At 41.4% G+C, this 548,981-nt stretch overlaps 3 protein-coding genes and 2 pseudogenes across 25 annotated transcripts; 1 reads left to right on the plus strand and 4 right to left on the minus strand.

The window, feature by feature from the left end:
* Nucleotides 1-29,103: 29,103 nt before the first annotated feature.
* Nucleotides 29,104-45,523, minus strand: LOC149123420 (GPN-loop GTPase 3 pseudogene; annotated as a pseudogene).
* A 2,697-nt stretch (nucleotides 45,524-48,220) lies between these two features.
* Nucleotides 48,221-163,795, plus strand: ISM1 (isthmin 1). 7 transcript variants are annotated; one of them, XR_016215995.1, is made up of 7 exons: nucleotides 48,221-48,493; nucleotides 89,733-89,792; nucleotides 97,509-97,748; nucleotides 107,106-107,370; nucleotides 115,168-115,265; nucleotides 118,572-118,661; nucleotides 163,651-163,777. XR_016215995.1 is itself a non-coding variant. In XM_089307333.1 (7 exons), exons 1-7 carry the CDS (start codon nucleotides 48,356-48,358, stop codon nucleotides 163,722-163,724), a joined length of 1,011 nt encoding a protein of 336 aa, XP_089163459.1. In that variant the 5' UTR covers nucleotides 48,221-48,355; the 3' UTR covers nucleotides 163,725-163,795. The 7 variants fall into 7 exon arrangements, 4 of the variants coding, with proteins under 4 accessions (XP_089163459.1, XP_089163460.1, XP_051702170.1 ...); XR_016215996.1 differs by lacking the exon at nucleotides 163,651-163,777 and adding an exon at nucleotides 131,419-131,437; XR_016215994.1 differs by lacking the exon at nucleotides 163,651-163,777 and adding an exon at nucleotides 125,004-125,056.
* On the minus strand, nucleotides 107,976-468,982 carry TASP1 (taspase 1). Of its 17 annotated transcripts, XM_089307340.1 has the most exons (15): nucleotides 468,846-468,884; nucleotides 458,268-458,474; nucleotides 451,698-451,765; nucleotides 447,659-447,727; nucleotides 412,966-413,086; nucleotides 397,694-397,778; nucleotides 394,107-394,137; nucleotides 384,025-384,104; nucleotides 377,105-377,211; nucleotides 354,185-354,304; nucleotides 348,783-348,861; nucleotides 310,137-310,247; nucleotides 271,294-271,404; nucleotides 248,105-248,178; nucleotides 216,972-217,961 (listed from the first exon to the last, which is right to left on the minus strand). In XM_089307340.1, the coding sequence occupies exons 8-15, from the start codon at nucleotides 384,032-384,034 to the stop codon at nucleotides 217,869-217,871; spliced, it is 705 nt and encodes a 234-aa protein (XP_089163466.1). In that variant the 5' UTR covers nucleotides 384,035-384,104; nucleotides 394,107-394,137; nucleotides 397,694-397,778; nucleotides 412,966-413,086; nucleotides 447,659-447,727; nucleotides 451,698-451,765; nucleotides 458,268-458,474; nucleotides 468,846-468,884; the 3' UTR covers nucleotides 216,972-217,868. The 17 variants fall into 17 exon arrangements, 14 of the variants coding, with proteins under 14 accessions (XP_069908195.1, XP_069908204.2, XP_089163461.1 ...); XR_016215997.1 differs by lacking the exons at nucleotides 216,972-217,961; nucleotides 394,107-394,137 and adding an exon at nucleotides 107,976-108,094 and having other exon boundaries at nucleotides 348,796-348,861; nucleotides 468,846-468,982; XM_070052094.2 differs by lacking the exons at nucleotides 216,972-217,961; nucleotides 394,107-394,137 and adding an exon at nucleotides 107,981-108,094 and having other exon boundaries at nucleotides 468,846-468,982.
* Nucleotides 447,749-450,162, minus strand: FAM220A (family with sequence similarity 220 member A; the record flags this gene model as incomplete). The annotated part of the gene is given in 3 exon segments (XM_089308734.1): nucleotides 447,749-447,790; nucleotides 449,546-449,748; nucleotides 449,859-450,162. Coding segments are annotated over 3 exon segments (549 nt in total), but the record flags the coding sequence as incomplete, so codon positions are not given.
* Nucleotides 468,983-480,811: 11,829 nt separating the features above from the next.
* Nucleotides 480,812-486,490, minus strand: LOC100349139 (IQ domain-containing protein C-like; annotated as a pseudogene).
* Nucleotides 486,491-548,981: the final 62,491 nt, after the last annotated feature.

Here is a 548,981-nt window from a genome sequence, read left to right on the forward strand (position 1 = left end):
TTGGTAGCAGTGATTGGAGCTGGCTTATACTGTCATGAATTGTTCACATCTACTCCGCATCCACTGACACCACATTGGTAGCTTGAAAATGGCCACAAATCAGTAAACACTACAAATCAGAGTTCCAGAGAGCTGACTGTTAAACATTTACCAGCATACCATTGAGGCCACATAAAACGGTACAATAATATCTAGTAGAGTAAGAGATCAGGAATAGGAAGAGGGAACAGTTCAGCTGTGATGTCATCACAGCAAAGACCTCAATCAGGCCCTGGGGAACTGTGCAACTGAGATGGCTTTTAGGGTTATCTCAAATTGAATGCAAGGAAGCCAGGCTTTGATGTCCTCCCCATTAAACCAGTCAAAGGGTACAAGCTACTAGGGTAGAAGTATGGGACAGGGCATTAACTTATGGAAAACAACTCTATTCAGCTAAAATATTTCCTAGGGAGGAACTCAACTAAAACATCCACTTTAAGAAAACTGATAATGGAAAATGTTAAATATACATTTAAGGCCACTGCCACGGCTCATCACTTGGCTAATCCTCCACCTGCAGTGCCAGCACCCTGGGTTCTAGTCCCGGTTGGGGCGCCGGATTCTGTCCCGGTTGCTCCTCTTCCAGTCCAGCTCTCTGCTGTGGCCTGGGAAGGCAGTGGAGGATGGCCCAAGTGCTTGGGCCCTGCACCCGCATGGGAGACCAGGAGGAAGCACCTGGCCCCTGGCTTCGGATCGGCACAGCGCACCAGCCACAGCACACTAGCCGTGGCGGCCATTTGGGTGGTGAACCAATGGAAAAAGGAAGACCTTTCTCTCTGTCTCTCTCTCTCACTGTCTAACTCTGCTTGTCAAATATATGTATGTATATATATATATACATGTATATATATATATATATACACATATTTATATATATTTAAATGGAAAGAACACTATAATGAGCCCTTATATACCCATTACCTAGCCTCATTCATTAGCAATTCATGGCCAGTCTTTTCATCTATCCCCCTACCCAACTCACTCTCCCTCTCCCACCAGATTATTTTGAAGCAAATTCTGGAAGCCTATCATTTCATCAGTAAATATTTCACTGAATCGCTCTTAAAGGTAGGGATGACTTCATTTGGTCCTCTTACAACCTCATTAAAAGATACATTTTCAGGATAACAAAGACATTAAAATGAGTCAATTGTTAACCTTTTTGATCTCTATCTCACAATCTGCATTTAAGCTCCTTGGATCAAAACTAGTAATTATTTCTAAAATAGGTATGTGGTGTCTTGAAAGATAATAGAGCAATCATTTTTATTTTCTTCTTAAATATGCCTAACACTATCTTTGGCACACTCTTCTAGATATTAATAAGGAAATCATCTTGGAAGGCAACAATATTCAAGTTGTAAGAGAAGTAGCAGAGCATAAAGAAAAATTCCAAGACACTGATAGTCTTGATTTTTCTTGGAATGCCTGTCTTCTTTTTAAGGAAGTTTTCTCTAAAAGCTTATTCCTGCTAAACTTCATATATTAACAGGAACATCTGAATAAAAAAATAAGAGAACAAGTCAAACCAGTCTGCCCATTTGGAAAAGGTTTATGTATATGCCAGTTAGGGTTTAAGGTAGGACTCATTATTCTAATTGTTGTTGCATCCCTCAGTCCACATGAGAAGCTGAAATCTGACATTTGCAAGTCAAGTGCTCTGAGAAGTCATCACAGACACAAATCAACAAAATATCCAACAACTGAAAATCAGACTAGAAGCAGGAGGGATTTTTTTTTTATCACGGCATGAAACAATGCTCATTTTTATTCAGCCCAGATGCTAATTTTTATATCTAAAATATTGATTGAAGGGGCTAGTGATTTTGGCTCTCACCCAAGTTTATTCAGGATCTTTTTAAATTAGGTTTGGGTTGGCTTCAGTGCCCAGGGCCAGGAGTAGGTCTGGCTCCAATCACCGCATTGAGCTCTCTACTTCATCATGGGCCAAAGACTAAGGCAAGGGAATGGCAGCTCCTTTGTTTCTCCAGCCTCTAGGTGTGCTTTTTTCCAAATTTGAAGCATGCATTGAGCAAATGTGTAAGGAAGACTGAAAGAAGTGTAAAGGCCTCACTGTGACAAGATTAGTCTACCCTACAACTTGACTATGATCCCCAGCATAAATAAAGCTCTGTGTGTGAAAAATGAATGGACAGCAATGTGAGGTCATGGAAAAACCATATTGGCATATTTAGAATGAAAAGTTTTCAACAGGCCAAAACAGCCAATCAGTCTACTAGTCTTTTACAAGGGCAAAATAATCTTTTTTGTCAACAATACGTGATTCCTTCATAATATTTCTATTTTGTAAGTAATTATAATTTTCATGCAACTACTTTTATAATATGCCTAAGAATTTCATATAATTTATACCAGTCTTTGAAAAGCATCATATATATAAAGCTTCAATAAATCACAGTCACAAATTATAGACTTTTCAAAATAGATTTTACATTACATATAAAAATCATGTTGATATTTAAAAATATAATTCATTTCCCCTAAAACATTTTTAATGAGGTGCCCTATGAAGAGTTTTTTTTTTTTTTTTTTTTTTTTTACATTTTGTTTACATTTCTTTTAGGATTCAGAGAGACACAAAGAAAGAGAGAGAAAGAGAGCTTCCATCCACTGGTTCACTCGCCAGATGCCTACAATTGCTGGCGCTGGACTAAGTCAGAAGCTAGGGGTTGGGAACTAAATTTGGGTCTCCCACATGGGTTAGCAGGAACTCAGTTACTTGAGCCCTCACTGCTATTTCCCAGGGCCTGCATTAGCACGATCCTGGAGTCAAGAGTTAGATGTTAAAAAAAAAAAAGAGTTAGATGTTGATAATGAATCCAGGGCATCTGGTATGGGACACAGATGCCTTAACCAGTGTGTTAACTACCAAACCAAATACCCACCTTGAGATTTTAACTCTAAGAAAATTCTTAAATAGAGCTTGCAGTATAAATTTGTAATACATTTAAGTAATAAATTAACTCTAGGAAAAATCAAATGCTAAAGATTTTCTTTAAAAGAGAAGATTTTCTATATAGAGGATACATTATATAACACCTATATGTCATCAATGTTACAGGCATATTATAAAAAACTTAAAATATTTTATTAAAGTGAGTCCATTTCTGTAAAATAAAAAATAACTCCTGAAAATATACTGTTTTTAATTATGCATTTATCATTATAATAGCCAAATAGAAAGTAAACATGATAGCCATTCAAACTGATCAACATGGTTCTCAATTGTGAGTAGGATAGAAAGCCAGGGATGACCAAACATTTGAGGAAAATTAGCAACAGTTAAATGGGTTACTGATGGAAACAAAAAGTTCATGGAAAAGATAACTTTTTAAATGTTGTAATTATGCTCTTTATAAGCAAAACTAGTTGTCTGAAGATATCACATCCACAATACAAGAATAGAGTGATATGAAGAAAGATTCAGAATTCATAAAATATAAAAATACTTAACCAAATGTTTGGTGTAAGTAGATCAAGAGAAAGCAAAGAAATATTTTTAAATTTTACAATACAGACCAAAGGATGAAATAATCTGAGAGAAAATGTAAAAGATATTGGGGAACACATACAGGATACCCAATACCCATCTAAAAGAAAGTTGGGAAAAATGGAAAGCAGAAATAAATCAAAAAAATTAATAGAGCTATTTTACTGATACTGAAATGAAACAGAATATGCAAATGGGCTGGTAAGTGCTAAAATGATGAATAAAAACAGCTTTTCACATAAACACATCTCCATGAAATTCTTCTACGCTAGGATAAAAACAAGAATCTAAATGTGTACAGCTAGAAAAAAAATCTAAAAAGTTAAAAGGAACTGATTTTAACTACTTTAACTATAATACTATAAATGTGTCCTCCAGAAAGTTCATACCAATTTTCTCATCCATTGACAACATCTAAGAATAAACTACCTATTTCCTGAATCTGCACCAATATTGGGTATTACCATTTTTATTATTTTAGTCAATCTTATAGAGAAAAAAGTGGGTTCTCTTTAATGTCTAATGCCTACTTGCCAGAGATATAATTTCTACATTTGCATGCTGAGAGCTTTTATTTCTCTTTTGCATGTTTCTTGTTTGTATCTTCTGATACTTTTTTTTTTTTTTTTTTTTTTGACAGGCAGAGTCAGACAGTGAGAGAGGGAGACAGAGAGAAAGGTCTTCCCTCCGTTGGTTCACCCCCCAAATGGTCGCTACGGCCGGTGCACTGCGCCAATCCAAAGCCAGGGTTCAGGTGCCTCCTCCTGGTCTCCCATGTGGGTGCAGGGCCCAAGCACTTGGGCCATCCTCCACTGCCTTCCCAGGCCACAGCAGACAGCTGGACTGGAAAAGGAGCAACTGGGACAGAATCCGGCGCCCCAACCGGGACTAGAACCCTGGGGTGCCGGTGCCGCAGGCGAAGGATTAGCCAAGTGAGCTGTGATACTTTTTTAAAAATCATGAATGTCTCATAACAGCATTGGGTACTAGAAGATAATAAAGCAATGCCTTCAACATTCAGAGGGAAGGATTGTTTTTTTTTTTTAATATACAACAAAGGACAAGATAATTTTTAATGTGAGAAAAGATGTAAAAGGTATAGGTATCCATGCAGCAAGGCCAATGTCCACCTATATAAGGATTCAAAAAGTTTGCTTCCTTGGTACTTTTTTCTCAAGGAAAAAAAAAAAACTTATCTCACAAATACTCTAATAAACACTCCCAAGCAAAATGAAGACAAGATTGAGAGTAGAATTAATCTAAGAGTATAATAGAAAATAATCCCAGAATGATAATTTATCATTAAAGTAGATTATCTGTTGACAAAAAAGATGATGAGTTATTTTCTGCTCCAAATAGAAGTCTAAATGCGTGTCTCTAGTTGCTAAGGGCTTCCTTCTACATGGTGCATTAAGGACTCAAGCTATTTTCCAGCTTGTGGCCCAACCAGTCCCTAGGATTTTGTCACTGCGTGGTTGGTGATCCAGGTTTCAGCCTGTGGGAAAGGCAGAGTGAGCAAAAAAGAGCCCCTGATGATCCCTATCTAAGGATTGACTTGACCCTGACTCTGTTGACACATTTTGAGAGGGCTGGCCAACCCTGATCCCATGATCCAAAAAGAAATAAGCAGAGATGTCTAAAATGCAGAATTGCTGCAGATAATAGCTCAGCTCCTAGAGACCCCATCCTCTTCCCCCCACACTGCATCAACAGCAACTTCATTGCTTTGCATCAGATGGATGAAATCTTGTAAGCCTCATCCATGTGCCAGTTACGGAATCCAGGGTCAGGAACCCACTGCCAGTGGGGCAGCAGTTTAGATTTTTCTCTACTTCTCATCCCACTGTCTCCTTTCCACCATCTGTAGGTAGATTCACCTAGTTCCTCACAAATGGTGTGTTGACTTCTGTTCACCACGTACAAAGTGCCTGCCAGATGGGAATGCTGTCAGTTAAGGCACCTTTGAAAAGGATGGACTGGAACGGAGGCAGGGGCACTGCTGCAGTGCGTGCCCATCTGCTGTCTCGGCCACGAGAACGCTGCACACACTGAGTCTGGCCCATATGCTCCTCAGGATATGAAAAGAGAGGTGATAGGTTTCTCGCCTCTGTGATCTTCACTCTGCCCCACAAATTGTCACACCTCACCTCAGGACCCTCCTGGGTTTCATTAGTGATGGGGAAAGCCAGCCAACTGGGCATTGGTGTAGATTTGCTTGGGATTGGCTGTTTTAGAAATTTCACTTTCAGAGAGTAATGGCCTGGAGTCAACTCTTCAGTGAAATGCTAGAAAGGAGAAAATATGGTGCATTTTATGGCTTGTTTATCCATCTGCATCTTCCCTGGTGCACGCTCCTGGAGTCTCTCCTCCCCTGGGTTATGACCCTTCAGGATTTTGCAGCTTGTTCAAAGCTACTCTTCAGTGACAGTTTAAAGACTAGGAGAGGTAGCCACTAAAAAGAACAGCGTGCACAGCAATTCATTACTGCTCTATCCCCATGTAGTGCCCTCCTCTGTTTTCACCATCCAGCCTTCCACATGCATATATGTGGGCAATGTGGAAATAGAGTTTATATATGGTAGGTCCTCACCTTGTAAAACTAAGAATTTGGGAGCATGCTTTTTAAAAAAATTCTTGTTCATCATAATCCCCTGGGCACACTCAGGTCTTTTGGATTTATACCTCCAAAGTTCATGATGAAACAGATGTTCTGTTAAGGCAGAAAACCTTCAAGTGAGAAAGTGACAAGTTGAACATTGATTTAGTTAACACAAGTAAGAAAATATTTAAAAGTTATCTTGCATTCATTATCATGCTCTTGAATTATACAATATTTCAAAGAGGACAAACTTCTCTCAATATTCTAATTTTATAATCAAATTTTAATGTGTAAGATAAATTAAAAATATACTTGTCTTTTAAACTTGGAATTCCACCTCTGAAAATTTATAGTAAAAGAATACTTAAGAACATTAGTTTCTGGGAATATTGTGGTCTAAATACCAAAAACCCTTTCATTGCAAAGTGTAAATACTAGGTTAAAATGTAAGACATTTGAAATGCAAGGCTGAGCCTGCAAGAAAGAAAAATTTGGGGTGTTAAAAATGAAGAAGAACTTGAAATTTTAAACTGTAATAACTGGGCTGAAACTTAGGAGGCCAGATGGGTGTTTTGTGGGCTCAGTAACAGAGTTTTTAAGGCCCACATATGGAAAAAAGATGAGGAATTTGGCCAGTAAGAGGTGAGACGTTAGCCTAGAAAAATCTAAAAAAGACAGGGAGAGATGACAATGAGGCTTTTTTCTGTCTGAGCTCTAGACAGAGAAAAAAAAAATTATGGGCTCCAAGAATTCATAGGCATAGGCCTGGACTCTTGAGTTTAGCATTCAGATTTCCACTAAAACTTTCATGAACAAAGAGTAATATAAAATTTATTTTGTGCTAATAATACCCATTGTGGGGCTGGCATGGTGGCACAGTAGGTTAATCCTCCACCTGTGGCATCGGCATCCCATATGGGCGCTGGTTCGTATCCTGGCTGCTCCTCTTCTGATCCCTCACTCTGCTATGGCCTGGGAAAGCAGTAGAAAATGGCCCAAGTTCTTGGGCTCCTGCACTCACGTGGGAGACTCGGAAGAAGCTCCTGGCTCCTGGCTTTGGATCGGCACAGCTCTGACCATTGCAGCCAATTGGGGAGTGAACCAGAGGACCTCTCTCTCTCTGTCTCTCCCTCTCACTGTCTTTAACTCTACCTCTCAAATAAATAAATAAAATCTTAAAAAAAAAAAATAATACCCCTTGCATGCCTGGCAGAAGCCATCAGAAAGTCTCTTTGAAGAGCCACATTTTTACACTGGGATCACCACCAAGGTTCCACAGAAGATGGGCTCACAGCCCCAAATGACAAAACTCAACGGGAAATAATTCAGCATGAGCAAGAGCAAATGAAGATACCAGAAACAACAATAGTTGTCTCCAATGCACTACAAAACAAATCATGTGCCTGGGAAAGCAGAGGAACATGTACTCGGGCCCCTGCCACCCACATGGGAGACCCTGATGGAGTTCCTGGCTTTGGTGTAGGCCAGCCCCAGCTGTTGCAGCCAATTGGGGAGCGAACTGGCTGACTGAACATCTCTTTCTCTTGGTGCATCTCCATCTCTCTATTACTCTGCCTTTCAAATAAATAGATAAACTTTTTTAAAAAATCATCAAAACGTGAGACTACAGTCTATTTAATCCCAAGGACCAATCTTCCCTACTGTTCTAAATTGCCTTCCTATATAAATATTCATTGAGTAACTAATGTGTTAGGCTCTGAACTAGATTTTGGGAAAGGAAGATACACCATTCCTGTTCCTTTCTACAAGATACTGATGTTCTGGTAAATAAACCCAATGGTCTCTTCGATATAGCAAGTGTTTAGTGAAGGCCAGCTGAGCTCACAGAAAGATTTAGTAAAAAGAGGCACGATGCCCCTAGGCTTATTTTATTCTCTGCATTCTGGCATCTTCTTAGACAAGATGTTCTGCTGAAGGCTACTTGCAGTTTGGTGGACATTTTCAATACACTGACAGCTTCCTACCTCAAACTTCTACATCATTCTGCTTCAGGGTTTTCTCTGGTTTCAGCAGTCCCTGGTCCAAGCAGGTAGGAGTTAACGTCCTAGATGTGCACCGCAGCTCCCTTGCCCTTTAGGAGGCTAATTTGAAAGTCTTAGCTTCATCTCTTCTTAGCTGAGTTGCCTCTAAAAAGTTACTCAATGTCTACAAGATTTAATTTCCTCATGCATAAAATGGGATAAGATCTCTCTGGTTTAATATTGGAAGAACTGTGAAATTCCAAGAATGTCCCCAGGCATGGTGCAGTGCTCTATAATGTTAGGCGTCTATACAGTCTCTGAGAGTGTCCTCAGCTACCCCAGTTGTAACTGCCCATCAACAAAGGCTTTATTGACTGTCTTCCTTTCCCTGGCTTATTCCCCCTCTCTCTTATCTTACTTCTGAAATCACCTCCCAAAGAAATTGCCTGGGTGTGATGTTAATGAACCTCAGCAAAAAAGACAACTCTTCCCTTTTCACCTCCGTTGACCCTATGATCTTATTAGAGTCACAAGAAGTAACTCATCAGCTGTGGCATTGTTCTAATCTTTTTCAAGGAACCAAACATTGGCCTTCCTGCAGAAATGCCTTGCTGAAAAAGTCAACTATATAAGGGTACTTCAAACAGATTGTGGAAAATAGAATTAAAAGTTTACTTAGATTTAAAAAAAATTGAAATCCATGTATAGTATTTTCATAATGCCCACTTTCCACAAATATTTTGAAGACCTCAGGTATGCACAGATTTCAATTTTTTGAACCAAAATAAATTTATGTTTTGAATTTTTATTTATCTATTTAAGGGGAAGGAAAGAGAGAAAGAATGCTCCCATCAACTATTTCACTTCCCAAATGCTGGCAGCAGACAGGAATGAGTAGGACTGAAACTAGGAGCTGGGAGCTCAATCCAGGTCTCCCATGTGGGTTGCAGGAACCAATTAATTGAGCCATCATAGTTGCTGTCCAGGGTCTGCACTAGCAGGAAACTGGAGTCAGGAGCAAGAGCTGGAATCAAATCCAGGTACTCCCTCATGAATGCAGGCATCTTAACTAGCCTGTTAATCACTAGGCTAGGCTAAATGCCTGCCCCAGACTTATCTTTCAATTACAGTTTCCATGGATGTTTTGAAGTTCCTGCATATAGATAAAGCCCAATGTATTTAAAACTGTATAAGATGAAGCATAGCACACACTTGCTCTGACCCGGCAGTAAAACACAAGATTTGGGTTCAGGGAGACCTAGATTGAAACCATAACTCCACTTCTTTTCAGTTCTGTTGCCTTGGAGGAGTTAACAAATATTTTTGAGACTCAGTTTCCTCATCTGTAAAACTAGTTAATAAGGGCTGCCTTATGATGACTTAATGTGTCGGAAAATGTAAAATATCAAGAAGATACTAATTGGTGCTCAACGATGTCAGGTATCACAGCATTCAGAGGTTACAAACATAAAAGCCTACAGTAAGGAGTGGTGCTACATTGGAGAACAGTGGGAACCATGGCAGAGCAGAGTTCAAGCTCTGTCTTAAAGCATTAAAGTTCAATTGTTTAGGGTCCAGAGGTGTGGCACAGCAGGTTAACACCCTAGCCTGTAGTGCTGGCATCCCATATCGGCGCCAGTTCGAGTCCCAGCTGCTCCGTTTCTGATCCGGCTCTCTGCTATGGCCTGGGAAAGCAGTAGAAGATGGCCCAACCCCTTGGGCCCCTGCACCCATGTGGGAGATCCGGAAGAAGCTCCTGGCTCCTGGATTCAGATAGGCGCAGCTCTGGCTGTTGCAGCCAATTGGGGAGTGAACCAGCAGATAGAAGACCTCTCTCTCCTTTCTCTCTCTCTCTCTCTCTCTCTCTCTCTCTCTCTCTCTCTCTCTGCCTCTCCTCTCTCTGTGTAACTCTGACTTTCAAATAAATCTTTAAAAAATAAAAATAAAAAAAGTTCAATTGTTTAAAGCCCACATCAGCCAAACAAAATACGTTGACAGCCAAATCTCTCCTGCAAGTCTCTCCTTTTGTGATCTCTTATAGATAAACCAGACTAAAACTCTACCTGTGCACAATCTGTGTCTGCTCTCTGAAATATCCTCTTCATCCTTGGTTACCTGTCAAACTTCCATTTGTCTTACATAACCCTATCTAATTTTATTTATGGTTGATCTTATCTATGGTTACTTTCCAATTACTTTGGAAGAAGAATTCTACCATTCTCTAGGCTCATACATGGTCTGCCATAATCAATTCATTGTATTCCATTATCTGCTCTCATGTGGGTCTCCCAATGGTTACAATAGTGCTGGATTCACAGGTACAGCTGACCCAATATTCGTATTGTGGGTAAATTTCTATGTCCTGCATCTTCTGAGTGATCCGTCTACCACTCCAGACTCCTTCCTGCAACATTCTCAACTTTCTCTTGATCCAGAAATCACAGTACCCTCCTCTAGCCCAGAGGGTAATATATATCATGATTGCTCAGAGCCAATGCTAGTCCATAATTAAATATTTTGAGTATCCCCTGGGTCTTCCCTGGTCTTCCATGGATGTCTTAAGGACAAAGACTTTGTCCTAGTCACCCTTTTTTTTTTAAAGATTTTATTTATTTATTGCAGAGGTAGAGTTACAGACAGTGAGAAGGGTGAGAGGGAGAGGCAGAGAGAAAGGTCTTCCTTCCACTGGTTCACTCCCCAAATGGCTGCAACCGGAAGCCAGGAGCCAGAAGCCTCCTCCAGGTCTCCCACATGGGTGTGGGGCCCCAAGCACTTGGACCATCTTCTACTGCTTTCCCAGGCCATAGCAGAGAGCTGGACTAGAAGAGGAGCAGCAGGGGACTAGAACCGGTGCCCACACGGATGTCAGCGTTGCAGGCAGAGGATTAACCTATTGTGCCACAGCTCTGGCCCCTGTCCTAGTCATTCTTGCATCCACTGCACCAAGAGCAGAGCTTAGCCTGTAGTAGAAATTAATAAATGAACGAGTGAATTAAGAAATGAAGAATCCAAAGACCCAATTCTCTTCCTTATACATTTAGCACTCACTGTTTCACATCGGCGATTTACGTGAGAATAAAGTGGACGCAGATTAACAACAGTCCATGTAAGGAGTATGATTTTTCTTCCAAAATACTCCTCTGGGGAACACAGAAACATGGCCTAAATCCTTCCTATCCTTGAATCCAAGTCCATATGGATTGTAACTTCGCCACTCTTCTTATCAAGATGAGGGGTTTATTTCTCCAGCCTTTGAAACTGGGCTTGGCCATTTCCTTTGCTTTGTCCAGGAAGACAACAGAAAAGAAGATGTAAACTGAGGCTTAAAAGTGTTTACTCAGTAGGGCTTACTTTCTTGTTACTACAAACCCTGAGACTACTCTATGATGTTTTCCAGACTACAAGGCTGGGTGATGAGAGACCAATGAAGGAGAGACGGAGCGCCTCATCCAAGGCTCCCTAGACCAAGCAGCCTGCTGGCTGCCGGCCTGACTTGCTAGAATATGCAGCCCAGCTGAGCCACCCAGACTAGAAGCTCTGCCTAAGCAATTCACAAAATTAGAAGGAAAAAGAAATGCTTGTAGTTTTAAGCTGTTAATTTTTGGGGGGACAGCTATGACAGCTGGCCGATCCTAATATATTTTAATAAATCTGTAAAAAACATCCATTTATAAAACAAAATACTAATAAACTTCTTGGAATTAACTTTTAAATTAATTTGAAGGAAAATGTGAAGTATCTGCATAAAAACACTTTGAATGTGTTATGAATTTTTTACACAAATCCTTTAATAGCTTGAGTTTTTAAATTATAAATAAGCCAATTCTCTCTAAATCATAAACTTAATAAAACAAAATTAACTTAAAAATTACTCACCATGGCAGATATTAGAATATATTATCAAGCAAAAACTCAAGTAATTTTTTCTTTTTAAAAAAAATAAAATAAGAGTGGTATTTGGGCCGGCGCCGCGGCTCACTGGGCTAATCTTCCGCCTGCGGCGCCGGCACACCAGGTTCTAGTCCCAGTCGGGGTGCCGGATTCTGTCCCGCTTACCCCTCTTCCAGCCCAGCTCTCTGCTGTGGCCCGGAAGTGCAGTGGAGGATGGCCCAAGTTCTTGGGCCCTGCACCCTATGGGAGACCAGGAGAGGCACCTGGCTCCTGGCTTCAGATCAGCGCGATGTGCTGGCCGCAGCGCGCCAGCCGCGGCGGCCATTGGAGGGTGAACCAGCGGCAAAGGAAGACCTTTCTCTCTGTCTCTCTCACTGTCCACTCTGCCTGTCAAAATAAATAAATAAATAAATAAATAAATAAATAACAGTGGTATTTGCACAGCAGTTAAGACACTACTTGGGATACCTACATCCTACATCAAAGCACCTGAGTTCAAGTCGTGACTGTCTCCTGATCCCAGCTTCTAATGATGTGTACTCTGGGTGATAGCACATGATGGTTCAAGTGGTTGGGTCCCTGCCACCCACATGGGAAACCCAGATGGAGTTCCTGGTTCTAGGGTCCTGGCTTAGGCAGGACCCAGCTCCAGCATTTGGGGAATGAATCAGCAAATGGGAAATCTTTCTCTGTCAAACTCTCTCCCTCCACTGTCCCCTCTAAAAAAATACTTCGGCATGAATGTATACTCAACATTTATTTCAAAAATATTTATTAAACATCCACTGGACATCAAGCACTGTTCTAGCTACTGGAATGCAGCAATGACCAAGACAGAACAAGCAAGTGTAACCTCATAAAAATTACAAATCAAACAATAGATTATGCAGCAAAATAGAGCACAAATAAGCCCAAGTATCTATGGAAGCTAATATAATAAAAACATATCCCAAACAAGGGAGACATGAAAAGTTATTTAATAATATTGTAATAGAACATACGTATTTTAAGAATTTAATGTTAATATTATCTTGTTAGTACTGTAATATATTCAAACTCCAGTTGTCCTTAAGGCATAACCAATATCATTCTAAGCCATCCAGGATGAACTTGAGATATTTTACTTTAGATTTTTACACGACCTGATTAGAGACTTTAATCTTATCACAATCACAGATACATGTGGTAGGCTTAATTATTAGTTTAAATCCTTCCTGCCACTGTGGTAATATTACATATCCACCCTGTTGACAGGGTATTCCTTCCCAGCCTCTGAATTTGGGCTTAGTGACAGGACATGCTGTAACTAACAGGATGTTAGCAGACACACAATACGTAGAAGCTATAATGTACAGTGTGACTGCCCATATCCTTCTGACGTTCTGTCTTCTGCCATGAGAGCAAATTTAAGAAGCTATTGGTCTAAGGAGGATGACAGAAAAACACAGCAAACCTGGGCCTAGACAGCCTGGAGTAAACCCAGTCAGACTTAATCTAGATCCCCTGTGGGCTAACCCACAGACACATGAGTGAGAAGTCTTTGCATTATAAGCTACTGGTTGTCGTATCGACAGATGGAACGGGAAGATCCATATTTTTAAATAACTGAATTATATCTGAAGTAAAAGAAAAAATTAATAAAAAATTTATTTTTCCTCAAATATAAGATTAAAAAATAATATATGATGAGTTTATTGAAATTGCAGTACTGCCACAAAGAAACAATGAATAAATGGGGAAAAGACATGGGACAATAATCCCACATAAGTAAATTCACAAAGAAAAATTGAATTCAGACAGCAATAAAAATGCGAAATAAGCTTATAATAAAGCATTGTTTCCAATTTTTTACCTATTAAATATATATGAATAAGCAAAATTGAGTTTAGGAGAGACTAGGCCACTTGTCTGCTATTTAAATTTGCAAGGCAGAGTGTCAGTGACTGCCTCATCCAGGGCTCCCTAGACCAAGCAGATAGGGAGAGAGAGGGAGAGAATCTTCCATCCACTTCCATCCCCAAATGCCCACACAGCCAGGTCTAGGCCAGCCTGAAGCCAGGAGTTGGAAACTCCATCTGGATCTTCCACCTGGGTGGCAGGGACTCCAATATTTGAGCCAGCACCACTGCTTCCCAGGATGCACATTAGCAGAAAGCTGGATGGTAAGCAAAGTATCTGGGACTCGAACCAGGCTCTGTGATATGGGCTCTGAGCATCCACGCAGGGCCTAGCTGCTGTGCCACAACTCCTGCCCCTGGGCCACTTCTTTTAAAACAGAGTTCAAGCACTCTAAATGGATCACTAAGCCCCGGCCTAGCATTATCTCTCTCCACCCCAACGCCACTGTGATATTTTTAAAAATCTTCTTAGCTTTTTCTTGCCTCATGCTTCTCTCTTATAAGGGAATTTCAAAAACATTGTTGGAAGTTGGAATTTTAAAATAATGCACATTTTCCATGAATTTTGTCAAGCCCCAATACACATGTTCCTTCTGCTGAGAACTTCTCCCTCCTCCTTCTTTGCTAAAAATGTTTATTTATGTATTTTTTTTTTTGATTATTGGAAAGGCAGAACAACAGAAAGACAGAAAGAGGTCTTCCACTTGCTGGCTCACTCCCCACGTGCCCACAACAGCTGCAGCTGGACCAGGCACCTGGAACTCCATCAGGGTCTTCCCTGTGGATGTCAGCTACCTGCATCAGCACTGCTGTGCCTCCAGCATGTGCATTAGCAGGAAGGATTGCAGAGCAGCCCGGACTCTCACTTCCCAGCTCTTCAGTCCTTTCTCCTGGGTGACACAGACTATCACATTCACACCAGAAGATAAAAATCGCTACATGGAATGGTGGCAGTATTGGCCATATTATTTAAATTTTTCCCTCCCTATAATGTTTTAAAACTTTTTTTGAGCATCTTTAGTTGATTCCATATAATTCCACTTGTTCATGACAATGGCATTCTCTCTAGAAGTTCAGTACAGACCCCTCCATTTTATTGTCCACTTGCAAATAGACCTTACAAGATTTCCCAATGACTATTGCCTCATAAAAATCACAACAACATTGTAAAGTAGCTACAAATATACTCATTTTTACAGATAAAGAAATTAAGACTCTAAGAGGAAGTGAAAGGACTCCAGTCTAGACATGAAAAGAGCTTGTAAGTCATCACTCCCATCGTTTCAATAACAACAACAACAAAATGGCTGAACAAAATAAAAGAAAAGGAGTGACTTATCTTGGACTCATCAGAGAACTGAAATAGAGGGCAAACTCCCCCCACCAATCTGAACAGATAGGGCATCTAGATAGTCACAGTCAAAATCTGCGTATCTGGAGCTGCTGGACCTCAAGTAGCAAGAACGCTCACATGGTAACTTGAATGACTGGAGGTTCAGCCGTGTACCAGCAGGAGAGTGAGCAACTCTCAGAGACCCCAGTCTTCAAGGCAGGCCAGCCTTTCATGGCGTTCATCTCCTGGAGCCCCGCAAAGTTCCTCAAGTGAATATCAGAGAAAGATCCTCTCGTAGTTCTGGCCAAGTAGGAAAAGAGTAATGCTTGTAAAATATGACCATAACATTTTCTGCAACAAAGACCTACTCTCCAGGAGTAAAAAAAATGTTGCCACAGCCTTACGGCATCGAGGAAAGGGGTATTTATCCTATTCCAGTCCCTTCAATTCTTCTTGTCTTGCCTAAAGAGTAGGGAAAAAAAAAAAAAACTCAGAAAAACATAAGTCACTAAAGTCACTAGAGAATATCACACCAAGGAAATACATTGGGAATGCTGTAGTCAGGGATAAAAGCAGGGGCTAGTGGGAAAAACAGCAACATTTTCAGTAAAAACACTTGTAAAGGACATATCCCAAAGACATAGGTCACTAAACCATTGAGATTTCATTAAAAAATTGTAAAACACTACCACTCCCCAACACCTCATCACCACACCAACATGGATCCATTAAGTAATAGTGGATTACAGCTAAAAGAACTGACATGAACTATGAAATAAAGCCCAACAGAAAGACAAAAACAAAGATGCAGGAGAATTTGAAACTTATTGCACCTATAGTTCCAGTGAGCCTAAAACAAAGTCAGCCTGCTAGCCAGAGTAAGATAAATCCTCACACCAAAAACAATTTACTTCTACTCCTATTAACCAATACAACATAATCATCTTTCAACAAAAAATTATAAGGGATGCCAAAACAAAAACACAATCTGAAGAAACAATTCAATCATTAGAACCAGACTGTGATATGACAGAGGTCTTTTCTTTTTTTGTAACAATTTTTTTAAAAAGATTGGCCGGCACTACGGCTCACTTGGCTAATCCTCCACCTGCGGTGCTGGCACCCAGGGTTCTAGTCCCGGTTAGGGCGCCGGATTCTGTCCCGGTTGCTCCTCTTCCAGTCCAGCTCTCTGCTGTGGCCCAGGAGGGCAGTGGAGGATGGCCCAAGTGCTTGGGCCCTGCACCTACATAGGAGACCAGGAGGAGGAGCCTGGCTCCTGGCTTCGGATCGGCAAAGCACAACAGCAGTAGCGGCCATTTAAGGGGTGAACCAACGGAAGGAAATCCTTTCTCTCTGTCTCTCTCTCTCACACTGTCTAACTCTGCCTGTCAATAAATAAATAAATAAAGATTTTAAAAAGATTTATTTATTTGACAGGCAGAGTAACAGAGAGAAAGGAAGGAACAGAGAGAGAGAGAAGGAGATATTCCCTCCATTGGGTCATTCCCAAGCCAAAGCCAGGAGCCAGGAACACCACCCAGCATCTCCCATGTGGATGGCAGCAACTCAACTACTTGGACCATAATCTGTCTGCTGCCTCCCAAAGTGTGCATTAGCAAGAAGCCAGATCAGAAGTGGAAGCCCTCTGGTATGGCATGCAGGCATTGCAAGCAGTAGACACAGATCTTTTAACTATCAGGGAGTTTAATGCATTACAGACTGTAATGCAAAAAGTAAGCAACATGCAAGAACAGATGAGCAATGTAAGAGAGAGGTTTAAAAAATCTAAGAGTCACATCAAAATGTTAAAAATAAAAAACTATGTAACAAGAAAATGAAAAATGTCTCTGACTGGTTTCATCAGGAGACTTAACAGAACTGAACAAAGAAACAGTGAGCTTGAAGACAAGACAATAGAGATACCCCAAATTGAAATACAAAGAGAAAAATTAATGAGAACAAAATGCCAAGCAGAACATCCAAGAGCTGTAGGGAAATTTCAAAATGTACATCATATAAGCAATTGAAATGCTAAAACAGAAGCGGGAAAATTATTAAACTGAACGACTGAGAACTTTCCAGAACTAATGACAGACACTAAACCACAGATCCTGGAAACTCAGAGAACACTAGATGGATAAATACATACAATAACAACAAAATCGCTTAGGAATATCATACTTAAATGGCAGAAAAATACAAAGAGAAAATCTTGAAAGAAGTCACAGGGAAGAAAAACCTTAACCACAGAAGAACAAGATGAAGATTACAGCTGATTTCTCATCAGAAACCATGCAAGCAAAAAAGAGTGAAGTTTCTTGATTTGAATGTGTCCCCTCTAAAATTCAGCTGTTGCCAATGTGATAGTATTAGGAGATGGGGCCTTTAAAAGGCATGTGAGCCAAGAGGGTAGACTTGAGGTTTTTCTTTTTTTTATTTGAAAGGCAGAGTTAGAGAGAGAGAGAGGGAGAGACAGAGAGACACAGAGAGAGAGAGAGACTGTCCATCTGCTGGTTCACACTCCAGATGGCTGCAATAGCTGGAGCTGGGCCATAGTGAAGTCAGGAGCCAGGAACTTCTTCCAGGTCTCCCACATGGGTACAAGAGTCCAAGCGCCTGGGGCCTCTTCCACTATTTTCCCAGGCACATTAAAAGAGGGAGCTGTATTGGAAGTGGAGCACCTGAGACAGGAACCAGCACCATAGGGGATGCTGGCATCACAGGCTTTGGCTTTACCCATTATATCACAACAACAGCCCTTAAGATCTTTTTAAAAGAGGTTTCACACAACATTAACTAACTTGTTTTCATGCTTCTGCCGTGTGAAGATACAGCAAGAAGGCCCTTACCAGACTATATGCTTGGAATTCCCAGCCTATAGAACCATGGGAAATAAACTTCTGTTTTTTATAAGTTACCCAGCCTGTGGTATTCTGTTACAGTAGTAGAAATGGATTAAGACTGAAGTGAACTATTTGAGATGTTGCAAACTTGTCCTACAACAAATGCTAAAAGAAATTCTCCAGGCCTAAGGAAAATGATGTAGATCAGAAACTTGGGAGCTCCATAAAACAATAAAAGGGCATTGGAGGAGGAATAAGTAAAGGTAAAATAAATTAAAATAAAATTGTTTTATTCATATTAATCTTAATTGATGATAACCTTTTAAAATAATAATAGACACAATGTATTCTAGTAAATACAGCATATGACTAAGTGAAACAGAATACAGTCACCAGGTACAGTAGAGAATTTACCTGTTCTTAAGGTGAAATGTTACAGTGTCATTTGAAGGTGGAATTTAGATGATCATATTATGGCACACTCTGGGTAAACCACTTACAAAATCTTTTCAGTATAGTTTGTATGCTAAGAGTGGAGATAAAATGGAATCAATCATACTAAATAATTAAAATCAGAGAAGATAGAAATAGGAGGCAAAGAAGCAAACAATAATACAATGAGAAGAAAACAGTTACAAACACGGTAGATATAAGCCCATTAATATCAACAACCTCTTTACGTCTGAATGGCCTAAATATACCAATTAAAAGACAGAGGTCAGTGTGGATAAAATACAAACAAGGAGGCAGAAAGTGGAAGAGTTCAAGATGGTCTTGGATCCACAATAGATGGGCCTTTTCCAATTTACAAGGGCAACTGGGCATCTCCTTCATTTAAAAAGAAAAAAAAAACAGTCTCAGTCATTGATTTGTATCTGTGGGATACAAATATCTCCTGAGTCAAGCCACCTCCATCTAGACAAAAAAAAAAATAGAGTAAAGATGTGGAATAGTACTAAAGATTCAAAGAGTTGTTGAGATGGTTACAAATTCTCATTTGAAATACATTAAGCTGAAAGTAAGAGAACACTCACTAAATGCTGGCTTAAACATATAAAGTTGTAGATATCTCACTCAAGAAAAAGGACAGTTTCTGGCATGAACTCAGCTTCTCAATAGGGGCCTCAGGGAGCCAAAACATTTCTGCCTTTTCACGCCAGTTCCCTTTGTCTTCAAGTCTGTTGCCTCACAAGGTGGCCCCCATGGTTCTGGGCTTCACATATTATTCAAGGTAGCACAACGAAAGAAAGAGGCACACTAGTAGTATATACCCTTTTATCAGGAAAGTAAGTGTCTTCCCTGAAATTTCCTCAGAAGACACCTGTTTACAACTTACTGTCCAAAACTATAACACTTAATCACCTGTAGCTGCAAGATCGGCTCAGAAAATAAGCATTTTCCTTTTTCAAACTATATATTTATATAAGAGAAGAAAAAGAAAGATATATCAGTCTCATATAGTGCTTACCATCATTTATCAAAGTCAAAAACAGAAAGTCCAATTATCAATCCTTTGTTTCGGTTTTTCTTCTTTTGTTGTATGAACGTTGGGTATCCCAAAAAGAAAAGTTATGTTCAATGAAGACTCACTAGATAAGCCACAAATGTGCTTAAAACTTCATCTACCCTTGTCCTTCAGTTCCTAACATGAATTGATGGCTCCATTCTAGCTTATATTTGGTTTCCATGACTGTGATATACATTTCAAGTGAAAAGCATAGAATTTTCTAAATGTGTAGTGCAAATTATAGTAAAATCCCTCTAGATTTTGTATACAAGAGGTTAAGTTATTTCACTCTAAGCTGGCTTGGGGCCCTTAGTGTAGAACACCAAGCCAGGAGTCAGAGAGAACATTCTCAGATGCAAATGGCTGGAAACCCAGATTTCTTAAACAATAAAAGGAGTTTCTTGGTTTCGAAAGAGGTTGATCCAGTGATTTAACAATGTCACCAAGGATGTTGTTTTGTTTTGTTCTTTTTCCATCTGTCTTTTCTACCATGGATGACATCAACTTCGCCCTAAGGCCGCATTGCCTCATGCTCACGAGATGGCTGCCAACAACTGCAGAACTAAAGATTTGCTCAAGTACATATGAAATTTTTAAAAAGATATGGAATCATCTTGCCCTTATTAGGCCATTTAGTTTGCTCCAAACATTCACGTTGCTGTCACATGTCACCAAGTGGTCACATGCTCTCCCTGGAATACTACAATGACAATAAGAGCACAGCGATCTGATTGGTGTCAGCCAACAAAGGCACATCCCTGAAGCTAGGGATGGGACCCGTCCTACCCAAAGCACAACCACAGAGCACCACAGTGGGAGAGAGCTGGCGTCCTGGGATGCTGGGAGGCAGCCACGATTTCCACTAGAGCTGGATTTCTGCATTGCTTCTTTGCCATCCATGAACATGTGAACCTTGGAGCCCTCCTCTATAACATAAATACTAAGACCTGCTCAACTCACCCCTTTTGGGGGCTCACAATATTTAAAGAGACAATATAAATGGCAGTACCTGGTAAGCTAGGTGCTTAAAAACATAAATTAGCTTTGGATAAATTTCTAGTATAATTGAGCAGCCACTGTCAGTGACCCATCCAGGTCCACTTGGCCTTTACCTCTCTGCTTGCACCACCCAACCTCCAATTACAGGCATTATGTCCCGATGTTTAAGGCTTTTCTTTCAGCACTGGCCTTCTCTATCCATGCAGGAATCAGGTGACAAATGCTGGGAAATTAACATTCTTCTCCCCAGTCCAAGGACAGACAGACCAGCCTGTGACTGACAGGTTAGGGAGCCATTCCTTGCTCCCCACGTTGGGTAATTCTGAGGCACATTTCCCAGAAGTGTGGCACAGCATGCTTCAGCTCACAGACTCCACAATGGTAAACTTGTATGGGCTTTCATCGTTCCCGGCCCTGCTTCCTGGGACAACCTCCCAAACCAACATCTTGCACCCATATCCTAGTCTCAGGCTCAGCTTCTGAATCCAAGTAAGGGCGACATCAAACCAGCATCGTGTGGATATGAGAATGTTCACTTGGCAAGAAAAGCCTGTTCCAGACGTTATATTTCAAAACACATTCGATGGTTCTTTCAAAGTTATTTCTGTGTGAGTTTTCATTTTTCAATGTATGGCATACCTTTGTTCCTAATTAATTCATTATGTTACTGGGCTAACTGAGGGGTCAAGCATGGCCTGCCTCCAGAGAAAGATAAAAAGCAAGCAATGGTACCCAGATGTATTTCTCACCAAGTCCTGTCCTGAAGATAGATAATACTATTAGAACATAGGCCCTACAATTAGCACATTTATCAGAAAAATATACAGTAGGCTGTGATAAATTTTCATGTTTAAAGACAAAAGGGAAAAATATGTTCACAATGCATTAATTTAGACATTTTTTTGTAAGTTTCATTTTGCACTGACTTCATTTCTGTTGTGACCAAGCTACTAAACTATGCCAAACCTGTCATTTCATTTATGCTCCAAAAAAAAAAAAAAAAAAAAAAAAAGATGGGCTCTTATGGGAGCATTTTGAAAGAATGATTTATTTTTAAGCCATGTCACAAGGCTGCATACAAGTATTATAAAGTCAATGTCTTGCTATATTTGTTTTCTAGTTTTATGATTGAAATCAAAGTAGATTTAAATCTAAACTTTACCACAGGATCTTTGCACTTGCCAGCCCCTCAATGTAAAGTGCATACCTCTACATGGCTAGTACTTCCTCATAATTTGGATGGGAGAAAGATCATCCTCTATTTAAAATTGTGCTGTCCAACTTGGCAGCCACTAGCCACTTGTGAATGGCAAACACTTGGGAGGTGCCATATTTACAAGACAGGCCTGATTTTGAAGATTTAGTACAATAAAAAATGTAAAACATTTCATTAATATTTTTATACTTATCACATATTGAAGTGATATTTTGGATACATTGAGTTAAAATAGTCATTGAAATTGATTTTACCAGTGTATTACTTTTCTTGATGTGGCTAGCAGAGCAATCTTAAAATACATATTAGTCTCATATTTGTGGGCCTCACAATATTTCCTTTGTTCAGTGATGACCTAAAGTGACCCCAAACCAACCTCACTGCACTTTTAGTCATCAATATACTTTATCACTACCTGGAACTAAACAAGTAAGTTACCAATTGTTTACTAGTATACTATAAATTTCCGGGATCTTGTCAGCCATGTTCACATAGGCATCTGGCATACAGTAAAGTCAAAAACACACGTGATAAAATAGATGATGTAATAAAGGAATGAGGGTACTATGAGCTCTTTCTGAGGTTATTAACCACATTCTTCAGTTTTGCCCCCCAACCCCCCCACTCATTTGAGTGTTCATTAGGTTAATGAGCAAGACCACATTTCCCTGCAGGGAGAGGAGTAGTAGTTACACAAAAGAAACAGAACTTGCCCTCTGCCCATAACTGAATGTAGTTTTCTTTATGACATCACAGTCAGAAATGGAAGACTATTTATTTCATATGAAAAAAAAAAAATGAGCAACCTACCTAAAAAAGATCTAGTCACCAAAGATGTTGCTGGTTCTTAGAGAACCAAAGACTCAGTAACTAAGATGGTTGACTAGGATCAAAGACTCTTTAACTGACCTTCTGCCTAGCCAGCAATCATTACAACTATCAAGAAACGTGAGGTATTACAGTGGGCTAGAAGTCATCATTAATTGCTGGCCTCTGAGTCCCATAACTGCCATTAAATGGCTAACAGTGTTATATAAGTGATATAATTAGCTTCACAGTTGACAGCCTCATTAAGGTGAATGGGAAAGTTCACACTCCACTCGCAACTATTATTTTTAGATTTGCCTGTCTAGAGACACAAAGACTTTGAGACAAATCAGAATCTACTTCTACTTTGCCCTGGATTGGCTCTGTCCTATGCAGAAAATGAATGGCCCAGGACTGGGCAACCGCAGTACTTTAAAAGTCCCATGACAAATTGTACTTTCCCCAACATTGTCCTAGAATAGAGATCTCTATACTCAAAGGAAAGAAAAAGTATGCAGTTTTAAACTTATGTCCCAATTGCCTAGGATTCAAATTCTACCCTGGCCAGTGATTTACAAAAATGCTTTAGCCGGCGCCGCGGCTCACTAGGCTAATCCTCCGCCTAGCGGCGCCGGCACACCGGGTTCTAGTCCCGGTTGGGGCGCCGGATTCTGTCCCGGATGCCCCTCTTCCAGGCCAGCTCTCTGCTGTGGCCAGGGAGTGCAGTGGAGGATGGCCCAGGTGCTTGGGCCCTGCACCCCATGGGAGTCCAGGAAAAGCACCTGGCTCCTGGCTCCTGCCATCGGATCAGCGCGGTGTGCCGGCCACGGTGGCCATTGGAGGGTGAATCACCGGAAAAGGAAGACCTTTCTCTCTGTCTCTCTCTCTCACTGTCCACTCTGCCTGTCAAAAAAAAAAAAATGCTTTAAATAATTTTTTAACCTCTGTCCATACCTGTTGCCTGAATTGAGATATTCTCACTGCTAACTACTTTGACTACAATGAAGAAAAGTGTTAGATTTTCATGGACATTCTATAATAATTATGCCTTTTCTAAGGCACTAATTTATTTGAAAGAATAAATTTAAACTTATCATCTATCAAGAATATAAGTAGCAAAGTCTCTCCGGGGTTTTCTGTGTTTGTCAAAAGCCCAGAAAGTTTCAATAGTCAATACTCCAGTATTACTTCAATATTACTCTCCATGTTATAAATATGCAGTGATTTGAGAACATACAGATATGTGTGTGTGTATACATATATTCATTATCATTAAGAACACCATCTTGGTTCCAGCTGTTTTAAGGAAGTACCAAAGGCTGAGTGGCTTACAGTTCTGGAGGCTGAAATCCCTGCGGGCAGGATGGTACTCGCATGAAGGTCACCTTTTGGATTACACATTGCTGACTTCCCAGCATGCCCTAATATGGCAGAAAGAAAGAGTAAGGAACTTCTTTGGGATTCCTTTTATAGCAACATGAATCCCATTCTTGAGGGCTCTACTCTCCTGACCTTACCACTTCAAAACCAGTATCTCCTAATACTATCCTATTGGGTACTTCACAAAGTTCGTGGTAAAATGAAATTAAAAATAAAATAAGTTTCTTTTGGTGTGAAAAAATTTTGAAATTCATGCATAGTTCTTTTATAATATACATTTTCCATGAACTATTTGAGGACCCTTCATGTGCATGGATTTCAGACTTTCTGCCCTAAAATAAACTTAGCCTTTTAAAACTGTTTTCTCACAAACTTTCTGAAGTACGCTTGATTGAATTTTGAGGAAGACATAACCATGCAATCCATCACAAACATTCAACATCAGATCTACCCTCTTAAGAAAATCTGCAAATGAATAATAATACAGTACTGTTAACTATAGGCAAAGAAATGTCTAGGTTATTAACTATATCCTTCAGTTGTTAATTGGTTGCTTGTATGCGGATGTGACCTGATAAAAGACAACTCTGTTTTTCTGCCTCTTATCTAAATACCTGTAATTGACACCACTGCGGTTTATTTTTTGGTTTTCTGGGCCATTAATTTGTACTTCATCCCACAAACATATTCATCACTGTCCTTTTAATTTGTAAGGTGCTTCTATTTGAATAACAACATTATCACCCTTCCTTCCTTCTTACTCTTTTCTTCTTCTCCTTTTCCCTCTCTTGTTCCATGCACTCGAAAAGTATTTAGTATGCTTCTACAATGAATTAAGACCCCACAGTGGGTGCCAGCGCTGTGGCATAGCGAGTGGAGTTGCTGCTTGCAGTGCCAGGATCCAATATGAGCGCCGGTTCGAATCCCAGTTGCTCCACTTCTGATCCAGCTCTCTGCTATGTTTTAGGAAAGCAGTGGAAGATGGTCCATGTTCTTGGGCCCCTGCAGCCATGTGGGAGACCCAGAAAAGCTCCTGGCTCCTGGCTTCAGATCAGCCCAGCTCCAGCCATTGCAGCCATTTGGGGAGTGAACCAGAGGACAGAAGACCTCTCTCTGTCTCTGCCTCTGCATCTCTGTAACTCTGCCTTTCAAATAAATAAATAAATCTTTGAAAAAAAAAAAAACGCAGTAAATGCAACAGATTTGGATTCTCCCCTTCACAAAGCTTCCTTAGTGAGAGACAAACATGAGCCTATTCATCCCCATTCCCCCCATCTTTTATTTGAAAGGCAGAGTTACAGAGAGAGAGAAAATCTTCCATCTGCTGGTTCACTCCCCAAATGGGTACAACAGCTTGAGAGTAGGCCAGGCTGAAGCAAGGGGCCTGGAGCTTCGTCCAGGTGTCTCATATGGGTAACAGGAGCCCAAACACTTGGGAAAAGTAAAGCAGCTTCTGCCACTTTTCCAGGCACATTAGCAGGGAGCTATATTGGAAGTGGAGCAGCCAGGTCTCGAACCGGCACCCTCATGGGCTGCCAGCATGACAGGCCAAGACTTAACTTGCTATGCCACAGTGCAGGCTGCTTATCATGTCTCTATCCTCCAGAAGCAAGCCTCTGGACAGCAAGGGCCACTTTTCATCCTGCAGTACAAACAAGAGTCTCAGGAACGCTTCTTCAAACCAGTGTCCTACCGGAGAAGTGAATATTTATGTTCAAAACTGACTTTGTGCATTTGCTTCTAGGACTCTGATTAAAGGTCAGTGAACAGGAGCAGGCATTCAGCATAGCAGTCAAGATGCCACTTGGGACACCCGCATACTATGCAGAACAGAGTGCCTGGGTTCGAGTCCTGGCTCCGCTTCTAATTCCAGCTTCCTGCTTGTGTACACCTCGGTAGGCAGCAGATGATGGCTCAAGTGCTTGGGTCTTTGTCACCTATGTGGGAGACCCAGATGGAGTTGCAGGCTCCTGGCTGCAGCCACAGGCAGTTGAGAAGTGGACCAGCACGTGGAAGATCTCACTCCCCACCCCATCCTCTCTCTCACATGCGTGCGCTCTCTCTGCCTTTCTAATAAAATACAGTAAAATAAAAATAAAAGGTTTTCAGTGAAGACTTGAATCCTAAACCAAAGCAATGAAGTGAGCAGAGTGTGCTCACGATGTCAAAATGGTGCCCAGATCTGGGGGATTACAAGTCAAGTCAGTGCTTGTGCTTTGGTTTCATGATTCTGCTCCTTCAAAGGGGGGCTGGGCTGTGCTGGAGATGCACTCCTTGAACAGCGTTGACTTCACACTTCCTGGGCCAGTCCTGAGGCCTTTACACTTACATAGCCTCTCTATAACAGTTACGAAACTCAATTAATAACCATGAATTTATCCTGACCAGACTGTTTCAAACTAAAGCTTCTCTCTTCAAAATGATTCCAAATAGGTAAAGCAGCAAGTATATCCTGGTATACATAAACTGGAGTTGATTTCCCCAAACTCAAAAAACAGATTAACTTAAGTATTCAAAAGAGCATTTTGAAGTAGTTGCATTGACTTATGTAACTACTTCCCTCATCATCTCCAAAATCAAATTGACAATGACAACCTAAGACATGACCTGCAGAAATGAAGAAAGAATAAATGTAAATTGTCAATGACAAAGGTCATTTATGTGATTATCCCTGAAGAGTAAACGGATCTTCCTTTGGACACTGTGGGTGGTTCGTTGTCTATCACCTGGGGAAAAGCAGTAAGTAAGAACCTGATTTGGTTGTTTTATCATAAATTCTCTTGCCTTCATTGATCTAAATCTAGTTTGTAGTTTAAAAAATTTTAAAAAGGGGAAATAAAACAAAACTGAAAAACACCAGTAGAATGTGCAGAAATGGAAAAGGACATTTGTTCTGAATTCCCAACTAATCTGGATTATGTTACGAAAGGCAGCTCCCCTGCCCCCCAGTGAGGGGGGAGGAGTTAGGAGAGAGCTTCATTAGCCATAATGATAATTGCATGCGTTTTCAAAGAGGCTTTTATCCCCAAGGCTTGAAGTGCTCTATAAACATTAATTAATTTAAGCTCAGTAGCCCAGTATCATTAGGCCTTTTGTAAGGAAGAGTAAACAGACGTGCACAGAAGTTAAGTGGTTTCACCAGGCTCATTCAGCCGGGGCCCCAGCAGAGCTGTGAACAAAATCCAGTCTGAGTAATGGCCTCCAAGGCCAGTCACAGAACAAGGTGGAGAGGGACCAAGAAAGAGATACTGCAAAGTGGGGAAAGGTGAAGAAATACCTAAAATTTAAGCAGGATAACAGGTAAGCAGTACAACATGGCCAGTAAGATGCCCCTCGGGGTGTACAAGGTAACTATGTTCATCTTCCCAACGTGTGCTTCTCCAGATAGGACTTTTCAGACCTGAGTGTACAGCCAAATCAACTGGGGAATCTGATCCAGCAGGTGAGGCCTGCGCATATTCACAGCTGAGCAGTCTCCCAAGTAACAAGGATGCTCACAGTGGACACGTTGCCTGAAGGTTGCCTGTGTTGTTTCCTTTATTGCTTTTTTTTCAAACTCTGTTCTTCCTGACCTTTTTCAATGCCCAGTGTTACCTTTCCATTATAACCCCCCACCCACTTTTTAAATTGAGGTATGATGGTTATAGGAGGAAGCAGCAAGTCTTAAGAGTTCAGTGCCATTTTTTTTTCTTTTTCTTAAGCAATTTTTTTTTTTTCAAACAGACCCATTAAATTGTACGTATTTATAAGGCTCCATGTGACGTTTCTATCTCTGACAGTTGGAAGCACAGTTAGGAACATACTGTGCCGCAAATGTCATGCTGGAATCCCACTTCAGTGCCCTTTGATTCCAGCAAGGAGACACTGCCAGTCCTTGGAGCAGGTCTGCCTTGGCTCTGACGACAGAGGGAAATTCACTTCCTGATATTTCTTATTCGGTATTTATATTTGCTTTTCTCAGCCTTTCCCTAAAAAGAGAAAGTGCTAAACTAAAAAAAAAAAAATTAAAGAGATACTAGAAGGAGAGAAGTATGTATTGTACTGTATTATATTGTATTGCATTGTATTGTATTATTTATTTATTTGAAAGGCAGAGTTACAAAAAGAGAGAGAGACAGAGAGAGAGATTTTCCATCTGCTCATTCACTCCCCAAATGGTCGCAACGGTCAGGGCCTAGCCAGGTTGAAGCTAGGAGTCTGGAACTCCATCCAGGTTTCCCAGGTGGGTGACAGGGCCTCAAGCACTTGGACCATCTTCTGCTGACTTCCCAGGTGCATCAGTAGGGAGCTGGATAGAAAGTGGAACAGCAGGGACTCAAAGCAGTCTTCATATGGGATGACTGCACCAGCAGCTTAACCTGCTACGCCACAATGCTGGCCCCACACAATAATTTTTTTCCATTTCAATTTTGACTTTTATTTATTAATTTATTAAAGATTTATATATTTATTTGAAAGACAGAGTTACAGAGAGAGAGAGCTCTTCCATCTGCTGGTTCACTCCTCAAATGGCAGCAACAGCTGAGCTGGGCTGGGGCAAAGCTGGGGGCTTGGAATTCCATCCAGGTCTCACACTGGGCGGCAGGGGCCGGAAAACATTTGGCCTATCCTCCTCTGCTTTCCCAGGGGCATTAGCAGGGAGCTGGATCAGAGTGGAGCAGCCAGGATTTGAAACAGTGCTCATACAGGATGACAGCATCATACGCAGTGGCTTAACCTGCCGTCCCACAACACTGGCCCCCAATTTGACTTTTAAAATCTAAGTTGGGCCGGCGCCGTGGCTCAATAGGCTAATCCTCCACCTTGCGGCGCCGGCACACCGGGTTCTAGTCCTGGTCGGGGCGCCAAATTCTGTCCCGGTTGCCCCTCTTCCAAGCCAGCTCTCTGCTATGGCCCGGGAGGGCAGTGGAGGATGGCCCAAGTGCTTGGGCCCTGCACCCTCATGGGAGACCAGGAGAAGCACCTGGCTCTTGGCTTCGGATCAGCGCGATGTGCCGGCTGCAGCGTGCCGGCCGCAGCGGCCATTGGAGGGTGAACCAATGGCAAAAAGGAAGACTTTTCTGTCTCTCTCTCACTGTCCACTCTGCCTGTCAAAAATTAAAAAAAAAAAATCTAAGTTGATGCTGCTAAAATGATACTAAAAGATTCCATTTTACACAGCAGCAGTTTCAGAACCTGATTCTGGCGTGCTGCTGCACCATTTTTTCCATGGAAATAAATAGCTTTCTACTACTGTATCCTTCAAGGAGAAGAATGTTCTGCCAATTTGACCACAAGTTCTTCACACATTAGAGTTACGTTTTAGCAAACTCTTCATTCATTCTGGCATTCTTGAAAATATTCACCAAGCAAAGAGGCAGATTCAACGGCATGTCCCTTAGGCTCTTTAAACGCTAAGTCTTCATCATACTGAATGGCCAAATCAATATGCTGTAACATTGTTCATGCGTTCTTCATCTGACTGATCGTACGGTAAAAATCAAACCATGTTGCAGCCATCTCTCAGTCCACATATAGCATTAGTCAATTTTTGGAATTGGTTGCTTCTTACGTCACTTGTAGAATCTTCTAACAAAGAATACATGCCTGGATCTAGAAACTTCTCCTTCCTCAGCAGATCCATCTTTGCCATGATGTCAATCTGTGGCATTTCTAGAGAGATCGTGGCACTCAGGGCAGCCAAGATGCCGGAAATAAATTTGAATGACTCCGCCATGAACTAAGAATCAGGAAGAAAAACTCCACAGACTCGGAACTCCCACTGCTCAAGCTGCTGGACCGGCTGCTTCATCACAGGCGAGTGTACAACTCGGTGTGACCTGCACAGTCAAAAAGGATGTAAGTCGTCTTCTACATGACCAAGACGTGCTCTAGCCAGTTAAAATTATTGGCAAAGTGCTCCATGCAAGCTACCAATCCTCCAGTGGGACCGAACTGCAAGGAATCATCCTCCGTCACATCGTCCACCTCAATCAGTTCCCGACTGTCTTCCCGCTGCCGGCGGGGCGCACGACCAGCTGCGCGCACCGAGGCATGCCGACTCTCCGGCTTCCCCACACGCGGTAGTTTATTTTGTACTTTATGAGAAAATAGAAGCGAGGAGCTTCAAGTTTCCAAATACAAGCATTGACATGGAGAGAGAATCACTGATTACTCTATTGGGTGATACACATTTTACACATGTATGGAAATATCACACTGTAATCATAAATAAGTACAATGATTAAGTGTCAATAAAAAAAACATTTTAAAGATTGTTTAAGAGCTGGAAATGCTGACTACCCTAATCTGATCATTACACATTGAATGCATGTACAGAATTATCACGCAACATACTATAAAAGCATACAATTGAAATAATAATTTTTTAAAGATTTATTTATTTATTTGAAAGGCAGAGTTACAGAGAGGCAGAGGCATGCGTCCTGGCATGGGCTTGGCCCAGCTCTATCTGTTATGATCATTTGGGAAGCGAACCAGTGGATGAATGGAATCTCTCTTTTTCTTCTCCTCCTCTAACTCTGCCTTTCAAATGAAATAAATAAAATCTTTTTTTTTTTTTTGACAGGGAGAGTGGACAGTGAGAGAGAGAGAGACAGAGAGAAAGGTCTTCCTTTTGTCGTTGGTTCACCCTCCAATGGCCACCACGGCTGGCGCGCTGTGGCCAGTGCACCGCGCTGATCCGACGGCAGGAGCCAGGTACTTATCCTGGTCTCACATGGGGTGCAGGGCCCAAGCACTTGGGCCATCCTCCACTGCACTCCCTGGCCACAGCAGAGAGCTGGCCTGGAAGAGGGGCATCCGGGACAGAATCCAGCGCCCCGATCAGGACTAGAACCCGGTGTGCCGGCACCGCAAGGCGGAGGATTAGCCTAGTGAACCGCAGCACCGGCTAATAAAATCTTTTTAAATACGCACATACATACATACACACACACACACTCAAATCTCACAGGTCGGTACCTCCGTCTGCAGCTTACCAAGATGGCTCACTGTAACACACAAAGGGTATTATAAACGTGCATTCAATGAGCTTCACTGGACTCCCTGAGTTCATGAAAAATGTCTATTTTACCATTTGAATTCTGCAAAAGGTCTGTTTTACCAGATTTCTCATTAATAAGCAGTTACTGGGGCAGGCATTTGACCTAGCCATTTGATGCCTACATCCCATATTGGAGTACCTGGGTTCAATTTCCAACTCTGGCTCCTGACTCCAGCTTCCTGCTAACATAGACCCCAGGAGGCAGCAGTGATGGCTCAAGTAGCTGGATCCTTGCCACCCAGGTGGTAGACCAGGACTGAGTTTTCAGCTTTGGCCCTTGTGCAGTCCTAGCCATTGTGGGCATCTGGAGAGCAAACCAGTGGGTGGAAGCTCTCTGTAAATCTGTTTCTCTCTACCTATCGAATAAATGACTAAAAAAGTGTTTTTCTTTCTTTTTTTAAAATTTTTTGACAGGCAGAGTGGACAGTGAGAGAGAGAGACAGAGAGAAAGGTCTTCCTTTGCCGTTGGTTCACCCTCCAATGGCTGCCGTGGCTGACGCGCTGCGGCCAGCGCACCACGCTGATCCGAAGGCAGGAGCCAGGTACTTATCCTGGTCTCCCATGGGGTGCAGGACCCAAGCACTTGGGCCATCCTCCACTGCCTTCCCGGGCCACAGCAGAGAGCTGGCCTGGAAGAGGGGCAACCGGGACAGAATCCGGCGCCCCGACTGGGACTAGAACCCGGTGTGCTGGGCGGAGGATTAGCCTAGTGAACCGTGGCGCCGGCCTCTTTTTTTTTTTTTTTTTTTTTTTTTTTTTTTAAAGCAGCTACTAAGAATAAAGTACATGCATTATAACTAGATGCCAGGGGTTGGGAAAAATAAATAATGTGCATTGGATGTTACCCAGTCACTGTTCCAGATCTTGTATTAACTGAATTAAAGCATGCAACAGCAATGTAAGTAAACAGTATTATTATCCCCACTTTATGACCACACAGAGGATTAGTAGGTTGATAATGCCATGATTTGAACTGCCTCTATAAAGTGAATGTAAAGAAACTGTAATTAGGATAAATTAGGGGCCAGTATTGGGTGCAGCAGCTTAAGCTGCCACATGGAATGCCAGCATCCCATGAGAGTGCCCATTTGAGCACACTCCTGGCTGGTCTACTTCTGATCCATCCCTGCTAATGTTCCTGGGAAAGCAGTAGAAGACGACCCATGAGCTTGGGTCCCTGCACCCACATGGGAGACCCGTTGGAGTTCCAGGTTCCTGGCTTCAGCCTGGCCCAGCTCCAGCTATTGCAGTCATTTGAGGAGTAAACCAGCTGATGAAAGATTCTCTCTCTTTCTCTGTCTCTCTCTCCCTCCCTCCCTCCCTTCCTCTTCTTGTAACTCTAACTTTCAAATAAATCTTTAAAATATAAAGATAAATTAAAATGAAGTAAAATATCTGTTTTCAGCAATCTTACAAGATGACCCAAGCAGATGTATCTGTTTCATACACAATCACCCATCTCAAAGCTCAGGATCAAACTTTAGGATCTTGTTTAGATGCTGGAAGGTTCTGCATTTCCAACTGCCTCAATGCATTTGAAATTAGAGTCTGTCCTAATAAAATGTAACTCCATGTATATAAAACAAAATTAAACTAAAATATTAAAAAAGAAATTATTTGATTCTGTTTGCATGATAAATAGCTGCATTTTTAATTAGCAGTGATTTAGCACACATTTTTTATAGCCCATGCCTATTTTCCTTCATGCCACAACTTGCAGAGAATTACGTTATAAAAATAGTTTATATGCCCATAAAAACCACAAGCTCTGCTAAATGGAAAACAAAGAAGGTAATTTGTACTGTCAAACCATCTCTTTAAACTTCAGAAAAGGGATAGGGCCAAGAGTGATTCGGAGTAAGAAATTAAGAAACTCTAAGGAGAAGCTCATATTTTAAAAGCATTTCTGACCCAAATCTTTAAATCCATTCTGAAACCAAAATACATGGGTTGTCTCCAAGGGAATAAAGTGTTTGTTCAAATGCTTGTCACATGTGTTCACACCAAAAACAGTTTTGTAAGATCATTTCATATAAAACTTAAAAATGTCACATGACCTCTCAGAATCCTCATGAATATAATAACTCAAATAATATGACTCTATCATCTATATGTTTCAAGACAGACTTAATCAGCCTTTTGAGCACTGATTGCTTTTGGGTTCCCAAAAGGTTCCTGTAATTTTGAAACATCTTAGTTCGAAATCTAAAACAACCTCATCACTTTCACAGCAGAATTCCCTGCCTTTGATGGGAAGCCAGCGAGGGAGACTCAGTTGCTGTTTTGCCTGCTGAGCCACTTTGGTTCAATTATTTTACATCTCGAGCTCACAGTTTCCCTCTGCCATTTTCAAGATTACTTGACGGAGCTTTCAAGGGCCCATTTTGTCCACCTTTGTAATAGAATTCTCCCCTTGGGCACAGATATATTGCTGGGGCCTCCTTAGTAATTTTAACAGGGTGTTGTGCAAAAGGATATTTATTTGGTGTGGTCAAAGTGTGGGGAAAATACCATTTTAATAGTGAGTTAGTATTTTCTTCCCAATTGGAATAAATCCATTTCAGATTTGGCATAGGGTAGCTGGCAATGGAACTGTTTTCAGATAGAATAGGGGCCAAATGTATCTGAAAACAGTGAGGGCACCTTCACCCATCCAGCACCACCACCGCCAGCCCTTTGAGAATGGAAGGAGAAACAGAACAGACCTTCTAGAAAATGTACGGCACAGCCCGCCGGGTCCAGCCTTGCCTGCAAGAGGGAGCTCAAGGGTAGACCTTGTGGAGTATCTGTGCTGTCTTCTGCCCAAAAGGAGTTACACATTTTCTGAAAAGATCAAATACTGAACTTTGGAGACATAAGTCAGACAAATCGCTCCTATGCTTATCTTTCGTCTTTTTGCTGTCGCTCCATCTTTAAGATAAATACAAACGCCCTAGGGAGCTGGCTCACACCCACCTCTCCAAGCACACACACACACACACACACACACACACCCTGCCGTGTGCTTCTTCTCAGTCCAGCAGTGCAAGCCTCATTTCTATGCCTGGCACATCCCAAGCCCTTTCCTATCCCTAGGACTGTTTGTAAGTAATGAATATTTTACCTGAAACTCTCTTCTAACATATCCCCCTTCAACTCAGGTCTTTGTCCATGCCTCTCCTTATTCTCTGTCCGGCAGACTAAAACAGCACCATTAACTGCTGCCCTTTATTTCTCCCAGTTCTGAAAGCAAGGAGTCCAAGACCAAAGTTTTGGCTGGTTCCATGTGCCATGAGGCTGTCTTCTCGCTTCTCTGCTGCTCTTGCACACCGCAAAGAGGAGGCAAGTTCTTGCCTCCCTCTTCTTACTAATCCCAAATCCCATTCATGAGCGTTCCACCCTGATGACTTAATCAACTCCAAAGCCATCCCACTGGGCACTGGGGCTTCAGCCTATGAACTGGGGGGAACAGTGCATAGCCAACTCTTTGCCAAATTATCAAAAATGGAAGGGGGGAATGACCGTGAGAGGGAAGGGACCAAGATGCAGAGTTAATGGGCAGGTTAGCGTTTGGGGAAACTGAGGACCATTCCCTCTGAGGGTCCTCTAGGAGACTGCAGAACATACCAACTGTTAGACCAACAAGGAAGGAAATCAAGGTATTGACCAGACATACATGTCTGTCGTCAGTTCAGCAGTGGTCTCACAGCAACCAGCAGGGTGGGAACAGGGATGTAATCTTATGGCCTGAGAACCCCCTCAGGCAGAGTCACAGGTGATCAGCATGGGGGATCCTTGCATCTCTCAGTGTGGCCAAGGTGATAAAGGACATTGGCAGGGTCTGTTAAGCTACTTGATGGTCCTGTGAGGAGCTGGTACTGCAGTTCCCAGTGGACTAAATGTGTGGACAGCTTTCCTGGAAATCTGCCAGTCTGCAACTGGGGCATGTTTGGCTCAGGCCCCAGCTCCTGCTCTAACTCACGGCACCTGCTTGAGAGGCATTTTCCTTCTCTGAGGTTGTTTCCTTGATTTTCAAATGGGGATTTATTTTCAAGGAGTGGCATGCAAATTTTAGAGGGTTCAGAAGATAAAGTTAGGTAATAAGTGCATAGGCTGGTGATTTTAATTTCAAGGATTATATATTTTTATTAGACAGGGCAACTCTAGCTGCTGAAACAAATACCTGTGAATTTTCAGTGGCTTAACATAATAAGTGTGATTTTTTTGCCAGTGCAGGCTTGTGGAGCAGGAAGGAAGGAGGCTTCTGACCTACAAGGTCATTCAAGAAATCAATGTTCCTTCTCTGCACTGACTGCCATTTCAAAAGACCCTAGAGTTTTAAACTGTATTGTTTGCATCCAACCAGCAGAAAAGAAGAGGGAGATGGAGAGGAAGCAGAGGGAGAGAGAAAGGGAGGGGACAGAGGGAACAGGGAGGGGATGGAACAGAGGGGAGGGGGAGATGGGAGAGAGAGAGAGAAAGGAAGGAAAGGAAGAGGTAAGAAGGAGAGGGAAGAAGGGAGAGGAATGGGGGAAAAGGGGGGGAGGATAGCCTGGAATACTTCAGGAACCAGGTCTAGAAATGAATAAGTTGGTTCTAGAATTCAGTCACATTACCTCACCTAGCTGGGAAATGCAGTTCTTCCATATGCCCAAAAATAACAAACAGTTTGGTGAATCCACACCTAGAATGATCTTGTCCCACAAAGCTAAAATTGTTTCCTATCAGAGTTATAGGGGAAAAAAATGCTGGCTGCTACTAAACTTCCTCCACAACACTAGAAGCTTTTGTTCACAAACTGGTGACAATGAGTAGAGTTTTGGCAGAAATAACGCCAATGTAGAAGCAACACAACATACTTTTTTTATTATTATCATTCCTAAGCATACAGAAATCTCCATATCTGGGCAGGCGCCATGGCTCACTTGGCTAATCCTCTGCCTGTGGCGCCGTCACCTGGGGTTCTAGTCCCAGTCGGGGTGCCGGATTCTGTCCCGGTTGCTCCTCTTCCAGGCCAGCTCTCTGCTGTGGCCCGGGAGGGTAGCGGAGGATGGCCCAAGTGCACCCACATGGGAGACCAGGAGGAAGCACCTGGCTCCTGGCTTCAGATCAGCGCAGTGCGCCGGCCATAGCGGCCATTTGAGGGGTGAACCAATGGAAGGAAGACCTTTCTCTCTGCCTCTTTCTCACTGCCTATAACTCTCTCTCTGTCTCTTTCACTGTCTAACTCTGCCGGTAAAAAAAAAAAAAAAAAAAAAAAAAAAAAAAAAACACTCCATTTCCCAGTTGTTCTTGAGGTTGGATGCTGCTCTGCAACTGAGTGCTGACCAATGGCATGTGGTCCAGTCCTTAAAATACCCTGAGCAACCCTCAATATACTCTTTTCCTCTTCCTTTGTCTGCTAGATGAATGTTCTAGAACACGTATACCCACTAAACAAAAGAAGTCTGGGTCCCTTAATCAAAGGAATGATGTCCTATGAATACCTTTAAATACTGAAAATACCATTGCATAAGCAAGAAATGAACTTTTATTGTGTTAAGCCATTGAGTTTTGGGAGTGGGAAGGTGTTCTTTAAAAACAGCCAGTGTTGGGGCCGGTGCTCTGGCGCAGTGGGTTAAAGCCCCAACCTGCAGCGCTGGCATCCCATATGAGCGATGGTTTGAGTCATGGCTGCTCCTCTTCTGATCCAGCTCTCTGCTATGGCCTGGGAAAGCAGTAGAAGATGGCCCAAGTCCTTGGGCCCCTGTGCCCACATGGGAGACCTGGAAGAAGCTTCTGGTTCCTGGCTTTGGATCAGCTCAGTTCTGGCCATTGCAGTCATCTGGGGAGTGAACCAGCACAATGGAAGACTGGCCTCTCTGGCTCAACCTCTCTCTGTAACTGTCTTTCAAATAAATAAAATAAATATTAAAAAAAAAAAACAGCCAGTGTTGCTTTCCCTGACTGACATGGGTACAAAAGTGAAGTTTCAGTATAGCCACACCTGACACCACCATCACATGCTGCTTATTCCCAGAAACACACACGCCCACCAAAGTGTGAGACTGGTTTATCCTTCAGTCTTTCCGAGTAACCAAAACATGCTTTTAAAATATTATTTGCCTCTTGGGGTCCCAAAAAAGGAAATTTGTTTGCCCTTTATTATGGATAAAAGCCAACAGTTATTTACTGAACTGCAATGTCAGAACCAAGTTAGACAGCAGGTAAATAAAGAATCCCAAACTTTATAACAACCATCCCAAATTTGAGGTCCAAATACATAAACAGCTTTTTCATGTTCATTCTTCCACAAGGCTCTTTCTCATTTAACTTTCATCATCCTGTTTAGAGTTTACAAGTGAGAATCTTCAGATTTCAGTTTGGACACATCTGGTTCACAAATGAGGCCCTACACCCTCCTCAGTCATTGTGAAATCTTTGCCACAAGCATGGATGATGAGATCTTGTGTTTATTAGTAAAGATGTTAGAACCAGTCAGTCGCAAAGCTATTTGGAGTGGAGATGTCTCTGATGTGGCATCTCAGAGGTGTTATTTTGATCTTTCTCTGCTGAAGAACTGCTGCAATAAATTCTCCTCTGAATGTAAACTAACCAGTATAGCTTTCTTTAAGATGCCATCTTACCTGGAGTTGCAGAAAATATTTCAATTTCTTTTAATTGTTAAAAGAGTGAACATTCCTGGCCTGTTGGTTTTTTTCTTTATTTGAGCTCTTTTAAATCTCCTTAAGGTAGATTTAGATCCTTTTTAAAAAAAAAAAAAACACATCATATAAAGCTAAGGTATTTATTATTTTCAAAAAATTAAAGACAATTTTAATTAATTACAAATTTAATTCTCCCTTTTATTATACTATGACTGATTTGGCTCTTAAGAAAGAGAGACAGAATAAAAAAGGACTTTGAGACTAAATTATTAAGAATGAATTGATAATGATCTTTGATTAGAGCCAACAAAATAACTGATTAATGGAGTTCACCCTGAGGAGAGTCACCCTCTAATACAGTCCCAATACACTGCCCTGAGGAAGCTGGACCATATTGGCAAACAACTTGGAAGAAAGTGAAGTAGATTTCTTCCCAGGAAATTAGATGGACTCCTGTTTTCTCCTTTCCACATAAAATGTGTCCAACATATTCTCAATCAATAACTCTTTCAGGATGGGTGTTACGGCTCTGTGGGTTAAGGGCTAAGCCACCACTTGGGATGCCTGCATCCCGTATCTGAGTGCCCAGTCAGAGTCCCAGCTGTTACACGTTCCATCCAGCTCCCTACTAATGCACCTGGAAAGGCAGCAGATGATGGCCTATGTAATTGGGCCCCTGCCATCTTTGGGAGAGACTCAGATGGAGTCCTGGGCTCCTGCCTTTGGCCTGGCCTGGTCCTGGTCCTTGCAGGCATCTGGAGTGTGAACTAGCAGGTAGAAGATTCCTTTCTCCCTCTTTCTCTCTGCTTTTCAAATAAATAAATATACAATTTTGAAAAAAAAGAACTCATGACATTTATCTTCAGAAAAATTAGTGAGGATCTCTTCTTGAAACAGATTTCCCAATACTTGGACATACCGGCATCACGGCCTGCATGCAAATGTTGGGCAATATTGCTGCCCAAAGTGCATAATCTGAAATTAATCCTGAAGAAAAGATCACTGCAAGTATAAACAAAAGATCATTCTGCAAGATCAACCTAGGTTTTTTTTTTTTTTTTGCTTGTTTATTTTTGTTTTTTAAAAAAATGTTAATGGCATGAAGGTCCAAAAGAAAAAGAGGGAGAAGGAGAGACAGGGACCATTCAAGAACAAAAAGTGATAAAGAGACATGACAATAACAATTTAATGGAATAAGGAATTCTCACTTCTATCCTAGCTAGAAAAAAGTAGCCACAAATGTTACTGTAGGGGCAATTAGAAATTTCATAATATGGATAATTTCATAATATGGATGATAAATTTTGTGGTCTTATTGTATGAATACTAAATGTCCTAAGTATGGTAATTATATCGTGATGGTGTAGAATATTCTTACTCTTAGGAGATACACACTGAGGAATCTGGGGTGAAGAGTTACATTGGGTAGCTGTTACTATGTGGTAGACCACCCCACACACAACGACAGCCTTCTACTCAGCCTATTGTTTTGTTTAGGCGGGGCTTAGGTTACTTTATGTGCTTGTGATTAGCTCCAGGCCAACTTTTTGTTTCTGGGATTAGGCTGGTGTCAGCTGGGACCACAGGGGTATTAGGTCCCCTTCAGAAGTCAAGTTCTAGGTTATTCACGTAGCAGTGGCAAAGCTCTGAGATGCACAGAGTGATTGAGAGGGAGAGACATGGACAGAGGCAGAGAGAGCAAGCATGTAAGGCTTCTTGAAGCCTAGTTGAAGGACTGGCATAGCATCACTTCTGCTGCATTCTGTTAGTCGAAGCAAATCACCAGGCCAGCCCAGAGTCAAGAGGTATGAAGCCTTCATTTGTGATTTGAGAAGCTGCAAAATCACACTGTAAAGGGCCTGAAAACAACGAGGAATAAAACTACCATCATTTAAAAAAAAATCTACCACAAGGATCTCTGTGTGTCTTTTCAATAATACTAGAAATAGACAGGGATAGAAAACAACAAAAGACACCAAATACAAAAGAATGCATAGTGTAAAATTCATTTTTCTAATCTTTTGAAAAGGCAAATCTAATGTGTCCTGATGGAAGTCAGAATATTTTACATTCCGTGGACTTCTGGGATGCTGGCAGCGTCTGGTTTCTTGATCTAAATGTAAAAACTCCATTGAGCCACTCACCTAAGACAGGTCCTCTTTGCTGTGGGTGTAGCATACTTTAATTTTTGAACATTTGATTTCAAAAGTAGAAAGAGCATTGATCTTGAAGTTAGAAAACATGATGCTTGGAGCCAGCCTTGTGGCACAGCAGGTTAAGCCCCCTGCTGCCTGCGAGGCAGGTATCCCATATGAGTACAGGTTTGAGTACAGGCTGCTCAACTTCTGATCCAGCTCCCTGCTAATATGCCTCGGAAAGCATCAGAAGACAGCCCAAGTACTTGGGTCCCTGCCACCCACGTGAGAGACCTGGATGGAGTTCCAGGATCCTGGCTTCAACTCTGACTTGTTGCATCCATCTGGGGAATAAACCAGTAGACAGAAGATCTCTTTATCTCTTTCTCTCTGTCTCTCCCTCTCTCTCTACAATTCGGCCTCTCAAATAAATAAATAAATCCTTAAAAGAAAACTTGATGCTTCCACCAAGTCCCCCTGTGATATTCAGACTGCTTATTTAATTCTCTGAGCCTCATCTGTAAAAAGAAGCTAGAAAATTCTATGATCCCTTTCACAATCTGGATTCTGAGATTAAATTCCAACCTAACAGTTTGTTCTCTTCCTGCCTACAAATTATTTGTAGGAAATTTGAAAATAACTTATATGTTATATAACATATAATCTTCTAATTAGGAAACTTTTCTTCTCCAGCTTTACTGTACATCCCTGAGATTTTATTTTATGTCCCAGAGTCTGCACAGAAATAATTGTAACAAAGCAAAAAGAATAAAGGGATATCTTTTTTTTTTTTTTTTTTGACAGGCAGAGTGGACAGTGAGAGAGAGAGACAGAGATAAAGGTCTTCCTTTTGCCATTGGTTCACCCTCCAATGGCCGCCGCGGCCAGCGCGCTGCGGCCGGCGCACCGCGGCTATCTGAAGGCAGGAGCCAGGTGCTTCTTCTGGTCTCCCATGGGGTGCAGGGCCCAAGCACTTGGGCCATCCTCCACTGCACTCCCTGGCCATAGCAGAGAGCTGGCCTGGAAGAGGGGCAACCGGAACAGAATCTGGCGCCCCAACCGGGACTAGAACCAGTGTGCCGGCGCTGCAAGGCGGAGGATTAGCCTAGTGAGCCGCAGCGCCGGCCAGGGATACCTTTCTGAATACAGACAAAAGGCACAAGGCTAGCTATCTGCAGAACCCAGTGGAGGAGCAAGGCACCATATTGTAGTATCACAACAGAAACAGAGCAGAAGAGCTGCCATGTCACTGGGAAGCACCAGGAATCCTTCCAAGTAGTTCACAGGCATTCTACCCTTGTTCTGGAAAATGACAGCACTGCCTTGGGAATACAATTCCATGGTCTCCTCAGAAAGCCACGTGCTCAGCGGTCTCATACATTTGGGGTCACTGAGGGTGGAGCACAGAGAGCTTCACAGGGGTCCCCTCGTCTTCACACATTTTGTGTGTACTGGGTCACTGGGAAGCAGAGGGCTGCCAGAGAGGTCCAGGTGTCCCACAAGCCTTGCAGCTGCCTTCAGGGGCAGAGAGCCTGGGAATGCCTCGGAGGGTGGTGGTTTTCTCACTTGTGAGCCCTGGGACTCCTTCACAGTTCAAAAGAGCTTTTAATGGAACAACACTGTGGACTTTGTTTGTGTTTTCATGAGGCTTAGCGTTTACCTCGAAGGCTCCTTTGAGCTATGATTTGCAATAGTTTTGTCAAAGTTGCATTAGTTGAATGGATATTTATGGAGTGCCTACTGTATATGAATTCAGATGCGAAGGTGGCAGATTAGACTCCTGCCCTCGTGGACAGAATATGGAACCCTTCATCAATCAGATAGACAGGGAACTACATACCTCGTCCTACATGCGGAAGTGATAGTTGAACTTCACAACAGTAGACATCCTTACTCCCGTTTAAAGATCAGGAAACAGACTCAGAGAGGTAAAATAATTTGCACAAAGGGTTACACAGCTACTCAGTGTAATCCATCTAACTCTACTTTGCTATAATGCCTTCACATATAGCATCAGAGACAAAGCGACAAGATGTTCAGTCTCTGAGAGCAGCATTGCCAAGCTAAATCATATGCTCCAGCTCATCTGTTATTAAAACACACACACACTCACACACACACATCCATACCTATTCATTGACATATTTTCTTTTTTTAAATTTCTATTTATTTATTTGAGAGGCTGAGATATTGATGGGCAGAGCTCCCATCCTCCGATTCACTCCCCAAAAGCCCACAATGGTCAGGATTGGGCCAAGGCTTGGGATCCAGGAACTCAATCCACTTGGGTGGCAGGAACCTAATTACTTGGGCCATTGTTACTTCCTCCCAAGGTCTACTCCAGGAAGCTGGAGTCAGGATCTGGAACCAGGTACTCTGAAATAGGAAGTGGGCATGACATCTTAACCACTAGGCCAAACACCCATCCCTCACATATTTTCTACAACTGCTTTCCCATTGAGATAGCAGTGCTGAGTAGTTGCAACAGGGACTTTATGGCCAATTACATTGACGGATATTTGCTATCTGGCCCTCTAAAGAGAAGGTTTGCTACCCTTGCCCATACCCATATACCCCTAGGACATTATCTCCTGTATTAGTTAAGGCAATAGAAGCTCCTGGAACTAACTCTCAAATTTTAAAAACATTATTATTTTTTCTTTAAGTTTTACTTATTTATTTGAAAGGTAGAGAGATATGGAAAGATAGGTCTTCTATCCACTGGTTCACTCTCTAAATGCCTGCAAATGATTGAAGCCAGGAGACAGAACTTGATCCAGGTCTCCCACATGGGGAACAGGAACTCAAGTACTTGGGATATCAGTTGCTGCCTCCCAGGCACACTAGTAAGAAGCTGAATCAGAATTCGAGGCAAGACTAGATCCCAGGTTCCTCTATATGAAATGCAGGTATCCCAAACAGTAGGTCAAAGCATTTCACAACCACATCTGCCCAAAAGCCTAAATTCCAATGGCTGAATACTATACAATTTTTTAAAAAAAGTTTATCTTGGCCGGCAACATGGCTCACTAGGCTAATTCTCCGCCTGCAGCGCCAGCACCCCGGGTTCTAGTCCCGGTTAGGGCACCAGATTCTGTCCCGGTTGCTCCTCTTCCAGTCCAGCTCTCTGTCTGCTGTGGCCCAGGAAGGCAGTGGAGGATGGCCCAAGTGCTTGGGTCCCTGTACCCACATGGGAGACCAGGAGGAAGCACCTGGCTCCTGGCTTCGGATCGGGAGCAGCGTGCTGGCCGCAACGCTTGGGGGGGTGAACCAATGGAAAAAGGAAGACCTTTCTCTCTGTCTCTCTCTCTCTCTCACTGTCTAACTCTCCCTGTCAAAAAAAATTAAAAAAAAAAAAAGTTTGTCTCACAATCACACAATATCCTAGCCAGGGTGTTCTTTACTAGAGGTAAGAGAAGGTAGGGAGGGGCTCTGCTCTAGGGACATAGGCTGATTGTTGCTTTAAAGTTACCCTGGGCAGAAACAGCCAAACAGCCAGACAACACACAAGGGAAAGAGGGCGCACCAGGCAAAAGAAGTTTCTATGGGCTAAATCTGGAAGGGGAACACAACACTTGCAATCCACATTATATTGGCTTAAATCAGTCACATGTCTGTACCTACCTGTATAGGATATTTGGAAATGTAGTCTATTGGTATGTCCAGGAAGACAAGGAAATGGGGTTTGTGAATACATAACATTCCACCACAATGCCTAAATTCTAGTCATCTCTACACTCAGAAAAAGTCAGATTTTTTACTTCCCAAATCTATATTAAAACACATATATGAGAAACTTCAAGAACTTCAAAGAAAATGCAATTGAAAGATAAAAAAGGTTTTTTTTCTCTTTTTTTTTTTTTTTTTTTTTTTTGTGCGGAGTATCAGAGTTCTGGTTCAAGAACTGGCTGCTCTGCTTCTGATCCAGGTACCTGTTAATACAGCTAGGAAAGCAGGACAAAAATGCCCCAAGTGCAGAGGCTCCGGCCACCCATGTGGGAGACTTAGATGAGCTCCAGCCTCCTGGCTTTGGTCAGGATCATTCCTGGCTATTGTTGGCACTTAGGGAGTAAACCAGCATATGGGAGAGATCTCTTTCTCCCCCCACCACCTTACTCTCTCTCCCTTTCCCCTTACTCCACCCATCACTCTGCCTTTCAAATAAATAAATATTTCAAAAAGAAAAGTAAAATTTTAAAAAGCACTGGGGTCAGTATATGGTTTAGTAGCTAATATGCCAGATGAGACTTCCACATTCCCTATCAGAGTACCTGATTTTGATATCCACCTTCAGCTCCTGATTCCTGCTGACGCTGACCCTGGGGACAGTGGAGGTGGCTCAAGTAAATGGGTCCCTGACATACATGCGGGAGTCCCGGATAGAGTTTCCAGCTCCTGTGGGCATCTGGAGAGTGAACCAGTAGCTGGCAACCTGTTTCTTTCTCTCCCTTCTCTCTTCTTCTCTTCTCTCCTCCTTTTCCCTCCCCTCCCCTCTCCTCTCCTCCCATCCCCTCTCCTCTCCTCTCCTCTCCTCCCCTCTCCTCTCCTCTCCTCTATCTCCATCCTCCACTCTCAAATATTCAATTTTCAAGAAACATTTTTATATCAGTTGAGCAAAATTACTCTATGCAAGGCAAATAATGATGCCATATGAAGCAGACATCCCTGCCTTGAAGATTGTACTCATCACCACGAGTAATAGCAGCTGCTCAACAAACATCTCCAAATCACAGTGCTTTGACATGCGGTATAGCTCACTTGTGTAAAGTTAAACACAGACATTCTTGGCCCAATAACTCTCTTCTGAGTAGTAAGTTAGATCTGGGCTCCTTATACCTCAGTCTCCTGTACCATGTTGAAAGAGAGCACATGTGGCTAATCACTCAAGATATTCTATGGCCAGACATGGAAGTAGCACAGTTATGGCTGTCATCCCAGGAAGAAGAAAATTGGATCCTGGAGATGGGGGCAAGGGGTTTTGGAGCCTTTTACCATGAAGGTGATCCTGATCCAGCTCTGGGGGAAGACAGACAAGCAAACAGACACACTGTACTTGAGTATAGTGCGATCAATCATAAAGGCATGAGTACTGTGCTACTGTAGTACTCTGAAGGAGGTAGGATTTTAAAATATTTCATCAGCTTTTGGTATACAATTTCATAAATGTGCTTGAAACTTACCCTGTATGAAAATTATAAACCAGTGCTCCCTAACATCTCAAAAGTGGCTCTCTGCTGGCAGCCTTGTGGGCAATATTAGCCCCAGCACCCGTATGTTTATCAATACTCATTACGCGTGCTTGCTAGAACATAAACTCACCTGGAATTTGGATTCCCCAGCGTGAAGGGATTTTAATAGGATTCATTCATATAACCTGTTGAACATTTTATAAAGACATCTGCCCCAAAATTCAATTTACATTTTACAACATTTTACAAAAGACTTTGATCTCTAAATCTCAATTTACAATTTTACAAGAATTTGCATTCATTGTAAGGGTTTCTTTCCAGAATTTTAAAAAAGCCATTTCCCTCCCCCTACCCTGCCTTAGGATCAAAAAAAAAAAAAAAAAAGTGACCTAGATGAGAGGAGAAGTGTTTGTGGCTCACATGTGCGGGCTGCGTGTGAAGTAAGGACACAGCCCTTGGAGGCGAATTTATGCCAGTCTGCCTCTGCCCACAAGAAAAGCCACTTGTTCCAGTGTACCTGCATCGCAATCCGGCACAACTGGGGTTGGAGCCATCCTTAAACTCTCTTTGGCTACAGGGTTCCAGTGTGCCATCTTATAGATGCGACATCTCTGTACAGCTGAGTCTCCCCCCCCTCCTTCCCTTTTACGTGCTCCTAGTTGGAAAACACAGTGAGTATCCTTGTGGGACTTGAAAACCGCTGGGATCTGCCCTCTTTGATCTCCCATTCTGAACCGTGCTCAGTCTATTGTTTCAAACTCTCCCCCGCCAGTGCACCAGCTGACAATGAGGGGCATTTTGGAGCCTGGAGCCCGCCTGGCAGGACCAGCTGCCTAACCATCCCAAGCAAGCACGCCGTCTACACATCTCTTTCTCTCCCGCCAAAAACATTAACTGAAAGGGGGGGGGGGGGATCTCACGCCTGCCAATTTATTAACAAAATGCTGGCCCTGGTTGGTTTTTTTTTTCTTGGACAGGCAGAGTTAGACAGTGAGAGAGAGAAACAGAAAGAAAGGTCTTCCTTTTTCCATTGGTTCACCCGCCAAATGGCCGCCACGGCTGGTGCGCTGCACTGATCCAAAGCCAGGAGCCAGGTGCTTCCTCCTGGTCTCCCATGCGGGTGCAGGGCCCAAGCACTTGGGCCATCCTCCACTGCCTTCCTGAGCCACAGCAGAGAGGTGGACTGGAAGAGGAGCAACCGGAACAGAATCCGGCGCTCCAACCGGGACTAGAACCCGCGGTGCCGGCGCCGCAGGCGGAGGATTAGCCAAGTGAGCCGTGGTGCCGGCCAGATTTTTTTTTTTTTAATTCTACAAGTTATCTTCCTACCCCCCGACACAGAAAATCCAACCAGCGTGCCTTAACCACCGCGATATAAATTCTGCACCACCCTACGGTGACCTGAGAAACTGTGGGAAAGGTAAAAGCCCTTCTTGTCATCCGTGGAGTGAGACTCGGCTGAGGTGTCATGCATGAAGAAGTGCGCTGGGAAAGTGAATGAGCTCAGATTCAGAATCTAGCATCTAGGTTTCTAGGACTCGGAGAACGGGGGCAGAAAGGTAGGGGCCTTGCTATCTGGAAAGCTTTAATTTCACTCGCCAAAAGAGACCCCAAAGGATCCACCCAGGAGACGCTGGGGTCCGAGATGCGAGACGGGCTTGGAAGAGTGTGTGAAAGGGACGTTTGTGTACGAACGCCTGGGCTGGGCTGCGCTCACCGGCAGGGAAGGGCTGGGCTGGCGCAGGGGAGGAGGGAGGGAGGAAACGCGCTGGGAGGCGGGCGGAACGCGGTATAAAAGGCCACAGCCTTCAGCGCGCCCGCCACTCCGAGCCACTTCAGGAGCGCAGGAACCAGAGCGAGAAGCACAGGAGGAAAAACGCGCGGTGCCGCTGCAGCGACGCGAGCCCACCGCCGGACCCGGGTCGCTCCAGCGTCTGAGGAGAGGATCCAGGAGCGCTTCCATTTGCCAGCTGCCCCCTTGCAAGGCATGAGTCGCGCGCGGGAGCCGGAGGTTGCAGCGCGGTCATGAGGCGGTGGCCCAAGAGCAACGGCTGCATTACGGCGGCCCCCAAGTCCCCTCCGGGCGCGGCGCCCCCGGGATGAGCACCCCAGACTTGAGACTAACAGAGCTGAGATCCAACCCCCCGAGCGTCACCTACGTCCTGAGCGCCTGAGCCCAGTCGGCGGCACCGCGCCCTGCAGCTTCCCGCCGCGACACCTGCGCGCTGGACCCGGCCGACGCAGAGCGAATCCGACTCACCTCCCTTCCCAGGCTCTACAGGGCGGCGCGGACGCGAGGGATCCGGCGTTCCCGCGTTCAGGAACCCGTGTCAAGGTCCTTTGGGAACTATACGTTGTCATTCCCCCACTACCCTCCCTGTTTGGCGCAAGGGCGCACAGACACCTGGCTGGTCCGGCGCCCCCTCCGTTCTCCAACACTACAACTCCAGCTCCACTTTGCCAATAAAGGTTTCCAAACTCGCGCAGGCACTCCCACCCACCCATAGTCCCGAGCCTCGGTGTGCACCGGGGCTGTGCCCCCGCCAGCCACAGCGACCTCGGCAGCGCGCACTTGGCACAGCCGAAGCACGCGGACTCAGGCGCCAGAGGAGCGCCCCGGCCACCCCAAAACAGTGACAAAGTCCGCGTGCCCCGGGCCCCCATCTGGAGCCAGCCCACCCTTGGACTGGGCGGCCGGGCGGAGTGGAGTGAGGGAGGTGACTCGCCGGGTGAGTGGCTCCGGGCGGCGAGGGCGGGGGAGCCAAGCGTGGAGGTAACTCCGGGCCGCTGCTGAAGCCCTCCTCCTCCACCGCCTCCTTCTCCTCCTCCTCGCGCTCCTCTGGCGGCCGCTCCCGCTCCAGCTGCGGCGCGGCGGCCACATCTGGGGCGCCCATGTGCGCTCGGGGGCTCGGCTGCGCCCGCCCCGCCGCCGCCCCCGCAGCCCCCTGCCTGCAGGGTGGCCTCCGGCCGGGCCCGGGGCCCGGGCAACCCCGGGTCCCCATCACCACCGCCGCCGCCGCCGGGCAGCGCCGGGGTTTGCTCCATAGCCTGCTTGGACGTCCCCGGCCCCGCGGTGGCTCCGCCGTGGTGCGGCGGTGGCTGCGGCGGCGGCGGCGGTGGCGGTGGCGGTGGCGGCTCCTGCTCCCCAAGTCCGGTGCGCCCCGCCGAGCCCAGCGCCAGCCCCACGGGCGAGGGGACCGGGGCCCCGGCGGGGGCCGAGGCGGGAGCCGCGCTGCCGGGCTCCAGGGCTCCGACTCCTCCTCCCCCGGCGCCGCCGCCGCCGCCGCCACCACCACCACCGCCACCACCACCGCCGCCCGCCGCGCGGGGTCCTAAAGCCGCGCGTCTCAAGAGGATGGTGCGCCTGGCGGCGGAGCTGCTGCTGCTGTTGGGGCTGCTGCTGCTCACGCTGCACATCACGGTGCTGCGCGGTTCAGGAGGCGCCGACGGGCCCGACACGGCCGAGGGCAACGCCAGCCGGGCCCAGCTGCAGGTGAGTGCGTCACCGGCGACGGGCGTGAGTCCAGCGGGGAACGGGTGGCGGGATGCTGAGACAGCGCCTGGTGCGGGTGAGGAGGCGGGTCCTCTGCCCCACCAAAGGGCGGCTGTTTTGGCAGCAATTCTGCCAAGATAACGACTTAGGTAGAGGCGGGCGGGACTTTGTGCCTGAAGGTTGGACCCTGCTCAGAGGTCTGCGGGAGGCGCCCCCCCAACATCTGTCTCAGGTTAGGTACCTGTGGACGCGCGGCGTAGGATGCGCGGAGAGGGTGGGGAGTGCGTGTTGGCTTGGGTTGCTACCGGGCTAGCGGTGTCCTTTGGAGGTGAGTGATGTTATTTCAGGCGGGGCGGAGAGGCGGGATTCGGGGGATCTTATGGGATAACATCCTCAAAGTGTGTTGGGAAGAAACAATTCAGGGGGTCTGCCCACCTGACCCAAGGTCAGGACACAGTTTTCCAGAGAGAATAGCCACACATCTTGTGTTCTTACGGGGCCTCGTCGGAGGCTCCCACATACCCTCTTGGCCGTGGGTGGGGGAGGAAGGCGCAGAATCAAGCACCTGTGGTGATTCCGGCCCGGCCCGAGTTACCTGGGCTTTTAAACTAGCGGCAGACACTTCCTCCCAGCGATGCTTTCTTTAGGAATGGGATTCTGTTGACTTTCGTCAGCTCCGAGGCAGCAGAGGAGTCGCGACTGGGAAGGAAATGGACAGTGTGAATTTTAGTGTATGAGTAAAGGTTGTTCTGGTGGATCTCCTGCAGCTGCCTTGGAAAGCGCTTTTCCTTGGGTTTAGGCGTGTGACAACTGAAAACCTGGCGCGAGGATGGAAGTGAGCAGGGATTTTCCCAGGAGGCAGCGAGAATTCTCTGGCTCCTAAAACCTCCTTAAGGCATCCTTTCTAGAACCCTCAACTCTGCAATGTTAAACAAGTATTATTCATTGGTCCCAAAACATTTATAGTCAATGCCTCTGCTAATTCGTTTTTTTAAATATCCTTGTGAAAACTGATGCTAAAGACTTTGCAGTTAAAGAGAGTTCACTTTAATCTGTCCATAGCACTACTATTTTAAGTGCTGCACAGAATTTAACTCATTTCATTTAATCCTAACCCTGCCGGGCAGGTACTGTTAATATCTCCCCTTTACAGATGTGAAAACTGAGGTCCAGAAAGAACAAGAGGTTTGCCAAAGTTCACGCGTTCCAAACTTGATTGATTACATCAAGTTTTCTCTCTGCCAGGATGTGATAGACTAAAGCAAGGGGATCTTTGCACACAAATACAAAACCGGGAATGAAAGCTTAAACTTCTTTTAAATCGGGGACATTTCCAAAAAGGCCCTAACCTTGGGAGGGAGGGCGCTTCACTTCTCCTGTGGATAAACAGGTGCCGTGACAGGCCAATGGAATTCCTTTGGGGATATGGAAGATCCTGGAGTCCTTGTAAACTGGCGTGTATACCCACTAGTCTTACACTGTAAGAATAATCCTTAATATCTTCAAGATTTCTGGAAGTCATATTTTACACATGATGCTTTCTTTCCTCCCGGACTCAGGAGAAGTCATAAAGATGATGTTCGGCGGAAAAGTAAATTTGGCAGATTTCTTTATGAGGTGTTTGCTATCATTAGAATAACCCGGGATTGGCCTTTTCTGCCTGAACAGGAAGGTAATGAGAGAAGCAGCTGCTCGAAGTGGCAACTCTGAAAGGAAGTGGATTGAATTCTCAAAAGAGGCTTTGGCAAAAGAACTGCCCCCAAGAGGGCAAAAGACATGGGGGAGTGTAGAAACACTAATGTTCCTAGGATGATCTTATGTCTCAATCGGCTGCTACATCACTAAAGTCAGCTTAATTTGTAGTAGTATTCCATTAACACTGTCCACTCAGTACACACACTTCTCCAAGCAGAATGATGAACGTAGCAGGTTGGTTCATGATTTTACTCTTTTGTAATCTGTTATTGTAAGAGTTTTATATTCTTCCTGACTAAAGTTACTTCTTGGGCACTCTGATTGCCACAAAGACATTGCCATGCAATGGACAAAGCATGTTCTGCCAAGTGAGGAGCTCTGCAGAACACACTTATGAGTCTGTTGTTCTCAGACCCTGGAAAGTGACTTTGCTAGGAGCAGGTGTATTTGCAGACAAAATGTGGATGCTGTTTCTTTGTGTTCACTAAGAATCTTAAACCCAGTCTTCATTCCATCTAACTTTATTAGCTTTGTGATACCCTAAGCTGTCGAAATCCTTCTTTGCAAATAGTCCGTTAATCAATTCTTATGCATTATTTTTGTTCTTGCTATCTCCACTTGAAACATTCTAAAATATGAGGCTGGCTTAGTCAGAAATATGCAATGGTGAGTGTATGTATACATATTTTATCATATATGGAGTCATTTCAGTGATACAGCTTTGTATGAAATTTGGTAGTTTGAATGTATCAAGGACAGTTAATAAAACAGTAGTAAGGATGAAAACAATAATTGTTAAGGTTCAGTAAGTGACTTTGATTTGACAGGCTCTGTTCTTAGCACTTTATGTATGTTAACTTTCTTAATCCTCACAAAAATCCCGTGAATTAGGCAGTATCTTTATCACTGTTGCTAATGGAGAAACTGACATTGGATAACTTATCCAAGGTCGCACAGCTAGAGGATCCTTAATTTGTTTTTGTTATTTTGTAGTGTAAAAATTCTTGAGGGGTATATACTTGTATCCCAAATTTTCGGTAATGTCCTCATGCTAGCTACAGGGCAGAAAAAGCCTTTCAACAATTTGCATTTTTCAAACGCATCTTGACAATCTTACTGTGTTAAATATGAATATACATGTAGGTATTCAGTTACATATGAGGATACTTCAAAAAGTGCATGGAAAATGGAATTAAAAGATAAGTTCATTTAGGCACAAAAATTTTTTAAATCCATGCATAGTTCTTCCAAAGCAAAATTTTCAAGAAATTTTCTAAAGACCCTTTGTACATGCATTTCATGTATATGAACATACATACACATTTATATGAGCATAATCTAAGATGATATTTTCTGATAGTTTCCACATAGTTGGGGATACATTTTGACTGTGCACTTTCGATTGTGCCTGTATTGCAGGTACCCTGTTCCAAAGTGTCAGTACAATGCTTTGAACATGCTGTCTCTATTAGTTAACTGATTTGTAAAAATAATGATCTTAGTTTTTGTACTATTTTCAATATTTTAAAATATCTAGTATATTGTCTGCAGGGCTGCATAAAAATGCCTAGAAATATCAACCATTCTTGCTCCTAAAATGAAATATTTTCTCCTCATTGGAATAAATTTGTCTCATGTTGATCAGATACTCAGATTAGCTCTTCAGTGAATGAGAATGAGAAAACAATTATATATAATAAAAGAAGTCTGGAAAACAGAACATAACAAAACAGAGAATACATAGGCACTAATAATTTCAATTATAATAATGGTATCTTTTCCCTGAAATTCAAAGAAGTGCCTTTTTACTAAAATTCAGGTTTAGAATCATTAAGTTTCACATAATTTTACTAGTAAAGCCAGGACTCATCAGGTCATTGATATTTAAGAAAATATTTTTAAAAAAACCAAATTGATTATTTTTGCAATAACAAATGTTTTTGTTCTCTGTCTCCTGTCATCTTTGTAAGCACTTCCCCTCTTTTATCCTCTATTGCCTTCAATTAAATAGCTTAGCTTCTTGTATTCACTGCTGCAGACTCAAGAGTTCATCTGAGCCAAGTTATAGCAATGTAAGGAAAAGCAACATTGGTTTGTACTTAATTCAAGAAAAATTTCTTATGGTGACTCTATGGGACAGATGACATTTATGTACTGTAATCCCCCTTTATTAGCAAGGGATACATTCCAAGACCCCCAGCAGATGTGTAAAATTATAAATAGTATGGAACCCTGTATATACTATGTTTTTCCTTATGGATGGAGGAAACATCAAAAAAAATTCATGGAAAAATGAAATTAAAAAATAAGTTCATTTTGGAGCAAAAAGATTTGAAATCATGCATAGCTTTTTTCATAAAAAGTATTTTCCAGGAACTTTTTGAAGACCTCTTGTATACATATCTATGATAAAATTTAATTTACTAATCAGAGACAGTAAAAGATTAACAAAAACAATAAAATAGAATAATTATTACAATATATTATAATAAAAGAGATTTCATCACACTAAGAGCAGGGCACAATTTATAATTTATGAACTGTGTATTTCTGAAATTTTTCATTTGATAGATTAAGACTGTGGCTGACTGTACTTGAAACCATGGAAAGCAAAACTGGGCACAGAGGAACTACAGTACACATTTACAGATAAAGAAATTGAGGGCAGAAGACATTTAAGTAACTTGTGCAAGACTACACAACTCTGGTGGGGGCAAGGCTGTGAGGCTAGCTTTGGCATCCAAGTTCTTATTCTAGTCCATCAAGTAAACAGTCATTTGTGTTTCTTGTTTTCTAATTACCTGCCCATTTTCCAGTCTGATTGTTTACTTTTATCATTGAAATTCCTTATAAGTGACAGCAAGTTGTTCCACTTAGCCATGGCTTCATATCAAAGTACCCCGAAATTTGGGTGGCTTAATATAACCATCATTTTATGTGCTCATGAGTTTTTATTCCACAGTGTGTTCTGAGTTCAGCTGGGTGGTTCTTCTGCTCATCGCACCTGAAATTACTCAAATAGCTATGAGCATCTGTTGGCTTCATGGAGTACTTAGTGCCAAGATGACCTCAGTCATATGTCTGATGATTGGTTTAGGCTATCACCCAGTTTCTCTCTCCACATAATCTTTCATCCATAAGGACTCACAGCAGCAAGATATTAAAAGCAGAAGTCATAAGGCCTCCAGATAAACATGCACAATAGCACTTCAGTCACCTTCTAGTAGCCAAACAAATCCATGGGGCAGGCCAGTGCCGCAGCTCACTAGGCTAATCCTCCGCCTTGCGGCGCCGGCACACTGGGTTCTAGTCCCGGTCAGGGCGCCGGATTCTATCCCGGTTGCCCCTCTTCCAGTCCAGCTCTCTGCTGTGGCCCGGGAGTGCAGTGGAGGATGGCCCAAGTGCTTGGGCCCTGCACCCCATGGGAGACCAGGAGAAGTATCTGGCTCCTGCCATCGGATCAGCGCGGTGTGCCGGCCGCAGCGCACCAGCCACGGCGGCCATTGGAGGGTGAACCAACGGCAGAGGAAGACCTTTCTCTCTGTCTCTCTCTCTCACTGTCCACTCTGCCTGTCAAAAAAAAAATTTTTTTTAAACAAATCCATGGGGCCAGCTTGGACTTTAGATGGCAGGAGACAAGAAATAGATTCCACATATTATTGGGTGAACAGCAAAGTCACATTGCAAAGGAGGAATGTAGTACAGAAAGGAATTGTTATGGCCATCTTTGCAAAATATCTACCCTATTCTTTTTTTTGTCTCACATACTTTTGTACATGTTTTGACCAATTTTGTACATTTTACTATTGTTAAATGCTTAACACTGTTAACATTGTTTATGCATGAAGAAACTTTCCATTTTAAAGTTAATCAGCTCTGAATATTTTCCCATATGACTTTTGGTTAAAGACTGTAAAAATCTTACAATGTATCTTATTCTAATGACAGAATTGAGAATTTTACCATTTTTAATTTGCCCATTTAAAACATGATATGTCTCTATTTGTTGAGGGAAGTTTTATAGTTCTCTTTGCTTTTTTTTTTACATTTCATTTTATAAGCTATTTTCTAGGTCTGATTGCAATTATGAATAAGATTTTATTTTCTGTTATATTCTCCAATGTGGGGAGCAACTCAGACTAGACTGTTACTCGAATTAAGACTTATTCTATGCATCTGCTCTCCCACAATATGGCGCTGGGAGAGGAGGAAACAGCTTCTACACAGCTGCCTCCAGTTCAACCAATAAACTGTAGGACCTGCTCCTGATTGGAGGAGAGCAGCATACTCGGTGTGTGGGTAGCAGAGTTGGGATTGGCGGAAGAGGACTATAAAGGAGGAGAGAGACAACATGCACCAGGAACATCTATCTGAAGGAACACCTGAGCAGTCCCCGAGAGAGCCGGCTGGCGGTGTGCCGCTCCCCCGCGGAAGTGGGGAAAGTGGCTGGGGGAACCGCCCTTCCACGGAGGTGGAAGGGGCGGTAGCCAACCCGGGAAGAACCAGCAGCAAACCTGGGAAGGGCCGAGCAGACAAAAGAACAACGCAGGGTCTTGTGTCGTTCCTCCACGAAGAGGGGGAGCGACACTCCAATTTGTTAGTTACAGATTCTAGAAAAGTTATACTTAGCAATATATATTTACAGTATGCACATGACAGCTGGCATTATCCATTTCACTATCCTTATAGTCTTATGCATAAGTTGGAAATATTTTCTTTTTTTCACTGTAGCATTTTAAAATAGTGATTTAAAAAATAGCAATTAAAAATCACTATTTCATAAAAGATTGTCAGAATTCAGTCATTAAATTATCTTTAGCTTGGTACCTCTTTGGTTGAGATCTTATTAACATTTCAAGTTTTTCATGATCAATAGTCTCTTCAAATTATATAACCTTTTTGTAGTCAGTTTTGGTAACTTATGTTTTCCTAGAAAGTTATACATTTAAGCTGAATTTTAACTTTGTCAATATAAAATGTGTACATACAACAAGCTTATTTTATAAACATGTAATGATTCCATGTTCCTTTTCTTTGTGGTGAACAAAGTTTTATACACACACACAGCAAGATTTTTAATTACATTATATACCTACCAAGTCTTTATTTATTGTCCACTTAGCTGCTGATTCCTGCAAGCAATTAATTGCATTCTTTGCATTCTTACATTATGGTTGTGAATTAGTCTGTTTCTCATTGCTACCCTTGTTCTCTTAATTTTAAATTTATTCTTTTAGAATATACAGTGTTAGGTAATAAAATGTTTTTTTAGGTGGTCACTTTTTTTAAAGATTTTATTTATTTATTTGAGAGGTAGAGTTAAATACAGAGAGAGGGAGACAGAGAGAGAAAGATCTTCCATCTGCTAGTTCACTCCCGTAATGGCCACAATGGTCGAAGTTGGGCCAATCCAAATCCAGGAGCCAAGAGCTTCTTCCAGGTCTCCTACCTGGGCACAGAGGCCCAAGCACTTGGGCCATCTTCTACTGCTTTCCCAGGTCATAGTAGAGAGCTGGATTGGAAGAGGAGCAGCTGGGACACAAACCAGCGCCCATATGGGATGCCGGCACTGCAGGAGGAGGCTTAGCCCATTAGGCCACAGAGCCAGCCCCCCTAGGTGGTTATATTTTTATCAAAATGAAATATCTTATTTATTTATGTTATTACCTTTTTTCTTGAATACATTCTTGCTTGATATTAATTCTGCTTTCTTTCTTTCTTTGGCATTTGTTTGAATAATGTTTCCAACTTATATTTTAAAACTTCTTCCACCTTTTTTGATTTAAATATCTCTTTTACCAATAACCTATGCCAGCACCGCGGCTCACTAGGCTAATCCTCTGCCTTGCAGGGCTGGCACACCGGGTTCTAGTCCCGGTCAGGGCACCGGATTCTGTCCTGGTTGCCCCTCTTCCAGGCCAGCTCTCTGCTGTGGCCAGGGAATGCAGTGGAGGATGGCTCAAGTGCTTGGGCCCTGCACCCGCATGGGAGACCAGGATAAGCACCTGGCTCCTGGCTTCGGATCAGCGCGATGCACCGGCTGTAGCATGCCAGCCGTGGCGCCCATTGGAGGGTGAACCAACAGCAAAAAGGAAGACCTTTCTCTCTGTCTCTCTCTCTCTCACTGTCCACTCTGCCTGTCAAAAAAAAAAAAAAAAAAAAAACAAACAAACAAACAAAAAACTATGGTTAAATTATTTTTTTATGTGTAATACATCAATTAATTTAATCCATTTATATTTATTGCTAATACTGATCAATTTTAAGATTTTTTTTCCATTTTATTTGCTGTTTTAAAATTTTCAATATTTTCTATTCTCCTCCAACTTAGTCTGTGTGATGTTTGGCTAAAGAGGTATCCTTTCTCTATATCTAGATTTCTTCATCTGTAAAATAAGTATGTAATAACTATTTTCTAGTGTTTTTATAAGATTAAAATATTGAATGCATGCTAACTGCTTTATTAGAGCTTAACACATGAATTTAGGGAGTAAATACTAAATGCTTTGTTCACTATTTCTCAAGTTTTGAAAATTATATGCTCTGTTACTTTCAGCACTTTTAACATATTTGAACTTACATTTTCCTGCAAATGATGATAATCAATTAACATTTATAACCTAAACACCCCTGAAAAAATAAAAAGATTCTAACATACTTTTACTGTGTCTTACCAGTCTGCTATCTCTACAATTTTAATCATATTTCTGAAATTTTAAAGTGATAATATATTTTTCTTTTTTTCCTTCCTTCATCCTTTCCTTTCCATTCTGTTCCATTCCGTTCCTTTCCATTCCTTTCCGTTAGAGTTATTTTAGCAATCAATTGTTATCAAATTTATTGTGTTCCTAATAACTATTTAACACATAAATAGATTTTATTATTTCTTTACCTACTAATTCTTCTTGTATCTCATATCTTCATCTATTACTTGATAGAATACATTCTCAAAAAATTTTTCAGGAAGCCAGTGTTGGTGGCACAATGGATTAAACCACTGGCATCCCATATCAGAGCCCAGCTGGAACCTCAGCTTCTCTGCTTCCAGTCCAGGTTCCTGCTAATATGCCTGGAAAGGCAGTGGAAGATGGCCTAATTACCTGGGACCCTGCCACTCATAGGGGAGACCAGGATGAGTTCTTGGCTCTTGGCTATGTCCTGGCCCAGACCTGACTACTATGGTCATTTCAGGAAATGAATCAATGAATGAGTTGTTTTTGTTTTTGTTTTTTTGTTTGTTTTGTTTTTATTTTTTAGCTCCTATATATATATAAAGGGTGAACACACAGTGTTTGTCTTTCTGTGTCTGGCTTATTTCACTCAACATAAGTGAGTTTCTTATAGGCAACATATATTTGGGTCTTGCTTTATTAAATCCACTCAACCAATATATATCTTTTGACTGGGAAATTTAAGCCATTTATATTCAAGTTTAATGGCGATAGATAAGAGGTAACTCCTGACATTTTATTGATTGGTTACTGACTGTATCTGCTGTATTAGTGAATCTAATATGACATATGTGTTTTTATGATGTTTACTTCTATTATAGAATTCCCTTCTGAATTTGTTTTAAGGCTGGTCTGGTGGTGATGAATTCTCTTAGCGTTTTTTTGGTATGGTAAATATTTCTCCTTCATTTCTAACAGATAGCTTCACTAGATATAATATTCTTGGTTGGAATTTTTAAAATTTTCTTTTCAAGACCTTGAATATATCAACCAACTCTTCCATTCTGTATGGTATCTTCTGAGAAGTATGCTGTTAGGCTAATTTTTTTACCTTATATGTAAAAGTATCTTTAGGATTCTCTCTTTGTCCTTCACTTTTGAAAATCTGATTACAATATTCCTTGGAGAAGATATCTTTTGGTTGAGTCTAGTCAGGGTCCTTTGTGCTTCCTGTATCTGGCTGTCTATGTTTCTTTCCAGACTTGGGAAGATTTCAGCTATTATTTCACTCAGTAGGTTCTCAATGGCTGTGCCTTGCTCTTCTCCTTTCAGGTATCCCTGTAGTACCTGAATATTAATAATATTAAATATATAATATTTGTTCTTTTAATGTCTCATGTCACATATGCTTTCTTCATTCTTTTTAATTCTTTTCTCTTATTTTTGTCTGATTGGGTTATTTCAAAAATCTAGTACTTCAGATCAGAAATTCTTTCTGCTGCTTGGTCTTACTCTAATTTTGAGGCTCTCAATTGTATTTTTTATTTTATTGATTGTCATTTTCAGCTTCAAAATGTCTGTGTGCTTGTATTCAATGGTTTCTGACTCTTTATGGAATTTCTCATTCATGTTATCTATTGCTTTCCTCATTTCTTTAAACTGCCAATCTAGATTCTGTAGCATCTTGTTGAGTTTCTTTAGCATCATTACTTTGAATTCATTTTCAGGCATTTCATAGATTTTGAAGGTGATTTTTACAGCTTCTTGTACATTTTTCTTTACTAAATTTCAACAGATTGAGTTTAGATTCATAATTTTAAATGTTAGTCCTATTTAACACATGATGGACTCTTTTGATCTGAAACCCCAAGCATGTCTTGAGCTTGAGAAAATTACTTTGTTTTTGTTGTTATGTTTATGTTTATTTCTGATACCCCATACTCTCCTATGAAACTCCTACAGAGTTTGAAATATTTTTGCCTCTTAATTTTTGCTCTTATACTTTTATATCTGTTTTTTGAAAGATTTTATTTATTTGAGAGGTAGAGGTAGAGAGAGAAAGAGAAAGAGAGGGAGAGGTCTCCCATCTGCTGGTTCTTTCCCCCAAATGGCAGCAGTGGTCGGAGTTGGGCCAATCTGAAGCCATGAGCCAAGAGATTCCTTTGGGTCTCCCATGTGTTCTTCTTAGAACATCTTTCTTTTTTCATTCTTGGCTCAAGATTTTATGATTTATAAAGACAATTATGGCAATGAACCCCTCTCCTCAGTGACAGCTGAGGGTATCCATCCATCTCTACTCATCCCCTAAGACAGGAGATTAATTTAGGGGATAAGATAAGGTGTCAATTTAATGTGCAGAGTATATGCAATGAGTTCAAATGAATATCAAGGGAATGTGTTGATTAAAAAAAAATCTCAATTCGCATTTTAAACCTTATACAATCCCCTTCCATAAGAACTTCATAGGAAACCATGAACATAAAATATATAAAACTTCATTTACTTCCTACTATGGCATATCAGTCAAGAGTGTAGAATGAGTATGGCATTAAAAAAAAAAAAAAACTCAGCTTTTACTCTTGGGACTAAGCACTCACTACCCACTATGGTCACTAACTTCATAAAGTACCCTTCTAGCTTTCCCTTACCTGTCTTTGTTCCCTTTCCACTACCAGAAAATAGTGGGGTCATCTCTGAAATATATAGGTGCAAGGGCTGAGAAGTGACTCTGAGCTGCTTGTTGGTATCAATGGGACAGAGCTCTACCTAGGGAACAGGTGTAAGGGAGAGACAATCTTTGCCCACATAATGAGAACCCCTGGTAGATCCCTAACAGTCTGCACCTACTTAACATCCAGCTTGGCCTGAAAGTCAAAGTCAGCTCATATTAATATTTCCTCAGCTTAATTTGCAGGCTAAGAATTAGAGATATAATATCTGAAATTAGAAATATAATATAGTTTCAGTGTCTGCTTCTGAAAGACCCAAAACTGAAGGAAGCATTACCCATACTTTAGTTACTAGGATAGCAACTACTTCTCTAGGTAATGTTAGTATAGGAAATTTCTGGAAAGCTAGAGAAATGGAGTTTCCATGAAACACCTGCTGCTTGTAATCATTAATGATGAGGTCCATTAGTCCCAGAGTCAGACTACCCATGCTCTCTCAAAGCACTCAGGAAGAGGGGAATTTCAAAATTGCAGGGATGGGAAAGGTCATGCGTAGGCAAAGTCTACAAATCCCTGGTGTTTAGAGATTTAACTCATCCTGTGTCTCCTGAGAGGTTGATTTCTGGTGGTTTACTATTTTAGGTGGGCAGGTGAATAATGGGGGGAGTCCTCAGAGACATATGGGGTTCTATTGAATGCTTGAAAAAGGCAGAGGCTGAAGAGCCTTGACAAATATAGCTTAGCATCAACTCCCCAAGCACAAACCAGCAGGTGTCACTGGGAAGTTATTTCTGTAAACTGAGTAGAAGAAGAAACAGTAGGTTAACCACCCCTTCTTCCTGCTGGCCTGACCCATGCATATTTCAGTAAACAGAGTCATCTTGCATGGAGTGTTTTCTGTGACTGATATACCTCCACTGCTGAGCAATGCCTCTGTTCTCTTTGGAAGTTAGTGCTACAGTACCTATAGAACTGAAGAATTCTGTCTGCAAGTTTGAGTCCAGATTTAGCTAGCAAAGTTGCAGTTTTAGACACCTTAACCCCCAGATGTTCAACAGCAGTGACCTGGAAAAACAGTAAGTAGACTTTAAATGTAATAGGCCAAGCTGTGTCCTGCTGAAAACACATATTTGTTTTCAAAAATAACAAGATTTGGTTAGAATCTAGATAAGAGATGCCAGGAACCTGGTGTTAACTGGTATCCATAGGCATCCAGATAGAATATCTACACCAGTGACAAAGACACAAACAAAAAACATACCTGCTTGCAGCCTCAATTACATTGTGATTTAGAAGCCTTGGATGGTTTATGGGCCCAGAATGAGTTGGAAGCCAGGTTTAATGCCGGAAACCTTCAAATCCAAGGAAGTAGAAGAAGAAAAAGAAAATAAAAAGGAAAACAGGAAAAAGAAAGATCCCATCAGATATTATATTTCTAATTCTTAGCCTGCAAATTAAGCTGAGGAAATATTAATATGAGCTGACTTTGACTTTCAGGCCAAGCTGGATGTTAAGTAGGTGCAGACTGTTAGGGATCTACCAAGGGTTCTCATTATATGGGCAAAGATTGTCTCTCCCTTACACCTGTTCCCTAGGTAGAGCTCTGTCCCATTGATACCAACAAGCAGCTCAGAGTCACTTCTCAGCCCTTGCACCTAGAATGTGGTCTGTGGACCAGCAGCATCAGCATTTTCTGATAACTTTTTAGAAAGTCAGAGTCTTAAGCCTTATGCAGAACTACTGAATCAGAATCTGCATTTGGTAAGATTTCCAGGTTGATTACATGCAAGTGATAATTTGAGAATAACTGGCCTAGAGGCATATCTTTCTCACAAATTGCAAGTCATAGAAAGTACTTAATATAGACCCTGTGTTATTCAGCTATTTCTTAATTATACTGCAGGGAAAAATACCCCCAAATTCAGAGGCCTGCAACAGTAAGCATGTACTCTTATGCTCATGGGCAGAGTGTTAGCTGGGATTCTGCGGATCTGGGCAGGACATGGCTCCAAGCCATGGGATGAGTCTGGGTTTACTCTGTGCATCTCCCATTATTCTGTTACCAACAGGACAACTGCTACATTTATCTAAGTGAAAAAAGGAAAAGGTAGGTCGAATTGCAAAAGCACACCACCTCTGTGCCTGGGTCACACTTGGCTTATAGCTGTTGATATCTCCTCAGCCAAAAGAAGTCACAAGTTCCAACAGGGTGGCCAAAGAGTGGCCGTGGACTTTGGAGTTTTTCAGTTCTGGTTTCATTTTCAATTGCTTAAAAATCATGTGCCATGTGGTACAAATGAAGTTGTGCCCACAAATATGTCATTCATCGCTCAAAGGACTTGAATAATTTAAGCCTGATAAAGGGGCATCCTTCCCCACCTTTCTTTCTCTGATATAACAAGAGAAGCAGGATGAGCCTGGGCACAGGAGTTCCACAAGCTCTGATAGTGGTGTGTCCTTTTTAATTACTGTTGCTGGCCTGAAGAATTTCTCCATGTGATGAGCCAGGTTTTCCTTTTCTTCAGTGTGTCACAAAGTTCTTCTCCTTGTGGTGTTCCATGGAGCATGTGTTCAGGGTTTTAAAATGTTTCCCTTCCTCATGAGTAGTATCATATTTGTTTGTTTGTTTGTTTTTAAGTGGTGGCATTACCTTGCAAGTATCTAATCAGCTTGTGAGCCTCTCTGGCTCCAGATCTTTGTCTATTATGCTTTCCTTGTCCCCAGCTTCTCTTTATCCCCAGAGCAGTTTATCATGTGTTTCCTTGCTTTTGTTGTTGATACATTGTGACTCTAATTTATTGAACACATTTTCAACCACATCACACCAAAGATATATTTTACAATATCCTTTCTATTTTTTTCACTCTAAATGTTGAGTTGAGATCAGTCTCATCTCAGCTCTCTTAATAATTTACTCATTTGAAGGTGGCCACAGAATTGAGCACTGACTAGATCAATAGCTAAAAGAAAAAAGGAAAAGAACTTTAAAAATACATGGCCACCGTCCCGGTGCCGCGGCTCACTAGGCTAATCCTCCGCCTTGCGGCGCCGACACACTGGGTTCTAGTCCAGGTCAGGGTGCCGGATTCTGTCCCGGTTGCCCCCCTTCCAGGCCAGCTCTCTGCTGTGGCCAGGGAGTGCAGTGGAGGATGGCCCAAGTGCTTGAGCCCTGCACCCCATGGGAGACCAGGATAAGTACCTGGCTCCTGCCATCAGATCAGTGAGGTGCGCCGGCCGCAGCGCGCCAGCCGCGGCGGCCATTGGAGGGTGAACTAACAGCAAAGGAAGACCTTTCTCTCTGTCTCTCTCTCTCACTGTCCACTCTGCCTGTCAAAAAAAAATAAATAAAATAAAATACATGACCACTAAAAATGAGAAACTATTTCATTATAGCAACAGAATGGCAAGATGAAAAGACATTAAGTGTTGGCAAAAATGTGGAGCAAATTAGTGGGTGTTAATAAGAACACTTCGGAAAACCAAAGAACCTACTCAGACAGAATGAATACATATCACTGACTCAACAATTATACACTGGGTATGTGCCCAACAGAAATGCACTCGAAGATCTGAAAAAGAATGTTCATAGCAGCACTAGTTTTTTGTATTTTTTTTTTTTAAGATTTATTCTATTTATTTGAAAGACAGAGTTACAGAGAGAGGCAGAGACAGAGGTCTTCCATCCGCTGGTTCACTCCCCAGATGGCTGAAGTGGCCAGAGCTGCATCAATCCAAAGCCAGGAGCCAGGAGCTTCTTCAGGATCTCCCATGTGGGTGCAGGGACCCAAGGACTTGCGCCATCTTCTACAGCTACCCCAGGCCACAACAGGGAGCTGGATCGGAAGAGGAGCAGCCGGGTCTCAAACCAGCACCCATATGGGATGCTGGCACTTCAGGCCAGCACTACAGCGCCAGCCCCAGCACTAGTTTAAAATAGGCCGGGGCAGGCATTGTGGCACAGTGGGTTAAGCCACTGCTTGGGACATCTGCATCCCCTATCAGCATGCTAGTTTGAGTCCTGGCTTCTCCACTTCTAAAAGAACTTCCTGTTAATGCACGTGGGAAGGCAGCAGATGATGGTCCGAAGACGTGGGTCCCTGCCACCTATGTAGGAGAACCGGATGGAGTTCCTGGCTTCTGGTTTCAGCCTAACCAAAGCCTGTATGTTGTAGGCATTTGGGAAGTGAACCAGCATTTGGAAGATCTCTCTCTCCCCTCCCCCCTCTTCACACTGCCTTTAAAAATAAGCAAATCTTAAAAAATAGGCCCAACCTAGAAATAGCTCTAAAGCCCATCAATAGTAGAATGGACACCCTGGGAATAAGCAAATAACAACTACGCACAGCAGGTAAAATTTCACAAATATAATGTTGAATGAAAGAAGCCAGGCACAAAAAAGGATATGATGAGATATTATATATATGAATCTATGCTACTGGAAGGGAGGTCACTTGTTACCTTTATCAAGGAAGTGATTAACAAGGGACACAAGGGGGGCACCTGGGGTGCTGGCCATGTTCTGTTTCTTGATCTGATTGTTGGTTACACAGATGTCCTCTTTTCATTTAATCTCATCAAGCTGTATGGCTATATATTATTTCTATATTAGTATCATACTTCAATAAAAATATACTTTAAAATGCACAAAACGGAATGAACACATAAATTGATTTTGGCGCAAAAAATTTTGAAACCATCCTATTTTTTTATGACATGCATTTCTGTGAACTTTGGGAAGATCCCTCATATGCATAGATTTTAAAATAGTGAAAACAGAATGATTTTTTTTTTCACTAGGAAATAAAACCTGCAGCCCTGGAGTCCACTTCCTGGGCTTGCAGAAATGCATTGTCTTGCACACTGTTCTCCAAACTTTAATGAATGCGACTAGTTCGATGTTATGGGGATGCTCCTGTGCCTCTGGGGCCCAGCACCATTGTAACAACATCAAAGACCAACCGCTGGCTGAGATACAGTCCCTATGAAAAGAGTGACCAGCAAATTTACTGCTTGACTTCATTCCCTTTAAATGGAACTGGCCCCATGGTCCTCTTTCAAAGCTCAATTGTAGACATATATCTTCTTTATAGGACATCGTGTGCAATAAAGAGAAGCAATAACTTAAAATAAGAAAAAGGAATACCTTTGAGAGCACTATGAGATGGACATTCCATTTAATAAACATCACTGTGGTGACATGTGCCCAAACACTCCAGAAGTCCAGCCATTGGACAGAGAGCCTCCTCCTTGGCGTGGTAACTGTTTGGGACTCACTGAGTTACATTGTCATGCTTCAGGCTGTCCCTAGGTTCCATAAGGTCTCTCCTCAGTGAAATCAATCAAAACGGTAAAGTTCATATCCCGTAGCTCATTTAACTTTTTTGGAGCTGCCTTTCCATGGGATAAATATTTACTAAAGGATCAGTCATACGCAGTTGTCCAATATCCATGTGAATATCAGTCCACATAATCCTGGCATGGAAATCTCATGGAATCAGCATTTGCAGATACAGGAACTGAGAGAGAAAAGAATAACGTTGATTTTTTTTGTCTTTGTGTGTTTTCTTTTAAAGATTTATTTATTTATTAAAAGACAAAGCAAGAGAGAGAGACCGAGACAGAGCCAGAGAGACAGAGCCAGAGAGGAAATCTTCCTCCATTATTTCACTCCACAAATGGCTACAATAGCCAGGGCTGGATTAGGCTGAAGCCAGAAGCCAGGAATTCCATCCAGATCTCCCACATGGTTAGCAGGGACTTGAGCACTTGGGCAATCCTCTGCTGCTTTCCTAGGCACATTAACAGGAAGCGGGATGGGAATCAGAGTAGCGGGACTTGAACTGGCAATGTGATATGAGATGTGGCAGCTTAACACACTGTGTCACAACGCCAGCCCCTGGAGTTGTTTTTATACCTACCAAAAGATGAAGAGAGTCCATTAACTTTCTCAGAGGGGAAAAATAAAACTATCTATATCATAAAGGATATCTTTGACTTAACATGGAGTCTAACCTATGTGGTATTAAAAAAAAAAAAATCTATGGTCAAAATTACCAGCCTGCTCATGATCCATTTGATACATCATCACTCATTACAGCAGCTAGTCAGACCACCAGGAATAAAAGAAATAAAACATTTTAGAGTTTTCAAGTCATCTACTTCTGTTTAGCACACTGTTTCCACAATTTGCTGGGAAAAGAGGCTAGTTATTGAGTTTCTTTCTGTCCCCTTGCTGGCACCTGCAGGAAGATTCACGAATCATTTGAAAACTACTGAGATTCTCCTGCTAAGATTCTGATAGAACCAAAGCATTCCATTGAAAAAACACCTATGCAGATCTGGGAAATAAGCAACAACTGGAAAAAAGGGAATATTTGGAGATATCATGGGATTGCCAGGAGAATGTTTCTGTTGAACAGCAGGTGGAAATAATGAGCCTGGCTCTTAGGAAGCTACCTGTGGGAGACAGCTTTTCTGTTCCAAGTTCTTCCCACAGCTCCCTTGCCCTGCAGTGCATCCCTGTGCATTTTCATTCCATCACAATGGTGCGTCCACTGCTTATCCTGCAAGGCCAACCCCTGTGCTAAGGTCTGTGATAGCCCAAAAGTGAACATCAATGTCCTTGGTCTTAAATTTTCTCATCAACAGGGAGACAAGGGAAGAAAAGAAGGGAAGTGAGCCAGGCCAGACCCAGCTAACTCAGAATAAAGGCAGAATTGTGTGCCATGGAGCCAAGAGGAGCAGAATTCCCACCTTCCTAAAGCAAGGAGATGAAGTCACAGCCTCAGAGAATACCCTCTAATTACAAAAGGCCGTATCTTCTCCCTGGGCCTGTGAGCGGTTGCTCTGAGACTGCTCAAACAATTAATTCAGTTTACTTTGCTTTGAAGGCTCCTGTATGTGTCTGTTCTTTTGGTCTGGAGTTTCTCATGCCACTTACAGTGTGGTGTAAACAGTGACATCATGAAAACCTGCCAGTAAGATGGGGCGTGCTTGAGGGGGAGGAACCATCTCTATGCTTCAGAGGCTCCCTTTAAAAGAAAACCTCAGTATCCACGAAGCCCCAACTGTTCAGCCTGGGGTGACATTAGGGGGCCATCTGTGGATCCCCACTGAGATCAATGGAATGCTTTATTTGGTTATCCATTTTAAGGTGGACACTGAAGGAAAGATCACTTGGTTCTGTGTCCTAACAAGCTAAGCGAAGTGCCTTGTGTGTCACCAGGATACACGGGCATGTGGCAGGTGCTCATGTGCACGTGGCTGCAAGGGTGGTCACTGTTCTGCTTTCGGGGTTGCTCCAGGGCCTTATCTGAGCTCCAGTCTACCACCACCAACAATGAGGCACTCCACCTAGAAGACAGGTTCTAGATACTGATTCCTAGAGTTTTGTTGTTGGCAGGAAAACCAAGCCTCAACTTCTCATTTCGTTGATGAAGAATCCAAACTGGTGAAATGAAGGGACTTGCCTAAAACTATACCACTCACTCATTATAGAGCCAGTAACAGAGTCCATAATGACTAAATCTCAGGCACATCCTGTTACAAGAAACCACACAACCACTCCTTACTGAACCTCTTTAAGAATTCTCATAGCTCTTCCTAGCAGAAGAGAAGTGGAACAAATGTACAACTGCAGAACCCCATGATGTTATTGTGTGATGTCATTGCTACTGTTAGTTGTTTAAGGGATTGAAAAGTAACTACGCGGACATGATTTCAGGGTTTGGTGTTCTGGCACAACAGGTTAAGCCACTGCTTGTGACACTGGCATCCCATATCCAAGTGCTGGTTTGAGTACAGGCTGTTCCACTTCTGATCCAGCTCCCTGCTAATGCATCTAGGAAGAGAGTGGAGGATGGCCCAAGTGTTTAGCCCCTGCCATCCACATGGGAAACACAGGTGAAGTTCGGGGCTTCTGGCTTCAGCCTGGCTCAGCCCCAGTCATTGCAGTCATTTGGGGGAAATGAACTGGTATATGGTAGACCTCTCTCTGTCTCTTTCAAATAAATAAATAAACTTGTTTTTAAAATGAACATTAATTGTTTCTTTTTTATTTCAGTGGCAGTCAGATTGCTGACAAGTAAATGAAATAATGTACATATAAGTCAAGAGTACTGTGTAACCATGTAGTTAGCATTCCATGATTCCATTAACTCATTCAGCACTTACATATCCAGAGGGTATTATGAGCAGGCATTGTGCTAGATTCTGGAGAGTCAGTGGAGGACAAGCTCATGTTCCAGAAGAGGAGGCTGAAAATAGTTCACGCACATGGAAAGCTATTATTATAGATTGTGATGGGTGCCTTAGAAGGGTATAACAGGGAGCAAAAAAATAGAAAATAACTGAGGGTACCTACTAACAGATGATTTTCAGGGAAGAACTCACTGGAAAATTAATCCTTGAGTCCTGAGCTGGGATAAGAAAATACAGTTCTGCAAATAGCTGGAGGGAGAGCAGCTCAGGCAGATGGAGTCAGAAGCACCAAAGCCTCGAGGCAGGAAGGACTTTGCATTGACCAAGAAACAGGAAAGACGGGAGGGCAGTGTGTAATAGACAAAGCAGTGTATGAACTTGCAACAAAAGGCAGAAGCTTTGTAGGTCATGCTAAAGAGCCTTGCTGTTCTGAGATCGGTGAAAAAGGAGCCACCAATTAACTTTTGAATGACAGGTCTGTCTGGTTTGCAGAAAATAGGAGGGAAAGATAGAGACATGTTACAGATTTTCCTAATAATCCAGACAAGAGATGGTGGATGGCTGCAAGACACAGTTCTGAGATACTGCCAGCAGAATGTGGTCTTAGATCTTATTTCAGAGAGGAAGTGAAGAGTCAAAAAAAAAAAACAAAAAAAAAAAACAAAAAAAAACAACTTCCAGTTTTGTGAAGAGAAATTCATGTTAGTTGATTTATATTGAATATGTGGGATATAACGTGCCTAAGGGGCATCTCAATGAAGATCATGAACAAGGAGGTGGTCAAAGGGACCAGGAGTTGAAATTGAGGTGTCATGAGCAAGGTGATAGGAGGAGAACCAAGAGTTGTGGTGTCACAGAAACCAAAGAAGGAGTGTGCCTCAAAGAGAGACAACCCCAATCAAATGATACTGGGAAAGCCAAGAAGATAACGATGGAGAAGTGCCCATTTCACCAGGCAACAGCCATTGTTGGTTACCTTAATGAGAGCAGTTTCAGAGGCATTATGGGAATAGATGCCAGTGTCTACTAGATAAAGGAGCAAGTGGGAGCTGAGGAAGTGAAGACAGAATACATAAATAAGTCTTAGGGAAGTTTTATTATGAAAAAGGGACATGTAAACATGGGGCCCTTAGAGAGTTTTTTGGTTAAGATCAGAGAGAACAGATCATCTTTGATGATGAGAATGGTCTGGTAGAAAGGGAGAGGTTAAAGAGGCAAGATGGAGAGAGAAGGACTGTATGGGGAATTCTTCAAGTAATCTAGAGGGTAAGTGTGAGAACTGGCCTTTGGTAGAAGCAGGAAGTCTCATTCTGTGTAACAGTTATAAAGAGGAATAAAATAAGCTATGCAGATGGGACTGTAGATACAGGGGTGGTGGGAATAAGATAGTTAGACTAGATGGCTCCCATTCCATCAATGAAATGCGAGGTGAGGGCAAGAAGCACAAGTAGGAGATTGAATAGAGAAGAGAGGAAACAGTCATCTTGGATTCTGGAGGACATACTGTTAGGAGGGAGGAGAAGTCAGATTTTTAAATAGTGCTGAGTATTCACTTCAGGTCTGAGAATATTTATCTAAAATGCAACAAGTGGGAGTGGGCGTTTAGCCAAGCAATTAAGATGCCCACATCTCACATCAGAGTACCTACGTTTGATTTCAGGCCCTGGCCCCTGACTCTACATTCCTGCTAATGCAGATTCTTGGAGGCAGTGATGATAGCCCAAGCAACTGGGATACTGCCACCCCTGTGGGAGGCCTGAACTGAGTTTCTGTCTCTTCATTTCAGCCCTGGCCCAACCCCAGCTGTTGTGGGCATTTGAAAGTAAACCAGCAGATGAAAGTTTGCGCTCTCCCTCTCATAAATTATCTTTAAAAGATGTATTTATTTATTTACTTATTTGAAAGGCAAAGAGAGAGATGAATCTTCCATCCACTGGCTCACTCCCTAAATGGCCACAATGTCCGGAGCTGGGCCAATTCAAAGCCAGGAGCCAGGAGCTTCTTGCGGGTTTCCCGCATGGGTGCAGGAGCCCAAGAACTTGGGCCATTTTCCACTGCTTTCCCAGGCACACTAGCAGGAAGCTGGATTAGAAGTAGGAACTCGAACAGGCAGTCCAAAAGGGTTTAATCGTGCCACAACGATAGTCCCTAATTTTAAAAAATCATTTTAGGGGCTGGCGCTGTGATGTAGTGGGTAAAGTCACTGCCTGCAGTGCTGGCCTCCCACATGGGCACTGGTTCAAGTCCCGGCTGTTCCACTTCAGATCCAGCTCCCTGCTAATGCACCTGGGAAAGCAGCAGAAGCTGGCCCAAGTCAAAGCAGCAGAAGCTGGCCCAAGTCCTTGGGCCCCTGCACCCAAATGGGAGATCCAGAAGTTCCTGGCTCCTGGCTTCAGATTGGCCCAGCTCTAGCCATTGCAGCTGTTTGGGGAGCGAACCAGCAGATGGAAGATCAATCTCTCTCTCTCTCTCTCTCTCTCTCTCTCTCTCTGCCTCTGCCTCTGCCTCTCTCTAACTATGCCTTTCAAATAAGTAAAATAAATCTTTAAAAATTTTTAAAAATATAGTGAAGCAAGATTTCCAAGTTGGGATATTTCATTTTTCCCATCACCAACCTTTTTGGCTACTAACTTAAAAAAGATTTTGCCAGTGAACTAAATCAGAGAGAAAGAAGGATAGGGAGTATTGAGGAAAGTGTCAAGGGAATGATTGTAACAAGGAAACACTTGCTGACTAAGAAGGAGAGCAAAAGCAAGAGACAGCTGAAGCATGGTGAGAATATGGTAGTGTATTGACCTAGGCGAGTATGAAAACTGGAGAAATGATCTAAAAGCACAGGAAATGTATTTCTGAAGAGGGGTTGGTGACAAAAAGTCTGAGGAAGAGAGTAGCTGAGTTTCAATGGTGCCAAAGATTGTAAGAGATAGAGATAGAGCTGGGAAAGTCATCAAATGGATGTTGAGATCAACAAAAAGAATAACAAGGTTGTCGGTGAGGACGACTGACCTGAAACTAAAATTGTCAGTGGGTAATGTAGATGGACCAGAGGTCCATAGAGCACTTGGAACCTCTATGGACATCATGAGAGGATCAGGGTTGCCTGCTTTCGCTTTTGTTGTGCTGGAGGAAAATGATCAAGAAGCAGCAAAAGGAACAGGAAGACTTAGGAGGTTGAAGGATGTCCAGGGAAGAGGTTGGAAATGAGATGGCTTATCATGGAATGATTGTCCTAGAATGTCCAGTAGAAGAAGGGCTTGGAAAATTGGAGGGGAATGTGACATTCAGAGCAGAGCAAGCAGAGAATCTGGTGGCCAGGAAATCTTGATGAAAACCATGATGGAATGGTCTTGAGCTCTTGAATGGTGGTGATACCCTTTCTCAATGGAGTGGTGGCTTCTGGGCTGTGCTGTTTCTATGATTATTTAGCCTGGTATCAAAGAATCAGATGAGGGGTAGGATTTACTTAGATTACCCAATGAAGTTGGCAGCCACAACTTAGGGTATTAGCTACCTTAGTGTTCACATGTGGAGTAGTAGAAACTGACAGTTATGCAAATATTACTTGATTTTATCTATTTGTTTTTGGCAGACACTAACAGTGCTTACTATATGCCAGACACTCTTCCACGCATTTGATGAATATTAATTTATTTAATCCTACCACGAAGTAGGCATTATTATTATTTTCACTTTATGCAATAAGGTTAAGTAACTTGCCCAAGTCACGAAGTTATTACTAACAATGCAGTGCCAAGTCACAGATAGAGACAAAATTTGAACTTTGGCCAGCTGAGACTCAGAGTCCATGCTTTTTTTTTTAAAAAAGATTTTTATTTATTTATTTGAAAGTCAGAGTTACACAGAGAGAAGAGAGGCAGAAAGAGAAAGAGGTCTTCCATCCGCTGGTTCACTCCCCAGTTGGCCGCAATGGCCGGAGCTGCGCCGATCTGAAGCCAGGAGCCAGGAGCTTCTTCCAGTCTCCCACACGGGTGGAGGGACCCAAGGGCTTGGGCCATCTTCTACCACTTTCCCAGGCTATAGCAGAGAGCTGGATTGGAAGTGAAGCACCTACGTATCGAACCAGTGCCCATATAGGATGCCAGCGCTTCAGGCCAGGGTGTTAACCCACTGCGCCACAGCGCTGGCCCCAGAGTCCATGCTTTTAATCCTAAGAATGCGGTGGCTTGAGGCAGAAGGTCTTTTTCCATTGTCAGAAAGTCCTGTTGCCTTGAGAATCAAAAGACTTGAGTTCATGTCCTCACTCTGTCACTAACCTGCTGTGACTTTGGCCTCTTTTCAGCTTCCTTTTTTCTTGTTTTAATTTTGTTTAGTTTTTATTTATTTTCATTTTATGTGAAAGTCAGAGAGACAGAAGAGAGATCTTCCACATGCTCATTTACTCCCTAAATCCCACAACAGCCAGGGCTGGGCCAGGTCAAAACTAGGAACCTAGAACTCAATCTAGGTGTCCCACATGGGTGGCAGGGACTCAAGTTCTTGAGCTGTCTTTCTGTTGCTTCCCAAGGTATGCATTACCAGGAAGCTGGATCAGAAATGGAGTAGCTGGGACTCAAAGCAGGCATTCCAATATGGGCTGTGGGCACCCCAAGTGGCTTCCTAACCACTGTACAAAATGCCCACTTCTCACTCCTGTCAGTTCCATATAGTCATCCAGGGAGCCAGGATGATGTAAGCTCTTACATCTTCTTAACAGTTCAGAAGCAACTACATTCCTCTTGATCATATTGATCATAATTTTTAAAGCAGGGTGAGTTGGAAATTCATTCCCTGGCTAAGGGGCTGATATAGCTGATACAGCTTAAGTGAATAAAAATAGTAAGGCAACTCTATAATTTATTTTTCACACAGCAAAATGATTGATGAAAAGAATTCAATTATAAGCAATTATATTGCATAGAGAAACACATGAAAGAAATTTAGCATAGAGGTTTATTCTATAATTTCCAGGCCTAGTATTACCTTTGCTGTATATTCAAATATAAATGAAGAGATATGATTTCCTTAAAAATCCCTTGGCCAAGTTTTTGTTAGCCATTTGACCAATCTGTTTTCCATTGCTATAACAAAATACTTGATAAAGAAAACAGGTTTATTTAGCTCACAGTGTTGGAAGCCAAACATCCAAGATCTGGCAGCCCCACCTGTTCATCCTCCAGCCTTGCAGAGAAATGGAAAGAGAACCAACTATGTGTGGAAGGCAGGAAGCCAGAGACCACAGAGGGGCCAGTCGTCCTTGTTTTATAACACTCTATTCAGGAGCTAACCAGTGTCCCTCCAGAACTACATTAATCTCCTCTGAGGGCGGTGCCCCTAGTGATCTGAACACCTCCCACTAGATCCCACCTCTTAAAGTTCCACTGACTTCTCACATCACCACAAGGAGGACCCCTCAAACCGCTGTCATATCATTCGGATATTTTGATGCCAGCATTGGCACCCATTTTATTGTTGTCCCCCAAGAACAGCTACCAGTGAGAAAGTAAGATGTGTGAAAAGGACAGATGCATTTCACCTAAGTGTTGGACTCACAAGTGGCTGTCTTCCCGCATGGTTGTTGCATTCATTCCCTGCCGGTCTTCTACTAGAATGTCCAATGAGGGGGCTGGTGCCATGGCTCACTTGGTTAATCCTCCACCTGTGGCACTGGTATCCCATATGGGCGCCAGGTTCTAGTCCCGGTTGCTCCTCTTCCAGTCCAGCTCTCTGCTGTGGCCCGGGAGGGCAGTGGAAGATGGCCCAAGTGCTTGGGCCCCTGCACCCACATGGGAGACCAGGAAGAAGCACCTGGCTCCTGGCTTCGGATCAGCGTAGCTCTGGCCGTAGCAGCCATTTGGGGGTGAACCAATGGAAAGAAGACCTTTCTCTCTGTCTCTCTTTCTCACTGTCTAACTCTGTCAAATAATAATAATTAAAAAAAAGAATGTCCAATGAGTAGTTTGAAATTGAAAATATAAGCATGCTTCTTTGATCAGCTCTAGGAAACGTGAAAGAAAAGAATGGATGGAGAGATTTCTATTCATGAAGAATTCCTAAAATCAACAAAGTCTAGAAGAAAGAGACTATACAACTTTGGGTCAAGAGTCTAGGAATTTAATTTCAAAGAGCATTTGTTCCCTGCCATCCTTATGCCAGTGAAATATCTTCCTCCTGTATTAATTAATTACTGAGTAACAAATTACCCCCAAATTTTGCAGCTTAAAAGAACACTGATTGGTTGGAATTCCTGTGAGTCAGGACTTCAGACAGAACTTCACTAGACTCCTCTGGCCCATGGTTTGTCACAGGCAATAATTAAGTTTTGGGGGCTGGCATTATGGTATAGCAGGTAAATCTACCACCTGAGATGCTAGCAACCCATACGGGTGCCGCTTTGTGTCCCGACTGCTCCATTTCTGATCCAGCTCCCTGCTAATGGCCTGGAAAAAGCATAGGAAGATGGCCCAAATGTTTGGGCCCCTGCCAACCACAGGGGAGACCCAAATGAAACTCCTGGCTCCTGACTTTGGCCTGGCCTGGATTTAAAAATACATAAATCTTTTACTACTACTAATTATTATTAAGGTACCAAAGAAGACTGCAGTCGTCTCATGTTGACAGTGATGATGGGATTCAGTTTGTCACAGGTTGTTGCCAGAGGGCGTCCTCAGCTCCTTACCATGTGGACTTTTCCATTAGAGCAGCTCACAGGATGGCAGCTGGCTTCTTGAGAGCAACCCAGTGAATACAAGCAGAGAGAAAGAGGGTGAGCAAGATGAACCCCCTGATCCTTTGTGACCTAATCTCAGTGACATGGCATCACTTTGCACGGTCTGTTAGTCCAGAGCAAGTCACCTGCTCCATCCCATATCGCAGGGAAGGGATTACACAAGGCTGTGTATTCCCAGAGATGGCATCATTGAGGGCCATTGCAATGCTGCCTCCCATACTCCCCTTCACATTCAGGTGGGAATCTGCCCCTTCCTGTTTATCCCTTTGTACTCCCGATGGATTTACCTGTGTTCTTACTTTCCCAGATAGACTTAATTTCATTGACAGTTCCTCTACACTCAGGTGCATTCAAAATAAAATACTCAGTATCACCTGCCCTTGAATTGCTGCTCTCCCCTGTTCAAGAACTTCCAGTCATTCCCGGCTCCTCTCTGCAGAACAGGTATTGAGGAACTCCAAATCTGGAATTAATCAACTTTTCCTGCCCTTCATTTTACAGGCTGCATTGGCAGCCGGACTGGACTCTTACTATTGCTTGTGCCCTCCCCGTGCTCTTTTGCCTCTCTAATCCTGGCTTCTGTTAGCTAACAATGCCCTGCTCCCTCTTTCCAGCTGCGAAAATTCCAAACAAGCCACAAGAGCTTTTCTGTGAACTGCCAAGGTGGAAATGGGCTCATTTCTAACCCTCAGAGAACTGTGCACCCATTAAGTGCTTGTTACATTTCTCCTCCTGTGTCACTAGCTGGGGGGTGTGAACTCACCCACTCCCCACTCTGCCTGCCAAACAGGGAAAGGGTCTTGACAGCAGTAGTAGCTTACTTCTCTTTTATCCTCCACGGTGGGGAATGTAGCCCCTTGCATATGGCAAGGATTCAATAAAGTCTGGAATGTCAGGCAGTGTTGTGCTCTCCAGAAATGCCTGCACCACATTTAGGAAGGCAGAGGGATATTGTTATTTTCATTTTATAGATGAGAAAACTGAGACCCAAAGAGGTTTACCTACTTGCCTAACAGCAGACAATGGCAAAGCCCTGATTAAATGCCCAAATTCTGGGGAAGCCTCCTGGCCTATAAGTAGGAAAAAAAAATTATTTGGGAGTCTCCATTCATACATGGCTGAGTTTTCTCCCCATTAAATCTAAACCCACCTACCCTGACTTGATTTTTAATAGAACACTTTAGATTAACTCAACACCCCTGCATTGTAATAAATGTCTATCTCTTTGATATATTTTTTAACCATTCTGGGGGAGGACAGGGAATAAGAGACTAAAAAAATAAATAAGAGAGCTTCAGAGACAGGAGGAGGGCCTAGGTTTGGAATTTCTTGTTCCTTTGTGGATTACCCTTTTCAACTCTCCAAAAAAGTAGCATCAGGAAATATCGTGTCTTCAATTGTCAGCGTCTCTTGCTGTCCTCTTACTTCCTTCTGTGTGATGACGTCTCATGCAGCTTATGGCCTGCACGGGTCAAGAGGATTCTAAGGATCCAGGACTCCTTGGCCAGATACTGTGCCACTGGCATTTCTGGAAGACTTAGAAGAAAGGGTAATTACTTCTTAAAACCCATTGTTCAGACCTCTGTAGGCACAGTAATCTGAATGCAAAATGATTTTCAGCCAAGTCCTGTTTGCACCTGGGAACAATGAGAAGTATTGCAAGCTTCATAAAGAGATGAAACCTGACCATGACAGGAAGTGACTTACAGCTCTGCAGGCACAGTTGTATTGACACAAGATCGTGAAGTAGGAAAGAATTACAGTTTTCAAAAAGATGTGGGATCTTAGTTTCTCTTTTATCTCAGTATGATGTGTATGTCCTTGAATACAACCCTGTAACCACAGCGCAGAAGTGATGTGTCTGCAACAAGAGGGGTCTGAATCCTGGTGTTTGTGGGTTTGATACACAGGAAAGTCAGGCTTTCCCCTTTGACTTGTTCATTATGTGTCAGTACTGTGGTTTCCAAATGCTGTATGAACCTGATTTTCCAAGTTCCAGGTGGGCTATGTGGGTGATGGCAATGGCCAAAGGTGCTGAAGGAGTTAGCTACAGCCAGCAGGTTACTGGGAGACTGAGGCTTGACTCATATTAATGTTTCTTGGTGCACAAGTTGTCAGAAAACTTTATTCTCTTGCATTTATTCACTTGATTCAAAAACATTTATTATTGCTTCTTTTGAATTAAGGGGGTGATGGCCAGCAACAAGTGATCATCCAAAAACCTGAGTTTGAGTTGCATAGCTGCTGTGTTACCTGTCTTGGAGAGGCCATGATAAGCTGAGAAAGTTGATAGTATTTTGAAAAACTGATGGACTGTTCACCTTAGCAGTAAGATGTTTAAATGATATAGGAAGGCTTTTTTTGCAACATTATGCCATAAATACTGCTTTGGGGTCCAATCTCAGGGGGACCTCAGGTTTAGCAGAAGCATACTTCATCATTTCCAGAAGGTGACTTTATAATAAATGGAAGCATTGAACTTCACTTCTTGGGCCAGGCCCCATAACACTAACTTCTATCTGTGTTCTTCTCATGTGTCCTGGGTGAACTGAGCTTATTTTGGTTTCCCCTTTTATTGTACTGTTTTCTCCAGCCTTCACCCCAATCCCAGTGTTACAGTGACAACTTGGAATATGCTAAAGAGTTGGCTCATGATGATGCCACTCCCTTCATGCCACCAGATATTTCCCTGTTCAGCTGTTTGCTGGAGTTGGAGGGTGAGGAAGGCAAAGACAGAATAAATATATTTTCAGGCTGCATTGACTATACGTTTAATACTAGTTTTGAATTAACACAAAGATGCAAACAGAAGACAATAGTTTTGAATTTATACAAAGATGCAAATAGAGAGACAAGATAAAAGTATATAAGAGAGTTTATAAATATGAAAATAGTAGAAAGAGTTGCTTTATAGGAGAAAGAACTATTTATGTTTGGGTGAGAGTGGCTAAACAGTATGGGCTAGATTCTGGCCCCAAGTACTTATGGTCAGCCCAGGAGCCCTGAAAAGAATCTGGCTTTGCCCTTTATCTAAATATTAATCATTTCTGGGTAGATTTTTTTAGGATGAAGTTTGCAAAGATTAATAAGGACACAAAAACCTGGAACAAAAGCCAAATCTCACAGGGCTTAGGGTTCCTAACGACCTTCCACTCCCCCCACCACTGAAAATAGGCTCATATGAGGGGTAGCAGTGAGACTGCCCATTGCACCTACTGCCTCCTCAACTTTGGTCCTACCCTGCACACAGCTGTGGCCAGACTTGAAGCAGTGGCAGGCCAACTCGAACCCTCCCGTGCCTTGGGGTGGACGAACACAGTGAGACCACACGGGGTCCATTCTTCTCCAGCAAAGTAGTGATATGTTCCAGGCAAAAGCCCAATCTGGGATGTTTGGGCCCAAAGGAAACATTTACAACCAAATTATACACCTCGGAAAATAAATGAGCTTTCATTTTAGAAGGAAACCCTGCCAGGCTCTTTATTATTTGCACCACAATCATAAAGTTGGTTTTAATCTCTGCAGTGGAATGCCGCTGGGTTGGCCAACTGGCAGGCTCTGCTGGTTTGAGTGGGGACCACTTCACCCTGTGGAACACACAATGGGAAGCAAAGGGAAGTACTTCTAAAACATTTTTCTCAGCATCTATTGGCTTTTTTTCTGGCATGTTCCTTACAACTTCAAAGCGCACTCTTTCTTTCCTTCTCTTTTCCTTTATTCTCCTTTTTGAGAATTCCTTGGGCCTTCCAGAAAAAGGCTTAATGTTATGTGTTTTTTCTTAATGGATGAAAATCCAGGAGTAGGCCCAAGAAAGTCTATAATGCATTTCGTTGACCTCCTTAAGGGGACTTGGATATGAAAGCTGAGAGAGAACAGAGGGGAAGGCCTTTTAAGCACATTCTGGTTTTCACCTTCACAAAGAAATCTGGAGAGCTAAACACCCAGGGAGCCCATTCTCAGGATTCATGCCGTGAAATGACCTTGTCAGTGTGACAGTCGGGAGACTTAGGGTTTCTGGGATGGCCTGGGTTTCAAATATTTTATATCATGGTCAGATTATGTGCTGGACACTGAGTCCAGATTTAGGATTTGGAATAAAGAGCGCCCCCTACCAGCTTTCGAGAATGTGACCGAGTATTTTCCGGTAGAGCTTGGAGGGACTCTCACACTTGAGCTGATGGCATTAGAGTGAGTCCTCGTGGGCCCATGGGGTTTCAGAAGGCAGAGCAGGAAAGGAGCTGCTAAGAGGAGTATGGGTAAGGCATCGATGGGAAAATCAGGGCAACACAGTTAAGAACCCCACGTGGTTTCCAAACCTTGCTGCCCTCTGGAACCCCTTGGGGACCTTTTCAAAGGACTGGTGCCTGGATCCTACTCCAGATCCCCTGACTTAAACAGTTCAGTGCATGACTGGAGTATCAGGATGCACTGTAAAGTTGGAAACCCCTACTGAGGACTAGGGTAAGGACGACAGGAGGGTGAGGATGGAGGCGATCTTACTCCCTATTGTATTCTCAGCATTCGGAACAGAGTAATTAGCCCCCAGTAATTAAAAGATGAATGAGTAAATGCATGAAGGTTCTACAGCTCATCTGCCCACACACCATTAAAATAAATCCCAGCTAATTAGGTGATTTCAGCTCTTAAATATTTGGGCTGGTCTAGGGTGGAGTGTGGCTTAAGTATGAGATCTCCCTCACCCCCATCTATTTTACCCTCTTTTTCTCCTTACTTAAGACATCCAGAGAGTGATTTCATAACCTCCTCCTAGGCCACTTTTAATTTTCATGACATGGCAATTTCATAACCTGTCACTATCAATTGCTTTGATTTCTCCATAAGCCAGGGATCTACATCTGAGCTCCTCTGCTCCTCAGGTATCCTCATCCACGCCCTGCAATATTTGAATTATTCCAAGGTAGATTAGCCCAGTGATTCTTTGGCAGTGAAGCCCTGGGGGTGGTGGTATTTGGCCCACAGTTGTATGGGCAGCTCTTGCTGCTTCTTTCTGACGTGGAAGGTTTCCACTTCCCACCCCCTGCCTTCGTCCCATCTCCCCCTTTGAGGAGACACCGAATTCTGGCAGGGGATAAGTCAGATTTTATTGTAAAAATGTTTATGGAGACTGTCAGTTCTTAACCTTAAAACTGAACCATGCTGTTTGTATTTTTCCAAGCGACAGAGAGTGTGAAGGACTAATGAAAATGGAGCGTGAAGAGATCAAACATGCATGTGTCCTGGAATCTTTGTTGACGACCTGGGATGGGAGAAATCCCACTCTAATGGCGGGGGTGTGGAATTTGGGGGGACAGGATTCTCTATTAGTCAGGCTTGGGATTATGACCTGGCATTAGAGAAGGTGAGGCTCAGGGAGTGAGGGGACCCGTGTGGGATGCAGGATGAAGGGATTACAAGACTTTCTTTCTCCTTTGAAAAGCTAGAAACATGTTTCCTTTGGTCAGAGCAAGCAAATCCACTTGTAACAAACTATCTTGACCTTCTCAAGCCTTTTGAAAGGAGCCATTCAGAAGTCTGTGTAACATGCCATGTTGGAGAACGTTTTTTTTGCTTACCGTGTGACTTTTCTGTAAACCACGGGGGAGGGTGAGCATTTTCGAGCTTCCAGTTGGGCTCTTAGTAACTGAATGCCCAGGACTTTGGTTAAAAATGGGTTTGGCTGTATCTCAAAAGCCAGTCTTTATATCTGCAGACTTGGGGGAGAGGAGGGGCGGGGAGGGGCTGTAAGTGGGAGAGTCCAGACTGAAGCAAGCAAAATGCATTTTCACAGGGCAAGGTATGCATTTGCTGGAGAAAAGTGAAGCTTTAATTCCTGCATGAGACTTTCTGGTTGGGGCCTGGGCAGTTGGTTTGAAGAGAACGCTTTCCTGGGTTGGACTCTTGACAGCAGTTGGTCCTATCTTTGGGACCTTTAGACACACAGGTGTGATGGATCCATCAGGACTCTGTTTCCCAGAAGATCTCCCTGGGAACAGTAAGGAGCAAGTAAACAGAGGAGTTGGTAGATGAAGGCTACTCAGATTTTTTTTTTCCCTTTGCAGTAGGAATGCTTTGGCTTTGATGGTGCCTGCTGTGTATGTGCTGGGAACACATTGATTTTTCTCCTCCAGTTTTGTACATGAACTTGGATCTGCTGGAAAACTGCAAGTTAGATATTGGACAGTCTGAGATTTACCCTTGCTGACTGGTGATGTTGTGGGAAAGCTTTTGGGGCACTAAGGTGCTCTATGGTTTAAAGAGGATCCCTCTTCATGGTAATAGTCATTTGGCATTTGGGGCGCCTAAAGGAAATGATTTCTCCCTCCGACTCTTCCACCTGCTTTCTTCTCTCTTCTCTCCTACACGAATGGTTAATTTCCCTTTCTCTTAGATCTGCCTGCATCCACTGAGCCTCCTTTTAGGGGTTGCTTAATTTTCTGCAAGACCTGTGATCTAGAAATTTTATCTGACTCAATACCCAATGTGGATCCATGCCTATCCTTCTCCGTGGACCTGAGTGACTTATCTAGAAACAGTTGAATGGTGAGGAAGACATCAGTCAAAGGCCCTTTGCTGCCCTATTTTGGGCACCTGTTACCTAGGCAAGTCAGAGGAGTCTAGGATATGTTGACACAGGGAAAGAGTAGAATGTGAGCCCAGTCTTACCATTCGCCTCCATGGTCGGGAGTTCTGACTTGTCCCCTTGTATGCTGATCTTGCTTGACCTAGCGTGCAGCCTCCCTCACCTGGATTCCTGGACATGAGGGAAGCTCTGCCTTCCCCTCATGGTGCTATCATCTTTGGGAACCCTTGTGGTGTGCATGAGTGCCCAGAGTGTCCTTCTAGACTGGACGGGAAGCCTTGTGGCTCAATGACTATATATATGATTACATGTTCCAAAGATTAAAAGTATACCAGCTAAGGGGCTGGTGCTGTGGTACAGCAGTTTAAGCCACTGCTTTGCAACACCAGAATCCCATATCAGATTATTGGTTCAAGTCCTGGATGCTCCACTTTTGATCCAGCTCCCTACTAATGTGCCTGGGAAGGCAGCAATAAATGGTCTAGTTACCTGGGCCCCTGCCACCCATATGGAAAACCGAATGGAGTTCCAGGCTCCTGGCTTTGGCCTGACCCAGCCCTGGCCATTGAAACTGTTTTGAGAGTAAACTTGCTGATGTAAGATCTCTCTCTCTCTCTCTCTCTCTCTCTTTCTCCCACCCTCTTCCTCTCATTCTTTGACATTCAGCCTTTCAAATAAATAAATAAATCTTTTTTAAAAAGTACACCAGCTACTTGCTATCCCTTCATTTCTTGGTAATAATTTGCCTTTGCTGAACAACTGCTATCTGGCTCTGTTCCTCATCTTCTAGTTCAAGCTGATGTCCTCAGGTGTGAGACTGCAGTGGCATCAGGCACAGTTTGTTAAACTTCTGATGACTGCACCTCCTTCCCACCCCTGGTCCTGCAGAGATTCTGGTTCTGTGGTGTTGCGGGCACTGAGAATTAGCATTTTGAACACATTCCCTAAGGCTGCTTTGAGAACAACTTTGCAAACTGGGTAGAAGTGATAACTCGGTATTATGATCAGCTTTTCTGTGAGCTTGGTTAGGAAACAACAGGCTATTTCAAGTATTTTAAAATTAAATGAAAGGGTGAGTATTTGACTTAATGTTTATGATGCCACTTGGGATGCCTGCATTCCAGATCAGAGTGCCTGGGTTCGAGTCCTGGCTTCCTGACAATGCAGACCCTGGAAGGCAGCAAGTGATGATTCAAGTAACTGGATCCTTGCCACCCACAAGGGACACCTGCATTGAATTCCTGGCTCCTGGTTGCAGGCATCTAGCTGGGAAGTACACTAGTGGATGGGAGCTCTATATGAATACATTTAAAAATTTTTTAAGTAAAATAAACTTCAGTTTTCTCATTTGTACAATGGAGGTTATGATAATTGTATCCAATGTGTTGAACTAATGCATGAAAGGTGTTTGGACAAGACTCACACAGAGAAGACATTGGGAAAGGGTGGAGGACACAGAGGAGTGGTTATTACTAGAAAAGAGGGGAACTGGGCCTGAGGAGAAAAGCACTGAACAGCAGAGATGATGGAAGTATAAGGAAAGGCTAGTGAGAGAAAGCTGACAAAGGGGAAAAAGCAATGTTGACCACAGAGATCTTAGCATTTCACAGTGAGAAATTGAGCCACACGAAAATGTGCGCCCAATAAGCAAGCCCCTCTTCATTCAAGTACAGGTTGTGCACCCCTAATCCAAAAAACAAAATCCCAAACATTTCTGATTCTAAGCATTTTGGTTAAGCAATCCTCAACCTGTGCTGAATCTCCCTGCCTCCTTTAGAAAGTATTTATGACCTTGCAAATTGCCATTTCTCTTCAATTCTCTTTCTATTTTCTTTTATTTTGTGTTTCTTGTAGTTACATAAGTTCTGTATCTACATAAGATACATACAGAAGAGGGCACAGATCATACATGTATGATCATACGTGTACAGTTCAATGAATTTTCACCAAGTGCACATACTTACATAACCAGCTCCCCAAAAAGAAACAGAACATAGTTGGTCCTCCAGCAGCTCCTCAAGGGTTCACTTCCATTTGAGTTGTTTGGTTTAACAGTATGTTTGTGAAATTCATCAGTGGTGTCAAATATGGTTATAGTCTGTTCATCCTCATTGCTGTAGTGTTTCACTCCAGGGATATTTATTTTAGCTACATTTTACTTATGCTGTCTACCAGTCACTGGGGTCCCTGTCACTTTTAAAACTCACCCTTCAGGGCAGGCTTTTGGTGCAGAAGTTAAGCTTGGGGTGCCCAGTCCCATATTAAAGTGCCTGGGTTCAAGTCCCAGCTCCACTCTGCATTCCACCTTCCTGCTAGTACTCACTCTGGGAAGCAGCAGTGGTGACTTAAGTAGTTGGGCCCCTGTTACTCATGTGGGAGATCCAGACTGAGTTCTGGGGCCTGGCTTTGACCTTAACCATCCCTGGATATTGCAGGCATTTGGAGAGTGAACTAGAGGGTAGAAGATTTCTCTCTGTTTGCCTTGAAATACAATCCCACCCATATTTTTGGAACACCGGAGGAAGAATACGACGATCCTCAATTACTAACATCCAAAGCAACCTGTTTGGGGTCCTGCTTTTTGTGACCAACTTTCTTTATTTTCTGCCTCATTTGGGCCACTGAATAGCCTCATCATATTTGCATGAAATGTTTGCCATTCCATTCCTACCTTCTTCCCTCCTGAGTTTATCACCATCTGCTTCATTCCATCCTCATGGTACCTACTACATTTGTTGACCAGATCTAACTAACCCTATGAAGTCATCACACCACACAAGTCCAACAGCACTGAGCTAGACTGGTATCTCGAGGTGAGTTTTCCCCCCAGAAAATGAGGCCAGGACTGTCCCTACCAAATGACTGGAGCAGGGCTAAGGGCGTGGAGCAGGGCTAAGGGTTTAATCAGTGGTGTGCTGCAGGCCAGCGTTCTGGAGACAGTCTTCTCAGAACTGTTTCTCAGTACAGGGCTTACATTTGAGAAATACAAAGTGACTGCAGACTCCTTTATCATAGACAACACCTCCAGGGGACAAATTAGGACAACACGATTCAGTGACAGGAACAAGGGCTTTGGATCCTACTTACTAGCTATGGCCTTTCAGCCTCAATTGCCTGGTCTGTGGAATACAAGTTCTCCTGTCTCCCTCTAATGAACACTGTGAAGATTCGGTTTAACATGCAGTGCAACACATGGGTGACAGCTGCTGCTTCTCCCTATATGCCCCGGATCTTCTGCTTATCTCTCAATACCCATTTTTCACCCTTTGCCATCCTAGTTTATGCCTTTGGCACCAGGTATATAATTATAACAGGCATCTTTGCTTTCTGGCTTCTGATTGAGTTTGGCCCAGTCATTATATAAAATGGCAGGAAGTGAGAGGAAGAGGGGAGGGATGTTGAAGTATCTGGTAAATCCCCTATATCCCTCTTTATTCCCTCCTCACACAAAGACCCCTCTTTCCCTTTGGATAACAGTGATCTCTCCCTTTCTTTACATCTTCAAGCCTGGGGGTATAAGATCTCCCTAGCCTTATTGGCCCTGGGTACTGGAGTATGCTTGGTGGTTCCCAGCCACTTTGTTCCTTCCTTAAGTTCTCCCCGGTTACCCAGCTTGTGGATGACATTCGTTTTCTGCTCACACTCAGAGACGTCCTTGTATGGTGAACAGCGAACACATAGGTATACTCCCTGTCACACCATCTGTACACCTCTTGGCCACTTCTCACCCCCCACAAAAGCCTCTGAGAAGCTTGGGGTTCTCCTTTCTTGAACCTCAGCTGACCAAATGAGTTCTAATGGGAGAGTCTCTTTGTGAGAATAAAATGTGGAGATGCTTCATTCCTCTAGGATCAGAGTAGGAAATTTTATGGGCATAGCAAGGCAATTAAATGGTTGAAAGTAGGTTGTGGGGGGCTGACGCTGTGGCACAGTGGGTTAAGCCACTGTCTGCAGTACCTGCATGCCATACGGGCGCTGGTTCAAGTCCTGGCTGCACCTCTTTCAATCCAGCTCTTTGGGCCCCTGCACCCACATGGGAGGCCCAGATGGAGCTCCTGGCTCCTGGCTTTGGATCAGCCTAGTTCTGGCTGTTGCATCCATTTGGCAAGTGAATCAGTGGATAGAAGATCTCTCTCTCTCTCTCTCTCTCTCTCTCTCTCTTCCTACTCTCCCTCTCCATGTAAGTCTGCCTTTCATATAAATAAATAGATCTTAAAAAAAAAAAAAAGAAAGAAAGAAAGAAAGGCTGGCGCCGTGGAGAGTAGGAGAGGAAAGGAGAGGAAGTTGGGACCCCTGGTGGTTGGCCTTCAAGTCTTTCCCCCAGAACATCTCATAAGAGGAGAAACCCTCTAATGTGTGTGTGTGGCACAGTGGTTCAGATGCCATTTTCGAAAGCTCATGTACCACATCATTGTGCCTGGTTTAAGTTCCCACTCCACTCTTGACTCCAGTTTACTGCAAATGTGCACCTTTGGAGGCAGCAGTTGGTGACTCAGTACGTGGGTCCCTGCCACCCATGTGGTAGACCCAGACTGAGTTTTGGGTTCCTGGTTTCAGCCTATCCCAATCCTGACTGTGGCAGGCATTTGGGACATGAAGCAGTGGATGGAAAATCTCTCTGTTTGTTCTGTTGCTCTGCCTTTCTCATAAAAGTAAATAAATAAAACTTTAAAAATAAGAGAAGAGGAGCTGGCACTGTGGCTCAACAGCTTAAGCCACTACCTGCAGTATGGCATCCCATATAGGCAACAGATCAAGTCCTTGCTGCTCCACTTCCATTTCACCTCCCTGCTAATGTGCCTAGGAAAGAAGCAGAGGTTGTCCCAAGTGCTTGAGCCCCTGCACCCATTTGGGAGACTCGGATGATGCTTCTGGCTTCTGGCTCCTGGCTTCAGCCTGGCCCAACCCTGGGTATTGCAGCCATTTGGAGAATGAACCAGCGAATGGGAGATCTCTCTCTCTCTCTCTCTAAAGATTTATTTATTTCAAAGTCAGAGTTACACAGAGAAAGAAGGAGAGGCAGAGGTCTTCCATCCATTGGTTCATTCCCCGATTGACCACAATGGCCAGAGCTACACCAATCCGAAGCCAGGAGCCAGGAGCTTCCTCCGGGTCTTCCCATGTGGGTGCAGGTGTCCAAGTCCTTGGGCCATCTTCCACTGCTTTCCCAGGCCATAGCAGAGAACTGGATCAGAAGTGGAGCAGCCGGGACTTGAACCAGCATCCATATGGGATACCAACACTTCAGGTGGTGGCTTTATCTGCTAAGCCACAGTTCCGGACCCTCTCTCTCTTTCTCTTTGCCTCTCCCCTCCTTTCTAACTTTGCCTTAAATAAATCTTTAAAAATAATTATAATAATAAAAGAACAAAAACCCAAGGGAAGTCTGGCTTACAAACTGTGGGGAGCAACCTGGACTAGACTGAGTTACTGGAATTAAGACTTATTCTATGCATCTGCTCTCCCACAATATGGCGCTGGGAGAGAAGAAAACAGCTTCTACACAGCTGCCTCCAGTTCAGCCAATAAACTGTAGGACTTGCTCCTGATTGGAGGAGAGCAGCGTACTTGGCGTGTGGGCAGCCGAGTTAGGATTGGCGGAGGAGGACTATAAAGGAGGAGAGAGACGGCATGCACCAGGAACATCTAAGGGGAACATCTAAGGGGAACACCTGTGCAGCCCCCGAGAGAGCCAGCCGGCGGTGTGCCGCTCCCCTGCGGAAGTGGGGAGTGTGGCAGGGGGAACCGCCCTTCCACGGAGGTGGAAGGGACAGTAGCCAACCCGGGAAGAACCAGCAGCAAACCCGGGGAGGGCCGAGCAGACGAAAGAACAGCGCAGGGTCCTGTGTCGTTCCTCCACGAAGAGGGGGAGCGACAACAAACTATGGTTCTCAATACTTGTTCCAACTTGGTAGTGCCTTGAACCACTATTCAGATGGAAATATTTTATAGAAGACAAAAAAGCAAAACAGTGTTGTGAAACAGTCAATAGGTGGCAAATTGTGGAGTCATAAATAGGAGTTAAATAATTCTCTTCCTGACATTGAAACTATCCCATCCTTAAGAATTTCTCACTTTCTACCTTGTATTTTATATGTGTCTAAGCATTTATTAACTTTCCCTCTAGAGTCTGCACTCTGTGAAGACAAAAAACTAACAAAACAGAATTTTCATAATGTTAAAAACATGAGCCTTGGACAACAGTAAATTGGAATAAACACCATGTTGAAGATTTATTTAGCCAATTAGTGAGGAAGCTAGCAAGATGTGAATGTTATTTCAGAGAATTTGAGGAATATCTATTTGCAAAGTTAGTTGTGAAAAACCACGATGAAGTAAACAAATTGAGTTAATGTCCTATAAATCCATAAAATAGTAAGCTCTGAGTTGCTGTTTCTACTTGACAACAAAATTTGCATTTCTACAGGATGAAAATCTACCAGTTATCACACATAACTTTAACTTAGACCCTAATCAATAGTAAATAACAGGCCAATCAAAGACATTTGCTACAGAATTAAACATAAGCCCAAGATACTGTGCCCCAGCATGAGCTGGTAAACTTACAGTCAACCTTTCACTTCATTTCCAAGCTTTGGATAATTTGTGTTAGTAAGCCATGTTCATTTGGAACTGTCTTAATCCAACACAGAACCTGATACAGAATACAAAGTGTTTGTTTGAATGAGGAAGTGTTTGTTGAATGAGCCCATGAGTGGAACTAACATCCCTGCCATTCATAGAAAAAGGTTAACCTAGCTAAGCCAATGGCCCACAATTGCATCAGCTGTCAGTGTTCCAGTCTAGGATCAAGCCATTTGCCTGGAAGAGGACAGAACTATAGCCCAAACAAGACCAATCTATGTAGACAGATGGTAAAGGGAACCGGTCCTGGTGGTATATAGCTTTCTCTTCACCTCAGGCCACATTCAGCCGATGATAGCTATAATAGTTTTATAATGTCAGTAGGGGTTCCCTAATAAATGAGCACTACTAGTTTCTGGCGGCCCACAGAGCTGTTCAGGTGCATCATGAAAGTGCAAGGAAGAACTGTTAAGTCCCAGGCCTGAGTCTGAAAAACTGGCAGCAGAGCTGTTAACACAAGAAGCACATGTAGATGAAGGAAGGAGCAGGCAGGGGGTTGGGATTTCCCAACAGGTTTTACCCAGCTTTGAGTTACTAGGTAGAAAGATAAGAAAAAGCAGACATTTCTAGATATGAAAGAGAGTTTCTACATTTTCAGCAACCAAAATCATCCGATTTTTGTTTAATCTTCCCACCCTCAATTTTATGTTTTCAACATTTGGAATAAGCTTTGTTTACCTGTAATTGTTGTGAAATCATTTATCCAGAACAAAGGTCTTTTGAGGCTTCCATTCCAAGCATATCAAAACTGAATAGACTGCGAGGTTTTCTGTGGTTCCCATCCTACCTCGCCATGGCCTTGTTACAGAAGCAGTAACTGAGTTTCTGTATCAGTTAGCTTTTGCTGTGTAACAAGCCACTCAATTCAGTAGCTGAAAACCACAAACATTTATTGTTTCCTGTGATTCTCTGGCTCAGCTGGGTGGCTCTTCTTCAGCCAGGGCTGGGTAGTCTGAGTGACTGCTCAGTGGCAGGCTGGTTGGTAAGAGAGAGCTTGTCCCTGTCCTCTAGGTCTCTCACCACTCAGTCTAGTTCAAGCTTCTTCACAGTGGTCTCAGGATTCCAAAATCAACAAAAGCAGGAAAACTCCGGTGCCAAGCACTTTTCAGGTCTCTGCTTGTTGTCCCTATGACCACAGTAGTCAGCATAGCCAAGCTCAAAGATAGTATGGGAGACAATTAACAATTCAAGTTATGGACATTTAGAGAGAGGAAGAATTTATAGACATTTCTGCAAACCTGGCTACTTCAGGTGCAGATGTATATTAACGTAACAGAACTTACAAACTAGAGAGAGACAATGCTAGAATGCAGCCCAGGCCGCTTAACTCCTGGTTTAGGCCCACTTCATTATACCATGTGCCCTTTTCCAGGATTCCAAGGTTAAGGTCCCATTCCCTTTAACATCTCTGTAAGAGGTACTTGGAGCAGATAGATTTACGGTAGGTGTCAATGACAGATCTTGACTTTGGATGCTGAGAAGAATCCAAACCCTTGAGTAGAATAAGAGCTCTGTGTGAGGGTCCCCTGACCACCTCTTCCCTAGGCCTCGGCCTCTGAACTTTGCCATTCCATGCTCTTTGGCTTGTCTTCCACAGTCTCCTTCCTGACAGCAGGACACTAGCCATGGCCTGGACCTCGGGTCCCCCTTATTTCATGTAGGAAACACAGATTCACCATAGGGAATGTTTGCCTGCTGTGTCTCTTTGTCCTGTTCAACACCCTGTCTCTGGTCAAGGGAGACCTCAGACTTTGGGGCCCATTAGGCATACCAGTGATTCGGTGTGTCTTCCAATTGATCCTGGAAAATGGGTCTTAGATACTTACTACTCTGTTTTCTTTGCTGTCGATGGAGAATGTGCCACTTGAAAAATCAGCAATATTCCATACTAATTAAAATATTTGCTCAAAATGTGACTTCAAGGGGAGCCTGAGAGCTTTGATGTGACCAAAGAGGAGGGATGAAGCCCCCTGGTGGCCACCCTCGGTCTGTCCATTCTAGCCCTAAGCAAGTTAGCTCTGGCCTCAAGTTCTGACATTCTTCTTGCTCTTAGCTTAAGCCTGAGGACGGCTGGCCTGACACCCAGATGGATTTATCAAACTGCTCCTTCCAGGTAAGTCTGCCATTCCTCTTGAGAAAAGTTTTGGAAAACATAGTTTTTCCATCTCCTCACATTTTCAAAAATGCTTTAGATGATGCGTGAAGGCTTTTATGGCCAAATTGGCTCTCTGTGCATCTGCTACTGTTTACATGTTTGCTTCGAGTTGAAAGAGTTACTTGAGCTTCATTTTAATTCATTCTTTAGCCTCTCAGAACATAAAGGAAATGGGTCTTGGAAAGTTACCACTCTGTTTTCTTTGCCAGCAATGGAGAAAGCAGAATTTGAAAAATCACCAATAATCCACACATTTTCAAGATCAAAGCAGTTTATAGATGCATTCAAGACAAGCCAGTGAAGGGTTGCCTCCCATGTTTTTCAGCCTGCCCCAAGAGTCTTCAGTTAGGAGGGACTCACAGGCGTGGGTGCCTCTCCCTTCCCAGGGCCTTCTTTCTGCTCAAGTGCACCGAGTTGACCATTCTTCATGTCTTGTAAGGCGTCGCCTGAGATCATAAGTCAGGTCACTCCCAAGCCCTAAAGTAAACATCCTCATGATGCATTCTGCCACCATAAGGAGAGATTCCTCAGCTATTAGTCAGACTTTGAGCACAGGCTCTGTTCCCACCCAGGATTGCAATGTCCCTGCATTCTTGAAACATGATGTGCCTGTGTCATGAGCTCCCAGGGGAGCCCCTTTGTCTTCAAGGTCCCCCCAGCAAAGATTGGAGCATATGTGTGGCCATTTCTCCTCTGTCAGACGCATTGCATTTTCATGCTTGCTCTAAAATAGTGCTACTGCTATTTACTCTGCTCCTGCTGCCTGAAGGGGACTGATCACCATCAGCACGGGCAGAGCCGAGGTGGAAGTCGGTGGGCCTTGCCGGGCAGGTATTCAGGGTGCACAGTTTCTTCCCTGTGGATCTTGACTGCCTTTTTCCAGCACTTCACAGACCAAGTCTCCACCCCCCTCTGCTGCCACTGCTATGATGATGACCTCCGTGCCATCTTCTTGAGCACTGGGGATAAGTGTGCCACCTGGACCAAGTAGATTTCACCGTCTGAAACACACTGTATTCATTCCTTTGTCTTTCTCTTCCCGGGAGTGCCGGCCAGCTCCTCAATCATGTGTAAAGATAATCAGTGCCCTTTTATTCTTTTCTCTCCCCAAATGGGGAAACTTGTACTCTTTCTTTTGAAATCCCACCACTGGTATTCTTGAACTTATTTTTAGATGTGTGGAAATGTTCCAGACGAAACCGATGCCCAGCACAGATAAAGCCCAGGGTGTGTTTATCATGGGTAAAGGAACACTGAGTGTTTTAATGTGGCAGGAGCACAGCCATATGCCTGAGTGCAGTATGGCTTCCTTTAATCTGGAAAAAGGAAACAAGCGTTGTCGATAATAATATGCAGATGTCCACATTGCTAATTAGCTATATTGTTAGTATGCTTTAAGGAGAGAGGCTACAGTGACGTTAATTATAATCTCTGTTGTTTGTTGTTCAAAGTCTATGAGACCAAATGCATTGCTAATAATATCTTCTTTAATATCCTCAATAGAAGATTCCTGGATGTTTTTTTTCTTTAGAATCCCACATAAAAGCCACAGTAGGAGTAATGAGGCCTGCAGCCTGAGCCTAATTAAAACAAAATCTAACGAGGTCCTTAGCCATTATTATCATCAACTAGGACTTATTGGGTGCCCCCTAAACTTGTGGAATTAAGGGGTGTGGAGCTTGGAGATTGCATATATGGCCTGTTCTTTGCTCTCCAGAAATTTGCCAGCCAATCTGCCTCCAAGAAGCCTGCCTGGTTGTGCTAATCTGAGAATAGTTACCAGACTTAAAAACAAAAAGCACTAAAACTTTCCTAGACAGAAACAATTTTGTCCTAGTTTGTGCCTCTTCTGAAGGTTCTGGAAGGGATTAAATCAGCCCTGTTTTCACACACCAGGCTTTGGTTGCTGTTTGCAGAATAGAGCAGGTGGCTATTTGCAGGCTGGGACAACTATGCTTAGCACATTGTTTTTTCCCAAAGTGGATCCATCACCCATTTTCACATCTTGTTCTTCTCCTTCAACGTGAGCATCCTAATTTGTTCTGTGGCTTTGTTTCCCAAACAGCCTCACTCCTTTGTGTTCATCTGTCTATGCCAAGTGACCAGCTAAGGGAGTGTGGCCATTCTGACCACTCTGGCCCTTGATGTGGCTGTGGTGACCCACCTTGGTCACGAGGACAGCCAAAATGAGCAGCTGCAGCCTTGCAGTGGCTGGAGGCAGTAGTTGGACATCCTTGGTCCTAGATCAGTGATGTACTCAAGCATATAGGACACAAATGACTGAAGCATCTGGGGTGTCATCTTAGAAATTGCACTCATCCTACAGATGACAGATTGTCTTTCCTCAGTTCACCTCAACAGAGTTCTCCTGGGGCATTCATGGCCAGGCTGTGAGAGAGAAGGAGTAGGGAGGAGGTCTCAGCATCACGCCGCTGCCTCCAGCCTCCAAGTGACCTGGAGAAAGCCACAGGGGAATGGCAGCCTAGTGACACGGTCACAACACACTATATGATGGAAATTTCTATGACAAAACCCTGTTGAGCTGAGATCTCTGAGTATTGGACCTGATGTTTTATTGCTGGACTCAGTTGTCTCATCTCAGGACAACAGAGTGGTTCTGATTGTTAACACCGACCCATTCCAGCTCTGAAGTACAAACCAGGCCCTGTCAGGCCAAGGAGTCCTTTGCTAGGGTCACAATGCTCCCCGACATGCATCCCCTCCACTGTTCTCTTCACTGGCTTTACCTGTATAACTTCTACTTCCTTGTCAATCTTGGCTCCAAACATTTCTTCTACAGGAAAACCCTTCTTTCTTTTTAGTACCAATTTTTAAAGTACTGAGTTTTATAATGCCTTGGTATTGGTTATAGTGGTTTTTCTGTCCTTTATGAATATCATTCTGGGCTCCTGGGTTTTCATAGATGCAATGAGCATTAGTCATATAGTCTTTTTTTATGCCCAAACTGTCTGATCTTTGAGCAGTGGGAGGCCTTCAAACTGGCCCCTGCATTCTTTCAAGGGAAGCCTATTAGCCACTGAAAGTGTCCTTGATTTCTGGTGCATCTATACTTTTCCTGCCTAAGCTCTGTATTCAGCCATTTGTCCAAGGAACACTGGTTCCTTTTAATGAGATCAGACCCCTTGAAATTTAATGACAGTATTTTAGAACTTTAAAGAAAACATTTCATTACACAGTGAGCAATAGATTTGGGAAATGTAATGTACAGATGCTGAAACAATGAAAAGATTGTGCAAATATATCTGGAAGGTATGGATAGCAGATTTAGAATATGCTATTAGGACAGACCACTGCATCATAGCCTGACTTCCATAGTGAATTTCACCATGTTTCTTTAAATGCCCTGTAGGTACCTCAAATGCAAAGAACAGAAAACCCAACAAAGGCCCACTTAGCTATGCAGGGCTTTTCACGTTTTATTGGTTGTCATAGCTCTAAAATTAGAATCACAAGAGAGAATATTGCTACTAGCACTGGCACATTGTCAGTGTTAACATACGTGTTAATGGTGAAAGGCATCTGAAGGTCACCCTTCCAGGGCTGGTATGATGATTCTAAAATGCCATCAGGGACCCAGGCCCCTCCATCTTTCTTGTCAGCAACAGCCTTCATCCTCATGTCTGCCAGCTGCCTCATTTGACTCTTAGCACTGTGTCCTTGTTTCAAGCAGAAGACAGAAACACAAAAGGCACAACTCAATGTGCCTTCTTCTCAGCAGTTCTACCCACCACCTTCCTATTATTCCCACTGGACAGAACTGTGTCAGGTGTCACATGGTCTCCTCAGCTGCAATGGAGGCTGGGAAATGTAGTTTTCACTAGATGTATTGCTATCTGAAACAAGCTGTGAGTAAAAGAAAAAAGAAGAGGGAATGGACATAGGGTAGGCAATTGCTATGCCTGCCACAATACTGCCATCTCAGACAAAAATAGCAGACTTCAAGGACATGATTTTTTTTCTATTTCTATTTTAGATAATTGCTTCTAAAATAATGAAGAGACAGGAGCTGTGTGTAAAAGTGGGGAAAATTTGACCAAAACAGATGACCTGTCTCAGCAGTTGAACAGTATATGTGCATAGACATTATAATAGCATTAATTCCTGTTTTTATTTTCATTTTCATTGAGAGTTACAACACTAAAATCAGAGTCATGAAAGGGGACCTTGCTACTGATGCTGCAGCATTGTCAGTGCTGACAGATCGAAGGTCAACTCAGAGAAACACAATGAGGAACGAAATATCTTCCATACTGAGCAGGTTCCTCTCATGTCCCTTTAACTCATTATGAATTATCCCTTTGATTCATTGCCCCTTTAAATAAAATGGACTTTATAAAAGCTTGGGAAGAATGAAATTTCTCTTCTTAAATTTCAGAACGTTCCTAAGATATTAACACAGAGACTAGTGTTTGCTTCTCTGACTAAAACATGAGCTACTAGAGCCAGTGTTGTGACACAGCAGGTGAAGCCACCACTTCCAGTCCTGGCATCCCATATCAGAGTGCCATTTGAGTCCCAGCTGCTCTGCTTCAGAGCCAACTCCCTGCTAATATGCCTGGGAGAACAGTGGAAGATGGTCCAACTCCTTGGGCTCTTAACAACCACATGGGAGACCCAAATGGAATTCTAGGCTCCTCGCTGCAACCTGGCCCAGTCCTGGTTGTTATGGCCATTTGGAGAATAAGACAATAGACAGAAATCTCTCTCTCTCTCTCTCTCTCTCTCTCCTCCCTCCACCCTCCCTCTCTCTCACTCTGCTTTTAAAATAATAAAGTATTTTACTCTTCACTTTAAGATCTGCCTCTTCTAAGAATCCTCACCCTGCTAGAATACCTTTGTGTGTAGATGCTCATTGAGTGTTCTGGGTAACAACTGGAGTGATGGCCTCAGTCAGGACCTCAGGTGGAGACGCTGCAAGGAGGATGCGCCATGTGTCTCCTTGAAAAGAGACACGGACTTTTCCTTGTGTTGCTAGCAGTTCCCACCTGCCATCTCCTGCTCCAGGTTTAAAATCTTGGTGTCCAAATAATGTCCATTCCCAAATGTTGTTCATGATTGAATAAAATGAAGTTTCATTCTTAGACACCATTCCCCTATCCTATTCCAGTTTCTGAGTTGGGGGCATGCCACTGCTGGGAGCCAAGTTCTTGGTTAAATGTGATTGGAAGAGGAGTAAGAATTATTCAGATATTCAGAGACTGGGATTAGCATTTCTTTGTTACTTTCCACCTTTTAAATGCTTCGCAAACACTGAGGGGTGTGTGTGTGTGTGTGTGTGTGTGTGTGTGTGTGTGTGTAGGGGGGGCGGGGTTGGTGAGATGGTTGGAAAGAGATAGAGAAATGCCACAGTTGTGTGCATAACTCAAGCCAAACAAAACTTTAGCCCCAGTCTAACTATTCCCAGCAGGGGCACTTGTGGCCTGAATTACCCAGCCAATGGCCCTAATGCTACATTTCTCTTTGCCTATGCAGACAAAACCCAACTGAAGCTTTCTTGAGCATCCTGCTGTGGGGTTCATGCCTGTCATTAACTGCTCTTTTTTACACGGAAGGTCATGGGGCCATTGAAAGGTTAAGGAGTTTGCTTGGTTTAATGCTAAGCCAGGATCACCCTGTGGTAATGGTTTTTTTCTACCAGGAAAACCCAAGCATCAGATTGAGAAATCAATCAGATTCAGGCCTTATTTTTTAGACATCTAAGCAAAATGGTAAATAGCAGCAAAAATACATGCCTTACCTCTTCTTGTAAAATATGTTTCATCACAGGGGAAAGAAAAGAGAAAGAGGCTCTATTTTTAAAACTTTTATTTATTTACTTATGTTCTTTGAAAGACTGAGCGATCTAGACAGACAACTAGAAACCTCCCATTCACTGGTTCACTCCCCAAATGCCTACAACGGTTGGGGCTGGGCCAGGGCCAGATCAGGGCAGGAGTAGCAAACTCAACCTGGGTCTCCCACATGGGTGCCAGGGACCTAACTACTAGTGCCATCAACCTCTACCTGCCAGAATGCACATTAGCTGGAAACTGGAATTGGGAGTCAGAACTGGAAGTTGAACCCAGGAACTGAGATATGGGATGTGAGCATTTCAAGCAATGTTTTAGCCACTGTGACCCAAGAACTCTATTTTTAACCCAGTTAAGCAGTATGCCTTGTATGTTGCTACAGCGAAATTAGGGTTTGATTAGCAGAAATACCTAAAACAATTGGGAAACAAATTCTGGCTTCCTTTTGAAATTAGCATTTCTAAATATTGGGTCAGGAATTTTCCATGAGAATCCAACTATCCTTCCTAACACTGTTGGGGAAGTTTTAGGATTGGCAATCTGGAAACAATTATATTCAATTATCTCCCCCTTTGGTTATGATAAATAATCTTATGGTCTTATGTTAAGGAAATAGTTGGGGTCTCTCCCCCACCCCCTGCTGGGCTCAGTAAAAGAATAATACATTTGGCTTCTGTTGCAGTCAGCCATGCCTCAGAATGCCAAGGCAACTCCCTCCACAGGGATGTGCCAGAAGACACAAACCATGGCAGAGGTGTCTGGAAAGGTGAACAAAGACACTGCCCCTGGCCACATCTCCTGAGCAAAAGCAAAGGGCAAGCTAAAACATGCTAAAGAGTTGCCAGCTCTCCCCTCTGTCACCGCATGCTTTAAAGGGGAGACTTGCTTTTCTGAGTCCTCCTCTTGATTTCTTCCAACATTCACAAAGGTGCTCTGTGTATGTTTCTCCTCGGGCTGTTCTTGACCTTGGATACTCAGTTTTGAGTGTTTTGATACCAGATATAACCTTTTGGCTGGGTCAAAGGCACTGCCATTGTAAGGGGAGGAGGGAGGGCAGGAAGCGGAGGCAAGTGTGTGTGGAGACAGTGTGCTGGAATACACACTCCCAAACCCCAAAACATCCCCAAAGAATAACAAGAACATTAGCCACTGACCCAAACACTGGTGAAATTCTATCTCCACATCTCCCAACACCAGTAAACATGGAAATACCATCCCTGAAGGAGTGGGGGAAGCCTCCAATGAGAGCTCCAGGGAGAATGGGAGGTGGAGAAGAAGGGTTGGTTTGGGGAAAGAATCCAGCAACTTCTACACTTTTCAATCTCTAGAAAAATTTTCCCCCAGAGATACTAAATAGAGATAGTTTTCACTATCTGGGAAAAACACTGGACTTGCACTTTTTGGAATAAAAACATTAAATTGCAGAATGCCATTTTTATCACATTTTCTTTGGCTATCCCCATCACTTCATCCTCATTTCAAATGGTTTTATCCGCTTCACTTTCCACCAGTTTCACTGACCTTTCTATTCCTCAGATTAGCCAACTTCATCCCTATCCTAGGCTGGTCTTATACGCTGTTCCCTCTTCTAGAAAATCCACCCCCCACCTCCAGTCTTACAAGGAGCTTCCCTCTGTTGTTCAGATCTTGTCCCAGGCATTACCTTCACGGAGAGGCTGGGAGACGTTTCCTGACCTTTATCTTTTTTGAATAGAGAAAAGCCAACCATGAGGTAGTGGAATGAGTTGGGAATACCTTGCTGGCTTGATTCCAGTTACTGGACTTCTCCTTATTCCTGAGGTTAATGGGCTGTTAAGGGTGGCATTTTTAAATCGTGTATCTCCTGTTCGTTTGTTTGTTTTAGAACAACTTCAACATGGAGAGTGACTCCACGTTGGAAACCCACTTTCCTCTCTCCAAGGAAGCAGCAGGGGAGCATCCAGACGACCGGACTGCACACCAGCCCTTCCCCAGACAGCGATTCCAGCAAGAGACGGGGCGTCCTTCACTGCAAAGAGATGGCCCCAGATCCTTTCTCCTTGATCTACCAAACTTTCCAGATCTTTCCAAAGCTGATATCAATGGGCAGAATCCAAATATCCAGGTAATTCTGGGCAGCTGTAGGTCTGCAGAAAATGAAATAGTCTATCTTTGTTTCCTGATCTGATTCCAATGGAAACTGCTGCCTTGCCTTATTTTTCTTCTTAACTCCTCAATGAATTCTGCTTGGGATCATGACATCACCATAGTAACAGTGTTCCATTTCATCTGTGCAACACCCTTTTATAAAAAAATACATTTATTTATTTATTTGAAAGGATTACAGAGAGAAGGAGAAACAGAAAAAGATTTTTCCACCTGCTAGTTTACTCCCCAGATGGTTGCAATGACCAGGGATAGCCCAGCCCAAAACCAAGAGCCTGGAACTTCATCTGGGTCTCTCTTGTAGGTGGCAGGAGCCCAAGCACTAGGACCATCTTCTGCTGCTTTCCTAGGTGCACTAGCAGGGAGCTGGATGAGAAGTGGGGCAGCCAACTGGTGCCCTTCAGTGATGCCAACATTGCAGGCAGTGGCTTAACATGTACCACAATGCCGGCCCCATAATAATGGCACCATTATTTATGAACCACTCAAAAAAGAAAATGCTGCTAATTTTTTTTTAATTTCTTATTTAGTAAATATAAATTTCCAAAGTACAGTTAATGGATTACAATGGCTCCCCCACCCATAATTTCCCTCCCACTCACACCCCTCCCATCTGCCGCTCCCTCTCCCATTCCATTCACATCAAGATTCAGAAAATGCTGCTAATTAAAGTATGACCCATCAAGGATTATAAGTTACATCCTAATTCTAGAGATACTGAAATATAAAACAAAACCAAATAATATGCCCTGAAATTTATGAAGTGTGGCAGCTACAGAATGGGCCAATTTGACATGTGAATAGTCTAGGCAAACCACAGTTCATTTCAAAGCACCTGGGAAGTCAATTTCTTTTCTTTCTTTTTTTTTTTTTTTTTTTTTTTTTTTTTTTTTTACAGGCAGAGTTAGACAGTGAGAGAGAGAGAGACAGAGAGAAAGGTCTTCCTTTTTCCATTGGTTCACCCCCCAAGTGTCTGCTACGGCCAGTGCGCTGCGCTGATCCGAAGCCAGGAGCCAGGTGCTTCCTCCTGGTCTCCCATGCAGGTGCAGGGCCCAAGGACCTGGACCATCCTCCACTGTACTCCCTGGCCATAGCAGAGAGCTGGACTGGAAGAGGAGCAACCGGGACAGAATCCAGCGCCCCAACCGGGACTAGAACCCGGTGTGCCGGCGCCGCAAGGTAGAGGATTAGCCTAGTGAGCTGCGGCGCCAGCCAAGTCAATTTCTCTTGATACTCCTCTAGCTTTCCTTCCTCACCAGAAACTCCTTTTGGAAGGTGGCAACCTTTAGTATCTTGAAAGTGTAAATGACTGATAAATTTTTTGATAAGAGGAAGGAAGATGACAACAGAAGTTCCTAAGGGGGCAATGAATCTGTTCCACTAAGATCGTATTGGACCACTAAGATCATATTGGATGAAGCAGAGAGAAGTGGGAGGTAAGGGAAAGAGTGCCTGGGATTGAATATAATAGCACTGCCCGCACTGAAGCAGCACATTTTTATCATTTACAAATCAAATGGTGATCTGATTTGACCCTCCCAACATGCTAATGAGGGAGACAATGTACCTGTCACTTTTTTCAGTGATATAAATAATGCCAGAGGTACCCAGGAAGTTACTATTTGTTTTCTCAAGGTCATATGACTAGTAAATCATAGTTGTCAGATTCAAATCCAGGCTCTCAGACTCCCAGGAATTCTCACTCTACCAATTCATGAATGTAACTTGTACCTCCCTCCATTTCTTCCTAACAATGGACTCTATGATGGCTGAAGGAGGCTCACCCCCAGGCAGTCTAGCCCCTACCTTGCCCATGTCCTCCTGTGTCTGCATCCATGCTTTTAAGCTTTACTCTGAATTCTTCTCGATTGTGTAGGTGCAGCTTTTTCTTATCCTTCCTCTCAGTACCAAATGTCAATTAGTAGCCAACATGGCATAGAGTTGCTGAACATGGCCTCAGCAACTCATTAACTAAGTGCTCTCTCACTCACTTGCTTAAACATTCTTCTCTCTCTCTCTCTCTCTCTCTATCTTTATCTCTCTCGCTATCTCTCTCTCTCTATCTCTCTCTCTGCTTCTTTTCTCAGACTAACACCTTCTGCATGATACAGTTTAACACCAGGTTTCCTTGACCAGAGTTGTTTTGCTTATAACACCAATGTCATGCTGTCTAGTGAAAGTCATTGAGACACACAACTTAATTAGAATGTATCAACCAGCCCCTGCCTATACAAAACTCTGCATTAGGTTACAGGAAACTAAGAAATATAAGACTCCTTTCCTCCAGAAAATGACATAGGTGTGACCCTCACGGCTACCACATAAAACAGTGCCAGGAGCATCATGGAAACTGAGGAGGAGAAGATCCCAGTAGTAGGAAGAAGTAGGACAGGGCTCTGTGGATGATACAGCAGTTAAAAATGTCTTAGAGGCCACTCTTTGACAGCCCATATGCGGAGATCAATGTATGCCTCAAATTAACATTTGTGATGAGTCTTGTAGTATTCTAACTGATGACCTGAAGAACAGGCCTTTCTCTGATCCCCCCTCTCTGGGAACGAGCCACATGATCCTCTCATAAAACACAATGGATCCACACAGGGGAGGTGTAAATTGGCAAAAAAGTCACAGACATCTCCATACCATTGTTCAACATTGCAACCAATCACAGCTTCATCTATAGGAAGTAATTTTTAATTGATTACTTGATTTTATGGGTTCCAGGACCAGACAGCAGTTACCTCAATGGTGCTTATGTCAAGCCCAAAACAATCTTAATTTCACCATGTCTAGCATTTTCCCCCAGAGGCCAGAAGTAAAATTGTGGTTCTTAGTGCTGAAGATTGAACTATTAGTGTAATAGATTTAAGAATTACCAATGTAACCCTACAGGGAAATGTCTGGATATAAGGACAATAGAAAGCTGCAAAGGAAGAGTTCTCTTGCTGAAAAGTTACTGGATGCCTGCACTCTACCAGACAATCAAGTTTCAGGCAGAACTTTCAGGATCCCCTTTCTCTCTTCCAGATACATCCTCCTATTTGGAACTGTCTATCTCCTACCAGACCCACATGGGCCTAAATGGTGCAGAAGAACCATGGGGCAATGACAGTTGGTATTCACAGAGCTAGGAATCTAAGATTACTTTGGTGGTAGGGGGCGGAGGGAGGCAGGGAGGGAGGGGTAACCATGATGTGCTTAGCCTTTCTCCAGCCCTTGTGATAGATTTGTGTGTTAATTCACTACAGCAGCCAAGATTACCATAGAGTTTTCATCATATAAGCAGCACTGGTTAGCTGATTGGGAAGTAAGGAACAATTCAGAACCGTCCTTCCTGGATTCCTGAGGAAGAAAGAAGCTGGGTGTGGAAGGAACCAAAGTGAGACAAAGGAGCACACAATAAATGCAGGATGAGTTATGGGAAACCACAATGGACCATGGTTGCTCACAGCATGAGATTCTCTCTGGCAAAGCTTCCTGGATTTTTTACAAAAGGCAACTTCTCCATAAGCTGTCCCAAAAGTATGAAATCTCTTCTGAGACTCCCAGCCACCTGCTTATACTGACTGAGAACAGGTGAAAAGTCATAATCAAAGCTTTGTTTTCACTGTGCATCACCCTGCTTTGGCCCAGAGACAAGACATTTACCTCCAGGTGGTGCTCCCAAAATGGAAGCTTTGGAGGACAGGGTGGAAGAATCAGATATACCCCTCAACAAGGTCTCCATATTTTTCTGGAGTTACCCTTTGGATAGCAAGGGTCACCTTAAATCCCAAAGGTTGAGATCTCCCAGCAGGTTATTGGCCAAATGGATTCAAAACTAGTGCATCTCCAAGCTAGAGACTGTTGAAGCTTAAAATCTAAAAAGAATGAGCCAATATCACCATTTTGACTACTGCCCAGTTTTTTCCATTCCTGGTTTATTCAATCCCTGTGTCTGTTCACCTTCAGCAAGCAGAAAAGAGGGTGGAGGCTACAAAAGTATTATTGATCTGAGGACTTGCTGCCTTAAAAAAAAAAAGAAAATTGAGGTACATTTCTGGAAGCCCACAAAAGATTGGTGCTGGTCACTCAGAAAGATGTTTAAAGAAAGAATGAAGCAGCTCCTACCCCCTGGGAGCACCAGCCCTATGTCTGCACGTAAGCGTGTGTGCATGCATGTGTGCGAGCATACACAACACAGCTCTGGTGGTGCAGCCCCATGCACCACTGCACTTGAGTAAACCAGTTCCCTGGTGGTCCTTTAAATCATGAGGTGCTTTCTATAGGGGAGCGATGGTTTCTGTGTTGGCAACCCTAGCCCCTTCCTTAGAGCACTGCTTTTTTGTTGAAATCCACTGGTTTGACTCAGACAGATTCAGCCAAGCAGACAGCCCTGTTGGTCACTGCGGCCAGACAAAGCTTTTTCTCTCCCTGGGTAGTGGCGTGAAGACAGGTAAAGGGTGCCTCAGTGGGTCAGCTTCCACTGCCAGAGCCTCTGGTCTCATCTGCCTCTTTCCCTGGCCACTTGCTCCTTACCCTACCTGGTTATCCCTAACTACGGCCAGCAATTAGCACCCCTCTCTCTGAACCCCCACCCTCTCCCCTCTAGTTTCCCAGTTTTTCCCAGTCTTCTGGTCTGGATGTGCTGTCCTTCCCGCTTCTCCAAACTGCCATTGCTGAGCCCATGCCAGGGGCCATGTCCCTCTTGACCCCTTGACTTTTAAGGTGGGAAATCTTTATAAAAGCCTCAGCATCTGGAGAGTGTTTTTAATCCCCGTAAGTCAGGCTACCTCTGTCACAAGTGAATCCAATCTTCATCTTAAGACTAGCTTCAGGCTATGGAAGTGAGTGAAAAAATATACCAACAATGCACAAAATAGAAATGGACTCAAATGCCTGAACTGAGTCTCCATATTAAATTCAAAATAATACAAAATATGGGGTTTGTGTTTTTTTTTTAAATTTATTCAAGAAAGAAAGTAAATCTCCCAGGACAAGTTAGATGTGATCCATAGTATCCTTGGCTGAACTTCTGGTCAGCAACTGAGGTTCAGATAGCAAAGACAAAAATCTCAAAAATACACTCATTATTAGGTTTACTACTGTAGCTATTCATAACCAAATATTCCCATCTTCTGGATCAAGCTGAAATTAGGATTCATTTCAACCTGTACATTTCTGTCTTTTCTGTCCAAGAGAGGGACTTAAAAACAGTCATGTAAAGGCATCTTTCCCTTGCGCCCACTTATTCACATGGCTGTAGGCCTCCTGAGTGCATGAGATACAATCAGATGAGTTGGCCGGGGCTACAAATGTTGTACATTCTTCTATCTCTGATTCCACCTCCTCCTTTTGCTCTAAAATGCTTTTGGAATGTCAGGCCTGGTTAGGTACGAACAAATAAATGCCTGTGCCCAGGACATGGACCTGTGCATCCCCAGGAACAAAACTGCACTACTCAGATTCTCATGGGGCACTACTGTGCACAGCATGAGCTGTTCGGTCAAACTGTCCTGTGCTTGGGATCTGACACCACTCTTTAGTCAGCCAGACCTGGGCTCATGCAAGTTACTTTACCTCTGTGTGCCTCAGTTTCCTTGTCTATAGTATAGGAATGATCATATTACCGACAAGTACCTGTGTAGTATAAAAGCACATGTAGGAAAGGTTACCTGTGAGGATTAAATCAGATCATCCTTATGAAGCACTTTGCACAGGGCCATAACTAGTAGATGCTGGTTGTTGATGATGATGGGGATGATGATGACAGAGGAAACATGTTTAAAAATAATTTGGAAGAAGAACTACTTTGGGGATCCACCTTAACACTTTCCTTTGCTGTTTCCTTTGGGAACATGAATTCCCAAGCCGGTTTCTGTGCCTGAAACTTGGACCCAAGTTGTATAGAATGGGCAATCAGATTTGGCCAAGCATACTATAAACCTCACAGCATTAACCACAGTTAGTAGGGGTGGCCAACTCACTTTTAGAGCATTGGTGCATCTGGAGTGGGGGCAGAATTAAAAGCCTTCCTAGTCCATTTAGGAATCTTTTCATGGCAGTTGTCAAGGCAGAAAGGGTATCATGATCTGGATCCTAAACCTTTGCTGGAGACATATCCCCGGGTGCTCTGTACTCCTGAGAAAATCATTTTCCTCTTTGGGAAATAACAACCCACACCCACCTGGTCCCCACAGCTCACAAGACTTTGAGAACAGATGAGTGAGAAGATCTGCTGGGGTTCTGCATGGCTCCCAAGGGCTTTATCTTCATGGAGGCTTTTGTTTATTATCAGAATGAGAACTGTCTTAGTTTCTCTGTGGAAAGTGTTTTGCAGAACAAGACTGAAGAGTTTGTTTCTAATGAAAGTATTAACTATTAAGAGAAGGAAGCTGATCAGGGTACATTGAATCTTGTCCCCATTTCCCAATTTTGGACAGAATTCTCCAAATTAACACCTTGTTTTGGACTCCTTTACTTAGAATAGGGGGGATTCTGCTAGAAGTTGGACTTAGGACTTTTAAAAGAGTTCATTTTCATTTACCATTTTGATTTATGGAATGGAACAGTCCAGAGGAAGCAAATATATGAAGCCACTCACATTGGGTTTATTATTAAGGATGAGAAAGGACAGGGAGAGATAGAAGCTTTGTCAGCTTGGAAGTCTGCTGTGCTTGCTCTACCTACAGCCCATCACATCGATGTTTTTACAAAGGAGTCTTGGATGTGAAAAAGTGCGTACATAGAGAGCAACAGGAAGTATAAAACTAACCCCCACTGTTTGAGAAGCCATGGATCATGTTCATTCAGTCTTTTTAATTAGATGCCTATGAAATTTCAGGTTTAAGATTAGAGTCCCGCTTTTAACATCAGTGTGAGGTTTCCACATAGTTAAGTGTAGGGAAGGGTGGAGCTTATGGCTTGTTTCTTTTTGTTTTGTTTTGTTTTGTAATTCACTTGAGGCAGTGGCTAGAAATTAAAGGGAGAAAAAAAAACCCTCTAAGCTGTTGAGATTTAGTCATTGATATAGTTTTTGGAATAAATTCATATTTTGCTACTCATTGCCTGGCCAGGCAAAGGATCTATTTTGTTTGGATCTGAGTAGTAATTTGGAAAAAAAAAAAAAAAACACAGCGTATTGACGGTAATAGCTTGAAACATGAAATTGTTTTTATTCCCCGCTTGGAGAAATTGCAGGGCACGTTTGTTTTAGCAATCCTTTTGACTCCAGTCTGAATACAAATGGAATACCCAAACTGTTGGGCACATTTCCCCTTATCTCCTACCCAGAGACTGATTTCATTACCGTAATTACAGGCCTGCCTGGCTCTTGGCAGCCTCTCCCATCCAGGACCCTTAATAGCCTTGCAGAGGATTGTTGCAGCTCAGTTGTTCTGTCTTCAGGCACAGGAGGTGGAGTTACAGAAGAGAAAAGTCACTGTCTGCGAAGGCTCAGCATTGTCTGGTCATTGCCCAGCTGGGCACTCCTCCACTTGTCCTCCCAAGGTTCCTTGTGGCTCCCAGTTAACCTTTATTCTAGCATATGTTCCATATTTATTTATAAATGTACAAGAGATACCTATAAGAATGAGGCATAGGACAAAGCTAATGGTACCCTTCTAGACATCCTACATCAGAGGAGAAAAGTGTGCTTGGCCTGCCATAGCTTGAGTATAAGCTAAGACTGAAGGCTGCCATCTTGACCATGTGTTTGAACCTCACAACACCATACCATGGACCCAAAGCTGAATGAGAAACTTCCTTTCAATGTCAAAGTGAGCAGAATTCAAATCTTCCCATTCCTAACACAAAAGGAAGTGGCTCTGCATCTCAGGGATGGGCACACCCAGTGCAATTTGGCAGAGCATCTCCGCAACTCTTCTCAAATGTCAGGTTAGGGCAAAACTGGAAATTCATCTGCCCAGTACAGCTTGCGCTGATTACTTGGACAGCATGTTTCTGATTCATTTGCACGTAACTCATCCAGGGGGTGTTGCAAGAGCTACATGATGGCCAAAAGAACCTAATGAGTCTTTTATAATATTTTTAAACAAGTTTCTCTGTGTTGATTGTCTCTTGGAGCCAAAAAGCTGCATTCTTCCAGCCCCACAACAGGCTTCAAAAGTAGGCTCCATCAGTCTCAGCACGAGGAACAACTTGGCTCCAGGATTCTCTGCTCTGACCCTATAGGTCGGTTGAGAAATGTGCAGGCTGCATCTGGAATACTGGAAGGGTAAAAATCATAACCAGGAAATCTAGTCTTGAGGACCTTGCATTCCTGCCTCTGAACATCCTACGGCATAAAGCCCTCACCAGCATCTTTGTCCTCTTTGTTCCTGTGGTTTCATGAGTGGACAGTGCCTCCATCACTTGCTCTTTGAGATGCAGTGTAACAGTTGGTAAGAGCATAGGCTCTGTAGCCAGACTCCCTCATTTCCTGCTTACTAGCTTTATGACCTTAGGCAAGTGACTAAAGTCTCTTGCGTCAGTTTTCCCTGTCTGTTGCCTATTTTGCAACCATTCCAAAACTTAAGAGCATGGATCAATGACCGTTGTATAGCATATGGTCATGTGGGTCAGGAACTTGAGCAGAGTTCAGCTGGGAGAGTTTGTCTCTGTTCCGTGTAGTTATTATCAGAGGTGACCCAATTGGACCTGAAGGATCCGCAATGGCTCCATTCACATGACAGGAGCCTTGGAGCAGTACATTAGTTGAGGTGTCTTGGATCCCCTCCATGTGGTCCTTGTCTTTACATGTTCTCTATGCAGACAGCAGTCTAGGTTCTGGTTCCTTTCAGATAAAAAGAATGAAAATAGAAGCTGCAAGACCTCTTCAGACCTGTCCCATTCTATTGGACAAAGCAAATCATAGGACCATCCCAAACTGAAAGGGAGAGCAAATGACTCCACCCTCTTGATGGGAGGTATAGCACATACCTATGGGATGTGAGGTTATGAGTATTAAATGAATTCCTGGAGGCAGAGTATTTAGAGCAATGTATTGGTAACTCAATAAGTGTTGGGTATCGTGATGATTATTCTTGTATCACTTCAGGAACACATAGCATATATGTGTACCCCTTGAAAGCTCAACAATTTAGTGAGCAGCAAATCAGGGATCCCAGTGAAAAATGGTCTCCTCCCACCATGAAGCCTAGTTGTGGAATCATGTGGGCCATCCCTGGATGTTTTCCATTCTCTAAGCAAACTCAGCTTTCCTTCATGAGGGATACAGCCATTGTTTCCCTTGGCTCTCTCAGACTTTCTTCCAAGGGTCACATAGCTTGGAGGCTGTTGACTCCACCTTGACCCTGGCCTGTTCTGAATTCTTCAGGTCACCATAGAGGTGGTCGACGGTCCTGACTCTGAAGCAGATAAAGATCAGCATCCGGAGAATAAGCCCAGCTGGTCAGTCCCATCCCCCGACTGGCGGGCCTGGTGGCAGAGGTCCTTGTCCTTGGCGAGGGCAAACAGCGGGGACCAGGACTACAAGTACGACAGTACCTCAGACGACAGCAACTTCCTCAACCCCTCCAGGGGGTGGGACCGTCCGGCCCCAGGCCACCGGACTTTTGAAACCAAAGAGCAGCCAGAATATGGTGAGTTTACCACGCAGTAACATAAAATTGGTGGGGAAAATAAATGAGTGGTGAGGCCTCAAGGACACAGAGCCAAGCAAAACCAGTTGACAGTGTGTGGCTTTGGTTTTCTGTGAGGCACACCTCATAAAGGATCTCTTCTGCAGAAGCCCCAAGGAGGCACCAGCAGCCACATTTTCTGGAAAGGTTGTAATTTTTAAATCACACCAATTATCCCAGGAGGGAATTTTTTTTAAGGTTATTGGGTTCTTTCTGCCTTTATCCCCTCCAAATTTTAGTCTTACTTTCTAAAAATGAAGAAATCATCCAATTAATTTCTTGTGTTTTTCATTATAAAATTCACATTGAAAATCAATGTAATAAATAAGATGTGCACAGCTGTTCCCTTTGACAATTGTGTTATGCTTGATATTGGCAGTGGAGTGGTCCTTGGGAATCCAGATGAACATGTGTCATGGGTTGTCCAAGTGAATTCCCTGACACACAATAAATTTCAAGAACCCAAGTAAGGACTTTTAGCTTCTTATGCTTTTAGATTAGGGTAGGTGAGGTAACAAACAATTCCCAAACTCAGTGACTTAAAATAATAAAAGTTCGTGTCTCACTTGCTTTGGGATGAGAGACATGGAAGAGCTCAGCTCCATTTAGTCATGCAGGGATCCAGCCTTCTTCCATACTGGACCTCTATCAACAGTTAGGGCCTGAGAGTTATCCTCTAGATGTTCTGTGTGTCCAGAAAAAAAGTAGGGGAAAAGAGAAGACAGATTTAGTAAGCATCTGGCCAGTTTTAATGGGGACTTGTGCAGTGTGTCATAAGAATATTTGCTATCTTACAAATGCACCCACCAGCCTGACGTTCTTGTGATCTCATAATCAGTAGACTCAAGGAGTGAACAGTACACTTATTTCCTGTGGCCTTAAAGTGTGTCTACTTAGGAGTATACTTAATACTGAAGGTACTCAAAAAGTTCATGGAAAAATGGAATTAAAAATTAAGTTTGTTTTAGTGCAAAAGAATTTAAATCCATGACTAGTTTTTTCATACTATACTTTCCATAAACTTGCTGAAGGCTCTCCCATATGCATGGGTTTCAAAAGTGCTTGCAACAAAATACAAAATAAACTTATCTTTTAAAGACAGTTCTATTAAATTTTTGAATGACCCCTGTATGATGCGAATGGATTGCACTCTCCTATTTACCCTTAGTTTCCCACAGAAAGACCATTGTAGAGTCATGTCTAGATGATTCTAGGCCAATTCCAAAATAAGAGACAGTATTTTCTTCAACCACATAATCAGTTGTTACACCAGTATTTATTAAGAGCATGTCTTGTGTCCAGCACTAAACTAGGTGCTGGGAATCCAAAAACAAGCGAGACATAGTCCTTACCTAAAGAGTATCCTCCCCATATGTGAACAAAGAGGGAATATTAAATGATAAAGGAAAAATAGTGCCATTGTAGAGATATACATCAAATATTAGGGGAGTAGAAAAAGAACTCCATACCCCTTCCAGGAGGCTCACAAAAACTTCACCTTTCCTAGAGGAAGTTCAAGTTACCTATTCTCAAGAAGAAGGACTGGGGAGAACAGCCAACATTTATATAGTACGTGACATGTACAACTTACTCTCCATGACATGACATATAAATTAGCTCATTTACTCAGCTATCTGAGGCAGATACGCAGTTTCACAGATGACAAAGTAATTCCTGGAGAAATTAAGCAGTTTGGCTTAGAAGATCAAAGCCTAGGATTCATCCCAGACAGTAGGTGCAGAGTCTGTCCTGTTAATCATTATAGTATTCGGCCTCTCTGGGAAAAAAATGGCACATCACTGACAAAAGTAGAGTGGCTCTAGAACGAGTGCTTAGATAGGACAACAGGAATGGGAGGAAAAGACCAGTGCTGTTGAACAGGAGAAACACAGAAAATCCCTGGATGCTGATCTGACATTACACAGGGCTCATGTCTTAGCCTGTTTTCCCAACCCACACATTGTTTCTAAGAGTGGGACGCAAACTACGGCATCAGAACCCCTTGGTTACGTGATAAGAAGTGCTAATCCTGGGCCTCAACCCCTTCCCTAAGTACCCATAGTCCTCCAACTGTGACCTCCAAACAGTATCACCTGAGAATGGGATAAAGCAATGCATCCTCAGGCCCAACTGCGGACCTACTGAATCAAACAGTGGGAGGCAGATTCAAAAAGTTCATAGACATCGGTTAAAAGATAAGTTTTTTTGATGTGGAAAATTTTTATATCCATATATAGTTTTTTTCATGACATGTATGTTCTATAGACCTGTTATATGCATGGGTTTCAAAAATCAGCTTACCTTTTAATTCCATGAACTTTCTGGAGTCCCCACATATATATTTGAATAAATCTTCCAGGTGTCTGATGCATCAGGTACCATTGTTTGAGAGCACTGGTTCACACCCTTAGTTGCTCATTCTATTCACTTGAGGAATTTTTTTTAAGTTCTAGTGCCGAGATCTCTCTCCAAATTAGATTGGGACCTTTGAGCAGCAGCAGGGGGTAGTGTGGAATCCAGCTACTCGTGACCTTTAAAGGTCTGTGCGTGGTCCAGTGCACAGCCCAAGCTGAAGGCCATTGCCCTGCATCTACTGAATCAGAAGGCCAGGAATGAGACTTGGAATCTGTTTGCTTTTTTCTTTTTCCAGTAAAGGTCACCAAGTGATTCTCATGCTCACTCCAAAGTTTGAATACCACTGCTAGAAACAACTTCTTCAATCTAAAGATTTATAGAGTACACCTTGCTGAATTCATGAACATTAAGAACATCCTTTCTATTTCAATCATGAGGGCAGAATTTGCTTCTACTGGGGCACTTCCTGTGGCTACCCAGCCACTCTCACCGCAGTTTCCTAGATGTAGGGGACCCAGCCAGCTCCCTGCATCAGGATCCCACAGCACCCCTGGGCCAGGCAGAAACCCCATCTTCTATGACTTCAGATTATCCCTTGGTAACTTTCCAAACATTAGACTGGATTTCAGGATTGCTGCTTATAAAGAAAATCCTGTATCTTTTAGTACCTCAAAAGTTATAATTATCAAACTTTAGTGTGCACCAACCAAGCCCCAGAAGTTTTTTTGAAAATGCAACTTCTGATGCAGTAGGTATAAAGAAGGGGCAGGAGCCCAGATAAATCGATAAATCTGGCACTGCTGGCCCTCAGACCATACTCTGAGTAGCAAGACTCTAAGCACATTGTAAGTACCTAACAGTCCTTGCAGAACAAATGAATGATTATTGCTACTCAGGATACCTCACATGGGATGTGTAGTTTCTAGCCTTCCCTACAGCATCAGCCGAGCTGGAAATTCTCCTTTTATTCGAATCAGCAAGAAACTATCAGGCAGTTGCTAAGTATTTGTCCCCATGTTGGGAGATGCGGAGGACACAGGGGAAGCACAAGCACACACTACCAATGATGGGGTCCATGCATTAGCAAAGCACGGCAAGTCATCGTATCTAAGAGCTTGCAGTACTGTTCAAGACAGGCTGAAGCTGCCACAGGAGCTGGTCTTTGTGGAGAATGCAAATGTCAGATTTCTGATGAATTTAAATGTTTATGGCAGACAGTGTTTTTAAAAATCCAAGGTGAAGTAAATAGCATCTAATGGAACCTGTAGAATGAGTTATACAAGATACTCAGAAGACAGACTCGATTTGGGATGATGATAGAAACATACTGTCATGATGCCTTGAGTCCACTCAGCTATGGAAAGGATGTGTAGAGATACTGTGGGTTTTTTTAAAAAAATATTTTACTTTATTCATTTGAAAGGCAGAATTACAGAGAAAGAAGGAGAGACAGAGAGACAGAGCGGGGAGACACACACACACAGAGAGAGAAAGAGATTGATTGATTGATTCCATCCATGGTTTCACTCCTGAAATTGCCACAGTGGCCAGGGCTGAGCCAGGGAAAACCCAGGAGCCAGGAGCTTCAACTGCGTCTCCCAGTCTTCTGTAGCTTCTCCATGCTCTTTAGCAGAAAGCTAGATCAGCAGTAGAGCAGCCAGCACTTGAACTGGCATCAATACTGTGTTTTTGAAAAGTTCTATTTGTGACAAAGAGAGAGAGAGACAGATAGACTTGCCACCCAGTAGCTTACCCCCGAAATACAGCAATGGCCAGTACTGGACCAGGCCAAAGTCAGGGGCTGGAAACTCTATCCAGGTCTCTCACATCAGTGGCGAGGACTCAATTACTTAAGTCATCACTTGCTGCTTCCTAAAGTGTGCAGTAGTAGGAAGCTGGAGCCAGGAATCTAAGACAGGCATTCGAATATGGCATGTGGAGATCCTAACCAGTGTTTTAACTGCTAGGCCAAACACACATCCCTGAAATAGTACAGTTTAAATACCTCCTCTGAAGATTCTTCAGGAATTCAGGACAAAAGAGAGTCCAAACAAAGTTGACCTAACAGTAATAGATCATTTCCCCAAATCACTCAGAACAGCCTGCATAATGAAATAAAGTGGGCACCACTTATTGGTATCTGAGTTAGGACTTGGGTCTTTGAAATCCTCTCTCTGCTCATGGTCCTATGTTGAGAGGATTTCATTGTCATTATTTTTCAGGAGTTTTTCTTTGTGATGTTATATTTTTGTCCAAATAAGCTGTATAAATGAGGTGTATTAGAGAAGCGGAGTAGGAAAACTTGGACCAGAACCACAGCTGCTGGAGTACCAGGATGTAGAACAAGATGTGCTGGCAGACAGACCTCAGATCTGGTCCCAGCTTGGCTGAATTTGAGTGGTGTGACCACAGGCAAGTACCTTAAACTCTCTGAAGCTCAGTTTCCTTATCCACACAAGGAGAATCTCTCCCTGTACCTTGCAGGGTTATTGTAGAAATTAAAACAGTGGCTTAAAAGACAGAGAAAGTTGTTTAAAGCAGGACTTCAATCATTGGTATCCACGATCTTGTAGGATTAGTGGTACAGGTTTGCCCGTAACCAAGTCAAAGACCCAAATCATTTTAGTTGTCCTGATACTCTAACTGGCTCACAAACTCTGGTGTCCACTAGATGGAAAAATTCTGTTTTAAAATTCCAAATGAGCTGGTGCCGTGGCTCACTAGGCTAATCCTCTGCCTTGAGGCACCGGCACACTGGGTTCTAGTCCCGGTCGGGGCGCCGGATTCTGTCCCGGTTCCCCTCTTCCAGGCCAGCTCTCTGCTGTGGCCCAGGAGGGCAGTGGAGGATGGCCCAAGTGCTTGGGCCCTGCACCCGCATGGGAGACCAGGATAAGTACCTGGTTCCTGCCTTCGGATCAGCGCGATGCGCCAGCCGCAGCGTGCCAGCCGTGGCGACCATTGGAGGGTAAACCAATGGCAAAAAGGAAGACCTTTCTCTCTGTCTCTCTCTCTCTCTCACTGTCCACTCTGCCTGTCAAAAAAAAAAAAAAAAATCCAAATGACATCTTTGCAACCCAACTCTCAGCCCATTGCTCTGTGGCTTGAGCTCCTTGATGTCACAGACAGGAGCTGTCACAGCACCATATACAGGTTCCCAGGAACTGTTTTTCTCTGTCCGAGTGTTATCTGTCTTTGTGATTGTCACTGCTTCCTTGCTCCTTTTTTTTTTTTTTTTTTAATCTACATTCAAGATACTCAGGCAGGTGAGCAAAAGGCAATGGGCTTCTTTATTATTGCTCAAAGGACTTCTGCCCTCAAAGCTTTGTCCCAGTCAGAATTTTCTGTCCCCTGAATCCCTTAAACAAACTGAAGTGTTTGAAAGGAGGGTCTCTACCTCTGGGGGCTTCCGGGCGGTTGGCTGACACACACGCTCTCCTTAGGAGGTTGTTCTGTGTCATTGCGAGCATCAGTAGAAAGGATTAGCCACAGGGCTTTTAAGAGTTCTGTGCCTGACTCTGGAGGACCCAGATAAAAAAGGCTGGAAGCAAACTGGCTTTGTGAGCTCTTAAAGGCATGAAGAAAGGCACTTACTGGGATAATAAATCCTTGATGGTCCCAGAGTCTACAGCCCCCAAGAGAGCATATTTTGGGAAGGATATTATGATGTATCTGTAACAGTCAGCTTTTGCTACTTAAGAAACCACTCCCAAAATGTATTGGCCCAAAAGAACAAAGGGTTCTCTCCAGCAAGTCTGTGGGCTGTCTGGACTGTTCTGGTCTTGGCTGGTTAGACTGGGGCTGAATGGCCTCAAATGGCCTCACTCACAATGCTGGGGCCGCAGCTGGGGGTGCTGAGATACCAGGGGCCACCAAGTCCCCCCAGCCTGCACTCTGATTCTGCTTAATGGGCCAATGAGATGGATTGACTCTGTGTTTGCCTGAGGAGTGTTCAGAGTGAAAGCAATGTAAAAAACAGCCTAGGCTGGCACAAGGCCTGCAGTTCAGGTAGAAACATGTGTGGACGACATTCTTGCTGGGCCTATGTAATAACAATCCCCACGAGCTGTTAGGAACAGTGGGTACCTCTTCCCTGCAAGGCACATGCCTGTAGCTCCACACCTGGCACCAGAAGAGGCCCCAAGGCTATTGGAAGGTTTGAGTTATCCAAGAGAAATGATGGCAAAGTGAATGGAGTTGCTGCAGAGGGAGCTGCAGAGAGCTAGAGGCCAGGCTTTCCTTTCTGTTGATGAGTTGACCTTGGACAAGTCATCTAGTCCCTCCAGGACCTTACTTCTGATAAGAGGAAGTCAGTCTTAACAATGTACCAGCCTCTCCTGCACCCTTCACACTCCCAGCTGCTGCCATCCAGCCTAATCTACTTTTCCTTTTCCCACATCATCATTTTTCAACTTCTGACATACTATATGAATTACTCATCTTTATACGTATTGATTATTGCCTCTCACAAGGACAGGGATCTTTGAAAGTTTTACTCAGTAATATATCACATATCTAGAATTGCACCTGGCATATAATGAGGGCTCATTTCTGTTTGGATGGTTGTTGAGCACTGACCTCAAGGGACATTTCTAGTTTTATCATTAACGTATCAGTCATCTGTAAGTACTGCTTCATAACAAACCATCCCAAACATGGCGGCTTCAAACAGCAACAGCTTATTATTTCTCATGATTCCGTGGCTTAGGAGTTTGAGCAGGACCACTGGGCATCTCCTCCACTCCTGAGGCTTCAGCTACATTCAGCTGTCCACTGGGAAGGGCTGGGAGGCTCAAAAAGGCTTTGCTTACATGTCCAGTGTCCTCGGGTCTTTTGTCTCAAAATTTATAGATTTAGCCTGAATTTCTTTCACAGTGGCTCAATTCTCTAGAGCAAAAAACAGAAGCTGCAGGCCTTAGGGCCAAAGCAGGCCCAGATTCTAGAGAGGAGGGAATAGATTAGCTCCACTACCACCTGTGTCTATGTGTTGTGTGTGTGTGTGCGTCACAGTAGATGAGTACACAGAGGAGGAAGGAACTGATGGTAGTTATCTTTGGAAACTGCTTGGCATTATTATTCCATGAGCCCATGCTTTGCAGATGGATGCATGCCCAATCAACATTTCCTGGACATCTACCAGGGGTCAGGTCCTGGCCACGTGCTGCTGACCACAGTGCCCCAAACCTCCCTGCCGTCACAAAGCTGAGCCCTAAATGGACTCTGGAGTGGTAGGTCTCTCAGCTCCAGTTGGCATCTGGACCCCTTCAACAGTGGGAGCAGTACAGTAGACAGCTGCTTGCCAAGGGATGTCTGGGGACTCTTTGGTGACATTGATGACCATCTTCCTGGCTCCCTTCCAGATTCCACAGACGGTGAGGGTGACTGGAGTCTCTGGTCTGTCTGCAGTGTCACGTGCGGGAATGGCAACCAGAAACGGACCCGATCTTGTGGCTATGCATGCACTGCCACGGAATCTAGGACCTGTGACCGTCCCAACTGCCCAGGTGAGTAGATGCTGTGGCGCCAAGTTCAAGGGAATTTAAAATCTTACAGCAATTATCTTTTTAAAGATGATCATCGCCCTAAGATTTCTGACCAGAGTAAGACCAGAGATAATTAATTAATAAGCTGAATGGATGAAAAGATGGCTTTTCTAAGTCTAATGCACAGTTGCAGCAACCGTGACCTTAAGGACAATGCTACATTGTACTTATTTAATTTAAAAGAGGGACTCTAGTTTGTGTGGGCCTTTGATGTGGGATATTTTTTGTGTGCATGGTCTGATAAGGAAGCCAGGACAGAGGTATAATAGCCATCTGCAGAAAAACCACACAGTTGGTCCTGTTGGTGACATCTGAAAGCTGTGGAAGATTCCAGAGACAGCAAACTGGGGCAGCTTAGCAATTATTTATCATACTGTGTGGCCAGTGCTTAAAAACTAAAACTAATTGCAAAGTTGGTGGGAGATCATTTGGGAAATGAACAATAACTGTGACCCACTAGAGCAGTGGTTCTCACACTGCGGTCGGTGGGCTAAGAGCAGCCTATGACCTGGCCTTGTATGATTCATATGCTCTTAAAGGATTGTGAAGAGTAAGAGGGGAAAGAGGGACACAGGAAGGAGGATGAGGTGGAGGAGGAAGGGGAGGAGGAGGAAGGAAGAAGATAAAGGAGTGACCAAAGACTATATATGACCCCCCAGAACACGTATTCTATGACCCTGTGACAAAGAAACCTTACCAACTCCTGATTTATAGTTTTACTGTGCAGCCCCCACTGCAAGGTAGAACACCAGCCTAAAATAATATCTCAGGCCCTTGAAAGAAACCACACATTCCAGATGGCTTCATCTGAAAGAAATATAAAAGACCAAAAAAAAAAAATCTTATCCCCATATCCAAACTTCCTTTTTCTCCTTATAGACACTCTGTTTGCAAACCAGAAATACTTGGAACAAAAAAAGAAGTGGAAAGAGAGAGAGGAAGGGTCAGAGATAGAGGAAGGATTGGGTTGGTATTAATGTGTCTGTTAACAAATGAGCGTGTGTAAAAATGGGGCTGAAATGTAGAGTGCGGTGGTTCTGGCTCCACGTCAGCCGTGTGGATGGAATTCAAAGAAACGGATCAGCCATCAAGATGCTTCCTGTTATCTTTTTCCGTGCTTGTCATAGTCAGCTAAGTTGGAAGTATGATGGGTGCAATTTGAATGAGCAGAAATGAACCAATTAATAATGAGAGTAAGAGGAGGGAGGAGAAGATAGGGAGAAAATGAAGGAAGAGAATGAGACTATGAAGAGGAAGATGAAGACAATGATGAAGATAGGAACATGAAGCAAAAGAAAATGGAGATAAAGATGAAAAAATGACCAAGATTCTTGAAGTATTCATGTTTCAAGCAAATTCCTAAGATTTGTATGTATATCATATCATCACATCATTCAGTCCTCACAATAGCCTCATGAAATGGGCTGACAATTATTATTATACCCATTTAACATACGTGGAAACTGAGGCACAAGGCCAGCAGCCAGTGACCAATATGGAATTTGAATCCAGGCAGACTGAATCCAGAGTTCATGTTCTTTTTTTTTTTTTTAAAGATTTATTTTATTTATTTGAAAGACAGAATTACAGAGAGGTAGAGACAGAGAGAGGTCTTCCATCTGATGGTTCACTCCCCAGATGGCCACAATGGCCGGAGCAGCACCAATCTGAAGCCAGGAGTCAGGAACCTCCTCCTGGTCCCCTACGCAGGTGCAGGGGCCCAAGGACTTGGGCCATCTTCTACTGCTATCCCAGGCCATAGCAGAGAGCTGGATCAGAAGTGGAGCAGCCAGGACTAGAACTGGCGCCCATATGGGACGCTGGCGCCTCAGGCCAGGGCTTTAACCCGCTATGCCACAGCACCGGCCCCAGAGTTCATGTTCTCAAATTCTTCTGCCTCCACTGGGAATACGGGTGTGCGGCTTGACCACACATGGATACAGACAGCATATAATGTCAGGGTTTAGGGGCTTTCCAGCTGTGTTCTCTTCAAGAGCTGGCATCTAGATACAAAGGGGCAGATGTGGGTATCTTGTCAGGGGAAGGCTGATCCCTGCTGGCTTTGTAAATATTCCCTCCTTATTTCCTATCGCTGCTGAGAGCAATGTGGCCAGCATCCCTGTTCATACGTTCTCCTCTCATCTGCCCTTAACTTCCTTCCATCTGTTCTACAGCTTCTGGCTTTTCTAGCTTTTCAGTCTCTATCGGAATATGAGGTCTTTCTTTTTTTGAGGAATCTCTTTGCTTATTTGGTTTGCTAATTCTCGGCCTTCTGAAGGGAACCACAGAGCAGACAAGGTCTCCCTGGCCTGGCAGTGTTACACTGTGAAAGCTTATCTCCTGCGTATCTCCACCAATAAGCCTGAGGGGGCCTCACAGAAACATCGGGAAGGTCAAGACATGTCCAGCTGGGAAGCCAACAAATGCTCCGGGTCTCCATCCCTCCCGCTTCTTACTGCTTTAGCTTGCACTGAATTCCTGTTGGCAAAGGAAGCCTGCTTGGGGCTAGTAGTTTGGGAGTTGGTGGCAGCAGCAAGAAGTATAAAGAAAGCTGGGCTCAATTCCTTAGAGCAAGTAAGGAGAATCCCAGTTTATTCTCTCAGAAGCACCATAAACTGCACTAAAAGTCCTGGAATATCAGATATCTGGTCTTTGGCATCTTCAAAATGAGCTACACAGATACTGAAGAGAAAAGCACTGGCTAACATTGACCAGCTACTGCTCTAAGATCTTTCTTTACATATAACTCATTTAATTCTTTCAACCCACTGATGTGGAGCATTTAGTTCTCTCTCATTTTGCAGATGTGAAGACTGAGGCACAGAGCAGTTGACTGCCTTGCATCACCTGGCTAATAATGATGCGAACCAGGCAGGCAATCCCTAGAGGCATGGTGTTAACCACAACACTCTACTGCCTGTAGTTCAGTTTGTCACCCTGATGCCACCAGACAGCCATTCTGATTGTGTGCCCTGCCTCCCCTACCCCAGTGCATAAAACTCCATCCCTGGCCCATGGGGGTGAGATCCTTAGGAGACATTTGGGCACATTTGGATCTGATTTCATGCTGCAAATGGTATCTGGGGTTTTAATATATTTTACATGCTGCTACCTGCTTTTTACTGCTTCCCCTGTTGGCGAGTTACTGCCCATGAGTAGCAATGGATACAAAAAAGGCTTTGTTCAGGTGTATTTGTTTTTTTATTTGGGGAGAGGGGTAACTTTTTCCATATAGCTGGGGAAAAATGAGCTCTTGTCTGTGTTTAGGAATTGAAGACACTTTCAAGACAGCTGCCACTGAAGTGAGTCTTCTTGCGGGAAGCGAGGAGTTTAATGCCACCAAACTGTTTGAAGTTGGTAAGATTTTTTTATATATACAAATATTGATTTAGTGCTTTGGAGATTCCTTTGCAATGCCATCCTTGGATCCATGAGGTATTTCATTTTCCTCTTCTGAGGCCCAATTCTCCCAGTGTATTTCTTGCTCACTGAATATACTCCAAGCAAGAGAAAGCAGTCCTGTACCTCTTGCACAAACTGAGCCATGTGGCATGTCTGTGAGCACCCTGCTTGCCACATAGCCTCCCCTGCAAGGGGGCAAGTAGGACTACTGTCTTCCCTTAGTAGAGAATCCATCCATAGGAGGGGCCCAAGCTCCCTAGAATCTGTTCTCACTCAGCCTACACCAAGTGTCCTCACTAAAATAAGTTCTCTGGGTAGGCATTGTGGTGCAGCAGATTAAGTTGGCCCTTGGGACACCTGCATGTTCTATTGGAGTGCCACTTCAAGTCCCAGCCACTCTGCTTCTGATTCAGCTCCCTGCTAATGCTCCTGGGAACCAGCAGACGATGGCTCAGTATTTGGGTCCCTGCCACTCATGTGGGAGACTCAGTTGGAGTTTCTGGCTCCTGGGTTTGGCTTGGCGCAGCCCAAGCTGATGCAGCCATTTAGGGAGTAAACCCAGCAGATGAAAGATCTCTCTTGTGCACACTCCCTCTCTCCCTCCTTCTCTCTCCCTCTTCCTCCTCCCTGTGTGTGTGTGTGTGTGTGTGTGTCCCTCTGTCTGCCAGGCTGCCTTTCAAAGCAATCAATTAAAGCAAAACATAAAAAATAAAATCAGTTCTCTAATAGAGGGAAGAAAGGAAGGAAAAAGATAATTTTCTCAATATTCTACATCTCCTTCCCCTCAAGAATTTTCCATAAACCTTTGATATGCTCTGCTACTTGACTGCTAGAAAAATACAAATCCAGAAGAAAACAGCATAGTAAACACAGATCAGACAAAAACAAAAAATGACTACCCAGATGCAAGCTTGCTTTTTAAAAACAGCTTCATGTACTTCTGAATTTAATTCTATATTGTCAAAGGGTAGGATTCCTTCTTTTTTTTTTTTTATTTGACAGGTAGAGTTATAGACAGTGAGAGAGAGACAGAGAGGGGCCAGTGCTGCAGCTCAGAGGGTTAAAGCCCTGGCCTGAAGCACCAGCATCCCGTATGGGTGCTGGTTCTAGTCCTGGCTGCTCCTCTTCCGATCCAGCTCTCTGCTATGGCCTGGGACAGCAGTAGAAGATGGCCCAAGTCCTTGGGCCCCTGTATCAGTGTGGGAAACCAGGAAGAAGACTCCTGGCTTTGGATCGGTGCAGCTCTGGCTGTTGTGGCTATCTGGGGAGTGAACCAGCGGATGGAAGACCTCTCTCTCTGTCTCTACCTCTCTGTGACTTTGTCTTTCAAATAAAATAAATCTTTAAAAAAATATAGAGAGAGAGGCAGAGAGAAAAGTCTTCCTTCCATTGGTTCACTCCCCAAATGGCTGCTAGCCCATGAGGGTACAGGGGCTCAAGCACTTGGGCCATCCTCCACTGCCCTCCCAGGCCACAGCAGAGAGCTGGACTGGAAGAGGAGCAATCGGGACTAGAACCTGGTGCCCATATGGGATGCTATCACCGTAGGTGGAGGATTAACCAAGTGAGCCATGGCACCGGCCCGTAGGATTCCTTCTTGCACCATTTCTTTCTGCCACCTAAAAATCCTTTCTTAGACACTCCACTTCTGCCCTGTCTCCTTAGCCAAAGTCTGAGAGTCCTAAGTCCTTTTTCTTCCCCAAGTCCATTGGGAACTAACTGTGAACAGATATATTCCTCAACTGACTACAGGGGTCAGGCAAGAATCTAAGTAGAACAACCTGGAATAAAAGGAAATACTAATAGGAAAGAATGGAAAAAAAAAAAAAAAACTGGGCCAGCACCATAATGAACAGAAACTGAGAAGTGTCTAGAAGTGAAGATGCCTGCATCCCGTATCAGAGGACCTGGGTCCATTCCCAGCTCCTGCCCCTGACTTCAGCTTCATGCTAATGCAGACTCAAGAAGGCAGAGGTGATGGCTCAAGTAATTGGATTTCTGTCACTCATATGGGACACCAGGTGGCATTCTTGGCTCCTGGCTCCTTGCATTGGCCTTGACCCAGCTCCAGCCATTGTGGGCATCTGGAGAGTGAGCCAGCAGATGAGAGTTTCTCTCTCACTTTCATAAATAAAAAGAAAGAAACTGAAACAGCTATAGTACTGGGGGGCAGTAGACAGCAGTAGAGACTGTGACAAAATGAACTCATGCTTCTTCCAAAGGGGTTCAGCCATGACTTTCCCACTGTGGATGAAAATCAAGAATGGATTGTACCAAACCCTACCATGGGGGTTGTAATAATGGGGATCTCCTATTACTTCTTGGCCTGAAAGGACCAGGGAAAGGAGTAGTGACCAGAGCCCAAAGAGTGACTCTTGAAGGGCCCAGCTAACCTGCAACAGTGAGGGAGGAGACAGAGAAATAAATATTCTGACCTCATTTTCCTCCATCTGTCTGGCCTATGGCTTGTGTCTCATTAGTTCAACCCAACTAGAACTCAAAGAACCTGCTGATACAATCCACATAGCTCAACCTTCTAGGGCAAGAAGAGGCATATAGTGAGGATATAGAAAGGCTAACTGAAGATGGGAAAGGCTTTGTATAAGATCAAGTTATTTAACCTAAGATTGCCTCAGTTTTCTGATCTGTAACATGGTATGAAGTAAGAGTGTGCCTACCTCACAGAGGTATTGTAGAATTCAATGAGTTATTAAATGGAAAGCATTTAGAACATGCCTACCACACTGAACACTATGTATTTTTGATAAATAAAAAGATAAAAATAAGTTAATGGTTGCCCTGTTGGTACATGAATATACTGACTGCTCACCCTGGGTGTGGGGGGGGGGGGGTCGGGGAATGCAGCTCACTGAATTTTTTTTTCTGAAAACTTTGCCATCCGAAGGAGATTACACAGGCTCTGTGGGCATGTCCTTGGATGGGATTTTCATCTCTTGGTGACTCTCAGTCAGGACGCTGTGGTTGTGAACTCGTAGAACTTAGGACTAAAAGGATTCACAGCATGTCCCAGCTGATGGCACCCTGGACACTTTTCTGTGCATTTTCCACCCTTCCCACCCACTTTATCTTCATCACAGCTTCATGAGAGACATGTCCAATTTAGAGATGAGAAACCTAAAACACACAGGTATTTGACACACAAGGCATTTTAGCACAGGGTCACATTGGGCTTCCATCCCAGGCAGCTTTGCGTGAGAAGCCACACTCTCAACTTTGCACCAGGGCTCTCTTGGCTCATGAGAGACAGCCCCTCTCTCTGCTCCTCTTTTCACTGACAAGAGCCCTGAGCCTGCCTCCACACTGCCCTTCATCCTGGCTGTTTGATTTGCACCTTTGACCTCCCAAGCACTGATGACTTTCTCTCTTTATTCCAAGCCCATCAGCCATCAAGGCTGGCAGCTCTGAAACTCCTGATTGTCTGGATCCCACCTACTTTTCCCTCACATTTCATATCAGTGCTTGGATTCATTTTCTTACTGTATAATTCAGCCACTAGCTCACTATCACTCACAAACTCTCAGTGGCTCCCTGGTACCCTCTGAACAAACCTACATTGAACAAGACCTTCATGATCTGACACCAGCCATCTTATTTTCCTATACCTTCTGCTCCACTGAAAAGGAACATATCCCTCGCCCAGACATCACCACTCTATATTTTTCTGCCCAACCTTACTTTGCACAATTAGTACTTGTCTGGGGTTCCCTCCCTCAACCTTCCCCCATCTCTGCTATTGCAATCTGTAGCAGTTAGGGTACTCTGAATACTAGATATCAAAATGGAATCTGGTATGCCAGAGATTTATTGAAGAAACACCTGGGGAGGACAAAGAGGAAGGCAGAAAGACCAAGCAGGGAGAGCTCTCAGACTGACTCCCACAAAGGGAGAGAGGAAGGGAATGGGGACTGGAAAGGAAGAGCTTCAGGTACCACTGAGAAAGTCTCAGCCATGCCAACCAGGGACCCAAGACAAGGTGGCTTATTATAGAGGAGTCCCTCCTCGGGCAGTGCCCCACCATGAACAGCCATTGATTTCCTTCAGTGGCTGAAGGACACTACTGGTAGAGAACTACCCAGATCCCTATCAGATAAAAAGTGTGGACTTAGTAAGGAGGGGCCATATTTTCAGGATTACTGAAAACAAGAGGAGATATTATTCCCCTATTATTGCAGTAAGGAGAAGGCTGTGACCATAGGTATTCAAGCTTGTCAGGGGTTAGACACAGAGGGTTTCCTTCTAATGAGGAGTAAATAGAGCTAGAAAAACAGCCACCAGTGAAGTGGGATGAAAGGGTGTTGAGATTGGAAAATAGATCAGAGGATGTTTTACCCTGAGGCCAACCTGTTTTCCAGAAGGTATCCCTAAAGAGAGACTGTGTGCTGGCCTGGCTGGGGAAGAGCCAGAGTACAGGGCTTGAGGGAGGTAGAGAACTTTAATCCAAGCTTGGCTGAGATGCATTTCTTTCTGACTAACCAGTAGTGACAAGGAATTCAACTAATCACTTATGAGGCAAAGAAAGGGAATTTGGAAGGTCTGTACCTGACTTTGTCACAGGTAACAGGGGGGCTGTCTGTGAGTCTTAACTAAGTCCTATGAGGAAAAGAAGTTCTTTGCAGAAAGCCCTTGTCCAGAATGCAAAGTGGGCAGAGGCTTCTTCATCTTGACTCCGTTCTATGTTCACAGTCTTGGGATTGGGTAAGGTTTGACTTCATCATTGGATGGGAAAATGCTGAGTCATATTCTCTGCACATTCTTCCTGGTCCCAGTGAGATCCAACACCACCAGTTCCTTGCAGTGGTTACCTGTTTGATCCACACCCTATATGGGCTGCCCTCCTTTCTCCATCCGCTCGTCCACTCCCCTGCTCTGTCCTGGAATCACCTCCCTAAGAACCATTTTCTCTGGACTCTTTGGCTCCATCTAGGAGAACCCAAACTAAGAAAGTCACTAAATCAGAGGTCCCAGACTTGGATGACTTAGGGACCAAGAACATGCCCATGAGTGAAGGAGTTGTTATAGTCTGTGCAGAATTAGACCTCCTGCTCTGTCCAAAAAGGGTCACCATTCACCTGTTTATGGGAGCAGTTGTTCTTCTGGGGCAATGCAGAACCAGCCTGGATACATCTTTGGATTTTTCAAATGAAACCAGGAATACACATTTATAATTGCTGTCACCCAAGTCTTAAATATTAATGACTAATCAATATTTTTAATACTACAAGAGCCAAATACAACACCTCTGGAGGTGGGTTCTGACCCAAGGCTACAGGTTACTGGCCTCTGGCCTAAATATTAAGCTCCCTAAAAGTGAATGACACCGACTCCCTCCTCTCTCGCACATTTTATCATAGAAATTTGCATATGAAGTATCTTCAAAAAGTTTTTGTAAAATGCATATTATTGAAAACCATCGATTTCAAAGAAAGTCACCAAATTAAACATGTGTTTTAATTCCATTTTCTTGCAAACATTTTGAAGTACCCTCAAACAGTGATTGCTACATGCTTAGAGTTACAATGTTGGGGGACTAGCCCCTTTTAAGCCAGTCAATGAGTGGCAAAAATAAACCTTAGTCCTCAAATATTCCTTTGAGGCGTTTTCCGTCACATCACCACTTATGTAGAGAAGGGAGTGAAAGCAGTCCTCAGAAGTACTCTTAACTTTGTGAGAGTTGATATTGTGGTTGTCATTACCTAGGAAATATCTGTGTGTGTGTGTGTGTGTGTTGTAGGTGCCTGAAAGATGTAGGGATAATATTATATATTTTCTCAAAATAAAAAAGAAGCAAATATAGTGATAATTAAATCAAGGTGATGGAGTGTGAGTAATCATTATGTATACGTTCTCTTTCCCATATGTCTGAGAATTTTTTGTAATATGAGGGTACTTCCAAAAATGAAATTAAAAGATATATTTATTTTGGTACAAAAAATTTGAAATTCGTGCATAGTTTTTTTCATAATATACATTTTCCATGAACTTTTTGAAGACCCCTTTATATGAAGACTTCAAAAACTTGCACCAAAATAAACATCTTTTTCTTTTAATTCCATTTTCCACAAACCTTTTGAAGTATACCTTTGTGTTAACCGAGGCAGAACAGTCTTATAAACAAAGCAATTCTTAAAACTCCAGGGAGGTGAGAATGGCCATCCATGCCTCGTGGCTCTGGGTGCCCACAGGGTCCCTGCCTCTAGGGGGGAGCTGTTGACTTCACTGTCATCCTGCAAGCCTGGCTTTGCATTGGTAAAAGATTCTCTCTGTGACCTTTCTCAGACACAGACAGTTGTGAGCGATGGATGAGCTGCAAAAGCGAGTTCTTAAAGAAATACATGCACAAGGTGATCAATGACCTGCCCAGCTGCCCCTGCTCCTACCCCACGGAGGTGGCCTACAGCACGGCCGACATCTTCGACCACATCAAGCGCAAGGACTTCCGCTGGAAGGACGCCAGCGGGCCCAAGGAGAAGCTGGAGATCTACAAGCCCACGGCCCGGTACTGCATCCGCTCCATGCTGTCCCTCGAAAGCACCACGCTGGCTGCCCAGCACTGTTGCTATGGTGACAACATGCAGCTCATCACCCGGGGCAAAGGGGCCGGCACGCCCAACCTCATAAGCACAGAGTTCTCCGCTGAACTCCACTACAAAGTGGACGTCCTGCCCTGGATCATCTGCAAGGGCGACTGGAGCAGGTACAACGAGGCGCGGCCGCCCAACAACGGGCAGAAGTGCGCAGAGAGCCCCTCGGACGAGGACTACATCAAACAGTTCCAAGAGGCCAGGGAGTATTAACGAGACGGGGCAGAGGCGGAGAGATGCTGCCTTTGGTTTTGTGACGAACGCTCTGCACTGATCCGCCGGCTGGCACCCGGTCCTTCCTATCCGCCTGTGTGTATATCTGTATATACTACACGAGTATTTTTTATAAATCACTCTAGGGGTGCGCGCCGGCCTTGAAGCCATCCTTGCCATGTACAGTGCCTACAGACCTCCTCGAAGTCTTACCCCTCCCAGGGGCATGTGGGCAGGAAGATGGGAGGACAAAGAGGCCTGAGGAAGAAACCGGGAAGCACAGTGAGTGTGATTCAGGTCACACCCCAGGATCCGGTGTTTCCCAGAGAAGCGAAGGGAGAGAGAGACCAAGTTGGAAACGTTATGAGCAGTCTTTCTATATAACTTATTTAACACGAATGATGTGACTTAAGCTTAACCTTTTCTCTGGAGTTGTCCTTGGGAAACTCATCACTTCTGTGAGAGTTTGAAAAGAAAGGGGCTTAGGGAAGTGGGAGAGAAAGGGAAATTTGCAATGATTTCTTTAAAAATTAATAACACAACAAGAAAACACCCACCTTAAACCAAAATTTTTAGTCCTAAGGCACCTTGCTGGAGTTGCAGATGCCAAAAGTCCCTTGCCTCAGTTTGGGTAGCAGTTGGGGGCGGGGGTTGTGGATATTTTTAATAGCAAACCTGAGGCCTGGTTTTAAATAGTCTTTAAAATAGAAGGCCAATATTAACCTAATTCTCTGATTTCACTAAAATGCCTCCAAAGAGTAAAATTTCTGCTTAGTAGGTTCAGAAGACAGCAGGAAGTTCAAACATAAAAACAAGGAGTAGCACTTTTCCAAAGGAAAAAGAAAAGGAAAAAAAAAAAAAAGAGAAATGAGACAAGAATATGGACTTCATTTCACTTATTTTAATACCATCTTAATTTTTTCTCCACCAATTTATTCCCAGTAAATAAATATAAAAGGGGTGGAAGGGCTGAAGTCTGGGAAACCCTAATTTTTATATATATATTTTAAGAAAGGGGAAAAAATTTCATTATTTTTGTAAAGTATTTATTGAGTCATTGGGTCTTGTGCATCAAGCAATTGTAAGATGACCTGGTTCTGAAAGGCAGAATTTAGGAGAATAAAGAGTTGGTTTTCTTGCAAACTCACTTGCAAAACTCCAGGAAAAGAGAAATATATATAAATATATATATAATAAAATCATCATAAAACGTGTTCTTGCATCCTTGATTAATCAGCTTCATGGATTAACACAATGTTGTGCATAGCATCTTTAGTACCAAGAGCATTTACCTGACTAAGAGGTTGAAGCTCATCAACACACACGTGATTTTTGCCTACTCAGAACTAAGAGAGCCAAACCCAGAGCAAAGGCTTAAGACAGCCCAACTGAGCAAGGCCACTTCTAGACAAAATTCCACAGTTGTAGAAATAAGTAGAACTACTCAACACACAGTTGATTTCTTTTCCAGATGAGAAAACCAAAGCTCAGGAAACGTAAACCACATCGGACGCACCTTGCATTTCTTAGCCCAGTGCTCTTTCTATTATAATCCATTTTGGGTGTCCTTACATTCTTGGTGTCTGATATTCCTGACTCTACTCTTAAGTTCTCATGATAAAATCCTGTTCTTATGTAAAAGCTCTTATTGTTTACATTGTAGAATGAATTATTTATACTCTGGATTGTGCTGGTCATCAGGAATTCACATTAAGGTCTATCTCTAATAATGGAACCGTTATTCTCATTAACTGAACTAGCAGAGAGATATTCAGTGGGTCTATATACCATGAAAGCAGATCGATTTTTAAAAACAGTTAAACTAATCTTTCTTTTTTACATGGTTGTTTATTTTCATCTACTTGAGAGAGAGAAAGAGACTGTTTTATCTGCTGGTTCACTCCCCAAATGCCTGTGACAGCCAGGACTGGGCCACCCCAAAGCCAAGGGCCTAGAACTCAGTCTGGGTCTCCCACTTAAGAGGTAGGGGCTCAAGCATTTGAGCCATCTTCTGCTGCCTCCCAGGATGCACTAGCAGGAAGCTAGATTGCAAACAGAGTAACTGAGACTCAAACTGCCACTCCAATATGGAACACAGATGTCCCAAGCAGCGGTTTAATTCACCGCAGCACAACACCCACCCCAAGAAATCTATTTCTCCACAGAGTTGGCTGCCAGTGGAATGCATAGTCTTCCCTAGTAGGACAAGTATTCCAGGAGAGGCTAGAGATAATGCAAATAGGACATGCAATTGAGTGATAAGGAGAGACAAAAATGTACTTCAATGAGGCCCTCTCGTAAGTTCAAAATACATTGGGAAAATAGTAGCAGAAATTAGGGAAGTATCTGTTTTTCTTTTCTTTTCTTTTTGACAGATAGAGTTAGTGAGAGAGAAACAGAGAGAAAGGTCTTCCTTCCATTGGTTCACTCCCCAAATGGCCACCACAGCTGGCGCTGCACCAATCCGAAGCCAGGAGCCAGGTGCTTCTTCCTGGTCTCCCATGCGGGTGTGGGGGCCCAAGCACTTGGGCCATCCTCCATTGCCTTCCAGGGCCACAGCAGAGAGCTGGACTGGAAGAAGAGCAACCGGGAGTAGAACCTAGGGTGCCGGTGCTGCAGGCGGAGGATTAACCAAGTGAGCCACGGCACCGGCCCAGTATCTGTTGTTCTAATGGAGGAGTGGTATGTTATAAAAGCAGAAAAGATGGGGGAAAAGTTAATGCATTCAGAGTAAGAAAATACTATAGACAAAGACACAAAACTACTCTTCTGAAAACTTGGATGTGTTGAGTAATGAGCAGCAAGGTAAGAGTGGTGAGTTACGGAACCATATCTAAGGTAGTGTTTTGTTAAAGATTTAGTGCGGAATCTCATGGAGAACTGAGCTCCTGTGTACCACATTGAGAGTGCCTGATAAAACTAATGTTTTCTACAGGCTATGGGCCTTTTGATGTCAGATTTTGCTGTCTTAATGAGCTTATAGGTGGAAGGAAGAGTTAACTGGGGGCATAGGAGAACTCCTTGTTTCTGCCCAGCGAGAATATACCTGGTCTCCCATAAACGTCGGCATGGTCCCACACCACTGGAAATTGGCGGAACCATGATCTGCCTCTATCAAGATAAACTCATTTTCAGTACCAAAGTCCCAGGAGCCAATAAGCCATCCTCAGAAATCAAATCTTCATCACCCAAGGTATCCAATAAGACAAAGAAACCCTCATTCAACTCAGGACCCTGTGTTGGCCCCAGGCAATACCAGGTAATTCCCTCAGTGGATGGTGGACCAATTGCTAAGGGGCAGACTTTGCTCTCAGCAGCACAAGATGTATACAGTTTCACTTGCAGCCTCTGTAAATGTGGCCCTGGAGAGCTACTCACATGTCTCTCTTCAAATGTTTTGTTCCTTTGCCTCTCTGCAAAGTGCTCTTTTTCTAATAATCCACGGGGCCTCTTGAGGGCCCCATCTGAACACATCAACTATGGCAGAGATGGCCAAGGCCCTCTAGTGGCTACACATGGGAAGTGAGAGGAAGAGGCCAGGAAGTATATAACTTTCTCCCCTACACAATTCTAGCATCTACCATGATTATAGTCTCCCAAGCATTTCCATCTTTGTATCTAAAAGGGTACAATTCCCCATCCTAAATCTAAAGATCAAAGAATCAGTACTGTACTAGAAACCATTTTCTGAGCACATACTTTGTGCCTCTGTGCTAATCACTATACCATGGAAGGCCAGCATTATTATATCAATTTTACAGATGCAGAAAAGAAACTAAAAAAGGTTAGTTAACTTATCTAGCATCATTCCATTTGGTAAAGAGCAGGGTTAGTAGAAACCAGTTCTCACTCTGATCACCAAGTTCTGGGCTCCACACCTCTCCTAACTCTTCCTAAAATCCCTCAGTTCAGAGACTCACTCTGCCTTTGTTCAAGTTGTCCAAAGAGGACCTGCCTTTTCCTATAAATGCTGGTCCTTGCTGAGATTAGTGTGGGCCACAGAGTTCAACATTTCTAGAAGATAATCCGCTCTGTGCATGATCGAGACTGTTCAAACCAAATATGCTCCTTTTGGAAAGTAATCAGCTGATAAGTAAATAAGTATATAAGCTGAGATAAAGTAAGAGATAGAAAGCCAATTTTTTAAATTGAAAGGAACAGTGAAAGAAAAAGAGTCAGTAAGATCTTCTATCTAATGGTTCACTCCCCAAATGCCTGCAACAGCCAGGCCAAAGCCAGGACCTAAGAACTCATCCAAGTTTCCCATATGGGTGGCAGGACCCAAGTACTTGAGCCACCATCTGCTTCCTCCCTGGGTGTGCATTATCGAGAAGCTGAATCAGAAGTGGAGGCAGTACTCAAACTTAGGTTCTCTGATATAGGATATGGATATCCAACCTGTGAGTTAACCTGCTTAGGACACAACTCAGTGCCCTGAGCCAAATAAAAATTTTTGATCACAAATGTATGTTATTGAATTATTTAAGTTAATTCTAGTTGCTGTAATATACAACAAGTCTAATGAGTACTTTTCTGGTTAAGTGGCCCACCTCTAAGTGATGACCCAGAGACCAGGTTCCTCCTATGTTGTAGTTGTGCTATCATCAAGGTGTGACCCGGCACATGGCCCTGGGGAACATCTCTATTCCTGCTTGCTCAAAGGGTAAAGAGTGGGGAGAAGATGTGTGAAGATTTGTATAAGCCAGGTAGCAAAGTGCTGTTCATCACATCTGCTCTCTCCACAGCTTGCTATACACCATACCCTTCTATAAGGGAGAGCGGGGAACAGAATCCTGTTGGGGGCTGAGAAAGCGGAGCTTTCTGTGTGAGAACCGAGACAGTTTCTGCCACAGAGGTAGACCACCCATCATCTGATTACACAGGCAGAAAGAAAGACAGCCAAAAGCGTGCCCAAAGTAGTGAGCTCAAAGTAGCCAACATAAGAAGGCTTTCTTACCCCTCTATCATCTTCCACAGTGTGTTAATAGTGCTAGCTGGACCTGTTTCCTTATCTATAAATTGGGATAAAACTGCCTACTTTACCTACTTGGTGGCAGATGCTTTTAGACAGCCCCTTGGTACTTTCCATATTGGTTCAGACCAGCCCAACTTTGTACTGGCAGATCCTGCAAGTCTTTGCCTGATGTCTTTGTCTAGAGACAGTCCACTCAGCTTGCACAGAGACAGACTGGGAGTTTCAGGGAGCTAACACTGCCCCTTCCCCAGGATTACTGAATAATTGACAGGCACTTGGTGAGTGAGTACCCCAGACCCCTCACCCCACAAGGGACACAACTCTAAGGCATATTTTTTACCATTTACCTGCCCAGTCGAAATGAGCTCCAGGCACTCTTGGTGGTCACCTGTTTGGGAACACACACTTTATTGATTTTGTTCCTTTCCCACTGGAGTTTGCTCTAAGAATCTCCCAAATAAGCTACTTGCTCAAAAACTTCTTTCAGGGTGTGCTTCAGGGAGATCCCAAACCAAGAAGTCACGTCATGCTTTAATACTTATTAAGTGCTATTCAAATGTGAGCTTCCTGTTACTGTCAAAATGCTCATTTGAAAATGCAGTTTTACTAGAGGTGACAGATCTACCAAAAAAGGAAAATCAATCTCATTCTGGTGAGATAGGAACTCTGCTAGACTTTAATACAAAGGATGTTCAAAAAGCTCATGGCTCATACTATGAAAAAGCTGTGAATGGGTTTCAAATTTTTTGCACCAAAATAAACTTACTATCAATTCCAGTTTTCCGTGAACCTTTTGAAGTTTCCTAATATCATTTTTTACAAAATAAAAATAGAACCACAGTTTTTATGATTAAACTCAACAAACAGAAAATTACTGTACCAAATACCTCTAACAGTTTTAAACACTTTTTCTTGATTTTAGAATTTGTTTCCTGACTAACTAATAAACCAGTACTGCTCCAAGGAGTACACTTTGAGTGGCAGTGCTCAAAACAGCTCAGCAAGTGATGCAAGTCCTCCAACAGCATCAGTTTTGCACTAACATAAGAAGAGTTATGAACAAGCTTTGCAGGAAGTGTGGGAGGGGAGAGGATAAGGGAGGGGTTCTCTCTTTGTCATGCATTTACAATTTCCAATGGAAAAATGTGTGGGTCCTCACCATTATGCCTGCACAATTTCAGACAAATTAAAGGCTTGTGTTAGTAATTACTAGGTGGGCATATGAAGAAACATACATCCTTCTGTACAGGTCCTGCATACAGTAGTGTAAATTAAGGCACAGTGTTTACAGCCACTTGCTTTTCTGAGGTTTAGAATGGGTTTACCATAAAGGTTCAGAAATAGAGGGACATTTTCTGGAATCAGAAGGTAAGATTTTCTGGAACAAATTTATGAGATTAGCAATTCTTTGTTGAACCCCAGCAGAATGACAAGGCTTAGATACAGTTTTTGATCTTTTTTTTTGTTTTTGTTTTTGTTTTTTGTTTGTTTGGTTTGGTTTTTCTTTTTTTTTTCTTTTTTTTTTTTTACTTTTTTTTCTTTTTTGCATGTTTGGTTGGTTTTTGAGATCTCCATGTAGAGACTTGGAAATCCAACATACAAGGTCAGTGTCTTGCCTGTAATGGCAAGAATAACATCATCCTTAACCATTTTAGTGGCAAAGAAATTGGTGGGAAACAGGATTGAGACACAGCTGCAATAGCAAAGCTGGGTAAGAATTTTATGACTTTGCTAATTTTCTATCTGTTCTGGGAGTAATAAATATGCCCTTGTAGATAATCATGACTGCCCCAAAATGAAAAAAAAAAAATCTTTCAAATGGCACAGAAAACCCTTTCATTCTTGAAGCATGTAATTCATGGATGACTTTCAAAATGTCATGTTTGAATTGGGAGAGTAACATTTCTTGAATTAATCAGGCAGTTGATTCAAGAATATGACTCAAAGGATATAAAAATTTCAAGTCTGGCTTTCAAAACAGAAAAAAGAATGCTTTTTTCTACGCAGTTAAGTTTACTTTTCACAAAGGTCATGGCTAAATCTTAGGTTCACTTGCTGTGGAAGGGAACAGACTAAATGAAGTATGCCTTTCATTCGTTGGCGTAAGGGAACAGTAGTGGATCTTAACAAGCTCCTTGCATTTTTACACCACTGGACTCCCAGTTTTATTTTGTCTAGTTGTCTCCTCCTTTATTCTCCTCTATGCTTGGTTTTGGTGATACTTTTACGGTTTATTTGTTCATCTATTTATGTTTTGAGCTTTTTGTTCTACATTGGACAGCTCAGCAAATGGAGAAGGAGAAAGGGGTTGGGGGAGCAGAAAAAAAAAAAAACAAAACTCTGTTCTATTCAAAGAGATGAAATTCTCTTGGGAGTCACTGAAAGGACTCATTAACTTTACTGTAAGGGTTAGCCAGGTGATCAGGTGATGTCTTTGAAAAGGGAAGTCAGAAAAGATTCACACCTCTTCAAATTGTCCCCAGCAGGGCTGCTCAGTCCCCCAGAAAAGACCCAGAAGGGGTTTCCAAAGGTCTAAAGTTTCAGAGACCTTGAATCAAAAGAAACTGGGGTATTCTATGCTAGTTGCTACAGAGGGCAAGGCTTTCTGTCAAGAACATTTTAGGGTCCTCACTTTGGTATCCAAGTAAGTGGTGGCCAAAGTCACCTGCTCCTTGACTAAGAAATGAGCCTACCAACCACTGAGTGTCTCATGGGTGTTCCCGCCTCTGGGATATGGTGAAGTGAGGTGGGTAAGGAAAGCAAGGATGAAGTGCTGGGATGATAAAGGCTGGTTCACACCACTAGCTAGCAATGAATGCAGAAAGGTAAAGCTTGACATAGACCTGGCAAACTTGGTTCCTCTTCTACCTTCTCTGCTGTTTGGATACAACACTACGCTAGTCACCTACATCACAGCTCATCTCCCACCCCTCTCCTGCACATTTTATAGCCAATTGGCCATCTATTGAGCCAAAAATTTTCAAGCATACTCTTTGAACATTTTATTGAAGTAGACACAAACTCAGAAAAGGGCATATGTGTTATAAGTGCATGTGTGTTACAAGTGTGTAGCTCAATGAATTTGCACCAAGAGAACACGCTCATGTAACCACATTCATGATGAAGATCAAGAAGTGGAACATAAGGTTTATCAAAGGGAACTTTGGGGTGACAGAAATGTTCTATATTTTGAATATTTTGCTCAAAATTCATTAAACTAGGCAATTTTAAAGGAAATTTCCACATAAATAAATTTTATCTCACTACAAAATACAGTTGTATGTCCATTAATGACAGGGATACATTTTGAAAACTGCATTAATTGCTGATTTTGTCATGTGAACATAACAGAATGTAGTTACACAAACTTGATACTGTAGGTCACTCTACGTGGCTTCTTGATGCCAGCATCACACTACATCACACAGCATACCATTTTACATAAGCTTTTTTTTTTCAAGTAAATAGGAGTATAATATATGACTGGCAACAAATTCGTTCACTTATAGCATCACCAGAAACACATGAGTAACACATTATGTTATGACATTACAAATGCTATCATGTCATTAGGAGTAGAAATATTTCAGCTCCATTAAAATTTTATGGAACTACAGTCGTATATGCAATCTGACATTGAATGAGGGAGGCATCATTCTGTGGCACATGACTTGTAAATAAATAAGACATTACCAGCCCTCTCTTGCCCCCTTCCTGTCGGTACCTACTCTTCACCAAGAATAATCAGTATCATGACACTTATATCTAATTTGTCTTGCTTGACTTCGGACTTTAAGTAAATGGAATCATAGAAGTATATACTTCTTGAGATCTAACAGTTTTTTTTTCAACATGGTATTATGAGATTCTTCCTTACTGTTGCCTGCAGAAGTAGATCATTCATTCTCACGGCTGTCTAGTCAATCTGTGAATATACCACATTTTTATTTAGCAAGGTCCCCATGGATGGGTATTTGGGTGGTTTTCAGCTTGGAGGCTTTATAAATATAAACATTCCAGGGTTTGTCTTTGGGTGTTCATCTATACACATTTCTATTTGGAGTGGAATTAGTAAGGCATAAGGCAAGTACATCTTTAGTAGGTACTGCCCAATAATTTTCCAAAGCAATTGTACTGATTGATGCTTTGTCCAGGAGTTTGAAGGTTTCACTTCTTTGATCAACCTTGATTCAGCCCTCTTCACTGAGTCTTCCCTGACCATTCTGCTCATTGGCCTTTTCAGTCTTCATATTGAAGTCACTATGTAAGTCTTGAGCACTATGTGCCTGTCTTGTCCACCATACTGCATGCTGGACACACAGAACGGAACTGACAAGAACTCTGTCACAGGTAAATGTCCCTCTGAGGTGATCGTACTGCTATGTGACTCAAATGCAACTCAGTGTTTGGAATACTGTAATAGGTAACATGCAGTGTGATAAGACTGTGATTAATAATTAGATTACTCCTTGTACAGTAGAAGCTGTCACATAGGAGGCTCCACCAATTTCACTGCTGGAGGTCTTTCTTTCTTCTTTTTCCATTAACAACAAATGGAAACAATTAAATTTTCCACCAACAGTTAAAGGGACAAAAAAAAAAAAAAACCATGCTTTGTTCATAACATAATACTGTCCATCCATTAAACCAAATGTTCTAGGAAAATACATATCATTATAGAAGCATCTCTCAAAAATGTGTAAAAGACAAAATTGCAAATGGGCATTGACTGAATGTTTGTGTCTCCCAAAATTCAAATGTTGAATACCTAACCTTGAGTCTGTGGTATTGGGAGGTGGGGCCTTGGAGAAGTAATTCAATCATGAATGTGGAGCCTACATGCGTGAATTTAGTGCCTTATTCAAAGGACCCCAGGAGCTCTCGCGTTTTCTTTGTGCCACGTAAGGACACAACAAGCAGACAGCAGTCTGCAGCCCAGAAGAGGGCCCTTACTGGAAATGACCATGCTGGCACTCTGATCTCGGACTTTCAGTCTCCATGACTGCAAGAAATAAACTTCTGGTTTTTTATAAGCCATCAGTCCATGGCAATTTTGTACAATAGTCTGAACTAAGACAGTATATAAATTATTTTACAATTATTTTACAATTTCAATCATTTAAAAACACAGTTCAGGATGATGGCATGTCCGAACTCTGACATACATAATTAAAGTACTAAATTACGCAGAGGAAGGCTAACCACGGACTTCAAGACTAGAGTTACCTACAGAATTATGGACAAAATATATCAATACATCAATAGACATAGAAATAACATCTAACAAAGTTAAACAACCTTGCATAATAAAACTCCGAATAAATTAGGTATAGAGTAATGCACTTCAGCACAAAAATATCTTGTATGACAAGCCCAAAAGTTAATATCATACTCAATGGTGAAAATTTAAAAGATCTAAGATCAGGAACAAGACAAAGAGGCTCACTCTTACTACTACTATTCAACACAGTCCTGGAAATCCTAACCTGTACAATAGCAAGAAAAGCGTCCAAATAGGAAACAAGAATTTAAATTGCCTATTTGTAGGTAATATGATCCTGTACTTATTTGGAAAACTCTAAAGACTCTACCAAAGACTTTTTAGAACTAATAAACAAATTCAGTAAAGGTGCTGTATACAAAATCAACATTAAAAAATCAGTACCATTTCTACACACTAACAAAAACTGTGCAAAAAAGAAATCAAGAAAATATTTCCATTTAGAGTAGCACAAACAGTTCAAAACCCAGCTGCCACACTTCTGATCCAGTTCCCTATTAATGTGCCTAGGAAAGCAGTGGAGCATGGCCCAAGTATTTGGGACCATGCACCCATGTGGGAGACCCAGACAAGGCTTGTGGCTCCTGGTTTCTGGCTTTGGCCTGGCCTAGCCCTGGCGGTTGCAATCATTTGCAGAGCAAACAGAGGATGGAAGATTGATCAGTCAACCTCTCTCTCTCTCTCTCTCTGTCTCTCCTTCTCTCTCTTTTGCTCTCTCTCTCTGTAACTCTGCCTTTCCAATAGCTAGATCTGTTTTTTAAAAACGAATCAACTTATCCAAGAAGGCAAAAAAAAAAATGTACACTGAATTGTATAAAACATTAAGGAAAGCAATTGAAGAAGACACAAATAAATGGAAATATACCTTGTATTAATGGGTTGGAAAATGAATATTGTAAAAAAAATCCATAACACCAAAATTGAGTATCAATGAAATTTTCACAGAAACAGGAAAAAATACTGAAATTCATATAGAACCAAAAGGATTCCAAATAGTCACATCAGTATTGAGAAAAAGAATGAAGCAGAATAATTATGCTGCAGTACTATGGTAACCAAAACAACCTGGTAATGGCACTACATATATAATATTATAAAATATATATGCGAATTATAATAATTATGTATAATAATATATTATATATACACATATTATATAAATAATATATATTCACAATATATGTCACAATATTCACAATAGCCAAGATAGGGAAACAACCTAAGCATCCATCAATGGTTGGAAGGATAAAGAAAATACAGTACATTTGTGTTTATGTGTGTGTGTGTATACATACATAAATACATACAAACACAGCCTTATAGAAGAAGATAATCCTGTCATTTGTGACAAATGGATGAATCTAGAGGCTATTACGCTTAGCGAAATAAGCCAGACACATAAGACAAATGCAACAGGATTGTACTTCCATGTGGAATCTAAAAAAACCAAACTCACAAAATTAGAGAATAAAATGGGTGGTTACCAAGGGATAGGGGAAAACAGGGTTTTGTAATGGGGAAATGTTGCTTAAAGGGTACAAAGTTTCAGTTAGACAGAAGGTCTAAGTTATGGAGGTTTTTGTACACCATGATGACTGTAATTAATAATAATGTGTTACATGCTTAAAATTGCTGGGAGTCTATTTTAAGTGTTCTCATCACAAAAATGAGCATGTGAGGTGATGGATATATGTTAATTATCGTGATTTAATCATTTCATGATATATGCATATATTAAACTATCACATTGTGTACCATGTATAAATACAATTTTCAATTAAAAAGAAGCCTAAAAACCATGTATGGCAAAGTATTGATACTGGAAACATCTGAATATTGAGTAAAAACCTGACTATTGAGTAATATGCAACTGCTCCATTATTTTCTGTGTATGTGATTTATTTTAAACCAAATATTAAAGTTATGTAAAACTGAAAAGGGAAAACAAAGTGATGCAATGAGGTTAGAAGGTCATGGCGCACTAAGCCAGCATATGTGGAACAGAAGATGTCAGCTAACATTGTTGATGCTGAGGTGCAGACATTCCTATCCACTCATCTTGGGTAATAGGGCCCTTCCTGCCAGCCACTTTGGTTCCCACAACAGATGCACACACTACCCCTCACCAGCTTCTCTCTATCATGCACAGTCTGAAATAAACAATGTGCTGGACTCAAAATCTGGCTTCAAATCCAGCCTTTGCTGAGTTATACTTCCTACTCACCCCCTGTACTCCTGCCTCTGGGGTGAGGGGACGGGGAGAGTCAAGGAGACACAACAAGAAAGTCAACTCTGGGCTCGCTGGCTCCCACGAGCTCCCACCTCAAGTTGAAATACAGATTTACTGAGCATCTACTTAGTAACAGACACTGAATAAGGAAACCATCTCCCTCAACCACCTTTAAAAATTTTACATATGAGGACTCCTCAGCTCAGAGATTGGAAATTTGCCCATGATCATACAAGTGGGTGCATGTTGAAACCTGAGCATATCAGATTCCAAATTGGTATTTCTTCTTTTGTTGTTCATTCTTCAAAGTTGGAGATAGCATCTTCGATTTCTCTTGTTCCCTCTGTCTATCAAATGAACATCTGCACGAGGTGTGGGGGAGTGAAATTTGAGCCTCATCTGTTGCTCCTTTCACTTTCAAGCAGGTCCTCCCAGAAACCAAACGAGCTTGCCGGTGGATACCACCAGTCCTCCTCTTGGCCCATTCATCACTATAATGACTCAAGACCAAGATCCACCTGCAGAATTCTTCCACAATATATCCCCCTGAAAACACTGAATTTCAAATTATTATATTGTGGTGTCCAGTCTGACATGGAAGGAGCTACAAGTCCTTGTTCCATTTCTATAACAAGCAAAAGGCTGAACCAACTGAAAATCAACAACCCTCCTTAGGTACATCAGAAAAGTGGTATCACAGACCAGGCCACTGCCTCTAGATCTGGAGAGACCAACAAGGGAATGCAGAGAAAAAAAAATCCACAAGCACAACCCTCTTGGGTTTCCCCATCAGCAAACTGGGAAATCCAAACTGCAATTGATCAATGGCTGGAGGCTCAGTCCAGATAAGCCTGAAAGAGAGAAGCTCCTAGGGGACCCAGTCAATGGGTGTGCATTTTACTCCAGGAGCTTAACCAGGTTATCACAGTGAATACTGGAGAAATATGCCCTCATGCCTCCAGCAAGGGCAGAGGAAAAGCAAAATACACCAGAACACTCTATTCTTAGCAAGGTCTTCCCTCCAGAGAAACTAGTTAATGAGAGCTTAATCTTCTGGGATTAGCCTAACTGATCTGGGAACAGAAGTACCACTCTAGCCCCCTCCAGCCTCCCACCCTGGAAGAAGGGAAGGGGAATGCCCTACCCCAGTTCACTCAGGCCACCCTGTCCTATCTAGGGGTAGGGGTCCGAGGGTTGAGATACACATTTCACGGTCCAGAGATGCAGGCTTACTAATAGGCTGAGACCTAATCATAGGACCTTAGAGCAATGTTAGAAGAACAGAAATCATACAATGTCCAGTCTCAGACCAAAATGGAATTAAACTAGAAATAATAGAAAGATAGCTGGAAAATCCCCAAAATCATGGGTCAAAGAAATCTCAAGAGTAATTTTAGGGTCCGGTGTTGTGGTGTGGCAGGTAGAGCCACTGCCTGCAGTGCCGGCATCCCATATGGGCACTGGCTCCAGTCCAGTCTTAAAATACAGCAGAAATCAATGATATTATAACAGAAAAGTAATAGATAAAATCAATGAAAGCAGAAGCAGAAAGATCAATAATTTCAATAAGCCTCAAGCCAGGCCAACTATTAAAAACAGAAAGAAGGCAGAAATTAGTAATGTCAGAAATGAAAAGAGGACATCACCACAGAATCATATAGATGTTAGGATAATAGGGGCAGGCATTGTGGTTAAGCTGCAGCTAGGGAACACCCGTATTACATATTGGAGTGCCTGGGATCAAGTCCTACTTCCACTTTTTAAAAAAGATTTATTTTATTTATTTGAAACAGAGAGAGACAAAGAGATCTTCCACCCATATCCACTGTTCATTTCCCTAAAGCCTGAAACTCCATATGAGAAGCAAAGCCACTAGGAGTCGCATTGGCACTCCAATATGGGATGCCTGTGTATCCTGCAGCAGCTTAACCTGCTGCACCCGATGCTGGTCCTCCCGCCCTACTTTTGTTCTAGCTTCCCGCTAATGTGTCTAGGAGGCAGGAAATAACAACCTAAGCATTTAGGTTCCTGCTCAGCCATGTGGGAGATCCGGGTGGAGTTTCTGGCTCCTGGCTTTGGCCTGGCCCAGCCTCAGATGATGCAGGCATTTGGGATGAAAAGATGGGAGATGTCTCCTCTTTCTCTCTCTCTTTATCTTTCTCTCCCTCTTTCTTCCCCCTCCCTTGTCTTTCCCTCTTTCTCTACCACTCTGCCTTTGAATGAATAAAATTTTTTGGCCTGACGTTGTGGCACAGCGGGTTAAGCCACCACCTGTGATGCCAGCACCCCAAATGAGCAACCATTTCAGTCCTGGCTGCTACACTTCTGATCCACCTCCTTGCTAAAGCACCTGGGAATACAGTGGAAGATGGCCCAAGTACTTAGACCCTGCCACCCATGTGGGAGACCAGGATGGAGTTCCAGGCTTCTGGCTTTGGCCTGGCTCAGCCCAGGTCATTGTAGATATTTAGGAAGAGTACCAGCAGATAGAAGATTGATCTCTCTCTCTCTCTTTACAAAGACAGTACATGAGAAAGCAGACTGGTATCTCTCATGAATAGATGCAAAAATCTTCAACAAAATGCTAGCAAATAAAAACAACAGTGTATTAAAAGAATATATGGTACAACTAAGCAGAATTTATGCCAAAATGCAAGACCGGTTCACCATTCAAAAATCAATTAATGCAGGCTGGCGCTGTGGCACAGTGGGTTATATAGCTGGCCTGAAGCGCCGGCATCCGATATGGGCACTGGTTCTAGTCCCAGCTGCTCCTCTTCTGATCCAGCTCTCTGCTGTGGCCTGGGAAAGCAGTAGAGAATGGCCCAAATCCTTGGGCCCCTGCACCCACGTGGGAGACCCAGAGAAAGCTCCTGGCTCCTGCTTTGGATCCGTGCAGCTCCAGCCATTGTGGCCATCTGGGGAGTGAACCATCGGATGGAAGACCTCTTTCTCTCTGCCTCTCCTCTCTCTGTGTAACTCTGACTTTCAAATAAATAAATAAATCTTTCAAAAAATCAATTAATGTGATCATCACATCAAGAAGCTAAAGAGGAATCACATAATCATATCAGTAGATGCAGAAAAAGCATACGACAAAATCCAACAATCACTCATGCTTAAATTTCTCAATAAACAAGGAATAGAGGAGGACTTTCTCAGCTTGACGATGAGTATCTGGGAAAAGCTTACAACTAACACCATCCTTAATGAGATAAAGAACAAAGTAAGGATGTCCCCTCTCACCACTCTTTTTCAACTTCATACTGGAAGTCCTAGGTAATACAATACAATAACAAAATAAAATATATGGCACTCATATTGGGAATAAACAAATAAAACTGTCTTGGCTCACAAATGACAAGACTGTCTAGGTAGCAAACCCAAAATAACAACACATCAACAACAAAACAATGGAACTAATAAGCAACTGTAACTGATTCTGCAGGATACAAAGTTAAATACACAAAAGTCAACAGTGTTACTATATATCGCAATGGACAGTTGAAATTTGAAATGAAAAGCAATGCCATTTATGATAGATTCCCTATAATAAAATACTTGGATATAAATGCACAAGCGCTATACACAGAAAAATACAGAGCTTTGATGAAAGAAGTCCAAGAACAAAATAAGGAGATGTTCCGTGTCAGGAAGATTCCATTTTGTCAAGATTGTCAGTTCTTCCCAATTTTATCTACATATTGGAAGCAGTCACCATAAAAATTCCAGCAAGTATTTTGTGGATATCAGAAACTAATCTAAGCTCTATGGAAAAGCTAAAGACTCAGAATGTCCAACACAATGTTGAGGCAGAAGAACGAAGGTGGAGGACTGACACTACTTGACTCCAAGACATTCTACACAGCCACAGGAATCCAGTCAGTGTGTTACTGGCAGAAGAAGAGACAAAAAGATCAATGGAACAGAACAGCAAGTTTGGGAATGGAGCCACATAGAGTCAACTCATCTTTGACAAAGGAGTAAAGACAACATAATGAGGAAAGATCATCTTTTCAACAAATGATGCTGGGATAACTGGACATCTATATGTAAAGAGAAAAATAAAGAACCTAGACACAGACCATATACCATTCACAAAAATTGATTCAAAATGGATCATAAGCCTAAACATAAAAAAACCCAAGACAATAAACTCTAAAGGTAACATGGGAGAAAAATCTAGATGACCTCTGTTTTGGCAATGATTTTTTAGATGCAATACCAAAAATACAATCTGCAAAATAAATAATTGATAGCTTGGCTTAATTAAAATTAAAAATTTCTGCTCTGCAAAAAAGTGTAAAGAGAATGAAAAGACAAGCCACAGACTTTGAGAAAATACCTGCCAAAGATACGTCAACTAAAGAACAGTTATCCAAATATACAGAAAATTCTTTCTTTAAGATTCATCTATTTATGTATTTACTTGAAAGGCAGAGCTACAGAGAGAGAAAGAGAGAGAGAGAGAGAATGAGACAGGGAGACGGAGACAGAGACAGAGATTTCTATCCGCTGGTTCATTCCCCAAATGGCCACAATGGCCAAAGCTGGGCCAATCTGAAGCCAGGAGCCAGGAGCTTCTTTTGGGTCTCCCACATAGGTGCAGGGCCCCAGTTAGTTGGGCCATTTTCTGTTGCTTTCCCAGGCACATTAGCAGGAAGCTGGATTGAAAGTGGGACAGCCAGGACTAGAAGCGGCCACCCATATGGGACGCTCGCACTGCAGGCAGTGGCTTTACCTGCTACACCAAAGCACAGGCCCCAAGAGGATTCTAAAATTAAAAAATAAGGACACAGGCAACCAAATTACATACTATGTGTCTTGAAATATCACACTTTATCCTAAAATATGTACAATTATTACATATTAATCTGAACAATGACCCTGGGCAAAAATTTACAAATAAATTAAATCATATATAGAGAAAGAAAGGTGAAGGACTTTGATGGACACTTCACCAAGGAGACACAGATGGCAACCAAGCACATGAAAAGAGCTTCCACATCACAGGTCATTAGGGAAATATAAACAATGAGATACAGCTACACACTTAGGTCAAAATACAGAATATTTTTTTTTTTTTTTTTGGACAGGCAGAGTGGACAGTGAGAGAGAGAGACAGAGAGAAAGGTCTTCCTTTGCCGCTGATTCACCCTCCAATGGCCGCCACTGCAGCCGGCGCACCGCGCTGATCCGATGGCAGGAGCCAGGATCCAGGTGCTTTTCCTGGTCTCCCATGGGGTGCAGGGCCCAAGCACCTGGGCCATCCTCCACTGCACTCCCTGGCCATAGCAGAGAGCTGGCCTGGAAGAGGGGCAACCGGGACAGAATCCGGCGCCCCAACCGGGACTAGAACCCGGTGTGCCGGCGCCGCAAGGTGGAGGATTAGCCTATTGAGCCACGGCGCCGGCTCCAAAATACAGAATATTGACAATACCAGATGTTGGTAAGGACATAAACCAATGGGAATTCAGTGGTTGTGGGAATGCAAAATGGAAACAGAGACTTTGGAAGACTGGAGGCTTCATACAAAACTGAACATATTCTTGCCTTATGATCCAGTAGTATTTAACACAAAGTCGTTAAAAAGTTAAGTCCAAACAAAAGCCTGCACAAGAATGTTTATAGCATCTTTATTCATAATGCCCAAACTTGGAAGCAACCAAGACGTCCCTCAGGATTTTGTGGATAAACAACTGTAGTATTTCCAGATAATGGAATACCAATCATTACTAAAAATAAATGAGTTACCAAGCCATGACAAGACATAGAAGAAATATAAATGTATATTAGCAATAGAAGATGCCAATCTTAAAAATATACATACTATATGACTCCAATTATATGCCATTCTTAAAAAGGCAAAATTGTAAAGACAGTGTTTGATTTTGGGTTGGGGGAAAGGGATCAACAGGAGAAGCACAGAGGATTTGTAAGGCAGAGAAATTACTCTGCATGATACCACAGTGGTACATAGATGCCATTTGCCATTTATCCAGACCCTAAGAGTAAACAACATCTCAAGAAAGCACTAATGTAAACCGTGGACTCCCAGTGATAAGGGTGCATCAATGCAGGCTCACTGCCTGTAGCAGATGTACCACACAGACAGGGGATGTTGATAAACGGATAATGGAAGAGGCTGTGTGCGTGTGGGGGAAAGAGGTATGCGAGGAATCTCCGTACTGTGAATCCAGAACTCCTCTAAAAATAAAATCTGTGTTTTAAGTGAATATTAGGAAAATTCCACCAGTCACAGAGAATCAAATGGGATGTGAACAACTAGATTGTGAGCAACTCCTGGCTTAGGCTGCATGAGCAAGACACACACCCTCTAGCTGCATGAGCCTGGCTCCCCAGGCATGTCTCCTCCCAGTCAGAACCTGGATGGAAGCCTCTGATCCACAGCTGAGCACGGTTGGAGTTCACAGAGGCCGAAGGTTAAGGAATGATCCTGCATGAATCCTAACAGGGAGCAGTCACCTGTGAGAAGAGAGCTGGATAAGGTACAGATGAGAGAAGAGAGAGAACGAAAGAAAAACAAGACAGGCAAGATGTGGAGTGAAAAAGTCTGTCCCACCTTCTGTCTCATTTTTTAAGTCAGGCGAAAAGGGATCATTTTCTTCCGAGTTCTAAATGTACTATGGTGCATAAAGATATGAATGGGGGTAAGTTTTGACAGCAGGGAAGTGTCTACATCTTTTCATGGGTGACTGTAAAGTAAGCCCATACACACACACACACACACACACACACACCCTCCCGATGGTGAGGAAGCTCCAAGGATACCTTGGGTGACCTGCTTATCTCTGGGCTGCAGTAGCAGTTGGCCATGGTGTGGCTGGCATCTGGTCAGAGGAAAGAGGCTCTGCACAGGTCCCCCAGAGAACACACAGGGCTCTGGGCGGGAAGAGAGCAGGGAGGTAGTTCCACTACTGATACCCCATGGAGGGAAGAAAGCCGCAATAGCTTTGAAAACCCCAGCTACGGGCTGGAGAGTCTTACCAGCTAGTCTTCCAAGAGGGCTTTCAGGAGGTGACCCAGAACCCCAAAGTCAGAGGCTGGGATTGGGGGCAAGGGCTGGAGTTGTGGAGAAAGTTTATTCCTCTCTCATGAAAAGTAAGTCTAGAGATGGATGATCCCAGGTAGGTATGGGTCCAATTTCTTCAGTTTAACTGCTCCATGGTTCTCTTTGTGCAATGTCCACCTCATGTTTTAAAATGACTGCCAAGCTCCAGTCATTACATTCATATTCAAGTCAGGAAAAAAAAAAAGTGGGAAAAGACTTCCCAGAAGGTAAAGATACAACTTCTCTTTGCATTCCATTCAACCGTGACAATGGGAAAAACTGTCTATTCAGGGTGACTGTAGTTATATATGTATGTATACCCCAAGAGAGAAAAACCTGTAAGAATTCTATGACAAATAAGATGATACTGGAGAGAAAACTGGCAGTTTCTTCCACAGGGGCCTAAACCACACAAATCCTGACTGACAGCTGTAGTCAAAATTCATGTGTTGTGTGTGGTCAGACTTCAAGCATAGCTTTTGCTCTTTGGGTTAGTGGTAGTGCTGCTTGGATCCAAGGGGGAAAAGTTCTAGAAAGTTCCAGAAGCCTGTCTCCCCAGCATCTGAAACCCTCACCAGCAGTGCAGTGTGAACATGATCCTCATCTCCCAGCCCTGGCCATTGCTTTGAAGACAGCCCGAGTAGAGGGACTTGGAATCCAGGACCAGGCAGGTGCAGTCACACACAGCTGGCTCTCAAGAAACGTTTGAAAAGATGAGGAATGCGGCATGCCTTGCTCCGACAGAAATGTGTGATTCTTTTCCACGTGTATTGAAGTACTGAAGAATATTATTGAATTCATGTCTTTTCTTTCCATTATTTTCTCAAGTGAATTTCTAGTAGTATGTGGTGTGGAGAGAGGCAGCAGAGTTGGATTCTTGGGCTATCCTGCCTGGATCTGAATGCCTAATTGACAACATGCTAGCTGTGTGACCTAAGGAAAGGTACTCAACGTCTCTGTGCCTTAGTTGTCTCATTTACAAAATATGGTTCATAAATGGTACTGCCATTCATAGGGTTGTCCTGAAGAGTGCATCAGCTAACATTTTTACTATAAAAATTGTGAATCATTTAGAATAGTGATTCGCACAAAATACTACATAAAATGCACTACAAATTCAAGTACTCTTTTGCATCTCAGCATCTCAAAAGGATTCTCCATTTAAATAGAGGTGGAAAACTGCAGCCCTGCATAGCTGTTTTCCAACTTGGCAGCTCTTTAGGTTCAAGCGTTTCTCAGCATTGCCCCCACCTCCCACAGGCTCATCACGGTCCAAGACAGTTAGTTGATGGTGCATTTTCTGGGTGTCTTCTCTAAAAGAAACATCCCCACTGCCACCCTGCCCCGTTGCCTGGGCTGAAGAACCCAGTGCAGACACTGACTGTAATCCTCTCCCCAAACCCTCCACCTGCCAACTCGCTTGCTTCATAGCATCCCAACAGCTGACCATGTTGCAAACAGAGATCAGTTCCCTTTGATGGCCAGGACCAGACGAGGTCCATATGAGGCTCTCAGACAAGGCTTTTGCTTTGTTTCTAAACAACTTAAGAGGAATTCAAAGAGGAAGACGTGCCCTATTTTTTTTTTAAAGTTATCTTTTCCTGCCCACACAGAAAGAAAAACCCAGGTCCCAGGAAGTGACCCAAAGAGACAGACAGCCAGATTTTGAGAAGGAGACAGGAAGGCAGGACCAGGAATGGCTGCACAGCTTAGATTACTTCCTAAAGGATGGGGGTCGGAGGATACGTGATCTTTATCTAATCAGACAGTCTACCCAGGAAGTCCCTGGGATCAAAGCAAGAGTTTTTTTTTTTTTTTTTTTTTTTTTTTTTTTTTTTTTTTTTTTTTTAGCACTGTGTCAACTTAAAAACAGTCCCGGCAAAGCCACAGATCTGGACAAACTCACACCTCTCCCCACCCCCACCGCCCTGACCTGTCTCTCAGCATCTGAACCCTCTTAACATTCCATTTGGAATAAAGCTCCAGGATGAAGAGTCCCTGGGATTACTGTAGGAAGAGACAACATTTGACAGAGGAAGAGAGAAAAGCACCACAGACCTGTCTGGCTTCCTGTAACAAGTAGGTGTGGGCTCCAGGGACAGCACCGCCATAATCATTTCTTAGAAGGCTCCTCACCATAGTCCCCTGAGAGCCAAGAAGTCTCCAGGGAGAAAAGTATGCAGCCACTTGACACAAGCGCTTACCCAACCTGTCAGGTGTTGTAACGTGATGACTGCAGGAAAAGCAGACACAAAGGGGTAGCAAATGAACGTGCCTATGGAACAGAGGAGGGCAGCAGCACAGAGCTAGGGGCCCCAAAAATCCTTGATTCAAATGGTGACATGATGGGCTGGATGGGTAAGGGTTTTGTCTATGTAAAGCAAGAGACACACTGAAGACTTGTGTTGAAGACAAGACAAGGACTGAGGAAATATAATGGAATACAATGGAATAAGGATATAAGATATGTGCTTATCCAAGTGCTTGAAGCCCATGACTTGTAAAGCTTTAAAGTGATGGGCAGGATGGAAAGGTACAGAAAACAAGGTCTTGTTCACATTTTTGACAGAAGCATAGAGTCTACCATTTGCATCTTTACTTCTCGCTGAAGACTAGTAAGTCTTAATCACGATTGGATGACAGCCTTTTGGAAGAAACCAAGATGTTTCAATTTTTTTTTTTTTTTTTGACAGGCAGAGTGGACAGTGAGAGAGAGAGAGAGAGAGAGAGAGAAAGGTCTTCCTTTTGCCGTTGGTTCACCCTCCAATGGCCGCCGCGGCCAGCGCATTGCGCTGATCCAAAGGCAGGAGCCAGGTGCTTCTCCTGGTCTCCCATGGGGTGCAGGGCCCAAGGACTTGGGCCATCCTCCACTGCACTCCCAGGCCACAGCAGAGGGCTGGCCTGGAAGAGGGGCAACCGGGACAGAATCCGGCGCCCCGACCGGGTCTAGAACCCAGTGTGCCGGCGCCGCAAGGCGGAGGATTAGCCTAGTGAGCCACAGCGCCGGCCAAAGCAGCATCTAACACTACTGCAGAGACCTACTAAACACAGGATCAGGTAGGTTTTAGACATGCTGGAAGCTTCAGAAATAACATAGTTTAAGTTTCTGAGTTTCAAGAGAGAAAACAGAGAGAGAGGAAGAGACTTGCTCACACAGCTGAAGAAAAACACAAGGTTGCCCTGATGATCACATTTTAACAGCATTTGATCAGAAAATATGTTCTTTCCTGCTTCTTCTCTTCTTCTCTTTGTTGCCGCTCCAACAAAACGGTCAGTATGCTTCTGTTTGTTTTATATGTAATGCTCCGGTCAGCGAGCTCCTGAACGTGAGCAACAGCGGGCTGGTCGATGCAAGTGACCACCAGGGGGCGCCCACAGGGCAGCTCGACAAGCGGAGGGTGGCCTTGGAGAGTCTCCCTTCTCATGGGAAACACATGTGATACCATATTATCTTTTGTTCTTAAGCAAGGGGTCAGAGGTCTCGGGTCTCTTCTGAAAGGCAAGGTCGCACATCTGTACAGGCAAGAAAATCCGCAACACGTGCGGAGCTCGTATTTAAGTTGTATTTGTTTAGAGCTCTTTCTTGCTTTCTCTTTTGTCTCCATAAATAAAGTGAGAAAACCCTGTCCCTGGGTTTCCCAAACAAGGCAAGAGTGTGATTGGGTGTCATGAAAAAGCCCGAAGCTTCTGCTACCGGAAGGCAGTAGGTGGATTACCATCTCACCTCTTCCCAGCCTCTTTCCTGGAAAGTCACCTGGCTGACTTGATCGTGGGTTTGGACAAAAAACCTCCGCCTCCTTTCAGAAGAAAAAAAAGAAAACTCTTCAGAAGAAATCCAGATCCAGAACGATCATATTGTCAGTGAATCTCACCTGTGTCAGACCTGAGACATGGGTAATATCCATTCATTCCTCCATCACATTCAGTGAACTCAGTTCATCCACTTGAACTTGATTTTTCTTATACATGCCATGGACCACACGGACCACTGGTTATAAAAATAAATTAATTTTTAAAATTTTTATTTTCATTTTATTTTATCTTTATAGATTTATTTATTTTCATTTTATTTGAAAGGCATCGACATTTTAAAATATTTTAAAATTTACTTGTTATTTATTTGAAAAGCATAGGGAAAGACAGTGAGAGACAGAGATACACCCCATGCTTGTTCACTCTACCAAATGCCCACAATAGCCAGGACCAGGCCAAGCTGAAGCCAGAGCTAAGAACTCTGTCTGGGTTTCCTGCATAGGTGGCAGGGAACTGAGCTACTGGAGCTAGTGTCTACTGCTTCCCAGGGTATGCACTGGCAGGAAGCTGGAATCCAGAGCAGAGCTGGGACACATACCAGGCACTCCAATAGGAGATGCAGACATCCAGAGTTCTGTACCAGACTCACCCCTGTCATCAACAGTAAAGATATTTCACATGTTCTGCAAGATTTGTAACTTAAATCTCTTCATTTTGGAGTGTTCATAAGTTTAATGGACTGAACAGCATCTCCCTCAAAATTCAGATGCTGACATCTTAATCCCCAGTATCTCAGAATGTGACTGTTGCAGGGGTAGGGAACATCTGGCCTATGGACCATACAAAGGCCTGCGAGATCAACTGGTCTGCACCACTCCCATGGCAACTGTAAGGAGGACTTGAAATGCAATAAATCTGTAGCAGACTAATTTTTAAGTTGATGGCCCTTGGCAGAAAACAAACAAACAAAAAAGATTACCCACCCTGGGAGGAGATAGGGCCTTCAAAGAGGTAAGTAAGATAAAATTAGGTCATTAAAGTGGGCCTGATCCAGTATGACTTGGTTTCCCTGTAAGAAGAAAAGATAAGGGGACCAGCACTGTGGCTTTAGTGGGTAAAGCCGCTGCCCGTAATGCCAGCATCCCATATGGGCACCAGCTCAAGTTCTGGCTGCTCTACTTCCAATCCAGCTCTCATCTATGGCCTGGGAAAGCAGAGAAGATGGCCCAGGTCCTTGGGCCCCTGAACCCGTGTGGGAGACCCAGAAGATGCTCCTGGCTCCTGGCTTTGGATCGGCCCAGCTCTGGCCATTGCAGCCATTTGGGGAGTGATCCAGAAGATGGAAGACCTTTCTCCCTTTCTCTCTCTCTCTCTCTCTTTCTCTCTACCTCTGCCTCTCTGAAACTCTACCTTTCAAATAAATAAATCTTTAAAAAGAATAAGGAAGAGGAGGAGAAGGAGGAGACATAAGGACAAAAATATGCAGAGAGAAGACCACATGAAGACACATGGAGAAGACAGTCATCAGCAAGCCAAGGAGAGGACCCTCAAAGAAAGCAACAGTAAAGATCTCTGTGAGTGAGATCCCAGTGGAAAGAACAGGTCTTCAAAGAAGGAGGTACCTTTCTCTGAAGGGAGGAGAGAACCTCCACTTTGACTATGACCTTGTCTAAACAAGATAAGAGTCGGAGAACTCAGAGGGCTTCCATAGCCTTGGAAACTCATGACTGGAGCATAGGGAGATTACTGATGCCATAGACAGGAGTGTCAATTGGTAAAGTCAACAACAGGAGTCACTGTGCACTTACTCCTCATGTAGGATCTCTCTCCTTAATGTGCTGTGCATTGAGATTTAATGCTATAACGAGTACTCAAACAATATATTTCACTTTATGTTTCTATGGGGGTGCAAACTGTTGAAATCTTTACTTAATGCATACTAAACTGATCCTCTGTAAAAAAAAAAAAAAAAAAGAAAGAAATAAATTATCAACTCCCAACTTGACTCTCACTGGGATTAAACATGACAATAGGTCTGATCTGATTTCATCATCATTTAAAAAAAATCATCCATTATTTTTCACTTTATATTTCTGTGTGGGAGCAAACTGTTGAAATCCTTACTTAATGTATACTAAGCTGATCTTCTGTATATTAAGATAATCAAAAATGAATCTTGATGTGAATGGAAGGGGAGAGGGAGTGGGAAAGGGGAGGGTTGTGGGTGGGAGGGACGGTATGGGGGGGAAGCCATTGTAATCCATAAATCGTACTTTGGAAATTTATATTCATTAAATAAAAGTTAAAAAAAAAAAAAAGAAAGCAACAGTGCCAAAGCCTTGATCTGACTTCTGGCTTCCAGAATTGTGAGAAAATATTTTCTGTTGTTTTAGCCCTTCGGTCTATACTATTTCTTTATGGTAGCCCTAACAAACAAATAGAATAATTATGCTTTTGCTTTTTTAATTTCTGCTTCAATTGTTTCTTATTTATATATGGAAAAACTGGATTTTTATGTGTTTACTTTTTTTTAATCCTATTAAACTGATTTATTAGACTTAGGGGTTTTTTCTTAAAAATTCATTGGGCTTTTCTACATAGACAATCACATCATCTACATATAGTGACAGTTTTTTTATTTTCCCACTTGCAACTGACAGGGCTTTAATTTCTTGTTCTGTAATCACAATGGCTAGGACCTCTAGAATAATGGAGAACAGAAATGACAGCCGTGGACATCTTTGCCTTGATGCCATTCTTAATGAGAAAGCATTCAGTCTTTCACCATTAGGTTTGCTGCTATGTTTAGGAATTTTGCAAAATATCATTCTCAAGTCAAGGATGTTCATTTTACTTCCTCTTTGTTCAGAGTTCTTATCACGAATGCATGTTAAAATACTGTCAAATGCTTTTTCTATATCTGTCAAAATGATTATTTGTTTTTTTCCTTTCTTGAATTTTGGCACCAGGATAGTAAAGGCCTCATAAAAAGTAATGACTCCTCCTCCATGTTCTGGAAAAGATCACATAGAACTTTTTCTTTAAATGATTAGGAGAGTGTTCCATTGGAATAATGTAAGCCTGGAATTTCCTTTGATGGACACTGTGGGGAGCAACTGGGAGCAACTCGGACTAGACTAAGTTACTGGAATTAAGACTTGTTCTATGCATCTGCTCTCCCACAATATGGCGCTGGGAGAGGAGCAAACAGCTTCTACCCAGCTGCCTTTCACCAACTTGACAAGCTGCAGGACCTGCTCCTGATTGGAGGAGAGCAGCGTACTCGGCGTGTGGGTAGCAGAGTTGGGATTGGTGGAAGAGGACTATAAAGGAGGAGAGAGACAACATGCACCGGGGAACATCTATCTGAAGGAACACCTGTGCAGCCCCCGAGAGAGCCGGCCGGCGGTGTGCCGCTCCCCTGCGGAAGTGGGGAAAGTGGCAGGGGGAACCGCCCTTCCATGGAGGTGGAAGGGACAGTAGCCAACCCGGGAAGAACCAGCAGTAAACCCGGGGAGGGCCGAGCAGACAAAAAGAACAACGCAGGGTCCTGTGTCGTTCCTCCACGAAGACGGGGAGCGACATAATGGTGATGTGACTCGGATATGAAGCCTAGGCAGGGTTTAGTGTCGTTCCTCCATGAAGAGGGGGAGTGACAGGACACCTTTAAAAAAAATATTTAGGGGCTGGCGCTGTGGTGTAGCGGGTAAAGCCGCTGCCTGCAATGCCGGCATCCCATATGGGCACTGGTTCAATTCCCGGTTTCTCCTCTTCTGATCCAGCTCTCTCCTATAACCTGGGATAGCAGTAGAAGATGGCCCAAGCCCTGGGGCCCCTGCACCCATGTGGGAGGCCCAGAAGAGGCTCCTGGCTCCTAGCTTCGGATCAGCACAGCTCCAGCCATTGCTGTCATCTGGCTGTCATCTGGGGAGTGAACAAGCAGATGGAGGACCTTTCTCTCCATCTCCCTCACTGTCTATAACTCTACCTCTCAAATAAATAGATAAAATATTTTACATATATTTATTTATTTATTTATTTGAAAGGCAGAGTTACAGAGAGAGAGGGCGAGACAGAGATCTTTCATCTTCTGGTTCACTCCCCCAAACAGCTGTAAAATCCAGAGCTGGGCTGGTCCTAAACCAGGAGTCAGGAGCTTCTCCTGGGTCTCCCATGTGGGTGCAGGGGTCCAAGCACCTACATCATCCTCCACTGCTTTCCCAGGCACATTAGCAGGGAGCTGGGTGAGAAGTGGAGTGGCCAAGACAGGAACCTGCGCCCATATGAGATGCTGGCGCCACAGGTGGCGGCTTTACCTGCTAAGTCATCGCGCCAGCCCATGATGGAAGCTTTTAAGCTACAAATTCAACACCATGAATAGTTACAGCATTACTCAGGTGTCTATTTTATCTTGAATGAGTTTTGGTAGTTGTGGGTTTTGAAGTATTGCCTTATTTGTTCTAGGTTATAGAATGTAAACACATTGAATTGCTCACAATATCCTTTTATTACTTTTGCAGAGTGTGTATATCTTTTATTCCTGAGACTGGTCATTTTTGTCTTCTCTCTGTTTTTTCTTTGTCAGAATTGATCGAATTCATACATTTTATTGATCTTTTTCAAGAACCAACTTTTGGTTTAAAGTATTTGCTCTATTGTTTCAGTGATTTCAATTTTATTAATTTTACCCATATCTATGATTTGCTTATTTCTGCTTACTTTGGATTTGTTTTGTTCTCCCTTTTTTTTTCTGTTTCTTAAAGTTGAAGGTTGGATTGATTTGAGGTCTTTCTTATTTTCTAGTATAAGAATTAAATGCTTTAAATTTCCTCTGGAGTACTGCTTTATCCCACAATTTTGATAAGCTGTATCTTCATTTTTGGTAAATATTTCTAATTTCTCAGTTTGTTCTGTTTCTTCATTCCTTTGTTTTCTCAATCATCTGCTTCCATTTTCATGCCTTCTTCTGGGTTATTGAACATTTTTTTTCCTGATACAATTCACTCTAGTCTCAATGTTTCAAGAGAACCATTGCCAACAAAGTTAAAAGGGCATCTTCCAGATTCAAGACATAGCTCAAAAAACAAGAATGCTCAGGAAGAGAAGTTAGCACCCCAACATGTTAAAGTTCAATAGGAACAGGAGTGATTCTTCACAGCGTGGAAAGGCTAGTTAGTGTATACTGTACTGCAGCATCCCTCCCTGCTTTTGGACAAAAGCGCCTCAGTTTTATTTTGGAGAATCACCTCTTCCCCACACATAATTCAAGTGACTTGGGTCATACTAGGGGTCTTCAGAAAGTTCTGGAAAATGAGCATCATCTTTTAATTACATTTTCCATGAACTTTTTGATGTGCCCATATATTAGGCTTTTTTTTTTTTTTTCATAATTCCACTTGAGATGGGCGCTGTGTGCATGTGTCACTTGCTATGAAAGAGTTCTGGTGACTAACAGAAATTCCTGTAACAGGGAAACTCCTTCGGGCTTTTAGCCATTTTTAAAATTTTACTCTCTTTTTTTTTTTTTATCACATTTTATAGCAGTAGTCTGTGAGTCCCACAATGCCAAGAACTATGACTGTCTTATTAATCATGCAATATTCTGCAAACAGAACTTATTGGTGAATGAATGAAGGGTCTTTGGTCTTCAGCTGGGGTTGCTTTGTTTCAGGGAGCAAAGGGGTTCTTTGACTCATGGAATATGCGGTGAGGCCGGAACACGTCTGATCCCATTGGAGAAAAGACCACTTCAAAATGTTCCATTCCATCATGGAAATTTTCTTTGCATGTTTGAAATAAAAGATTACTTGATTCAAACTTGTACTAAAGTGACTGTTGTTTCTTAACTACCGTACATGGATGCAGGGCTGATTTCATAATTTGTGAGTCTCAGTGCAAAATGAAAGAGGGGCTCCTCTTCCAGGAGGAGAAATGCAGGAAAAATGCCAAAAGAGGTACTCCAGTAAAATGTTCTTCTCTTTCCAAATTCTCCTTCTTCGTTTGCCATGGTATTTTTTATTTGCTATTCAATGTTGTTCTAAGTAAATAAAAATTAAATTACAATTTCAAGTTATCAGCATGAATATTATTATAAATCTTTTATATGAGGCAGTGCTAGTATTAAATGAAATTGAGAATTATTCAAAAAGTTTGTGAGAAAATGGAATCAAAAGATTCACTTATCTGCATGCAAAAAAGTTTTCATAACTCATTTTTCATAAAATTTTGGAAGACAACTTATATGCATGTCTCTCAGTTTTTGTACCAAAATAAAACTTACCTTCAAATTCCATTTTCCACAAACATGAAATATTCTCATCTAAGAGCACTTCACTTATATGAAGAATCACCAAAATTATTACATGGTTTATATTTTAATAGCTTATATATGTGTATGTATTTGTCTCTTACTAAGATGGTAGAAATATTGCACAAAAATAATATGACCACTTTTATTTTACTTCTTCAAACACATTCTACCAACATTCTCTATTTTGGGCTTAGTGAAGACAAGGAAGGACTGAAAGGAAACAGAACTAGAGATTTCCCTGTCTTTCCCTTTCCTTCTATGTGATTTTCAGCCTATGTGGTTGGATAATACAAACATGATAAGGACTCTTGGTCATTCATGGAATGCATTTTTATTCTTTATTCATTCAAGCAAGTTCTGGCTTGAATGCAAAGTGTGTCTTTCAGGGCTGTCAGTGCTGTACCCTGCTTTGGAAGTTGCAGCCATAGCATGCTTTGAGTCTTACTGAATTCCCTTGCATCTTGGGTCCACCAGAAGTCTGTGCTTAGGGGCCATCACAAACACTAAGATAATAAGAGCAGAGCATTCAACTATGTACAGTATCCTATGAGCACAGACCCTGTGGCATTGCCCATGGGTCACATGGCCATGAAGGCAGTCTGGCATGTACATATGACAGTAAGGTGAATATATGTTTTATTTGTTTTATTGTGTTACCCACACTTGACTCCCTGGGAAATCGTCAGAATCAAGTATGACATTTTGAGATCATTAACTACTTGACAGGGGAGGAAGAGAGATTTAAAGCAAATGTGTCAGAAGTCACACACGAATAAAGATCAATCTAGAGCAAAGATTTAAGAAAAGCACCTTGAAAATTGCAACATGAGTCAAGAGTAAGATAGGATTTGAGCCCAAACATTTTGGGAACAGGTCTGTTATGGCAAGGCACACAGAGCTGCTCTCTACAAAACATACTGAAATTAAAACATTCACATTTTTTCCATCATGCTACAAACTCTTTACACTATTTCCTTTAAAAAAAAACTTCATAGTTGATGTTTCATACCTAAGTTATGATGTTCAAACTTAAGCAACTTGGCAGTATAATAAGATTGTTGTTCATGTAAAAAATAACACCTCATTGTTCTATCAACATACACTTTATGATACGTTTTATGTCTCATAAATACATTTTATGATAAATTAAGAATAAATTTTGTAAAATGAATGCATTCATACATTTTATGATAAATTAAAAAATACTTTTTATGATAAAGGTAACGTGCCCTTTGCACATCTTAAAAATCTGTTTCTTAATTCACTTCATTATTTTTAAAATCTTTAAAAAATGAATCAAACATTTATCTTCAGTCAAGCAGAGTGTAAAGACTCCTAGTTAGCCTTTCTTGGAGGACTAAGGATTGTCAGGTTGAACATCAATTTTGATACTTTAAATCAGTTTCCATAAGTATTTATACAGGAGCATTTACAGGTATGGAATTATGCCAAGAGTAATAACATTTGCTATTTGGTATTTATGATCCAACTGGAAAGATAAGGCAAATGTAGAAGTTCAAAATTCATGGCAAAACATAATAACAAGTTGTATTATATAAATTTAAGCAAGCAGCACGGGAACATAAGAACAGAGGAGGGAAAAAGAGAGAGAACAAGAGCGCACATCAAGGGAACTCATATGGGTCTTGAGGGATGAATGACTTGTGATGATAAGAAATGGTGCACTATACTAAGAAATCCACAGGTCTAAAACAGAAGTTTACAGGTGTGAAACAGAGCAAGGTGTCTCACTGGAACCACAGTTCATGTGTTTGGCAATAGATGGAACAGTGGGAGAATACGGAACTTATGCCCACAAACATTAGAGAACAATAGAAGATTCTATAATAGGGGGGTGGCATCTAAATCACACCTTCATGCAGCAATGCCCTTTGAAATGTGGTGGACTGTTCATACCTATAGAAACTTGTGATAGGTAATTATAAGTTTTCTGCCACCTTTCTCTTTTGCTCCACCAACCAACTCTTGGTGTAATCAGGATGTATGACTAGTCACAACCACATCTAGCTTTATTCTGCTCTGGTCTACCAAAAGCTTGGAAATTAAATAACCAAGATTATTATAGTCATATTTAAATAAGAAAGAATAGGGCTATGGGACACAGACTGAAATTTACTATTTCTCTAGACAGTTACTTGTTTTACTTAGTAAAAAGGAAAGAGTCACCTAAGAGTAAAGTGCATTAGTCTTAGAATCCAACGGACTAAGATTTCTAAAGGAAATTTCTGGAAAAAAATACAATTCACCATGTTTTTTTTTCTTCCTACCCAATCTCATTAAAATGACAGTCTAGGAATTTTCTAAAACCAAAGTAATAATATCACAGAGAATTAGAGACCATTTGCCATAAGTGCTTTCAACAAATTTTTGAAAGGCGAGAAATGGATGGAAGAATGGTAATTACCTTGGCAGAATGAAGAAGAGGAAAAGCCAAATGCTTGCAGACAAGTAGGAACAGAGCTGTTTCACTCTGTAGAAGTCTGAGTTGCTCAGTGCTTCTACCAATTAGAATCTCCAAAGGAAGCTGAGAATAAGGCCCACTGGGAAAAACAGAATTTGTTGCAACTCTGCTGATTACATGGTTGAGCCCATCAGATCTCCTCCTTCATTGTGCACATCTGCTTCTATACAAACCCTTTCCCGGCTTCCTGGCAGACAGTGGAGGCTTATTCTTTGGAGTAGCTATATTATTGGGGAGAGGGGAGGCCAAGCCCAGAGAGAAGCAGAGCTGAGCACGCATGGAGCAGAAGTCTTCTGTGGACTTCCCAGTCTCCCACCCTAACCTCCTTCCAGAACTTCCCTTACCGTCACATGTGCACACACCCACAAACACACACACACATCCTGGCAGGAGTCTAAGTTTCCACTCTAAATAGTCCAGAGGAAAGCCATATAGAAAATGACATTTGGTAGTTCTTCAGTGGATTTGGTGATTCATTCTCCATTGATCCTATGGTTTGGGGAAAATGCCATCCATGATTTTAGAGCACGCAACTGTAGTGCATCATAGTTTTTAAGATTTATTTATTCATTTGAAAGGCAGAGTTACAGAAATATTTTTCCAACCACTGGTTATCCACTGGTTCACTTCCCAAATGGCTGTCAATGGCCTAGGATGGACAAGGCCAGGAACCAGGAACTCCATCCGGGTCTCCAACGTGAGCAGTAGTGACACAAGTACTTGGGCTATTGTCTACTATTGCTGTAGGTACATTAGCAGGGAGCTGAATTGGAAGTGGATCAGTTGGAACTGGAACCAGTACTAATATGGGATGCTGGCATCACAGGCAGAGGCTTAACCTGCTGTGTCATGATGCCAGCAACATGCTTCAATTTTTAATATAAACATATCACCAATTACTTGTGAAGTCTCTGAAATGAACCAATAAAATAAATGAAGAGAAAAGGAGTAAATGTAAGGATTAACAAAGATATTAAAATATTTAAAAGATTATTATTCTCAAATAGGTAAGAGATATTGCATTCAAGAAAGAATAGGTTGTTATGAAAATGCACAAAAAGAAAAAATAGTTCTTAGAAATAAAAAAAATGGAATTGCTAAATGTTTGTAAAAAATTTAACAAAAATTGACACAGTTGAGGAAAATTTCCAGAGAAAAACAGCAAAGAATAAAAAATCAGATCAAATCAACTGAAAAAAGAAGGGAGTTGTGCCTGCTCACCCCAATGGTTAGGATGCCAGTTAAGATACCTACATCTCATACTGAAGTGCTTGGTTCCAGTTCTACTCCAAATCCCAGCTTCCTGCTAATGTGCACCCTGGGAGGCAGCTGTGATGGCTCAAGTAATTAGATTCCTATCACTTATGTGGGCAATCTGAATTGTATTCCTATCTCCCAACTTTGGCTTGGCCCAGTCTTGGCCATTGTGGGCATTTGGGGGGAATGAACCAGCAGATCAGAGCTTCTCTCTCTCTCTCTCTCTCTCTCTCTCTCTCTCTCTCTCTCTATCTCCCTGCCTCCTAAATAAATAAATAAGTTATCTACAGCATCTCAAATATTTAAATAAGAAGAAAACAGAGGAAAGAAAATTAGAAGGTTGATCCAACATCTGCCGATGGGAGTTGTAGAAAGACAGAATGGAGAAAAGGAAAAGAGAGAAAACTATCAAAGAAATCATGCAAGAAAAAGTCCCAGAGCTCAAAGAATGAGTTTCCTAATTGAAAAGTTTCTCAGAGGGTTCAAGACAACAAATGATGAAAAATTTACACTAAAGGGCAAAATTTCAGGATATTAGTGTGAAAGAGAAGATCCTAAACCTTTCTGGAAAGAAAATACAGATTACATAGAAAGAATAGGAACCACAAAGTCATGGAGATTCTCAGGGGCAACAAAGTTGCAGGTGGCCATTGAGTTAGGTTTTCACAGTACTGAGGGAGAGAGAGCTGCAACCAGGGCCTTGTCCTGGGTATGCCATCAGTAGAGTCGCACAGGGTCCAACACTCAGAAGGGGAGCCTCACACTTGCTTCCTGAAAAGTGAGATTTTTTTCTAAACTTCAAAACCTCAATTATGAATACTATCAAAGATAAAAAGAGCAGGTACTCTTAACAGTGGTTGATATTGAGGCCAGCCTATGGGCACAAAGTGCTAACACTCTGATTGAGACCCAGCATCCCATATTGAAGTACTAGTTCAAATCCCAAATACTCTGCTTCTTATCCAGCTCCCTGCTAATATGCCTGGGAAAGCAGAAGATGGTCCAAGGACTTGGGCCCCTGCAACCCATGTTGCAGACCCATCTGGAAACCCAGATGGAGTTCCAGGCTTTTTTTTTTTTTAAGTCAGAGTTACACAGAGAGAGGAGAGGCAGAGAGAGACAGAGAGAAGTCTTTCATTCGATGGTTCACTACCCAACTGGCAGCAAAGGCCGGAGCTGCGCCGATCCGAAGCCAGGAGCCAGGAGCTTCTTCCAGATCTACCACATGGGTGCAGGGGCCCAAGGACCTAGGCCATCTTCTACTGCTTTCCCAGGCCATAGCAGAGAGCTGGATCAGAAGTGGAACAACCAGGTCTCGAACTGGTGCCCATATGGGATGCCAGCACCGCAGGCCAGGGCGTTAACCCACTACACCACAGTGCTGGCCCCCGAGTTCCATGCTTCTGACTTTGGCCTGGACCAACCCTGCTAATGCAGGCATTTGGGAAGTGAACTGGTGAGCAGAAGATATTCATATTTCTCTCTCTCTCCCCTCTCTCACTCTGCATTTCTAATAAACAAAAAAGACATGGGTTGATTTTAAAATCATGATACGATAATTCCAATATGGACCCTGGATGCCACAGTTGGAATTTCTTGGTTCCAGGGTATCCTTCCTGAGCCACAGCTGGATCACTGGATGAGACACCAAGCACTGGATTCATATCCAGCCTGCCACAAACTGTGACCAAACAAGTTCATTTCAGATAAAATGAGATGTTGCCAAGGAAATCACGAGTGGGTTTGCGAGCCTGGTGGAGTTTTGCTGTTATGAATAGAGGCATCTGTTCAGAGGACTTCTCAGAGTCTTCTAAGTTCAAGGCCAAACCACCTCAAGGTAGATGCAAGACCCTGAAAATGGCTCCCAGGAATGAGGAGGATTTCTTTCTCCAGGGATTTTTAAGAGGAAAAGAGACTCCAGCGTCTGGAAGGGCCAGAGACTAGGTGGGAGTAGGGGGGTTGAAAAAGACTCTCTAAGCCCCTCCCACCTTGGGAGGCTCTGATTTTCATTTTCTTAGACACCAAGGTCATTGCCAGCTGTGAGATAGCCAGGTCCAGACGTTGCTTTAGGAAGGCAGTGCTGCTACTTGTTCCACACAGGTCCACATTCCCAAAGTAGTTTATATTCTCTCCCCCCCTCCCCCTCCCCCTCCCCCCAATCTTCCTCCTCCCTGCCACTCACAGAACCATAGACCTCACTGGATTTGGTGACCTGACAACTGCCCTTTACATAGGGATTTGTATCGTAAATTGCCACTAAGAGGCCCCTGATCCACATCCTCCTCACCAATTTATGTTGTCGTGGTTTTCAGACAGAAATTGGTGTGTTCACATGTGGCAGGCTTGGCGGCTCATCAGACAGGTCCTATTAAGTTGGTCGCCAGGTGGTAACCATATTATTTCATGCTTCTCTGTAACTTTTGTGCAACACAATTACCTTTGACAGTTCTTGAGTGGGACAGCAATTTTCAGCAAATGTTTTCAGTAACCAGAGGCCAGGGGGAAAAAAGAAACGTGAGTGCTTTAGTGAAGCTCTGAGTGTGACTCTGACAGCTCTTCAGCACCTCTGTTGTGTTATAAATAGGAATTCTGTGGAAATTTGGTACACATGGAACTCACACAAGGAAGTTGAGCAAGGTCCAGGGTTTCCATTGTTTTTGAAAAAGAAACTGTTCTTACACAGGATAATAAGTCCTACCATGAAGAAGTTCTTTCCAGTCTCAAAATAAGATAGGCTGTAGGCATTTTCTTTGAATTGGAGTTTCATGCTAAGGATGTTTCGGCCTTCTTCAGGTTAATTCTTCATTACAAAAAGTGTGGTTCACTTCTCAGACTTAACCTGAATTCATGTCTTGGACTCTACTTGACTTCACTGTGCCCTCAGCATTCCTTGAAATTATCCAAAGAAGATGTTGTTCACCTTGCACATATCAGTTTCTAGTCTCGGGAAAAAATACTCCAGTCATCCAATGTGGGCTGTTCAGCCTCTGTTCTTACAGGGTGAGTGTCTGAAAGTCAATGCCTCTTCACACTCCCCTCCAACACTCCCCTCACTTACACCTGCCCATGTGCATGACTTAAGCACACATATGTACCATAGCTGCTTTCTAAGAAGGCAAAATCAAAAGTACCTAAGTTTCAACTCATACACCATAGGGAACAAACAGTCATTAAAGGGGCTTGATAAATCTGTAGAGTTCAGGCCACTGGTGTTGAGCATGAATTCGCATAGGCAGAGCTACCCCTAGAGAAGGTACTATGACTCATATCCCATTGGCCCGCTATAGAGCAATACTTCCCTTTGACACACCCAAGAGAAGAGTCTAGTCTGTGCTCTTCATTTCATTAGCAATGTTTTACAGGCAAGCTTTCTTTTGATCTCTAGTGACTAGACACATGATATCATCAGCTCTAAATCAAGCCACATTTTTACTCTCTCCCTAAAATTGGTTTCATTGTGAGGACAACATCAGCTAATCTGTAACATGTTGCAGATTGCAACATCTCCTATTCCATCATTTTTCACCTTCTTTATTTGCTTGGCAGCCACTTTGTCAATAACAGCTGGTGATTTTTCTGTTAGAGAACAGAATTAGGGTTATTAATTTTTCCCACATACCTCTTCAGTACCAAAGTTTGACATTTGGCCATTACTGATTCTGAAATGATTTCTGATGTGTTTTTGGGCTTTGTTATTTTCTTATATGTGACTTTATTAATTTATTTTGGTAGAGACCAACCATTCTAAGAGTGATCTGCATGTGGTACAATACAGAGTAAGCCAAGTAGACAAGGTCCTTGTTCCTCTAAGTATCACAGGTGACTGTGTCAGCCTGTCAACAGCCTGAACATTAATCTTCTTGGTTTAAACACAAGAGGAGGAGAGGAAATGGCCAGGGAATATATGTGTAATCAGGCTGTCCCAGATCAGATCATGCTCAGTATAAAAATAGGTTAAAGTCCTTCATTGTATTCCTTTAAAAATAATAGCTCTTAGTTCTTTCTTCCATAAAAACACAAAATATGCCTATTACAAAAATGTTAGTAACCACAAACAAGCAAAAAGTAAAATCAAAAAATCAAAAACCACAAGTTAAACGCTCAAATGTCACCCCTGGGATCACCCCTGTTGGTTTTTTACACTAACTCTCCTTGGCTCATTATTTCGCAGAGTCTGGCATAGGGCAATACAACAAAGCCTGGCTCCCAGGTTAGTGATCACAAGACACACTTCAGTCCACGGAGACCTAAACAGGGAAAAAACAACAGACCTCTGAGAAGTGCTGGATTGTCCCATCTCTCTTTCTGGGGTGGAGTTGCAGCAGCCAACTTGGGGCCATAAAACAGAGTGCATAAGGATTAAAGCCAAAATGTTAAGGACAGCTGAGCAGGTACCTAGGAATCATCAAGCAACTGAAACAATGCCAGTAGCCTGCCACCTCCTGACTTCTCACCAAATGAGAAATTAACTGCCTATTTATGTGAAACACTGCCGATGGAGTTTTCTGTCATCTGAAATATTCCCAATTGATAAACCCAATCACCTAGCAAAAACTCCATCATAGCAGTTGTACACTGTTCTCAGGACTTCTGCTGTTCAAGGATTTCAAAATACGTGGTTTTTTGTTTATCCCAAAACTTTTCAAATGTGCCACTGAAATAAATTTCAGTCAAGATAGTACTCTTGTAACACAAATAATAATAACCGATCCTCTTATGGCACCTTGACTTTCCTTATCTCATTACTCTAATCTCTATTTTGAAAACAGGAAAACTGAAGCACAAAGGGATTCAAGTTACCAAGGAAGTATTTGGGCTTAAATTCAAGCATTATAGGAGCTGACATTGTGGCACAACTGGTTAAGCCACTGCTTGTGATGCCAGCATTCCACATGAGTGCCAGTTTGAGTCTCAGCTGCTTCACTTCTAATCCAGCTGCCTGTTAATGCACCTGGGAAAGCTGCAGAAGATGGTCTGAGTGTTTGGGCCTCTGCAACCACATGGGAGATCTGGATGAAGCTCCTGGTTCCTGCCTTTGGCCTGGTCCAGCCTGGGGCTATTGTGGCCATTTGAGGAGTGAACCAGAGGATGGAAGACTCTCTCTCTTTCTCTCTTTTTCTCTCTCTCTCTGTAATTCTGCCTTTCAAATGATTAAATCTTTTTAAAAATTCAAGTGTTATGACTAAATCTTTCCCCCTAATAGTCATATCTTAAGTCATTCTCCAGTGAATTCTAAGAAATATGGCATCTTTGTCAACTTTGCATTACTATACTAAAATATCTAAGACAGCTTCTTGTGAAACAGAGGCTTCTTTTGTCTCACATTCTGGAGCTCAATTTCAAGACGGAGTGACCCTGTTGTTCTGGTGTCTGGTGAGTGGTGAATGGCAATAGTGGAGGGCACACAGAGGAAGGATCATGTGATGAGCCAAAAGAAGAGAGAGGGTGGCTGGGCCCAACTTATGCTTTTATAACCAACGCCCTCACACAAGGACTACCTTCCAAGGACATGCCCTCTCCCAATCCCACACTAAACCCACTTCTTAAACACCATAAACTAGATTAAGTTTCTACCCTCTTAGTGCCATTAATTTATGACTTTGGGGTTTAAAGCCCTACCTGAGTTCAGGGGCAAAGTCATATTCAAACTACAGCTTGAAAAAGAAGTAAACAGAAGCTCTTAATTCTGAAAGCCAGCTGAGTTATCAGCCAAATTCACAGCCAGTTTCATTTTCCAAGTGGGTCACTCAGACAGGACTCATAATTTGTGCTACAATGGACTTGCTTCCCCACATTCCACTGTGATCCCAGACAAAAAGCTAACTTTTCCTAGTCCTTTAGAAACAGGATATTTTCATCTTTCCATTCTCAATCCCTTTCATCTGTTTGGATGAGCATGCTTTAGACAGTTTTTAAATATATGAACCAATGCTTTTATCCTAATAGTTAAGAACATGGCCTTTAGAATCACACAGAGCTGAATTCACATGTAGCTCTACCACTGAAGAGGCATGACCCTTGGCAAGTTAGCTTCTTGGAAATTCAGTCTTCTCATCTGTAGCATGGGTGGAATATATTCACAGTAATTCAAAGACGTTCTAAAGATTAAATAAGATAATGTGTGGGCCGGTGCCACAGCTCACTTAGCTAATCCTCTGCCTTCGGCACCGGCACCCTGGGTTCTGGTCCCAGTTGGGATGCCGGATTCTGTCCCGGTTGCTCCTCTTCCAGGCCAGCTCTCTGCTGTGGCCCGGGAAGGCAGTGGAGGATGGCCCAGGTGCTTGGGCCCTGCACCCGCATAGGAGACCAGGAGGAAGCACCTGGCTCCTGGCATTGGATCTGCGCAGCGCACCAGCTGCAGCACGCCGGCCGTGGAGGCCATTTGCGGGGTGAACCAATGGAAAAAGGAAGACCTTTCTCTCTGTCTCTCTCTCTCACTGTCTAACTCTGCCTGTCCAAAAAAAAAAAAAAAAGATAATGTGAGCTTGTGATATACAATGTTTTCATGCATATTTTTATACTCTCTGTGGTCTCTTCCAATTCTATAGCACTGTACTACAATTCCATTAACATTTCTTACAGATCCGTGGTGTGGCATTATCATGTAAGATCCTCACAGTAATTCTATGGAGTTGGGATATGATCCCAAAGACCATCCCAAAATGTAATGGCTTTAAAGAGAACAACCATTTATCATTTTTCAAAAACCTATGGATAGGGGCCAGTGCTGTGGCACAGTAGGTTAAAGCCCTGGCCTGCAGTGCTGGCATCCCATATGGGCACCAGTTTGAGTTCATGCTGCTTCACTTCTGATCTAGCTCCCTGCTAAAATGCCTGGGAAAGCAGTAGAAAATGGCCCAAGTACTTGGGCCCCTGCATCCACATGGGAAATCCAGAAGATGCTCCTGGCTTCAGATTGGCTTAGCTCTGGCTGTTGCAGCCATTTGGGGAATGGACCAACAGATGGAAGACCTGTGTGTCTCTCCCGCCCTCTGTCAGTAACTCTGCCTCTCAAATAAATAAATAAGATCTATTTTTTAAAAAACCTATGGACAGGGTGGATGGTTCTTCTCATCTGAGCTTGGCTAGGTTCTCTCATCTGTCTGTCATTAAATGGGGGTGGGAGTCAGCTGATGGCTAGCCATTCTAGGATGGTCACAATCACATATGTGGTGGTTGGATGGCTGTCATCCTCCAGTAGGCTAGCTTGGGCTTATTCACTTGGTAGTCACAGGAGGGGGAAACAAAAATGTGCAATCCCGCTGAAGTCCAGGCTCAGCATGAGCACACCCTCCCTTCTGCCATATTCTATTAGCCAAAGCAAGTCACAAGCCAGCCCAGATTCAGTGGGTAAGAAAATAGACTTCAATCCTTAATGAAAGAGCTATAAAATCACATGGGTGATGATGAAGAATGTGTGGGCATTTTAGCAATCAGTTACAATAGCCAGTTTTCCAGAGCCACACATGTGGGCTGGCCTTCCCAAATCGTCTGTGCCCAAAAACCCAGACAAAGTTTGTTTTTCCAGCAGGGCACATATTGCAGGTCTGGATGAGTTGTTTGTTTTTATGTTTGTTTTGACTTTCAGCTATTTCCAGGATGTTTCCTTCACAGAGGGGAATCGCTCAGTTCTGCCTGCCATGTGTATTAAGAAGTGCCGGGAGGGAGCACTGCTCTATGGTCAGAAGCTCTGGCACTTGGCAGGGAGCAGAGACTACAGCAACCTTGGGGCCCTGGAGGCTGTTTCCATAAGATAACGGTCTTCCTTCTTAGGTGTTCAGAGCGTCTCCGCAGCCAAGGTGTTGCACATCAAAGTCGTGGTCAACGTTGCCTAGGGTGAAGAATAAGTTCACCTAATCAACTAAGAGGGGACAATCCCAGGCAAGAATTTGTGGTCTTCCTGGCCTTCAGATGACACTATCTTGCTCAAGCTTTCTCCACTTGGAAGTCTGCAGATTTCACATGAGACACGGAAGCGCCTTGGATGGTCCTGCTGGATGAAATCACATTGTCATTTCTGGACAGGGATGAGGAGGTGTCACAAACTCCCGACAGAGCGCCTCCTGGAGAGTGCCTGTAGAGGGCGGGTGCCTGCCCAGCTCTTGTCACTTCTCACTCCTTTTACAGCCTCATCTGGGGCTGCGACAAGGAGTCAAAGATGTGGCTGACAGAGATGTAGGAAAGAATGTCTTGGGGAAAAAAAGGCAAAAAATTGTTCTCATGCACTTTGCTGGCTGAGCCCCTGGGAACACAGTCTTCTCATGGGGAAATATTGCAACATGGCTCAGATGTGGAAGGGTTGAGCAAGGGTCCTGGCCAGTGGGGGCAAATGCCCCTTCACTGGCTTTTCTCACATCAGGCAGAGCCCTCTCATGCCATTCCTGTGTGAGCAGGCAAAATGAGCAATTCCTCATGCAATCCTCTCCACCCACATGCAGGTATTAAATACGGTCGGGCAGGAGGCCAGTATCAGATATGCCTGTAGGCCCATGTAGGGAGGCCAGAGCCTCTACCAGAACAAGCCGTGGCCAGCTCACCCATAGCTCTTCCAGAGGGCAGACTCAGCAGTGCCTCAAGGGAGGCACAGTTCGGCCCTTGGAATATGGCCTTATTGGGACTCATTCCCCAGGGAGGTTTTTTTTTTTTTTTTTTTTTTTTGCTCTACAGACAATGCTGAGTTCAGTTCTCACCCAAGTGAAAGTTTCCAAATTCAAATGCTACAAGAGATCCCCCAAACCACACCTGGACCGAAGCACAAACAAAAGAAATCCATCCACTTTCTTTTTTTTTTTTTTAATTTTTATTTTTTGACAGGCAGAGTGGACAGTGAGAGAAAGAGACAGAGAGAAAGGTCTTCCTTTGCCGTTGGTTCACCCTCCAATGGCCGCCGCGGCCAGCGCACTGTGGCCGGCACACCGCGCTGATCCGAAGGCAGGAGCCAGGTGCTTCTCCTGTTCTCCCATGGGGTACAGGGCCCAAGGACTTGGGCCATCCTCCACTGCCTTCCCGGGCCATAGCAGAGAGCTGGCCTGGAAGAGGGGCAACTGGGACAGAATCCGGCACCCTGACCGGGACTAGAACCCCGTGTGCCAGCGCTGCAAGGCTGAGGATTAGCCTATTGAGCCACGGCACCAGCCCCATCCACTTTCTATGTATTTCTGTCTGTTGGCTCGAGTTTCATGCTTGGAAGCCTCTGGATCTGGGCCAAGCACTGTGGTTCCTGCTTTCCTTAGTTAGTAGAAAAGTCCTCCTAATCTAAGGACGCCCCACACCTGTCCTGAGAGGCCGAGCACAGCTTGAGGCTCAGGGAAAGGGACTTCTACGTCCTTACAGCTTCACACTCATTTCTTAGTCTGCAGTAGAGACGAACGCTCTACCCATTTGTAGAGCGTTAGCTCTGATCTCCTGATGGAGTCCATTCCTGAAGAACCTGGCAGGATTCTCAAGCCTAATTGGGCAGCCTCATTTCCAAGGACCACCACGAGGGCCAGGGAAGCCCCTCCAGCCCATCGATCTCCTACACATTAATAAATGGTTACCCTCCTAAGGAATGTTCTCACTTGTAGCCTTTCTGCTTGTGGGTGTCCTACATCCTCCTTTTTCTCAACTGCTCCATGCCAGACATATGTCATCTTTTTTTTTTTTTTTTCAAGAGTATTCTATTTTCTGGAATTCAACTGACAGATTGGTTGACACCAGCAGGAAACTCGTCTTAGCGTGGGGAGAACATGACCTACATTAGGTCAGGAAGTACACTTGTTCTTGACCTCTACGCTCTGGGGAGCAGGTCTTGGGAATGACCTCAAGTTTAGACTATGTGAAATATTCATACACACGCACACAAGCACATCCTCACATATACCTGCACACACTGGATTCTCAAGCTCAAAGTCTCCTTCAACACAACATTTAGAGTCAGACTTTCCAGATGCTGATAAAAGGGTGCAATTAATTTAAGTAAAGGAAAGCCAAGGAAATGGGTGAATATTGACATAATGGGGTGGAAAGCTGGGAAGGAAGACAAAGGGATCAAATCTTCATCTTCAAGGAGGAGAGAGATCCAAAATCAGAGATTTTCATAAGTTAGCAGAAAGAGCGGGCTCTTTTTTTTTTTTTTTTTTCCTGGAATGATATCTTCATTATCTCAAAGATCTCTTGACTACACTTCCCAATCTCCTGGGAAGAAAATGTGACAGTGGCCCATGGGGTCAATACCGAGCATGAAGGGGGACGTCCCCCATGGCCATGCTCTCCAGTATCCTTTGCCTTCTTCCTATCCCCCAGGGCCTTTGAGTGCCCATCTGCCCTATGCCCTGAGCCCACCATGCTATCCCTGCCGGTCCCTCTCCATCTGTGTAGGTTGTATGTTCACCTCACAAGGGGCTCACTCAGGAGCTGACATGATTAACGGCTGTGCGGGCTCAGAAGTGGCCTCCTGTGGCCTCCAAGGTTTCTTTGGCTTGAGGGATAGCAGAGACTTGAAGTCTTCTGGGATTCTGCTGAGCTCGACACTATGCAAGGAAATCAGACCTCCTGCAGGTAAACACGTCCAGGTAAACTTCCCTACCTGCTCCCAGCTCCACCCTGCTGCGCACCTAACAACCTCGCCAGGCTCATCTGAGTTCACACACATTCACAGGGCCAGCTAGTCGTGAATGAACCATTAAGCTGGCCTGATTCTAACCTTTAAAATTGATGAATATTTTTAAAATGGAAAATTTTCCTTTTATTAATTATAAGGGCAGAATAACTGCATTGTAGAAGATGAAGAAACTAGAGTTGAAAACTATCCCTGGGGCCTGTGTCATGGCATATTGGGTGAAACTGCCACCTGCAACACTGGCATCCCTTATGGGCACCCGTTCAGGTCCCAACTGCTCCACTTAAAATCCAGCTCCATGCTAATGCACTTGTAGTGGAAGATGTCTGAACTCCTTGGGCCCCTGCCACCCACACAGAAGACCCAGATGAAGCTCATGGCTCCTGGCTTTGGCCTGGCCAGCCCTGGCCATTGTAACCATTTAGCAAGTGAACCAGCAGATGGATGATCTCTCTTTCTGTTTCTCCTTTTCTAATTCTACCTTTCAAATAAATAAATACATCTTTAAAAAAAATATTTCTAGTCCACCTTCTCCTATCTGGGTACTCTGACTTCTGTCTAGTTCTCACTTGAAGGCATGTTGATTTTAACTTAAAATTCTTCTTTTTTTTACTTAATTTTTAATTGACAAATAATAAATTGTACATCTTCATGGGATATAGGGAGATAACTCAGTACATGTTTACAATATGCAGTGATCAGTGTAATTAGCACTTTTATCTCCTCAAGCATTTATCATTTGTGTTGGGATGCTTTAACCCCTTCTCTTCTAATTACTTTGAAATAGGTAATAAATTGTTGTAAGTTACTTGAATTTTTTTGATAGCCATTTCAGAACCTGGGGAATTTTGTTGTCTGACGTTATTCTCTATGTAAGCTGCATTTTTTTTTAAGATTTAATTTATTTATTTTAAAGGCAGAGTTACAGAGAGGCAGAGGCAGAGAGAGAGTGAGAGAGAGAAGGGTCTTCCATCCACTGGTTCACTCCCCAGATGACTGCAATGGCTGGAGCTGCGCCGCTCTGAAGCCAGGAGCCAGGAGCTTCTTCCAGGTCTCCCACATATATGCAGGGGCCCAAGGACTGGGCCATCTTCTACTGCTTTCCCAGGCCATAGTAGAGCACTGGATTGGGAGTGGAGCAGCCAGGACTTGAACCAGTGCCCATATGGGATGCTGGCACTGCAGGCGGCGGCTTTACCTGCTACTCCACAGTGCTAGCTCCGGAGCTGCACTTTCTAACCTCTAAGGCTTTTTGAGTACTTGAGTCCAGCAATGTCCTGGCAGGGCCATGGCAGCTCAGCTGGTTCACCTGGCATTGCTGAAGGGCTGGCACTACAGCTCCTTCATCCTCCTTGATCTCCACAGGACGCCAGAGGTAAAGCTAGCTGCTTCTCTGAGTTGACTCTCCTTTGCATGCCTCTAATTGCTGTGGATTCTACCCTGCTTCTTGGCAGGTCTACACTTTGCCAGCGGGAGTGAGACCAAGCACATATCTTTCCCCGGATGAGTGATGTAAGGCTTGTGCCTCACAGCACAGAGCTGTCAGTGTGTCTGCAGGATGGACGCTGGCACTGGATTCAGAATGGGTGCCACCCTGGCCTTGTTAGCCAAGTCAACCTCATCACTTTGTCTTTTCCCCAGACCCAGTGGGTTTTCCTAACACGGCCTAAGGCTGGAGGGGGCAAATGATTATGTTGAGCAGGACCTAGTGGAGGGACCCCTACTACTGTCAGTCTCCCCCCACCCAGGTAGTCTCTTACCATAAAAACACTCAGTTCCCTCCCAATCCATAAAAAAACAAATGAAGAACAGGACTGTTTGGTCAACACACTGGCTAAGAGAAACCTTGGAGGCAGCTTGAGGGCTACTGCCTGTTTGACAGGGGCCTTGCTTCCAAACACAAATATTAATCTTGGCAATCCGACTGTCTCCTGCTTCATGATTTCGACGGTGCTTTTTGGGGTCATGTTTAAGTTGGGGAAGAGAGAGATGAGAAAAAAAAAGCACAAAATTTCCTGGAACAAATGAGCTTTTGATTTCTAGATAGTATTTAACTGGGATTAATGTTAAAAATTCATGCTAGTTAACGGCTACTTTTCTATGAACTTCTCAAACTAAAGGGATTACATAGGTAAATCCTCTAGACCTTTTGGTTATAAATAGCAAAATATAAATGTTAATGCTTAGATTCTTGATAAAGATGACAAAAACATTTGAAGGACCATGCATCTGCACAACTCAAGATCCAGAATAAGTTTCACAAAGCTGCAAGACTTTTTCTCCACCATGACCTTCCCTGGTTGAACCCACAGCCAATGAGCAAGCACCCAATTTCATCAGTTAGTTAGGCCAGAGAGTGTGGCACAGGCTCTCAGTGTTGGTGCACATATGGTATGCCAAGATTTATGTGCATCCATGGATGGAAGAGTCTTCTTGGGGACCTCAGGGTTGTCTACTGCAGGGGCAGCAAAACTCAAATCAGCTCTGGAGGCTTTGAAAGAGCCAGAAGCCAGAAAAATAAGTAGTGCATCTGTTAAGTCATCTTTCATGATCAGTGTCATCATAATTATCTTAGTTCATCAAGCTCCACATAATTTGGAGCCTCTTTCCAGGACAGCATTTCAATATACACCATTTAAATCAATGATGACACTTCTAATAATGGGCCTTGAGGCAACAACCAGGACTGCCCATGCAGTCGTATCCACTTAGATGATCAAGTGTGTCCACAAAAGTGAATTGGCCAAACTCATTATATACAAACAAGTAAACACTGGCACTTACAACCAAATGGTCTAAGGTAAAAAGTGTTCTAACTGGCAGAGTTATAGAAGAGTGTGTATAGCATGATACAAAAAGGCTACAACACATTGTGTGCAGTATGATACTGTTTTAATGTGAAGCATCTATGCATATTCATATGAGGGCACTTCAAAAAGGTCATGGAAAATGAAATTTAAAAATAAGTTCATTTTGGTGCTCAAAAATCTAAGCAAATGGGGATCTTCAAAAAGTTCACAGAAAACATGTATTTCTTTTTCTTTTTAAAATTTTTTTTATTTAGTAAATATAAATTTCCAAAGTACAGTTTATGGATTACAATGGCTCCCCCCCCCCATAATTTCCCTCCCACTCACACCCCTCCCATCTCCCGCTCCCTGTCCCATTCCATTCACATCAAGATTCATTTTCAATTATCTTTATATACAGAAGATCAATTCAGTATATATTAAGTAAAGATTTCATCAGTTTGCACCCATTCAGAAACACAAAGTGTAAAATACTGTTTCAGTACTAGTTATAGCATTACTTCACATTGGACAACACACTAAGGACAGATCCCACATGAGAAGTAAGTACACAGTGACTCCTGTTGTTGACTTAACAATTTGACACTCTTGTTTATGGCGTCAGTAATCTCCCTAGGCTCTAGTCATGAGTTGCCAAGGCTATGGAAGCCTTTTGGGTTCACCAACTTTGATCTTATTCCGACAGGGTCATAGTCAAAGTGGAAGAAGTTCTCTCCTCCCTTCAGAGAAAGGTACCACCTTCTTTGATGGCCCCGTTCTTTCCACTGGGATCTCACTCACAGAGATCTTTCATTTAGGTCTCTTTTTTTTTTTCCCAGAGTGTCTCGGCTTTCTATGCCTAAAATACTCTCATGGGCTCTTCAGCCATATCTGAATGCCTTAAGGGATGATTCTGAGGCCAGAGTGCTATTTAGGACTCTGCTATTAGGACATCTGCCATTCTATGAGTCTGCTGTGTATTCTGCTTCCCATGATGGATCGTTCTCTCCCTTTTTTATTCTATCAGTTAGTATTAGCAGACACTAGTCTTGTTTGTGTGATCCCTTTGACTCTTAGACCTATCAGTGTGATCAATTGTGAACTGAAATTGCTCACTTGGACTAGTGAGATGGCATTGGTACATGCCACCCTGATGGGATTGTATTGGAATCTCCTGGAAAGAAAATGTGTATTTCAAAAATGCACAGTTTCAAAATTGTTTTGTACCATAATAAACATTTTTAAGACATTTATCTATCTCGTTGAAAGGCCGAGTGACAAAGAGGGAGAAACAGAGAGGACTTTCATCTTCTGGTTCACTTCCCAAATAGCTACAACTTCCAGGCGGAAGCCAGGAGCCTGGAACTCCATCCAACTCTCTCAGGTAGGTAGCAGGGGTCCAAATACCTGAGCCGTCCTCTACTGTTTTTCTAGAGACATTAGCAGGGACCTGAATCAGAAGTAGAACAACACAATCTTGAATCAGCACTCAGATATGGAATGCCAATGTTCTGGACAGAGGCTTAACTTATGTACCACAACACTAGCCCCCAAAATAAACTTATCTTATAATTTTATTTTCCCATGTATTCTTGAAGTACCCTCAAAAATATCCTACAATGCACAGGACGGTTCATCTCCGCAAAGAATCACTAAGAACAAAATGTCAGAGTAATGCTGACATTGAGAAATCCTATCTTAAGACCCATACGAAAGTATTAACAGCAGTTTGTCTTTTATTTTCCATGTTTATAATTTTTCTCAATATTTGTATCATAATTAATTAATAAGGAAAACAATTGGAGCAGGTGCTGTGGCACAGCAGGTTAAGCCATGGCCTGCAGCTCCAGCATCCCATATGGGTGCCAGTTCGAGTCCCAGCTGCTCCACTTGTGACCCAGCTCCCTGCTAATGAACCTGGGAAAGCAGTGGAGGATGGCCCAAAGTTCAGATGTGGCCAAATGCTGTTGAGTATTTATTGATGAAGAAAACAAACCCGATGCCTAATAACAGCTCTTGGCATTCTTTGGAAACTCTCCCTTCCCAGAATGAAAATGGTGGTTAGGAGCCACAGAGTTAGAATTTGATTGAGTCCACTCATAGATACACATTACTATAAAGAAATGTAGCAGGGCCAGTGCCACGCCCACATCCCATATGGGCGCAGGTTCATGTCCCGACTGTTCTTCCTCTGAACCAGCTCTCTGTGTGCTGGGAAAGCAATAGAAGATGGCCCAAGTGCTTGAGCCCCCACACCTGCATGGGAGACCTGGAGGAAGCTTCTGGTTCCTGGCTTCAGATCGGCTCAGTTCCGGTCACTGTAGAAATTTGGGGAGTGAACCAGCAGATGGAAGACCTTTCTCTCTGTCTCTCCCTCTTTCTGTCTGAAATTCTGTCTCTCAAATAAATAAATAAAAATCTTAAAAAAAGAAAGAAATTTAGCAGGGCCAGCATTGTAGAATTGCAGGTTAAACTGGTACCTGGAATGCCATGATCCCATATCAGAGCACTGGTTTGAGTCCTGGATGCTCCAATTCCATTTCAGCTCCCTGTTAATGTGCTTGAGAAAGCAGCAGAAGATGGCCCAAGGGCTTGAGACCCTGCCTCAAACATGGAGTTCCTGGCTCCTAGCTTTAGCCTGGCCTAGCCTTGGCTGTTGTGGTTACTTGGGGAGTGAACCAGTGGGTGGAAGTTCTCCCTCTCTTTGTCTTTCACTCTTTCTCTGTCACTCTGCCTTTCAAATAAATCTTTAAAAAAATATAATTCACTTTGAAAAAAAAAAAGAATTTTTGCAAGTCAACCCATCTCTAGGGAGCTTGTGGATTTCATGTTGCCTTGTTTTTTTCTGTTTGCTCAAATGCTGTGAATTTTTAGCTACTGACACCACTGCTGCATGGCACGAGGTGTCTAGCCCTGTCTCCATTGGTTTATTATGGCTGCTCAGTCCTAATTAAAAGACGCCTTTTGCCTTGTCGGCAGGCCTTCCGGATATGGCTCCTGGGCCTTATTTTTGGCTCTGAGCATCTATGTTGCTTCCTGTTTTGCTGCCAGATTAATGACATACAGCGTGCGAGCTAACGCGGTCTCTGGAGAAGTATTTCCTTTTCCTTCCTTCTTATTCCTTCTAGCAGTTCTGGGCTCACAACAGATCAAGTGCATCATACAAGAGCAAGCAGCTCTGACGTGCAGAACACCCATGTCCTGCCACCTCCCGCATGCTGGTATTTTTGACAGTCCTCAATTAGAGCAGCATGGTTAACTTCAGCCTGTCATTTGTGTGGGCTAAGCTTGTTTGAAAAATCCTTGAGGAATCAGCCAGTGGTGGGAGGACCATTTTCCTATAAACAAATGATGGGACCTCGATGTCTGGAAGACACTAGCTGTGGTTTGGTGCCTGGGGCCTTTTGAAGGGACAGAAATGTCAACCTTTTTCCTCTTTGGCTCTACGGCTGTCTCACTGCTGAGAATAATGTTCTCTGTTTCACTATCAGAAGCCCTGGAAGAGTTCTCTGGATTACAGGGATGTCTGCTTCCAGTTTCATTTGATCACCACTAGTGGTAAAGGTGCAACATTTACCCACATTTACCATATGGTTGACAAGTAAACTTACTCAAGGAGTGCTTGAGTGGGTATGAAGTTATAAATCCTAGAAAATATTTAGCAGGGTAGACTTCCATTTTAGAACACTTAATATTTCACAAGGACAGTCACCAAAATCAATCTTCTCGTAAGGCTGTTTCATTAGGAGAATATTTACATGTAAGTCCCTGTGACTGGGGCCATGGGAGGGAAAGCCAGCAAATAATCCAAAAACAGTTTAAATCAGAAAAATAGAAATGGAAACAGGAGGGGGCCAGAATATTCAACTTTGTTTTACATGACTTGAAATTTTTTTCTGTTCTCTCAGTAGATTGTTGCCCAAATCCTAACATTACAAAGAAGGCTTTATCCATTCATATATAAAATGATGATCTAAATATATATTTGCATGAAATCTACAAAAAAGCTCCTAGAACTAATAAGTAAGTTTATCAAGGTCATGAGATACCAGGTCAACATTAAAAAATCAGCTACATTTCTACAAATTAGCAATCAACAATTGGAAATCAAAATTTTAAAAATAATTTATATTATTTCTAAAACATAACACAATTACATATAAATCTAAACTTCATAAGCAGAATCTATATGATAAAATTACAAAACACTAATGAAAGAACTTAGGAAAGCTCTAAATAAGTGGGGAGACATACTGCTTCTATGGACCAGTGGACTCATTGTAAGAAGTCAATTTTCCCCAAAAATGACTTAAGGATTTAACTAAATCCCAGTCTCAATCTCAGTAGTATTTTCTTTTTTGTAGTAATACTGGCTCCAAAATTTATATGGAAAAACAAAGGAACTAAAGGAAGTGAAATAATATTGAATAAAATTTTACAAATCACCTTATCCAATTTTAAAATCTACTATGAAGCAACAGTAATTAGAACCATCAACATTAAAAACTTTTGCTAAACTTTTGCTCTGTAAGAGAATGAAAATCAAGTTATAGCTTTGGAGAAATATTTGTAACTCACATTATCAAATAAAGTACTCCTGACCAGAATATATAAAGAACTCTCAGAAAAACTCAACAATGCATACACAAACTATGTAATTTTAAAATGGGCAAAAGATCTGAACACTCATGCCTACAAAGAAGACATAAGGATGGCAAATAAGTACTAAAGAAGCTAAACATCATTAGCCATTAAGAAATAACAAATAACCCACAATAAAGTAATACTACATAGATCTTAGGACAGCTGAAAAAAGAATGACAACATCAAATGTTGACAAAGATGGAGACCTCTTGGTCCCACATTGCTGGTGGGAATGCACCATCGTATAGCCAGTTGGGAAAAGAATTTGGAAGTGTTTTATAAAATGAAACATATACTTTACTATATGACCCAGAAACCCCACTCTTGAACATTTATCCTAGAGCAATGAAAGTTTATCTTTACATAGAAACCTGACCATGAATACTTTATTTATAAAATATAAATTTATTTATTAAAAAAAAGAACCCGAGAAACAGCGAACATGTCCTTCAGTGGGTGAATGGGTTAGCAAACCAAGGCATTACCATATAATTGAATACTATCCAGCAATGAAGAGAGTCAATGTAGTAACTGGTGAATCTTAGACACTGAGCTACATGACAGCAGCCAGTACTAACTGGCTACATATTATATGACTCTATTTACATGACATTCCTGAAAGGCAAGCTAGAGGAACAGAGAATATATTGGTAGTGGCTTGGGGTGAGGCAAAGGTTTGCCTGTAAAGGAGTAGCATCAGGGAATTTGAAGGGTTCATGGAACTGTTCTGCACCATGGCTGTGGTAGTTACTTTTATCTGTGCTTGTGTTAAAACTCAGAATGACACACACACACACAATAATGTCAATTGTTTAAATTTAAAATTAGGCTTTATGTAATCATAGAGTGATGCTATCTAATAGAATTAGGGGGACTAAAACTATTCTATATTTTGCTATTCAATACTGTAGCCACTGTTACATGTGACTAGTAAACATTAGAAATATGGCTAATGTGACAGAGGAATTGTATTCTTATTCTATTTCACTTTAATGAATTTAATTTTTTTTTTTTTTTTGACAGGCAGAGTTAGACAGTGAGAGAGACAGAGAGAAAGGTCTTCCTTTTTCCGTTGGTTCACGCCCCAAGTGTCCGCTACGGCCAGTGCACTGTGCTGATCCGAAGCCAGGAGCCAGGTGCTTCCTCCTGGTCTCCCATGTGGGTGCAGGGCCCAAGTACTTGGGCCATCCTCCACTGCCTTCCCGGGCCACAGCAGAGAGCTGGACTGGAAGAGGAGCAACCAGGACAGAACCGGCACCCCAACCGGGACTAGAACTGGCGTGCCAGTGCCACAGGCAGAGGATTAGCCTAGTGAGCCGCGATGCCAGCCAATGAATTTAGTTTTAAATAGCCATGTATGGCTAACAGGTACTATACTGTGCAGTGCAATCACAGAACACTGAACTTTCTATACACATTTTCCATTTTTATTTTTATTTTTTTTAAAGGCAGAGAGAGATAGACACAGTCAAAGAGTGATGATATATCTGTTAGTTCATTGCCTAAATGTCCACAACAGCCTGACTTAATCCAGGTTCCCAATATGAGTAGCAGGGACCCAATGACTGGAGCCATTACCTGCTCCTCTCAAAATGCACATTAGCAGGAAGCTGGAATTGGAAGCAGAGCTAAGACTTAAACCCAGGTACTCTGACATGATATGCAGGTATCCCAAGTGGAGTCATAGCCACTGTGCCAAATACCCACCCTAAGATATTCCATATTGCAATCCAGAGTTAAGAAAGCCAAAATTCATTACCTGTATGTTCATTGATAATACAATAACTTAGACTTTTTTTTAAATTTAAGAGATAGAGAGTGTGCTCCAATTTGCTGGTTCACTTTGCAAATGCCCATAACAGCAAGGGCTAGGCTCGGTCAAACCAGGAGCCAAGAATTCAATCCTGGTCTCCAATGTGGGTGGTATGGACCCAAGTACTTTAGCCATCACCTGCTGCCTTCCAGGGTCTGCATTAACAGGAAGCTGGAGTCAGGAGCCAGAGACAAGTATTAATCCAGGTACTCCAACATGGGATGTGCGTGTCGTAACCAACATCTTAATCATGAAACCAAACACTTGTACCAATAATCTAGATTGTGTAGCAGAGTTACCTTGCTAGTTAAGATTTTCTGATATTTGGGTTCAAACAAATTTACATTCTCTCAGCATACTACATCCAATGAGGTGATGGGCATGTATTTTTGGATGGAGTCAAGCAACATACCAGTAGCTTGTTGAATGCCAGTAAAAATGGGTTTATGTCCTTTTTTCATTGTCATAAGCAATTCAAAGACAAATCATAACATGTTGATCTTAGCTTGGTTCAGCCACAACAAGTAACCAGGCTGCCTCTCACACACTGTAGAACTACTGGATCAGTGTTTCAAAACAACTCTAGGACATAGAGGATTTGCTGTATCTGGCCCTGACCACCCCTCATCACTCTCCACACATCAGAGGGACTTGGAATTTCCATACTCCTTTGTTGATTGACTTTGGCTGTCAATTCCAGAGTCCCTTGTCTACTCTCTCTTAATTAAAACAGCAAAAGATACCTTCTTTTCTTGTTAAAGTGTTTCCCAAACATCAGTCATTTGAGTATTTCCTTTAAGACTTTTACTTTGTCTATAACCTGCCTACACTATTACTTAGTTTAATTTTTTTAATTTGCTTCACCCTCATTTACTTAGTTTGTCTTGATACCATCCCTGACATGTGGGCTAGTTCTATTTTTGCTGATAAACACTAAAGTAAATAAATGTATGTACATTATGAGGAAAGATGTTTAGCCATTCACCCCCTAAAATAAACTTATGCCCCACTGTGTCACACATTCAGCAGCTTGGGTGGCATAGATAGTTCAATTATCTACAACTCTAGGAAGTGGGTTATGTGCCCACTGCTGCTCCAACAGTAGGTATACATCCCTGTTAAGTTTGGAAGACTCTTCTTTGGAAAAACTGACCGCCTAGCTCCTGACATTTGGAAGTCCTCCCAGAGCAGCTGGCCCAATGCCTGATTCTACTGGGAAACCCCCCTGGCACATAAAGCTTTCAATTCTATTTTAAGTGCTTTACTATAAATAGGAACAAAGATCCAAAGACCACCAGACATTTGAAGAATGCCTCCTACATAAAAGACAGAGACAAAAACAAAGAAAGAAGAAAAAAAGGAACATGAGGAACACAAAGATAATGTGGAGATCAGAAGAAAACTTTAAAAATTCCAGTAAAATTAATATTCCTAGATTGAAAAGAGAAAATGTTGCATCTGTGAGATGATAATAGAATACTACAAAAAAACACATCAGGTAATACAAAAGAACTCTTATAAATTTTTTAGAGGATGGCTAATTTTTTTTAAATCATTACAAAATTTGGGAAATAAACAAGAGGAAACATCAAAAAATTTAAAAATCAAAGATTTTTCTTTAAAAGAGTGGTAAAAATCTTGGAGAGATAATCTAGGAGATTTAATATCCAAATAATAGTTATCCCAGAGACTTAGAGAAAAGAGAGGGACAGAAACTATCAAAGAAATAATAAGAGAAAATTCCATAAGGGAATAATTTGATATCTAGTGGGTCCACTGAGTGACCAGAACTCTGAAGCTCATTGAAATAAAGAGATGACCCTATAAACTGCCCCCCAAAAGAGAAAGAAATGTCACTTACCAATGATTGGAAGTGAGATTTCACTGGATTAGTCACAGCAACATGTGTGCTAAAATGAAGCAACTGAATTTCAACCAGGGAATATATATATAATCAAATTATTAATAATTGTGAGTAGGAAAGAAAAGATATTTTCAGACACATCCATAAACTGAAAAATAATTGTTTCCCATGGGCTTTTTCTTAGGAAACCACTAGAGTATAGAATCTTATAGAAGGAGAGAGCAAGGCAAGAAAGTGGAAGTTTTAAATTCACAGGTGAAGAGAAATTTCAGAATGCCCACTGAATGGCAAAGCTAAAGAATGTATCAAAACAGGAGGAGAGAGGGGTCTAGCCAGCAGGTATTTAGAGAAAAAAGTAGAACAAATGAATTATCTGATATGTTTGAAATTTTGGAAAAACTATCAATGGGTATTATCAAGCCTGATAAAAAAATTAAAAATTCAGAAAACTCAGCAAGTGAAAACAACAACAACAAAATGAAATATTGCACAACAAAAATAAAAATCACAGTTTCCTACTTGGTTCTGGGTTAAATCATGTTTATCAATCATAATGTGAACAGTGATCATAAATTTAACTGAAAACTGTAGTGTGATTATATTAAGAGAATAGGGAGGGGAAAAGGAAAGAGGAAAGAATATATAAAAGTATTAAGTTCTTATTTAAGACAGCAGGATGTCAATACACAAAGTTCTCACTGGATACATCCAGAAAGAGTACAAGCAAACACTGATAAAAAAAAAAAAAAAAAAAAAAAAAAAAAAAAAAAGAAACAGCTGAAAGGAGAAGAAATTGGATCTTGGGCACTAGGATTTAAAGATAGCAAGGGGTAAGGACCCTACTATTTGGGGGCATTTTAAACTATATCTATAGGTTTTATGGGAGGAAAAAACCTTTAAAAAGGAAGAGAGGAATTATGGTCGTTGGAGTATAGGTCAGATAGCAAAGATTTAGTTGCTGAAGGGAGCCATAAATTGTGGCACAACCATCTTTCCAAAGGTTCCTTCCAGCACGTGGTACCCCTAGATGTATGAGGATATTACGCAAGGGAAGAGAAGGAAAGCCATGGCCAAGCTCCACCTTCCCTCTTGGGAAATTCTTGGCTCAGCTCACAATACTGAGTCTTTGTTCCATGGTGTTTGCAGAACTGTACCCTCTAGGAGGTGAGATGTTTATTTTCCATGGTTAGAAGTTTCCTACATCCCTATCCACCATGCATGTGGCTGGGGAACTGCACAGGCCTCAGCATGCTTCCTCCAACACTAGCAGGTCAAGCCTTGGCTGCCAATCTGGTACAGCGTGGATGGTGGTGCTGCCTTTGGAAGGCTCTCTGGACTGGTTCTGTCTTCCACTTCTGCGAGGGTTCATGACTTAGCTAGGGAGCCAACTAGTGGGGAAACGGCAATATAATTCAGCTGCACTTAACTGCTTCATGTAACTCTTGCTGATTTCCTTTCTCCCAAGTTACCAGTCCTGAGTATTTTGGTTAAGGAAAGTCCTATGGAGAGCTCATTGTTTCTCACATTGCAGCAAAACAGATATGTTGATTCCATGGACAAACTTGTCTGTCACTCAGCCACTGCTGCTTCCTCAGTGGAGACAGCATGTAACAGACAATTGTTACACAACACCAAGCAGTTGGTATGTCCTCCTGCTCTTCATTCCCACTGGGTTTTTTACAGGAGAGCTAAGAGCAATATATATGAATAACATATATTCATATGTATATATGAATATATATAAACAATATATATGAATAATATATATATAATAGAGCAATATTTATGAAAAAATAGAGAAAGGCCAGATATAGAAAAGCATTGCAACTCCACCATTTCTTGATTCCATGATGTGCTGGTGAGATGTTACTATTTTACATAATAAGATTTTGTGGCTTAAACTCAGGAGATGGGAATGCAGCAGTTGGTGTCCCAGTCATGCCTACAATTTTCCTAGCTGAACAATCAACAATGAGTCATTGTTGTAAAGCAGACTATCTTCATTCAGTGTGTAGAGTTCAGAGAGTTAGTCTGCCTTCCTATACTTAAATTTTAGGCAACTGAGTTTGAGGACTAAGGGGCTTCCTGCAGCCTTGTAGTTTAAATCGCACATCTAAGCCTACATGAATGTACTTTATTGACTGTTCCAGCAAAATTCTTGCCCAGTATATAATGCCAATCTTTGTTCCAGAAGCTTCCTAAAAATCTATTTTTTTCAAGCAATGGATTTGTTGACCAATCCCCTTTCTCAGGTCAGCAGGTTGTTCCCTGGAGCAGACCTTCCTGATTGTCAAACATGACTTGCTAAAGAATCTTCACTTTCCCTTGTCCTTCCTCAGACCCAAGGCATCAGATCATGAACTTTGACCAGCTGGAATCCCCACACTGCATTTTCAGCAACCCCTTCCCTTCCCTAGAAAAGGAAAAGCAGCTAGAAATGAAATGATTCATCACGCCAAAGAGACGAAGCCTCTGTAGAAGTCCTTGCACTATGGTGTTCAGACAGCTTCCAGTTGAACACGTCCCATGCCAGAAGAATGGTACATCTCATCTCCATGGGGCCAGAAGCTTCTGTGATTTGGGACTTCACCCTGTGTGACTCTTCACTTTACTAAACCCCTTATAAATATACCAATAAGTATTAGTAAAATGTTTCCCTGAGTTCTGTGAGCCACTGTAGCAAATTAATGAAACTTTAGAAGGAGGTCATGGAAACCTCTAATTCATAGCTAGTTAGTCAAACTTAAAGGCAACAGTCTATTACCTACAATTAACATCTGAAGTAAAAAGAGGGAGGGAAGCCTGTGGGACCAAGCCCTCAACCCGTGGGATATGGTGTGTTCTCTAGGTAGAGTGTCAGGGCTGAGTTAAATTACAGAACATCAGGGCCGGCACTGTGGTGTAGTGGTGAAGCTGCCGCCTGAAGTGCTGGCAACCCATAGCGCATCAGTTCATGTTCTGGTTGCTCCACTTCCCATCCAGCTCTCTGCTATGGCCTGGGAAAGCAGTAGAAGATGGCCCAAGTCCTTGGACCCCTGCGCCCACATGGGAGACCCAAAAAAAAGCTCCTAGTTCCTGGCTTCGGATCAGCCCAGCTCTGGCCTTTGCAGTCATTTGGGGAGTAAACCAGTGGATGGAAGACTTCTCTCTGCCTCTGGCTCTCTGTAACTCTGCCTTTCAATAAAAAAAATAAATAAATCTTTAAAAAAATAAACTATCGAACTTCCATTTGGAGTCTGCTAGAGAATTGTGTGTTATATGGGTCGGGGTGAGGTGGAAGGACCCACATGTAAATGGTGTCAGAAGCACTGCATTGAGGGTTGATCCTTTCCTCAGAAAGGGTCATTAGAGAGTTTCTGAGGTCATGGAAATATTTATACCTTTATTGTCATGTGATTGCACTGGAGTACAGGTTTGTCAAAATTTATTGAACTATGCACTTGAAATGGTGTAGTTTATATGCAAAATTCCAACAAGAAACTGACTTTTAAAAGACACAAAGGTAAAAGTGTGTTTCCACAGGAGGCAGCTAAACTCTACTCCAAAGCAGGACCACAGTCACAATTTTCAACATTCTCAGTACGTAAATGTTACTACTGCCATTTTATACAGAAAAAAATGGGCTTTCAAATTCCAATGTCCAACTCAGGGTCCAGAAGATTTCTTTGTGAACACTCTCAGGGCTGAAAGATGCAGGTGGGGTGCAAGTGAGGGGTGGGTGGACAAGGGGAATCTCAATGCAATCAGTCCCATTGGTAGGGAAACTAGTGATGAAGCAGGGGAGGTCGAGAGAGAGAAATGGCCATGAGACATTTTAAATGTGCCTTTCAGGGACGGGCGCTGTGGCGCAGCGGGTTAACACCCTGGCCTGAAGCGCCGGCATCCCATTATGGGAGCTGGTTCTGGTCCCGGTTGCTCTACTTCCGATCCAGCTCTCTGCTGTGACCTGGGATAGCAGTAGAAGATGCCCAAGTCCTTGGGCCCCTGCACCCACGTGGGAGACCTGGAAGAGGCTCCTGGCTCCTGGCTTCGGATCTGCGCAGCTCTGGCCATTGCAGTCATCTAGGGAGTGAACCAGCAGATGGAAGACCTTTCTCTTTGTCTCTACCTCTCGCTGTAACTCTTTCAAGTAAATAAAAATAAATCTTTAAAAATAAATAAAAATACATGTGCCTTTCAGAGAGTCTCCAAGCACTTTGTTCTGTTCTCAAGTAGACTTTTCCCTAGTAACAAATGAAAAACCAGCAAACTTATTTTCAGTGAGAAAAATTCAGGCTGGTGAGAAAATAATGGTTTCTAAGAAGACAATGACCATGACCTTCTTCAGTGTAAGCCTAGACTTGCGTAAGCAAGTCTTCTCCAAAGCCCACTTACCACTCATCTCTGTGTCTGTCCCTCAGTAGTTTCTTTGTGAGTTGTTAGGCTCATATACACATGTCTTAAGTTTTTGTCTTCAACAACAATAAGAAGAATAAATAGTTCTTAGCTGATCTTAAGTATAATTAGGGCTTTTGGTTTTGGTCAAGTGAGAAGTAAAAATGCCAAAGTATATTTCCATTATTATTCTTTGTTTCCAACTAAAAATACATTTTCAAAAATTGAGCTAAAGTTTCCATACTCTCTTGGTACAATAATACTTAGAATTTTCTACTTCATCAACTTTCTATAAGGTCAGTGAATTACATCTGAATGTTCAAATTTAAAATATGAGGTTATGTCAAATGCACATAGTAAATTGTTTCAGTTATCAATTGCTGCATACCTAACCTCAAAACTTAGATGCATAAGCATATTATTGTTCATGATTGATTTAGTTCTTTTGTTTCACATGGCAATGGCTGGGACAGTGGGATAATTGAAGAGTCCAAAATGCTGTTGCTTACATAGCTAGCAGTTGGTGCTGGCTGCTGGCTAGCAGCCTGACTTGAAGATGGGGTCATCCCACATGGGATTCTCTGTGTTGCTGCTTGTGCTTCCTCACAGCATGGCAGCCAGGTTCTAAGAAGGGATACACCAGGAGTAAGGAAACAGAAACTTTCAGTCTTCTTAGGCTTCAACTTAGAACTCCTGTAATTTCATTTCTGCTACATTCTACTGGCAAGAATACTAGCCTCGGTGCAAAGCGGGAAGAAACAAAAGTGACATTTGCCTACAGAGGGAAGGAAGTGATAGAAGCCATCTTTGGAAACCAACTATTGTGCAAGCACTCAACAGATGTTTGTGGAATGAACAGAGGTCCTGTAGCAAGGGTCCACAGCTGGTCAGAAGTGGAGTACAAGTAGAACAAGAGAGCAGGCCTGTTTACCTAATCTTTGTACTGCTGAGGGGAGTCAGCAGAGGATTAGGGATACTGGAACTCAACTGACTGGGTTGAAATTCTGTCTCTGCTATCATCTGTATGATCTTAAGAAATTCACAGTCCTTCTGTACCTTAGTTTCTACACTTGTACAACAAGAAGAATGATCATTCCTCTCACAAGAGATTGTTGTGAGTCTAAATTAGTGCGCATACTAATTATGGAAGTGTTTACTGTGATTGTGAGGCTGTGACTTAGTCATTAGTGTCTAAGCTAGCTGATGTAGCAGTGGGCATTCAGCTCTTTCCACGGAATAGAAGTATAACAGCAATCTGCTGGTTCTCAGGATGCACACTGCCTATATAATTTCCAGAAAATATTTCAAAACAAGGTCTCCGAGAGCTATCTCCCATTTAAGGAACATCCATTCAGGTTTTGAGGCAGAGAATTTAGGAACATATAATTGGCATTAAAAGAGTTCAGCCTTATTATAAAACAGTAAGATCCTATTGTAATTTTTCAAAAACCATTTTAGATAAATTGGTTAAGAGCGTATGTCAAATTTTTATGACAATCTTGCTACAGGGAAAAGAACCATAGCAGACTAATCCAAGAATTTTCTCTTAGTGGAAACATTTTATGGGGCAAGAAAATGGTGAGATGATCAATGTTAGACTGAATATAAAAGGGGAGGGGGACTGGCTAAAGATCTTCGAATATTCACTGACATTCAGTTAGTAGGATAGTAACTGTTTTCTCACACATGGTCTCCATCTCAGAAGACTTCAACAGAAAATTGCTTACACAGCCTATCAAAACGATTACTTCCTATGATATTTGTATATAAGCAATAAGTATATAAGGTTCAATGCTAGATACGGTTTGGATAATTTTTCTTCCAAATACTGAGTATATGCACACATAAAAAAAGATGAGAGAAAAAACATAAATGTCATCTGCTGTGATTTCTTCTGAGTAGCGGTTTGCAAGGAAATTTTAATTTCTTTTTTGTCTGCATTTACAAATTTCTTACTACATCAATGCATTACTTTCGTAGTTCTTATAATAAGAAAAGTTTTTGTTCATTTAAGTATGGAACTATTTTTTACACTATAAATAAAATGTTTGATTATGAAAAGTGAGATAAGGAATAGAAAAGTCCAGGCCTAGGAACCTGAAGAGGGAGGGGCCATATCACCTTGACTGCACTGAGCCGAGGAGAGAATTGGGGTTGGAGAAAGAAGACAATTTCCTAAGAAAGGAAGAGATGGATAACAATGATATCATACACTGGAGAAGAGGCAGAAGCTGATGTGTTCTCCGCACATCTTTTGTGATGCAGTGGCCCCAGACAGACAGCAAAAGTCCACCTGACATACAGCACCATACAGCAGTCTGTTGTCCTGTGCTCTGGCCCAAGGGCCTAGGATAGTTCGACTGAAACTCAAAGATCCAATATTTGAAATATATATATATATGTGTGTGTGTGTGTGTGTGTGTGTATAGGTAAGACACATGTGTGTGTCGAATGAAAAGAGAACTTTAAGTGATCTAGGAGTGGTTTGCTGTTCATTAGATGCCCCCCTCCCCATCATATCTCCCATGACCACATTAGAATGCACCTTTCCAAGTCAACCTGCTCTTCATGTTTTTGCCCCCAAAGTCCTGTGCTTGTGTACTAGATAGTCCCTCCTCATGCATGAGGTATGTTCCAAGATCCTTAGTGGGTGCCTAAAACCACTGACAGCACCACATTGTTTTTTCCTACACATACATACCTATAATAGAGTTTAATTTATAAATCAGGAAGAGTGAGAACTCTTGAGATTTGATTATTGTTTACACCTCTTGTCTATACTCCTGAGGAACACTAGTTTTCTACTTACTATTGCTGAACTCTTTATTTAATAGTGGAGGATTAAGCTAACAATCATAAAGTAAGTTGAAAGTATGTCACCGCAAAAGTTAAAAGAAAAATAAGAAAGGAAGGAGTAAAGAGGGCGAAAGAGAGTGATGTTACCATTTATTAAATACATGATATCTGTTCCCTCTCTATCAATAAAAACAGAAACTAAGCATGAAAGCAAAACAATAATAAAATAGAACAAGAATAAGAACATAATAAGCTATTTAAACTTGCTGATTTTTTTTTTATTTGACAGGTAGAGCTATAGACAGAGAGACAGAGAAAGGTCTTCCTTCCGTTGGTTCATTCCCAAATGGCCGGTACAGCTGGCACTGTGCCGATCCAAAGCCAGGAGCCAGGTGCTTCTTCCTGGTCTCCCATGCGGGTGCGGGGGCCCAAGCACTTGGGCCATCCTCCACTGCCTTTCCGGGCCACAGCAGAGAGCTGGACTGGAAGAGGAGCAACCCGGACTAGAACCAGCACCCGTATGGGATGCTGGTGCTGCAGGATTAACCAAGTGAGCCACGGCACCAGCCCAAAACTTGCTGATTATTTATTTCTGGATTCCAGTTAATATTTCTAGATTATGGTTGATGTCAGATAACTGAAAGCACAGAAAGTGGATCAGTGGATAAAGGAGTGCTACTGTAGTACATCTTACTCTTATTTGCCACTCAACTAAGGCTACAGCCACACATACGCAATACTGGACTATTTTTCTTCTGAAATGAGTTGAAATAGTTTAGAGCCTAAATACTGTTTAAGCGAACAAATCAAAAGGTTGGTTTTGACTGATATTTTTCAGACAGAACAATTTATCTTGAATAAACATAATAGATGAGAGAAAATTGTACTTGACCAAAAATCATCTGTGTTTATCACTTTCATATTATTTTTGGCAATAAATTTTTCCATTGGCTATCTCTAGCCAACAACTTAGACAAAGTCAAATTGTTTGCTATCAGAATTTTCCTAGTTATTCTGCTCTGATCACTTAAATTTATCTATTCTTTATTCATTCCATATATATTTATTGGGCGTCTATTCTGTGTCAGGTATTATCCTAAACATTGGGAATAAAGTAATGAATCAGGCAGACTGTTTTATAATGTCATGGTGTTTATGCTTAAATGTTAGATATAGAAAATGAGCAGAAAAATTACAAAATAATTTCAGAGAGTTGTAAGTGCTATAATGAAAAATAAGACAGGATAATGGAATAGAGAGTACGTGAAATAATGTGTGGAGTTTATTTCAGCTTAGTGTCTTATCAAAGGCCTTGCTGAGAGATGGATGACTGAGCATAGGTCTGAATGACTGAAAGGAGACAGGATCATCAGACTAAGCAGAGGGAAGGACAAGTCCAAAACCCTGAAACAGGAATAAAGCTGCTGTGTTGAGGGAGCATAGAAAAGGCCACTGTGGAGAGGTTACGTTGACAGGGAGAACGGGGAGAGAGATGCGTTTGGAGACGCATGAGGCGCCAGGTCGTGGAGGCCCGGTGGACCATGGTCAGCAGTTTTAATTTTATTTTGATTGAAGGGAAAACAAGGGAAGGCATTTAGTAGGGGAAAGATGTGATGATTTATGTGTCTTGCAAAGCTCTTTCTGTCTGTGCTGAAGAGAATAGCCTGGGGATGAGAGGGCATGGAGTTCAGGGAGAACGGCTGGAAGGCAGGAGTCAAGGCAGCACATGATGGCAGCTTAAGCTAGAATGGAGGTGGTAGACATTTTGAGAAATACTGGGATTCAGGATATATTTGCACAAATGAGGAAAAAAAGAGGGCTTAAAGACAACTTCTACGTTTCTTACATAAGCAACCGACTAAATGAGAAAAAGAAAAGCGTCCTATGAAATGGTGAATTCTGGGGGTAGAGCAGCCCGGGAGGGGAGGATGGGAAGACAGAAATTAGGAGTTCTCTTTTGGACATATTAATTTGAAAACACTTTATTAGCGGTCACAGTTTGTAAGTCAAGTAGGTGGTCTGGACTTTGGAAGCAGTTTAGGCTGGATATTTGGGAGGCATGATGTTTAAACAGATGCAATAAGATCATTTAGGGAGACAAGAGGGCTGAGAACCAACCCTGAGACCACCAGTGTTCAGAAGGCAGGAAGAGAAGAAAAATCATCAAAGCATACCGAGAAGAAACAAACAGGGATATATGAGGAAAACCTGAAGTGTTGAGGTGTCTAAGAATCCAAGTGAATAAAGTCTACACTTTTAAACTTTTCTACTCCTGACTTCTTATTTCTACTTATTTTCTATAACGATCCTTTAAGCAGTATCTGCACTATTTCAGGCCAACAAGATCCTACTCTCATATCTACTGAAGATATTTAATATGATTCAGTCTTTGGACCATAGCCCAACAGCTTCCCAGCCACCTATGTGGTTTATTTTTCTTCCTTTTGTCCAGGGAAAGGGCAGTCACAATTCAGCCCCTTGTTTAAGGGTTTCACTCATGTAAATTGAGTCTTCCCCATTCAGATGATCATTGACCTCCTCTACTAACCAAGAGAAGCATGCATTTAATAGACCTGCTTTTCCTGACAAAAGAGGGACTCCAAAAAGCATTCTTCCAGGTGTGTACCAAAAAGCAGTTCCCCTTTCCCTGCAGACTGTATTTCTTTTGGTACCAAGAGGTACTACCTTACTTGGCCACACATACACATGCACAAATCAAACTAAGGTCAGGTATTAAAAACATTAAGCAACTCAGGAATTGGGTTAAGGAGAGGAAGTACCACATGTTGCCAACACCCAGCTCTCCCTAAGCCTTGGGTGTTGAAGCTAATCAGCTAGCAACATTGAAAGACTCCTTTTATGGAGGCTTCCCAACCATCAATAGACTCATTTTATATAAATATTTAGCCAGGCAATAAACTGGACAGCCTATATTACTCAACATCAGCCTCAAAGACCCTCCCGATTTATATACACAGCATCTCGGTAGAGCAATACATTTTACACGCATGACATGGTCAGCGATAAATATACCAGGGTAGGTCAAATCCTATTTGATACTCTGCTTTTAACTGTCTTGGGCTTTGTGTGTTTCTTTAATCAGTTGGATGATTTAGATAAACAACATGTATTAGTCTTTGTAAGTATAACATGCCTTGAACTTTTTCCAGATATTCATTCCCATTCATCATCATAATAGTTGCTCCCCCTTGGCCATCATTAAGATTAGAAACGTCCTTGAACCATTTAATGATATTCCACAAGACTGGACAGACTTTTCATGCCTTGATGAATTGCGACCACTCAGCTTAGACCAATGAAATTGGATATCCTTTAATGTGCCTGATTGACTTTAAGGAGTTGAGGGAAAGCAGTATGCCAGCATCGAAATGGCTTCACAGAATAACCATCCATGTGGGGACAGACGCATGACTCTATGCAAAAGTTGATTAATGAGTAACAGCTAACTGCCATGCATCTTATTTCTTTGCTCTCATAATCCACAATATGGTTTCATCTACAAGTGTCCATTTACTGAAGCACTCATTAGAATCCTTAAAGGAGATACAAAATGATTTTTTTTTCAAAGTCCAAGTTAGAATGTTAAGAATGAGATGTCCCAAGCCATTTGACTCTTAAACATCCACACATGAGGAGAAGGAAAGCATAAAAACAAGTCTGGGATAGGATATATTCCAACTACCTTGCAGCTAAGAAAGACTAATTCCCTCTATTTAATGGGCTCCTGAATCTCTAAACGGTCACTGTGAGAATGAGGGGATCCCCAAATATCTGTGTGACATAAGTAAACAGATGTCATAATTTGTACCATTAAATATATTTAATGCTTTCACAAATATTTTAATTACACAGACTATGATACCATTCACACTGCTACAGTTAGAGCTGACCAAAGAAATCAGGATATTTAGGTCACCCCTAAGTTCTTCTGAAACCATGATCTGAGAACACAGGGTTAGACACAAGAACTAGAGTGTTTACATCAGAGAGAGAGAGAGGACTCTACTTGGAGTCAGAAGCCCAGCAATTAAATCATGGGTCTATCCCTGGCAGTTTAATCAAATCACTTACAGGAGCACCTGCTTATTCCTCTATTCATCAATTATTTATTGAGATCTACAATGTGCCAAGAGGTATTTGGATCCACGAGAACAAAACATAACATGGCAATGACATTCTGTGGTAGGTCTTGTTTAGTAAAACTTAGTTCTCTCCAAAATTGTTGTATGAGTGAAATGAAATATCAATGACAAAAGCCAAAAACATGAGGCCAGCATTGTGGCTCAGCAGGTTAAGCTACTGTTTGTGACACCAGCATCCCATATTAGAGGGTCAGTTCAAGTCCTGGCTGCTTCAGTTCTGATCCAGCTTCTTGCCAATGTGCCTGGTAAGGCAGCAGATGGTGGCTCTAGAGCTTGGGTCCTTGCCACCCATGAGGAAGACCCAAGTGGAGTTTTTGGCGCCTGACTTCAGCCTAGCCCAGCCCTGGCTATCACAGCCATTTGGAGAATGAACCAGCAGACAGAAGGGCTCTGTCTCTCTTGCTCTGCCTTTCAATTAAATACATAAAACTATAAATATTTTTTTAAAAAATAAAAACATTTTATAAAGTGCTTCGGAGGAAGTCATGAGTTGAGAGCTTCTCCAGAGAATGCCACTGCTGACCTGCCACAGGCAGAATAGCCTACTGCAGTTTTGGAGAGAATTCTCAGGCCTAGATGCAAATCCTAGGAGTTGAAAATGAGCTGCAACACGTTAAAACTAGCAGGGTCAAAGGGATCTGAATGATACAGATGTGGAAAGAATGAACCAACCTTCTGTGACCGTCATTACTTTACTGGTTAGGTGGTGCCTTCCTGACCCCTTCTACAACACATGTGCCCCAATATGTACCAGCCACCTGAAGCCTATCCTCCACTACATTAGGCTCTGGAAATAGTCTAGCTCCGAATTTCTCAGACTGGAGTTTGTGGGCTCCTGTGGGTCTACAGACATGATCTCCAGAACCCATGAATTCAATGAGTTTTGAAACCTAAAAGCAATGAATTCACAGCCTGAATAGAACAAAAAAAACCAACTCTGCTAAGCAAGGACGGGGTGGGGGATAGCCTTATGACTTTATCTGCACTATCAACTCTCCCAGGTTTCAAGTTACTTCTTTCTCTCTAGAGACTCCTTACTAATACACAATCTAATGTTATTGTTGGTATCAGATTTATATCTTGTCAAGTTTTCTATATATCTTGTCTGTTTTGTTTTTCTATTCCTCCTTTGCATTAAATGAATATTTCTGGCACAACATTTTAATTCCTGTAATGACTTTTTTCAGTATTTATTTGGAATATTCATAACGGTTGTCCTAGGCCATATTTTAATTGAGCAGAATCTACTTCAGAGCCATGCTAACATAGCTCCACTGGGGAATGGAAATGTTACTTCTATATAGCTCTACTCCCTATTCTCCCTTTTTATACTATTATGATCATACATATTACATATACAGATAATGAAAACCTAACAATATATTATGGTAATTATTATTTAATATAATGTTATATCTACTAAAGAAGCTGAGATTTAAAAAAAAGACTAGGTATGAATTTGTAGCATTTTCATTTACTTTCATATTTATCACTTCTCTCTTCATTTGTACTTGTTATTCCTAATATTATAGTGCCATTTATCTAATCCAGTACAACTACCACTCATCTCCTTTGTGCTATTATTGTCAAATACATTGCACTTCTATATATCACAAGCCCAACAATACTTTGTTTTATATACGTGCTTTTGAAATTAGTTAAGAAATGAAAAATGTGTATTATATTTTAGATTTACATTTACCACTGCCATGTTTTTGGTTCATCTGGCTTTGAGTTTCCATCTAGGATTACTCACTTTCAGCCTACACAACTTCCTTTAGTGTTTCCTGTATGGCAGTTCTGCCATCAATGCATTCTTTCAGTTTTTGTTGCTGTTGTTGTTATTTTCCAGAAAATATTTTTCTTTCATTTTTGAAAAATAGCTTTGCTGGATATGAGGTTCTTGGTTGATAGCTGTTATTTACTTCAGCACTTTAAATATGATGCTGCACTGTTTATAGCTTCAATTATTTCTGGTGAGAAGTCAGCTGCTAATTTTCATGGAATTCCTTGGCAGGTGACAAGTCATTTTCATCTCGATGTTTATAAAATGTGCTCCTTGTCTTTGGCTTTCAGTATTTTTATTGTGATGTGTTAATTTATAGATCTGTGTTTATCTTATCTGGAATTTGTTGAGATTTTTCAATGTGTAGGTGAATGTTTTTCAGCAAATTTGGGAAATTTTCAGTTGCTGCTTCTTCAAGTATTCTTTGTGCCAGTTTCTCTCTCTCTTCTCCTTCTGTTACTACCATCACATTTTTATCAGTGCACTTAAAGGTGCCCCACATTTCCTTGAGGCTCTCTTTGCTTCATTTCATTTTTTATTCTCCAGATTGTTAAACCTTGATCAGTCTATGAAGTTCGCTTATTCTTTTTGCTGCCTATTCGAATTGAGTCCTTCCAGAGAAATTTTTATTTCAGTTGTGGTTTTCAACCCAAGAATTTCCATTTTTTTCATTTACATCTCTATAGTACCATTTTCTATTTGATGAGATGTTGTCCTCACACCTTACTTTATTTCTTTAATCATGGTTACATTTAGTTCTTTCAACGTGTGTACAATGGCTACTTTGAAGCTTTTGGTGAATCTCATATGTAATCACTCTCCATGGCAGTTTCTGTTGCCTGTTTTTAAAATTTTACTTGTTAATGGTCCACAAATTTCTGTTTATTTTGCTCTCTTGAAATTTTCTGGAAAAAAATCTGAAATTTCAACAACTCTGGTTATTGATTCCTCTCTCTACTACCTGGGATTTATTTTAGTTATTTTTTGTTGTTGCTCACTTGTTTTGTGACTTGGAGAGGCTATTTGGGTGAAGTCTATCTCTCCCATAATGCAAACCCTTTGATGTCATTCCTCATAGGATGCAGCCTTGGGATGCCCCCTAGAATTATAGTAATTTAGCAGAGCTTTGATTGTCTCTTTCTATCATCTCTCTGTTAAGCAGTCTACACTTTTGGTATTACACACACCAATTATTCTCCACTAATTACCACTAATTATTCTATTGGTTTGGACAATGCTCTGGGATATAAATTGCTCAGCAGTATGATCTAATTAAGTTGGGCTGGGATAGTTTTTAAGACAAGTGTTTAAGTCTGTTCTGATCACAAAACAGTTCTTATTAGATGTCCCTTTCCTTATTCTTGCTATGAACTAGCTGGCCTACAGCTTCTTGCTCTTTTTTAACACATGCTATTGTTTTCAAGAACACCACTAGGTTTGTACTTTATATAAGGTAAGTTTTAAAAGTCACAAATCATTAAATCTTTTGTAGCACATAATTCTTAATATTTAGCTTGACAAAGATTTAGAACAAAGTTTAACAAAACACTGTAGTTGAAGCAAAACTGATACACAGGCATTACTTTGTTGTTTTATGTTTACTTTTTGATTTTTCTTTTTTCTTTTTCTTTTTTTTTTTTTTTTTTTTTTTTTTTTTTTTTGACAGGCAGAGTGGACAGTGAGAGAGAGAGAGAGAGAAAGGTCTTCCTTTGCTGTTGGTTCACCCTCCAATGGCCGCCGCGGCCAGCGCGCTGCGGCCGGCGCACCGCGCTGATCCGATGGCAGGAGCCAGGAGCCAGGTGCTTTTCCTGGTCTCCCATGGGGTGCAGGGCCCAAGCACCTGGGCCATCCTCCACTGCACTCCCTGGCCACAGCAGAGGGCTGGCCTGGAAGAGGGGCAACCGGGACAGAATCCGGCGCCCCGACCGGGACTAGAACCCGGTGTGCCGGTGCCGCTAGGCGGAGGATTAGCCTAGTGAGCCACGGCGCCGGCCTACTTTTTGATTTTTAAAAATAATTTTAGGTCCTACATATAAGGGAAAACATGATGTATTTCTCTTTTTGTGTCTGGCTAATTATTTAACTAAGCATGATTTCTACCAGTTCCAAATATTGTGACACAAATGATAGAGTTTCACTCTTTTCTATAGCTGAATTAATGTTCCATTATGCACACACACACATACATACCCATTTTATTTATCCATTCATCTGATGCTGGACACCTCAGCTGATTCCCTAACTGGGTTTACTGTGAACAGTGCTGCTGTAAACATGGTGGTGGAAGTATCCCTTTGATACAAAGTATTCATGTTTTTTGAGTATATATCCAGTAGCGAAATTGATGAATCATAAGGCAGGTCCATTCCCAGTTTTTTAAGAAAAAAAAAAACACTATATAAGAATTCTGTTTTCTCCATATGCTCACCAACATTCATCACTGTCTTTTGGACAACAGCCATTCTAACAGGGGAGAGGGGCTATCTCATTGTGGTTTCATTTGCATTTCCCTGATGGCTAGTGATGCTGAGCATTTTTGTTTTCAGCTATTTGTTGGCCATTTGTATTTCTTCTTTGGAGAAATGCCTACTGAGGAGCCTAACCCATTTGTTAACTGGATTGGTTATTTTTGCTTGTTGAGTTTTCTGAGTTGCTGATATATTCTGGATATTAATCCTTTGTCGGATAGGTAGCTTGCAAATATTTTTTCCCATTCTATTGGATGTCTTCTCACTCTATTCCTTTGCTGTGCAGAAGTTTCTGAGTTTCATAAAATTCCATTTACCTAGTTTTGCTTTTGTTGCCTCACTTTAGGGGTCTTATCCAAGAAGTCAGCACCCACACCAATGTCTTGAAGTGTTTCCTCTACATTTTCTTGCAGACAATTCATAGTCTTAGGTCTTAAATTTAGGTCATTTATCCACCTTCAGCTGGGTTTTTTTGTATGGTGAAAGGTAGGGAACTAATTTCATTCTTCTGCATATATACATCCAGTTTTGTCAGCACTTTTTATTGAAGAGATTATCATTAGTCCATGGTATAGCCTGGGCACCTTAGTAAAAAACCAGCTGGCTGTATGTATGTGGGTTCATTTCTGGGCTTTCTATTCTGCTCCACTGATCTATGTGTCAGTTTCTATGCCAGCACCATGCTGTTTTAATTACTATAGCTTTGTAGTATGCTTTTTTTTTTTTTTTTTTTTTGACAGGCAGAGTGGACAGTGAGAGAGAGAGACAGAGAGAAAGGTCTTCCTTTGCCGTTGGTTCACCCTCCAATGGCCGCCACGGCCGGCACGCTGCAGCCGGCGCACCACGCTGATCTGATGGCAGGAGCCAGGTACTTATCCTGTTCTCCCATGGGGTGCAGGACCCAAGGACTTGGGCCATCCTCCACTGCACTCCCGGGCCACAGCAGAGAGCTGGCCTGGAAGAGGGGCAACCGGGACAGAATCCAGAACCCCGACCGGGACTAGAACCCGGTGTGTCGGCGCCGCAAGGCGGAGGATTAGCCTAGTGAGCCGCGGCGCTGGCCTGTAGTATGCTTTGAAGTCTAGTATTGTGATGCCTCCAGCTTCTCCCCCCCCCTCCCCCTGCAGGATCACCTTTGTTATTCCATCTCTTTTGTGAATCCGTATGAATTTCACGATTGTTTTTTCTAATCCTGTAAGGGATGTCACTGATATTTTAATATAGATTGCACTGAATCTGTAAATTGCTTTAGGTAGTATAGACATTTTAGTTATATTAATTCTTCCAATCCATGATCAAGGAATATCTTTCCTTTCTTTGTGGCCTTGATGATTTCTTTCATCAATGTTTTGTAATTTTCATTGTAGAGATCTTTCATATCTTTGGCTAAATTTATTCCTAAATATTGATTTTTCATGGCTATTGTGAATGGAATTTCTTTCTTGATTTCTCTTTCAGCAAGTTCATCACTAGTAAATAAGAAGCTACTATTTTTACATGTTTATTTTATAACTTGCAACTTACTAAATTGGTTTATCAGTTCTAACAGTTTTTTTCAGTGGAGTGTTTAGGTATTCCCATCTACAACATCATGTCATTTGCAAACATGGACATTTTTAATTGCTCCTTCCCAATTGTGATGCTCCTTATTTCTTTCTCCTCACTGATTGCTTGTGCTAATATTTCCAATCCCATAATGAGTAAGAGTGGTAAAAGTGGACATCCTGTTCCAGATCTGAAAGGAAATGATTTCAGCTTTTCCCTGTTCATATTGATATTGGCTGCTGGTTTATCATACATAGCCTTTATAATTTTGAGGATTATTCCTTCTATGCCTAATTTGTGGAAGGTTTTTATCATGAAGGATGCTGAATCTTATCAAATATGTTCTCCACATCTATACAGATTCTTCTTCTTTCTGTTGATGTGATTTATGGTGTTTATTGACTTCCAAATATTGAACCATCCTTACATCTCTGGGATAAACCCCACTTGGTCACAATGTATGATCTTTTTCATGTGGTTTTGGATTCAGTGTGCTGGTATTTTGTTGGGAATTTCTGCAACTATGCTCATCAAGGACACAGATCTGCAGTTTTCCTGCTGTGTCTTTGTTCAGTTTTGGTATCAGAGTGATGCTAGCCTCATCAAAAGAGTTCAGTAGAGTTCCATCCTGTTCAATATTTTGGAATAGTTTGAAAAGTCTTAGAGTTAATTCCTTTTAAAATGCTTTGTAGAAGTCACTAGTAAAGCCATCAGGTCCTGGACTTTACCCTGATGGAAGACTTTCAATTGCTGCTTCAATCTCAATGCTTATTATGGGTCTGTTTAGATTTTTCTCTATCTTCTTGATTTAACCTTGGTAGGTTATATGTACCCAGAAATTCATCAATTTCTTTGAGGTTTTCCAATTTGTTAGTGTGTAGTTGTTTATAGTAATATATTACAATCCTTTGTATTACAGTGGTGTCAGTTGTAATGTCTCTTATTTCATCTCTAATTTTATTCATCTGATTTTTTTTTCTTTTGTTAATCTGGTTGAAGCTTTGTTTATTTTGTTTATCCTCTCAAAAAATAAGCTTTGTGTTTTGCTGATTTTTGAGTTTTTTTTGTTGTTGTTGTTGTTATTTTTGTTGTTTCATTTACTTTTGCCCTGACCCTTATTTCTTACCTCCTGGAAATTTTGGGTTTGTTCTAGTTTTTCTAAGTCCTGGAGATATATCATTAGGTCATTTATCTGAGACCTTTCTCTTTTTCAAATGTAAGCCTTCATGCCACAGAATCCCCTCAATTCTGCTTTTGCTGTACCCTACAGGTTTTTGGTATGCTGGGTTTTCAATTTCCTTTTTTCAAGGAAGTTTTTATTTTTAATTTCTTCAATGATCTATTGGTTATTCAGTAGCCTGTTGTTTATTCTCCGTTTCCAAATATGATTTATTGCTTTTTGTTGTTAATTTCTGGTTTAATCCTTGTTGAGTACATATATGGTATGATTTCAACCTTTTTAAGTTTACTGAGACTAAATTTGTATTCTAATATATGATCCATCTTAGACGATGTTCCACGTGCTGATGAGAAGAATGTACACTCGGTAGCTGTTGAGTGAAATGTTCTGGAAATCTCTGTTAGATCTATTCTTTCAATAGTACGGTTCTACTCTGATGTATCATTGTTAATTTTCTGTCTAGATTATCTATCCACTGATGACAGTGGGATGCTCAAGTCCCCCATTATCATTTTATTGGAATCTATATCTCCCTTTACATCTGATAGTATTTGATGTAATTATTTGGGTGGTCTTGTGTTAGTGTATATATTTGTGATTGTTCTATCTTCTTGCTCAGTCCTTTTGTCAACTCATAATGTCATTCCTTGTCTCCTTTTACAGTTTTTGCTTTAAAGTCTGTTTTATCTGATGTGAGTAAAACTACTCCTGCTTATTTTGGTTTCAATTTTCCTGATTTTTTTTTCCCAGACCTTCACTTTCAGTCAATGTGTATCTTTATTCATGAAATGAGTTTCTTGTAGGCAGTATATAATTGGGTCTTGGTTTTTTTATCCATTCAGTCAACCTAAATCTTTTAACAAGGGAATCTAATCCATTTACTTTCAATGTATTTCAATAATGGTAGATAAGAACTAACTTCTGTCGTTTTGTTGACAATCAGGTTACTGATTGTACCTGTGCTGTTAGTGAATTTAGTTAGTAGTGTCTTATGTTTACATGATGTTTACTTCTAATCTAAGAGTTCCTTCAGAATTTCTTCTAAGGCTGGTTTGATGATGATGAATTCTCTCAGTTTTTGTTTATTTGGGAAATGCTGTATTTCTCATTTCAAAAGGATAGATTCACTGGATATTAGTTTTAATTGGAAGCTTTTTTCCTTTTAATACTTAAAATATATCATCTGACTCTTCTGGCCCATATAGTTTCTGCTGAGAAACCTGCTGTTAATTTAAGTGATTTTCCTTGGTATGCCACTTGTTTTTCTCTGTCTTTAGGATTCTCTCGTAGTCCTTAACTTTTAACAATTTGACTTCAATATGCCTTGGAGAAGATCTTTTTTGGCTGAGGTCCTTCAAGCTTCCTGTATCTGGATGTCCTCCTTAGTTTTAAGAGTTGGTAAGTTTTTAGCTATTATTTAATTCAGAAGGTTTCTCAACACTTTTTCCTTCTCTTTTCCTACAGGAATACCTATAACTCAAATATTTGGTTTCTTAATGGTGTCCCATGTTTTGCATAGGTGTTATTCATTCTTTTTAATTCTTTCCTCTTTATTTTTGTCTAATTGGTTTGTTTCAGAAGTTTTGTCTTCCAGATCAGAAATTCTTTCCTCTACGTGGTCTATTCTGCTAACTGAAGTTTTTATCTCCAAAATTTCTGTTTGGTTCTTCTTAGTAATTTCCAAGTCCTTAGTGAATTTTTAATTAATGTCACCTATTTCTTTATTTCTTTAAGCAGTATCTCTGTATTCCCTTGCACTTCACTGAATCTCCTTATAATCATTATTATGTATTCCATTTATGGAATTCATAGATACCCTTCAAATCAGGATCTGTTTCTGGAGAACTACTGTATTCTTTTGAAGTGTCATGCTAACTTTGCTTCCTATGTCCCTATATTGATGTCTGCACACATCTGGTGTGTAGTCCCTTCTTCTTTATGAAGTAGGTTTTATTTGAAAAAGTTTATTGTTAGCCGGCACCGCAGTTCAGTAGGCTAATCCTCCACCTTGCAGCACCAGCACACTGGGTTCTAGTCCCGGTTGGGGCACCGGATTCTGTCCCGGTTGCCCCTCTTCCAGGCCAGCTCTCTGCTGTGACCAGGGAGTGCAGTGGAGTATGGCCCAAGTCCTTGGGCCCTGCACCCCATGGAAGACCAGGAGAAGCACCTGGCTCCTGCCTTCGGATCAGCACGGTGCGCCGGCCACAGCGGCTATTGGAGGGTGAACCAACGGCAAAGGAAGACCTTTCTCTCTGTCTCTCTCTCACTGTCCACTCTGCCTGTCAAAAAAAAAAAAGTTTATTGTTTAGATGGAACCCAGGGTATCACTTTGCGTTCTTCTTTAGCTTTGGTTCTAGGTAAGCCCAGAAGTTTAACCTGAGTGGTTGCTTTTGCTTTAATCTATGTCAGTTGCATCTGTAAAGGATATGATGTTCTAGTCTGCAACAGTTTGTAGGGGGCAGAAGTGTGATTTTGAGGTGCAGTTGGGTTTCTTATTGTGTGTATCTTAGTCTCCCCAGAGAGTTGAGTGTCAGTTTCACTAGGAATGGTGATCACCTGGGCTTCTTTTTTTCTTCATTTTTGGTGCTGATGGACACAAAGGAGACTATCTCTTTGTACCACTGGCAACCCCGAGTGATGCTGGGTTTTGTGGCACCAATAGCTGTGGCTCTAGGACTGTGTGATGTGGATGGTCCCTTCCCCAAGTCCTGTTGGGAGAGTGCAACTGCTGCTGGAGCTTAATTTACCAAAAGCCCTAGACTCAGGAATGAAAGATGTGAACTGAATCCTGCTCCAGTCCTGTAGGGTGACTGAAAGTATACAGGAGATTTGCCCTGGCAGCCAGGGATCTAGAGAGGTGGCACGCAGGCAGGTTCTTTCCTAGCTCCCACCAGGTAGACTCCGGTCGGTTTGAGGAAGTTAGTACTGATGGTTACAGTCCTGGTGTTGCAGGATAGAGTTGGGTCATTATCCAGATCTCGCAAGGTGGGAGCTAGGTGTTGGGGATAGTGGTAGCCACCTGCCTGAAGCAGAGTGATGCAAATAGAGCATTCCAGTTACCATGAGTGAGTGTGAGTTACTCCAAAGATTGCAATACAAACACGAACAGTTTTGGATCTGCAAGGCACAGATGGAATTGTCCCCGGCTCTCACATGGGCAACAGTAACATCAGGATTTGTCTTCAGGGCTCCCAGCACTGAAAGCTAGGAGGTACAGAGGGAACTTCTTCAGGTTGATCTGTATTTTTTATGAGTTACAACTGATGCTCACCCCAAGAAGCTGAGAGAACCCTGCTCTGAATCATGCAGTGTGAGTGCCCAAAACTCCCACAGTTGGCAGGATGCAGGGGGTCTGCTCTCCACCCTGTACACTGCCCTCGCTCTGGCTCTGGTTGCTTCTGGCAACATCATGACTGTTTGCTGTCTGCTAAGTAGGAAGAGATTTCAGCCACAACTCTACCATAGTCAACTGAGTCTGGCACTTTTTTTGGTGGAGAGGGGCAGGAGGCAATGTGGCTTCACTTTTTAGAGCAAAGTAGTTGCTTAGACCCCAGTCAGGCTGGACCTGAAGTCAATGGGGATAGTGGAATTCTGCCACAAGTAAAGCTTCTAGTGGTGGGGTACTGCAGCTCAGGTGCCACAGCCAAGTTACTCCTACCTTGTCTTAGGAAGATGGTGTTTCCCAGCTAGGAAATGGCTGAGTAGATGTGATGGTGGTATTTATTTCCTCTTTCCTCGCTGTCCCATGGGGGCTCTTTTTTGTTCTGTCACTTCTCCCCTGAAAACTTCACTTTATCAGTCCCCTGAGAACATGATCCTTCCTTTGTTTTTCTGGGATCTTTCTGTAGCTGAGGTCAGTGTGGCTTCTCACTAGTCAACCATCTTGGATCTTCTGTTATTTTTTTTTAACTTTTATTTAATAAATATAAATTTCCAAAGTACAGCTTTTGGATTACAATGCCCCCCCCCCCCAAACTTCCCTCTCACCCACAACTCTCCCATCTCCTGCTCTCTCTCCCATCTCATTCACATCAAGATTCATTTTCAATTATTTCTATATACAGAAAATCAATTTAGTATACTGCTCCCTGGTGGTCTAGTGGCTAGGATTCGGTACTTTCTGTTATTTTTTTTATCTGCTTATATTTCTATCTTTGTGCTAATATAAAGAAATACAGGTTTTTTAAATTACTTTTCAAAAAAGTTTTTAAGATTTGTTAATTTGAAAGGTGTATCACTAGAAAAAGAGGGAGAGAGAGGGAGTAGAAGAGGGAGAGGAAGAGGGAGAGGGAGAGGGGGAGAGGGAGAGGGAGAGAGGGAGGAAGAATGAATTTCCATTCACTGATTCAGTCCCCAAATGGCTACAACAGCCAGGACTGGTCCAGGCCAAAGTCAGGAACGAAGAACTCCATCCTGGCTTCTCACATGGGTGGCAGGGTCCAAGCACTCAGGCCATCTTCCACTGCCTTCCCAGCTGCACTAGCAGGAAGCTAGATCAGCCGCAGAACCAGGACAGGAACTGGCACTCTGATATGGGATGCTGCAGTAGCTTAATCCACTGCCCCACAACATCATCCCCAATAAGTACAGTCTTGTTAATATAATATCGAGTAAATACTGACATTTAATAATGTAAGTCTGTGCATCATTGTTCTTCAAGAATGTCTTGGCTATTATTGGCCTTTTGTATTTCAGTATACATTTTCAAATGAACTTGTCAATTTTAGCACAGACAAGAATAGCAGAGTTTTATTGGGTCTGCACTCAATATATAAACTGATAAGTGGTAGCTTTACAACTTTGAGTCTTCTATGTACATGGTATATCCCTCATTAGGCTTTCTTTAATTTCTCTTAATTACTCTTTATAACTTTCTTAAAACCTCTTAAATATCTTTCATTAAGTTTATTCCTAAGTATTTGATTATTTTTGTACTATTTTAAATAAAGTGATTGTCACATAGAAGATGGCCAAGAACACAAATAGTACACAGATTTAGCTTAGGGTATCAACACTGATAGATTTTTTTAAAAAGATTTATTTATTTTACTTGAAAGACAGAGTTACAGAAAGGCAGAGGCAAAGAGAGGGACGTTTTTCATTTACTGGTTCACTCCCCAAATGGCCATCAATGGCTGGACCTGGGCCAATCCAAAGCCAGGAGCCTGAAGCTTCTTCCGGGTCTCCCACATTGGGGGCAGGGGCCCAAAGACTTGGGCCATCCTCCAATGCTTTCCCAGGTGCATTAGCAGGGAGCTGAATTTGGAACTGGAGCAGCCAGGACTTGAACCAGTGCCCATATGGGATGCCAACACTGCAGGCAGCAGCTTTACCTGCTATGACATAGTGCTGGCCCCTATACCCACTGTTTAAAGTGTTGCATTGAAAACTGTGAAGAGAAACCCTAGCTCTGTAAGAAATATCCATGTTTAGAACATAAAGTCTGCCCTGGTCTCAACAGTGAGGATGGTAGAACTGTGGATCTGCCATCCTGAAATAAGGAAGACATTCTATGTAGCTCCAAAATGGAAAACCAGGGGGTGGAAGTTACGAAGTGGCCATTTTTTAAATACATATAAGCAACATCTTGTTCACTAGAATTATTTTTAAGTGGCATGGACTGTCTTCTAAGCAGGAAATTTTCCATCTTTAGAACCTTACAAGCAGAAACTGGATGGCCATTTTCCAGTAACCCTGCAGTTGGGGCTCCTGCATCAAATGTGCGGCTGAATTAGAAAATAAATATATTGTTACGACACTATACAAACTCAACTCCTTAATTTCATGAGGTGGAGAAGGGTAAACATCAAATGAACTTTTATAATGAGAAACATCTGTGTTTATATGACTATCAAGTGCTAGAGATGGTTGTAGTCCATAAAGCTCCGCTGTTTGTCAGTCTGATTTGGGGCACATCAAAACCTCTGATTTGTTTAATGTAAGTTTCAGTATTCATTGAATTATCTTTGTTGTCTTTTCTAGCTTTGCCATTTAAAGACACCAACTTTACAAATCAACATCCTTGGGGCTGGCATTGTGGCACAGCAGGTTATGTCACAGCTACAATACCGGCATCCCATTTGAGCACCGCTGGAGTCCTGGCTGCTCCACTTCTGATCCAGCTCCCTGTTAATCTATTCGGGAAAGCAGCAGAAGATGGCCCAAGTGCTTGGGCCCCTGTCTCCCATGGTGGAGATGTGGATAGAGTTCCTGGATTCTGGCTTTGGCCTGACCCAGTCGCAGCTGTTGTGGCCTTTTGAGGTGGTAAACCAAAGGAGGGGAGACATTTTCTCTTCCTTTCTCTTTGTCTCTGTCTCTGTCTCTCTTTCTCTCTCTCTACCTCCCTCCCTTTCTCCTTCCTCCCTCTCTCTGTAACTTAGCCTTTCAAGTAAAATAAATCTTTAAAAAAAAATAATCAACATCTGGCCGGTGCCATGGCTCACTTGGCTAATCCTCCACCTGCGGTGCTGGCACCCTGGGTTCTAGTCCCAGTTGGGGCGCCGGATTCTGTCCCAGTTGCTCCTCTTCCAGTCCAGCTCTCTGCTGTGGCCCAGGAAGGCAGTGGAGGATGGCCCAAGTGCTTGGGCCCTGCACCCCATGGGAGACCAGGAGAGGCACCTGGCTCCTGGCTTCGGATGGGCGCAGCACACCAGCCATGGCGGCCATTTGGGGAGTGAACCAATGGAAAAAGAAAACCTTTTTCCATGTCTCTCTCACTATTAACTCTGCCTGTCAAAAAAAAAAAAATCAACATCCTTATAACACAGGATAGAAAAGTACACAAGAGATGGAAGACACTTAGTCAATGAGCTCCAAACAAAAGCACACGCTGATGCTCCTATTCACATCTCATGCTACATTGCATATGGTCTTAATCCTTTCCTCTCATGTCAAGTCCTACACATGATAGAACAAGCTTGAGTTCCCGATCACTGTTTATAGAATGGCTACCATTTAGATTTCTTATGTATAAAAATGCTTTATCACATTAAAACTTTGAGATTTGGTGTTTCATTTATTATTGCAGCAAGAAATAAAAAACACAGAGTTTCATGTTTTTAGACTCATTTTCCTCTGGCCGCTTCACTGTAAATATGAATCAAGTGAAATGTTAATGTAAAACATGCAAAGTATGGCCCAGGCATGAAGGTGGAGGGGGAGTTCTTGGTCAGTAACTCTGGATCCACTCCTTGCTCTGGAAAAGATCTGAGTTTGGCTCAGGTATTTGATTTGGGCAGGGCCAAGTGGACAGAATGAGGTCTGAACACAAATTTTAAAACTCACCCAAATGCTTCAAGCTTTCACCTTTCTTATTCAATATGGTATTGGGAATCTTTGCAAGGGCAGTTAATCAAGGAAGAAATTAAGGGCATGCAAATGGTAAAGAGAGAATCAAAACACCTATGTTTACAAATGACAGAATTTTATACATAAAAATACCTAAATACTCCACAAAACACCTGTCAGAATTGATAAATCAATTCAGTAAAGTTTGATAATAGAAAAATCAACATACAAAAGTTACATTTTTATACGAGTAATGTACTTGCTCAAAGAGAAATCAAGAAAGCAATCCCTGTCACGATGGTTACAAAAAACGTATATTTAGGAATAAATTTAACTAAAGATGTCAATGATCTCTACAGTGAAAACTGTAAAATACTAATGAAAGAAATTACAGAAGACACACACACATACACACACACACAGAAATGGAAAGGTATTCCATGTTCATGAGTTGGAAAAATTTAAATTGTTCAAATGACAATACTACTCAAAACGTTCTACAGATTCAATGCAAGGCTCATCAAAATACTAATGACATTCTTTACAGAAATAAAAAAATTCTAATATTCATATGTGAATAGAAAAAAAAACCAGAATAACCAGAACAATCATAAGTGAAAAAAGAAAAGCTGGAGGCATCGGTTTCTGACTTCAAAGCCATAATTAAGACAGCATAGTACTGGCACAGAAACCAATGGAACAGAATAGAGAACACAGAAAGTAATTCACATACGTACAGACAAGTGATTTTTGAAAAACGTGCCAAGAATGTACACTGGAAAAAGAAAATTGTCTTCAATAATTGACACTGGTAGAACTGGACGTACATCTCATAGCATATAGAAAAATCAACACAAAGCATCAAGGACCTAAGTGTAAGACTTGAAATTAGATCAAAACATATAGGAAACACCTCAAGACAATGGTGGAGGTAAAGATTTTTTTGGATAAGATGCCAAAATCACAGCCAATCAAAGTAAAAATAGACAAACGGTATTATATCTAAGAAGCTGCTGCACCACAAAGAAAATAATCAGCAGAGTGAAGACAACATTGACAAAATGTGAGAAAATATTTACATAATTTTCTCAAAATAAAGGATTAATAACGAGAATATACAACTAATTCAAGCAACGCAATAGAAAAAAAATAATTCAAAATTATTAGGAAATGACAAAGGATCTGAATAGATACTTCTCAGAAGAGGATGAATATCCAATAAACATATGAATAAATGTTCAATACCTCTATCAGGGGAATGTAAAAAAAACAAACACAATAAGATGTCCCCTCACCTTAGAATAGATATTACCAGAAAGGCACTGGGGCCAGTGCTGTGGCTCAGAGGGTAAAGCTGCTGCCTGCAATGATGGCATCCCATATGGGTGTATGAGTCCTGGCTGCTCCACTTCCTATACAGCTCCCTGCTAATGTGCCTTGGAAAGCAGTGGAAATTGCCTAATGGGAGACCCAGAAGAAGCTCCTGGCTCCTGACTTTGGATTAGCACAGCTCCAGTTATTGAGGCCATTTGAGGAATGAACCAGCGGATAGAATATCTGTCTCTCCTTCTCTCTCTCACTGTAACTCTGCCTTTCAAATAAATAATTAAATAATACATTTTTTTAAAGGTGCAGCAACTTAAGCCACCACTTATGACTCCTGGTTCAAGTCCAAGCCACTTACTTCTCACCTAGCTTCCTGTTGGTACACCTGGAAAGCAGCAGATGATGTCTCAAGTACTTGAGTCCCAGCTATCCACATGAAAGACCTGGATGGAGTTCCCGTAGCTGGCTTCAGCCTGGCCTGGGCTAGGCTATTGTGGCCAACTAGGGAATTAGCCAGCAAATAAAACGTCTCTGTCTCTGCCACTCTGCCTTTTAAATAAATAAATACATAAATATATTAAAAATGTTTAACATCACACAGTGAATGGAAATGCTCACTAACCTGATTAATCATCACATATTGAGTACATGTATTGAATTATCACACCCATAAATAGGTATACTCAAAATAATTATACACTTTTCTTTAATAAAATGGCAGAGATATCGCTTCTCGGCCTTTTGGCTAAGATCAAGTGTAATAAAATGGCAGAGATAAACTATGCTAGCTTTGTCTTTTTAATGCACTTACTTGCCAAAATAAAGTTGCCAATTTAAAAACCAATGTTCCACATTGGCCACCTATTACACACAGATCCAAGAGCAAGAGGCCTTCCCGACACTACAGCACAGGGGTCAGTTACACTGACAACTTTGCTCCCATACCACCCTTCTGCCACTCCATTTCTCATCCCTGAGAATCATGACCCCTAAAGATGACAACTTTTTCCCTTGTATTTGATTAAGGAATTACTTCACATAGCACAATTAATTAAAAATGCCTAGCCTTTGTCCTAATCCTTATCCTAAAGACAAATATTTGCTTGCTTTTTCCACTTAATACATCCTGAAGCTCTTTCAATGCCAGCAGAGACGACTCACGCTGTTTTTAAAAAATTTTACATAATTTTTCTTATCTGAAAGGCAGAGAAAGGGAGAACTAGAGAGTGAGAGGTCTTTCATCCCCTGGTTCACTCACCAAATACCCCCAATAGCTGGGACTGCACCAGGCCAAAACCAGGAGCCCAGAACTCATTCTGGGTCTCCACTGTGGGTGGCAGGAACTCACTGCTACTTTCCAGGGTGCACATTAGCACAAAACTGGATAAAAAGTGGAGTAGCCAGAATCAGAACCAGGCAGGTGTCTCAAGCAGGATGCAGGTATCTCAAGTGGCAACTTAACTTCTACATCAAACACTCGCCCCTCACCCTCTTTTTGAACAGCTGTATACTATTCCACAGCATGAATAAACAATAGTTCATTTCCATACTATATAATGAGTATGGGTTATCCTCAATAATCTACTACAAATATGCTACCACAAATATCCGTGTATATATATCATTTTTGTATGTGTATAAATATATACTTAAAAAATTTTTTTTACTTATTTGAAAGACAGAGTTAGAGAGAGAGGTAGAGCCAGAGAGAGAGAGGTCTTCCATTCCACTGGTTCACTCCCCAAATGACCGCAATGGCCATAGCTGAGCTGATCCGAAGCCAGGAACCAGGAGCTTCTTCTGAGTCTCCCACGCAGGTGCAGGGGCCCAAGGACTTGGGCCATCTTCTACTGCTTTCCCAGGCCATGGCAGAGAGCTGGATCAGAAAAGGAGCAGTCAGGACTCGAACCAGAGCCCATATGGGATGCCAGTACTGCAGGCTGGGGCTTTAACCCACTGTGCCACAGTGCTGGCCTCAATGTATGTAACTATATTTTTAAGATAAACTCCAAGAAGGATGTTGCTGAGTTAGAGGGCAAATGAACATGTAATTTTGATAGGTATTGCCAAATTGTCCCAGCAATATTTGAGGTAACTAGTTCAATAGTACATTAAAGTTTTAGGCATTTTCTTAACCCAAAACACAGAGCACCCCACAGCAGGTGGAAGGCACAAATGAGGGCATCTTCTCCAGAAAATTCTAGCTGCATTTCACTGTGGACTCCACTTTACCAGACCCCATATTTTTTTTCTCTTCTTTTTTCTTTGCCAGGCAGAGTTAGAGAGAGAGAGAGAGAGAAAGGTTATAGACAGTGAGAGAGAGACAGAGGGAAAGGTCTTCCTTCCGCTGGTTCACTCCCCTAATGGCCACTATGGCCGGCGTTGCGCCGATCTGAAGCCAGGAGCCGGGTGCTTCCTCCCAGTCTCCCATGCGGGTACAGGGACCCAAGCACTTGGGCAATCCTCCTCCGCTGCCCTCCCGGGCCACACCAGAGAGCTGGACTGGAAGAGGAGCAACCAGGACTAGTACCCAGAGCCCAAACTGGGACTAGAACCCAGGGTGCCAGCACAGCAGGTGGAGGATTAGCCAAGTGAGCCATGGCGCTGGCCCAGACTCGTATTTTTTTAAGGGAACCGTATTTTTTTTTTAAAGAATTTTTGATCTAACCCAATACTCTTCATTTGTCACATGTGGAAACATGACCCTAGAAAGGGGGACTTATTCAAGGCCATGGGGGAAGTTAGTAGTAGGACCAGGGCCAGCACCTGATATCCTGCCCTCAGTTCATTGAACTGCCACTGCTCCTGAAGGGAGGAATAAAGGAACTCAAAGATGCCCTTTCTCTGATTTCCAGAACTTGTGAATATGTTGCTTACATGCAAAAGATGCTTTGCATATGCGATGAAGGTTATAGACGCTGAAACAGGGAGATTAGCTTGGGTTTTGCAGATGGGTCCAATATAACCACAAGAGCCTTTCAAAATGAAGAACCTTTTCTAGTACTGTAATCAGAAGACATGAATAGGAAAGATGAGGCACAAGGAGATGAGTCAGAGACACGGAGCATCAGAATGCCTCTATCGAGGCACTCCTGATTTTACAGATGGAGTGGAGAAAAGGACCAGGAGCCAAGGAATGTAGTTCAAAGCTTAAAATAACCCTTAGCACAGCCCGCAGGGAGATGGGGATCTCAGCCCTACAACCTTACAGAACTGCATATCTACCAATGTGAATGATTTGGAAACAAATCCTCCCCTAGTGCTTCCCAAAAGGAATGCAGCCCCGTCAACCCCTTGATTTTGATTTTGACTTTGGCTTGTGGGAGCTAGGGCAGAGAAACCAAGCAGGCCTTCCAGACTGCAGACTTGCAGAACTGTGAGATATAAATTTGTGTTGTCCTAAGCTGATGAATTCATAGTAATTTGTTATGTCAGCAACAAGAAACTGATACACACCTTCACACTGTCTCTTCCACGTCACCATGAGGAACCTTCATTTCTGCGGCGAGCAGACATTTATTGAGGGACAACTCAGTGCCAAGCACCCAGGAGACCCGGCTGCAGGTACTGACTGAATGACACAGAAACCCGTTTTCAGGAGCTTACTTTGAAATGGAGGCACTTACACCAGAGTAATGTTCTCAGACCTACGGTAGATTAGGAAATGCTAAGTTCCAGGGAAAAAATACAGCAGAAGGGGGCTCTGGAGTGCTGGGAGGATTGTGGTGAGGCGGATACACAGGGACAGACTTACTAGGAAGGTATCATTCACGTAAAGAGTTGAGGAGATGAGGAAGGAGCAAGCCCATGGAGAAGTGCTTTCCAAGGAGGGAGGCGAAAGCACATGTAATGGTTCTGAGACGGGAGGATGTCTGGGCTGCACAGAAACAGCAAGGAAGCAAGGATGGCTGCAGCAGCCTGGGCAAGGCAAAGAGTAGGGCATGCGTCAGAAAACAAGGGGGAGCCCGTCCCAAGGCCTGTAAGGTGTGCCAGAAGGCTTGGAGCAGAGGGATGCCATGAGTTTACTCCTGCAGGCTGCCAGTGGATGACTGCCTGTCAGGGCGAGAGTGGAAACAGGTAGAATAGAGAAGAGCATATTGTAAGAACTCAGGTCAAAGACTATCTAGATGGTGGCAAGCCACTGTTAAAATCAGGATACACTTTGAAGGCGAGCCAGTGGGATCTGTTGTTGGGTTTGTTGTAGGGCAAGAGAAAAAAGTAAAGATCCACAGATGTCAGATTAGCGGCCCCCAACAAGTCTTGCCTCTGATATGAATGGCCTTATGCAGTCCCCTCCTCTTGAATCTGGGCTGAACCAGGTGACTTAGCATTAAATGTGGTAAAAGTGATGACAGACCAGTCTCAATGGAAATCTTAAAAAGGCCAGCAGCTTTTGTTTTTGTGCTCCTAAGGGCCTTAAGCTGCATGTGTAGAGATGGCCTCTACACACATGTGGAGACTACATGGAGAAAGAAGGGAGCTCAGACATCCCTGTGTCCCCGCTGAGCCCAGCCCCCAGCTCACCTTCCAGCCAAGCACAGCACATCAGTGTCTACCAGCAAGGGCAGCAGAAAAACCACGGAGGGAAGCCTGAGCAGTTCACAGAACTACGGGCAACTAAAGTAGTTGTTGAAGCCACTAAGGTTTGGGCTGATTTGTGACTGAGCCATAAATACACGAAACAGATGACCTCAAGTTTTGGCCACAGCACTCAGAAGGGTGGAGTTATCATTAACCAGATGTGAAGAGAGCTAGTCAAGAGGTTTAGGGGAAGAACTTGGGTGGGAAAATTAAAATCTTACTCCTTATACATGGAAAAGAGAACATGTCAGTCTTAATCTATTAGAGGACATCCTCTATTACTAGGTTATCCAAGGCCAGAAAAAAAGCCATTTTAGGAGTCACTTAGTTCTTTAAATGTTTTGCTTTCATTTGGATTCTAAGGACAGGACTAATATATTTGTTTTCCTCTATTAAAATATATTTTCCAACACATTGCTTAGAAGTGAAAACAATGCTTTCTTAATAGCTTATTAGCTAAAAATTGTGAATCTAGTTATATATATATGTATATATATATATATTTAACCGACACACAGTAATTGCATGTATTTATGGAGTACAGTGTAACATTTCATCTTATTTATGCAGTCTGTAATAGTCAGATCAGAGTGACTTGCCTGTCACCTCATAAGGGTAATTCTTTGGAAGTACAACATAATAGTGACAGCAGAGTTTAAAAGAATTGTTATGACATTTTTCTTTCCAGCTTCTGAAGCTCTGTTGACAATCAGAGAAATTCCCTGGCAGTTCAAGGCAGAGAAACCCTCCTCAGTGTTTCTGGTTTTGCACACTGTGATTTCAGGGCTTTGGTGGTTGCACCACGTAAAGGAGAAACCACTGAGCTCACTTTCCCTTCCCAGCTTTCCACAACTGGTCACGGTGAACCACCTTGGGCTTGGCTGCTGGTGTTCTGGAAGCTGAGTGTGTCGCCTTGGAGAGCAGCCCTTGCCAATTTTAGATTTAATCCTTCCTGTGGCCATACACTTTCAAGACAGCAGCGTGTGGAAATGAAAAACTGCCTGGTCAATTTGGTCGGCCTGTGATCATAGACATCTGATCATAGACATCTGGACTAACTGTGGACTTGAACCCAAATGAAGTGTTGGGGAAAGGCAGTGTATTCCTTAAAAATTCTTAATGTTCCAGAACAAATATTAATATACAAGGATTAATTTTATGTTGCCAAGCTGCCATTCATTCCCACTTATAGTTCATTCCATTCACTCACCCATACCTCCTTCCCCTGGTTAATCAGCTTCTGGGAAAGTTAAGAATAGAACCAAAGTAAAACAAATTAACCATACACAGAGGGGTTCATTTCCTGTGGGCTCCAGCTTTTCTTGGGCCAGTTAATTTCTTGGGAGAGAGAAGCGGCTACCGTCTAGACTTCCTATGGAGGTCTTCCACTCAGGACTAACCACTGAGATCTTCAGTTGTGCAGGGAGAGGGCTTCATAGCACAAAGCAACTCGATGTTTTAATGTTGACAGAATTTATTTAGAATACAGTTGATGTGTTTGAATTTATACACATTTGGTTTTAAGAAAAATGCTGGGATGCATTTTAAAAAGTTAGTCGTGATACACTTATGTTATGGACGCCCAGGCTTGAGATGGCATTGTGGAGATGGGCATCCCGGTGCTGTTTGTGACATGGGACACTGCCACGCACTCTTTCAGTCTCTTCAAATCTCTTAAAGTCACGATGTGCTTTTTTCTGGTCTCTTCCAGCAGTCTGGTGCCTGTTAACCTTGAGTTGGTTGTAAACGTCACAGACTTCTGTGGCAGATTCAGCCTTACCACTTGGGGAAAAGCACAATCAGATGTTACCACTGAAAATGGTTCACCAGGAGCCTGTCAGAGGAGGACAGGCCCCAGTAGGGTACACAGATTGGCGAGCTCACCAGAGCTTTATGGCCAATACTACGTGGAATTCCACTTAAGTACCCCCATAACCAACCAAAACAAGGAGTTCAGCGCAAGCAGTTCATCTGGGAGGTCAGTCCAGGAAATAAAGACAGAGGAATTGAGAAGGGTAAAAGAAAGGGAAGAAGGCCTCTACAAGGCGTAGTAATAACCAGCCACCTCAGGGGACAGCATATCTGAACTCCGGAGTGAAATCTCTGATAAACAGTGTAAAACATATACCTTCGGATGTTCCCACCCAAGTACAAGGGAGCGAGTCTCTTTGCTCGCCAATTTCTCTTCTTCCTTTGTGTGGAGCTGATTCACAGAAGTACTGATTTTCAGCACTTTCACCTCATGGTGCACAGAAACAGAGCAGCTTTCAATGTTGAAATCACTCTGATCTGAGCAGCTTTCCATAGTTCTGGAAAGAGTTAATTTTTTTTCATGTATATTCCAATTTTTCAAAAGCATGGATTACTTTTGCATTGAGAGTGAATTGAGTTCTCAGCTCCTGGCTTTGGCCCAGTGTTGTGGGCGTGTGGGGAATGAACTTCTGGATGATATCTCCCTCTCTCTTTCGTGTGTGTGTGTGTGTGTATCTCTCTGCCTCATAAATAATTTTTTTTTTAATTTTAAGAGACTGCACAACACAATTCCAAATTCAGAATAAAGCCAGTGCTTCTCCAGATCATCCCTTCTTCACTCTCTCCCTCAATCCAGAGTAATTCTGATTATCTTCAGGGAACTGGTATGCAATGTTATCACTCTCAAATACAGAACAGAACTAGGAATTAGGCAAAAATGTGTTTAAGTAGCACAAAGAGATGTTCCCAAACACATAAACCAACATTCATTCACTTTACCAAATACAAAACATTTAGGGCTCATCTATACATTTTGTATACAATCATAACAGATGTTGAGATCTGAATTCAAATTTACATTTAGAAGTGGCAATTAAAAGACAAGAAAGGGTCTGTCACAGGCAGATACACCAAGGGTAGGTAGAAGCGGCAGAGCTAATAAAAGAGACAAAGTGCTAACAACAAAGCCTTGACCAGGCAACCGTGTGTCCTTGGTCAGCAAAAGCACTACATGTGCCTTGAAGGACAATACATACCCCCTGCTTCCTCACAAAGCCCTGAAGATGTCCTGTTTCTAAACCTAGAGCTGGGGAAGAGTAAAGAATCCAGAACAGGCTTAATTATACTCACGAGAACAGATACCCAATCTCAGCTCTTAAAAAAGCAATCAAGGGGCCAGTACTGTGGCGTAGCAGGTTAAGCCACCATTTGCAGCACCAGCATCCCACACAGGTGCTGGTTCAAGTCCTGGCTGCTCCACTTCTGATCCAGCTTCCTGCAAATGTGTCTGGGAAAGCTGTGGAAGATGGGACAAGTACTTGGACCCCTGTACCCATGCCAGAGGCCTAGAAGCTGCTTGCTCCTGGCTTCGGAATGGCCCAGCTCTGGCCATTGCGGACATTTGTGGAGTGAAACAGTGGGTGGAAGATCTCTCTATCTTACCCCTCTCTCTTGGTAACTCTGCCTTGCAAATAAATAAACATTTATTTATTTAAAATATTAAATATGAATTAAGTATTTATTTAAAAAAAACAACAAAAAAGCAATCAAATGTAGCCATACAGATAGCATCAACCATGTTAAAAGGGGGGAACCTTATAATACAGATACAGAATCTTGGTGATATAAGCCAAACAGAGAAGACGATTATCTTCCTACCCGTTTCTACATCTCCTACTTTTGAGTAAAATGAAGTTGATTTTACATCCATCAGTAGTATCCTCTGGTTGCAGTATCTGATCTTTAACATCTGATCTTACGATGGAGGAACTTATATAATTCATTGCATTTTAATCTCCACGATTCTAAATATCATCACGGTTGTTGTTGTTTGTTCTTTTGCCTCTTGGCTTCACGATACTTCTCAAACAAACAAAAAGGTATTTAGAAATTTGGAGAATAAAGTCTTGCCAAGCTGTACTTAGAGTGGCTGTGCTTTTATACTGACCAGTTTTTAAACTCTTCATAAAAGTCATCTTTAACAAGCTCAAACTTTTAAACATGAATGGAATAAAATCAAAAGGAGATGAAAGAGATGGCATTCCTGGTGAAATAGGTCAGAGTATTTTCAGACTCCGAAGTGTCCTGATAGTTTTATATGATCCAGTCCAGTTCCTGAAGAAACCCTGCCGACAGGTAACAAGTCTTTGAAAGTTTTTGAAGCCAAAGTCTCCCCATCAGCCAGCCCATCTCTTCCTAAGTTTTCAGTCTCATTAGGAATGAGAAACAGATACCATGGCACCAACCTGTCTACAAGACACCGCGAGAGAAATGTAATTGCCTGTAGGAGGAATATAAATCAGCAACTCTCAAATCATTCATATTTACACCCACTCCATTTTGGTTGCTTTTCCTTTATAATTTGGTCATACATCAATGTCAAGTGTATAATTTCATATGGTGCTTTATCAGTTACTGCCCAGAGCCATGATTATATGGTGCAGGGGAACTTCTTCCCCCCAAGTAAGTCTATCTTTAGTATCTTCTTGATAACCACTTCTTACATAAAAAAAATCAAAAGGAAAGTCTTGGTTTTCTTATGTGGCTCCAGAGTCCCTAAATATAGCATTTAGAACCAATTTATCTACTGAAACCATCCAGCTTTTAGCAACCACCACAATTTTTCCAAACAAAATATTCTTACTTCTTTCTTTTGTTACTTTTATCAGATTGAAATTGAAATGTTTGGGATTTCCAAATTGACCATTCAATCGTGTACTAAGTTCAACTTTCATCTTGCTCCTGTCTGGATATAAGACTGGATTTTGAATCATCAGAACAGCGAAATGGATTAATGGCAAGATTTCTAGAAGAAGTCTTTTCAAAAAAATTTTAAAAGAAAGTCAATGACCTAGGATTCAAAAGATAATTTATTAGTCTGAGAACAGAAGTCACACTCTATACCCAGTAATATGCTTCTTTTATTTTTGTGCCTTTATCTTAAAAATATATTTAAACAAGAAACAAAGGTAATATTGAATTTTCTCATAAACTTTGCTTTCTTATTTACAGTGTTACATTGTAAACAGCATTCCATTATACACAAATTAAGGACTGTGCATTACTGTATGTTCTCTTTACATATTCATTCATAATATAGTACATATAGCTCATAACTATGCAATATTTAAGCTTAGAAAAGCTCGAGGAAAGAAGTACAAACTTTATCAATAAGACTATTATTTAAAAACATTCTGAGCTTAATTCTCTGCTAGATTGTTTCACTGAAACCATTCTTTGTTAAAGAAAAATGCCCCATATGAGGGATGAGAACAGTTTAAGTTACCACTGGCTCCACTTAAACTGGTTAACAAATAAAAACACCTTATTACTTATTACTGCTTTTAAATGGAGCACTACCACTGTCAAATCATTTAAACAAGTAGGTTTACTCTTCATTTCAGACACATTACATCAAAGACAGTTGGTACCTCTTTATGAAATAAAAAAAGTTTTCTGCAATTTCAGATTTTACTTGTAAACAGTTAAAGCACATATTTTGTAAAGACAATTTTATCATTCCTGGTCTTAGGTTACACAATGAGGAGTCTCTATTTCATCAGGGGAGAAGCAAGTACACACACTGCACACACATACACACACACACACATTCCCGCTCACCTGCTAGAGGCCCATGCGTCACTAAGCGTGAACTACAGCAGCACTTGTGTCTCGAGCGGAACACGAGGTTGCTATCGGAATTATAAAATAACGAAGATAAAACACCCCACTTCAGTTAAAAACCCCAAAAGCTCAGGTTCTGAAACGGCTTTCGGTTGCTTCCTTCTCAGCCTGAGCAGTCAGTTCACTGGGCTTTCCAGGCGGCAAACCCCACCTTCGATGGCCACCGACTGTCCTGCCACTGCACCGGGAGGGAGTCTTGAAATGTGAGTCTGCAGAGGAGACAGGAGAACATCAGAGGTGCCAGCGGTGTCCTCCCATGTCCAAGAAAGGTGGCGGAAACAGTAGTGCATCACATTGTTACTTGACTTCTGAGCATCCACAGAATGTGAGGAAGGTAACAGTTGGGTATGGAAAGATCCTATCTGTTCACATGGCTCCAGGACCTTTTATGAGCAGCTGCCAGATGCCTGGCATAGCACTAGTATACAAAATGGTAATGGTTTTCAATGTGAATATTGAGCATATTCCAGTCATCTGAAAACGAAAAATTTATCTACATGTTGTCCTATAAATATTCAAAGCAACTGAGAATATTTAATTCATGTCTATTTAATCCTTAAGGGATTTAAGTAGCTTACAGAAATTCACATTTCAATTTCCTAAAGTGAAGAAGTGAGAAAAAGGAAAAATAAGAATTTATAAAATGAGCGCAGGTGTAAGGCTAACACAAAATCTAGCCTAGGGATAATGCTGTGGTGCAGTAGGTTAAAACTCTGTCTGCGATGCCCGCATCCCATATGGGTGTCAGTTTGAGTCCCAGCTGTTCCTCTTCTGATCCAGCTCTCTTCTAAGGACTGGGAAAGCAGTAGAAGATGGCCAAAGCACTTAGGCCCCTGCACCTGTTTGGAAGACCCGGAAGAAGCTACTGGCTCCTGGCTTCAGATTGGCCCAGCTCTGGCCACTGCGGCCACTTAGGGAATGAACCAGTGGATGGAAGACCTTTCTCTCTGTCTCTCCCTCTCGCTATCTGTAACTCTACCACTCAAATAAAATCTTAAAATAAAAAAAAAAATACTAGCCTAAGAGTTCAGTACCAACCCTGGAAGACTGGAAGAAGACTGTTGCCCTGTCTCTCCATCCTCTGGTAGCCAGGATCAGGTAGGTGGCTGATGTGGTGCACAGGATCATAGCAAACCAACTGCTCAGAGACCAATCATTCCTGGAGCTTTGGCCAGGCAGCCATTATTCTTGTAGTTCTTCACGCAGAACCAGCTACACAACACGGAGTCTTGTAGAGCTGAGTATTACGACACCACTCTAAAGAGGCTGGGGCCAGAAGCGCAAGTGGAAGACAGTAAATGCTAATCCATAAGGAGCCAGGATGCTGTCAGCCAGTAATTCCTTTTTTTTTTTTTTTTTGGTATGGGGGTTTATCTGGTTTAATCTAGGGATAAATATTGGAAGTCTGTAAGAACATAGGGACTACACAACCTTCAGTTAATCCTCTCTAATTCTATTTCTCTAAACAAGCTTTTCCTAAGGACTGCGCCCTGTGAGTTCAAACCCATGGATTGAGGTTGTTAGATGCAGCTGGTGAGTTAGCCAATCTAAGATAGCATTGATAGCCTTTCTTTTTTTTGACAGGCAGAGTGGACAGTGAGAGAGAGACAGAGAGAAAGGTCTTCCTTTTGCTGTTGGTTCACCCTCCAATGGCCGCTGTGGCCAGCGCGCTGTGGCCAGCACATCGCGCTGATCTGAAGCCAGGAGCCAGGTGCTTTTCCTGATAGCCTTTTATGCAACTAAAAATGAAGAAGTGTATGTTTTAGATGGGCTATTAGGTAACGACTTCTAGTTTGAGGGTAGACACTCTTAAGCAGAAGAACTTAAGATGCTTTCACAACTATTTAATTAGCAAACCACTTCTACCATCAGTGGGAACTAATGAGAATAATGCCTGAAAATGATATATGAAACAAACAGCAGCCATATCCATTTTGGATAATCTCTGTTCATTCCTTGCTGTGTGCACCTCCTTTACTGTGATTCCTTCATATATATATATATATGAAGGAATATATATATATATATATATATATATATATATGGGCTGTTTCTGAAGCAAAGATCTTGATTAAGTCACCCATTTAACCTTGAAGCTCCCTTGGATTCAATAGCACCCATCTGAGCATTTCTCAGCAGTATAACTCATGGTTTTGGTTTATTTTTGAGTGTTTAGGTCACTATAACTGAAACTCACTCAGAGGCAGGAACTTGCCTTACACCTCAATACCCCCTATATCTGTCAAAGAACTTGATGGAGGCACACTCAGGAAATGTTTGCTGAGTGGATAAGTGACTGAAGCACACATTTCAGGACTATGCTTGTGTGCATAGAAATATAGAAATTATCTCAAGTGACCAGTTTGGTTAAAAAGACAATCAGACTAATTTGCCATAATAAGATTCTTCTTGGTTTTTTCTATTTCATAATTTTGCTTTAAGTGAGCAAAATGTTTTATGCCATAGGACCAAAAAAATAGAATTTATTTCTTTATTAGAATAGTTATACAATCTTATGTTAGCAAACAATAGATCAGTATTTATCAAGACAGGGGAAAAAGAAATGCAGAGATTCAAGAACACTTTCTTCTCTTCAACTTTAGTAACAGAAGCAGGACTGTTCTTATAATGATCGGCTCCTCACAATAATTAATGTTGTTTTAAGCAAGTGGATGCTGAGATGAGGGGTCGCACACTGGGCCCTCAAGAACACCTTTAGGTTTTTCATCATCTTAACCCATTAGTGCACAACACCAGGCTCAGGAGAACACTCTTAACTTGGTTCTACACATGGGGCTGCCCAAAGAAGGCAATTTCTTCTAGGTTCCCAGAGCACACAATGTTCACTGTGTGAACAATCCATTACGTTTCCAGAATTATGGCTGGGTCCAAGCCAAAGAGAGATCACGTCTGACAGTCATACCTCCAGGAGACAGAATATCAAAGGATCACTCAGTTCTTGCACTAGAGCCTGTCACAACCCAACAGAAATTGGTGGTGATGGACGTAGTGACCCCAGAAGCCTCTTTAGGAAGTGGCAGGCATCTGTTCATCTCACGGGGTAGCACCACCGTGGTGCTAGGAACAGCAGCCAGAAGAGCATGATCTGGGCAGCTCTTCCAGGACTTCCTCCAGAACGAAAAAGTGGCCTTGTAGCTGAAATTCTCTGCTTTCTCGCTAATTCCCTGAGCAATACAGGCAGGACCCTTGAGGTTAACACTTCTGAAAAACTACCAGCTTGTAAAGTAAACTGTCTTTATAAAGCCAATACTCTTATGACTTTATCGCTTTAAAAAACCAAGTACATTTAGCTTGAAGATTTCAAAACAAGAAAGTTAAAGAAAAAGATATTTAAAAGTTACATAATTCCTTCCTATGCTAATCACAATCTAAGTAGCAGCTGAGATTTCCTATCACTTACACTCTCATTTGAACATCTTCTAAGACCACCATAGTGACTACTCTTGTGTGGTTTCTAGAAAAACCACAAGCACACAATTTAATTTTAAAAGTCTCAAAGCCTTTATTTAGTGGTTATATTTTAAGCCGCTGCCTCTCTACTCAACCTACAACCATCTTAGGAGATTTGATCAACATCTTCTACAACAGTCAAGGGAAGATTCTCTTAAACAAGTCATTATCCTACTTTGGTGGAGTCAGAAAAACAAAATCGAGACAGAAACAATCTAAAAAGGGCTCTTGGAAATATCTTGCTCACTGGTTTCCTAATTCTGAGGGTTTGGGTTTCTTTTCTAAAAAAAAAAAAAATTTCTTTTAGAGAGCTTGAAGCAAATACTAGAGTCAAAGCAATGCACACATTCACAAATAGAACAAATGATCATGGCAAAACACCTACCAGCAGACAGACTTATGAAACAGCACTTCAAGGGGCCAGTGCTGTGAGATACTAGGTTAAGCCTTCCTCTGTGGTGCTGGCATCCCATACGGAGTCCAGTTCAAGTCCTGGCTGCTGCATTTCCAATCCAGCTCCACACTGATGCCCTGGCAAAGCTTGGGCCCCTACACCCACATGGGAGACCTGGAAGAAGCTCCTGGATTCCGACCAGCCTAATCTGGTCATTCTGGTCATTTGGGGAGTAAACCAGTGAATGGAAGACCTCTCTCTCTCTGTCTCTCCCCTCTCTGTAACTCTGTCTATCAAATAAATTAAAAAAAAAAATCTTTAACAACAACAACAAAAAGAAATAGCATTTCCAAACAGAGTGGAGATGTTCTCATCAACCAATGGCTAAACAAGTACATAAAGCATACAACATATTCTAAAGCTAATCTGCACAGGCATCACAGTAACTGTAAGCAGGGATTGCAGAATTAGAATGTCTGGGGTTCTAGGTCTTATCTTCTACTTCCTGAACAAAAGCAAAACTACACTGCCCAGGCTTCTTTTAGTCAGGTGTACCTATATGAGTGAAATTGCTCCAGGGATCTAGGGTGATAGGCATTCCCACAAGACTGGCAGAAGATCTTCCTTTGGATCAATCTCTACTTTCTTTTTCTGATAATCTTGAGGCCTGTGAGATGGAATGAGTCTGGGACCCCAAAAGGAGAGCCTTTTGCCAGTGAGAAACACACTTTTATAGTATCTGAGCAACTCTATATTTAGGGGGTTGCTTATCACAGCAGCTCCTGGTATCATAAACAATACTGGTTCAATATAAGCCTCTAAGCTTACAGGTTGTGTGATCCCAGCTAGTTACTTACTAACCATCGTTTAGGCCTCCATATCTAAAAGTGAGAATAATAATACTATTTATCATAAAGTTGATAAGGACTATATGTGACAGGGCATGCAAAGAAAACATGTCTCCATAAGTGTTAGAGACTACTGTTGGAAAAGAAAACCACAGACATAACACAAAATATTGTGCAGCAAACTGCTATTAGAGTTTACAGGATATCCCAAAACTGATAAATTCTATCTGAAAAGTTTGGTCATCTGTAAAAATAGAATTAATTATTTTCATGAAAATTTAGTTGCATGCCAAAAGGTAAGGCAGAAGATAATGTTCATTTTCATATGAGCATTTTTGATGCTGCTGTTTTACCACTACTGATAAAAAGGAACTGCTGAGATTTACTAACTGGTGAGGGCTTGCATGTACCAGCATGCTATAACACTAACCGAAGGCTAAAAAATAATTAATTCAACAAGCTTGGGTGCCATAGAGAAAACCAAAAGGGTAGAATATTGGCAAATTACCTTCTCATAACATTGTAATGTCTTGGGGAAGACACATATAACCTTATGAAACAGTTGGAAAACCCATTAACAAAAGCATGGATATGAATCTGGGAAGACACAATTCAGATCACAACAGACAGAGGTCTTAAAGCAACAGAGAACTGAAGCCGACAAGGCCCCCCAGTAAGTCATACAGCTAAGTGCAGAGGCATGGACCAAAATATTTTCTGCTCTCTCCTTCATTCATTCATTCCTCTCCCTTTCCATTTGCCTCCTTACCATTCCTCACCCATGCACCACATTCCTACCTCAAGGCCACTATGTACTCTCCCTACAAAAAGTTCTTCCTTCCAATGTCAGTGTGGCTCACTCACTCAGTCCTGCCAGATCTTTACTCAAAATCTACTTTCTCAGAAATGTCTACCCTGCCCTGCATTTCATTATCACCACCCTTCAACACTGCATATAAGCTTAGTTTCACCAAATCACTGGGCTATTCTGTTTATTTTATTCATTGCCTGTCTTCTGGAGGAACACAAGCTCCCTGAGGACAGGGACATTAGCCTGCTTGTTCACTGTTGTCTTCCCTGAATGTCAACAAATGGCCTATACCTGGTATATGTATGTTTGTTAAGTGAATAATGGATTTTTTTAAAATGGGAGGTGAGAGTGGGACTTGAAAGAGAAAACTGCAAAGTAGATATTTGCTAGTTCTTACTTTTTTATAGTTTTGGATTATAGCTTTTAGGTTAGCTGTAAATTTTAGAAGACATTTGTATAAACTAAACAGTCAAGAAGATTTTGAAGTGGCAGACTTCAAATCTCTAGAACAAAGCCTATGTGTTTCCCAAAACTGATTAAAAAAAAAAAGTAGGAGCAATGTGATCTGACATGATCTGCTCATTTATCCAATCATTGCACTCAGCATGTATATTCTCCTCTTCCAGAGAGATATTATTGAAGATATCAGCCTTCAAGTGGTCAAGTGCAGGCTGTATGCTGGGCTTATCTGTTGTGTTATGCTGCATTAATGAAATTTTGATGAATTCTATGCTGGGAGGAATATGGAAAGCACTAAGGCAAACTTGTTTGTGTGGGCATTTTCCTTTTCTTAATCTTTTTCAAATTGTTGGGTCCTTGATAGATTGCATTTTTCATGCACTGACAGTATCATATGAACTTTCTTAATATAATCTGGAATTGTGTGTGTGTGTTTTATAGAATCAAAACTCATTTAAAAGGTTAAGCTTCTCTTCTATTTATTACCATGCTACTAGGGCAGTATAAAATTTGGAACTGTGAGCTGAGCACACCTTATATCCTTACATAGTGAATTCTGAATAGACATGGTAATACTCTCAGCTTTCTTTACCTAGCACAAACATGACAGACCTTAAATGAATGATCGGAGAGAGAAGGGCTGGGGAAGTGTGTCTGGTTAGCTTTTTATTATCTTGTTTCTATTGTGGGCTTTATTTTTCTGTTAATGAATTGAATAGGGAGATGCTGCTACGCACCATCAGTTTCCCAGAAGTCCCTTGTCCACCACATGCAAGAGCTGTCTTTCAAGGAGACACAACTTGTGAATGAGTATATCCTGGGCATTCTTTGTGTGCAGCAATTAAACTTTGGAATGTAATTAACTGCTGTAAAAATAACTTGGTCTTCAGACCTCATCCTGAAAGCAGATATACTCAACTAGTTGACAGGTTCACATGAGCCTTCTTAATACAGTGAGGAACAGTGAGTAAATTTCATAGGATAAAACCCCATTAACTAAAGGTCAAAAGACCCAGTGCTTTTCCCTTCACCTGTGTGATATTGGGCAGTGTGCATAAAATGAGGACTCCGAGTTGGATTATCTCTAGAACAGGGTCTCCAAGTTTGAAAACTCTCTGACACTGACTTTATTTAGCTTTTGCATGCAAGTTAATGGATCTAAAAACAGGCATTTACATAGAATCATCACAGTCTTAAATTAAAAGTAATAAACAGGCAAGAGAAACTTGAAGATATAATTCCCAAACTCAACCTCACAATTAAAAATATCAACAGAATGAGGAATTAATACCATATGCTAGTCATTTTACCATATGCCACCCCTTACTTCATTTTCCATATTTAAACAAAGATGCCATAAAAGATCCAATGGTAAATGTGGACAAAACACAAAGACAGCATTATAGCAAATTTCATTGTTAGCACTGAAACATGACTATATAAAGGGAACAACTTTCTGTTGTTCTCACGTATAAAGATCATGTCCAGGGAACCTTAAAATAAGATTAAAATGCTGTCTGATGAGAACAGCATGTTGCTCCAGTCTCATGGCCACTTTAGCTCCTTCTTTTACCATGCCTACTGACACCACACTTCAGTCAAAGGCAACATCAGACAAGAGTTTCCTCCTATTTTTAGCTTAAAAGCCCTGTCAAGGCACCCACATAAACATGGCAAGCCTCAGAGTACCTATTAGCCCACCACTCACGTGAAGAATTATCATGAGTATTCACTTTTGCTAAAGGTGATAAAAGCTCTCCACTATTTAGCAAATACTTATTCTGCACATATTATGGGGAACAGAAGAATGAAACACACATAGATCTTGCTCTGAAGGCAATTAGGTCTTTGTAGGATGCAGAAACTAGTTCTCTGTGAAAACTTAATAAAAATTAAAGTGCCTACATTTGCATATTGCTTTAGTTTCCATGTTGCTTTGTACTGATGAGGTTACCTCAGAATTCCCTGGCAGGTAGACAGATATACATAGTCATCTTTTTTCAGGTGGGGAAAAAAAAAAAAGCAAGACTTAAAATGGTTATGTGGTTTGCTTATGGTCAGAGAGGAAGTGGAAAAATTGAGACATGAATGAAAGCCTCTGAACTCCAAATTAAGGGCTGTCCACACAAAGGAGGATTCTAAATCTAGCTCTCTTAAGAGACACCTTTCACTGCAGGAGGCTTATGACAAGGTAGCTTTTCAGGATGGAATAGTGCTTGCTCAAAAGCTAAGGCCCACTCATTTTAATAATAAATTTCAGGATGATTTGGGGACTCAAAGAATTGGATTTGAGCATTAAATATGCTGTTGATGGATTGGACAGTCCCTGGATTGGGAAGCTACTAGCTCTTCAAAGTTCAGCACCTTTGTAGGCAAAAATAAGAACATGACTCAATTATACTCAGGGATCTTTTTTATTCTACATTAGAAAGACTCTCTAAATGTTAAAGAAATAAAAAACCACATCCAGATTTTTCTAGAATTCAGGTTATATGTTTGTTTGTTTTTCTTAATAGCTCTCTAAGAACAAATCAGAATCCCAGCCGGTGCCATGGCTCACTAGGCTAATTCTCCGCCTTGCGGTGCCGGCACACCAGGTTCTAGTCCCGGTCGGGGCGCCAGATTCTGTCCTGGTTGCCCCTCTTCCAGGCCAGCTCTCTGCTGTGGCCCGGGAGTGCAGTGGAGGATGGCCCAAGTGCTTGGGCCCTGCACCCCATGGGAGACCAGGATAAGTACCTGGCTCCTGCCATCGGATCAGCGCAGTGCGCTGGCCGCAGTGCGCTGGCCGCGGCGGCCATTGGAGGGTGAACCAACGGCAAAGGAAGACCTTTCTCTCTCTCTCACTGTCCACTCTGCCTGTCAAAAAAAAATCAGAATCCCGACTGGTTCAAGAACTAAGACTCACCTTCTTAGCCCAAGCCTAATCCGTCAGAGTAGTTTTCTAAAAGAGTGATCTTAAGACCACCTACCAAGATGCACAACATCAGAGTACAGAGAGGTGGAGGAACAGGAGCCTACAATTTTCAGCCTTCCCTGGGGAATTTTACTTCTATCTCTACAGAAAGAAAGCCTATCCCTAATATCTTTGAGATAAGGTAGAAAGGTCAGCAGGTATATCATGCAGTCTGTAAGGAAATACATACCTGATACCATTAATGATAATAAGTGTACTGAGACTGTAAAGACATTGTACACTCTTTACTTTGATGTTTTAAGTATTTTTAACCTTCTTTTTCAAATATTTTAAAACATATACTTTTTATACATTAAAATTGATTTTAAAAATCAGTATATGGGCCGGCACGGTGGCTCACTTGGCTAATCCTCTGCCTGCGGCACCGGCACCCTGGGTTCCAGTCCCGGTTGGGGCGCCGGTTCTGTCCCGGTTGCTCCTCTTCCAGTCCAGCTCTCTGCTGTGGCCTGGGAAGGCAGTGGAGGATGGCCCAAGTGCTTGGGCCCTGCACCCACATGGGAGACCGGGAGGAAGTACCTGGCTCCTGGCTTCGGATCAGCGCAGCGCCAGCCATAGCGGCCATTAGGGGAGCGAACTAACGGAAGGAAGACCTTTCTCTCTGTCTCTCTCACTGTCTAACTCTATCTGTCAAATAAAATAAATAAATAAATAAAACCCATCAACAAACTCTGAATAAAGTTCTCCTCGTCAAATCATCCTCTTTACAACTTTCCATTGATCTGACAAATATAATGCCAAAGAACTGTTGAGGCGTCTCATCCTAGATAGCAGCATTCCCCAAACTGACTTTTACTCTGTCTCAGGAGGCACTCTTTGAAAAAAAGAACTCTGAGTAAACGTCAGGGAAATGTTGCAAATTTATCTGTTCTGCCTCATTCCACTCTCCTCAGAGCCAGAGAGGCACATGAGTACAGAAAGGTCATGGAATCTGTGCAGGGGCCGGCACTGTGGTACAGCAGGTTAAGCCACTTGGAAGATTGGCATCCCATATCAGACAGAGTACTGGGTCAAGTTCCAACTACTCTGTTTCCAGCTTCCTGCTAATGAGCCTGGGAAGGCTAAGCCTAAGCCCTGTCACCCACATGGAAGTCCTGGTTCCTGGCTCTTGGCTTTGGCCAGGCTCAGCTCTGCTGCAGCCATTTGGGGAGTAACCAAAGAATGGATGATTCTCTCTCCGCCCCTTTCTCCCTCCCTCTCCTTCTTTTGTTCTGCCTTTCACACAAATCTTTTTATTTTTTTAAGAAAGCTGTGCAATTCTGTTTTAGCCAGTTCACCCCAAATGTCAAAAAATATCTTCCTTGAAGCTGTACCAGAACTACCACGAAGAATATGCTGAAATTTTATTTTACTCCACAATAGAACCTCAGTTTTCTTTCATGGTACTTATCCCCAAGAGCAGTTGTTGGAGTGGAGTGCCCCAGGGTCCAATAGTTGAATCAACTTTCTTCTACTCATTTTGTAGAAAAATACCTGGAACATTTTTAGATATAAAGTGAAGTCTCTGCTAGCATTGGAAAAAGAGGTAATAATAACTCTCTAGATCTATCTCCTCCAGTTACCACTCCATTTCTTTTTAAAGATTTACTTGAAAGGTAAACGGGGAGAGGGGAGGATAGGGAAGGAAAGAGAGGGAGAGGGAAAAGGGGAGAGGAAGAAGGGGAGAAGGAGAGAAATTTTCCATGTACTAATTGATTCCCCAAACGTCCACAACAGTCAGGGCTGGGACAGGCTGAGCCAGGAGCCAGAAATCCCATGGACTCTCCCATACGCATCATCATCTGCTGCTTCCCAGGATGCATCACAGGAAACTGGATCAGAGGGAGCTCAAACTAGCACTCTGATGTGGGATGCACACATCCATTTCTTTACTTCCATTTACGGAAAACTTCCCTTACAGAGTTGTCTACACTGGTGACCTCAAACTATTTCCTTTCATTCTCCTTTTCAACTTTCTATAATCAGCTTTTTGCCTTGAATACTCCACTAAAACCTCTCTCACCAAGATAAGCAATGATTTCCAAAGCCAAATCCAATGGGCAATCCTCAGACCTAAGTTCAAACTGTCTAATATCAGTATCTGACAGAGTTGATCACAGTCTTCCAAAAACACTTCCGCTTGTTTTTCAGGACACCACACTCACCTGCCTTCCTTCTCACCTCTATGATCATAACTTCTTAGTCTCCTTGGCTGACTCCTCAACTTAAAGCCACCATTCATTGGCCTTTTTTCTCTTATCTGTGTTCACTCTCTTGGTGAATTCATCCAATTTTTCTCCTTAATTGTTTCATTTTAAAAGCAGAGAGATTAAAAGAGATCTGTCTACTAGTTCACTCTTTAACTGCCTGTAATAGCCACGAATGGGCCAGGCTGTGTGGTGGAATAAGGCCATGCCAAGGCGGCCACTGGCAAGCGAGTGTCAGTTACTCAGGAATGGCTTTGAAACCCACCTGGCAACGGAGCCTGCCTGGGAACAGGCTGTGATTGGTTGGGGCATAGACCACCCCTTGACTAGATTGGCTGGTCTTGGCTATATAAGATCTTGTTCCAACTGTAATAAACGAGTCTGCGGGCTGCTCGCCTCAAGCCTGCTTTCACCGACTCCCGGGTTCTGCGTGGTGACTCCGCGCCTCTTGCCTCCACCACACTGCTCCTCTCAGAAACGAATCCACTGCAACATTGTTGAGAAATCAACTGCAACAGGGCTGCAGCCAGGAGTTCAGAACTCCATCTGGGTCTCCCATGTGGGAGTCCTTGAGCCATCATCTGCCACTTTCCAGGTTGTGCATTAGCAGGAAGCTGGATCAGAAGTGGAGGAGCCAGCACATGAACCAGGCACTCTGATATGGGTGTCCCAAACAGCATCTCAACCACTGGGCCAGATGCCCGCTCCCAGTATTATAATTAAAGAGCATGCATATGCTGAGATCTTCAAATACACATCCTCAGCTCAGTTCTCTCTCCTGAATATCCAACATGTGTGAGGTAACTTCAAAGAATGTATGGAGGCAGGAATTTGGTATGACAGTAAAGACATCTCTTGGGGCACCCACATCCCACATCAGAGTGCCTGGGTTCAAGTCCTGGCTCCTCTCTCCATTCCAGCTTCCTGCTTGATGTAGACTCTGGGAGACAGCATGTGATAATTTAAGTACTTGAGTTCCTGGCTCTTGACTTCAGCCTGGCCCAGCCCTGGCTGTTTCAAGCATTTGGGGAGTGAGCCAGCAGATGGGAAATCGATTGATTGATTGATCTATCTATTTTTCTTTCTCTTTTTCTTTCTCTCTCTCTGTCATTCTCTCTCTCCTTCTTTCTTTCTCTCTCTCACTCAGCCTTTCTCATAAATAATTTTTTAAGCTCTTGAAAAATGGAATAAAAATGTTTGAAATGATAGCTTGATTTTTTTTTCATAATTTAGACTTCTCATGAACTTTGTGAAGTTCCCTCATCTATCCAATACCTACTGGGCATCCGCATGCAGTACGTAACAGGCATTTCAGAATAAGCACACCTAAAACCAAACGCCTGATACTTCCCCTCTATTCTCCTCTGACTTTCTTCCTTATCCCAGGAAATGGCAACTCCAATCTTCTAATGTTTTTTAATGAAGCCAAAATCTTGGAAGTCATCACTGTCTTTTCTATTTTTCTCATATATCTGTACAATTCATCAGGAAATCTGAAAGGCTCTATCTAAAACCTAACAGCTGTTAACAGCTTCTTACCTGAGTGGCACCCCTCTGCTCTTTACCATCCAAAGACTAAAGCCAAAAGTCTGATGATGACTAATAAGAAACCACACGATCTGGTACTCTAATGCTTACTCTGACCCAAGATAACTGGCCTCTTCTCGGTCCTCCCAGCACAGTAGGCACACTACTAGGTGAGGCCTTTGTACTTGCTATTCCCTCAGCCTGGAATGTTCTTGCCTCGCTCCAAGTCTTCAAAGATTGTCCTGGAATGTCATCTTCGCAGTGAGGCCACCCTGACACTGGAACCTCATACTTCATAACCCCTCCCGAGCTTCTCATCTCTATTTAGCACGTACCACACACATAGTATACCGCTTATTCTTCTTGTTTATTGTTTCCCTCACTAGTACATAGGTCCACAAGTATAGAGATTCTTGTCTGTTTTGTTCACTATTATGTCCCTGAAAAGCACCTGAGTGTAGAAGGCAGTCAACAGTATTTGTGTAAAAAATAATTCATTTTAAAAATGAGATATCGCCAGCGCCGTGGCTCAACAGGCTAATCCTCCGCCTTGCAGCGCCGGCACACCGGGTTCTAGTCCTGGTCGGGGCGCCGGTTCTGTCCCGGTTGCCCCTCTTCCAGGCCAGCTCTCTGCTGTGGCCAGGGAGTGCAGTGGAGGATGGCCCAAATCCTTGGGCCCTGCACCCCATGGGAGACCAGGATAAGTACCTGGCTCCTGCCATCGGATCAGCGCGCTGGCCGCGGCGGCCATTGGAGGGTGAACCAATGGCAAAGGAAGACCTTTCTCTCTGTCTGTCTCTCTCACTGTCCACTCTGCCTGTAAAAAAAAAAAAAAAAAAAAAAAAAGAGAGATATCATGGGCCAGATAAATGGGCCAGTGTTGTGGTGCAGCAGGTTAAGCCATTGCCTGCAGTGCTGGAATCCTATATGGGTGCCAGTTTTGAGTACCAGCTGCTCCACTTCCAATCCAGCTTCCTACTAATGCAAGTGGGAAAGCAGCAGAAAATGGCCCAAGCCCCTGGGCTCCTGCACCCACATGGGGCACCTAGATGGAGTTTCAGGCTCCTGGCTTTGGCCTGGCCTAGCCCTGGCCATTGTGGCCTTAAGGGGAGTGAACCGATGGATGGAAGAGTTCTCTTTGTCTGTTTCTCCCTCTTTCTGTAAACTCTGCTTTCAAATAAATAATTTAACTCTACTCCTAAGGAAGTTGAAAAAAACGTAACAGCTTAACTCTCAAAGCCAAATAATTCAGGCTTTCTTCAGAGTCAGTTATTAATAACCACTGTATTGACTGGTTAGCTCTCATATTGGTTAATGAAGGATAGTGAGAGATGCATTTTGTGATCTGATGGTGAAAATCTTGTAAATTATATTTCTCTTCAAATTTGGCTTCCTGAAGAAAAGTATAAATTGCTAGATTCGGGAAACTGTCCTACCTCATAGACCAGGCCTTCCTGTCTGTTGATGGGGCTTTGGAAGTTTGAGGGAATTTGGGATGTTCTAGTCAGGAGCTAATGGAATTTATTATTATCTAAGAAGAGGCTGTTTTTCTAAGATCTTTTTCTCCTAAATATACATGTTAAATATTTTTAATGGACTAGTGTGGTTAGTATCTTCTAGCTGTTCAAAGTTTTACCATAATATCCACAAAAAATCATTAATGAAATAAATTAGAGAATTATTGGGTTTCTCATCTTTAGAGGAGGCATGTTTAAAATAACACTAGTTTCTTATCTCATGTGGAAAAAAAAAAAGCTGTTTCCAAGGTTCTTTGTGTATCTCCTAATAAATACCAAAGTGTTAATACAACCCTCAACCTAGTAAGTTTCTTTGTACTCCTTTAACACTGCAGCAGACAGTACCATCCAAACATGCACAGTCTAGTGATGACAGCTCAAGAGCATAAAAGTAAACTGTCAGCACCTACCATTTATTGCATCCAGAAGTATCTGAAAGGAATGTATACAGAGAGAATAACTCAACCGTATCCAAATGTCTTAATTAGTTAATACTAAGATGTTAAGTTTTCACGAATGTACAGTACTGCTTTATTTACCGGACATAAAAGTCATATACATTTTAACTATAATAAAAGCATTTTAGGGGCTGTGGAGTTGTGCCACAGTGCTTTAAGATGCTGCCTGCATGCTGGCATCCCATGTGAGTGCCAGTTCAAGTCCTGGCTGCTAGACTTCAATCAGGCTCCCTGCTAACACACCTGGGAAAGCAGTAAAAGATGGCCCAAATATTTGGGCCCTTGCCACGCTCATGGGAGACCTGGAAGAAGTTCCTGGTTCCTGGCTTCGGCCGGACCTAGCCCTGGCGATTGTGACAATTTGGGGAGTGAAGCAGTGGATGGAAGAGTTCTCTCCATCCCTCTCACTTTTTCTCTCTGCAACTCTGCTTTTCAAATAACTAAATAAATCTTTAATAAAAAGGCATTTGAATCCTTAGGATTAAACAGAATGGACACTTCAACGTGAAGCCTTAAAAAACAAACAAAACAAACTATGGGTTTTGAATTTTTGAATATTGGAATAAAAATGTATTCTGGCAGACAGGCTTGATTTAGGCCCAAAAATGTACAACAGAGATTGGTCTCACAGGCTGCGAGGCAGGCCAGGTGTAGGAGTCTCAAAGGGTTACCCAAGCCTCACCAAATAGTATAACCATCATTTGGTTCCAACCAACTGCCACTACACAGAAAGCACATCGCACTGTTGTCAAATCATCTGTTCTTATTAGAAAAAAAAAAACAAATCAGGAGGAAAAGGAGTCAAATGTTATATAAAATTTAAAATGATTAAATAGTATGTAAAATTTAAACATTCTTATGTAAAGTTTTTTAAAAAACTTTTTTAAAAATTGACTTCTAATCAGTTAAATTCAGCTTTTTATCTCGGATCTGGAGATAACAGGGACAGATGCACAAGACAGACAAAGTGCTCTGTCTAGACAACCATCTTGACCAGAATTTCTACCCTACATCTCATCACAATCACTCATTAAAGAGGTATCTATCAAATGCCTACCATTTGCTGGGTCCTGTGTGGGCATTAGTAGATCCACATATACTGTATGCCTAGTAGATTCTGTTCCTATCACTCATCTATTTAACAAAATAATATAATAAAAGTTGTTTTAACACAAAATCAATGGGAAATTCTGAATTACCACCACAGAAATTAATATCTTATTTCAAATTAAAAAGCTAACATACAAATGACATGATCTAGATTATATCCTATTTTCCCCTTGAGATAAAAAGAAATATATTCATCATTTGTCTACTGCTTTCCAACAAAAAGAAAACATTATTATATAATAATCATTACTTACTCACTGTAACAAGGGCAATCACTCTAAGTATACTTGTCCCATTTACATGTCATGACTATTTGTCTTGTGGGAAAACAGCAATGTACCTGCCTGAGGAGGCGCTTATTTTTCTAACAAAATGAGTATTAGGAAAAAAAAAAAAAAGAGTATCAGAAGCCAACAAGATGGCATACTAATGCTAAGCTAGACACATATGAGAGTAATTATACAGCATTAGAATATTGTTTTCTTTATTTTTCATGTCCTATAACAAAAAAGAGCTTATTCACTTCATATCATGACTTTTAACAATTTGTGAACCTATGAAACTAAAATCTAAGTAGAAAATTTTTTCATATAAAATATTTCCTTCATTCTCCTTTCTTACAGCACTTACCTTAGCTTTGCCAGTTCTTGAACATCGTATACATGGAATAATTCACAAAGTTTTCTTTTGTGTCTCACTTCTTCAACTCAACAGAATGTTTTTATTAAAGGTATGGTAGAGAATTTATTTAGCATTTTAAGTACCCTTGCCACAGGAAAACCATATTAAAAGTTTTATAAATTGCTTTATTTAGATAAATTTTTAGGATATTTTAGGAGGTTCTCAGACTTAAGTTTGAGAAAGGTAATGATCATCAAGATTTGCATACACGATCAAAACCAAAGTGGTCAAATAAATCAAGGAATAAAGACAATATCCCTCAAACATAGAACAGCAATTTATAGTCAAATATTTATTTCCATTCAATATCTAGCTGATATCTTAATTTATTTTCAATTTTATCTCTGTAAAATATTTTCTCAATACCAGTCACAAATAAACTTTTATTATAGTCTTTTATGTTTGACCTTGGTTATATTTTTATCTTTAAAAACAGTATACACTTGTTTAACCAACTGTATAACAATAACCTAAATGAAGAAAGAAGAGACTTTAAGAACAAATAATGTGGTTATTATTTCAGTGACACTCATCTAATTGCAGAAAAATATCACTTCCCTAAAGCAGCAATTCTGCCCTACAAACTCTATTTCTAAGTGGTAGAATTATGGGAAATCCATGCAGTTTACTAGATATTGCATGTTTTAAATACTACAACACCAGTTAATACTGACAGTCAAGAATTACATTTTAAAATGTACACTTTAATTAAAGTACATTATAAAGTGTATAAACAATTAGGTAAGCTTGTGAAGAAGCTGACCAAGATACATATATACTTTAGGAGATACAAGGGTCTAAATTTTCTTTCATTTTTTAAAATCATATTTTATTTAAGTTGTATACAACTTCTCATTTGTCATCTTGAAAGTTGATACTGCTGACAACCTTTCCTCTGAATATAAACCACATCCACACTGCCAGTGATTACTTTGGATTTCCTCCTCTTTAAAAAAAAAAATCTATTAATTTTATTTGAGAGAGAGAGAGAGAGGGAAAAGATCTTCCCTCCTCTAATGTCCACAACAGCTGGGAAAGAGCCAGGCCAAAGCCAGGAGCAAGGAGCTCAACCTGAGTCTCTCATGCGTGTGGCAAAGCCCCCAGTACTTGAGCCATCATCTCTGCCTCCCAGGCACTCCAGCACGGAATGCAGGGGTCCCAAGTGGCAGTATAACTGCAGTGCCAAATACCTGCCCCTGATTTCTTGAGACACAAGCTCCCATCTGTATTTTTAAGATAACATTTGTTAAATCTGCAATATCATGTGGACCCTGCTGCATCAGCAGTCTGATTTCCTCCCTTACAAGGATGATGAAGTTGCAGAAGACTGACACAGCATTTCCAACTACATCAGAGCTTCTGATACATGGAGTTTAGGGTTGTCCCTTCTGTCAGAGAACACTGCCTTCATTTCAGCTGCTTCGTATGTGTCTTAAAGGTCCTCCAAGTATTTTAAAGCTGATTTTTGCAATTCTATATTCTCTGAATTTCCATACAAATTCTAAAACCAGCAAGTTCACTTCTTCTTTAACCACCTCCCCCCCACAGAATTTCAATTGAGATTGCTTTGAGTATATGAATGAATTTGGAAAGATCTAGTATCTTAACATTAATGAATTTTCCAATCCATGAACATGGTATTTCTCTTATCATTTAGGTTTTCATCTCTTTCTCTCAGCAAAGTTTTGTAATTTTTAGGAAACAGATTTTACATGTCATTTGCTAGATTCATTCCATCTCATCTGAGAATCACTATTGTTTTTACTAATTTTGTTCCCAAAGTTTTGCCTATTATTTCTTTTACTTGCTTTATATGTTGGTTACAAATTCCAGTAAAACAGTGCATAGTAGTTATGAAGAGTAGGCCTCTTCTTTGATTTTTCTCAGCATTAAAAAGAAAGTGTTTAGTACTTTAATGATTAGGAATTGAATGATTTTAGCTGTAGGTTTTGGTAGCTGTCCTTAGTAGATGAAGCTTTTCCAGTTTCTGGTATGTTAAGGTTTTTAAAATAAACTAAAGTTGAGATGATCATATAGCATCAAGAGGAACATACAGTTTTTCTCTTTTGTTTTGGTAATACAGTAAAGTACATTGCTTGATACTTTAACTTCTTCATTAAGATATAATTTATATACTATAAAACATTCTTTTAAGCAATTTTCAATCCAATAGTTATTAGTATAAAGGGGACTACATAAAGTTTGCGGAAAATGCGCATTAAGAAATATTTGTGTGTGGATTTTAAAAAATTTGCATCCAAATAATCTTTTAATTCCATTTTTCCATCAGCTTTTTAAGGCTACCTAATATTTATAAAGCTGTGTAACTTTTTACTTCCAGAATATTTTCATCACCTTAAAAAGAAACTGCATGTTCATTAGCAGTCATCCCTTAGGCCCTGGCAACCACTTATCTGTATTCTGTCTCTATGGACTTCCCTCTTTCGGATATTTTATATAGATAGAATCATAAAATTAAGTGGCCTTTATGTCTGGCTTAACTCATTGGGTATAATGTTTTCAAGATTTACCCATGCTGTAGTATGTGTCAGTACTTCATTCCTTTTTTTATAGCTGAATAGTATCCCATTAAAAGAATATGTCACGTTTTGTTTATCTGTTCATCGGTTGATGGACATCTGATTCAACAGTTATTAGTAATGCTGTTATAAACACTTCTGCACAAGTTGTGTGGATTTTTTAAAAATATTTTTGGGTATATACATAGGAATGGGATTACTCTGTAATATGGTAACTTTACATTTCACTTTTTGAGGAACCACCAAACTTTTCCAAAGTGGACACACCATTTTCATATTCTCACTATCAATTTAAGGTTTCAATTTTTCTACATCCTCAACAACACTTGTTAGTGTTCATTTTTTATCATTAACGCCATCTAGTGGTGTGGGAAGTGTTACCTAATTGTGGTTTTGATTTGCATGGAAAGACAAGACACTGTGGCAAAAAATGACCTAAATGAAAGATCTCTGTGAGTGAGATCCTGATAGAAAGGAACCATCAAAGAAGGAGGTACCTTTCTCTGAAGGGAGGAGAGAACTTCCACTTTGATTATGGCCTTGTCTAAACAAGGTCGGAGTTTGTGAACTCAAGAGGCTTCCACAGCCTTGGCAGCTCATGACAAGAGCCTTGAGTGATTACTGATGTCATAAATAAGGGTGCCAATTGTTAAATCAACAACAGGAGTCACTGTGCACTTGCTTCCCCTGTAGAACCTCTGTCCTTAACTATGAGAATTAATGGTAAAACTAGTCTTCAAACAGTACTTTTATACTTTGTGTGTCTATGTGGGTGCAAACTATAGAAATATTTACTTAGTATAGAGTTGATATTCTGTATATACAGATAATTAAAAATGAATCTTATTGAAGAACGGGATGGGAGAGGGAGTAGGAGATGAGATGGTTTGTGGGTGGGAGGGTGGTTATGGGTGGAAGAACCACTATAATCCGAAAGTTGTACTTTTGAAATTTATATTTATTAAATAAAAGTTTTCTATTAAAAATACCAAAAAAAGAAATGCCTATTCAAATCCCTTGCCCATTTTATATCTTTTTATTGTTAATTTACAAGAGTTGGTTATACAAGCTTAACTCAACTCCCTTAACAATTATATGATTCTTGAGTATTCTACTTATTTTTTCACTTCCTTGATGGTGTTCTTTGAAGCCTAAAAGTTATTAATTTTTGTGATGTCCAATTTATTTTGTCTTTTGTTGTTTGTGCTTTGGGGGTCATATCTAAGAAAGTACTGCCTAATCTAAGGTCATGAAGACTTACTCCTGATTCTTCCAAAGAAATTCATAATTCTTCAGCTCTTAAATTTTGGTTTATTTTTATATATGTTGTGAAATAAAGGTCCAATTTCATGCTTTTGCATTTGGACTTCTGTATGTCCCAGCACAATTTGCTGACATTGATTAAATCATTAAATCAAAGTGCATTTCTTGCAAAAATTTTGCTTAATGTGTATGGGCATGTAATACTGAAAGAATTTATTTCTTAAATGAACTTTCAGATTTTATTATTATTTTTTTTTGACAGGTAGAGTGACAGACAGTGAAAGAGAGAGACAGACAGAAAGGTCTTCCTTCTGTTGGTTCACCCCCCAAATGGACGCTATGGCCAGTGCTGCGCCGATCCAAAGCCAGGAGCCAGGGGGCCCAAGCACTCAGAGCATCCTCCACTGCCTTCCCGGGCCACAGCAGAGAGCTGGACTGGAAGAAGAGCAACCGGGACTAGAACCTGGAGCCTATATTGGATGCTGGCGCCGCAGGTGGAGGATTAACCAAGTGAGCCACGGCGCCAGCCCCACTGCTAGAATTTTTAGTCCCAATGTGACAATGAATTTATTAGGCATTCTTACATCTATGTTTATGAGAAATATTGGTTTCCCTTTCTTATTTTTGTTCAAATATTAGGTCACCCTTCATTCACAAAATGAGGCGGAAAGCAATTCTCCTGCCTTGTTTCTCTGAAAGAACTGCCATAAGATTAGTATTACTTCTTTCTTAAATTTCTGCTGTAACACACCAGTGAAACCATCTGAGCATTAAGCTTTCTTTATGACAAGATTTTGTTAATAAATGTAGCTTCTTGAATATGTAAATGAATATTCAAATTTTCTATTTCTGCATTATATTTGTTAAATTACATTTTTCAAGGAATTTGTGAATTTTATCAAATGTAGTGAATTTACTGGAATAAAGTTATCTATCTAATGTCTGCAGAACCTGTGATCCTGCACTGATATTGCTTTTCCAATCTTAATATTGGCTATTTGGCAATTTGTGTTTTTTCTCTTTTCTGATAAATATTTCTAAGAATTTGTCATTTTATTAAATTTTTTTTAAAACCAATCTTTGGTCTTGTTGAATTTTATTTTTTTAACTTATTTTCTGTTTATACTTTTACTTCATGTTGGTTTTTAAAATTTTTATTTTACTAATTTGAAAAGCAGTGAGGGAGGTGGGGAGAGAGAGAGTGGGAAAGAGGGAGCGAGAGGAAAAGGACAGCCCACCTGCTGGTTCACTCCCCAAACCTCAGCAACAGCTGGGGCTGGGCCAGGCGACAGCCAGGAACTCAGTCAGGAGTCCCATGAAGGTGGCATGGACCCAACTACTTGAGCTGTCACCTACTGCCACCCAGGGTGCACAATAGCAGGGAGCTGGAGTCACAAGCAGAGAACAGACTGAGACCCAGGCATGTCAGTATGAGAGGCAGGTGTCCCAAGTAGTATCTTAACTGCTGTATCAAAACAGTGGCCCCTATCTTTGTCATTTTGGACATAATCTTAAAGCTTCTTAAGAAGCAAGTATAACTCATTTACTTTAAACTTTCTTTTCTGTCATAAGCATGCCTGGGCATATCAGTTTTGCTGCAGATGCAGTGTTCTGTCAAACTTTGCTTTAAATCTTTTGTCAAACAAATTGTTAAGAATTATATACTGCTATAGTTTAATGGTCTGTGACTGTTTTAAAATTTACTGTATATGAGTGAAACTTACATATTTTCATGATTATTTTTTATAACCCTTGCCTATATTCCTGCTGAACTATAGTCTTTTAACTTTTTAAAGTCTTTATTTAGTTGATCATTAAGCCTTTAACTATAAATTAAAAATGTTATCTCAAAATTAGTGAAGTATTCAGTTAAAAAATAAAATATGCTGGGTAGTAATCAAATATATATTTCTTCTCACTGTTTTATTTGCATCTTTTAAATTTTACTCTCTTTTGAAATAATTTTAAGTTTCTCTTGGTGAGTAGATTTGTGAATATGAAAAAGAATAACTTCTAAGTGTAGTGTTCTATAAACATCACTTTGGTCAAACTGATTAATAGTGTTGTTCTTATCCTTTCTAATTTTTATTCTACTTATTACCAAGAGAGACAGAGAGATGGATGTTAAAACGTCCCTCTATGATTGGAGATATGTCTAATCCTCCTTTCAGTTCTCTCAATTTTTGCTTCTTTTAATGTTAGCAGGTACGTATACTTTTAGAATGGTAACTTTTCAATGAATTAAACATTATCATTATGAAATATCGTGCTTTACCTCATGTCTTTTATGTCTGACACTGAATGGATCATATTACCTTATGAAATACACTCTTATTTCACAATGTCTCTTATGTCTGACAGCTTCCTTTATTTTAAGATTTATTTATTTGAAAGTCAGAGTTACACAGAGAGAGAAGGAGAGACAATGAGAGGGAGAGAGGTCTTCCATCCAATGGCTCACTCCCCAATTAGCCACAATGGCTGGAGCTGCGCCAATCCGAAGCCAGGAGCCTAGAGCTTCTTCTAGGTCTGCTATGCAGGTTCAGGGGCCCAAGGGCTTGGGCTGTCTTCTACTGCATTCCCAGACCACAGAGGAGAGCTGGATGGGAAATGGAACAGCTGGGACTCGAACCGGCACCCATACTGGATGCCGGCACTGCAGGCGGTGCCTTTACCTGCTACGCCATAGCGCCAGCCACCTGACAGCTTTCTTATGATTAGTGTTTGCATGGTAAATATATTTGTCAAGTTTTTACCATTATTTTTATTTGAATCCTGATATTTAATGCATATTTCTTATAATGAGCATATAGTAGGGTCTTATGTTTTTATTCAGCATGAAAATCTCTGCCTTATAAACTTAGTTCTTAATTCACTTATATTTAACATCATTATTGATATGGTTGAAATTAAGTCTTTCGGCATTTGTCCTGTTTGTCTCATATGTTCTTTGCTTTCCTACTCCTCTTCTCTTGCCTGTTTTGGGGTCTAATTTTTCTTAGTGTATCCTTTTATGCCTTGTACTGAAGTTTTTAACTCTAATTTTTTTTTATCACATTTAAACTTGTTATTCTAGAAATTAAGTGTGCATATCACAATCTATCTTCAGACATTATACTGCTTCACAAGAAATGTAAGAACTCCACAGGTATATAGTTCAAGTTGCATATATTGTAGACCATCTGTCAAAGCCCCACAGGTTTCATTTGCTTTAGTAACTTAAATTTATTTTCTCCTTTGCACTTAAGTTTAGGTCATTTCCATTGACTAATTTTCAAGTTCACTAATCTAAATATCCACCTTACTCTCCTATAAGTTCATCAAAAATATTGTTTCTGATATTGCATTTTCAGTCATATCATTTCCATTTAAAAATATTTATAGTTATTTTATTGTCCTCTGCTAATTTGAACATCTGGATCATCTGTTGTTAACCATCTACTGATTGATTTGTCTCTTGGGTATAAATAATTCTCTTATTTTTTTCCAGAGGGTCCCTAATTTTTACTGTATGATGCAATATGTAAAAAGAATATGTAAAAGTAGATAGCATTGAAAGTAAATATTTACCCTAAGAAACTAGCATCCCCTCCTCTGCGTGAGGACTCTAAGTCAATCTGATCTCTAGCTGAGCTAGCTCTAGGCTTTGCGCCAATTTTAAATTCAGTCCAATACTGGCTATGTTTTAAGGTCCCAATCAGGAATTTCCTTTAAGCAAGGTTTGGTATCTGAGCCTAGGTAAGACTCTAGAGATTTCTCTATTCTTATAGTTCACCTGCCAATATTCTACCAGGGGAAATTCCCTCTGTTTATAGGCCACACCAGCTATCTGAGTTGCTAAAGTATTCTCTTCATAACCTGCCCCAGATTTTAGTACCATCGCATATTTCTTCACCCTGCTACACTGGCACGCGCTTTCACAAGTCTGCTGCCTTCCCTTTGATGAACACATTTCAGGTGGGACAGGTTTGGTTCTGTTTTTTCATCTCTTCTTCTTTAACACTCCTTTGCACCTGATAAAGGGCCACTATGACTCAGGAAAATGTCCTGAGTAATCCTGCTCTACCTCTGGTCTTTCTTAGGCCATTGTCATATACTTAATGAAAATCTGATGCACCTTAATGAATCACTCACACTTCTTCACTCTGCTGTAAGCCTTTGGTGTCTTACCATTTGCTGAAGGCTTCAAAGAGAAAAACTGGTGGTAGATCCAAAATTCACCTACAACTAAAGCTTTTCAGGACTTTATCACATCAGCTTACATGTGGCCATAAAGAGTTCATTACAAGTTTGGCTGGTTTCTCTTTATACCCATTGATGTCAGTTTTATTCCCCATCTGCTACTCTGCCAGGACATGAAGTAGTGAAGAGATTTTTGTCTCAAAGAAAGGTTTACTCTTTCTGAAATTCAGATTTACTGATATTTTTTACCCTTTGCATAGAAAGGCACACAAATAGCCAACAGGTATATTTAAAAATGTACAGCATCACTAATCATTAGAGAAATGCAAATTAAACAACAATATCATCTCAGTTCAGTTATCTGGGCTAATACCAAAAGACAAAAGACAGTAAGTGCTGGAGAGAATGTGGAGAAAGGGGAATGCTTACACACTGTTGATGGGATTATGAATTAGCACAGCCACTGTGTAAAACAGTATGGAGGTTCCTTAAAAACTTAAGAGTAGTGCTACCATGTGAACCAGTAATCCCACCAGTGGATATAAATCCAAAGGAAATGAAATTAGTATAATGAAGAGATACCTGCATTTCCCATGCTTATTGCAGTGCTACTCAAAGAGGTAAGAAATGGATACCTCCTAAGTGTCTATCAGCTGAGGAAAGGATAAAGAAAATGTGGTATATGCACATAATGGAATATTACTCTGTCATAGAAAAAGGATAAATCTTGTCATTTGCAATGTGGATGGAAGGGAAGCACAGAAAGACAAACACTGCATGATTTCATGCATAGTGGAATCTCATAGAAGTTGAAAGTAGAACAGTGGGTACTACCAGAGCCTGGGGAGACCAGGGGAGAAAAAGGGATGGAGAAAGGTGGGATAGCAGTTACAAAGTTATAGTTAGATATGAGAATTAAGTTCTGGTGTTCTATTTCACATAATTGTGACTATGGATAACAACAATGTACTGTATTTTTTAAAATGCTGCAAGAAAGGATTTGGAATATTTTTGCCAAAAAGAAATGACAAGTGCCTGAGGAGACAGATACGATTACTCTGATTTATGCACTACACCCTATACAATATATACATGAGTCGAAACATGACGTGGTACCCCGTAAATACACACAATTTTATCTGTCAAAGAAAAAGTACTGAGAATCATCTCCATAAAATAAACATGACAGATTCTACATCAGGACTGCAAAAACTCTACTGCAGGTGAAATAGCAGTTTTTTTCCTATGTAGTCCTGAACAAAGAGTTTAGAATATTACATTAGAAACATCAAGGATTGGAAACAAAGATATACAGAGTCCATACATCTGTATCCCACACAGATAGTTTTGCTTCTTTGTTCCTATCATACCTTATCCCAGGAAAGGGTTTAGCTAAGGCAAAGAAAGGATGTATTATTTTCACATTATAGATGAAGCCTCTGAAATTCAGAGAGGTAGAGTGATCACACCACGACTTCTAACATGCAAGGAGTGGACTGGACACTTAGGTTCCAAGTTCCTAGAGAGGCATCCATCCTGATAATGCCCAAAGAACTAATCAGATGTGCCAAGGATAGAAATCTCGGAATGACCTTGTAAACTTTCCTATTTGAAAGACTTTACAAGCATAAAAAAAGAAATTATTAAGAACAAAATGTACATATTGAGTTGTCATCCAGATTCAGTCCTGTTTCACTACCATGTGGCTCGCACAAGGCTCAGCACCACAGGGCAGAGGAAGATCACAAATAAACATTTTTTTTTGAGTAAATGAAAAAGTAAAAATGGGAAGCTATTATCCTGAAAGATACCCTAAGGTGACACTGCCATCGTAACGAAAGGTAACTTCTCGTAGATCCAGCTAGAATACAACAGACTACTACAGAAAGATTTTCTAAACTATTTTTAAAGAGATTTGTTATTACGCAAATATATTTTGTGTCTAATCCAGTCAATAACTCAAAAGGTAAAACAGGCAGTAGTTTGGGAGAATATAAACATTCATCCTAATGCAGACTTGGTTACAAACCAAGGGAACTGTTTCTTTGAACTACATCATTTCAAGTGTAAGGCCCAAAAGAATTAATCAGATGTGCCATAATATCAAATATAATATATTTAGAAATTTCTCACTTGAAAATAATTTTAAAAGTATGGAAGAGTTCAAGAAACACTCATGCATCCCTTACCAGACTTCACTATCACTGCTTGCCTTGAAATGTACTTTTTATTCATCCATCTATCCATGTATCCATATATTTTTCTAAACCATTAAGATATTATATATGTTATTGCCCTTGACCCTTATATCTTCAAAGCACATTTTTAAAGAACATTTTCCTTCACATCACAATAATTCACTTCAGCAAATTCAATAATATAACAATACTTTTTGCTACTCATATTCCTTATGCAAATTGAGTTAATAATATATTTATAGTTTTCCCTGCTCTTCTGTGTAGGATCCAGTTTAAGACCAGTTATTGCAGTTAGTGCCATTTAATCTGCAACATTTCTGTATTATTTCTTAAATTACATTGACAATTTTTTTATTTTGGTGCAAAAAATGGAAATCTATGCACTATGCATTATTTTTCATAATATGCATTTTCTGTGAACTTTTTGAAGACCTTTTTGGATTTGGATTTCTTTTTTTTTTTTTTTTGACAATTTGACATTGACAATTTTAAAGAATATAGTTCCTTTTTTCTATTTAATAGCATGTCCTTCATTTTAGATTTGTCTAATGTTTCGTCATGATTAGGCTCAGGTTACATACTTCCAGATGGAATGCTACATACATGATATTGTGTCCTTCTCAGGTTATCACATCCAGAAGCACTTATCATCCATCTGCCCCTCAGGGAGGCTTTTAATTCTGATCACATGGTAGAGATGTTGTATGGTTTCTCCATTATCTAGTTATTATTTTTTCCCTGAAACTAATAAGTCTGTGGAGAGATACTTTAAACCTATGAAACAGCCTATGCCTCCTTAAGGATGAATTTTTATAACAGCATTTTCTTATTGTTTTAAACAGTGACCTCTATCTAGCAAGAGAAATCTAATTTCACTTATTATACTTGAACTTTGTCAGTTTTAGTATCTGTTTTTATTACAGTAGTCCATACACACTGGGTATTTACTAAAAACTATTCATTGACTGTCTGCTGTCTGAGTAGGATATGGGCTATGTGCTGTGCTTTGGATTCCATAAAAATAAATCTCTTCATGTTATACTACAGAGGGGTTTAAAAATTAAGTTATAAAACGGCAAGAATGTTTTTTTTAAAGAAAAGAAAACTGTAAAAGAATCTAGTCTATTTATTCAAATTAGAAATGGATTCAGTTACAATGATATTGATCGTTCTCCAGCCTTTTCTAAGCAGCATGATTTCGAGGTGAGCTTCAATTCAAAGCTTTTTAAACTTGAATGAAACACAGCCAGCTTATCTAAAATGCTCAAATGGTTAGGTGGCTTTAGGTGCTGGGTTTAGCAACAAAAATAAAGAAACTTTTGGAAAGCAGGGCAAAAAATTTTTTTGAAAAATCTAAAAAGTCATTTTTAAATTAAAAAAAAAAAAAAGCTTTTAACATGCCTCCTTACTCATTTTGCTTCCATGGCTCTCAGCACTATAGGAGAACACGTTTCACAAGCCAGTCAGCACACTGAACAAGGATATCACTAGTTCAGTAATTCTCTCAAAGAAGCCAAGAAATGGTGGTGATGAGGAAGAGGCAGTCCTGAGGCCTACTCTATTTTCTCTTTTCAGCCCAGCTTCTCTTCTGTAACTTAGTCTTACTTACAATGCAATAAAATTCCAGCTTTTATGACAAACGGATGTTTTTGTTTTGTTTTGCTTTTTAAGTCTAGAATTCAGCAGCCAAAACACAAGTGTTTTTGTTTTTTAGTTCACAGGCTCAGGAAGAAAGTGAGGGGAATTAACTTTCTGCAAGGTAGATCAAACACATAATTTACAAGTGTGGCAAGAGCAGTGGCTGTATCTGCTGTGCCAATCAAGAATACCAGCTGGAGAATTTACCAACAGCATGAAAACTGCGCCTACTAGATGTCAAGCCATAGCAACGGGAGGCCACACATCTTTGGGATCAGCACAGACTCCACTCTTTTTTACCCATATTTCATCTAAAATGGTGAGGTGTCTTCCACAGGCCACCAGCAGGGAAAATGAGAGCAGTTCCACACAAGGAACGTTGTAACATGACCATATCCCATCAGCTGGCTTCAGTGTTAAAGGCAACCTCATGAATCTTTTTATTATTATTATTATTAAGCAATCTTAGTTCAGCATCAGCACTGAAGGAGTGAGAGAAACTCAAATGGCTCCAAGCCATTCTCGTGCACGGATTCTTGTGGCTTACGAGGCTTGCTTTATATCTGGGAACTGTTTTGTCACTGAGAAGAAATGAATGTTCTAAAAATACTTAGTGGAATAACCACGTTCCCACTCATTCTTTAATCCTTTGCTATTCATCATGGTAGCCACTAGCAACTTGAGGCTATTTAAATTGAAATTAAGATTGAAAAACTCAGTTCTTTAGTCAAATTAGCCACATTTCAAGTGCTCAACAGCCACACGTGACTAGTGAACACCATACTGAACGGTATAGACAGAAAATATTTCCATCATTATAGAAAATGCTGCAAGACAGTGCTAAAACCTTAAATCACCTTTACAATGGGTAATTCTAATTCCCTTCTCCTAACAGTATGGAATAAAGCAATCTTTATGCATTCTCTTATGAAACAGGTCTATGACGAGGAAGTCTTCAAAAAAGTTGATGGAAAATGTATACTATGAGAAAACTACACATGGATTACAAAAATCTTTTGCTCCAAAATAAACTTCCCATTTAATTCCATTTTCCATGAGTTTTTGGAAGCCTCTTGTAACAGCCAATCTTTGTCTGATGAGATGTCCTTATACACAGAAGCCCTGTGAAGCCACTGGCATGCTGGATAATGGACAGAGGACAGTTCGAATGAACATTACGTGACAAATGAGCAATAAGCTATTCTTTATTATATTTATACTTTATTTATTAATGATTCAGTCTGTGTCAGACGGTTTATAACAGTTTTCCTCCTTTGTATTTTCAAATGTCCAGAATAAATCACTTCTTGTAAAGAAGAGGCTGCTCAATTTCACATCACAGTTTTGCAACTTGTACTCTAATGCCAAGTAAACATCAGATACCATAGCTACTTCTAAAAATGTTATGAACAAGATGAACATGAACCCAATATAAAATAAAATCTACAAATGGTATTTCTTACTCCCAGAATCCACTACCATGAGCCCAGAGAAGACAAGCAACTCTAGAGGTGATGCACGAACACCTACATGATTGCTACGACTCAGTGAGGGATGTGTGTGCCTGTGGCACACAAGGCCAAAGAACGTTGACTCTGCCCACAAAGGCATCACACCTGGGCATGCCAAAACACGCTGGCACATAAGCCAGCTCATTTGCAAGCAGGTCAGCCACCTCTGCCATCAAACACACAAGGAATGCTTCACAGGGGCTAAGCTTTCTTTGCCTCAGTTGCCTTTAACTACTATAACATCCATTACACAATTACCCAGTTATGTCACCACATCAGCTTCATTCTCATTTTCCATTCCCAACCCCCAATTTCCTCTTTGCTAGTTCTTTATAATGAACAAACAGGAACAAGTTGAAAAAAATAAAAGGTTTTTCCTCATCCTCACTTGCTTTGTCACTGAAAGCAAAAAAGAACTGCAATTTTTCTTTGGGATAATTAACTGTTCTTAATCAGATTCTTTTAAAGACCATCTAGCTACTGCCAGTGAAAGGCTGAAAAAAATCCATCCATATCAATGTAGCTGCTTAGAGCCTTGTTCAATGGCAACAGGGTTCTCAGGTTATGACCTAGTTTTTCCCACTTACCTTGGCCTTCCCATCCTGGGCTGACATATATCCAACACACATGCTCTCAGTCGTGTGGCTCCACAGAAACTCCACTGCCATGAAAGAGAACACAAATGGGCACATTCAGATCACAGATGGAAAATAAATCTTTGCTTTTTAATAGAACAGTTAAAGATAGCTTTATATTTAACACACTCAGTTCCCCCACTTTCCATTTGCTCCTTCATAAATGTCAAGATGATTTAGTGCTCAAAACTGTGTAATGCCATTTACTGAGAAATGAAAAATGTATTTCTTTCTTGTCAAAACTTATGATTATTACATGTAAAATAAATGCTCTTCTGTTTGAAACTTGTAACATTAAACATGCACACACAAACTAATACATACTGTACATGGTGATTTAGTAAATGTAATATTCCATAGGATAGTTTCTTTTCAAATTCACATACACACACACACACACACACATACTGTCTTGATTTCTAAATATCATTCTCCATGAAAGGGAAACAGGGTTCCTTAGAAAAATGTCAATTCCAGAAACAGGACAGAGAAAATAATAAATGAATCTTGCGCCAGAATGCAAGGAAATGCCCAAAGAATGAAGAGGCCTTGTGAAAGGCACACAGTTCAGCTTGAAGGGCCCCCACTAGCCAAATCGGTGCCTATCAAAACAAATAACGTTACAAATGAACTATAACCACTACAAAAAGAAGAACTAATGAGTCCACACTACCCAGACAAGTAAGTTAGTAAATGAAGAAGCCAAAGCTCTTCCCTTGTAACACAATGTCAACTAATAAATAGAGAAGAAAGCAGGGGCCAGTGCTGTAGGCATAGCTGGTAAAGCCACCGCCTGCATTGCTGGCATCCCATATGGGCACCAGTTCAAGTCCCGGCTGCTCCACTTCCAATCCGACTCTCTGCTATGGCCTGGGAAAGCAGTAGAAGATGGCCCAAGTCTTTGGGCCCTTGCTCCCACTTGGGAGACCTAGGAGAAGCTCCTGGCTTTGGATTAGAACAGCTCCAGCCACTACAGCCATCTGGCCATCTGGGGAGTGGATCAGCAGATGGAAGACCTCTCTCTCTCTCTCTGCCTCTCCTTCTCTCTGTGTAACTGTGACTTTCAAGTAAAATAATTAAATCTTTAAAAGAAAAAAAAAAGAAGAAAGAGCTAGAAAGCCATTCTAGCTGCTAAAACTGGTGAGTAAAAATTGAAGATGGACAGGCTATATTTACATAGTCTCAACATATTTCCTTATAAAACTTTTATTAAACATAAAGGTGCAAAAATGTAAGTAAACTGTGGAAAAAATGTGATGGATTTCAACTTAACCATATGATCAGAGCTAACATCACTAACTAGAGCACAAATTCACACTATGGGCCTTCTGACAGGACGCCTTAACACACAACCCCACTTCTACAGCATTCCTCCCAAAACAGTATGAGCAGAGTGGAATGAGGAAACACCAAGCAAACCTAATATACTAAACAATTGGTTCAAGGTGGCCATTTGGCCCAGTTTAGACACATCCCATACTAGAGTGCTGGGTGTAAGTCCTGGCTTCACTTTTTTTTAAAACTTTTTTTTTTTTTTTTTTTTTTTTTTTTTTGGGACAGGCAGAGTGGACAGTGAGAGAGAGAGAGAGACAGAGAGAAAGGTCTTCCTTTTCCGTTGGTTCACACCCTCCCCAATGGCCGTTGCAGCCGACGCACCGTGCTGATCAGAAGCCAGGAGTCAAGTGCTTCTCCCGGTCTCCCATGCGGGTGCAGGGCCCAAGCACCTGGGCCATCCTCCACTGCACTCCCGGGCCACAGCAGAGAGCTGGACAGGAAGAGGGGCAACCGGGACAGAATCCGGTGCCCTGACCGGGACCAGAACCCGGTGTGCCGGTGCCACAGGCGGAGGATTAGCCCACTGAGCCATGGCGCTGGCCCTGGCTTCACTTCTAATTCTAGCTTCCTGCTAATGTGCACCTTGGGAGGCAGCAGGTGATGGCTCAAGCAGTTGGGTCCCTTACACCCACATGGGAGACATGGACTGAGTTCCCAGTTCCTGGCTTTGGCCTGCTGAGCCCCAGTTGCTATAGGCATTTGGGGAATGAACCAGCAGATGGGAGATCGAAAGGTATCTGTTTCTCACTCTTCTTAAATACATAAACAAAATAAATAACTGTTTCAAGCTCTTCAAAAATGCAAGTGAGAAAACAGAAAGAAAGCTGAGAAACAGTTCATTTAAAGGAGGCATGACTAAATACAATGTGTCATCCTGGATTGTATTCTAAACAAAAGGTTGGGGGATATTATAAAGGGGCAGCATCAAGATAATTGACAGACTTTTCAAAAGGACTATGTGTTAGACAGCAATGTTGTACCAATAGTAAATGTTATGATCTTGATAAATATACTCTGAATATTTTTTAAAGATTATTTATTTGAGAGGCAGAGTGAGAGAGAGAGGAGGAGGGGGAGGGGGAGGGGGAGGGAGAGAGAGAGAGAGAGAGAATGAATCAATCTTCCATCTGCTGGTTCACTCCCTAAATGGCCACAATGGCTAGGGCTGGGCCAGGCTGAAGCCAGGGGCTTCTTTCAGGTCTCCCACATGGGTGCAGGAGCCCAGGCACTTTCAGCCATCTTTCACTGCTTTTCCAGGCCATTAGCAGAGAGCTGGATAGGAAGTGGAGCAGCTGGGACTCACACCACGCCCATATGGAATGCTGGCAGCGAAAGCAGAGGCTTAACCTACTATGCCACAGAGCCAGTCCCTGAATATTTAGAATAACATCCTTGTTCTTAAGAATTACACATTGAAGAATTAAAAGACCCTGAGATTGCCACCTTCCTCTCAAATATTTAAAAAAAAAAAAAACAGTGTATGTGTGTATGTATAAAACAGAGAGAGAGAAAGAGAGAAACGGGGAGGGGAAGAAAGAGGGACAGAAAGATAAAAACGGGAAAAATGAAAACCACAGGTGAATCCAGAAGAAATCATGGGTGTCCTTCGCACTATTCTTGCAACTTTTCTGTAAGTGTGAAATTAAATCTTAATGAAAAGTTATAAAAAGAAAAATTCAAATATATATGGATATGTACAAAAACTCATCTTCAAGTACATGTTTTCAAAATTCTGAGTTTTTTCTCAGGCATTTTTGATGTTAAGTTTTGATGTCGTTCTCCAGTCCCTGATAATAAAACTACATGGCTCAGCACTAAACCCTTCCTGTCCCAGGCTAGTCATCTGTTTATATCTCTGAGCTAATTAAGCCTGAAGATGAGGGTTTGAGTTGAGGCACAAGCCTGAGATCAGTGCTCCTGGACTCTGAAGGCTTTGCCAGACATGTGGGGAGGAAAGAAGCAGTAAAGGGCAAAACTGAGTTCCTCAGATACATGGCTCATTCCCTCATCATTAATTAATTATCAGACCTGCCAACCTGCTCACCAGACGCTCTGCTGAGGAGTGCAGGGACACAGCATCACGCAAGGCAGAGTTCTCTCCACCAGATGTTTCTTCTTCCCCACACGTCTGCTTTGAACTTCAAATATCTTGAAGTCCAGAGCAAGGTCTGGGATATTCTAAATCGCTTAACACAGCAAAGGCACTTAAGTCTAACTGAAGTTCCCTACACTGGTGACAACAAATTATATTCAAACACAAAGTTAAGGCATTCCTAAAATTGCAGCTTCTTCATGTACTTCAAATATTAATGTGGCAAATGTGCAGGAACTGATTTTTTTAAACCCTACAGAAATCTTGAAAGTGAATTATAAAAACATACCTTTTCAAAAGAGGCAATTAAAAAATTTAAACTCATTATTCTCCCTAAAATTATAGCCTTCTTTTCAGAAATTCAACTTTCCTGGTTTCAGATACCAAGAGGTTTGAAATAAAAATGTTTCAGTGGGGAGTGAAGAAAAGAGCAGTCTCTTTCAATGATGGTGGCATGTGGTTATTTGGAAATACACTGTCATAATTTCTGGCAGCTATATTCTGTTAGGTGGCAATGAACACAGATTTACAGATGAGGACAGACTTTGATTGACTTCATCAAATAGCTTTTTTTTTTTTTTTTTTTTTTGCCAGGCAGAGTTAGACAGCGAGAGAGAGAGAGAGAGAGAGACAGAGAGAGAGCTATAGACAGTGAGAGAGAGACAGAAAGAAAGATCTTCCTTCCGTTGGTTCACCCCCCAAATGGCCGCTACGGTCGGCGTGCTGCACCGATCACGAAGCCAGGAGACAGGTGCTTCTTCCTGCTCTCCCATGCGGGTGCAGGGCCCAAGCACTTGGGTCATCCTTCACTGCCTTCCCAGGCCACAACAGAGAGCACTGGACTGGAAGAGCAGCAACCAGGACAGAATCCAGCGCCACGACCAGGACTAGAACCTGGGGTGCCGGCGCCGCAGGTGGAGAATTAGCCTAGTGAGCCGTGGCGCCAGCCCAAATAGCTACTTTTATATTGAAGGATTTTCAGTTACATTTCTAGATAAAGAGTTGGATTTTTTTTTTTTTTTGGACAGGCAGAGTTAGACAGTGAGAGAGAGAGAGAGAGAGAGAGAGAGACAGAGAGAAAGGTCTTCCTTCCGCTGCGCCGATCCAAAGCCAGGAGCCAGGTGCTTCCTTCTGGTCTCCCAAGTGGGTGCAGGGCCCAAACACTTGGGCCATCCTCCACTGCCTTCCCAGGCCACAGCAGAGAGCTGGACTGGAAGAGGAGCGACTGGGACTAGTACCCAGCGCCCAACAGGGACTAGAACCCAGGGCGCTGGCGCCACAAGCAGAGGATTAGCCTAGTGAGCCGTGGCGCCGGCCTAAGTTTAGTAGTTCCTAAAGAAAGTAACCCAGTTTTTAGAAATGCATTCTTTACTGTATTCATATATACTTATTATCCCTGCCTCATCCCAAAATGGTAATGTATTGTACTAACACATTATATTTAAATACCAATCAATCAGCATATAGTGATAAGCTATTAATTCAGCTCAGCTTTAGAAATTCCAAAGAAATATCTATGATCTATAGACTGTTTTAGAAAAATCCATTGTGTTATTTTCATTTCATGAATAAGACAAATTAGTAAATTATTTCTTAGTTAAGTACTTTAAGGAGGCAGGAGAGGAAGAAACTAACATTTAGAATGTATCACGTGCCAGGCTTTGTCTGTCTTAGAACTCATCAAAGATGAGGCACCTGAGGCTGAGAAGGGGCGTCACCTGGTTTAGGCCAGCTTAGTAATGCACAACTATGCCAGGTGACTCAAAAGTTTAAACTGTCTACAAGGTCTAGCACACCTAGGTGGTTACAGACTATAGGTTATTTTGCTTGGTTGTTTTAAAAAACAGGACCTGTTCTTCATAAAAATAAATGTTTGTAACTGGCTCATTTCTGGCTTCTGTACCTCTGCTTGCTTGATAATGGCCAAGGCCACCAGATTATGATTTTTCCTGTCTTCTCCTGGCTGCAGCCACAAGATAACACAGGTGGCCCCAAGGTCAGTGACACCCTGCTTGACCCTGACTGGGAACAACTGAATAATTAAATTGTTACATTTTTCAATACGGTTATAAAGAAACTGGCTGATTGGCTAACTGCTTCTCGCTTCTGTGTGCCTGTTTTCTGCTTGCACAAGCCCCCACCCGTAATTAAATGACTGATAAAAAGTTGGTTGTGCCTTTAAAAACGCCCTGCTTCTGCAATTCAGGGTGTCTTTTCCAGACTTGCTCTGTGAGAGGGCAGTCGCCAGCTGACTAAGATTTCTAATTTGACATCAAAAGTGTCACTGTGTTTTTAATCTGTGCACCCCACAACAAAACCAGAGTTCAAGCTGGGTTCTTGGACATCAAAATCTGTGGTCTCCCACTGTTCTATTATTCTGAAATTTACTCAGCACAAATATAAAGGAATAACAATTAACAATGCATTTTAAGAATATTAAATTCCTTACAAACATCAAAGGACCACAAAACATCAAACACAAACACCAACGACAACTCTTAAAACATTTTAAATATCTCTTAAGGGAAGCACTTAGTATTATAACAAAACTCAGAGGCCACAAAAGATGGCTATGATCAATATATTTAATATACTTAATATATTAAAGGGTTTATGGGAGTGGCATTTGGCACCACAGGTGAGATACCCACATCCCTAACAAGGTGCCTGCGTTCATGTATGGCTCTGCTTCTAACACAACTTCCTGCCAGAGTACCCTGTGAGGCAGCAGGTTCCAGTGCTTGGGTCCCTGCCACCCACTTGGGAGACAGGACTGAGTTCCAAGCTTCTGGCTTTGATCTGGCCCAGTTCCAGCTGTTACAGACATTTGGGAAATGAACCTAGAGATTGAAGTCTAACTCTTTCTTTGCCTTTCAAATAAAGATAAAAAGAAATTTAAAAAATGTATTTTTGCCATGTTAAAAAAATATCAAGAAATGAATGCCAAACTTGTGAAAATATCTGCCATTCACAGCATAGACAAAGGGCTAGTTTTCTTAATAAGTTTGCTATACAAATCTATGTGACAAATATTCAAAGAGAAAGCAAAAAGGACATGAATAAAAGGGAATATGAATAGTCCTAAAATATATGAAAAGATGTTCTACTTTATTCATATTGCAAGAAGCACAAATTTAAATCACAGAATATTACTATTTAACTATCCAAGTTTCAAATACCAAGAGGTCTGAAATAAAAGTGTGTCAGCTGAAAGTGAAGAAAAGAGCAGTCTCTTATAAAACACTATATGTCATTTGGAAATACATGTCATAATTTCTGGTTGTTATGTTCTATTAGGTTGCAGTGAACACTGAATTGGCAAATACAGTCATTACTCTCAGAATTGCAGGTTTAGGTTCCTGCTAGCCTCTGGTCACATTTTCAACAAGCTATCAATAAGTAACCTTATTTCATGTGTGCTTCTGTTTTAAAAAGCTTTGAGATATATTTCATGATACATGAGTGCTTCAAAAGTCCACGGAGAGTCCCGCGCTGTGGCATGGCATGTGGAGACATCACCTGCAGTACCAGTATCCCTTGTGGGTGCCGGTTTGAGTCCTGGCTGCTCTACTTCCAATCCAACTCCCTGCCATGGCCTCGGCCTCGGCCTCCGCCTCCCCCTTCCTCTCTGCTTCTCCTCTCTGTGTAACTCTGACTTTCAAATAAACAATAAATCTTAAAAAAAAAAATGTCCATGGAAAATGAATTAAAATTTTTATTTTGATGCAAAAATTTCTTTGAAATCCATGCATATAAGAGCTTTTCAAAAGGTTCACATAAAATGCACATTTAAAAACTATGCATAGATTTCAATTTTCTTGCACCAAATTTGTCTTTTAATTAAACTTTTCCACAAACTTGTTTGAAATTTCTTTATATATTTAGCAATACATTTTTTCTATGTCCAAAGAACAAACAAAAATAAAAAATACCATACCCTACAACTTCCCCAAATTATCTTTCCATTAGAAATAAAAACCATTACAGGGGCAGGCATTTGACACAGCAGTTAAGACACCACTTGGGATACTCACATCCTAAATGGAAATGCCTGGGTGCACGTCCTGGCTCTGCTCCAGACTGCAGCTTCCTACTAACGTGCACCCTGAGAGACTATTAGGAATGCCCAGCTCATGAAAAGACCTCCATCAGAAAGCATTAAGAACACAATAAAACCAGTTTCTCAGTAGATTTAATGTGAAACAACTGGACACAGGAATCCAGCAGTGCTTGACCCACATGGCAGATCCAGATTCAATTCTTAGCTCCCAGCTTTAAACCAGCCTCCTCCTAGCTGTTATGAACATGTGGGGAGTGATCCATGAAGTGGGAGATTTTTGTCCATCTTTGTAAGTCTCTCTGCCTTTAAAATAAATAAAAGACTAGCAAACACTTATTTGTCTCAAGGGTAAAGTTTACATCACAAAGAACTTTTACAACTATTTAGTTATTAGTTGTCTTGATTTATAATTTTTTAAAAAGAATCAAACTTTTTTAAAGATTTGTTTTATTTACTGATTTATAATTAAAAGCCAGGAAATAGTAGTACAAACTTTGCTCAAAGTTTACAAAGAAAAATTACTGTTTCAGTAAAAGAGCAGCATTTCTTAGCATCGGTCATCTCTAGTAGTCTATAATTTGGTTCCTGATTTAAGAGACTATATTTGAAACTGTCCCATACACTAAAAGCTGAAGTTTATGGCAAAGGTATTAAAAACTGATTTTAGTAATACAGCAAACTTCAGATACACTATTTAATTGGGATTTTTTCTATGTGTAATTAATACACGTGGGAACCATGAACTCTGCCAATAAGCAGGGTAAATGAATGGCATAGAATGATATGTGTGAACCTGCTAAAGTTCTGGCTATCACTGTCTTCAGTATGGTCAAGATCAACCTTGTTTCCATCTAGACAATCTCCTATGACCATTGTCTTTTGGTAGTAGCTGGTGATGATTTACAACCTCAACTACTGATTTTTCCATAAGCCGAAGTACAGGAATTTGGTGCTACCCGAAATGCCCAGACCATGAAAAGATCTCCATTAGAAAGTATGCAGAATACACTAAAATAGCTTTTTTAAAAAAGACTTATTTATTTGAAAGGCAGAGTTACAAGGGGAGATAGAGAGAGACTATCTGCTGGTTCACTCCCCAAATGGCCACAATGGCCGGGCTAGGCTGGGTCAAAGCCAGGAGCCAGGAGCTTCTTCCAGTTTTCCCACCTGGGTGCAGGGGTCCACACATTTGGACCATCTTCTGCTACTTTCCCAGGTACATCAGCAGGGGGCTGGTTAGGAAATGGAGCAGCAGGGACATGAATAAGCACCCATATGAGATGCTGGCATCACAGTCAGCAGGTTAATGGCTAGGCCACAACGCTGGCCCCTAAAATAAGTTCTTGAGCATGTTTAACATGTGAAGAAAGCAGACACAGAGATTCAGCAAGATTCTTCTCCACTAAGTGATTTCCCAACGTATGGTGTCAGAGAATGAGTCAGGTGATGGTGAAATGAGCATGTGTTCCTCTAGAATGACAGGACACTCACGACACATTTGCTCATAATCTTAGGGTCAGGCCTTTCCAGAGAATTGTATTTAATGCTTTAGCAAAAGCAAATTCACTCTTGAGGATAGTTCCCCTTCAGTTTTAATGGTGCCCTGGTGTGTAAGGAAGTCCTAAGCCCAAAAGCAAGGCTTCTGTCCTAGTGGCATTTTAATGACCACCTTCACTGGCTAATATGGGAATACAAAGTACCCTCGCATGGTTCTTCCCCCAGGATACCTCTTTCTCTTTCAAAATTATCCATGTTATCCTGCTTAAATTGAGACAAACAAAACAAAGCTTCCTTACCAGGTTGCAGTTTTTCTGTCCTGATTCTCTTTCCTAACAAGAAGCCCTCAGCCACCCCTTGTTTTTTTAAAAAATATTGTCCTCCAATTGTTAACAGCCCCCATTTAGAACCTCTCTGCTTGGCTTCACATGTCAGACTTTCTTGCAAAGAAAACAGAACTCTAAAATCAGAACCGTGTTGGTCTGGGCAGCTGCCAAGTCAGCAGCCGCTCCTTAGCCTTAGGTCGCATGGCATAGCCTGGGACATTTTGCACAGTGTTTAAGTTACTCTTTATTGAATAAAGAGAAATTCATTTATAAGAAGGGAAGATTGAGGAACCTTATATAAAACAGTCTCCTCTTATCTTGTAGATTCCGCCCCTGGTTGTTAGACTCTTTATAACACAGTAGGAGGTTCAACTTTACCAAAATAAAAATAACAATAATAATAAGCAAAGATGCTTTCCTGTCCTAATGTGGAATCCTTAAGATTCATGGAATGCATGTCCCATTATGGTCATGAAGGAATTGAGCTGGCGGGCTTCCCTGAAACACTTTCACTACTGCATAGTCTCAGGAGCAATGGGACAGAGTTCTATAGAATCCTAGTTATGTCTGGCCAAGAAAATAATCATTTCCTCTTTTCAAGGCTCACTCAGATGTGTTCAAGACTAAAAAGGATGCTGACTAAAAAAGGATGATGTGGGTCAAATAGTAATACAAGCCCTAAAGGGCATTTTAATTCTCTTCCTGTCTTATCATTTTATTATATCTTAGGAACTTCCAGAAATAGGGGGCACTGGTTGGAACTTTGAAGTTCTCTGGTAAACAAAAACCATTCAGTAAAATGAGTTTTACTGAAACATGATTGTATTTATTCAACAAATATTTCTTTGGGTTTATTTCATGCTGGAATAATCTCTATTACCCTCTGAGCAGATGAAAATGGGCTATAAAATTTGTCAAAATGTTTTCCAGAGACTTTTAGAAGAATCAGAGTTATATGAATTACATAATATCTAGCAATCTGTTCATAAATTTTCGTATCCTCTATTTCAATTGGAAAACTCTGTAGCCAAAAAACAAAACTTCTTGATTAGATGATAGCTAGAACTATACTTCTTATGATGGAAAAGAAAATTACAGATGAAAACCTCTATTTCCAATTTTTAAAGAATACATTATTTTTAAAGGAAGTAAAGGTCTTTAATAAACAAAGCAGCAAATTACAGCTACTGTAATCAACATTTTGGGGTTTTAAAACTGAAAATAACAATCTCAGAACACCACAACAGAAAAATGCTACTCTTAGTCACTGAAGTTTATGTCACGCCTGCTTTATTCATTTGATATCTTGGGAACTTACTTTGCATCCTTCTATCTGATTCCTTAAATAAGAACTAAAATGCCAGCCTATCTCTTGAAACTATAGTGAAGATGTAATAAGCACAAAACATTGATGATGCAATAAAGAAATGACCTTCCAACTACGACACTGGACTCTGTTAAAGATCAAAATTTTATTTCCATATTTAAGATAAAGTTAGTAGCATCACTAAAGGACTTTCCCCGACTATGAGCATAAAAACTAATTGGCCTTCTCTTTGTTGGTTTTAGGATCATGTGAACCCAGCAGAAATGCCTAATCATAAGGGTTCACAGTGGCGTGTGCCATGTAATGGAAATAAGTGATACTGCTGGTGCCCCAAATGAAGATCCTTTGAAGTGCATGTGTTTATATGGGCTCGCCAAATTTTTAATGCCAGTAAAACCAAAAGGCGGTTGGAATTGCAACTTACAGTTAAATGACCTTTTATCTTTTTAAAGTTCCAGGAAGCATCAATTCAATCTAACTGTTTTTTTAATCTTTAAACCATACTATGTTTTGGTGACAGCAACTAAAAAATACTCAAGAAAGGATTTTGCTTATTGTGAAAAGAAGAGGGGAAACACTCCATTCAAGTTCTAATTGGCAACTGCAGAACAGTTTAACTTGAAAGAGTTAAGTATAAAATGATAAAGAAACTCATTATCCTTTCAGGCAATCATGACAGAAACTGAAAACATCTTCACAGAATAAGGCATATGATCTACCACTTACATAGAGCTTAAGACCAAACAAAACTAAACAATACAACATTCAGAGATACAAAGAAAGATGAAAAAGCCGTAAGGAAAAGCTAGGGGGTTAACATGAAATAAAAGATGGAGGAAACAAAGCAGTAAGATCAGAGAGGCCCACATGGGGGCTTCAAAGATATGGGTAATGGGCAATTTCTTATGTTGGGTGGCAGGTCCACAGGTGTTCATTTTATTATTATCTTTTATAACTTACAAATTTATTATGTCCTTCTTTTAAAAACATATGAAAGATTTCATAGTAAAAGATGAAAAAAAATGGGGAAGTAGGGAGTAGGTGGACAAATGGAAGGATTGTATATATAAACAATGATCAGCATCATGGACATATTCCCAGATAGGAAAAAACCTGTAGTTACTTTCTAAATTGGAGTTAACTTAAAGGCAAGGTAACAGTTACCATGTGTGCTCATCAGGTTGGCTCTTGATGAACTGTGGGCCTAAAATCTGCTTAGAGTGAAGAACTCCAACACAGGCTTGGCACAAAAGATCATCAGCCAAAAACATACAACCTTCTTTAACTCCTAAGAGCTTGTATGCTTGCTATCCTGGATTGCTCAAGATTTTCCTTAAATATATGGGGTCTGTTTCTCATTTCTCCCCATACACACTGCTTCTTACTGATCACTCCAAGGCAGGAATCTCTGAACTTCACAGGGTCTATGCAGTGGGGTCCAGGGTAAAAAGGAAGAAATATACCCATAGAGTGAGATTGGCTGTTTACTTCATATTTTTGCATATAGTCTAATTTCTTATAACTAATCACAAGCTTAAAATGATAGAGAACTCATTTTTCCACTGGAAGGCTTGATGTGCCTTTGTTTACACAATTTATTAACCATACTATATACTGCAGCCTCAATAAAAAAGCACTTGTGTAGAGGCCTGGACAGCACATGTAATTGTACTTTAGCAGGTAAAAATATATTGGTTCTTTTCTTTCTAAAAGCAGAGAGAAAATTAATTCTTTTCAGCTGTTTCATTCCAGGGACAACCATTTGCTTTACGTCAAATCTGCAGTTTGTAGGCCAGGGTTTGTCAGCATCTCATGATCTGAGGGGGTGGGAGGTGGCAGGATGAGTGCTGCAAACATGTTCACATCCAAACTGTCCTGTTACAGGCTGTTTTCTGAGGCTGTCTTCTATGGTCCATTTAAACTGTCACCAGATCTTCTTGTTCCTAGACACTCATCATTATCCAAAATTTCCAGCCCATATTGTTTTTGTAAGAGCATATGAGGATATTTCAAGTGACATTTAATTTTTATGTAAAAGGAGTACATTTCTTTGAAAGTTTCTCCTAGATAATAGATAAGGTAACTCCATTTAGCGCTTCATTCATTCATCCAACAATCAATGGATGCCTACTATGCCAGTAGGTACAAAGTTCAGTGACATCGTTCCTCCCCTCACAATCTGCAATTCTACAAATGGTAAAATTTTCTAATGACCGAAAAAGCTATTTTAAACCCCTATGCTCCTCATGTGTATTTTTCTTTTTTTAATTTGTTGTTGTTGTTGTTTTGTTTTTGACAGGCAGAGTGGACAGTGAGAGAGAGAGAGACAGAGAGAAAGGTCTTCCTTTTTGCCATTGGTTCACCCTCCAATGGCCGCCGCGGCCGGCGCACTGTGGCCGGCGCACCGATCCGAAGGCAGGAGCCAAGTGCTTCTCCTGGTCTCCCATGGGGGTGCAGGGCCCAAGCACTTGGGCCATCCTCCACTGCACTCCCAGGCCACAGCAGAGGGCTGGCCTGGAAGAGGGGCAACCGGGACAGAATCCGGCACCCGGACCGGGACTAGAACCCAGCGTGCCGGCGCTGCAGGAGGAGGATTAGCCTACTGAGCCGTGGCGCCGGCCGCCTTTTTTTAATTTTAATTAATTTTTTATTTATTTTTAGTTTTTCCCCATGTGTATTAATGGAGCTTACAGACATGTGATCCATTTCTCTAAAATAACTGAATTCAGAAAAAACAATATTTAAGTACTGGCCTAACACAGAAGTGCAGACATTTCAGTATCTGTTTAGGATGTGTTGTGGTAACTATTACAAGAAAGGCCAGGCCAGCGCCGCAGCTCACGAGGCTAATCCTCCGCCTTGCGGTGCCGGCACACCGGGTTCTAGTCCCGGTCGGGACGCCGGATTCTGTCCCGGTTGCCCCTCTTCCAGGCCAGCTCTCTGCTGTGACCAGGGAGCGCAGTGGAGGATGGCCCAAGTGCTTGGGCCCTGCACCCCATGGGAGACCAGGATAAGTACCTGGCTCCTGCCATAGGATCAGCGTGGTGCGCCGGCCGCAGCGCACCGGCCGCAGCAGCCATTGGAGGGTGAACCAACAGCAAAGGAAGACCTTTCTCTCTGTCTTTCTCTTTCTCACTGTCCACTCTGCCTGTCAAAATAAATAAATAAATAAAAAATTAAAAAACAAACAAGAAAGGCCAATGCAAGGCCAACTGCATGGTGCTAAGAGAGCACAAGGAAAGAGCAAGTTACCTGGGAGAATTTCCAAAAGATTCCAGGAAGACATGTATTTGATTTGGGTCTCAAAGAAGGAACGGTATTGGCCCAGGGCCTTCCCAGCACAGGGAACAGCAGACACAAGTTTTTTTTTTTTTTTTTTTGGCAGAAAACATTACCCTTGGGGAAAACCATACACTTTGGAATGGCAGGTACTTAAGATGTTTGGGATGAGCAAAGGAAAAGAGGGCCTAGGTAGAATTAACACTGAATGCAGAATCTGGGGCAGAGCAGAGGGGGACTTTTCCCCTCAAGTTAGGTAGCTCCCATTTATCCTGTAGGAGACTGACCAGCAGAGGTAGGGCGCATTCTCTCTCTCTCCCTCCCTCCCTCCCTCCCTCCCTCTGTGTGTGTGTGTGTGTTGGGGAAATGGTGTCTTGCTTGAAAAATTAAAAGTAGGGAGCACGGAAGTGATAGAGATACATGTTTTATTTTCTAGCATACATAGAAATTTACTCAATATTGGCTTAGACATAGAGTAAACTAATCACAAATACTTGTGTCACTTGTTTTGGCCTCCATCCCTCGGATACTGGTGTGATTCTCAAGGTCAGGTTCTCATTTTGTCCCTTTATGCTTTGGAACAGTCTTCTCTCCTGACCATCTCAGGTTTGTGGCTCTCTGGGTCAACTGCAAGTGTTTCACACAGAGATAACCCTGGTGGCAGGATGGAGGTGGAAGTGAGGGACAAATAGAGGCAGTGAGCCTGGACGTGAGGAGCTAAAGAGACAGACAGCTGGAAAAGAGTGATTAGGGACTGAAATGCAGGAGGATACTGGCCAGGTTTGTCCCAGTGGGACCCAAAGATGAGACCCAGGATCCACTGATGGAAACTGAAGTCTAATAGAGCTACCTTTAGATGCAGTAGACGTACCTTCATTTGTCATTGGAGTTCTTCAGACCATCTAGAGGGCCACTGGACAGCGTGAGGGTTTAAAAGTTTTAGTTATCTATTGCCTCATAATAAATTACCCTAGAATGCAATGATTTAAAACAACAGTATTTATTATCTTCCAGTGTTTACAGGTCAAACATTGAGGAATGCTTTTACTAGGGTGGTTCTTTCTTAGGGTTTCTAAGGAAATTTCAATTAGGACACAGCCCAGGGCTGCAGTCATCTGAAAGCTCACTCAACTCTGAAATTGCTGGCAGGGAATTCTCTGTTCCTGGCTGGCTGCTGGAAGGAGGTTGCAGCTTTTTGCTACACGGGTCTCCCCACAGTGCTGCTTAAGTGTCTTCCCAATATGGCCAGTGGTCTCTCCCACAGTGAATGACCCAACAGCGAGAGCATGGAGGAAGCTGTAATGCCTTTTCTGACCCACATCTTAGAAAGCTGCACATTGTCACTGCTGCCATATTCTTATTTGTTGATAGCAAATCTCTGATGTCTCAGTCAGACTTGAGGGGAGGAGAACTAAGATCCATATTTTGAAAAGAGAAATATCAATGACATGATGGACAAAGAAGCTTTACTAAGGTCACACAATGGCACTATGGACCTTCCTTCATGTCTGAGGTTCCCCCATCGTATTCCTGGATCAGGACACAGGCCAAACTTCAACAATGTCCTGCACCAGAGTCCTCTCAGCTCTGAAGCAGCCCACTGGAACTCTGGAAATTGATGTATTTGTCAAGAGAAAAGGCTCAGTAATGGCTTCCTGGAAACTCCAAGTGGGAATCGAGTTTGACTGATACTTGTGGTATAATAGGAACATTATTTATGATTTTCAGAAAAGAAACTGGACACAGAAAAGGCTAAAGTTAGACATTCTTCTGAGTATAGTAATATTCCTGCAATAAAAAAGTGATTGAATGACATACAACCTTTTAAGTATTTTTTTTTACTTTTGGGATTATTTTATTTGGATGTGTAGGAATGAAAGACATATAAGCTTTCCCAGATACTAGTTGTTACTGAGTATTGCGGAGAAGTACATTTATGAAGTTGTACTTTCATGAGAATCTGAAAAAGCAATAAATGAGAAGTCAAAGTCCAAGCATAAGGCAACTTAAAGTTGTGGCCTGGTTTGGAACAAATGATAAATTATACACAAGTAAAGGTTTATGACAGACACTTCCCTTGTTTATGGGTCCAGTCTTCCACTATTAGAATACGAAATGAGCAATGTTTATAAAAGTTGGATACTTCCAATGCAGGTTATTCATTGCCACTGTTTGGAATCAATCCCTGTTGAAAGTATAGAAGACAAGTATAGCTATAGTACAGAATGCAGTCATTAAAAACTACAACAGTGGGGGCCGGCACTGTGGCGAAGCCGCTAAAGCCGCCGCCTGCAGTGCTGCCATCCCATAAGGGTACCAGTTTGAGACATGGCTGCTCCACTTCTGATCCAGCTCTCTGCTATGGCCTGGGAAAGCAGTAGAAGATGGCCCAAGTCCTTGGGCCCTTGCACCCTCATGGGAGACCCGGAAGAAGCTCCTGGTTTCAATCGGCGCAGCTCTGACTGTTGCAGCCAATTGGGACATGAACCAGCGGATGGAAGACGCTCTCTCTGCTTCTCCTTCTCTCTCTGTGTAACTCTGACTTTCAAGTAAATAAATAAATCTTAAAAAAAAAAAAAAAAAAAAAAAAAACACAAAACCTACAACAGTACTCTCATTCACAGAAGTTAAGCTGAAGTGTGGCAGTAGGGGGAAGAGAAAAGAAAAAAGGACATAAACTTCAGGGCCAGCGCAGTGGCTCACTTGGTTAATCCTCTGCCTGTGGCATCGGCATCCCAAGCGGGTGCTGGGTTCTACTCCTGGTTGCCCCTCTTCCAGCCCAGCTCTCTGCTGTGGCCCAGGAAGGCAGTGGAGGATGGCCCAAGTGCTTGGGCGCCTGCACCTGCATGAGAGACCAGGAGAAAGCACCCAGCTCCTGGCTTCGGATCGGCGCAGCACGCTGGCGGTAGTGGCCATCTGGGGGGTGAACCAATGGAAGGAAGACCTTTCTCTCTCTCTCTCTTTGTCTAACTCTGCCTGTCAAAAAAAAAAAAAAAAAAAGTACATAAACTTCTCTTAATTTCCATAGTTAAAGAAGTGAAGGATGGCTGACAGACATTATGTAAAATTAGTAAATCAAGACATGGTGTGTTAAAAAACAACAACAAAAACATTAATCCTGTTAAGAAATGGGCAAAAAGAACTCAACAGAAAGTTGTGAAAAGAAGAAACACAAATGGTCAACAAATATATGAAAAAAATATTCAATAACACTAGGCACCAGGGAAATGCAAATCAAAACCACAATGAGTATCACCTCATTCCTTTCAAAATGGCTATTATCCAAAAAGACAATAGAGCAAAAAATGCTGATGAAGATGTGAAAAAAAAGGGGAACATTTTTTTTTCTTTTTAAGATTTACTTATTTATTTGAAAAACAGAGTTGCAGAGAGGCAGAGAGAGAGAGAGATCTTCCATCCACTGGTTCACTCCCTAGATGGGCCACAATTGCTGGAGCTGTGCCAATCCTAAGCCAGGAGCCTGGAGCTTCTTCGAGGTCTCCCATGTGAGTTCAGGGGCCCAAGGACTTGGGCCATCTTCTACTGCTTTCCCAGGCCATAGCAGATAGCTGGATAGGAAGTGGAGCAGCTGGGACTCGAACCGGCACCCATATAGGATGCCATATAGGATGCCACTGCAGGTGGCAGCTTTACCCCTTAAGCCACAGTGCCAGCCCCAGAAAGCGGAACTCTTACACACTGTTGGTGGGAACATAAATTAGTGTAGCCACTGTGGAAAACAGTCTGTAGATTTCTTTAAAACCAGAAATAGATCTGCCATATAATCCAGCAATTCCACTACTGGTATATACCCAAAAGACATGCTTACACTATACCAAAGAAATACCTGCACCACCATGTTCATAGCAGCACTGTTCACAATAGCCAAAATCTGGAATCAACCAAAGTGTCCAATATTAAATGAATGGATGAACAAAATGTGGCATGTGTACACACACATACACACTGAAATATTCACCTATAAAAAATGGATGAAATTCTATCATTTACATCAAAATGCTTGGAATTAGAAGAAATCATGTTGAGTGAAATAAGTCAGACAGAGAAAGACAAATATCTCATGTTCTCCTTTACATGTGTGAGCTGATTTAAAAAAATAAAAAACAAAAAAACAAAAGAAAAGAGGTAATGCTCCCCCTCTATATCAGTTTTACTGTAACTACAGTGTATTGTCAAAGTGTTTAAAATCTTAGTCTTAGCCCTGACTGTTAATGAACAACTTAATACATTATCCCTCTTAGTAGTTTTTTTATCTGTTCTACTTAATATGACTGGTTTAGATCTGTAATTGATGCACAGTTATTCTTAAGTGTTGAAAATTAACTGAAATGTGATCCCTGTTGAACATGGTGGTGGGAATGGGAGAGGGAAGAGATGTATAATTTGGGACATGCTCAGGCTGACTTGCCCCAAGTGGTGGAGTTGGAAGCATACCAGGGGATTCCAATTCAATCCCATCGAGGTGGCATGTACCAATGCCATCTCACTGTTCCAGGTGATCAGTTTCAGTTCACAGTTGGTCATGGTGGAGGGACTGGGAGTCAAAGGGAGCACATAGACAAGTCTAGTACCTGCTAACGCTAACCGATGGAGTAAATAAAGGGGAGAGTGATCCAACATGGGAAGTGAGATACTCAGCAGACTCATAGAATGGCAGATGTCCTAAATAGCACTCTGGCCTCAGAATCAGCCCTAAAGGCATTCGGAGCTGGCTGAAAAGCCCATGAGAGTATTTCAGGCATGGAAAGCCAAGACACTCTGGCAAAAGATCTCTGCGAGTGAGATCCCAGTGGAAAGAACAGGTCATCAAAGAAGGAGGTACCTTTCTCTGAAGGGAGGAGAGAACCTCCACTTTGACTATGACCTTGTCTAAACAAGATAAGAGTCGGAGAACTCAGAGGGCTTCCATAGCCTTGGAAACTCATGACTGGAGCATAGGGAGATTACTGATGCCATAGACAGGAGTGTCAATTGGTAAAGTCAACAACAGGAGTCACTGTGCACTTACTCCTCATGTAGGATCTCTATCCTTAATGAGCTGTACATTGAGATTTAATGCTATAACGAGTACTCAAACAATATATTTCACTTTGTGTTTCTATGGGGGTGCAAACTGTTGAAATCCTTACTTAATGCATACTAAACTGATCCTCTGTAAAAAAAAAAAAAGAAATTATCAATTCCCAACTTGACTCTCACTGGGATTAAACATGACAATAGGTCTGCTCTGATTTCATCATCATTTAAAAAAAAATCATCTATTATTTTTCACTTTATGTTTCTGTGTGGGAGCAAACTGTTGAAATCCATACTTGATGTATACTAAGCTGATCTTCTGTATATTAAGATAATCAAAAATGAATCTTGATGTGAATGGAAGGGGAGAGGGAGTGGGAAAGGGGAGGGTTGTGGGTGGGAGGGACGGTATGGGGGGGAAGCCATTGTAATCCATAAGTCGTACTTTGGAAATTTATATGCATTAAATAAAAGTTTAAAAAAAAAAATCTTAGTCAAATGAATTAAGAATCATAGAGCACTACAGTTTTAATGATTTTATAACTGTCTTAAATTTTACTTAAAAAAAGAAAATTTATATAGGTAAAGTTGAACATCTTTTCAGCTGGTTATTATTTATAGGCCTTGCCTACTTTCCCACTTAACTGTGGTCTTTTTACTTTGTTCAATGAACTTGTTATTTAGTGGAACGTTAAGCATTTGAATACAGTGTAAATTTTAAAATGTTATCTCAAAAATATTTTTAAATGGTGAGTTAAATGTTGCAAAATTAAAATACATTATCCCAAGTTGGAGTTGAATTCCAACAAAAACCAGCAGGGAAGAAGACGAGCATGTAACGCAAGCTCTGTTTTCAATTGTTTCACGAGTCAGAAGTCTTCAGTTCTGACCACATTTGACAAGAGGTGAGCCTCAGAAAAGAACTGTGACACTCCTTCCTAGGAATAATATATAAAGCAGTTTTAGTAACTTCTCCCTTCCTAATACTGAAGGTTATTCTGAGTTATTATAGAAATCCAGGTATATCCTCTGCATATTTTAAAACCAATTATTTACTACCTAAATGTGGAATAAAAGTCAAAAGAATCAACAATAATTAAGATACTAAAGCTAAGCGCTGTATTTGTGCAGATTTAACAAAAGATGATCATTTGAAACAAACATCTCATTGAGGCACCTATTTGATGCAGTGGTTAAAACACCAGTTGGGATATCTGTATCCCATATCAGAGTATCTGGGTTTGAATCAGAACGCCACTGCTGATTCTAGCTTCCTGCTAATGCATATCCTGGAAGACAATGGTGATGGCTCAAGTATTTGGGTCCCTGCCACACACATGGGATTGATTCCTGGACTCCTCGTTTCCACCTAGCCCAGGGCCAGCTATTAAAAGACATTTGGGGGCTGGTGCTGTGGCGCAGTGAGTTAAAGCCCTGGCCTGAAGTGCTGGCATCCTATATGGGCACCGGTTCTAGTCCCAGCTGCTCCTCTTCCGATCCAGCCCTCTGCTATGGCCTGGGAAAGCAATAGAAGATGGCTCAAGTCCTTGGGCTCCTGCATTCACATGCGAGAACAGGAAGAAGCTCCTGGCTCCTGGCTTCGGATCGGCACAGCTCTGGCCGTTGCAGCCATCTGGGGAGCGAACCAGCAGATGGAAGACCTTTCTCTCTGCCTCTACCTCTCTCTGTAACTTTGTCTTTCAAATAATAAAATAAATCTTAAAAAAAAAAAAAAAAAGACATTTAGGGGCCAGCACTGTGGTATAGCAGGTAAAAGCTGCTGTCTGCAGTGCCAGCATCCCATATGTGTGCAAGTTCAAGTCTTGGCTGCTCCACTTCCAATCTCACTCTCTGCTATGAACTGGGAAAGCAGCAGAAAATGGCCTAAGTGCTTGAAACCCTGCAGCCACGTGGGAGACCTGGAAGAAGCTCCTGGCTCCTGCCTTCAGAATGGCCCAGCTCCAGCCATGGCGGTCATTTGGGGAGTGTAACCAGCAGATGGAAGATCTCTATTTTTCTCTCTCTCTCTGCTTCTGCCTCTGTAACTCTGCCTTTCAAATAATAAATAAATAAATCTTTTTTTAAAAAGAAGAATTTTTTTAAAAAAGACATTTGGAGAGCAAACTGGCAGATGGAAGATCTCTCTCTCCTCTCTTGCTCTCTCTCCTCTCTGCTTTTCAGATAAAATAAAAAATTAAAGAAAAAAAAAAAAAAACAAACCACAAACCCTCCCTTGAGACACCTTGTATCAGGTACTGTGAGTAAAAAGAGTCTAGGCAAAAGGTTGGTGGTCACAGTTCAAGTGGAAAAAAGGAACTTTTATATAAATCTCCACTTTTGTTCTTTGAAGAAAAACTGAAGAGATTCTGTGAAAAAGCTTTGAGCTTCTACAGAAAAAAAAACTTTTTATGGCCATAAGAAACAGTCTATTATTTTATAAATGAATAGAATTTTAGAGTATAAAAACACTTGTACTACAACATTTAAAACAATCATAGAATACAGTTAAGACACCATCCATACTTTACATAAGGAAATTTATAGGCAGGTTGAACCATCATAGCCCCTGTGGATGAACTACAAATGATCTTCAAAAAGTCAGTGGAAAATATCTATTATGGAAAAACTACACACTTCTTTCTGAATTTCATTTTTCAAATAAAGTTTTGAAGTTTCCACAAATAATTCTTTAAAAAAATTAAGGGATTAATATATAGTGCTATATATATCTGAATATTATACATCAATAAAAATGAACAATTAGCATGCCTGTCACATTTAGCATGGATAAATCTAAAAAGCTTAATACTGACTGAAGACCAGACACAAATAGTTCATATTCTATGACTCTATTTACATAAAATACGGGAACCAGGCAAAACTAACCATGGTGTTAGAAGTCAGCATGTTGGCTACCACTGGAGCACATAGAGATAGGAAAGGGGTCACAAGGTGGTTTTGGGGTAAAATTCTGTTTTTAATCTGGATGCTCGTGGGTTCACTTAGTGAGAAGTCATCAAGCAGTTCCTGCTATGACTTTTCTGAATGTATGTATATTTCCATTAAAAATTTAATTTAATAAAATCACCTAAATAGTCCCTCCTAGCTTAGGTGTTACCTTTAGAAAGACTTTTTTACAGTGTCCCCTCTGGATGGACAGCTTTGAAACAGGCAACCCAATGGGCAAAGACAGCCCCACAAGTCCACACCTCGGCCAGTAGAGGGTAGGTTGGGTTTCATCCCATTGGTATGCTTTGCCAGATGAAAAATCACACATCTGGATGGATGTCTGTGAATCTGTAAAGACACTTGTTTCACTCTCCCTCATCACAGTTTTTTGTTTTGTTTTGTTTTGTTTTGTTTTTGACAGGCAGAGTGGACAGTGAGAGAGAGAGAGAGAGAGAGAGAAAAGTCTTCCTTTTGCCGTTGGTTCACCCTCCAATGGCCGCCGCGGCCGGCACGCTGCAGCCAGCACACCGCGCTGATCTGAAGGCAGGAGCCAGGTGCTTCTCCTGGTCTCCCATGGGGTGCAGGGCCCAAGCACTTGGGCCATCCTCCACTGCACTCCCAGGTCATAGCACAGAGCTGGCCTGGAAGGGGGGCAACCGGGACTAGAACCCGGTGTGCCGGCACCGCTAGGTGCAGGATTAGCCTATTGAGCCGCGGCGCCGGCCCCTCACCACAGTTTTATGAGGAGGGCAGGGCAGACATCCTTATTTTACAGATGAGGAAGTGGTACACAACAGTTAAGACCAACGCACAAAGGCATCATAGCTACTAAGTCATGTAGCCAGGACTAACTCCTAGGCTCTTCATGTGGTTCTGACCCTTTTAGGGAAAGGGAACAGGAACAGGCCTCTATTTACACTTCCGTGTACACAGTTATGGGTCATCTGAATGTTCTGTGGAATCACATAGGAGATGAATACATGGTCCAATGTTCTCTTAATACTAGACTTTTAGCAAAAGTCCTGGGTTCCAAATCCAGTTGAAAAATATGCTCTGATCATGTACTTAAAAATTAACATTCATCTTTTATATGTTTACCCATGGAAAAAGATCAGAATATAAATGTTTAGGTATCACCAGTGCATCCTGACCCTACCAGAGCTTACAATTACTAACTTAAGGATACATATTTTTTCATGTCTTGGAAAAATTGGAAACACACACACATCTCCAACTTACCTAGAAGTGTCTGCTTATTTTGGGATGAGTCAGCCTCTGCAGAACATCTGCATGACCGGAGAACAATCACTCCACCAAGCACACCGTCTTCACTGGCAAGGAAAGGTGAACCTGTGCAGAAAGGACTGGTGTTCGTTTTTCAGTGACTTTTATTCTTTTAATTTTTCGACTGTCAATTCGATTACTAGAAAAAAATGTGGTATGAATAAGATCTTGAAAGATGCCCATTTTCCAACAATCACTGTTCATACTCATATAGACTTGAGGGCAAAGACAGGCTTATGCCAGAACAGGGGCCATTTGGCAAAGACACTGCCAGATGCCGCCAATAAGACCTGAGTGGGGGATGGATGGTGCACCATGGTATTCAGAATGGAACTGGAAATATTACCAGATTAAAGGACCAAAACACAAATACAGGGCAAAATGCTCAACGATTCTTTTGGATCAGCTCTCAGGGATCACTTACCAGGCTCTCCCTGCTGTCAGGGGCATGCCACCAAAAGCTTTGATTCCTTAAATTCAGTTTTCAACAATAAGCCACAAACTTTATTACAAACATTTAAAAATGCTCCTAATAGCTTACACAAATAAGGGTGATACTGTATTTCTGTTATGAGAGTCTGGTGGTTAGAAACAGTCTTGAGAACTCACACACTGCACTGCTGCGAGCATTTCAAGAATATTACATTTTAAAAACCCTCATTTTTCTTCCCCAAGGACATCTTCAAACATCTGGCAGAGCAAGTTAGCACGTGGAGAACAAATGCAAAATTTACCCACGAACTATCAAACAAAGTGGTAAAAATAAAAAAGTCAGCTAAATTGGATTTGGGGGAAGCTTCTGGTTAAACTTAGCATATTAAATGCATGCGCTTATCTCCATTCCCACCCCAAATCCCAGTGAACTTACAGGAAAGAAAGAAAAAAGGCACGACTCAGTAAGGGCAGAGAAAAGGCAGTCAAGGAAAAACAGTGAACTTTCTGAAAAGTGGGAAGATGAACAAGCAGTTGCTCACCTAGCAGACCCAGGAAAGCTAAATCCTATGTTCCCATGGGATAGGAAGAACATGGAGTAGGAAGCATCTATAAAAAAACACCCATTTTCACTATAAAATCCCAATACAATTAGAAACTGGAAATTTCAAGTACTTCCAAAGGCAGAGGAACAGTTCGAGTCCCAGCTGCTCCACTTCCGATCCAGCTATCTGCTATGGCCTGGAAAAGCAGTGGAGGATGATCCAAGTCCTTGGAACCCTGCACTTGCATGGGAGACCAAGAGGAAACTCCTGGCTCTGGGCTTCAGATCAGCCCAACTCTGGCCATTGTGTCCATTTGGGGAGTGAACCAGCAAAAAATATATCTTTAAAAAAATATGTAAGACACAACCAACTAAGGTCAAGAAGATGATGTCATTTCCAAGGTCACATTCCTTAGGGACTTAATATTCTGATGGAGTTCCAACACTTTTAGTTGTTTTAAAAAGTCAAGCAAGCACATCACAAGTGAGAAGAAACACATCATAACTATTCTTTTCCCACTGGGAATGTTACATGTTAGATTGTTTTGTTTTTTGAATAGACAAAGCCTATATTGAAAGGGAGGGGGGATCACAAAAAAGTGACCCATCACCTGGAACAGTACATGGATAGTATCATTACTTTTCCTTCATTATTCATTCATTTATTTATTTGGTTCACCTCCCAAATGCCTGTTACACCTGGGGCTGAGCCAGGCCTTGAGCCAGGAGCTGGAAATGCAATCCAGGTCTCTTATACAGGGAGCAGACACCCTGAGCCATCACTGCTGCCCAGCAGGAGGCTAAAAGTTAGAGACAGGCATTGAACCTAGGCACTCCAAAGTGAGATGCAGGCATCCTAACTGGAGTTTTAACAGCAAAGACAAACACCTACCACTCTTCACTTACTCAATAATGATTTATTGAGTACTATTAATTCTGTACTCCATTCCAGGAGATGGAGTCACACCAGTCAAAAAGACATACATAGTCCCAGAACACACGGAGGTACATTCTGATGGTGGGGAAGGTCAAACACACACACACACACACACACACTTAAGAGTGGCAACAGTTCAGGCCGGCGCCACGGCTCACTAGGCTAATCCTCCGCCTGCGGCGCCAGCACACAGGGTTCTAGTCCCGGTTGCTCCTCTTCCAGGCCAGCTCTCTGCTGTGGCCAGGGAGTGAAGTGGAGGATGACCCAAGTGCTTGGGCCCTGCACCCGCATGGGAGACCAGGAGAAGCACCTGGCTCCTGGCTTCGGATCAGCGCGGTGCACCGGCCAAAGCACACCAGCCGCAGTGGCCACTGGGGGGTGAACCGACAGAAAAGGAAGACCTTTCTCTCTCTCTCTCTCTAACTGTCCACTCTGCCTGTCAAAAAAAAAAAAAAAAAAAAAAAAAAAAAAAAGAGTGGCAACAGTTCAAACAAGGTGTTCAGATGGAGACTGCTAGGGTGCTTGAAAAACACACTGTGGATGGGCAGATGGCATTTCAATTTTCCCTAAAGGATAAGGAAGAATGAAAAAGATAAAGATTAGGAAAAAAAGAACATTCTAGACAAATGAAATAGCACTTGACAAGGTCCTGAGGTACTGAAGAACCTGGATATTGGGGGGGGGGGGGGAGACAAGCAAGAGGGCCAGCATAATGAGCAAGGGAGGAAAGCGGCAGTAATCACATCAGAGACACCTTGATGTAGACTGCCTGTTATCCTCCTGACAGTGGAGGGCCACCAAAGGGTAAGGACATTTGATTTGTATTTTAAGAACACAAATCCTTAGACAAGGAATTCAAACAAGCTGAACTGTGGAGAACAGATGGGGCTGAGGCAAGAGGACAGCTGAGGAGACTTCTGTGGGAGTTCAGATGAGAGTTCCTCAGGAGTGTGGAGAGACATCTCCGTGTCCTGACGGCCGGCCTCGCTTCCTCTGAACATGCGTGGTAAGGGGTGCCAGTAGCTGAGTGGACCATACCCCTCCACACAGTGCTGAGTATATGCTGTGCAGACACTGCGGAGAGCAGACGCAGGACAAGAAGAAAGCTGGCTGGGAACCTTAGCTAGGTGCTGTCCCGATGCGAGCTTTTGGGTCACTGCTCCTCATCAGGCAGCTCAAGGGCTGCACTGGAATGTACGCAAAGGATTACTGGCCTCGACCTATCAGTTTAATCAAGTTATTTATACGTCCTCTGCTCATTACGTAATATCAAATGCAGTGCCCTGGGGACAGTTGTCAGAGAATTCTGGGCATAACAAGGTTGGCTATTTCCTGTGAAATTCCTTCCTTGGCTCAAGGTTTTGAATTCCTTTCCTTGTCAGTCCATCAGAGCCTGGTTTATCTCTGGAATTCCCTCCCTGTCCAATTCAGCACAGCTCTAATTTGTTAACCTTAGGACACTGAGCAGGATCTATTTTTCAGTTTGTCATTTTTTACTAAATAAAGCCCTAAACGTTTTTTTTTTTCTTTTTCCCACTTTCATTGTGGAATTTTAGCTGCCCTGTTTAATTGCTTATTTTTACATTCTACACATGCCTAGAAACCTTGGGCTGGGGAGAACATTTTATTATATCTAATAAATGAAAAAGAAGGAACTATAGAATTAAACCATAAATGTTTTCTTAAAGAGTGTCTGTTAGGGAAAAATGAGAACCATGAATTTTAAGAATTTTCAAAACATTTTTAGATGTGAAACCTTATTCACAGAGAAGCTAGAAAGATAGCAAAGGTAACCACAAATTATTAACTCCTTCTCTTCAGTAGTACTGGTAAAAGTATCCTTACTAAAATTAGTATGATATCAGTGCCAATTTGATTTTTTTTGGTCACCTTTGTGGTAATTTACAGAAGGATAAGCAGTAGACTACCAAACTCTAAGAAAAATAAAAATAGTAAAGACAAATGAAATTAAAAAGCTTATAGGGGCTGGCACAGTAGCATATTAGCTAAAGCTGCCACCTGCAGTGCTGCCATCCCACATGGGTACTGGTTTGAGTCCCAGTTGTTTCACTTCATATGCAGTTCTCTACTATGGCCTGGAAAAGCAGTAGAAGATGGCCCAAGTCCTTGGGCCCCTGCATCCATGTGGGAGACCCAGAAGAAGCTCCAGGCTCTTGGCTTCAAATCATCAAAGCTCTGACCATTGCAGCAATTTGTGGAGTGAACCAGTGGATAGAAGACCTCTCTGCCTCTGCCTCTCTGTAAGTCTGCCTTTCAAATAAATAAATAAATAAATAAATAAATCTTAAAAAAAAAAAAGACTTGTAGCAAAAAGAACCAAAAACAAAAGCAGATACCTAAGAGGGGGGAAAATAGGCAAAATAACTCAAATGCAAGATAGGATCCTGTGAATTATATACGTTATGAAACCTCATTTTAGATAAAACTTATATATATATATATATGTGTGTGTGTGTGTATATATATATATATATATAAAATGGATGGCTTTAGGAAATCATAAACCAATAAATGATGCCTTATGCCCACAAAAAACTTTTATCTTAACTTTTATCTATTCAGAACAATTGAAGAAGAGGGAATCCTCCCAAATTCTTTCTATGAAGCCAGCATCACCTTAATTCCTAAGCCGGGAAAAGATGCAGCACTGAAAGAGAATTACAGACCAATATCCCTGATGAACATAGATGCAAAAATCCTCAATAAAATTCTCGCCAATAGAATGCAACAACACATCAGAAAGATCATCCACCCAGACCAAGTGGGATTTATCCCTGGTATGCAGGGATGGTTTAATGTGCGCAAGACAATCAATGTGATACACCACATTAACAGACTGCAGAAGAAAAACCATATGATTCTCTCAATAGATGCCGAGAAAGCATTTGATAAAATACAACACCCGTTCATGATGAAAACTCTAAGCAAACTGGGTTTGGAAGGAACATTCCTCAATACAATCAAAGCAATCTATGAAAAACCCACAGCCAACATCCTATTGAATGGGGAAAAGTTGGAAGCATTTCCACTGAGATCTGGGACCAGACAGGGATGTCCACTCTCACCACTGCTATTCAATATAGTTCTGGAGGTTCTAGCCAGAGCTATTAGGCAAGAAAAAGAAATTAAAGGGATACAAATTGGGAAGGAAGAACTCAAACTATCCCTCTTTGCAGATGACATGATTCTTTATTTAGGGGACCCAAAGAACTCTACCAAGAGACTATTGGAACTCATAGAAGAGTTTGGCAAAGTAGCAGGGTATAAAATCAATGCACAAAAATCAACAGCCTTTATATACACAGACAATGCCATGGCTGAGGAAGAACTTCTAAGATCAATCCCATTCACAATAGCTACAAAAACAATCAAATACCTTGGAATAAACTTAACCAAGGACGTTAAAGATCTCTACGATGAAAATTACAAAACCTTAAAGAAAGAAATAGAAGAGGATACCAAGAAATGGAAAAATCTTCCATGCTCATGGATTGGAAGAATCAATATCATCAAAATGTCCATTCTCCCAAAAGCAATTTATAGATTCAATGCAATACCAATCAAGATACCGAAGACCTTCTTCTCAGATCTGGAAAAATTGGTGCTGAAATTTATATGGAGGCACAAGAGACCTCGAATAGCTAAAGCAATCTTGTACAACAAAAACAAAGCCGGAGGCATCACAATACCAGATTTCAGGACATACTACAGGGCAGTTGTAATCAAAACAGCATGGTACTGGTACAGAAACAGATGGATAGACCAATGGAACAGAATTGAAATACCAGAAATCAACCCAAACATCTACAGCCAACTTATATTTGATCAAGGATCTAAAACTAATTCCTGGAGCAAGGACAGTCTATTCAATAAATGGTGCTGGGAAAATTGGATTTCCACGTGCAGAATCATGAAGCAAGACCCCTACCTTACGCCTTACACAAAAATCCACTCAACATGGATTAAAGACCTAAATCTACGACCTGACACCATCAAGTTACTAGAGAACATTGGAGAAACCCTTCAAGATATTGGCACAGGCAAAGAGTTTCTGGAAAAGACCCGGGAGGCACAGGCAGTCAAAGCCAAAATTAACTATTGGGATTGCATCAAATTGAGAAGTTTCTGTACTGCAAAAGAAACAGTCAGGAGAGTGAAGAGACAACCGTCAGAATGGGAAAAAATATTTGCAAACTATGCAACAGATAAAGGGTTAATAACCAGAATCTACAAAGAGATCAAGAAACTCCACAAAAACAAAACCAACAACCCAATTAAGAGATGGGCCAAGGACCTCAATAGACATTTTTCAAAAGAGGAAATCCAAATGGCCAACAGGCACATGAAAAAATGTTCAAGGTCATTAGCAATCAGAGAAATGCAAATCAAAACCACAATGAGGTTCCACCTCACCCCGGTTAGAATGGCTCACATTCAGAAATCTACCAACAACAGATGCTGGCGAGGATGTGGGGAAAAAGGGACACTAACCCACTGTTGGTGGGAATGCAAACTGGTCAAGCCACTATGGAAGTCAGTCTGGAGATTCCTCAGAAACCTGAAGATAACCCTACCGTTCGACCCAGCCATCCCACTCCTTGGAATTTACCCAAAGGAATTTAAATTGGCAAACAAAAAAGCGGTCTGCAGCCTAATGTTTATTGCAGCACAATTCACAATAGCTAAGACCTGGAACCAACCTAAATGCCCATCAACGGTAGACTGGATAAAGAAATTATGGGATATGTACTCTTTAGAATACTATACCGCAGTAAGAAACAACGAAATCCAGTCATTTGCAACAAAATGGAGGAATCTGGAACACATCATGCTGAGTGAAATAAGCCAGTCCCAAAGGGACAAATACCATATGTTCTCTCTGATCGGTGACAACTGACTGAACACCAAAAAGGAAACCTGTTGAAGTGGAATGGACACTATGGGAAACGGTGACTTGATCAGCATAGCCCTGACTGTTAATGAAAAACTTAATACATTATCCCTCTTAGTAGTTTTTTTGTCTGTTCTACTTAATATGACTGGTTTAATTCTGTAATTAATACACAGTTATTCTTAAGTGTTGAAATTTAACTGAAATGTGATCCCTGTTAAACATAAGAGTAGGAATAAGAGAGGGAAGAGATATATAATTTGGGACATGCTCAAGCTGACTTGCCCCAAATGGTAGAGTTAAAAACATACCAGGGGACTCCAATTTAATCCCATCAAGGTGGCATGTACCAATGCCATCTCACTAGTCAAAGTGATCAATTTCAGTTCGCAATTGATCATAATGAAAGGACTAAGAGTCAAAGGGAGCACATAAACAAGTCTAGTACCTGCTAACACTAACCGATAGAATAAATAAAGGGGAGAGTGATCCAACATGGGAAGTGAGATACTCAGCAGACTCATAGAATGGCAGATGCCCTAAATAGCACTCTGGCCTCAGAAACAGCCCTAAAGGCATTCAGATCTGGCTGAAAAGCCCATGAGAGTATTTCAGGCATGGAAAGCCAAGACACTCTGGCAAAAGATCTCTGTGAGTGAGATCTCAGTGGAAAGAACAGGTCTTCAAAGAAGGAGGTACCTTTCTCTGAAGGGAGGAGAGAACCTCCACTTTGACTATGACCTTGTCTAAACAAGATAAGAGTCGGAGAACTCAAGGGGCTTCCATAGCCTTGGAAACTCATGACTGGAGCATAGGGAGATTACTGATGCTATAGACAGGAGTGTCAATTGGTAAAGTCAACAACAGGAGTCACTGTGCACTTACTCCTCATGTAGGATCTCTGTCCTTAATGTGCTGTGCATTGAGATTTAATGCTATAACGAGTACTCAAATAATATATTTCACTTTGTGTTTCTATGGGGGTGCAAACTGTTGAAATCTTTACTTAATGCATACTAAACTGATCCTCTGTAAAAAAAAAAAAAAAAAAGAAAAAAGAAAAGAAAAGAAACTATCAACTCCCAACTTGACTCTCACTGGGATTAAACATGACAATAGGTCTGATCTGATTTCAGCATCATTAAAAAAAAATCATCTATTATTTTTTACTTTATGTTTCTGTGTGGGAGCAAACTGTTGAAATCCTTACTTAATGTATACTAAGCTGATCTTCTGTATATTAAGATAATCGAAAATGAATCTTGATGTGAATGGAAGGGGAGAGGGAGTGGGAAAGGGGAGGGTTGTGGGTGGGAGGGACGGTATGGGGGGGAAGCCATAGTAATCCATTATTCGTACTTTAGAAACGTATATTCATTAAATAAAAGTTAAAAAAAAAAGAATTTTTGTAAGGAAAAAGTAAAAGCACAAAGCCTTCTGAAGATCTACATGAAGGATCTTAATCCAAATTTACATGAAGAAAAATATTTTACAGGTTTTTCTGTTTCCTTTACACAACATACAGATTGAATATAGAAAACTCTCGCAACTTTGGAAATAGCCATCAGCCATCTGAGATAATGCAAAAATATCACTCAAGAATTTTGGGAAGTCTACCTACAGATTAAATTTATTTAGAAATGCAGACATACAACATTCAAATTCATAAAGCTATGTTAATAAACTGGGATAAACACTAAAATATCACCCTAAGAATTCTGGGAATTCCATATAAGCCGTTTCTGTTTTGGACCTACATCCCAGAAGGGAGTAATTACTAAAGCACAAAAAAGACGCTGTAACCACAGAATTGTCCAACAACACAGAAATCAAGTGAAGCACCACTGTGAAATTCATTAAAAAAAATTCTAAATTTGGGAGGGATGTTTTCACTTGTAAGTTTTCAATTATTGCATTGCCACCAAGAGAGACAACTAAATATAGCACAGTCAGTGGTGGTGCTCAAAACCTTAATCTACTGTGCAACCAAAAAAGTTAATGTTAGAAATATTGGTCAATCCAAAACATTTCAAAACAGCACACATATTTTAGAACCACTTTTAACAAGAGCAAGATCTACATAGTCTGTTAAGTGAACAGTGTTGTTTTGATGGGGACTACCCTAAAGGAAAGAGTAGAGTGGCAATAATTCAAATATTTTGTGTCCATAGTTAATTTAACGTATAAATTTCTGTACTAAAGAAAAGAACTGCCCACTTTCTTTGTACATCTGGCTGAATTCTTTCCTAGGACTCCTAAGCCCTGTGGCTATTTTATGCTCTTGTCAAAACAAAAACGAAAACCAGCAGATTTGGGGACCTGCATGTCAACTTGCCAGCATACCTTCTTAGTGCTTGTTAGTTCAGAACCTTCCACATTATTTTATTTTTTTAAATTAAATTTTACTTGCCATTTTATCTAAAAGGTGGACAGAGATCTTCTATCCACCTACTCACTCCTCCAATGCCCCCAATAACCAAGGTTGGACCAAGCCAAAACCAGGAGCCCAGAACTCAATCCTGATCTCCCCTGTGTGTTGTAGGGACCCAAGTATTGAGCCATTATAAGCTGACTCCCAAGGTGAACATTAGCAGGAAGCTAGATCAGAAGCAGAGGAGCCAAGACTCCAAGTAGGCACTCTGATAAGGGATGCAGGCATTCCAACAGGCATCTTAACAGCTGTGCCAAATGCCTGCCCCTACAATTTTCTTTCATATTTTAATGGTGATAAAGTTGGCATTGTTACATTTATTAGAGGTTTATAAACTTTGAAATTTATGCCAATATAACTAAATTTCCTCCTCCCTTAACCAGATTGGACTTTCATCTCATAAACATGTTCAGGTGGCAGTTCATCTGTTTTCCTCCAGAGGGCACCCCCATCACCGCTCAAAGATTGATGTCTGAGGGTTCACTGTCCCTCTGATATCCATTCCACCATAATTCCTAGAGATTCCATGATACATGAAGATTATCCTTCCAATTCCCTGGACTTTTAATTCTTTTTTGTTTATTTACAACGTTTTTATTTTATTCATTTGAAATGCAGAGTTACAGAGAGAGAGAAGGACAGAGAGGCAGCGAGAGATTTTCCATGTGCTGGTTCACTCCTCAAATGGCCCCAACAGCGAGACCTGGGCCCGACAGAAGTCAGGAACTTCTTCCAGGTCTCCCATGTGGAAAGAGGGGCCCAAGCACTTGGGCCAGGTTCTGCTGCTTTTCCAGGCACATTAGCAGGGAGCTGGATAAGAAGTGGAACCACTGGGATTCAAACCTCTACCCATACTGGATGCTGATGTCGCAGGCGAATGCTTTACCTGCTATGTGGCCTCTTAATTCTATGGCCTCTTCTCTCCCAATAATCTTCTCCTCAACTCCATGTCTGCCATTCATTCCCCTTACAAGTGAAAACATCCCTCCCAAATTTAGAATTCACCCTTCTCAAATCCTCACTTAGGTCATTAAGTGGGCTAACATTCATGGTCCATCATTATAATTCCCTGCAGAAAAGGGCAGCAAAATTGGCCTGCTCTTGAGCCATTGCACTTACCTGGCAAAACTCCAACCATAATGAAATCCTACTCTATGCCTGCATCCATAGCCAAAAGTGGCAGGAAAAAATTACACTACCATGCTAATCACTCTTTCTTTAAATCCATGGTCACTAACTTCAGTGTGGATCCTTAAGGCTTCCTGACAATCATCATACATTTCCTAAGTAGTCACCTACACTTTCTTGTTTTTCCTCAAATCTCTTCCTCTATCCCAACTCTGCAGCTCTCTTTCCCTCAGAAAAAGAAAGGCAATCATAGAGAACTTCCAAAAGCTTCCACCCCATCTTGATCCATGGACATGAATTCTCTCTTCCCTCCTATTACTATAGATAAATTGCTCATGCTTCTCCAGGGTCAACTGTTCTACCTGTGCTACAGTTTCATTCCTCACTCAAGGATCTGCACCTTTTCCATACACCCATTAACATCAATAAACTGTCTCCTGGATCTCTCATCTCCATCATTTACTCTAATTTTGCCTATGTACAAAACAAATTGACATCAGTTGTCTCCAATTACACAATGAAAACTCTTCCCCTCCAGCTGTCACCCCATTCTCTTCCTCCTTCTTTTTTTTTTTTTTTTTTTTGGACAGGCAGAGTGGACAGTGAGAGAGACAGACAGAGAAAGGTCTTCCTTTTCCTTTGGTTCAACCCCCAGTGGCCGCTGTGGCCGGCGCACTGCGCTGATCCAAAGCCAGGAGCCAGGTGCTTATCCTGGTCTCCCATGGGGTGCAGGGCCCAAGTACTTGGGCCATCCTCCACTGCACTCCCAGGCCACAGCAGAGAGCTGGACTGGAAGAGGGGCAACCGGGACAGAATCCGGCACCCCAACCAGGACTAGAACCCAGTGTGCCGGCGCTGCAGGCAGAGGATTAGCCTATTGAGCTACAGCACCGGCCCTCTTCCTCCTTTCAAGAAAACATATTCCTTGAAAGATTTGTCTCTACTCCCTATCTCCTATTTCTCTCTTCTCATTCTTTTCCCTTATCTACCTCAAACACGATTATAACCTGTACCACTTCATCCAAACCCTCTTTTCAAAGTCACCTATCGCTTCCAGGAGTACTAAAATCAATGAGCAGCCAGTCCTCATCTTACCAGCTATCAGTGGTGTTCGACTTGCTGATTATTTTTTGCCACTTTAAAGCACTGACTTTATTTTACTCACAGGACTTCACAAGCTCCTGGATTTTCTCCAGAAACACTGGCTTCTCCGCCTCAATCTTGTTGCCAGTTCCTACTCATCTTCTTGACCTTAACTTTGAAATGTTCAAGGTTCTTCAATGCCTTCTCTCTTATGTCTGGATCCATTCCCCTAATCTCACACCATCCATCACTTTAAAAATATCATAGCGTATTGTTATTTTCAGATTTATTCTAGAGCAGGCTTTGTCCCTTAACTAACGACTTACATATGTAATTGCCTAACTAACTTTTTCAATTGTTCATTTAATGAACATTGCCTGGAAATCCTGATCTTCTTCACAAGATTTACTTCTCCTGGAAACTTCAATCTTCTAGTTGCCCAAAACTTTTAAAGTCATCTTTGACCCCTCTCTTTACCTCTTATCCTGTAATAACTGACTAGCAGATCATGTTGGTTTTATCTTTAAACACTAGTCAGGATCCAATCATTTTCACTTTCACCACCATCACTGTGGTCCAAGCCATTATTATCCCTTGACTGAATAAACCTAATAGCTTCCAATCGGGACTCTCAGGTTCAGCTTCCCCCAACCTTGGCCCAGACTACTGATGACACTCTAGCCAGAATGTCCCTGTTAAATACATAAGTCAAGCCATGTTATTCTCCCTCTCAAAACTCTCCATGACTCCCATCTTACAATGGCTTGCAAGGTCCTACATAAAGACACTTACCACCTCTTTGAGCTCATCCCCAATCATTCTTCACCTTGCACACTCCTCTTCAGACACAGTGGGCCTCCCTATCATTCAACTGCTCCAGACACATTGTGACCTCCTTTGAACATGCTGTTCCCTCTGTCTGCAGTGTTGTTCCCTCTGCTGGCCACATGGCTCCCTCTCTCAATTGCAGATATCACCTTCTAAAGGAGGCCGTCCTTGTCCATGCTCAAAAACTGCAAGCTTCTCTCCTTCATAGGCTATCCACTTTTCCTAATTCATTTCTACTTTGTAGTTCTTATTACCATATGATAAAATATAAATTTTGTCGATTTATTATCTGCCTGACTTAATAATACATAACTTCCATGAGGACATGCATTTTGTGTTAGTCATTGCTGTATTCCCAATGCTTGGTAGGATGGCTAAAATCTTATATATGCCCAATCACCACTGAATAAATGAATAAATGTTTGTTGTGGAACCACCATAATAAAAGCATTCTCTAAAACTATCTAGGCCAGGGATTATAAAAGGCCAGACATTAAGATTTCCAACTTTGTAGGCCAAAAGGTCTGTTGTCACAATGACTCAATTTTGCCATGTGCTGTAAAAAGAGCTATGGACAGTATGCTAACAAATATATTTCCCTATAATAAAACTGTGTTTACAAAATTAGCTAGTGCATAGGATTTGACCAGTAAGCCATAGTTTGCCGAAGTCTCTTGATGTACACTATTCTACTACCCTGAGCGTTAAGCCTTTCATCACCAATTCTCCCAGAGATTATTACACAGAGTTTGTAACTTCTAGAGCTAGAAGGACCATGTAGACAAAGAATCACCTAGGCCAAATCCTATTGCAGAGAACAAAAGCTTGACCAGTACCCATTCTTTCCTAACTAAAACAAAGTCAAATATGTGCCTCCTAAGAAATTTTCCCAGTCAAGGCAGTGGAAGATGGCCCAAGTGCTTGGGCCCCTGCATCCACATGGGAGACCAGGAAGAAGCACCTGGCTCCTGGCTCTGGATAGGTGTAGCTCCAGCCACAGTGGCCATTTGGGGGGTGAACCAACGGAAGAAGACCTTTCTCTCTGTCTCTCTCTCTCTCTCACTGTCTAACTCTATCTGTCAAGAAAAGAAAAAAAAAAAAAAAAGAAAAGAAATTATTGCCCAGTCTTTGAAGCTAGAGGTGACTGTGAACAATGTTCTGGCCAATAAGACACAAAAATCCTTTAGGAAAGATCTGTGAAAGGGGTGATGGGCTCGGGTGGCATCCTTCCTTTGCTCTTTTCCCTCTTCTTGTCTGAAAGGCAGATTTGATGGCCATGGAGTTGTAAGAGGCACATCCTAAGACGCTATAGCAGAGAAGAAAGACAAGACAGTATTACATAGACATTCTGGAGCTGGTCCAAGGACCCCCAGATATCTTATTACGAGAGGAAAAATAAGTCTCTGATCAACCTAAGATAAGTACCTTTTAAAACGCGGGATTTAAAGAGAGAAAAGAGGGGCTGGCACCGAGGTGTAGCAGTAAAGCCACTGCCTAAAAGCCAGGAAGTGGCAGAAGGGAGACTTGAGCTTATTCTGTGGCTTTCACATAAGGAACCTTTCTCTCACATTACTCCTCTCTCAAGGATAGAACTTAGCCTAATAAATAACATTCATTTACTTTAGGTAAATTTTTGTTGCATTTATGTTAACTATTTGAATAGTCAGAAATGAATAAGAGGGGCTGACTCTATGGCCTTCAGCCTGCCATACTAGCATCCCATTCAGGCGCCAGTTCAAGTCCTGGTTGCTCCACTTCTGATTCAGCTCCCTGCTAATGTACCTGGGAAAGCAGCAGCAGATGGCCCAAGTCCTTAGGCCCCTACACCCATGTGGAAAAACCAGATGAAGCTCCTGGCTCCTGGCTTTGGCCTGGCCCAGTCCTAGCCACTGCGACCATTTGGGAAGTGAACCAGCGGATGAAAGATCTCTCTCTCTCTCCGGCCGGCGCCGCGGCTCACTAGGCTAATCCTCCGCCTTGCAGCGCTGGCACACAGGGTTCTAGTCCCGGTTGGGGTGACGGATTCTGTCCCGGTTGCCCCTCTTCCAGGCCAGCTCTCTGCTGTGGCCAGGGAGTGCAGTGGAGGATGGCCCAAGTACTTGGGCCCTGCACCCCATGGGAGACCAGAAGAACCACCTGGCTCCTGGCTTTGGATCAGCGCAGTGCGCCGGCGGCGGCAGCCATTGGAGGGTGAACCAACGGCAAAGGAAGACCTTTCTCTCTGCCTCTCTCTCTCACTGTCCATTCTGCCTGTCAAAAAAAAAAAAAAAAAATCTCTCTCCTATCTCTACCTTTCAAATAAATAAATAAATGTTTAAAAAATTGCACAATGCATTTAAAAAACTTATGCATTTATATATATATATTTTTTAAAAAATGAATAAGAAAATTCAATTCAGGGTTCAGAATAAAAGAGACAACATGCTACTCTGCAAAGTAGACTACATTTGAATTAACATGGGCCTTGTTTCTAAGAAAAGATCACTTCCCAGGCTCAGATAACTGGGAATTCTGGGAATTTCATCCAGCTTCATACATGGGTGGATCCATATGGTTGACAACTGTAAATCAATTCTGACACTGACAATTCAAAAAAGAAAAGGTCCCTCCACACAGCTCTGGCAGAAAATTCTAAAGGAAGAATGCTGATGGGCCTGACTCTGGAACATGCCCATCCTTGAAACCAACACCATGGCCAGATAAATGACTAGTCTGGTTGGTGCTGACTGCTCTTCTAGCATGGAAAGAAGACAGGGTCAGCCCTCCCCAAATACAAGACCGAATGGTTCCTCCCAGTTAAGAAAGGTTCTGGTGTTAGAAGACATGGGGAGAGGGGCATTAATGTGTACATCCCCTGAGCACAAAAAAAGTGAGGTATGTGTATGTGTGCAGTAAGTATTAACAGTTGTGAGTTGCAGGCGTGGCTCTCTTAACTAACTAGATGCAAGTCGCCAGGCAAATACATGACCTGTGGTTCTGAGTTTCCGATCATTTACCAAAAGGGGATGACTTATCCAGCATAAAGTATTAAAAACATGGGTGAAGGGAATACACTGGAAAAATCTTTAAAAAGTACACAGTACCACATAATTGTGTAGGATTATTATAATAAGTGAAAAAGTACAACTGATATTAAAAGACTCAGGAAAGATATTCTTTCCCTCTAATCAAAACTTTAAAAACATCTATTACTGTGATGCACCAAAAAGGCCTCAGGTCTAAATCATCATAGACAACAAAGACTCCTGCACACCCCTTCTCTGGGATTACCCAGAAGTTGTTTTCCTCAAAATAAGTTGCTTCGTTATATTTATTTCACTGTTCTAATAATCATAATCCTTCATCCTGTTGATATTTAAAAAACAAAATAGGAGTGGGTGTTGTAGCACAGTGGGTTAAACCATCACTTGGGATGCCCATTCTTATATTGGAGGGCCTAGAATTAAACCCCATATCCACTTCTGATGCAGCATCCTGCTAATCATATACACCCTAGGATGATGGCTCAAGTGCTTGGATCTCTGGCACCCATGTGGGAGATCCAGATGCAGTTCCTGGCTCCTGGATTTGGTCCAGCCGAACCCTGGCTGTTGTAGGCATTTGAGCAATGAGTAAATGAAAGAAAAATCTTAATCTCTTGATCTCACTCTCTTTTCCTTCTCTCTCTCTCTCTATCTGGTTTCAAATAAACAAAAATAATTCAAATAAAGTGAAAAATGGCTGGCGCCGTGGAGTAATAGGTTAATGCTCCGCTTGCGGTGCCAGCTCATCAGATTCTAGTCCCTGTAGGGGCGCCGGATTCTGTCCTGGTTGCTCCTCCTCTTCCTGTCCAGCTCTCTGCTGTGGCCTGGGAGTGCAGTGGAGGATGGCCCAAGTGCTTGGGCCCTGCACCCCCATGGAGACCAGAAGGAAGCACCTGGCTCTTGGCTTCAGATTGGTGCAGCGCGCCTGCCATAGCGGCCATTTGGGAGGTGAACCAACGGAAAAAGGAAGACCTTTCTCTCTGTCTCTCTAACTCTGCCTGTCAAAAAAATAAAAATAAAAATAAAAATGAAAAGTAAACATCATACATACTATTTTTAAACTTTAAGTAACTTGGGTGAACTGAAATAGACATGGCCATTTGCAATGATATGTATTCATAACAGCAGAAGACTGAAGCAACCTAATGTTCACTAAAAGCAGATTGGATAAGCAAGTAACGGTGTATCTACATTATAGAATATGAATAGCTGTTAAGATGAATATAGAACTCTTCATATACTTATTTGGATAGCATTGCCAAGATACAATCAGTAAGAAAAGCAACGTAAAAGAACAGTACATAGATTGGTATCAGTTATGTGAAAAGCAAGGAAAAAACATACAAACCATCCTATGTACACACATAAATCCATGTGTTACCTCTGAATGGATACAAAAGAGCTAATTATGCTGGTTGCTTCTATAAAGAGGGACTTTGGATAGAGGACAAAGTTTAGGAGAAATTTTTCCTGTTTATCCTTTTGTATATTTTTAAGTTTATACCACATAGATGTATTTCCTTTGTATCAAATAAATAACAGTATATGCAAACTCTTGGCTCTATTAGCAAAACAGATTGGGATGGGAGGATGAGGTGACCAATTTTATTCTAACGAGAGTTTGTTCAAATATATTTGTCCCTTCCCTCTCCAGCATCCCCCCATTAATGTACAAACATACATATGTACAGACATGCACAAACACACATACAATTTACACTGAAATAAATGAGTGACTGGACGTCAGCACATCTTTCCTCACTTTACAAATGTACACTGAGAATAATATGAACAATGATTTTGGAGTACATTTACAAATAATTAACAGGAACTCAGACCTACTATGATTTAAAAAAATTTAAGTTTACTTTTCCCATTAAATAAGTCGTCTGGAGGAAAGCAGCTCTCACATTCACAGCATTCCATTTCCTCATGGCTACATGATGGCTGCTCTTACTCTGGGCATCATATCTATATTTAGAACAGGAAGAAGGGGAGGATGCCAGTTGCTCCAGCTCTTTTTATCTGGAAAACAAAAAGGCTCCCCCATTAAACCAAAACTTCTAATTAGGTCTTACTGACCTGAGCCATATTGCATGGCCATTGCTTACTTAAAAGGAGTCTTAAGACATGAATACTTGTTTTATACCCTGTACAAGGGAGACACACAAGGGCAAAGGAGGCTGTGAATAATTACTGAACAAGCAAGCCTACAGTGGATGCCACAAACACGTAGAGCACATAGAATGGCACACAGAGCTGAAGAAATGTAACCCGACAGTATTGCCTGTTTTAATATTGTTATATATGTTCATATGATGGATTTTAGGTAAGATGCATATGCTGAGAAGTAAAAATGTCTAGGACCTTTAATAAAGATGAAAATAAATTAACCTATAAGCCATATATTTATATTATGTGCTTTCCTATTAAGATGTTAATTCTCAGAGCAGGCATACAGTGTAGTTGTTAAGACACTAGTTAAGATACCCATATCCCATATCAAAGTGCCTGGGTTCAATACCTGGCTCTGGCTTCCTGCCACTGCAGACTGTGGAAGGCAGCAGGTAATGACTCAGGTAATCGGGTTCTTGTCACCCATGTAGGAGATGTGGATTATGCTGCTGGATATTGGTTTGGCCCAAGCCAGCTCCAGCCATAGTGGAAATGAGGAGAGTAAACCAGCAGATAGGAACATCTCTCTCTCTCTCTCTCTTAAATAAAAAGTAATTATTTAAAAAAAAAGGAATACACATCTGAAACTTACCTTTATTTCCTCCATATTTAAATTTAAGTTTTAATAATCCATATTGTAATTTTAATTAATTTCTCAGAGATCTACAAACCAGTTCTGCCCCCTCAGCTTTGCCAATGCTAAACAATGTTGTCATAACTTTAAAATCTTGAAGACTGGCTATTTTTATCACATGCTTTTCTACAAAGAAAGTCAATCTCCCTACAGAGTTACATCAGCCTGCAGTATAAAGGCATCATAGAGGGACCAGTGTTGTGGTGTAGCAGGTGAAGCTGCTGCCTGCGACACAAAAATCCAATATGGGTGCTGGTTTGAGTCCTGGCTGCTCTGCTTCTGATTCAGCTCCCTGCTAATGGCCTGGGAAGGCAGCAAAGGATGGCCCAGGTGCTTGGAGCCCTCAACCATGTGGGAGACCCAGATGAAGCTCCTGGCTCCCGGCTTTTGATAGGCCCAGCTCTGGCTGTTGCAGCCATTTGAGGAGTGAAACAGCAGATGGAAGACGGATCTCTTTCTGTCTCTGTAACTCTCTTTCAAATAAATAAATAAATCTTTAAAGAAGAAAAGCATCGTAGACTCAAATGTGGACACTAAGAAATAAACCTAAAAGCTAACAAACTACATTTTAGTGAAATTAAGGAACTGGAACTTTCAATTTTATTAAATATTAATTAACTCAAAGTTAAACAGTCACATGTGGCTAATGAGTATAATAATGTATGGATGCTAATTTTGATGATAGTTCAAAGAATATGAGCTCTATTTCATAAATATGGTGAAAAGGGGATAACTGCCCATATTCCTGTCAAATCCCTGTCTCACATCCATCAGCTTCACCGACAATGTGGCAGGTTGAAGGATTCTCCAAGCATCACAAGAGATACTGAGCTTATACACACATGTCCTCAAAACTTCAACCTGATTTCTATAAACAATGAATAACGCAAAAAACTAAGTTAAGAGTAAAATCCCATTTACAATAGCAACAGAAAGAAAATGATACTTAGGAATAAACTTAATCAAAAGTCAGAAGACATGTACACTAAAAACTATAAACTATAGCTAAAAGAAATTAAAGAACACACAAATAAATAGAAAGAAATCCTTTGTCCATGAGTTTCAAGATTCAATACTGTTAACACGTTAATACTACCTAAAATAGTCTACCAGGTTAATACAATCTCTACCAAATATTTCAATAGTGATTTTCTTTTAGCAGAATAGAAAAAAATCATCCTAAAACTCACATGGAATCTCAATGGATCCCAAATAGCCAAAGTAATCTTGAAAACTGAGAACAAAGTTGAAAGATTCACATTTCCTGATTTCAAGCCAAAATAGTATAGCACTAACATAAAGATGAACATACAGACCAATGGAATAGAATAGACACTGGTTCTTGCATATATGGTCAAATGATTTGCAACAAGGGTGATAGGATCATTCAATGTGATTAAAAACAACCATTTTCAAAAAATGGTGCTAGAAAAACTGGATGTACACATAGAAAGAACAAGGTTAAATCCTTACGTTACTAAACCCTTACGTAAACTATTATGCTACTATAGTGTATAATTTATACACTATAGAGTATATATAATATATATAAGAATCAACTCCAAATGGATCAAAGACTTAAACATCAGAACAAAACCTATAGACTCCTGGAAGGGGCCTGTGTTGTGCCACAGCAGGTAAAGCTGCCGTTTGCAATGCTGGCATCCAATATGGGCGCCAGTTTGGGTCCCAGCTGCTCCACTTCCAATCCAGCTCCTTGTCAATGAGCCTGGGGAAAACACTGGAAGATGGCCCAAGTGCTTGGGCCCATGCACCCATGTGGGAGACCCAGACAAAGCTCCTGACTCCTGACTTCATTCTGGTCCAGCCCTGGCTCTTGTGGCCATTTGGGGAGTCATTCAGTGGATGGAGGACTCCCTCCCTCCCTCCCTCCCTCTGTAAATCTGCCTTTCAAGTGAAGAAAATAAATTTTAAAAAAAGAAAAAACCTCTGGGAAGAAAATAAGAAAGCCTCATAACACTGGATTTGGCAATGATTTCTTGGATACTAAAAGCACAGAAAACACAATTAAAAACAAATTGGATTACATCAAAATAAAAAACTTCTATGCACCAACAGATACAATCTATGGAATGGAAAAAAAAGTATAAACCATGTATCTATGGGATAAGGAGTTAAAATAAAAAATATACAAAGAATTCCTAGATTGTATCAACAAATAACCCATAACCAAATAAAAAATGAGCAGAGGGCTTAAATAGACACCTCTCCAAAGAAGATATACAACTGGTCAACAAATACATGAAAACATGTTCAACATCACTAATTAGGAAATGTAAATCAAAACCACTATGAGATATCATCTTACACCCATTAAGATGGCTACTGCAAGAAAATAAAACAAGTGTTGGCAAGGATGCAGAGAAACAGGAAGATATGCTTGTTGGTAGGAACATAAAATGATACAGCTGCTATCAGAAAACAGTATAGCAGTTCCTCAAGAAACTAACAACAGAATAACAATATAACTCAGTAACTCCACTTCAGTAAGAAATCAAAAGAACTGAAAGCAGGGTCTTGAAGATGTGCCTATACACCTATGTTTGCAGCATCATTATTCACAATAGCCAAAATTCTAAATTATGCCTCCACCAGCAGCCTCACCCACAGAATGCTACTGTATGTGGATGAGGTCTTTGAAGAGGTAAAGCTAAGTAAGTCACTAGGGTGGGTCCTAATCCACTACAGCTAGTGTCCTTATAAGAGGAGGAAATTAAAACACAGAAATACACATAGACCATGTGAAGACACAGGGACAAGCCCACTGAAGAGACTTCAAAAGAAACCAATCCTACTGACACATCAAGCCTCCAGACAGCAAGGAAATAAATTTCTGTTGTAAAAGCCACCCAGTTTGTGGTAATTTGTTATACAGAAAATTAATACAAGGTGGAAAAAATTTAAGTGTCCCTTTACAGATAAATTAAAAAATAACATGTACTAAACATACATACAATAGGATAATATTTAGACATAAAAAGGAAGGAAATTCTGACACAGGCTACAACATGAATGAATACTGAGGACACTACTCTAAGTCAAATATGCCATTCACAAAAAGACAAACATGTATTATTCCATGTATAAAATATACCTAGAGGGGCCAGCACTGTGGCATAGCAGGTTAACTTGCCATCTGCAGTGCCAGCATTCCATGGGGGAGCCAGTTCTAGTCCCAGATACTCCACTTCTGATCCAGCTCCCTGCTATTCCACTTCTGATCCAGCTCCCTGCTGGCGCACCTGGGAAAGCAGTGGAAGATGGTCCAAGTTTTCGGACCCCTATCATCTACGTGAGAGACCCAGAATAAGCTCCTGCCTTCAGATTGGCCCACCCCCAGCCATTGCAGCCATTTAGGAAGTGAAACAGCGTTTGGAAGATCTCTCTCTCTCTCCCTCTCTGTAACTCTGGCTTCCAAATAAACAAACCTTAAAAAACAAAACATCTGAAATGATCAAATTCACAGAGACAGAAACTATATCAGAAACACAGAGAAAGAAACTATAATCATGGACTACAGAAAGGAGGAAAAAGGAGTTGCTGTTTAATGGGTATGAAGTTTTAATTTTGTAAGATGAAAAGAATCTGGAGATGGGTTGTACAACAAGGTTAATGTACTTAACACATTGAACTACCCCCTTTACATGGTCAAAAAGGTAAACCTTATGTTGTGTATTTTACCACAAATTTTTTTAAGAAGTACATGACTGAAATAAACACTGTATCACTATACATCTATCAGAAAAGCTAAAATAAAAAATAGTGACAACACCAAATGCTAGCAATGATGTGGAAGATTGGATCACTTACACCTTGTTAGCAGAAATGTAACATGTAACAGCCACTCAGGAAAACAGTTTAACAAGCTTCACGTAAAACTGAACATGCAAATACCATACAACACAACAAATGTCATTTTGGGCACTTATCTTAGAGAAACAAAAAGTTGAGTGAACACAAAACGCTGTGTGCTGGTGGTTACAGCACCTTTATAATAACCAAAACCCAAAAACAATCCAGATGTCTTGCAGAGAGTGAATGATTCAACATACTATGATACACGGAGTACTGCTGAGTAATGAAAAAGAGTGAACTATTGAAAAATAACTTGGATGAGTCCTAATGGAATGTTGCTGACTATAAAGAGATAATCTCAAAAGGTTTTATCCTGTACAATTCCAATTATATACATTTTTCAAAGGCTAAAATACCAGACATGAAGAAAAGATTGTTAGTTACAAGCAGTTAAACTCAGGATTGATTGAAAAGAAGGGATATAATTATAAAGAAGCATTCTTACGGAAGGAAAAGTCTCAAATTTCTATCACTTTCAATTTTCTGAGCATTATCTATCTAATCACTCTTTCAATTCTTCAATCTATCTTGGTATTCTCACACATTCTTCCCAAATCTTGTTTCAAAAAAGGGTATGTCTTAAATCTCAGTTTAAAAAAAAAAAAAGAAGAAGCCTTTCTAGGAATTATTTCTGAGCTCACCATAACAACTCCCAGAAAGAGAAAAAAGTAAAAGGCATTCAATTCTGCATAAGCTTTCTAAGGAACACTCTTAAAGGCCCTTAGAAAACCACATTCATTTCTAAAATGACTGTCATCCTTTTTCAGATGACTTGTCATCTTTTTCCTTTTGTCCCCATTCCACCCACTCACTTAAAAGCATTCTGATTTCTAAATCTTCTATACAAGCAAAATAGTCTGGAATTCTACATATGTGTTATCTGTCACAAGGGAAGAAAAAATATGATTTATCTTGCAACTTTATGACCCTCTATGAGATATCCTCCAAAGTAAAAAAAAAAAAAGATGAAAAGCAAAGTATTATTCTTCAATAACTTATGTAATATTAGCACTCAGCTTAGAAGCAAACTTATTTCAGTCATCTATTGAAGTCTAAGCCAACTAATTTGTCAACAAAGATCTTGGCTCAAAATACCTTCATCATTTCTTATCCTCTTTCTCTCCCACCTGCCCACTGGAGTCTTGTACACACTTAAAAGTTAATTCATAACCTTCTAATGCTGAAACCAAAAAGTCTTTTCTCCATACTCACTTACATCTCTAAACACGTGGCAATTTTTCTATCTCAGGTTTCCAGATCACAGTGTTCCTCCTCTATGCTTTTTTCCTCCCTTTCCTAACTGTTTCACAGGATACTCTTTGCTGAGGTTTGCACCTTCCTCTTCATTCTCATTCATTTGCTCCAAAAATATTTCTATTTTCTAAACAATATTCTACCTCTAATGTTAAAACAAGGGAAAAATAACAAAGTCTGTGCTCTCGTAGAGTTTTCTCTGCTGAACAAAGATACACAATAATAAACTAAAAATACAAGAAGTCAAGAAAGGCTAAGAAGAAAGATAAACCACAGGAGGAAGGTATGAAGAGCAAGGTTTTAGGGTGGGTAGTGAATTAACCCATTTTCTATTACTAAAACAAAGTATCTTAGACTAGACATGTTATAAAGAAATTTAGTTCACAGTTTTGCAGGCAGGAAGTCCAAGCCCCATCAGTTTGGCCTCTAAAAAAGGTATCCTATCAAAAGCAGTAGAAGATGGCCCAAGTCCTTGGGCCCCTGCACCCACGTGGAAGACCTGGCTCTTGGCTTCAGATCGGCACAGCTCCGGCCGTTGCAGCCATCTGGGGAGTAAACCAGCGTATAGAAGACCTCTCTCTCTATCTCTACCTCTCTCTGTAACTCTGTCTTTCAAATAAATAAACTAAGTCTTAAAAAAAAAAAAAAAGGTGTCCTATCAGACGGCATTACAATGGTGAGAGTATATGCAAAAGTGATCACTTAGCAAGACAGGAAGCCAGACAGTGGTGAGGGACCAGCCTGGCTCTTTTCATAACAACTCATTCTCACAAGAACTAACTTACTCTGCTCAACAAGACCAGCAATAATCCTTCTGAGGGTGATGCTCCTCGAAGACCCAATTACCTCACACTCAGCCCGACCTCATAAAGATTCCAACACCTCCCAAGACTGCCACACCGGAGACCAAGCTTCCAACACATGAACCTTCGGAGGGAAAACCACAGCAGGTGGTTAGGAAAGAGCTTTTTAAGGAAATGACATGTGAGCAGACCTGGTTTCAAAGCTGGCTCATCCATTACACAAAAAATAACAACAAATTAGGGGCCGGCACTCTGGGGTGGCGGGTAAAGCTGCTGCCTGCAGTGCTGGCAACCCATATGGGCACCAGTTCAAGTCTGGGCTGCTCCAGCTGTCTGCTATGGCCTAGGATAGCAGTGGAAGATGGGCCGAGTACTTGGATCCTTGCTCCCATGTGGGAGACTTGGAAGAAGCTCCTGGCTCCTGGCTTTGGATAGGCCCAGTTCTGACAGTAGTGGCCATGTGGGGAGTGAACCAACAGATGGAAGATCTCTCTTTCCCTCTGCCTCTGCCTCTCTGTAATTGCCTTTCAAATAAATAAATAAATCTTTAAAAAATAATAAAATAATAAATAAAAATTTCAGAATTAAACCAGTCATATTAAGTAGAACAGACAAAAAAAAACTAAGAGGGATAATGTATTAAGTTGTTCATTAACAGTCAGGGCTATGCTGATCAAGTCACCATTTCTCATAGTGTCCATTTCACTTCAACAGGTTTCCTTTTTGGTGTTCAGTCAGTAGTCTACTTAATATGACTGGTTTAATTCTGTAATTAATACACAGTTATTCTTAAGTGCTATAATTTAACTGAAATGTGATCCCTGTTAAACATAAGAGTGGGAATAAGAGAGGGAAGAGATGTACAAATTGGGACATGCTCAAGCTGACTTGCCCCAAATGGTAGAGTTAGAAACATACCAGGGGACTCCAATTTAATCCCATCAAGGTGGCATGTACCAATGCCATCTCACTAGTCCAAGTGATCAATTTCAGTTCACAATTGATCATAATGAAAGGACTAGGAGTCAAAGGGAGCACATAAACAAGTCTAGTACCTGCTAATACTAACTGATAGAATAAATAAAGGGGAGAGTGATCCAACATGGGAAGCGAGATACTCAGCAGACTCATAGAATGGCGGATGTCCTAAACAGCACTCTGGCCTCAGAATCAGCCCTAAAGGCATTCTGATCTGGCTGAAAAGCCCATGAGAGTATTTCAGGCATGGAAAGCCAAGACACTCTGGCAAAAACAAAACAAAACAAAAACAAAACAAAACAAAAAAACAAAACAAACAAACCACCTAAATGAAAGATCTCTGTGAGTGAGATCCCAAAGAAAACCTAAATGAAAGATCTCTGTGAGTGAGATCCCAGTGAAAAGAACAGGTCTTCAAAAAAGGAGGTACCTTTCTCTGAAGGGAGGAGAGAACCTCCACTTTGACTATGACCTTGTCTAAACAAGATAAGAGTCGGAGAACTCAAGGGGCTTCCATAGCCTTGGAAACTCATGACTGGTGCATAGGGAGATTACTGATGCCATAAACAGGAGTGTCAATTTGTAAAGTCAACAACAGGAGTCACTGTGCACTTACTCCTCATGTAGGATCTCTGTCCTTAATGTGCTGTACATTGAGACTTAATGCTATAACGAGTACTCAAACAGTATATTTCACTTTGTGTTTCTATGTGGGTGCAAACTGTTGAAATCTTTACTTAATGCATACTAAACTGATCTTCTGTAAAAAAAAAAAAAAAAGAAGAAGAAGAAGAAGAAGAAATTATCAATTCCCAACTTGACTCTCACTGGGATCAAACATGACAATAGGTCTGATCTGATTTCATCATCATTTAAAAAATCATCTATTATTTTTCACTTTATGTTTCTGTGTGGGAGCAAACTGTTGAAATCTTTACTTAATGTATGCTAAACTGATCTTCTGTAGATAAAGAGAATCGAAAATGAAAAAAAAAATAATAATAAATAAAAATTTACAAGGAGAATTCTAAAGTCCCAACTTCCCTCTCAAATTCTAGCCCACGCAAGTAATTAACTGCTGTGGCTAAAAACACCTTTATACCAATATAATCAAACCCAATCTCATTCTCTCTACACGACCAACATTTTATATATAACACTCTTAAAATTTCTTATTAACATGTAATTCCATGTCCTTCAAAATTAAAACTCTAGCCTTTCCCACTACATCTGTCCATTCAGTCAGTCATCAAACCCTTGAGATTCTCTCTTTGAGAGTTATTACTACATGACCCTCCTTTCTGACCAACCCAGTCTGCTTCTCTAATTGTTGTCATGGCCTACAAATTAGTACCTCATCTCCAAGGTCTCTTTCCTCTAATCCATCCCATACCTTAGTTAGTATACAGCCCTATTGCCAAAAGCCTAGGTGGCAGGTCCAGTACTGTGGCGTAAAGGGTGAAGCCGCCATCAGCAGTGCTGGCATCCCGTATGGGCACTGGTTTGAGTCCCAGTTGCGCCACTTCCAATCCAGCTCTCTGCTATGGCCTGGAAAAGCAGTAGAATATGACCCAAGTCCTTGGGCCCCTGCACCTACATGGGAGACCTGGAAGAAAAAGCTCCTGACTCCTGGCTTCAGATCGGCACAGCTTCAGCAGTGGAGGCCATCTGGGGAGTAAACCAGAAGATAGAAAACTTCTCTCTCTGCCTCTGCCTCTCTGTAACTCTTTCAAATAAATACATAAAGCTTTAAAAAAAAAAAAAAAAAAAAGCCTAGGTGGCTATCTACCACAAGAAGTACAACTGAGTGTTATTTATTTATTTATTTGCTTACTTGTAGTAATACCATTCTCTTGAATATACTCTAATTCATAAACTAGATCACTTTCTGCTTGTGAAACAAATCCAAGATTTCTCTCCTGAAGTTACTTCATTTAAGACACATCCCATGATGTAGCAGACATGACACCTTTTAGTTACTTCATTTAAGACACATCCCATGATGTAGCAGACATGACACCTTCCTATATATCTTTTGAACTCCTCTGCCTTTCTTTCTCTCTTAAAAAATAACTTATTCGAAAGTTAGAGAGAAACAGAGAATGATCTCTCATTTTCTGGATACCCACCCAAATGTCTGAAACAGTCATGGCTGGGACAAGCACAAACAAAAAGCCAAGAACTCAATCCCAGTTTCACATATGGTGATAGAGACTCAAGTACTTCAGCCTTCACCTGCTGCTTCTCAGAAAACACATTATCCAGAAGCTTGAAATGGAGCGTGCATTTAGAACTCAAGCCCAGGCACTCATTTAAGATGTGGGTGGGGCTGGCGCTGTGGTGCCAGTTCAAGTCCTGGCTGCTCCACTTCTGATCCTGCTCTCTGCTATAGCCTGGGAAAGCAGTGGAAGATGGCCCAAGTCCTTGAGCCCCTGCACCCACAATGGAGACCTGGAGGAAGGTGCTGGCTCCTGGCTTCTGATCTGCACAGCTCCGGCCATTGTGGCCAATTGGGCAGTGAACCAGCGGATGGAAGACCTTTCTTTCTCTCTGCCTCTCTTTCTCTCTTTGTGTAACTCTGACTTTCAAATAGATAAATAAATCTTAAAAAAAAAAAAAAATGTGGACACCCTGAACAGCAGCTTAACCTCTATGCCAAATGATCACCCTTCCCTGGCTTGCTTTCTTTATTATACTAAGAATTCAACGATGAAGGTTTTCACAAAACATAAAGAGAATATATATATCATATAATTTATTAAGAATATTAATAAGAAACTCAAAAAAAACAACAACAAGTAATCCAGTTAAGAAGTGGGCCAAGGATATGAGCAGGCATTTTTCAAAGTATGAAATACAAATGGCCAATTGTTACATGAAAAGATGCTCAGGGTCACTAGCTATCAGGTAAATGCAAATCAAAACCACAATGAGGTTTTACCTCAACCCTAGTTAGAATGGCTACCATCTAAAAATCAAAAAACAGCAAATGCTGGCAAGGATGTGGAAAAAAAGTTACCTAATACACTGCTGGTGGGAATGAAAACTAGTCTAGCCATTATGGAAGACAGTATAGCAATTCCTCAGAAATCTGAAAACTGATCCAACCATTCCATTCTTCAGTAAGTTTCTAAAGGAAATGAAATCAGCATATGAAAGTGTTATCTGTATCCCCATGTTTATAGCAGCTCAACTCACAATAGCTAAGATATGCAATCAACCCAGATGTCTATCAACCGATGACTGGATAAAGAAAATGTGGTATATATACACGATAGAACACTACTCAGCCATAAAAAGAATGAATGGATGCAACTGGAGACCCTTATGCTTACTGAAATAAGCCAGTCCCAAAAAGACAAATATCACGTTTTCTCTGATTTGTGGTAACTAATATATAGAGTACAAAAAATGTAATATATGTGAGTGAAATTGACATCCTGAGATTTGATTACTGTTTATAGCACTTTTCTACACTACTGAAAAACAGTGGTCCTTTTACTTACTACTTGTTAAATTCTTTATTTAGTGGATGATTAAGCTTGTGATTAAAAGGTAGATTGAAGGGGCCGGCACCAGTGGCTCACTTGGCTAATCCTCTGCCTATGGCGCCAGCATCCCATATGGGCACCAGGTTCTAGTCCTGGCTGCTCCTCTTCCAGTTCAGCTCTCTGCTGTGGCCTGGGAAAGCAGCAGAAGACGGCCCAAGTCCTTGGGCCCCTGTACCCGTGTGGAAGACCCAAAAGAAGCTCCTGGCTCCTGGCTTTGGATCTGCATAGCTCTGGCCGTAGCGGCCATTTGGGGGGGTGAACCAACGGAAGGAAGACCTTTCTCTCTGTCTCTCTCTCTCACTGTCTAACTCTACCTGTCCAAAAAAAAAAAAAAAAAAGTAGATTGAAAGTAATGTCATCACAAAAAGAAAAGAAAGGGAGGAAGGAGGGAAGGATAGGCGGGAAGGAGGAAAGGGAGGAGATGTCATTATATTCTTAAAACCATATATTTGAAATATATGAAATCTGTATGATTTATATAAATTTAAAATGATAAAAAAGAATATTAATAAAACATATATCTACCAATTCAATAAATTATTAAAAAATTCAATGCTACCAATACTGCTGAGACATGCTAGGTCCTCCCTCCCACAGGAAACCACTACCTCAAATTACTTTTATTTTAATAGCTCCTTGCTTCCATTTATAGTTTTATCATATATGTATTTATAATTAAATAATGTTTGACTTTGCAAAGTTATATTAATGATGCTGCACTGACTGCAGTCCTTTGTAAACTGCATTTAAAATTTTTTTTTATCTAGTTGAAAGACCGAGAGAGAGAGGAAAAGAGAAAGAAACAGAGAGATCTTTCATGCATGGTTCACTCCCCAAATGTCCACAACAGCTAAAGCTGGGCCAGACCAAACTCAGAAGACAGGAACTCCATCCAAGTCTCCCAAGTGGGTGGCAAAGGCCAAAGCACTTAAGCCATCATCTGCTGCCTCCTTCAATGCATTAGCAGAAAGCTGGATCAGAGGCAAGGTAGACAGAACTGGAACCAGCAGTGCTCAAACCAGTACTCTGATACTGAATGCAGACATATCAAGTGGTAACTTAACCCATTACACCACAACACTGCTCCCTGTAAACTGTATTTTTGAACTTAACATTATTATTTTAAGATTCGTCCATGATGATATGTGTACTGTAAATAAATCCACTTCCACCACCAGTATTCTCCTGTTGATGGAGCTTTATTTATTTGCTATTAAAAAAATAATGCTATAAATATTCTTATGCATGTTATCTGGGATACACATATATATCCAGGACCAGAATTTCTGGGCTATAGGGTAGGCACATGTTCTACTTTTCATAAAAATAACAAGTATTTTCCCAAACTAATTGTGTCTATTTAAAGATATCAATGTCTAATATTTCCTATCTAGTAACAAATATATTAAGTTTTTGGTATCTGGGTAAAGTTTTTGTTGACAGAGAAACTCTCCTTTATGTGTTTTACTTTATGTGTTCATTTTGGGTTCCTATATGAGGGCTTTAAGATCTAAATTAAAAGTACAGTCATCATTGAACACAATGCCCACCCCCGTCTTATAGTTTATTTAAGGGTGAATTTCTCACAACAGCCAGCAAGTACCTTATACATCCATGGTTCTTAATGAGTATTTGTTGAAATAAAATGATAAATAATATCCTAAAAGTACAAGAGCCTATAGCTCAAGAATTAGTGATAAATAATGTCTTAGCAATTGCCTAATCTATTATTTTTGTTGTTTTGCATTTTTACATGAGTATAACAAGCTAAATGTCAGTGTTTGTAATACTGAAGGAGAAATATCTGTCATTTTCTGAACGATAAAATGAGTAACTTAAGAGTTTGTCAAGTTCCAGATAGTTGCAAAGAAAAAAGATTTTAGTGTCTGCGAAAGAGAAATGCGTATACGGAATATGAGAAAAGGTTTTGTAAAAAATGCACTGGAGAAGAGAATATTATATTTTTAGTTTTTCTAAATTATAAACAAATTCATGAAACACTGTTGATGATCTCAGATAGAGTGGTAAAAATGTGTAATGACAATGTACTTTTCATCTTCCTGTAGTGTGAACATTCATGAATTAGTAGGGTTTTGGCTAAGAATTTGATGATTAAAAGAAAATACTTAGGGGATGCCATTGTGGCATAGCAGGTAAAGCCAATGCCTGCAATGCTGGCATCCAGTATGGGTGCCAGTTTGTGTCCCAGCTGCTCCACTTTTGATCTACCTCCCTGGCCTGGGAAAAGCAGTGGAAGATGGTGCAGTGTTTGTGTCCCTGCCATCTATGTGGGAGCCCTGGAAGAAACTCCTGGCTCCTGGCTACAGCCTGGACCAGCCATGGCCATTGCAGCTATCTGGGAATTGAAACAGCAGATGGAAGATCTCTCTCTGTTTCTGCCTCTCTGAAACTCCAACTTTCAGAATAATGTTTAAAGAAGAAAAAACAGGACCACCAATTTGGCCAGGCCTTATAAAAAAAAAAAAAAAGAAAAGAAAAGAAAAACAAAAACAAAAAGAAAACATTGGTTAAATGTAACTTTTCTATTTGGTAGAAAAATCACAAGACAGGACTCCCTTCAATGTCAATTGTTGATAGTAGTCCGTATTTGACAGTGAATATCTGATGCCAATAATAGCATAGAACACCTTTGAAAAGAGTTAAATAAAATATAGAACAAAACTGCATGTTTTTATCATAGTAATACTGTACCCTATATAGAATTTTTTCAACAATAGTGACATAGACTATAGATTGATAATAGTAATGAAACAATTCAAAGAAAAGGGAAAAGTGATTAAAACAGATAACATTCAACCAAGCATATTTAGTAGTAAGCAGAAAACAATTAAAAATATACTGTGATATTACTTGTCCAGCAGTATGCAGGAAGCCTAATGTAATGCTACCCTGAAGTTCAAAACTGCCACACGTGGAGCCGGAATTTGCATAAAAAGGAGTAATTCATGAAACCAAGTACACTCAAAAATAATCATGAATAGGAAAAAACACATCCAAAACATTTGAAGAGCTTTTGTGTTGTTACATGTTCATTTTAGAAAAACAACTGAAAAAAGAAATCTCTTTCTTTTCCCACTTAACTAAGCATTCAGTATACAGTCAGTTGGTTAACATGAAGTATTAGTAAGGTACTATTTTTACGGTACCCATTTTCATGAGTTTTGTAGGTTTGAACAGTGGGGCTTTTTTAATGCATGAATTGATTATTCTCTTTAATGTTTTTAATATTAAGTCAAACCAAAGCTCCAGATCTTGGCATAACAATAATGCAAGTGGAAACAGAAACATTTCCATCTAAAATGTCTTTACATTTTTACTCCATTCTGTTACATTAAAGTCTTGTGTATCAAAACATTTAAATAAACCATACATGTAAAATAACTTCAGAGTTTACTCAAAATTGCAAAAATAAAGATGGAAAGAATCATTTTAATAAGTCACTACTATTGGGAAAATACATAAAAATAAGATTAATTAAATCATACTGTAAAATTAGTTTTTCAAAATTCCCTTATTATTGGAAGAAAGTCATACATACTAAACACATCAATTTTTCAGTTCCATACAGATGATTACTGCAATGCCGTTTTGGAATCTTTCACTGAAGGTAATTTTACCCTAAATAAATGTTAAGTGCGAATTAAAAGAAAATCACAAAACAGTACAACAGAAAAATAGGCAAAAGTTGTGAGATGATTCACAAAAAATCAAAAAGGCCAAATTATATGTGAAGTTTCTCAACCTCATTCAAAATCAGAAAAAGACAAAACTAGAAAACACTTTTCCACAATTTCACATATTTTTAAGAATTTGATAACAGCCATTAGAAGAGGGTCTGAAAAAGACCTCAGTCTCCAATCTGGCATAACTTGGAAATCAGCACCCTGTCCTAACAACAAGTTGGGTGGGGGGTGGACAACGAATGTAAAAATCAGAAACCTTTTTCAATTTTCAGCAAAAGTCACAGGACTACTGCTCCTACAAGTATAAAAAATCACAACTTCTCAAAACAGAAACCTCCCTGGGAACCAGTACCAGGATAGGAAAACCTAAACTGTAATTGATAAATTACTGGAAGCTTAGTGTGGCAAAGTTTCAATTAGAAACTCCAGGGGCCACCAGTCATGGGGGGATATCTAAACTTTTTCTGAGTTTTACCTTCAAGAGTTAGACCAGGTTCTCTCAGTGAAAACCAGAAAACTTCCTTCCTGTATCCCACAGTGGAAGGAGAAAAAGAATCGTTTTGAAATATGAATGTGACAGAGTGCTCTGTTCTCAAGGAGGCCAGCCCTTAGGAGAGCCTAGCCTGTTGGCATTTTATCAGAGCCTCACCAACCTGGGGGAGGGAAATAGACAACTCCAGGCCCTTTGCCATGCTGTTCTACCCAAGGAGGGAGGAGGGTGCAAAAGCTGAGAGGCACTTGTGAAGTTCACCGTCCAGGGCACAGGATCACTAACAGACTTACACCTAATCACAGGACTATAAAATTATTCCCCTCCTCCACACTAAAGGCCTATTTACAGGACTTCCTTTCACCCAGTACATAATGAATGGCTTTAAAATTACAAGGCATAGTAAAGAGCAAAAGACACAGTTTAAAAAGACAGGGTAAGCATCAGAACCAGACTCAGATGTGACAAAGATGATACTCGCCAGATCAACATTTTAAATAACTATGATTAATATGCTAAGGGCATTAAAGAAAAAAAGTAGACAATTCCAGGAACAAATGAGTAATGTAGGAGAAAAGAAATGGAAAATTCTAAAAAAGAGCCAAAAATAAAATCTAGAAATCTAGATACTGTTAACAAAAATGAAGAATGCCTTCAATGAGCTTACTATTAAATGGAAGACAACTGAGGAAAGATCCTCTGACTTGGAGGCTATCTCAGTAGGAAAAAACTTCCTTCTAAAATGGAAAAGCAAGGAGAAAAGAGATCAAAAAAGAAAAAACAGAACATCCAAGAACCATAGAATAAATACAAAAGGTGTAATCTGTATATAAAATTAATTTCAGAAGGAGAAAAAAGAAACAGAAGAAATATTTAAGGCAATTATGACTGAGAATTTCTCCAAATTAATATCAAACACCAAACCAGAGACCACCAGGTAGAATAAATTCCAAAAACTATGCCTCTGTGTATAATAATCAAACTGCATTAAATAAAAGGTGAACAAAAATTATTGAAAAAAAGTCAAAGGTGGGGGGAACCACCTTACCTACAGAGGAGCAAAGTAAAGAATTACATCTGACTTCTCCTTAGAAGTCCAAATCAAGCAAGAAGAGTGACATATTTAAAGTGTTGAGAAAAAATATATCAATCTTGAATTCTGTACTCTGTGAACTTCAAAAGTGAAGGAGAAATAAAGACTGTCAGACAAACAAATATTGAGGAAATTTGTTGCCAGTAGGCCTGCCTTGCAAGAAAAGTTAAAAGAAGTTCTTCAAAAACAAAAAATGTATATAGGCCAGAAACTCAAAACTGCATAGAGAGAGGAAGAGAATTAAAAAAGGAAAAAGTGAAAGTAAACCAAAATTTTTATTTTTCTTATTTTTAATTGATCTAACACATAAAATTCATTGAAAATAATAATTAACAACATTCACTTATGTACACTTATGTATAAGTGAAATGAATGTTTCAAAGGATGGGATAGAAGAGTAAAAAATAATTTGTTACTATAAGCTTATGAAGTGGTATAGTGTTATTAAAACTCAGATTAGTCATAAGTGTAGATTCCAAACACTAAGGCAATTATCACTGATATACTAAAAAAGCAGAAAAAATGGAATCTCACAAAATGCTTAATTAATAGTGTGAAGGAACAAGCATTCATACCTTGTAAAATGATACAGAAAAAACTACAGACAAGTGACATCTTGTCATCTCTTTCAGTAGGGGAATAAATAAATTACGGAATCACAGCATATTGACATACTATCAAGAGTATCAAGATATATTAAGTGAAAAATATGCTGAAAAACAACATAACAGAAATCTCTTCTCCATGATTATTTAAAACGATGATAGAGATAGATGGACAGACAGACTGACTATAATGGTGCATACAAAACTGTGAGCACTGGTTCTTTTGGCAAGAGAAACTGGACTCAGATGAATGAAAAGGAGGTATTTCACTTATACAAAAGGTTTCTATGCATATACTGCAATGAAACTCTTTAGATATATCATGTATACCAATTATTTTGAAAGAAAAAAAGGAATGTCAGTTTTCAAAAGTAAAAAAGGAGGAATATCTTAATTTCCATAAAACCAAGCTAGTAGTTGGAGTTTTCCTCAATCACTGCTAGAAAGGAATTTAGCCAAAGTACTTCAAATAGGACTTGAGCTCAACCATTTACTGGTTTTTAATTTATAATTTCAATTAGCAACTAATTTAACTTTGTACTGCATTTACATAAGTAGTTTAGACTGATCTCGGAACTCAACCAAGAATTTTGGAGCTGGTTGGAATTTCAAAGACCAGGTAGAGCTGTCCCTTCATTCTACACACGAGAAAAGTGAGAACAAAGAGACTTATCCTAAAGCACCTACTTCTACCTACAGTACATTAAAAGAAAGAGCCCAACCTTGCTTCAAGTTCAGGCTTTTGGCAAATTTGATTTAGTTTGTTCCAATTACGTTGTAAATAACATGCTGTAATTCTCAAAGAATTCCCCTAAAATCTTTATTTTCAAATCTCATTTCCAATTCCGCTTAAAAATAATTTCACATTTATTGACCGATTCTAGTAGAGTTTTCATAGAAACTAGCATCATAAAATACTGCTCCTTGTCTATTGTTCTCACTTTCTTAAAACAAAACTGCTTAGGTAACTTTCTACACCCAGAGTAAGTCGAACACATCTGAGAGTAGAAGGAGGCTGTCCTGACTCCCAGGATATGGAACTTAAAATAACTTTCTTCGACTATTAAATAAGAGCATTAATTAGGCAAGCTCTCAAGTTCCTTGCTCCTTTCTGAGAGCCGGGAATTTTTAAGACAGGATTTAATATGCATTAGCTAATGGGCAAAAATGAAATACTTCAGTTCAACTCTATAAGCAATTTGGAACAGCTATACAGAATGAGGGTACAGTAGAGCAACAGAACAGAAGAGTGACAGGAGCGCCTTAGAAGAGACACAAATGTGGAAAAGCAGAACTGGCCAGTGAACCTGTGGTTGTAGATTCAGTAAAGTGCATCAGGTCATTCTCAGCAAGCAGGAAGTTACCATATGTGATAATTACACGCTCATCACAGGGTTTCTAGGAAGATTCCTTAAATGTCCAGTTTTCAACTCTAATCTTTCCTTTTAATGTTCTAGAAATGCATCTACTATATACATCTGTACAACTCACAGCAAATTAGATAAATCACATACGCCACTAAGGTCAGAATTTGGTTTTCCTTAAAAAGAACACTCAATAATGGTAATTGTTAATAGAAAGTTAAGACTTAAGTCTGATTCTGATCTCAGTAACATAAATGTAGTCAATCTTTTCCGAAAAGTCACTGGAGGCAGACTGCAATGTCTTGTTTACAACTTGTTTATTACTCATTCCTCAGCACATACTTTGTCATTTGAGCAGTTCTTATAAGTATACACACAGCTAACACTATAATTCATATCTTCACAACCTCAGTCCAAATAACTGTGAAAAAGCACCTGAATAAAATTCCTTCATCTATTCTTCATTCAGATAAACAAATTCAATTCTTTTCTGCCCATCATCTGCTTTTTTTTCTCTCTCTCTATGGCCAAAACTTTTATTTTCCTGATAGGGTATAATATATTATTAAAAGCCTGAACAGAGGCTGGCACTGTGACGTAGGGGTGGGGCCACCACCTACAGGGCCAACATCCCATGTGGTGCCAGTTCAAGTCCTGGCTGCTCCACTTCCAACCCAGTTCTCTGCTGTGGCCTAGGAAAGCAGTGGAAGATGGCCCACGTCCTTGGGCCCCTGCTCCTGGGTGGGAGGCCTGGAGGAAGCTCCTGGATACTGGCTTTAGATCGGCTCAGCTCCAGCCATTGCAGCCATCTGGGGAGTGAACCAGCTGATCCAAGATCTCTCTCTCTCTCTCTCTCTCGCTCTCGCTCTCTCTCTGACTCTTTCTCTCTGTAACTCCGCCTTTCAAATAAATCAATAAATCTTTTAAAAAAAAAGTCTGAACAACAATGCTTACTTTCTGAGGAAGTAATCCACATTTTACCCCTACACCAGGAACCTTCCATTTAGGCCAACAGTTACATACTCATCTAGTTGAATTCAGTTTTATCCTTTGAGCTTCTAAGTGGACTTTTTACAATTCTAAGTACAAACAGCTTTGGGATGAAATGTGTTTTGAGTAGGTCATGGCTAAATTTTAGCAAAATCAATAGTTTGAAGGAATCCTTATGTTGTGAATATGTTCTTTGCCATGTTTTGATTCTTGAATCTAAGTAAATTGGTATTTTAATTATGATGAATGTGACTATGCTCTGACAGTCCTAACTCCATTTTGAACTTTTTCTTGCAATACAGGTTACAACCAGGCCAATCAGCTAACTGGCAGCAAGGAGGTCCATTATTTCACAATGGGCAAGTGACACGCTACACTGACAACTGTGTTCTGATGTGCAAATACGGTAACTTTGTCCAGAATTTTCCCTCCAAGGTTAACATCTAGAAGCTAAGGAAATACACCTTCTGTGGCAATAACTACCAGTACCTTCAACTTGTTATCTGAGAGACATCTTGCCATGACTCCGCTCTGCAAGAATTCACTCTGAAAAGGCATCTGGTAGAACGAAGAGCCCTTGACTTCAATGCCGACAACCTGACAGCAGTCTGAAACTGAAGAGTCTCCTTGAAGGGGTAGGTTTTCCTGGGCAATTTCCCCCACAGATATACAGTGCAAGCTTATTTCCAGCTCTCAGTGCTCAAGTAATTTTCTCTTACCTATTTTTGCCTATCATTTCATACAGTGATCTTGCTTATTTCTGAATATTCTGCTTTTATGTACACATAAAACATACTAATTAAGGAATAATCTTTGCCTCACCTGGCTTGTCATTTGCTTAAAGGGTACTAGGACCTGCCATTTTGGAAAAGTTAATATAATCCCAGAGGTTGAACTTCTCACCAGATGTTAGGGAAACTGAGTCACCCTGGTTGTTCACCAGGATCCTACCACAATCCTAAAGACAGATTCTAATTCCATTGCCATGTCTCTGTCTGTGCTCCTCTGTTCTCTTTCTCACCTATCCCAGAGATTCTGGGGCCAGTTCTAAGAGCCCTTTGTCCATCAGCCCTTTGTGGGGGTGACTCTTCCTGTACTGTGGGAGTTATGTCCTCACCACATATTTAGTACCTCATTATCCCATTTTAATTCTTTAAGTGGGGGACATTCCCCTTGCCGCAGCTTAATCCCATGGTGTTCTTTCTCACTAGCTTATGTGTTCATGATTTATTACCCTAACCTCTTTTTAGCTATGTTTTATGTTTCTGATACAATTTCACAGGCCTTTCATAGTAGTAAGCTAAATGTTAAATGATGGGGAAACCAGACTAAATCAAATGGCTTTAACTCAAAGTAATAGCTATGTATAGGGCCATTGCTAAGCCAAATAAAACTTTTCTACAGATTAGAAAAAAGCACTCCTCCAGGCAGATGTAGTTTCACATCAGGTTATACAGCTGGGCAAATGGTATCCAGGAGGGATTTCAATTCAGTCCTATGCAAGTGCACATGGCAGTACCAGATACAGGAATGTAGCACTGATTTAAAAGAATGAATCAAATTGTATTATAAAAATTTTACAACAAATTGCTACTTGAATTTTAGTTTTGTAGGAATTTTATTCTACTATATATCATTGTAATCCTGGACTAAGTCTCATCACTTGGGCATTGGAGTTCAGCAGGTTTCATGCTGTATTACCTACTGTGAAACTTTTTTTCATGACCAATATTAACTAAGGGTCTAAGTCTATGCTGGGTCCTTGAGCTAAATATATATATATATATATATATATAATATATATATTTATATATATAAAATGTAAATATATATATATATCTGTGTGTGTGTAGAAATACACACACACATATACAAATATATACAGTGTACCTGACTCAGCACTTATAGCTCAATGAAACAATCTAGATGTAGAAGGATGCAATTTTTTTCATGTCATACTTACTGATAAACTTGTTTTGCATAGTCTCCAACAGAGCTTGGTGAGCATCTTCAGCTTGTAAAGCATGTGAACATTCTCTAGCCAGTATGGTGCGCACGAGATGCTCTCCACACCCTAGAAGTCCAAGGAAATCAAGAATGATTGAGGAAAAGCAGTACTGAACACCCTGCTTGTCTGACTCACAGACAAATTACTCCCCAGTATATCAGTTAAGAAGTACTTATACTGGAGACCAAGTCTGTGAGGAATGAAATGACTTCTATGAACAAGCTGGTAGATTTAGTAATGAGAATTAGTAATGAGAAACTAAAGATACACATGACTGTCTAATACTAAAAAGAAATAAAAATAAGGGTAAAACCCTTTTTTTCTAGGAATAATTTATATAACACAGCTATTTAGATTCTCCAAGCAGAATTTCTCCCACTGTTAGGTAAACACAGAAGACCCTGTTTACAGTTTCTCGATTTGTTTCCTTTCAGTTGGCCTTAGTGTCCCATCAGTAAATGACTATTTATGGCCATGAGCCATTTTCCTTCTTGCACCCACACACAAGAGTGTAAGGAAGGGGGCCGGCACTGTGGCGTAGCGGGTAAAGCCACCACGTGCAGTGCCGGCATCCCATATGGGCACCAGTTCCAGTCCCAGCTGTTCCACTTCCAATCCAGCTCTCTGTTATGGCCTGAGACAGCAGCAGAAGATGGCCCAAGTGCTTGGGTCCCTGCACCCACGTGGGAGACCTGGGAGAAGCTCCTGGCTCCTGGCTTTGGATCAGTGCTCCTCTGGAGATTGCAGCCAACTGCAGAGTGAACCAGTGGATGGAAGACCTCTGTCTCACTGCCTCTCCTTCTCTCTACATATAACTCTGACTTTGTCTCTCTGCCTCTCCTTCTCTCTGTGTAATTTTTATTTTTTTTTTAAGATTTATTTTATTTATCTGAACAACAAAGTTACAGTGAGAGGTAGAGACAGAGAGAGGTCTTCCATCTGCTGGTTCACTCCCCAGATGGCTGCAACGGCTGGGGCTGCACCGATCCAAAGCCAGGAGCCAGGAGCTTCTTCCGGGTCTCCAACAAGGGTTCAGGGGCCCAGGGATTTGGGCCATCTTCTACTGCTTTCCCAGGCCATAGCAGAGAGCTGGATTGGAAGAGGGGCAGCCAGGCTGGCGCCACGGCTCACTAGGCTAATCCTCCACCTAGCGGCACCGGCACACCGGGTTCTAGTCCCGGTCGGGGCGCCGGATTCTGTCCCGGTTGCCCCTCTTCCAAGCCAGTTCTCTGCTGTGGCCAGGGAGTGCAGTGGAGGATGGCCCAAGTGCTTGGGCCCTGCACCCCAGGGGAGACCAGGAGAAGTACCTGGCTCCTGGCTTCGGATCAGCGCAGTGCGCCAGCCGCAGCGTGCTAGCCGTGGCAGCCATTGGAGGGTGAACCAACGGCAAAAGGAAGACCTTTCTCTCTGTCTCTCTCTCACTATCCACTCTGCCTGTCAAAAAAAAAAAAAAAAAAAAAAAAAAAAAAAGGAAGAGGAGCAGCCAGGACTAGAACAGGCACCTATATGGGATCCTGGCGCTTCAGGCCAGGGCTGTAACCCATTAAGCCACAGTGCAGGCCCGTTAAAAAAAAAAAAAAAAAAAAGTGTGTAAAGAAGAAATCTAGGCAGACAGGGCAGCTGGAATCTTACCACTGATCCACTGATCACCACTGATCCCCACCCTACCTACTTTTCAGTGCACTGTCATCACAATCAACAGTTATATAGTGGTCTTAACAAAATCACACCTTTCTCACTGTCTTACATAATTTATAAAGCTTTCAGGGTAAAGATTCTCTCTAGTGCTAAAGAAATAGTACATTTTAATCCTGAAATGAACTTGAACCATTCAAATACACCAGGTAATGGCAGCAACAGAGGTAGGGAGATACTTCCTATACCATTAAGTTTTATAACTTTTAAAAGTAGAAAGTAACTGTAAAAGTAGGACAAAGACTATTTAATTTATCAATTGATGAGTTCTAATAAAATATTTCCAGAAAAAAACTTTGTTTTCCTTAGAAGTAACCAAATTCTTAAAGCCTACTCTTATAAACATTGGAAGAGAAAGACTTTAAAAAAATAGTAAATGACCCTTGAAACACATCTTTTCCAGGTCTGGTGCTGCGGCACAGCAGGCCAAGCCGCCATTTATGATGCCAGTGTCCAATATTAAAGCACTGGTCCAAGCACCAGCTGCTCTGCTTTCAATCCAGCTCCCTGCTAATGTGCTGGAAAAGCAGAAGATGGCCCAAGTGCTTGGGTCCCTGCCACCCACATAGGAGACTTTGACAGAGTTCCAGGCTCCTGACTGGAGCCCAACCCAGAGCTGGCTGATGTAGCCATTTGAGGAGTGAAGCAGTGCATAGAAGACCTTTCTCTGTCTCTCCTCCCTCTCTTTCTGTTGCTCTGCTTTCAAATAAGTAAATCTTTAAAAACAAATAAATGAATGACATGCATCTTCCATATAAAACGAATTCCATTAATTAAAATGTCAGTATCCTTTTTCCCAAACAAGAACAGTAGATGCACAAGATCACCACAAATATTTTTTCATTTACAAGTTTTTCCACTAAAAATAATTCTTGCCAAAAGTGCTATGTTCATTTATTAGAAAATCAAGTTCTCCATTAATTCACATAATAGATAAAGCCTATAAATTAATCTAAGCATTCGAAGAGACTCAGTTCAAGATGCCTCAATTCTATCCTCAAAAAAAAATCACACTAAAATAAAGAGTATCTCAAAGATACACTCAGATTCCTTAACAGGACCAGGGACAAAGTAACATTTTTCCAAATCATTCATCTGCATACACATACACGCATACGCAGACACACAAATGTAAATGAGAAGGGAAGGTTCCTAGTAATCAAAAAGAAATGGGGGGCAATATTTGGGGTAGCAGTTAAGCTGCAGCTCAGGACACCCACATTCCACTTTCTGTGCCCAGGTTGGAGTCCTGACTCCACTGGTAGATACTAGCTTCCCATTAATGAGAACCCTGGGAGCAGCCGCAGATAATGGTTCTAGTAGCTGAGTCTCAAGTCACCTACATGGGAGAGGCAGATTAATTTCCCAGCTCCTAACTTTGGCCTAGCCCAACCCTTGCTGTTGCAGACATTTGGGGAGTGAACCAGGGGATGAAAAATTGATCTCTTTCTCTGTCTCTCAAATAAAAAAAAAATAAATAAAATAATCTTCAAATAAATAAAAGAAATACAGACTAAGATTGTTAAATCAAACTTCTAAATAATGGCTTCAAATTTTTAAACCCATGAAACTAAAAGGAATACAAACTGACATATAACACATATTTCTTTATTCAGTTGGTATGCAATGTGACAGCATTAGACACTAGCAACAAATCTCCCTAAGAACTATTCTTAATATTTATAACATATATAATATTTACAAACCATGTTGATGCCTTTCATTTCAGCAATGTTCTCTTCATATATTCGTCTCTCCTGTCACCCTCCCTCCTTTTTTTCACTCCCCCTATATATACACATGCAAACATACAGAAAAGCACATGTGTTCATTATACATGCATATAAAATATACACTTGTTGCTGAAGATACAAATAGTTCATAAAAGTGCAAAAGATTTGAAAAACCATCTGATATTTGACTAGAAATAACTTCTCTGTATTTTTTGGTAAACTGTAAATTTGAACATTCTCCAAGATCGAAACATCTCTTGGTGAACAGCTCCATTTAGAGAAAGAATGACATATGTAATTAATACAAGGAGGAGAGGTCCTCAAAAAGTTCATGGAAAAAGCATATTATAAAAACTGTGCATGAATTTCAAAAAATTTAGTTTAGTTTTTTTTTTTGACAGGCAGAGTGGACAGTGAGAGAGAGAGAGAGAGAGACAGAGAGAAAGGTCTTCCTTTGCCGTTGGTTCACCCTCCAATGGCCGCCCGCAGCCAGCGCACTGCGGCCTGCGCAACGTGCTGATCCGATGGCAGGAGCCAGGTACTTATCCTGGTCTCCCATGGGGTGCAGGGCCCAAGCACTTGGGCCATCCTCCACTGCACTCCCTGGCCACAGCAGAGAGCTGGCCTGGAAGAGGGGCAACCGGGACAGAATCCAGCGCCCCAACTGGGACTAGAACCTGGTGTGCCAGCGCCGCAAGGCGGAGGATTAGCCTAGTGAGCCGCAGCACCGGCCAGCTTATGTTTCAATTCTATTTTCTATTAACTTTTCAAATATAACTTTGTGAGCAGGATTATGGCAATCCTAATTTTGCTAATTTTTCCAACATTATTTTTATAATCAGAGAAAGGAAAAATAAAGCTAATAGGAAGAAGACATGTTTGACACTGCATAAAGATACTGTGCTAAACTAATGAAACTGTACAATTTTTAAATCCCTTTGTACACAAAACTGATGTTGAACAATGAGATTTTATACTTAAGGGTGATAACAATTGTTGGGAAACTGGCATATTTAAGTTAAATGAATCTTCAGAAAGTCACATATGCATGTGTCAAGTGAAACAGCTAAACCATAAGAAGTCAACAAAAATACATGTGTGTTAGGGGAACTTCCTCCTCTGTTGTAAAATAGAAATACACAGTTTTTTAGTGACTAATTTTTACCAAGAAATTTTTTAAATGAGTAATATTATTGACAGATATAGCTTTTAATCTGAGAGACAGGATATCAAATGCTTGTTCTTCTGCAGGTTCCCCACCAAATTCCAAGGCTTCTTAGAATATGCTGCCACAGAGCTGAAGTGTGATTCAAAGGTAAATAGTTCCAACCTTTACTCAGATATCAGAAATAAGCACTTCATTACACCCTCTTTTAAGCCTTACTTACATCTGAGTATGCTTATATTCTCAGATCTTAGCAGAAAATGTGAATTATTCACAGAATAAGAACTTCAATAAGCCTAAAGGAAATGTGGTAAATACTAAATTGTAAAAGAACTTAAAAAGTAAACACTTATTCAGCATTGCTAAGAATGACAAATGAATGGACTGAAATACAAATTCGTAACTTAAAGCACTGATCGCCTTTGGAGGATGCTACAAACCAATTAACTATTCTGAAAACTGAGAAATGAAAGAAAACAATCAAGCACTCTGTCCTAAGAGGAATTGCACAGCAAGGTAACCAGAGTCTATAAAGGGAAATTTCTCTATGGAAGTATCTCAAGTAACAAAGAAAGGGGCCAGCGCTGTGGCACAGCAGGTAAACCACCACCTGAGTGCCGGCATCCCATACGGGCACCGGTTCGGGTCACAGCTGCTCCACTTCCGATCCAGCTCTCTGCTACGGCCTAGGAAAGCAGTAGAAGATGGCCCCAGTCCTTGGGCCCGGCCCCTGCACCCATGTTGGGGACCCAGAAGAAGCTCTAGCCTTTGTGGCCAATTAGGGAGTGAACCAGCGGATAGAAGACCCCCCCCCCTCCTTCTCCTTGTAACTGTGAATTTCAAATAAATAATCTTTTTTAAAAAAGTAATAAAGAAAAAACAGAATTAGTATATAAATATTTATAACTGTAAATTAACTGATATAAATAATAATCATTGATGACTGATAGTATCATAGATACAATCAGATGTTCTATGTCTCTGAATAAAATTATGCTTATGGGACTGCCATTGTGGCATAGTCAGTTAAGCCATCACTTGCGACGCTGGCATCCTATATCAGATCTGGTAAAAACCCACTCTGGAATACCAGTCAGAATAGTAATATTTGACTGCAAAGACAGACAACTGTCAAATCTCAGTGACTTAACATAACAAAAATGCAATTTTCAATGTTTATAGGCCATGCCTGGGTCACCTGGGGAATCTGTTCCCCACACTTTCTCAGGAACAAAACAGGCCAGCAGGAGGCTCCTGCACCTCAAAATGCACTCTCTCTACCATACACAGGAACAAGAGCCACCTATAGCTGTTTTTGCTCTTTAGAGTGAAAGTGACATATATTATTTCCACTCCAGTCCTTTGGTCAGAAACGACTTTATGTTCCCAGGCAACTGCAGGGATCAGTGTAACATGAGGGAGTATATGGATATTCAGGGAACATTAAATTGAATGTTTCTAGAACATCTGACCAAATCCAACTTTCCATGCGTTACACTTGCACAGCTGAGGGGTACAGCAATCTTCCTGTGCCTGAGGGGCAACATGAATGAGCACAAATGCTTCATGAGCTTCTTGAAGACCCCTCACCTTCAAAGATTTCAAAAATTTTGTACAAAATAAACTCATGTTGAAATCCCATTTTCCATGAATTTTTTGCAATACCCTCATGCTATGGTTTGGATATTAGTTTGGGTAGCCCCCAAAAGCCCAGGTCTTAAAGACTTTGGTCCCCAAAGTCTTAGGATAGGGTCACTAAGGGGGCAAAAGGGAATCCAACTATGTTTTTTAGATATGAAGTCTTTGAGAAGGGATCAGACTAGGTTAGGTTTTAGGGCAGAGTCCCCACAGTCAAATTGTGGTGGCTTTATAGAAGAGACACAGTGATACATTCTCTCTTTTGCCACATGATGTTCTGGCTGCCTCGGGACTCCACCAGCAAAAATCCCATCATCATGTGCCAAGCCAATGGGGCCTCCCAATATTGCACTGTGAAATTCTAAAACTATGAGCAGAAATAAGCCCTTCCTAAGGTTAGCTCCTCTCAGGTACTTTCCCATAATAATGAAAAGTTGATGAACACACCTTATAAGAAGAACCATACACTATTTATCCTTTTATGACTGACATGCTTCACTTAGCATCTTCAAAGCTCATTCATGTTGTAGTATATGTCCAGATTCCCTTTCTTTTGCAAAACTGAATACTACTCCATTATCTGTATGTATCCCATGTTCTTTATTCACACATCCATTAATGAACACATGGGACCAAATGCATTCTTGATGTGTATAAAGGGCTCTTGCTGGCAAACAAAAATGGCTCAGAAAATTTACACTGAAAGATGATGACTACTAACTACTTTATCTAACTCAACACTTTGCATAGATTCAAATATAATTTCTAGGAAGCTCATGTGTATTTATTTATCAGACATCACTAGTGCAAATACATGAAAAAAATTATTTGGGATGAGACCATTGATTTTAACTGAGTTTTTTGGGGAAATCTGATACATTAAATTGTTCCAACAGCCAAATTTCTTTTTAATTAGTTTCAATAAAGGGGCCAGTAATTAGCTTAAAGTAAGTATTTTACATTGCCTGAGAAATGGAATCTTACATATTTAAGAGTGCCTTTCATCCATGTATAGAATAACTGCTCCCTCAGCCACGTGATACCATTTTAGGGAGGCCATCTTTAGAACATCTGTTTGTGGCTTTGTTTAGAATCCAGAAAGGGTCAGCAAAACCCCAAGGAAAGGAGAAGAATTAACAGAGTAACTTTATTTTCCCCTCATCTTTGTTTACAACAGTGCTACCATTTCTGTAGTAAATACATGGGCTTACATTACAGAAAGCTTCCGTATCTTTATTAAAGGAAAAATACAAGATTTCTGGGTCAACCATGAGGGTCGTCTTTTAGAAGAGTTTGCCCATTTTAGTTATTCAACTCATTCACTCATTCATTTTCCTTTTCTCCTCCTCCTTCTTCCTCTCCCTCTACATCTCCGAAATCCCCTCTTTCCCTCTCCTTCTCTCTTCTCTCTCACACACACACTCCTCAACCTTAAGGCCTGTAGGGTAGTGGTTAATATTATCTAGTCTATAGTCTTGTTGAACCCAGCTCGATTACATTGGGATTCTTTAAGACTCAAACTCCTCAGCTGTGAAATGGAGAATGTTATAACAACTACCTTACAGGGCTGTTACAACAACAAAATGAGACAAAGCCACATGCTTGTAGCATGAAGTTGAGCATATACAAGGAACAAGCACAACAATGAGAATAATGACACTTAAGGGTAACCATTTTCTCATTTTACTGTCTCTCCTTATCTTATTCTCTGATTTCCTTCTGTTAAAACAAAGTGATTCTCAGCTAGCCTATAATCACCACTGAGAGCACAAAACTGAAATAAAGGAAGTTTATTCTTTAATTTGAAACTCTGACTGCCATTACTTCAAAGCGCACTAAGCCATTACCTAGAGTCAAAATGAACCCCGAGTAAACTGCTAATATCAAAACAAATAACAAAAAGATTTCTCTTAGTCTGTAAGGACAGCCTGTGGTTTTCCAGGGATTGTAGAATATGCATGATTTTTATGTTACTTATTTCTTTCATTATAACTATTTTTTCTCCAACTGGTTGATTACTGACTTCAATATAACAGTCCTGCATTCTTTTTTTTTTTTTTGACAGGCAGAGTGGACAGTGAGAGAGAGAGAGAGAAAGGTGTTCCTTTGCCGTTGGTTCACCCTCCAATGGCCGCCATGGCCAGCGCGCTGCGGCCGGCGCACCACAATGATCCGAAGGCAGGAGCCAGGTGCTTCTCCTGGTCTCCCATGGGGTGCAGGGCCCAAGCACTTGGACCATCCTCCACTGCACTCCCTGGCCACAGCAGAGAGCTGGCCTGGAAGAGGGGCAACTGGGACAGAATCCGGCGCCCCGACCGGGACTAGAACCCGGTGTGCAGGCGCCACAAGGTGGAGGATTAACCTAGCGAGCCGCGGCGCCGGCCAATCCTGCATTCTTAATACCTTCTCTTTAATCAAGGTAGAAAGGTCAAGGTGGAACCTTGAGTTGTGATACAGTAGGCTAAGCCATCCCCTGCAATGCTGACATCCCATCTGGGGTGCTGGTTCAAGTCCTGACTGCTCCACTTTGGATCCTGCTCTCCCTGCTATTGTGCCTGGGAATGCAGCAGAAGATAGCCCAAGTGCTTGGGCCCCTGTCACCCAAGTCAAAAACCCAGATGGAGTTCCAGACTCCTGTCTTAACCCTGGCGCAGCCTTAGCCGTTGTGAGTGAATCAGGATAGAAAAAATCAATCAATTAATCTCTCTCCCCTCCCCTACACCCTTTGTAAATCTTTCAAATAAATAAGCAAATCTTTTTCAAAGGGGGGGTGCGGGGCTGGGGCAAGCAGAGATGCTGATAAAGGAATTTAGTTTCATACACTTCACAGCCCTCTAGCTTGAATGCATGAGTTGGTAAGAGTTAAGAACAGGTGCAATGATTGCTTCATTTCATCTGACTTTCATCACATATTATCACATATTAAGACTTTTTTCTACATCAACTCTAGCAAAAGATGGAGCCTTCCAATTAAGATAATTAAATTCTAAATATAAGTAATACAGCTCAAAAAATCACATTGTCAAGTCATGTTTTAGTTCCAAAAGGCAGAAATAACAAACAGAAAAGCTTTCGTCATAAGGATAAAAAAGAAATTTATCAACTCCAGACTGACATTTATTTACTATCTTTTTTATCTTCATTTCATTTAGTGGCAGCAACAGTGGTGGTATAAGCCACAATATTACAAAATAAAAATTAAAGGCCCTTATGTGCCCAGTTTTTAGTGTAGTGTTCCAATGGGTAACGACTATGATACAATTCCTCCACAGCACATCAAATAAGATTAGGATTTTTATATGTAACTCATAATCTCCAGGTGTTTCTCCCATTCATTTCTTCTATAAACCACTTTCCCCTCAATCCTGACACAATGAGCCAGAAACAGAGTAAAAGTGAAGTTGTATTCAATATTCTTAGGTAGCCTGCTCCCAAGAACCCAGGTCTGCAGTCACCAAAGCTCATCTTCAGTACCACTGGCACTTCACACATCTCTAAGGATACTGCTGATTTTGAAGTATTTATGCCATCTGTAAATGCTGCCATTCACTCCCATTGTGGCTAGTGGGCATCTGAAGAATCTTTCAACACATCCCCTGTTAGAAGTCCACAGGGACAGATAAATAATGAGGAAAGGACTTTCCAAATTTAAAAGGAAACATTTGGTACTTCAGTTTCCAGTATTGCAACATCTCTTTTTCAACAAAGGAATTTATTACACAGTACGTCACCTTTTCCCTGTCGGAGGATTTACTGCCAATTTTGGAGTTGGGTTACTTCTGGTTTTCAAGCCTGTCTTGTGAAATTAAAAAGAGGGCTGCCTTAAAAGTGATAGAACACACATGATTCCAGTCTTCACAGTGTCCCCATGGTTATCAAACCTGGAATCTATTATACACAAGCAGAAAACATAAGGAGCTTTATAGAGAGATGGAATAAGTGGTGAAGATGTCTAATTCAGTTAAGGCCAAAGGTTATAGCTCAACAACACAAATTTAGTGTTTCCCAAGTATGTATTCAGTTCTCTCTAGTCTACAACCCATCATCACACTTTGGGTATTTGTAGTAATATATCAAAAGCAATGAAGGTTTTTCCACCTTTTCTTTGACAAATGATAAAGAGCCAAAAGAAAAACTAATTTTATAACTTTCTCCTAGAGATACCATCTCTTACACACTGGAAATGTTATTAATACATGTTCTAGCATTTCATAATTATTTAAAATATAAAAAATAATGTTGAAACAGAAGCAACCACCTCCAGTAGAAGTGGTGTTCTCCTCCATGATGGCCTTTCTAAACTTCAATCATTACTACCACACTGATCTGGGAAACACAATACATGTACAAGCATTAGATGGATCCACACCTGAGAACTCCCTGAAGGCAACAGCTACTAAAAAAGCAGCACTGGGAGCCCAGCACTGTGGCGGGGTGAGTGGGGCCTCCACCTGCAGCACCAGTGTCCCATGTGGACACCTGGGCACTGGATTGTGTCCCACCACTCCTCTTCCAATCCAGCTCTCTGCCATAGCCTGGGAAAGTGGTGGAGGATGGCCCAAGTGCTTGAGCCCTGCACCCGCTTGGGAAACCAGGAAGAAGCATCTGTCTCCTGGCTTCTGATCGGCTCAGCTCTGGCCACTGCAGCCATCTGGCGAGTGGGCCAGCAGAGGGAAGACCTTCTCTCTGTCTCTCCCTCCCTCTGTAACTCTATCTCTCAAATAAATAAATAAAATCTTAAAAAAAAAAAAAAAGTTGGCCGGCGCCACAGCTCAGTAGGCTAATCCTCCACCTTGCGGCGCCGGCACACCGGGTTCTAGTCCCGGTCAGGGCGCTGGATTCTGTCCCGGTTGCCCCTCTTCCAGGCCAGCTCTCTGCTGTGGCCAGGGAGTGCAGTGGAGGATGGCCCAAGTGTTTGGGCCATGCACCCCATGGGAAACCAGGAGAAGCACCTGGCTCCTGGCTTCGGATCAGCGCAACGCGCCGGCCGCAGTGCGCTGGCTGCGGCGGCCATCGGAGGGTGAACCAACGGCAAAAGGAAGACCTTTCTCTCTGTCTCTCTCTCTCTCACTGTCCACTCTGCCTGTCAAAAAAAAAAAAAAAAAAAGTTGCACTGTTTGTGATATTCAGTTGATATTTTGCCATTCTTCCGTGCGGATTTCTGTTCCATCAGAGAGAAGCCATAAAGTGAACCAATTTCAGATGCAGAAACTGAAAGAGTCACTTAAGATGTCCATGCCTCAGTTTCCCCATTTGAAAAACTAAATGGCTTAGTTTACGTGGTTTGAAATTCTTCACAAGACAAAATATTTAAATCTGAATGAACTTTAAGAACTCAAAACACTTCCTGGTTAAAATTCAGTTAAAAGACTTGAAATGGGCACTCAATATGACAATATCCTTTATAAATGCTATTAATTAATGTAATTAATGAAGCAGTATATTTAGATTATATTCAATTATGGAGAACTTAATTTCAGGGAGAAGAGGTCATCGTCTCATTGATTCACCATTAAGTGATCAACTACTGTATTTCTGGGGCTTACACAAATATCTATAAGGCTTTACAAATATCTTATAAAGATGGTATTACCATTCCTATTTGACAAATAAAGGTAAAGTGAAAAAAAATGATATTCTAAGATCCAAGTCTTATCACTCCAAGTAATAAGCTTGCTCCATAATGGTCAGTCACTATAATTATCACATGAATAAAGGAAATACAAGGAAGAAAAAAAACAAGTCTTGAACATTTTAATCCATGATCAAGACCAAAGTTATAATTAGGTGTAGATAAGGAACACAAAAGGATCTGATACTGACAGATTACAAATAGTCCCCAATTTTAACCACAAAGTCCTAGAAACAGTAAGTTACCAAGCATATATCCCAAAAGAATGTTAAAATTGTATATGCTGAAAGAATATTGCTAAAAATGATGACTTTGGGGCCAGCACTGTGGCGCAGTGAGTTGATTCTCTGCCTGCTGTGGGGAGTAGGGCCCAGTGGGGAGCAGGGCCCATCTCCCGTAACACGGCAGGGCCCATCGCCCAGGAGACAAATAAGTACTAAGACTGTGGACAAATAAATACTGAGGACAAATACTGAGATTACCGAGACTAGACTAAACTACTGGAACTGCTAAGACCAACTCCATGCATCTGATCTCCCACCATATGGTGCTGAGAGGGAGTAAACAACTTCCACACAGCTGCCTCACCAATTCGACTAACAAGCTGCAGGAGCTGATCCTGCCCCTGATTGGAGGAGAGCAGCATGCTCAGCGTGTGGGGAGAGAATGCCAGCAGAGTTGGGATTGGTGGAAGAGGACTATAAAGGAGGAGAGAGACAACCTGCAGGAGGAACATCTGAGGAACCCCCTGAGAGAGCTGGCCGGCGGTGTGCCACTCCTCCGCAGAAGCGGGGGAAGCGGCAGGGGTGCCGCCCCTCCACAGAGGGCGGGGGGGGGGGGGGGGGCGGGCAGCAGCTAATTCGGGGAGGACCGGGGAAAGAAACAACAGCAAATCCGTTGCTGCTCCTCCGCGAGCCTGTGGAGCGAGCGACAGCCTGCAGTGCCAGCATCCCATAAGGGCACCAGTTCTAGTCCTGGCTGCTCCTCTTCCGATCCAGCTCTCTGCTACGGCCTGGGAAGCAGCAGAGAATAGCCCAAGTCCTTGGGCCCCTGCTCCCATGTGGGAGACACTCTTGGCTCCTGGCTTCAGATCGACTAAGCTCCAGCCATTGCGACCATCTGGGGAGTTAACCAGCAGCTGAAAGATCTATTCTCTGTCTCTCCCTCCTACTGTTTGTAATTCTTCCTCTCAAATAAATAAATAAATAAAATCTTTTTTTAAAAAAATGGAGGGCCGGCACCGCGGCTCAATAGGCTAATCCTCCACCTGTGGCACCGGCACACCAGGTTCTAGTCCTGGTCGGGGCGCCGGATTCTGTCCTGGTTGCCCCTCTTCCAGGCCAGCTCTCTGTTGTGGCCCGGAAGTGCAGTGGAGGATGGCCCAAGTGCTTGGGCCCTGCACCTGCATGGGAGACCAGGAGAAGCACCTGGCTCCTGGCTGCGGATCAGCCATGGTGCACCGGCTGCAGCGCGCCAACCGCGGCGGCCATTGGAGGGTGAACCAGCAGTAAAAGGAAGACCTCTCTCTCTCTCTCTCTCTCACTGTCCACTCTGCCTATCAAAAAAAAAAAAAAAAAATGGAGACTTCACTTTGTATCAAAGCCAAAGTGTACATAGTGAGTATTTAATTACTCAAAAAAAGCCAAGATTCAGTTATGAATATCTACAAAAACATAGATGCAATGTAAAATGAAAATTTCACTATACATTTTGATTATAAATGCTGTATAAAACTCACAGAAAGAACATAAGCAAGACAGTTATACTACAACCGTAAATTTAACCTATAACTACTAAGCCAGCTGTATATATTAAACATTTAATTAATAACTTTCTAAATGACTTAAAATTTAAAAGTGATTTATGGGAGTGATTTGAATAACCAGGCCCTCTTTAAAATAAAATAAGGAAGTTCGAACTGATGTTATTTCTCAATAAATTCCTCTGTACAAAGGAGAGGCAATATAAATCATTTCATCAGTTTTAAAGTTGTATTCAAAGTTTAAAAACAGCATTCAATATTTAGAGACCACATAAAGTTTGATGGAAAAAAGTCTTAAATCTGTTCACCAGTCATTTTGTATCCCGTTCTCAATTCAATACAGTACCAAAGTGGTACTGAGGATACAGAACGATACAAACATTCTGAAGGAGAAAGGGGGAAATGAAAATTATATTGTCTATATCAGGGTAGAATTCAAGGAATATGAATAAAGAAGTGGTCCAAAATCTGTCTTATTAACAACTAGAATAACACAGAAAAGAAGAGGCAAAATTTATACCTGAGATATATAGTAAAAAGGAAAATAGATAATATAAGTTTAGCACTCACCCAGGATATCCTCTGATACTATTATTAAGAAATAGTACTAAGGAAATAATGGAAACCACATACTTGTATGAATTTTTGTCAAGAAATTTATTTACAATTTTATTTAAAATTACCTAAGAATGTGCTTCTTGATCTCTCTCAGGTTGTGAGAAAGGATATATTATTCTTTTCTGAAATTTTCAGTCTCAGAAAATTCATAGAATGTTCAATGAAAACCCATGAATAGATTCCATAGGGACCACAAGCCCCAAATTAAGAACCCACACAGCTATAAATTTATTTAAAAATCTACAGGCATATGGTTTTGAACCACTAAGTTAAGCTTTCATTTTGATTTTCAATAAAAAAAAAAAAAAACTGCTGGGACCATGAAATCCATGTGACAAAGGCAATAACAACACTATCAACACTTAGAGGTTAACATGAAAACGGCTGTAAAATTTTAAAAATTAAATTAAATGACCATGTTGGATCATTTCCTGTTAAAAAGAAAGAAGGCTGCTTAGAAAGATGACTGTGTCTAAGAGGAGTCTGAGACATTCTGTTCTACCTAAAAACAAGGAAACTACCAAAGATAGGGAGGGCAAAGCCCATAGAAGCCAACTTAAAAGGCCTTCACTGACAAAAGAGGGAACAATTTGACCAGCCAAACCTCCAAAACTTATCTCTTGGATCTCCACTTCTAGCTAGGAACGAGAAACTTACAAAAGTCATAATGCCATCTAGCAACAAAAACCAGACAGATAAACTATAAAATCAGTTTTATTTTTAAAGATTTATTTATTTGAATGATACAGTGAGAGAGATGGAATGCCCTCAACACTGGGGACTGGGCCAGGCTGAAGTCAGGAGCCAGTAACTCAAGCTAAGTGCCTTGGGCCATCACCTGCTATCCCCCAGGTGCATTAGCTGGAATCCGGATTAGAAGCAGGGAGCAGCCAGAATTTGAAGCAGGCAATCCAATATGGGATGCAGACATCACAAGCAGTGGCTTAGTCAATGCTTGACAACCCCCATCCCATACAGATTTCTGTTTGTTTAAGTCAGAGAAAGGATATCTCAATGAACCTAAGAACAAAAAAGGGCAAGGCCCTTTTTAATCCTGAGGAAGCAATGAAAACAGAGAAATACCTAAAATAATGATAAAGAGAAACTAGCAGCACTTTAAGAAACTTTAAGTGATCAGATATGGACTATCTTGGCAACTTAAAATCAAGACAAGCCCCATTCACTAAGTAAGTCTGAATCCATTCACCAACTCTGTCCTTTAGCTCTTCACCAAGAGCTTCAAATACTTGGAGCAGGGCAGAAGAACTGAAAGACACCCACATCCTCAGGCACAGAGCAGCAGCACACTGGAGGCCAAGAACAAAACAGGAGAGGTGAAAGAGAACCTCCCCAGACAATCTAGATGCATATAGCCATCATCTAGTATAAGGCAGAAGTCCCTGAACAATGGAAAAAGAAAATCTGAGAGAAATCTCTCAGAGGCACATTGGGTCTTTCCTAGGTGCACTGAAACAGTCTTCTTCCAAAGCAAGGGCAGAGAAGAAGGTAGGAGGAAAATCTCAGAATTTAAAATCTGAGGGTAGAAATTTGAAATCTCTGTAGTGACCCAATAAGCTAGAAGTCAGACTGCACAGAACACAAAGAGAGTGAATTTCCCCATGATTTCCAAAGCTGACAGCTTCTACTGTTGAAATCCCAAGCTCTGCTAAATGGCAAGTCTTAACACTATCATCAAAATATCCAAAGCCAGGATTAACAGCACTACTGCTACAAGTATATTCAGTCCCAAATCAACTACAGAAAAGGCTACCAAAATTTGTCTTACTGGATGCACGCAAGAAGTACTGTTTAGCAACAAACATTTACTTTGGTTTTCTCTACTTTTCAAATATAATGTTTAGCAAATAATCAATAATTATGAGACATGAAAAAGCAAAAAAAAAAAAATGTGATCAGCAAACAAGACAAAGAATAGTCAACAGAAGCAGACTATTAACAACCCAGATGTTGGAATTACCAGAAATGATTTTTAAAATAGAAATAACAGTTTATGTAGTTATCTAGTAGAGAAAATTAAACCAAGAAAACAAAAAAATATATAGTATCAAAAATGAAAATGAGGGGGGCTGGCACTGTGGCGTAGCAGGTAAAGCTGCCGCTTCCAGGGCTGGCATCCCATATGGACACCAGTTCAAGTCCTGGCTGCTCCACTTCCAATCCAGTTCTCTGCTTATGGCCTGGGAAAGCAGTGGAAGATAGCCCAAGAACTTGGCCCTCTGCACCCACATGGGAGACCTGGAAGAAGCTCCTGGCTCCTGACTTCAGATCAGCCCAGCTCTGGCTGTTGTGGCTATTTGGGGAGTGAACCAGCAATGGAAGACCTCTCTCATTCTGTGCCTCTGTCTTTCTGTAACTCTGTCTTTCAAATAAATAAACCTTGAAAAAGAAAAAGAAAATGAAAATGAGGGGTTGGCACTCTGATGTAGCAGGTAAAGCCACTGCCTGCAGCACTGGCATCCCATATGGGCACCGGTTTAAGTCCCAGCTGCTCCACTTGTGATCCAGCTCCCTGCCAATGAACCTGGGAAAGTAGTGGAGGATGGCCCAAGTACTTGGGCCCCTGCACCCACATGGGAGACACAGAAGAAGCTCCAGGCTCCTAGCTTCAGGTCGGCCAAGCTCTGGCCATTGTAGTCATTTGGGGTGTGAACCAGCAGATGGAAGATCTCTTGCTCTTTCTGTAACTCTGCCTTTCAAATAAATAAATAAATCTTAAAAAAAAAAGTTAAGAAATAACATTTCAGACAGACCAAACCAAGACAACTGATTGCCACCAGACATCCAGACATTAACTACAAAATACTAAAAGGCATTCTTTAGGCTACAGAGAAGCAATACCAGAAAGAAGCCTGCTCTTTCTTTAGGAAGAAATAAAACACTAATATGAGGAACTTTCAAAAATAAGAGAGGGGCCAGCGCTGTGGCACAGTGGGTTAAAGCCCTGGCCTGCAATACCGGCATCCTGTATGGGTACCGGTTCTACCCCCAACTGTTCCACTTCTAATCTAGCTCCCTGCTAATGCACCTGGAAAAGCAGTGGAAGATGACCCAAGTCCTTGGACCCCTGCACCCACATGGGAGACCCAGAGAAAGCTCCTGGCTCCTGGCTTCAGATTGGCTCAGCTCCAGCTGTTGCGGCCATTTAGGCAGTAAACCAGCAGATGAAAGCTCTCTCTCTGTCTCTAACTCTCTCTGTAACCCTTTCAAATAATAAAATAAATATTTTTTTAAAATAAAAGAAAAGCTATTACAGAGGGGTGTGAGTCAGTATGAGAGTGTGTCTATGAATATGTGTATGTATATATGCAAATTGTATTAAATATAACTTACTGCTTAATGTAAAAATGTAAAATTATGCATGTATGTATGTATGTTTATAACATAACTTAGATGCTACAAAATATTCCCAAAGCTCAAAAGGTAGAAAGAAAATCATGAATTTATACTGCTAGAAGGTTCTTGCATTGTTCCTGAAGTAATGTTATCCTAAACTAGACCATGATAAACTAATGATGCATAATATAATACTCCATGTAAAGTCAGAGATTGCCAATACTTGTTAAATTTTTAAATGGAGAGCTTAACTGTCATTTCTTTATAAGAGATACACTTGATATAAAGAGAAGATAGGCTGTAAGTAAAATGGATGGTAATCAACAGTCCAGACAAGGACTAAGCATAAAAAAGTTGCTTTGACTATAATGCTTAAAAAGTAGAAATCCAAACAAAGAGAATTATCCAGAGATAAAAAAAATATTTTATAATGATAAAAAGGTCAATTGGTTAAGAAGCCATAACGATTATAAATGTGCAACCATCTAATAATGGAGAACCTAATGGGGAAAGGTAATAATTGATACAATGGACTGAATTACATCAAATTTAAAAAGTCTATAAATTGGTAATTTTATGAACAAGCAGGTAAATAGTAAAATTTTTAAGAATATATGAAATAGGCTGGCGCCACGGCTCAATAGGCTAATCCTCCGCCTGCGGCGCCAGCACCCCAGGTTTTAGTCCTGGTCAGGGCACCAGATTCTGTCCCGGTTGCTCCTCTTTCAGTCCAGCTCTCTGGGGGTGAACCAATGGAAAAGGAAGACCTTTCTCTTTGTCTCTCTCTCTCTCACTGTCCACTCTGCCTGTCAAAAAGACAGAAAGAAAGACAGAAAGAAAGACAGAAAGACAGAAAGACAAAAAGAAAGAAAGAATCTATGAAATAAATAATAAAACCTTATCCAAACACCTTCAGAGATTAACTGGGTTTCATCTCATTATTTTTAAAGTTAATATTGGGGCCAGCGCTGTATCCCATATGGATGCCGGTTCTAGTCCCGGTTGCTCCTCTTCCAGTCCAGTTCTCTGCTGTGGCCCGGGAGGGCAGTGGAGGATGGCCCAGGTGCTTGGGCCCCTATACCCATATGAGAGACCAGGAGGAAGCACCTGGCTCCTGGCTTCAGATCGGCATAGCTCCAGCCGTAGCGGCCATTTGGGGGGGTGAACCAATGGAAGGAAGACCTTTCTCTCTGTCTGTCTCTCTCTCACTAACTCTGTCAAATAAATTTTTAAAAAAGTTAATATTTATAGAAAAGACTTAGCACATCTTTGCTGCCACTCCTGTATGAACTGTATCTTTGCATAAACAAACAGATAATACATGAAAAGTCTTCTTTTTAAAAGAATTATAGTTAATAAACACAGGAGAAAACACATAACTCTGGAATAAAGTGATACAATGCAGTATTACACAATAGTTAAAACAAATACACTACATTGAGAGAATAACTATATGAACAAATACTACGGAAACATAATATTTAGCAAAGATTATCTAAAGAATGTTGAGCAAGATTGGAGGCATGATACTTTCTAATTCTAAATTATACTACAATGTTAATCAAAACAGTACAGACCTGGCATTGAAAAACCCAGCAGATAGAAGAACTCTCTCACTCTCTGCCTCTACTTTCCCTGTAACTCTGTCTTTCAAATAAATTAATTTTTAAAAATATATTTAATTCTTAATAAGAAAAAATTTATCTCAAAGACAAAAAACATGAAATTAGCTCCTTATCCTACATGAGACACAAAAATCAACTCAAAATGGATAAAAGACTTAAAGATCTAAAACTGTAAAACTCCCAGAAGAAAATATAAGGAAATTGGTCAATATCTATCAAAATCCTTAAAAATGTTCATTCCTTTCACGTTGGAAAGCATTTTTCAGGAACTTGCAGTCAAGAAATAGACACATCTAACAAAAACTATATAAAAGAAAATCATTGCTATTAGAGTAGCAAAAATAAAAACAAGAAGCATCCAAATGATTGAATACAAATGATACTAGTAAACAATCACAACAGAACTTTATATACTTTTTTTTTTATTTGACAGAGTTATAGACAGTGAGAGAGAGAGAGACAGAAAGGTCTTCCCTCTGTTAGTTCACTCCCCAAATGGCCACCGCACCAATCCAAAGCCAGGAGCCAGGTGCTTCTTCCTGGTCTCCCATGAGGGTGCAGGCACCCAAGCACTTGGGCCATCCTCCACTGCCTTCTGGGGCCACAACAGAGAGCTGGACTGGAAGAGGAGCAACCAGGAGTAGAACCCAGCACCCATATGGGATGCCGGCGCCACAGGCGGAGGATTAACCAAGTGAGCCTCGGCGCCGGCCCCTATATACTTATTTTAAAATGATAAAGCTATTACATAAATCACTAACTTAGGAGTTAGTAAATCCCTAACTTGTATGTGTTAGACCAGGAATATACAAGCTGATATTGAAATCAGAGAAGACCCCTTAAAATCTACACTGAAGTATGGCCCCTTAAAGTTCCCTAGAAATGCTATTCGGGGTGCCACATGTGCTACCAGAACTTGGGGTGCCTTATGATTTCACCACGGGCTTATTACTAAATCCCCAATATTAATAAGCCCAAGAGGATTCTTGCCTAATATTTAGAGAATTCTAAACACTGGCACAGATAAGTGAAGCAGCATGGTACGTTTTAAGCTTTTATTTAGTAAAAAAGATGCATAAGAGAGTGAGAGCTTTATTTAGGAGAGAGAGGTGAATAGGGGTTCATACCAAGCACCAGGAACCAGCCACATGGATAAGCATCTAGGCCAGGAAGCCCAGAGCACACGGCCTGAATGCCATGGGCTCCCAAAGGGGAGTGGTTAATTAACCTGATTGGCTGGTGGGCACCCAAGTGTGGCCAGGTAAGGAAATGAGGCCACACTGGGGCGTGGCAAAGGCATCAGGTAGGGGCATGAGGTCACACAGGGGTGTGGTGAAGGCACAGTCTTCCAGTTCACAAATCTGATCAATTTTAACGTGTATGCCTGCCTACTTCAATATTTCATTGTGAGGAATTAGGCAGTTAGGTCAGGAACCTAAGAGAAGGGCAGATTTCCTTCAAGAGTGAACAAGCACTTGCCTCCTCCCAGAGGCTACCTGTGGCAATGTTTAACTTTTTAATCATGAACAGGCTAGACATGATTACAAATCCCCAACCCTCTGATGGGTTTTTTAGTTTTATCATGAGCAAGCCAGACAGAATTACAATTCCAACCCTCCGATGGGTTTTGTCCTTGCCTCTGAATGGTTACCATCCCAGTCTGACTGGTTGTTATCCCAGCCTACTGATTGGTGGTTATTCTAGCCCTCTGATTGGTTGTTAGCTATTATTCTGCTTCTCCTTTGTTTGGCTAAATCTAGGTAGCTACTTTTGTGCCCCAAAGACCCAGCACTAGCAAGTTTTCCTGGGTATTTCCTCCCTTGCAGGCCACCTTTCTGGCTGCTGTGGCAGGGGCTTCTCACCTCAATAAATCTTGATTTCCTCACTGTCTCTATCCTCAGGGAAATTCTTCTTCACCGTGAGACAAGAACTGAGAGCACAGTCAACATTCTGTAACACCACGACTAAGAATCCATTGAAATTTCAAAAGAATTACACTCGTATTTACGCAGGTAACAGTTCATATGCATATTTCTAGGGGGAAAAAAGCTATAGGTTTTTTAATATCAAAGGGAGAATGGCTACTCAAATAATAATAATAATTACTATGTTTACTCATCTCCAAAGATATCCCCCAAGGAATCAAGCTATGAGATTCCATGCCTTTATATGATACCCTCCTACAATGAATATGGATTGACTCTGTTTCACTCTAACAAAGAGGGTTCTTCAAAAGTTCGTGGAAAATGATATTGAAAGATTAGTTTCAGGGTAGGCATTTGAAATAGCTATTAAGACACCAATGGGAAACCCACATCTTAATCACAATGCCTGGTTTAAGACCTCTCCATTCCAGCTTCCTGCTAACATGCACCCTAGGAAGCATCAGATAATGTTCAAGTTCTTGGGTCCTTACCACCTATATTGAAGACCAAGATTGAGTTTCTAGCTCCTGGCTTCAGCATGCTTCCCCCACCACCCCAAGCTGATGCAAGCATTTGGGGAATGAACCAGCAGATGGAGGATCTCTCTCTCTCCTCTCTCTCTTACCCTCCCTCTCACCCTCTTTCTTTTTAACTCTGCCTTTTAAATAAAATAAATAAATCTTTTTTAAAAAACAAAAAATTAAGAAGAATATCACTCAAAAACAAAAATTTGTTTTGGTGCAAAAACTGGAATTTCATGCAAAAAGGGGGCTTCAGAAAGCTTATAAAATATGTATTATGAAAAAACTGCTTGGACTTCAAAACATTTTACACCAAAATAAACATCTTTTCATTCTATTTCTACAAGCTTTTTTTTAATGTTATGTATTGATTCATAAGGCAGAGTTAGAGATAGAGATCTTCCACCCACTGGTTCACTCCCCAAGAGGTTGCAATGGCTAGAGCTTAGCCAGCTGAAGCCAGGAAGTTTTTCCAGGTCTCCCATGTGGGTGCAGGGGTCCAAGCACTGGGGCCATCTTTTGCTGCTTTTCCAATCACATTAGCAGGAAGCTGGATCAGAAGTGGAGCAGCTAGGACATGAATCAGCTTCCACATGGGATGATGGCATCATAGACAGTGGCTTAATCCATTTCTCTACAACACTGGCCCCCACAAACTTTTTGAAGTACCTTCATACAACGCTAGTCCCAAGCCTAAGCTCTAAGGAGGCCTGACAGCTTTTATGTCTGCATGCTTCAGAGTTCTAAGCTACCATGTAAGAAATCAATTATTTTACTGAAGAGGTCACATTTAGACAAACAGGACCCAGGATACTACAAGGGAGCAAAGTGAGAACAAAGCCTATCAGAACACCAGATGAGTTCAGTCTTCTCCTAGAGCCCACAAAGGTGTCAGCCACGTGAATGAAGGCTTTATGGACATCCTGTCAGGCCATCAACTGACTGCAGTCACTTGAGAACCTCCCAGCAAAACAACTGTCTATGTGAGGCCTCGTCAATGTGAAAAATAACAGGGACTGTGCTCAGCCACAAACTGTGAGGGTTTTAAAGGTACAGACTGATCACCTAATTAAAACCTAATAATTTTCTGAAACAATCAGAAGTTATTCATTAGGGCATATAACATCACTTATCGCTCCTCAAAACCTTTATCTATATGTATATTTGTGCATACATATACATACATATGCATACACAAGCACAGGATGCCATTTATACAATAATTTCATTGAGTAAAAACAATTATCACTTTGATTTTATGTACTTTATTTACATAGGTTCTTTTATTACACACAAATGAAATATAGATCAAGCATCTAAATTTGCTCTTTTATTAAAAGAGATTAAAAAAAAAGAGCCAGTACTGTGGCACAATGAGTAAAGCTGCTGTCTGTGATGCCAGCATCACCTATGGTTCAAGTCCTAGCCGCTCCACTTCCAGTCCAGTTCCCTGCTAATGACCTGGGAAAAACAGCAGCAAATGGCCCAAGTGTTTGGGTTCCTACCACCCACAGGAACCAGGAGGGAGACCCAGATGAAGCTCCTGCTTCCTGGCTTTGGCCTGGCTGAGCCCTGGTCATTGCTGTCATCTGGAGAGTGAACAAGCAGATGAAAGATATTTCTCTCTTTCTTTCTCTCTCAAGTCTTACAGGTAAATAAATAAATCATTAAAAAATAAAAGAAATAGAAAGGATTAAGATCCACAAATGATCCTTCATTTTAAATACTGTAATGCTTATTAATGCAAAGTGCCTTCCTCTCTTCTTAAACAAAAATCACAAAGTAGACTGAGGCTTAGGGAACACACTTTTGAAGGGTATTTTATAATGCTAATAAAATAGTATTGTACTGTATGATGTTGTATTAGGACAAACACGCTCACTGCTTACTGAACAGAAATACTTTCACTTAATTAATTTCTATAATAATTTGCAAATGATACTTGAGAGGAAAACAAATTCTAACAGAACTAGGAGTCTGGTTCCAGAATCAAAAAGCAAAGCAGAACATAAACAATATGAAAAAGACCAGATCCCATTTCATCTATTCACTTTTGGTGAAATGAAGATATAAACAAACTTTGTGGTCGCATGTTTTTTTTTAATCTACTGTATTTGATTTTTCAAAACAAAAACATCCATTTTCCACAGCCAACCCACTGTTAGCCAAATATAATGGCAAGAGACATGGTTTTGGTAAGGACAGATTTAAACAACTAAACATCTTTTAACTCTCTAGGTATCTAGTCAAAAACATTTCTAGTTAAAAAGGAAAGCAATCAAATTTAGATTTAGTCTTTCTTTTGCTTTTCTCACATTTCTCTACCATCAGTGACTGAAGATTCTTTTTTTTTTTAAGGATTTATTTATTTGAAAGGCAGAGTTACAAAGCAGTAGAAGCCGAGGCAGAGGTCTCCCATCTGCTGGTTCACTCCCCAAATGGCTGCAACAGCCAGAGCTGGGCTGATCATAAGCCAGGAGCCAGGAACTCCATCCAGATTTCCCATTTGAAAATGAGAATCGTGAAAAATGCTAACCACAGTGCCTGACCATAGAAAATGTTCCACAAATACTGGTAATTGTCATCATTCTTATTGATCACAAAATGATGGCATGTGTCAAATATAGTAGGATGTTGGCGATTACCTGCAAAATGACTATTTCCTTCTTCTTCCCTAACACAATTCTGAATTTGCTCTGCTTTCTACCTCCCCTTACCCACAGAAATGTACATAATTCACAGGTAGGTGCTGTTCCCATGACTGTTCCCATGGGTAATCTCATTCCTCTCTGTCAATGACTGGTTTAGGAATAGCTATGCAGTCTTAGCCAATCAAGTAAATGTGAGGAGAAGGTAGCTGGGAGCTTCTGAAGAAGTTGTTCCTCACTAGAAAAGTGTTATAAAAAGAGATCAATTTCTTTTTCTTTCCTCTGGAGACTTTTATGTGATGAGTTTTCTGACAATGCAGTAGCCATTCTGCCATCAGCTCAAGACAAAAGGCTAACAATGATGACAATACAGCAAGGGAAATGAGAACCAGGGCCCTTGATGTCATCAATGGAGCCCTGGACTCAACTGAAACTTTTTAACTTTCTCTTACATGAAGAAGAAAATTGTCTTACGTATTTCCTGATTTATTGAAGCAAATTTGAGTTGTGATTTCTTTAGCCTTAACCAAAGCATCTTAATTACAGATGCACCTCAACTTATAATAAATGAGGTCATGTTAAAACAAACCCATCAGAAACTGAAAATACTATAAATTTAAAAATACATTTAATGCACCTATTCTACCAAACATCACAGCTTAGCAATACAACACTATTTCACCTTATGACTGCGTGTCTCACTGGAAACTGCAGCTCCCTGCTGCTGTCCAGCAGTGCAAGAAGAGAGTATCATTAGGCATATTGTTAGCCTAGGAATACTCAAAATTTGAGCTACATTTTCTACCAAAAGTATATTACTTTCACATCATTATAAGGTTGAAAAATCATTAGACAAACCACCAGAAGTGCAGCACTGTCTGTACTACAATAATGGAAAAATGTGAAAGGTTTATAGAGTTTAACCAAAAATAAACAAAATTTATTTTTTTAAAGATTTTATTTATTTATTTGAGGGGCAGAGTTACAGACAGTGAGAGGGAGAGACAGAGAGAAAGGTCTTCCTTCCGTTGGTTCACTCCCCAAATGGTAGCAACAGCCAGAGCTCTGCCAATCCAAAGCCAAGAGCCAGGAGCTTCTTCCCGGTCAAGCACTTGGGCCATCTTTTACTGCTTTCCCAGGTCACAGCAGAGACCTGGATTGGAAGAGGAGCAGCCAGTCTGCTCCACAGGCAGAGGATTAACCTACTTCACCTCAGCACCAGCCCCAGCAAAATTTAAACCACCCTTCTCTTCAGTAAAACACAGTCTTTCATTAATATTTAAAGCTCTTAAACGGGAACACTAACTCTGGTTTACCAAACTGCAACAAGTAAATCACCTGCCAATCAAAATCTGCCTGACAGTGCTTGAAAACAAGAAATAGCTTCCTGAATTTAATTCAACAGACATTTATTGAGAACCAAGGGTATCTTTAAGCCACCAACCTATCCTCAAAGAGCTTCCAAGTTTTGCAGGGAAGAACAATCATAAAACTTCTATAAGTGCCGGCGCCGCGGCTCACTAGGCTAATCCTCTGCCTTGCGGCGCCGGCACACCAGGTTCTAGTCAGGCAATGGATTCTGACCCGGTTGCCCCTCTTCCAGGCCAGCTCTCTGCTGTGGCCTGGGAGTGCAGTGGAGGATGGCCCAAGTGCTTGGGCCCTGCACCCCATGGGAGACCAGGATAAGTACCTGGCTCCTGCCATCGGATCAGCGCGGTGCGCCAGCTGCAGCACGCCGGCCGCGACGGCCATTGGAGGGTGAACCAACGGCAAAGGAAGACCTTCCTCTTTCTCTCTCTCTCACTGTCCACTCTGCCTGTCAAAAACAAAAACAAAAAAAAAAAAAAAAAAAAAAAAAAACCCCTCCATAAGTGCCACATCACAGCACCACTAATCTCAGGGAAAATAATTAATTCTATGGGTTTGGGCATGGAAAAAAAGGATGGAGGGAGAGAGGGATGGGCAAAGAAGGGGAGACATCAAGAGGGGTCAGGGGAAAAAAGAAGGGAGGGAAGAGAAAAGGACTGCAGAAAATAGAAGACATTTGAGCTCAATCTTAAAGGACAAACTAGGCTTCACCAGATGGCTAAGAAGGGAAGGGATACTAAACAGGAGAAGAAAGAAAAACATGTAATCCTCCTCAAGAAATTATGCTAAGGTGTTTATATTGCAATGGCAGCAATAAAGAAATATTGCAATCAATGATAGCTAGGGCTTTCTAAACAAGAGTTGTCCAGACTGACACATAAATTAAAATAACAATTCACACAGAGTTGCTCAAAACTTGATGACATGAGCAGAGTTTAATCTGCAAATGCTGTTCCTAGGGGAGCCCAGGACTGCACCACTAATGCTTAGTCCAGATCCAAACAAATTATCATTCTGATGCAAAGAGATACAAGAAAGAAACCTTTACTAAGATGTAGAATGAAATCAAAGCAGACAAGGTGAAGCAGACAAATGAGGGGTTGTAAAAGAAATATATGAAAAACTTCCAGTTGAATTGTATTGCCATATCACACTAAATTTACTTAGCATAAGAAAATGTAACAGTTAAAATACACATTTTAATTGTTAAAATACACATACAAATTTTAAGGACAAGGAAGAACTCAGATGTAATAAATGCTCAGTAAATCTTCAAATCCCTATTACCTTTCAACACGAATTTTACTAGAAAAATTAGCTATATTAAAGCAAATTTTTTTCAAATTTCTGAGACATAATACTATATTATATTATTAGCACAACTCATTAGTCTATTATTATTTGTAAACAAGGACAAATATAATAATTACAAAACATAATTTCCCAAGAAATGACAAAGAACCCTAGTAAAGTATTCTCATTGAAAGCTATAATAAATAAAGAAAAACAGAAAACAGAACTGTTCAGCATCATTATACACGGCCATAATACTGAGTGCCAACTCATGGGAGTAGCACCTTTAATGATAATCAGCATGCCTGTGTGTCCCTCCTTTGTAAGGGAAAGGTAGACATAATCCTTCCAATTTGCTCTCTCCATAAGGATTCCAACCCAAGTCTGATTCCAAATTCTCTAACTATCCCCCACCTCGAAGTCCCTCCCAAATGTACCTGTCACTCCATTCAAGATGGGAACATGCAGACTTAAATTGCACTATAGAATTTTAGTTGAATTCTCTAAATCTTCAATATTCAGCTCAGATTTATTTTAAAATGACTACCTATATGTTCTACTTGCTAGTATTCATTTTAATAATTTTCATCAAAACTAAAAAAATAGCATATAAATAAATGAAATGTCTCACAAAATGAATGAAGCATTCTGAAAATTTTTTAAAATGGAAAGTATCCTTTGATCATGATATGCTATACTGTGGGCTGGATCATGCTGTGATTTACTAATGAAAACCATGACACATTCAATAACATGTTAATAAAAATACAAATTGTACATTTTACATTTACATACATTATAATATAAAGAGACACAGAGCATTCATCCATCACTTCACTCCCCAAATGCCCACCACAGCCAGGGCTTGAGCTGGCCAAAGCCAGGAGCCAGGAATTCCATCCAGGTCTCCCACATGGGTGGCAGACACTCAAGTATTTGGCCATCTGCTGTCTTCCTAAGTACATTAACAAGAAGCTGGATCTCAAGAGAGGGAGCCAGGACTCGAACTGGCACTCTTGGTGTGAGATGCCAGCATCGCAAGCTGTGGCTTATCCCACGGCACCACAACACCAGAAACTACAAGGTCCCACTTTTCCTTCAAATTAACCAGCTACCATGGACAGGGCCAGTTTAAAAAAAAAAAAAAAAACTGGTTAGCATTATGGCTTTCTAATCCTACAATCAGTAATATTTAGGGTTACTGTTTTTGCTTTATCCACTTATGTTTGCAATAAGAACCTTGGCTAACATACAGGGCTAGCTAGGTAATACCCCACAAGACTGTAAAAACACAAATATCACTTCATGCAGCAGAACAACCTTGCCCAGTAGTCCCTACCCATTTTGGCTCACCATACATTAATGCACACAAAGATATCCTAGAGTCAAAAATATAGATCACATCTTCTTGGGTATATTTTTAATTTTTTAAATTTATTTATTTAATTTTATTTGAAAGAGAGTGAGGCAGACACAGAAAGATCTTCCAACTGCTGGTTCACTCTTCAAATACTTTCAATAGCCAGGGCTAAGTGAGCAGCCCAGAACTCAGGCCAGGTCTCCCCATGGGTAGCAGGGACCCAAGTACTTGAGCCATCATTTGCTGCCTACTAGAATGCACTTTAGCAGGAAGCTGCACTGGAAGAGGGGGAGCCAGGACTCAAACCAGGCACTCTGATATGAGATGCAGGCATCCAAAGCAGCAACTTAACTGCTGCACCAGATGCCCACTCTCTTCTTAGCTCTAGATCACCAAACACAATGAGAGAAGACATTAGCAAACTGCATGTGGATTGGTGTTGTAGGCAAGACACAGCTGGGTGACAGCATATTTTGACCATAGAAATGTTGTCTTGCTGCTTACAGAACCATCTGTGGACCAGCAAAACTGGCACCACCTGGAAACTGGGGAAAATGCAGAATCCCAGGATTCTCCACATGGTCATTAGATCACCATCTGCATTTTAACGAAATTCTCAGGTGATTCCCTCCCTCTCCCCTCTCCCCTCTCCCCTCTCCCCTCTCCCCTCTCCCCTCTCCCCTCTCTCTCTCTCTCTCTCTCTCTCTCTCACACACACACACACACACACACACACAGTTTGAGGATTGTGGTTAAAAAAAAAGGTAACCTGAAAAACTATTTCTGAGGAGATATCACTAAGATTCACAAGATCTCTTAAAAACAGGAAACATGAGGGTGGCATTGTGGCATAACGGGAAAAGCTGTCATCTGAAATGCTGGCATCCAATATGGGCACTGGTTCAAGTCTCGGCAGCTCCACTTCCAATTCAGTTCTCTGTTTGTTTTGTTTTGTTTTGTTTTGTTTTTGACAGGCAGAGTGGACAGTGAGAGAGAGAGACAGAGAGAAAGGTCTTCCTTTGCTGTTGGTTCACTCTCCAATGGCCGCCGTGGCGGCGCGCTGCGGCCGACGCACCGTGCTGATCCAATGGCAGGAGCCAGGTACTTATCCTGGTCTCCCATGGGGTGCAGGCCCCAAGTACTTGGGCCATCCTCCACTGCACTCCCTGGCCACAGCAGAGAGCTGGCCTGGAAGAGGGGCAACCGGGACAGAATCTGGCGCCCCAACCGGGACTAGAACCCGGTGTGCTGGCGCCGCAAGGCGGAGGATTAGCCTAGTGAGCCACAGCGCCGGCCCCAATTCAGTTCTCTGTTAATGTGCCTGGGAAACCACTGGAATATGGCCCAAGTGCTCAGGTCCCTGTACCCACAAGGGAGACCCAGATCAAGCTCCTGGCTCTTGGCTTCAGCCTGGCCCTGCCCTGGTCATTGCAGCCATTATTGGAGTGAACAAGAAGATGGAAAATACCTCTTTCTCTTTCTCTCTCTCTCTCTCCCCGCCCCCCGCAGTCGGTCTTCTCTCTCTCTCTTTCTCTCTCTCTCTCTCTCTCTCTCTCAACTCTGCCTTTCAAATAGATAAAATAAAATAAGTCTTTAAAAATAAATAAGTAAAAACAGGAGACTCAAGCCAAAGGTTGTGTCTAAAGAACCAATGTCCAGGGAAAACTTAAAAGAAACTAAAGATACACACGAAGTATTAGAGCTAAAGCCCCCAATTCCTTGGGCATCAATTTTTTTCCTAACAGTCTGCCAACATCAGACATACTATGTACCTTCAGAAAGTGATGAGTTACACCACGGACAACTTTCATAACAACAAATTATCAGTTTACAAAACTCAAAGGTCAACATAGTGTACCTCACAGTCATTTAAGCTGGCAAGACTTTTGAGTTCACACAAATCTGAAGTAATGCATTGGAAATATTTGATTTGTGTTAAACAGCACTATGGAATTCAAACATTCATATGCTCAACCAAACCCCATTCCTAGCCAATCAGCTTACTGATTGGCTTATATATACCCTTCCAACACTTACCATCCAAATAAATTTAATATTTAAAACTTTTAAAGCCTTTTCTATATGCTTTTTAAATAAATCTTATTTCCAGTAAATTTCCTGAGCTAAAAAAAAAATCACCACCACAACAACAATAAAATAATACCAAAAATGGCCCTGTGCTTTTTTATAAAAGGCACTGGGTACAGTGAGTGAATTCTGGCTCTAACAAAAGCTTTCTACAGAGAGAACCAAGACGGCAAAGCCACGAAGGCCTTCAGTCCGGTAAGGGCCACGAAGCAGTGTGTCAGAAAGAAATTGTTTTTTCTGCTCCTTTTGATGGGTTATGCTTTCAAGTCAGGAAATTAGAAACAGGTGTGCCAGAGGGCACACACATCCTCGCTCCACACTGAAAAACACGCGTTTTCAATTTTCAAACATGAAAGGGACTCCTGTTGAATGAAAGAAGAAATGAAAATCCAGCCCTGTTTCTGCGAACCATATGAAGGGAGCTTAGAAAGTCTTTGACAAGTTGCTCTACTTACTCCCTCTCCAACTGACAGCAGGTAGTACTCCACAATAGGACGGAATGGCATTCTTTCAAGTGAGAACAATCAAAGGGAGAATTACATTAAGGATCATAGCACTAGCATTTTAACCCATCACTTGATTTTATGCCTCTGTTTTTACCATTTCTTCACCTCATGTTTGAAAATTAGATGTCTGTTCTTTCACAAAACAACAACAACAACAAAGCAATGCAAAATAAGTATCTAGTAAGAAGAGAAAATTTGAGAAATCACAAACATCAAAAGAACATCTTGGGCTCACTTGGTTCATTTTAACCCAGGTCTACAATTTCTTTGAAGGCGTACTTTCTCTCCATGCAGTATTTAGTTCTCCTTGAGAGCAGGATGCTAGAGATACTTCTGTGAACATACAAGTTTGATGGATGATGCTAAGCTTAATGATACAGTTTTGGTAGGATTTGGGGGCAGGAAGAGAGATGTACTAATGGTTATAACAACAGTCAAGACATCAGGTACACCAGGTGCCTGCAAGTGGCCCTTTGGCCCTACACAAATGGAGATAGGTGAATCTCTGTGAGGGCGAAGCAAGACTTTTGATAAAGCTAATATTGCAAAATATTTCCATATTGGTAAGAAAATTCCCTACATTATCAAGTATAGCTTTCATGCCCTTTGAGGACAGAGACTGTCTTTACTTTTTTTTTTAAATTGTATCCAGATTAGAGCAAAAATTAAGAGCCTCTAAAGCACCTACTGCTTAACTGAGTGAGAAAAATTACAAGTCTTCTTGCCAGGAAGCCAAAGACCTGAACTCATGATGCATGGAAACACAACCTCCATGTCCCTTAAAATTATGTTTGGAAGAATACTTAATGCTGCAGAAAAATGTTCATTATGCAAGATTAAATTAACAAAGCATAATGAAAGCTAAATAGTATTCCAACTTTTGTTTCAAAGTTAGAAATACACCAAAAAATTAATAATATCATAGGATGGCAAAATTATCAATTTTAATTTCCAAATTATCTTCAATGATTATGCATTATTTCCTTTTTTAATCTTCAAAATTTTTTTCTATTTTATTCAAAGAGTTTATTAATACATTAGATTATCAGGGTCACAGCAAATGCATGATAATTACAACACAATTCTCATATTGATATGATATTAATACAAAGAATATACTCAATGTAGCTCCTATATATAATTCTAAGAATAAAACTTCCTAATCCCCCTCCCCCTTTCCTCCTACCATCCATCCTTCCCTCTCATTTTCTTTTCCCTTGCTTTCTTAACTTTTGAGATAACATTTTAATTTACATTATAGCCATTACATTAATAGTCATTTACCTAAATTATAGTCATTTTATATTATAGTTATTACTTTATAGTCATTTACTTTAATACTTTACCAAATAAAGAGTTAAAATACACTAATTAAAAATCCCTAAGGTACCTAAAAGTGGCCACGTTAAACTGGGTTCTTAGAAAATGACCTGGCATAATGCAGAATTGCCCTTTATTTTGAATCATTAGTAACCTTAGTTATATAAAAAGAAGGAACTAAGATGTTAATTGCTCATCAGATATGAAGTGACCTAATTAGAGTTTCTAATAATCTCAGAATAGAATTCCCATCCCACATAATTACTTTCACCCTTAGAAATGTGATGGTAATTTATATCTTCTGTTATCTGAAAATGAACAGTATTTTTCCCGACCCGCAATAACAAAACAATCCAAAGAGTCAAGTGCTTTTAAGATGTTACTGTGTTATCTGCACTCACATCTAAAAGTCATAATTTACAAAGATTCCTCATGACATAAATCCCAACTCTACATATTATGTCTCAAACTATTTCAGCTTATGTGGCTGCTCCAGCCATTGCGGCCATTTGGGGAGTGAACCAGCAGATGGAAGATCTCTTTCTTTCTCACTCTCTCTGCCTCTGTAACTTTGACTTTAAAATAAATAAATAAATCTTAAAAAAAAAAAAGTTTCAGGGAAGTCAAAGTCTCAGCCCTGCAGTGAGAAACCTAACATGGCCAATTAAGGAACCAGAGTGAGCTGAAGAGTTTAAGTTCTACCAGTAGGACTACCAACAATGTATTTAACAACTTGACTGGTTTTGCCTTTTTTTATGTATCATGGCTCAACATTCCAGAGTAACTTCAGAGATGAAAGATCTTCATCTGTCTTCCAAAAATATGAACATATCCCTTCTCAAAATGATCCCTACTTTATACAAAAGAAAATTTAAATGCTTATTCAAAGTCATCCAAATACTACCACCTTCATGAGGACTTTGGCTTTTTCTTTGCGGAAGACAGGAAGCAGCTGTGTGACAAAAGCTGTGTTCAAGAACTGTGACATAATTTGAGTTAGGTTTGAACACCAATTCCAGTGTTGACACCTGAAAAAGGGGGTTAAAAGCAAAGAGTCTAGCCAGGAGACTACTTCAATAATCCAGATTAGAGATGATGGCACCTCAGATCTGTTGGCAGCTCCGTATAGGTAACAAGAAGTAGTCAGATTGCAAATATGCTTGTGAGGAGGATAGGCAGGGTTTGTTGCTGGATTGGATATGGGTAAGACAGACAAGAGGGTAAAGAATGGAACCAAGATTTTGACCTGAGCCACTGTGAAAACGGAATTACTCCTTGCTGTGTGTGGAAAAGATTTCTAAGAGGACAGGTTGGGAGAGTGAGGGGAACATACCCAAAGCTCATATTTGAAAATGTATTTGTATTTGAAAATATATTTGCACTTGAAAATGTATCTGTATTTGAAAATGTTAAATTTGTGATGCCTATTAAACATATGACAGGAAACTTTTAACAAGTAATTGAATTACAAATGATTTCTCAGAAGAGGCCCAATTGGAGATTAAAGTTTGAAAGTCATCAGCATATAGGTGGTATGTCGTCATTAAACTGGATGAGACACATCAAGTGAGTAGATAGACAAAGAGAGAAGAGGTTCAAGGTCTAGGCCTTGGAGCACACACAACACTGAAAGGTCAGGAAGATTCAAAACATTAACAAATGACACTGAGGAGGACCAGGAGACTATAGTTCTCTGTAAGTTAGTAAAGAACAATATGTCCGGCCAGCGCCGCAGCTCAATAGGCTAATCCTCCACCTAGCGGCGCCAGCACACCATGTTCTAGTCCCGGTTGGGGCGCCGGATTCTTTCCCGGTTGCCCCTCTTCCAGGCCAGCTCTCTGCTGTGGCCAGGGAGTGCAGTGGAGGATGGCCCAAGTGCTTGGGCCCTGCACCCCATGGGAGACCAGGAGAAGCACCTGGCTCCTGGCTTTGGATCAGCGCAGTGCGCTGGCCGCAGCGCGCCAGCCATGGTGGCCATTGGAGGGTGAACCAACGGCAAAAGGAAGACCTTTCTCTCTGTCTCTCTCTCTCTCACTGTCCACTCTGCCTGTCAAAAAAAAAAAAAAAAAAAAGTTTCCAGGAGGAGGAAGTCATCTGAGTCAACTGTGCCAAAATACTATTTTTAGGACAAAATGATGACCAGCAGATTTTGGAGGTAACTGTTAATCTTGACAAGAGTAGATCGGTGGCATGGCAGAAGAACAATCTTAACTGAAGAAGATTAAAGAGTACATCAGAAAACAGCACTAAGAGAAAAAATAAACCTCAAATACAGACAATTTTTTGTTGTTTTACCTTGAAGAATTGCTAATAAATGAGGGGAGAGCTAGAAGGTTGATTCCTAGGTGACTTGCACGCAAAATTCTAAGTAAAATAGCACTTTAACTCACCAAGAGGGCTTATGACACTCAAATTGCAGAAGAGAAACAATGATTGCTGCTTAGGAAGAAAGTGAAGCAGGGATTTTTGCTCCTTTTGCCCAACTCCTTAACAGTAATGACGACGTACTATTTTCATATAGTTCAGCAATGGTCTTGTATTGGCTCTTGCCATCATACAACAGCCCTCTCAAAAACAAGATTCTCTCAAACCGGAGTTTTCTGCCACAGTCCCATGAGGCAATCTCCCAGAGAGGTAGAGAAAGAACCACGGCTGCTAATTTGGTTGAGAAACAAAGAAGGATTGGCACAATTCCTCTGCTCTTGCGGAAGAGACTCCAATTGCTAGCTCAGAAAGATTAAGGAATAAAACTAGTGTCCATTTTTGCATTTTTCTTTAAATCCCATCCACCTTGAAGCTCCTCCTAGAAACTCAGAGTCATAACTTTCACAGCTCTCAGGTTTCCAGGACTACTCAAAGTCAAGACCTAGGAAAGTTTAAGAAAAGAAAAAAAAGAAAAAGAAAAGAAATAAAGAAAGAAACCTGGAAAATCATGAATCACTGGATTTCATACAAGAAACAACATAGAAAATCTTTCTTCATGCCAGAACATGTTAAGAAAGGGAGATTGAGCCTCTACCTTCTATCTCCAGTCAGTTGCCAACAGTACCCCTGGATTCACTGTTCTCTTTAAGAAAAAAACAGAACTGTACAGACAAGTAACAGAAGACCAACGTTAAGGTCAACCAGAGCATAAACTTAATCTCCTGCTTTTTTTCCTCCTTCTGATCTTCTAATCCTTGATCTGCTCTTCCTTTCCATTGCCAGAGACAAGCTACAGATGTATCTTACATTATACATCTGATGTGTTACTGAAAAATGAAGTGTGAGTCCAAATTTGGCAAATTGAATCATATTTTTAAACGCTATTTAGAGAAATTCCATGGTGAATAATCTTTTTGAAACAGTAAGCATCATTTATACAGGCTGGAAGCACACATGCATTTCTTCCTTTTTATTTGTTTATTAGGCACTTAACATGTACAAGGCTCTATGCCAGGCACTCAGGAGACACAGATATACCTACAACCTTCCTTTCCTCAAGAGTTTATCTTACCACTTCAAGAGAACATGAAACAAGTTATTTTCACCAAAAAAAAAAAAAAATGCTGAGAATGAGAAAATCTTTTACTATAGTTCAGAGTTCTAAAATATACTTATTTTATATTTTAAAATGTCTGGAATCAGGAGGTACATTAAAACTGATGGCTTCTTCCAAGCTGCCTCTGAGAGAGAGACAGAGAGAAAGGTCTTCCTTTTCCGTTGGTTCACCCCAAAATGGCCTCTGCGGCCGGCGCGCCGATCCGAAGCCTGGAGCCAGGCGCTTCTCCTGGTCTCCCATGCAGGTGCAGGGCCCAAGCACTTGGGCCATCCTCCACTGCACTCCCGGGCCACAGCAGAGAGCTGGACTGGAAGAGGGGCAACTGGGACAGAATCCGGCACCCCAACCAGGACTAGAACCCTGGGGTGCTGGTGCCGCAGACAGAGGATTAGCCTATTGAGCCACAGCGCAAGCCGCTCAAGTGTCATTTTAACAACATGTTTTGAAGGATTACTATATGATACAGACTTGAAATGTAAAATGACTGTACACATAAGAAGGCATGCAAACAGCAATGAGGCATGACTTTGGTATCAGTGAAGCAAATACTTCTCATTGGGGCAACATCCCTGTTTGTTTTCCTATAAAACAACAACAATGGTTCAGTGCTGAGAAAGTAGTGTGTCATACTTTGATTGGCAGTCTTTTTCACTCTCTGGTGGTATAAAAACAATATTATATCTTACAAAAGATAGCAATTTAAGATTCAGTGGAATACAGTAAGCATTGAGCCCCTACTCTGGGCCAAGAAATGCACTAAGTGCTTTCCATACGTCAATTCATTCAACCCTCACAGCAATGATAGATCTTATTCCTGTTATATACACACCCCCTTACACAGGTTCCCCAACTAGTCAGTCTGGAAGAATCTGCTCTGCTCCCTTGCTAGCAAGGAAAATTCCCACGATGCCAGACATTAGTCAGAGTTTGCAAGATCAGCTCCTGCCACCAAACCCCCCAATCATTCTTCCCCACCCAGTGATGAGAACAAGATGCTGGAGTTTATCCCTCAGGCTAATGACCAAATCGCCTGTCTAGCCTTGAGAGAGCACTGTCCTGACCATAACTAACCATCTTCTCTCCGCCTTTCAATTATCACCTTCCAAGATATATAAACCTAAAATGAAGGCCAGCTCTCTGGATTTTCTGCAATAGCCTAAGGCACAAGTCTTCTTTATTTTGGCCAAAAAATTACAAAACTGTGTGCTCTACTTTCCTTACGACTTGGTCACCCAACTCTGCCATATGTTCCCATTGTCAATCTCATAACAGCCCCAGGAGAAACAAGAGTGATGCAATCACACAAAGTACCACAGAAATGACAAACCAGAGATCAAGTATATTGATACGGTATAAATAGAATATGGCTCCCAATCTCATAGAGCAGTTTGAACCCCAAAGTGATAAGCTGGTGGTACTGGGAGTGGTAAACACTTAATGAGAGTTTCTCAGGTCATTTGAGGGGTGACCCCAGAAGGTAGTTCCCACAATAGTATCATTATAGAGCCTGAGTTGGCATAACTGTTTCACCCTCCCTCCCTCCTTCCCTTCTTCCCTTCTCTCTTCCTCCCTCCCCCACTGCTTCTGGCTCACCTTTCTCTGTCCATGTTCTGCCTTTCTCATCCACCACCCTCACCAGATGTCCAATTGATGAGACTGCCTGATCTTGGACTGCACATCTCTAAAACTATAAGCCAAAATAAACCTTCCTACATGGGTAGCTTCTCTCAAGTATTTCTCACAGCAGTGCAAAGCTGACTTTCTATCATCCTCAGGTTCTCTGGACAGTGGGTAGCATTAAACTCAGGGGAGAAAATGTAACCTGACAAGCTGGGTATCCAAGGTAAAAGGTTATACTGGATGTCATGAACTGAATGAAACTACCTTCAACTAATACAGAATGGGGAAGGAGGAAAGACTTCCATCTAAATTTTAGCTTTACTCATCCATTGCATTCTACTTAATAGATTCGAACCCATAACATATGTTCTTATTCCAACTTCTACATCACCAACTTAAAAGGGGAAAACATGGGTGGACAACTCCCAAGGCGACTGAATCTCTCTTCCTAAATGTGTTCGTCAGGCAAGCTCTCGGGATTTTGTTTTTAAACAGACTCCAGTTCACCTAACATGTAGATTTGAGAGTTATTTCTTGATATCTAAACAACTGAGCAAAATATTGAATAAAATTAAAATCAATACAACACTTAACATCAACTGAGGCTGCTTTGAGAAAATAAAAATGAAATAATGAATTTATCTATTTTAGACTTGTCTGTTCATAAACATAATTTTTCCACAGACACAGGGCCACAGTTTCATTCAATGACCAATTTGTGAACTTTATATGTGTCAAGATTTCCATGGCCTGTGAATAAGAAATTAATTAACCTTAAAATTGTTACATTATGCTCATTTCTTCAAAAATGAAATATTACAAAACAATTTTCACCAATTATATAAGTATGGCTTAGATTCAACATTAATTCATGTTTAGATTTCACCTGATAGGCCAGTATCTTATAATCCTATTTTTCCTCTGATGGAAGGAATGGACCTAGGTCGGGAGGCTGCTGCAATAAGCAGGCAGGGGATACAGGTTTACACATTTGCTAGCAAAGAATATGCAAGATGATGCTGAACAATCCTTACAACCTCCCAAACACTAAAGATCTTTCATGGGTTCAATTCTCTTGTCTATACAGTCTCTTAGCACATGCTTAAGATTTATCAAAAATATGGCTTTTAATCATTAAATGACTGGTAAAGCTGAAGTTGTGAAAAATGGTCATGAAAGCAGCAAATACCTGAGGTACTCACAGCTGTGGAGTAGGGATTATGAGCTCCAGTATTTTCAGCCCAGCAGCCACATCCATAAAGAGCAGCCTGGAAAAGAACAAAAACAGAATATTTCAGAAATATCATATGCAAGTTTAAGTTTTCAACAAAAGACAAAAATCATGCCCATCCAACAAAACCTGGTTTAATAAGAATGAGTAACGTGTAGGTTATAATGCCAGATGTTGAACAAGAACTACCCCCAAAAACAGGTTTAACTATTAAAACTTCTGACCCCTTGAAATCAATGTGTTTGTCCTACAATAACAGTTCTCAAACTTAGTATATTGAATTACTTGGGGAGTTGCCCAAAAAGAATCCCAGAGATTCCGATTAAGTGTCTGGAGGAAGTCTGGGAATAAGTACTAACCAGGGTCTTGGGATACTGGGATGCAGGTGGTTTTCCTGTCATGCTCTGAGAAACCCGATTCAGGAGAACCAACCCTCCTTCCTTCCTTTCCTTCCTTTCCTCCCTTCTCCCTCCCTCCCTTCCTTCCTTTCTTTTTAAAAGATTTATTTATTTATTTGAGGGACAGAGTTAACAAAGGGAGAGAAAGACAGAGGGGTCTTCAACCTGCTGGTACATTCCCCAGATGACTCCAACAGCTGGAGCTGGGCCAATCTGAAGCCAGGAGCTTCTTTCAGTCTCTCATGTGGGTGCAGGGGCCCAAGTGCCATCTTCCACTGCTTTCCCAGTCCAGCAGCAGGAAGCTAGATGGGAAGTGGAGCAGCCAGGACACGAACCACTGCCCATATGGGATGCTGGTGCTGCAGAGGCTTAGCATAGAGGACCTTTTCCATGACTCCCTTGGAGTAAACCTAACAGGAACTGCAAATAGCTTGATATCAAAGAACCCAGTATATGCTAGATTCTGCCAGATGAAAAGAAAGAAGGCAAAAAGGCCAGTTCAAGCTAATCACTTTGTTAGTGATGGAACAGATTTATACTCCTGAAACCACGAGGAACACAATAAGCTAGTATAGTTTTATAAAAGATTATGGCAATCACTCCTATTTTGTTTACAATATGTCTGTATTCATCTCCTCAGTACCCACAATGACTTCTCTTTGGGAGGGAAATCACAACCAATAACTTTTCCACTCCTTAGTGAGAAGCTGAGTTAGAAAAACTCTAGCTAGCAATCATAGAGAAAATACAAGGAAGCGTGCTCAAGAGTTCCTTTCTACATGTTTGGTGAGAATGAGAAACTGGGGGCCGGTGCTGTGGTGCAGTGAGTTAACACCCTGGCCTGAAGTGCCGGCGTCCCATATGGGCGCCAGTTCTAGTCCCGGCTGCTCCTCTTCCTATCCAGCTTTCTGCTGTGGCCTGGGAGGGCAGTGGAAGATGGTCCAAGTCCTTGTGGGAGATCTGGAGGAAGCTCCTAGCTCCTGGCTTCGCATCAGCGCAGCTCCGGCCATTGCGGCCGACTGGGGAGTGAAACCATAGGATGGAAGACCTCTCTCTCTCTGCCTCTCCTTCTCTGTGTAACTCTGACTTTCAAATAAATAAATAAATCTTTAAAAAAAAAAAAAGAATGAGAAACTGAAAATGACCTGTATCAATGAGTAAATAAATGGCTGATTAAATAACAATGTGTGGGATTCATTACAAAGGTTAAAAATAAAAGAAACACGTTGAATAAAATATTTAGGAACAAATACAGGAAGTTCTATAGGAATCTTTAAAAAAAAAGTTACAACAACACATACAGTATTTACAATGACGAATGCAGAAAAAGATACTTCCATTAAAAGTCCTATTATTTTCTGAATGCTCATTTCTGAAGAAAAGCAAATTGGCTAATAATGAGAATGATGACCAGAGGTTTATCATGCTATGATATACTTCTATTTTTATTATTATTTTACAAGAACCTTAGAATTCATTTATTCCAATAGTCTCTATGAAACATCCCACACACTCCTGCTACTGACAATCTCACTACCTCATGTGGAAATATCAACTTTCTTGAGAATTAGTTCAGAGTCTGGAATAAAGTCTACCATATTCATGTGACCCTCAGTGGCCATGTCCAGTTGTCACTGACAACAGCATTCTGAAAAGTACAGCCAATGTGAACAGGGCATTCCCATTATGGTAGACAGTAAAAAACTGTTACTGACAGTTTAAATACCCAACTCATGGTGTTGATATGGGATTATGTAAAATAAGAAATCTGTTGTACATAGAAGGTACTTAAACAGTAGTTATATTTATTATTAGAGACTATGATACATAATCTAATGCATTCTGTCACTTTAATCTTTTAGAACTTTTGCAAGATAGCTGGTTATCCTCATTTTACAATTGTGGAAAGTGGAGCTCAAATGAGTAACTTATTCAAAGAAAGAGGAATAGTAATTGAGAAGGTGGGATTAGAATAAAATTTTATCTGAAGCCAAAGTCTACACCTTTCACCATCAAACTCACCTACCTATTTGTGTGTGACAGTGAAATGCAGTAATTCTTTTCTCATGTTCAACTTAGAAATTCTTTTTTTAAAAAAAGACATATTTATTTGAAAGGCAAAGTTACAGAAAGTCAGAAGCAGAGAGGGGGAGGTCTTCCATCTGCTGATTCACTCCCCCAAGTGGCCACAACGGCCCGACCTGGGCCGATCTGAAGCCAGGAGCTTCTTCCGGGTCTCCCAAGTGGGTGTAGGGGCCCCAAGGACTTGGGCCATCTTCTACTGCTTTCCCAGGCCAGAGCAGAGAGCTGGGTGGGAAGTGGGGCAGCCAGGACTTGAACCAGTGCTCATATGGGATGCTGGCACTGCTCATATGAGATGCTGGATGGGAAGTAGGGCAGCCAGGATTTGTAGCGGCTTCACCTGCTACACCAGAGCACCAACCCCCCTCAAGTTGTAAATTCTAATCAAAGTTAAAGAAGTCCTATTTCAAATTGTCACTTCTCCATCTTCAGTGCTATTACACGTTGAGAGCAGCATAAAATACTAAAATTTTTAAATAGTTCATTTGTGTATTTAAAAGTGTCTTGTTTCACCACATTAATAAAATAATAATTAGCCTTTGATATAACTTGCTTTTGTATGGGGTTCATTCTATTCTGATTGCCAAAAAGAATTGTTCTTTGCCTCCCATCTGATACATCTATTTTTCCAGGCCTATTACATCTGCTCTATCCAAGCAATCTAATCCAAATAAACAACTGTATTTTCCTGTAAGCATTTTTATATCTTTTCTCCACACCCTTCCCTTATGTTCCCGCTCTCACAAGCTATGCATTCATAGAGTAGTCAGGTGGGGCAAAACAGCATTTACATTTTACAGAAGTTTTTCTTTTTCCAGGATTTTCCCACAGGCAGTGACAGAATCGTTTCAAGATCATTAGATGTAATACCCTAATATAGACCAGAACTATCCTTGGCTATATTGTTATTTTGCTAACCAAAACAAACAGAAAACAGTGAGAAAGTTATGGGAATTACAATGCAATGAAGGCTGCTCTGTTAGCTTTTCTCTCTCCTTCTCTACTAGACCATCCAAAGCTAATATAGCAAGCATTATTTTTTTATTTCAAACTTAAAAAACACATAGGATCTTAAAATTTGAATAACACCATGACCAAAGGCTTTTATCGTGAACTCAAAACGTTATATATGGGCTGGTGCTGTGGCATAGCGGATAAAGCCACCGCCTGTAGTGCCAGCATCCCATATGGGTACCAGTTCGACTCCTGGCTGCTCCACTTCCCATCCAGCTCTCTGCTATGGCCTGGGAATGCAGCAGAAGATGGCCCGAGTGCTTGGGCCCCTGCACCCGCGTGGGAGATCTGGAGGAAGCTCCTGGCTCCTGGCTTCGGAAGCTGTTGTAGCCACTTGGGGAATGAACCAGTGGATCGAAAATCTCTTTGTCTCTGCCTCTCTGAAACTCTGCCTTTCAAATAAATAAATAAATCTTTAAAAAAATTATATACATGTTCAGCAACCTTTGCCCATAAATTCCCTTGTACAGTAGAGAAAGAACAGCACAAAATTAATTATTCATCTCTTCCCCAATTCCCTAGGAGTGTAAGTGGCTTGTCCACACAAATAGCTGATCAAGAACCATCACTTGGGGTTTTGCAAATATATCCTCTATGACCTGAATCAATGTACTTCAACTATTTGATAACCACCATATTCAAATAAACTGTGAAACTGACTTTTCTTCAAATATGAGAGACACAAAGTATACCAAGCCTTACCCCCACTTGTAAGACCCAAGATCCAATAACTGACTTTAAATACATGCCTTGCAACTAGTAGAGAGTCTGATTCATTGTTTACTCAAAGATTATTTATTATGCCCATTATGTACCAAATTGGTTTATATTCAGAAAGCTGATCAAATGGACTATCAAATTTCATTCTCAGTATAAAATTAAAGATTGGAGATGGTGCAAAGAGGATATTAAGTAAAGAAGTGAACAAATTTCACATAAATTAAATTCTCATTTCTGATGTCTTAAGCGGTATCATGTGGTAGCAACCTCAAATATTGATTACTCTACAAAAATGGCTGAAATGCTTCATCAGAGAGAGATGTACAGGGTCAAAATGTTGTTGATCCTTCAATGGAAAAAAAATGTAACTCTGAAATCATTTTTCCACCTCAAAAACAATCAGGTGGAGCTCACTCCTAAAGAGAATGACATTTACACAGGGAAAAAATGGAAATAAATACATTTATTAAATGTCTACTAAAGCCAGGCCAGTGCCCGGTTAAAGGCAGTGAAGCTAGAATTACTGACTGTGAAGCTCGGGAAGAACCACACTACTATAAAAGATAGGTTTTTGGTGTTTTTTTGTTTGTTTGTTTTTTTGTTTTTTAAGAAAGAAGCTATAAAAGTGATATGGCTGATGATTTATACCAGATAAACATTAAGCAATAATGATACTAATTTTTTTTTCTAAAGAAAAAAAGAGTTTCTACTTATTTAAACACTGTGGGCTAGGAAATTCCATGTTTTACTTTTAAAACCCATTGATTGGCCGGCGCCGCGGCTCACTAGGCTAATCCTCTGCCTAGCGGCGCCGACACACCGGGTTCTAGTCCCGGTCGGGGCGCCAGATTCTGTCCCAGTTGCCCCTCTTCCAGGCCAGCTCTCTGCTGTGGCCAGGGAGTGCAGTGGAGGATGGCCCAGGTGCTTGGGCCCTGCACCCCATGGGAGACCAGGAAAAGCACCTGGATCCTGCCTCCTGCCATCGGATCAGCGCGGTGCGCCGGCTGCAGCGGCGGCCATTGGAGGGTGAACCAACGGCAAAGGAAGACCTTTCTCTCTGTCTCTCTTTCTCTCTCACTGTCCACTCTGCCTGTCAAAAAAATAAATTAATTTAAAAAAAAAAAAAAACACACATTGATTACTTACCTGCCCAACTCTCCCTGGATGTTTCAGGGCCAAACCTCCACTGGAGACAGCAGCAGCAACGTTCCCTTCATGGTCCACAACCACAGCGCCCACCGTGTCCAAAGTGCCTGAGTCATTTTCCTGGAAGGCACAAAAGGCAGGTATTCACGAGGCCTAGTGTGGGATACTCTGATACAACTGCATGGCACTTTTCCGCATAATCATGACACAACAGAATCTGAACTACTCCTGAAGTGAAACATTGAGTAATCTCGAATTATCCATTGCTAAGTCACCATTTATACCCTATTTAAGTAAAAATATATTTTCCACTGAACAAAATATGTCTCCTTGCTTTTCTATAACACCTTGTTTTTCTCCTTAAGATTAATGTGTGTTTATACAAGAGGAAAAAGAAAATGAGCTTTTTAAACTATTAATAAAGCACTGTGGCATAGAGAGTAAGGCCATCACCTGTGACACTGCCATCCCATATGGACACCAGTTTGAGATCTGACTACTCCACTTCAAATCCAGCTCCCTGTTAATGCACCTGGCAAAGCAGCAGACAGCCCAAGTGCTTGAGCCCCTGCACCCACATGGAAGATCTGGAAGAAGCTCCTGATTCCTGGCTTCGGCCTGGCCCAGGGCCAAGCCGTTGCAGCCATTCGGGGGAGTGAACCACTGGATGGAAGAAATCTCCTCCCAATCCCCCCCACCTGTGTGTGTGTGTGTGTGTGTGTGTGTGTGTGTCGTCTTCTCTCTGTGTAACTCTTTCAAATAAATAAAAATAAATCTTTAAAAAATTAATAAAAACTTCAAAAAGCAATGCATTTAGCCAATTAAATTGGAAAAAATGGCTATGCTATCATTTTCTCTTATAATTTTCTGCTTGTAAGAAACTTTACAGTAAGCTCTCATCTCTGCTGTTTCAATAATATGTCTGTGAACTTTATGGCAGAAAGCCGTATGTTCCTAGGAGGCATCTTTATGTCCATGTTCATCACAGGACCCACACTTAATGTATATTACACTTAGTAACTACAAGCAGCTGTACGCTACCCACAAGGTTCAGCTATGCAAGAAAGAAACTGGACAAAAATGACAAATTAAGGGGCAATGGGGGGGATTCATGAAAAAAAATTTTTTGTTGCATAATTAAAAGAGGGAGGTAGTATAGGTCTTAGGATTAATCAGCAGCCATGTTAGTTGGTAATGTTATTAAACTAAAGCAATGGGTTTCAAACCATGGCCCAGTGTCTTGGACCACACCCTTAACCCCAGTACACAACAGCCAGGCACAACCCCAAGTTTAACAAGAGCCATTTCCCCTCATATACAGTTTATTGCTCATACAGGGCTGACTTTGACAGAGAAAGCTTAATTTGTTGAATTAACTACTATATTTCTGCCATAGTTTGAATATTTGACACTCCAAACTCAAAAGTTTAATCCCCAAAATCTTACTAAAAGAGTGTTAACTGGGCAGTGCAACGGGCTAAGCCACCACTTAGAGGACACCGACATGCCATATCTCCTACTGGTTTGAATCCTAGTCATTCTGCTTCCAATCAAGTTCCCTGCTAATGTGCCTGAGAAACATCGGATGATGGCTCAAGTACTTGAGTTCCTACCACCCATGTGGAAGACCCAGATGGAGTAACCTGGCTCCTAGCTTCAACCTAGCCCAGGGCCAGATGTTGTAGCCATTTGAGGAGTGAACCAGCAGATGGAAGATCTCTCTCCCTCTGTCTTTCAAATAAATCTAGCTTTCTAAACAAAGAGCTAGAAAAGTTAAAGCAATTGTGTTTGGCCTTGGAGAAGGGATTAGATTGAATTAGGTTGTTGGGGCATGAGTCGATCCTGATGGCTTTATAAGAGGCCAAAATACATAAATGCACACATACCTTGTCTCTTGCCATGTGATATTCTGTGCCACCTAGGGAGTCTGCCAGCAAGGACACCATCAAATGAGGCCCCCTAGATTTTGCATTTCCAGAACCAGGAGCCAAAATAAACCTCCTTTCCTTACCAAGTTAGGCTGCCTCAGGTATTTTTAATCATAAACTATCTCTTTTTTTTTTTTTTTTTTTTTTGACAGGCAGAGTGGACAGTGAGAGAGAGAGACAGAGAGAAAGGTCTTCCTTTGCCATTGGTTCACCCTCCAATGGCTGCCGCCGCCGGCGCTCTGCGGCCGGTGCACCGTACTGATCCGATGGCAGGAGACAGGTGCTTCTCCTGGTCTCCCATGGGGTGCAGGGCCCAAGCACTTGGGCCATCCTCCACTGCACTTCCTGGCCAAGCAGAGAACTGGCCTGGAAGAGGGGCAACCGGGACAGATTCCAGCACCCCAACCGGGACTAGAACCCGGTGTGCCGGCGCCCCAAGGCAGAGGATTAGCCTAGTGAGCCGCGGCGCCGGCCATAAACTGTCTATCTCTTTGAAAGATTCACTTATTATTTATTTGAAAGACAGAGTGACACAGAGAAACAGAGAAAGAAAGGTGTGGATGGCAGGAACCCAAGTTTTTGGGCCATTATCTGCTGCCTCTCAGATTCATTAGCTGGAAAGCCCAGCCAGGACTCAAACCAGGCACACCAACACAGGATGCAGGCAAATTTGGGGAAGCTTAACCACCATGCTGCAATAAGTGCCCCTTAAGTTCTGCTTTAACCAAAGCAATAGGAAGTCTAGCCAATGGGTCCATGACCATACCCCCGAATACCACAATTCTGTTCATGGCAGACAATCAGGATATATTTATTCATTAATTAATATGCAATATAGCTGCATTCCTGCTGTTAGAAAATAAGTTCAATATGTGATTATGTATATCATGCCTCTCCAGTGTCAAAGTCAGTCTTCCACTTTGTTTTCCAAATCTGAAAATCTGCAAATACAAAAACTGCCACTATATTAAGGAAGATGTAACAATAGCCAAGTTTGCCCATTCAAGTGAGAAAGGAAAAATCTTAATTCCAGAAAAGATAAATAATCATAACAGTAATTACTTTAAAGGTCGACATTCATTTTACTATGCCAATAAACAACTTCTAATTCTTTGTGTTGTTGGAACCTCAGGTAGAGAAGCATCTGTTCCTTGTCCAGAGGTCAAGATTTTGATCTTCTATAGAAGGGCTTCTCAAATTTCTATGTGAGTAAAATCATCTGAAGAGTGTGGCTAGCTCTGTGGCATAGCAGGTAAAGCCGCCTCCTGCAGTGCCAGCATCCCATATGGTTGCTGGTTTGGGTCCCAGCTGCTCTACTTCCAATCCAGCTCTCTACTATGGCCTAGGAAAGCAGTGGAAGGTGACCCAAGTCCTTGGGCCCCTGCATCCAAGTAGGAGACCCGGAAGAAGCTCCTGGCCCCTGGCTTCAGATCAGCGCAGCTCTAGCTGCTGCGCCCAACTGGGGAGTGAACCAGCAGACAGAAGACCTCTTCTCTCTCTCTCTCTCCCTCTTTCCCTCTCTCCCTCTCTCCCTCCCTCCCTCTGTCTCTCTCTCTGCCTCTCCTTCTCTCTCTGTGTAACTCTTTCAAATAAATAAATAAATCTTTAAAAAAAATCATCTGAAGAATTTGTTTATATGTAGATTCTGATGGAGTAGTCTGGAAACTGGCCAACACTGTACATCTAACAACCTTCTGGATAATGCTGATGCTGGTTCACAGACCACCCTTTAACAAACAACGTCTGATAGCATCCTACTCCATGGTATAATTATCAACCAAATATCTGTTCCATTCATCCCGAGGCAAGTAATACTATAGGCACAAATATCTAAAGACTAACATAATGCCAGCATAAAATATTTAAGTTATAAGTTCTAGGGTCAGAGTTGTAATGGAATGTGTAAAGCCAGTGCCTACAACACCAGCATCCCATGTGGGCACTGGTTCATGTTCCGACTGCTCCACTTCCAATCCAGGTTCCTGCTAAGGTGCCTTGGAAAGCATAGGAGGATGGTCCAAGTGCTTGGGTCCCTGCACCCATGTGAATGTTCCAGAAGAGGCTCCTGGTTCCTGGTTTCAGTCTAGCCCAGCCCCAGCCACTGAGGCCATTTGGGAAGTGAACCAGCAGATGGAAGATCTCCCTCCCACTCTCTCTGTCTGTCTCTCTCTTTCTCTAGTTGTGCTTTTCATATAAATAAATCTTAAAAAAAAAAGATTTAAGTTTTAACATCTTAACAATCAACTGACAGCATATACCACTATCATATTACATCAGGCAAACTGTAAAGTGTTTCAAAGTGCTGATCTTATTTACATTTTTTAGAAGAAAAGACAACTTTCATACAAATAAACACTACAAAATAAATTTTCCAAAAAAATTAACAAACAAGTCAAGAAATGATTTTAATGATTATTTTGGAAAGTGTTATGTTTTTCTTGAGAGATATATACCAATATTTTTGCCTTTATTCTTTATTATAAAACTTTAGAAAGTTTTACACACTTTTCCCTAGTCTACCCACATATAAAGTAACTGTCTTAATCTGTCTTTCCAGAGAGGAATCAGTGCTTCTGGTGAATAATCAAATACAGCTTTCATCATATTTTACCTTCTGAACACTTAAGGAAGGTCATTCCTTTTTTTAAAGTTTTTTTTTAATTGAAAAACAATAACTGTATGTATTAATAGTGTACAACATAATGTTTTCACAGGTATATACTGTGGAATGGCAACATCAAGCTCATTAACATATACATTGCCTTACATACTTGATCATGTTTATAATTAGCTTAAAATCTACTCAAAAATTGGAGCTGGAACTATGGAACAAAGGGTTAAGCTGCCACCTGTGACACCAGCATCTCATATGAGCACCAGTTTGAGTCCCAGCTGCTCTGCTTCTGATTAACTCCCTGCTAATGTGCCTGGGAAAGCAGCCTCAGATGGCCCAAGTCCTTGGGGACCTGCCAGACCCAGGTGTAGTTCCAGGCTGCTGGATCTGGTCTGGCCTAACCCTGGTCACTGGGGCCATTAGGAAGTGAACCAGAAGACAGAAGATTCCTCTTTGTCTCTCCTTCTCTATCTGTAACTCTACCTTTCAAATAAATAAATGAAATCTTAAAAACAAACTCTTCTCAATGTATTAATTCTCATTTACAAATTGCAACTGTAATTCTTTCTAATGAGTCTAAAAATCAATTTTACATTGCAATTCTGTAACATATACACAATGGTATACAAAAAAGTTCATGGAAATGGAATTAAAAGATAAGGTTATGCTAGTACAATAAAAAATTTCATGCACATTTAGGGTCTTTAAAAAAGTTCAATAACATGCATATTATAAAAAAACCATTCACAGATTTCAAAGTTTTTACATAAAAATTGACTTATCTTTTAATTCCATTTTTCATGAACTTTTTGAGGTTTTTTTTTTTTTTTTTTTTTTTTTGACAGGGAGAGTGGACAGTGAGAGAAAGAGACAGAGAGAAAGGTCTTCCTTTGCCGTTGGTTCACCCTCCAATGGCCGCCGTGCTGCGGCCAGCGCACCACGCTGATCCGAAGGCAGGAGCCAGGTGCTTCTCCTGGTCTCCCATGGGGTGCAGGGCCCAAGCACTTGGGCCATCCTCCACTGCACTCCTGGACCACAGCAGAGAGCTGGCCTGGAAGAGGGGCAACCAGGACAGAATCCGGCCCCCCAACCGGGACTAGAACCTGGTGTGCCGGCACCACTAGGCGGAGGATTAGCCTATTGAGCTGCGGCGCCAGCCGAGGTAGTCTTTATGTTAGCTGTAAAGCAATTTTTCCTAGCATTTCAGTCAGAATACTGTGAACAATAAAAGTTCTCATGTTTAACCAAACTCCTCTTGAAAGATACAAAAATTAATGTCTGTATACCTGGATTATACATAGATGGATTTACTATAACTTGGTTTTCAAAAATGAAAAATCATGTAAAAAATAGAGAATCCTGTTACAAATTAAGCTAAATAGTCCAGAGGACCTACAACACCTGCAAAAATCAGAATTACTTCATAAATATTCAAGAATTAGTTCACAGGCTTCACATACTGCAGAGCAAATTTAAAGATGATGAAGTAATATTTAAGCATTTTTATGAAGTGCAGATAAATTGACTAAAAGATAAACATTGGTATTTCGCCTATAATAATTTCACAGAGCTCATTTGTACAGGAATGAAATCTTAGAAAGGTTGAAAAACACACAATACTGTTACTATGCAGAGCTACCATTACACTCTTACACTCCATAAATACTTAAAAATAAATGCACCACACAGATACACATACCTATTGTCCTTGGCTGAAACATGTTATTCATATTACATTTGTGATAAAATTGTGACTAAAAAGCAACTGCATATAGTTCCCTTAAGGATAAACACAAACACACAAAGTTGGCAGAAATATTGCATGTATTACAGAAAACACTGAAATAAGACTTTCTTGAAGTAACCAATAAATTAGTAGTCATTATTTTATTTCTCTGCTCCAAATTAGAAACAGTTTTTATACACTGATTGTAAAAGCTCAACTAAATAATGTATGTAAACTACTTTATAAGGAATAAATCCTTTAAAGCAGTTATGGTGCTTCCCATCAGAAAAGCAAGCCTCTAACCTATTCTCTAAAAATGAAATCTGTAAGAGGCACCATCTTTCACACTTATCTTAGTCACTTGAACATTCTTATGTACAAAATAATCAAACAGCAAATGGTTAAAATACAAGAATAAATTCCAAATGTATAAAACTGGTATCTCATGTTTATAACTGGTATATCATGGCAATACCCTAATATGATAATAAAGATGGAAATATACCTTTTGATATACCAAACTCTCCTTTTGATATAAATAAAAATATCTTTGTTAGATTTCAGAGCAACATTAAATCTGGCATGGGCTTCCACTTGAGAAGGCAAATGACATACACCCTGCATGGCATACAATAATGTCACAATAGATCTTGAACATCTTTGAATTTCTCAAACACAGAAGATGACTGTGGCTACAGGAGATCTGGACCTGGTTCTATGCCCATGTCTCCAAATCAGTCCCCAACAAATAGGGCCACTATGGGCTGGAGAAGATCCAAAGTGTTTAAACAAAGAATAATTTAGCAAGAATTATCTATTAACATGTATCTGGACTGGCTGGATCCAGGAAAAACCTGGATACAAGAACACCCAATGACCTTTCCCTTCCCCTTTAGAAAATCACCTTCTGATGCTCAACAACAAGAAATGATGTTTCTTATAAACTACATATAGTCAAGATGTCTATTCTGAATCTTTCATTTTCTTGGTTTAGTAAGTACATGGTAAATATCTTTGCAGTACTATACAAATTAGTGTTGAACATATTTGGAAAAAAATGTAATCATTTACTATATAAAAATTTTTACATGATTTATTTCCTAAACCACTCACCAGAATTAACAGAAACTTTTTCAGCCTAAAATAAAAATGAAATGGGTAAGCCACATTTTAAGGATATTTATTCTGACTAGAGCTTTCATTATAAATTCATATCATAACAAAGTTCTAAAAGATTACCTAGGGCCAGCGCTGCGGCTACTAGGCTAATCCTCTGCCTGTGGCGCCAGCACCCCAAGTTCTAGTCCCAGTTGGGGTGCTGGATTCTGTCCCGGTTGCTCCTCTTCCAGCCCAGCTCTCTGCTGTGGCTAGGGAGTGCAGTGGAGGATGGCCCAAGTGCTTGGGTCCTGCACCTGCATGGGAGACCAGGAGGAAGCGCCTGGCTCCTGGTTTCGGATCAGCGCAGTGTGCCGACCGTATCGGCCATTTGAGTGGTGAACCAACGGAAGGAAGACCTTCTCTCTGTCTCTCTCTCTCACTGTCTAACTCTGCCTGTCAAAAAAAAATTACCTAAAAATTCTAAACACTCTAAAGACAACAAATGGCAGTATTTTCCAACTGGTAGAACTCCCACACAGTGATATGAGGTTTGAGGCATTAAAGATGGAATACGTAATGGTTTAATCTTAGTTGTTAAGATACTCTCTCAAATAATAGATTGTGGGATTTTTCTCTTTAAAATGGAATTTAAAGAGGAATTTAAAATGGAATTGTTCTGAAAGCCTCAGTGTGCATATCAAGGGGGCAGGTGTAAGTGATGGCAAAGATCGCAAGAACATACTCATGACTTGTACATTGTAACAGAAAAATAAAATCATAAAAGTAGTTTTATGCAACTTTAAAATCAGTTTAATTCTTATTCACATGTGACTTAATTAATATTTTTAACTGATACTCAGAATGAACCACAGGTGAGGACAGTAAACCTAGGATATACTAGAGTTGAAATAAAAATTAAGTTATGAATGATAACTCTGACAAGCTCCTTAGGACAATATTAAATAGATATGCATTTATCTCATACAAATACATATAGAATATATCTCAAAAACTTTAAAAATCATCTAAAAGTATAATTATGAATATATAAATTGGTTTATTTGTCTTGAATATTAATTTTATAATTTCAAGTCAAAATTTTAAATTTTATATTAAATATGAATCTACCTATGACCCAACAACTAAATCCCTATATATTTACTTACTAGACATCAAAATAAATACATCAAAAAGACTGTCAAAGATGGTCACATCTTTCTTTTCAACAGCCAAAACCTACAAACAACCCAAATATCTACCTACAGGGAAATAAGCAAACAAATCATGATATAATTAGTAGTGAAGAACTGCTCAGCAATAGAAAGGAAATAGTAGTATGTACAACAATATGGACAGTCTTTCACACACAGGAAAAGCAGCTGGACACAAAAAAGCAAACAATACATGATTCCTTTTATACAAGGTTTTATAATTGATAAAACTACTCTATGGTAGAAAGAATGAGACCAAAAAATGTTGTCTTGGGGATAGCCAGAGGCAATCACTATAAAGGGGCATAAGGAAAGTTTCTGGAATAATCTAACATACTATCCTAAAGAACACACCAAAGAATTCAAAGCATCAGACTACACACAAATTTTCCAAGTTTTGCTATTTTTACGACACATATTTAACACACATTTAATTGTAAGCAAACAGAGAAAGAGATGATGAAAAATACGAGCAACATAGTATAAGATATGGAGGAGAGAAGGTCTAATCTATATTTAACTAAAGAGAATAGACAAAATAAAGAAGAGAAGAGAAAATGTCTCAAGTCTTGCATAGCTGATAGAAAACAAGAATCCAGATCCCCAGGAAATCAGTGAGAAAGGAAAGGAACCAGATAGAAAAGTCTCCTACAACAAAATGACAGTCAAATTTCCAAAAGCCCAATCCAACATTAGAAGTTAGAAAAGCACTTTATACCTTCAGGCACTCAATGAATCCTTGTTGAATGGATAGATGAATAAACAAACAATACTCTCCAAAAAGAAGGAAAGCAATCCAAGAAAGACATTCAGGCACGCAAGAAGGAATGGGAAAGCACATAAAATGCCAGACCTGAAAGTAAATCCAAACTGATACTGTTTTAATGTCTTACTGGGATGTCAGAGTGGGTTTTTAAACCTAACTACATGTTATTTATAACAGATACACTGAAAGCATGAAGATATGGAAAAGTTGAAAGTTAACAGAATGATGACATCCAAATGGGAACAAAAATGCACAATGAATAATAAAAATATAATGACATTTCGGAACTTGTAGGATACAGTAAAAGCAGTACTTAGAGGAAAATTTATACCTAAAATGCTGACATGAGAAAGGCAACAAAAATTAATTAAGCTGGCTATCCAATTAAGAATTTTCAGAACAAGATGAACACAAAGAAAATGGAGATAAAATAGTTAAGTTTTTTTTGTTTGTTTTTTTTTGTTTGTTTTTTTTGTTTTGTTTTGTTTTTGACAGAGTGGACAGAGAGAGACAGAGAGAAAGGTCTTCCTTTGCTGTTGGTTCACCCTCCAATGGCCACCACGGCTAGCGCGGCCGGCGCACCGCGCTGATCCAATGGCAGGAGCCAGGTACTTATCCTGGTCTCCCATGGGGTGCAGGGCCCAAGTACTTGGGCCATCCTCCACTGCACTCCCTGGCCACAGCAGAGAGCTGGCCTGGAAGAGGGGCAACTGGGACAGAATCCGGCGCCCCGACCAGGACTAGAACCCGGTGTGCCGGCGCCGCAAGGCGGAGGATTAGCCTAGTGAGCCACGGCGCCGGTCAAAAAGTTAAGTATTAAATAGAGATTTAAAAAAGCAAAGTTGATTTCGTGAGAAAACTACTTGCTGAGTGAATTAAGTGACTGAATTCCATGTAATGGGCAATAATTTTCTCTATGTGTCAACCTCTCAGCAAAGGCCACTCCCTCTCTCCTGCCTTCTCCTCTAACACTAGCCATGGATCTCTTAAATAATGGATACTGGCCTCGCTGCCTCATTTGCATTTGTCCAGCACAAATGTCACTTTCTGCCATTATCTCCTACTCCCACCGTAAACATTAAAATACTGCCCATATTCAAGTCCTGGGTCTTCAAATAACTCAAAAGTTTCCTGGATCACCTCTTAACCACATGTGAGACTCCTGTGTTTTTAAATCCCGTTAAACATGTGGTATGCTTCCTGATCAGAGAAAACATAACATGGGTTTGTTCTAGGACCTTTTGCAGCTTCTCTTGCCCTTCATGCGCCTGTAAGCAACAAATAACAGTTTCATGAAATTAATATTTGTAAATTAAACCTCATCAGTAACTACAACTTCATGACCTCTGAAAATGCATCTTGTTCAGTTTGTATGCATAATACAAACTCGGCCTATGTAATACAGTTTTCCTATTACCTCACATGCTTCTTTCTGGTTATTTCATACTTACAACTTCCTTAAATGTAATGCTTCTGAAATGTCACTTCTAAATCAGTCCTTTCACATCACTAAACAACTCTCATAAAATCTTTGTCTGGTCCCCACAATAACCAAATTCAAGTCCTGACTCATTTCTCACAATATGAGAGCAATCTTAACTTTAGAAGTTTTTCCATGCCCTTTGGTCTACTATTTGAAACAAACTTCTAAGGCTCTAACCATCAAACACTAAGCCTCTCACTTTCTCTATAAAGGAATTATATATCATGATATTGGTCACATATTCCTTATTTAATGTTTTCTTCTGATAACACTTCTTGACTGCCTTCTCATCCCCAGGGGTCATTTGACTTTCATTCTTGGCTAATTCAATTTGCTTTAATTCCAAATTTTCTTGACTTCCTAAAAGCTCTAATAAGTAATACCCAGACTATAGTTTAGTTTCAGCTTTGTTTTTTTTCAACTGGAGAGCAGGGCACCTTCTATAATCAGTCATCACCATCTAGGAAACGTATTCAAGAGAAAAGGAGAGTATCAAGATTATTTAGTAATTTTACTTCCTGGAGGCATATGGATAGTACTTTAAGGAGAGATAGAAAAACACACAACCAATGTATTCACTAATAGGATATGAATTCATTACCTGGGCAAATTAAAAAGCACATAAATAAGCAAGCTAAGTCCTTGCTAATTAAACAGACAGCTACAAAGTCTCTTTATAAGAGCAGGCAACCTTTTTCAATTTACTTGTCCAATTTGGCTCTTTCTAGGAACACCTGGCCGTGGTCTGGACCTCTGGTCTTTCTTTCATTTTAGGGCATGCATTTACCTTCTCTGGATAAAATTACACTTTTTCTTTTAAATACCAGAGCTCCAATGGCCTTTGAACTGAGTCTTAAAGCAGTGGGGAATAACAGATAAAGGACTAGAAGGTAACACAGACAATCTGGATTCCATTCCTGCCACTGAAACACCATGAAAATTGGGATGGGTCACTTAACCTGGTTTTAAAGTCAACCCTCATGAGACTGAAGAATAATATTTGATATTTGACATTGACTTTACTAATAAATAAGTTGCTTTTATTGACCTGAGATTTTTTAAAGTATAGCATATCTGTTTGGCCATATAATTATCCACAAAAATTGTTATTCAAAATTATAAATACATAACAACTAAATATAAGCATATTAAAAAACCAAAAAGGAAGAAAAAACACCCTTTCTCTTTTTGTTCCTCAATAGATTAAAATCTTTTTAGAAAGTAGAACTAAAGAATTCAAAGAGTAGGAAAGGAGCCTCCAATACATTTAAAGATATGAAATACTATCTAAGTTAATTATGACAGTACTGTATCTAGAAAATGAAATATTCAAATTAACCTCAGTGGTGTTTTCAGAGACTTTCAACATTCAAAATCCTGTGTGTAATGCAAATAGCCACCAGGGCTCCTGTTTATACATATTTGAAAACATTCTGCACATTTGATCCAAAGTACAGTTAAGAGTTAATGCACCACTAAACGTAGCCTGAAATTCAGGGGGACTACATCTGTGGATTTAATGCCTCTTTACCCTATTTTACTTCATTAAATTCTGTGGACAGTTAAACAAACCATGTTACATTCACTCACCAGGGATTACAAACTACCAAAACCAGAGTTTGGTTTGATTAACAAATGTAGTATTGGTGTGACATATTTTGTTTTGAATACCTTAAAACACAGCATATGTCACCAATCAGCCCTACTCTCTTCTACCTATCCTCCTCTCTAGATTTGTCTCACACACTTAGGCTGCCTTCCTGCACGGCCCCCAAATCTTGCTGGTAATCAAGCTCTTCCATTTTCAGGCCTCTAAACCTAAGACTTCTCTTTCTCTCCCCCCAGATTCCTGGTCCTATTCTTTAACCAAGAACCAGCTTAAATTCCTCCCTCTATATAAAGTCTGCTTAAGAAACATATCACTGCTCAGAGTGACTTACCCATCCAGTTAATTTCTCTAGCTCTCATTCACGATTTCACTCTTCTAGCACACACCAAATGGCTTCATTTCCTTTATTATTTATTCTCCTGGACCAAATACTTAAAAGGTGGGGCCTACATACCATATCCTCTATTTACTCCCTAAAACCTATTTAAAAACTTGATCATAGGCCAGCGCTGCGGCTCACTAGGCTAATCCTCCGCCTTGCGGCGCCGGCACACCGGGTTCTAGTCCTGGTCGGGGCGCTGGATTCTGTCCTGGTTGCTACTCTTCCAGGCCAGCTCTCTGCTGTGGCCAGGGAGTGCAGTGGAGGATGGCCCAAGTCTTGGGCCCTACACCCCATGGGAGACCAGGAGGAGCACCTGGCTCCTGCCATCGGATCAGTGCGGCGCGCTGGCCGTGGCAGCCATTGGAGGGTGAATCAACGGCAAAGGAAGACCTTTCTCTCTGTCTCTGTCTCTCTCTCTCTCTCTCACTGTCCACTCTGCCTGTCAAAAAAAAAAAAAAAAAACTATCATAAAGAGCATTCAATAAATGTTTGCTGGTGGTAACACTGAGGCCAAAGGTAAAAAAGTACAGGATAATAAAAACTGAAGGGAATATCAGGTCACAGTCTCTCATGCAAACACCACACAGAGCCTGTGCATTTCTCCAAGAGACTTGCTAGTGAGTTCCTCATAATCCCAGGCTATGTGGATTAATCCAGCAGTAAAAATGGTGCACTGCCTATCCTTTGGACTAATCATCCACAAAAGAAATTTTGTAGACCTTAACACTTCTTCATGGAAAAGATGACAATGCTTACAAAGTGAAAATGCTGTAAACACAGGCGGGGGGCTGGGGAGCAGCATAGGGAATGTGCAATCACCTGCTTCATAAATTTGTCTGAACTTGCAAGGCAATTCACATTTCCATTCTATAAGACCCTACCCTCTGCTTAATCACACACCCAAAGTAAACATATGCTATAAAATGAATAGGGATAGAGTTCTCATTGTGGAGATGGTTCATCTTTTTTCCTGGATGGGTGGGCGGGGGGGGGGGTCATAGTCTAGAAACAGTTTTGTAAAACAGGCATTTTTACCTGCAGAATAGGAAAGGCACTTGGTCAAGTTTCTCTAGATGAGCACGCCCCCTTGTGGGCACTTCCTGACTCACCTCTTCAATAGAGTTTGGAAATTGTAGGTGGTTTTTAAGATAGTATTTCCTGACACTCATTTCCCTTATTTACTTAGCTATCATCTTAAATTATTTGAAATATTAAGGAAGTAAACTAACATTATTTAGTAACACTTAATATGAACTACCACTTTTATTTCATTATATCTCCAAATGCAAATTTATTGTTAAAACTTAGGCATAATTTTTGGACTAATGTACGTCTGAAGAATTTATAGATTCAAACTTATCCTAAGAGATTATGAGACTTAATATTAAATAACATTTTTCTACTTCAAAATTTATATTATAATAATCAATTTAGATGTTTAAATTAGTAATAACTAAATAAAGGCACAGTTTCTAGAGACAATAGTAAAGATAAAAAATAAAATGCTCATGCCACCATAGACTTGATGATGGTAAAATAAATGAGAAAAAAATGATTGCTGCATGTATTCATTAAGCCCTTGTCTCTTCAGCATTTATCATATACCAAGTAAAAAAAAAAAAAAACATGATGAACAAGACAGATATAATTCCTGTCCTCCCAGACCACGCACTCTATCTAAAGAGAAAGACATCAAATACTAACAATTGATGACAGAGAGACAACTGGAAGGCATAATAGCTTAACATGAGAGAAGGAGAGAGGAAAGGGATTGTCAACAATCCTTGTATCTGGAATCATAAGCATGATGGCCTTGACACAAGAAGAATCTTAGCAAACAATGTGACTGAGAGTAAGAATGAGATACCAAAAGAGTGGAGAGGAAGGCACCTGCTCTGTTACAGAGTTTAAACCTTATTCTTAGGAGCAGCTGGAAGTGAATACAGAGTTAAAGCAGAAGATGGGCTTTTAAATGACTCAGCAAATGCTGGGTGGAGAACTGAGGGGCAACAGTAGTTGAGGGCAGATGGGTTAGACTGCTACTGTAGTCTTTCAGACAGAATGATGAAATCTGATTTCAGATGGGATGAGTTAGGGTATGATGGGTCAGTGAGTGAACGTGTGGAAATAGGTAGCTGGAACAGTTGAAACATGAAAGTAGTGGAGGGTCGGTGCTGTGGCGCCGGTATCCCATGTGGGCACCAATTCTAGACCTAGCTGCTCCTCTTCCAGTCCAACTCTCTGCTATGGCCTGGGAAAGCAGTCGAAGATGGCCCAAGTGCTTGGGTCCCTGCACCTGCATGGGAGACCAGAAAGAGGCACCTGGCTCCTGGCTTCGGATCGGCACAGATACGGCCGTTGCTTCCATTTGGGGAGTGAACCAAGGAAGGAAGACCTTTCTCTGTCTCTCCCTCTCACTGTCTGTAACTCCACCTCTCAAATAAATAAATAAATAAATAAAATCTTTAAAAAAAAAAAGTAGGGTAATATAAACTTAGATTCATCCAATTAAACAAAATTTCATTAAATAGTGGCTAATGTGTTCTGCTCAACAAAGGAAACACCAAGAGCAGGGACCCTGACTTGAGGGAGCTGTCAGTTATGAACAGGGAAAATTACCTGGAGACAAGTCCTGGAGCAGAGAAAAAGAGCTACAGCTTTCAAACAAGAGTTTTATCCAGTTGGAGGAGAGCAAAGACTGCATGCAATGTTATTCAATCATGCAATTCCCAGTTCTTCTAGAATGTTCCATGTTTGTTTAAACAATGATTTCTAAGCCCACCGTCACGTATCAGGAAGAACAAAGCAATGTCGCAAATGTTGACCCAACAGATTTTGATTCAGTGTGTTTACAATAGAGGCTACGAATCAATCAGTAGCTTTAAAACACCCTAATGAATCTAATGGCCAACCAAGTTTAGGACCCACTAGAAGAAAGAATCCCTTAATGAGAGAATCAAGAGAATGTGGACCATCTCCATGCTGCCAACAAAAATGCGTGAGAGGATTATCGACTTCAAATGGCCATGGTGTAATCATCTGGTTCACAAACTGACTTTACTGATGAGCAGACTGAAGCCTAGAGAGGTTTCAATCTTGTCCCAAGTATCTGAGCTAGAAAATAGTAGACTCAGATACAACTCTTAGATGACTAGAGCTCATCTCACACTCTATCCTCTCTCCTCCACCCCTTCAGTAGCATTTACCTATTCAAAATCTTGAAGCCTGACCAGAGAAGAAATAGCCCAATCAAGCCTTTACAAATTTAAATAGTTTTCCTTCAACCTAATTAAGCACTGGTTGATGTTTTCTGATCCAAAAATATCTTGCAATTGATCTGCATGTGTATGCATGCATGTGCACGTACTTTGTCTTTTCATGCACTGGATTATTCTGCTTCTGTAACTATACATGCACCAGCATCATCATTTCCGTGATGGGTCAACTCAGGTCATCAGTGCAGAGTCATATCATTTGGTATCATATGAAGACATATTTTAAAGTCCTGCCTTAAGACTCTGATATTCTTAATTAATACCACAGCTTGATGCAACTTCCAGATAAGAAGGTTTCTATGTGTAGTATCAATGAGATTACATTCACTGGAGGTACTTCCTGTTAGGAAAGCTACAATATAATCTCCATATTACATAGGTACAAGATCAGCCAGAACTATTCCAATGATAATGAAAGAATACTCTTTTGTCCCCCCAGTTGATTTTTGTGAAATATGAAAAACCAAAAGGAAACTGTGACGACCTGCTAAATACTAAAAAATGAGGGAGAATTACTATGGCTGACAATACTTACTGTCAACTTGTATCATGTATCCTGAAAACCCACAGGCTACTTGCATTACAAAATAAAAACAGTAGTTAAGATTTGTTAACCTGGACTTTTTGCTTCATAACTTTTTGCTCATAACTTTAAGACCCATACAAATTTAAGGTATAGCTTGGTATAAATTTAAAAAACACTTGGGGAAAAAATCCAACCTAATAGCTACTGAATCTTTACATGAGAACTTAGCAGATATTCCTGAAGCAGGAACAAATATACATTGCCCAGTCTTCAAGTATTGAAAGCTCCAGACCTGAATTGACAAAGTACTGTAACTAGAGACATTTAAAGAATCCCCATCAAGTTATAATGGAAAGAAATGCTGATTTTCAGGCTGCATAACCTACACAAATTCATGAGGTAGTGGCAATCCAGCAAAACCTTTAATTATGTTTCTGACCTACTTATCAATTTACATATGAAATCTCTAGCTCATTCAGTAATGAAGATAGTCTTAGGTGATACAAATACAGTATAAAATTCAATGGAATAATTTCAAACAGAAGATAGCTACACTTCATAGGATGAATTTTCAGCTAAGTGGAAAAAACATAAATATGTAAAGTATCTTTATGTAGGGAAGTATTAGAAGTTTCCTGCTTCTGTTTATTTGGGTATCCATGTACTAATCATCTTCTTGAGAAACACGCAAAATTCTAGATGAAGCAAAGTGAATTTCTAGAAAAGACTAATTACTCTTTTCCCTGAACACATAATGCACAGATATGTACACAAGTACAAATGGAACAATCTGAGGAAAACATGTTGTTTTTTGTGCATTTATTTTCTTTGATCTTAACCTACCTCTCACCCAAAGAATACAGTGATTTAGTATGATACAGTTAAGCGTTTACATAATAATTTCAAGATGGTGAATAAAAGGGAAAAATGTTACCCACAATATACTTCAAAAGAATAGAACATATTTATATGAAGCGCACAAAGCAAGGCCCAACATTTCCTTTCTGAAACATGTGGCCAATTTGATGTCTCTGTGAGGTGGCTTAGGAGCACAAAATTAAAAGTTGTAGCATCTCTTTAGAGTGGTTTTGAATCCACAACATAGTATAAGAACACCAAAAGCATTACAAAATTTTTTCAACTTGTTCATTAGATATTGAACAATCAATGGAAAGGTCTGATTAACTTTCATTTTACTGTCCTAAATAAATCCTGCTTTACCTAAAAACCAATGAAATTAATTGAAAACTTAAATTACATCACAAAAGTGATGAGAGGAGGCAAAAAAAAATCACTTAATATGTACATTCAACTCCAAAATCTGTTATTAAAGCAAAGGAGATGGAAACTATTTAGACAATATGCTTGTGAAAGTGAAGAGAAAGAGGCTTGGAACATCAAAAATATTGAGATCAAACAATGCCCCCAACTTCATTCAATATTCCAAAGATTAAGAGTCCCCTCTGATCATATCCAGGATTATCGCTTGAAAGTGATATTTATGAAACCTAGGTTACGATGTGTATTGAATCTGTCTTCTCACTGTAGGGTCTCCTCTTTTAATAAGCAACTTTCAATCATGTAGCTACTCAGTCAATCCATGGCATAAGCCAACTATAGCAAGTTAACTCCAAGGAGTTAGCCACTTCATTCCAAAAGAAAGGTTTACCTTTCAAATATGATAATGAATAGCACCAACACAACTACCCCCTTTTCCTTCAATAGCAAAACTTTATTTAAAAGAGGTAATCACTTCATCACATATACCACAAGAAGCTATTGTTAAGTACTCTAATAACAAGAGGCCATGGCATTTTTTTTTTCCAGAAATGTAGATGCCAATTTGCAGAAATTACAGAAGACAGAGAAGCATGCTAAGCTGCGTGATGAATGTGTGGTCAGCAAAACTCAGATTGAAGGAAATGTCATAAACACAGTCTCACTGCCTATTCATATACACTTCAGTTACCACAGTTTAGTTTAAAAAAAAAATTCAGTTCCCCAACAACATGGTTCAAATTTCAGGTACCATGATATATTCAGTGAGTAATCACATAAAGTATAAACTCCATTACTAGCTTCTTAGTTCACAAACCACTACAAACATCAGACACACTTCATGATATGTGAACAGACACGTCTTTCAAAGTCTATCAGTGATGTGTCACCATGCACAAACAGCAAAGCATGTGGTTGTGTGGCCTCTTTGTTTCACAGTGATAAATCTACATATTTTACAAAAATTGATTATCAAAAGAGGGAACTTATTTCAAAGAGAGTGAAACAAAGAAACAAAAAAAATGATAAGTGAAACTGAAATGAAAGACACACAGAGTTACAGAAGACATAAGTGGCAGTGGGAAATGTTGGACACCACCACCATTCAAGGCTTGAAGTATACAGCCAGAGGAATACAGCAAGGACAAGCAAACAAGGAAGGTAGTTTTGACAAGAAAGAAAAAGATACCCTGAAGGAAGTGACGCTAGCAAAAATGGCAACTAAAGTTACTGCAGGAGCTATTTTTATATCATTAGAAGCATAACGGATAAAATGTTGAAAGCTGATCCAGAATTTCAAAGAAGCATGAAAATTCAGCACAATGTCAAAAGTAGGCTCAACTGTACATCATAAATTATATATCAAGAAGGCAAAAAGAACAAACTTCTCTTGGTAAGTTTTTTTACAAAGAATGAAAGTTTCTTAATGCTTCTAATGCTTTAAATGACAAAAAAATCCATTTTATTTACTTTTTATTTTCATTTCCCTAAATATTTATAATCAACAGCAAGAATTTTTAAAACTCTTAACCAAAATCTTTAAAGGTCATGGAACAAACGTAATTTTTTTTGCCATAAAGACCACTCTGGAAGCAGGCATTGTAGTACAGCAGGTTAAGCCACTGCTTAGGATGCGTACATCCCATATTGACATGCCTGGGTGCAAGTCCTGCCTCCACTTGCAAACTAGCTTTCTACTAAGGCACGCTCTGAAAGGCAGCACAAGATGGCTCAAACACTTGGCGTCCCTGCCACCCATGTGGGAGACCCAGATGGAGCTCCCTGGCTCCTGGCCTGGGTTTGGCTCGGATGCAGATGCAGATGCTGTAGGCATTTGAGGAATGAAACAGCAAACAGAAGATCTTTATCTGTCACTCTGCCTTTCAAATATAAATAAATAAACTTTTTTAGAAAAAAATTATTTTTATTTATTTGAAAGAGTTACAGAGAGAAGTAGAGCCAGAGAAAGAGAGAGGTCTTCCATCCAGTGATTCATTCCCAATGACCACAATGACCAGAGCTGAGCTGATCTGAAGCCAGGACCCAGAAGTTTCCTCCAGGTCTCCCATGTGGGTGCAGGGGCCCAAGTTAGGCCATCTTCTACTGCTTTCCCAGGCCACAGCAGAGAGCTAGACTGAAAGAGGAGCAGCCGCATCTCAAACCAGCACCCATATGGGATGTCGGTGCTGCAGGCTGGGGCTTTAACCCACTGCCTCACAGCACCAGCCCCCATAAATAAACTTTTTTTAAAAAGACTACTTTGCAGGGTTTTAGAATGCATGGTCATTTTTATGGTTGGGGACTACTATGTAAAGTATGGGCTATGTATATACCATAAGAGGAAAGGGGCCAGCGCTGTGGCATAGCAGGTAAAGCGCTACCTGCAGTGCCAGCATTCCATACGGGTGTCGGTTCAAGTCATGGCTACTCCACTTCCAATCCAGCTCTCAAAGATCGGCCCACCTCTGGCCGTTGTGGCCATTTGGGAAATGAACCAGACCCCTCTCTCTCTGTCTCTGCCTCTACCTCTCTGTAACTCTGCCTTTCAAATAAATAAATAAATCTTTAGAAAGAGAGAGAAAGAAAATCCAGAAGAACTGGGTCTGCTCAGTGGAGAAAAAGAAAGTTAACAACTACCATTTTTATGTTACAATATAATATTAGAATTGAATAGTAATCTTTTCAAAAAAATAAGGATAAAACAGAATTTGTATCCTCATTTTTAACATTATACCTTAAAATCTACATATTCTGCATGTAGAGACAAAAATCTGTTTTTATTCAATTAACATGAAGACTCTAATAATTTATAGTAAGAAAGGACGTAGAAAGAAAGATGGCAAAAAACTCATCTCCATTTACACGACACACTATAAATTTCCTACCTAATAACCATGTGTCCACCCTCCTTTGATAAAAATAATAAATACCCCCTAGTCCCAGTCGGGGCGCCGGATTCTGTCCCGGTTGCCCCTCTTCCAGGCCAGCTCTCTGCTGTGGCCAGGGAGTGCAGTGGAGGATGGCCCAGGTGCTTGGGCCCTGCACCCCATGGGAGACCAGGAAAAGCACCTGGCTCCTGGCTCCTGCCATCGGATCAGCGCAGTGCGCCGGCCCCAGCGCGCCGGCCGCGGCGGCCATGGGAGGGTGAACCAACGGCAAAGGAAGACCTTTCTCTCTGTCTCTCTCTCTCACTGTCCACTCTGTCAAAAAAATAAAAAATAATAATAATAAATACCCCTTTTTGTTTGGGAAAACAATGTGTCCAGCCTCAAGTTATGAGCTATGAGAATAGTCATTATGATAATCTACTCTACTTCCCAGGATCCCTTGCAGCCAAGAACAGTCATGTGACAAAACTGGCCCATTGTCCCAATACCCCCTAAAAATTACTAAAGAGAAATCTGGGATGGGAAATTCCAAGAAACTTTTGCATCCAAGACAATGAAAGGACAAATACATCTAGCACTAGTTTCATCCCATCCTCCACAAATGCAGACATGACGTCTAAAATTGGATTTGTTATATCACATCCATGCTTCAAAGGCATGAGAGAAAGACCCAAGATAATCCCAGATAGGTTGGTCCTACATCACTGGAAAACTAAACTAATGCTAACAACCAACCACCTCCAGACTTCTTACGTGAGGAAGAGCCAAAGAGCAGAGGGACAAATGCAAATTTCTTAATCCACAGTCAGGTGTTCTATTATTTTGTAGCCAAAAGCATTCCATAGATTAACTCTTCTTAGTTTATTTTATTTTACATGGATGGCAGAGGTCCAAGTACTTAAGCCTTCTTTTGCTGCTTTCCAAGGTGCATTACAGGGAACTGGACAGGAACTAGAGCAGCTGGGACATGAACTGGTGCCCATAAGGGATGCGGGCATAGCAGGTGACTGCTTAACCTACTATGCCACAATCATTCTTATTTTAAATTAACCAAATGTAAATATAAAGGATCAAAGATTGAGAAAAAAAACACTAGTTTACTATGGCAACAAGATCATCAAAATAAGGAAATTCTTTCTTGTTTTAATTCTTATTTCTATCAATACAGCTACATATCCCTTAATAGTGGGGTTACACTCCAAGAAATACATCATTAGGTAATTTCATCAATGTGCTAACATCATAGAGTGAACTTATAGGAACTAAAATAGTTACAATGTCATTAGATAATATACTCTTATGGAACCACAATTATACATGTGGTCTGTCCTGAATCAAAATATCCTTATCCAGCATAACTGGACTATGGTAATGTTTGTATGATTACTTTTTAAAAAATAAGAGCTATATGGGTCCAGTATTGTGGCACAGTGGGTTAAGCCATTGCCTGCAATGCTGGTATCCCACATGGGCATTGGTTGTAGTCCTAGTTGCTCCACTTCTGATCCAGCTCCCTGTTAATGGCCTGTGAAAGCTATGAGGGATGGCCCCGGTGCTTGGGCCCCTACACCCATGTGGGAGACTTGAAAGAAGCTCCTGGCTTAGGCCTGACCCAGCCCTGGCTATTGGGGCTATATGGGGAGTAAATCAGCAGATGGAAGATCACTCTCTATGTCTCTCCTCTCTCTGTAACTCTGCCTTTCGAATAAATAAATAAATCTTTAAAAGCTCTATGTAGGGGGCCGGCACGGTGGCTCACTTGGTTAATCCTCCACCTGCAGCACCAGCATCCCATAGAGGCGCCGGGTTCTAGTCCCAGTTGTTCCTCTTCCAGTCCAGCTCTCTGCTGTAGCCTGGGAGGGCAGTGGAGGATGGCCCAAGTGCTTGGGCCCCTGCACCAGCTTCAGATCGGCACAGTAGCCATTTGGAGGGTGAACCAATGGAAGAAAGACCTTTCTCTCTGTCTCTCTCTCTATCTAGCTCTACCTGTCAAGTAAATTTAAAAAAAAAAAAAGCTCTATGTAGCACATACCATATTTCTACTGGATAGTAATATTCTAGTGGTTATATATCTAAATTCAGATTAGAGATATCATTATCATACATTAATTGTTAATATTTGAAATACCTCCTGACCTTTTCACTTGATTGTCTTCTTTTCTTTAGCTGAATGAAATCTGTTTCCACCCTTTCTGCCAGCTCTAGTTTCCTCTTGTTTCTTTTAAATGCAGCTAAACTGAATCCTATAAAAGAAACATTAAAAATAACATTTAAGAAATATTAGGGCAAAAGGACTAATATATCCTGAAGAGCCTTCCTAAAACAAAATCCTTAAGGATATTGAATTAAAAGTTTAAAAAGTCTTTTCAGAGGTGGGGATTGGGCCTAGTGGTTAAGATGTTGGTTAAGACACCCATATCTCATATTAAAACACCTGGGTTCAACTTCCAACTTTGGCTCCTAAGTGCAGGTTCCTGGTAATGTGGACCCTGGGAGGCAGCAATGATAGCTCAAGTAACTGGGTTCCTGCCATCAACATGGCAGAATTGGATTGAGTTTCTGGCTCCCAACTTTGGTCATGGCCCAGCCACAGCCACTGGGAACATTTGAGGAATGAACCAACAGATGGGGGAACTCACATGCTCTCTCTCTCACTATATACATATATGCGTGCGTGCACACACACACACACACAAACACACACGTATGTGTCTGCCACTCAAATAAATTTTATTATTTTTTATTATTATTTATTTGATAGAGTTAGACAGTGAGAGAGAAAGACAGAGAGAAAGGTCTTCCTTCCGTTGGATCACCACCCAAATGGCCGCTACGGCCGGAGCTATGCCGATCCAAAGCCAGGAGCTAGGTGATTCCTTCTGGTCTCCCATGCGGGTGCAGGGCCCAAGTACTTGGGCCATCCTCCACTACCTTCCTGGGCCACAGCAGAGAGCTGGACTGGAAGAGGAGCAACCGGGACTAGAACCCAGCACCCATATGGGATGCTGGTGCCGCAGGCAGAGGATTAAACAAGTGAGCCACGGCGCTGGCCCATAAATATTAAAGAGGTCATTTCAACATATTGTGAGCTAGTATGAGAATAAGAAACAATCTGGGACTGGCGCTGTGATGCAGCAGGTTAAAGCCCTGGCCTGCAGTGCCAGCATCCCATATGGATACCAGTTCAAGTCCTGGCTGCTCCACTTCCAATCCAGCTCTCTGCTATGGCCTGGGAAAGCAGCAGAAGATGGCCCAAGTCCTTGGACCTCTGCACCCGCATGGGGGACCTGGAAGAAGCTCCTGGTTCCTGGCTCCTGGCTCCTGGCTTCAGATTGGTGAAGCTGCAGCCATTGCAGCCATTTGGGGAGTGGACCAGCAGATGGAAGACCTTTCTCTTTACTCTCCCTTTCACTGTCTGTAACTCTACCTCTCAAATAAATAAACAAAAGAAAAAAACAATCTAAGATTAAAAAATTGAAAAACATTCAAACTCAGATATAAGCAAGCACTGAAAGTAGACATTCCCCATCTACCAAAGCATGCCACCACCACTTGTGGTTTTTGAAGGTCTCCACGCAAAGGAGACAAAAGATGAAACTTAGGGACAATGTAGCATGAGAAAATATACTGGAAGTTTTCCACCACACACACACACACACACACACACACAAAAGGAAATTCCAATGATTGATATCCCCAGGGAATAGGATGACAAGAAAATGCCACTGGGCCAGCGCTATGATATAGCCGCTCTAATAAGCCACAGCCTGCAGTGCCGGTATCCCTCATGGGTGCTGGTTTGTGTCCCAGCTGCTCCACTTCCAATCCAACTTCCTGCTAATACACCTGGGAAAGTAGCAGAAGATGGCCCAAGTCCTTTGGGCCCCAGCATCCAAGTGGGAGACCTGGAAGAAGCTCCTGGATCCTGGCTTCAGAATGGCCTAGCCCTGGCCACTGCAGTCATTTTGGGAATGAACCAGCAGATTGAAGATCTCTCTGTCTCTCCTCTCTCTCTAACTCTACCTTTCAAATAAATAAATAAATAATTAAAAAAAAAAAAAGCCACCATACACAAAGAAACAGAAAACTTGCAAGTCTCAAATTTGGATCTAAAAGTTTCCCCCAGTAAATCCACGACTAAAGAGAGTATTGGAAAATTCATGTTACTGTATAGCCTAGAGAAAACTAAACAAAAACACAAAACCAAACATGATCTTTGTGTAACAATGCTTCAACAAGCTCTCTGAACACAAATGCAAACCCTGGAAAAATGCATACATCCTAACCTACTCAGACCTCAAAGGATTCTCAGTGATTTGATTACCACATGCCCTTAGTTTAAAAAGAAAAATTCATAAAACACATGAAAAATGAATGACAAAAAAAATTTTTAAATAAGTCAGCCAAGTATCAGAAGTATATAATCTGATATTCAAAACTACCAGGATAATCAGATATAGAACAAAATATTTATGCTTTTTTATTTTTTTATTTTTAATTCACTTGAAAGATAGAGTTACAGAGAGAGCGATATCTACCATCCACTGGTTCACTCCCCAAATGACTGTAATGGCCAGAGCTGAGCTGATCCGAAGCCAGAAGCCAATAGCCTCTTCTGGGTCTCCCATGTGGGTACATGGGTCCAAGGACTTGGGCCATCTTTTACTGCTTTCCCAGGTCATACCAGAGAGCTGGATCAGAAATGGAGCAGCTGCGACTCAAATCCAGCATGCATATGGGATGCCCTGCGACACAGGCTGGGGCTTTAACCCACTATGCCACAGTGCCAGCCCCAGAATATAATATTTGTTTATGCTCTAATAAATGATAGGCATATACCAAAAATATGACTGAAGAGCAAAAGATGACAAAATGACTAGGGTAGACTTGAAGAAGCAAACCGAGCTTCTTCAAAAACAGAAATATGGGGCTGCTGTTGTGGTATAACGGGTTAAAACCACAGCCTGCAGTTCCAGTATCCCATATGGGCACCGTTTTGTGTCCCTGACACTCCACTTCCAACCCAGCTGCCTGCTAATGTGCCTGGGAAAGCAGTGGATGATGGTTCAAGTCCTTTTGCCCCTGCACCCACGTAGAAAACCTGGATGGAGCTCCTGGCTCTAGCTTGGCCCAACCCCTGCCAATGCAGCCATTTGGGAAGTGAACCAGTAAATGGAACATTTCTCTTTATATCTCCCCCTCTCTCTAACTCTGCCTTTCACATAAATCTTTATTTTAAAAACATAAATATATATAATAATCAAAATTATAAAACCTTACATATAGATTTTAATAGTCTTTAGATACAGCTTATTAAATTTGATGAATAAGAAAAATGACAAACTGGAACATAACACTACAGAGGTTACTGAAGTTTTCTGATAACAGCAGACTAAGTAACTGAAGTAAATCTCCAATTACCAAATTAAAATTCAATTGATAAAATATGGAAAATACTACCTTAAAAACATTACAAGAACTACCAAGCTAAATTCAAGAAATTATCTGAGGACTAAAGTTGTCATTTCACTGTGAGTATTTGCCAACATTAGTACATACAAGTTAGGTTAACTGGCATCAAGGAGAGGTAAAGGACAAGTCCAGGGCCCATTAAAGATTGAGACGTAACAGAAACTAAGCTAGGAATGGGCTAATTAACAGAGACTAAGCTAATACCCTCATGGAAAGGCTGATTCAAAACTCAAAGTCCATCCAACCCTGTATCCCAACATGAGGCAAGATTATTCTAAATCATAGCAGAGCATAGGAGGAAGATGAGGATGAAAGGATTGGAAGGGTTGGGGGGAAACTCTGAGAATTTTTGGTCTGTTTAAGGCCCTTGCACTGGCTTGAAAATATACACCTTGTGAAGTCCCAGAAGAAGAAACAAAAAGAGGTCTAATTTGAAGAAAGAATGGCTGAAAACTTGTTACATTTGATGAAAAACATAAATATCAATATCCAAGAGCACAATGAACTAAAAGCAGGAAAACTCAGATACCAGTACACATTATAATCAAACTGTCAGAAAGTAAAGACAGGGGCTAGCATTGTGGCTTAGAGTTAACCTGTCACCCACAGCATTGGCTTGAGTTTCAGCTGCTCCACTCCTGACCCAACTACCTGCTAGTGTGCCTGGGAAAGTGCTTGGGTCCTGCACCCACATGAAAGACTAGGAAGAAGATTCAGTCTGACCCAACCCTAGTCACTATAGCCATTTAGGGAGTGAACCAGCAGATGGAAAATCCCTGTCTCTCCCTTTCTATCTATAACTCTGCCTATCAAATAAATAAATCTTTAAAATAAATAAAGACCAAAGACAAAGAGGGTCATTATAGAAGATCATCACACACTGGGGACCCCAATAAAAATAAAAACAAATTTCTTATCAGAAACTTTGGAGGCCAGAGGCATTGGTTTATTAATTAAAAGTGCTGACTATACAGAAAGAAAACCACTCTTAAGCACATCACATTAAACTGCCTCAGCAGCTGGGAGCTGTCTCTCTACTTCTCTCTTTGAATCTCTGTTTCCACTCCCTCCCTCTCAAATAAAGAAAAACAATTTTTAAAAAATCAACAGTTCCTCCTTCTTCCCTCTATCCCCATTTCCCTCTGTCATTCTGCCTTTCAAGTAAATATAAATAAACTTAAAAAACAGATCGCTGTATCACTTAACTTTAAAATGCATTTATTTATGCAGAGAACATATCTTGCTACTCATTTATGTAAATTCTAAGAAACCTGTGCTATACTATATTTTTCTTGCTACGAACAAAATATTGTTGTACAGTCAAAAATATTTTTGTCATTCTGCAAAATCTAGTAATAGCCATTTTGCAACTCTTTTACATAAATATTGTAAAGTAAAATTGGCAGGCTAAACATGAATTTACTCCCACATCCTACTAAAACCAAAAAGAAATTCAAGAAACAAAAAGGTTTAAATAGGCAAAGTAGAGATGACAGTAATGATGATAATGATAAGAGTAATTACAATATAATTTTAGGAAATGGTAAGTAATTGAGAAAGAAAGCAGAACCCTGATGTCTGGAAGCCAGGACACTTTTGCCAGAGAAATATCAGAAGAGCTCAGAATAGAAAGCACTTGCTATCTCTGAAAGCCAGGCTGGGATTAAAAACAGGAGAACTGTGGCCAGGGCTGTGGTGTAGAAAGTTAAACCTCCACCTGCAGTGCCAGTATTCCATATGGGCACTGGGTTGAGTCTTAGCTGCTCTACTTCTGATCCAGTTCCTTACTAATGAACCTGGGAAAGCAGTGGAAGATGACCCAAATTTTTGGGCCCCGTACCAATGTGGGAGATCCAGCAGAAGCTCTTGGCTCCTGGCTTCCGCCTGGCTCAGCCCTGGCAACTGGGGTCATTTCAGAAGTGAACCAGCAAACAGAAGATATATTTATCCCTTTCTCTCTCTCTCTTTCCATCTGTATCTCTGCCTTTCAAATAAAATTTTTTTAATTAATTAAAAAAAAAAAAAAACAGGAAAACTAGCACAAAATGTCAATAAGGAATATCTACCTAGATACCCAAATCCACTTCTCATGCTTATGAAAATATGAAGTTTACTCTTCTGAGATTTTGAATCAGATAGGCCCCAAATTAATGGAAATCAGGAAGAGCTGGTTTCAGGGCATGCAGCAGGTTTCACTAAAAAAGAAGGTTTACATAAAAGTCTGAAAAGGGAGAGGTCAGCCCTCCAGCCCCTTCCCTTGGTCTGTAACCAATATACTGGCTATTGTCCTGCTGGAGCTGAGAGATTTCTGATAGATCCAAAACAAAAAAACACAGAAGATTCTGCCAGAACAACAGCTAGAAGATTCCCCCAACAAAAACACCTGGTCCTATAACCCACTTTGAGGTCAACAAGATCTGCCCTCACTCACAAAGCTTATATGGCTTATAATTGCCCCACAAATGAATTGTGAAAACAGCAGGGGGCCAGTGCTGTGGGACAATAGGCTCAGTCTCCACCTGCAATGCCAGAATCCCATATGGGCGCTGGTTCTAGTCCCAGCTGCTCCTCTTCTGATCCAGCTCTCTGTTATGGCCTAGGAAAGCAGCAGAGGATGGCCCAAGTCCTACTTAGCTTTTCTCCAGAAATTCTTGCCAATTTACATTTGAACCTACAATGCACACGTACTGGCAGTGATGTTATTTAACTCTTTCACATATAAAAAGGGAACATTAACATGTACTATTTTAATTCCAATTTCTCTACTGGTTGTTATGATATCTATATAAGACTTTTGACTACTTTTCTATTTGGCTATTATTCTATTTGTGTGGTTTTTAATCTTTTTTAATCTGGTAAACTTCTTCATAGATTAAGGATGTTTATCACTTTGTCATATTTGTGACAAATGTTTTTCAGTTTTAACTGTTTTTCAGTTATGTGTCACAGTTTTGCTTTTTATTCCACTTGTATTTGAACCTAAAAAGCCCTTCCTCTGCTCAAGAACTGTTACAAATGTTAACCTGTGGAAGAGGACTTTTGGAGGAACAGTTAAGACCCCTACATCAGATATTTGAGTGCCTAGGTTAAAGTCCCAGCTCCATTTCTGAGTTCAGCTTCCAGCTAACGCTCATTCTGGGAGGCAGTGGGTGATAACTTAAGAAATTACATATTTGGCATACATGTGGGAGACCCAAATTGAGTTCCAGGCTCCTGGCTTCCATCTGGCCCAGCCCTGGTGTTATGAGAGTAAACCAGTAGATGAAAGACCTCTGTCTCTGCATCTCAAATAAATTTTAAAATTTGTTAAAAAAATTTTTTAAAATATTAACCATGTTAGCCTCCTCTCTCTGTAGTTTTTAAAACTATAGTTTTATTAGTAATAATTGTTTTATGTAACCTAAAAAGGATCTTAAAGCAATACTTCTATAAAAGCATGATAAAGCAACAGAGAGACATCAAGAAACATTTCAACATGTAAGCTTCCTTCCTTAAATATCTACTGCAGGGTCATAACAGAAACAATGTAACACTTTCAGGCATATATGTTCATATGACTTAATTTTTTAAAAGTTTTTACTCACTTGTAGTCATGATGTTAGGAGGGCAAGAGGGTATTCCATGATCTACTGCCCATCTGTAGGCTCCTTCTCCAACTAAAAAGCTAACAGAAAAATCATTCTTTTAAAAATTTACAGTGTCACCTTCCACATATTCAATAAATATTGTAAATAAACTTTAAAAAATTCTGCACAGACATAATTCTAGATTTATTTCAAAATAATACACGACTATATGGTCAAAAATTCTATGAACTTTTCCTCAAATCAGAAATACTATAGTATTATTTGTAATAACAAATAAGTAAAAATGTAACATAACAAAAAAGTAAAAATGGTGACTTCCCACATGGAAAATACTAAGATTTATCTTGGATCAACATGGTTCTCAGTTAATGTAACAAGATCTATTTAATAAGGTTAAGTGTCTAAGATTAAGGGTTGGCATTGTGGCAGAGCAGGTTAAGTTACAGCCTGTGATGCTGGCATCTCATATGAGCACTGGTTCCAGTCCTAGCTCTCTCATTTCTGATCCAGCTCCCTGCTGATGCCCCTGGGGAGGTAGTGGAGGCTGTCCAAAGTACTTGAGCCCCTACCAGCCACATGGAAGACCAGAATGGAGTTCCAGGCTCCAGGTTTCAGCCTGGCCCAGTCCTAGCAGTTGCAGTCATCTGGGGAGTGAACCAGATGATAGAAGTTCTCTCTCACTCTCTCTCCCTCTCCTTCTCTCTATAACTCTGCCTTTCAAACAAATGTTAAAAAAAAAAATCTAAGATTAAATAAATATCTTCAGATTTGGTATTTTTCCCTAGTAGAATACTTTGATCCACCCCAAATATGTAGATATTATCTAGAGATATCCAAACATAATGATATGATTGCATTTCTAAGACTTGATGCAAGAAAAATGTACACATAACCCTTAGAATTATCTTTACTGTGGTAAGAAAAGAACTATGGTATGTCCCAAAAGCCCTAATCTGCACGTTTTAATGTAAAATGGTGAACAATAACTATAAAAGAGTTATTTTCAAGATAATTAACTACCCCACTCTCTTAAGTAATTTGAGTAAGCAAAGAGTCATAACAAGCAGTTACCATAATAAATCACTTCATCTCCTTCCACAGACACTTCTCAAAAGATTTCAGCTAGCTAGAAATGGATTCCTTGAACTTATGCCTACTTGCGAAGTTTCCCACTCTGTCTTTTGTTTCTCTTCTTCTAATCATTCCAACAGTAAAAACTCACAGTTAAACACACAGAAACCTTAAGATTTAATCATTAATAGGAAGACTAGTTACAGAATGGCAAAATTAAATCTAAGTACACCCTGAGACACTTATTCAAATGGTCCCAACAAGAAACTAAATGATTAATCACAAGTAACTGCTTGCCAATATACATTTAGTTGGAAATGGGGAGACTATTGAAAAAAAATGAGGGCTAGTAACAAACAACTTTAGTTCTTCAAACCTCTTTTTAAAAATTTAAGAGATTCTGAAAATAAATAAGTTTTTCCTACTCTTGTTCCAAATGAAGATCACTGGCAAGGAAAAGCCAGTAGATAAAGTTCAAATGTTAAAATTACAGAAATAAAAACTTAGATGCATATTTGAGTTGTCCTGATGGCATTTTGAGTTCTTCCTTCTTCTAGAAAAAGAATTTGATAAAAGAAATAATTTATTTTCATGTGAAGATTTAAGAGATGCTAAAACAGTACACTAAATTATCAACACAGAAGTTTATAACTGACTCTAACATTGTCAGCACTCTCATTACTTATTTTGGATTTAATTCTAGTATCTGCAGCATTCTGAAAAATATCTTAGCTTTATTTTTCACTTCTCCACAATTCATAGGTTTGATTCTAAAGGAAATCAATTTACTCTTGTGTACTCTGCAAGTTTTTCTCATATATTAAGCATTTTAAAATATTCATAGGAAAGTGGACATTTGGAAGTCATTTCACAGGTAAACATACCAAATACCTGACCTTTCCTTACTACCAAAAATTATTGTGTAGGGCCGGCACTGTGGCTCACTAGGCAAATTCCCTCATGTTCTCAAATATTCCTCTTCAGTGAAGTTTGTCTAAAAATACACCCAAACACACTATATTCCCCTACCCATTGCTCCCCATCTCCCTCAACCTGCTCTTCTTACACTGTTTTTTTTCTACCTTCTAACATACTACATACTTGATAATTTATTAATATAATATTGAATATTATATCTGTTGACTTATTTCTGTTTCTAACTTATAAACTGTAAGCTTCATAAAGGTAAGACCTTTGGTTTTTCATCTATAAATTTCAAGCATTTCAGAATAATTCTTGAAGAGTACTAAACTTTACATAAACATTATCAAAATATTAAACAGAATTTAAAACTTAGAATGTCAAACCTCCCTAAAGGATAGCACTATATTTGTGTTATACTCAGTTTAATTTACATTTAAGTAGGTCTAAAATATTAGGAAACAAAAAGCAACAACAAGCTACTGAGACCAGCACTAAGGTGGGGGTGATTATAGCACTCAACAAGCTGAGCTGCGAGTATGATCCCAAATATCTACAGAGCAAAACACAGTGAAAGGGGCTATCTGAACAAAGATTCGTATGATGATGGGAACTAACAAGCTTAAAGATGAGAATCATCCACTTTCAAGGAACTATGTCTCTAAAATCACTCTAAAAGTGTTAAACTTAGTGATTCAGAAACTCTCGAGGATCCTCAGAGACTGCAAAAATCAAAATGTACTATTTTGAATAAGAGAAATATAGGACAAAATAATAGCTAGTTTTTAGGACTTCAAACTGTATCTGAGGCCGGTGCTATGGCGCAGTAGGTTGATCTTCCGCCTGCAGCACCAGCATCCCATATGGGCGCGTTTCTAGTCCCAGCTGCTCTACTTCCAATCCAGCTCTCTGCTGTGGCCTGGGAAATCAGTAGAAGATGGCCCAAGCACTTGGGCCCCTGCACCCACATGGGAGACCTGAAAAAGCTCCTGGCTTTGGACAGGCTCAGTTCCGGTCATTGTGGCCATTTGGGGAGTGAACCAGCGGATGGAAGACCTCTCTCCCTCCCTCCCTCCCTCTCTTCCTATATGTAACTCTACGTCTCAAATAAATTAAAAAAAAAAAAAACTGCTATGTGTTTTGTCTATCACTTCATCTATTATAAGTGAGGAGCCTTCAAAAAGATCATGGAAAATGTGTATTATGAAGAAACTGTATTTGGATTTCAAAAAAATCTTATACCAAAATAAACTTATCTTTTAATTCCATTTCCCATTTGTGATACCCAAATATAAAACTGAAAATAGGCAAATTAGGCTATGATTATTCAAACTTTATAGACACAAAGTACAAATAAAGAATAATTTGCTATATTTGGAATTCATATATAACAACCAAATTAAATAGTAAGAAGAGAACTTTTTCTATAATTGTTTATTAGAGAAATTTTCAAACATGTGTAACTGTTATGACCTGAATGTTTATGTTCCCTCCAAAATTCATATTTTGAAATCCTAACCAATGGCAAAAGGAAGACCTTTCTCTCTTTCTCTCTCACTGTCCACTCTGCCTGTCAAAAAAAAAAAAAAAAAAAAAAAGGAGGTGAGGCCTTTTGTACATGTGATTAGGTCATGAGGGGAGATGCCTACTAAATGGAATCAGCGCCCTTAAAAAAGCAAGCTACCCCAAATGCCTATCCCAGAATTTTTTTTTTTTTGTAAACTACTACATTTTTATAGTGAAATTCCAGGTAAGTGAGAGATTTCTACTTCAAGATGAGATAGAGTAACAGGGAGTAATTTATCCTCTTGCCCAAACCAATGGAAAAAAGAAAAAAAAGACAAAATACAGAAAGCAACAATTAAATATTAAACTTCAGGCAATATAGAACAGTAATCCTTGAGAGAAAGGGAACAACATAAATGCTACGACTGATTGTTTTACTGCAATTATTACTCATTACCACCTAGATAGCTTCTGAAAGGACCCAGCACAAGAGTCCAGCAGTCTCTCTGCATTGAAGAAACAAACCTAGGCATCCAGAGATGCCAAAGTTCACAAGAAAAGTACCAGATCAGGGGCAAGAGTCTCAGTGAGTAAATGAGTAAATGCCTGCAATGCCTGCACCACATATGGGAGCCATTTCAAGAACCAGCTACTCTACTTCTGATCTAGCTCCTTGCTAATGCACCTGGGAAAGCAGCAGAAGATGGCCCAAGTACTTGGGCCCCTGTACCCACATGGGAAACCCAGAAGAAGCTCCTGGCTCCTGGTACGGCATGGCCCGGCCCCAGCCATTATGGGCCATTTCAGGAGTGAGCCAGTGATGGAAGGTATCTCTCTCTTTCTCTTTCTCTCTCCTTCTCTTCTTCTCTCTCTGTAACTCCAACCTTCAAATAAATAAAATAAATCTTTAAAAAAAAAAAAATACCAGAGAGGAGAGAGCTACAAACAGAAAGCACTCCAGAAATCTGTAGGCAGTATTCCTCTGGTCTTCAACTGAGTAGAGATCCATGCAAGTTTAAGGGGCAATTTCTCGCCGGCGCCGTGACTCTCTAGGCTAATCCTCCACCTAGCGGGGCACCAGCACACCAGGTTCTAGTCCCAGTCGGGGCGCCGGATTCTGTCCCGGTTGCCCCTCTTCCAGGCCAGCTCTCTGCTGTGGCCTGGGAGTGCAGTGGAGGATGGCCCAAGTCCTTGGGCCCTGCACCCCATGGGAGACCAGGAGAAGCACCTGGCTCCTGCCTTCGGATCAGCGCTGCGCTGGCCGCAGAGCGCCAGCCACGGCGGCCGTTGGAGGGTGAACCAACAGCAAAGGAAGACCTTTCTCTCTGTCTCTCTCTCTCGCTGTCCACTCTGCCTGTTCAAAAAAAAAAAAAAAAAAAAAGGCAATTTCTCAAAGTATTGGAATGAATAAGCTGAAAGTTCTAAAGGAAACAATCCTCAGGTACAGACAGGGCCAGGAACAGCTCCTGCTCTCCCCAGCCAAGGTAAAAAGACACATACTGGGTACATCTGTTAGAGTAATCCAAAAGGTTTTACCTCAATAGCAAGGCAAAATTAGCTCAAGGCCAAATGCATCTCTAGTCTCATGTAACAAAGCTTAAAATAAAACCAGAAAGAATCAAACAGTTTTTAAATGAGTTAACCACATCCTAGGATAAAGTTCAAGAATATTTGATAAACTACAAAAATATACAGCACCAAAAAAGGCAAAATGCAAAATGTCTGAAATCCAATAAAACATTACTAAGCATGCCAAAAGCAGGAAAATAGAACCTATAATGAGAAAAATAACTTACGACAACAACCCAAAAATAACAAAGGTGATAGAATTAGTAAATGAAGATATTGAAGCAGTTGTTGTAACTGTATGCACATGTTCAAGAAGCTATAGAAAAGATTAAACATGGTAATTAGATACATGGAAGACATTTTTAAACTTCTGGAGATTAAAATTAAAATTTCAGAAATGAAAAATAAACTGGATAGGATCAGTAGGTAATAAGACACTGTAGAAAAATAATTAGGGAACTTGCAACCACAACAATGAAAACTATTCAAAATGAAGCAAGAATAAAAAAAGTAAATAAACCACCAATGATTTTCAGGACTACTATAAGAGGCTAAAAACATAATGTATAATCAAAGCCCAGAAGGATAGCAGAGAGGGGAGAAGGGGGAGTCAGAAAAAATATCTGAAGAAATAATAGCCAAAGTTTGCCAAATTTTATATCCCTACAAATCCAACAAACAAATCCCTACAAATCCAATAAACCAAAACCTAAGACATTACAAGAAAATCATAAACCAGTATTACCTTAGAATTACAGGTGTAAAATTATTTATAAAATATTAACAAATTGAAGCTAATATTAACAATATATAAAAAGGATAATATATTATGACCAACTAGAAACTTTCTCAACATGATAAAGAGTACCTGTCATAAATTTACAGCAACCAGCACACTTAAGATTAACCAAATATTTCTCCCCTAAGGTCACAAACAACTCAAAGATGTACACTTTCATACTTCATTCCTTGTAGCTTACAGCCAATGCGGAAGGAAGGGAGGGAGGGAGGGAGGGAGGGAGGGAGGGAGGGAGATGGGGAGGGAGGGAGAAGGGGAGGGAGGGAGAAGGGGAGGGAGGGAGAAAGGGAAGGAGGGAGAAAGGGAGGGAGGGAGAAGGGGAGGGAGGGAGAAAGGGAGGGAGGGAGACGGGGAGGGAGGGAGAAAGGGAGGGAGGGAGAAGGGGAGGGAGGGAGAAAGGGAGGGAGGGAGACGGGGAGGGAGGGGGGAGGGAGAAGGGGGGAGGGGAAGGGAGGAGAGGAAGTAAAAGAAATCCAGATTGGAAAGAATTAAAAAAAATCTTAAGAACAGACTACCAAAACAAAAAAATTACTCACATTTCTATGTGCTAGCAACATAAATTTGGAAATTAACATGTTTAAATATACCATACCACTGACTATAGCATAAAAAAAAAGACCTAGGAATACATACAGTAATAGTTGTGTAAGACCTATACACCGGAAACCATAAAATACCATTAAGAGAGTTTGATGTAGTCCTTAAAAAATGGATATACTGGAATCCTAATCAAAATTCCAGCAAGCTATCTACCAAAAAGCCTAAGCTAATTCTAAAATTCATATGGAAATATAATATATCAAAGCAATTTTGAAAACAAAGAATAAAGTTGAAGAACTATGTGTATGAGAAAAATCAGACAGCTAGTCACAAACTAGCATTACTATATGACATTAGTGAAGAGGTAGCCCTCACTATTTCCCATATATTTTCTCCTTATAAAAATAATAAGATATTGCACATGTTCCCTTTGAAAACTGCTTCATCTGGATCCATCTTTCTGCCTCCTTTAAGATGAGTTTGGTTTCTTCTTTGCAAATAGTTCTTGCACATCAATGTATATATTTTCATAGCCTTAGAAAAGCAGAATATTATATATATTGTAATCGCATAAAGGAATCTATGGAAAGGAGAGAGGTTCTAAGTCATAATTATTACCTAAATGTGGAGCAGAAATGGGGTCAAGTTGAGAATATAGGGCATTGGAAGGGCAAGGATTTCAATAGAAAGGGTTCAGTCTAGGCAGCTTCCAATGTTTTAGTGATGTTTTATTTATTAACCTGGGTGGTAGGAAAACAGGTGTGCATCACATTACATTCTAATTTTTTAAGAAAAGATACATTAAACCAAACATACCACCAGCAAATTGATTTTTTAAACTATTATGTGAAGATCTGCTAAGAATTGAAATGTATTCACTCAAAACTTCATATGCTAAAACCCTAGCCTCCAATTTGATATGCAGAGTTTCTTTGGAAGGTAAAGTTAGAAGAGATCATGAACGTAGGGCTCTCATGATGGGATTGGTGTGTGAAAAGAGACATCTCTATCTATTTCTCTATTTCTCTCTATCTCCTTATCTCCCTCCCTCCTTCCCTCATCTCCATGTCTCAACTCTTTCACTTCTACCGGCAATGTGAAGACTCAAGGAAGAAGCAACCATTCTGCCCCTTATAAGAAGCCAAACAGGCTAGAACTCTGATCTCGGACTTCTCAACCTCTAAAACTATGAGAGATAAATTATGTTGTTAAATCACCCTATCTACCTTAATTTGTTATGGTAGCCAAGTACATTATTATCTACACTGTTATATACAAAAGTATATGTTTTTTTTAATCCCACAGGGTATTGAACAATAAGACTAGAAAATGGTTTATTTAGCCACTGGAGGGCATTTAAGTTTTTATAGTTTTATACCCTGTAAGGAGCACTGCCATGTGCTGCACAAACCTTCTATATACATGTATGGGTCTTTTTTCTTAAGATAGACTTGCTAGGGACTGGGGCTGTGGTGCAGCAAGTAAAACCACTGCCTGCAGTGCCAGCATTCCATATAGGCACTGGTTCAAATCCTGGCTGCTCCATTTCAGATCCAGCTCTCTGCTATGGCCTAGGAAAGCAATACAAGATGGCCCAAGTCCTTTGGGCCCCTGAACCTCTATGGCAGACCCAGAAGAAGCTCCTGGCTCCTGCTTTAGGATCAGCACAGCTCCAGCTGTTACAGCCATCAGGGGAGTGAGCCAGAGGATGGAAGACACCTCTCTCTCTCTCTCTCTCTCTCTCTGCCTCTCTCTGCCTCTGCCTCTGCCTCTCTGTAACTCTGCCTTTCAAATAAATAATCTTAAAAAAATAAATAAAATGTGCCGGTGCCGTGGCTCAATAGGCTAATCCTCCACCTGCAGCACCAGCACACCGGGTTCTAGTCCCAGTCGGGGTGCCGGATTCTGTCCCGGTTGCCCCTCTTCCAGGCCAGCTCTCTGCTATGGCCCGGGAGTGCAGTGGAGGATGGCCCAGGTGCTTGGGCCCTGCACCCCATGGGAGACCAGGAGAAGCACCTGGCTCCTGCCTTCAGATCAGCGTGATGTGCCGGCCGCAGCGCGCCGGCCGTGGCGACCATTGGAGGGTGAACCAACAGCAAAAGGAAGACCTTTCTCTCTGTCTCTCTCTCTCTCTCTCACTCTCCACTCTGCCTGTCAAAAATAAAATAAATAAATAAATAAAATGTTTAAAAAGACAGTCTTGCTAGAATACACAAAATGCATGTTTTCAATTTTTACATTAAAAATTATACCAAAAAGTATCAGCAGGCTGTATCAGTTCATATTCCCACCATTAGAAGAAAAAAATCTGTTTTTCTGTACCCTCAACAATATTAAATATTATTGGTCCTTGTTAATTTTGCTATATCAATAAGGCAAAAATCTTAACGTAATTCCTTGATCAAAATTATGATGGGCACCTTTTCATGTATGTATATGCTCCAATTACTTTCTTTTCCATAAACTATGTGTATCTTTTACCACTTTTTAAAATTTAGAATACCTCTTTTCAATTTTATTTTATTTATTTGAGTGGCAGAGAAAAAGCTCTCTCATCAATTGGTCCACTCAACAAATGGCCACAAAAGCCAGGGCTGGCCAGGCCAAAGCCAGAAGCCAGAAGTTTCATCCACACAAGGACTTGGGCCATCTTCCACTGCTTTCCCAGGCATATTAGCAGAGAGCTGGATCGGAAGCAGAGTACCTGGTGCTCAATCTGGAGCCCGTATGGGACGCTGGCATTACAGGCAGCAGCTTTACCTGCTTTGCCACAGCACAGTAATACCCTCCCCCCATTTTTTACCTTAAGATTTTTGCTACTTCATTATCATTAACATAACCTCCTTTTTTCTTTTCTTTTTTTTTAGATTTATTTATTTATTTGAAAGGCAGAGTTACAGAGATGCAGAGGCGGGGGCGGGGGTGGGCTTCCATCTGCCGGTTCACTCCCCAAATAGCTGCAAGGGACAGAGCTAGGCCGATCCTTTTTTCTCACAATGATTTGAGATGACACTGTTATCATATGTTCTGCCTACTGATCTTTTTAAGCTATCCTGATATAAACTGTTTTAATTATTAGAGTACACTAAAGGCATACCTTATTGTATTTGCTTCACTTCAATATAAATCAGAGACACTGTTTTTTACAAATTAAAGGTTTGTGGCAGGGGCCTCATTGTGGAACAGTGGGTAAAGATGCTGCCTGTAACACCATAAGAGCACAGGTTCACATCCTGGCTGCTCCACTTCTGATTTGGTTCCCTGCTAATGTGCCTGGGAAAGCAATAGAAGATGGTCGAGGTACTCTTGTCCCTGCCACCCATGTGGGAAAGCAGACGGAGTTCCTGGCTCCTGGTTTCAGTCTGTCCCAGACCTGGCTGTTGCGGCCATTTGGGGAATGTACTAGCTGATGGAAGATCTCTCTGTGTACCTCTCTATCTCTGTGTGTAACAGCCTCTCAAAGAAACAAATAAATTAAAAAAAAAAAAAAAAAAGTTTGGTTAGGGCAACCCTGTATCAAGCAAGCTATTTTCTAACAGCTCAAATGACCATTGGCATTTATTAGCAATAAAGCATTTGTTTTATTAGACATGTTATTGCACTTATTAGACTGCAGTATATTATAAACACAACATTTATATGCACTGAGAAACCAGAAAGATATGTGACTCACTTTACTGCAATTGTCACTGTACTGTGAGGATCTGGAACAAAGCACACAGTATCTCAGAAGCATGCCTGAAAAAAAGGTATGCTATCTACTAGATAAGTCCAACTCTTTGATATGTTTCAAAATTGTCTTGGCTATTCTTATACACTTGCTGTTTAATATAAATTTGAGAATTTGTTTGGTAAATGCCATGAGGAGTGTAGGGAATAGCATTATTGTAGATATGTAGGAGAACTTCAAAATACTTTTTACAGTATTTATGCTGTTTTTTTTTTTTTGTCAGCTAAAACAACTGTGTACCTTTTCTTCTCTATTGAGTACCTGTCTTCCTCCACTCAGTTAGTCCTATGTTCTATATAAAATGGGAAATATGGGTAAAATAACATAGTCAAATTCAAAATCACCTTGAGGAAAATACAGAAACAATGACCTTACAACTATTACTTTCCTAAGAAGATACAGATGGATGTACCCACTGAATAAACACTTAGCAACATTTGGGTTGACAGACTTCATAGCAGTTAGACCCAAAGCATGTGTTTAAAAAAATTATGAAAAAAGTAAATATACGATATCTTAAAGTACTTTTCTCACTTCCAAAATTATAATGAAACCTACTGATATCAAACATATCTGACTGCACTTTTGAAAGGTTTCATAAAATGGAAATAAAAAATAGGTTTATTTTGGTACACAAAAATTTGTATTTTCCATGATCTTTCTGAACACCACTTGTATGTATCGATTTCAAAATATCTTGCACTGTGACAAGCATTGTGGCACAGTGGGTAAAGCTGCCACCTGCAACACCAGCATCCCATATGGGTGCCAATTCGAGTCCCGACTGCTCCACTTCCAACCCAGCTCTCCTCTAATGTACCTGTGAAAGCAGCACAGGGTGGCCCAAGTGCTTGAGCCCCTGCACCCACATGGGAGACACGGAGGAAGCTCCTGGCTTCTGACTTCGGTCTGGTCTAACCCTGGCTGTTGCAGTCACTTGGGGAGTTAACCAATAGATGGAAAATTTCTGTCTCCCCCCTGCAGCTCTTTCAAATAAATAAAATAAATATTTAAAAATAAATGTTATGCACCAAGATAAACTTACATTTTAACTCCATTTTTTCCACAAACTTTCGGGTGCCCTCATATTAGAACTGATCTCAAGAAATCAGATTTTGAGATGAGTTGTGGCACAGGAGGTTAAGCCACTGCTTTGGACTCCCACATCAAAGTCCTGGTTTGAATCCCAGCAATTCCACTTCCAATCCAGCTTCCTGCTCATATCCCTGGGAAATCAGAGGATGATGATCCAAGTATGTGTTTCCCTGCCTCCCAGAGAGGAGACCAGATGGAGTTCTGGGCTCCTGGCTTCAGTATGACCCAACCCTAGCTCTTGTTTCCATTTAGGGAGTAAACCAACAGATGCAAGTTCTCTCCCTCTCTCTGCTACCCTAACCTCCAAATATATAAATACTAAATCATTTTTAAAAATCAGATTTCCTACCTCTTCCTCTTGCTTTATCAAACCATATAATAATAAAAATCACTATTTCCTTGAGAAACATTTTATAATTAACCCTTTAGTACCATTATTAAACAATTGGAATGCATGTGATTAAAAGGAAACTTTGAATATATTTAGGTAACAGATTTTAAGATTTTTTTTAAGATCTCAATAATTTCTTTTTCTACGACTTCAGAAGTGTCAACGTCACAACTTTCAACACAGAACACTAACACACTTTCACAGTCAGGCATGCTAAGCACAGAATAATATGAGATGGTATTAAGACATATGTATGGCCAGCGCTGCAGCTCAATAGGCTAATCCTCCACCTAGCAGCGCCGGCACACCGGGTTCTAGTCCCGGTCGGGGCGCTGGATTCTTTCCTGGCCGTGGCAGCCATTGGAGGGTGAACCAACGGCAAAAGGAAGACTTTTCTCTCTGTATCTCTCTCTCACTGTCCACTCTGTCAAATAAATAAATAAATAAATAACATATGTATTGGGGCTGGAGCTGTGGCATTGCAGGTAAAGCCACCATCTGCGGTGCCGGCATCCCATATGGGCGCCGGTTTGAGACCCGGCTGCTCCACTTCCAATCCAGCTCTCTGCTATGGCTTGGGAAAGCAGTACAAGATGTCCCAAGTTCTTGGGCTCCTGCACCCACGTGGGAGACCCAGAAGAAGCTCCTGGCTCCTGTCTTCGGATCAGTACAGCTCCAGCCATCACAGCCATCTAGGGAGTGCACCAACGGAAGGAGGACCTCTCTCTCTCTCTCTCTCTTTCTGCCTCTCTTCTCTCTGTGTAACTGTGACTTTCAAGTAAAATAAATATTTTTTAAAAAAGATATATGTATTAATATTATTAGGTATCTAGCAGAATGGTGGTTATGTTCTGCAAAGACGGGTATTTATAAAACTGCTTAAGGGTGAAATACAATATGGGAGATTTGCTTGAAAATACTATAGGGAAAAGTCAAGATGCATGAGATACATGAAAGAAAAAACATTGTTAGCTATTGGAACTGGGAGCCAGCATTGCTGTACAGCAAGTTAAGCTGCCACTTATGATACCAGCATCACATACTAGAGTGCCAGTTTGAATCCCAGTTGCTTTACTTCCAATCCAGCTCCCAGCAAATGTGCCTAAGGATGAAGCAGAAGATGAACTAAGTCCTTGGACCCCTACCACCCACATGGGAGACCCAGATGGAATTTCTAGTTCCTGGCTTCAGCCTGGCCAGCCCCAGCTCTTGAGACCATTTGGGGAATGAATCAGCAAATGGAAGATCTCTTTCTCTCTGTCTCTTCCTCTTTGTCACTGTGCCTTTCAAATAAATCTTTTTTTTTTTTTTTTTGACAGGCAGAGTGGACAGTGAGAGAGAGAGAGAGACAGAGAGAAAGGTCTTCCTTTTGCCGTTGGTTCACCTTCAAATGGCCGCCGCTGCTGGCGCGCTGCAGCCAGCGCACCGCACTGATCCAATGGCAGGAGCCAGGTACTTATCCTGGTCTCCCATGGGGTGCAGGGCCCAAGCACTTGGGCCACCCTCCACTGCACTCCCGGGCCACAGCAGAGAGCTGGCCTGGAAGAGGGGCAACCGGGACAGAATCCGGCACCCCGACCAGGACTAGAACCCGGTATGCCAGTGCCACAAGGCGGAAGATTAGCCTAGTGAGCCACAGCGCTGACCTCAAATAAATCTTTTAAAAAAAAAATTCTCCAAATTAAATTAAAAATTACTTCATAGACTCCAGACTCCAATCATCAAGATACTTTTAAAGTTTCATAACAAGATGACTCAAATGAGCGCTTAGTAATAGTAAAAACAACTCTATAATCAACTATACAACCCAAAATTAACTCTGCTCTTCTCTGCTTTAATTCATAATATTCTATTCCCCTCTGGAATTTTATCAAGTTTTCGAAGTATTTCAAGATCAGAGAACAAGTGTGTCTTCCTCTCAAAGCCTTGCTATTACTACTGTATTCCAAAGCATCAGATTTCTGTGGATAAAAACAGTCTTCAAATACTGCATGCACTAAATACCAAAGACCCAGTGAAAACGTGGGAAGAAGAAAGTGGTTACCAGGGAGGAATTCTGCCAGCCGAGAGCTTGCCCTTCTGCCCTTCACACAAGAGTCTGTTTGCAACCGAGACTGGGTTCTTGATTCCTGTAAAATGAAATTGGCAGAAAAAAAAGTCAGAAATGTCTTCAAGTTTCCTCAATAGTTCTGTGGTTGTTTCAGGAAATTCTTCTGTTTCAATATATCAAATATAATAATGAAAACCCTTATTTATCATGAATAAGAGTCAAATCAAAATGATATATGAATACTTAGTAGATGTAAGAAAGGAATAAATATAAAATATATATTCTCACATCATGTGCTACAACAGCAAAGAATGAATTTGAACTACTACATATTTAAGTTAGGTTTCTTTTTAAGAGATTTCAGAACAGAATAGAAAAAATGAAAAGAAAATCTGGCACTCTTCTACTATCAAAACTAAATAAACGTTCCAGGCATTTACTGACCACAAAGCCATGAATTTCCTTTAAAGAATAAACCTAATTATAGATAGCTTCAATTTTACCTTGGAAAGAAAAATTCATGAAGGTAGATAAGCCAAATCTTAAAAATTTTCTGAGGGAGACTGAATGGAAAGAAAGTCCTTCAAACTGTTTAAGGGTAGGAGGAAGAACTCAAGTACAAATATACTTCAAAAAGTTAATGGAAAACTGGAATTAAAACAGGTTTATTTTGGTACAAAAAAAATCTTGGAATCTATGTATAGTTTTTGCATAACGCATATTTTCCATGAACTTTTTGAAGTCCTCACAGATAAGACTGTAAACTGAAATTGTTCAGATTGTTTCCAGCAGGCAAAACAATATGTAAAAGTAAGATGATAGTGCTCACCTGGGAATAATAACAGGCTAGCACTACTGTGATAAACACCATCAAGATGATAATAACAATGGCAAATATGACCACATCATGCTGAGTGAAATAAGCCAGTCCCAGAGGGACAAATATCATATGTTCTCCCTGATTGGTGACAACTAACTGAGCACCAAAAAGGAAACCTCGTGCAGTGAAACGGACACTATGAGAAACAGGGACTTGATCAGCCCTCATCATCACTCTTGATGTACAATTTAATACTTTATCCCTTTTAGCATTTTTTTGTTCTAGTTAATTGGTTGAACTCTGTAATTAACACACAATTATTCTTAGGTGTTTAAATTTAACTGAAAAGTGATCTCTGTTAAATATAAGAGTGGAAATAAGAGAGGGAGGAGATGTACAATTTGGGACATGCTCAAGCTGACATACCTCAAACAGTAGAGTTAGAAATGTGCCAGGGGATTCCAATACAATCCCATCAAGGTGGCATGTACCAATGCCATCTCACTAGTCCAAGTGATCAATTTCAGTTCACAATAGATTATAATGATAGGTCTAAGAGTCAAAGGGATCACATAAACAAGAATAGTGTCTGCTAATACTGATAGAATAAAAAAGGGAGAGAACGATCCAACATGGGAAATGGGATACACAGCAGACTCATAGAATGGCAGATGTCCTAAACAGCACTCTGGCCTCAGAGTCAGCCCTTAAGGCATTTGGATCTGGCTGAAGAGCCCATGAGAGTTTTTTAGGCATGGAAAGCCAAGACACTCTGGCAAAAAAAAAAAAAAAAAAAAACCTAAATGAAAGGTCTCTGCAAGTGAGATCCCAGTAGAGAGAATGGGCCATCAAAGAAGGAGGTACCTTTCTCTGAGGGGAGAAGAGAACTTCCACTTTGACTATGGCCTTGTCGGAATAAGATCAAAGTCGGCAAGCTCAGGGGGCTTCCATGGCCTTGGCAACTCATGACTAGAGCCTAGGGAGATTGCTGATGCCATAAACAAGAGTGTCAAATTGTTAAGTCAACAACAGGAGTCACTGTGCACTTACTCCTCATGTAGGATCTCTGTCCTTAATGTGTAGTTCAATGTGAATTAATGCTATGACTAGTGCTCAAACAGTATTTTGCACTTTGTGTTCTGTGTGGGTGCAAACTGATGAAATCTTGACTTAATTATATACTAAATTGATCTTCTGTATATAAAGATAATTGAAAATGAATCTTGATGTGAATGGAATGGGAGAGGGAGTAGTAGTTGGGAGGGTTGCGGGTGGGAGGGAAGTTATGGGGGGGAGAAGCCATTGTAATGCATAAACTGTACTTTAGAAATTTATATTTACTAAATAAAAGTTTAAAAAAAAGAAAATTGAAGAGATATTCATCCAATAATACCTTTTTTTTTTTTTATTCAAAGCTATTCTGATTAAGAGAGTGTGTTGGATGGGGCTGGTGCCGTAGAGTAGCAGGTAAAGGCACTGCCTGCCATGCCAGCATCCCATATGGATGCCGGTTCAAGTTCCAGCTGCTCCACTTCCAATCTAGCTCTCTGCTATGGCCTGGGAAAGCAGTGGAATATGGCCCAAGTCCTTGGACACCTGCACCCGCGTGGGAGACCTGGAAGAAGCTTCTGACTCCTGGCTTCGGATCGGCACAGCTCCAGCCATTGCGACCATCTGGGGAGTGAACCAGCAAATGGAAGACATCTCTCTCTCTCACTCTCTCTCTCTCTGCCTCTTCCTCTCTGTAACTCTGCCCTTCAAATAAATAAATCTTTTAAAAAAAAAAAAAAGAGAGAGAGAGTGTGTGTGTGTGTGTGCGTGTGTGTATGTTGGGGCCGGCACTGTGACGTAGTGGGTAAGGCCGCCTCCTGCAGTGCCGCATCCCATATGGGCACAGTTTCTAGTCCCAGCTGCTCCACTTCCAATCTAGCTCTCTGCTATGGCCTGGGAAAGCAGTGGAAGATGGCCCAAGTCCTTGGGCCCCTGCACCTCCATGGGAGACTCAGAGGAAGCTCCTGGCTCTTGGCTTCGGATTGGCGCAGCTCCGGCCATCACGGTCATCTGAGAAGTGAAGCAGTGGATGGGAGACCTCTCTCTCTCTCTGCCTCTGCCTCTCTAACTCTGCCTGTCAAATAAATCAATCTTTAAAAAAAAAAAAAAAAAAAAAAAAAAAAAAAAAAAAAAAAAAAAAACACAGAGAGAGAGGGTGGATTGCATATAAAGTAGAAAAACATAGCAATGAAACAGACTAAAGCTAAAGTTCAGAAACAGGCACATGTGATTTGGGGTATTTAATATATGATGTAGATAGTATTTCAAATCAGAGGGAAAAGGATAGACTATGTTAGGCAGACAGAACATGAAGTAAAAAGCATACATGTCAGACTACATTATAACTTTACCAGCAATCAATTTATTGTTTCTCAGCTATGAATTCACCCTGTGTTGCCTGATCTGCAAAAATGGATATGGGCACTTTACATAAATTTCCTTTGACAGCTGGCACAACAGTAAGCGTCATCAGCAAAAAGCACTTGGACACACTCCAGTGGAAAACATGCCTTGCTGTTATGCTACCGGACAGCACCATTTTGCCTCCATGATCAGGCCCATGTGATACTCTCCAATGCTAAGTGTCCACAGGGTACAGATTTCTCTAGCATTTGGTCACCACATGTTTTCTCCAGCTCCTGATTCAGGCCATAAAAGCAAAGCTTAGGATACAAGAAAGGAGACCTTACCCTAGTCAGCGTCCAGTGACCAATCACTACTCCTTCTCCACCTCAAGGGCATTCAAAGCAAGTATAGCATGGGGATGGCAGTCTAGTGAGCCAAACTTTCCACAATCTCTTGACCTGTGTCTACCTACCCCACAGAGGTTGCCTGCGCTTCACAGGATTGGTTTTGCTCATACCAATGACTACAGATCAGCTCTGACCTGGAGAAATCAGCAACTCTCCTGCTATACAATAGGCTGCAATCACATCTTCAATGAGGTTTGAATCCACTTTCAAGTTCGTATTTCTTTGAGCATTATCTTTCTATCCTAGGATACACTTTGAGTTCTTTTCTATCTTTACGTAGACACTCTCTCTTAGCTACATGATAACACTGGGTTTTTTTTTTTTTTTTTTGAAATGACATGTTTTATCTCTCCCAATCCCAGCAACAGCACAGAAACTCCATCATATCGATCTTAAACTGGTTTCTAGTAAACTAAGATTAGGGGCTCTTTGTAAAAGCAATGATACAAAGGGCTCTCAAATGCTGTGCCCTAACGTGTCTTCCAAACACATGGAAGTAAATAGTGCACTGGCCCAAATGTTTAAGTCAGTTTGACTTTGCAATGCAATTTGCATCCTTGAAACTGACAGTCTCAAGAAGGAAGAATGTGAAAGAGAGAAACTGACATTGCCTATTAGTTCAGCCTTTCAACATCAAACAGAGATCAAAAGAGGAATGGTTCCAACATTTCACCACATACAATTCTTCTTATGCAGTCTAGGCTAAGAATACCTGTAAATGGGTTTGCATGATAACACTTTGTATTAAACTTTCCCTTGTCTAAACTACTGTGAAGTTTCTGTCTCCTAGTGTGATACAATAACCTTGAACAATTTACTGAACTTGTTGTACATCTCCATTTCTTCATCTGTAAAGTGGGGATAAAAGAATTGATCTCATAAGGTTACTGTGATAACTAAATGATTTCATATACATAAAGCACTGCAGAATAGAACAATGTCTAGTATGGTATAGTAATCCCATAAGTGATGGTGACTATAATTGTTATTAGTATTATTAATAAATATGTGGGGACAAAGTTTTAGTCATTTCAGAAAAAGTAATGTATTCAAATGGTAAATTTTAAAAATCATACACATATTAGAAGAAAATACAGGTGATGGTTCTTAAGAGAAAAAACTTTAAGAAAGGAAAAAAATACAGGCCAGTGTTGTGGCACAGCAAGTAAAGCCACCGCCTGCAGTGTCCGCATCCCATATGAGTGCCAGCTTGAGGTGTGGCCGTCCACTTCCGATCCAGCTCTCTGGAAAGAAGTGGAAGATGGCCCAAGTCCTTGGGCCCTGTACCTGCATGGGAGAACTGGAAGAAGCTCCTGGCTCCTGACTTCAGATTGGCCCAACTCCAGGCATTTGAGGAGTGAAACAGCAGATGAAAATTTCTCTCTCTCTACCTCTACCTCTCAAATAAAAAAAAAATAAAAATAAATTAAAAAAAAAAAAAAACTTTAAAAAAATGTAAAATACGGCCGGCGCCCTGGCTCACTAGGCTAATCCTCCACCTTGCGGCACCAGCACACCGGGTTCTAGTCCCGGTCGGGGCGCCGGATTCTGTCCCGGTTGCCCCTCTTCCAGGCCAGCTCTCTGCTGTGGCCAGGGAGTGCAGTGGAGGATGGCCAAGTACTTGGGCCCTGCACCCCATGGGAGACCAGGAGAAGCGCCTGTCTCCTGGCTTCGGATCAGCGTGGTGCGCCGGCCACGGCGGCCATTGGAGGGTGAACCAACGGCAAAAGGAAGACCTTTCTCTCTGGCTGTCTGTCTCTCTCTCTCTCTCTCTCTCATTGTCCACTCTGCCTGTCAAAAAAAAAAAATGTAAAAATACAAAAGCTACAAAAGTGAAAGTATAAGTTTGACACAGAAACTTAAATTACAATATGCTAAAAAAATTATAAACAGAGTTAAAAGACAAGCCCCAAAGAGGTTTGTCTGTAACCAACAACTATTGAATACAAACTCTTTTAAAGTTCTGTTGTTTACCTGAAACGCTTACTGAAATATATCATAAGCTACACCATAAAGCAAGTCTCAGAAGATTTCAAGGGACAGCAATCAGACAAAAGCTATGTTGTCTGACTATGGTGTAATCAAACTAGCAATCAGTAAAGAAAACTAACTGAAATGTCTCTAGACAAATAAAAAAATTTTTGACAGGCAGAGTTAGTGAGAGAGAGAGAGAGAGAGAGAGAAAGGTCTCCCCTCCATTAGCTCACTCCCCAAATGGCAGCCACGCTGCACCAATCCGAAGCCAGGAGCCAGGCACCCCCTCCCGATCTCCCAGGCAGGTGCAGGGCCCAAGCACTTGGGCCATCCTCCACTGCCCTCCCGGGCCACAGCAGAGAGTTGAACTGGAAGAGGAGCAACTGGGACAGAACCAGCACCCCAACCAGGACCAGAACCTGAGGCCCCGGCGCCGCAGGTGGAGGATTAGCCAAGTGAGCCGTGGCACCAGCCTCTAGACAAATAAATTTAACAACTCACTTGAAATACACATTCCTTAAAAAATATGTAACAAAAATAAACTGTGGATAATTTTATAAATATTAAAGACATTAAATCCTATGTTTTAAATTTTTCACAAAGAAAATCCCATTAAGAATAATTAATGAAGTCTTCCAAACAGTTAAAAAGAAATCATTCCCATCATATATAAGCCATTTTCAAGAACAGAAAAAAAAATCTTCAACTCATATTACATGGCTGGTCAAAACAGAGCAGAGGAACAAACCATTACATAACCATTAACCTGATTCACCAACACAGTTCTGTGGGAAAAGGACAGTCCTTTCAGTAAGGGGCAAGAAACCCTTGGAATGTCCATATGAAGAAGAGAATAAATACTGACCTCTACCTCAAACACACAAAATTAATCTAATCCAAGTGACAAAGTTAAATATTAAGAGTAAAAACAGTAAAATTATTAAAAGATAACAACTTTGAGTAGGCAAAAACTTCCTAAAAAAAGAATTAACTGTAAAAGAAAAGGTAAATAACTTAAACTTCATTATAATTAAAAACTTCTGTCCTTCAAAGGACATCATTAATAGAGTAAAAAGTTAAGGCACAGACTGGAAGAGATGTATCTGGCAAAGAATTTATACCTAAAATACATAAGGTTCTCTAACAAATTAATAAAAAATATAATCCAATTAAGATGTCAAAGATATGAGTGTGCACTTCATAATGAGGACATCTAAATGGACAAAAAGTATATTAAAATGTTTTTCAGTCTCAATAGTTACTGCAGAAACTCAAAATAGTGAAAACCACTACAAACATATAAAGAGACTAATTTTTTTTAAACTAAGAACGATATTAAAAATTAGTGAGAGGGTAGGGAGCCAAGATGGCGGAATAGTGAGGGCGCGCACCGATAGTCCGGGAAAATTTAGTTTAATAAAAGGGGAGTTACGGTAGCCTCAGAAAAAAGAACCAGGAAAATATTGCAGAGGAAACTCTTTTGGATTGAGTGGCCGTGAATCGGAGGACCTACTGGGAGAACAAGGTCGCCCGCCGAGCCGCGGGACCGAGCCGCGGAAGCCAAGCCGCGGGACCGAGCTGCGCAAGCCGCAGGCTCTGCGCGCCAGTGCTCGAAGGGGAGTGCGTGCCACACAGACAACAGCGGGGAGACTTGGGACGTCCAGGGCTCCGAGTCCACACATCGGCACTGGAAGGGGAGCGGACCTGCGTGGAGAGCGTGGGAGCCCACAGTTCGGGACACCAGCGGCAGACTCAACACACCAGCGCTGGAATGCGAGGTGAGCCGAACCTCAATAGCCCGAGACACCGGCAGGCAAGTGGAGAGAGGAGACTAGAGGGAACGACCCCCGGGGGGGGGGGGGGGAGTTCACCAGGCTAGCTGGCAGAGAGAGAGAGAAAAAAAAAAAAAAGGTGACTGGTACGGACACGGGTTTCTCTCTCTCTGCTCACCTTTCAAGGGCGAGCAAGACAAAGAGCAGGCGCCATCTTGGACATACGTCATAAGCAGAGCGACCTCAGGTCTGCACCGGCCCTGAGCCTAGCAGAAAAACCTGACTCTGGGCGGGGCAAATTAACAGAAGATTAGGACCTAGTAAATTTGTGGTGCTACTGAACTGAGACTGTGAAAAAAGAGACGGTGTGGGAGAGAACTCACGGAATTCACGTGAGCACTCTCCAGAGACGCTACAATTCCGTAACTTTGGCAACCCAGTGGGAGACTGAAGGAGAATTTGAGCCCACTCTGAGGGCCGAACAGATTCTCTGTGTGGTCCTTGGGAAAGACCTTCTGATCTCTGGCTCCTGTGGGTATATCATTTGCCTGCTAACTACCTCCAACTTCGTTCAGTTGTGCAGAATAACTTCCCTTTTGAATCAATAAAAAGAAAGAGAGAGAGAGAGGTTTACCATGCCTAACCTGGGAGTGTCACCTTTGGCACACCAAAAAGAGCTCTCAGGCCACACCCATCTCAAGCCCTAAAGCTCCATCAAAAACAGATAGTCCACTTAATCTAGAGTCATAGTATAACAAGAAAAAGCACCACAGTGAAGAAACCAAATATCTCCAATATGCCAAATAACAAACGCAAAAACCAAGGTAATAAAAACAAGGAAGTCACCATGACGCCCTCAAATGAAAAAGACACCCCAATTCAAGATTATGAGGATGATGACATAGAAGAAATGCAAGAAGCAGATCTCAAAAAATTGATAAGAACATTAAGAAGTTCTCAAAAACAAATTCTTGAACTACAGAAATCCTTAATGGACAAGATAGAAAATCTCTCTCGTGAAAATGAAATATTAAGGAGGAATCAAAATGAAACGAAACAACTAGTACAACAGGAAACTGGGATAGTGACTGAAGTGAAGAATTCAATAGATCAAATGAAAAACACATTAGAGAGCCTTACAAACAGAATGGGTGAAGCAGAAGAGAGAATATCGGACTTAGAAGACAGAGAACAGGAAAGGATACAGTCAAACCAAAGAAAAGAAGAGGAAATTAGAAATCTAAAACATATTGTCAGGAATCTTCAGGATACTATTAAAAAACCCAACATTCGGGTTCTAGGAGTTCCTGAAGGCATGGAGAGGGAGAAAGGATTAGAAGGCCTTTTTAGTGAGATATTAGCAGAAAATTTCCCAGGTTTGGAGAAGGACAGAGAAATCCTAGTACAGGAAGCTCACAGAACCCCTAATAAACACAACCAAAAGAGATCCTCACCACGACACGTTGTAATTAAACTCTCCACAGTGAAACATAAAGAAAAGATCCTAAAATGTGCAAGAGAGAAACGTCAGATTACTCTCAGAGGATCTCCAATCAGACTCACAGCTGACTTCTCATCAGAAACTCTACAAGCTAGGAGGGAATGGCAAGATATAGCCCAGGTACTAAGAGAGAACAACTGCCAGCCCAGAATATTATATCCTGCAAAGCTATCATTTGTGAATGAAGGTGAAATAAAGACTTTTCATAACAAACAGAAATTGAAAGAATTTGTTGCCACTCGTCCAGCCCTGCAAAAGATGCTTAAAGATGTGTTACACACAGAAACAAAGAAACACGGTCATCAATATGAAAGAAGGTAAACGAAGGAAACCAAGGAAGGAAAGCTCACAGCAAAAGATCACAGGGAATTCAAAGCATATATTAGAACTTATCTTTGGCAAATGGCAGGGCAAAGTTACCACTTATCATTAGTCACATTGAACGTTAATGGCCTGAACTGTCCAGTTAAAAGACACCGATTGGCTGATTGGGTTAAGGAACAAAACCCATCTATTTGCTGCTTACAAGAAACACATCTTTCCAACAAAGATCCATACAGACTGAAAGTGAAAGGCTGGAAAAAGATATACCATTCCAACAGAAATGAAAAAAGAGCGGGCGTAGCCATCTTAATATCAGACACCATAAACTTTACCACAAAAACCGTTAAGAGAGACAAAGAGGGACACTACATAATGATTAAGGGATCAATTCAACAGGAAGATATAACAATTATCAATGTATATGCACCTAACTACAGGGCACCGGTTTATCTAAAAGATTTGTTAACGGACTTAAAGGGAGACTTAGACCCCAATACAATAGTACTGGGGGACTTCAATACTCCACTCTCAGAAATAGATCAATAGGACAGAAGATCAACAAGGATACAGTAGATTTAAACGACACTATAGCCCAAATGGATCTAACAGATATATACAGAACTTTCAATCCTACAGCCAAAGATTTTACATTCTTCTCAGCAGTACATGGAACCTTCTCTAGGATTGACCACATACTAGGCCATAAAGCAAGTCTCAGCAAATTCAAAAGAATTAGAATCATACCATGCAGCTTCTCAGACCATAAAGGAATGAAGTTGGAAATTAGCAACTCAGGAATCCCTAGAGCATACGCAAACACATGGAGATTGAACAACATGCTCCTGAATGAACAATGGGTCATAGAAGAAATCAAAAGAGAAATCAAAAACTTTCTGGAAGTAAATGAGGATAACAGCACAACATACCAAAACTTATGGGACGCAGCAAAAGCAGTGTTAAAAGGAAAGTTTATATCAATAGGTGCCTACATCAAGAAATTGGAAAGGCACCAAATAGATGAGCTTTCAATTCACCTCAAGGATCTAGAAAACCTACAGCAAACCAGACCCAAAGCTAGTAGGAGAAGAGAAATAATTAAAATCAGAGAAGAAATCAACAGGATTGAATCAAGAAAAACATTACAAAAAATCAGCCAAACGAGGAGCTGGTTTTTTGAAAAAATAAACAAAATTGACACCCCATTGGCCCAACTAACTAAAAAAAGAAAAGACCCAAATCAATAAAATCAGAGATGAAAAAGGAAACATAACAACAGACACCACAGAAATAAAAAAGAATCATCAGAAATTACTACAAGGACTTGTATGCCAGCAAACAGGGAAACCTATCAGAAATGGATACATTCCTGGACACATGCAACCTACCTAAATTGAACCAGGAAGACATCGAAAACCTAAACAGACCCATAACTGAGACAGAAATTGAAACAGTAATAAAGGCCCTCCCAACAAAGAAAAGCCCAGGACCAGATGGATTCACTGCTGAATTCTACCAGACATTTAAAGAAGAACTAACTCCAATTCTTCTCAAACTATTCAGAACAATTAAAAGAGAGGGAATCCTCCCAAATTCTTTCTATGAAGCCAGCATCACCTTAATTCCTAAGCCGGAAAAAGATGCAGCACTGAAAGAGAATTACAGACCAATATCCCTGATGAACATAGATGCAAAAATCCTCAATAAAATTCTCGCCAATAGAATGCAACAACACATCAGAAAGATCATCCACCCAGACCAAGTGGGATTTATCCCTGGTATGCAGGGATGGTTTAATGTGCGCAAGACAATCAATGTGATACACCACATTAACAGACTGCAGAAGAAAAACCATATGATTATCTCAATAGATGCCAAGAAAGTATTTGATAAAATACAACACCCGTTCATGATGAAAACTCTAAGCAAACTGGGCTTGGAAGGAACATTCCTCAATACAATCAAAGCAATCTATGAAAAACCCACAGCCAACATCCTATTGAATGGGGAAAAGTTGGAAGCATTTCCACTGAGATCTGGTACCAGACAGGGATGTCCACTCTCACCACTGCTATTCAATATAGTTCTGGAGGTTCTAGCCAGAGCTATTAGGCAAGAAAAAGAAATTAAAGGGATACAAATTGGGAAGGAAGAACTCAAACTATCCCTCTTTGCAGATGACATGATTCTTTATTTAGGGGACCCAAAGAACTCTACTAAGAGACTATTGGAACTCATAGAAGAGTTTGGCAAAGTAGCAGGGTATAAAATCAATGCACAAAAATCAACAGCCTTTGTATACACAGACAATGCCATGGCTGAGGAAGAACTTCTAAGATCAATCCCATTCACAATAGCTACAAAAACAATCAAATACCTTGGAATAAACTTAACCAAGGACGTTAAAGATCTCTACGATGAAAATTACAAAACCTTAAAGAAAGAAATAGAAGAGGATACCAAGAAATGGAAAAATCTTCCATGCTCATGGATTGGAAGAATCAATATCATCAAAATGTCCATTCTCCCAAAAGCAATTTATAAATTCAATGCAATACCAATCAAGATACCGAAGACCTTCTTCTCAGATCTGGAAAAATTGGTGCTGAAATTTATATGGAGGCACAAGAGACCTCGAATAGCTAAAGCAATCTTGTACAACAAAAACAAAGCCGGAGGCATCACAATACCAGATTTCAGGACATACTACAGGGCAGTTGTAATCAAAACAGCATGGTACTGGTACAGAAACAGATGGATAGACCAATGGAACAGAATTGAAATACCAGAAATCAACCCAAACATCTACAGCCAACTTATATTTGATCAAGGATCTAAAACTAATTCCTGGAGCAAGGACAGTCTATTCAATAAATGGCGCTGGGAAAATTGGATTTCCACGTGCAGAATCATGAAGCAAGACCCCTACCTTACGCCTTACACAAAAATCCACTCAACATGGATTAAAGACCTAAATCTACGACCTGACACCATCAAGTTACTAGAGAACATTGGAGAAACCCTTCAAGATATTGGCACAGGCAAAGAGTTTCTGGAAAAGACCCGGGAGGCACAGGCACTCAAAGCCAAAATTAACTATTGGGATTGCATCAAATTGAGAAGTTTCTGTACTGCAAAAGAAACAGGAGAGTGAAGAGACAACTGACAGAATGGGAAAAAGTATTTGCAAACTATGCAACAGATAAAGGGTTAATAACCAGAATCTACAAAGAGATCAAGAAACTCCACAAAAACAAAACCAACAACCCAATTAAGAGATGGGCCAAGGACCTCAATAGACATTTTTCAAAAGAGGAAATCCAAATGGCCAACAGGCACATGAAAAAATGTTCAAGGTCATTAGCAATCAGGGAAATGCTAATCAAAACCACAATGAGGTTTCACCTCACCCCGGTTAGAATGGCTCACATTCAGAAATCTACCAACAACAGATGCTGGCGAGGATGTGGGGAAAAAGGGACACTAACCCACTGTTGGTGGGAATGCAAACTGGTCAAGCCACTATGGAAGTCAGTCTGGAGATTCCTCAGAAACCTGAAGATAACCCTACCGTTCGACCCAGCCATCCCACTCCTTGGAATTTATCCAAAGGAATTTAAATTGGCAAACAAAAAAGCGGTCTGCACCCTAATGTTTATTGCATCTCAATTCACAATAGCTAAGACCTGGAACCGACCTAAATGCCCATCAACGGTAGACTGGATAAAGAAATTATGGGATATGTACTCTTTAGAATACTATACCGCAGTAAGAAACAACGAAATCCAGTCATTTGCAACAAAATGGAGGAATCTGGAACACATCATGCTGAGTGAAGTAAGCCAGTCCCAAAGGGACAAATACCATATGTTCTCCCTGATCAGTGACAACTGACTGAACACCAAAAAGGAAACCTCCTGAAGTGAAATGGACACTATGGGAAACGGTGACTTGATCAGCATAGCCCTGACTGTTAATGAACAACTTAATACATTATCCCTCTTAGTAGTTTTTTTGTCTGTTCTACTTAATATGACTGGTTTAATTCTGTAATTAATACACAGTTATTCTTAAGTGTTAAAAATTAACTGAAATGTGATCCCTGTTAAACATAAGAGTGGGAATAAGAGAGGGAAGAGATGTATAATTTGGGGCATGCTCGGGCTGACTTGCCCCAATTGGTAGAGTTGGAAACATACCAGGGGATTCCAATTCAATCCCATCAAGGTGGCATGTGCCAATGCCATCTCACTAGTCCAAGTGATCAATTTCAGTTCACAATTGATCACAATGAAAGGACTAAGAGTCAAAGGGAGCACATAGACAAGTCTAGTACCTGCTAACACTAACCGATGGAATAAATAAAGGGGAGAGTGATCCAACATGGGAAGTGAGATACTCAGCAGACCCATAGAATGGCAGATGTCCTAAACAGCACTCTGGCCTCAGAATCAGCCCTAAAGGCATTCTGATCTGGCTGAAAAGCCCATGAGAGTATTTCAGGCATGGAAAGCCAAGACACTCTGGCAAAAGATCTCTGCGAGTGAGATCCCAGTGGAAAGAACAGGTCTTCAAAGAAGGAGGTACCTTTCTCTGAAGGGAGGAGAGAACCTCCACTTTGACTATGACCTTGTCTAAACAAGATAAGAATCGGAGAACTCAGAGGGCTTCCATAGCCTTGGAAACTCATGACTGGAGCATAGGGAGATTACTGATGCCATAGACAGGAGTGTCAATTGGTAAAGTCAACAACAGGAGTCACTGTGCACTTACTCCTCATGTAGGATCTCTGTCCTTAATGTGCTGTGCACTGAGATTTAATGCTATAATGAGTACTCAAACAATATATTTCACTTTGTGTTTCTATGGGGGCGCAAACTGTTGAAATCTTTACTTAATGTATACTAAACTGATCCTCTGTAAAAAAAAAAAAAAAAAAAAAAAGAAATTATCAACTCCCAACTTGACTCTCACTGGGATTAAACATGACAATAGGTCTGATCTGATTTCATCATCATTTAAAAAAATCATCTATTATTTTTCACTTTATGTTTCTGTGTGAGAGTAAACTGTTGAAATCCTTACTTAATGTATACTAAGCTGATCTTCTGTATATTAAGATAATCGAAAATGAATCTTGATGTGAATGGAAGGGGAGAGGGAGTGGGAAAGGGGAGGGTAGTGGGTGGGAGGGACGGTATGTGGGGGAAGCCATTGTAATCCATAAATTGTACTTTGAAAATTTATATTCATTAAATAAAAGTTAAAAAAAAAAATTAGCGAGAGGGTAGATGTTGTGACATAGCAGGTAAAGCCGCCGCCTGCAGTGCCAGTATCCCATATAGGAGCAAGTTCGGGTCCCGACTGCTCCACTTCTGATCAAGCTCCTTGCTGATGGTCTAGGAGGGTGGTAGAAGATGGATCAAGTACTTGGAACCCTGCACCCACACAGGAGACCTGCCTACTGGCTTCGGATTAGCCCAAGTACGGAGGTTGTGGCCATTTGGGGAATGAACCAGAGAATGGAAGATCTGTCTTTCTCTGTCTCTTCCTCTCTCTAACTCCTTCAAATAAATTTAAAAAAAAAGAAAAGAAAAAGAGCAACCACATCCACAAAATAAAACTGTCTCTATTACATAAAAATATAGACACACAACATATTTGCTGATTAAATCACAAGGGGGCATGAGAATGGGAAGAGAAAATTCGGGGGAATCAAAGGTCAATTTATTTATATTACTTGAACTTTTGATGATAAAAACACATTATTTGCATATTTTAGAATCATAAATTATACTAAATCATGTCTGTCATATATATAAGCTCTTGAAGGAATGGAGAATGATCATATTAAAATCAAAAACTTGGACATAAAATGTTTTGATGTTTTTATTTAAACTGTTCATAGCTAAGAATTTAAGTTTTAAATTCAGCAAAAGAACAAAAAATGTTTGTTTGCAACGCTATTCCAAGCAAGAGTGGTGAAAAAGACTGGCATATGTCCTATTGTGTCATAAAATGGTAAAACACAGTTCTTCAGAGATTAGAGATAGTATGTTATAATGTTCACATACCACTCAATGCTCCAACAGCTCCAAAATTTAAGGATTTCCCGTCCATTATGCTGGCATCACATTCAATTTCACCTAAGAGATTTAGATTAGATCCCATTCCTGCATTTGTAAAAGGAGAATCCTGAAAGACAAAAACAAAAATACCATTAGTCTTAAAGAATTAATGCAAATCCTTCAAAAATTCCAACTCATTGTTTGAAACCAATACTCCTAACACCAAAATGAGATAAAGATCATGAGAAAAGAAAACTACACATCAATACTCTGCATACATACTGACACAAAAATCACTAAAGAAAAACCAGCAAAGCAAACCAAGCAAAATATAAAAAGAATAATATATCACAAACAACAAGGATCCCAGGAAAGCACGATGGGTTTAATGTCTGAAACCAGTGTAATAGCCCATGTTAATAAAATAAAGGACAGACACAGAAAATAATGCACTTAACAAAATCCAAAATTTTTTCATAAGAAAAACTATCTAATCTAGAAATAAAAGAGAATTTCCTTACCATGACAAAGCACATCCAGAAAACTCCAAAGCTAATATCACAATGATGAAAACCTAAAAGTTTTCCCCTAAAATCAAGAAAAAGATAGGAACAGCCCTATCTCATTCTTCTATTCAGCAATATACTGGGCAATCTAGGCAGATAATTAGGAAAGGAAAAAAAAATTACAAAGCATCTAGGATGGAAAGGAAAAAGCTTAGCGACAATACAATCTTATATATAAAAAGTCCTAAAGGATATCACTAAGAAATTAATAGAATACATAAGTTATTAGGTTATAAGATACAAGGTCAACACACAAAAATATATTTAATTTCTATACATTGGAAATGAACAATCTAAGCCATTGCTTGTGACACCAGCATTACCAGAGAGCAATTCAAATCCTGGCTACACTGCTTCTGAGCTAGCTCCCTGCTATTGTGCTTGGGAAAGCAGTGGATGACGGCCCAAGTACTTGGACCACTGCCACACATATGGGATACCTGGATGGAGTTCCTGGGTCCTGGCTTAGGCCTGGCCCAGCCCTGGCTCTTGAGGCCATTTGGGGAGTGAACCAGAAGATGGAAGATTGTTCTTTCTCCCTCCCTCCCTCCCTCCCTCCCTCCTTTCCTTCCAATTAAATAAAAAGTAATTTCAAAAATAAAAACAAAAATAAAATAAACCAAATACAGTAGTTAAGAATAAGCTTAACCAAAGAAATAGAAGACTTACACATTAAAGTTCTATAAAACATATGGAAAAATTAGAAATTCATAAATAAATGAAAAGACACCCATGTACAATAATCAGATGGCTTAATATTGTTACAATGGGGGCTGGCGCCATGGCACAGTGGGTTAAAACACTGGCTTACAGCGCCGGCATCCCATATGGGTGCTGGTTCGAGTCCTGGCTGCTCTACTTCCGATCCAGCTCCCTGCTATTGCACCTGGGAAAGCAGCAGAATATGGTCCAACTCCTTGAGCCCCTGTACCCACAAGTGAGACCAGGAAGAAGCTCCTGGCTCCTAGCTTCAGATCAGCTCAGCTCCAGCCACTGCAGCCATGTGGGGACTGAATCATCAGATGGAAGACCTCTCTCTCTCTTTCTCTCTCTCTCTCTCTCCCTATCTGTCTTTCAAATAAACAACAAATCTTTAAAATATATATATTGTTACAATGGCAATACTCCTTAAATTGACCTCATTCAACCTACCAAATCCTATGTGCCATTTTGCAGAAATCAACAAGTTAATTCTAAAATTCATGTGAAAATGCAAGGGATCTAAAATAGTCAAAACAATCTTGAAAAGAACAGAATTGGAAGAGTCACACTTCTAGGTTTGATAACTATAAAACTAACAGTAATCAAGACAATGTGATACAGATATACAGACCAATAAAATACAACTGGGAACTTTGAAAATCAATTAATGTTTACATTTATGGTCAATTCAACAATGATGCCAAAACAAAAAAGAAGGGATAGTCTTTCTAATAAAAAGTCATAGACAACTGGGTATCCATATGTAAAAGAACGAAGCTGGGCTTCTATCTCACACCACATATAAAATTAGCTAACGGTGTTAAAAGCTAAAACTACAAAATTCTTTTAAGATGTTTATTTATTTGAAAGGCAGAGTTACAGAGAGAGAGGCAGAGGCAGAAACTGAGAGAGGCCTTCCATCCGCTGGTTCACTCCCCAAATGGCCACAACAGCCAGAGCTGGGCTGATCCAAAACCAGGAGCCAGGAGCTTCTTCCAGGTCTCCCACGTGGGAGCAGGGACCCAAGCACTTGGGCCATCTTCCACTGCTTTCCCAGGCCATAAGCAAAGAGCTGGATCAGAAGTGGAGCAGCTGGGACTCGAACCAGTGCCCATAAGGAATACCAGCACATCAGGCAGCAACTTTACCCACTACACCACAGCAATAGTTCCCCCAAAATTCTTAAAAAGAAATAAAGTAAATGTTTGTGAGCTTGGATTTGGCAATGGTTTCTTAGACTTGATACCAAATCATAAACAACCAAAGAAAAAATTAGAGGTGGGCATTGTGGCACAGTAGGTTAAGCTGTCACTTGGGACATCTGAATCCCTTATCAAAGTGCCTATTTTGAGTGTCAGTTACAGTTCATGATGCAGTCTCCTGCTAATGCAGACCCTGGGAGGCAGCAGGTGATGGCTCAAGTACTTGGGTTCCTGCCACTCATGTAGGAGACCTAAATGGAATTTCTGGCTCCTGGCTGAGGCCTGGCCTACCCCTAGCTATTACAAGCATTTGGGGAGTGAACCAATAAACGGATGATCTCTCTCAATCCCCCTCTGTCCCTGAAACTTTCAAAGAAATAAATAAATCTTTACAAAGAAAAAACTAAGTAAACTAGATTTAATTAAACTTAAAAATGTAGGTGTTTCAAAGGACATCATAAACAAAGTGGAAAAAGAAAAAGCCACAGGAGAAAATTTGCAAATTATATTTATTTATCTGATAAGCAACTTGTATTTAGAATATATATATAAACACCTACAACTCTAAAATAAAAATAACTTAAAAATAGGCAAAGAAAAAAACAATCTAAATGAAAGATCCTGGTGAACAACACCCCAGCAGAAGGAACAGGCCATCAAGGAGAGAGGTGCCTTTCTCTGAAGGGAGGAAGGAACCTCCACTGTTTTACGGCCTTGACTAAACAAGTTCAGAGTCGGTGAACTCAAGGGGCTTCCATAGCCTAGACAGCTCATAGCAAGAGTCTTGGGTGACTACTGACGTCATAAATAAGAGTGCCAATTGTTAAATCAACAATGGGAGTCACTGGGTACATGCTCCCCACGTAGGATCTCTGCCCTTAATGTGTTCTACTATGAAACTTAAAAAACAACACTACTAGTCGAACAATACCCTATACCTTGTGTGGTTGTGTAAGTGCAGCCTGTTGAAATCCTTGCTTAGTATATACTAAGTTGATCTTCAGTATATGAAGGTAATTGAAAATGAAACTCGATGAAGGGCGGGATGGGAGAGGGAGTGAGAGAGGGGAGGGCCACAGGAGGGAGGGAGGTTGGGGGGGGCCACAACAATACAAAAGTTGCACTTTGTAAATTCACATTTATTAAATAAAAAAACTATATAACAAACAAAAAAAAAAGAAAAAGAAAAAAAAAGAACTTAATACTTTACCCTTTTAGTATTTTTTATGTTCTACTTTAAACTATTGGTTGAACTCTGTAATTAATACACAATTACTCTTAGGTGTTTAATAAATGCTATATAACTAGTACTCAAATAGTATTTTACACTTTGTGTTCTCTGTGTGTGCAAACTGTTGAAATCTTTACTTAATATATGCAAAATTGATCTTCTGTATATAAAGATAATTGAAAACTAATCTTGATGTGAATGGAAGGGGAAAGGGAGTGGGAGAGGGGAGTGTTGTGGGTGGGAGGGAAGTTATGGGTGGGGGGGAGCTATTGTAATCCATAAGCTGTACTTTGGAAATTTATGTTCATTAAATAAACTAAAATATAAATATAAAAAAATAGGCAAAGAATATGAATTTCTATTTCTCCAAAGATGACATATAAATGACCAGTAAGGACATGAAAGGACACTCAACACCATTTGTCATCAGGGAAAGACAAATCAAAACCACAACAAAATACTACTTAACACCCACAGGGATGGCTATAATTAGGTAATAACAGATGTTGGCAAGAATATGGAGAAATGAGATCCCTCATATGCTACTGAGGCAAATGTAAAATGGTGTAGCCACTTTGGAAAACATCTGGACTGTCTCCAAAGAGTTAAATACAGAGTTACTATTTGACCCAGGAATTCCAATTCTATGTATATACCCAAGGGAAATTAAAACATTATGCTTACACAAGACTTGCACATAAATATTCAAAACAGCATTATTCATAATAACCAAAACATGGAAACAACTCAAATGCCATCAATTCATAATCATATAAACCATATATGATGTATCTATACAATGGAGTATTAATCAGCAACAAAAAGTAAGTACTGATATGTGTTACAATATGAAAGAACATGAAAAAGATTGTGTTAAGTGAAAGCAGCTGGTCACAAAAGACCATGTGCTATCTGATTACTTTTCTGTGGAGTGTCCTGAATAGGCAAATTCATCAAGTTGATTAGTAGTTGCAAGGCACTAGTAGAAAGGGGAAATGTAGCCTAACTGCGCATGGTGAAAATAATCAGGAATTACATAGGGGTGGTAGTTACAGAACGTTGTAAGCACAATGTGAATTATATCTCAAAAAATGCGTTGTTAAAAAAGAAAGCTTTATCAATAAGGTGAACAAAACATAAAGGATTTGAACCCAAAACAAGCCATGTACATGAAATCTAAAGAAAACACTATTTTCTTTTCCTAAAACAGTGAATTAAGTTCTTTTAAAAACATGTGGCTCACTTGGTTAATCCTCCGCCTGCAGCACCAACATCCCATATGGGAGCTGGGGTCTAGTCCCAGCTGCTCCTCTTCCAGTCCAGCTCTCTGCTGTGGCCCAGGAAGGCAGTGGAGGATGGCCCAAGTGCTTGGGCCCTGCATCCGCATGGGAAACCAGGAGGAAGCACCCGGCCCCTGGCTTCGGATCAGCACAGTTCCAACCGTAGCGGCCATTTGGGGAATGAACCAACGGAAGGAAGACCTTTCTCTCTCTCTCTCTCTCTCTGTCTCTCTCTCTGTCTAACTCTGTCAAATAAATAAAAATAAATAAATAAACATGTATCTTTTTAGTCATGCCCATATCATACTTGTTCTCCAACCAGAAAAAAAGGCAAAAGCCAGTAACATAAAATGTTACATTAGCATGCTGGTGCTGTGGCTCAATAGGCTAATCCTCTGCCTTGCGGCGCCGACACACGGGGTTCTAGTCCCGGTCGGGGCGCCGGATTCTGTCCCGGTTGCCCCTCTTCCAGGCCAGCTCTCTGCTGTGGCCAGGGAGGACAGTGGAGGATGGCCCAAGTGCTTGGGCCCTGCACCCTATGGGAGACCAGGAAAAGCACCTGGCTCCTGCCTTCGGATCAGCGCGATGCGCCGGCCGCAGCGCGCCAGCCGCAGCGGCCATTGGAGGGTGAACCAACAGCAAAGGAAGACCTTTCTCTCTGTCTCTCTCTCTCTCACTGTCCATTCTGTCTGTCCAAAAAAAAAAAAAAGTTACATTAAAAATGAATACCATGGGGGCCAGTGCTGTGGTATGGCTGGTTAAACTGCCATCTACAGCACTGGCATCCCATATGGGTGCAGTCTGTTTGCTACACTTCCAAAAAAAACCGGCTCCCTGTTAATACGCCTGGGAAAGCAGCAGAAGATGGCCCAAGTGTCTGGACCTCTGCAACCACCTGGGGAGACCTGGATGAAGCTCCTAGTTACCGACTTCGACCTAGCACAGCCTTGGCCATTGCGGCCATTTTGGGAATGAACCAGGAGATGGAAGATCTCTCTCTCTGTAATTCGTTCAAATAAATAAAAATAAATATTAAAAAAATGAAAAAAAAATCATGGGACACAGTTTCAAAAGAATTTACCTTTAAAAATGAGACAGACTGTTAGACTCAACACTCCTTAGGGTAACTGCAATAATGAAGAGCTCATTCAAAAATAACTGAGCAATATGCTTAATATGAACAATTCTAACTCACACTGCAAAAATCTGAGGCAATACAGAGTATTCCATCAGTTCTAAAGTGAGACCAATAATACCTAGATCCCAGGGCAATTCTGGTTCAACCTGAAGATTATCAATGCTCAAAATCATCAACCAACTTCCCTGGTGTTCTGGACTTCTGCCAAATCCACAGAAAACATGGCCATGACAAAGACCCCTTCCAATATGCACCTATAATTGAACAGAGGGGTCAGGGATTTGAGATCAGGATTTTCTTCCAATGCAGTTACCCAATTTATATGTCCATGGAATTCTAAAAATAAGATCACAGGGAAGAAAACAAAAAAGGATATAATTAAATAGAAAATAAGTGATACAGATAATAAATACATGAGCATTCAAAATCAAATGGCCCACTACAAGAGGAAGAAGTTAATAACAGGCTTAGCAGAGGATATGAAATGAAAGAAAGACCTAGTCATGAAGCTAGAAAGTTACAGTTGGTGAACATGGCATGAGCAATACATAGACAATGGGCAAGTATAAGCGTCACAGAAAACTGACTCAGGTAAAGGGGTTAGCTAGAGTCAAGTATGGAAACTGCCAGGGTCACTCATCAGAATCGGGACTTGATTGGGAAAACAATTAGAAGTCATTGAAGCTTTCCATATAGGACAAAGTCATGTTGAATATATTGGCCAAGGAAATATAAACTGAGTTTCATATACTATATGAAAAGGAGGAACTGAAGTCACAAATACCAAAGTGGAGACCTTTTTACAATGCAGGCTTGAAATATTAACCATGTATAATGGAATGACAGAAAATCTAAAACTACTCTTTAAAGAATGATTTATTTACTTATTTGAGAAAGAGAGGGAGGGAGGGAGGGAGGGAGGGAGGAAAGAAGGGAGGCAGGCAGAAGAGGCTGGTCTTCCATAGCTGGTTCACCCACTAAGTGGTTCACTTCCCTAGCAATAGCTAGGGTGGAGATAGGTCAGCCAGGAGCTTCATCCAGGTCTCCCACATGGTTGGCAGAGGCTCAAGCCCTTAGGCCATCTTCTGCTGGTTTTTCCAGGCTATTAGCACAGCACTGTTCAGAAGTGGAGCAGCCAGGACACAAACTGGCACACATGAGGGATGCTGGCATCAGGCAGTGGATTTGCCCACTACACCACAATGCCGGCCCTAATCTAAAGCTATCCTAAAATAAAAATCTGAGGTTCAGCGTTGTGGCATAGTAGGTTAAGCCTCTGCTTGAAGTGCCGGCATCACATTTGGGCACAGGTTTTTATCCCAGCTGCTCCACTTCCCATCCAGCATTCCGCTCCTGGCCTGTGAAAGCAGAAGATGGCCAAAGTGCTTGGACCCCTGCACTCATGTGGGAGACCCAGAGGAGGTTCCTGGCTTCGAATAGGCTGTTGTAGCCATTTGAGAAGTGAACCAGCAGATGGAGGACCTTTCTGTCTCTCCCTCTGTAAGTCTGCCTCTCAAATAAATTTTTAAAAAATCTTAAAAAAAATACTTTGTTTTAAAAAAATTAAGCTACATTGGGCCCCTGCACCCACAATGGGAGACCAGGAAGAGGCACCTGGCTCCTGGCTTCGGATCAGCGCAGCACCGCCGTAGTGGCCATTTGGGGAGTGAACCAATGGAAGGAAAACCTTTCTTTCTTTCTCTCTTCCTCTCTTTCTTTCTCTCTCTCTCTTTCTTTTCTCTTTCTCTTTTCTCTCTCTCCCTCCTTCCCTCTCCCTCTCCTTCTCTCTCTCCCTCCCTCCCTCCCTTTCTCTCTGTAACTCTACCTGTCAAAAAATAAAAATAAAAAATTAAGCTACAGATACACCCTGTAAAATTTTCACAAAACATAAATCTGTTTAAGGATTTATATCCCATAAACACACATGTACATACCTATAAATACCTACAACTCAGTAAGACTAACAACCCAAAGTTTTTAATGGGAAAACAACTTAATAAATACATTACAAAAAACACATGGAAGGATGCTTAATATCTTCAGTGACAAAGATTCTCTCACTGACCAAACCCTACACTACTCAGATTTCCCTAAACTCTTCCAACTAGCCCTGACTTTTGGACTTCTGTGTTCATCTTTCCAATGTCCAATTTTAATAAGAATCTCCCTAGATCAGTTTGACCAGAATCTCCTACCCTTGAAATTTGGTCAACCTCAATATTTAATTGGCTTCCTCACCAACCACCATCACTCAGGTGATGTCTGCTCACCCTGCCCTGCCTCCAGCAACAATCATGTTAGGCTGATTTAACTAGAATCTGCCTTACCCTGTGGTTTTCTCTTAGTAATTTTCTATCCACTGATCCTCAACCAGCTCCTTGTCTAAAAATTCCCACTTTGCTCTGCTGCAGAGTTGAGCCCTTTCTCCCTCACTGCAAAATCCAACAGCAGTAGTACCTATCACAATAGTCATCCTCTTCAACAGTCTACCTTATCAAATTTCGTAAGTATCATAAATATTTTTCTTTAATATTTGTCATTAGGAAAATATAAATTAAAACCACCAGATATCAATGATTGACCACGAAAATGGCTAAAATTTAAAAAACTGACAACACTGAGCACTGACAAGAATGTGGAACGGCTGCACTACTCCTACATTGCTAGTGAAAATGCAGATGACAATAGGTTAGCAGCTTTCTTAAGCACATACTTCCCACAGACTCAGCAATTCTACTCTTAAAGTATCCAAGCAAAATGAAAGTATATGTCCACATGAAGATTTGTATTCAAATGTTCACATCAGCTTCATTCATAACGGGCCCAAAATGAAAATCCAAGTTCCAACCAAATAATTGATGAACATTGTGATACACCAATACACTGGAATACTGCTCAGCAATAAAAGGAACAAACTCCTAATATACCCAACACTATGGATGAATCTCAAAAAGAACTATGCTAAGTGAAAGAAGTCAGCCACAAAGCTATACACTGTATGATTCTACTTATAAAAAAAATTAGAAAATGTCAAGTTATAGAGAAAAAAGTAGACAGTGGTTGCCAGGGGCCACTGAGGAGAGAGAAGCACTGTAGATAAGAAAACATCATTGAAAGGCACTCAAAAAAAGAAAAAACATGTGAAGGGGCCAGCACTGTGGTGTAATGGGGGCTGAGCCTTTGCTTGCAGCACTGGCATCCCATATGGGCGCCAGTTCATGTCCTGGCTGCTCCCCTTCCAATCCAGCTCTCTGCTATGGCTTGGGAAAGCAGTAGAAAATGGCCCAAGTCCTTGGGCCCCTGCCCTACATGGGAGACCTGGAAGAAACTCCAGGCTCCCGGCTTAAGATCAGCCCAGCCCTGGCCATTGTGGCCATTTGGGGAGTGAACCAACAGATCAAAGATACTTCTCTCTCTCTCTCTCTCTCTCTCTCACTGCCTCTATCTCTGCCTTGCAAGTAATAAATGAATCTTTTTTTAAAATCTGGAAAAATGGAAATTAGCTTATTTTGCTGGAAAATATTTTTTAAATCCATGCAGGTTTTCATAACATGCATTTTTCAAGATCCCTCATTTGCACAGGTTTCAAAAAAAAGTCTGCACCAAAATAACCTCATCTTTTTTTTTTATTTATTTGAAAGATTTAGAGAGAGAGAGAGGAAGAGGAACAAAGAGTCTTCCATCTGCTAGTTCACTCCCCAAGATGGCTGCAATGGCCAGAGTTGGGCCAGGCCAAAGCCAGGAGCTTCTTCGGAGTTTCCCTCACACGTGGCAGAGGCCCAAGCACTTGGACCACCTTCCCCTGCTTTTCCTGGGCTATTAGTAGAGAGCTGGATCTGAACTGGGGCAGCCAGGACATGAATCAGCACCCATATGGGATGCTGGCACCCAGGGGGGCAGCTTTACTAGCTACGACACAATGCAGACACCAAAATAAACGTATCTTTCAATTCCATTTCCCATGAACTTTTTAACATACCCTCATATATCATGATTTATTGGTGGTTACACAATTGTAGACATTTGTCAAAACTCATCAAAATTTTAAGTGCCAATGATGTGGCACAGCAGGCTACAGTGCTGCCTGTAATGTCAGCATCCCATATCAGAGTGCCAGTTAGACTCCCAGCTGTTTGGTTTCTAATCCAACTCCCTGCTAATGCACCTGAGAATACAGCAAAGGATGGCCCAAGTGCTTGGACCCCTGTCACTCACATGGGAGACCTGCATGAAGCTCTGGATTCCTGGCTTTGGCATAGCCCTGCCTTGGCTCTTTGCAGCCATCTAGAGAGTGAACCAGCAGATCAAAGATCTCTTCTCTCTCTCCCTCTCTCTCCTTTCCCCCATTTCAAATAAATAAATATTTAAAAATCAAATTGTACACTTAGAATGGGTAAATTTTTGTATATAAATTATGCTTTATCCTAAACAGCACTCTAGCCTCAGAATCAGCCCTTAAGGCATTTGGATCTGGCTGAAGAGCCCATGAGAGTATTTTAGGCATGGAAAGCCAAGACACTCTGGCAAAAAAAAAAAAAAAAACCTACCTAAATGAAAGATCTCTGTGAATGAGATCCCAGTAGAAAGAATGGGCCATCAAAGAAGGAGGTACCTTTTTCTGAAGGGGGGAGTGAACCTCCACTTTGACTATGACCTTGTCGAAATAAGATCAAAGTCGGAAAACTCAAAAGGCTTCCATGGCCTTGGCAACTCATGACAAGAGCCTAGGGAGATTACTGACGCCATAAACAAGAGTGTCAATTTGTTAAGTCAACAACAGGAGTCACTGTGCACTTACTCCTCATGTAGGATCTCTGTCCTTAATGTGTAGTTCAATGTGAATTAATGCTATGACTAGTGCTCAAACAGTATTTTGCACTTTGTGTTCTGTGTGGGTGCAAACTGATGAAATCTTTACTTAATATATACAAAACTGATCTTCTGTATATAAAGATAATTGAAAATGAATCTTGATGTGAATGGAATGGGAGAGGGAGTGGGAGTTGGGAGGGTTGTGGGTAGGAGGGAAGTTATGGGGGGGGAAAGCCATTGTAATCCATAAACTGTACTTTGGAAATTTATATTTGCTAAATAAAAGTTAAAAAAATTATGCTTTAAAGAAGCTGACAAAAGTATCTATCTACAATTATCACTTGACATAAGCTCGTCACCCTACATATAAACTTTTCTCCATAACTGATACATGTAAAGTTTAAGTGGTCATTTGTTGATTTCTGACATGACTCATTATGGATAATCACTATTCTAATACTTACAGTACTCCTTTTCATTTTCATTTTATTTCAAGTGCAAGGAGACAGAGGCAGAGACAGAGATCTGCTGTTTCACTTTCTAAACACAAAAGCCAGGAGCCAAGAACTCCATCTGGGTCTCACCATGTGGGTAGAAGGGACCCAAGAACTTTAGCATTCACCTGCTGCCTTCCAGGGTAACACATTAGCAGGAATCGGGGTTGGAAACGGATGAGTCAGGACTTGAATCAGGCACTCTGAGATGGGATATAGGCATCCCAATGGCACCTTTTTTTTTTTTTTTTTTTTTTTTTTTTTGGACAGGCAGAGTAGACAGTGAGAGAGAGAGAGAGACAGAGAGAAAAGTCTTCCTTTGCTGTTGGTTCACCCTCCAATGGCCGCCATGGCCAGCGCGCTGCGGCCAGCACACCACGCTGATCCGATGGCAGAAGCCAGGTACTTCTCCTGGTCTCCCATGGGGTGCAGGGCCCAAGGACTTGGGCCATCCTCCACTGCACTCCCTGGCCACAACAGAGAGCTGGCTTGGAAGAGGGGCAACCAGGACAGAATCCAGCGCCCCGACCGGGACTAGAACTTGGTGTGCCAGCGCCGCTAGGCGGAGGATTAGCTTAGTGAGCCACGGCGCCAGCCCAATGGCACCTTAACCACTGTGCCAAACACCTACCCCATCAGGGATTCTTTTAATCTAATCTTTTAATTGGTCTGACCCAGTTACTCCTCCATTCAAAAACCTACAGTGGTTTCCCATCACATTTAAAATAAAATCCAAATTCCTACTTTCCAAGGTTTATAATGCCCTACATTGTCTGGCTCCTCCTTCCCCCTCCAACTTCCTACCACCTATTCCTCTCCTCCTATACTGTACTCCAGCCACACTGTAACTCCCAGCATACCAGGAATGCCCCCAGCTTTTGTATTTGCTGTTCATTCATTCCTGTGAAATTTCATGAGTAAAGCTATTGGGGGGACAGGGTCCATAAATAAAGACTGTGTGAGTAAACACGCTTGTACATGCATGAGAGCACTTCAAAACATTAGTTCTGGAAAATGTGCGTTATCTTTTAATTCTACTTTTCCATGAGTTTTTTAGCTTCCTTGTAAGTATAAATAACTGTTGTCTGATGGTGTTGTGCATTATAAAGAGCAAAGAACAAGAAGGGACAGTGCTGACCAAGACCTACTTTTCCCAACATCTTCATACTGTTCATTCATGTCTCTGCTCGAATGACTTATCAGAGGCTCTCTCCCAACTTACTACAGTAAGATTTTTCCAGCCTTCTCTAAGCGTTCTCCTGCTTTTTTACTTTTTTATGGTACTTTTTACTCCTGAAAAAGTTCAATTTTTTTGTCTAATTCTCACCATAGAGTGTAAGCCCCAGAAATATAAGAATTTGTCTTTTTTTAAGGATTTACTAATATATTAGATTCTCAGGGTCACAAACAGCTAGTGCATAATAATTACTGTAACACAATTCTCATTAATTCTCGTGTTAATGTGGTATTATTGTCTTAAAAAGACATTCCAATGTCTAAAGCAAACTGGGTAGGAATTCAAAAAATATTTGCAGAATGAATAAACAGCAGTTAATCACAACCATGTATAAATAGAATAATGGATCTCTCTGAATGAGCTGATATAAACAAATCAATATTTTTACAGGTTACTCCTATAGAAAAATGACAGGAAAATGTTAATTGAGATGTTAGGAATCTGACCTTCTCAAATGAGAAATGAAATAAATTCAGGCAACAGAATTTCCAGTTTCTAACAGATGGAATTTTAAAAACAAAATATAATTTAAGCCTATCAGTAACTTTTAGAGAAGACAAAACTTGATCCCTTTGACTGACTAACCCAGAAAACAGAGGGTATGAGGGCCAAGAGGCCAGTCAGGAACTACTCTCTCACTCTGATATGGAAACCCTTTCCTGCTAATGAAATTTGGAAACACCAAGCCAAGACAAAGTTCTGCAAAGCATTACTCCTTCACTATAAACCACAACCTGTATTACCCATTTAATGTCCTTTGCTGAAAGCATAAAATAAAGTAAGAACTATTTGCAAGGCTACAGGGTGTACTGTACCTCTAGGGATCTATTATGAGGCCTCTATTAACAGCTCTTACAGATGCAAACAATTTAGTTTTCAAATGTTGTACAAAAAACTAGACTGGCACATTATAAAATCATATTTATATAAAATGATTTATGTCTGTCCAATTTCCATTTTTTCTTTTAGGAGAAGTTAGACATTACTAGGAAATTACTAATATGTTAGTATTCACACCCTATTACTGAAGTGCAAATTCAGCAAACACATCATTAGATGGATGGAATGCAATAAAATATGTAACAATATAGCTTCTTACTCAAATACGTATACCATCAAAATTATATTAATCACTACTTTCATTGATCAGCAAGTAGCTTTATTTATCTAAAACTATGAAAAGGAGAAAAACAGTATTTGAAACAAACTTTCTTGAATCTTTAAAACAAAAAAATAGGATGTGTATTCTATGTCATTAGAGTCTTTTTCAAACTAACACCAGAATTAAGAATTACTTAACAATATCCTTAAAATTACGAATTCTCTGGCACTCCATCATCAATTCTCACAGGATGAATGGAAGCCAATGAAACTGTTTTACTGATGAAAATATTCATTTAGGGATTTTTTTTTGTATTTTTGTTTAGCAGCCAAATGAACTCAAATTTTCAAGAACTGAATACTTGAAATATTTCCAATTTAGATTCTTCTGTGGTAGTATAGGCTAAGATTTTTTCATTCAACAAATATTTATTGGGCACTCTGTGCCAGGCAAATCTTTTCTATAAAGGGCCAGATATATTAAATAGTTCAGGCTTTGAGGGCCACACAGACAATACTGCAACAACTCAGCTCTGTCATTATACCACAAAAGCATTCACAGAATGAGTATTGCTGTATTACAATAAAACTTCATTTATAGACATTAATATCTAATTTCATAAACTATTTGGTGTCATGAAATATTATTATTCTTTTGATTTTATTTCAACCATATAAAAAAGTGAAAACCATTTGGAGTTTGCAACCCATTCAAAAACAGGCAGCAGGACTGTTGGCTTTCAGGCCATAGTTTGCCAATCCTTAATCTAAACCATGAGGATACGGTGGTGAATAAAACAGAAAAATATCCTTGCCCACAAGAAACCTCAATTTCACTAAGGCAGATAATATTTGGAATCCATGGGGTATCCTGTTGCAGATACTAAAATCTACAAATGCTCAATGACCTTAAATAAAAGGGCACAGTATTCTCACATAATCTACACATATCCTCCCATATATGTTAAGTCACCTCTAGACTACGTATAGTGCCCACACAATGTAAATTTTGTGTTAATGTTTTATTTTTCAGAGAATATTGACAAGAAAAATGTGTTTACATGTTCAATAGACACAATTTTTCCCCAAATACCTTAAATCCAGAAGTGGCTTAATCTATAGGTGCAAAACTTACATATATGGAGGTACTACAGTATATTAGATACCATAAAAGGTAGCAGTAAATATGATAGTGAAAAATAAGACAAGACAGGATAAAGAGAGTTCTGAATGTAGTCAGAGGGCTACAAGGGGAAGACAAAACCACCAAAGCAGTAGTTGTAATTTATTTTTCCTCCTAATTATTTCTTTTAACATAATTTCACACAATCAAGTGGAATAGTCCAGTATTCAGAATATATAAACAACTCCTGCAACTTACAACCAAGCACCACCATCAAAAGTAAATAAATAATCAATTTAAAAATAGGAAAAGAATTTGAAGAGACTTAAACTGATGTTTCTCCAAGGAAGATAAATAAGCAGAAATGGCCTCCTGGCACATGAAAATATGTTTAATATCATTGTTATCAGGAAAATGAAAATCAAAAGCTCAATGAAGTACCACCTCACATCCACAAGGATGCCTATAATGACAAAACAGAAAATAACAAGGATGGCAAGGACATACAGAAATCACAACCCTCAGACCTGGCTGCTAGAAATGTAAAATGGTTCACTCAAGTGCTGTGGAAAAGTTCAGTGATTCCACAAAAAGTTAAATAAAGATTTACTACATGAACCAGCAATTCCACTTTGAGGTATACACTCAAAAGAATTGAAAGCAAGTACTCAGATACTTATATAGCAGGATTCAGAGTAACATTATTCACAATAGCACAAAGGTGGAAACAACCCAAGTGCCCATCAATGAAAAAACAGATAAATTGCCATTTATACAAAAATAGTGTTGAATACTCCTCAAAGGGGGGAGGGTGGTAAACAGGGTACTGATACAATGGCATACAATGTAGATGAATTTCAAAAATATTATACCAAGTAAAAATAGCTAGACATAGATGATCACATACAATGACACAGATGATCACATACATTATGATTCCTTTTTAATGAAGTATCCAAAACAAGTAAATCCACAGAGCAGAAAACAGATTGGCTTTAGGAGGTTAAGGAGGGGAAAATGGAGAGCAACAGCTCATTAGGTACAGAGTTTCTTAGGGGAGATAAAAAATGTTTGGATAAAGATACAGGTGGCAGCTATACAACACTGAACATTTTAATGCCACTGGATTATTCATTTAAACATGGTTAACTTTGTGCTATATGAATTTTACATCAAACAAGCAAACTAAAGAGGCAAACACAAAAGGAACACATGATTCCATTTATGTGAACTTTTAGAGTAAGCAAGACTAATATATGGAAATATATATCACCCCGTGGTAACTGGAAAGGGGCACGACGAGCTCTCTGGAAGACTGGAAATGTTCTGCTTCCTGATCTGGGGACTCCTAACACAGCTCATGTAGTACATGTTCACTATAGTCAATAAACATTTTGAAACTACAATGGAAACTTAAAAGATTAATAGCAATTAAAAAAAAAAACTGTTACTAATGTAGGTTAAAAGGTCCAAAGAATCTCTTATGTATTATTTCTTAAGACTGAATTTATCTACAAATAACTTATAATAAAAATCAATAAACATTTCCAATCTCCCTTCCCCAAAGATTTTAATTTAGGTCAAATTAATTAAAACTATGGAATATTTGCTTTTTTAAAATAAGCTACCTCAGCTGGCGCTGCAGCTCACTAGGCTAATCCTCCGCCTTGTGGCGCCGGCACACCAGGTTCTAGTCCTGGTCGGGGCACCAGATTCTGTCCCAGTTGCCCCTCTTCCAGGCCAGCTCTCTGCTGTGGCCAGGGAGTGCAGTGGAGGATGGCCCAAGTGCTTGGGCCCTGCACCCCATGGGAGACCAGGAGAAGCACCTGGCTCCTGGCTTCGGATCAGTGCGGTGCGTCGGCCACAGCGCGCTGGCCGCGGCGGCCATTGGAGGGTGAACCAACGGCAAAGGAAGCCCTTTCTCTCTGTCTCTCTCTCTCACTGTCCACTCTGCCTGTCAAAAAATAAATAAATAAATAAGCTACCTCAAATGCTAAGGATTCAGCTAGATCATGACCATCATCTTGAGTAACTACAACTTAGATTATCTCTATTCCTTCTGAATTTCACTGTCTCCAAACCCCATCTTGAGGATGTCTGTAAATGCATGTATTGGCAACAATATGAGTACTGAGATGCTACAGAAGCTAAGCACTCTGGGACCCATGTTTCATCTTTGGCTGAAGACAAATTAGATAGGTTGGAAGAAATCTAATAAAAAGGGAGGAAGCCACTGGTAAATGGACATAAAAATCTTCATGAGCAATCATTACAGATGCAGTCACAAATACTATGTGCAAATCAATGATTTCTCTTTGTGTGTTTTCAATTAAGAAGTAATGGAATCAAGATAAGATAAATGATGTTAGAAGCTAAATATCCTTTAGGAAGTTAGCAAGACCAAGCTTGGAAATCAGTAGGAAATTCTTGGACTTAAAGGTTCGTTCTTTACTATAAACACTGAAAACATTATTTTCCTCCTGGAACAAGAAGTAAATAAAGGAACCACTTGGTTCAAGCTTATTTGGGTCACAGATTATTTTGATCTGCTTTAGCTCCAGTTCAAAACTCTTTTGGGGTGATATACTCTGGTACTGGTTCAAACTGCTTTAATAAGAAATTTTTGAAAAGTCTTTAATTTGAGGTTCATTTTCAAAATAATAAATACTTAAGTCCAGTTCCTATTTTTTTTTAAATTAAATCAAAATTCACTCCAGTTTTACTTAGTTTTGGTAGAAATCCCATTTTATTGAAATAAAAATCCTGAAAGTAGCTAAAATATTAAATAAATCCCATTACAACAATTTACAACCTCTAGAGCATTAAACTGATGTCAACTACGTCAATTCATTTTCCTGGCCTTTGCAACATGATAAAAGATGACATCTCTGTATAAAGACTTATTTTCAGCTGTATCTTTAACTTAAATAGTGTTAATTATACTCAGAAGAAAAAGCTCTCACTCAGTCCCAGAAGATTAGTCTTGAAAAAATGAATGCTCCATGTGGCCAGATCTCATGTTTGTTTCAAGGGATGTTAAAAACCCTGATTTTGACGAGTCTCCTGATTTTTTACATATTGACAACAAATTCCAATTTTTAAAAACTAGTCTGTGGGTCAATCAACACACATTTGCAAACTGTCTCTTTTGCAACCTCTGACCTACACCATTTTATAAAGGTTAAGAAGGTCTCAAACTTTACCCAATGCAAAAGCTGAGCTTCGGTAAGTCTTGAGTCTTCCCACACAATACAGATTCCAGGTAAAGTACTTCTTTGACTCAAATGTCAGTCCTAACAACAAATCATGATTTCATTTACATGCTCATTTATTTAAAATAAGAATTATCTATTGCTAAAGAAGATAACAAACACAGAAGTAAGCCAATTAACCTGTATTGTGGTCTATCATATGTTACCTCACCTTTAGTAACTGGGTTAGTGATCACAAATGCCACTTATCTTCTAAGTACAACAAATACAATTTATAATGCTTTTCTGCTTCTCTAAAATTAGTCAGATGAGTTTTCTACACAGAATCTACAAGTTGAAAACCAATCAAATATTATTATCTTTCTCAATTATCATTAGCATAAAGAACTTCATCTCTCACTTTAACCAATGAAGAAATATCTGTATCAAAATGATGGAGGAGCCAGTATTGTGGTACAGCAGGTTAAGTCCCATATGGGACTGCTGGTTTAAATATCTGCTGCTCTGCTTCCAATCTAGCTTCTCGCTAAAGCACCTAGGAAGGCAGAGGAAAATGGTCCGTGTTCGTGAGCCCCTGCCACTCAGAGGGCAGACCAGGATGGAGTTCCTTGTTCCTTGGCTTCAGCCTGGCCCAGACCTGGGTGTTGCAGCCATTTGGGGAGTGAATCAGCAGATGAAAGACATACCTCTCCTCTTCTCTCTCTCCCTTCTTCCCTTTCAAATAATTCTTATTTTTAAAATGATATGAAAGGGGCCGGCACTGTGGCATAGCAGGTAAAGCCACCGCCTGCAGTGCCAGCATCCCATATGGGTGCTGTTACGAGTCCTGGCTGTTCCACTTCCTATCCAACTCTACTATGACCTGCAAAAGCTGTGGAATATGGCCCAAGTCCTTTGGGCCCCTTCACCTACATGGGAGACCTGGAAAAAAGCTCCTGGTTCCCCCCTTCAGATCGGCACAGCTCCAGCAGTTGCGGCCAATTGCAAAGTGAACCAGCAGATGGAAGACCTCTCTCTCTCTGTGTCTCCTTCTCTCTGTGTGTAACTCTGACATTCAAATAAATAAATAAATCTTTTAAAAAATGATATCAGAGAGGGCCAGCGCTGCAGCATAGCTGGCTAAGCCTCTGGCCTATGGCACCAGCACACCATATGGGCACCAGTTTTTGTCCCAGATGCTCCACTTCCCATCCAGCTCTCTACTTATGGCCTGGGAAAGCAGTAGAAGATGGCCCAAGTGCTTGGACCCCTGCTCCCACATGGGAGACCTTGAAGAAGCTCCTGGATCCTGGCTTCAGATCGGCCCAGATCCAGCCATTGCAGCCATTTGGGGAGTGAACCAGTGTAAGAAAACCTCTCTCTGTGTCTCTCAAATAAATAAATTATCTTTAAAAAAAAAAAGAGAGAGAGAGAGAGAGAGAAGTGCAGAGTTTGGCACAACAGTTAAGATACCACGTGGATGCTTGCAATCCATACTGGAGTGCCTGAGATCAAGTAACTCCTGGCTCAGCTTCAGATTCCAGGCTCCTGCTAATGCACATCCTGGTATGTAACAAGTGATGGTTCTGTACTTGGGTCCCTGCCCCCCATGTGGGCAACCCAGATAGGCTTTGGCCTGGACCAGCCCTTTGTTCAAACAATTTTTTAAATGATAGAAGAAAATACATAATTTTTGGAAATAGCAGTCTTAGGGGAAAAAAATCACAGAGAGGTACATGGAAGGCAGGGGACAACGATGATCAGGCAACATACAAAAAATGGCAAGAAGTTGATCAGGTAAAATAATGTAGGAATATGAGACTTTATCTATAAACTAGGTAACCAGCACCTACAGAGGTAAAACTTGGCTCTAATGATCTCAGGGTGAACTTTATTGACTTCAAGGCAGCAAGCATATGAAATAAAGTATTAAATACCAAAAAAAAAGCATGACATTCACATGTGCAAGATTTTAGGAAGAAAGCTCGAGTAAATATTAAAATGAAACAACCAACTCAAACATCTGTTCAAGCACGCTGCCCCTGAGCATCACAGTTGTGAGAGGCCAGAGCCACGTCATGACAGGCTTCTCACAAGACAAAGGAACTGGCTAGGCCCAGGACTTCCAGGAAGATGAAACCTGACACCGGACAGTCTTGGTCTGGCAGGGCCAGGTAGGGGCAACCAATAAGGTGGGCCATCCTTGGTCCAGCAGGGCCAGGGGAAAGAAGGAATACTTGTTTGCCTGGGGACTATAAAAACCCCGGGAACAACGAGAAGGGGGTCTTGGTCTCCCAGCACTGAGTTGCACAGGAGGTCAGGCCCCAGCATGCTGGACCTATAAATAAATAAAGTCCCTTTGCTCTTTGCATTTCAGTGAGTCTCGCTGGTTCTTTTTATCTGGGCAATCCAGAATACAACACAGTTAGTTAGTGGACCCAGGACTTACTCCTCAGTCTTCTCTCCTGGTTTATCCACAGTACCTCTTTTAGAATATAGCAGACGAGCTTGAAGAGGGCAGATCTTTCTAGACTGCTGCTTGTTTAGTTCTGAAAAACTGATCAATAAAAATAAAGTGAGAGGCTGGAGCTGTAGCACAGAGAGTTAAAGCCCTAGCCTGCAGTGCCGGCCTCCCATATGGGCACTGGTTTGAGTCTAGCTGCTCCACTTCCAGACCAGCACCCTGTTGGTTCACCCGGGAAAGCAGTGGAGGATAGCCCAAGTCCTTAGGACCCTGCTCCTACATGAGAGACCTGGAAGAAGCTCCTGACTCCTGGCTCCTGGCTTCAGAACGGCTCAGCTCTAGCCATTTCAGCCATCTAGGGAAATGAATGAACGGATGGAACATATTTTCTTTCTCTCTCTCTCTAACTCAAATAAATAAAATAAACCTTTAAAAAACAAAAATTAAAAGTGAAACTTTTTTATTTTTATTATTAAATTTTATTTAACTGTGCTAACCTCAACATCCATGACTTAAGAATTGAAGAAAATGGACAGGAACAGAGCTTGACAACATGGAAGTCATAAAAGGATTATGCATTCTTCCTAAGTTTTGGTAAAAGAGTGATCTTATAAGCAGAATTTTCACAACTGGAGCTAATCAGTTGGAGGTCATGGTATCTATTATCACAAGACTAAGGAAAACTAAGATCAGAAAGAAACTAGACAATCATCCAATTTAATAGCCAGTTTGCAAGCAGTTGTTAACTGTACCTTAAAATATGAGCATGCTGTGTCCAAAGCTACAGGAAAGGTATAGTACTTATATAGCAGAAAATGATTTACCATTAAAAATATTCTTAAATTAATATATATCTGTATATGGACAGTAGATATTTGCAAATTCATTTTCAGGTCACGGAAAACAAAAACCAGGAAACCTATTTTCATCCATGTGTTGAAAGAAAACATATGAGGTTAATTCTATGGGGGTGCTGCCTGTTCTTAAGTTATTCTCAAAAATAGAATCACTTAAGAACATTTCGCCCAAATACTAGCCAATTATAAACAATTAAGACATGCTTACTGAAGTATATACTATTACTCTACAAAGAGCAGAAACTTCAAGAATTAATGGACTTTAATAATTTTCAACAGTTAGCCAGAAAGCATTTTTATTAGGCTCAAATGAAGTATCTTTCATTCATTAATACAGAACCACAGGGTATACTCAGAAATCAGAGGTTCAATTACCTAAAAAGGTTTTCTAAGGAAATAAAAAACTTTCCATTTTCATTCTGTAACTGCTCCTTAATGACAGAAAGTATTCTCTTTCTGGGCATTCTCTCTGTTCTCTCTTCCTCAGGACATATTTACAGATGCACTGGCTGCTTTACAGACATGCTGGAAGTTCTTGCTGTGGTTGATCAAAGTTGGAATGCCTAAGGAAATTACTCAACTCAGACAGCCCGGAATTATATCTAGCCAAACAGTTACAGTGCTCTACTTTTAACATGTGTTAAAGTAATATTTTAGCTGTCCTAGATGTAAGTTGAGAGAACATTTGTTTGCATCACACTCTGGGAACACTTGAGTCAAATACAGTATGTTGAATACCAAGTTTTAGTACCTGTAACACTTCATTATTTTAATTGTTCAATTAAACAAAAAACTATTATTAAAAAAAACGGAAAACCTTCACACAATAGCATATGTAGTAAGAACTAAGTCTTTTTATGATATTCTTAAAGTACCCAAACTCTCCTGGAAACATCAGAAAAAAAAATGGAACAAATCTTGTTATTTGTTCATTACACCATTTGTTGATATGACATAGAATATTCTGTCAAAACACAGAATTCTATTTTTCTTTATTATTCAAAATATTTGAATAAAAAAAGCACTGCATGACTACACTTACCTCCGTTCTATTAATCTGCCCAATTTACCAATAAATATAATTAAGAGGAAAAAATGACACCACAGCAGTTTATTTTCTTTTTTTTTAATAGAAAGCCACAGAATTACAGTACAAAGAGTTACTTGTCGAACATAGCACAAATCTCTAAAATAAAATATTGGCTTCAGTAGAATTCCACATCTGAAATAGTTTTAAACTTTGTTTTAGTTGGATGCTTTATGATGTCCGGGAAGAGGTGAGTACACACAGTACCTGAAATTGTCCTTTCCACATGTGCCACAATAGAAAAGACAAATGTAGCTGTTTCGCCAGTATTCACAAATTTGGCAGCCACTTACACTTCCCTTGAACCTAAATAATTATACCTTTTAACCAAGTCGACAAGAATATGGAAATCTCACTCAAAAAAAAACCTAACAGACTAGGGAATTATAATAACTTAAACCATTCTTCTATCAAATAACTTAGGCAGAACTGTGAGGATGGAGAGGGGTATTACTAACTTTTAAAACCTTGACTAACCATGTTTCTTTTTATTAAACAGACTTCCAACCCACTAGAAAATAGTATTAACATTTGCACATACTCCAAGAATGGAAAATATAAATTTTCCAAATTTCCCCACTTTGAATTTCCTAGTGAGCCTAATGTGAGTATAAGCATATCATGAATTGTCAGGAAATGCATACGTCATGCAGAAGACTGGACCTTTGGTGAGAATGACTACCATTAAAAACTTCTTAGCAGTCAGAATGTTCAAGGAACTTCTGTCAAGTAGGATACCTAAGATTGAAGTTCAAGTCATTTTCTATAGTGAGATGCAATCTTTCATTATACTTAGGCAAAGTTTACCTCACATAAAAATTAGACATACACAAATGAAAAAATTTTTCAGATAATCTCTCCTACTTTGGAGCAAGATTTATAATGTTATCTTGAGAAGGATTCTTAAAAATAATTTATTAATTAAATATCTTCCTCATTCTTTTCCAAATTCAGAACAAAGGTCTATAGTTGAGAGTTGCACAAAAACTTAAAATCAAAAGGAAGCCTTTCTGAGGCAGGCATTTGGTGCAGCATTTATGACCCTGCTTGGGATACTGTATTCCATAATGGAGTGCATGGTTTGAGTTCCAGCAACTTTGCTTCTGATCCAGCTTCCTGCTAACACACGTGGTGGAGAAGAGCAGCAGATGGCTCAAGCGCTTGGGTCCCTGCCACCCACTCGTGAGACCTGGATTGAGTTCCTGGCTCCTGGCTTTCACCATGCCCAGCCATGGCTATCACGGGCATTTGGGTAGTGAATCAGTGGATGGAAGATTTCTCTATCTCTATCTTTGTCTGTCCCTTTCTCCTTCAAATAAAATGAGAAAAAAAAATCTCAAATTGAACACAATGACATAAGTCTATGATATTTCTGAATGCAGGTTTTCTTCCTAGCCTTGCTCCTTTATTACCATCAGCAAAAACCAAAAAAAAAAAAAAAAAAAAAAAAAAAAAAAAACCATCATAGGCAACAAAAAAGAGATGTTATATAATAAAACTGACACCCCAAATTACATAGATCCATAAGAACACAAATACACATACAAAGAATGATTCAAAAATCCAAACACTATAAACCCTAGAATTGATCTAATTAAATCCTTTTTTGTATAATATTCCTATTAAAAGAGGTCTAGAAGGAATTTTACAGTTAGAAGTCCAACAGTCTGAATTCCTTCAATATAGTCCAAACACAGAATTACTTTCAACTCTGCCATAATACTACAGTAGCTCAACTGAACTCCAGTATTCTTGAGAGAAACAACCCAAAGAAAAGAACTCATAGCATAAAGCCACATGCTCCTTACAAACTGCTAAGTATGGTATTGGACCACAATCTCCTAACAGATTCTGCTAAGATGACTACATCTAATAAGGTCTACACAGCTCATCAAGAAATGGCTTAGAAAAGGCTAGAATAATTCTTTAAGTTCTCATCATTACAAAGTAAAACATGACAAGCTCTGTATTTATGTGTTTTGATTGGGTTAAAAGACAAAACATTGTTTGGGGGCAGTATAAAATTATTCTAGAATGTAATGATTGATTCCTTTTTTTTTTATTCTAAAAAAGGAAAGAAAAAAAATCACTGCTTTTCCAGAAAGCAGACACTTTGTGCTAGGGAGCACATTTCATTTCTAGGGTACTAGGAAAAGAACAGAAGTACCTAATGTGTAAAACACAAACAGTAAGTTACAAGTTGCCCCGTAGTACTAAAGGCAAGAATCAGTATCAGTATTCAAAAAGTGTTTTAAAAAGAGCGTAACTTACTTTTACTGTCCCAGGCTAACTGGGCTGTGTCTGGTGCTTCTTTGTCTGCACATGGCCACCCACAGCCTGTCTTCTAATTAAATCAATGCTCTACAGCAGAACAAGCAAACAAGTTGCCTCCCATCTGCGTACAGCTCTTCAGGACACATTTCCCTTGGTCAGAAGGTGGAAATTCTTGGGAGAGGTGATTTTCTCTGCCTCTTCACAAGAAGAACATGGATACTTGGCTGGATGCAACTCCATGAAGTGTAACTGTGTATGTACACCTCAAAAAATAAAACAAAAAAAAAATGCAGAGAAACATAAAGACTCCATAAACAACTGGAATACATAGAAATACTGAAGCACCACTGGAAATACTGCTAAACAGGCAAAATGGGATCTTTAAAATAATTAATGACATCAAGTTTAAAAAAAAAAGAAAGGAAAGGATAAAGTATGTAAAGTCAGAACTCAAATTTCATGCAATGAAAACATTCTAAGTACTACAAAGGAAATCTACTTTACATATATAAAAGCAGATACCCCCAAGCCCCATTACAGAAAATGAAAGATATTATCAATGGAAGAGAAAACTGAGGCTTTCAAGAGTGGTAGGTCTAAAATTAGACTCACTACCCACATTACAGCTAATGGGCACTTACGTACATACAAGCTAAATGCATCAAGCTGTCTTTCCAATGGTTCAGGCCTATGGGAGAGGGGAGAGAAAGAAGGAGCAAGGAACAACTGAAATACTCAGCTACCCTCTATTTATGGAAAGATTTCTGCAAAACAAAAAAATATGCCTGAAAACAGAGGTGCTAATTTATTTAAGTAACTTCAAACCTTCCAAAGCAGAAGCCCTTCTTTTTTTGCAATAGGGACAATTGAGGTTAGTGGTTAAGATTAAGTTGCTCCTATCTCATATCAGAGTTCCTGCTTTCAATACCTGGCTCCACTCTTGACTTCAGCTACTTGCTACTGTAGACCCTGAGAGTAACTGAGTTCCTGCCACCCATGTGGGAGACCTGTCTTGAGTTCCTCATTTGACTTCAGCCCCAGCCTGAGCCACTGAACACATTTTAGCAGTGAACCAGGAGATGGGAACATGCTCTCTTGCATTCTTTCTCTCCTCTCTGCCTCTCAAATATTTTTAGTTATAAAAACAAAATTTTGGGCCAATGCCGTGGCTCATTTGGTTGATCCTCTGCCTGCGGTGCTGGCACCCCATATGGGCACTGGGTTCTAGTCCCGGTTGCTCTTCTTCCAGTCCAGCTCTCTGCTGTGGCCCGGGAGGGCAGTGGAGGATGGCCCAAGTGCTTGGGCTCCTGCACCCGCACGGCAGACCAGGACGAAGCATCTGGCTCCTGGCTTCGGATCGGCGCAGTGCCAGCCTTAGCGGCCACTTGGGGAGTAAACCAACAGAAAAAGGAAGACCTTTCTCTCTGTCTCTCTCTCTCTCACTGTCTATAACTCTACCTGTCAAATAAATTTAAAAAAAATTTTTAAACAAACAACTGAAGTGGGGTAGAGACCACAGCATGATTACACTTCTGCTAACAAAGAAATCCCATAAGTAAACTTCCTGTAAATTTGGTGATGGAGAGGGAGGCTCCATCAGCCCTCCCTAGTTTCCCTTTCCATCCTACATGCGTCTACATGTCAGCAACGAGTCATACCATCTCCACGACCACTAAGCACCTACACCTTAGGGTATTCCTTCTAACCTCTGGAGGCACACAAATAATTCCAGCTGGAAGTAAAAGGCCTAGGAAAGGGAATATGACCTAAGCATGTAGCTACGTAGAGGCCTGGGCTAAGGTCCCCCTGCAACAGACTACACAACAGTGATTGACATTTTGAAGACCCCTGCTTTAAACAATTCCATGCAGAGGCTGGTACTGTTGGTGTAGCAGGTTAAGCCACCATCTGTGGTGGCAGCATCCAAAATGGGCACCAGTTGGAGTCCTTGCTGCTGTGTTTCTGACCCAGCTCCCTGCTGATATGTCTGGGAAAGCAGCAGAGGAAGGCCCGGGTCCTTGAGCCCCTGCCACTTACGTGGGAGAGCCAGAGGAAGGTCCTGGCTCCTGGCTTCAGCCTAGCCCAGCCTTGGCTGTTGCAGCCATTTGGGGAGTGAAGCAGCAGAAAGAAGATCTCTCTGTGTCTCTCTTCTCTCTCTTTCTAACTCTGATTTTCAAATAAACAAATCTTTAAAACAGAGAGAGAGAGAAAGAGAAAGAAATAGAGAGAGAAAGAGAGAGAGAGAGAGAGAGAGAGAGAGAGAGAGAGAGAGAGAGAAATGCAGGGGAGTGCCATTGTGGCACAGCAAGTTAAGGCACCACTTGGAGCACCCACATCTCATACTCCAGTACCTGGTTCCATTCCCAGCTACTCCACTCTTCCAATCAGCTTCCTGCTAATGTGCCTGGGAGGCAGTAAATGATGCTCCAAGTAATTGGGTTCCTTCACCCATGTGGGGGAACAGAACTGGAATTTCTCGCTCTTGGCTTTGGCCTAGCCTAACACCCATTACTGTGGGTGTTTGGGGAGAGAATGAGTGGATAGAGATTTCTCTCTCGCTCGCTCTCATTCTCTCCTCCCTCCCACATCTTGCTCCCTTTCTATCATTCTGCTTTTCAAATAAATAAATAAATCTAAAACAAAAAAACATACGTATGTAGATCTGGCTCTGCATGTAACAGGCTATTGAAAAATAAACAAATGTATACCAATATTATAAATAATAATATACATATATAATAATGCAATACCTACTTTCCTTCTCTCACATTCCAAAACATAAGCCAGTTTAACAAGAAGCTACTTCGTAGAAGATTTTCCTAGAGTTTATCAGCAACCAATATGCTGGATTATATAGAGATGGAAAGGCAGACTGTTTTTAGCAGAATAAAAACATGTGCCCAATATAATCTGCTCTGTAAATGTTAAAGCCTTTGGATAATAAGCCCGTTCCAACCACAGATTACTAACTCCCTTACTGTAAGGGAGATTTAAAAAATGAATCAATACAACAAAAGAACTGCAGGGTGTATTTAGATAACTTTCAACAAGATCATTTTCACAAAGGAGTGTGTCTAATTTGTCATTTACTAAATGAAATTTAAAAGCTATTCCTATCACTTTTTTAAATTTTTATTATTTATTTGAGAAATAAAGTTACAGACAGAGAGATGGAAAGACAGAAAGGTCTTCCATCTGCTGGTTCACTCCCCAAATGGTCGCAACAGCCGAAGATGAGCCAATCCAAAGCCTGGAGCCAGGAGTTTCTTCCAGGTCTCCCATGCTGGTGCAGGGGCCAAAGCACTTGGGCCATCCTCCACTGCTATCCCAGGCCACAGCAGAGAGCTGGACTGGAAGAGGAGCAACCGGGACTAGAACCCGGTGCCCATATGGGATGCCGGCACTGCAGGCAGAGGATTAACATAGTACACCATGGCGCCAGTCCCACCAACAATCAGTTTTTAAAATTAATTGATGAAAATTCCTCAAAGGGCACAAGATACTCAAAATCTCTGCTATACTGTTTTCTCACTGAAAACTATCAATATTTCATATTTCACCTATGACTCTATATTAGACCTTTTTATACCAAGTCTTAGCACTTTTTTTTAGAAAAACATCAAAAAGCAAAGGGAGGAGCCAGCGCTGTGGTGTAACGGGTAAAGCCGCTGCCTCCAGTGCCAGCATTCCATATGGAAACCGGTTCGAGTCCTGGCTGCTCCACTTCTGATCCAGCTCTCTGCTATGACCTGGGAAAGAAGAAGAGATGGCCCAAGCTCTTGGGTCCCTGCCCCTGCGTGGGAGACCCGGAAGAAACTCCTGGCTTCGATGGACGCAGCTCCAGCCATTGCAGCCATTTGGGGAGTAAACCAGCAGATCAAAGACATCTCCCTCTCTCTCTCTGCCTCTGCCTCTCTGTAACGCTGCCTTCAAATAAATACATCTTGAAAAAAAAAAAAAGGGAATTCAAGTATTCTGAGTAATTTTCAGTCAAAATCTATGAAACACTTTCTGCCTTATTATCAATCCCAAGAAAATTTTGGTATAACTAACCCAAATCTTTATCTAATTTCCTCAAGAAGAAATTCACACTAGAAGCTATACAATGTAAAATGTACAAAATTATGGTATGGAATTTTAAGTCTACTATAACTTTCTGAACCAATTTCAAAAGCAGCCAAGAAAGCAACTGTCTTCCAAATGTACAGTCCCACATTAAAAAAAAAAATTGTTGGCCGGCGCCGCGGCTCACTAGGCTAATCCTCCGCCTAGCGGCGCCGGCACACCGGGTTCTAGTCCCGGTCGGGGCGCCGGATTCTGTCCCGGTTGCCCCTCTTCCAGGCCAGCCCTCTGCTGTGGCCAGGGAGTGCAGTGGAGGATGGCCCAGGTGCTTGGGCCCTGCACCCCATGGGAGACCAGGAAAAGCACCTGGCTCCTGGCTCCTGCCATCGGATCAGCGCGGTGCGCCGGCCGCAGCGCGCCGGCCGCGGCGGCCATTGGAGGGTGAACCAACGGCAAAAAGGAAGACCTTTCTCTCTGTCTCTCTCTCTCTCACTGTCCACTCTGCCTGTCAAAAAAAAAAAAAAAAAATTGTTTTCTCTGCTAAGAATGAAATCACAGCTGTGCTACCCAATGAATAGTTTTCACTTTCTTATTATTTATAGGGATAATCTCCAAAAAGCCTTACGAAACAACTGGGCCGAATCAATTTCACAATAAATAATCAACAAATAATCATTAAAATATTATCTGTAAACTGACCTTTCCAGTTCCTTCCCCATATTTTAAAGATAAACAAGGAGCCAGCACTGTGGCACATCGGTTAAAGCCACCTCCTATGGTACTGGCATCCCATATGAGTAATGGTTCGAGTCTTGGCTGCTCCACTTCTGATCCAGCTCTCCACTATGGCCTGGGAAAGCAGTAGAAGATGGCCCAAGAGTTTGGACCCCTACACCCACATGGGAGACCCAGAAGAAGCTCCTGATCCTGGCTTCAGATTGGCCCAGTTCTGGCTATTGCAGCCATTTGGGGAATGAAACAGCGGATGGAAAACCTCTCTCTCTCTCTCTCTCTCTCTCTCTCTCTCTGCCTCTCTGTAACCCTGCTTTCCAAATAATAAATATTTTTTAAAAAAATAAATTGAATTTTGGAGTCACATCATTTTCATTTCCACACTGCACGACAACTCTTACACAGGAGCAGCCACCTTCCCTCCTGAACTCTCAAGGGAGAAGCTGTTCAGTTTAATAGGTAAGGACTTTTACACCATCACTTCTTTATTTCAAAGAAGGAAAACCCCCTCTTAAAGTCCAGAAGTGTTAAGTCTTAGGATGACACCACTTATCTGTGTGGTGGACAAAAAAAGGCACACCATAGAAGATATCCGTTTCCAAGAAAAGTTCCAAAATGATGTGTCTAGGTGGCCCACATAAGTTCCTTTAGTGTGTGACTATATACATACAAACACACTCACACACAGACATACAGAGTTCCTTTTCCTTCACCTTGTCTCTTCCTTTTCTAAGGCATCAGGTTGAAATCAGTCTATTTTTTACTAACTGGGAATGTACAAATCATCATACTTTTTTTTTTTTTTTTTTTTTTGACAGGCAGAGTGGACAGTGAGAGAGAGAGACAGAGAGAAAGGTCTTCCTTTGCCGTTGGTTCACCATCCAATGGCCGCCGCGGCCAGCGCGCTACGGCTGGCGCACCGCGCTGATCCGATGGCAGGAGCCAGGAGCCAGGTGCTTTTCCTGGTCTCCCATGGGGTGCAGGGCCCAAGCACCTGGGCCATCCTCCACTGCACTCCCTGGCCACAGCAGAGAGCTGGCCTGGAAGAGGGGCAACCGGGACAGAATCCGGCGCCCCGACCGGGACTAGAACCCGGTGTGCCGGCACCACTAGGCGGAGGATTAGCCTAGTGAGCCGCGGCGCCGGCCTTCATCATACATTTTTAAATATAAGGTCAAATACTATTTCCAGCCAGAAAGGATCATTAAACCATTTCAGTCCTTTCAGTCCACAATGAGTAGAGTGTTCAGGGAGTTCACATCCATTTTAGTATCTGCCTAAGTAATAATATGTAACAGGCAAGTTTAAAAAGTACAGTTTCTTTAATTAAAAAATATATATCCCAAAGTCAAAAACGAAAGGTATGATAATGTCCATATCTATTCAATAATTAGGACAAAACTTAGCTCCACTGAATATACTGACCTAATCTATAAAGAGAAGCAACATAACACAGTATAAATCAGGCTCCTTGGATTTTTCTCAGTACTTTTCAGTAAACTGAAAGCACACAATAGGGTTACTTATATTTTTATACATACAGAATATATTAGAATCCAACGTTATCTCTTTCCATCACCCAAACTATTACCTCTTCAACTGAGCTTTGCAGTTAGAATCCGACCCTGTTTTAAGGAATTATATAAAGTTACAGAAACTGCAGGGGGCAGTATAAGCATGACTTAATTCTTAAGATTCAGGAAAATTCTTCCAGTAAATGTAGCCTTAGCCTTTAAACTACTAACATGCATTTCCACAAGACACTACAGAGATAGTGGGCATTTAGCCTAATAGTTAAGATAGCCACATCCCACAGTGCAGTACCTGGGCTTAATTCCCAGCTCCAGCTCCTGACTCAGCTTATTGCATGCAGACCCTGGGAGGCAGCAGTGATGACTCAAGTAATTAGGTTTCTGTTATCCACATGCAAGACCTGGATTACATTGTTGGCTTCCACCTTAGGACCAGAAGGGGCTGTTGTGGGCATTTTAAGAGTGAACCACTGGAGCAGACGCCGTGGAAAATCCTCTGCCTGCGGCACCAGCATCCCATGTGGGCACCAGTTCTGGTCCCGGCTGCTCCTCTTCCAGTCCAGCTCTCTGGGAAAGCAGTGGAAGATGGCCCAAGCCCTTGGGTGCCTGCACCCGCATGGGAGACCTGGAGGAGGCACTTGGCTCCTAGCTTCGGATAGATGCAGTTTCAGCCATTGCGGCCATTTGGGGAGTGAACCAGCGGAGGGAGGACCTTTCTCTCTGTCTCTCCCTCTCACTGTCTGTCTGTAACTCTACCTCTCAGGTAAATAAATAAAAATCTTAAAAAAAAAAAAAAAAAAAGAATGAACCACTAATGGGAGCTCTTTGTCCATCTCTTTCTCTTGCTCTCAGTCTTGATCTCTGTCCTGTGCCTCCCAAAAACATAAATAAAACTTCTTACAAGAAGAAAAATACTGTACAAAAATAAATTTAAAGGTATTTAAAATTTTCTCTTAAATGTAATAATTAAAATTGGGGAGGGCTGGGCCGGTGCCCTGGCTCACTTGGTTAATCCTCCGCCTGCGGTGCCTGTATCCCATATGAATGCCGATTCTAGTCCCGGCTGCTCCTCTTCAAGTCCAGCTCTCTGCTGTGGCCCAGGAAAGCAGTGGAGGATGGCCCAAGTCCTTGGGCCCCTACACTCATGTGGGAGACCAGGAAGAAGTACCTGGTTCCTGGCTTTGGATCAGCGCAGTGCCAGCCATAGCGGCCATTTGGGGAGTGAACCAACGGAAGGAAGCCCTTTCTCTCTGTCTCTGTCTCTCACTGTCTACAACTCTACCTATCAAATTAAAAAAAAAAAATTGGGGAGGGCTGCACTAACTAACTAAGGCAGTATTCTATGCCACCATGATCCATGACCTATTTCTATTTTTTAAAATTGTTTAATTCATAACTGCACTCTCAAAAAGCACAGGTAATCATTCAAAACTATAAATCTCATTTATTCATGAGTATCTCATTATTCCAAAATGTATTTTTAAGAATAAATAATTTTGGGGCTGGCACTGTGGTGTAGCGGGTATAGCTGTTGCCTGCAGTGCCAGTGCCCCATATGGCTGCCTATTTGAGACCCGGCTGCTCCACTTCTGATCCAGCTCTCTGCTATGGCCTGGGAAATCAGAAGATGGCTCAAGTCCTTGGGGCCCTGCACCTCCATGGGAGACCCAGAGGCAGCTTTTTTTCCTGGCTTTGGATTGGCACAGGTCTGGCCATTGGGGCCATCTGGGGAACGAACCAGCAGATGGAAGACCCCCCCCCCCACCCCGCCCGCACGCCCTCTCTCTCTCTCTCTTTGCCTCTGCCTCTTTGTAATTCTTTCAAATAATAAATAAATAAATCTTTTTTTAAAAAAAGGAAAAATAAGTAAACCCTTTAAGAGTAGTATTCATCACTGGGGAAAACTGGAATTAAACACTCAATATGATGTAAATATGACATTTGAAAATTATTCTAAGATGAAAAGAAAAACTTAGCTTCATTCAATTTTATAATAATAGTTGCTATTACAGCATATTCCCAAACTACTCATTAATCTTCTTTCCCCAGACCCACACATACTCTGCACTGGTAATATCAGGACACCACTTCCTGCACAAAGGAGAGTCATTTTCAACTAAGTTTAACTGGATTTAGACAAAGTCCTCCTTGTGTGTGCTTTGAGTAAAAGTGAGATTTGGTGGTAAGTACACCCTCTTTCTTGCGTCACTTTTCTTCTGTAATCCACAATAAATAATTAAGCTGTCTTTGACGTAACACTTATCACTAACAGTCACCATAAATCTTTACCTCACATATATCATTTCCAAAGCACCTCATAACAGTAACAATTGCTAACAGTTAAAAGGTTCTTACTGTGTGCCGCATAATATTCTGAATGAACGTCACATACCAACTCAGTTAATTTTCACAACTCTTTGATATAGGAATTATCCTCATATTACAAATGGGGAAACTGAGTCAAGGACAGACTCTGATGTACCCAGGAACAAATGGCTAATGATGGGTAGAGCTGATAGAAAATATAACAGTCAAAATGGGAGGGCACCACATATCCCCATGTCAGATGCCTCAGCGATCAAACTAGAACAGAACTGGGGCCCACTATAGATGTTCACCTTTCTTGACTACATTAGGACAAGATGAGAGGGTTATCAAGAGAGATTAAAATCTACAAAGCATGACCAAAAGGCTAACTCCACAATAAGCTGGGGAGCATACAGAAATCATAACCAGGAGTTGTGGTAAACTTGGCCATTTTCACAACGCAAAGCATGACAAGGCAGGTGACCTGATGTGACAGACTAAATCCAGCCAACTTGAGAATGTCTACTTTAACTATCATTCATCCCTCAAACTGATTACTGTTTTATCTTCATGTCTTACTTGATTCCCCAAGCAGCCTTCTCAACCAGGAAAACACTGGTCCACAAAAATCCTTTAACTCACTAACACAAAGACACCTTCTCTAACTGAAGAGCAAAAATCAGTCTTATGAAGGCCTCAGTATCCCCAGTACAAACTTATTGAGTTTCCAGGTTAGAAGAACTTAAAGGCCCTCACAGTGGAGTACAAAGAATCATGACAAACTTAACGAGCCTGTCCACTGAGGTCCTCAACATCCACTGTACCCTGGGGACAGACTAGACAATCACGCTCGAACGAGAGCACTTCATGTAACAGACAGCATCAGGGTATACATCTAATCATCAGGTTCATGAGGAAACTGCCCCTTCCATGTTAGGCATTTCTAGACAGCTGGAAATTCTCTTTTCTAACCAAGAAAACACATATGTCTTTTAAGGAATTAACTTCAAGAATCTTTCACTGAAAATATTGAGAAATGTTAAGTACCCAGTCACCACTAATGTTTGTATTCATGAACCCCGAAAAAACAAAGAGAAAAGGCAACAACAACTTTTATGTGACTCAGAAAAGTCCCTAATGAAAAAAGCCTACCAATATCAATGGCTTCTTCATAAAAAGGATAATACTGTCAGGAAATACTCATGATCAAATTTACAGTTGACTACCCCAACGGTTTCATGTCATTTCAGAACAAGGAACATAAACTCACAGATATCAAATAAAACACAAACAGAGAGAAAGAATACCTCAAGTTCCACCAGAGCTGCAGTCACTGCATCTGTCGCAAGAGCACCAGCTTGTAGCTTTTCAATTGCCTATGAAACCAAGGGCAGAAATTATTCATTATAAAACCACAACTTCTCAGGCATACCCATACACTTAAAGAAGTACAGAAGATGTTTAGAGTCAATAAAAACTTATCACTAAATCCAATCCATACTCCAAGACATAAACAAGCCAGTATTCCATATGCAGGCTAATTTATGATGTAGTTTATTCAATATTATCTAAATTAAGAAAATAGAATATAACCGCAAAATGCAAAGTACCAGGAATTTAATAAGTGAAAGGGTTTCATTTATCACAGGGCAATTCAAAACAGTTGCAGAAATTGCACAAATTCAGTTTTGTTCAAATAGCCTGACAATGCACATTTTGTATAGATAACTGAATCCCAGACTAAACTAGCGATTTCTTCATCCACTTTTCCACTCTCCCCACCTACATGGATTAAAAATTCAGTCATAAAGCCATATCAGAATCCATAAATGGAAGCATACATTTGACAAACATAGTTTTGATACTATTATATCTATTATACCAAGATTAAAAGATCATAATCTTTTCCAATACAAACTATGGAGAATAAAACTATAAAATCACCTTACTTCCTTGGGTACAAATAAAGAGAGGAAAAGGAAAGAAGGGAAAGCAGCCTGGAAAATTATTAAAACCCTTATTTATTCAATAAATACAATGTTTTAAGCTAAAAACTATACTACTAATTAAACATTTTTTTCATTAAACTTTTAAGAGGCTCACTTGTTATAGAAATTCAGGAGGCTAATTACACAATCCAAATGTATTAGATTTCCAGGACTACAGTTGTATAAAAAGAAAACATTTCTTTTCAAATAATGAAAAAATTCATCCTTTGAAAAATAAGAAAAAGCATAAAATAGCTTAAAGAACTCTTAGCCTTATTATATTTTTCACAATATACACAGACATAAGCATTCAATAATCCCTCAAATGGTTGTTTTCAGTCTCACTCTGGCAGTCTTGAAAAACTTGCACTCTTAAATGACCTTTATTAAAGTTATCAACAAACCACTAATGGAGTTACCTCAGAAAAATCTTGGTGTAAAATATACCTCAATTCCTGAGATCAGGAAAATTTTTTAAGGGAAATACTTGATTTGCCTCACAACACGAGGGCTACATCAAGTGGTCCCAAGCTCTTTTTAGCTACAGTAACACTGCTAGAGTTCTTAGTTTATTGCGATTATTCTAAATTGAATAATTTATTGAATATCAATTTATTCTAAATTGAATATTACTCTAAATTGAATATTGGCGCTCTCACTGTAGGTTCTCCATTCAAAGTGCATTTTAAGTAGAAGGGAGGGGTTTGAGTAAAGAAATCAAATTTTGCCAGACAAAAATTATTGTAACAAATGCAGAAATGGTTATAGCTTACCCTGAATTCAGGAGGCTTAATTAAAATACAGTGGGACAGAGTCTATAAATACACACTCCTGTTAGGTTGTTAGAGACAAGTTGAAGAATGAGATGGTATAGCAGACAGTGGCCCTTAGAACAGGTATTAGAGATTCACAGATAACTTCATGTGACATCTTTATGTCCTCATCTGGTATTTATACAAAATGGATCAATCAACTGCTGAAACAGCTCCCAATTTGAATATTTTTCAGGCACAATCTAAAACACACTCAGAAATCTCCTTCCACATCAGCTAGCTAAGCAAGAACTTAAGGGCTATGTAGTTTGCCCCCAACAATGTGAAAGACAGCTTTAATGTTAATCTCAGTTTTTATCGCTCTGCTTGTACCTTAACTATGGCATAATAGATTTGCTAATTCAAAGGCTGATGGAATCAGGAATCCTGTTACCTATAGATCATTTGAGGTACTTTTTATGCTTGAAAGCATTTTCTTGTATTCTATCAATATCTCTGAAGACGTGCGCTGTAAAAGGCCAAGGAGAACACATAGGGTCTGTCGTTCAGGAAGATCTCTGGAGGTCAACACAGCACTGCAGACAGAAGGATCCAGGTAGGATGGTTCCTGCTCTGCCTTGCCCCTCAGCAAAACCACTTAGTTGCTGACCCTTTAAAACTCCCATTTCTCACAGTTCTGGATGGTGTGGCAGTCCTGATGCTCAGGGCTCTGCTTTGGGGCACCATGTTCTGTGGCTATCTGCAACCTTGGGACAGCGCAGGCAAACACTCTTCAGTAGAAGCAGAAAACAGATGCACGATCCTGCTAGGAGCAGCTGTTGAAGCTGGATCTCTTCCTACTCGTTCTTGCAAACATGGGGGCACTTCGTGAAGCAAGAGGCCAGCCTTGCTAGGATAATTTTTCATTTCCAATGATGTCTTATTCTGCGAATTTCCACTGACATCCGCCACAGGCTTATTCATCCAGGAAGGCAGATCTGCTACACAAAGGCTCTTTCTGTGCTTTCTTAAGTGTGTGTGGGAGCATGTCCAAGTTGTCTCCTTCCTCCTTTACTTTGGCCAGGCAGGTGCCCAAGGGTCCCTCTTCCATCCGTATGCTTGGTGCCATTTGACTCGGTAAGCAGGTCATGGCTTTGTCAAGGCCAGGGAATCAATGGATCTCAATATGATCCTGTGGAGCACCACACAGATCATGATGCAGAGGTAGCGGAAGTTGACACACAGCTGCCAGGCCAAGTAGAAGATGAGCAGCAGGGCTGGAGCTGTGGCACAGCAGGTAAAGTCACCGCTGGCATCCCAGATAAGCACCAATTCATGTCTGGCTGCTATACTTCTGATCCAGTTCCCTGCTAATGGCCTGGAGAAAAGCAGCAGAGAATGGCCCAAGTGATTGGGTCCCTGCTACCCATGTGAGAGACCTGGAAGAAGTTCCTGCCTCCTGGCTTCAGCCTGGCCCAACCCCCTGTTGTTGCTGCCATCTGGAGAGTAAGCCAGTGGATGGAGGATCTCTTTCATTCTCTCTCTCTCTCTCTCTTCCTCTCTCTCTCTTCCTCTCTCTCTCTCTCTCTCGCTCTCTTCCTCCCTCTCTCTGTAACTCAGACTCTCAAATAAATAAATAAACCAATCAGTCATGCCTGAAAGAGCTTCTACCATAGATAGGCAGTTACACTGGCCCCTAGCCTGCCACCCGCCCTCTCCACACTGCATTGCCCCAGGCCTGTAGCCCAACCTCTAGCCTGCGCTGGGCATACTCAGGGAGCAAAGGAGGCAATGATAAGGCCAGAGGGCAGGAGGGTGGGGGACTAGCTTTATTATCAACTTGAAAAACACAGTAAAACCCTAGAACAAAATATTCTTATTTATGGGATTTCATTCATAAGAAAAAGCTTGGATCTCTAATAAAGTATAATCTTTCTAAATGAAAAGAGCTTAGAAAGACCCATATTTACTTGATACACAGTATCCAATTAACATTCTATTTGCATAAAAAGTAATGGAAGGTTTGTTTACAAGAGTATATAATCAGGATCAAAATAAAAACAAACAGTGTTTCTTCTGAGTCCATTCCTACTCCCACATTAATTATTGAATAATTTAGCAAAACCTCAAAAACCAAAGAGGAAAAAAGCACAAATGAATACAAGGATAAAGCTAAACTCAGGAATGACAATGGATTTGCTGGGATACAAATTACATGATGAAAAACAGAAGGAAAAAAGTACAGGATAATCTAAGAAAAGCACCCACTTTAATTTTTTAATTATGTTTTTTCTTTCCTTCATGGAAAGATACAACAGCTGCCTTTAAGCTGTTTTCCCTACCCCTTCTATAGAGTACAACCAAAGATTACAAGAGATATGATTATGTGCCCACAATTCCAAAAATATAGACTTTAATCTGGGGAAGGAAGGGAAAGAACTAAGCTTCATTCAGAAATTGAAGGAAAACCAGACCTACAAATATGAGCAAAACAATTTGTGTTCCAAACCAAAGACTGCCCTATAAATGAAATCTTAAAATTTGGAATTTCAAGGTAAAGCTCCCTTGTGTTCCAAACATTTACACCCCACACGTTCTATTCATACCTTCTGACAAGCTCGTTTGCATACATGTTTATATTCCTTGGCTTTGGACTCAGAATGATAACCTGCACCTAGAGTAGAGAAACAAAAACCAATTGTTAAGTTATCCTCATAATATCAGAGTTCTTGCTTATTTATATAAGTACTCCATAAAACTGATGCCATCCTAGTGAAAATAAACCTATTGCCCATATTTTATAGGTTTTTGAAGATCTAATAGCTTCTTTCTCCACCATAAGCCATACCTATATTCTTTCTCAAAAGCTCTTCTGGCCAGAGGCCCCAGAAATGGTTCATATCCCAAAATCACCTCCTCTCCTCCTTTTGAAAACCTCTTTCCTAGCTATGACTTCTTTTGATCTGGAATTGATAATCCAGGTATGTCAGAAATAATGCCCCTTTGGAGCCAGCATTCTGCTAAAGCAGGTTAAGCCACCATCTGCAATGCCAGCCTCCCATATGGGTACCAGTTTAAGTCCTAGTTGCTCCACTTCCAATCCAGCTCCCTGCTAATGTGTCTAGGAAAGCAGCAGAGGATGACCCAAGTCCTTGGGACCCTGCACCCATGCGAGAGGCCCAGGGGAAACTCCTGGTTCCCAGCTTCAGGCTAGCCCAGCTCTGGCCACTGCAGCCATTTGGAGAGTGAACTAGTAGATATATGATTTCTCTCTGTCTCTCTACCTCTCTCTCTCTCTGCAACTTTACCTTTCAAATAAATTACATAAATTAAAAAAAAAAAAAGAAAGAAAGAAAAAATAAGGTCCCTTCTCTATTGGCCTTCAAAAAGCTCCTGCCACAGGACCAGCACTGTGGTATAGGAGGTGAAGCCACCACCTGCAGAGCTGGAATCCCATGTGGGCGCCAGTTCAATTCCCGACTGCTCCACTTCAGATCCAGCTCCCTGCTAGTGGCCTGGGAGAGCAGCAGAGAATGGCCCATGTGCTTGGATCCTTGCACCCATGAGGGAGATCCTGGCTCCTGACTGCAGCTGGGCCCAGCCCTGGCTGTTGCAGCCATCTGGAAAGTAAAGCAGTGGATGAACAACCTCTAACTTTCAAATAAATAAGTCTTCAAAAAAAATTTGGAAATTACTGTTTAGAATCCAGAATTCTTGAGGCCAGTGCTGTGCATAGTAGGCTAAGCCTCCGCCTGCTGTGACAGCTTCCCATATGGGCTCCAGTTTGTGTCCTAGATGCTCCTCTTTTGACCCAGCTCTCTGCTTATGGTCTGGGAAAGCAGTAGAATATGGCCCAAGTGCTTAGGCCCCTGCACCCATGTGGGAGACCAGAAGAAGCTCCTGGCTTTAGATTGGAGGGACGCCAGGCGTTATGGCCATTTGGGGAGTGAACCAGTGGATGGAAGACCCTTCTCTCTGTCTCTCCCTCTGTCTGTAACTCTCAAATAAATTTAAAAAAAAATCAAAAAAAAAGAAAGAAAGAAAAAAGGAATCCAGAATTCTTAAGAGTAACTTTAGAGAGGACGGTGTCGTGGTGCAGCACATTAAAGCCCCAGCCTGCAGAGGCCAGTGCTGTGGCACAGTGGGCTAAGCCTCTTCCTGCAGTACCAGCATCCCATATGGGCGCCGGTTCATGTCCCAGATGCTCCTCTTCCAATCCAGCTCTCTGCTTTGACCTGGGAAAGTGGTGGAAGATGGCCCAAGTGCTTGGTGGCCCCTGCATCCAAGTGAGAGACCCAGAAGAATCTCCTAGCTCCTGGCTTCAGATTGGTTCAGTTTCCATTGTGGCTATTTGGGGACTGAACCAGTGACTGGAAGGCCTTTCTCTCTATCTCTCCCTCTCTCTGCAACTCTACTTCTCAAATAAATAAAATGTTTTTTAAAAAAAATTTTTTTAAAAAAAGCCCTGATCTATAGCATCACATCCCAAATGGATGCTGGTTCAAGCCCTAGTCGCTCCACTTCCAATCCAGCTCTCCACTAATGTGCCTTGGAGGATGGCCCAAGTCCTTCCACCCCTGTACCACGTGGGAGATCTGGAAGAAGCTCCTGGCTCCTGGCTCCTGGCTTCAGAACAGCTCAGCTCCAGCCATTGGGGCCATTTGGGGAGTGAACCAGCAGATGGAAGATTACTCTGTCTTTACCTCTTTCTGTAATTCTGTGTTTCAAACAAATAAAATCTTTAAAAAAAAAAAAAAAAAAAAAAGAGTAACTTCAGAAAACCAGGTATAGCTCCTGAAAAGCATTTGAGTTTGAGGGGTTGCACATCCTACACATCTTACCCACCCACAACCAATGGAGGCAGGCATATAGGATAAAATTGATTAGTTTTGTGAGCTGGAAGGCCATGCCTTCACCACGCCCTTGTGTGATCTCATCCCCCACTTGACCCCACCTACCACTCAGGCTATGTGAACACTCCCCTTTGGAAGTGGGTAAAAGGCCTGAAACAGGGTAGGCCAGGCCCTTTTTCCCTTTTTGCCGTTATGGACCTTTGTTGCTCTTGTTGCCTCACGCCTTCAGGGCACGAGGCCTCCCGTGCTCTCTGCCTTAGCTTTGCTGCCTGTGAGAAGCTGCTGGTGTTAGCTGCTCTTAACCAAAGGCTTGCTGCACGTGGCTCTCGGCCTGCTCTCTGCTCAGCATGGACCCCAACTTAATTTTCGGACTTTTCTTTCTCCTTTAGATAAAGCCATCACTCTCCTGTGCATTTCTCTCACTAAATGAGAAGCCTAAAAACTTACCATGCTTCCTGGTCTATTTGAGGCAGTATTCAGAATTCTCTGGATTTATGGCAAGAACCCATAAGGCTTATTAATTTCAGGAAATACTAATAGAGCAAATCGATTTCACAACCACCAACACCATCACCCCTACCCAAGCACTTTTACATGCTCTTACTCCCTGTTATGTAGCTCAGGGTATCTCTGAAGCCTCAGAATAGCAGATTCACTGTCTATAGGAGATCCTGGACTGTTGTTTAAAGTCTCAGGGACCCCAGTCTTCTGGCAGTATTTTTCAAAGCATGGGATACTACTGCCAAATAGATAACTTCCATGTATGGATAAGGGCATTAAGTAATGTGATCATGTAAATTTTTCTGATTAGCATAGGGGAAAAGTCTCACTAGATCCATTATTTCATTATTATTTGGTTAGCATTTGCTAATTTTATCACTTAACAAAGGAAATACAGGCTCAGGCTCCAAGCCACTGACCAATATGACACAGATAAAATTTAATCACAGTTTTGTTTTCACTACATTTAAAGTTCCTTTCTCTTTATGACAAATACTTAAATACTTCATTTAAGTAAATAAAAGTTTCAATAAAAGCATATATAAATGGGCATTTCAGGGCCAGAGGTGTGGCACAGCAGAGTAAGCTGCTACTTGGGATTCCTCTGGTTAAAGGCCTGGATGCTCTGCTTCTGATCCAGCTCTCTGCTAGTGTGCCTAGGGAAGCAGCAAAGACGGCCCATTTACTTGGATGCTAGCATCCACATGGGAGACCCCGAGTTCCAGGCTCCTGGCTGCAACCTAACAAAGCCACAACCCTTGCAACCATTTGGAGAATGCACCAGGGAACTGAAGATCTCTTTATCTCTGTCTCTCCCTCTATCATTCTGCCTTTCAAATAAAACATATCTTTAAAAAAGAAGGCACTTAGATAAGGACATTGTGAGCACCAAGAAAAAGAGAACCAGAAGGCATTGTGACGATGTTTAGCAATGAAACTGAAGCAAGGAAAATATAAAGTTAGTTTAGTGAAAATTTTAGTATAACTTTTGCTATCTATGTAAAATGAATTCTGTAAGTAATGCTATTGATCTGTTTAAGAGAAATAAGGGTGTAATTTTCCAGTTCAATGATCTTCAAAAGATCATGAAGGGGATTGCTAGGTCTCCTAGAGTGATAAACATTTAAGAAGTGCAGGGTGGGAAGTGGGGTTGGGGCCACAATGTGGCCTCTGCATTACAAAATAAAGTCCTGGATATCCTCAAAAAAAAAAAAAAAAAAGAAGGCACTTAGCCTAGCTGTTAAGATGCCCCTATACCACATCAGAGTACCTGGGTTGGTTTCTGCAATCTGGCTCCTAACTCCAGCTTCCCAACAATACAGATCCTGGGAGGTAGCAGTGATAGTTCAAGCAATGGGTTTCTGCCACCCAATGGATTGAGTTCCCAGCTCCCAGCTTCAGTCTGGTCTAGCCCTAGACATTGCAGGCATTTAGAGCACAAACCAACATCTCTCTTTTTATACCTATCTTTTCTCTTTCCACTTTTCCCTATTCACTCCCTCTATCCCTCCCTGCATGCCTCTCAAATATTCAAAATAATAACAAGAATCTACCTAAATGATTAATCTAGGCAAGTGTACTGTAGTGTGAAAAAACAGCTCCTCGATGATTAAGGATTTGAAATTTTGTCCATTAAACATGAAAGATATATATTTCTGTATAATCAATCACTCTACCTGATCTTTTAATAAATTAAAAATTGGAGGTATGTCACCCTTAATCCACATAATTCTTGCCCAATTTCCTCTGCTTTTTTGCTGGCCCCCAGTACAAACTTTACCTGATAGCCATTACCTTCTAGTATGTTTCCGAGAAAGGACAGCTATTGTTATGATAATAATAGAAAGTGATGCTTTCCAAACAATCAAAAGCTCTATGCTACTGCTTCTTAAAAATTTCAGATCTCCCGTGTTCATTTTCCAAATGCTCATTCTGAATATGGCAACTCAGTAGGTATCATGGAATATGTACCATCAACATGGCATAGTAGAAAGAACACTGAACCAGGAATCTGAAGGCAGGAGTTCTAGTTCCAGGTCTAGTTTGAACTTGTTATTTAAATAAATGTAACTCATTTCTTTGTAAAAGTATCTATATAAAAAGGAATTAAACCCATTATGTTTTTATATTTTTAGATCCTCCTAGACTTCCCAGGTTGTTTAGTGCAGATATAGACAAACGTCAAAACAGGCCAAACACCAGTTTCACAAAAGTCACTCCATATCAAAGCTGATCCTGCATCAATTTTGCTTGACTGTCTAGGGAAAGATCATAGAAGACCCATCTATTCATTCAGTTTTCACAGAGATTGTCCAAGTTAGACTCTGAAAGCAGGAATACAAAAAGAGCCAAAGGAAAAAGAGCCTGCTGAGCAATACTCGAGCAGAGCCACACTGCTCAGAAACCCAAGACCCTTCAATGATGGGCGGCTCAGGGTCTGAAGTTCACTGTGTCTGTCCCCATGGTCCTCTTGAATAGAGATCACAGAATGATGCAGTACCAAGGACACCAGACTGAGACACAAAGGCCCACTTAAGAGTCTCTCAGCCTGGCCCTGGCACCTAATAGCAGTATGGCTAAGTCACTTAATCTCTCTGGTCTTAAGGTTCCTCAATTAAAATATCAAGAATGTGTGGAGAGTAAAATATCCCATCCCAAAATGCAACTTTTTGGCATATTCCATGGTGGTTATTCAGAGAGGCTGCAGATATGGGATAGCTTTGTGAGGGAGATCTATATCTGGAGAGGACATCAACATTAGTGAAGCTTTTCCGAAGCCCCTAATCTGCCTTATCTACTCAAGAAGAAATAATATCATAACACCTTCTTCCAGAGATCACCAAAGTACATCAGATATTCTTCCAATGACTGTTACATGGGAGACTGTATCTGCATAGGACTTCTATCTGCAGTCCATTTCTTCCCCTCAACCTCTCATAACTGTTGTCATATCTCCAGGTGCCTCGAGCCTGTAAGAGGCATTTCTGTAGCTCAAAATGCTCTGTAAGGGGTGGACATTTGGTGCAGCTGTCAGGTGACCACTTGGGACTCCTACATCTCAAGGCACAGTGCTAAGTTCAAGTTCTGCCTACTCCGCTTTTAACCCAGCTTTCTGTTAATATACATTTTGGGAAGGCAGCAGATGATAGCTCAAGTATTCGGGTCCCTGCCATTCAAGTGGGAGACCTGGGCTGAGGTCCCCACTCTTGGCTGTTACAGGCATTTGAGAGGACTGAACTATTGTTCAAACTAGCTCTCTTGCTCGTGCTCTCACTCTCTGTAACTCTGCCTTTCAAATAAATAACTAAATACTTGTAAAATAAACCTATTGTTTTTCTCCTATTAATCAATTGTCAATTTATTTCAAAGACTAAAGTAATCCAATTTTCAGAGGGAAAAAAGAAAATTTAAAATTTCCCTACAAAGCAAAGTAACTCTAAGATTATATAATTACACTCGAAGATGGCCATAGTCTACTATGGGAGTCAAAACAATTCTTTCAGCAGCATTATTTTAAAAAATGCAAATAAGAGTTGTAAAACTATTTTAAAACTACTTAACATTCTCTAATCTAAATATATCCATCATATGGGGTAAAAACAAATAACGGAGTAGCAGAGTGAAGAAGATACAGAAAGAACTGCTACTAGGAAATCTTTCAACTAGAGGTCCCCATGATATTGAAAGCAAACACTTTCTTGGTTTCAACTACTCTCTGGCAGTTGCCTCCTCCACATGTGAAATGCAGTTCTCAGTGTATTTCAAGGCAAGAAAAAAAATCAACATGACCTTCATCTTCAGAATCACCCATGCAGAGCTTACCTGCATGCACCAGCACAAAGCCCCCTCGTCTGTCTTTCTGGGGCTGCTTTGTTTCCAAGTCTTTGGCTGTTACTTTAACAGCTGAAATCTGAGACAGCCCTTCTCCAGAACTCATCCCCTTCTCCATGGTCATTCTCCAAGATTACCATCTTCTACTGGAAAAAGGGCATACTTCTATCCAAAAGTAACTGCAGAACAGGAATTACCCTAGAGGAAAACAAGCAAAGATGGTATGATTTCTTTCCACTAATACTCCCATTACATTACTTACCAAAAAACCATGGAAAGGGACCTTTCAAAACTTATATTTAAAGTTATGTAACTGGGTAATACAAAGAATATAAAAAGGTTAGAACTTAAATCTGTTCACTGAGAGTAACTGCTTGAAGTCATATAAACAAAAAAAAATTATAAAAAGATCTCACAGTATTTTATCATTCTTCTACACTACGTTGAAGTTATCTTCAATATATCTTAAATATCACTTTTTACTCCCTAAGAACCAAAGGCTAATAATCTCTAGATTATTTTGGAAACACCAAGTGGTGCTGGCAACACCAATGACCCTTGATACAAAGCTTAGATTCTGATAATTTAAATAAAGGAATGGAGAGGTAGGCACTTGGGGCAGGAGTTACAACACAGCTTGGAATGTCCACATCCTACACGCAGTTCCTAGATTCAAGTCCCAGCTCTATTTCCAGGTTTCAGCTTCCTACTAATGCACATCCTGATAAGCAAAAGATGATGACCTAACTATTTGGGTCCCCGATACCCACATGAGAGACCCAGTGAGAGACCCAGACTGAGTTGAATTCCTGGCTCCCCATTTCAGCCTGGCCCAGCCAGGGCTGCTCCAGGCATTTGGGGAATGAACTCATATATGGAACATCTCTTCCTATCCTTCTCTCCCCCTTTCAAATAAAATGAAAAAATAATACAAGTTTGAATGAAGAAAATGAAGCAACATACAGATGCACACATGCTAATTCTTAATCAGTTTTATGTTCCATAGTTGAGTTGCCTAACAAAAATGCAAACAAAGGTATATGACTAAACCAAGAAATTAAAGTAACAACACTTCTGTGAATAGTCATCAATTCATGAAAAACATTATTTCTGAGGCTCTCTAAAGATAAACGAGACATAAAAGTTAATAAAACAAATTACAAATAACTTATGACACAAAGGTTCTATATTTATTTACCAGTTTAAAAGTTTAATAAAAATATTTATCACCAGTTAAAGCTTAATAACAATACCAATATAAGAACACACTTCTTTTTTTCAAAAAAAAAAAAAAAGAACACACTTCTGATTAGGGGAAACTGGATCACTTAAAAATTGACAGAGACCAAAGAAAATCAGAGTAAGCAGGTTGAAATTATTCAATACCCAAGTTCACATCTTTAAGTAAAAATCTGCACCTTAAACTAAATTGAGAAAGGAAGAGAAAAGGCAGCAAGTTTTTCTTTTCCAATGTAAAAAACAGAAATCACTTTCAGTGTTTTGTTCCCAGGGCAGAGATACTGTGTTAACATACTAATTGCTTTAGAGACACATTTTCATAAATGATGTAAATACTTTTCACAATGCTTTTCTATTCCCTTACAATTATATTTTTGAAACAATTTTACCTGCTAAACCTAACAAAAATTTGAGTTTTCCATTTTATCTTGCACAGTTTCATATTTCTTTTTCCTTTTTTTTATTTATTTGAAAGGCAGAGTTACAAAGAGGCAGAAGCAGAGGCAGAGAGAGAGAGAGAGAGGTTTTCCATCCGCTGGTTCACTCCCCAGATGGCTGCAACGGCCAGAGCTGTGCCGATCCGAAGCCAGGAGCTTCTTCCGGGTCTCCTATGCAGGTGCAGATGCAGAGGCCCAAGGACCTGAGCCATCTTCCACTGCTTTCCCAGGCCATAGTAGAGAGCCAGATTGGAAGTGGAGCAGCCAAGACTTGAACCAGCACCCAAATGGGATGCCAGCACTACAGGCGGCAGCTTTACCCACTACACCACAGTGCCAGCCCCCACAGTTTCATATTTCAGTATGTTCTATTTTTCGTTTGAGGGAAGTTTGCATTTTACAGAAGAGTTAGGCTGCAATGGACTTAAGTTCTTAAAAAACTGGTCCCTTACACTTGAGAGTCTGAGAAGTACTGTAATATATTATTTTTAACTTCTCTTAATTCCTGATTTAAAAGGACCCATTTAATTTTTATTATTCAGCATTTCACTTGAAGGAAAAATAGATTAGATATACATACACACACAGTGTTACATTAAAATGTTTATACATATAATCATATATGCAGGAAAACTTTTTATTTATTACAAAAAATTGAATTTACAATTATAAAAACTGTAAAATTACAAAAATTTTGATGTTGATCAAATAACAGTAAATTTAACACTTGCTCTTGTTTTTATTTTGTGTGCTAATTGTCTTCCTAATGATGGTTTTCGTCCAGTGATCTCACAAGGATCTGCTTCAATTACCTTTATTTGGTTAATTTCTCACATTTCTCTGAAATAGTTTACCATTTCTGTATTTTCAGGTGACAAAGTAGAACTGAGTGATTCATTTGCCAGCCCACATGTGCCACCATGTCTGGCACAGCCAGAAAAAGAGCTAAAAACACAAACATAAGATTGTGTTGAACACAAAGGCTTAGCAAAATTAAGAGGTTCAATAAAAATAAAAACAAATCCAAGCAGCTACTCTGACTCACTGACGTGATTATTTTTTCACAGTGACATTTACCTTTTATAAAAAGTGATAAATTATAACATCTTTATTTTATAATAAGGTTGATGTAATAGGTATTTTAATATGAGATTTAAAACTTTCTTCTCAAGGTTGTCTAAAAAGTTAATAAAGTGTGAAGATGAATCAATCAGTATGCTATTTCTTAGTCAATGTGTCCTCCCTCAGACACTATCTGAAATATAATTAGCTATCAACACTTATCATTTCAACAAATCCCTCCAAAAATGTTGGCTCCAAAGCTGTGCTGGAAAGAACTCAATTAGATAGACTGTTCAATATGCATTTCTGGCTCCCAACTCCCAAAAATGTTTAATTCTATCAGAAATGAAGTTACTTCCACCCCAACATGACTTTATAACTCAGAACACATTAGATGTCTGTATTATTTAATAAATAAAGTTCCAACAAATGGTGAAAAGACAACAAAACAGGTAAGATGGATAGATCTCAGTTTACAGAAAAAAAAATTATATAATTGATTATACAGAAAGGATGCTAAATTCATTCAAAAGAAAGATACAAAATAAAATTACATTCAAATACCACTTTTTAACTTAGATTGACAAACATCAAAAATACAGACAACGTGTTTTGAGGACACAGAGAAACAGCAGTTCTAAATAGCTACCAGCAATATACAGTGGTACACCTAAATAAAGACAATTTGGCAAAAATCACCCAAAATTAAGATATGGGTCAGCAGTATGTCTTCATGGAAGTGGTTAAAAATAAAAGCCGCCACTGGAAAGAAAGAGAAAGCTCATGATACACAGATATTTTTAATAATCTCAAAGATATTTAGGAAGTAAAATAAAAAGGCACAGGGGGCTGGTGCTGTGGCATAGTAGGCTTAGCCTCTGCCTGTGGTGCCAGCATCCCACATGGACACTGGTTAGCATTCCAGTTGCTCTTTTTCAGTTCCAGCTCTTCGATAATGGCCATGGAAGGCAGTGGAAGATGGCCCAAGTGCTTGGGCCCCTGCGTGCACGTGGGAGACCCTGAAGAAGCTCCTGAGTCCTGGCTCCTGGCTTCAGATTAGCCTAGCTCCAGCCATTGAAGCCATTTGGGGAATGAACCAATAGACAGAACACCCCTCCTTCCCTCTCTCCCTCCCCCCCCCTCCCCCTGTCTGAAACTCTACATTTCAAATAAATAAATAAACCTTTAAAACAAAAAAGCACCGAAATAATTAACGAAAATTAAAAAATTTTAAAGGAAAGGTATAGAAGTATATACAGAATCACATTGGAAGGAGAGGAGAACAGAGATAAATATAAATATATAGTATAAGGAGAGCTAAATATACAGTATACATCTGGAAGGATCTATCAAAAAATAAAACAGTAATGCTTACCAGAAGGAGATAGGGAGTACTAATGAACCAGGGTGCAAACAAAATTTCACTGTTCATGCTTTCATATTTTTATTTTGAATCATCAGAACATATTCTTTTTTTTAAAGGTATTTTCAATTAGTTCAGGTTCCTGGAAGCCTCTTTTTTTTTTAACTTTTATTTAATGAATATAAATTTCCAAAGTACAACTTTTGGATTACAATGGCTTCCCCCCACCCCCATAACTTCCCTGTCACCACAACCCTTCCCTCTCCGGCTCCCTCTCCCATTCCATTCACATCAAGATTCATTTTCAATTATCTTTATATACAGAAGATCAATTTAGCATATATTAAGTAAAGATTTCAACAGTTTACACTCACAAAGAAACACAAAGTGTAAAATACTGTTTGAGTACTAGTTATAGCATTAAATCACAATGTACAGCACATTAAGGACAGAGATCCTACATGAGGAGTAAGTGCACAGTGACTCCTGTTGTTGACTTAACAAATTGACACTCTTGTTTATGGCGTCACTAATCACCCTAGGCTCTTGTCATGAGTTGCCAAGGCTATGGAAGCCTTGAGTTCACCGACTCTGATCTTATTTAGGCAAGGTCATAGTCAAAGTGGAAGTTCTCGCCTCCCTTCAGAGAAAGGTACCTCTTTCTTTGATGGCCCGCAGAACATATTATTTTTAAAAGCTACTTTCATTTTCTCTTTCTTTAATGGAAACACTAGTTAACAAGCTCAAGAACAACAAGCCTAGGAAATCTCACAAATTGCAGTAAGCAGGGTATTGTCACATTTTTGAAGCTTCTGAACATGCATCCCATCAAGAGAAGGAACACAAAAAAAACACAGCCAGCGCTGTGGCTCACTCGGCTAATCCTCCACCTGCAGCACCAGTATTCCAGGTTCTAGTCCCAGCTGGGGCACCGGTTCTGTCCCGGTTGCTCCTATTCCAGTCCAGCTCTCCACTGTGGCCCAGGAAGGCAGTGGAGGATGGTCCAGGTGCTTGGGCCCTACACCCGCATGGGAGACCAGGAGGAAGCACCTGGCTCCTGGCTTCAGATCAGCGCAGCGCGCCGGCCATAGCAGCCATTTGAGGGGTGAACCAACGGAAGAAGACCTTTCTCTGTCTCTCACTGTCTAAAATCTGCCTGTCAGGAAAAAAAAAAAAACACACACAGCCAATCACAAATACTGACCAAAGGGTCCTTTCTAGTTTTCTGGTTTTGTGTTTCTGGATCTTGAACTTCAGGCAGCAAACTACTGACAATCCAAACTTGGAGGGGGGGAATGGATAAAATACAGTATTTTCTCTCTACAGTTAAGATTAGGGAGTGAAAAAAAAATCACGACTGTAGGTTAACATCAAAAATCACTGCAATGAGGGTAGGCATTTGGTCTATGGTTACACCACTGCATGGAAGGACCAGTGCCATGCATATGAGGCTAAGCAGTGCTGGCTTCCCATATGGGTACCAATTTGAGTTCCAGCTACTCCACTTCCAATACAGCTCCCTGTTAATGGCCTGGGAGGGCAGCAAAGGACGACCCAAATGCTTGGGCCCCTACACCCACGTGGGAGACCCCAAAGCTCCTGGCTTTGGATCAGCCTAGCTCCAGCTGTTGCAAGCTATTTGGGGAATGAGTCAGCAGATGGAAAATCTTTCAGTCTCTGTATCTCCCTCTCTTTGTAACTCTTTTGAATAAAATAAATAAATCTTAAAAAAAAATAAATAAATAAAAGACATTGCATGAGAGTGACTGGGTTGAAGCCTGCTTCTGATTCCAACTTCTAATACACATGGGAAGGCAGCAGGTGATGGCTCAAATACTTGGTCCCTGCCACCCACACAAGAGACCCAGATTGAGCTCCTGGCTCCTGTATTCACCTGCCCAGGCCCAACTGTTGAAGGTATCTGGGGAGTAGAGCAGCAAATGGACTCCTCTGTCTGTGTGTGTGTGTGTGTGTGCGCGCACATGTCTGAGTCTATTTCAAATAATTGTGTAAAAATTTATTTCTGTTATGTTTTCATATTTTATCAAATTTGTCATCATTACAAATCATTCAAAATGGATAAAGCATACTTTGATGCTCAAGAAAAATGTCTTAACACTTGAGCTAAGTTTTAAGGTAACTCAACACAAAAAAAATTCCAATGAAAGAAGATGTACATTTCATGTTACACATGTAACATTTTTTAGAATAAAAACAATTCTATGGGTCACTTTTATAATGCCTTTATTTCCAAATAATGATCTGAATGTGGACATTTTGTAGTTTCCTACCTGTAGTGATATTAAAATCATTGTGATTATTTCTAAATACTATCAACTTGTCTATCATCTGCAATAGTTCTTCAAAAAGTTAATCACAGAGTAATCATAAGAACTTGCAACTCCTAACTATTAAGAAAATACCCAAAAGAACTAAAAACATATTTTCCCACACAAACTTTTACACAGATATTTACCAAATAAGAAAAAAAAAAGCCTAAAGGTGGAAATGGCCATCACTGACAATGGAGAACAAAATGTGGTGTATTTGTACAGTGGAACACAGAAAGGAATGAAGTGCTGATACATGCTATGGCATGAGTGAACACTGGAAACGATGAAAGCTACACACAAAAGGCCACATATTACAGTATTTCATTTATATGAAATATCCAGAGGGGCCAGAGTTGTGACACAGCAGGCTAAGCTGCCACCAGCAACATCAGCATCACATATGGGTGCCAGTTCAAGTTCCGGCTGCTCCACTTCTGATCCAGCTTCCTGCTAATATGCCAGGGAACGCAGCAGAGAATGGCTCAAACACTTGGGCCCCAGCCACACATGTGGCAGACCAGAACAGAGTTACAGGGTCTTGGCTTGGACCTGGCCCTGTTCCGGCCATTGCAGTCATTTGGAGAGTAAACCAGCAGGTAGATCCATCTCTCTTTCTCTCTCTCCCTAACTCAGTCCTTCAACTAAATAAATTAATCTTAAAAAAAAAAAAAAAAAAAAAGAAAGAAATGTCTTCTTGGCAAACCCAAAATAAGCTCATCTTCTCCATCTCAAATTACTCATTTTTCTTAATAGCATTACCCTTTTCCAAACCACTTTGAAGTCATTTTGGAATGCACCCAAGTTGCCAAATCAATTAGATTTCTCCCTAAAGCATTTAATTTTCTTTTCATTGACTCTTGTTCTATATACCGATATACCTCTCAGCATAAATTCTACAAAAAGCACTTTAACTTTCCTCCCCAAATACAGGTTACAGTAAAGCAACCACCTACAAAAGGCTGCCAAAACAAATATCATAAAGGACAACTCCAACTAAAAATACTATGCCAAAAGGCATAAGCAAACAAGATATAAGAGTAAATATAAACTGAAAATCCAACATTAAAGAAAGAATGTTGAAGAATTAAAATCATAAAGGAAATTTACCTCACTAGCACTGTCCTGGCATCATAAGCTGATGTAACCATTTTGAAAAGAAATCTGTTTATAAGTATCCAGAGCCTTAAAATGTATCATTTTGCATATACCATCTTTCCTGAGATATTCCAGGTGTAGACTAGTTTACACAGATACAAGGTAACAGTACCAAGGATCCTCCAAGGAGAACTAGAAGACAGTGACAAGGACATGGGAAACTGGATTTTCTAATAAACCTTTTTTTACTCAATAATATCTACTAAAAACAATTTAAGAATGTCATCTCTGAGACCAATATGAATATAAATTAAACCTTGATTATCAAGGCCAGGATAAAGACTCAGGATAGAACACTGTTTTTACCTCTCAGGGACTTGTATGGAACTAATTTAAGGATCTAAATCCTGATCTCATGTCTCTCTTATTTTCCTACTGCATGTGATGACACTATTTTTTTTTTTCTACCACTTAGGAAATGTCCACATATCCTGTTACTACAGTGTTGAGGTTTTTTTGCTCTAGGTTTGCTCACTCTTTCAGAACCAGTTGAAGGATGAAGGAAGTCACGGAATCCATCTTACAGCAAGCCTTTTACAGAAATTCACCTGTAAACTATTTCAACTGATGAATAAAACTTTTTATTTCTTTTATCACCATGACACTGAAGGTTTAGTGCATCATTAAATGACCTCCAGAACATACATAAGTTCATCTTTGATCCAGCAATTTTGATCCAGTAATCCACTTCCAAGAATGCTTTCTACCAAAATAACTTTAAAGACAGAAAATATTTTAAGCCTTCCATGCTATGTTTAACACAAGATAATTTAGAATAATAAAAAATTTAGGAGCAACCTACATGTCCAACACAGAGAAATGGTTAAGAAAATGGTAACTATTGGTAAATCGCTTTTCAACAAGGAAGCCAGTGCCATTCAGTAAGAAAAGGACACTCTTCCACAAATGGTGCTGAGAAAATTGGATATCCTCATGCAAAAGAATGATATAAAAATTAAGTAGGTCAAAAACCTCTTATAATGAGTTAATACTATAAAACAAAATATTGAGATTAATCTCAGTGACTCTGGATTTGACAATGGTTTCTAGATATAACACAAAAGGCACAAAGCAACCAAAGGGAAAAAAATTGGTAAGTTGAACTTAACCAAAATTTTAAACTTTTGTTTTTAAAAGACATCATTCAAGAAAGCGAAAAGACAACTCACAAAATGGGAGAAAATACTGCAAATCATGTATGTAATAAGGGCCTTGTGTCCAGATTACAGAAAAAAACTCATACAACTTCAAAATAAGAGAACTTAAAAAAGAGCAAAGGAATAGACAGTTCTCCAAAGACACACAAAAGAAATAGCACATGAAAAGATGTTTAACATGGTTAGTCATCACAGAAATGCATATCAGAAGTACAACGAGCCACCACTTCAGACACCAAGATGTTTATGACAGAAAATAAAAGTATTAGCAAGAACCAGAGAATACAAACTACTCTAATGTACTGAAAGGAAGGTAATCTGGTACAGCCACTATCAAAAACACTCAGCAATACCTCAAAAAAGTTCAACAAAGATTCCACCATGACCCGGTGACCCCATTTCTAGGTATAGACCCATACTAACTCAAAATGTTTTTCCACACAAAAATTTACACAAGGATGTTTCTGAAACTGTGAGAAAAAGCCAAAAGGTGAAAACAAGCCAGACATCCATCAACTGATGGTGGACAAGCAAAATAGGTGGTACATTTCCATTCATGCAATGGAACACCAACCATCCATAAAACAATAATGAAATACTGATAGACACGGATGAACCTTGAAAGCACTGTGCTACCTGAAAGAAGCTAGACACAAGGGGCCACATTTTATGATTCCACCTACATGGCATGTCCAAAACAGGAAAATCCACCGTACTGACTGCAAGGCCTGGGTGGAAGAGGTGGGCAAGAAGAGGAGAATCTAATGGAGAGTGACCACTGTAAGCACAGAATTTTTTGGTGGGGGAGGGGGTGATTAAAATGTTCAGGAATTAAACAGCAATGATGAACATACAACTTCGTGACTATATTAAAAACCAGTGCATTTTACAACTTAAAAGGATTAATTGTATGGCATGTGAAATATATATCAAAAAACTGACAATCTAGCCATGCGATAGATGCAATGTACACAAATTATGTTTTTCAGTTACAACCGTATATTATACTATAATCACAGACTAACGTTCATACAAAATCAGAACAAATGATGGGTTCGTAGAACCACAGATAATCTCTTAAGTATGCCTGCATTTCCAGTTATTCTTTAATATCCACTGCTTTTTTAAGTGGTGGAGAAAAGCTTTATTTACAACAAACAAAAAGGGAAATTATCCAATTCCCAAGTGTATGAGCAAAAATTCCTTAGCTTATTATTCAACGATCTCAGTCACAGGGTCCCCAATATACCTTTCTTTCCCCTCCCCTACAGAAGCAAGTCAGGTTGAGCTCCCTCCTTCCGGAAACACGATGCCCTTTATTGCCTGGGCACCTCCAGTTCCTGCTTTTCGCCCTCCTCGCCAGCTGCTCCATCTTCTCGGTGCTTTACTCCTCCTGTGCCAGGGCAGTAGACACTCAGGTCCCACAGGATTCTAACCGGACCTCTATTACACTACACGGGGCTGCCTTGCCGCCAACCCGCCACCCAAGGCTAAGGGTACACACTTTCGGATCTCTGTGAGCCCCGGACTGCAAGGCTGGTGAGGGCTCTGAGAACTCCCAGACAGTCCTTCCCCGCGACTCCGCAGAAGCGAAGAGGCCGCCAAACCGGAGACTGGGGTGGGTTAAGGTCTGACGCTGGCCCCACGCGAGACCGAGACAAGAGACATCCCAGGCCCCCGACTCCAGCCCCGCCCCGGGCAAGGGCTTCCAGCGCGCTGTCCCCTCCTGGCCCCAGAGAGCAAGTCCCAGCGAGCCTACGGGACCCACACCCAAGCAAGGCGGCAGCAGCCGCACGGACAGCGTGAGAAAGAGAGACACTCACCAGCTCCAGCCCCGAGCCCTCACTGCACCGGAAGTAGTCACCCGCTCGTTGCCAGGGTGAGGAAGCGGGGATGACGCTACGCCCTTCCATTGGCCGTGCATGTCGAACACGTGACCGGAAGCGCACGCCCACGCGCTACTCCGACTCCGCCCTTGCTCCCTAGTTGCTCACCTGGCCCCAGAGGTGCGGTGCTAACGCCGCCTCGGGCTAAGTCCTGAGCTTTGCAGGTGCCATTACTTATCTTTCCATGGACCCTGCTCCTTAATTAGGCTGCAGAACATGACTTTCTAATCGGAGCGGTTGGTCCACTGTCGGTGTGCTATGAAATAAATTAAGCTGGCTATGATTAATTGAAGTTTTGTTTAAGAGCCCAGTTTCACACAATTCTTAGAGCCTCCCTGTAAATTCTGTCTGGATTGCGTGTGGTAGGTGGGGGCCACGCTTGCACTAGGCAGGAGTAAAGGAGTAGCCTTACTTTTACTGTCTAGGATCTAAGATCAAGACCTGGGAACATTTGTGTAATCTCTGTAATGTTTCCTTGTAACCATTAGCATGAAATGTTTATGATGTAACCTGTTCTAGGGCGGCAAAGACTGAAAGTAGAGCAACACAAGTTGAGTATCCCTTATCTGAAATGCTTGAGGCAAAAGTGTTTCGGATTTGAGATTTTGGATTATTTTGAAATACATAATGAGATACTTTGGAATCCTGCTCTAAACACAAAATGCACTTATGTTTCATATGTGTAGCTTGGAGGTGATGTTATACAATTTTCAAAATAACTTTGTGAATGAAACGAAGTTTCATGGTGTTGAATTTTCCATTTGTGATGTCATGTTGGCTTTCAAAGAGCTTCAGATTTTGGACCATTTCAGATTTCGAATTTTCAGATTAAGGATGTTCAGACAGGACTTCTCGAAATGTGGTCTCCAGACCATCAGCTTTATCTAAGTTTGTACTAAAAATGCAAATACTTAGGTCCTTCATCAGATGCAACTAAATAAATCAGAAACTTTGGGTTTGAGACGCAACAAGCCAGTTTAACAAGCCCTCCAGGTGATTCTAATGCACCTAAAATTTGAGAGCTACTGAGCTACATGACTTTCTCCTTCCCCTGGTTGTAGAGATGAAGTAGGAAGAGTGATACACTGAGCTCCTCATAAGAGAACAATGCAACAAACTTTCAGGCCTTCAAAAACTCAAAACTGGAAAAGCAGTGGGACATGGTCCAATTGCTTGGGTCCCTGCCACCCACCCGGGAAACCCAGATGGTGTTCCAGGCTCCTAGCTTCAGCCTGGCCAGCCCTGGCTGTTGCAGCCATTTGGGGAGTAAACCAGCAGGTAGAAAACCCTTTCCCTTTCCCCAACCCCTCCCCTCCCCCCTTTTCCTCCTTCCCCCTCTTCTTCCCTCTCCCCCTCTTCCTCTTTCCTTTCCTCTCCCTTTCAGATAAACACACATCTTTAAAAAACATTTTAGTTGGCCGGCAATGCGGCTCACTAGGCTAATCCTCCACCTGTGGCACTGGTACCCCGGGTTCTAGTCCCAGTTGGGGCACTGGATTCTGTCCCCGTTGCTCCTTTTCCAGGCCAGCTCTCTGCTGTGGCCCGGGAGGGCAGTGGAGGATGGCCCAAGTGTTTGGGCCCTGCACCCGCATGGGAGACCAGGAGGAAGCACCTGGCTCCTGGCTTCTGATCAGCGCAGTGTGCCAGCCGTGGCAGCCATTTGGGGGGTGAACCAACAGAAAAAGGAACACCTTTCTCTCCCTCTCTCTCTCTTTCTTTCTCTCTCACTCACTGTCTAACTCTGCCTGTCAAAAAAAAGAGTTAAAAAACATTTTAGTCATAATAGTCTTCAAAGTTGATAAATAAGGAAAATAAATAGGAAAATGATTTTAGATTTGAAAAGGAATGTAGGAACTTATGTTAAATTAAGTGGTTTAAATAATAAAAAATAAAAGCAGTGGTTAATGCTCAAGTCAACAAAATATAAACAGTAGTAGTGGAAAGCTTAAGACCAAGGATTCTGGATCCATGAGAATCAAGGTTCATAGTCAGTCTTGTCACTTACCAACTGTGTCACCTTAAACAATTTACTTAATCTTTCTGTGATTCCATTTCTACATTTGTAAAATGGGAATAATAATAGTACCACTTATACAGTTGTGTGGACTAAATAAGTTACTATGAGAATACTTCAAAAATTTTATGGAAATGGGTTAAAAATGTTTATTTTGGTGCAAAAATGTTGAAATCCATGCTTATAAGAAATGTGTTAGAAAATATCAGATTCACAGTAAGTAATCGATAAATGCTAGTCTAAAAAAGAAAACACCCATTATGTTATAAGAACAAGCTGGCTTTGGAAACAGGTGAAGCAGCAAGGAGGGGCGGGAGAATGCCAGCCAAAGTAAAAGGCCTGGAGAGGACTGTCCCTGAGCGCTTGAAGGGAGGCAAGGAGGCGTAACTGGAAGCTGGAGAATAGGGGCCTTTGTTCTGTGGTGCCAGAAAGTTTGGCCCAGATACAAACCATTGACACTGTGGCCTTCCTGAATTCTTGACCCTCATAATCCATGAGCATGATAAAAATGGCTGAGTTTAGGCCGGCACTGTGGCATAGCATGTAAAGCTGCCGCCTGTAGTGCTGGTCTCCAATATGGGCACCAGTTCGAGACCCAGCTGTTCCACTTCTGATCCAGCTCTCTGCTACAGCCTGGGAAAGCAGTAGAAGATGGCCCAAGTCCTTGGGCCCCTGCACCCATGTGGGAGGCCCAGAAGAAGCTCCTGGTTCCTCGCTTCGGCTTGGAGCAGCTCCAGCCGTTGAGGCCAATTTGGGGGAGTGAACCAGCATATGGAAGACCTCTCTCTCTCTTCCTGCCCCCCCCCCTTCTTTCTCTGTGTAATGCCTTTCAAATAAATAAATCTTTTTTAAAAAAATGGCTGGGCTCTTATGCCATTACAGTTATTTGTTTGTTTTTACACTGCAGTGCTAACTTGAACAGGTAGGAATAAAGGGGGAAAAAGATGCTCATCTTGTAAAATGCATCAAAATGCCCCTTCCAAATCATGGACAATGTTAGCCTCCACTGTGTTCCCAAAATTTAGCTACATTAAGATAAAGACTCCCAATACTGCTCTGCCCACCTTTATCTTGGATATCCCACCCAGATGCCGCACTTGTCATCCCCCTTAATGTACCTAAATAACAAAATTCAATCAAGCCCACCATCGGACCCAATTTTCCAAGCTGCTAAACTGTATTGGGTGGAGTTGCTCTAAGGACTAGAACAAACAGTTAGGTGCAGCTGGTTAGGCTGCTGCCTGTGACATCTGCATCCCATACAAGCACCAGTTCGAGTACTGGCTGCTCTACTTCCTATCCAGCTCCTTGTTAATGTGCGTGGGAAAACAGTGACAGATGGCCAGAGTACTTGAGCTTCAGCCACCCACAGAAGAGACCTGGATGGGGTCCCAGGCTCCTGGTTTTGGCCTGACCCAGCCCCAGCCCCAGCTAACACAGCCATTTCAAGAGGGAACCAGGGGATGAAAGATCTCTCTCTCCCTCTCTTTGTCTCTAACTCTGCATTATAAATAAATAAATCTTTTAAATTACATTTAAGCTTTTATCTTTTAAAATGAGAAAGTTATAAAGAGAGGGAGAGACAGAGATCTTTGACCCATTGGTTCACTCCCCAGATGTCTGCAACCAGGAGCCAGGAGTTTCATCTGGGTCTCCCACGTGGACAGCAGGGGCCCAAACGTCAACTCTTTCCCAGGCCATTAACAGGGAGCTGCATCAGAAATGAAGCAACAGGAACGTGAACAAGTGCCCATATGGCAGGCAGAGGCTTTTCCTGTTATACTTGCCCTATTTTTTAAAGATTTGTTTATATATTTTGAAAGCATAGCATCAGGCGGTTGGGGGGGGGGGGAGAGAGCAGGAGACATGGAGAAAGAGAAAGACAGCACTCTCTCTTCTGGCTAACTCCCCAAATGACTACAACAGCCTGGGCTAGGCCAGGCCAAAGCCAAGAGCCAGGAACTCCATGCAGGTCTCCCATATGAGTAGCAGGGTCCCAAGCACTTGGGCCATTGTTCAATGTCTTCCTGGATGCATTAGCAGGAAGCTGGATTAGAAGCAGAGCAGCTGGGACTCTAACCAGCACTTCAATATGGGATGTCAGCGTCACAAGTGGTAACTTAACTCACTGTTAAAGGCCATATTGGCCTTTAATCCAATATGGCATCTTTCTAAGAAAAGGAAATCTAGACACAGACACACAAAGGGAGAGCAGCGATGGAGCTACAAGAACTGACATCTATCACCACAAGCTAAGCAGGAAGCACACAACCCAGAGTCACAGCAGGAATATGGCATTGCTAAGACCTTGAATTTTAACTTGGAGCCTCCAGAACCATGACAGAACAGATTTCTCTTGTTTTAAACCATCCAGTTTGTTGCACTTGATCATGACAGCCCAAGGAAACTCATACAGAAGAATTACAAACATGGCTGCTGTGGCAATTCTAGAACACATCTTTTGCTACAGCCCCGCACACATTCTGTACACTCAGTTTTAGATGCTGACTTTGTCAGCTAAGCAGTTTTTCCTTAGGGTCTCTCGTAGTTATATGGCAACTGGGGTTCAAGTCGTCTGAAGGCTTCTTCACTAACATGTCTGATGCCGGGCCAGGGTTAGCTAGAGCAGTTGGAGTTGGTTGGAGAGCTCATTCTCTCCATGTAGCCTCTCCAGGTACCTTAGATTTCCTTACAACATATAGGTCACAATGTAGTTGGATTTCTTGTAAGGGAGCTGACCTCCCACTGTGTAATATTGTAAGAAAAAGCAACTGGAAACTGCCTACTCCTTTAAATTGGTCCCAGAACTAGCAGAACTCCACTTACACTGCATAGAAGTCTAGTTAAGGGCCAGCTTCAGGGGCCAGCATTGTGGTGTAGTGGGTGAAACCACTGTTTGTAATGTCAGCATCCTGAGTCTCAGCTGCTCCACTTCTGATCCAGCTTCCTGCTAATGTGCCTCGGAAAGCAGTGGAAGATGGCACAAATCCTTGGGCAACTGCACCCACATGAGAGACTTGAAAGAGGCTCCTGACGCCTGGCTTCAGACCAGACCAGCCCTTGCAGATGCAGCTATATAGGGAATGAACAAGCAGATGGAAGATTTATCTGTCTCTGTCTCTGTCCTTGTTTCTGTCTCTGTCTTGGTCTCTCTCTCTGTAAACTCTTTCAAATAAATAAATAAATCTTTAAAGGAAAAAAAAGGCCAGCTTCATTTAAAAGGGGTGGAGGAAGAACAACCTCTGCCTGGATAGGGTATCATGTACCTATAGGGAAGGAAGGAATTTTTTTTTTCTTTTAAGATTTATTTATGGGACTGACGCTATGGCGCAGTGGGTTTACGCCATGGCCTGAAGCACCGGCATTCCATATGAGCGCTGGTTCTAGTCCTGGCTGCTCCCCTTCTGATCCAGCTCTCTGCTATGGCCTTGGAAAGCTTTAGAAGATGGCCCAAGTCCTTGGGCCCCTGCACCAATGTTGGAGACCTGGAAGAAGCTCCTGGCTCCTGGCTCCTGGCTCCTGGCTCCTGGCTCCTGGCTCCTGGCTCCTGGCTCCTGGCTCTGGATCAGCGCAGCTCCGGCCGTTGTGGCCATCTGGGGAGTGAACCAGTGAATGGAAGACCTCTCTCTCTCTCTTTCTGCATCTCCTCTCTCTGTAACTCTGACTTTCAAATAAATAAAATAAATCTTTTAAAAATCTTCTAAAAAGGATTTGTTTATTTATTTGAAAGTCATAGTCATACAGAGAGAAGAGATGCAGAGAGAGAGAGAGAGAGAGAGGTCTTCCATCCTATGGTTCACTCCCCAGATGGCTACAACAGCCAGAGCTGGGCCTGTCTGAAGCCAGGAACCAGGAGCTTCTTCCAGGTCCTCCACACGGGTGCAGGGGCCCTAGGACTTGGGCCATCTTCTGTTTTCCCAGGCCATAGCAGAGAGCTGGATCGGAAGTGGAGCAGCTGGACTAGAACTGGCACCCTTGGCCAGGGCTTTACCCCACTGCGCCACAGCCGAATTCTTGGAGACAAACTTCCATACTTAGTAACAGTTCAGCAATTGCTTGTGGCTGAGATCTCATTTTGCTACCTAAAGCAAAAAGCAAGATGAATTTCTTGAGAGAATACATGTAGCTCACAAAGTCAAAGGGGAAAAGTCAGAAAAGAGGGGAGCAAAGTCCTAGCTATGTAGCAAGTACTAACGGACAAGCTTTTCACAATAAAATCATGGGATGAAATCAACTTCATCTATTTCTGGTAATTTGTTGGCTCAACATTCAAATTCCAGGGTGAAAATAACTTGTGAATAAATTATTATCTTGATCCTAGAGAAGAAAAGACCCTGGAATTTAAAATCCCACTAAAACTGTAAAAAATTAGAAGACAATTGCGAAACTATTTCCAAGAGAAAGGATATGGATACACAACTGCAAAAACAACAGCTGCTCCAGGATCTAGATGTCCAGGGTGTTTTGTGTGTTAACTTTGCCTAAAATAAGGAGAACAGTCAGGGTTTCTCCCTTTTGCATAATTTTTTAAATATCTGCCTATGCCATGTTGTCTATTTCTTTGAACTTATATGCTTTCTGTCAACTTTAAGTATATCATTTGTTTGGAATCATTAACATTTATCATTGTATATAGTTTAGAATTAGTAGAATTTCTCTACCTTTTATAATCTTTTATAAAGAGAGATTTACTTATTTATTTGAAAGTCAGAGTTACAGACAGAGAAGGAGAGACAGAAAGAGAGAGAGAGAGAGAGAGAGAGAAATCTTCCATCTGTTGGTTCACTCCACAGATGGCTACAACAGCCAGGGCTGGGCAAGGTCAAAGCCAAGAGCCAAGAGCTTCTTCTAGGTCTCCTACATGCATAGCAGGGATGCAAGGACTTGGGCCATCTTCTGCTGCTTTTCCCAAGCCATTAGCAGGGAGCTGGATTAAAAGTGAAGCATCTGAGGCCGGCGCCGCGGCTCACTAGGCTAATCCTCCGCCTTGCAGCGCCGGCACACCAGATTCTAGTCCCGGTCGGGGCGCCGGATTGTGTCCCGGTTGCCCCTCTTCCAGGCCAGTTCTCTGCTGTGGCCAGGGAGTGCAGTGGAGGATGGCCCAAGTGCTTGGGCCCTGCAACCCATGGGAGACCAGGAGAAGCACCTGGCTCCTGGCTTCGGATCAGCGTGGTGCGCTGGCCGCAGCACGCTGGCCGCGGCGGCCATTGGAGGGTGAACCAACGGCAAAGGAAGACCTTTCTCTCTGTCTCTCTCACTGTCCACTCTGCCTGTCAAAAAAAAGTGAAGCATCTGGCCGGCGCCATGGCTCACTAGGCTAATCCTCCGCCTGCAGCGTCAGTACCCCGGGTTCTAGTTCCAGTTGGGGCGCCAGATTCTGTCCCGGTTGCTCCTCTTCCAGGCCAGCTCTCTGCTGTGGCCCAGGAGTGCAGTGGAGGATGGCCCAAGTGCTTGGGCCCTGCACCCACATGGGAGACCAGGAGGAAGCACCTGGCTCCTGGCTTTGGATCAGCACAGCACACCGGCCATGGTGACCATTTCGGGGGTAAACCAACGGAAGGAAGACCTTTCTCTCTGTCTCTCTTACTATCTAACTCTGCCTGTCAAAAAAAAAAAAAAAAAATCTCTGTCTTTGAGGCCCATTCTAAGAGGCATCCTGTAAACTTCTCAGTGTTTTCAGCATACAGAGCTCGGAAGCACTGTGTGAAGCGTACTTACATCGCCTCTTCCTTCCTCTCTCCCTTATTTTTTATAGTCCCTCACTTTTGCTTTTTGCAACCATCTCCCAAAAAACATACTACACCCAGGTCTGTACTCAGGAAAATCTGATGAAGACTGGTATGTGTAATTCAATTATGCCTTTGAATTAGCATCGAAGTCATAGAATGGGGGCCAGTGTTGTGGCACCCCAGGGTTAAGCTGCCACTAGTGATGCCAGCATCCTATACTGGAGCACTAGTTCAAGTCCCAGCTATTTTGCTTCCAAACTAGCTCCCTGCTAATGTGCCTGGGAAAGCAGGCACATTACCCAAGTATTTGGGCTCCTGCAACCCTCTTGAGAGACCCAGATAGAGTTCCAGGCTCTTGGCTTCAGTCTTGCCCAGATCTGGATGTTGCAGCCATTCGGGCATGAAGCAACAGATAGAAGACCTCTCTCTCTCTCTCTCTCTCCCTCTCTCTCTCTCCTCCCCCCCTTCCCTCTCTCTGAGTGTCACTCTGCCTTTCAAATAAATATTTTTTGAAAAGTCATAGAATGGGGGCCAGCTGCATGGCGCAGGTTAATCCACCGCCTGTGGCACCGGCATCCCATGTAGGCGCCGATTCTAGTCCCAGCTGCCCTCTTCCAATCCAGCTCTCTGCTATGGCCTGGGAAAGCAGTAGAAGATGGCATAAGTTCTTGGGCCCCTGCACCCACATGGGAGACTTGGAAGAAGCTCCTGGCTCCTGGCTTCAGATTGGCACAGCTCCGGACATTGCAGCCATCTGGAGAGTGAACCAACAGAAGGAAGACCTTTCTGTCTTTCCCTCTCACTGTCTGTAACTCTACAACTCAAATAAATAAATAAAAATATTTTAAAATATCATAGAATGAATATATATGCACCCAATACAAGACCAACCAGATATATACAGACCTAAAGGGAGAGATAGACTCCAATACAATAATAGTGAGTGACTTCAACACCTCACTTCCAGCAATGGACAGATAATCCAGATGAAAAAAAAAAAATAAAGATACATAGAGTTGAAGCATACCATAGCACAAATGGACCTAACAGACATTGACAGAACGTATCACCCATCAGCTACAGTCCATACATTCTTCACATCAGCACATGGAACGTTTTCTAGCATAGACCATAACATAAGGCCACAAATCAAGTCTCAGCAAATTTGAAAACACTGAAACCATACCATGTATCTTCTCAGACCATAAAGGAATAAAAGTACAACTAAGCAACAAAAAGAGCAATAGAACATGCATAAAAACTTGGAAATTAAACAACATTCTACAGAATGATCAATGGGTCTATGAAGATATTAAAAAGGAAATAAAAAACTCTCTTGAAATAAATGAAAATGAAAACACAACATATCAAAACCTGTGGGATACAGCAAAAGCAGTATTAAGAGGAAAGTTTATAACATTAAGTGCTTGCATTAAATAAAGAGAGAAATGTCTCAAATTAAAGCTCTAACAATGCAACATGAAGACTTAGAAAAATAAAAACAAACCAAATCCCAAATCAGCTGAAAGTGAAAAATAACAAGGATCAGAGTAGGACTAAATGAAATTTAAACTGAAAAAAAAAAAAAAAAAAAAACAATGAAAAAATCAACAAAACAAAAAGTTGTGGTTTTTTTTTTTGTGAGGATAAACAAAAGAGTAAAACTCTAGCCAGATTACCAAAGGAAAAAAAGAGAAAAAAAATTCAAATAAATAAAATTAGAGATAAACAAAGAGACATTACAATTGACACAACTGAAATACAAAGGATCAAATGAAATTACTATAGGAACTATATGCTAATAAACTTAAAAACCTAGATGAAATGGATAAATTCCTAGATTCATATAACCTACTGAGATTAAATCAAGAAGATATAGACAACCTAAGAAGACCCATAACAAGTAATGAGATTGAAGCAGTAATCAAAATCTTCCTTTGGGGGCCAGCACTGTGGTGCGGTGGGTTAAAGCCCCAGCCTGCTAGGCTGGTGTCCCAGAGGAGTGCCAGTTCATCTCCTGGCTGCTCTGCTCTGCTTCTGATCCAGCCCTCTGCTGTGGCCTAGGAAAGCAGTAGAAGTTGGCCAAAGTCCTTGGGCTCCTGCACTCATGTAGGAGAACTAGAGGAAGCTCCTGGCTCTTGGTTTTGGATCAACTCAGCTTTGGCTGTTGCAGTCATTTGGGAAACGAACATATTGATAAAAAAGACCTCTCTCTCTCTGGCTGTACCTCTCTTTGTAACTCTGTCTTTCAAGTAAATAAAATAAATCTTAAAAAAAAAAAAAAAGTCTTCCATCAAGGAAATGTCCAGGACCTGATGGCTTTACTACTGAGTTTTACAAAACATTCAAAGAGGAGGTAACTGAAGTAAAATACTCCTCAAACTATTTCAAAATATTGAACAGGACGGAACTTTGCCAAACTTTATTTATCAGGCCAGAGTCATTTTGATGCCAAAACCGAAAACATGACATGCAAACTGCAGACCTATATCCTCAATGAACATAGATGGACAGACTCTCAACAAAATACTAGTAAATCAAGTCCAAAACCACATCAAAAAGATCATACATCACAATCAAGTAGGATTTATCCAAGAAATGCAAGGATGGTTCGACATTTGCACATCGGCCGGCGCCGCGGCTCACTAGGCTAATCCTCCGCCTCGCAGCGCCGGCACACCGGGTTCTAGTCCCGGTCGGGGCGCCAGATTCTGTCCCGGTTGCCCCTCTTCCAGGCCAGCTCTCTGCTGTGGCCAGGGAGTGCAGTGGAGGATGGCCCAAGTCCTTGGGCCCTGCACCCCATGGGAGACCAGGATAAGTACCTGGCTCCTGCCATCGGATCAGCGCGGTGCGCCGGCCGCAGCGTGCTGGCCGCACCGGCCATTGGAGGGTGAACCAAAGGCAAAGGAAGACCTTTCTCTCTGTCTCTCTCTCTGTCCACTCTGCCTGTCAAAAAATAATAAAAAAAAAACATTTGCACATCAATAACCATCATAAATCACACCAATACAATGAAGAACAAAAATCTTCTGGTCATCAATAGATGCAGAAAAAGCATTTGATGAGATTCAATGCTGTTTCATGATAAAAAAAATCCTCCACAAATTAGGTATAGAAGAATCAATCCTCAAAATTATAAAGGCCAAATATCACAGTCCAATAGTCAATATCATCCTGAATGGGGCAAAGATGAAACCATTTCCCCTTGGATCTGGTACAAGACAAGAATGTCCGTTTTCACCATTCTTACTCAATACAGTACTGGAAGTTTTAATGAGAGCAATTAGAGAAGAGAAAGAAAGGGCATTGGGGCCGGCACCGTGGCTCACTTGGTTAATCCTCTGCCTATGGCGCCAGCATCCCATTTGGGCACCAGGTTCTAGTCCCAGTTGCTCCTCTTCCAGTCCAGCTCTCTGCTGTGGCCCAGGAGGGCAGAGGAGGATGGCCCAAGTGCTTGGGCCCCTGTACCCGCATGGTAGACCAGGAAGAAGCACCTGGCTCCTGGCTTCAGATTGGCACAGCGCCGGCCGTAGCGGCTGTTTGGGGAGTAAACCAATGGAAGGAAGACCTTTCTCTCTGTCTCTCACTGTCTATAACTCTACCTGTCAAATAAAAAAAAGAGAGAGACAGAAATTAAGAAAGAAATCCCATTCACAATAGTCACAAAAACATCAAATATTCAGGAATAAATTTAACTAATGAAAGAAAATATCTCTACCATAAAAAATCAAACATGATGAAAGAAACCATTCTTGCTCATGGACTGGAAGAATCAATATCATTAAAATGCCTATATTACCTGAAGCAACCTACAGTTTCAATGCAATCCCTATCAAATACAAATGACTTTTTTTTTTTTCAGAATCCAAGGAAAACCTTTATCCTCCATCAGGTTTCCTACTTTACTTCCCCCAGAAGACTCCTTATCTTGAAATCTGGATTGAGCCACAGGCAGAGGATAAAGCAGTGCCCTTTGCCCTTCTCTCTCCATTGTTGCCAGCTCCCTACTCCAGCTTCTCTTGGTCCCACCAGCCAGTAATGACCAGCGACAGGGAAGAAGGCAGAGCTGGCACCAGGGAGGTGGGATGAAGTTCTGCCCTGCTCATCACCTCTCATGGCATCCTCCTCTGGGACTCCGCCCTCCTCTGGCTCCCCAGGGTTTAGCCTTCTGGTCCTGTTTTCCACAGCCTGCCCCTCCACTGATCCTCTCCTGTACTGTCTGACCCTGTGGAAGAAAAGTTCTCAAGGTGGCCTCCATGGTCCAGTCCTCTGGCTTCTCCATCCTTTGTGATTAGGCTCAATGGAGGTTCCATCCCTCGAACTTCTATCACTGGGGGTCTGGCTCTGGGCTGGTTTAGCCTTTCTGAAATCTGGGCCACCATGCTCTGGCCCTGCTACAGTCCTATCCCAGATGATATGGTCCTCTGAGAGCCCCACCCCTTGGGGCCTGGCTGTTTGGCAGTCAGAGTCCTGGTGGCTGAGCCACCTGGGGGCTTGTCCTCAATATTGGGTCCTCACAGAGTACAGGCAGCTGTGTCCTGGCCTTCCTGGAACAGTGACCTCTAGGTCTGAGGGCTCCAGGAGTCTGGTCCTCCAGGAGTTGCACCTGCTACAGGCAGGTCCCTTCAAGTGCCTGTCCTCCACGGTCTGGCCCTTTGATGACCCTGGGCCCTCTAGGCTGGCTGTCTAGTGGCATAGGCAGCTGTGGGCCAGCACTCCTGTAACATGGTTCTCTACTCTCAGCCCCAGCGGGTTTCTTTCTGTAGCAGCCAGACTTTCTGGGGAGTTGTGGCATTAAGATTCCACCCCCTGGCAGGAGTCATCTGCGTGGGTTAGCTCTGTGGTGGTCCTGTCTCTGTAGGACTGGTCCTCTAGTGATAGACTTGGTTGTGACCAGATCCACCCACAGGCCTGGCCCCCATGGTCTGTGCACATCCTGGGCTTGCCTGGCCTGCCTCTGGGGAGCTCAGTGTTTGTTTGAGTATTAAGTACTCCTTCAGCTATTGATGGCTTGTTGAATCCAAAGCAGTTCCATGGCCACGTGGCTGCGGTGAGACTGAAGCTCTGGCAGACCTGGGGCAATCCAGGACCCATGGCTTCTGGGTTCTCCACTCTTGATGTGTTCCTGGTCTCCCTTTGCTTGGGTTTTCTGCTCTGCTCAGCCTGAAGCTGGGGGCTGTCATCTGCTGAAAAGACTTCCGGGTTTGCTGGGCTCTCTCCTGGCTTCTTCTCCCAGATGGCCTGTCTCTCAGGCTCTTCACAAGGAAGAGGCTCCGGCAGCTGTTGCTTTGCATTTGATACCCTGTCTCCTGCTTTCCTGCCCCCATTGGATTTTGCCTTCTGAGAAATCAGAGAGGTTTGAGAGTCCCAGGGCTAACCGTTCATGTACCTGGGCACCATGACCTAGCAAACAAGCTGGTGAGGAGTAGGGACTGGGGTGTCAGGAGGTGAGGCTGTGACCAGTGTCAGCAGGAAGAGTCAGTTGTACCTCTGGGAGAAACCTCTGCCTGGGAATCCAGTCCACTGAAGCAGACCCAGGTCACCCTCGATCTCTCCTACAATGGCCTCATTCTCAGTTCACACCTCTGGAATTGACCAAGAAGCCCCGGATGCAGGCCTATAACACTGACACTTTCCAAAGCAACAGTTCCTGCTCCAGCTGGACTCCAATGACCTCACCAGACCATGGCATGCCTCACAAATGACATTTTTTTACAAAATTAGAAAATGCAATCCTAAAACTCATAGGGAATCACAAAAAAAAAAAAATAGCTGAAGTGATCTTGAACAAAAAAACTCAAGGTGGAGGCATCACAATACCTGACTTCAAAGCATAATACAAAGCTATAGTCATTAAAACAGCATGGTACTGTAATAAAAAACCGATAAAAGGCCGGCACCGCAGCTCACTAGACTAATCCTCCACCTGCGGCACCGGCACCCGGGGTTCTAGTCCCGGTTGGGGCACCAGATTGTCCCGGTTGCCCCTCTTCCAGTTCAGCTCTCTGCTATGGCCCAGGAGTGCAGTGGAGGATGGCCCAAGTGCTTGGGCCCCGCACCCGCATGGGAGACCAGGAGGAAGCACCTGGCTCCTGGCTTCGGATCAGCGCAGCGCACCGGCTATAGTAGCCATTTGGGGGGTGAACCAACAGAAAAAGGAAAACCTTTCTCTCTGTCTCTCTCTCTCTCTCACACTAACTCTGCCTGTCCAAAACACACACACACACACACACACACACACACAAAACAAAAACTGATACACTGATCAATGGAACAGAATAGAGAGCTCAGAAATTAATCCACATAAATACAGCCAGCTGATTTTGACAAAAATGCTCAGACTATACCATGGACTAATGATAATTTCTTCAACAAATGGCGCTGGCAAAACTGGATGTTTATATGTAGAAGAATGAAATTAGATCCATACTACTCACCATATACAAAAATCAACTCAAGATGGACCAAAGACCTAAATTTAAGACCTGAGACTATGAAGTTGCTGGAAGAAAATGTAGGACAAACACTCTAAGACACTAGTATAGGGAATGACCTTTCAGACAAGACCACCAAAGCACAGGCCACAAAAGCAAAACTAAGCAAATGGGACTATGTCAAACTCAGAAGATTTTGCACAGCAAAGGAAATGATCCATAGAGTAAACAGACATCCAATGGAGTGGCAAAGAATATTTGCAAACCACCTATCTGACAAAGGATTAATAACCTGAATATATCAGCAACTTAAAAAACTCAACAACAACAACAAAACACCAATCCAGTTGATAAATGGACAAAAGACTTCATTAGACAGTTCTCAAAAGAAGAAATACAAATGACCAACAAATACATGAAAAAATGCTCAATATCACTAAACATCAGGGAAATGCAAATTACACCACAATGAGATATCACCGCATCCCTGTCAGAATGACTAAAATCCAAAACACAGGGAGCAACAAATGCTGGCGAGGATGTGGACAAAGGTGAGCACCTATACACTGTTGGTGGGAATGTCGATTAGTGCAGACAGTGTGGAAAATAGTGTGGATGGGCCAGTGCTCTGGAGTAGCAGGTAAAACCGTGGCCTGCAGCACTGTCATTCCATATGGGTACCAGTTTGAGCCCCGGCTGCTCTACTTCCAGTCCGGCTCCCTGCTAATGCCCCTGAAAAGCAGTGGAAGATGACCCAAGCCCTTGGGCCCCTGCACCCACTTGAAAGACCTGAATGAAGCTCTCCACTTAGGCCTGGTCCAATCCCGATGATTGCAGCCATTTGGGGAGCGAACCAGCAGATGGAAGGTTTCTCTCTCTCTTTCTATGTGACTCTGCCTCTCGTTCTCTCTAACTCTTTCAAATAAATGAATGAATAAATAAATAAATCCTTTTTTTTCTTAAAGTAAAGAGTGTGCCGGCGCCGCGGCTCACTAGGCTAATCCTCCGCCTGCGGCGCCGGCACACCGGGTTCTAGTCCCAGTCGGGGCGCCAGATTCTGTCCCAGTTGCCCCTCTTCCAGGCCAGCTCTCTGCTGTGGCCAGGGAGTGCAGTGGAGGATGGCCCAAGTCCTTGGGCCCTGCACCCCATGGGAGATCAGGAGAAGTACCTGGCTCCTGCCATCAGATCAGCGCGGTGTGCCGGCCGCAGCACGCCAGCCGCGGCGGCCATTGGAGGGTGAACCAAAGGCAAAGGAAGACCTTTCTCTCTGTCTCTCTCTCTCACTGTCCACTCTGCCTGTCAAAAAAAAAAAAAAAAAGAGAGAGTGTGGAGATTTCTTTAAAAACTAGAAATAGACTTGCTATATGATTCAGCAATCCCACTACTGGGTATATACTCAAAAGACATGAGCATGTTCTATCAAAGAAATACCTGCACCACTATGTTTATAGCAGCAGTATTTACAATAGCCAAAATTTGGAATCAATGAAGGTGTCCGTCATCAGATGGATGGATAAGGAAAATGTGGTATATATACACCTTGGAATATTATTCAACTATAAAAAAGAATGAGTTTCTACCATTAGCACCAAAATGGACACAAGTAGAGGACATAATTTTGAATGAAATAAGCCAGACTCAGAAAGACAAATATGACATGTTCTCCCTTATAAGTGGGAGCTAAAACTTAAAAAACAGAAAGAAGAAATGTCTGTGTCTATCAGTACTGATACAATATAGTTTTGTAAAACTTTATTTTATACCTTTATTAAACCAGTGGTTAAGAATGTTAGACTAGGAACTGGCACCATGGCTTAGCAGGTAAAGCTGTGGCCTGCAGCACCAGCATCCTATATGGGTGCTGGTTGGAGTCCTGGCTGCTCCACTTCCAATTCTGCTTCCTGCTAATGTGCCTAGGAAACCAGTAGAAGATGGCCCAAGTGCTTGGGCCCCTGCACCCAGTTGGGAGACCTGGAAGAAGCTCCTGGCTCCTGGCTCTTGGCTTCAGATCATCCCAACTCTGGCCAGTGGCTAGAAAATATCTCTTCTTTTCTCTCTCTCTCTCTCCCTCTACCTCTCTTTCTCTGTAACTCTGACTTTCAAATAAAAAAATAAATGATTTTTTTAAAAGAGAATACATTAAAATACTTTTAAAAAGTTATGTTATACTACTATAGTTTTAATGATCTGTGATTACTCTAAAATTTACTGTATGTGGGTAAAATGGCCATTTTTCCATTCAATTATTGTTTATAGCCATTGTCTAGATAACCACTAAACTAGGGTCTTTAGCTTTTTACTTGTTAAACTTCTTAGTTGGTGAAGTATTAAGCCTTTTTACTGTAATGTAAATGTAAAACATATATCTTTGGGCTGGTGTTATGGTTTAGTCAGTAAACCACAGCCTGTAGCACTGGCATCCCATTTGGGCACCTGTTCCAGTCCTGGCTGCTCTACATCCAACTCAGCTACCCACTGATGCACCTGGGAAAACAGCAGAAGATGACTCAAGTCCTTGGCTGCTGCACCCAGGTGGGAGCCCTGGAAGAAACCTGTGGCTCCTGGCTTCATACTGGCCCAGCCCTGGCTAGTCCTGGTCATTGCAGGCATTTGGGGAGTGAACCAGGGGATGGAAGATATCTTTCTCCCTTTGTCTCTCCTTCTTCCTTTCTCTCTCTCTCTCTCTCTCTCTCTCTCTTCCCTTCCCCCTTTCTACTCTACCTTTCAAATAAGTAAAATAAAGCTTTTAAAAAAATAAGTTAATATGTTATCTCAAACACTAAAAAAGGGGGGTATTTTATAAGAGTCATAGAACAACTTTGAATATTATTCTTTTTTATGATGCTCATTTTGCACATAAGACTCAATATATTTTTCAATATGCTGGCCAGAGCGACTAACTGCTAATGATTTTAGGAGCAGCATTACTCTTTCTATAGAAACTGAGTAGCTTGTTGTCAGTGTTCTTGCTTGGCTTGAAAGGAGGAAAGGAAGGAAGGAAGGAAGGAAGGAAGGAAGGAAGGAAGGAAGGAAGGAAGGAAGGAAGGAAGGAGGGAGGGAGGGAGGGAGGGAGGGAGGGAGGGAGGGAGGGAGGGAAGGAAGGAAGGAAGGAAGGAAGGAAGGAAGGAAGGAAGGAAGGAAGAGAGGGAGGGAGGGAGGGAGGGAGAGAGGGAAATGGATGAGCTGTTGTGTCAGTTTTTACTGCACAATTAAAGTGTGCTTTAGAAGCTGAATATAAGTAACTGCACCTACAGTGTCTGAGTTCTGAGTTTTACATCCAAATCCTTTACCAGAGCCCTTCAAACCATGGGCAGCATTGGGATGTTTAGCAAGTGAATTGGTTTTCAGCACCTTGAGACCTGGAAATACACCCAGGCCCCCAGGGAAGCTGGACACAGAGGACATTGCTATGGTAGCCTGACGTCCCTAATGGGAAACAGATGATCCCAGCTGTCGCCTGCCATCAGCCTGCTCACCAAATATTTTCAGCCCTGGCTCTTTCTGCACCCATCCAGCTGTATAAACACACTTTCATCGTCAAGCTTGCCTGTGCGAGCAGCCAACAAACCTGTCTTCTTTTCAATTAGGAGAGCCTGCCTGTGTTGGTTCCAAGTTTTAACTGATTAGAATAACAATTAAACAAAGGTGAATTTTTTTCCTTTCCCTTTCCTTTGTAATTTTATTTATTTATTTATTAGATTTATTTATTTATTTGAAGGTGGAGTTAGAGAGAGGAAGAGACAGAGAGATCTTCCATCTGCTGGTTAATTCCCCAAAAGACAGAAACGGCCAGCACAGGGCCCATCTGAAGCAAGAGCCAGGAGCTTCTTCCAGGTCTCCCACTTGGGTGTACAGGTCCAAGCATTTGGACCATCTTCTGCTGCCTTCCTGGGCACATTAGCAAGGAGCTGCATGGGAAGTGGAGCAGCCGGGTCTCAAATCAGTGCCCATGTGGGATGCCCTATTGCAAGCAGAGGCATCGCCACTATACTACAACACTGGCCCAATAAATGGAAGTTTTTAAAAGAAAGAAATAACAGGCATGGAAAGCCAAAACACTGTGGTAAAAAATGATCTACACAAAGGATCTCTGTGAGTGAGATCCCAGTGGAAAGAAGGGGCCATCAAATAAAAATGTACTTTTCTCTGAAGGGAGGAGAGAACTTCCATTTGCTTATGGCCCTGTCTAAATAATGTCAGAGTTTGTGGGCTCAAAAGGCTTCCATAGCCTTGGCAGCTCATGACAAGAGCCTCGGGTGATTACCGACATCATAAATAAGAGTGTCAATTGTTAAGTCAACAACAGGAGTCATTGTGCATTTGCTCCCCATATAGGACCTCTGTCCTTAATGAGTTGTACTATGAGAATTAATGGTAAAACTAGTCTTCAAACTACTTTATACTTTGTGTGTCTGTGTGGGTGCAAACGGTTGAAATCTTTACTTAGTATGGAGTTGATTTTTCTGTATATAAGACAATTAAAAATGAATCTTAATGAAGAATGGGATGGGAGAAGGAGTAGGAGGTGGGATGGTTTCGGGATGGGAGGGCGGGTGTGGGGGGAAAAACTGCTATATTCCAAAAGATATACCTATGAAATTTATATTTATTAAATAAAAGCTTTCTTAAAAAAAACCCTAAATAATTGAACATGCCAAATATTTAAGAAAAATGTTTAAACTGATATCTGGTGATATGTGTGTGTATATACATACATATATATATGAATCTCTTATTTTTGCTAAAACATTTTAAATTAAAAAAAGAAATAAGAATGTAGTAAAGAGAGAGAGAGAGAGGCAGTGCGGGAGATCTGGAGGCTTGAGTGCTAGAAGCATTTCCACGTCCTTAGGGAAATCGTTTCACGCTTTGGCTTCATTTTCCCTTATGGGTAAAACAAAGCAGGTTAGGCTTAGCTGATCTCTAATGAATTTTCTCATTAGTAACATTTTAAATAATTCGTTGTTTCAAGGCTCTTATACATATTCTTTCTTTCAACAAATACCTTCTGAGCAACTATTATGTAGGGAGCAGCAATCTGATCAGCACTCATAAAACATGAGCACTAGAAGATTCCTTAGAAAGCCCAGGCTATACTTGGCATACGCTTTCCGGTCTCTCTCCTTCCCTTCCGTTTTCCCCCTTGGACCATGGGAACTGATCTCCATCCTCATTTTATGTGGCTTTTCCTGGGTCTCCCAGACAGAGTCTATTAATAGCCAGGCCCTTGTAGGAACAGATAATCCAGGCCTAGTTAATCACATTCCATCCCCTGAGCTTTAAGTTTGGGCATATGACTCAGGCCAGGCCAATCCAAACTCTTCTCTGAAATCTTAAAACAAGGATTTTTGGAGAGATGATTCTCTTCTCTTCTACACGTGGGGTTACTAAATTAGGAATAAGAAATATCTGGGGTCATATGAAGTTTGGCAAATTAAGGCCAACACATGAAGAGAAGCAGAGGCTAGAAATTGGGATGAATGTCAAATGACCTGATTTGAAACCTCCTACCTCCTACCTCCCACCTCCCTTGTTAGAGTTAATTTCTCTCTCTCTTTTCTCTCCCTCAACTAGTTTGAGGGGTATTTCTGCCACTTTCAAATGAAAGATATTCTGGGTAATATATAGTGAAACTATATTTTAGTATAAAAAAAAAAACTGTGTGACTAGTGAGTAGCAGCCCTGTGACCCAATCACAAATCTCCAGACTTCCAGACCAGGTCTCTTAGTTTTATATTTCTTCCAATGAATATAATGAAAAATTTCAAACATATACAGAACTTGAATTTGTGTGGTTTTTTTATTTGTAGAAGCTAATATATATGGAGAGAGTATAAAAATTATGTGGCTATCATATTATTTGGTAATACAGATAGTAGTAAATATTGTCTTCGCTGAATTATACTACGTACACCACAATATACCCTTTTCTCTCTTTATGAATACTGTCACGAATCACACATTCTGTGATACTAATATACCTGTTTTCAAGAAAATATAGTATGTATGTATATGTATTTAATATCTACATATAAAGCGAATATGGCAAAACACTAAAAACTTAAAATCTTAGAACTAAAAATTTTAAAAATTTAAAAAGTTCCCATATATCTACTACTTAGCTTCTATCATTCACATTTAACTGTATGTGCTTTATTATGTATCTATCCATTTAGCCATTCCAGTATCCAGCCATAAGCCTATTTAAATTTAAAAATTAATTTCAAAGTAAATGTAAGCAGTTCTCTTTCTGTTGTGCCATATCTGAGCCTTCATGGTACAGTGGTGTGTTAGATAGAGTTGGAATGGGCATACTGCTTTGTCCCCAGGATGCCTCACGGTACAAGAAGGAGTCAGGGAATGAAAAAAAAAAAAAAAAAGAGGGTTGAGCTGTGAGTCAGAGACCTCCCTAAATGATAGGGGTGGCCTGGAGGAGACCCACAATAAATGAATAAAAATATAGGTGGACAAGACAAATTTTGCTAGTGATGAGTGTTAGGAGAAAACTAAAGCAGAGTGTTTTCAAAGAGCATAACTGTATAACCGGGGAAATAACGTTAGATCAGGCCAGGGAAGGCCTTGGATTATTTGGTTTATATTTCAATGAAGAAAGAAGCCAGCCATGTCAAGATCTGGAGGAACAAGACTCAAGTAGCAAGAAGAGAAAATACAAAGCCCCTGGGTGTTCTAACAATATAAAGAAGCTTGGGAAGTATCTTCCATCCTCTTCTGTGGGGAGCAACTGGGAGCAACTCGGACTAGACTAAGTTATTGGAATTAAGACTTATTCTATGCATCTGCTCTCCCACAATATGGCGCTGGGAGAGGAGCAAACAGCTTCTACCCAGCTGCCTTTCACCAACTTGACAAGCTGCAGGAGCTGCTCCTGATTGGAGGAGAGCAGCGTACTCGGCATGTGGGTAGCAGAGTTGGGATTGGTGGAAGAGGAGTATAAAGGAGGAGAGAGACAACATGCACCAGGAACATCTATCTGAAGGAACACCTGAGGAACATCTGAGCAGCCCCCGAGAGAGCCGGCCGGCGGTGTGCCGCTCCCCCGCAGAAGTGGGGAAGGTGGCAGGGGGAACCGCCCTTCCACGGAGGTGGAAGGAAGGGTCGGTAGCCAACCCGGGAAGAACCAGCAGCAAACCCGGGGAGGGCCGAGCAGACAAAAGAACAGCGCAGGGTCCTGTGTCGTTCCTCCACGAAGAGGGGGAGCGACACTCTTCCTCTTCATGGTCATCACCATCATCATTAACATCCTCATGATAAGAACGGGAGGTGTATTTAACAGCGAGTCATTGCAATCTCTATGTGAATTAAATCCATAGATCTTGTTTGTCAATCTGTTGGCCAAGTGGTTTCTCAGTGATCATGCCAGTCACTCTCCAGACAAAGATAAACAGCTTTAAAAGTAGTCGTGAGACACAGAAGCCTCGTAAGTCTACAGAAACGAGCTGGTCCTAAACAGGAACATGTTGGTCTTTCACAAATATTGCTGGTCCAAAGAACAGGTTCAAATTACATCCCAAACAACTCATGGTTTCTTATGCTTCTCTTTTAACACAGTAATTGGCAGGCTGTTGGCCAAAAAATTGTTAGTTTATCTTGTGTAAATGGCTTAAATATGTGTTTGAGCTTTAAAATGATCCAAAATCAACACATTGCATTGCTTTCAAGTGCCTTTTTGACCTGCCCTCAGTGGAAACAAGATTAACTTGAAGCTTTAGAAGTGAAATGTCTTCATCTTCCACGGGACCATCCTGCCCTCAGTGATTCTGAGATCATGAGATGGAGCTCTTCAGTTCCTTTTATTTTCAGTAACTTTTTCTTTAATTGTGGGGATATGTGTTCAGAAATAAACTGGAGAACATGTGCTTCAACTTTTATTTTTATGGTTTTTTTAACCGTGCCATGAATAATGTCCAAAACATCAATATTAAACCAAATTAATAGCATAACTGAACAGGAGGACATTTAGATCTGGTATGTGGTCAGCTGCATTTTTCTGGTCCCTTTCAACAAGTATAGTAGAATTGGACTAGAAAAGTCCAAAATATTCCTAGAAACAACCAAATGGAAATTTTTAAAAGCAGAAGTTATATATAACATGGCCATTTAAAACCAGATTTACCACTGGAAACATTTACTTCCTAGGAGCAAAACCATCTTTATTAAAAACAAATGTATTCCAAATTCAGGGTGTCTTTCTTTTAGAAGCCTCAAAATGTGAATTTTTGCACATAAAATTTCTGATACATTGTCCCTTTACAGCAATATTTCTACAATCACAGAACTGGAAGAAACAATTGTGGACATCGCTTGGGGCTACACCTAGATGCTCTTGGGTCCCCTTGACCATTCATATGCGTTTCCTTTGGCTTCTGTGTTTTTGTTTTAAACAGCCAGCACCTGTGACCTCTTCGCAGGCCATCCTTGGAGCTACTGGATCCATCTGGCCCACTTTGCTGAGGGCTGGCAATGCCTGGGAGTTCACAACCCCCTAGGGTGGCTCTTGGCCAACCTGTGATGACCCTGAAATATGATTGCCAGCTCCATTCCCTCAAGAAGGTACAGATATGGAAGCATTAATTAGACTCTAGAGCATCCCTATGGGATTAAGAAGAGGGTAGGGCTGCCTGACCTCTGTCTTGCTCGGCTTCTTCCTCTTCTCTGTCCTTATCACTGCACTCCTTTATCTGCCCTTTCCAAAAGTCCTTCGTTCCTTAGCATATTTGCTTACACATAAATCCTTACCTCTGGGCCTGCTTCTGAAGAATCCCTCGTAAGACCCGAGATGAGGCACCTCTGCTCAAAACTGCTGACTTAACCCAATCTGCCAACCAGTAACTTTTTTTTTTGAAGGCTTACTGTGTGCTGCTTTAGGTATAGTGTGGATCTTCAGGAAAGTGACATGATGGAGGCCCCTGACCCAGGGGCCACTTATTTTCTGTCAGGGTCATTTTGAGAGTGTGGGGGTGGGAAAGGTGTATGAATGAAAAGGGCAAGAACTCCCTCACGCACTTCAGTGCTCATTCAGACATTATTTACCAGAATTCATGGAAGCCAGGAAAGAGAGAAACCTAATAAGGATATGTTGGAAGGTTATATGAATCACTACATCAACCTATAGTAGGCCACTAGAAAAAAACCATACATTTACCTGAGTCCAACAGCATTCACTGAGAAATTATTAAATATCATATTTGATTATTAATAACTTTATCCCAGCTCCTACTACTTATCTCTAAAGTTTGCAAGTATAAAACATGAGAGATAGGAAATTGTTTGTAGGCTGTGGTTCAGTTTGCCCCCAAGAGAGCTGAACATTCATGTGGGACACTGTCAATAAAACACCTTTGTTTCCACTTTACTTTTCATGCAGTAAATATTCACTGAGTGTCACTACTGTGTGTCTAACCAGTCTTTGAGGTTTTTTCTACAGTCTCTTGGAATTCCCAGAGAGAAACAAGGATGCAGAGAGGCCATCCAGGCTGAGCCTCTTTTTTCTAGAACCTATTTCTAAAACAACCCCCCTCCAAAAAAAAACTGTTATGATTCAGATATTATCTATGGTGGACAGATTAATAATTCCCCAAAGATGTGTACATCCTAATAGAATCCTTACTCTGTAAATATGTTTTTTTTTTTTTTTGACAGGCAGAGTGGACAGTGAGAGAGAGAGACAGAGAGAAAGGTCTTCCTTTGCCGTTGGTTCACCCTCCAATGGCTGCCGCGGCCGGCGCGCTGCGGCCGGCGCACCGCGCTGATCCAATGGCAGGAGCCAGGAGCCAGGTGCTTTTCCTGGTCTCCCATGGGGTGCAGGGCCCAAGCACTTGGGCCATCCTCCACTGCACTCCCTGGCCACAGCAGAGAGCTGGCCTGGAAGAGGGGCAACCGGGACAGAATCCGGTGCCCCAACCGGGACTAGAACCCGGTGTGCCGGCGCCGCTAGGTGGAGGATTAGCCTAGTGAGCCACGGCGCCGGCCCGTAAATATGTTATTTTACATGGTAAAAGGGAATTAAAGTTGCAGAAGGAATTAAGGTTTCTAATCAAATGATCCTAAAAACAGGTTATCCTAGATTACCCAGGTGGGTTCAGTGTAATCAGAACAGTCTTATGCAAGAAGAGAGAATCAGAATTATCAGTGTCAGAATAACGGGGTGTGAGAAAAGTTTGAATAATCATTGCTACTTTTGAAGCCAGAAAGAAGTATGAGCCAAGGAATGAAGGCATCTCCTACTAGCAGGAAAAAGAAGAAAACAAACTCTAGGGCCCGCGCTGTGGTGCAGCTAGGAAAGCTGCCGCCTGCGGTGATGGCGTCCCATAAGGGCACTGATTCTAGTCCTGTGTGTTCCACTCCTGATCCAGCTCTCTGCTGTGGCCCAGCAAAGCAGTAGAAAACAGCCCAAGTGGGTGGGCCCCTGCACTCTCCTGGGAGATCTAGAAGAAGCTCCTGGCTCCTGGCCTTGGATCAATGCAGCTCCAGCCGTTGCTGCTATTTGGGAAGTCAACCAGTGGATAGAAGACCTCTCTCTCTCTGCCTCTGCCTCTCTGTAATCCTGCTATTCAAATAAATAAATAAATCTTTTTTAAACAAGAAAAAAATTATTTAAAAAATTCTCCCATTGAGCCTCCAGAAGAAAACACAGCCCTATCAACATCTTGATGTTAGCCCAGAAAGACTGATTTCATACAATTAGAATTGTTAAATAACTTGATGTTGCTTGAAACCACGAAGTTTGTAGTAATTTGTTGTAACAACCTAAGAACTTGTTTATCATCTGCAGTCCAGGTAGCTTCATCTGAGGAAACTACAAATCTTCGAGTGTGTCATAGGCATAATTCATTTGTTGTTCACTCAGGCTTGACCCCCTTACCTATATTTAAAATGTCCTGCCATTCTTATTGGCTGTCAGCAGGGTCTTCTGTATTTGAACTCTGCTGTATTCAAGTGCCATTGCTGTCTTCTGGCCACAGTAGAACCAGTACCAATGATGGGGAACATTTTTAAGCAGAGAAGTGTTAGTTCCCCTTGCAATTTACAACCTTTTTTCCTGCTTCGCTTTCCATTTTTACCTTCTGTTCAATCTGAGACTTTGGAGATACAATGCTCAGTGGTGATAACAATAAAAAATGAAACCCAGATGGGTTCAGGAAATTCACCATCCCTTCCGGACAAGATACACTAAGATCAAAGCCACAGAGTGATGACATCAGCATCTCCAAGACCCCAAATCACTCCACATGTGTTTATTCACACACTGATCTGTTCATGTATTCATTCTATTGAATATTAATAATATTTGTTGGGGCCAGCGCTGTGGCATAGTGGGTAAAGCCACTGCCTGCAGTGTTGGCATCCCATATGAGCACCAGTTCCAGACTCGGGTGCTCCACTTGGGATCCAGCTCTCGGCTATGGCCTGGGAAAGCAGTAGAAGATGGCCCAACCAGCACTGCGGCACAGTGGGTAAAGCCTCTGCCTGCATTGCCGGCATCCCATATGGGTGCTGGTTCCAGTCCTGGCTGCTCTACTTCCAATCCAGCTCCCTGCTATGGCCTGGGAAGGTGGTAGAAGATGACCCGGGGCCAGCACCATGGCTCACTTGTTAATCCTCCACTGTGGCACTGGCATCCCATATGGGTGCCGGGTTCTAGTCCCGACTGCTCCTCTTCCAATCCAACTCTCTGCTGTGGCCAGGGAAGGCAGTGGAGGATGGCCCCAGTCTTGGGCCCCTGCACCCGCATGGGAGACCAGGAAGAAGCACCTGGCTCCTGGCTTCAGATCGGAGTAGCTCCAGCCATAGCGGCCATTTGGGGAGTGAACCAACGGAAAAAGGAAGACCTTTCTCTCTGTTTCTCTCTCTCTGACTGTCTAACTCTGCCTGTCAAAAAAAAAAAAAAAAAAAAAAAAAAAAGATTCATTCAGTTGCAAGTTCTTCCTAGAAATTCAACTAAAAACTGGCCCAACCATGTAGCTGTGGAATTCAAAGATAAGGCTTCAAGTTCAGTTGAATCAAGGAGCTCAAACTATTGTTTCTCTCCATAATCTGGCTACTCTTTTCTGTGTATATTTATTAATCAAACCAATAAATAATTATTGAACACATGCTATGTATAATTCATTGTTATAGGCACAAAGAGTAAAACGACATTTACTTAGGACAATGAGTAAACACACAGTTGTGTTAAAAAATCCATTTAATGAGTCTACATTCATACATTCATCAGTGTACTCAAAACTTTCTAGAGAAAGGAGAAGGCATGAGCAAACAGATATATAATATATGCTATTATAATAATCAAGGGAAGAAGAAATAATGGATTGAAAAAGCCTAGTGAAGCCAATGAGAAATAATTGGATTTTAGATATTCTTTGAGGGTACATTGGAAAGGATTCCTGATGGTTTGGATGTGTGACGTGAAAGGAAGAAAAAAATAAAAGATAACATCCTGGTTTCTGGTCAAAGAAAGTGGGTCAATAAAAGAATCTTCTGTGGAATGGAAAAAACAATTCAAAACCTATGTTTGTGATGTTTCCAAAGAGTTGCTTTTGGACATGTTAAGTTATGACACCTATTTGACATTTAAATGGAGCTATTAAGCAAATTGTTGAGTACACACATCTGGCCTTTGAAAGAAAAGTTGAGGCTGTAGCCCAGCATGTATGGGTGTGTGGGTACGATGTCTAAGCTTCAGTTCTGTTGCTTAGATGCTCACTCCAAGTTCAGTAGAAAAGAAAATGCTTGAGGGCTAGAGTTGTGGCATAGCAGTTAAAGCCACTGCTTGCAACACCAGCATCCCATGTTCTGTCTGCTGTACTTCTGATCTAGTCCCCTGCTAATGGCATGGGAAAAGTAGCAGAAGATGGTCCAAGTGCTTGGGCCGCTGCTGCTCTTGTGGGAGACCTCAAAGAAGATCCTGGTTCCTGGTTGCTGATTTCAGCCTGGCCTAGCTATGGCCAATGTGGTAGTGAACCAGTGGACAGAAGACCTCTCTCTCTGTCTCTCCCTCTCACTCTGTAGCTCTGACTTTCACATAAATAAAGAAAAGAAGAAGAAAGGAAGGGAGGGAGGAAGGAAGGAAGGAAGGAAGGAAGGAAGGAAGGAAGGAAGGAAGGAAGGAAATGAATGCTTGTATGTGTTCAATTGACCAGAAAGTTAAATTTATCTTGATTACCTTGGATCATTGTCATCCCCTGAGCCAGTCACTGTGACTAGTGTAAGGGAAGCTCTGATTGGTTATACCTATGTCCCAGAGTCACCAATTGAGCCAGAGTAGACCTAGCACATAAACTGTGAGTAGAAGGATTGCTTCCTTAGAGAATTGCAATCAGAGGTTTTGAAGAAATGCTGGGAGGCAGGAAACAAAACAGAACAAAAAAATAGGTTATAAAGATTTGGATCTCAAGAGAAGTTTCATCTCTCTTACTAGATAAGAAGACTCTCACTTTTTTTTTCTTTTTTATTTGAAAGAGTTATAAAGAGGGGAAGAGAGAGACAGAGAGAGAGATTGATCTTCCATCTACTGGTTTTCTTCCCCAGATGGTTGCAAAGGCCAGGGCTAAGCCAGGCTGAAGCTAGCAGCCAGGAGCATCACCTGGGTCCCCCATGTGGCTGGCAGAGGCCCAAACACTTGGGCCATGTTCTGCAGCTTTTCACAGGCCATTAGCTGGGAGCTGGATTGGAAGTGGAGCAGCCAGAACACGCCCATGTTGGATGCTAGGCATTGCAGGTGATGGCTTTACCAGCTACGCCAGCCCCAAGATTCAGACTTTTATAGTAAAATTTCTATAGGGAAAAACCCCACATGGTAAGTTAATAAATGACACCAAGCAAAGCAAGGAAACACCTAAACAAGAAATCAAACACTGAAATATTTGTATCTTACTCCCTGTTTTGTTAGGAACTTCATTTCTGTCATCTATTATAGCATGTAACAAAACGCTTCAAAACTTAGTGACTTAAAACAACAAACAGTATATTTAGGTTTGTGTTGGTTGACTGATCTCAACTGGGAAGTTCTCTGGTCTGACTTAGGTGGTAGTTGGATGGTGGATGGGACTGGAGTTATTTGGAAATTGACCTGGGATGCTGGCCAGCTGCATGTCTTTCTCTCCAGTCTCATAGTCCCTGTTCCTTACATAGTCTCTCCAACGTGATATCCAGACTGAAATGGTGGCTCAAAGCCCCCAAAGGTAAATATATTCTAAGAAGGAGAAAAATGGAAGACCACTTTAAGCTCAGTCATCTAAAAGGTCAGAATTACAAGGTTATTTCTCTCATTTTATTGACTAACATAAGTCCCAGGCCACCCCATATTCAATGTGAGAGTGGGGAGTGGGCCACATCAAGAGCATGGCTACCAGAAGTAGCCATGAGTAGTCATAAGCAGTTCATTAGGGGTCATTCTTGGAGACCCACTACCACAACTGCAACACGTGACACCCAAAAGTTGTTTAGTCAAGACTAACCTCTATTTTTTTTTTTTTTTTTTTTTTTTGGACAGGCAGAGTGGACAGTGAGAGAGAGAGAGACAGAGAGAAAGGTCTTCCTTTGCTGTTGGTTCACCCTCCAATGGCTGCCGCGGCTGGTGCGCTGCAGCCGGCGCACCGCGCTGATCCAATGGCAGGAGCCAGGTACTTATCCTGGTCTCCCATGGGGTGCAGGGCCCAAGCACTTGGGCCATCCTCCACTGCACTCCCTGGCCACAGCAGAGAGCTGGCCTGGAAGAGGGGCAACCGGGACACAATCCGGCGCCCCGACCAGGACTGGAACCCAGTGTGCCGGCGCCGCAAGGCGGAGGATTAGCCTAGTGAGCCGCGGTGCCGGCTAAGGCTAACCTCTATTAACAGCTGTTTATATGGCACTGGACTCAAAATATGCTTTTTAAAGAAAGTATATTACAAAGTCAACAAATTTATAGACTCCCACGTTAGAGTACCTGGGTTTACAATCTGGCTCAGGCTCCTGACTCCGGCTTCCTGCTGATGTGAACCTTGGGAAACAACACTGATGGCTCAAGTAACCGGATTCCTGACATGCTTATAGGAGCCCTGGATAGTGTCCAGATAGTGGCTTTGGCCCAGCTCTGAAATGGCTTTTGAAGGCATTTGTGAAGTGAACCAGCAAATGTGAGCTCTCTCTGTTTCTCAAATAAATAAAAAATTTAGAAATACATATTCTTTTTAAAAATTAAATGCAAAACTTTTCTTTCTTTTTTTTTTAATGCACTTGGGCCATCCTCTACTGTTTTCCCAGGCCACAGCAGAGAGCTGGATTGGAAGAGGAGCAGCCAGGACTACAACCGGCGCCCATATGGGATGCCAGCACAGCAAGCAGAGGATTAACCTACTCCACCACGGCGCCGGCAAATGCAATAATTTTTAAGATTTATTTATTTGAGAGGCAGAGTTAGAGAGAGAAAGAGGAAAAGACAGAAAGAGATCTTCCGTCTTCTAGTTCACTCCCCAAATGGCCACAATGGCTGGAGCTGGATCCAGGAGCTTCCTCCAGATCTCCCATGTTGGGGCAGGAGCCCAAGCACTTGAGCCATCCTCCATTGACTTCACAGGCCATTAGCAGGGAGTTGAATGAGAAGTGGAGAGGCTGAGACTTTGACCAGTGCCCATATGGGATGTTAGAGTTGAAGGTAGTGGCTTAACCCACTACATGACAATGCTAGCCCCCTAAAAATGTGTATAAATATTTTAAAATCCCACCATCTCCAAGTTTTCATGTATAACATTTTGCATATTGTCTTCTCTCTGACATTCTGGCCAAGTCCATTCCAGCACTGATTGATAATCCCCAGAAACACACTGGCATGTAATCTTTTGTCCCCATATACATATTTCTCTGCAGTTCTACCACTAAAGATTCTGGATTATGGTAGCTATAAGCTAATTGTCTGCATGACACACATTTCTCCTTCTCCCTTGGTAACAGTGTCCCACATGTGAATTGAGTGGAAAAGCTTACTGTCAAGTAAGAGGTGATCTATAATTGGTTTAAGGCAATCAGTGTCTTCCATCTTCCAGCTCTAGAGAGTGGGTGTGAAACAATTCTCAAGTATTTGCTGCATGTAGATGAGTGAGTGAGTCACTCAGTGTTTACTGGTAGCCACAAAGAGAGCCAGCCTGGGTTAGCCAACAGTGTGGCAAGTTGAGTTAATGTTAGAAGGACCTTCCAGAGCCACCATCAGCCCTTGCCTGAAGTTGAATTTATCTCCAAATTCCTCAACTTCATATGCCAATTAATCTTCTCCACTGCTTAACCCAGTCTGATTTGGGTTTCTGTTTGCTGTAATGACTTACTTTACTTGATTGCTTCTTTGAAAAGGATAACCAAGTTTCTGATTGAATTAACTATATAGATTTCATGAGATCAAGGCATCATTCTGAAACTATAGAAGAAATAAGTATGTAATTATTTGGGATAATTTCATCTTCTCCCCCACCCCAACCCCACTTAGCATACTTTTGCTCACAAGCACAGAACCTCAATACTTTTCCAGAATTTTGGCTAGAGGAGGGCAAAGGGATAAGCTATTCTTTGAGAATAGATTTCCCAAACTGGGGAATATTCTACAGAATAACTGACACTTCAGAAATGTCAAGGTCATGAACAATGAAGGATTGAGTAGCTGTCCTGGATTAAAGAGAACCACGGAGACACGACAACTAAAGGTATCATATAACCCTGGATTGGATCTTGGAAAAGACAAAGCAGATTTTGTGGAATGATAAGCAAAGTTTTGATAATCAGTCCGTGGTTATGTACCCTGTTTTCCTTTGGTCAAGTTACGGGAAGGGTATATGAGCATCTTTACACTAATTTTATAATGTTTTTGGAGGTTGAAACATTTCAAAATGAAGAGTTAAGATTTTATTTTTTAAGATTTTTTTTATTTAAAAGTCAAAGTTATGGAGAAGGAAAGGGAGAGGCAGAGAGAAAGAATTTTGCATCTGCTGGTTCACTCGCCAAATGGCCACAACCGTCACAGCTTGGCCAGGCTGAAGCCAGGAGGCAAGAGCTTGATCCTGTTCTCCTACAAGGGTGTAGAGGCCCAGTACTTAAGCCAACTTCCACTGCTTTTCCGGGCTCATTAGCAGGGAGCTGGATCAGAAGCGGAGCAGCTGAAACTGGAACTGGTGCCCATATGGGATGTCTGCACTGCAGGTGGCGGCTTTACCTACTAAGCTAGAGTCCTGGCCCAGAGAATTTTTTTTTTAACTTGAAAACTAAAGTACAGGTTTGAAATGACCTTCTGTTAAATGCATTGATTAATATTTCCCTTGCCATGATATTCCATGAGTACAGAGACAGTATGGGGTCTCCAAATCCCCTGAGAAACCATTTATTTGAAAGATTCAGAATTTACAGTTACATCCTGGAAGACTCCAAGCTGAAGGCAAATCTATTTCTTTCATGGTGCCTTATTAAGCGTATCTGACTTGGTCTTGAAAGAATGCAAAAAATGTTCTGGTTTGAGAGTAAGACAAATGTCAATCCAAAAGTCTTAAAAGTGGGCAATTGTTCAGCTATAGTTTTCAGTGTTAGATTGGCGAGAAAAAGATTTGACAGAGAAATGTAGAAGAGACTCATCTGAGTGGGTCGTCTTGGCACTCACGAGGGAGTTGGAAGCCAGCACTTAGAATGGGTGAGTCTGGAAAATAGATTTGGTGGAAAAAAGAATGATTCACTCACCAATAATAATAATGATAAATCCCGCTGACAAGGAACTTTTAATTAGCAAATGGAAAATAAGCCCAAGACACATAAGCCGAGTCCTTTAGAAGTGAAGTCAGAACAAATTCTCTTCAAAAAATGGGAACATTTGTAGTAGCTCCTGGCCCTGGAATCCACTGATGTTGGTTTTCTTTGTGTGTGATGTGGGAGATATCTTTTCCTCTCCTTCAGGAGAAATCTAATTCCTTTCCCACTGAGTTAACATGAAGATTACTCTGAAATGCATCAGCAAAGCACTTCATAGTGTATTTAATTCTTTCTCCAAGTACAAAGAACCATCTTAAGGTTTATTTTTCAGAATCATTAGCTATGATTCTGATTCATAGTTTGCAATTGGAAAAGGAGGCCAGGACTAAATTCTGGGAAGTGAACACAATCAGAAACCTTATTTTGGAAATTTTTTTGAGAACTTCCTGTCCCAGAATGAAGCAACAATTGGGATTGAGGGAATGTCAGCCTCTGGGCACTCAGGAGGAGAAGGATTAAAATTCTATGCATGATGCCTTGAATTTCTACATCGGTAGTGAACCATCCATGCTAAAAAAGGGCATCAGCATCTGTGATTATTTTTTTCCTATCTTCTGACAGCAAATTTCCTACAATTTCTACTTCTATTTGGTATCCCCCTTCTTTATTTTCATCTTTTTTAAAAATTTATTTATTTGAAAATCAGAGCTACAGAGGAAGAGAGAGGGAGGGAGAGAGTGCTTCATCTGCTAGTTCACTCCTCAGATAAACACAATGGCCAGGGCTGAGACAGGCCAAAACCAGAGCCAGAAATTTCAATAGGTTTTCTCATAAGGGTGAAGGGGCCCTTTCCCCAGAACATCAGCAGACAGCTGGATCAGAGATAGAGCATCCAAGACATGAAATGGCACCCATATGGGATGCCAGCATCACAGGGCACAGCTTTACCCACTATGCCACAATGCTAGCCCCTGTTTTCTTGTTTCTTTCTTTTCTTATTTTTAGTCCATAACCATAGCCTTCCTTGACACCATTTGTAGAGTTTCATTTTGCAAGATCTTAGGAAATATCTTGAGAATATAAAAATACGACAATTGGGGCTGGAGCTGTGGCGTAGCGAGTAAAGCTGCTGCCTGCAGTGCCAGCATATGGGCACCAATTAGAGACCCGGCTGCTCCACTTCCAATCCAGCTTTCTGCTATGGCCTGGGAAAGCAGTGGAGGATGGCTCAAGTGCTTGGGCCCCTGCACCCGTGTGGGAGACCCAGAGGAGGCTCCTGGCTCCCGGCTTCAGATTGGCGCAGCTCTGGCCATCGCGGCTAGTTGGGGGAGTGAACCAGCGGATGGAAGACCTCTCTCTCTCTCTCTGCCTCTCCTTCTCTCTCTGTGTAACTCTTTCAAATAAATAAATCAATAAATAAAACTACAGCAATCAGTATTAACAATTTTTCTGGACCTTCCAATTCAACTTCAGGACTCCTCCAGTGTTTGGTGTTGACCACAAGGAATCATTATCATGTGACCATTCCCTTATTGGCCAATGCTGATTTCTATCCTAATCTCTCGCCCTTACTTAAATGCCAGCCCCATCTACCAACCTCCTTGATCCTTCTTTTATACCCTGAAGGATCTGAGTGGATTGGATTTTTCTTTTCTGATTCTTTGCTATTTATAATAGGATTTATAATTGATGTTTGTTGCCAAGTGACTTTTCAGAGCTTCTCAGTAAAATAGATAGGACTTCCGTGCTTTGTTTTTTTTTTTTAATAATTATTTATTTGAAAGGCAAAACTAGAGAGAGAGAATCTTCTATCTTCTGGTTTATACCTCAAATGCCTACAACATCTGAGGCTAGGCCAGGCAAAAGCCAGGAGCCAAAAACTCCATCTGATTCTCCTGTGTGAGTGGTAGGGATCAATCACCTGGGCCATCAGCCATCACCTGCTACCTCCCAGAGTGCACATCGGCAGGAAGCTAGAAGGGAGAGCAGAGCCAGAACTTGAACCTGGGCACTCAAATATGGAATATGGGCATCCCAAGCTGCATGCCAATGACTACACCAAATGCCTACCCCAAAAGAAACTATTTTCTTTCAGAATCTGACTTATTGGCATTATATCAGAGCCTAAACTATTCAGGGCGGTGGTACACACCCAACTCTTGCCAGCTCTAACTATCCTGTCCCACCGTGGATGTCAGAGTGGGCAAAGATGAGAACCTGTGAGGTTCACAGTCCTGGGGCACATGCTCATTAGAAATTGAAACCTAATCCTAAGACAATAGAATGATTCCTAGCCCCCCCACACCTTTCACCACATTATTAATGGTCTATTTTCACAGCTCTCTTAACCAGTACATAATGTCCACCTTTAAACAAAAAATTACAATGCATACTAAAAGGCAAAAAGCAGCTATGTAAGTATCTGAATCAGTCTGATATGGCAACGATGTAGGAATGAATTATCAAAATAGGAATTTAGGGTGTTGTGGCACAGTGGTTAAGCTGCTACTTGCAACACTGGCATCCTATATCAGAGCACCAGTTCAAGTCCTAGTTGCTCCACTTCCAATCCAGCTTCCTGCTGATGTGCCTGGGATAGTGGCAGGTAATGGCCCAAGTACTTAGGCTACTGCCACCATGTGGGAATCCTAAATGGAGTTTCTGGCTCTTGGCTTTGGCCTGAGCCTTCCTGGGTGTTGGGACTATTTGGGGAATAACCAGTGGATGGAAGGTATCTCCCTCTGTCATTCTGCCTTTCTTTCTTTCTTTTTCTTTCTTTCTTTTTCTTTTTTTTTTCTTTTTTTTTTTTTTTTTTGGACAGGCAGAGTTAGACAATGAGAGAGACAGAAACAGAGAGAAAGGTCTTCCTTCCATTGATTCACCCCACAAATGGCCGCTATGATCTGAAGCCAGGAGCCAGGTGCTTCCTCCTGGTCTCCCATGCAGGTGCAGGGCCCAAGCACTTGGGCCATCCTCCACTGTACTCCCTGGCCACAGCAGAGAGCTGGACTGGAAGAGGAGCAACCGGGACAGAATCCGGTGCCCCAACCGGGACTAGAACCCAAGGTGCCGGTGCGGAGGATTAGCCTAGTGAGCCGTGGCACCGGCCCCTGCCTTTCAAATAAATACATCTTTTTTAAAAATGAGAATTTGAAAACAAGACTATAATTAACATGCTGGGGCCTCTACCAGGAAATGTAGACAACATACAAAATAAGGCAGATAATGTAAACAGAGAGAAGGAAACTCTAAGAACAAAAAGCAAAATCTAGAGCTTAAAAAGACCCTAACAGAAATGAAGAATGTTTCTGATGGTCTCACTTGTAGACAGGACATAGCTGAGGTAAGAACTTTTAAGCTTGAAGATATCGCAATAGAAACCTCCAAAACTGAGAAGCAAAAAGACTGGGGGAAAAAAAACCCTCTGAATGGGATATCCAAGAACAAGAATTGTGGGACAATCACAAATATTAATATGAATGCAGTGAGATAAAAAGGAGAGGAAAACAACAGAAGCAATGCTTGAAGCAGTAATGATTAAGAATTTCCCCCAAATTCATGTTAGATAACAAACCATGGCTCAGCAAAGCTCAGAACACCATGCAGAAAAAGTACCAAAATTATATCAAAAAAATGAAGAAAAACATCTTGGGGCTGTGGCACAGTAGTTAAGCCGCTGATCGTGACCCAGGCATCCCATATTTGTGTGCCAGTTTGGGTCCTGGTTACTCTGCTTCCCTTCCAGCTTCCTGCTAATGTGCCTGGAAAAGCAGTGGAAGATGGTTCAAGTATTTGGGTCCCTGCCATCCACATGAGAGACCCAATTGGAGTTCCTGGCTCCTGGGTTTGGCCTGGTCCAGTCTTGGCTCTTGCAGCCATTTGGGAAGTCAATCAACAGAAAGGAAATCTCTCTGTCTCTGTCTCTGGTTTTCTCTCCCTCTCTCACTGTTGCTCTGCCTTTCAAATAAATAAATCAATCTCACAACCCGCATTCAATCTATTAAAGAAAAAAAAAAGAAGAAGAAAAAAATCTTGAAATAAGCCAGAGGGAAAAAATCTTACACAGAACAGAGCAAAGATAAGAATTACATGTGACTTCTTTTTAGGAAGCTTGCAAGCAATAGGAAAGTGGAGGAAAGTATTTAGTGTTGAGAGAAAAAAATCTACCAATCTACTCAGCAAAATTAACCTTCAAAAGTGAAGGAGAGGAGCTGGCACTGTGGTGCAATGGGTTAAGTCGCTGTCTGCAGTGCTGGCATCTCATATGAGCGCCCATTGGAGACGAGTCTGCTCTACTTCTGATTCAGCACCCTGCTAGTGCTCCTGGGCAATCAGCGGGAAATGGTCCAAGTCTTGGGCCCCTGCACCCACATGGGAGGCCCTGAAGAAACTTCTGGCTCCTGGTTTCAGCCTGGCCCAGCCCAGCTGTTGTGGCCATTTGAGAAGTGAACCAGTGGATGGAAAATTTCTCTTTGTATCTCCTCTAACTCTGATTTTCAAATAAACAAATAAATCTTTAAAATAAGGAAGAGAAATAAAGATTTCCTCAAATGTGAGGAAAGGTGTTGCCAGTACAGTTGTCTTGCAAGAAATGTAAAAATAAGCTATTTAGACAGAAGGAAAATAATATTGGCTAGAAACCCGATCTACATAGAGAAAGGAAAAGAATCCAGAATGAATAAATGAAAGTAAAATAAAATTTTTTATTTTTGCTCTTGATTGATCTAACAGATGTAGTCAAAATAATAATGGTAACAATGTATTAGAACACACATATATTCATGTAGTCTTCAAAAGATGCATGGAAAATGCATATTATGAAAAAACTATGCATGGATTTCAAAAGTTGCATCAAAAATATTTTTCCATAAATTTTTGAAGTCCCCTCCCCTTTCTCTCTCTGTGTGTATGTGTGTGTATACACGTGCACTTATATATGTAAATAAACTGAATGACACCATGACATAAGGGATGGGAGAGAGAAATCTGGAGTATCTTGTTATTACATAAAACTCACATGTATTAGCTAGATTTTCATCACTACAGAGATGTACCTGAAATAAACTAAATTTACAAAGGGTATCGTATTGGAGGTTCACAGTCCATGGTGATCTTTTTAGTCAGGCATCTGGTGAAGTTGTTTTTGCTGGCAAAGTCAGGAGGCAGCATAGAGCTTCACATAGCAACTGCCTAAGTCTATGTTGTTTCTAATAAAGCTACCAAGATTGGGCCTGCATTGTGGCACAGTACAGTGTTACTTTTAAGTGGATTTGGGATAGTTGTAAATATATATTGTCAACTCTAGAGCAATCACTAAAACATTTTCAGAAGCACAGCTGGTATGCCAAAAAAGGAGAGGGAATGAAATCATAAAATGTTCAATTAAAATCACACACACACACACACACACACACACACACAAAAAAAAAAAAACGGAAAAAGAGTAGAAGGCAAAAACAGGAACAAAGAATAAAAGCACAAATGGAAAATAGTAATACATATTATAGACTAATACAAATACATCAAAATCATTTATCACTTTAAACATTAATCAAAAAAGATATTAATAGTAATTATAACATGAAAGTAGCTATACTAATTTTGGACACAGCAAACTTCTGAGCAAGGAAAGTTATTAAGGATAGAGAGAGTTATTACATAATGCTAACGGGTTAAATACTTCAACAAGCCCTTGCGATCCTTAAGGAGTATATACCTCATGATAGAACTCTGAAGTATGCGAAGCAGGAATGGATATAACTGCAAGGAAATATATAAATGCACTATCATAGTTAGAGACTTCAACACTTGCCTGTCTAAAATGGACAGATTTATCAGGCATAATAAATATAAATAAAGCGTAGTTGAACCCAAGGCCACCATCAGTCAATCAGACATCTATAGGTTACTTCACCCAATAGTTGACACCTGCAGGTTACTTCACTCAACAGAAGATCACACATTCTTCTCAAGCCCACATGGAGCATTCATCAAAACAAACCACATTCTAGGCCACAAAACATAACTTAAAAAAGATGTAAAAGAATAAAAATCATACAATAACTTCCCTCAGACCACAATAGAATTCAATTAGAAATCAATAGGCCGGCGCCATGGCTCACTAGGCTAATCCTCCGCCTGCGGCGCCGGCACACCGGGTTCTAGTCCCGGTTGCCCCTCTTCCAGGCCAGCTCTCTGCTGTGGCCAGGGAGTGCAGTGGAGGATGGCCCAAGTGCTTGGGCCCTGCACCCCATGGGAGACCAGGAGAAGCACCTGGCTCCTGCCATCAGACCAGCACGGTGCGCCGGCCGCAGCGCGCCAGCCGCGGCGGCCATTGGAGGGTGAACCAACGGCAAAGGAAGACCTTTCTCTCTATCTGTCTCTCTCTCACTGTCCACTTTGCCTGTCAAAAAAAAAAAAAAAAAAAGAAATCAATAACAAAAAGATAATAAGAAAATCTTGATATGCTTAGAAATTAAATTACACATTTATAGATAACACATGGATTAAATAACAAATTTCAATAAAAACTTTCAAAAATTATACACTAAATGAAAATGTAACATAAAATTAGTGAGAGTAGTGAGAGTGGTAGAAAGAAATTGTATCACTGAATAAATATGTTAGAGAAGAAGAAGATCTGAAGTTAATCATCTATGCTTCCACCTTAGGTAACTGGAAAAATAATACATTGTGTCCAAAGTAGCCAATAAAATAGAGTACACAACTCTACCCCAGTCTTTGTGCTTGGGCATCTAACTTGCTTTGAACAATAGAATGCTAGCAGATACCATATGAGCAGAGGTTTTATTTGAGCTGGTGTGACTTGTCTTGGACTGTTGTGCTTTCATCATCTCCACAAACTGTCCGGGTAGCTGCTATTTCTAGAATTAGAGACACATGGAGCGGTTCTGAATGGAACTACAGTCTGAATCGAAGCCTAGAGAACTGGTAACCTGAGCAGAACTTCCCCAGTCAACCTGCAGACTCATGCTTGTGAAAAATGTTATTATAAGTTACTGAAATGTATGTAAGATGGCTACACAGCATTATTTTAACCACAGCTGACTTATACAGGAGTTTCTTGCTATTATAGTTTCAGTAATGATTTTTAGCGGAAGGCAAGTCTTCTCGGACCACTCCACAGTCATGTGATTTGGTTCAGCCAATCATGTCTATCAGATAGATGCTGCCTTCTTCCAGAACCTTACATCTGGAGCAAGTTCCATATCTAAGAAAAAATAGTTTCGAATTCATTCTTTTGGATGTATAGAGTGCCTAATAGGAGCAATATCACAACCAGATTCTTCCTGAAGTATGATTTTGGCTGTAATTTTTAAAATGTAGCTTCCCTTGGTTGCTGCCCATTTTCTAACCGTCCCACCAATTCTGTGAGCAAACAACTTATTTCTGATTCATTTTTCTGCTACAGTCAATTTCTGCTTTTTGCAATCATGAACCATGACTAGTACAAATAGCTCATCTGAGAAACAGTGGTGTGAGAACACAGAAGTCTTTAATACTCCAGACCCACATTAGAATTATCTTTCTAGAAGAGATACGATCTTTCAACACCTGGAGTCTTCATCTTTTGCCTAGAGACCAATATTTCCAGAAAGTAAGAAAGGAAGGAAGGAAAGAAGGAAGAAAGGAAGAAAAAATTGAGGTCTTATTTATGGTAAACTGGAAGTAATAGAAGTATCTTTTCTAAGACTCACTTTGCCCAAATGATAATTAACTAAATGATCACCGCATAAGTGGTAAACTAATATTCTGAAGAGTAGAAATTGCTAATTCATATCACATGTACCGAATTCAGCTTAGCCAAAATGAAGCGTAGCCCTGAAAGGATTTTTTGGAAGGGGGTATTTTATGGTTTGTGGGACTTGAGAGTTAGTGAAATCAGAAATATGTGGGGAATACTCAACATGGTATGAAATTAGACAATCACAAGTTAAAGCAACGATTAGTTGGCACTGTATACCTACATGAATGACCGAAATTCTAAACACCAACAACACTCAATGCTGACAGGAATGTCCAACAATAAGAACTCCCATCCTTGTTGGTGGGAATGCACAGTGGCATAGCCACTTTGGATGATAGCTCACAAAGTTGGAGGTGCTCATTATATGATCCATCAATTTCACTCGTTTACTCAAATGAGCTGAGAACTTATATGCACACAAAACCTTACACATGAATGTTTTAAACAGCTTGACTCTTACTTGTCAAAACTTGAACACAACCAAGATAGCTTTCAGTAGGTGACTGAATAAACAAATTGTGGCACATCCAGACAATGAAATATCATTCAGCAATAAAAATACGTGAACTATCAAGTCATGGAAGGACATGGAAAGAATTTAAATGCATGTTGCTAACTCAAAGAAGTCAATCTGGGGCCAGTGTTGTAACATAACGGGTCACAGCAAAAGCTGCCACCTGCAATGCTGGCATCCCATATGGGTGCAGGTTTGAGACCTGGCTGCTCCACTTCTGATCCAGATCCCTACTGATGTACCTGAGAAAGCACTGGAGGATGGCCCAAGAACTTGAGCCCCTTTGCCCATGTGGGAGAACTGGAAGAAGCTCCAGGCTCCTGGCTTTGACCTGGCATACCTCCAGTCATTGTAGCCATTTGGGGAGTGAACCAATGGATGGAAGATCTCGCTCTCTCTTTCTCTCTCTCTCCCCCTCCAAGCCTCTAACTCTGTTTTTCTAATAAATATAAATCTATAAAATAGAAAAAGAAGTCAATCTAAAAGAAATATATGGGAGGGTACTTCAGAAAGTTCATGGAAATGGAACTAAAATATGATTAAAAATTGATGCCAAGGCCGGTGCCGTGGCTCACTAGGCTAATCCTCCGCCTTGTGGCGCCGGCACACTGGGTTCTAGTCCCGGTCGGGGCACCGGATTGTGTCCCAGTTGCCCCTCTTCCAGGCCAGCTCTCTGCTGTGGCCAGGGAGTGCAGTGGAGGATGGCCCAAGTGCTTGGGCCCTGCACCCGCATGGGAGACCAGGAGAAGTACCTGGCTCCTGCCATCGGATCAGCGCGGTGTGCCAGCCGCAGTGCGCTAGCTGCGGCAGCCATTGGAGGGTGAACCAACGGCAAAGGAAGACCTTTCTCTCTGTCTCTCTCTCTCTCTCACTGTCCACTCTGCCTGTCAAAAAATAAAAATAAAAAATAAAAAAAATGATGCCAAAATTTAAAAATCTATAGTTTTTCAATGAACTTTCTGAAGTACTTTCACTTCATATGATTCAAACTATGGAATTCTAGAAAATATAAAAAATATAAAAATAGTAAAAAGATCAATGATTTTTGAAGGAAGAAAAGGAGAGAGGGATGAATATTTGGAGCACAGAATATTGTTAGGGCAGTGAAAATAAATTTAAGACACTACAATGATGGAAAGATGTCATCATACATTTGTCCAACCCATAGAATTATAACATGAAGATTGAATCCTCATGTAAACTATCAATTTTTGTTAATGTACCCATGTTGTTTATCAATTGTACCACACTAATATAAGGTATAAATGATAAGGACAATTCTGTAAGGTGGAAGAAAGTATATGTACTTTCTGATCATTTTGTAATTTCCAATTCTCTGTAAGCTTAAACTTTTCTAAAAAAAAAAAAAAGGTCTTTTAAAAAGTAAAGTCACAAAATTCATCCCCCACATATTCATCTTTTCAAACATATGGTATTTAGGAAATGCATTCACATAATCCAGAATCCAATATTAATCAAGGGAGAGATAGGGGATGAAACCTAGTGGAGATAAGGTACACCAAATACCTGTGTCCATAAGAGGTCACAATGAGTCAGTTCATTCCAACAGAGAGACTAGGGGCTACTTGTGCTTGTATCAGCCACTTGCCAAGGCAGAGGCTTTGAAGAGATGTTCTGACCAGCATATGACCAATGAATTTGAAATTTGGAAAGGGTTTGGAATTTAGAATACAAAGACGTAGCATACTGGATCCATCAGGTGCGGGATCACAAGTCAAGTAGCTCACCCTCTCTGAACCTCCATTTCCTCCTGTATAAACTGGACATAATAAATTGGATATGAAAAGGTTTTTAAACCCCAAACTTCTTACAAAAAGAGAAGTTGCTGTTATTGTATTCTGAATATATATTGCTATACCCAACTCTTCAATGAGAAAAAGAAAAGAGGAAACTTTATGGAAAGATTGATTGCTAGTGGCTGTTTCTGGAAAGAGATGAACATTGCAGCAAGAACAAAAAAATACAGGCTCAGGCGTCTTGGGTTTTTTTGGCTCAGCCCTCAGCTAAGCACAACTCCAAATACTGGCCAGCAAAGCAATACAATCACATTGAGTTAGGCTCTTTGGCAATGTTATGGAACATGCATTGGAAGGAGAAGTCCCGGGGTGTGATGGACCTGGGACTCCAAGGAATGCTGCTGAGGCCCAGCCAGGAGAGGCCACTGAGGCATTCCAGTCATGTGAAGGGAGCGATTATGTGAAGCAAGTGTTTCTACTTGGCTGGACATCAGAAAAATGGCCCAGCTAGTAGGAGGTGAGGATAAGTGCGCCTGCTGACTTAGACTTATCCTGAGTGACTTCTCATTGGAAGCACTGCCAGGCTTTTGGTGAATCATATGTCCTAGGACAGACACTGGCTATGCTGGTTGTTTTTGTCTTCTGGATTGCATCTTTCCAAAATAAATCCTCATGTATGACTGTTTTAATGAATGGATCTGTCACTATAGGTTAACAGTTGGGCTCCTACTTACAGCCAACACTCCCTTTCCAACATACTTTTATTTTAAGATTTGTTTAATTATTTATTTATTTGAGAGGTAGAGTTACAGAGAGAGGGAGAAACAGAGAGAAAGGCCTTGGTTCGCTCCTCAAATGGCCACAACGGCCAGAGCTGGGCCAATCCAAAGCCAGGAGCTGGAAGTTTCTTCTGGGTCTCCCATGTGGGTACAGGGGCCCAAGCACTTGGGCCATCTTCTACTGCTTTCCCAGGCCATTAGCAGAGAGCTGGATCAGAAGTGGAGAAGCAGGGCCAGTGCCATGGTGCATTAGGTTAATCCCCTGCCAGTGGCACTGGCATCTCATATGGGAGACCTGGAAGAAGCTCCTGGCTCCCGGCTTCGGACCAGCATATCTCTGGCTGTTGCAGCCATTTGGGGGAGTGAACCAACGGAAGGAAGACCTTTCTCTCTGTCTCTTCCTCTCATTGTTCCTAACTCTACCTCTCAAATAAATAAATAAAATCTTAAAAAAAAAAAAAAAAAAGAAGTGGAGCAGCCTGGTCTTGAACCGGCACCCATATGGGTTGCCAGCACTGCAGGTGGCAGCCTTACCAGATACGCCACAGTGCTGCCTCCTATATACTTTTGTTTCCCAAAGTGTGGTTCCCCAAACATCAGCATTAGCATCCCCTGAGAACTTATTAGGAGTGCAGAATCTCAAGTTCCATCTCACTGATTCATAAACTCAGGCATGGCGCCAAGTAATCTGTTTTTACAAGCCCTACTGGAGAATTTGACTCAAAATGAAAGCTTGAGAACCACTGCCCTCTACCACCTCTTTTGGCCTATTTAAACCTATTGCTCCAGCAATTCCTCCTTCAGCTCCAAAATCATCAATTTCTCCCTCTTCATTTGACCATTCCCATCAGCACATTTACTCAGGCTGTTATTTTTCCTTTTGTAAAATAACCACTCTCTCTTGATCTCATTTTTTTTTTTTTGCTTCATTCTTTGCTTGACTTAGGTTTGGATAAACAAAACTCTTCAACAGAACTCCGTTTTCCTCCATTTACTTATATATATATATATATTTTTTTTTTTTTGACAGGCAGAGTGGACAGTGAGAGAGAGAGACAGAGAGAAAGGTCTTCCTTTGCCGTTGGTTCACCCTCCAATGGCCGCCGCGGCCAGCGCGCTGCGGCCGGCACACCGCGCTGATCCGATGGCAGGAGCCAGGAGCCAGGTGCTTTTCCTGGTCTCCCATGGGGTGCAGGGCCCAAGCACCTGGGCCATCCTCCACTGCACTCCCTGGCCACAGCAGAGGGCTGGCCTGGAAGAGGGGCAACCGGGACAGAATCCGGCGCCCCGACCGGGACTAGAACCCGGTGTGCCGGCGCCGCTAGGCGGAGGATTAGCCTAGTGAGCCGCGGCGCCAGCCTTCCATTTACTTATATTAAGCTTTGTCACCAGAACTCCAAGAAACTGTTCCAAAGTTGACCCATGACCTCCATGCTCGAGAATCTAATGGACAATTCTCAATCTTCACCCTAATTGATCCTTCTCTCTTCCTGAGAGCACTGTGTCACGTGCCTCATGCCCTCCTGGTTTCATGTCCCCATGCCCTTCTGGTCACCCTACTACCCGGTTACTCTTCCTTCTCAGCCTTCCCTGTGGATTCTCTCCCTATCTCCTTTGGCCTCTTCATGCCGAATGCCACAGAGCTGACTTTTTGACCACTTCCGTTCTTTATGTGCATCTGCTCCCTTAGGTGATCTCACTTTTATTCTCATTATTTTACAGGTGCCAGTGCTATGTTTATGACCCTCATATATTTCCAACTCTAAATGCATACTGAACTCTACACTCATATTCCATTTCCTACTTCATACCCCTACTTGGATTTCTATTAGATGTATCAAAGTTACTACATCCCAACCTGACCTTCTGATCTTCCCTTACCCCACAAAAAGTCTTCTATCCGTAGTCGTCTACATTTGAATTATTAAAAATGTTATCCATCCAGTTATAAAGCTGAAGAGCCTGGAGTCATCTTTTATACTTCTCTTTATGACAATACACACATTCAGTCTAACAGGAAATCATCTAACACTCAAAATATAACCAGTCTGGCCACATCTTATCACTGCCACCACCCGGGCCCCCACCACCATTCTCTCTCGCCTATATTATGGAAGTTGCCACATGCATGGTGTCCCCACTTTCTCTGTTGCTCTTCTACAGTTGATTTTTAGCAACTAGGACAATCCACCTAAAATATCATAACATCGTGTCGCTTGTTTTTTTAAATATTTATTCATTTATTTGAAAGTCAGGGTTACACAGAGAGAGGAGAGCAGAGAGAGAGAGAGAGAGAAAGAGACAGAGAGAGAGATGTCTTCCATCTGATGGTTCACTCCCCAAATGGCTGCAAAGGCCGGGGCTGTGCTGATCCAAAGCCAGAAGCCAGGAGCTTCTTCTGGGTCTCTCACGTGGGTGCAGGGGCCCAAGGACTTGGGCCATCTTCTACTGCTTTCCCGAGCCATAGCAGAGCTGTGGACAGGAAGTGGAGCAGCTGGGTCTCAAACCGGTGCCCATATGGGATGCTGGTGCTTCAATCCATGGCGTTAACCCACTGTGCCACAACGCTAGTCCCACATCATGTTACTTGTAATGCTTCCCTATTTCAATGAGAGTCAAAGTCATAATCTTGTCTCTCATTTGCATCAGTGCCTCATCTCTTAACCCTCCTCCCTTGCTTCTGTTCCAGCTACATTGACCTTGCTTGTCAACATTGAACCCTTTGGGCTTGTTCTTATCTCATGGCCACTGAGCTTCAAATGCCTTTTTTTACTTTTTTGAACTTTTAATTTATTTTTAATTAATAATTTTAATTACTATTTATTTGAGAGGGAGATGTGGGAAAGAGTGAGCTCCCATGCACTGTTCATTTCCCAAATACCACTAACATCGAGGACCGAGCCAGGCCAAAGCCAGAAGCCAGGAACCCAATCCAGGTTCCCCTTGTGAGTGGCAGGAACTCAGCTACTTGGGGCATCACCATTGCCTCTTAGGATCTGCCCCTAATGTCAAATTCTTTTTTAAGTGAGGCTCACCTTGTCCTCCCAATTTAAATCATAGCATCCCTACTCCATCTCACGTATTTTGCTTTTTTTCTTATTGCACTTACCATCTTCAACCTATTATATTGTTTACCTATTTATTGTCTTAGCAGTTTCCACTGCTATAAAAATAACTTATGCTGAGTAATTTATGAACAGTAGAAGTTTATCTTTCACAGTTTTGAAAGCTGGGAAGTGTAAGATAAATGTTCTGGAAGATTGTGTCTGGTAAGGGCTGGAGGTCTTTGCTCCCAGCAAAGCCCCTTGTTGCAGTAACCTTACATGGTAGAAGGTAGAAGGGAAAAAGGGCCCAGAGCTCACAGAAGTCTCATTTACAAGGGCATTAATTCAACACAAGAGGGTAGAGTCCTAATAAATCAATCACTTTCTAACTTACATATTTATTTAAAGATGTATTTTATTTACTTATAAGTCAGAGAGAGAGAGAGAGAGAGAGAGAGAGAGAGAGATCTTCCATCCACTGGTTCACCTCCCAAATGCCCACAACAGCGGGGACTGGGCTGATCCAAAGCCAGGAGCCAGGAGCCCCCTCCAGGACTCCCTCAAGAGTGCAGGAGCCTAAGCACCTGGGCCATCCTCCACTCTTTTCCCAGGCACACTATCAGGGAGCTGGATCAGAAGTGGAGCAGCTGGGACTAGAACCAGAGTCCATATGGGATGCTGGTGCCACAGACAGTGGTTTAACCTGCTGTTGTCACAGTGCCAGCCCCAAGTGAATCACTTTCTTTTTTTAAAAAAACTTTTATTTAATGAATAGAGATTTCCAAAGTACAGAATATGGATTATAATGGCTTCCCCCCCCCATAACGTCCCTCCCACCCGCAACCCTCCCCTTTCCCACTCCCTCTCCCCTTCCATTCACATCAAGATTCATTTTCATTTCTCTTTATATACAGAAGATCAGTTTAGCATCCATTAAGTAAAGATTTCAACAGTTTGCTCCCACACAGAAACATAAAGTGAAAAATACTGTTTGAGTACTCGTTATAGCATTAAATCTCAATGTACAGCACACTAAGGACAAAGATCCTACATGAGGAGTAAGTGCACAGTGACTCCTGTTGTTGACTTAACAAATTGACACTCTTGTTTATGGCATCAGTAATCACCCTAGGCTCTTGTCATGAGCTGCCAAGGCTATGGAAGCCCCCTGAGTTCACTGACTCTGATAATTTTTAGACAAGGCCATGGTCAAAGTGGAAGTTCTTTCCTCCCTTCAGAGAAAGGTACTTCCTTCTTTGATGACCTGTTCTTTCCACTGGGATCTCACTCGTGGAGATCTTTCATTTAGTTTTTTTTTTTTTTCCCCCCCGAGTGTCTTGGCTTTCCATGCCTGAAATACTCTCATGGGCTTTTCAGCTGGATCCGCATGCCTTAAGGGCTGATTCTGAGGCCAGAATGCTGTTTAGGACATCTGCCATTCTATGGGTCTGCTGTGTATCTCACTTCCCATGTTGGATCGTTCTCTCCCTTTTTTATTGTATCAGCTAGTATTTGCAGACACTATTCTTGTTTATGTGCTCCCTTTGACTCTTAGTCCTATCATTATGATCAATTGTGAACAGAAATTGATCACTGGGACTAGTGAGATGGCATTGGTACATGCCACCTCGATGGGATTGAATTGGAATCCCCTGGTATGTTTCTAACTCTACCGTTTGAGGTAAGTCAGCTTGATCATGTCCCGAATTGCACATCTCTTCCCTCTCTTATTCCCACTCTTATATTTAACAGCGATCACTTTTCAGTTAAGTTTCAGCACTTAAGAATAATTGTGTATTGATTACAGTATTCAACCAAAAGTATTAAGTAGAACAAACAAAAAAAATACTAAGAGGGATAACATATTAAGTTGCTCATCAACAGTCAGGGTGAGGGCTGATCAAGTTACCGTTTCTCATAGAATCACTTTCAAAACCACCTCACTCCTTGATGTTACCATTTTGGAATTTAAGTTCTAACATAGGAGTTTTGGAGGGACACATACATCCAAACCAATTTAGTTCATTGACTGCCTCTTCTTATCAGAATATAAGTTTCTTGAGGGCAAAAATCTTTGTCACAGATGAATCCTCAGCAACTAGAGCAGTTCCTGACACATGGTCAGCACTCAACAAATATTGTCTTTTTTTTAAGATTTATTTATTTATTTGAAAGGCAGAGTTACAGAGAGGCAGGGGCAGAGAGAAAGAAAGTCTTCCATCCACTGGTTCACTCCCAAAATGGCTGCAATGGCTGGAGCTGGGCTGATCTGAAGTTAGGAGCCAGGAAATTCCTCTGGGTCTCCCAAGCAGGTGCAGGGACCCAAGGACTTGGGCCATCTTCTTCTTATTTTTTTTAAAGATTTATTTATTTACTTAAAAGTCAGAGTTACACAGAGAGAAGGAGAGGCATAGAGGGGTTTTCCATCCACTGATTCACTCCCCAGTTGGCCACAATGGCCAGATCTGCGCCGATCTGAAGCCAGGAGCCAAGAGCTTTCTCTGGGCCTCCCACATGGGTGCAGAGGTCCAAGGACTTGGGTCCTTCTCCTCCTCCTCTTCTTCTTCTTCTTTTTTTGAAAGCTAGAGTTAGACAGTTAGATCGGCACGCTGCACTGATCCGAAGCCAGGAGCCAGGTGCTTCCTCCTGGTCTCCCATGCGGGTGCAGGGCCCAAGGACTTGAGCCATCCTCCACTGCCTTCCCTGGCCACAGCAGATAGCTGGCCTGGAAGAGGGGCAACTGGGACAGAATCCGGTGCCCCGACTGGGACTAGAACCCAAGGTGCCGGCTCCGCAGGCGGAGGATTAGCCTAGTGAGCCGCAGCGCCGGCCCTGAATGAATCTTGAATCTTGAAATACTAACAAACTAAAGGTCTCTAAGCTTCTTTCTCAAGCAGCAAAAGGCAAAATTATTACTATTTTCCCAACTTACTTTTTAGGTTTTTTTTTTTTTTAAGATTTACTTATTTGTTTGAAAGGTAGAGTAACAGAGAGCTATAGAGAGAAACCTTCTGTCCACTGGTTCATCCTCCAATGGTGGTAATGGCCAAGACTAGCACAGGGCAAAGCTATTAGTCAGAAACTCCATCCAGGTCTATCACATGGACAACAGAGGCCCACGTACTTGGACCATTACCTGTTGTTGTACCAGGATATTAGCAGAGAGCTGGATTCGAAGCAGAGCAGCCAGGGTTCAAACCAGTGCTTCAAGGGCCAGCACTGTGGTGCAGCAGGTTAAGCGGCTGCCTGCAGTGCCCAGCACCATATATGGGCCCCAGTTTGAGCCCCAGCTGCTCTACTTGGATAAAGCTAATGTGCCTGGGAAAGCATCATAACATGGCCCAAGTGCATGGACCCCTCCACACACATGGGAGATGTGGAAAAAGCTCCTGGCTCCGGCTTCAACCTGGCCCAGTCCCAGCCATTGAAGTCATTTGGGAAGTGAACCATTGGATGGAGGATTTTCTCTCAGTATGTCTCTCCTTTTCTCTCTGTAACTTTGCCTTTCAAATAAATAAATTTTTTTTTTTATTTTTTTATTTTGACAGGCAGAGTGGACAGTGAGAGAGAGAGACAGAGAGAAAGGTCTTCCTTTGCCGTTGGTTCACCCTCCAATGGCCGCCGCGGCCGGCGCGCTGCGGCCGGCGCAGCGCGCTGATCCGATGGCAGGAGCCAGGAGCCAGGTGCTTTTCCTGGTCTCCCATGGGGTGCAGGGCCCAAGCACCTGGGCCATCCTCCACTGCACTCCCTGGCCACAGCAGAGGGCTGGCCTGGAAGAGGGGCAACCGGGACAGAATCCGGCGCCCCGACCGGGACTAGAACCCGGTGTGCCGGCGCCGCTAGGCGGAGGATTAGCCTAGTGAGCCGCGGCGCCGGCCCAAATAAATAAATTTTTTAAAAAAAATCTTATGAAATTCTTAAAGAAAAAAAAAAGGAGACAGTTGCTTAATCCACTGTACCACCATGCCAGTCCCCTTAGCTACTTTAATAGGGCTGTTAACATTTGTGAAGCTCAAATGAGTTACTGTGTGTGCAAGTACATTGCTGACTTCAATATAGTTCTGCACATGGGTGAGCTATCATTTCTCACAATTATGTGAATAGTTTTTTTTTAAGATTTGATTATTTGAAAAGCAGATTTACAGAGAGAGAGAGAGATAAAGAGACAAATAAATAGATCTTCCAACTGCTGGTTCACTCCCCAAATGGCTGCAACAATGGGCTGTGCCACACTGAAGTCAGGAGCCAGGAGCTTCTTCCTTGCCTCCTATGTGGGTATAGGGGCCCGGGTACTTGGGCTTCTCCCACTGCTTTCCCAGGCACGTTAGCAAGGAGCTGGATCAGAAGTAGAGCAGCTGGGACTTGAACTGGTGCCTATATGGGATGCCAGCGATGCAGGTGGCAGCTTTACCCACTACATCTCAGCTCCAGCCCCCCAGAATAGAATCTCAGCATTAAAAAGAAATGTGAGGCTGGCACTGCAGCTCAATAGGCTAATCCTCCGCCTTGCGGCGCTGGCACACTGGGTTCTAGTCCCGGTCGGGGCGCCGGATTGTGTCCCGGTTGCCCCTCTTCCAGGCCAGCTCTCTGCTGTGGCCCGGGAGTGCAGTGGAGGATGGCCCAAGTGCTTGGGCCCTGCACCTGCATGGGAGACCAGGAGAGGCACCTGGCTCCTGGCTTCCGATCAGCGGGATGCGCTGGCCGCAGCGGCTATTGGAGGGTGAACCAAGGGCAAAAGGAAGACCTTTCTCTCTGTCTCTCTCTCTCTCTCTCACTGTCCACTCTGCCTGTCAGAAAAGAAAAAAAAAATGTGGACTGGCAAACTATTATTCACAAGTTATCAGAAAGCCAGTCTGGTTACACAAATGTTAACTCAAAGGCAAGACACAACCCAACTCCACTCTGAACTCAAAGGGATGATGGAAAACTAAGAAGAAACTGCTTTACAGGTTTGAAAAATGAGGATGGTGGGGTAGGGAGCAGTGGAAAGGACTTTGAGACAAATGGGCCCAGTGCTCCTCCTTTCCTAAGAGAAGCCAAGAAAATGTCAGTTCTGTGTTCAAGGTCACACAACTACTTTTAATGGTAGTGTCAGGACCAGAAATCCAAGTTTCTTGGCTTTTAATCTCATACTTTTTCCAACACCACAAATGCAAAATTTCACCCTTCTGATGTTTTTCTTCTTGTTTTTACTTCCTCTAAATTTTTAGAGATAAATTATAGTTTTGGAGATCAAATTTGAAGTTTTTTCCATTGCAGGATTTGACCTATGGAACAATTTGCATTCAGAGGAAGGAGAGAAAGAGGAAAAGACTCATTCCAATATTCTTGAGTTTTTATGCCCAGAAAATCTTAGTAGTTCAAGCCACTGGCTGCCTTCTATTTTTCAAAGACCTAAAACACTTTTTCTTCCAAAGTCTTTTGGCTTTAAAATCTTTAAATTACATTGTTCTTGCATCCATTCCGAAAAGCCTTTTCATAAACACTGAACTATGTAATAAAAGAAGAGGAGGAAAATCAACTTTCAAAGTGTAAGGAAAAGACATCCACACTACTGTGCGAAATGTGAGGAGGACATTAATGGGTAGAAAAAGGAAGACACAGCCAAGTTTAAAGATCTGGAATCAACTATTCATGGAGCTGTTTCTAGGATAAGGATCAGACCTTGGTAAAATTATAAAAGTGGTGACATAAACTTTGGTACCGTAGTCTTATTTTCTGTGACTTTTCAAGAGCCGTCATCATCAGGCCCTCCAGGCTCCCACCTGTGGCTCTCAAGCTCTTCATCCCTTTTGGAATGGAAAAGGAATGTGAAGAGATCTGCAGTTGTGTGCAGATCTGCAGCTCACAAGATGTACTTCTGAGTCACGCATGCCTTAGGGATTGCCTCAGCCACAGGGAACTATCTCATCTAAGGTGTACCCCTGCTATGGTTTGGATATAATTCATACGTTGGAAACGTGGTCCCCAGTGCAGGGTGTTGGGAAGTGGTGAGAACTTTAAAAGGCAGGGCTTAGCGGAAGGTCCTTAGATTGTTAGAGGCACTGTTCTTGGAAGAAATTATTGAGTTCTCGTAGGACCTTGAGTTACTTCCTGAGAGAGAAAGGTTATCATAAAAGAGCAAGATTGGTGCCTCTCGCTGCTCTTGGCTGCCTGTTTCATTATGTAATCTCTACCTTGAACGTGGGATCCCACAACGCTTCAGCCATTAGGCCTTCACCAGAAACAGTTATAGAGCTACCTGATCTTGGACTGTGAGCCTCCAGAAATGTGAGCTAAATAAACCTTTTTTCTTTATATTTTACCTAACTTCAGGTGTTCTGTTATAGCAACAGAAAATGGACCAATATACTCTCTTCCAAGGGCAGTCCATGCTCATTAACTTATCAACCCCAGTGGTATTCAGCACAATTCTGAAGGCCCATTATGGCTTCTGACATTCCCATGAACTGGTTGAGTCTATCATTAGCCCCACATCACAGATTTCTTTGTCTACCTCCTTTCTTTGTCTACTTTCCTTTCTTTAGGCATTGAATTCAAGAACATTTGCCCAGGAAACATCAAGCACACTCCACTCCACCTTAGGGTCTGCTTCCCAGGGAATGCAGGCTGTGGAATGGCCCCTCCTCTCCTCCTTGTTTCAGCTACACTGGGAATTCCTCAGCTCCTAACTGTCTGATGGCACTTCTACCAACTCTCCCCAGAACTAACTTGACAACTCATTTTCTGTTGGTCACACTGCCAGGAAATGCCCTCCAGTTATTTGCTAAATCCTACTAGCACAGGTTATATATTTTGGATCGTGAAAATAGTACCTTGGGCTGGGGTAAGGGTCACACCTCCGGTTTGGGTTAGATGAACAGAAATATGGTGGTAGCATACTGAGACAGCTATTGGGTCTGCTGAAATGGGGTGATCACATTCTAAGACACAGGGTATGGTATGCTACCTGTCTACGCTGGCACTACTGAAAAGCGTGGGTGAGCCTTTGAACTGCCGAATCATTGCTGAAATACCAGAGGTCACTAGAGAATTGGTGAAGTCTCAAATGAGATTCACAAGGCAAATAGATACATAGTTTTTGAGGCTTTGGTTTTTTTTTTCAAAATTTCCTACTTTTTGTACAGATTCATTTTACATTTTGGCCTTGTTACAACTCCCCAACATTGTAGATACATGAGGATGCTTGAGAAAGTTCATGGAGAATGCATATTATTTTTTAATTCAATTTTCCTACAAAATTTTTGAAGTACCCTCATATATATGCTCACATTACTTTATTCTTTTCTTACAAATATTTAATTTTTAAAATTAGCATACGGGACTAGCACTGTGGCACAGCAGGTTAATGCTCTGGCCTGAAGCGCTGACATCCCATATGGGCGCTGGTTCTCGTCCCAGCTGCTCCTCTTCCAATCCAGCTCTCTGCTGTGGCCTGGGAAAGCAGTGGAAGATGGCCCAAGTCCTTGGGCCCCTGCACCCTTGTGAGAGACCTGGAGGAAGCTCCTGGCTCCTGGCTTCGGATCAGCGCAGCTCCGGCCATTGTGGCCATCTGGGGAATGAACCAGCAGATGGAAGACCTCTCTCTCTTTGCCTCTGCTTCTCTGTAACCATGACTTTCAAGTAAACAGATAAAATCTTAAAAAAAAAAATCTCAGGTGGGATCATTGCTTCTAAGTGGTTGGTCTGTGCTCTACCAAGAGTGCTTTAATAGGATTAAGCTCTAGTTGTCCACAGTGGTAACACACACATTTTTTGTTGGCTTCCTTCCCTTCCTTGTCTCACTTCTCTACCCTCCCACCCCATCTCCTGGTATCTCATCTCCATCAACACACGATTGCCACCCATATTCCTCTCAGGTTCTGCTTTGGGGAGAGCTGAAATCGCTACATTTCCTAATGCCTGGTGAACACAAACTTCTCTATATGATTTGTCTGGGATGGAGACATTGCCAAGTTCTGATTGACTGAAGTATCTAAACTCAAGTCATCAGTACAGATTTACAAGGGTAAAATTTGTGCTAACTAATTTAGTAAAGTAATATTGTAAAGTTACTGTTTTTATTCCACATACAATTGCATTTATTTTTCAAATAATTCTCTGAAAATGTCATCTTCAATGGATTCTGGAGATAAAATAATAAAGCATTTCTAAAGTCATAGCACTTTTCTTTAAAAACAGCTAAAAACATGCATGTTTATTTAAACAGTTATATCAACAGGATTAGTATGAATGAAGCTGGATTATATTTCCCCACAATGACTATGAGTCCTATAGGCTGTGTTGCAATAGAGAAATGTCTACTGTGGCTTTGAGAGGCTCTTGCACTTGGGACGATAAGAAATGAGATGACTCTTAATGAGCAAACCCTCGAGTCTAATAACCAACAGCACCCAACATCAGGCTATGAATGGCAACCGCAGGCCCAAAATAAAGAGAAAACACCATATGTTCCCAGTATGGGGAGACTGCTGTGCCCCACTGGTCTTATCGGCAACACCTGCACTCCCAGCTGCGGAGCATTACTTAGTGGTGTCATCTTCAAAAGCAGAGGACAGAAAACACAGCACAAAGAAAAACCAGAAATGTGGGCAGATGGGGTTGGCAGTTTATTAGGAGGCCCCTGCGCTTAAGAAGCTGGATTGGAGCCAGCATGTCCTCTGTTTCCTGTACTGGTGTTCCTAGAACACATCCTGGCAGCCACCCGTCCCTTAGCAAAGCTGTCTGAGAACTTCCTCCTTCACCACAACCTTATCACTCCTTTCCCATTCTCCAGCTCATCCCCAAAACCACACAGTTAGGTGCACTTAAGAAAAGGCAGTGGCTTGTAATAATTTCTATTTTGTGGCTATAACAAAGTGACAGAGACCAGGCAATTTAAAAAGAACAGAGATGTATTTCTTACTGTTCTGGAGGGTAGGAAGTCCAACATCAAGCAATTGGCATTTGGTCTGCTGAAGGCCTTGCTGAGAAGTCCTCACATAGCAGAGCAGGAGGGCGAGGTAGCTAACACTGTGTGAAGCCTCTTTTACAACCATTTCCTAAAGGCCCCATCTGTAAATAACATCACACTGGCAACACCTGAATTTTGGAGACAACACAATTAAACAAAATTTGTATTTTGCTTCTCCATTGACTCAATTTCTACTATTATTCATAGTCTGATAGATTATGAGAGTTGTAGACCTTCTTAATAATAAAAAATAGAAATGGAGCTAGAGATAGCAAAAGTGAGCACAAGAAGGAAAGGAAGGAGCCGGTGCCGCGGCTCACTAGGCTAATCCTCCGCCTAGCGGCGCCAGCACACCGGGTTCTAGTCCCGGTTGGGGTGCCGGATTCTGTCCCGGTTGCCCCTCTTCCAGGCCAGCTCTCTGCTGTGGCCTGGGAGTGCAGTGGAGGATGGCCCAGGTGCTTGGGCCCTGCACCCCATGGGAGACCAGGAGGAAGCACCTGGCTCCTGGCTCCTGCCATCGGATCAGCGCGGTGCGCCGGCCGTGGAGGCCATTTGTGGGGTGAACCAATGGAAAAAGGAAGACCTTTCTCTCTGTCTCTCTCCCTCACTGTCCACTCTGCCTGTCAAAAAAAAAGAGAAGAAGACCTCTCTCTCTACCTCTCCTTCTTTCTCAGTGTAACTCTGACTTCAAATAAATAAATAAATAAATCTTTAAAAAAATTCATGCAAAGTGTATTGTATTAAAAAAATGCAGATTTAAAAAAAAAAGAAAGAAAGGAAGGGGGAGAGGGAGGGAGAGAGAGGGAGAGAGGGAGAGAGGGAGGGAGGGAGGGAGGGAGGGAGAGAGGGAGAGAGGGAGAGAGAGAGAGAGGGAGAGAGGGAGAGAGGGAGAGAGGGAGAAAGAGAGCATGGCCATTCTCCTTGCAGCAAGCCAGACATCCCAAAAGCCCTTAAATGGTAACTGGTAAATACTTAACTCAGCGCCTTTAAATCTCAAGAGGCGCGGGGGCGGGGGGGGGGGGTTGCCAGAGCTGTGGCATAGCTGGTAAAGCCACCGCCTGCAGTGTCAGCATCCCATATGGGTGCCAGTTCGAGCCCTGGCTGCTCTACTTCCGAGAGAAAGCAAGAGAATAATCAGGTGAAGGTGGTAAAATTCCCAAGTTCCCAACTGGGAAATATGGGTGAAGTGCTTGTAGAAGTCATTTATTCTATTCTTGCAACCTTAATCTATGAAAAATACTAAAAATCATATATTAAAAAGGTAAGCCAAGGCCAGTGTCGCGGCTCATTAGGCTAATCCTCTGCCTGCGGTGCCAACATCCCGGGTTCTAGTCCCTGTCTGGGCGCCGGATTCTGTCCCGGTTGCCCCTCTTCCAGGCCAGCTCTCTGCTGTGGCCAGGGAAGGCAGTGGATGATGGCCCAAGTCCTTGGGCCCTGCACCTGCATGGGAGACCAGGAGAAGCACCTGGCTCCTGGCTTCGGATCAGTGTGGTGAGCCAGCCACAACGGCCATTGGGGGGTGAACCAACGGCAAAAGGAAGACCTTTGTCTCTCTCTCTCTCACTATCCATTCTGTCAAATATAAAAAACAACAGCAACAACAACAACAACAAAAGAGCACTGCTATAATTATGTATAATTATGGCTGCAGTTAAAAGCCTATTTGTTACCAAGGATAGAACGTTTAAAACTTTTTAAAAGCTTTTCTAGGCCGGCGCCACGGCTCACTAGGCTAATCCTCTGCCTTGCGGCGCTGGCACACCGGGTTCTAGTCCCGGTCGGGGCGCCAGATTCTGTCCCGGTTGCCCCTCTTCCAGGCCAGCTCTCTGCTGTGGCCTGGGAGTGCAGTGGAGGATGGCCCAAGTCCTTGGGCCCTGCACCCCATGGGAGACCAGGAGAAGCACCTGGCTCCTGGCTCCTGCCATCGGATCAACGCGGTGCGCCGGCCGCGGCGGCCATTGGAGGGTGAACCAACGGCAAAGGAAGACCTTTCTCTCTGTCTCTCTCTCTCACTGTCCACTCTGCCCGTCAAAAAAAAAAAAAAAAAAAAAAAAAAGCTTTACTTTCATTGACGTCAGAGTCACATAACATAAAATCAATCATTTTAAAGTATCTAAATCAGAAATATTTAGAAATCTGAAAATGTGTGCAACTACCATTTCTATCTAGCTCCCAAACATTTACTACCTCCAAAGGAATCCCTGTACCTAGTCAGCAGTTACTTCCCACCCCATCTTTCTCTAGAAGCCGGTGTTCTGCCTCTTTGACATTGTTGATTCTGGACATTTTACATAAATGAAATCATTTAATATTTTTAACTTTTGTGCCTGGCTTATTTCACATGGCTTAATGCTTTCAAGCCTCACCCATGTTGTGGCATATAGCAGAGGTTTTTTTTTTTTTAAGATTTATTTATTTATAAATAAGAGGCAGAGATACAGAAAGAGAGAAATATTCTCTCTGCTGGTTCATTCCCCAAATGGCCACACTGGCTGGGGCTGGGCCAGGGCAAAGCCAGGAGCCTAGAACTCCATCCAGGTCTACCACGTGAGTAGCACAGGCCCAAGTGCTTGAGTACTCTTTCACTGTTTTCCCAGGTGCTTAGCAGGGAGCTGGATTAGAAGTGGAGCAGCCAGAGCTTGAACCAGCACTCATATGGGATGCCAGCATTGCAGGTGGCAGCTTAGCCCACTGAGCCACACACAACACTGGCCCTTAGATCATTTTTTAGGGCTGGATCCTATTCCTTTGTATGTATATACCACATTTTCTTTACCTTGTCATCTGTCAGCATATCTATGGCTGTTTTACCTTTTGGCTATTGTGAACAATGCTGTTACAAACAATGGGTGCATATATATTAGGACATCTAAAATCTTAATGCTTGTTAATGCCTATTGATGACTTAAAATATAAACTTATCTCTGAAGCATACCCAAGCTTAGCCTTCTCAGGCACATGAGAAGTATTTTGTGCTTAAGCAATTTTGGATTGGGTTTCTGATGAATTGAAAGAATTCTGACTGTAGCAAAATTGTAAAATATTTTTGAAAAAGCAACCCCTTGGTTCTATGGAAAAAATCTGCTCATTAAGAATACCTTTTGGAAATGAGACCAAGTAAAATTTTTTGAAGTTCAAAGCTCTCCCATCCCCAAGGAAACTTGAAATGAATAAGAATCGGAAACATTTCTGAACTAGTAGAATGAGCTCAACGGAGCACAGGACATTCCTGAACCATGTCTACCACCACAACAGTATAATCATAACACACAGTCTTGAACCAGAAACTTTTTGTGAGAGCCAGATTTAAAGAAATTCATAGCACTTTAATTACAAAATCATAATTTTAGAAACCCAATCTTTCCTAAATCAACAGGTAATCCTTTTTAGCAACTTGTCTGAACAGAAGTCTCCAAGTGCTCATGCTACCCTTTATTTCTTCTTTCACCATTTGCTTTCTGCCATCCATCTTTCATTTCTTGTGGTTACAAGAATTATAGCATTTTCTTTTCAAAAAGCTTCTAGGAATTGCCTTTGGTTTACTTGGTGAAATCTTGCACCACATACACTTCTTCATAAGAACATTTTTTCTTCTCATTTCTATTGAAGAAAAACCAAGTAATGAGAGAATTTGTCTGCTGACAACCTATCTTTCATTTAAAACAAACTTTCATTGTTTTCAGTTCATTTTGATCTTGGTGTCCTTGACTGTCTTGGTTAACCAAGATACAAGTTTGATCTGAGCTCTATCCAGCCCCCTCTATATAACCAGTGTGGTGGATGGTCAGTGGAGTTTGTATGTCCTTCTGCCTGTCACTCTCTCCACTGTTCCCTCAGGGTGACTGTGGATCAAACCAATCTAATTTCTGCTTCCAAGGGTGGGTAGTTGGCCAAGTTCTCTTTTTAAAAATATTTATTTACTTATTTGAAAGGCAGAGTTGAGAGAGAGAGAGACAGAGAGAAAATCTTTCATCTGCTGGTTCACTCCCCAAATGGTCGCAATGGCCAGAGTTGGGTCAATGTGAAGCCAGGAGCTAGGAGTTTCATCCAGGTCTCTTATGTGGGTGCAGAGGCCCAAGTATGTGTTGCATCTTCCACTGTTTTCCCAGGTTCATTAGCAGGGAGCTGGATCAGAAGTGGAGCAGGGGGGACTATAACCATCACCCACACTCACATGGGATGCAGGTGCTGCAGTTGGTGGTTTTATTCACTTCGCCACAGCACCAGTCCCTGGCCTAGATCTTAAAGATGCTGTTTGGGATGCCTACATTCAGTATTGGAGTATGTGGGTTCAAGTCCGTCCCAGCTCTGCTCTAATTTCAACTTCCTACTAATGCACACCCTGGGAGCAACAGGTGGTGGTTAAATACTTGAGTCCCTACCACCAATATGGGAGACCTGGATTGAGTTCTAGGCCCCTGACTTCTGCCTGGCTCAGCCCTTGCTGTTGCAGGCATTTGGGGAATCAACTAGCAGATGGAAGATCCCTCCCTCTCTCTAAATTTAAAAAAAAATAAAATGCTGCTTCCAGAAATGTGATTTTGGTACAAGATACTCTAATTCAATGTGTGTTGTTTGCTTTAAACTGAGATTAATTAATTTAGGAATTATCAGTAATTTTGGGGATTTGTGTTTTGCCTTAAGGCCAGTGACTGGTGATCTGAAAAGTAAAAGGAAAGGAAAAAGGAGAGGAAAAGACAAAGAGGAGAGAGGGTAGATGAAGAGAAAGGAAGGAGGAAAGGGAAATGAAGAGAGAAAGAGAGAAAAAAGAGGGGGAGGGGAAGAGGAGGGAGGAGAAAAGGATAAGAGGCAGGGAGAGAGAAAGAGATGGAAGGAGAGCAGAAGAAAGAGAGAGAGAGATTTTCCTGGCTTACGTAACTGAAATGACAGAAATCTCATTTCAGGTGAGACTTGATCATGTGGGTCATATATACTCCAAGGACCTATTACTTTTGCATTTCTTCAGCATGCTGAGGTCACAATGGTTGGCTGAAGCCCTCAGAGCCATGTGCCTGTTTTCTGTCATCCAGAGAAAAGATCTCACTGCAGTTCAAAGAATCATCTTGACTGTTTTGACATGAGGCTCATGCCCATCTCAACATCAATCATTGTAGCCATGGAGGTGGGAAACTGGGTGGACTGTATTTTCTGGATGACTCTGTATTCCATGTTCCATCTTCAGGGTCAGAGCTGGCGTTAGCCGCCCATATCCATACAGATCCCCAAAGAGAAACCTTGGTAAAGAAAGTATATGTTGGCTGGCGCCGCGGCTCACTAGGCTAATCCTCCTCCTAGCGGCGCTGGCACACCGGGTTCTAGTCCCGGTTGGGGTGCCGGATTCTGTCCCGGTTGCCCCTCTTCCAGGCCAGCCCTCTGCTGTGGCCAGGGAGTGCAGTGGAGGATGGCCCAGGTGCTTGGGCCCTGCACCCCATGGGAGACCAGGAAAAGCACCTGGCTCCTGGCTCCTGCCATCGGATCAGCGCGGTGCGCCGGCCGCAGCATGCCGGCCGCGGCGGCCATTGGAGGGTGAACCAACGACAAAAAGGAAGACCTTTCTCTCTGTCTCTCTCTCTCACTGTCCACTCTGCCTGTCAAAAAAAAAAAAAAAAGTATATGTTAGGAAGGGAATCAATGAATATTCATCATGTTCATCTTCCAATTTGGTCAGAAACTTCCATATCTTTATAACTTCTCCTCTTTTTTGAATATTAGCTTGATTTGGACTCTGGCAGTTACAGCCAAAGAGTATTAACTAAGAAATCTCATTAGAGTAGTTAAAAAGAGAAAAATTAGCAGTAGCCTGAGTTTTAGAGGAGAGGCTGAACAGAGCGGGGTTGCATCACACAGACACTTGGCTCATTCAAGAAGACAGTAACAGCTTCAGTTGCTTAGGTGGATCTGCCCTTTCTACACTCCATTGGCATGGCAGATGTAAGTAGCTCTCCCCACAGCCAGTCTTGATTCTGTGTTTCCTCCCATGATGTGAGCATCTTGCCAGCTATGATATGATTCCAGCACACATTTCATAAAAGATGCTGTACACTGACCTCTACTTTCACTAGCAATCAACAAAGGGAATGGAAATGGTTGGGGGGAAAACTGGCCAAACAGCATATTCTCCAAGATGGCATGTTTCTAAAAGACTTTAAAGAAAACTTTCCTAATGGACTTTCAAGAACATTTTTCTGAAAGGTTTTTGTGGAACATTTTGCTCATTTATATGTAGGATTCCGCCATACCTAGACATAACTATCATGAAGATGAAGCTAAGGAAGACAATCAGTGGAAGAAATAGTGTCCTTGTGTTTATGAATATGACCAGTTTGATGTTTTTGCCCATATTGACCAGCTTTTTAAAAACTATTTATTTATTTGAGATGTATAGTGACAGAAAAAGAGAGAGGGAGAGAGGGAAAGAGAGGGAGAGAGAGAGGTCATCCCGTTCACTGGTTTACTCCCCAGATAGCCAAGTCTGGACCAGGCCAAAACCTGGAGCCTGTAATTCTTTCCAGGTCTCCCACCTGGGTGGCAGGAACTCAAGTATGTGAACTGTCATCTGCTGCCTTCCCAAGCACATTAGCGAGAAGCTGTACCAGAAGAATAACTGGGGAGCAGGGGAAGGATGGCACTGTGGTGTAGCGGGTAAAGCCACCACCTGCAGTGCTGGCATCCCATATGGGCACTGGTTTGAACCCTGGCTGTTCCACTTCTGATCCAGCTCTCTGCTATGGCCTGGGAAAGCAGTAGAAGATGGCCCAAGTCCTTGGGCCCCTACCTCTGTGTGGGAGACCTGGCTCCTGGCTTTGGGTCGGTGCAGCTCCGGCCATTGGCAGCCAATTGGGAAATGAACCAGTGGATGGAAGACCCCTCAACCCCATCTTCTTCTTATTATTTTTTTAAAAGATTTATTTATTTATTTGAAAGTCAGAGTTACACAGAGAGAGGAGAGGCAGAGAGAGTCTTCCATCCCATAGTTCACTCCCCAATTGGCAGCAACGACCAGAGCTGGGGCAATCCAAAGCCAGGAGCTTCTTCCAGGTCTCCCACATGGGTGCAGGGGCTCAAGGAAGGACTTGGGTCACCTTCTCCTGATTTCCCAGGCCACAGCAGAGAGCTGGATTGGAAGTGGAGCAGCCGGGTCTTGAACCAGCATCCATATAGGATGTTGGCACTTAAGGCCAGGGCGTTTACCCACTGCACAACAGCTCCAGCCACTCTGCCTCTTCTTCTCTCTCTGCAGAACTCTGACTTTCAAATAAATAATCTTAAAAAGAAGAAGAAGAAGAAAAAGAACAACAACAACAACAAAAACTAGGCTCAAACCAGGTACTCTGATGTGAAAGGCAAATGTCCCATCGGCATCTTAATTGCACCATAACATCCACCCATCTCTACCAATAAATTATTAAAATAGACTTTAGCACACAGTTAAAACTTAATAAATATTATAAAATGAATGATTCATCATATATATAATCATATATATAATAATTAATTCACCAAAATGGTCATACTTAGTGTAATAATCTAGACCCAACATGCTTAAATGCTGTTTAGGATATTTAACAGAGAGAGGTGTCTTAACTTCAAATGCTACTTCTGCCACGAACTATTTGCGTGATCTGAGGAAGGTTACATAATTTCTTTGAGTCTCAGGTTTCCCCACCAGCGAAATGGAAGAATAAATGTGTACTCTACTTGTTTTCCAGAGTTATTAAAAAGCTGTGGCCTGGGCTCTCTGAGGCAGCTTCTTGACGTTTTTTAGGGCAGGATAAATGCTATACAGAAGGAAAAATATTCAGTGTGGAAAATTGTCGGAGCCTCCAGAGATATTCAGTGGACAGTTTATCCAACCTAACAAACTCTTGGAAGCTAATATAAAATCAAGTGCAGAAATATAACCCAACGGAATTACAGACTCTCCAGCATCTCGTAGTAATCCTAACGGAGATGATATTTTTAGTGCTATTTTGCCAGTTCCCAGCTTATGATTTTTGACCCAGAAAGCTTAGGAGAGGTAGAAATTTTGATTCTTTTTTCTTTAATTCTTTTTTTTTTTTTTTTTTTGACAGGCAGAGTGGACAGTGAGAGAGAGAGACAGAGAGAGAAAGGTCTTCCTTTGCCGTTGGTTCACCCTCCAATGGCCGCCGCTGCAGCCGGCGCACCGCGCTGATCCGATGGCAGGAGTCAGGAGCCAGGTGCTTTTCCTGGTCTCCCATGGGGTGCAGGGCCCAAGCACCTGGGCCATCCTCCACTGCACTCCCTGGCCATAGCAGAGAGCTGGCCTGGAAGAGGGGCAACCAGGACAGAATCTGGCGCCCCGACCGGGACTAGAACCCGGTGTGCCGGCGCCGCAAGGTGGAGGATTAGCCTATTGAGCCACGGCGCCGGCCCCGAGAGGTAGAAATTTTGAAAAACAGCCTACTCTCCAGAGCGAAGCCTAATTCTAAGTCTCCTAATAAAAGCGATGCTGGGAGCTAGCCGTCCAGATCCAAACTTCCCAATAGAGAAGGTAAATATAATGAAATGAGCATGTAGTCTATCTTAATGGTGTGATGTGCATTGAAGTAGAATGAGGCTTAGGTTGTTGTCCTTTCCTGGTTAAGTTACTTATATTTTAAATACATGTTTTAAAGATTTTTTTATTTATTTGAAAAGTAGATATACAGAGAGAGAAGAAGGTGGGGCGGGGGGAGAGATAGAGAGAGAAAGAGAGAGAGAGAGAGAAAGAGAGAGTCTTCCATTTGCTGGTTCACTCTCCATATGGCTGCAATAGCCAGAGCAGAGCTGATTCAAAGCCAGGAGCCAGCAGCCTCCTTGGGTCTCCCACGTGAGTGCTTTCCCAGGCCCCCAGCAGGGAGCTGGATCAGCAGTGGAGCAGCCAAGGACTTGACCCCTTATGGGAAGCTGGCACTGCAGACAGTAGATTAACCCGCTACACCACAGTGCCAGCCCCCATAACTTAAATATTTTAAAAGTATATCTGAAGCAGCTTTTGTGGTATAAGGAGTTAAGCCATCGCTTGAGTTGCCCACAGTCCTTATTAGAGTGCCTGGGATGGAGTTCATGTCTACTTTTGATCCAGTTTCCTGCTAATGTGCACCCTGGGAACCAGCAGATGACTTGGGTACTTGGGCCCTTGCTACCCACGTTAGAGACCTGGATGGAGTTCCTGGTTCCTGGCTTTGTCCTGGCCCAGTCCTGAATGTTGTGAACATTTGGCAAGTGAACTAGCAGGTGCAAGATCTCTCTCTCTCTCTCTCTCTCTCTCTCTCTCTCTCTCTTTCTCTGTCTCTCTCTCTTTCAAATACATTTTCAAAATAAACTTAAGCAAAAGGTTTATCTTTTCTGCATCATCCTAAATCCCATCTTCAGGTAGCCAAATGTTTCTCTCAAGAGTCTGACAAGGCTTGGGGCTAGTGCTATGGTGGGTGAGTTAAGCCACTGCCTGTGACACCGGCATCCCATCCTGGAGCACCAGTTTAAGTCCCAGACACTCCACTTCCATTGTAGCTTCATGCTAATCTCCTTGGGAAAAGCAGTGAATGCTGATCCAAGGTACTTGGGCTCCTGCCACCCATGTGGAAAACCTGAATGGAGTTCTAGGCACCTGACTTTAGCCTGACCCAGTGTTGGCCGTTGGGGCCATTTGGGAAGTAAACCAGTGGAAGGAAGATCTCTCTTTCTCTCTCCCTTGTCGCTCCCCCTCTTCGTGGAGGAACGACACAGGACCCTGCGCTGTTCTTTTGTCTGCTCGGCCCTCCCCGGGTTTGCTGCTGGTTCTTCCCGGGTTGGCTACCGTCCCTTCCACCTCTGTGGAAGGGCGGTTCCCCCTGCCACTTTCCCTACTTCCATGGGGGAGCGGCACACCGCCGGCCGGCTCTCTCGGGGGCTGCACAGGTGTTCCCTCAGATGTTCCCCTTAGATGTTCCTGGTGCATGTTGTCTCTCTCCTCCTATATAGTCCTCCTCCGCCAATCCCAACTCGGCTGCCCATACGCCGAGTACGCTGCTCTCCTCCAATCAGGAGCAGGATCAGCTCCTGGAGGTCATCACTCAAGTTGGCAAGAGGCAGCTGCGTAGAAGCTGTTTCCTCCTCTCCCAGCGCCATATTGTGGGAGAGCAGATGCATAGAATAAGTCTTAATTCCAGTAACTCAGTCCAGTCCGGGTTGCTCCCCACACTCCCTCAGTCCTCTTTCTGTAACACCAGCTTTAAAATAAATAAATAAATAAATATTTTTAAGAGTCTGGCAAGGCTTAAGAAGCAGCTGACAACTCCTTTTCCACCCTGTGAAGGAATGGTTTTCCTCATTTTCTGTCTTTCTGGGGAACGTGAATGAATAATATAGGTACCTCTGGTGGCCTGACACACCCTCTATTGAAAGATACCTGGCAGAAATTGCTGAATATGCCCACCACAGACACATCAAGAATGTTTACGCAGTGCTCTTTCTAATTGCCCCAAGGGGAAATTCCATGGCTTTGTTCACTGTTGCTTTAGCATCAGAAAACTATAGGAAATTAGATTAGTTACAGAATCGAAGAGATTAACTGAAAACTCAGTTCAATGGATTTATCTGTTCCTCAAATGACTGGTATAATTTTCTTGTGAAAATTTAATGTTTTCGATAAACCCACATCCCGTGTTTTGGGTAAGATTACCAGCAAAGTTGTTAAGAACTGACATCATTTAACTGTCTCAGAAAACACTGAGTAGAAAGTGACAGAAGCTTTCTCAAGCCAACTAAGGTAAAAATGGACCTCACAGATCAAATGCAGCGATCAGCGATCATCGCTGCACAGCAACCTTCCTTCTTTCCCTGCAGTTTCTTGGTAGTTCACCTCTGCGTCCTTTGTGTATCTGTTCCCTCTCTTGCTTCTCTTTGATGCTTGATTCTTCAATTGCTTATTAGCCAGCAGGTCATCAGTTAACCCCAAATGATAACTTTGGCTTGCGTCAAAATGGCCATCCAGCTTGGATGATAGACTTTATTTCTCCCTCCCAGGAGATATTCTGTAAACACTCAATAAATATTAATGTACTTGGTAGACACTCAATAAAAATAAATTCCCAAGAATCACTTGGTAGACACTCAATAAATACTAATTTTCTTTTCCCCTTTAGAGAACAAACACCATTTGAGCAGAAAGAAATCTTTGTTTGACAGCAAGCATATTATTTTTCTTGCCCTCCACATGTATAATACTTCCAGTTGGGTAAGGCATACTTCTAGAAGACTTAGGAAATTCTAAAACCAATTTGGCAAATCTGCAAGATTCATGCAAGTCACCATTGTTTCTTAAATCAACATATTCTTGTGCCTGTGAAAAAGGTTTTCATCTTCATATCCCTAAGGTTGCAATTTATTATTTTATTATATGCTAGAATAAAGAATAATAAAAACCATTCAACCCTCTACTTTAGGTTAGGAGCTTTGGGTTCCCCTTTGTATAAGCTATGCTATAGATAAAAGCCTTCAATTTATAATAGGGATTGAATTGAAATGGCACATTCCTAAAATCTAACTGCCAAACTATCTTGTGGCAAGAGGTGGGTTGCTATGGAAACATGAAATAGGATGCATGACCTTCAGCATAGTTCCAGAGATGACATGTATTACAATTTGCACAGGTCCAAGGACTAGCTCTTGCGGTGACACTCCTCACATTGCTCACCTCCCATTCCTATCCATTCTACACATATTCTTCCCTCTTTGATGCCTAGGATGCTGACCTTTGCTGATCGTAGTTGCTTGCAACAGTTTTTTTGGGTGTCAGTGGGAGCTACTGGTAATACTGCCCTTAGATCCAGCTAACAGTGGCTCCAGCCTCATCTGACAGAGCATTACACATAGGCACATTCAAAAATATTTAAGAATGACCGGTGCCACGGCTCAATAGGCTAATCCTTTGTCTGCGGCACCGGCACACCATGTTCTAGTCCCGGTAGTGGCGCTGGATTCTGTTCCGGTTGCCCCTCTTCCAAGCCAGCTCTCTGCTGTGGCCCGGGAGTGCAGTGCATCTAAGGGGAACATCTGAGGGAACACCTGTGCAGCCCCCGAGAGAGCCGGCCGGCGGTGTGCCGCTCCCCCATGGAAGTAGGGAAAGTGGCAGGGGGAACCGCCCTTCCACAGAGGTGCTTGGGCCCTGCACCCCATGGGAGACCAGGAGAAGCACCTGGCTCCTGGCTTCAGATCAGCGTGTTGGGCCGGCCGCAGAGGCCATTGGGTGGTGAACCAACAGAAAAGGAAGACCTTTCTCTCTGTCTCTCTCTCTCTCACTGTCCACTCTGCCTGTCAAAAAATATATATTTAAGAATGGACACATGGGCATCTCTGTCTCTTAGGAGACAGCATTATCATCTCTGTAAAAGTATTTGGAATTTAAAATAATTTGATGGTAGGAATAGACAAGAACCAACCTTTAACTTGCGGAACTTCCTCACTTGTCTTGGCTTTTCCAAGTACCTTTGGTCACATTGCTTCTCTGAACTGGCTTTAGTGACTCTAGACATTATTCAGCTTTGGTGAGGTGTAATGAAGAACAACAAAGAGGAACATCTCTGCTTTTTCATTTGACTTTGTTAGCATTCAGTGCTTTTTGGGCTTCTCATTTAAAAAGGAAAAAGAAGAAGAAGAAGGAGAAGAAGGAGAAGAAGGAGAAGAAGGAGAAGAAGGAGAAGAAGGAGAAGAAGGAGAAGGAGAAGGAGAAGGAGAAGGAGAAGGAGAAGGAGAAGAAGGAGAAGAAGGAGAAGAAGGAGAAGAAGGAGAAGAAGGAGAAGAAGAAGAAGAAGAAGAAGAAGAAGAAGAAGAAGAAGAAGAAGAAGAAGAAGAAGAAGAAGAAGAAGAAGAAGAAGAAGAAGAAATAGAAGAAGAGGGGGATATTGCTTTGGTCTACTTAACCCCGATGACTTTTCTTCTTCTGGAAATAGAACCAACCTTGCTCTCTCCCACTGACTTAATGAGGTTGGGGATCGAGGGAGTGAGGTAAATGAAATCACCTTACTCAAGCTACACCAATCATGATCTCTGCCCCCAAAAACAGGCTACTTGGATAGAGTTGCCAAGATGTAAGATAATTATTTCTGGGCCAGCTTGGAGTAACATCCTTGGGAAGTTTCCAAACTACTGTTGACTGATATTTCTAGAAGCACCTGAGTTCAGTCATTTGACCATTGTTTAACTCTTCCTTAAAATACAAGAGCTGTGCATTATCCTCACAATGAAACTCTTCATTTATGTATAAGCCTTGAGCCTTCACTGCCCTGAAAATGAGGCTGAGCTTGGCCCAACTAGGAGTTGGAGAGAATCAGCATAATCAGGAGATAGGATAAGACCAGTAGAACCTCTGTCCCTTTCAAGTTGGTCAGAGTGGAAAGACAGAGATATCAGAACACCCAATCATAGCCAGTCTTTGCAAAGGTCTTTCAGGCAAAGCAATCTGTCTTCTTAGCCACCAAATGTCACCAGTCAAATTATATAGACCAAGAAGCTGGAAAAATCTACTTATGACATATTTCCACAACACTCCCTCTACAGTGGTAGAAACCTTGGCTATAATGTAGTCTCTATGAGTAGTTTCAAGATCTAAAATGCAAGTAAAGCTTCTCTTTTTCTTATTTTATGCCATTTGACAATATTAAGATAGGACCTTAAATTAGTTGGTACAACACTGTCACATTTGAATTGGGATAAAAATTATCTCCAGAGGAATTACCAATGGAAAATCATGTTTGCAGTTTATTCTAAGAAAGAACTTGCTAACGTTATGTCTAATGGAATGAGTCGGTGGGAATGTGGAGAAGAAAGAGGATATTGGGGCTGGCGCCATGGCACACTAGGTTAATCCTCCGCCTGCGGTGCTGGCAGCCTATATGGGCGCCGATTCTAGTCCTGGTTGCTCCTCTTCCAGTCCAGCTCTCTGCTGTGGCCTGGGATAGCAGTGGAAGATGGTCCAAGTGCTTGGGCCCCTGCACCCGCATGGGAGACCAAGAGGAAGCACCTGGCTCCTGGCTTCGGATCGGCGCAGCTCAGGCTGTTGTGGCGATTTGGGGAGTGAACCAATGGAGAAAAGACCTTTCTCTCTGTCTCTCTCTCTCTCACTCAATGTCTGTAACTCTACCTCTCAAATAAATAAATAAAATATTTTTAAAAAAAGAGGATATTTTCTGAAATGTAATAGTAATCATGATATATTTCATTTAATCCTTAAAAATATTCTATGAAATATGTAATATTAATATCACTGTATTAAAAGTAAAAAATCAGGCCTTGAAGAAGTTAAATCACTGGCCACAAATCACTTATTAGTAATAAGTGGCAGCACTGGGATTCAAAACCAGGTTGACCACAGCCTGGAGTTCCATGTTGGACACTTTAAAGCTGGTCTTGATTTTTATTGCATTTCATATATCTAGCCTCCCACCTCTGCCCTCTTCCCCAAAGAGTAAAAGAGACAGAGAGCTAACAAAATTAATTAACAAATCCTAATGAATTAAAATAATTCAACAGTACATTAGGGTGGATATTTGCCATAGGGGTTAAAATGACTGTTTGGGATTCTCACATCAACACACGATTCCAGTTTCCTACTAATGCACACCCTGGGAGGAAGCAAGTGTTGGCTCAAGTGGTTGGGTTCCTGCCACCAGCATTGGAGTCCCAGCCTGAGTTCCCAGCTCCTGGCTTTGGCCTGGCCAAGGCCTAGCTGTTGCAGATACTTGGGAATGAACCACCGGATGAGAGATAAGAGTCCTCTATCTGTCTACTTATCTTTCCGTCTCTATCTCTGTCACTCTGTTGTTTCTATTAAAGAAACAATTCAGTGTTTAAAACTCAATGGTATAAAACCAGTGAGCCACAATACCAACTACTGTCTAGGTGTACAGACATCTATTGAAGCATTTACCCAGTATCTCTGTCTTAGAAACTGTGCAGAGAAAGGCCTGGCTGCCACAGACCATAACCAATGAAGCAAGCAATAGATATAAGGTGAGCCTTAACTTTGTCCACAATCACATTGACTCTGTAAACTTAGAGATTGGATTATTTTTCAAAATAATTGTATTTGATTTTTATTATTCAAAGCAATTTCAAACTTACAGAAAAGTTGCATGTCAGTACAATGATAGTTGCTTTTTTTTCTAAACCGTATGAGAATGAACCAACAACATTCTGACCCATCTTCCCTGGACAAGTTATCTCTTGTTTCTTTCAGACAAAGACATTCTCCCATGTCATCAAAATTCAGTCAACAAAATCAGGAAATTAACACTGAAATGATGCTACCAGTTGCTCCTTAAACCCTAATCAAATTCTAACACTTGGGGTGGACATTTGGCACAGCAATCAAGCTGCCACTTGTGATGTCTTCACTCCATATCAAACTGCCGGGGTTTGAGTTTCCGCTTCACTCCCAATTCCAGCTCCTTGCTAATGCATACCCTGGGAAGTGGGTGATGGCTTGAGTAGTTGGGTTCCTGCCACTCCCACCAGGATGGTCTGGATTGAGTTCTGGCCTTTTAGCTAAGATGCCCAGTTCCAGTTGTTACAGGCATTTGGGAAGTGAATCAGCAGACAGAAAATCTCTGTCCATATCTCTTTCTGCCATCCAAAAAAAAACCAAATAAATACATGTATAAAGAAATTTCCACCACTGTCCAAGTAATATACCAAAAAGATCCAGTTCACAATTTTTTATTAAGCCTATTTTTAATTAAAACTAGGTTTACTTAAAAAGCTTGAAAGTAAGTGATATGGCCGGCGCCGTGGCTCACTAGGCTAATCCCCCGCCTTGCGGCGCCGGCACACCGGGTTCTAGTCCCGGTCGGGGCGCCGGATTCTGTCCTGGTTGCCCCTCTTCCAGGCCAGCTCTCTGCTGTGGCCAGGGAGTGCAGTGGAGGATGGCCCAAGTCCTTGGGCCCTGCACCCCATGGGAGACCAGGAAAAGCACCTGGCTCCTGCCTTCGGATCAGCGTGGTGCCCCGGCCACAGTGTGCCGGCCGCAGCGGCCATTGGAGGGTGAACCAACGTCAAAGGAAGACCTTTCTCTCTGTCTCTCTCTCTCACTGTCCACTCTGCCTGTCAAAATAATAATAATAATAATAATAATAAAGAAAGTAAGTGATACCCAGAAAACAAAGTCAGATAAGCAGATCTCTAGGGAAAGTAGGCCTCTCCTCCCTTCTGATCCCCCAAGGAAGTCTTATGCATACTTAACACTGTCTCCTATACACAAGAATATACATGTACATTGTTGAGGGCATATGTCTAAACCTTTCTTAGATCAGGGAAAAATAAGATCAGATGAATGAATTCGTCCCTTAAGAACACTGAGTCCTGGGTCTTGCATTGTGTCACAGTGGGTTAAGCCACCACTGCGACACTGGCAACCCCTATGAGTGCTAGTGCAAGTACCCACTGTTCCACTTCTGGTCCAGCTCCTTGTTAATGCACCTGGGAAAGCAGTAGAGGATGGCCCAGGCAGTTGGGCCCCTGTCACTCATGTACTAGACCAGTTTGGAGTTAGCCAGGCTCAGCCTCTGCTGTTACAGCACTCTAGGGAGTGAACCAGCCTATGAAAGATCTCTCTCCTCTGAAACTCTGTCCTTCAAATAAATCAATCTTAAAAAAATAAAATAGTGTTATGAATGCCTCATTCATGAATGTTGAGTATCCACAAGAACTTTATTGCTTACTATCAAGAAACAGATGTTTAAAAATTTCCGGCTGGCGCTGCAGCTCACTAGGCTAATCCCCCGCCTTGCGGCGCCGGCACACCGGGTTCTAGTCCCGGTCGGGGCGCCGGATTCTGTCCCGGTTGCCCTTCTTCCACGCCAGCTCTCTGCTGTGGCCAGGGAGTGCAGTGGAGGATGGCCCAGGTGCTTGGGCCCTGCACCCCAGGAGAAGCACCTGGCTCCTGCCTTCGGAGCGCACCGGCCGCAGTGTCCATTGTGCGGTGAACCAACAGCAAAGGAAGACCTTTCTGTCTCTCTCTCACTGTCCACTCTGCCTGTCAAAAAAAAAAATTTCCAAGTGAATACATTTTCCTGGAATTTTAACAAAATGTCATTGTACACTCAAAGATGAGCATTCTTTACAGACATTAAGGATCCTTTGTCATTTAGTTGTATCACATGCTAGGTACATCTTCCAGATTATTCCCTAAGTCATAAACTAGTAGTATGAAAATTGTTTCAGGGGCTGGAGCTGTGGCATAGTGGTTAAAGCCGCCGCCTGCAGTGCTGGCATCCAATGTAGGCGCTGGTTCGAGTCCCGGCTGCTCCATTGCCAATCTAGCTCTCTGCTATGGCCTGGGATAGCAGTAGAAGATGGCCCAAGTCCTGTACCCACATGGGAGATCTGGAAGAAGCTCCTGGCTCCTGGCTTTGGATCAGCACAGCTCTGGCCATTGCAGCCATCTGGGGAGTGAACCAGCAGATGGAAGACCTCTCTCTCTCTCTCTCTCTCTCTCTCTCTGCTTCTCCTCTCTCTGTGTAACTCTTTCAAATAAATAAATAAATCTTTTAAAATAAATTATTTCGAAAATTACATTAGCTGGTTTACAATATTAAAAAGAAAATTTACTAAGCTGTTCTTAAGTTTGTGTTATATACAATAGTATAAACTTATATATACAATAATATATATTTACCTTAATGGCATCCAGGCAAAAAGTTCAAAATTCATTTCTGAACCATAACTAGAAGAAAAAATTTTAAAAAATAACATTTAAGAGGACAGTGCTGCGGCATAGTGTATAAACCCACCACGTGCAGTGCTGGCATCCCATGTGCGCGCTGATTCGAGTCCCGGCTGCTCCACTGCTGATCCAGCTCTCTGCTATGGCCTGGAATAGCAGTAGAAGATGGCTCAGGTCCTTGGGCCCCTGCACCCACATAGGAGACCTGGAAGAGTCTCTTGGCTCCTGACTTCAGATCTGCCCAGCTCTGGCCATTACAGCCATCTGGGGAGTGAACCAGCAGATGGAAGACATCTCTCTCTCTGCCTCTGCCTCTTTGTAACTCTGACTTTCAAGAAAACAAATAAAATCTTTTAAAAAAAAGAACATTTAAGTAATGGACCTGTAACTTAAAATGTGGAAACACTGTTTAGGTCATCTTACTCCACTTCCCAGTGGGCAAAGGGGAGTAGCTTGTTGGTATCAATATGAATGGAACAAAATGGACAGAGTAAAGGAGAGGTGAGTGAAAGAGAATTCTCAGGATATTCTTTTTTTTTTTAATATTTATTTATTTACTTAAAAGTTAAGAGTCACACAGAAAGAGAAAGAGAGACAGAGAGAAAGAATCTTCCATCTGCTGGTTCACTCCCCAAATGGCTGCAACAGCCGTAGCTGAGCCAATCCAAAGCCAAGAGCCAGGAGCTTCTTCTGGGTCTCCCACACGAGTGCAGGGGCCCAAGGAATCAGGCCATCTTCTACTGCTTTCCCAGGCCACAGCAAAGAGCTGGATCGGCAGTGGAGCAGCTGGGACTCGAACTGGTGCCCATACGGGATGCCAGCACTGCAGGCAGTGGCTTTACCTGCTACGCCACAGCGCCGGCCCTCTGAGGATATTCAAATCCCTGCCAGAGTACTGATTGCCTTCTTCTCTTTGGGTTCTTGCTATGAGACTCTATAGGAGCCTTATAATAAGCATTCACCCTCATGTCTTTTACATTTTTATCTTAAAGTTTCAGTTGGATTCTGTTATGTGCAATGTTCCCTAGACAATGGATAGGGAAATTGCATTTCACTTGAATACAAACAAATTTGAAGGAATACACAATTCTTAGGTGGTTTCTGATACTGTCTGGGCTCTCCAGAAATTCTAAAATTGTTGTATACTACAAGTCTAGAAAATAGATTCAAGTGGAAGAACACATTGAAGTCCAGTCATTGCTTTCAGAATTTTTATTTAGTTAAATAATGAGCTGCTGTCAGAGTAAACCTGTTTCATTTATTTATTTTTTAAGTGATTTATTCATTTGCTTAATCAGTCAACATTTTTTAAAAGAGTATTTATTTAGAAAGGCTGAACCACAGAGAGAGAAAGAGAGGGAGAGAGGGAGAGAGGGAGAGAGAGAGAGAGAGAGAGAGAGAGAGGGAGGGAGAGAGAGAGAGAGGAAAGAGATCTTCCATCCTTTGGTTCACCCCAAAAAGGTCACAACAGCCAGGGCTGGGGCCAGGCCTCATGCAAGAGCCAGGAATTCCATTCTGGTCTCCCACATGGGTAGCAGGGACCCAACTACTTGGACCATCTTCTGCTGCCTTCCCAGGTGCATTAGCAGGAAGTTGGGTTGGAAGCAGAGAGCAGTCTGGATTAGAACAGCACTCTGATATGGGATGCCAGGGTCACAAGCTTAATACACTGTGCTACACCACTGTCCCTGTTCCATCTAAAATAAAAATATTTGTTTTTTATTTGAGAGAGAGAGAGAGAGAGAGAGAGAGAGAGAGAGAGAGAGAGAGATCTTTCATCTGCTGGTTCACCCTCCAAATGTCTGAATGGCCAGAGGGCTAAGCAAGGTCAAAGCAGCAGCCTGGAAATCAATCTGGGTCTCCTACATGGGTGACAGGGATTCAAGTGCTTGAGCCTTCACCTGCTGCCTCCCAGGGTGTGCATTAGCAGGAAGCTGGTATCAGAAGCAGAGCTGAGACTTAAATCCAGACACTGCAATATGGGATGTCCCAAGTTGCATCTTAACCACTGATCTAAATACCAGCCCTTGTTACATCTTTTAGAGCTACTCTACACATTACAAAAATGTCTTTCCTCACTAATTCTTAGTTTAGTTCAATAGTTCCTCCACAATGTTTTTTAAATGTCATGTACTTTATGGATCATTTCCTGTCATGTTCATCAGATGAACTTATTGAAGTATTACAAACTATATTACTTTTTATTGGTACAAAAGAAAAGACACTGCTAATTGATTTCATTTTTTAGTAAAAACAAGTTCAAAAAACTCATGACAGTCTACTCAAGACAAAAGCATGTGTAGTGATGATTGATAATGACTCAATTTCAATTTTAAAAAATTAATGAAAACAGCTCAGAAGTCCAAAGCAGGCATTTCTCACAAGTTTCTCTAACAAAATACAATTTGTGAGTATATTTGTTTTGGCACTGTCAGCAGTGTGGAGTTTTTATGTCCACATTTTGGCAAAATTTGGGTAATGTAGAACCCACACTTAAGGTTGGGCACAGAGTCTCAGTTACACTTTTTCACTTTCCCATGTGCCTGATTCTGGCTTTCTCTTGGCAACTGCTACTTCATAAGCTTTTAGAGGGAGGTGATAATGTGAACCTGGAGATGCTGAAAATAGTTTGTAGCTCCAATGCCAGTAGGGCTTACAGAACAAAGGGTCCCAGTTGCTTTCTAGGGAGGTTTGTCTCACTTCACTTGACTCCTGTCCGATTCCAGAGATCTGGGAACCTTACAGCACTGAGCACCAGCACCTTATTCCAGCAATTTCAAGTTGCAATCACTTTGACCACAACATTTCTTTGAGAATATAGAGAAACAGTCTTAAAATGCAGTAAGAGAGTCCACTAACACTAAAGCCCAGTGCCATTACATTTGTCTTTGTATTAACTAATGTCTTTGTAAATATATATATATAATATGTATATATACTATATATACATATATATTATATACATATATATATGTGTATATGCAAATCTATAAATATATAGAGAGAACAGCAAATAACAAAGACTTGAGAGAATAGAGTCTCAAACAAAATAAGATTTAATTTTTAAATATTTTATCATGTAAATGCTTCAAAAAAAAGGCAATAGAATAACGACATGTTGGTTATGCCCCACAAAGACCTCAGTGATGGCAGCTCCTTCCAGTTTACTACTCCATCATCCCTAGATAAGTGTGGCTTTGTCTTCAGGATCCAAAATGGCTGCTAAAGCTAAAGCTCCAGCTATTACATTTGCATTGCGGGCTGAAGAGTGAAAGGCAGTAAGAAGTCCAGAGGTAAAATTTCTACCATACTGACTTCTGAGGAAGATTTCTAGCAGAATGGATCAAATAATCTTCATTTATGGAAAGTCCTTTGCTCAAATATATAGCTCTACGGTTATGGAAGATGGAGAGGAGACATATATTTCTCATGAATAGTTACTTCAGTTTCTTGGGGAGCGTGCATAACCTTTCTCCTGGTCTGACTGGCTCAGTGATCCCACGTACTATGTCCCAGTGGCTGGTGGGGAGTTTTTTCTGATGACCTAGGGTGTTACGTAAAGTCTTGTTAGCAAAGAACAAAGATTCACTAAGGTAATTTCAAATATATTGAAGCCTTTACTGTAATATACAATTGTTCTTTAGAATACCCGGGGGTTTATTCTAGGATACCCTGTGAATATCAAACTTTGTGTATGCTAAAGTCCCTTCTACAAAATGGCATAGTATTTTCACATAACCCACAAACCTCCTTCTAGTATATTTTATAACATCCCTAGACTACTTACAATATCTAATGCAATGTAAGTGTTATATAAATAGTTGTTATATTGTTTGGGGATTAATGACAAGAAAAAAAAAACCCTGTGCAGGTTCAGTACAGATGCAATTTCTTTTTCCAAATGTTTTCTAACAGATGTGGAATTCATAGATACCGAGAGCTGACTGTAACACATTTTCATAAGTTGGGGATAGATTTTCATCAAACAGGGTTTAACAATACAGGGGTACTTCAAAGAGTTCCTGGAAAATGGAATTAAAAGAAATTTATTTTGATGCAAATTTTTTGAAATCCGTGAACATGAGCATTTCCAGATATGCATACTCTTTCAGAACTTTGCCCCTTACCATAGGGAGTAGATTTCATTATTCCCTACCTGAGAAGACCTTATCACTGACTCAGCTAACAGAATGAATGGCAGCAGTAACAGTCTGTGACTTATTAGGAGAGTTCATAAAGAGCGATACAGTTCCCATTCCCTTTGGAACTCGGCCATCATGCTCGCAGCTGATAGCACTAATCTGAATGCCACATCAAAGGACCGTCTTGGAAGCAATCCTCTAGCCCTCAGGGTGGCTACCCCAGCAGATACTGTGAGAAACAGGTGAATCTCCCCAACAAAACCCTATGTAAATTGAAATTCTCAAGAAAATAGATGATTGTGGTTATTTTAACCATGATATTTTAGGACTATAAACATGGATAACCAGAAACTTCAAGACTCAAGGAAATTATTTTAAGATTTATGTATTTATTTGAAAGAGAGAGAGAGAGAGAGAGAGAGAGAGAGAGAGAGAGAGAAACAATCTCCTATCCTCTGGTTCACTCCACAAATGGCCACAACAGCCAGGTCTGGCCTAGGCCAAAACCAGGAGCTAGGAATTCCAACATGGTCTCCCACATGGTTGGCTGGGACCCAATTACTTGGGCCATCTTCTATTGCCTTCCCAGGTATATTATCCAAAAGCTTAATGAAAGCAGAGCAGCCAGGACTCAAAATGGAATGCCAGTGTCACAAGTAGCAGCTTAACCCACTGAACCATAACACCAGCCTCCAGTGAAATTTTCATGATCAGGAATAGCTGGACATCACACGTACTGGAACATGAATGTAGGAACAGGAAGGCCTTTCAGGATCTAATATGGTTCAGGCGACTAGATTATGTTGGTATGCTTGGGTATCAGTTAGGATCCAATTAGGGGAAACTTAGACAGAACCCTCTACTAATGGGCAAATCTGAACGAGTCACTTTCTTCAGGGCAGAAGTCCAGAGCCTGTTGCTGTTTGCTTACTAGGTGTACTGGGAGGAGATGTAGAAGCAGCACATCGGTGGGACTTGCTGGGCAACCGACTTTTGGAGACAGAGAAGAAACTTTCCTCAAGGAGTTGGATGCAGCCAAGAGAGACAACTGAGTGAAAACAAAGTTTGGTTCTTCAAAAAGATCAATAAAATTGGTAAGACTCTATTTAGACCAGCTATCACAAATAGATGTTTGATTTTGTCAAAGAAACTAATGACCTAGATAAATGGAGAAATGTATCATTTTTATGATTTGGAGAGATCAATATTATTAAGATTTAATGATTGTTTACAAGTTGAGAATCACTTTTTTTTTCCCTCACACTATTTGTTGCACTCTTTATTTACTGTAGGGTTAATCTTATGAATATAAAGGAGAACGAAAATATATCTTTGTGCCGGCGCCGTGGCTCAATAGGCTAATCCTCCACCTTGCGGCGCCGGCACACCGGGTTCTAGTCCCGGTCGGGGCGCCGGATTCTGTCCCGGTTGCCCCTCTTCCAGGCCAGCTCTCTGCTATGGCCAGGGAGTGCAGTGGAGGATGGCCCAGGTGCTTGGGCCCTGCACCCCATGGGAGACCAGGAAAAGCACCTGGATCCTGGCTCCTGCCATCGGATCAGCGCGGTGCGCCGGCTGCAGCGGCGGCCATTGGAGGGTGAACCAACGGCAAAGGAAGACCTTTCTCTCTCTGTCTCTCTCTCTCACTGTCCACTCTATCAAAAAAAAAAAAAAAAAAAAAAAGAAAATATATCTTTGTAAAATGTAAAAATTAAGAGTGGGATTGAATAGGAGAGACAGGAGGAAGAAGGGTGGGAGTGCGGGCGGGATGGTGGGTAGAGTGGGAAGAATCACTATGTTCCTAAATTTGTATATATGAGATGCATGATGTTTGTACACCTTAAATGAAATTAAAAAATAAAAATAAAATTAGGGAGTAGACTCCAAAAATAAAAGATTCATTAAAAAAAAAGCCACCAAAACTACCTTCACTTATTTGCTAAACTGAGTGTCCTTTTATTATCCTGAATTTCACAACAAGGAATCATTTGCGAAACCTGGAGTTGTTGATACAGAGTAGTTTATAAAGTTATTTTCCTTTATCTGAAAGGCAGAGCAGAGGACTGCATTGTGACACAGCAGGTTAAACTGCCACCTGGGACAATAGCATCCCATACTGGCATATAGTTTCCAGTCCCACTTGCTTCACTTTCAATCCAGTTCCCTGTTAATGTGTCTGGAAAAGTGGCGGAAGACAGCCCAAGCGCTTGGGTTCCCTGCTGCCCACATTGGAGAATGAGATGGGGTTCCTGGCTCCTGGTTTCTGCTTGGCCCAGCTCAGTTGGTTGTAGCCATTTGGGGAGCAAACCAGCAGATGGAGGATCTCTCTGTAACTCTTCCAAGTAAACAAATCTTAAAAAAAAAAAAAAAAAAAAAGGCAGAGAGAGAAATGGGATACAGGCCCAGACTCCATCTGGGTCTGCATATGGGTGGCAGGACTTAATCACTGTTGCCTCCTAGGGTTACAACAGCAAGAAGTTGGGTGGAAAGCTGAACAGTTGGGACTCATGCCAGGCACTCAGACATGGGATGAATACCCCAAGTGACAGGCTAAGTTGCTACTCCTCCATGGTGACCCTTTGTTTTCATATTCTTTTCTAAAATATCAACTATTTGAGAAAGAGTCAGGGCTGTGTATAATTTACCTGTTCAACTTACTTGTTTTAATTATATGGCTGACAAGTGAAAGGAGACCATAATTAAATGCAGTGATTTAAAAAACAGAACTCAAAGACAACCAAAAAAACAAACCAAACCAAATGAAACCAACAAAGGCCTCGGTTTCATAGGAACCTTAAAATCAAACTCTGTGCAATCCCTATGCTACGATTAATGAAATGGCTTGATGAGAACAAAACTTGAATATAATGAAGTATGAAACATCACAGAAATGTTTAGAATATTCCCATAAACATATTAAGATTCATAAAAAAATTTAGATTCATGACATTTCAGTGCAGAGTAAACATGGGAAGTTCACAGATGTATCAATAAGAACACCATTTAATTTGGCTAAATAAGCTAACAATGTCAGTGCTTCACAATTAAATCATAATTCCCTGTTGAGACATGCTGTATTTTTCTATTATAATACTAGTTCAGTATAATGACCAACTTAAACATTTTTTTCCCTTCGCATTTCACAGACTATTTATACTCTCTTCATAATTTCGTTATCATTCACATTTTTTGCATACTTTTACTCTTCAGTTCACATGTCTATACCAAAATTGTCAAGTTTATTATTATTTTTTTCCTCTCAGCACTCTGTCAGTTCATGATATAGGTCTTCTGCTTCTTCAGCATTCTTGTATATTTATCATTATAAGCTAAATAATTTATTTTCACATTAAATTCTTTTTTTGAAGATTTATTTATTTATTTGAAAGGCAGAGAGGCAGAGGCAGAGAGACAGAGATCTCTCATCCGCTGGTTCACTCCCCAAACTGCTGCAACAGCCAGAGCTGAGCTACTCCAAAACCAGGAGCCAGGAGCTTCTTTCAGGTCTCCCACACAGATG

The sequence above is a fragment of the Oryctolagus cuniculus genome, chromosome 11, assembly GCF_051225735.1.
Source record: "Oryctolagus cuniculus isolate XC-2025 breed Fujian yellow rabbit chromosome 11, ASM5122573v1, whole genome shotgun sequence".
In the NCBI taxonomy this organism is placed as follows: Eukaryota; Metazoa; Chordata; class Mammalia; order Lagomorpha; family Leporidae; genus Oryctolagus; species Oryctolagus cuniculus.

Bases quoted from the DNA above. Each gene is read 5' to 3' on its own strand.
- TASP1 (XM_070052093.2), bottom strand. From the start codon at position 458,400: ATGACCATGGAGAAGGGGATGAGTTCTGGAGAAGGGCTGTCTCAGATT. The intron at 377,212-384,024 runs GTGAGTAAAAAC...TTTCTTTTATAG, and splicing joins TCCTAACATCATGACTACAA to GATTCAGTTTAGCTGCATTT. The intron at 348,862-354,184 runs GTAAGTAATCAA...GTTCTTTTCCAG, and splicing joins ATCCAGGGAGAGTTGGGCAG to GCTGCTCTTTATGGATGTGG.
- ISM1 (XM_051846210.3), top strand. From the start codon at position 48,356: ATGGTGCGCCTGGCGGCGGAGCTGCTGCTGCTGTTGGGGCTGCTGCTG. The intron at 48,494-89,732 runs GTGAGTGCGTCA...TCTTGCTCTTAG, and splicing joins CCAGCCGGGCCCAGCTGCAG to CTTAAGCCTGAGGACGGCTG. The intron at 97,749-107,105 runs GTAATTCTGGGC...TGAATTCTTCAG, and splicing joins GGCAGAATCCAAATATCCAG to GTCACCATAGAGGTGGTCGA.